General features: G+C 52.0%; 178 protein-coding genes and 10 pseudogenes across 188 annotated transcripts in view, besides 10 other annotated features; 94 read left to right on the top strand and 94 right to left on the bottom strand.

The window, feature by feature from the left end:
* The window catches only part of NCS54_00786800 (Porphobilinogen deaminase), a gene marked incomplete at both ends in the record, with an annotated part of 1046 nt that extends 603 nt beyond the window's left edge, over positions 1-443 (top strand). The window contains one exon of the mRNA XM_053153273.1: positions 1-443. This exon is cut by the window's left edge and continues 291 nt beyond it. Within this exon, the coding sequence (XP_053009248.1) occupies positions 1-443 (443 nt within the window).
* A 2307-nt stretch (positions 444-2750) lies between these two features.
* On the bottom strand, positions 2751-3983 carry NCS54_00786700 (Hypothetical protein; the record flags this gene model as incomplete). Its single annotated transcript, XM_053153272.1, has 1 exon — positions 2751-3983. One exon carries the CDS (start codon positions 3981-3983, stop codon positions 2751-2753), a length of 1233 nt encoding a protein of 410 aa, XP_053009247.1.
* A 923-nt stretch (positions 3984-4906) lies between these two features.
* Positions 4907-5883, bottom strand: NCS54_00786600 (Hypothetical protein; the record flags this gene model as incomplete). The annotated part of the gene is made up of 2 exons (XM_053153271.1): positions 4907-5366; positions 5417-5883. 2 exons carry the CDS (start codon positions 5881-5883, stop codon positions 4907-4909), a joined length of 927 nt encoding a protein of 308 aa, XP_053009246.1.
* A 589-nt stretch (positions 5884-6472) lies between these two features.
* On the bottom strand, positions 6473-7228 carry NCS54_00786500 (Hypothetical protein; the record flags this gene model as incomplete). The annotated part of the gene is made up of 1 exon (XM_053153270.1): positions 6473-7228. The coding sequence occupies one exon, from the start codon at positions 7226-7228 to the stop codon at positions 6473-6475; it is 756 nt and encodes a 251-aa protein (XP_053009245.1).
* A 1216-nt stretch (positions 7229-8444) lies between these two features.
* NCS54_00786400 (MYND-type zinc finger protein samB) lies at positions 8445-9971 on the top strand (the record flags this gene model as incomplete). Its single annotated transcript, XM_053153269.1, has 3 exons — positions 8445-8475; positions 9236-9704; positions 9761-9971. The coding sequence occupies 3 exons, from the start codon at positions 8445-8447 to the stop codon at positions 9969-9971; spliced, it is 711 nt and encodes a 236-aa protein (XP_053009244.1).
* Positions 9972-11628: 1657 nt separating this feature from the next.
* NCS54_00786300 (Hypothetical protein) lies at positions 11629-12718 on the top strand (the record flags this gene model as incomplete). The annotated part of the gene is made up of 4 exons (XM_053153268.1): positions 11629-11958; positions 12009-12102; positions 12154-12233; positions 12290-12718. The coding sequence occupies 4 exons, from the start codon at positions 11629-11631 to the stop codon at positions 12716-12718; spliced, it is 933 nt and encodes a 310-aa protein (XP_053009243.1).
* A 4274-nt stretch (positions 12719-16992) lies between these two features.
* On the bottom strand, positions 16993-18512 carry NCS54_00786200 (Methyltransf-2 domain-containing protein; the record flags this gene model as incomplete). The annotated part of the gene is made up of 6 exons (XM_053153267.1): positions 16993-17315; positions 17366-17832; positions 17883-17997; positions 18052-18072; positions 18134-18257; positions 18327-18512. The coding sequence occupies 6 exons, from the start codon at positions 18510-18512 to the stop codon at positions 16993-16995; spliced, it is 1236 nt and encodes a 411-aa protein (XP_053009242.1).
* Positions 18513-18836: 324 nt separating this feature from the next.
* On the top strand, positions 18837-20221 carry NCS54_00786100 (Hypothetical protein; the record flags this gene model as incomplete). Its single annotated transcript, XM_053153266.1, has 5 exons — positions 18837-19217; positions 19269-19490; positions 19551-19763; positions 19815-20086; positions 20134-20221. The coding sequence occupies 5 exons, from the start codon at positions 18837-18839 to the stop codon at positions 20219-20221; spliced, it is 1176 nt and encodes a 391-aa protein (XP_053009241.1).
* Positions 20222-22428: 2207 nt separating this feature from the next.
* NCS54_00786000 (Hypothetical protein) lies at positions 22429-24517 on the top strand (the record flags this gene model as incomplete). Its single annotated transcript, XM_053153265.1, has 4 exons — positions 22429-23163; positions 23221-23377; positions 23435-23511; positions 23567-24517. The coding sequence occupies 4 exons, from the start codon at positions 22429-22431 to the stop codon at positions 24515-24517; spliced, it is 1920 nt and encodes a 639-aa protein (XP_053009240.1).
* A 5153-nt stretch (positions 24518-29670) lies between these two features.
* On the top strand, positions 29671-30405 carry NCS54_00785900 (Hypothetical protein; the record flags this gene model as incomplete). The annotated part of the gene is made up of 1 exon (XM_053153264.1): positions 29671-30405. The coding sequence occupies one exon, from the start codon at positions 29671-29673 to the stop codon at positions 30403-30405; it is 735 nt and encodes a 244-aa protein (XP_053009239.1).
* Positions 30406-30862: 457 nt separating this feature from the next.
* On the bottom strand, positions 30863-31528 carry NCS54_00785800 (Hypothetical protein; the record flags this gene model as incomplete). Its single annotated transcript, XM_053153263.1, has 1 exon — positions 30863-31528. The coding sequence occupies exon 1, from the start codon at positions 31424-31426 to the stop codon at positions 30863-30865; it is 564 nt and encodes a 187-aa protein (XP_053009238.1). The 5' UTR covers positions 31427-31528.
* A 1508-nt stretch (positions 31529-33036) lies between these two features.
* Positions 33037-33635, bottom strand: NCS54_00785700 (Hypothetical protein; the record flags this gene model as incomplete). The annotated part of the gene is made up of 2 exons (XM_053153262.1): positions 33037-33505; positions 33559-33635. The coding sequence occupies 2 exons, from the start codon at positions 33633-33635 to the stop codon at positions 33037-33039; spliced, it is 546 nt and encodes a 181-aa protein (XP_053009237.1).
* Positions 33636-38836: 5201 nt separating this feature from the next.
* On the bottom strand, positions 38837-39500 carry NCS54_00785600 (Translation machinery-associated protein 20; the record flags this gene model as incomplete). Its single annotated transcript, XM_053153261.1, has 2 exons — positions 38837-39437; positions 39487-39500. The coding sequence occupies 2 exons, from the start codon at positions 39498-39500 to the stop codon at positions 38837-38839; spliced, it is 615 nt and encodes a 204-aa protein (XP_053009236.1).
* Positions 39501-39868: 368 nt separating this feature from the next.
* Positions 39869-40165, bottom strand: NCS54_00785500 (Hypothetical protein; the record flags this gene model as incomplete). The annotated part of the gene is made up of 2 exons (XM_053153260.1): positions 39869-40006; positions 40058-40165. 2 exons carry the CDS (start codon positions 40163-40165, stop codon positions 39869-39871), a joined length of 246 nt encoding a protein of 81 aa, XP_053009235.1.
* Positions 40166-42157: 1992 nt separating this feature from the next.
* Positions 42158-42970, top strand: NCS54_00785400 (Hypothetical protein; the record flags this gene model as incomplete). The annotated part of the gene is made up of 1 exon (XM_053153259.1): positions 42158-42970. The coding sequence occupies one exon, from the start codon at positions 42158-42160 to the stop codon at positions 42968-42970; it is 813 nt and encodes a 270-aa protein (XP_053009234.1).
* A 1290-nt stretch (positions 42971-44260) lies between these two features.
* On the bottom strand, positions 44261-47824 carry NCS54_00785300 (Stress response protein NST1; the record flags this gene model as incomplete). Its single annotated transcript, XM_053153258.1, has 1 exon — positions 44261-47824. One exon carries the CDS (start codon positions 47822-47824, stop codon positions 44261-44263), a length of 3564 nt encoding a protein of 1187 aa, XP_053009233.1.
* A 4577-nt stretch (positions 47825-52401) lies between these two features.
* Positions 52402-53300, top strand: NCS54_00785200 (GTP-binding protein rho2; the record flags this gene model as incomplete). The annotated part of the gene is made up of 5 exons (XM_053153257.1): positions 52402-52433; positions 52565-52643; positions 52700-52705; positions 52759-52950; positions 53010-53300. 5 exons carry the CDS (start codon positions 52402-52404, stop codon positions 53298-53300), a joined length of 600 nt encoding a protein of 199 aa, XP_053009232.1.
* Positions 53301-54484: 1184 nt separating this feature from the next.
* NCS54_00785100 (Hypothetical protein) lies at positions 54485-55027 on the bottom strand (the record flags this gene model as incomplete). Its single annotated transcript, XM_053153256.1, has 1 exon — positions 54485-55027. The coding sequence occupies one exon, from the start codon at positions 55025-55027 to the stop codon at positions 54485-54487; it is 543 nt and encodes a 180-aa protein (XP_053009231.1).
* Positions 55028-57385: 2358 nt separating this feature from the next.
* On the top strand, positions 57386-58399 carry NCS54_00785000 (Hypothetical protein; the record flags this gene model as incomplete). The annotated part of the gene is made up of 1 exon (XM_053153255.1): positions 57386-58399. The coding sequence occupies one exon, from the start codon at positions 57386-57388 to the stop codon at positions 58397-58399; it is 1014 nt and encodes a 337-aa protein (XP_053009230.1).
* Positions 58400-58754: 355 nt separating this feature from the next.
* Positions 58755-61086, bottom strand: NCS54_00784900 (Transketolase; the record flags this gene model as incomplete). The annotated part of the gene is made up of 4 exons (XM_053153254.1): positions 58755-59495; positions 59542-59703; positions 59751-60864; positions 60920-61086. The coding sequence occupies 4 exons, from the start codon at positions 61084-61086 to the stop codon at positions 58755-58757; spliced, it is 2184 nt and encodes a 727-aa protein (XP_053009229.1).
* An 824-nt stretch (positions 61087-61910) lies between these two features.
* NCS54_00784800 (Hypothetical protein) lies at positions 61911-62899 on the top strand (the record flags this gene model as incomplete). The annotated part of the gene is made up of 3 exons (XM_053153253.1): positions 61911-62486; positions 62536-62649; positions 62699-62899. The coding sequence occupies exons 1-3, from the start codon at positions 61920-61922 to the stop codon at positions 62897-62899; spliced, it is 882 nt and encodes a 293-aa protein (XP_053009228.1). The 5' UTR covers positions 61911-61919.
* Positions 62900-63135: 236 nt separating this feature from the next.
* On the bottom strand, positions 63136-65129 carry NCS54_00784700 (annotated as a pseudogene). Its single transcript has 6 exons — positions 65024-65129; positions 64772-64964; positions 64519-64722; positions 63870-64465; positions 63683-63817; positions 63136-63635 (listed from the first exon to the last, which is right to left on the bottom strand).
* Positions 63136-65129: a sequence feature.
* Positions 65130-66938: 1809 nt separating this feature from the next.
* On the top strand, positions 66939-68695 carry NCS54_00784600 (MFS domain-containing protein; the record flags this gene model as incomplete). Its single annotated transcript, XM_053153252.1, has 5 exons — positions 66939-67338; positions 67387-67874; positions 67926-68178; positions 68232-68273; positions 68322-68695. 5 exons carry the CDS (start codon positions 66939-66941, stop codon positions 68693-68695), a joined length of 1557 nt encoding a protein of 518 aa, XP_053009227.1.
* A 170-nt stretch (positions 68696-68865) lies between these two features.
* Positions 68866-70206, bottom strand: NCS54_00784500 (Hypothetical protein; the record flags this gene model as incomplete). Its single annotated transcript, XM_053153251.1, has 1 exon — positions 68866-70206. One exon carries the CDS (start codon positions 70204-70206, stop codon positions 68866-68868), a length of 1341 nt encoding a protein of 446 aa, XP_053009226.1.
* A 652-nt stretch (positions 70207-70858) lies between these two features.
* Positions 70859-72839, bottom strand: NCS54_00784400 (Zn(2)-C6 fungal-type domain-containing protein; the record flags this gene model as incomplete). Its single annotated transcript, XM_053153250.1, has 2 exons — positions 70859-72456; positions 72509-72839. 2 exons carry the CDS (start codon positions 72837-72839, stop codon positions 70859-70861), a joined length of 1929 nt encoding a protein of 642 aa, XP_053009225.1.
* Positions 72840-73625: 786 nt separating this feature from the next.
* On the top strand, positions 73626-76359 carry NCS54_00784300 (Hypothetical protein; the record flags this gene model as incomplete). The annotated part of the gene is made up of 5 exons (XM_053153249.1): positions 73626-73954; positions 74014-74353; positions 74409-74497; positions 75038-75183; positions 75317-76359. The coding sequence occupies 5 exons, from the start codon at positions 73626-73628 to the stop codon at positions 76357-76359; spliced, it is 1947 nt and encodes a 648-aa protein (XP_053009224.1).
* Positions 76360-77613: 1254 nt separating this feature from the next.
* NCS54_00784200 lies at positions 77614-78463 on the top strand (annotated as a pseudogene). The gene is made up of 3 exons: positions 77614-77892; positions 77995-78148; positions 78207-78463.
* Positions 77614-78463: a sequence feature.
* Positions 78464-78997: 534 nt separating this feature from the next.
* On the top strand, positions 78998-79930 carry NCS54_00784100 (Hypothetical protein; the record flags this gene model as incomplete). The annotated part of the gene is made up of 1 exon (XM_053153248.1): positions 78998-79930. The coding sequence occupies one exon, from the start codon at positions 78998-79000 to the stop codon at positions 79928-79930; it is 933 nt and encodes a 310-aa protein (XP_053009223.1).
* A 1056-nt stretch (positions 79931-80986) lies between these two features.
* Positions 80987-81470, top strand: NCS54_00784000 (Hypothetical protein; the record flags this gene model as incomplete). The annotated part of the gene is made up of 2 exons (XM_053153247.1): positions 80987-81067; positions 81123-81470. The coding sequence occupies 2 exons, from the start codon at positions 80987-80989 to the stop codon at positions 81468-81470; spliced, it is 429 nt and encodes a 142-aa protein (XP_053009222.1).
* Positions 81471-82297: 827 nt separating this feature from the next.
* On the top strand, positions 82298-83182 carry NCS54_00783900 (AB hydrolase-1 domain-containing protein; the record flags this gene model as incomplete). Its single annotated transcript, XM_053153246.1, has 1 exon — positions 82298-83182. Exon 1 carries the CDS (start codon positions 82334-82336, stop codon positions 83180-83182), a length of 849 nt encoding a protein of 282 aa, XP_053009221.1. The 5' UTR covers positions 82298-82333.
* Positions 83183-84481: 1299 nt separating this feature from the next.
* On the bottom strand, positions 84482-84870 carry NCS54_00783800 (Ferulic acid decarboxylase 1; the record flags this gene model as incomplete). Its single annotated transcript, XM_053153245.1, has 2 exons — positions 84482-84556; positions 84631-84870. 2 exons carry the CDS (start codon positions 84868-84870, stop codon positions 84482-84484), a joined length of 315 nt encoding a protein of 104 aa, XP_053009220.1.
* Positions 84871-85387: 517 nt separating this feature from the next.
* On the top strand, positions 85388-85982 carry NCS54_00783700 (Flavin prenyltransferase PAD1, mitochondrial; the record flags this gene model as incomplete). Its single annotated transcript, XM_053153244.1, has 2 exons — positions 85388-85652; positions 85840-85982. 2 exons carry the CDS (start codon positions 85388-85390, stop codon positions 85980-85982), a joined length of 408 nt encoding a protein of 135 aa, XP_053009219.1.
* A 401-nt stretch (positions 85983-86383) lies between these two features.
* NCS54_00783600 (Hypothetical protein) lies at positions 86384-87379 on the bottom strand (the record flags this gene model as incomplete). The annotated part of the gene is made up of 2 exons (XM_053153243.1): positions 86384-86981; positions 87033-87379. 2 exons carry the CDS (start codon positions 87377-87379, stop codon positions 86384-86386), a joined length of 945 nt encoding a protein of 314 aa, XP_053009218.1.
* Positions 87380-88537: 1158 nt separating this feature from the next.
* NCS54_00783500 (Hypothetical protein) lies at positions 88538-90068 on the top strand (the record flags this gene model as incomplete). Its single annotated transcript, XM_053153242.1, has 2 exons — positions 88538-88913; positions 88966-90068. The coding sequence occupies 2 exons, from the start codon at positions 88538-88540 to the stop codon at positions 90066-90068; spliced, it is 1479 nt and encodes a 492-aa protein (XP_053009217.1).
* Positions 90069-90692: 624 nt separating this feature from the next.
* NCS54_00783400 (Hypothetical protein) lies at positions 90693-92189 on the bottom strand (the record flags this gene model as incomplete). Its single annotated transcript, XM_053153241.1, has 1 exon — positions 90693-92189. One exon carries the CDS (start codon positions 92187-92189, stop codon positions 90693-90695), a length of 1497 nt encoding a protein of 498 aa, XP_053009216.1.
* A 1091-nt stretch (positions 92190-93280) lies between these two features.
* Positions 93281-95098, bottom strand: NCS54_00783300 (Sulfatase domain-containing protein; the record flags this gene model as incomplete). Its single annotated transcript, XM_053153240.1, has 1 exon — positions 93281-95098. One exon carries the CDS (start codon positions 95096-95098, stop codon positions 93281-93283), a length of 1818 nt encoding a protein of 605 aa, XP_053009215.1.
* A 1975-nt stretch (positions 95099-97073) lies between these two features.
* NCS54_00783200 (AAA domain-containing protein) lies at positions 97074-99244 on the top strand (the record flags this gene model as incomplete). Its single annotated transcript, XM_053153239.1, has 3 exons — positions 97074-98107; positions 98213-98319; positions 98376-99244. 3 exons carry the CDS (start codon positions 97074-97076, stop codon positions 99242-99244), a joined length of 2010 nt encoding a protein of 669 aa, XP_053009214.1.
* A 657-nt stretch (positions 99245-99901) lies between these two features.
* Positions 99902-102649, bottom strand: NCS54_00783100 (Hypothetical protein; the record flags this gene model as incomplete). The annotated part of the gene is made up of 1 exon (XM_053153238.1): positions 99902-102649. One exon carries the CDS (start codon positions 102647-102649, stop codon positions 99902-99904), a length of 2748 nt encoding a protein of 915 aa, XP_053009213.1.
* A 1393-nt stretch (positions 102650-104042) lies between these two features.
* On the top strand, positions 104043-106737 carry NCS54_00783000 (annotated as a pseudogene). The gene is made up of 10 exons: positions 104043-104106; positions 104185-104305; positions 104372-104508; positions 104567-104962; positions 105026-105073; positions 105124-105456; positions 105505-105619; positions 105669-106383; positions 106432-106475; positions 106524-106737.
* Positions 104043-106737: a sequence feature.
* Positions 106738-107167: 430 nt separating this feature from the next.
* On the bottom strand, positions 107168-109078 carry NCS54_00782900 (Hypothetical protein; the record flags this gene model as incomplete). The annotated part of the gene is made up of 4 exons (XM_053153237.1): positions 107168-108103; positions 108152-108321; positions 108371-108471; positions 108522-109078. 4 exons carry the CDS (start codon positions 109076-109078, stop codon positions 107168-107170), a joined length of 1764 nt encoding a protein of 587 aa, XP_053009212.1.
* A 3381-nt stretch (positions 109079-112459) lies between these two features.
* Positions 112460-113355, top strand: NCS54_00782800 (Hypothetical protein; the record flags this gene model as incomplete). The annotated part of the gene is made up of 2 exons (XM_053153236.1): positions 112460-112598; positions 112643-113355. The coding sequence occupies 2 exons, from the start codon at positions 112460-112462 to the stop codon at positions 113353-113355; spliced, it is 852 nt and encodes a 283-aa protein (XP_053009211.1).
* Positions 113356-116334: 2979 nt separating this feature from the next.
* NCS54_00782700 (Hypothetical protein) lies at positions 116335-116976 on the top strand (the record flags this gene model as incomplete). Its single annotated transcript, XM_053153235.1, has 3 exons — positions 116335-116346; positions 116407-116727; positions 116785-116976. The coding sequence occupies 3 exons, from the start codon at positions 116335-116337 to the stop codon at positions 116974-116976; spliced, it is 525 nt and encodes a 174-aa protein (XP_053009210.1).
* Positions 116977-118553: 1577 nt separating this feature from the next.
* Positions 118554-119371, top strand: NCS54_00782600 (Hypothetical protein; the record flags this gene model as incomplete). Its single annotated transcript, XM_053153234.1, has 2 exons — positions 118554-118803; positions 118854-119371. The coding sequence occupies 2 exons, from the start codon at positions 118554-118556 to the stop codon at positions 119369-119371; spliced, it is 768 nt and encodes a 255-aa protein (XP_053009209.1).
* Positions 119372-120236: 865 nt separating this feature from the next.
* NCS54_00782500 (AA-permease domain-containing protein) lies at positions 120237-122017 on the top strand (the record flags this gene model as incomplete). The annotated part of the gene is made up of 3 exons (XM_053153233.1): positions 120237-121665; positions 121719-121830; positions 121885-122017. 3 exons carry the CDS (start codon positions 120237-120239, stop codon positions 122015-122017), a joined length of 1674 nt encoding a protein of 557 aa, XP_053009208.1.
* Positions 122018-127233: 5216 nt separating this feature from the next.
* On the bottom strand, positions 127234-129272 carry NCS54_00782400 (Hypothetical protein; the record flags this gene model as incomplete). Its single annotated transcript, XM_053153232.1, has 2 exons — positions 128153-129272; positions 127234-128057 (listed from the first exon to the last, which is right to left on the bottom strand). The coding sequence occupies exons 1-2, from the start codon at positions 128829-128831 to the stop codon at positions 127234-127236; spliced, it is 1503 nt and encodes a 500-aa protein (XP_053009207.1). The 5' UTR covers positions 128832-129272.
* An 8610-nt stretch (positions 129273-137882) lies between these two features.
* Positions 137883-141163, bottom strand: NCS54_00782300 (Non-specific serine/threonine protein kinase; the record flags this gene model as incomplete). Its single annotated transcript, XM_053153231.1, has 4 exons — positions 137883-138104; positions 138773-139141; positions 139190-140082; positions 140131-141163. The coding sequence occupies 4 exons, from the start codon at positions 141161-141163 to the stop codon at positions 137883-137885; spliced, it is 2517 nt and encodes an 838-aa protein (XP_053009206.1).
* Positions 141164-141843: 680 nt separating this feature from the next.
* On the top strand, positions 141844-142198 carry NCS54_00782200 (Translation machinery-associated protein 7; the record flags this gene model as incomplete). The annotated part of the gene is made up of 3 exons (XM_053153230.1): positions 141844-141865; positions 141940-142029; positions 142101-142198. 3 exons carry the CDS (start codon positions 141844-141846, stop codon positions 142196-142198), a joined length of 210 nt encoding a protein of 69 aa, XP_053009205.1.
* Positions 142199-142876: 678 nt separating this feature from the next.
* Positions 142877-143925, top strand: NCS54_00782100 (Hypothetical protein; the record flags this gene model as incomplete). Its single annotated transcript, XM_053153229.1, has 3 exons — positions 142877-143431; positions 143479-143709; positions 143758-143925. The coding sequence occupies 3 exons, from the start codon at positions 142877-142879 to the stop codon at positions 143923-143925; spliced, it is 954 nt and encodes a 317-aa protein (XP_053009204.1).
* Positions 143926-143930: 5 nt separating this feature from the next.
* On the bottom strand, positions 143931-146083 carry NCS54_00782000 (Hypothetical protein; the record flags this gene model as incomplete). Its single annotated transcript, XM_053153228.1, has 2 exons — positions 143931-144883; positions 144919-146083. The coding sequence occupies 2 exons, from the start codon at positions 146081-146083 to the stop codon at positions 143931-143933; spliced, it is 2118 nt and encodes a 705-aa protein (XP_053009203.1).
* Positions 146084-146318: 235 nt separating this feature from the next.
* Positions 146319-148802, bottom strand: NCS54_00781900 (BTB domain-containing protein; the record flags this gene model as incomplete). Its single annotated transcript, XM_053153227.1, has 4 exons — positions 146319-146725; positions 146780-147532; positions 147925-148125; positions 148196-148802. 4 exons carry the CDS (start codon positions 148800-148802, stop codon positions 146319-146321), a joined length of 1968 nt encoding a protein of 655 aa, XP_053009202.1.
* A 2996-nt stretch (positions 148803-151798) lies between these two features.
* Positions 151799-152501, top strand: NCS54_00781800 (annotated as a pseudogene). The gene is made up of 2 exons: positions 151799-152318; positions 152371-152501.
* Positions 151799-152501: a sequence feature.
* A 1375-nt stretch (positions 152502-153876) lies between these two features.
* On the top strand, positions 153877-154433 carry NCS54_00781700 (Histidinol dehydrogenase; the record flags this gene model as incomplete). Its single annotated transcript, XM_053153226.1, has 2 exons — positions 153877-154082; positions 154133-154433. 2 exons carry the CDS (start codon positions 153877-153879, stop codon positions 154431-154433), a joined length of 507 nt encoding a protein of 168 aa, XP_053009201.1.
* A 129-nt stretch (positions 154434-154562) lies between these two features.
* NCS54_00781600 (Histidinol dehydrogenase) lies at positions 154563-155139 on the top strand (the record flags this gene model as incomplete). Its single annotated transcript, XM_053153225.1, has 2 exons — positions 154563-154832; positions 154882-155139. The coding sequence occupies 2 exons, from the start codon at positions 154563-154565 to the stop codon at positions 155137-155139; spliced, it is 528 nt and encodes a 175-aa protein (XP_053009200.1).
* Positions 155140-155451: 312 nt separating this feature from the next.
* On the top strand, positions 155452-156310 carry NCS54_00781500 (Hypothetical protein; the record flags this gene model as incomplete). Its single annotated transcript, XM_053153224.1, has 3 exons — positions 155452-155491; positions 155549-156106; positions 156165-156310. 3 exons carry the CDS (start codon positions 155452-155454, stop codon positions 156308-156310), a joined length of 744 nt encoding a protein of 247 aa, XP_053009199.1.
* Positions 156311-156780: 470 nt separating this feature from the next.
* Positions 156781-158555, bottom strand: NCS54_00781400 (Hypothetical protein; the record flags this gene model as incomplete). The annotated part of the gene is made up of 3 exons (XM_053153223.1): positions 156781-157385; positions 158185-158262; positions 158339-158555. 3 exons carry the CDS (start codon positions 158553-158555, stop codon positions 156781-156783), a joined length of 900 nt encoding a protein of 299 aa, XP_053009198.1.
* Positions 158556-158651: 96 nt separating this feature from the next.
* Positions 158652-158976, bottom strand: NCS54_00781300 (BTB domain-containing protein; the record flags this gene model as incomplete). The annotated part of the gene is made up of 2 exons (XM_053153222.1): positions 158652-158878; positions 158931-158976. The coding sequence occupies 2 exons, from the start codon at positions 158974-158976 to the stop codon at positions 158652-158654; spliced, it is 273 nt and encodes a 90-aa protein (XP_053009197.1).
* A 1114-nt stretch (positions 158977-160090) lies between these two features.
* On the top strand, positions 160091-161639 carry NCS54_00781200 (Hypothetical protein; the record flags this gene model as incomplete). The annotated part of the gene is made up of 4 exons (XM_053153221.1): positions 160091-160163; positions 160302-160344; positions 160391-161399; positions 161448-161639. Exons 1-4 carry the CDS (start codon positions 160103-160105, stop codon positions 161637-161639), a joined length of 1305 nt encoding a protein of 434 aa, XP_053009196.1. The 5' UTR covers positions 160091-160102.
* Positions 161640-162063: 424 nt separating this feature from the next.
* NCS54_00781100 (Hypothetical protein) lies at positions 162064-162980 on the top strand (the record flags this gene model as incomplete). The annotated part of the gene is made up of 2 exons (XM_053153220.1): positions 162064-162229; positions 162280-162980. The coding sequence occupies 2 exons, from the start codon at positions 162064-162066 to the stop codon at positions 162978-162980; spliced, it is 867 nt and encodes a 288-aa protein (XP_053009195.1).
* A 160-nt stretch (positions 162981-163140) lies between these two features.
* NCS54_00781000 (Dolichol-phosphate mannosyltransferase subunit 1) lies at positions 163141-163917 on the bottom strand (the record flags this gene model as incomplete). Its single annotated transcript, XM_053153219.1, has 2 exons — positions 163141-163759; positions 163814-163917. 2 exons carry the CDS (start codon positions 163915-163917, stop codon positions 163141-163143), a joined length of 723 nt encoding a protein of 240 aa, XP_053009194.1.
* Positions 163918-165288: 1371 nt separating this feature from the next.
* On the top strand, positions 165289-166128 carry NCS54_00780900 (Hypothetical protein; the record flags this gene model as incomplete). Its single annotated transcript, XM_053153218.1, has 2 exons — positions 165289-165322; positions 165464-166128. The coding sequence occupies 2 exons, from the start codon at positions 165289-165291 to the stop codon at positions 166126-166128; spliced, it is 699 nt and encodes a 232-aa protein (XP_053009193.1).
* Positions 166129-169597: 3469 nt separating this feature from the next.
* Positions 169598-172760, top strand: NCS54_00780800 (Hypothetical protein; the record flags this gene model as incomplete). The annotated part of the gene is made up of 3 exons (XM_053153217.1): positions 169598-169702; positions 169759-170310; positions 170361-172760. The coding sequence occupies 3 exons, from the start codon at positions 169598-169600 to the stop codon at positions 172758-172760; spliced, it is 3057 nt and encodes a 1018-aa protein (XP_053009192.1).
* A 361-nt stretch (positions 172761-173121) lies between these two features.
* On the bottom strand, positions 173122-174610 carry NCS54_00780700 (Hypothetical protein; the record flags this gene model as incomplete). The annotated part of the gene is made up of 2 exons (XM_053153216.1): positions 173122-174517; positions 174564-174610. 2 exons carry the CDS (start codon positions 174608-174610, stop codon positions 173122-173124), a joined length of 1443 nt encoding a protein of 480 aa, XP_053009191.1.
* A 922-nt stretch (positions 174611-175532) lies between these two features.
* Positions 175533-179006, top strand: NCS54_00780600 (Hypothetical protein; the record flags this gene model as incomplete). The annotated part of the gene is made up of 1 exon (XM_053153215.1): positions 175533-179006. The coding sequence occupies one exon, from the start codon at positions 175533-175535 to the stop codon at positions 179004-179006; it is 3474 nt and encodes a 1157-aa protein (XP_053009190.1).
* Positions 179007-179244: 238 nt separating this feature from the next.
* NCS54_00780500 (Hypothetical protein) lies at positions 179245-180168 on the bottom strand (the record flags this gene model as incomplete). The annotated part of the gene is made up of 2 exons (XM_053153214.1): positions 179976-180168; positions 179245-179918 (listed from the first exon to the last, which is right to left on the bottom strand). Exons 1-2 carry the CDS (start codon positions 180025-180027, stop codon positions 179245-179247), a joined length of 726 nt encoding a protein of 241 aa, XP_053009189.1. The 5' UTR covers positions 180028-180168.
* A 1543-nt stretch (positions 180169-181711) lies between these two features.
* NCS54_00780400 (Hypothetical protein) lies at positions 181712-182249 on the top strand (the record flags this gene model as incomplete). The annotated part of the gene is made up of 2 exons (XM_053153213.1): positions 181712-181738; positions 181791-182249. 2 exons carry the CDS (start codon positions 181712-181714, stop codon positions 182247-182249), a joined length of 486 nt encoding a protein of 161 aa, XP_053009188.1.
* Positions 182250-183230: 981 nt separating this feature from the next.
* On the bottom strand, positions 183231-186206 carry NCS54_00780300 (Rab-GAP TBC domain-containing protein; the record flags this gene model as incomplete). Its single annotated transcript, XM_053153212.1, has 1 exon — positions 183231-186206. One exon carries the CDS (start codon positions 186204-186206, stop codon positions 183231-183233), a length of 2976 nt encoding a protein of 991 aa, XP_053009187.1.
* A 7170-nt stretch (positions 186207-193376) lies between these two features.
* Positions 193377-194313, top strand: NCS54_00780200 (Hypothetical protein; the record flags this gene model as incomplete). Its single annotated transcript, XM_053153211.1, has 3 exons — positions 193377-193459; positions 193830-193930; positions 194054-194313. The coding sequence occupies 3 exons, from the start codon at positions 193377-193379 to the stop codon at positions 194311-194313; spliced, it is 444 nt and encodes a 147-aa protein (XP_053009186.1).
* Positions 194314-197549: 3236 nt separating this feature from the next.
* NCS54_00780100 (BHLH domain-containing protein) lies at positions 197550-198555 on the top strand (the record flags this gene model as incomplete). Its single annotated transcript, XM_053153210.1, has 2 exons — positions 197550-197696; positions 197755-198555. The coding sequence occupies 2 exons, from the start codon at positions 197550-197552 to the stop codon at positions 198553-198555; spliced, it is 948 nt and encodes a 315-aa protein (XP_053009185.1).
* A 983-nt stretch (positions 198556-199538) lies between these two features.
* Positions 199539-200477, top strand: NCS54_00780000 (Aldo-ket-red domain-containing protein; the record flags this gene model as incomplete). The annotated part of the gene is made up of 2 exons (XM_053153209.1): positions 199539-200039; positions 200088-200477. 2 exons carry the CDS (start codon positions 199539-199541, stop codon positions 200475-200477), a joined length of 891 nt encoding a protein of 296 aa, XP_053009184.1.
* A 145-nt stretch (positions 200478-200622) lies between these two features.
* On the bottom strand, positions 200623-201195 carry NCS54_00779900 (HIT domain-containing protein; the record flags this gene model as incomplete). Its single annotated transcript, XM_053153208.1, has 1 exon — positions 200623-201195. One exon carries the CDS (start codon positions 201193-201195, stop codon positions 200623-200625), a length of 573 nt encoding a protein of 190 aa, XP_053009183.1.
* A 1002-nt stretch (positions 201196-202197) lies between these two features.
* NCS54_00779800 (Hypothetical protein) lies at positions 202198-202471 on the top strand (the record flags this gene model as incomplete). The annotated part of the gene is made up of 2 exons (XM_053153207.1): positions 202198-202391; positions 202447-202471. 2 exons carry the CDS (start codon positions 202198-202200, stop codon positions 202469-202471), a joined length of 219 nt encoding a protein of 72 aa, XP_053009182.1.
* A 312-nt stretch (positions 202472-202783) lies between these two features.
* Positions 202784-205993, bottom strand: NCS54_00779700 (Hypothetical protein; the record flags this gene model as incomplete). Its single annotated transcript, XM_053153206.1, has 4 exons — positions 202784-203871; positions 203928-203984; positions 204575-205888; positions 205939-205993. 4 exons carry the CDS (start codon positions 205991-205993, stop codon positions 202784-202786), a joined length of 2514 nt encoding a protein of 837 aa, XP_053009181.1.
* A 428-nt stretch (positions 205994-206421) lies between these two features.
* On the bottom strand, positions 206422-208775 carry NCS54_00779600 (Hypothetical protein; the record flags this gene model as incomplete). The annotated part of the gene is made up of 6 exons (XM_053153205.1): positions 206422-206964; positions 207015-208009; positions 208056-208336; positions 208388-208518; positions 208568-208694; positions 208753-208775. 6 exons carry the CDS (start codon positions 208773-208775, stop codon positions 206422-206424), a joined length of 2100 nt encoding a protein of 699 aa, XP_053009180.1.
* A 470-nt stretch (positions 208776-209245) lies between these two features.
* Positions 209246-215456, top strand: NCS54_00779500 (Histone transcription regulator 3-like protein; the record flags this gene model as incomplete). Its single annotated transcript, XM_053153204.1, has 4 exons — positions 209246-209248; positions 209295-209369; positions 209425-213473; positions 213524-215456. The coding sequence occupies 4 exons, from the start codon at positions 209246-209248 to the stop codon at positions 215454-215456; spliced, it is 6060 nt and encodes a 2019-aa protein (XP_053009179.1).
* Positions 215457-215684: 228 nt separating this feature from the next.
* NCS54_00779400 (ADH-zinc-N domain-containing protein) lies at positions 215685-216821 on the bottom strand (the record flags this gene model as incomplete). The annotated part of the gene is made up of 1 exon (XM_053153203.1): positions 215685-216821. One exon carries the CDS (start codon positions 216819-216821, stop codon positions 215685-215687), a length of 1137 nt encoding a protein of 378 aa, XP_053009178.1.
* Positions 216822-217886: 1065 nt separating this feature from the next.
* NCS54_00779300 (Hypothetical protein) lies at positions 217887-218955 on the bottom strand (the record flags this gene model as incomplete). The annotated part of the gene is made up of 5 exons (XM_053153202.1): positions 217887-217987; positions 218040-218192; positions 218242-218342; positions 218390-218823; positions 218872-218955. The coding sequence occupies 5 exons, from the start codon at positions 218953-218955 to the stop codon at positions 217887-217889; spliced, it is 873 nt and encodes a 290-aa protein (XP_053009177.1).
* An 857-nt stretch (positions 218956-219812) lies between these two features.
* On the bottom strand, positions 219813-221325 carry NCS54_00779200 (ATP-dependent rRNA helicase RRP3; the record flags this gene model as incomplete). Its single annotated transcript, XM_053153201.1, has 2 exons — positions 219813-221075; positions 221128-221325. The coding sequence occupies 2 exons, from the start codon at positions 221323-221325 to the stop codon at positions 219813-219815; spliced, it is 1461 nt and encodes a 486-aa protein (XP_053009176.1).
* A 213-nt stretch (positions 221326-221538) lies between these two features.
* NCS54_00779100 (Brix domain-containing protein) lies at positions 221539-222947 on the top strand (the record flags this gene model as incomplete). The annotated part of the gene is made up of 2 exons (XM_053153200.1): positions 221539-221970; positions 222018-222947. The coding sequence occupies 2 exons, from the start codon at positions 221539-221541 to the stop codon at positions 222945-222947; spliced, it is 1362 nt and encodes a 453-aa protein (XP_053009175.1).
* A 647-nt stretch (positions 222948-223594) lies between these two features.
* On the top strand, positions 223595-225117 carry NCS54_00779000 (PPM-type phosphatase domain-containing protein; the record flags this gene model as incomplete). The annotated part of the gene is made up of 2 exons (XM_053153199.1): positions 223595-224088; positions 224142-225117. Exons 1-2 carry the CDS (start codon positions 223607-223609, stop codon positions 225115-225117), a joined length of 1458 nt encoding a protein of 485 aa, XP_053009174.1. The 5' UTR covers positions 223595-223606.
* Positions 225118-226290: 1173 nt separating this feature from the next.
* NCS54_00778900 (DAO domain-containing protein) lies at positions 226291-227776 on the bottom strand (the record flags this gene model as incomplete). Its single annotated transcript, XM_053153198.1, has 2 exons — positions 226291-227549; positions 227599-227776. The coding sequence occupies 2 exons, from the start codon at positions 227774-227776 to the stop codon at positions 226291-226293; spliced, it is 1437 nt and encodes a 478-aa protein (XP_053009173.1).
* Positions 227777-228071: 295 nt separating this feature from the next.
* On the bottom strand, positions 228072-229185 carry NCS54_00778800 (Hypothetical protein; the record flags this gene model as incomplete). Its single annotated transcript, XM_053153197.1, has 2 exons — positions 228072-228998; positions 229075-229185. The coding sequence occupies 2 exons, from the start codon at positions 229183-229185 to the stop codon at positions 228072-228074; spliced, it is 1038 nt and encodes a 345-aa protein (XP_053009172.1).
* A 491-nt stretch (positions 229186-229676) lies between these two features.
* NCS54_00778700 (HET domain-containing protein) lies at positions 229677-231770 on the top strand (the record flags this gene model as incomplete). Its single annotated transcript, XM_053153196.1, has 1 exon — positions 229677-231770. One exon carries the CDS (start codon positions 229677-229679, stop codon positions 231768-231770), a length of 2094 nt encoding a protein of 697 aa, XP_053009171.1.
* Positions 231771-232007: 237 nt separating this feature from the next.
* NCS54_00778600 (Carboxylic ester hydrolase) lies at positions 232008-233762 on the bottom strand (the record flags this gene model as incomplete). The annotated part of the gene is made up of 1 exon (XM_053153195.1): positions 232008-233762. The coding sequence occupies one exon, from the start codon at positions 233760-233762 to the stop codon at positions 232008-232010; it is 1755 nt and encodes a 584-aa protein (XP_053009170.1).
* A 2284-nt stretch (positions 233763-236046) lies between these two features.
* Positions 236047-237963, top strand: NCS54_00778500 (Saponin hydrolase; the record flags this gene model as incomplete). Its single annotated transcript, XM_053153194.1, has 1 exon — positions 236047-237963. One exon carries the CDS (start codon positions 236047-236049, stop codon positions 237961-237963), a length of 1917 nt encoding a protein of 638 aa, XP_053009169.1.
* Positions 237964-239269: 1306 nt separating this feature from the next.
* NCS54_00778400 (Hypothetical protein) lies at positions 239270-240265 on the bottom strand (the record flags this gene model as incomplete). Its single annotated transcript, XM_053153193.1, has 1 exon — positions 239270-240265. The coding sequence occupies one exon, from the start codon at positions 240263-240265 to the stop codon at positions 239270-239272; it is 996 nt and encodes a 331-aa protein (XP_053009168.1).
* A 5073-nt stretch (positions 240266-245338) lies between these two features.
* Positions 245339-246732, bottom strand: NCS54_00778300 (Glucanase; the record flags this gene model as incomplete). The annotated part of the gene is made up of 2 exons (XM_053153192.1): positions 245339-246079; positions 246127-246732. 2 exons carry the CDS (start codon positions 246730-246732, stop codon positions 245339-245341), a joined length of 1347 nt encoding a protein of 448 aa, XP_053009167.1.
* Positions 246733-247516: 784 nt separating this feature from the next.
* On the bottom strand, positions 247517-248369 carry NCS54_00778200 (Hypothetical protein; the record flags this gene model as incomplete). Its single annotated transcript, XM_053153191.1, has 2 exons — positions 247747-248369; positions 247517-247697 (listed from the first exon to the last, which is right to left on the bottom strand). Exons 1-2 carry the CDS (start codon positions 248286-248288, stop codon positions 247517-247519), a joined length of 723 nt encoding a protein of 240 aa, XP_053009166.1. The 5' UTR covers positions 248289-248369.
* A 3719-nt stretch (positions 248370-252088) lies between these two features.
* NCS54_00778100 (Hypothetical protein) lies at positions 252089-253498 on the top strand (the record flags this gene model as incomplete). The annotated part of the gene is made up of 4 exons (XM_053153190.1): positions 252089-252304; positions 252423-252931; positions 252989-253062; positions 253110-253498. 4 exons carry the CDS (start codon positions 252089-252091, stop codon positions 253496-253498), a joined length of 1188 nt encoding a protein of 395 aa, XP_053009165.1.
* Positions 253499-254273: 775 nt separating this feature from the next.
* On the top strand, positions 254274-256169 carry NCS54_00778000 (Amidase domain-containing protein; the record flags this gene model as incomplete). The annotated part of the gene is made up of 3 exons (XM_053153189.1): positions 254274-254554; positions 254654-255081; positions 255130-256169. The coding sequence occupies 3 exons, from the start codon at positions 254274-254276 to the stop codon at positions 256167-256169; spliced, it is 1749 nt and encodes a 582-aa protein (XP_053009164.1).
* A 297-nt stretch (positions 256170-256466) lies between these two features.
* NCS54_00777900 (Hypothetical protein) lies at positions 256467-258691 on the bottom strand (the record flags this gene model as incomplete). Its single annotated transcript, XM_053153188.1, has 3 exons — positions 256467-256896; positions 257661-257854; positions 257909-258691. 3 exons carry the CDS (start codon positions 258689-258691, stop codon positions 256467-256469), a joined length of 1407 nt encoding a protein of 468 aa, XP_053009163.1.
* A 364-nt stretch (positions 258692-259055) lies between these two features.
* NCS54_00777800 (Hypothetical protein) lies at positions 259056-260645 on the bottom strand (the record flags this gene model as incomplete). The annotated part of the gene is made up of 1 exon (XM_053153187.1): positions 259056-260645. The coding sequence occupies one exon, from the start codon at positions 260643-260645 to the stop codon at positions 259056-259058; it is 1590 nt and encodes a 529-aa protein (XP_053009162.1).
* Positions 260646-261092: 447 nt separating this feature from the next.
* Positions 261093-262082, bottom strand: NCS54_00777700 (Hypothetical protein; the record flags this gene model as incomplete). Its single annotated transcript, XM_053153186.1, has 2 exons — positions 261846-262082; positions 261093-261773 (listed from the first exon to the last, which is right to left on the bottom strand). Exons 1-2 carry the CDS (start codon positions 262071-262073, stop codon positions 261093-261095), a joined length of 909 nt encoding a protein of 302 aa, XP_053009161.1. The 5' UTR covers positions 262074-262082.
* A 769-nt stretch (positions 262083-262851) lies between these two features.
* Positions 262852-264506, top strand: NCS54_00777600 (Hypothetical protein; the record flags this gene model as incomplete). Its single annotated transcript, XM_053153185.1, has 2 exons — positions 262852-263113; positions 263170-264506. The coding sequence occupies 2 exons, from the start codon at positions 262852-262854 to the stop codon at positions 264504-264506; spliced, it is 1599 nt and encodes a 532-aa protein (XP_053009160.1).
* A 125-nt stretch (positions 264507-264631) lies between these two features.
* On the top strand, positions 264632-266383 carry NCS54_00777500 (Hypothetical protein; the record flags this gene model as incomplete). Its single annotated transcript, XM_053153184.1, has 4 exons — positions 264632-265390; positions 265458-265561; positions 265682-265883; positions 265949-266383. The coding sequence occupies 4 exons, from the start codon at positions 264632-264634 to the stop codon at positions 266381-266383; spliced, it is 1500 nt and encodes a 499-aa protein (XP_053009159.1).
* A 1710-nt stretch (positions 266384-268093) lies between these two features.
* Positions 268094-269287, bottom strand: NCS54_00777400 (Amb-all domain-containing protein; the record flags this gene model as incomplete). The annotated part of the gene is made up of 2 exons (XM_053153183.1): positions 268094-268513; positions 268565-269287. The coding sequence occupies 2 exons, from the start codon at positions 269285-269287 to the stop codon at positions 268094-268096; spliced, it is 1143 nt and encodes a 380-aa protein (XP_053009158.1).
* Positions 269288-271639: 2352 nt separating this feature from the next.
* NCS54_00777300 (GH16 domain-containing protein) lies at positions 271640-272558 on the bottom strand (the record flags this gene model as incomplete). The annotated part of the gene is made up of 2 exons (XM_053153182.1): positions 271640-271723; positions 271779-272558. 2 exons carry the CDS (start codon positions 272556-272558, stop codon positions 271640-271642), a joined length of 864 nt encoding a protein of 287 aa, XP_053009157.1.
* Positions 272559-273493: 935 nt separating this feature from the next.
* NCS54_00777200 (HET domain-containing protein) lies at positions 273494-275317 on the top strand (the record flags this gene model as incomplete). Its single annotated transcript, XM_053153181.1, has 1 exon — positions 273494-275317. One exon carries the CDS (start codon positions 273494-273496, stop codon positions 275315-275317), a length of 1824 nt encoding a protein of 607 aa, XP_053009156.1.
* Positions 275318-277752: 2435 nt separating this feature from the next.
* Positions 277753-278648, bottom strand: NCS54_00777100 (Hypothetical protein; the record flags this gene model as incomplete). The annotated part of the gene is made up of 3 exons (XM_053153180.1): positions 277753-278330; positions 278377-278544; positions 278612-278648. 3 exons carry the CDS (start codon positions 278646-278648, stop codon positions 277753-277755), a joined length of 783 nt encoding a protein of 260 aa, XP_053009155.1.
* Positions 278649-282829: 4181 nt separating this feature from the next.
* NCS54_00777000 (Hypothetical protein) lies at positions 282830-283900 on the top strand (the record flags this gene model as incomplete). The annotated part of the gene is made up of 1 exon (XM_053153179.1): positions 282830-283900. One exon carries the CDS (start codon positions 282830-282832, stop codon positions 283898-283900), a length of 1071 nt encoding a protein of 356 aa, XP_053009154.1.
* A 295-nt stretch (positions 283901-284195) lies between these two features.
* NCS54_00776900 (Putative alpha/beta-glucosidase agdC) lies at positions 284196-286921 on the bottom strand (the record flags this gene model as incomplete). The annotated part of the gene is made up of 2 exons (XM_053153178.1): positions 284196-286642; positions 286690-286921. 2 exons carry the CDS (start codon positions 286919-286921, stop codon positions 284196-284198), a joined length of 2679 nt encoding a protein of 892 aa, XP_053009153.1.
* A 773-nt stretch (positions 286922-287694) lies between these two features.
* On the bottom strand, positions 287695-288984 carry NCS54_00776800 (Oxidored-FMN domain-containing protein; the record flags this gene model as incomplete). Its single annotated transcript, XM_053153177.1, has 1 exon — positions 287695-288984. One exon carries the CDS (start codon positions 288982-288984, stop codon positions 287695-287697), a length of 1290 nt encoding a protein of 429 aa, XP_053009152.1.
* Positions 288985-289540: 556 nt separating this feature from the next.
* Positions 289541-290605, bottom strand: NCS54_00776700 (Hypothetical protein; the record flags this gene model as incomplete). The annotated part of the gene is made up of 2 exons (XM_053153176.1): positions 289541-290098; positions 290153-290605. 2 exons carry the CDS (start codon positions 290603-290605, stop codon positions 289541-289543), a joined length of 1011 nt encoding a protein of 336 aa, XP_053009151.1.
* An 876-nt stretch (positions 290606-291481) lies between these two features.
* NCS54_00776600 (Hypothetical protein) lies at positions 291482-295175 on the bottom strand (the record flags this gene model as incomplete). The annotated part of the gene is made up of 4 exons (XM_053153175.1): positions 291482-292544; positions 292602-292761; positions 293918-295032; positions 295087-295175. The coding sequence occupies 4 exons, from the start codon at positions 295173-295175 to the stop codon at positions 291482-291484; spliced, it is 2427 nt and encodes an 808-aa protein (XP_053009150.1).
* A 968-nt stretch (positions 295176-296143) lies between these two features.
* NCS54_00776500 (Hypothetical protein) lies at positions 296144-297983 on the bottom strand (the record flags this gene model as incomplete). The annotated part of the gene is made up of 3 exons (XM_053153174.1): positions 296144-296679; positions 296730-297495; positions 297546-297983. The coding sequence occupies 3 exons, from the start codon at positions 297981-297983 to the stop codon at positions 296144-296146; spliced, it is 1740 nt and encodes a 579-aa protein (XP_053009149.1).
* Positions 297984-298400: 417 nt separating this feature from the next.
* Positions 298401-301023, top strand: NCS54_00776400 (Hypothetical protein; the record flags this gene model as incomplete). The annotated part of the gene is made up of 9 exons (XM_053153173.1): positions 298401-299342; positions 299399-299429; positions 299476-299559; positions 299607-300013; positions 300069-300199; positions 300251-300461; positions 300516-300669; positions 300723-300890; positions 300944-301023. 9 exons carry the CDS (start codon positions 298401-298403, stop codon positions 301021-301023), a joined length of 2208 nt encoding a protein of 735 aa, XP_053009148.1.
* A 1850-nt stretch (positions 301024-302873) lies between these two features.
* Positions 302874-304029, bottom strand: NCS54_00776300 (annotated as a pseudogene). Its single transcript has 4 exons — positions 303863-304029; positions 303780-303809; positions 303638-303728; positions 302874-303584 (listed from the first exon to the last, which is right to left on the bottom strand).
* Positions 302874-304029: a sequence feature.
* Positions 304030-305059: 1030 nt separating this feature from the next.
* Positions 305060-306102, top strand: NCS54_00776200 (Hypothetical protein; the record flags this gene model as incomplete). Its single annotated transcript, XM_053153172.1, has 2 exons — positions 305060-305769; positions 305823-306102. 2 exons carry the CDS (start codon positions 305060-305062, stop codon positions 306100-306102), a joined length of 990 nt encoding a protein of 329 aa, XP_053009147.1.
* Positions 306103-307655: 1553 nt separating this feature from the next.
* NCS54_00776100 (Hypothetical protein) lies at positions 307656-308156 on the bottom strand (the record flags this gene model as incomplete). The annotated part of the gene is made up of 1 exon (XM_053153171.1): positions 307656-308156. The coding sequence occupies one exon, from the start codon at positions 308154-308156 to the stop codon at positions 307656-307658; it is 501 nt and encodes a 166-aa protein (XP_053009146.1).
* Positions 308157-309050: 894 nt separating this feature from the next.
* On the bottom strand, positions 309051-314621 carry NCS54_00776000 (Hypothetical protein; the record flags this gene model as incomplete). The annotated part of the gene is made up of 9 exons (XM_053153170.1): positions 309051-309242; positions 309291-309593; positions 309652-309689; positions 309717-310675; positions 310735-311346; positions 311410-311733; positions 311792-313461; positions 313532-314399; positions 314452-314621. 9 exons carry the CDS (start codon positions 314619-314621, stop codon positions 309051-309053), a joined length of 5136 nt encoding a protein of 1711 aa, XP_053009145.1.
* Positions 314622-317130: 2509 nt separating this feature from the next.
* On the bottom strand, positions 317131-319152 carry NCS54_00775900 (Hypothetical protein; the record flags this gene model as incomplete). Its single annotated transcript, XM_053153169.1, has 1 exon — positions 317131-319152. The coding sequence occupies one exon, from the start codon at positions 319150-319152 to the stop codon at positions 317131-317133; it is 2022 nt and encodes a 673-aa protein (XP_053009144.1).
* Positions 319153-319947: 795 nt separating this feature from the next.
* NCS54_00775800 lies at positions 319948-320878 on the top strand (annotated as a pseudogene). The gene is made up of 2 exons: positions 319948-320201; positions 320251-320878.
* Positions 319948-320878: a sequence feature.
* An 811-nt stretch (positions 320879-321689) lies between these two features.
* NCS54_00775700 (MFS domain-containing protein) lies at positions 321690-323327 on the top strand (the record flags this gene model as incomplete). The annotated part of the gene is made up of 3 exons (XM_053153168.1): positions 321690-322080; positions 322132-322393; positions 322442-323327. The coding sequence occupies 3 exons, from the start codon at positions 321690-321692 to the stop codon at positions 323325-323327; spliced, it is 1539 nt and encodes a 512-aa protein (XP_053009143.1).
* Positions 323328-325658: 2331 nt separating this feature from the next.
* NCS54_00775600 (Hypothetical protein) lies at positions 325659-327908 on the bottom strand (the record flags this gene model as incomplete). The annotated part of the gene is made up of 1 exon (XM_053153167.1): positions 325659-327908. One exon carries the CDS (start codon positions 327906-327908, stop codon positions 325659-325661), a length of 2250 nt encoding a protein of 749 aa, XP_053009142.1.
* Positions 327909-328928: 1020 nt separating this feature from the next.
* NCS54_00775500 (Hypothetical protein) lies at positions 328929-329586 on the top strand (the record flags this gene model as incomplete). Its single annotated transcript, XM_053153166.1, has 2 exons — positions 328929-329007; positions 329084-329586. The coding sequence occupies 2 exons, from the start codon at positions 328929-328931 to the stop codon at positions 329584-329586; spliced, it is 582 nt and encodes a 193-aa protein (XP_053009141.1).
* A 1150-nt stretch (positions 329587-330736) lies between these two features.
* On the bottom strand, positions 330737-331936 carry NCS54_00775400 (BTB domain-containing protein; the record flags this gene model as incomplete). Its single annotated transcript, XM_053153165.1, has 1 exon — positions 330737-331936. The coding sequence occupies exon 1, from the start codon at positions 331607-331609 to the stop codon at positions 330737-330739; it is 873 nt and encodes a 290-aa protein (XP_053009140.1). The 5' UTR covers positions 331610-331936.
* Positions 331937-333057: 1121 nt separating this feature from the next.
* On the bottom strand, positions 333058-334294 carry NCS54_00775300 (Hypothetical protein; the record flags this gene model as incomplete). Its single annotated transcript, XM_053153164.1, has 6 exons — positions 333058-333161; positions 333211-333388; positions 333443-333561; positions 333608-333902; positions 333953-334171; positions 334229-334294. The coding sequence occupies 6 exons, from the start codon at positions 334292-334294 to the stop codon at positions 333058-333060; spliced, it is 981 nt and encodes a 326-aa protein (XP_053009139.1).
* A 559-nt stretch (positions 334295-334853) lies between these two features.
* NCS54_00775200 (Hypothetical protein) lies at positions 334854-335224 on the bottom strand (the record flags this gene model as incomplete). The annotated part of the gene is made up of 2 exons (XM_053153163.1): positions 334854-335075; positions 335126-335224. 2 exons carry the CDS (start codon positions 335222-335224, stop codon positions 334854-334856), a joined length of 321 nt encoding a protein of 106 aa, XP_053009138.1.
* A 417-nt stretch (positions 335225-335641) lies between these two features.
* NCS54_00775100 (Signal peptidase complex catalytic subunit SEC11) lies at positions 335642-336256 on the top strand (the record flags this gene model as incomplete). Its single annotated transcript, XM_053153162.1, has 3 exons — positions 335642-335722; positions 335768-335982; positions 336034-336256. The coding sequence occupies 3 exons, from the start codon at positions 335642-335644 to the stop codon at positions 336254-336256; spliced, it is 519 nt and encodes a 172-aa protein (XP_053009137.1).
* A 1289-nt stretch (positions 336257-337545) lies between these two features.
* NCS54_00775000 (Hypothetical protein) lies at positions 337546-338564 on the top strand (the record flags this gene model as incomplete). The annotated part of the gene is made up of 2 exons (XM_053153161.1): positions 337546-337944; positions 337998-338564. The coding sequence occupies 2 exons, from the start codon at positions 337546-337548 to the stop codon at positions 338562-338564; spliced, it is 966 nt and encodes a 321-aa protein (XP_053009136.1).
* Positions 338565-340214: 1650 nt separating this feature from the next.
* On the bottom strand, positions 340215-341992 carry NCS54_00774900 (Hypothetical protein; the record flags this gene model as incomplete). The annotated part of the gene is made up of 2 exons (XM_053153160.1): positions 340215-341152; positions 341212-341992. 2 exons carry the CDS (start codon positions 341990-341992, stop codon positions 340215-340217), a joined length of 1719 nt encoding a protein of 572 aa, XP_053009135.1.
* Positions 341993-345540: 3548 nt separating this feature from the next.
* On the top strand, positions 345541-348133 carry NCS54_00774800 (Kinesin motor domain-containing protein; the record flags this gene model as incomplete). The annotated part of the gene is made up of 4 exons (XM_053153159.1): positions 345541-345876; positions 345925-346287; positions 346339-347097; positions 347144-348133. The coding sequence occupies 4 exons, from the start codon at positions 345541-345543 to the stop codon at positions 348131-348133; spliced, it is 2448 nt and encodes an 815-aa protein (XP_053009134.1).
* A 4801-nt stretch (positions 348134-352934) lies between these two features.
* Positions 352935-354120, top strand: NCS54_00774700 (Hypothetical protein; the record flags this gene model as incomplete). Its single annotated transcript, XM_053153158.1, has 4 exons — positions 352935-353003; positions 353289-353379; positions 353456-354000; positions 354052-354120. The coding sequence occupies 4 exons, from the start codon at positions 352935-352937 to the stop codon at positions 354118-354120; spliced, it is 774 nt and encodes a 257-aa protein (XP_053009133.1).
* Positions 354121-355116: 996 nt separating this feature from the next.
* Positions 355117-356930, top strand: NCS54_00774600 (annotated as a pseudogene). Its single transcript has 4 exons — positions 355117-355413; positions 355551-355971; positions 356066-356827; positions 356905-356930.
* Positions 355117-356930: a sequence feature.
* A 193-nt stretch (positions 356931-357123) lies between these two features.
* Positions 357124-357683, bottom strand: NCS54_00774500 (Putative 26S proteasome complex subunit sem-1; the record flags this gene model as incomplete). The annotated part of the gene is made up of 3 exons (XM_053153157.1): positions 357449-357683; positions 357224-357335; positions 357124-357163 (listed from the first exon to the last, which is right to left on the bottom strand). The coding sequence occupies exons 1-3, from the start codon at positions 357558-357560 to the stop codon at positions 357124-357126; spliced, it is 264 nt and encodes an 87-aa protein (XP_053009132.1). The 5' UTR covers positions 357561-357683.
* Positions 357684-361537: 3854 nt separating this feature from the next.
* Positions 361538-363942, top strand: NCS54_00774400 (PNPLA domain-containing protein; the record flags this gene model as incomplete). Its single annotated transcript, XM_053153156.1, has 7 exons — positions 361538-361791; positions 361847-362098; positions 362169-362279; positions 362343-362824; positions 362878-363172; positions 363216-363441; positions 363499-363942. 7 exons carry the CDS (start codon positions 361538-361540, stop codon positions 363940-363942), a joined length of 2064 nt encoding a protein of 687 aa, XP_053009131.1.
* A 371-nt stretch (positions 363943-364313) lies between these two features.
* NCS54_00774300 (Hypothetical protein) lies at positions 364314-365297 on the bottom strand (the record flags this gene model as incomplete). The annotated part of the gene is made up of 1 exon (XM_053153155.1): positions 364314-365297. The coding sequence occupies one exon, from the start codon at positions 365295-365297 to the stop codon at positions 364314-364316; it is 984 nt and encodes a 327-aa protein (XP_053009130.1).
* Positions 365298-365770: 473 nt separating this feature from the next.
* On the bottom strand, positions 365771-366668 carry NCS54_00774200 (Hypothetical protein; the record flags this gene model as incomplete). Its single annotated transcript, XM_053153154.1, has 2 exons — positions 365771-366441; positions 366488-366668. 2 exons carry the CDS (start codon positions 366666-366668, stop codon positions 365771-365773), a joined length of 852 nt encoding a protein of 283 aa, XP_053009129.1.
* Positions 366669-367591: 923 nt separating this feature from the next.
* Positions 367592-368476, bottom strand: NCS54_00774100 (Hypothetical protein; the record flags this gene model as incomplete). Its single annotated transcript, XM_053153153.1, has 1 exon — positions 367592-368476. Exon 1 carries the CDS (start codon positions 368429-368431, stop codon positions 367592-367594), a length of 840 nt encoding a protein of 279 aa, XP_053009128.1. The 5' UTR covers positions 368432-368476.
* Positions 368477-369692: 1216 nt separating this feature from the next.
* On the top strand, positions 369693-370250 carry NCS54_00774000 (ADP-ribose 1''-phosphate phosphatase; the record flags this gene model as incomplete). Its single annotated transcript, XM_053153152.1, has 1 exon — positions 369693-370250. The coding sequence occupies one exon, from the start codon at positions 369693-369695 to the stop codon at positions 370248-370250; it is 558 nt and encodes a 185-aa protein (XP_053009127.1).
* Positions 370251-370595: 345 nt separating this feature from the next.
* NCS54_00773900 (Hypothetical protein) lies at positions 370596-371133 on the top strand (the record flags this gene model as incomplete). Its single annotated transcript, XM_053153151.1, has 2 exons — positions 370596-371078; positions 371128-371133. The coding sequence occupies 2 exons, from the start codon at positions 370596-370598 to the stop codon at positions 371131-371133; spliced, it is 489 nt and encodes a 162-aa protein (XP_053009126.1).
* A 2085-nt stretch (positions 371134-373218) lies between these two features.
* NCS54_00773800 (Abhydrolase-3 domain-containing protein) lies at positions 373219-374229 on the bottom strand (the record flags this gene model as incomplete). The annotated part of the gene is made up of 1 exon (XM_053153150.1): positions 373219-374229. The coding sequence occupies one exon, from the start codon at positions 374227-374229 to the stop codon at positions 373219-373221; it is 1011 nt and encodes a 336-aa protein (XP_053009125.1).
* A 720-nt stretch (positions 374230-374949) lies between these two features.
* Positions 374950-376316, bottom strand: NCS54_00773700 (Hypothetical protein; the record flags this gene model as incomplete). The annotated part of the gene is made up of 5 exons (XM_053153149.1): positions 374950-375460; positions 375508-375881; positions 375931-375998; positions 376064-376100; positions 376158-376316. The coding sequence occupies 5 exons, from the start codon at positions 376314-376316 to the stop codon at positions 374950-374952; spliced, it is 1149 nt and encodes a 382-aa protein (XP_053009124.1).
* Positions 376317-377781: 1465 nt separating this feature from the next.
* On the bottom strand, positions 377782-379788 carry NCS54_00773600 (Hypothetical protein; the record flags this gene model as incomplete). The annotated part of the gene is made up of 2 exons (XM_053153148.1): positions 377782-378647; positions 378708-379788. The coding sequence occupies 2 exons, from the start codon at positions 379786-379788 to the stop codon at positions 377782-377784; spliced, it is 1947 nt and encodes a 648-aa protein (XP_053009123.1).
* A 1865-nt stretch (positions 379789-381653) lies between these two features.
* On the top strand, positions 381654-383595 carry NCS54_00773500 (Hypothetical protein; the record flags this gene model as incomplete). Its single annotated transcript, XM_053153147.1, has 6 exons — positions 381654-381827; positions 381888-381978; positions 382035-382291; positions 382342-382440; positions 382493-382820; positions 382880-383595. 6 exons carry the CDS (start codon positions 381654-381656, stop codon positions 383593-383595), a joined length of 1665 nt encoding a protein of 554 aa, XP_053009122.1.
* Positions 383596-385574: 1979 nt separating this feature from the next.
* Positions 385575-387350, top strand: NCS54_00773400 (HET domain-containing protein; the record flags this gene model as incomplete). The annotated part of the gene is made up of 1 exon (XM_053153146.1): positions 385575-387350. The coding sequence occupies one exon, from the start codon at positions 385575-385577 to the stop codon at positions 387348-387350; it is 1776 nt and encodes a 591-aa protein (XP_053009121.1).
* Positions 387351-387412: 62 nt separating this feature from the next.
* On the bottom strand, positions 387413-389559 carry NCS54_00773300 (MFS domain-containing protein; the record flags this gene model as incomplete). The annotated part of the gene is made up of 9 exons (XM_053153145.1): positions 387413-387589; positions 387650-388120; positions 388173-388560; positions 388615-388735; positions 388785-388882; positions 388931-389013; positions 389064-389200; positions 389251-389353; positions 389446-389559. The coding sequence occupies 9 exons, from the start codon at positions 389557-389559 to the stop codon at positions 387413-387415; spliced, it is 1692 nt and encodes a 563-aa protein (XP_053009120.1).
* A 682-nt stretch (positions 389560-390241) lies between these two features.
* Positions 390242-392270, top strand: NCS54_00773200 (MFS domain-containing protein; the record flags this gene model as incomplete). Its single annotated transcript, XM_053153144.1, has 12 exons — positions 390242-390348; positions 390404-390472; positions 390522-390624; positions 390675-390713; positions 390760-390875; positions 390931-391074; positions 391126-391177; positions 391226-391426; positions 391482-391669; positions 391720-391783; positions 391838-391925; positions 391993-392270. The coding sequence occupies 12 exons, from the start codon at positions 390242-390244 to the stop codon at positions 392268-392270; spliced, it is 1449 nt and encodes a 482-aa protein (XP_053009119.1).
* A 162-nt stretch (positions 392271-392432) lies between these two features.
* NCS54_00773100 (Hypothetical protein) lies at positions 392433-393608 on the bottom strand (the record flags this gene model as incomplete). Its single annotated transcript, XM_053153143.1, has 1 exon — positions 392433-393608. One exon carries the CDS (start codon positions 393606-393608, stop codon positions 392433-392435), a length of 1176 nt encoding a protein of 391 aa, XP_053009118.1.
* A 334-nt stretch (positions 393609-393942) lies between these two features.
* On the top strand, positions 393943-395942 carry NCS54_00773000 (Arylsulfatase; the record flags this gene model as incomplete). Its single annotated transcript, XM_053153142.1, has 5 exons — positions 393943-394049; positions 394103-394250; positions 394305-395063; positions 395112-395477; positions 395529-395942. The coding sequence occupies 5 exons, from the start codon at positions 393943-393945 to the stop codon at positions 395940-395942; spliced, it is 1794 nt and encodes a 597-aa protein (XP_053009117.1).
* A 627-nt stretch (positions 395943-396569) lies between these two features.
* Positions 396570-397973, bottom strand: NCS54_00772900 (Hypothetical protein; the record flags this gene model as incomplete). The annotated part of the gene is made up of 6 exons (XM_053153141.1): positions 396570-396973; positions 397029-397096; positions 397158-397275; positions 397334-397503; positions 397559-397758; positions 397806-397973. The coding sequence occupies 6 exons, from the start codon at positions 397971-397973 to the stop codon at positions 396570-396572; spliced, it is 1128 nt and encodes a 375-aa protein (XP_053009116.1).
* Positions 397974-399172: 1199 nt separating this feature from the next.
* On the top strand, positions 399173-400103 carry NCS54_00772800 (Hypothetical protein; the record flags this gene model as incomplete). Its single annotated transcript, XM_053153140.1, has 2 exons — positions 399173-399239; positions 399316-400103. The coding sequence occupies 2 exons, from the start codon at positions 399173-399175 to the stop codon at positions 400101-400103; spliced, it is 855 nt and encodes a 284-aa protein (XP_053009115.1).
* An 817-nt stretch (positions 400104-400920) lies between these two features.
* On the bottom strand, positions 400921-401772 carry NCS54_00772700 (Hypothetical protein; the record flags this gene model as incomplete). Its single annotated transcript, XM_053153139.1, has 2 exons — positions 400921-401112; positions 401170-401772. The coding sequence occupies 2 exons, from the start codon at positions 401770-401772 to the stop codon at positions 400921-400923; spliced, it is 795 nt and encodes a 264-aa protein (XP_053009114.1).
* A 698-nt stretch (positions 401773-402470) lies between these two features.
* NCS54_00772600 (MFS domain-containing protein) lies at positions 402471-404321 on the top strand (the record flags this gene model as incomplete). Its single annotated transcript, XM_053153138.1, has 6 exons — positions 402471-402620; positions 402670-402812; positions 402861-403672; positions 403727-403912; positions 403966-404135; positions 404187-404321. 6 exons carry the CDS (start codon positions 402471-402473, stop codon positions 404319-404321), a joined length of 1596 nt encoding a protein of 531 aa, XP_053009113.1.
* A 271-nt stretch (positions 404322-404592) lies between these two features.
* Positions 404593-405495, bottom strand: NCS54_00772500 (AP-endonuc-2 domain-containing protein; the record flags this gene model as incomplete). Its single annotated transcript, XM_053153137.1, has 1 exon — positions 404593-405495. The coding sequence occupies exon 1, from the start codon at positions 405484-405486 to the stop codon at positions 404593-404595; it is 894 nt and encodes a 297-aa protein (XP_053009112.1). The 5' UTR covers positions 405487-405495.
* A 2723-nt stretch (positions 405496-408218) lies between these two features.
* On the top strand, positions 408219-410499 carry NCS54_00772400 (Fungal-trans domain-containing protein; the record flags this gene model as incomplete). Its single annotated transcript, XM_053153136.1, has 5 exons — positions 408219-408307; positions 408359-408735; positions 408786-409322; positions 409373-409763; positions 409812-410499. 5 exons carry the CDS (start codon positions 408219-408221, stop codon positions 410497-410499), a joined length of 2082 nt encoding a protein of 693 aa, XP_053009111.1.
* A 405-nt stretch (positions 410500-410904) lies between these two features.
* Positions 410905-412105, top strand: NCS54_00772300 (Hypothetical protein; the record flags this gene model as incomplete). Its single annotated transcript, XM_053153135.1, has 4 exons — positions 410905-410926; positions 410973-411072; positions 411127-411294; positions 411346-412105. 4 exons carry the CDS (start codon positions 410905-410907, stop codon positions 412103-412105), a joined length of 1050 nt encoding a protein of 349 aa, XP_053009110.1.
* A 338-nt stretch (positions 412106-412443) lies between these two features.
* Positions 412444-415085, bottom strand: NCS54_00772200 (annotated as a pseudogene). The gene is made up of 3 exons: positions 413570-415085; positions 412605-413520; positions 412444-412555 (listed from the first exon to the last, which is right to left on the bottom strand).
* Positions 412444-415085: a sequence feature.
* A 1540-nt stretch (positions 415086-416625) lies between these two features.
* On the bottom strand, positions 416626-418149 carry NCS54_00772100 (Endo/exonuclease/phosphatase domain-containing protein; the record flags this gene model as incomplete). Its single annotated transcript, XM_053153134.1, has 1 exon — positions 416626-418149. One exon carries the CDS (start codon positions 418147-418149, stop codon positions 416626-416628), a length of 1524 nt encoding a protein of 507 aa, XP_053009109.1.
* A 2110-nt stretch (positions 418150-420259) lies between these two features.
* NCS54_00772000 (Hypothetical protein) lies at positions 420260-421644 on the top strand (the record flags this gene model as incomplete). Its single annotated transcript, XM_053153133.1, has 4 exons — positions 420260-420323; positions 420377-420690; positions 420740-420870; positions 420924-421644. 4 exons carry the CDS (start codon positions 420260-420262, stop codon positions 421642-421644), a joined length of 1230 nt encoding a protein of 409 aa, XP_053009108.1.
* Positions 421645-422890: 1246 nt separating this feature from the next.
* On the bottom strand, positions 422891-423991 carry NCS54_00771900 (PKS-ER domain-containing protein; the record flags this gene model as incomplete). The annotated part of the gene is made up of 1 exon (XM_053153132.1): positions 422891-423991. The coding sequence occupies one exon, from the start codon at positions 423989-423991 to the stop codon at positions 422891-422893; it is 1101 nt and encodes a 366-aa protein (XP_053009107.1).
* Positions 423992-424676: 685 nt separating this feature from the next.
* On the top strand, positions 424677-425809 carry NCS54_00771800 (Hypothetical protein; the record flags this gene model as incomplete). The annotated part of the gene is made up of 2 exons (XM_053153131.1): positions 424677-424922; positions 425021-425809. The coding sequence occupies 2 exons, from the start codon at positions 424677-424679 to the stop codon at positions 425807-425809; spliced, it is 1035 nt and encodes a 344-aa protein (XP_053009106.1).
* Positions 425810-426593: 784 nt separating this feature from the next.
* Positions 426594-428767, top strand: NCS54_00771700 (Inclusion body clearance protein IML2; the record flags this gene model as incomplete). The annotated part of the gene is made up of 2 exons (XM_053153130.1): positions 426594-428443; positions 428494-428767. The coding sequence occupies 2 exons, from the start codon at positions 426594-426596 to the stop codon at positions 428765-428767; spliced, it is 2124 nt and encodes a 707-aa protein (XP_053009105.1).
* A 186-nt stretch (positions 428768-428953) lies between these two features.
* Positions 428954-430033, bottom strand: NCS54_00771600 (Fatty acid hydroxylase domain-containing protein; the record flags this gene model as incomplete). Its single annotated transcript, XM_053153129.1, has 1 exon — positions 428954-430033. The coding sequence occupies exon 1, from the start codon at positions 429971-429973 to the stop codon at positions 428954-428956; it is 1020 nt and encodes a 339-aa protein (XP_053009104.1). The 5' UTR covers positions 429974-430033.
* Positions 430034-432306: 2273 nt separating this feature from the next.
* NCS54_00771500 (AB hydrolase-1 domain-containing protein) lies at positions 432307-435009 on the top strand (the record flags this gene model as incomplete). Its single annotated transcript, XM_053153128.1, has 2 exons — positions 432307-434005; positions 434054-435009. The coding sequence occupies 2 exons, from the start codon at positions 432307-432309 to the stop codon at positions 435007-435009; spliced, it is 2655 nt and encodes an 884-aa protein (XP_053009103.1).
* Positions 435010-437890: 2881 nt separating this feature from the next.
* On the bottom strand, positions 437891-440343 carry NCS54_00771400 (Protein kinase domain-containing protein; the record flags this gene model as incomplete). Its single annotated transcript, XM_053153127.1, has 5 exons — positions 437891-438642; positions 438703-438757; positions 438838-438968; positions 439017-439461; positions 439516-440343. The coding sequence occupies 5 exons, from the start codon at positions 440341-440343 to the stop codon at positions 437891-437893; spliced, it is 2211 nt and encodes a 736-aa protein (XP_053009102.1).
* Positions 440344-442643: 2300 nt separating this feature from the next.
* NCS54_00771300 (Protein kinase domain-containing protein) lies at positions 442644-444140 on the top strand (the record flags this gene model as incomplete). Its single annotated transcript, XM_053153126.1, has 1 exon — positions 442644-444140. The coding sequence occupies one exon, from the start codon at positions 442644-442646 to the stop codon at positions 444138-444140; it is 1497 nt and encodes a 498-aa protein (XP_053009101.1).
* A 129-nt stretch (positions 444141-444269) lies between these two features.
* Positions 444270-444995, bottom strand: NCS54_00771200 (Hypothetical protein; the record flags this gene model as incomplete). The annotated part of the gene is made up of 1 exon (XM_053153125.1): positions 444270-444995. One exon carries the CDS (start codon positions 444993-444995, stop codon positions 444270-444272), a length of 726 nt encoding a protein of 241 aa, XP_053009100.1.
* A 1085-nt stretch (positions 444996-446080) lies between these two features.
* Positions 446081-447920, top strand: NCS54_00771100 (annotated as a pseudogene). The gene is made up of 4 exons: positions 446081-446480; positions 446530-446810; positions 446863-447062; positions 447113-447920.
* Positions 446081-447920: a sequence feature.
* A 136-nt stretch (positions 447921-448056) lies between these two features.
* On the bottom strand, positions 448057-448935 carry NCS54_00771000 (Protein kinase domain-containing protein; the record flags this gene model as incomplete). Its single annotated transcript, XM_053153124.1, has 1 exon — positions 448057-448935. The coding sequence occupies one exon, from the start codon at positions 448933-448935 to the stop codon at positions 448057-448059; it is 879 nt and encodes a 292-aa protein (XP_053009099.1).
* Positions 448936-450314: 1379 nt separating this feature from the next.
* NCS54_00770900 (Hypothetical protein) lies at positions 450315-451188 on the top strand (the record flags this gene model as incomplete). Its single annotated transcript, XM_053153123.1, has 4 exons — positions 450315-450502; positions 450561-450718; positions 450775-450832; positions 450939-451188. The coding sequence occupies 4 exons, from the start codon at positions 450315-450317 to the stop codon at positions 451186-451188; spliced, it is 654 nt and encodes a 217-aa protein (XP_053009098.1).
* Positions 451189-451462: 274 nt separating this feature from the next.
* NCS54_00770800 (Hypothetical protein) lies at positions 451463-453229 on the bottom strand (the record flags this gene model as incomplete). Its single annotated transcript, XM_053153122.1, has 5 exons — positions 451463-451631; positions 451683-452102; positions 452151-452185; positions 452235-452971; positions 453019-453229. 5 exons carry the CDS (start codon positions 453227-453229, stop codon positions 451463-451465), a joined length of 1572 nt encoding a protein of 523 aa, XP_053009097.1.
* A 643-nt stretch (positions 453230-453872) lies between these two features.
* Positions 453873-455614, top strand: NCS54_00770700 (Hypothetical protein; the record flags this gene model as incomplete). The annotated part of the gene is made up of 4 exons (XM_053153121.1): positions 453873-453980; positions 454033-454133; positions 454183-454854; positions 454912-455614. 4 exons carry the CDS (start codon positions 453873-453875, stop codon positions 455612-455614), a joined length of 1584 nt encoding a protein of 527 aa, XP_053009096.1.
* Positions 455615-456268: 654 nt separating this feature from the next.
* NCS54_00770600 (Hypothetical protein) lies at positions 456269-457963 on the top strand (the record flags this gene model as incomplete). Its single annotated transcript, XM_053153120.1, has 1 exon — positions 456269-457963. The coding sequence occupies one exon, from the start codon at positions 456269-456271 to the stop codon at positions 457961-457963; it is 1695 nt and encodes a 564-aa protein (XP_053009095.1).
* Positions 457964-461975: 4012 nt separating this feature from the next.
* NCS54_00770500 (Hypothetical protein) lies at positions 461976-463256 on the top strand (the record flags this gene model as incomplete). The annotated part of the gene is made up of 2 exons (XM_053153119.1): positions 461976-462310; positions 462359-463256. The coding sequence occupies 2 exons, from the start codon at positions 461976-461978 to the stop codon at positions 463254-463256; spliced, it is 1233 nt and encodes a 410-aa protein (XP_053009094.1).
* Positions 463257-465049: 1793 nt separating this feature from the next.
* On the top strand, positions 465050-467107 carry NCS54_00770400 (AA-permease domain-containing protein; the record flags this gene model as incomplete). The annotated part of the gene is made up of 4 exons (XM_053153118.1): positions 465050-465392; positions 465521-465728; positions 465780-465989; positions 466039-467107. 4 exons carry the CDS (start codon positions 465050-465052, stop codon positions 467105-467107), a joined length of 1830 nt encoding a protein of 609 aa, XP_053009093.1.
* Positions 467108-467485: 378 nt separating this feature from the next.
* NCS54_00770300 (Zn(2)-C6 fungal-type domain-containing protein) lies at positions 467486-469336 on the top strand (the record flags this gene model as incomplete). The annotated part of the gene is made up of 2 exons (XM_053153117.1): positions 467486-467685; positions 467740-469336. The coding sequence occupies exons 1-2, from the start codon at positions 467504-467506 to the stop codon at positions 469334-469336; spliced, it is 1779 nt and encodes a 592-aa protein (XP_053009092.1). The 5' UTR covers positions 467486-467503.
* A 136-nt stretch (positions 469337-469472) lies between these two features.
* On the bottom strand, positions 469473-470813 carry NCS54_00770200 (Sulfatase domain-containing protein; the record flags this gene model as incomplete). The annotated part of the gene is made up of 1 exon (XM_053153116.1): positions 469473-470813. One exon carries the CDS (start codon positions 470811-470813, stop codon positions 469473-469475), a length of 1341 nt encoding a protein of 446 aa, XP_053009091.1.
* Positions 470814-471261: 448 nt separating this feature from the next.
* On the top strand, positions 471262-472799 carry NCS54_00770100 (MFS domain-containing protein; the record flags this gene model as incomplete). Its single annotated transcript, XM_053153115.1, has 3 exons — positions 471262-471386; positions 471436-471944; positions 471994-472799. The coding sequence occupies 3 exons, from the start codon at positions 471262-471264 to the stop codon at positions 472797-472799; spliced, it is 1440 nt and encodes a 479-aa protein (XP_053009090.1).
* A 504-nt stretch (positions 472800-473303) lies between these two features.
* Positions 473304-477040, top strand: NCS54_00770000 (annotated as a pseudogene). The gene is made up of 5 exons: positions 473304-473413; positions 473470-475052; positions 475428-475701; positions 475873-476389; positions 476459-477040.
* Positions 473304-477040: a sequence feature.
* Positions 477041-478309: 1269 nt separating this feature from the next.
* NCS54_00769900 (HpcH-HpaI domain-containing protein) lies at positions 478310-479334 on the bottom strand (the record flags this gene model as incomplete). The annotated part of the gene is made up of 5 exons (XM_053153114.1): positions 478310-478575; positions 478624-478891; positions 478946-478971; positions 479026-479118; positions 479166-479334. 5 exons carry the CDS (start codon positions 479332-479334, stop codon positions 478310-478312), a joined length of 822 nt encoding a protein of 273 aa, XP_053009089.1.
* A 1442-nt stretch (positions 479335-480776) lies between these two features.
* On the bottom strand, positions 480777-482785 carry NCS54_00769800 (MFS domain-containing protein; the record flags this gene model as incomplete). The annotated part of the gene is made up of 6 exons (XM_053153113.1): positions 480777-481332; positions 481389-481511; positions 481564-481745; positions 481801-482267; positions 482321-482538; positions 482589-482785. 6 exons carry the CDS (start codon positions 482783-482785, stop codon positions 480777-480779), a joined length of 1743 nt encoding a protein of 580 aa, XP_053009088.1.
* A 1086-nt stretch (positions 482786-483871) lies between these two features.
* Positions 483872-485704, bottom strand: NCS54_00769700 (Hypothetical protein; the record flags this gene model as incomplete). Its single annotated transcript, XM_053153112.1, has 6 exons — positions 483872-484873; positions 484922-484991; positions 485042-485324; positions 485375-485405; positions 485457-485617; positions 485665-485704. The coding sequence occupies 6 exons, from the start codon at positions 485702-485704 to the stop codon at positions 483872-483874; spliced, it is 1587 nt and encodes a 528-aa protein (XP_053009087.1).
* A 2849-nt stretch (positions 485705-488553) lies between these two features.
* On the top strand, positions 488554-491853 carry NCS54_00769600 (NACHT domain-containing protein; the record flags this gene model as incomplete). The annotated part of the gene is made up of 3 exons (XM_053153111.1): positions 488554-489547; positions 489615-490437; positions 490488-491853. 3 exons carry the CDS (start codon positions 488554-488556, stop codon positions 491851-491853), a joined length of 3183 nt encoding a protein of 1060 aa, XP_053009086.1.
* Positions 491854-492382: 529 nt separating this feature from the next.
* On the top strand, positions 492383-493066 carry NCS54_00769500 (Hypothetical protein; the record flags this gene model as incomplete). The annotated part of the gene is made up of 1 exon (XM_053153110.1): positions 492383-493066. One exon carries the CDS (start codon positions 492383-492385, stop codon positions 493064-493066), a length of 684 nt encoding a protein of 227 aa, XP_053009085.1.
* Positions 493067-493266: 200 nt separating this feature from the next.
* On the bottom strand, positions 493267-495842 carry NCS54_00769400 (Hypothetical protein; the record flags this gene model as incomplete). The annotated part of the gene is made up of 7 exons (XM_053153109.1): positions 493267-493274; positions 493331-493552; positions 493598-493861; positions 493909-493983; positions 494029-494885; positions 494934-495240; positions 495293-495842. 7 exons carry the CDS (start codon positions 495840-495842, stop codon positions 493267-493269), a joined length of 2283 nt encoding a protein of 760 aa, XP_053009084.1.
* Positions 495843-502346: 6504 nt separating this feature from the next.
* NCS54_00769300 (Hypothetical protein) lies at positions 502347-504485 on the top strand (the record flags this gene model as incomplete). The annotated part of the gene is made up of 1 exon (XM_053153108.1): positions 502347-504485. One exon carries the CDS (start codon positions 502347-502349, stop codon positions 504483-504485), a length of 2139 nt encoding a protein of 712 aa, XP_053009083.1.
* Positions 504486-504919: 434 nt separating this feature from the next.
* Positions 504920-505960, bottom strand: NCS54_00769200 (Hypothetical protein; the record flags this gene model as incomplete). Its single annotated transcript, XM_053153107.1, has 1 exon — positions 504920-505960. One exon carries the CDS (start codon positions 505958-505960, stop codon positions 504920-504922), a length of 1041 nt encoding a protein of 346 aa, XP_053009082.1.
* A 1326-nt stretch (positions 505961-507286) lies between these two features.
* NCS54_00769100 (Hypothetical protein) lies at positions 507287-509601 on the bottom strand (the record flags this gene model as incomplete). The annotated part of the gene is made up of 5 exons (XM_053153106.1): positions 507287-508459; positions 508505-508933; positions 508979-509273; positions 509322-509475; positions 509523-509601. The coding sequence occupies 5 exons, from the start codon at positions 509599-509601 to the stop codon at positions 507287-507289; spliced, it is 2130 nt and encodes a 709-aa protein (XP_053009081.1).
* Positions 509602-511797: 2196 nt separating this feature from the next.
* Positions 511798-512253, top strand: NCS54_00769000 (Hypothetical protein; the record flags this gene model as incomplete). Its single annotated transcript, XM_053153105.1, has 2 exons — positions 511798-512091; positions 512146-512253. Exons 1-2 carry the CDS (start codon positions 511957-511959, stop codon positions 512251-512253), a joined length of 243 nt encoding a protein of 80 aa, XP_053009080.1. The 5' UTR covers positions 511798-511956.
* A 308-nt stretch (positions 512254-512561) lies between these two features.
* On the bottom strand, positions 512562-513420 carry NCS54_00768900 (Hypothetical protein; the record flags this gene model as incomplete). Its single annotated transcript, XM_053153104.1, has 2 exons — positions 512562-513206; positions 513259-513420. The coding sequence occupies 2 exons, from the start codon at positions 513418-513420 to the stop codon at positions 512562-512564; spliced, it is 807 nt and encodes a 268-aa protein (XP_053009079.1).
* An 853-nt stretch (positions 513421-514273) lies between these two features.
* On the top strand, positions 514274-516245 carry NCS54_00768800 (FAD-binding PCMH-type domain-containing protein; the record flags this gene model as incomplete). Its single annotated transcript, XM_053153103.1, has 5 exons — positions 514274-514688; positions 514737-515161; positions 515217-515853; positions 515907-516028; positions 516078-516245. The coding sequence occupies 5 exons, from the start codon at positions 514274-514276 to the stop codon at positions 516243-516245; spliced, it is 1767 nt and encodes a 588-aa protein (XP_053009078.1).
* Positions 516246-516797: 552 nt separating this feature from the next.
* Positions 516798-518858, top strand: NCS54_00768700 (HET domain-containing protein; the record flags this gene model as incomplete). Its single annotated transcript, XM_053153102.1, has 3 exons — positions 516798-517489; positions 517760-518118; positions 518326-518858. The coding sequence occupies 3 exons, from the start codon at positions 516798-516800 to the stop codon at positions 518856-518858; spliced, it is 1584 nt and encodes a 527-aa protein (XP_053009077.1).
* A 479-nt stretch (positions 518859-519337) lies between these two features.
* Positions 519338-520685, bottom strand: NCS54_00768600 (Hypothetical protein; the record flags this gene model as incomplete). Its single annotated transcript, XM_053153101.1, has 4 exons — positions 519338-519387; positions 519435-519903; positions 519951-520377; positions 520429-520685. The coding sequence occupies 4 exons, from the start codon at positions 520683-520685 to the stop codon at positions 519338-519340; spliced, it is 1203 nt and encodes a 400-aa protein (XP_053009076.1).
* Positions 520686-521300: 615 nt separating this feature from the next.
* Positions 521301-523700, bottom strand: NCS54_00768500 (Peptidase A1 domain-containing protein; the record flags this gene model as incomplete). The annotated part of the gene is made up of 4 exons (XM_053153100.1): positions 521301-522526; positions 522576-522901; positions 522952-523246; positions 523295-523700. 4 exons carry the CDS (start codon positions 523698-523700, stop codon positions 521301-521303), a joined length of 2253 nt encoding a protein of 750 aa, XP_053009075.1.
* A 2329-nt stretch (positions 523701-526029) lies between these two features.
* NCS54_00768400 (MFS domain-containing protein) lies at positions 526030-527847 on the bottom strand (the record flags this gene model as incomplete). The annotated part of the gene is made up of 3 exons (XM_053153099.1): positions 526030-526598; positions 526643-526984; positions 527034-527847. 3 exons carry the CDS (start codon positions 527845-527847, stop codon positions 526030-526032), a joined length of 1725 nt encoding a protein of 574 aa, XP_053009074.1.
* Positions 527848-528434: 587 nt separating this feature from the next.
* Positions 528435-530487, top strand: NCS54_00768300 (Hypothetical protein; the record flags this gene model as incomplete). Its single annotated transcript, XM_053153098.1, has 7 exons — positions 528435-528547; positions 528602-528673; positions 528729-529250; positions 529303-529491; positions 529551-529822; positions 529879-530345; positions 530434-530487. The coding sequence occupies 7 exons, from the start codon at positions 528435-528437 to the stop codon at positions 530485-530487; spliced, it is 1689 nt and encodes a 562-aa protein (XP_053009073.1).
* A 172-nt stretch (positions 530488-530659) lies between these two features.
* NCS54_00768200 (EHN domain-containing protein) lies at positions 530660-532259 on the bottom strand (the record flags this gene model as incomplete). Its single annotated transcript, XM_053153097.1, has 3 exons — positions 530660-530719; positions 530945-531917; positions 531967-532259. 3 exons carry the CDS (start codon positions 532257-532259, stop codon positions 530660-530662), a joined length of 1326 nt encoding a protein of 441 aa, XP_053009072.1.
* Positions 532260-533000: 741 nt separating this feature from the next.
* NCS54_00768100 (DJ-1 protein-PfpI domain-containing protein) lies at positions 533001-533723 on the top strand (the record flags this gene model as incomplete). The annotated part of the gene is made up of 1 exon (XM_053153096.1): positions 533001-533723. One exon carries the CDS (start codon positions 533001-533003, stop codon positions 533721-533723), a length of 723 nt encoding a protein of 240 aa, XP_053009071.1.
* Positions 533724-534961: the final 1238 nt, after the last annotated feature.

Raw genomic sequence — 534961 nt, 5'->3', positions numbered from 1 at the left:
GAGTTGGTCTCGGACATCGCATCACTCAGTATCTGGGCTCCAAGGACGGGGGGATTTACCACGCAGTTGGCCAGGGAGCTCTCGGACTAGAGATTCGCAAGGGAGACACAAAGACTCTAGAACTTATCAACCGATTGGTCGATCAAAAGTCCACTCGGGCATGTCTTGCGGAGCGTGCCCTCCTACGCACCCTTGAAGGCGGCTGCACCGTTCCCATTGGCGTCGAGACGGAGTGGGTTGACGAGTCGCAACTTCTCCTGAGAATGAGAGCAATCGTTGTGAGTCTTGACGGTTCTCAGAGCGTTCAAGACACGATGGATGCAACAGTGCAGAATGACGATGAGGCCACGGCACTGGGGCGGGATCTGGCCGCGAGACTGGCGAAAGGAGGTGCAAGTGAAATCCTCAAAGAGATTAACGCCAATCGACCACCCAAGGACTAAAGTGGTCTAAGGGTTAGATAGAACCAGATCCTGTCCCATAACGAGTCTTTGAATGCAGATACATGCATCGGCATGTTGCTGGAGTCGAGGTGGTGTTGTCAAAGCTCTTATTGTACTATATTATATAACAAATCATCCCTCTGAATAGACAAAAACACAATGTACTCCAAGTTATGCCTTATACCATACTCCAGCAACTTGACCACCGACCAATCCGGCCACTTTAGATCCTCTTCGTACCTGCTATATATATCTTAACCCCCTTTCTATGTCCTAACTTGCGTTACTATTTAGTAGATAGCATAGTCTTCTTTCTCCTATTAGGTATTCATACTGGCAGCGTGCCATAGCAATAGATTGGTAGCTTCAGAGATGTAGAGTTTTTGGTTCTCATGAGTATGGGAGGGGAGTTGGCTGAGTAGCGCCAGCGGAGTGTTGCCTTCAGAGTCTGGTTCGTTTGGATCGGCTCCGAGGTACAGAAGACGCTCTAGAAGACGGAGACCGATCACTGCATTGGTGCCTATATCGAAGAAGCTGTATCCCCTGGTGAAGAGAAGGTGGATGGCCTGCCTCGTGACTGGGGCTTGGCCATTTGAGATTGGCACGCCTGCCAACCGATCAAGCAAGAACGTGAATACTCGTTCAATGACTTCTGGAAAATCGTTCTCGCAGCTCAAGAAAATTGGAGTAGCATGGAGCTTTTTCGGTGGACGTCAGGGCTTGCTCCGTGATCGACAAGACTGGAGGCCATTGAGAGATACCGGTCAGCATCTTGGACTTCGTATCCGATTGGAGCATCCTTTGCGTTCAAGAGTAGGCCAATAAAGAGACTACGTCTTTCTGGAAAGAGCTTGAGAAAGGGAGCCCAGCTGTCCCGTGGGGATTTTGGATCATGGGCTGAGGTAGCCGGGGTTGGCTGTCGTGGGTTGTACTCTGGGCTTTTTCTTTTACCAGAGATCTCATGACCCATGAGAAGCCCAATGAGACGAAGGGAAAGATCAGGCGGGTCATTCTGACGACAATAAATTGCCTTGTATATAAGGGAGTTGTTCCCTAACAGCGAAGGGGAAACGTCAAGGCCAGCGCCCAGAAGGAGCTGCAACGTCTCGAGATTTCCCGTTTGAACCGCGACATCAGCAGCTGTGAACCCAAGCCACGTGGCAGCATTTGGGCCACATCCCAGTTTCAAAAAAAAAAAAAAACATTGAATGGCGCTTAAGTGATGTTTTATGGTGAGGACGTATGTCAATGGGGGCACTGCACTCTTCCCCTGAGGGTGAATGGAGCTTCCATGCCGAACAAGCGCCATGACGACACCTTCGTTCTTCGCAAAATGAATCGGACGCAGATTTCCTGCCACGGTTGCTTCAACGTCCGCCCCGTACTCGATGAGAAGATCGACAACATCTGTATGGCCTCCATTGGCGGCGGCGTGGAGGGGTGTCACGCCAAACGAGCCCAGAGATGTTCCGTGTCCGGAGCTGAGGATAGGCGTGTTGATCCATGGTCCCATCTTTTGCATCGACAAGACACTCCTTACCAGTCGAATATGTCCCTGAGAAGCGGCCCAGATCAGCACGGCGCCCCGGGAGAGTCGGGGTGTAGACTGTGACTCTCCTCCGTTGAGCCTCATAACATAATGCCTACCCCGTGAGTTGAAAGAAGCTGTGAAGGGGACACCTTGATCACACTCTTTCATAGCTGGGTACTGACATGGGCCTAGTTTGTGTAGGATGGCTCTTGTGAGTGTTTCATGGTGAACGCGACTGGCTTGCGCCCAGGCAAGAAGAGAGCTGAAGGACAAGTATTGCGAGATCTCGATAAGAATATCCTCTGGGTAGTGGAGGGAACTCATGTTTCTTGATGATGTTTTGGGGAGGATGCAATGGGAAGTCAATGGCTGGCTGATGAGTAAGGGAACTTTGTTCTTGCAGACTGACATGTCGGGAGATCGTGCAACAGGGACTAAATAAGCAAGCGAATGATAGTTAAATAGAGTCTGGATAGCACAATGTTTGTGGAATGTCGACCTTTGTCCTAGCATCAGTACCCTGCCGCGGCTGGCTGTGAAGACTCTCATCGAGAATATAGGAACATTCATTGAGCTTGCGAATCGCAATGGAAAGGATGAAAAACTTTCAAAGCCTTTATTGCGGGTAAATGTATTGTCTCAAGGCTCCAACATCCGCCAAAGTCTTGCTTGAGTGCTCGAAATGCCAGCCTACGACAGCATCTATTTAAAAGAGGGCACAATACGGATGCAACTGACAGTTGAGAACAAAGGCTGATACTAACGTCTAAGAAGCTTCAACTGCTACCCTTTCCAAAGCCCAAACTCTCTTCAAACTTCTTCCATTTCTTCCCAATCGGTTGAATCAGCGTGAACGCCGCCCCTGTCTGGTTCATCTCCTGGACCCCATTCGTCATGTACAGCGGCGTCATCTCCCCATCGTCACTAAAGAACAACTTGGGCCTCTCCCTGCGCTTAAACACTTGCCATGAGCCATCGGTAAATGTGACGTTGGAACTAAACGCCTCCTGGAGCTTGAAATGCCACGGCCCTGTTAGCTTGCGAGAAAAGAGATGGGATCCAACTCGCGGCCACTGTTGCCCGTCGTGCTCGACGTAGTCTATCAGCCAGTGGTTGATCGAGTGCCAGTTTCCGCGCTTGTCGCGCCAAAAGAAGGGATCTTCGGTCCACCAGGGGTTCTCCCGCTCCGACACATTCCATGTTGCTTGGTATTTGAGGTTGTAGTCACCATCCCACGACTTGGCTGTAAAGATGGAGTAGTCTTTCATGCCGAGAACAATCTCGCTTGTAGGGTTTTTAGGCGTCCAAAGGGGAAAAGCTGAGGGGTTTGTTGCGTGAATGCCGGCTGGGCGGTCGCTGTTGACAACTACCTCGAAAGGAGACCAAGGACCGCGAATGTCGTCTGCGGTGGAAACGGAGATGTTGTTTGGCCATCTCGTGTAGCTGATGCTCTCGCACTTTGTGTACTCTTTGTCATAGTCGACACCTATGGCGTACAGCAGATATTTATCGTCTGCCGGGCTATAGACAACGTCTGGATTGTGACGAAAGTTGGGAGATATCTCATCGGCGTAGTGATATGGACCTTGAGGGCCGTCATGTGACTCAGCGCGGATGATGTAGGAGTGAGGTCGCCAACCCCTGAGTCCACAGCCATGTGTGAACTGGACCGTTATGAGGTGGAAGATGGAAGCGTTGTCACGATCTTGAACGATTCGACCACCCCAGGAAGCATTGGGCCAGATGTTGAAGTCATCGGGACCTGGAGGCTCATAAGTGTTGTTGTAGCCAGTGTATCGTGTTGCAGGGGCAAGGTCGAGCCGACCGCAATCGTCACCAATCCAGCCTGGATCACAATGACAGACTTTGGCGCGCCCCTTTGCATTGGATTGGTGTTTGGGTGATCGTGTGCAGATGCCGTTCAGGCTGCAGTCTTCATCCGTCTTACAAGGGCTGGCCAAGGCGATGAGGGAGGTAGCCCATAAGCTAAACACATAAAGAAGACGCATGGTTTCTCTACCGAGGCCCGGTTGACCTGTTCACGGAGTTCAGAGAATCACAAGGACGGGATCAAGTTGCCTCATATACTTATGACTGGGAAGGATACTGTTCTATGGCCGGAATATTTAATCCCGAGAAAACCTGGATGTGAATACCCGGGCATCGGAAAAAGGCCTTCATGCTATTTCTCGACCTCCAACATTCCACTTCAGGGTTCCCCGCAACAACCTCCCCACAGATCGGCGAGGTATCTCGGTTCAAGATTTACCGAGTAGGCTAAATGTGTTTTCAATGAGTAACTTGACCTATATAATAGTGCAGACTGCTAGCTCCATGATGGGAAATCTGGCACTGGGAGGAGGTGAGTCGTGACGAAAGGGGCAAGCCATGCCTCCACGGAAAATACAACGGTCAAGATCAGTCGCATGATATATCTCTTTAAGGTACTTACAGAGGGACCAGAGACTTGAGATAAGCAACGAGTTGAGCTTCTAGCCCGCGTGCTGGCCTGGAAATACTTTGGGAAATCTGGCGGTCGAGGTGTCTAGAGACTGGTCGAGAGGCCAGGTTGTCTAGGTCACTCAAAGATAATATTGAGGCTAAAGAACAGGCACCTGAGAAGATGCTAGACAACGGAAGGATGAGACAAAGATTTGAGTCGGGTCTATGAAGGAGGTCCGCGAAAATGATGATACCCAGACAGGAAGATGTAAAAGGGGCAAATGGTATTAAAACCTAGTGACCACTTGCAAATACAACTAAAGTAAAAGATGAGACATTAAAACTAAGTAGAATAATCAGATCCATCTAAGCGATCCTCATGCTACACGTCAAGGTATCTTCGTATACATCCATTTCCATCAAATCATGTTCTCGTAGCCACGCATGTTCTAAATACCTCATATACCATCGTCGATATCGGGGCACAAGCTCACCAAGGCATCAACAAGCCAGCTCCAGCAAGCATACCAACAGCCACCGCGAGCACTGGAGCAATTCCCCGAGCTGACAATGTAGAAGCCGCATTGTCATCGTCGCCGCCTTTGTTGTTATTCTTGTCCTCGCCCTCGCTTCCACCTTGCTCCTTTGCCTTGGCAATGTCCGTTTCTTGATAGACAAGGACAACCGCAGGATACACCGTGGCAACCACCCAATCGCCCCATTTCTCTTCCTTACCCGTTACATCGGCAATGGCTACTGTCGTGGTGGTGTATTTCTCCGTCACTGGCGCCACAGAGTAGATCCCTTGCGTTACCGGGGTGCCCTCGACTGTGTAGACCGTGGTGATGGCATCTCTTGGGTAAAAGGCTCTGCACACTGACTTGTATTCGAATGATTCATGAGGGCCGAGGGCGGAATTGCAGGCGCCTCCGGCAACACCCGTATATCCACTATAGTTGCATCAATTTAGTTGCAATGTTCAAAGCATGACTTGACTTACCTTGGACAACAGTACGCAAGAGTCTCAGACGGCCTCAAAGCATTGGACCAGAGTTCTTCAGGGCCAACCCACTGCTGCATTCTGCCAGTATAGCCATCAAGCGGATCCTTGGTAAAGACACCACTCGCATCAACCGAACTGGTATTCCCAGAAAGAGCAAACGTGCCAACCGTGCTCCAGCCCTGGGGACACACCAGCCCGGGTGAGAAGTAGGGGTACCATGCCTGGATGGGGCGCTCCCAATACGAGGTCGCGTAGTCATCGTATACCGAACCAGAGGGCATGCAATCCCCCACGTACCCGCCTTTGCACTTGGGGTTTCCGAATTGTATGGCGAGGTTGGTCGCGTTGCCGTAAAAGATACGGTCAGTCGTCTCGGTGGCGCATGATGACGGTGCTGTGAATGTTGTGGTGAGGGGGCCGAAGTTGGTGATGGTGTGGCCAAAGTATTCTGTGAGCGACGGCATTGTGGCGGTGGTTTTGGTGTTCCGCAGTTGAGCCAGAATTTGGGAGAAAACTTGGGGCACTAGGGCTTAAATAAAGAGCCTTATAGCAAGGCCAAGCATTTATCGTACGCTCATGGTCTACTATACGATCCAGACGGTCCAGACGGTCCGAGTTGCCAGGTCCTTTTAAGAGCTCAACTCTTCTCGCTGTACAGGCACACCGCAGGGCTAAAAGGGCCTCGAACCCGGCGATTTCTGCTCAGAGTAAGGCGGATGGCTTAGGCACTGACTTGGAGAGGCACAGTTGGAGAATATTGTGCTGCCAAGACGTTCGAGGCTTGCAGGGTTGCAGTAGGATTCACGGAGCTGCCACCGCTTTTAGAAGGCTCCGGAGATCATGACATGGGGTGACTGGGGTACGGAAATCAAAATGACAAGGCTGAATTGCGGAATAGAGAAACTGTTAAATGCGGCGTGTGTAAACTGATGTATCGTAACTTGAAGTCAATCGCTTTGCCATGATATTATAAGCTCATCAATGCATCCAACTCCTAACCATGCTCTCAAACGCTCCCAATGAATACCCTTGCAAATCAAGTCCGTTACGACCTTAAGCCGCAGCAACTGCTGTCGTCGTCGAAGATGCCATCATCATCGCTTGCCACTGACACATGCAGCTCAAGAGGGCCATGAGTGCCCATTGTGTGCCCAGTTCTCCTGTGAGACCGCTCCCTCGGAGTTCAAACGTTCCAATCTTTGTCATGCTCTTCCAGCTAGCACTGTCAGCCCATACGGCGACAACCTCCTTTCCATCGCTCGTGAAGCCATCAGGGCGGTCTGGTTCTTCGCCAGAAGCTTCAGCGTCGTCGCTCGGGTCGTCCACGATGTTACCAACGCGTACCAGCTTCCATCCCCACTTGGACTCTCCTACGCTCTTGACTTCGCTGCCGTGGGAGCGACGCCACTCGAAGCGTTCAACGTGTCGGTTCGCGCCCTCGCCAACCTGCAAGCCGAACCAATATCTCTCAGGCTTTCTGTTCTTGTGGCGCAAGATCTCGACGCTTTCCGCGACGTCGGTGCCAGGGATGGCGGGGAGTTGAATATTGAAGTCGACCCTCCAGCCGTCTGGCTTGGCACCACCGAGGGCTGGGGAGTCGGGATCGGGACCGTCGTGCATGATCATCTTGCCGTAGAAGCCTTGAGGAAGAGAAATGCAGTAGATGGGGTCCTTGTCTGGCTCGCCGAGGCGGACGATGATTTTTGTCCATGACTTTTTGAAGGTGGCGCGGATGACAGGGGGGACGCCCCTCTGAGCGGACTCGAGGGACATTTGCGGGGAGGGGATTTTTGAGTCGCCGTGGCCCATTGTGAAGGTGTCGATGTGTAGATCTGAGATGCTGGTGTTGAAGATAGTGAGAAGAGGTTTTGGATATCAATGCTTTGATGATGCAAACATACCTCCTTCTTGGCGGGGTCGTAAGCTCTTAAATACTGAGAGCTCGAGATAGCTCTTGAGCTCTGAATTCCGATGGAGCGCTCCAAATGACCCGATGTGGAAGTGAAAGTGTCGATCGTCAGCAATGCCCCAGGATCCCAACTCCGCCCCAGGGGATTTTCAGCCCTGGGACAAGGGGATGAGACATTCTGATTGGTTGAGTCGGGGTACGCGCTTAAGTTGACCCTTGTCGATCAACCCAATGTCTGAGCTCTGTGTGGCTGTGATAGCTTCACCAAGGCGGAGCTGGCTGGGCTGGAGGACATGACCTCATCGAGCACGATAACGATCAGAAACATGCAGGTAGATAATCACTGTACTCGAAGGTTTAAACACGTGAAAGAGATGTGGACCACAGAGCAGTGGGTTTTGATGCTGTCATGTGTTGATTACTGTGTTCTTTGATATTGTGCCCGATGCCTTCTTTTGGAGACATGATTGATAACAACAAATTGACAACAAAGAACCTAATTTTTCGATGTTGGTATCAAGCCCCAGTTCTCCTTCCAAGTCGTGATCCGACACCGTTATCGACAATGTAACAATAATGTATTCTTTATTATAGTTGAAACCCGGCCCTCGGTGGGATAACTGAGCCAGAAGACCGACAATGTAACAAGTATCCAGTCCGTCAATATATCCGTATCAACCACATAGTAATAGACTCCCGTCTTTAACCCCAGGGCACGACCCGCAGTCGTGAGGTGGGAGTCAGAGGGGGCCCTGGGGTTAGGAACATCCTAGCTCAAAATAAACCAAGACAAACCAAAACAAACCGAAAGATTATCCTCCCTCTCCCCCGTCGTGAGGCCAAACTGGGGACCTTGGGTATACCCCACCTCCTTGGAAGGAGTGGTTGAAGCCGAAGAGCGCCTGGAAGCTGTTAGCGAAGCCATACTCAAGAATCCCGGATGTACTCACCTCTCCCGAACAGTTCGGCACACAGCGGGCTCGTTCTCCGATGAAAGAGAACGGCCGCAGGCAGAAAGAATGCGAGAGGCCCGACTTGTGAAGAATCGCTGAGCCTGCCATGACACTTCTCTTTCTGCCCGCAACCGCCCCAGTCCTGAACATGAGGCTCGCAGGGATGTCTATTGCAAAACATGTGGTTAGCTATCGTGAGTGAAAAGGTGGGGGGGTGTCCTTACCTAGCTCACGAGGAGCTCTTGGAAACTGGTGCGATGCAGAAAACCCAGCTCGTATAGAGCCTCTTGCAAACCTGCAGAGGGCCGTAAATGTAGAGCCTCTTGCAAGCGCGTCCGATGCGTCAAGGAAACGATGAGTTTGGTGTTGCTCTGGGGGTGCAGCTCAGGATGGTGCGGCCTAGGAGGGCGATGTGGTTTTGTGATGATGCATGATACGCGAAGGACAAGGAAAAATAGATGATTTTAAAGGAAGAGAAGCTGGTGCAGACTTGGATGAGGCCATCTTGATGTTGGGTAGTGGTGCTTGTTGTGGAGGGAGATCAAAGTGGAAGGGAGAGAGAGCGGGTGACGTTTTAACAAAGGCAGAGAATTTTGTGTGCGTGGGAGATTCTAGGCGAGTACTTATCCCTTTATCGGCGCTGATTCACTGCCCCTCGGGCGGTTTGCTCCGTTGTGCTGGCCGCTTGCTCAAACGCCAACCGTATTTGCCGATTTCATTTTCTGCCACTGGCATCGTTTGCCCTTTGATCCCGTTTTGGAATTATTACAGATTCACATTATGCCTTTCTTTGCCTTGCTCGGCATTGAATCAGTCACGATGCATTCTTATATACTCTCCTCTTTGCCCCTCTTGAGCTCCCTAGACTTGTCACCTTTTCACACACTTCCTACCTTCCACCGATCGATCAAGCTGCCAAGATGATGTCTTAGGGATACAACATCTTGCACACAGACGATGCCGAGTACTTTGGTCAAGTCATTGACGATATTGCTCGAGAGTTACTCGCCTACGCCGAAGGAGACGAAGACCGGGCCTTTACCATCTGGCGCCCCCTGGTCGAGGACAGGGAGCTTGTCGCCGAGATGCTCGGCAATGGCTTGCTCGATGCCATCCTGGAAGAGATTGTTGCTCGCTACATGCCTTCTCCCTGCACTCTCGGAGCTGGACGCTACACTTACATCCTGGCTGTTGTTGCTGCCATGAAGGTTGGCGCCATCATTGCCCCTGTGCACTTCGAATTCGCCAAGGCATTCACACCCCACCTCGTCTCCCCCTTCCACCAACTCCAAGTCCTCACCGCTTGCGAGGAGTACAAGAACAACGGCAAACGCTGGATATTTGAAGCCATGTACGCGAGAACGCTCTCTCGCCACAGGACCCGGGGTGCAAGAGGAGATCCCAGACTTGGAAACGGCCTTGGGTAAGTAGTCTCTACTTGTCTTCTTGTTTAACATGAGCTGACCGCAGTATATATAGACACTCGGCCGACGAACTTCCAGCGAGACATTGCTGCAGCAAGACGTGCATCACCTGCGGGAGTCCGAAGCCCCGTATAATCTGCAAGGGCTGCAGGATCTTTCGGTATTGCAGTAAGGGCTGCCTCGAGCATGATAGGAAGCTTCACAAAGAGACTTGCCCTACGCGGCCATACGATGGCTCTTTCGGGGCGCAGTGGTACATGGAATGATTTCTCTCATCTTGCCACCTGGCCTACTCCTCTGTATGTGATTGATTTTCTCCGATGACCCATGACAGTCGCTGATAATCAAAACTTAGCTTCCATCCTGATGAGCCGTTCCCGAAGTACAGAGTTGTGACTCAGATTATGAAGAGGGAACGCGAGCGGAATATCTGGAGCGGGCGTGGAGAAGAGGGAACAAACTCGCAAGTTGAGACTGAAAAGGCAGTTCTGGTGACGATTTTACGTCCCCCCTCATATTTTCAAGGAGCTTTAGGCATAGGAGAAAAGATCACAGGTTTCAAAATCGAAGCAACACAAAGTGAAGGGGACATACCCAGCACATTGTGCATGCCCCCCCTGCCACGAAAATCTTTCCATTATGTGTCTGGCCCAGATACTTCCTGGCTGTAATAACCTTGACAAACCGCAGGTGTTCGGATATGCTGTTCCTTGGTTATCTCGACAGATCATCGGCTCAAACGCGCGCCAGGTGGCAGTCAGCCCGTTCAACTGCCCACACGCTATCGAAGAAAGGGGTAAAATCTCTAGGCCAAAATTAATTTCTCTTGCTCAATGCGTTCTTTTCAGTATTTCCTTGCAGCTGCCTTCTCTGCCTTGGTGGCCGGGGTCTTGCATCTTCAGCCCACCAAACGTTGGACCACGCACGTGGCTGGGAAAACTAAGACGGGTTTCCTCTGCGCAAAAAGTAATCCAATGGCTCAGATCATCTATCGATTTTCGGCTGCAGTATGCGGGTATGCTTTATGATGGTCAAGGCCTTGGTTGAAGCTGGTGAGAAAGCTAGATGCTGCGACTTGTGGTGTTTTGACCTTAGACGTTCAAGGGTGAAATATTGGGCGTGGGAGAATGGCATGGCAGACAGGCAGGCATTTTCTGCCATTGGGCAACAAGTAAAGGCACCCCTCCAGCATTGCCATCAATCGTGTCTCAATTGTCCAGCCACCTTGACTTGCAAACTGCAGGCATCGGCATCACCGCCTGCAAAAGAAGCAAGGCACTCTCTGTGAATGCAGATCAGGCTGCAACAAGGTTCAACTGTCAAGCCAATTCAACGTTTGTCACCCGTCAAAGAAACGGCTCCATTGACTCTAATTCGACGTCACCCGCTAACTAACGTCCTTTGTCATGCAGCCACATTCCAAACGATCCGAGCCGAGCCCAACACGTGGTAACATCATGGCATGTCACCCATTTGCGTGCGTTCCATGCCGTCCATCTCAGACAAGCAAGATGCATATCGGATACCGGCAGCCTCCGCATGAAATCTCCCCCCTCCCCTCCCTCACAAGCTTCAATTTAAAGATCGAAAAAGAACCTCGGGACCAGGGGCACAATCACCAACTTGCGGGGTTACGGGGGCCACTAAACCTCCATTGGCGACTCATCCCGGATGGACCGGCCCAAAAGGTCTCCTTACCCATGCCAAGCTCCGGGGGAGCTTGGACGCGTGGACGAGGGCGAGACCAACAAATAAATAACGAACCCACCCAGGACAAGAACGGCAGCTCGTCTCTCAGCTGCATCTGATCTGCTCAGCTGGCCTCGTCTGCAAAAGTCTCGTGTTGTCAACGTCTTCTCTCGTCCATCAAAAAGAGACATCCATCGCTCTTCTCACGCGACACTTTCAGCCTCTCCCTTCAAAATGCGTCCCTTTACTCTTCCCTCGGCTTTACTTGTCGCCGCCGCTCTCGCCCAGAAAAGCAAAAATGTGGAATGTGCCGATGGCTTGTACCTGGTTGTCGCGCGAGGCACAGGCGAGGAGAAAGGCGCTGGCATCACTGGAGAGGTCGCTGAGGATGTCGCCGACCGCGTCAAGGGTTCCATTGTCGAACCTCTCGACTATCCAGCAACGTTCCTTGACCCAGACTACGATGAGTCTGAGGCTGCCGGTGTCAAAGCCATGACTGAGCTCCTCACCAACTATCACAGCTCGTGCCCGGATGGAAAGATTGCAGTCTTTGGCTACTCTCAGGTCAGTTTTTTGTTCTTCGTACAACTCTAACGATATCTAATGCCATGCAGGGTGGCCAAGTTGCTACAGACACCTTTTGTGGCGGAAGCGGCGGCAGTTTTCCAGATAACAAGCCCATTTCTACGGATCTAGTCGAAGACAGCGGTGAGCATCTCACATCGAGAACCCGCATACCGCAGTAACTAATTGAAGCAGTCGTTGCGATCATCATCTTCGGAGACCCGAGCCACGTGGCCAACGCGTCATACAACCAGGGCACCGGCGAGAAGAACGGCGTAAGTCTGGCCGTGTGACACCATGCTATAGTCTCCAATGGCTGACTGGATTACAGGTCTTTGCCCGCACCAACATTACGCTGTGCGAGGATCAGTACACCAAGACTGGAATTATTCGCTCCTACTGCGATACGGGAGATACATACTGCGATCGAGGTAGTGATGAGGATGTGCATGGGGAGTATGTGTCCAAGTATGGCGACGAGGTGGTCGAATACGTCGTAGACCAGTATGAGAAAGCTGTTAGGGAGGGAAGTAAGAGCACGAGCACGGCTACGACTACTGGAACGGCTACAGAAGCGTCTACGGGAACCGCGACTGGAACCGAGACTGGATCTGCCTCGACTGCTTCAGAGACCGAGTCAGCTGCGACTTCAACACCCACAGCCACAGCCGCTCCTGGCAATGGTGCTGCTGGCTTGGCCCCAGGTCTTGCTCTGGCGGCTGTCCCTGTGTTCTTGGCCATTTCAGAGCTGTTGTTTTAAAGTAGAGTAGGGAGAATCTTTTGGATGTAATAGATGTTTGATTTACATAGAGCACCTGCTAAAGCAACCGCCCCTGAAGGTCGCAGTGACAATTGAGAAGGTGTCAGAGTATGGCCCCTGAGGGTTTCTTTGGTAGCTTCGATGCTGTTCGTGAAGTACGACGCGATGGCCGGGGAGAGGGCTGCTGCAGGTTAGCCCCTGAATATCCGTTCGATCGCCTTTGACGCTAGAGGCTTCGACGAGACAGCGAATTCGTTCAGCGAAGTGCAGTGCAGTGTTGATAGGAGGCTTGCGCGCCCTATCAGCAATCGTTCTGCCTCGTGATAGAGGTGGTATGGCCGCAGCCGATGGATGCAAGGCGCTGCTAGTCTTGACGACGTCTGAACGGTGCCGGGATGTTTTTGAAACCTATTTCGCATCTTAATTCGAGGAAGGGGAAGAATTTAGAAGTGAGAGAGAAGTGGGAGACTTGCAAGTCAGTTAGCAGACAACCGTAGGGGGGTCACAGCGCACAGAAGACCTGGAGCAGCTTCTCCGGGGAATTACATCGGCGAGATACAGTCTGCGGCGCACATACGCCCATGGACAAGCCTCAAGGATCGATCAAAGTCCTTCTAGTGACAATGAGGGACTAGCATACAGGAACACAGTCGTGTTTGTCACGAGTGCGTGCCGAAATGGTATCAGGTACCCGTACAATCGATCGTAGAAGCTTCGAGCACTTCGACCACAGGGACCAGAGCCTCAAACGAGCGTGGCCTCCCTCAATGTGTGCCCGTAGAGTCCTTCAGCCACTCGGCACATGACCTGCCACCCGTATGCCCCCCCTCTAGCCTCACCAGCCTCGCCGTCCCCTGAGAGGCTCGCACGGAGAAGAAGCCCCGAGGCAGTAGCCCTAATCGTGCGCGGGAGTTAGGGCTAGATGACTGTAAACGAGGCCATACGGGTGCATCTCCTTCCTTCCTCCTTCTCGCCCGCACAAAAATCTTCCCACAAACCTCATTTTCCCACCTCGCACACCAGCATCATGGTTTTCATTCTCGACGTGCTGCATTTCACGCTTCTCCTAAAGTCTGCTTCCTCTTCGCATCCTCCTCGCCTGCTCCTCTCTCTCCGGCTCTGAATCACTGCGAACACCACGGCCCTTGACATCTCCTGCCAAAGCCAAGCTGGCCACCAGGTCAAGACGATGGTAAGTACCCGTCTCTCCTTTCCTCGGTCCCCCTTGTGATAGTACAGGTAGCTAACTGGATAGAAGGAATAGAAATTCTCGTCGCTTGCGCTCACGAAGCGCAAGGGCTTTACAGCCCGTTGGAAAGCCAAAGTCATGGCTAGAGGCCCCCGAGAAGCTCCCCCACAAGGTTCGTCTCGCGATGCTCTCTCTGCTCCCTCTTCACATGCTCACACCCTATCGCGTAGGCGGCTGCCTCCGGGGAATGTTAAAAGACTTCCCCATCAGAAGGGCTCCTGCGGCCCTTGTGACTGCTCGGCTGCTGTTTGCCTTCTTCAAGCCAATCGACAAGGTCTCCCCCGTTTTCGGCCTCGGCAGACTGTGACAACCGAGAATCATCCGTCGTTCCCTCTGGGTCTTCCTTCTTTTTGGTTTATTTTGGTTTGTTCTGGTTTGTCTTGGTTTATTTTGGTGTCGGCAAGGAGCCCCCTCCCATCTCCCTCGATCACGATAGAAAACCTCGTGGCGCACTCTTCTTCCATCCGCCCCTCGCCCGTGGGGCCCAACCACCACTCGTTTCAGGGGGCTTCCGCCGGCTTCTCGGAGATCCTCCCCAGTTCGACAACGAGCCCCAGACGACCGGGCGTTTGCTTGCCTTTCGCTCTTCAGCCGTCGGCTTCTTGCCTACAGGGCAACAGGGCATTTCATGATGCGGTAAGAGCTCCAAGACGTGGAAAGAGTTCTACAGCAGTAACTGACAGTCAAAAGCCATTGTCCATCCCCACATAATCTCCTCGCTTGGCACTCGGTGCCTCAGAACACCACTGTTTTTCTTGGTTTGTTTTGGTTTGTCTTGGTTCATCTTGGTTTGTCTTGGTTCACCATGTGTTATGTTTCCTGTTTTCTCTTTCCCCTTTCTCTTTCCTGTTTCCTGTTTTCTATTTCCTCTTTTGTTTTGGTTTATTTTGGTTTGTCTTGTTTTCTTTTGGTTCATCTTGGTGGGGAATCTGCTTCGACTGCATCCCGGTTACAGAGTCCGAGAGGGACTATATTTGGCCTCCTGGTACCGAGAGCGTCAAAGAGCAGCTGGGATTGCCACGAGTCCATACGTGCCTCTGATGTGGGAACGACAAGACGTTTGAGAAGACCTGTGAGGTCTGCTGGGGACACCAACCTCAGGAGGACGACGGGCCCATCATTCACTACTCAAATGGGACCCTCGACCCGGACTAGGAAGCCGGATCTTCCATCGAGACTCTGAATGGGGATCATCTCAATGATAACCTCCAGCCGCGATACCCCACGTCGTCTTTCGGCCCGTACTTTTATCCCATGACCGTTCAGCCTGCGATCTTCTGGCTCAGTTAACCCATCAAGGGCCGGGCTTCAACTATAATAAAGAACACATTGCCGTTCAGCCTGCGTTCCCGTACGCGACCTTCCCCCATCCAGCCATGATGCCCCAGGCTCCCTGGCCTCGGCCACTCCTTTTCCCCAAGCCGTTCTCGTCTCGGTCTTCTAGCTCAGTTATCCCATCGAGGGCCGGGCTTCAACTATAACAAGAACACATTGCCGTTCTCAGCTCGGCCAGTCCAGATGCCCGCGGCGCAGATGAACGCCAGGATCCCAGCAACAGTATGCTGCCTCATCGTTCGTTCCCTATTTTTCTGGCAACCAAAGCCAACTTGGCTATCCTGCAGTTGCCGCTCATCATAAGACGACTGAGCCATCAGCCACAACAGCAAAAGACACAGTTATCAATACATGATGGCATGTTCCCGGCCCAGTTCCTATCTCAGCTAGCCCCGCTGCCCTGGCCATGTCAACCGACGTCGAAAAGGACGATCCAAAGAGGAAGCAGAATGATCCCCTTGTCAACAAATACCTTCTCCATGTGCGGGTCAACGGTCAGGCTCAAGCCGACAGAGACAGATCGCAGTACCAGGAAGACCAGAAACTGTGGCTGCTGGCCTCTTTTGGAGACATCATTGATACTGACGACAACAACAACAACAATCATTCCTCTCGCAACATCCGAAACGATCTACAACCAACCCCTCTTAGAATGTTGTCGGATTCTTTCAAGAAAGAGACACGCAGAGATCCTTCTAGCACGGCTACAACAGAACTGAGCACAGTACACATTGCACATCTACCACAAACGCAAACGGTGATGACCGGGAGCGATGGGCCAATTGGGTTGGGGACTTCAGGGACGGATTCACTGCTGGTCAGGGACAAATGTACATTGTTGGTTTGTCGGAATTGTTGAGTAGAGCACCTCCCTTGTCATGAAGACAGCGAGTGCCATGCATTATAGCAAAGGACACAGTTATCAACACAACATCAACATCAAGTCTAACTGCATTGTACTACATTGACTCATTGTTTCGTTTGTGCTTGCTCGTGTTGGTGCCTTTTTCGACCAGACCTTGCCGCAGATCGGGGAAGTGGACAGGGATAGCTAAGATGCGTAGAGGAGCCCGACTGAACCTGTATTCTTCAACTACCTTAGGTCCAGATCACATGGATTTAAAAAGTTGAAATGAACACAGGGTGAGTATCAGCACATTGTAGGGCAGGGCACCAATTGATCTACAACACTCCACCATCCATGATCCGTGGATGGTATCACGGGCCGCATGCTGCAGTGGGAACACTCTTCGATTCCCGCCTCATCAAACTCTCTCTTGCAGCCAAAACGACACAAATGGCACTTTTTAATATTATTTATCCTTTCAAGTCCGGATAATTACCATGCAGAGTGATTTTCGGATCCTATCCCCTTGACGGTTATTGCTCAGTGTGAAGGGGCGCTAACACTGGCCAGAGTCTTCTCAGAAGGTCTTACCCCAATCAAAAGGAAGCATATTTTGAAATTCAGGGAGCGAAATAGAATGCAAGTTAACCTCGAATTATTTTGCCAGTGGTTTTCCAAGGTGTATGAGAGATGTGGGTGAAAAGAAAAAGGCCAAGTTGTCAAGGTGTAAGCTAGCCCGCGTCCAAAAAGAGACCAAGTCTTGAGCAACTTGAATAGACATTCTTTAGAATCCGGCCATCACAAGTATCCAACTCGACAATCCTTTGATCTAGAGCAACTACATCAAGATGCTCTCTTGAGTCTCCCCTCTACACACCCACCAGGGACCCCGGGAACGCGCCAGGTATGGACGAGTTCGAGACCGGCAGCCTCCAGAATCTTCTTGAAACCCTCTTCCGTTCGCTCCTTGCCTCCCATGGTCATAACAGCTTGGTCAAGGACAGCAGAAGCAAAGTCTGCTTCTCCCACACGTGGAGGTAGGACCATCTCGCAGATGAGGACTCGGGAGTCGGGGGACATTGCTTCAGCGAGGCGGGAGAGGATTCGGGTACTGGTTGGGTCGGCGTAATCGTGAAGGATCATGCGCATGAAATAGGCTTTAGCACCTGGAGTCTCGTGTTAGTGACGGGCTTGTGCAACTGGCTGGTGCTTCTACCTTTGATGGGCTGTTCTTCCATGAAGTCGTGTTCGACAAGCTGGACGCTTTCAGGGAGGTTCTCCTTTCTCCTGGCAAGTCGGATAACCTCTGGGCGTTCCTGAAGTACACAATTCTTGGGTGTGAGGTCAGGGTGAGCCTCCAGAATCTTGTTAAGAGCCAGTCCCTCGCCGCCCCCGACATCGACAAGCTCCACGACCCCCTTGGCCTCCTCTTCAGCAGTATTCTTGAGCGAGCTAAAGTCAAAGTGACCAGTCACCGGAATTGCAACGTCAATGCCTGACATACCAGTCTGAAAGGTCTGGAACCGCTCGGGGTGTTGCATCATGATGCTCCAGACAGGAGTTCCCTCCTGCTTGTAGTAGGCAGTGTACGGGTTGTGCAGGGGGTCCTGGGGTTCTTCAAATTTGCCCTTCGAGACAAGGTAGTCGTCAAAGTTGTGCATGTGTTTGAACCATTCGTCGTACCTGGGAGGTCAGATCCCGACCATGATGCCCAGGTTTCAGGGGAAGCTTACATGGCGAGGAACAAGTGCCCAGGGGCAGGCTTGTCCAGGATGTACGCGAGGGAGAACTTTGTATGCTTGTACTCTCCGCCATCGGGCTCGGTCTGGTCGAGGAAGCCGGAAGCGACTGGAGTGGGCTGTCAGAACGGGCGGTGAAGAGAGGAGTTGGATAGGAACCGACCGAGGACGCGTCCCATACGCTCTAGAAGATGGATGTTAGTGGAAGGGACAGTGACATAGGTATTAAAGAAAATCAAACGCACCGAGGAGAGAGCCTTGCACGCCGGTGGCCTGGGAGAGGTCTTTGAGGGATATGGAGCCACTTGCGGGGATAGCGTCGAGGACCTTGAGCCTCATGAAGGTTCGGATGGCGACCAGCTCTGCGATCTAGAGACGGTATAAGCGATCGTCTGCATGCAAGAGGCATGCAACGGAGTAGAATGGGCCCTGACTTACATTGAGGCCATGGTAGTTTGGTTTCTGGTCTGGCGTGATGAGGGCATTTGTGAGTACCCTGGCTTTTTCCAGAACGTGCACGCGTGACATGTACCCATTAAGGTCCGGAGCATCAGAGTATGCCTGAGCAGCCTGTGCAAGGCCATTCACAAGGTCATTGACTTCCTGTTTGCTAGGGAGGGCCATAGTGGCAAGGTAAACGCAGCGAGAATAAAGGCAATGCTTTGTACCGTACGCTCGTCGGTGTAACAAGCAAGTACAGGCTGGTTTTTTAGGAATTCTATAGGAGGAAAATGCATGGCTAGGGCCCTGTAGTCCACTGAAGCAGGGCTGCTGGGTTTGGCACTGGCAATACTGCTGCGAGCGGGAGGGGTTTTCAAAAAACATCCCCTGCAGCTCTGGACTCCTCCATCCCGCACCATCTTCCGCCACAGCACGCGGACAATAACAACAGCCTCGAAAGCTTCACCATTTCAACCTGATTCAAGGGGGAAAGTCGCTCGTGAAGTCATGGAGCCGAAGAAGCAGCCCGGTGCCCTCCTCCGGAGCGTCTCGCGCATCTTCCGTCGCAAGCGCAAGGAAGATGACCCAAACAGCGACAACAAGAACGGAGAGGCGAGTTCCTCTGCACCTGCTAACGTTGTCTTTGATCGTCCTGCGCACATTCGGATCAGCGAGTTCATGTCGGTGATTCCTCTGACTGCTGAGGTCACCTACATCGAGCCGATCCACTGGGTTGACTACGAGCCTCGAGGCATGTACCCCAACAGCATCATGACGCGTCACTTGGCCGAAATTGCTCAGGAAGTTCGCCTGGAGCTCCAGAAAGACGCCAATCATGACGATACCTGGACTCAGAACCAGGGATGGGCACTCCGCAACAATGTCGAGGTGAGTGCGCCCTTGTTGTTTGTTATTGACATCGGCTAACGCCGTTGGCAGCTTGTCAAGCATGACCTCGGTCACTGCAAGTACACGATGCTTCTGGACAACAAGTTGCACTTGTCTCCCTTGCCCAAGTACCCCAAGACCATCCTCGATCTTGGTACTGGCACTGGAATCTGGGCTGTTGATATGGCCGAGCTCTACCCTTCTGCTCGGATCATCGGAGTCGATCTCTTCCCACTCCAGACCAAGATTGTTCCACCCAACGTTCGCTTTAAGGTACGCTGTCCGACAAGTCCCAAACCCCTTGTTGACCCTCCTCATGCTGACCTGACCAAGATCGACAACGTGGAGGTCGACTGGCGCTGGGGCGAGTCCATCTTTGACTTCATCCACGCCCGTGAGCTCACCATGACCATCTACGACTGGCCCAACCTCATCCAAGAGGTCTACCGTGCCCTCAAGCCCGGCGCCTACTTTGAAGTCTCTGGTTTCGTCCCCGACTTTCGTTCCGACGACGGTACCCTTCCAAAGGACTCTGCTTACGTCAAGGTGGGCAAACTCAACTTCGAGATTGCAGAGCAGCGAAACGTCTCGGGCTAGGAGCCCATCCGCTGGAAGAGATACCTCGAGGAGGCTGGATTCGACAACGTCGTCGAGCGAGCTCTCAAGCTGCCCATGGGTCCATGGCCCAGTAACCCTCATCTCCAGAAGATTGGAAACTTTGAGTTGCTCAACTGGCGCGACCAGGCCATGACCACTTTCAGAAACATGTGCCAGAACGCTCTTGGTGGTGATCAAACCTACTACCATGAGATTCTTGCCCAGGCCGAGACAGAGGTCTTGAACCCCAACATGCACAGCTACATGCCCTTGTAAGTCACTTGCCCCCCTTGCACCACAGAGCTGACCAGATGTCCAGCTACGTCATTTACGGTAGAAAGCCTCTGGATGCTAAGCCATGCGGTCCGCGACCCGAGAAGCCACCCGTCGTCCGCGAAAAAGTCTAGTGGATTGGTTGGGAAGATGGGGAGGTCAAGGGGCTTTGCTGGCCACCAGGTGGTAATGACGATCCACCCATGATCTAATGGCGATCTCGCACCGTTGGTTCAGAGAGGCAGAGGTTGAAAGTTTGGCGTTGATCCCGAAAGGCGTCTACATTCACTGCGGGCATGGACAGAGACTAACGATCTAACATCGAGGGTCTCCGCCAAGACTCGGGGACAAAGGATCTGATTTTTGGACGATAACTCCCGAATGGTTTCTGCATTCACTGCAGACACAGACAGATACTGACTGACCATCTACGGACGACGGTATCTGTATCTGACTCGGGTAGTATCAGGGGAGGATCCAAGTCTTGGGCGGTAACTCCACTTGCTTCGGGGAGGGACATGGTCTAGAAGTCCAAGTCGGACCTCGACTGCATTTGATTCCGAGGGAGGAATAGGGAAGTTGACTGGGACGGATTTAAGGCTCAAGTTTTTTGTTCGATACTTTTCGCGCCTCGTCTGGTCTACGGCGCTCCATGTACGGTACTATATAGTTTGAGGAACAAGCTTTCGAGACCAGACATGAATGACCAAAAAACTGCTCAAGGTGACGTGAAGTCTTTGTGCGGAAGTCGTACCGAGGATTAAGGTAGTAAAGGAGAGTGGCCTTGACGATGGCTGGCGGAAGGGAGGAGGTAGGCGGGAAGGGTCCAGCCCTATGGCAGACGGAGCTCTAAGCACAGAAGGCTTGAGCCAGCCGGATTTTCGTACAGCGTGGATTTAATGCTGTCGGTATACGCGTATCCAGAGCACCTGTCACCACTGGAGGCAGGCATTGAAGACGCCAGCAGCAATGGATGCCGCCTACAATAGTGACACGGCAGGGTCACACATCTCTCTATCCACTCACGGTGTCACTCTAGAAACTACATGGTAGAGCCAGTCGAAGAATATCTTTGATGCAACGGCGCCACGGTTGCACAAGCAGAGCAAACCCCGCAGCCTGCAGTCTGCAGGCGCCCGGGAGAAAGGGTCCAGTGGGGGCTCCGAGAAGCTTCACTTTTTCTTTGGCGCGACGTCGGGCAACCTGGGACTGTTTCAACACTGAAATGAACTTTGACGACCTTAGATAATTGCAAAATGGGTTCAGGGCGATTCTAATCTTCACAGAGAATTTGGCAAGGCAGTGCCATGGAGTGGGAAAGAGTGCTATTCGGCTGCCTCCTGCAGCACAACGCTGTTACTTTCGATTGTATTAAATACAGGAACCAATATCATCCCACATGTTCTCCTGAAGCTTCCAGAGGATTCATAGGCCGCCGCTGGGTGGTAACGGTGCTCGTTCTGCTCATGGTCGAGGCAGGGAAATCAAAAAACTCGAGGGGTCGATGGACGACGACGAGGTCGGGGACGGTTTTCTCGTTCGAACCGCAACTTGAAGAGATCCCCTGAATCTCACCAGTTAGAAAAATGCCTTGTTCAACTTTTGAATGAGATTTCATACCTTGAAGTGTCAGACCTAACGGTACATGGGTCTGGTCATGCGAATGGCTCGCAGGCACGGCAGCCACTCAGGCACATCCTAGATGCCCAGCCAGATCATCATGTAGCAAACGAAGAGGAAAAGAGCCCAGGATCCAATACAAAAGTTCTTGGAGGTCCAGGCATACCATTCTTTGTTCTCCTCGGAAGTCATCTTGAATTTTTTTTGTCTTTTCGAGTGTTGGGTTGGATGCTATTGTTCTAGTGCTGATGGCAGTGTGGCGGTACTGTTGTGTAGAGATGATCGCTGTAGGTCGCCCGGCCCCTCTAACAGATGGTACTTTTCTTCCGCCTCAGCCACTACCAGCCCAACTTTCTGGCACCTCGTCTTGACTCACCTTTTCTCTCCTCCAACGCTGAATCAGTCACGCCGCGAAACATTCTTCCCCTTCAGCGACCACATTCTTTTTCTTTCTGCAAACACTTCATTCTTTCTCCTCTTCTATACTAGATACCACAACGTTCTGCTAGCGACCATCTTCCCCGTCTGCTACAAGTCTCGTTTGTTGTTATCTTCCCCTCCTCGAGCGTCATCGCGTTCGCAAAAACATCACTTGTTCTCCCTCACATTTCAATCACAAGCCCTCGCACCACCAAGCCCGTACCGTGTTCCTCTTCTGCTTGCCCTCTTTGTTCCCTCACAAGCTTCTCCCTCCCCCTTTGCTGTTTGCCTATCCGTCATCATGGGTGGCAAAGCCTTCGCAAACCACAATCCTCCCCTGCAGACGCCGCGGATGCCAGGTTCAGTCTACCATGAAGTCAAGAGACGCGTGGAGCACCGGCTTTCTAAGGCCTTCTCCGTCGTTCGCTTCCCCATCGAGGGACCGGCAAAGCAGGACTTTGGCGACGTCGACGTCTTCGTGACGGGTCCCAGATTCCAGAGCCAAGGAGACGAGTACACCAGAAGGGAGTACCTTGATCACATCAGCGCTGTTCTTGGAGCTACAGCCGTTATCGAAGATGCAGGAGTTCAGGAACCGTCTGCTCACTTTGCTATCCCTTGGCCTCGCGATCTCGAACACCTTTCCGACTCGCCTAACCCTCAAGAGCCGACGTACGCTGTTGCCGGACCTTCTTCTCACCCCAGTACCTTTTCTCAAATCGATACTCCAACCCCTCGCAGTTTCTCCGCTCAGATCGACACTTCGTCTTATCCCAACTTCTCTGCTCCAGTCAACACTTCTGCTCACTTTGGCGCTTCTGCTCCTGCCGGCCGCTCTCCTTACGACAGTGTTCCTTCACCTGGCAGTGCTTCTCCTTACGCTACGTCTTCTACTCCTGTCGCTGCTACTACTCCAACTCTTCCTTCTTTCCCTGCTGTTCCTTCTGCACACTCCAACGCTGCTACTCCTACCGAGTTCCCCCTTCCAAGATCCCGCTTCGACGGAACTCATGCAAAACCGAATCAGCGTCCAGACGTAAGTCCTCCTGCCTTAGACTCAGTTTTATTGTACAGAATCTAACAATACTCGTAGTGGCCTCGTTCGACAGAGCTCGAAATGACCCTTCCTGATCGAGAGTTCAGACATGTCAGTGGTGCCCAGCAACGAGGTGGCAGATCTAGAAGTCTCCCTCCCGTTCGCCAAGACCCAGAACAGTTTGCCCCCAGACAATCACGACGCTCCCGGTCTGGTAAGCTTTTGTCTAACTTGAACTCGTTTTGAAACAGAGACTAATGACATGGGACAGGCTCCGCTCGCCCCTACTCCCGAAGAGGACCGGCGCGTTGGGAAGAATCCCCCAACGAAAACAGCAACTCCCAAGAGGTTTGTTATTTCTACTGACAGACTAGACAAAAATAAATGCTAACTTTCACCTTAGGAGTCTGTTTCTGCCCCCTTCTCCCGACTCAGCTTCGCCCCTGATCTCCCGTCCAGCCGTCCCATCACCCCAGCACGAGAGCGTCGTCTTCACATCCAGGTCGACGTCCAAGTCTTCGACTCATCAAGCCGGTTGCACTACATGCTCTTCCATCACGCCCATGGAGACATATGGCAACTCCTGGGAAACGTGATCAAGCCCTACGGTCTAACCGTAGACGACAAGGGACTCTGGCTGCGCATCCCGGAGATCGAGGACGCCGACAGGAAGAGGTCAAAGGTCTGGCTCACCGGGGACCCAGACGAGATCCTCGGCTTCCTTGGCCTGCCGTACACCCGTTATTGGGCAGGTCCCTTTAGGGACCTGTACCAGATGTACGAGTATGTGGCCAACTGCGTAACGTTCTGGGTCCCCCCCGCCGACGAGACCGAGTCGGCTCTCCGCGCCAACGACCGGCGACGGATGAAGCAGCGTCCCGCCTATCGAAAGTGGGTGGAGGAGTTCAAGCCTCTTTGCCGAGCGCAAGGCCGGTTCTCCGACGAGCCCATGACCCGCAACCAAGTCCGTGGTCGTGCCTTTGCGAGGTTCAATGTACGCCAGACGTACATGACTGAGCGCCGGGCCTTCTTGGTCGAAGACCAGAAGCGCCACATCCTCAAGACCATCATCGAGAGGATTGTTCCGCTCCCAGCGGAGGGCGCCGCAAAGGAGGACTTCCTATACAGGACAGTCCTGGTCAGGGCTCTGAAGGAGATCGTCCTCGACTGGAACCGGGGGCTATATAGTATTATGGCCCCTGGGAACCTTCGGGATGACGAAGGTTTCTACCATCTTGGTAGAACCGAGTCATTCGTCCTTGAGTACAAGGACAGGATCGGCAAGGAGGCCATGGACCTCCACCACCGGAGGATGAGGGAGAAGAGGGCACATGAGCAGCCAAGCCGGGTTTAGAGATACCCAGGCATGTGTCCTATCCTGGAGGACGAGTAAGTTTACCTTGTTTGACTTGGCATGAAATCTTTCTAACTTGATAATAGCCATGAACAGTAAGTTCATGGAGACCCGACGGCACAGACCCCCCTCCACCTTGCAACTGGGGAGGTTGTGCCGTTGTGGTGCATTGGGAGTTGTAGGTCTGTTGCTGGGGGCAGCCAGCAGCTTCACTTCCCTCATTATTGTGAGGAGTTGGTACTATTGGTGGTTAACTTGTAGCTATCACCCTCGCCCGTGTAGCGGGGGTTGGTTGGCTACTTGTTAACCATCCAACAGTACCTCTTCCTCACTCTAATGGGATTGTGGGGTTGCTGGCTGTCCACATGAGAATACAACGATGGTGAAGAAGAGGGCGGATGGAGGACAAGGGGCTACGGCCATTTAATTATATATGTTTGGTTTTTTACAGATAGAACCAGAGGGAATGTAAAGGGTTGACGATTGCTGAATCTTTGTTTCCTTTGCCTGACTGCATTACCATGATGTTTTCTGAACTTCTTTATGCTAGGAAATTCGAAATTTTTATTCAAGACTTGGTTATGGGAGTATTGTCTATTGTGCCACTGTTAGGCCTCCTCACGTCTGATCACGATTCGCTACGACACGCCCAATAACCCGATAAGATGACCTCAATCTCTCGTGTTTGCACCGAACTGGCAACGGGTTCTTTGACTGGCTGCATAGAAGCGAGGCAATGACACTTGGAGACTACAGCCGTCAGCTGCCCGTCGTCAACTTCCTCGACGTCGGTGCCCGCTATGCTAATGCGCCGTTGTGAAAAGCTCTCCAGCTCAGCAATTTCCAGCAGAAAGGTTCTTTATTTCAGGCCTTACCTTGACCTGTTACCAACCACTGCGACAACACACCAAGGGGTTGGCAAGCCCGAAGACGTGGGGAGGGAATGACCCGGTCTGAGTGTGCCTTTCTTAGGTATGATTTTATGTAGAGAATTACAATCGCAGCTCACTTCTTCCCCATGGCGTGTGTGCAAAATAACTAGTCCTTGCCCTGGCCGCACACTGAAGAAACTGGCGCCGTGAAACGACAGCACGGCGGAGAACGACCTCCGGTGGACAAGCAGTAAGGCATCGGCGGGATCAGGCATCCAGATAGCGGTATCAATGGGTGTTTGTGCATCCTAATGACCTCGTGCAGTGCGTAGCCGAGCAGGTTAGCGAGGACTCGGGCAAACACGCGCAGACAGACAATGGGACATCTCAAACTTCTAGCTACCGATCTCCAGGCATCTAAAGACCATCATGTTGTTCGTTTGCAAGTTTTGAGGCCCCAAAAGATTCCTAATGTGCTGTGTGGTGCCCTGATCGGTCGTGCACCCCCCTTCGGCACAGGGCCACAGGCAGAGGCACTCTCCTCTCTCAAAAGGGCAGTGGCAAATTCTGTGCACCTTCCTCCTCCTCCTCCTTCTTCTGACAAAAAGCCCCCTCTCCCCTCCCCACCATCCTTTCGTTCTTCTTCTCTCCTCCATCAACAACAGCTTGCAACAGCCTCCTTTTCGGCTGCGGCCTCCTGGCCGCCCCCCGACAAACCCCTCGTCGCACTTCTCCGAGGCGGCCCCCCCTCCTACTCAGCGAGATATGAGTATTCAACAAGGACCCTGCTCCCGTGGTGTTGTGTCCATGGGAGGGACGGGGCAGGGCCCTTCCACCAAGAGGGGGGGCCGCCTCCTCGCCGAGTTCGCATTGGTATTGTGAGTTTCTTCTGCTTTTTTTCATTGTCGTTGCTACTAGGAGCTGACCAAGGCAGTGAATCATGTTGTTCAAACTCTGGCCCGGGGTGCTCCGGCCCAGCACCCTGGGCCACTGAACTCTCACCCACCATTGGGAGGCGCTCCCTCCTTCAACGGCCAGGCGGCTCTGCTCCCTCTTCTCCCACTCGCGGATTCCACTATTGCGGCCTCGAAACCAGCGCCATGGGGAAATCCAGATGTCTTTCTTTGTGAGTACACTCCACGGATGATGCTTGCTAGAAACATCATGTCCCCCTTGACCTCTCCTGCTCCCCTGTTGTGTCTCTTAGCAATTCCTTCTCCTTAGTACAAGGTTCTACAGACGTTCGATTCCATCGATGCATTCTTCACACCTATCCTAAGATCTTTGTTCACTTCCTTCGTTCCCCTGGCTGAGCTGAGCTGGCCGCATTGCAACAGTCCAGCACCTGCACAGCAACCAGACACTCCCACCACAAGGAACATGCTCTTCGATCCTTTCTCATCTCTCTATTTCTCCTTCCGACCTTTGTATCGTCGACTGGCCAAATCTGTCTTCAGTTATCCTTGATACCAGAAAGTGGAATCCTGCGTCTTCCTTTTGCAGCTTCTTCGGCTCAGTTAGTCTCGATTCCCTTCTCACACTTGGATCTTTGTTGTTCTCTAGATATCAGCTAACGTGGACAAAGAAGGCCAAGTCCACCAAGCTCGCATGCTGTACTTCCAGACGGCGCGGCCATCGCCCAGCGATAAAGTAGCGAGTCGTCTTCTTGTCATCTACCAATCGGCACAGTTATCCCATCGAGGGCCGGGCTTCAACTATAACAAAGAACACAATGCCTACTCCGTCACTCCCAGTCAGCCCGCGCACTGTTGGACATGAGAATCCCTGAGCCCCTTGTCCAACCTCCATCTATCTCCTCCCCCAAAAGTCACGTCGAATCTCTTCTTCTTGTCGGTCAGATTCCCGCCCTCTGAGGCTAGTCTATCACCTCGATTGTCAGAGTTGGCACCCCTAGCCTTGCTGTAGGGGTTGTGGAGGATACCTTCTCCCAACCTTGAGAAGCCCCCAATACAGTAAGTGTTATCCTCAGCCCAGTAAATTCTTTGAGATTTTCCATCCCCTCGTTGTTCCTAGTCTCTCCTTCCTCAATTTGCTAACATGAAATAAGACGTGTTCCTCAACACCGTCCTTGAGAACTAGGAGCTAGCCTCTACGACAAGTAGGTTTGTTGCCTGGACTTGGACTTACACCCAACCATACTAACTCTGTGTCAGGATCCGGGATTCCATTGTGTTAGGGCTCACGGACAATCCTTCTCGTCGCTGCTCTACTTTTCCCCTTAGCAGTCGGGCTTATGGCACCATACCTTTATGTCGTCCCAAACACGTTTCCCGCTATCCCCGAGACCTCCATAACCACGAACGACTTCCATCCTGTCGACCCTTCGTTTGTCCCAGAGACGGACCTCCGTTGCGAGATCGCGAGGCTCGATGACCATCAATCGATCGATAAATCAGCCTGCGAGTTTTCCATCAGCGTTCTGGGCCTCGAGACGTGACAGGCCTATCTCGTCTACCGATCCAAGGAAATCGACCTCCCGCAGGACCTGCTCGGCAGTTGCCCTTCCACCAGAGCCCACTTCAGCCAGGACGACCTCGTCAACCCGCACCTTCACATTGTTGATCTCATTGCCGTCTCCAACAGAGGCCATCAGCCACAATAGCAAAAGACACAGTTATCAGGAAGGCATCCATAGATGCAATATTCGGCCTTTATTATAGTTGAAGCCCGGCCCTTGATCGGTTAACTGAGCGAATAGATAATCTGTGGCCGGTCTTGTTGAGTATGAAGAGGCTATCAGTCACAATCACGAAGAACACGGTTATCAACCGCCCTCCGTCTTCCCCTTCAACTTTAGAACGGTGTCCCCGCCGAATTAATGGAGGCTGTCATCCTCCTCTGCGACGGCCTCATATGTGACAGCCTCCCATCCATTTGATCGAGCGATTGTGTTGTTCCCTTCTCGGTGCGCATTAAAAAGTCTCGTTGCTTTGAGCTCCAGTCTTACTTGTTATTCAATCATCCCTTGATCAAAGCAGATGTTATGTTTCAGGACTTTACCCAACATCCTCGTGAGCCTACTCACTAGCGGCAAAGTACGCAAACCAGCGTATGTCTAAGTGAGGAAATGCGCCCCGCCAGCTCGAGACATTGCCGCCTAGGAAATCCAAGTGAGGATGATATCGATGCGTTCTCCCAGCAGCCAGAAAAACCACGGCTAGCCACTCGCCCTCTATTGATCAGAAAAAGCTTCTTTAACGACACATTGCCTATCAGTTTGCAGTCAGGTCAAGACCCCCCCGGACAGCCCAGGTCATCAAACTCGAAGACTCCAGGTTGAGATGACCCCTATTGCAGAGAACTTTGGTGTTTTGAAGGATCTTTTCAGTTATGCTTATTCTATGGGCCTTGATAGTCTCTTTTCCGGCATATTGAGGAGGCTTCGTGTTACTTGAGAGGCTTTCGGCAGCATCAACTCTACCTTCTTTCCTCGCGCCTTCAAGCCACCCTTCGTCCAGGCTATCCATTATCTCAGGACTCGGAGAAGCGACACACGAGTAAGTGCCCCGAAGCCTCGAATAGAGAAAGACACAGTTTGTTGACAACTAACAATGGAAAGCAGAGTGGAAACACCGAATCCGAGTCAAATCTCGAAAGGCCAGAGAAGCAGCGACATGGGCATCATCGAACACGAATCAACCTGAGATACGGGGAGAACCAGACGGCCACGATCTTCATAATCAATTGCGCCCAAGAATGAACGAAAACTAGAAACCCTCCGTCGTAGGTGACCTTGACCAGGCCGCCAACTAGCCATGAACACCCTCCAGCAGAGCGACGACTTTTCACATTTCCACCAGTCTAACCCAAACTACTTTTTAACTTTAACGCTCTTCTCACATAGTATGGAAATTTCTATACGACTCGACACCCGAAAGTACAAAAGTATCCTCTTTCGCAGCTAGGAATTATTCCGCGCGCCTGAGGGGCTGGCGGGGCATCTTCACGATATTGTCCTTGCGCCGTGAATTTCTAGCAGCTAATCGCCCATCGCATTTCACGACGTCAATTGATAGCCCGAGGCTCAATAAGACGGGCATATTTGTGCAGCCATGGAAAGATCATCCTGGTCAGCCAAGGCTAGGAGTAGCCAGTCAAGGAGCACCGCCAAGGACGCCTCGCCGTAAGAGATGCGTCAAAGGAGTTTGGTGTCACCGACTGAGACACCAATTACAGAGATTGACTGACTGTCTATATAATCACCAGGCTGTCGCTGTTTGTTAATCTTCACAACAGTTCTACTCGATCTATACCATCATCATGCCTCTTCCCGACGACGCAAATACCGTCACTGGCGGCTGCTCATGCGGCGCCATCCGCTACCGCATCGCCATCCCTTGTCTTGAGGATAGGCCCTTGCACCCGATGGCACCTCCTTCTTCCAACACACGCCTCCCAACCGCGATTACATGCCACTGCAACGATTGCCGGAGATCAACTGGTGCATTCCTCCCACTTGCCATGGCCGACATCCCAGCCACTATGCTCACGGTATCTGCCATCTCTCCCTCTTCAGAGTCCACCATTGTGAGCGGCCGCTTCCTAGATGTGCTCGCGGAAGACTATGACGCTGAAAAGGCCGACGCGGACCGTCCCCCCTATGTCCCAGGCACGCAAGCCTTCCTCGCAGGAGAAGAAAGCAAAACCTGGATCCGTTTCTACCACACCAGAAGCTGCGGCAAAGCCTGGTCCCGCAGCTTCTGCGGTCGATGCGGAACACACATCTGCTTCCACTTCAAGCTTCTCCCCGAGTACTGCCAGGACGGAAACCTTCCCAAGGATTTCGAGGACGTGTTTCACATCTATCTCGGCACGATGGATCGCGAGTTTCTGGAGAAAAATTGGTTCGCACCTGTTTCAGAGGTCAACTTCAAGCTTGGCACGCCGTTTAGCAAGAGTGTTTCTGCTACGGCCAAGGGGTTGAAGGAGCTTCCGAAGGTTCAGGAGTTTGATGGGGAAGTGACCGAGGAGGAACTGGGCAAATTGGCAGCCTGAGTTGTATACTTGGTCGCTCTCAAGCTGGTGCGGAAAGGCTGGGTTCGGTTCAGTCGAGGGCGTTGGCGTGGTACAGGAGTAGTGGTAAGCGCCAAATGGCTGGCATGAGCGGTTAGTTGGCTGGCTGTTGGGTGTGTTTTCAGGAGCGTTCTCTTCTCTCCAATGTTGAATCCAGCCTGGCTCAGTTCGTCGTGTTTCTCGGGGTGTAAGTGAGCTTGCCAGGTAGATGATTGAACAATGAAGGTCTATGTATTCACCAAGCAATCTGCATTATTCACAAGGATAGGTATCGTATCTGTATCAAAATATTTTCATAATTCTATCATCCATGTACATATCCTCGTAACCATTATGCAATGCCAGTTCTAAAGGACCGTAAATCCATCTAGTTCCAAACCAGCTCTATCCACCCCCAATGCTCTTCTCCCAAACACCAGTCTATCCTGTGGAAGAGATTCTACTTCTGCACACTATACTCGCAGCCAGTAGGCTTCGAGTTCTTGATGGCGCGGGCCGTGAAGGGCACGCAGCCCTTGTTGCCTCCGGGCTGGTTGATACCGACACTGACCCAAATAGACCAAGGGCCATTCTTCATGCTGCTAGGGCAAGCAATGAGACCAGAGCCCTTGAAATTCAGGTTTCCATTCTTGTCAACCTTCCAGCCGGTCTGCTCAGCATTCTTCGGAAGAGGCTGAGCACCGGTGCTGTATCCAAGGATACCCTGTCCCATACCAGAGCGGTCAACCCACATCTGCTGGCGTCGAGGCTTGTCGTAGAGGAAGAGATTCTCGCCGAGGAGCTCAAAGATGGCGTGGTTGTCGGCCGGGCCAGCGGTGCACGAGGCGCCCTGCTTGGCCTTCTTCAGGGTGAGACGGCTCTCGGAGGCCTGGACGCCCGAGAAGTGGATGGGGCTGCCGTTGCGGAGGGTGAGGAGCTCGAACGTGTTGGTGGACTGCTGGGGAGCGGCCGAGACGATGCCGGCGGCGAGGAGGGGAGTGAGGAGGATGGTCTTGATCTGCATGGTGAAGGTGGGTTGTTTTGAAAGCGAGTGGAAAGGTTTGTTGTTGAAAGTAAGTTGGAGGCTTGTGGAGGAGTGATAAGGAGTTGAAGATGCTGTGAGTGATGATGAGTCTTGTTAACATGTCGAACCAACCTTTATATACACGTTCCCATCCACGTCCCAGCCCAACGGAACCTTTTCTCTTGAATGCACTGACGACCCATCACGCGCGCATACCTTGACAGCGAAGCTTAACGGTGGCTGTGGGGAAATACGAGGTCTCGCATGTGGTCTGGACCTGGGGCTCGGGCAGCCCAAGCTGCGGCATTGGGCCAATGTGAGACAGGCGGCACTATTATTAGCACAAGCTATTGGTTTTCGTTTGGGGCTCTGCGATTGGACTGTTTCTTTGAGGCCGTTGGTTCCTTAACTTTGTTTGACGGGAGTGAGATCTGGTGAAGTGATGTCGGTCCCAGCGGTCTGGGACACGACGGCGTAGTATGACAGCATGTTGTAGGTATCAGGTTCGTCTTGAAGCAGAGCTTTGCACATCTACTGGATTTCACAATGTAGGCAAAGCCACACCTCCAGCCACCTATCTTCCTCTGAGATGGTCATCGTATTCCCAACCGTCCAAGAAGATAATCTCATGTACGCTCCCGTCAATGTCCATATCCAAATAATCTCTTCTACCAAACACTCCTCCAAGTCTCGCTCCCACCGGAAAATCATCAGACCATGTCCTCAGCCGCTGCATCGGCTGCCCGTCAGAAAGTGGCGCTGAGGCGTTACGAGCCCAAGATTCAGCAAGCCACGGGTCCGCCTGTGTCATTAGAGACGGCCTGCATGACCCAGTCAATGGCATTGCCAGTGGTTTGACAGTGTTGAATTTTTCAGCTTGATCTGGATTTATACGAGGGCGAAAACTGGCGCAAAAGGCCAAGGAAAGTCGGAGGGATATTTCAAGGATGCTTATATTGCCAAGACATGATATGCAGTGAGATCCTTTTTTTAGGTGTGTCTCGTTGGATGTTTATTCCAACTGCAGTCGACCAAAGCTCCAAGACATGGGCCACGAGTCGAGAGAAATTTTCCATCGTCATGTTCTCGGTGCCCACGCGAGAGATACGCCGAGACACTGGTATGCCTAGAGGGGCTTCATATTGCCGCCGGGCTAAAGAGAGCCCGGAGGTGAACTGATGCTTCGGAAGCTATGCAGTGAGGGTTGGGGCTGGAAATCACGGGACCTGGAGCAAGCAAACAGATGTCGAGTACGTAAACATGCTTTCAGGTGTGTCTGGGCTCTTGGCATCTCACCGGCGGTCGAGCAGCCAGCTGGTTTCTACGCACGTGGACCAAGCAGACTCGCCAGCTTAGTACATAGAAATATTGTGCTGCGCATGGGGACTAAGAGACGGCATGGTGATTCTCGGTCTACTGCGAGCACACTTGGACCAGAGAAGCCAGCCCTCACGATGCATTTTAGAACAACAAGGATGGTGATTTCTTGATTCATTACCACCCGAATTTCGCATAGAGTTGCCACCTTGCTCTCAAGCCCTTGAAGGCAGATACATGATCAACGTTGCCACCCATCCTCCCTCATATATCTCATGTCTCTCAAGTCTCGCTTAAGTTGCAAGCTCCTTGTTGCCGACCATGTCCCAAGTGGGAACCTCATCGTTCTCAAAGTCGCGGCAGAGTTCGAAGCGACCAGACTTGATCTTGGCATCGACGTACTCCATAGCCTTGTCACGGATGGCGTCCCAGTCAGTGACTGCCTCTCCCAGAGCGTTTTCGTCCTGCATGATGGTCGTGAAGGCGTCCTCGACCCACTTCACGCAGTTCCATCCCTCAGTGTCGTGCTTCAGAGGCGTGTTGTGGAAGATGAAGTTGACCCGGTCCATGGACTTTACCTCGCCGATGAGAACGCGAACAAGAAGCTGAGAAGTCCACCCAGTGGGAATGTCCTGCTCGCAGTACTTCCACATCATCTGGGGCGTGCCATCGATCATCTCGACGCCGTGCGTGACGTGGTGACGAGTAGCACGAGCCTCAGGAGATTCATAGTCTGGACCAGTGATGAAAGCCCAGTGGAATCTGTTCATCGTTAGTATTCAATTACGAGTGTAGTAGGAAGAGAGAAAGCTTACTTGTCCTCCTTGGTGGCCATTCTGGCTCTGCCTCCGCGGGTGTACAAGGCAATGTAGAGACGACCCTCATCCGCCATGTTGATTCGTGTGCTGATGACGTGTGGTGAAGATTGGTTTGTGTACAATGAGATGTGCGCGAGAAGATGATAGTGATGCTGCTTTCTAGAAATCGACGTGATCTCTAGAAGAAATCGAGCTCGTCTCAAGAACAGGTGTGTTTTTGTTCTGGAGATGCGATTTCTAGAATCGATGCAGGTTTTAGAAATGAAAAAGCGAGAGGGGGGTAAAATAGAGAAGCCAAACGCCTGGGTGTGCGCGAACGGCCTACTGATTTCCGGCAAGAAGTGCCTGGCAGCTGGCAGACCAAGCTCACGAACAGTGGACGAACAATAGCCTCTAATAGGACTAGGCCAGCACACTCTACAGCGCTGGATTAAACGACAGCTTGGGTGTTTGAAATTTCCGAGTCCCCCCTCCAGCACAGAGGATGCTTGGAGAACGTGTAACTGAACGCTGAAGGATCTTCCCAAGCCCCATGTTGCCCCTGGTCTCCGTGAGGCTACCTGGTATACTCTGATCTCCTTTCTTCTATCTACATCTATCTTATGTCGGCTGGATATAGTTTCGTGTCATCCATCATTTCAAACTACACCAAGCTCGCACCCTGATATTGGAGCAAAGGCCGGTGTCACAGTTGATGGGAGTCGTATACGCCAACATGCACCCCTTTGCAGGACGAGGTAAGGGGTCCTTGCAGAGAAGAATGTGTCTCACGATATATCAAGTTCAAAATTCTGCTAACGCAGCTTCTCATCCAGATCTAATCCAGTGTTCAAGTCCGTCAAAAGTATCCCTGATAACTGCACCTCCAAATCACCCACCCAACGAACCCGACCCCAGTGATCCAATGGCCCATAGCCCTCCATCTCAACTCCTCTCCTCCCTTTATCCAGACAACAAGGCCATCGCCGATCCTCACGACCGATAAGATGGCAGCAAAGGTCGTAACAGCGTCCTCGTTCCCCTGACGCTGCAGCACCATCAGCGTGAGACCATACGAGATCTCGCGGAGTCCCTTGAAGTACATGAGCGGCGATATTCCACCGGCTTCATGGTCGGCTGGACGAGTTGCTAGAGATTCGAGCGGTAAACCGACATGGCCGTATTCTTTTCGTGGGGAGTAGATGGCCATCAGGCCTCGACCGACACAGGCGCCGCCGAGGATGTATGGAGGGATGGAAGAGAATGTGGTCATCCTAGCGAGACCTCAACGATTGGTTTGGCAGTTTCTGTTGTGTCTGGATGGATGTTCTATCCAATGGTAACAGGATCAATGGTGGAGGGAACGTAAGCAAAAGGTGCAAGACAAATCCCAGTAAGTGTAGAGGTCGACTAGTCTCAATACGAAACAGGTCCATGACTAATCTGACAGACTCCCAATATCATAGGTACTATAATACAACATCAAAGACAGATCTCAGTACCTACAACTTGACAAGCGGCTATTTTCATCTCTGGGTCAGAAAATAGATGCTCTCGAGAGCATTCGATTTGCCCCTGAACCAACCCATTCCACCATCCGAACCAGACCCTCAAGAATCACTCGGCTCCCATCCCTTCTCGGAGGGCGAACCACAGACGAGATCGAACCATAAGGAAATCTCAGCATGGTCCAGTGTGCTAACACTTTCCGAAACGCTCCCGTCAAAGAGGTCACACAGGGGTTGGCCAAGGTGACCATAAGAGAAGGAGAAGGACTTGCAACTAGGCTCGGCGTTGGCTCTGTCCTGAACATGCATGTCAGTACTATTAACGGAGCTGTGGGAGAGCTTGGCTTACCTTGCATCTCTGATAGCAACCCTCGATGGAAATTGGCACGCCCGGTCGCTCCTCGCTGAACTCGTCAGCCGGCGAGATTGCTCTGCGCGAGCCGTTGACCTCGCAGTGGACATTTCTTCTGATAGGAGGGCCATCCTGGAAGGATCTCTTGGCCATTGTGACGACGATCTCCTCCTCCGTAGTTGTGGTGGAAGTAGGCGCTGCAGTTGTCGAAGGCGTCTCGGTAGTGCTGAAGGAAGTAACCGTCTCTGTAGTAGAGGCAGTTTCGGTGGCGCTGGAGATGGTGGTTTCTGTACGAGAGGCCACCTCAGTGGAAGAGACTGTTGTCAAGCTGGTTTCGGTGCCTGAACTTGTTACGGTCTCAGTTGTGACGGATGACTGTGGGATGCATGGACCAGCAGAAGAGCCTGTCGCAAGGGACATGGCTGCAATGGCAACCAGGAACTTGTGGGACACCATCTTGAGAACCTAGTTAAGAACGAGTGTAGGATTTGTCGAAACCTAAGCGAGGGAGTCGAGGGGATAAGCAAAACACTTGCTCAACAGCTGCAGCTGTAACTCTTATAAGGTCGTGCACCCCAACGACCAACAACGTCTCCCTGTGATCGTGGCGTGGACTACAGTCAATAGTCTCGGGACGCAAATTACTTCCGGATGTAACCTAAGCTGGAAGAGGTATGGCCAACCAATGCCAAGGTTCTGGGGACCAGGTTCAGCCACTCATAGAAAGGCTAGAACCGCCATTGCTTCTGTCATTGCTTTTATAAGCAGCAGAACCAACAAACATATCAGATCCGGGCAAATCACAATATCCAAAGGATGCTGGTCCAGGACCTCATTTCTCTCCATGACGCAAACCCCGGCAACCAGCCAGGATGCTACGAGGTTAAATTACTTTTCAATGAAGCAAACCCCTTTCTCCTGTTACTTCTCTGATATCTGTTCAAAAAGGCAGTCGTCCTGAGCTCCTTGCCACCCAGAAAGGCCTTTCTGTTCTTGAGCATAAGAAATCTGATTCTCCAGATACTAGTTGCCATGCGGTCGTCAACGCCACTGGAAAGGATCTAGCTGAGAGAGTCCAGCTATGCAGTCTCTCAACTCTAGACCTCCAAGTTGCCAGGCTTATAAGAGCGAAGTGCGACAGCCTACGTTCTTCCTGAGGATTGATAAATTCAAGATAGACTTCGGTTCTTCTATTATTGAAACTCACCTTCTTTATCACCGGTGCCTGCTCTAGATCGCCTACGTTTGTTTCTTGCTCTTGCTAGGCTCTCTACTTGACCTTTTTTCTTAAACTCAATATGGTCTCAAGTGTAATCATTGTGCCGGTTATCAAGTTTAGGGGGCCAACTGATATACACGTATGTTGAGCAGCATAAATGACCTAATTGCCTCGGTACCTGTTGAAAGGTATCTTTCACTTCTGCCCCTGGCATAGTAGTCCATCGTGTTCCACAACGTAACATCACGCTTTATCAAGGTGGTCAGTGAACCTTTCGTCGTTCGACTCCTTCATGGAGTTTACAGAACCTCACGCGAGGTCTTGGCCCTTCTCAAAGGACTCTTTCAGGAGTTTTGTTTAATCGTATCTTTTTTTGTCAGAGATTCTCCCTACCATGTCTGTTCAAGACAAAGATTCAATTGGTCTTCTAACGGAGTAGTGACTGGTTAAGAACCCTACCCGATGGCCCTGTATGACGCCACGAGTTCATCACACATATCAGTCAAAGGCCTGGCAAACTCGGGTCAGAAGTTCCCTCAAATGTATGGAACTGGTTCATTTTACCCTCTTCACCAATTGGCCATGATATCTTCCGACTGGCTGGTCCAGAGGAGGCATGCACCCTTGCTTTGGTCCCCCTCTCATCGCGCGAAGGGAGTATTTACCTCGTCAAACTCGACCCAGAGAACAAGCATATTTGTTGAAGATACATCAAGATCCATACACAATGACTTTTCGGTAGCTTGGGCCTGAAAATTTATCAATCGACTATGAATTCGGACCAAGATGTGCGCGAGGAGAGCAAGGAGACGCATTTACTCCCATCTACCTACCAACCGACAGACACTTGAACATACAACACCAAGCGCGCTATCAAAGTAGCCATAGAAACCACTCTTACACCTTCTAAACACGTCGAGATGTTCCAAGTCTTGAATCTGCTTGGTCCGCTAGAACACAGCCCTCGTAGGATCTGGACTACTCGCTGAAGAGTGAGGATACATCCAGGGGCTTCCAAGATGATTTTCTCTGATTAGCATGTTTGGAGTTTCCTATCATAGGATCAATTTCTGGTGAAAAGGTCAAAGAGGCCCCGAGTAGACGACAGCCAGGTCTCCGTCGAAACTTAAACCCAACTTGCCAGTTTAGTCAAGACATGCGAGAGCTTTCAATACGCACCAGTTACAGGAAAGGCCCAAAATGTATCATATTCTTCTTTCTTCGTAGAGCGAACGGAGAAACTCGAGTTTTTTATTCTCCCTTCGTGAAATGATCTGGTTGACCTACCTGTCACTGACTCAAAGACGGTGTTACAGCCCGACTATGTAAAAGGCTCCTTCAAGCCAGATGACGGGAGCGGGGTTTCTCGACGAAAGCAATAGCTACTGATTCATAAAGAGTCGGCCTTTGGACGGTACTTCGAATCTATCAAGCACTGCATCTACCAACGCTCCTGCAGGTGGTATGTTTGAGGAGCTTTCATAATTCATTTTATTGGTAACCATGCCTAAACTGACCTTACAAGATAGATCGCATAATCGTTATTTCTAGTAAGCACCCATGGCCTATGGCTCCTTGACCTCGCCTGGGGGGCCCTAGAGGATCATGGACGGGTGCCCCGTCTTGAAGCATAGCGATGCCACTGGGGCTAGAGGACCTCTTCCTCAAGCTATGAATAGTTAATCAATGTACCGACGACATCGGTCATCTTGAGTATCAACTTTAGAACTCATATATCCGCATTCTCGCTCACAAAGGCCCACTGGGAGACCGAGCATCGATCGAGTAACCCAGAGGCTTGCATTTACTACAGAGACAGGGCCATTCGAGAGTCCCCATGCATCAGTTCTTTCTAATGAACGATGAGCATCGACTTAATGAGATACTCTGGTTTCTCCAAGACAGTTTGACTTGGCCCCAACACATAACTAGAGGTTTGCCTGGCAAGCTTCACAGAGACCTAGTCTTCAAGGCGCTCTTAACCAAGATATTATTGTCTAAAATCTTTCCTCAGAAGCAACAAGGTGCCGACAAACAACGGCCGAATCGATATCCTAAGACATCCTCGCTGCGTTTCAATATTCGGCCGATTCCGGGTGACACGACTCGGCCCTGACCCAGCCGAAGACCCCTGACACCATCTCTTGGCATGAGCTTTCCATCTCGACGTATGTTTGGTATCACGATATCCCACTCCAATCCCAAAGCCAATGTTCCTCACTCGGTGTTCAGGTTCCATAGGCCATCGCCCAGGAAGTGCGCGTCCTCAATCACGGGCCCCTTGCCCTTGGCCTTGACCTCCTTGGTCCCCGCCACCAGCGTCCCCACGGCGCAAGCCTCCACCTTGCCCTCAGCCATGACGACCACAGGCTCACCCTTCTCAAGCTCCCGGCTCCATCGACCATCCTCCTCTAGCTTCTGCTCCATCTCTTTACCCTCCTCCAACCCCTCGGGGGCACCATCGGCCGGCAGCCTACCCCCGGGAGAGGTCAAACCAGGAGCCATAAGTGTAGCACCCGAGAGCACGAAGCGGATAGCACCACGATCTATGCGAATGCTCGGGAACGCGTCGGGGAAGCGGTGCACGAGGCGCAGGTGAGGGATAATAGTCGACGAGATGTCCTGCTGGTAGAAGAGCGGCGTCGAGTCGAGGACGTACAGCGTGTTGCGGTCCGTCAGCTTCATGCTCGCCAGGGACGCCTTCTTGGGTAGGATCTCGTCGATGTGCGGCGTGAGGAGCGGGTACGTGGACAGGAGCGCCTGTCGGAGGGATCGCTGGACCGACGACTTGAGCTTTTGCTTCGGCGAGGATTGGATCCTAGAGAGATTAGCTTTTGATGAGGGGCTTTGGATCAAAGAGGGTGTACTCTTTCTTGAACATGGCGACGGCTTACGGCAGTGCCGAGTGGTAGTCTATAAATACAAAAGAATTGAAATGGATTGAGACGCGTAGCAACGATTAAAGGGACTGGCTCTCGTGAGGGAGAAGCTTCGTCTCGTGTCTTGGTGGGGTGGGCTGTTTTGGTAGGGGGGAAAAGTCGATGCCCCGCGGATCGGAGTGGCGGGGTAAGTCTCGAGATGCAATACGGGGGGTTTTTTTGAGCATCACCATGAACTGAATTCACGGCGTCTACGATGAACACGCGTCAGGGTAAGTAATTTGTTTGTGATCCTGTTGTTCTCATTTATTCATGCTGTCGTGCCATCCCTTCGTTTATTCGTACAACCTCACACAGACGAACCACCAGCTCATCCCTTGACAACATGCGACACGGTTCCGTCGTCCTTGAGGTGAACGTTGAGCCGGTTCTCCTTGAAGTCCTTTGTCACCATCATGCCAGGCTCGATGATGCGCGTCTCCTCGGGAAGATCCCGCTTGCAAAAGACCTGCAGCTGGTCAGCTGGTATGAACCGGTTCGTCAGAGAATGGAAGCATACCGTCTCGTTGGACTCTGACTCGGAGAGCTTCTTGCCGACGAGCTTGTTCTGCCACTCCTCGGCGTTATCGCCAGAAGTAGAGTTGATACCGGGAACGACAAGAGGCATGGTGAAGTTGTTTGTATTGTGTGTGTTGTGAATAGTGTCAAATTATATATCTCGTGTAGATTAAAAAAGAGAAATTAAAGTATTGTTCTTGGAAACCTCCGCCGTAGCCTGGTTTTTATACCTTCCTACTTTCCTCGTACAATCAACTTACGAACGGGCTTCGGAAGCTTCTCGCGACGATGACGTAGCCTCACATGGCAATCGGCCGGATTGGCTACGCGCCAGTTTCCCAGGGAGGACTCAAAGCCCATGACGTGCACTTTGTGAGACAGGCAAGCTTTGGTCAAGATTCAAGGCATTTCTACCATTCAGTTTGTAAGAGAAAACGAGTGATGGATTAGATTGATCCTGTTGTCGGAGTTTTTTTTTTCGTATTTTTGATTGTTGTCCAGAGAAATGCACTGACCCATCAGGCCCCCTGAACATCCATGGCAAAAAAAATGATTGCGTGGACAAACCCAATGGTTGACGAGTCGTGAATACCTTACCTTGGAACCTACCTTGGAGTCGGCATGTTCCGACAGCAAAACTCGACAAGAAAGAAGAGTCTCGGTCTTCTCTTTGCGAGGCCTTGCTCTTTAAACCCCAAAGCGTTGGATGGCGTTCGGGGGTGAGCGACAGGGGTGAAGAGACCAAGCTGTAAGCCGTAAGCATCCATCCTGACCGTCTTTCTCACCTCACTTTTGTTAGGGTTTCTATTGACAGGTCAAGCTATCCATATTCAGCCTCTCACCAAAGTCCCCCCAAGAAACAAAGATCCAACAGCCGTAGACAAAAACCCAACCCGTAAAAACGAAAATGTCACTCCTCTCCACTCAAAGCCCGTTGTCGCACCAGCAGCCAAAAACCCAACCCCCGGTCAGACCCCTCCCATGTGCCGCGCACCGCCATCCTTCCAAGCTGGATCCCCTCAGCCACTGAGCGCTTGCGGAGGCTTGTGCTTATGCGTGCATAAGGGGATGCCCGCTGCGTTGCCAACTTCCATCCCAGCCCGAGATGGGTCAGTCCCTGTTTTTGTCTGAAAACACTCTCTCTGCCGAGATGCTCCCGTACGTAGTAAAGAGACCCATTGCCGGACAGCTTCAGTCTGTCTCTGGTTGCCATGTGGCTGGGGAAACAAAGTGGTTCTTGAAGAAAACCTTCCACGGCTGAACCCATCCAAGCCACCACCATAGAATAGCTAGGCTCGATATGAACGCGGAGGCCATGTCTCACGCTCTCAGCCGCGCTCTCAACGTTAGTTCCACCCAGCGCCACACGCTCTGCCAGCTCATCCATGGGGATGGGGATGGGATAGTTGCAGTGTGCGGCGGCAGTCCAGCCCGTAATTTCCAGCTACTCAGCGGCAACGACACAGTCTTACTGTACCAACAGGACAGCTGCAGCACCCCGGTCGCCCCAAGGACCCTCCTCATCTCCAAGGCTGACTGCTCACTAGCTCATCTCCCTCCAGGGCTCCAGAGTGGGCGTCTCACTGTCTGTCTGTCTGCCGCCCATTCAGGGATCGATCATCTCCCCTTTTTTTAGCAGGCTGGTCCCCATAATAGTAAGCCCAGCCCCAAAGGCCGCCTCACACCCTGTCCTGTTTGTTCACGTCCCGTCCAGCCATCCATTCCCAGGCAAAGAAGTAATCCCTTCTCCTTTGGCTTTTTCGCTTCTTTTTTCTCTTTTTTTTCCCCTTCCTCCATTCTTGCTCCTTTCCCCCCCTTGCTGGGCCACATCCATCACCCATCATCAAAAACGCCAAACCCTTCTCCATCTCCGACTCCCACACCCCGTGGTTTTCCTCCTCTCTCTCCCTTTGTTCTGCTGCAAGGGATTGACGTGTCTTGATTTCCGACCATCAATCGCAATCGACAACTGGAGCTTGCGGGGCATCCTCTGGAGCAAGTCAGACCAAGCCATCCCATACCATCGCCAGCCGATCGCCCTCCCTTCTTTTTTCTCGCCGAAAGTCTTCTAGGGTTGAACTCCCCCCGAAAAACCGCCAGCATGCGATTCTCATCCGCCGTCTTCTTCGCGGGGAACGCACTCGCCATCGCCCAGCAAGAGTGTCTCGCCCAAAACAGCGCTGACCTGGCCGCTTACGCCGACTGCGCCGACCAGTCCGCCCTCGCTGGGTGCCTCTCCAAGCTCGAATCCCCCGAAGTGCCCGCCGTCCAGGGCTGCTACACCGACGCCGGCTGCTCCTCCCAGGAGGCTATCGCCGAGGCCCGCCGCACATGGCAGCGATGCGAGGAGCTCGCCAAGGGTGAGGACCTCAAGAAACGCTTCCCGGCCGCTCCTCTTCCCACCATCGCTCCCCGCGTCGCTGCCGCTGGGCCCACCCTCTTCAAGCGAGAGACGGCCGACACCTCGTCTGGCAAGGACTGCTTGACCGCCAAGGTCAAGGAAACGACAGATTGCGACGTCAAGACCAAGAGCGGTACGGCCGAGACGGGATCCTGCTCCTCCATCACCACCACCACGAGCACCTGCCGTGACGATGTCATCTGCACCATGCTCGACAACAGCAACGAAACCATCTGCCTGGTCAAGAAGGAGATGGACACGGCCGGCATCATCATCGCCATCGTCTTTGCCGGCGCCCTCGCCCTCATGATGGGTTACCTGACCTTCATGTGCTGCAGAGACAAGAAGGAGCAGAAGCGTCTCGCCGCCAAGTCCGAGGCCGTCGCTCTCGCCCGTGCCGCCACCAAGAAGCAGCGCGCCGCCCAGCGCCAGCCCCTCATCCGCAACGCCTCTGGTCAGTCGAACCCATCAAACGCCGGAGCCAACCCCTTCCAGGACCAGACCCGAATCTAGGCGGAACGGTCCGTCCGAGGAAGGGAGTCGGGAAGGCTTTCCAGCGTCTGGGAGGAGCCTTCATGGGCACCACAACCCCAACGCTGAGCTGTGTCTTTTTGAACGCGTCGGGGGAGTCTTATACTTGACTCGGTTCAAGGCCATGGGGCGAGGGTTACGTCTTTTTTGATACCTTTTTGTCAGGCCAGGGAACAACATCAACAACAACTTCATGTTTGAGTATTTCGGAGCAATGGGAAAGGATAAAGTCTGCAACTTTGTGTGTGAATGTCATCTACGAAACCAAAGGGGGAGAGCCTAGACGTTGAATTAAAGTATTACCTGTACTTCCATGCTATCGCCACATAATTACTGCTTCTGTCTTTACGTGCTTCCATTGCCTTCCTTAAACGGCCCGGGTGCATCACAGAGGCATCGAGGCTGGAGTTAGATTTGGACCCACCGTTGAAACTTGTCCCTTGGCCTCTGCTCCACCATGGTCAAACAAATGCAAGCCAATTTTAGCCATGGGAATCACCTCATCCTTGCCATTCATATCCATCAACACCCTCGCACACATCCCAACCACATCAATGCCATCCCACAAGAACATCACTACTTCATTCACAGATACACATCACAAATAATCAGAGACAGACAAAATTGCCAATGCATCAAGCCCGCTTTGACTCATGTTTATTATCCGATACTCGAACAAGATCCCTTTCGGTAATAACAGCGATAATTTCACGCTGGTCCGCTGGTTCGCTTTCTCAACACCTTCCAAGTGGTACCGCTGAGCAGCATCCCGCATCAAAACCATCACCCATGCCTGTCCAGTTCAGTCCAGTCCCTGTGAACCATGCCATTGCCCAACCGAATGTGTCCTCTTGTTATCCTGGCTCAGTCCATTCACTTCCGTCCACTCGGGAGAAAGAATCTCGATTGTGTCCGCTGTGACGGATTTTTTTCTTGTCCAGAAAACAAACAAGATTCTCCCAGCTGCGCCTCCAAGGTCGTGGTAGTGGATGACGATGGTGACGCATGCTGTCTCCACGAGTCTTCAAATGGGTTGAATGGTCTGTCTGGAGATGTTTCGGCTCGCAAATTCAAAGGTCTCGACAAACCGCGTGTCTCCAAGACTGATTGTGTATCGAACAAGTCAAGGTTGGTTTTGCGCATTTGCAATCCTCTCCCAGAGGTTGGAATCCCAGATATACTACTATTGCTGCTCTCTTGTCTAGACGACCTGGTCGTGCCAATGCTGGACCGCTGGGCGTCTTCATTCCCCGGCCTCTGGATGGGGCCTCCCTAGGACCCTCGCTGCGGCACATACTGTGACGCATGGCCCATCAATGGACTGCCAATTTCACCCGGTGCGCCCACGGCTCGATACTGAGGATTGAATCCGTCGCTTGGATCCGGCTGCCATCGTACCCGGTGTTTTCCAGAACCGTCAACATCCCGTTTGAGGTCAAAAGCACCACCTCCGTTGGACGGGCTTCCCTCCGTCTCGCACAAGTTCAGCAGATCAATTTCCGAGATATTGTCACCCGTCATATCATCAATCTGCGACTTGATGGTTGACAAATCAATGAAGCCTTCCGAGTCACCTGAGCCACCCAGAGCCTTGCAGGCTTGGCAGAGCATCTGTCGAACAGCGACATGCCGGGCCGGAGCCGTACTGCGGATGGCACTCATCGAGGGAACCGGAGATCCCATGCCGAAGCCCGGAGGCGCACTTGGCGCGCCCCAGCCCGGGTTTCCGAATCCAGGAGGAGGGAATGTGCCGCCAGCAGGAGGTCCCCAGGGGTTATGCGCCATGGGATACCCTGAGGGCATAAAGGGACCTGTGGGAAAGCCCGGAGGCTGGTTTCGCAGACTTGCCGGGTTCACATCAGAGGCAAGCGGTTCGTCGTCTTCAAGAAGCGCCCGACTTCCCAGATGAGTAGTCTCATCATCGAGATCATCAGGCATTCTTCCCATGCTGACACTCCCGGGACGTCCAATAGGAGCAGGCCGTCCAATAGGTTGCGCCGTTGGAGGTGGAATATCAAACTGTCCAGAGCTCTGGCGGGTATGCACTGGCGGGGGAACATCCTTGGGCATGGGGAAACCACCCATTCCGAACTGATCGCCGGCTTGGTGGAATCCCGGCGGCGGCATAGACGCTGGTGGGAATCCACGACCGGGCGCGCTGTGTATGCCAGGAGGAGGCATCATCACATTAGGACTATGTCTGAAACCTGGGGGGAACATGGCCTCGTGGGGTATGCGGTTCGGGAAACCTGGTGGTGCATGAGTCAATCCTGGAGGAGGCTGAATTCCCATGGGAGGCATCTGGAAGCCAATGGGTTGACTAGCAATCCTAGACTGGGCATTCGTAGGCGATACCGAGTGGGAATGCTGCGACGTTGTCGCCGTCGTGCTTGCACTACTCTTGCGCTGCCCTATTGGGCCCGGGCTCATATGAGCTGGTGTCAATGAGTGAGGCGAGGGATTCTGGCTAGTAGCAGAAGCAGACTGAGACGCAGATGAGCTTGTCGGTGCCGTGTCCTGTTGCTGCGACATTGTCCTGGGTCGCATAGGAGTCGGCGCTTTGGGAATCACAGGTGTCGCAACCGGTATCTTAGGCGATGCGTAGCTGTTGGGGTTAGGAGGATGTTGCGGCAGGGCGGTCGGTATCGAAACTGGGTGTTGCTGTCCGCGCTTGGGGATTTGGAGAGGCTGCGATGACTGGGTGGCCGCCTTGTGAGCTGCCGCCTTTTCCTCCTTAAGCTTCTCCTTGGCCTCACGGGCAGCTTGGGCTTCCTTCTGAGCCTTGGCAGCTCGGGCTTCCTTCTCCCGCTTGTCGCGGTCCTGCTTGTCCTTTCGCTCTTGGGCCTCGCGCTCCTTTTGCTCTCGAGCCTCCTTCTCCCGCTGTCGCTGTTCTTCCTTAAGCTTCTTCTCCTTTTCCTTGGCTTCGCGGGCTTTGCGCTCTTGTTCGGCCTGCTTTTCGCGCTGCCGTTGTCGCTCCGCCTCTTTCCGTAGACGAGCCTCCTCTTCCGCTTTCTTGTAGGCCTCCTTTTGCTTTCGCTTCTCCTCGCTCCTTGCCTTCTGCTGAGCAATCCGTTGCTTCTCGGCTTCTTGCCGTGCAGCCTCCTCTGCAGCCTTCTCAGCTTCCTTGCGCGCCCGCTCCTCGGCCTGAGCCTGCTTCTTTTGAGCAGCCTTGTCCTTCTTCTTCTGGGCGTTCTTAGCTTTCTTGGCCTTCTGTTGTTCGACTAGGCGGTTCTCGTCCTCTAGCTCCTCAAGGAGTTTCTGCTGGCGTTCCTTGGCCACCTTTTCCTTGTAGGCTGAGAGCACGCGCTGCTCAAACATGCGAGCGGCAAAGATCTGGAACATCCGACGGCCTTCTTCCATCCGTTGCTCCTCCGTCATCTGGTCCTGGCAGCAACACTCAGTATGGGACTGGGGTGGCATCACAGAGGGGTTCGAGTATACCTCTTCATCCTCATACTCCTCGTCTTGGCTATCGTCATAGTCCTCTTCCTCGTCTTCTTCGTCATCATATTCGTCGTCGTCGGGAGGAGGATGGTTATGAGGATTGGAGTATGAGCCGTTGGGGTGACCGCCATAGCCGCGGGAGAAGTGCTCGCGAGCATCCTCTTCCCTGGCCATTCGACGCTCCGCGAGCTGCTCCATCATCTCGATGAATCGCTTGCCGTCGTTCTTGAGGAGATCATCCGCCACGGTGAGAATGCCACCTAAGTCCATGTTACCATATCTGTGGAGAAGTGATTCAAGAAGCTGCGTACCCTTGACTTGAAGGCTGTTGCCAAACGTCAAGAAATCGGCGACGTCTCGATCGTGAGGATTGTGGAATTCTTCGGGAGGTTCGTCGTCGCTATAGTCATCGTCCTCCACTCCGTCTTCGCTATAGACCTCCTCTAGGTCGTCCTCGTCCTCGTCATCGCCAACATGTTCAACTATCCGCCCGCGGGATGGCGGTGGATTGCCGTAGCTCGATGGCAGCCCTCGAGGTGGCCTTAGGGAGAAGTCGCGGGGTGTAGGCAGCATGGTAGGTGCCTCGCCTTGGTTCGCGAACTGCTCCAGCTCCAGGTAGTAGGCATCGTAAAGACCTTCTAGCTCTTCCTCGATCGCGTTGCGCTTTCTACCGCAGACGGTACAGCTGCAGGTGTGCTTCTGCTGTTCCTTCATCTTCTTCAGGACAGCGTCCTTCTCCACCTTGACCAAGGATTTCCGCTCATCTTCACCCAATCCAAGCCAAAACTCCTTGATGCGTTCTCGCTCCTCCTGGTTACTAGTGCTCCAAATCTTGTCGCGGGACATGCCAGAACCTCGCGACATATTAGGCTGCGATGGAGGGTTTCGATCGGCCGCCAATTGTGGAGAGTCGTTGCTTGCTGCGCCTCCCTTCTTCTTCTTCTTGTTTTTCTTCTTGGACTTGGAATCCGGGGGCGGATGGCCGTTGCTAGTCGGCCCTGACACTTCGCTTGCCAGGACATACTCGTGCTCATCATCGCTCTCGACTTCTTCGTGGTCAGCGGGGCCGCGGCCCAACGTCGATCCCGCAGCCGAACCGGCTCCAGATGCTGCATCATGTCCATTAGCAGTCTGCTGCTGCAGGGCAAGTTTCGCAGCGGCCTTCTGCCGGCGCTTCTGCTTCTTGCGGTTGACAGTAGGAGCAGGACCATTGCTAGCATCTGGTGGGGGGGCGCTGGCTTTGGTAGTTGTGGGGGTCGGGGGGAGCGACGACTCGGAGGGAGACCCTTTAGGTACGGTGATGAACTTGGAGCCATCCTTGTTGGTGTATTTTGCAGTATTTCGAGGCGATGCCGGCGTTTGGGAAGCCGGTTTCTGGTTGTTGGCCGGCATCGTAGGTTTACGGGAGCAGGGCAGTCGAGGGCATGAAGATGCTGTGCGCGACACGTGTCTGTCGAACTCGCGGGAGGATGGAGGGGGCGATGTCTGTTGTGCGCGGTGAGCGTGTCAGCAGGAGAGCAGCGTGAATTGCGCGTCGTAAGGCGACAAGGTGGTGGTCGCGAGGCGGCTGCGGAGCGAACGTTGAGAGTGGAGGGTCTGGGGGGCGGCTCAAAATGAGGCACTCACAGTCGGCGAGGCCAAGGTCAGGGTTAGGTCAGCGATGACGCCTGCGGGGGAGGGACCCAGGGCGGAATCGATAAGATGCTTCTGGCCTGCAGACGCGAGGGCAGTGCGAGGCGTGTAATGATGTTGTACGGGGAGGGAGTAAAAGAGTGAAAATGTTGCAAAGTCTTTGTTTGGTGGTTTGGCGTAGGTTGCTCGAGACTACAGTACTTCAAGGCTCAAGGCTCAAGGCAAAGCGATGGAAGTCACTCTCTGGTGGAGTTACATGGCACCTGTACTTTCTCATGCAGCCGAACGAGCCAGGTCGCTGGAGGCACGAATCTGATTGACGGAGATGGCCCCGCTCTTTGCCTCGCCTGGTGTGATCGCGCACGTGACGGGCAAGATCTAGCCTTCTGGTTCGTTTGTGCCTTAGGCAGGTGGGGTGTGGGGAGCAAACGACCTTGATGTCAACGTCACTTTTCCGTTCCGTTGGCAAACCACCAAGATGTAATTTGGTTACCCTGAACCTGGGGCAAGCAAACATGGGACAATGCGAGGTGGTGGAATTGAGGAGGGTATTGACAAACAATTGGTCAAACTGCAGGAAGTAATCTTAGCATTTTTGCGGCGGTCTTTAACTTACGTCCCCGGAATACCAATAGAAGGAAGCCTTGTGTAGTATTATGTTTCGTAGTCATGATTGTATCAGCCGGATGTCGCGTGTTATTTCCTCTCAAGAACTGCGGTTGAGTAACGACAATTGTAGTATTTTCACATCAACCCAAATACGACTACAAATACAATAAGAGTCAATTTCCAACTCAATTGACCACCAACGTCATTCACTGGGGCCCGATTGTCCGAATAAGCCCGCCGTTCGCCCACTCCATATTCCAGATTGCTGAAACAAACCACCACAGCTATCCGTCTCGACTTCGCGGATACTGTCAAGTCCTTCATTTCACCCATGTCAACTTGAAACGGGGAACTACATCCCCAGAGAGCTCCAAAAGGATTATCATCTCTCCGGTTTCCTATGCAGGACAACCGTTTTGGCTAGACGGCCGAGGAAACGGGGTATTCCTGGATTGTGATCTTCACTCTTGATGCTGATGTGCAAGCGACAAATTTCACTCTAGCCGCCGGCATCACGACAGCTGCCGGTCTCGTATGGCGTTGACATGGCAGGTTTAGCTTGGCACGAGGTGGGAAAATACAGAAATTGACTCGACTGCTGTGGCCCCATCCGCCTGGAGCTGAACCAAGCCTCATGTTGTACGAGCGCACAGCCTATACGTCCACGTTGGCGCATGAAGTCGCCTGTGCGACTAGACGCAGAAATGAGACGACACCTTCTTTCGTCCCCTTGTCTTCAATGTTGGACAAACGGAGAGGACAATGTCGACGACAGAGTGACGACAGTGAGATGCTTCGGCTGATTGACCAAACACGGATAGACGAGTCTCAGCTGTGAGAAGTGAGCAGCACAGAGGCCGTTTGCAGTGGCACTAATACGTGAGGGGACAGACGGCACAGGATGAGAGCAAACTCGCAAGGGCTGTTGCCACAATGAACCGGTTCATGTTAAGGTTCCTGCGTGTCTCGCCTGAAGATAAGTTGACACTCGGCCCATGGGAACAAAGGATGTCGTCTAAAGAGACGCGGTTGTAGAGTTGTCAACATCGGCTGCAGCAAGACGGAGCGTCTATCGTCTATCAAGCATTGTGGTTGCAACCCAGTAAAGGCGAATAAGCGGGTAAGACACTCGACGGTGACGGATTTGGCTGTCGGGGACCCCGATCTGCCGTCATCACCAGACGCAGGTAAGAAGCCTCTGTGGGGAGAGAACTGGCCATGTTCGTGTTTGCACGTTAAAAATCCAGTGCCAGCCAGGCATGAAGCGTAAGCGAACCGGAGACGTACCGGCATTCCGCCGGGCCCGAGATCTGGGATGAGGCATGCCCATGGACCCGACGGGAGGGAGCCGGGAGAATGGTCAGAGTTGACGGCGGCGACGATCTCTGTGATATTCCGAGACACGGGGGTCTCTTCAAGGCATGGAGGCGGCTGGCCCTTTCTCTTGCCAATCCAATCCAATTGCCAGGGTTCTTTTTTAGGGGGATCTCTAGTTCGTCCTGGCGAGGTCCCTGTGCCTGTTTTTAGCTTACCGGCTGGCGGGTGGGTTTGGTTGGTGCATCTCCGTAGTGCCCTTTTTCCTGCCTTGAGGTGCACAGCCTCAAAAGGCGCCCAAGCATTCGGCCAGTGACATGACATGGCATGACGGTGCGGCGCCAGCTAAGCAAAGACCGCGGAGTCTTGAAGTCGAGGATACAGTATAGTACCCAAACAACAGTAAACCGAATGCGAAAACTCCGGGATAGGTAGTTAGGGGAGAATCTAGGCCCCGAGAGGTGGATATGTCGGCATTTGGATGCCATGGATCTGATGTGACCGTCATCATCGTATTGACCTGGTTTTTTTTTTCTGTTTGTTTTGCAACAAGGCTGTTGATGGTGGAGATTCCTCGTGGGGAACATGATTTATGCCGAAACAAAGGAGTGCGAGCGTGAGGTTTGCTATTCGCTGACGGATGACCATGTTTGAAAGGTAAAAAAGTCCATCGCTGGCGATGTCGATGGGAGCGAACTTAGCTCCGTGACGACGATACATACTGGCGATAGCTAATTGGATCCCCCGGAAGGAGCAAGCTTCGCGATGAGTATGTACATATGTGCCTGCAGATCAGCGCACCTAGCAATTTTTTGCATCCTACTGCGTATTGCCGCGACTAAGAGAGTCAGCGTATCGAGATCGGTCTCTCTGACGCTGATGCTGGACCCTTTAGTTTTGCGGCTGGCTTCACATTGCCTGTTTGGGATAGAGGCCCAGGCTGGAGGATGGGGCCTTGACGCACCGCCCCAGGGGCCGCTGTTAGTGAGAGAGCTCGCTGGGTGAACTATTACTGTTGCTTGCTTGGTAACCATTCTGCTTTGCAGGGTGGCATGCCCCTGGCTGGTGTCAAAGGTGCTTGCTTACTGTTACGCAGTGAGCTGGTTGCTAATGCTTGCAATTGCTCCAAGATGAATCTTCCAGAGCCGTGGAGATGTCTCTGGCACGTTGAGAATAGAGTGACATCAATGAACCCACAGCACACCTCCACTGCCTGCTCGACGGTTGTAACAGAAGCTGTCTGCGTCTTGCTGTCCACCCAACCTACCTTACCTCACCTCACCTCATCGTCAGCTAAAAAAGGTCCCGGGCCCGTTTTCTGTGTCCATGGCTTCTCCACCCCGAGCGCCAGGGGAGCCGAGCTGTTTCTCTCCACCACCACCACCACCGTCGCCGTCGTAAACAGCCCCAGGACAACGCCAACAATAGACCAGAGGCTGCCTCAGAGGCGCACGGAGCTGAAGTGATTGCTTTTCCCATCTGCTATATTGCTCTAGCATCCAAGTCGGGTTTGTCTAGCGCCGGAAACCTCGAACAACTCTCCAATTCCCGTCTCCCTCCATCCCTCCATCATCTCTCCATCCCATCAGCCCAGCCTAGGTACTTGGCTGTACCTCTCTCAGCGCAGTTCGGCCCAAGCCCAAAATACAAGCCAACCAGCCAGCCCCAGCTCGCAGCGCAGGGACAAGCCGAAAAAAACACAGCACGCACAGCACAGCACAGCACAGCACCTCACCACGCCCACGCACCTCCGACTTTACTGTGCCTTGTCTGCTTTACTGACTGGCTGGGTGACTTCTTCCTCAAAAAAGAAGCCCAGAGTCCTACCTGCCTACATCCATACCTACATACGTACCTACCTTACCTTGGTACTCTGACGCTCGTATTCCCATTAAAAAAGCCCATCTTCTCCTCTCTCCTCCTCCAACCACCGTCCTCACGCTCTCTTTTCCCTCTCTCACTCCCGTCTTTCCCTGCGTCCCACCGCCAGAAAAAAACGCCCTGCGCACTACCCCCCGGGGCTGAACCGTATTCACTGCCCGCTCCTCGCTCCACGTCCGCGCTCCCCCGACGTCCCTTGCTCACTCATCCAACAACCATCCATCATCCAAAGCCCGTGAGAAAATAGGGGCCCAGACTCGACGACATTTCTCTCCTCTTGCCCAACGAAGCGAGCTCTCGAATCTATCCTGTCATCTTCGTCTGACTGCTCCCATCAACGCATCGCCACGACGCCCTCTTGCTACTGTACCTCGTCGCTGCTCGGCCCATAGTTCAATCCGACGACGAGAGCGGCCGATCCATCCCTCATCCCTAACGATCTGGGGCTCGTAATAGACTCCAGATCCAACATCGCCTCCGATTGCATACAAACCAGTGTCGCTCGTATTCTTGACCCATATAATTGATTCACCATGAGTGCAAATCCCCAGAACGTTATCCGCAGGTACGACCTCTATTGCGCGCCTCGATCCCGTATTGCCGCTGCCTTGCCCACTCCCGGCCCCCGTCCACGCCCTTTATCAATCATGATACCGGCAATCTATATATCAACTTGATCTCTGACATTCATTATAGGAAGTTGGTCATTATCGGTGATGGTGCCTGCGGCAAGACTAGTCTGCTGAGCGTCTTTACGCTAGGATACTTCCCTACAGTAAGCTCCTCCTTCCACCCTCTGTATCAAGACCTTGCTAACAGATATCTTTACAGCACTACGTGAGTCCCGATCGAAATTGCCTTGCGACGACAGCTATTGACCTCCGAACCAGATCCCTACAGTCTTTGAGAACTATGTGACGGATTGTAGAGTGGACGGCAAGTCGGTCCAGCTCGCCCTATGGGATACCGCCGGCCAGGAAGATTACGAGCGATTACGACCTCTTGCATACTCAAAAGCGCATGTCATCCTGATAGGGTTCTCCATCGATACTCCAGATTCCCTCGACAACGTTAAACACAAGGTGCGGCTCCCCCGGAACGGGTGATTGAACCACCCCGAAGCTGACGTGTGCTCTTACAGTGGATCGAAGAGGCTACCCGCCTATGCAGCGGTGTCCCTATTATCCTCGTCGGTTTGAAGAAGGACCTCCGAGAAGACCCGGTCGCGATCGAGGAGATGCGCAAGAAGTCGCTGCGATTCGTTTCCGAGCACGACGGCGAGGCTATCTGCCGCGAGATTAACGCCAAGCGGTATCTGGAATGTTCCAGCTTGAGCGGCGAGGGTGTCGACGATGTCTTTGAGGCTGCCACTCGCGCCGCCCTCTTGACCTTTGAGAAGGGTGAGGGCGGTGGCTGCTGTGTCGTGCTGTAAACGACTGCGACCTAGCTCTTCGGAATGAGCATACGATGCGAATCCAACACCTGAGCCGAGGGGATCAAGCTCAATATCAGGACGAGTCAGACGAGGCTGACATACGATCCATGAATGCCCTCGTCGGCTCCACAGCCCACCCTCGCTCACCCGGCCGCGGCCATAATATCAGAACAAGTTGGATATCTGGAGATAATTGTAGGATTTGGGGCAAGGAATCAGAATCGGGATATAGAGGACTTGTTGCTCGGCGCTTTGGAGGGAGGACTTCTTTACTTGACATGCGCATACACACACGCACGCATGCTCATACTCACACTCACACACTCATACACCTCAGGCAGGCTTGAGACCAAAAGGTCCTTGCTTACAGCCCCGTCGGCGTTTCGGTCGAAGCCCCGAAGCCATCACCGCCACCGACCGCTACCTATTACTGCGTTGTTTCAGGCGTTATTGCAAACAAAATGAATATTCACTCATTGGAGTTCCCAATCTCGGAGAAAGGAACGAACAACCCAGCCCTCGTCCTCCCTCAAGCCCCATTCTGCTATTTCTTCCCGTTTCCTGATCCTGCAATTTCGCATTCGTCTCATCGTTTTTTTAATAATCAGTTGGCTTCTGTTTCAAGGGAGGATTTGGGTATTTCTTAATCTCTTGGCAAGCGAAACTTTCTTGCAGCGCCGCAGCTGCGCGGCACGGCACAGCACAAAAAGGGGAAGAGGGGTATGGTACGGAGTAGGATTCGAATCCAAGTTGGCGGCAAAATCACATTGACACTCTCTGCGTGTATTGCATATCATTTGACTTGGAAATAGAGCTTGAGTGGGGAGGAAAAAGTGTAGGATAGGATAGGAGATGAGATGTATGGAGGCGAGATTGGTAGTGACTGTCGTTTGCTAGGCTGATATTTGATAGAGAGTGATGACTTTGATGTTTCGCATGCTGTGCTTACGGTCTCTTGTCTTTGCTCCAAGTGAACATAAATCTCATACGTCTGGATGGCTATGCAGCATAACTTTGCTAACCATGCCTGCTTTTGACACCCACTCAGCCTTGTCATTCAGAACCCTTGAAACATTGGCTTGTTCTAACCCCCATCATATACCAGCTGCTTATAATACATACAGTACACATTGATGCTCATGAAGCTCCTAGCCGAACTCATACACTCAACACTTCATATTTTACCTCTTCCAATCGTGGTTCCACGCCTCCTTGGCGGGATACTCGGTCTGGAAACGCGAATACTCGATCGGCACAGCCTCGGTGCCCCAGACACCCTTCTTCTCCATGGCCACTCTGTACAGGTACCCCTCATCTCTGTTTCCAGGACCAACTGTCTTGCGTAGCTCCTCGCAGGCATTGTACATGCCACTATACATGCGGTGACGCTCCTGCTCAATAGCCAGATGCTGCTGCCGACGGAACAACTGCCATGCGCGGTGAATAGTCCAGTGGCGGAGATATCTCAGACGAGCCATGCGGAGCGGCGGAGGAGCCGGGGAGAACATGTTCTGGCGGAGGGTGCGGATGCGGTAGAAGTTCTCCGACTTGGGGGCCTGGTGCTTGCGGCGGGGAGGCACCTTGCCGGCTGGTTTCTTGGCCGGGGGCTTGGGGGGCGTGCGGGCGAGGAGGCTCGTAGTGGTTGAGAAGAGGCGGGTTGTAGGTGCCGCGGGGGCGGTGGCCTGGCGGGTGAAGAGCCCGCCGAGGGAGAATATCGAGGCCATTGTGAGGAGTTGTGGTGGAGGCGGTTTAAGGATTCGGAGGGGGTTGAGTATCGATTCTTCGAGAACCACCTTGTTCTGTCGTGCGGCGACTCGAGTATCAGGGTCGATTGGCTCTCTGCGATCGCTTGTAGTCGGTCGTTGCTCGAAATTCTCGTCGTCTCGTTTGAATGCGCTTCCGAGGCTCGAAGGTGCCAATTGCGCCGAGGAAGCTACCCGAGTACTCCAACCGTCTGATTGATCCGATCAACAATGGCCCTGCGGCGACACTGAGCGGACTTTTGGGTTGAATGGCTCGATTCGATATTCGTCCTGCTTGAAGTGGGCGTGGATGCTGAGATGCAAATTGTTAGCCCAGGATTCGGTCGAACGGAGAAAGCTTTCTCCGGACACCGACCTCACCTGGATACTACGACTGCGACAACTTTGATATCATCCATCTCACTATTTCATAGGTACCTTTGGAGAAAGGATTTTATCTTGGCTTTGGGACCTTACCTGCTGAAATAAATTCATTTCAAACGCATTTTTTCAGAAATCTTGAAATTTTACAGTCTTCAGTTCTGACGCTTCAGAAGAGTGACATCGGACCCCCAAGCAGCGGGCTGTGAGTATCGACGCAACTAGCAGACATGGAAAGATGCAGCTACAGTAAAATTTTAATCGTTATGGCTGAGTCATTGGAACTTCTAGTCCGGCCCGTGTCAAAAGCTCCGCCCCTTACCCAAGGTCGACGGATGCTGTCAGAATCCTTCGGGTTGACGCGCCATCAAAATGTAGAATCTACCATTTCCGACTTTGGGGCCTACCCAAGCTGTAGAAGAGTTGAACAGGGACTCGCGAGATATCGGAGATGAGACACTTCTGTATTGCAAACTGGGCAATCCGGGTTTGACACTCAAATGCATGCTGGCTATCACTCCCCTTGGTCATCTGTCTAACAGAAGCGATGAGGGTATTGTATTAGGAACGGAGGTGTCCCCAACGTATAAAAAACTCTGGAAAAGTCCTGTGGGAACGGAATTGATGGGCGGGAGAGTTCTCGGGAAGGGTGCCTGCATTTCAAGTTTGCTGCCTGGAAGGGTGTTGGGTCCATCTCTCCTCTCTCATCCAAGGATGAGTCTGAACCCGCGTAAGCTCTGGCACTACTCGGGAAATATTAGAGAAAAAGATGTCAGTAGTTCTTTGAGACTGCTCTGCTCCTCGGTTACGGAGGGAAACGATCTGTTGTAGCATGTAGGTCCAAGCGATGCCTGGGGAATATTTACTCTCCTCGCGCCCCCTGGTATATGTACTAGTGATTTCGTACCACGCTTGAGGTTTATCTTTATTCTTCAAATCCTGATTTCCCATTGTTACACATATTCCTCGTGCTTCGTATCAGACGAGATAAGGTGACGTAGGTTGGCATCTGGTTGGGAGGATGAGCTGGCTGACGAGACTGATGAGTGTTGACTACCAGAAGAACTTCCGACTAGGGCCCATTTCTGCTTACCTGGCGGTACTTCTCACATGCTTGCAAGATGATTGTATCCCTAGGGTTTCGAAAGTGTGTCTGTGGGAGAAGTGGAGGCTTCAACGTCTAAAGGGGCTCTGAACAGCGAAATAAAAATAAAAACAAGTATTCCTATAAGCGCCATGGACTTTCAAAATACCTAGATAGTAGAGAATGAACCTAGAATTGCGGCAAAGTGCATTCAAGTTAGCGTGTAAGGTAGGCTTGATTTGATTTTATAGCTTCTATGATGCGCGTTTGGTGCATCTCGGCAAGACACCTAGTACCACACTCAGGAGCTTCCGCCCTGTGAGCCCGAGATCTTGCTACGATTTTCTAACATGGCCCATGAGTCTTAACTATGGATGAGTGGCTATGATTAACCTTTGCGGGGGTGAAAAAGCATTGACCCGCGTTGTCAAAGTTAACCTTCAACTCTACCGTCGCATAGAGCATCAGCAATTGCAGAGGCAATGTATGACTGGGACTAAACATGACTAGTAAGCCGGCTCGTTGGTCTATGTTCCGAGAAAAGGATTTCTTCATGAAAGAAAATCGGCTGTATTATGAAGTATACTTTGGGCGGCGGTCTATATCCATTCACAGAGAGCGTGAACAGGCATGACCATTCACAGATAGTGTTGAGGGATGAAAGTTTAGAGTGTGATTCACCCATGCAGATTGCAACTTTTTTGTTCAAAAAAAAGACTGTTTGATACTATATATCTAGCTCTTTCGCCCAGTCTTCATCCCGCCCTGTACCTTTCACCCAGATCACCCTCGACAACTTTGTTTGCAATCTTTATATCCCACCATCACAGCAAGCAAGCAAGCGATTCTTTCAAACTTCCAGTTCATCGCTTATCATGCCTCGACCAAACCTTCCCGGGCAGGACCTTGTCTCAAGTCCTCAAACAAACCGCCTTAGCCGTCGAAACACGGTTGACAACCCGACCTTGAACGACTCGGAACTGTTTGCCCCTTCTTTGCCCCAGGACACTCAGGAGGGTAGGATTTCACGACTTCGACGCTGGACTGAGGAGCACCGTGAAAACAGCCCGGTGTTATCAAGAAATACAGAGCCCCTTGACCAAAGCATGCAAGATGTGGCTCTCGACGACGAACAGGAGAACGAAGAATCTGACGACGACTGGGACATGGTGCTCGACTACTTAGCGGTAGAAGAATCCGAAGATTGGTATCCGAGGCCAACCACTATGAATCGGATAAGAAGATACCTTTGGTCAAGGGACGAGGACGAGGACGAAGACCGACACCACAACCACCGACCGGGGCCTCTCGTCTTTGATGACGACGGTATGGTTAGCATCGACGAAGAGGATGAAGAGGAGGACGACCGCCCACATTGGCGAGACCCGGCGTGGGATTATAACATCCCATTTGGACCCCGGGTCCAGTACGACTACACCTTTGAGCAGCTCTATCCCCGTACGGCCATGGCCCTTGACTTTGCTCAGACCCTTCCAGGCATGCGACGCCTCACCGCGGCACGGGATGTAGTTGCGGCCTGGGCCCCGACCATCCAGAACAACATTGCCAGGACGTACAACACCATGGCTCCTCGGGCCATGTTCACGGTACAGCGCACTCAGGAGGCCCTCGTCATGTCGGCTCAAGTGGGGAGCCACCTTGCTGCAGAGGCGTGGATGGCTGGGCAGAACGCTGCTCAGATGATACAGGAGACGTGGGAGGCGGCACAACCTACGGTGCGGATGCTGCGTGATGGAAGAGTTATGAGGTTGTTGATGGAGGGCGATGTCATGATGATGCTGCTCCAGGATGCTGCGATGGCAGGGTTATCGGCGGTACCGCCATATGACCTGATCCTGCGATCTAGTGGTGGCCGACGTCGACTTTGAGGGATAGAGACTGTTGGAGTATTTGCTTGGGACGTACACGAATCACTGGGATATGGGCTATAGCGTTTGGGATATTGATCATCTGGTTGGTTGCGAAGCGTTTGGAGTTGGTGTTTGCCCTGGTCTAAAGACATACAGAGACAGGCTGGGTATAGATAAAAGACGTTATAAACTCAATAAAAGCTTTCTAACAACTGACAATTATCACGCGACTGATCTTGAAACAAATGCTTGCATAAACTCTATAAACACTGTATATCGTTTGACTCATCTCACATAATTAACTCCGAGCCCGACGCCCTGTGCCTGAACCTTCTAAGTTTTAAACCCTTTTCCACAGTTTGTAACAAATCGTTTAGTGCTCGTGCTTGACCGGGTTCAAGTCTCTAAACTCGCCGCGGAGGCTCTCGATACCCTCCTTCTTGACCTCGTCGACCAGCTTGGCCACCTCGGGCGCGATGACGTTCTCGTCGAAGCCAAAGTACTTGTAGGCGTCCTTGCCGGGGAGACTCTTGCCGAAGGTGGCCATGGAGAAGCCGGCGTCGGCGTATCGCTCCCAGCCGTTGACGGCGTACGCCTCGATGACGACGCGGGGGGCGTTGGATCGGTAGCGGAGGACGTCGCGCTTGTACTCGAGAGACTGCTTGTTGAAGATGCGCTGGCAGGGGAATGACACGATGCGGGCCTTGATGCCAAACTTTTCCTTGAGGACGTCTCGGGTCTTGACGGCGAAGCACATCTCGGCACCTACACCAATGAGAGTAACATCGGCATTCTCCTCCTCGATAAAGACATAAGCTCCCTTCTGAGCACCGTCACGGCTAGAGTACTGGGGGTACTGCTCGAGGTTCTGTCGGGAGAGGGAGATGATGGATGGGGTGTCCTTGGCCTCGAGGGCTGAGATGAAGGCGCCGGCCGTCTCTTCGGTATCGCAGGGGCGGATGTAGAGGAGGTTGGGCATGGAGCGGTAGAGGGAGGGGAGGGCGATGGGCTGGTGAGTAGGACCGTCTTCGCCGGTTCCGATGGAGTCGTGAGTAGCGATGTGGATGGCCTGGAGGTTCTGAAGGGCACCCATACGGACACCAGGGGCGGCGTACTGAGACTGTTAGTGAGGGGACTTGTGTTGAGGACGAAAAACTTACAATGTAGAACATGAAGAAGCTAGAGGTGATGGGGAGGATGGTGCCCTTGCTATAGGCGGCGAGACCGTTGGAGATGGAAGCCATGGCATGCTCACGGATACCCCAGTGGATGTATCGACCGCCATAGTTACCAGTGATACCACAGGTGGTCTTGAGATCGGGCTGTTAAGAGTCAGCAAGTGTCACGTCACACTTGTCACTGAACTTACGTGTTGGAAGTCAACCTTGTCCTTCCAGATCATGTTGACAGAGGGCGACAGATCAGCCGTGCCGACCATAAAGTTCTTGAGCTTAGCAGCAAGGGGGTTGCAGATGATACCGGCCGACTTTCGCGACGCAGTAGGGGCGGTAGGGAAGGACTCCTTGGCAGGAATAATGCTTCGCCAGTCCTCAGTGAAGCGGCCTTCAACTCGCTTGATAAACTCCTCGTGAAGCTCAGGGTACTCCTTAGCGTACGAGGCAACCAAAGCCTTCCAGTCCTCCTCCAGGCGCTCACCACGGGTCTTGACATCGCGGAAGAAGTTGTAGATCTCGTCGGTCACGACAAAGTGCTCCTCGGGGTTCATGCCAAAGTGCTCCTTGACGGCCTTGACACCGTCGGGAGAAAAGGCGGCACCGTGGGCCTTGGCGTCGCCAGCGACCTTGCTGCCAACGCCAATGACGGTGTGGACGTTGATAAAGGTGGGCTTATCGGTGCTGGACTTGGCCTTGAGGAGGGCCTTAACGATGCCCTCGACGTCGTAGCAGCCGTCCTCGATCTCAATGACGTCCCAGCCGCAGGCGCGCATCTTTGCGTTGACGTCTTCAGTGTTGCAGAGGTCGACGCTGCCGTCGCAAGTGATCTGGTTGTTATCGTACATGACGACCAGGTTGTTGAGCTTCCAGTGGCCAGCCAGCTGGATGGCCTCGAGGGCGACACCCTCCTGCAGACAAGCATCACCAATCATACAGAAAGTAGTGTTGTTGATAAGCTCGTGGCCGGGCTTGTTGTAAGTCGCAGCGAGGTGCTTAGTAGCCATAGCAAGACCGACAGCATTGGCAATGCCCTGACCAAGAGGTCCGGTTGTGACCTCGATACCCTCGTGCTCGATCTCGGGGTGGCCCGGGGCGAACGAGTCGTAGCGGGCAGAGTGGTACGACTTGAGCTGGTCAAAAGTCATCTGCTTGTATCCGGCGAGGTGCAGAAAGGTGTACTGGAAGAGACAGGTGTGGCCGTTGGAGAGGACGAAGCGGTCGCGGTTGAAGTAGTCGGGGTTGGTGGGCGAGTACTTCATGACGTACTTCCACAGGGCGAGGCCAATGGCGGCCATTCCCATGGCGCCGCTGCGAATATGTTTAGTTGACGATGCCATTGATGTTTTTGACTAGAGTTTCTCACCCTGGATGACCGCCATTGAACTGCTGGCACAGATCGGCAATCAGACAGCGGAACTGGCGCAGAAAGAGGTCAATGGTCTGGGCATCATCGTTCTTGATGAGCTTGAGGACATTGGGCCCAGCCACGGGCTCCTCCTTGGGCTCTGGTGTAATTGCACTGGGCGCCATTCTGTCAAGACTTTTGTGTATAGGTGAGGATAGAGAGTGAGAGAGCAATGTGCCAAAGACTCGGGGCAATGCCTTATATCACCGCTACCTCTCCCATCACCTTACGCGTAAAAAGTAAACGAAATCGTTAAACACTTCCAGATGCCGAAACAGGAAGTCCTACGCACGAGGGGTGTGGAATTGTGGGTTCGACCCCATTCATGATGATCACGAGGGGAGTCTGGAACCGGGGGAGGGCACATGAGAGCTAAGATTTGGTAGTGTCCCGCCACGTCGCAGAACCCGAGGCGCTTAGGCTTGCTTAGTTGGTATGGGTTATCTGTCAAGTGTTTCTGGGTTTGTTTCTGGAAGAGGTGATTACCAAAATGAGAGTATGGTGTTTATGCTTGGATAGAGGTTCTAGGGTTTTGTCGAATCATGTACTTTGTCTTTACAATGTTTGTTTTACAAGTAGTGCTTCAGCGGCATTTGGTGCCACGTAGCTTGCCAATAATAGTCAATCACTTATCTCCCATACTAAGGCTCAAACTGTCTACTCATTTATGTCTTCCACGTCGCCAATGACTGCCCGTTACACGAAAAGGTGTGAACACCACATCGAGACACTCCGGCTGCAATCACCATATTGAACCTCTTTCAGAACATGAATGCACATCAATTGATCGCATGCAACTTCCTTGAATACCATCACGTACATCCGAAGACAATTGCAATGCTGTCGCCTTCGGCATATCCCAAGATGGATATCCGTCGACAGTATATCTGTGAGATGTTCCTGATGTCGCCCTGATCATCGATACTCTGCACTACTGCACTCAGATCATCGCTTCATCATGACTCCCGCCATCGTCAGTGACATTGAGCTCCCGGCCCAAGTGCCAGAGACGAAAGCCACGCCTACCTCCAAGGCTGCAACTCCGAAGCTCTTCTCCCTCGAGGGAAAGACAGTCGCCATCACCGGCGGAGCTCGCGGTCTGGGCATCACGCTGGCCATCGCTGTTGTCGAGGCTGGTGGAAGCGTCGCTTGCCTCGATATCCTAGACGAGCCATCACCAGCCGAATGGGCACAGCTCAACAAGATCGCGACAGCCAACAACTCTTCCGTGTCATACCGGAAATGCGACGTCACCAATGAGACGTCGGTCGAGTCGGTGATGCAGGCTATCGCAGCCGATGCCGACAAGGCCGGAGCTCCGTTCTGGGGCGCCATTGCCTGTGCTGGCATTCAGCAGCAGATGCCAGCCATTGACTACCCAGCCGCCGATTTCGACCGGATATTGAGGGTCAATGTCACGGGCGTGTTCAACACTTGCAAGTACGCTGCAAGGGCGCTGCGGGAGAGGAAGAGTCCTGGCAGCATTGTCATCATCTCGAGCATGTCGGGTAACATTGCCAACCGAGTGAGTCGACAAGTCCAACAAAACAAAGTTTAAACTAATGATTTGAAAGGGACTGTCCTGCACGGCATACAATTCCAGCAAAGCCGCCGTCCAACAAATGGCCCGATCCATCGCCCAAGAATGGGGCCAATGGTCGATCCGCGTCAACACGCTATCTCCTGGTGTAAATGACACCCTCAACGGCTTTTGAACAGAATCTGACAGTGTTGTAGTATATCCGAACCGCCATGACAGATCAATTGCTAGAAGAGAACCCCGAGGTTGAAAAGACGTGGATGGCGGGTGCTCTGCTTGGTCGTCTTGGTGCGCCCGAGGATTTCAAGGCCCCGGCCGTGTTTTTGTTGTCCGAGGGAGCGTCGTTTGTGCATGGGACGGATTTGAGAGTTGATGGTGGACATTGCGCATCGGCTTAAAAGAATTACATAGATATATGCCGGGTTGAGCAATAGATTGAGAGGATCTGTTACAATAGAAGACTGCGTCAAAGACATAAACCACATACAACTGTTTCATTCCTTTATCCCTCTATTCTAGCCTCTAAAATATTACCTCATCTCAAATCATGACTGTTTAAATAAAGCAAACAAAATAGCAAAACACGAGGCGCTCACGCTCCCAAACTTTTACTCCCACCAACCAACGACACTTTCTACTGCTTCAACACCTCTTCGACACCCCTAAGAATGCTCACGACTCCAAGCGCACCAGGGTCTGGGATACCACCCTCCTCATCAAACCGATCCTGTCCGACGTAGCTCGCCCGTCCAAGAGCTGCCGCCATCTTTCGCGTGCCCTCTGCTCCCTTGCGTGCCTCAGCGATGGCACCCTCGAGGGAACTTTTGTCGGCATACGCGTTGACAAAGGGGATGAGAGCATCCATGAGCGTGCGGTGTCCAACACGGGCAGGAGTGTACCTGCACAGCTCCTCAAGGCCACCTTGGAGAGACTTCTTGATCAGCTCCGCCACGGCAGGCGACTTTGAAGCTGTTGCAAGCTCCGAGAGTCTGTTTGCAACGGCATTGAGGAAAATGGCGTAGATGGCACCTGATGTACCGCCCATGCTCCTCTCTGCGGTAGTAGCCGTTCGTCGGAAAATTTGTCCAATGTCGAGAGACTCGGCGTCGTCCTTTTGGAACTCCTTGACCAGACCTGCACGGATTAGCTGACGAAGCATTAATGATCTGGGGAGATCGTACCGTTTACGCCGTTGAGGAGTGTCTCTCCGCAGTCTCCATCGCCAGCAAGCGTGTCGTACTCGGTGATCTTGGGCTCATCTTGTGCTGTCGTCTTTGCTACCGAGTCGATGATGGACTTGACAAGCGTTGTTGGAACTACATGAGAGGTCAGCTTCATCCACGCCATGTTGAAATGCACTTTACTCACCCTTGACTCCAGTCTCCCGTCCATTCGGCTTGGCTGCTGCAACCTTTGTTTCCCGCTTCGACACAGACTCGGCATCCGTCGCCCATCCGTGAATCGAACGAGGCCAAGCGGGCGCAGTAGTAGGAGCATCGAGAAGCTCCTCCAGCTCCTCATCGAGCTCCAGCAACGTCACCGAGAATCCAGGTCCATCGAGCGAAGTCACAAACGTCCCCACCAAACTCCTGGCAATCTTGATATCCCGCGAACCCAGCTGAGAGACAACCTCATCCGCAATGATACCTAGCTCAAGAACACTAAGTCCACCAAGGTTATTAACCATGAGCGCCACGCGTTGACCTGGCTTGGGCTGCCACATGTTTGCCTTTTGCGTAAACATGATATCGAGCGCCTTCTGAACCGTCGTCTCGAGGCTGGGAATCTTTTCGCGCTTGACACCGGGCTCGTTGTGGATGCCCATGCCGAACTCGAGCTGGTCGACGGGGAGGGATTCTTGGTTGGCTCGGCCGGGGACGTTGCACCTGTCGAGGCTCGCGGCGACGGTGGCCATTTGCGAGGCGGCCTTTTTGGCGACTGCGACGACGTCTTCGAGGGAGGCTCTGTAATAAATTCATGTTAGACGATGTGAGGCAATGGGATTGTTTGGACTTACCCCTTGGTTGCTTTGGCTCCAGCAATCTTGTGGCAAAAGACTGTTCCTGCGAGACCGCGCTGGCCGACGAGAGTGTTGCCCTCGACAGAGACATCGTCTCCTACAATCACCATTTCCACCTTTTGACCCTCTGCCTTTGCCTTTTCAGCAGCCAATCCAAAGTTGAGTTTGTCACCCGTGTAGTTCTTGACGATCAATAAGGAGCTGTATCCAAGTCAGCCAAAACCTCACCACATCAATTCGCAATACGTACCCCTTGGATGACTTGACAGTCTGCAGACCCGTCAAGATCTGCGAAGCAGAAGGAGAGGCAAAGATTTCGCCTGCAATGACAACATCGAGGGCGCCTTCGCCGAGGTATCCCGCATGAGCTGGCTCATGGCCAGAGCCTCCACCAGAGAGAAGCACAACCTTGTCATCTTGAGGATCACGTCGTCGGTAAAGAACTAGAAAGTCAGTTTGTTTATTTACATTCAGTTTTTTTTTTTTTTTTCGTTGGACTCACCCTTTTCGGACGCAATGAGACTCAATGAGGGATCGTGGAGTATACAGCTCCGTAGACCTCGCTCGACGGGGCTCGAGACCCCACTGATGAAACTCTTGCCTACAAGCTGTTAGCATGGAAACTTGACCAACCACACCATAACATTCATACCCAGAGTCATTGTTGATTAGTTTTCGTCTCTTGATGATAGATCTGACAGTAAAACACTCGCAAAGGCCTCAGACTGGGAATGCTCGTCTTCTTGATCTATCTCGTTGCCAGGCGGTCCAAACTTCCATCTTGGGATAGCTCGCTCACCTTGTGCTCAGGCACCTTTACCCTCGATTTTCCCGCGGTCCCGCGGCCCCGCGTCCATGATGGCTGAAGCGCGGGGGGCTAATCTTGCCCTCTTACGGATAAAGGAAAAAAGTAAATGGGGGCTCCTGACCATTGTTCCTGTCGTACCACCCCTGAACCTCTAGGCGGGCTGTGCTACCCGGGGGAGGGGCTTTGCCGGTGTCCACAGTGATTGCTGAGGGTGTGTGATTGAGAGAGGGATAACCTATTGCTGAGATTAAGCGGTTGCTTAGTGGGTGAAGAGTCGATGTTTGGCAGTTGGGTTAAGATTGAATATGTCGCCCTCACCAGCTGAAATGGATGATTGTGTGGTAGACTGATTGTCGCTTGAGCTTACTTGCCTACCCGAGACTCTCACGGGCAAACAGAAGCGCAATTGTTTGCCGTAGGTGTTGGGAAGAAGATATTGAGAATATTCCAAGTAATGAACTTTTCTCTACGTGTAGTACCAATGAGAGTTCCGTGCTGTCAAGTCACCGATTTATTTATGATTGTTATGTTGAGTTCTACACAAAGTGAGACTCTTGCGCCTGTATTACCCAAGAAACTCCTCACCTTGACTTCTTCATCGGCAGTGACTTAACTAACACTGTACATAAACAAAAACGAATTTCCTTTCCACACTGTATACATGTCTCTCACGAGTTACCCGGAAAACATCCCAGACTGCAATGACCTCCGGCCTTACCTTGTCGGTGAGGGCGTGATCTGTCTGCACCTCTTGGCCTGTACGGCATTTAGAAGCGGACTTCTCTCCCCCCGGTCCTTTCCAGCGCATGCAGCTTCCCGATGGACTGGCGAAATGCAACTCTGTTGGATCGGCTCCGTTCATCGGCGCATCTTTGAACGCCCGACTTGCTCGTTTCGGCAATGCCCCGTAAACGTTTAGCGATTGGTTGGTTATGCTCCGCGGTGACCCACTTCTCCGCGAGCTCTCCTCCGGGTTACCGAGTTCCGACTCCCAGCATGCTGTGGCTTCCTGCGGGCGGAGGATCAATGAAGAGGTTTTTTTTGTTTCTCGGCCGAGAAGAGATACGAATAATGTCATTATGCAAACTCGTCTACTTTAAGAGGGATCCTGACTCTTCAATGTTTGCTCGTCTTGTCATGATCTGAGCTTCTCTCCCTCCATCTCTACCCGAGTCATACACACCCTCTCAAAGCCGGGGCCTCCTCGTCAGTGCGAAAAAAACAAACGGGCAACCGAAGCCGGACCTTGGAAACAGAAGCGAATTCTACATCCTTGAAATCCTGCTGCCTGCGCATGCTACAACCCGGTTTAGGCCCGGCAAATAACGCTTGCAGATGCCCTGCAGCTTCTCGAAACCGCAATCGAAACATCTCGCATGGTTTCTCGCTGATCCCCAGACCCCAGAAATTCGTTGCGTGATGTGATGGGTTCCCCGCCTGGGGGCTCCGCCCATGGGGAACCGCTGTTAAAAAAAAAAAACCTTGATTATATACGAGTCAAGCAAGTAATTATGTAGATCGCAAAGAGTATATGAAGACGCCATGATCCCTTCGTGAATAGCTTCAATCACACAACACCCACATCATCTTATCAAACTATCTGCCCGTCATGTCCACCCTCCTCGTGGGAAAGCCCCTCGACTGGGCAATCACCGCAACCGCAGGCTCAGGCTTCCTACTCTTCGGATACGACCAAGGGGTAATGTCAGGCCTGTTGACGGGCGAAGCGTTCACGAGGACGTTTCCCGAGATTGACACTACCAACGGCGGCAGCGGGAGTTCTTCTCTCCAAGGCACCGTCGTGGCCATTTACGAGATTGGGTGCTTCTTTGGCGCCATCTTTTGTCTTCTTGCTGGAGAGTATCTTGGACGTCGTAGGTCTATTATGATTGGGTGTGTTGTTTTGAGTATTGGGGCTGCTCTTCAGGCTTCTGCGTTTGGCATTCCGCAGATGATTGTTGGACGAATTGTTGCGGGATTGGGAAACGGCATGAACACGAGTACAATCCGTAAGTCCCCTTTACCCTCTGAAAGCTCCAAAAACTGACAATTGGCAGCCGTGTGGCACTCTGAACTCATGAAGGCCAAGAACCGAGGTCGCGGTCTAGCCGTCGAACTAGCCATCAACATCTTTGGTGTCATGCTCTCCTACTGGGTCGACTACGGCATGTCATTCGTCTCCAACGACTCTCAATTCCGCTTCCCCCTCGCTCTTCAAATCCTCTTCGCCGTCATGACATTCTTCGGCATCCTCATGCTCCCCGAGTCTCCCCGTTGGCTCATTGCACACGACCGACATGACGAAGCCAGAGAGATTCTATGGGCTGTGAGGAAGGATGCTAGGTCGATCAGCAAGGATGATGAGTCTATTAGTCGGAGTTTGGCAGAGATTCAGCATGCCATCAAGGAGGAGCGAGAAGCTGCGCAGACGAGCAGTTTCAAGGCCATGCTGAAGAATGGAGAGCAGAAATTCCTCTATCGAACTCTCCTTGGTGTCGGCGCTCAGTTTGCGCAGCAGCTTTCTGGCATCAACCTCATCACATATGTAAGTCAGCCAATCCCCAAAGTCCCGAGCCAGTTTGCTGACTGGAAACAGTATGCGCCCGTCATCTTTCAGGAGTCGGTCGGCATGTCTCATAACCTGAGTCTCCTCCTGGCAGGCTTCAACGGCATCGCTTACTTCCTCTCGTCTCTTATCCCCATCTGGGTCATTGACCGTCTTGGTCGCCGTAAGCTTATGATGTTTGCGGCGGCTGGTCAGTGTGGATGTATGGCTATTCTTGCTGGGACTGTATCTACTGGAAAGTCTGCACCCGGTATCGTTGCTATTGTGATGTTGTTCATGTTCAGTAAGTATTCTGACCAATCCTGCCTCTGAAATGAAAGTGCTAACACTGGCTAGACTTCTTCTTTGCCGTCGGTCTCCTCGCCATCCCCTGGCTCTGTAAGTTCCCCTCCTCATACCCTCCCAACCACCACTAACCATCCCCAGTGCCCGCCGAATACGCCCCCCTCGCAATCCGAACCCGCGCCGCCGCTCTCGCCACAGCATCAAACTGGATCTTCACCTTCCTCGTTGTCGAGATCACCCCCGTCTCCATCTCGAGCATCGGCTGGAAGACGTACGTCTACTTTTGCATCTTCAACTTTGCCTTCATCCCCATGTTCTACTTCTTCTACCCCGAGACGAGACTCCTGTCGCTCGAGCAGATCGATAAGTTGTTTACTGGCGACAAGATCATGCTGCACTGGGATCACAGCATGGGTGTGCCGGGTGAGGTTTCGGGCAAGAATTTGGAGGGTGAGAGTGCTGGGTTTGAGCATGAGGAGAAGACTACGCACGAGACCAAGACAGAGTCTCTGTAGGATCACATGCAATGATTGATCCCTGAGTGAGAAGGGGAGGTATTGATAACAGGGCAAGTGTATTCCGTTGTTCATAAGCTATTGCCATAGTGTCCCGTAATCCGGCAAAATGCAGATATCCAAACCCATCCATCAACTCCCGTCCACGACCCAAATATACCCAGTGAAACTTAATTCCAAGCGAACCAACTTGGCTTCTTCTTCTCAGCCTCTTGTTTCCTCTTCCATTCTGTCTCTTCTTGCGCCATCCATGCTTGCATCATCATGCACTTCTCTTCCATCTGCGCATCCGTCAGGAAACCCCGTCCACCGTCTTCAGCTGTGTCTTTATCCTGAGAGCCGGAGTAGGTGCCTTTTGTTACACCAAGAATCTCGCAAAGACCCTCAGATTTCTCCATCAACCAATCTCCGTGACGGAGACCGTCGCGCCAGTGAGGTGGTAGTGCCTTGAAGCCGAGCAGAGCACCAAGGAGAGCGCCAGCGAAGCATGCATTTGTGTCGGCGTCGCCGCCCTCCATGATGAGGTCAGTGATGAGCTTCTCAAAGATCGCAAGCTGTGATCGAAGCTGGCTGTTGGACTCGAGTTGTCGCATAGCAAGACGAAGGAGCAAAATTCCAGAGCCAAACGTCTTGTAGACGTAACCGATCTTTGTGCTCTCATCCAACTTCAAGTCTGCCAGAGTCTTGGCTGTGGTATGGTACTTGAAGTCGTCAATCTTCAACCGAGGCTCGTCCTTTCGATCCTGTTTCTTGAGCTCCTTCTCACGGCGGGCAGTGTACCATGCGAGGCCCTTTTCAATCATGTCGTCGACGTGACGCTCTTTTCGGATATCGCCAAGAACAAGACCACGGACGAGAGCAGTGCCGATGACGCAGGAGACGACACATCGGGGGTCGGCATGTGTGACGACGGAGAATTTGGCGGCGATCTTGAAAGTGTCTTCGAGGGACTTGTTAAGGCACATGAGTCCTAGGGGATGTGTTCGCATCAAACTTCCATTGGGAGCGGCCTTGTATTTGCCTGTCGTCCAAAAATTTCGTGCTGTTCCCTCAGGGTCGTCCAGGTATGTCTTTGTTCGAACGATGCCTCCCACGGTGCGTCCCAGTCCAAGAGGCAATGTATCGAGTGCACGAAGTCCCATACGGACCCAAACAGATAGCCTCGAGGCAAAGTCTTTGGGATCAAGCTTCTTCCCGTCGCTGTGAAGATAAGACATGAGAATCAGGACAGCATGATCAGTGTCGTCTGTCCAATCACCAGGACGGTGAAAGTTGCGGTGGTGATCGCGTCTAAAGGCAGTAGCTTGGTCTGCAGGCAGCAGAGTAAAGAAGCGATCAGGATATGCCCCGGCCGACATCTCAGCAGAGAGAAACTCTGTATACAATCCGATCGCATCTCCAAGAGCTGAGCCAAAGAGAGTACCGATAATGCGATCCTGAGCGACCGACTTGGCCGACTCGGAGGAGAAGACAGGTGAAGCCATGCTGGGCGTGCTTTTCTTTGAAGACATGATGGGAGAAGCACAGTCGACACGGGAGCCCAAGTTATATGCTTCTTTCAGGTTGCAGGCATCCAAATTGATTGACTGGTCGAGGCAATAGATCGCGAGACCATTTCTGCGGCTGAAGGGGGCGGTGGAGCACTGCCACACACGGGACTAACTAGCACCGAAGGGGAGATCACCCGGGCGCATGTTAAAGCGGTTGCCTGATGACACGCAGGAGGATTTGCGAGCTGCATTTACCCAATGACATGGATGGTGTTGGAGATATGATTGCTTCCAGGATAAGGAGTGGGCTTTAGTGAAGTACAGTGTGGCAGGGGATATCAGGCACACCATATTCAGAAAACCCTCGTCTGCCTGCTATGAACGTCTATCCTAATGTTAGTCTTGGAAAAGCCCTAAAATAATCCAAAATAGAGCACACCTTATCAAGTCCCTTCTAGCCCCTTTCCCTTACGCCGAGGCACATGTGCGCTAATGGCTCCCTACAGTATTCATCGAACCGCCTTGCGTTTCTGCACTGTACGGCGGCCTGTCTGCCTCGCAGGGCTGAGACCGTGTCCAAGCGGTCGAGCTAATCAACATGGCTTCTATTAGTTCAGGATAGTTGCTTGGACATGCAGTTACTATTCTTATAGATGGTTCAAATATGCACTACTCAGTCTCCCAAGTCTCCCCAAAACTCCCTTAGATCCTCTGCCCTCCACCTCGTGCTCCATCCGCTCTCCCTCTCGATCCTCTCCAACAACTCTAGTATCGCCTTGTGCTCGCTGGGATGACTCATACATCGTCCAGCAATCCACAAAGGCTGAATCCCGTTTGTCCATGCCCCGTGGTGGTCGTTAGACAAGCTTATCCCGCAAGCCTGTCGCGCGTGCCATAGGATACTCCTTGGCTTTGCGGGGAGACTGAGTCGTATGCCCGACGGCTGGTTCTGGAGCATGAGGATTGAAGCTGTGTGATGAAGCTGGTTGCCTGAAATGGCGGCGGGGTTGGAGAAAAGAATAGTTGGAAAGGGGGATTTGCCGCTGGGGATGGTCATGATGGGGTGCAATGGGGCTGGTCGTTGCTGATACCAGTCGTGGAGATACTCCCAAAGCTGAAGCCAGCGAGCGCGAAACTCGGAATCGTTGCGGGCTGGTGCTTGAAGAGTATGTGAAGGGAGAGGGGCCAAAAGATCGAGGACTTGGGCTATCAGGTAGACGGAATAATTTGCCCACTGCTCAAAGTCTGTCGCGTTTCGAAAGAGCTCGACATCCGCTTCAATCGACCCTGAAGCCCAGTGGGAGACGTCTATGAGCGTCTTCACCGACGATATTAGTCCACCACAGACGTCCATCCGGGCAAAGCACCAAAAGAGCGCCTGCTCAGTGCCTCCAACGAAGCCATTGATCCCTACAGCCTCCATTAGACTGGCGCATCCGTCGAGGTGCCTCTGCCACGCTTTGGGTGAGCAGCTAAGCATCTCCAACACGCAAAGTATGACGCATGTAGCTATAACGGCCGTCCCTCGAGTCGGCAGGTGAGGGAGTAGGAGGTGTATGGCTTCTTGGTAGAGGGCGAGGCTTCGGTCGGTCGGGAGAGTCTTTTTGAGCTCAAGCTGTCGCGCCGAGAGGGCCAGCATCGAGTATCGGAGGTGATCGTTATTTTTGGTCATTGTCGGGAGAATCTGTTGGAAATGTCGATCTCTGTCGAACTTGTCCAGCCAAGGGGCAATCTCGTCAAAGTAGTTCTTCCAGAGAGCGCATTCCTCCTCTTCTGAAAGGAGTGGTGTTGTGGATGGATGGAAATCGGGTATCTGGAGAGTGACGTCTGTTTCGGCTATGGTGGAGCTCCCTTGAGTACTATTGACATCAAGCCGAGGTGTCGTTGACCTTGTCGGGGCGACAGATCTCGTTTCCTGTATTAGATGATTGCGTAGTGTGGAATGAAGTTCGTGATATGCCGAGCCTGGTAGAAAGATGCCATCCTCGGACATGTCTCCTGGTGTGAATGCCTGTATCTGTTCCATGTAAGGATACTCAATGTCCATCGAGACTTGAAGCGCAGAGTCTATTGCGACTCGTGAGTGGTTTTGGGCAGTTTGCCCACTTTGGCTGAAGTAAAGGAGGTCTGCGACAGCGCTCTCGGTCTGTCGCTGGGACGAAGGCGAGCTCCCAACCGTAGGTGGGGTGAGATAGCTTCCCGGGGCATTGTTCAAGTGCCCCAAGCTTGTAGGTCTCGCATTTGATCCCACGTTTGTCGGTATTGAGCGGCCTGAATCCGAATGTTAACAATCTCGCGATAGAGTCGACGTGTACAAACCTACCCATTGGACTCGCATCAGCGTCGTCATCTTCCAATTCTAGCAGCGACGACGGGGCATTGTAATCGCGAATAACCTCGGATGTGACGTCGAGAATCTCAAACTCCCTGGGCCGTCTCCTGGCCATCTTGCGCATCGACGGATGTCGGCCATCCAGACCCTGTGCGTTCTCGGCGCGAAACGTAATCTTGAGTCCCCATTCGCAGTGCTCGCTCCGTCTGCGACATGTACCGCAGGCTGGACGTCCCTCGTCGCATTTTCTCTTCTTTCGGCGGCAGTTGAGGCATCCTGACCTCGTCCGGGTCTTCTTGGGTACCTGCTGAGGCCGCTCCATATTGGTCAGGTGTAGCCGCTGATTTTTAGCGGAGATGGGAACCCGTCAGGGAATCGCAACTCTTGGGGACCATCAACCCTGGCGTCTTGGGCGCATGGCTGTGGAGAAAGGTCCAAGGAACTGGTTCGCGGTGGGCAGAGGATAAGACAGGCAGAATCTCGAGCTGAAGGATCATGCCTGTCTCTGTTGAGGATGCGGAAGATGAAGCCGAATGATCGGCTACGGAGCGGAAGGAGGTCGGTGTTACCGCTTCAGGTTTGCCGAGGCAAGTCTAAGCGAAGCATGACGCTTGGACTGACCAGATGATGGTTTCAGAGGGCAATCAAATTCTGGGGGATGACAGGCCAGATATTTATTTAGTATGGATAATATTGCCGTATTCTTGATACCATCCTTTACAATTGAACTCAGGGTTCATTGGCTATCGCCTTGTAGGCAATGCTGGCCATCCCGCGTCAGATCTGAAGATATTTGGACGCGGTGTAACCTGTCTCTCGCCCAGGGCAATGGCGAAGAATTAAAAAGACAACATGGCTTTTTGGGCGTTTAAATACTGGCGACATTGACAGAGTTGGGCTTTATGGTGCATTTCTTCCACCGCACAAGTCGGCAGGAGCAGAATATCCGGTCTGTGCCTCGTGAGGCGGGGCAGCATCCAAGCCTGGAATGCTTCAAAATTAGCCCACTCTCAACTTCTTCATCATACATCGCCCGCGCTCCTTTCTCCGCCTCACATACATAGCACCATCGACGAGATACCCTCGTCGAAATCCACATCTCAAAGCCATGCCTAGACCTGCTTCCCTCCGTGACATCATCCGCCAGCATCCACGTGAGCGGCTCCTAGTGCAGCCTCTCGAGTGGACGGCGCGCCATCTCGAGCTGCTGCATTGCTCCTTTGAAGAGGAAAAATCCAAAGAGGGAGACCCTGAAAAGGAGGAAGTGTTGTATAATAATGGAGAAGGTGTTCAGGTTCCTGACGCAAATGAGTCAGGAAAAAAGAAGCCTGTTGATCGTTGGGCTCGCACTGCCGAGCGTCTAGCAACCTATGAGATGAAGACTGCGGCTATGAAGAAGCTCTTGGCAGAAGTCGACGGGCCTCTAAAATTTCTCCGGTAAGGGAGTAATCAGGTGCAAACACCCAATCCGATTATCTGACACCTTCACTGCATAGGCCCTTTGGATATTTCTGCTACGGCTTCGAGCATGAATTTCGCCTACATGGCGCCGTCTTTGCGGAGCGTGCAGTCGGAACGCAGGCACCCGTATTCGCCTTTATGCAACGCGGCATGATTAAGATACAGCGTGAAGGTGTCTTTTCTCTGCCTCGACCACGACGGCCGAATCCTCCAGCCGAGCTTATCAGGAAGATGAGATTAAAACAACTGGAGCCATCTGACCCATGGTGTGACCCGTACATCCTGGCCGTGCTCGTAGGATTGGCGCAATCACAGGCACAGAACCAGTCCTTGGAAAAAGACTCGGATGGCAAGGGCCGTCCTAATGTTTTCAAGGTTAGTTTTCTTCATCTTTGTGTAACGAGGCCATGCTCGGCTGACAGCATCTTAGGTTTGCGCTGTGCTTGTGGACGAGACAAACACAGACACGATGGGATTCTACACCGCAAAAATCTCTACCGAGTTTCTCAGCAAGTTCGAGTACCCAGATGGCCTGAAGCCCACGAAAGAGACTTTATCGTCTTCTTTGTGCATCAAACACAGAAAGATGACGTTTCAACCATATTCGACTTTAAGGGAAAGGCTGATTGAAGCAATGTCGCCTTGCTTTGATAATGCTGAGGCTATCCAGGAATAGCGGCGGGGTTTAACTCAAACACCATCCAAGATTTAAATTATGCCCAACAAAGAATGGTATAACCAATGCCCATTTGGAAAGCTCGTCAAGGAATGAAGCGGCTCAAGATGAACTAAGCGACAATATCAATAGAAAGCGAAATTGCAGTCCTATTCATTGCAGAGTTTGATTCAAGGTTGCTCTGCAATTCTTTCGGCTTTTCCTTGTTAACGAATGTTTGATTTGTTGTGAAGCTTAGAAATGGTAAGCAAAAATACCTATCAAAGTCAACACAGAAGTGTTAGAAAGCAGGCAGGGATCTAAAAATGTGAATGTGATCAGTGGAGGCATCGTACCTGGGTGGTTATTCAGAGTCACAGAGCACACCCCCGCTTTTGCCAAAGATATTTGGCGCCAAACTCGTACATTCCAACCCCCTTCCTCCACATCCCTACACGCAGCCACAACACCTCAACTTTCACCGCCAAAATGCCTGCCATCCATGTAGAGATTGATCCTGATGGAGACACTCTCATAGTTCTCCCTCATCGTAAGTCCTTCTCCCTCGTCCTAGCGATGACATCGCCCTGGCCTTCACCCTACCGGCCACTCGAGGTTCAGTATACTCGAGATGGCGGCAAAGAGCCTCTTGCTGACCATTTGACGCAAATTCCAACTTGAAGCTGAACCAGATCCTGATGCCGAAGAGTCTGAGGACGAAGAGGAAAATGACAAGGGACCAGATGCCGAAATGCCAGATGTCGAAGAGCCTTCCCAGTCGTGCTTCAAAGTCTCGATGAAGCATCTCGTCCTGGCTTCGCCACGAGCAAAGAAGATGTTTGAGGGAAACTACGCTGAAGCTCAACCGGGTACTGATGGTCTACGTCGATGGACATTTGAACCAATCTTCGATGCCAAGGCCTTTCGGATCGTCATGAATGCAATCCACGGCCATACTCGCAAGATGCCACGGACTATGACACTCAGAAGGTTGGCCAAGATCTCTGCCATCGTTGACGATCTGGATTGCTCTCAATCCTTGTGGTTCTATGCCAAGACGTGGCTCGCTGAGTTGAACACATACATGGACGATGATAACTTTAGAAGGTGGATGCTCATTTCTTTTGTATTTGACGAGCCAGAGCTGTTCGAGTCAGCAACCAAGCTTGCGATCCGTAGAGGGGACGGACCATTCGATGCATGCGGCCTCCCAATACGTCCCAAAATCATTGGTATGATAACTATCTGGGATTCTATGCGGTTCCGTCTAACGTCGCAAATAGACACAATAGACGCCGAGAGGGAGAAGCACATCGCAAGAATAGTCGACGGGGTCGCATCACTCACCGAGGAAGTCAAAACGAAGAAGTGCGACCCTCAGTGCAAGTCCATGACGTTTGGTGTTTTGACACTATATCTTATATCGGCCAACCTTGTCCTTCCATCTCCATCTAGACCCTATCTTGACCTGAGATTGAGTAGGATCTGCCATCAGTTGAATGATTTTCGACTCCCACTCGCCTACCGCCCAGGCGAGTCGTTTAAGAAAAGTTGGAAGCGCTCTAAAGACTTGTGGTTTTTTCAAGAGGTCCCATTACGAGGGCCGGATCCTAGTCCGCCACAAGGCGTTGATAGTCACAGCTGCGATCTACGGGATCTAGTCTCCCGTTCGCTCTCGAGCTTATCAACCACTCCCTGGGGCCTGAATCTCTCGGACTTTCGTTAGCGTGCCCAGGGAAACCGCACACTTTTCTCTCTTTATATGGGACGGAGAGAGGAGAGAGGGGGGAGAGTTGTCTTGGTCGATAAATAGCTAGTTGCTGGTTTGATAGCTGGAAAAGCCTTGGGGGGCCTTTCTTGTTCTTGGTATATGCGGCCTTTATAGCAATATAGATACCGAGACCTGAAACTCAACACGAAGCCCAAATATTCGCCACATTGACTACCCACCAGGATAAGATACCGATGGGCATCATCAAACACGTGAAAGAAGCTGGAGTTCTGATCACGTAACAGTAATATTGGGTGCAAAGGGGGAGGCTGCGGAATGGAGGAAAACTTCTCGTCACAGGTGCCACCTTGGTCGCTACTCGAGTCAGATAGCGAAATCGGTGGGCATGTCCGGTATTCACTCCCTAACTCCAGGCCGAGGATTGCTACTCTGACGGTGAGCTGAAGGCCGACGATTTCCTCTCTTCTCGGTAAGTTGGTGTTGTCCGTGACCGAAAAGAGAAGCTCGGCCACAAAACCGGCCACCTCGACATCGGCATCACAGCCCATATGAGTATAGCAGCTTGACTACATTCTCGATATAGAATAAACTCTGGGACGTTAGCAAAATACGAGCAAACATAGCCCACGTCGGCATCACCGTCGGTCAGATATGAGGTGTTTCCCAAGCCGCGTCCCCCGCCCACGTTGTCCCCGGAAGGACAGGACAAACAGGCATGGGTTAATCCCACCAATCGAGACTCGGCCGCAGTACTATACGGGAAACTTCATGGCAGCGCGGAGCCGACTATTGAAACCTTCTCGGGTTTCGGTAACCCCATTAAACATGCTGGGCAAGACACCCTGGCCCCGGGTAGAGATGGTTCGACGGGCCGCGCGGGTTCATCGTCTGGTTTTCATGCAGGAGGGCGGGTGCGGTCACGGTGAACCAGCACTCTAGACGAAACTCTAAACATCTTCCTTCCATCCTCGGATTAAAACGGCCAGCAGGGTGGCCCTTTTGGTCTCAGGGGTTGGGGCGATATGCCGAAGGGTCATCCCTGGTTTCGGCTTTGGGCGACCCCTGCTAGCACCCGCTTGTCAGGCCAATGGGAGATTGGAGGGATTCCCGTGTGCATCAGCCCTAGCCGTGGTCGTCTCATCTCTCAGGTCCTTTATTGTTTCAACGGGTTTTGCTATATAAGCCGTGCTCTGCTGAGGGAGTTTGGACTATTCATCCCCAAGCATCTCAAGCATCTCTCGACTCAGTACAGCTCACTCACCGCACTCTATCAACATGAAGTTCCTCTCTCTCCTCCTCGCCGCCCCGGCTCTTGTCTTTGCCAGAGACCTGAGCACCGAAGTCGTCAAGGGTACCTCTACCCACTATGGCGGTAACCTGAACGGAGGCACCTGCTCCTTCGTGTCTTACTCGCTTCCCGCCGGCATCTACGGAACCGCCTTTTCCGGCTCCAACTGGAACTTGGCTGCCAACTGTGGTGCCTGTATCGAGGTTACCGGTCCTAATGGCAAGAAGATCAAGACTATGGTAAGCCCTACTGAAACAATCCCTCAGTGTGGGCATGGGTCTTGAGCGAGGCCATTTGAACTGCTCACTATGCATTCATGTCTGTTTTCTAACACTCTACAGATTGTTGACAAGTGCCCCGAGTGCGACAAGGGCCACCTGGATCTCTTCCAGAACACCTTTGACGCTGTTGGCGGATCCAACGGTCTTGTTTCCACCTCGTACAAGTGGGTGACTTGCGACATCACCACTCCTCTTGTTCTCCGCAACAAGGAGGGTAAGTTTCTTCAAACTCATCAAATTCAATTCAAGACCAAAGAATAACCATCTCCCAGGCACCAGCCAGTGGTGGTTCAGCATGCAGGTCCGCAACAGCAACGTCCCCGTCAAGAGCCTCGAGGTCAGCACCGACGGCGGCAAGTCGTGGAAGGGCACCACCCGCCGGGACTACAACTTTTTCGAAAACCCCAGCGGCTTCGGAACCCAGACCGTCGATGTTCGTGTCACTGGCTCTACCGGCGCCACCATCATTGTCAAGAACGTCAGCGTCGAGCCCATGAAGGAGACCAAGGCCGGCTCCAACTTCCCTTGAGTGGGGACTTGGCTTCTGACATGGTAACGGGTTCTGGATGTATCATGTGTCGGATGACTTGGATGTTATGGTTCATGTTGTATGTATTGAAACGATAAGCACTATAATACATACCCATATACATTTTACACAAACCTTGATTTCGATTGCACTGCCCTCAACGATTCTGTTTCGATTCAATGAAACCGAACCGTTTCATTTGCCTTGTTCAAGCGAGCCTGTAAGGCTGAGGCCGTTTCGTGATCTACACTCGCTAATTTCATCGCTCGCCAATCATTACCATGTTGGAGTTGGGGGTGCCTTAACACGTAGCATTAACTTCAAGATGATCACCATCCGATAAGCGAATTAACCCTGGTATAAGGCACATTTCTTAGCCAAGCCCGAGTGTCAGCATCTCGCCTACGCCGCCGCAATGGCATTCTTAGTGCTTATATCAACAGGATATATAACAGTTGTCTGTCCCACTATCTAGTCAGACATATCCTAACCCTTCGACTCATCTCATCCAGATATTTGAGAAAATTCGTGGAAATGGCTACCCCCGATACCTCAATGGCCAAGACGGCCAAGCCTACTGACCAAAATACTACCCTCCTCGACACGTTTGATCCTCGCAAGATCCGTGAACTCTACAACCTCAAGTCTCACCCTGAGACGGGCCGCCTCATCGACTCTCACCCCGGAAAGCGCACGAAGCCAATGCGTGTTCTTTGCCTTGGTCAATCGCGCACAGGCACGATGGCCATCTTTACTGCTCTCCAGCGGCTCGGCTATACGCCGTATCACATGACCGTTGCCATTGGAAGTCCCAAGACTAGCCTTGGCCTATGGTGTGAGGCCCTCGATGCCAAGTTCAACGGAAAGGGCAAGCCGTGGGGTCGAAAGGAGTTTGACAAGATCCTGGGCGACTACGATGCCGTGGCTGATGTGCCCGCCATCTGCTTCGTTGAGGAACTCGTCGCTGCGTACCCTGAGGCCAAGGTCGTCGTCACTCAGCGTGATGTGAATAGTTGGCTACGCAGTATGGACTCTACAGCTGGACGCATCCTCCGATGGCCTCTCTGGGAGACTCTAGGAAAATGGGATCCTGCGCTGGCTGGTCCCTTTTGGGAGCACGCATTAAAAGTCATGCCTGCCAACTTCCGCACCTTGAATGACTTTTCTCCTACTTCTCCCGCGCGTCAAGCCTTTATAGACCACTACGAACTAGTCAAGAAAACAGTGCCTGCGGATCGGATGCTCGAGTTCCGCGTCCAGGAAGGATGGGAGCCGCTATGCGAGTTTTTGGATGAGCCGGTGCCAGAAACAGGGTTTCCCAGGCTTAATGATGCCTCGCAGTTTGTGTTTGCGCATGGCATGATGTGGTGGTTGGCCTTTGGCAAGATGGTGGGCAAGATTTCGCTGGGGATTGGTGTTGTTGGGGGCGGAGTTGCAGCTGCTTTGTGGTGGAAGAGGCTCAGGTAGAGACCATATACAGCCTTTTACATGCATCAGCTGAAGACTGAGCTTGATTGGCTCTGCGTCTCCAAGTTGTTCTCGAGTGTACACAAACATTGTGGCGCTGCATAACAATAATGCTACATCGTTACGAGACCACCTCGTTAATCTTTCTCTTTATGACTTTGATATCACCTTAGCAAACACCAGTTAAAGTGAAACAAAGATTCTTTTACCGAATTCAAAACCAAATGGTCAACTGTTTGCCGGAAACGATTCAAATTGTGGCCATTTCACCTTGTGTTACACAGGGCTCGGAGCCCTTGTGCAACGTCTGAATGATCTCAGTCTGGCCCGGTGTTTGACTTGCAGGGGAAACACGATCCCACAGCCAAGTTCATTTTCCAAGAGATTTCAACTGTTACGAGCCCCTGGTTCTAAAAACCTGTCTTGAATCATCATCCATCCATCCTGGCCCAAGAGGCTCAGTTTCGCTGGCCACACGCTGGGCCTGTAAGATAGCTGCTCAATCCTCACCAACCTGGAGTCCTCTCAGAAACCATGTCTACTTTCAACGAATTCCCCATCTGTACGATATGCGCAGTTAAGCTTGACCCTCACTCGAGGAGTGTGTTTGACAAGCAATTTCCCCGATGTTGGAGTGAGTGCCTCTGGAAACAAATAGCTCTCGCTTTCGAAGGCCTTTACTGGCCAAACTGGGGTCCTGAACACACATCCCTTTCTATCCCGGATGATGCCGCATCTCTTCGCTTTGCCGAAGTTGAATGGAACCCTGGTCTATTAGTTACTTTGCCGGACGGCCAAGTGCTCGAACCCCAGACATTCGACGACGAGACGAGCCGAGGAATCGTGGGGATACATTTTGCCTGTCTGGACCTCGCGTCTCGTGTCATTAAGACATCTTAGCTAGCCAATATTCGTTCAATTGGTGATCTCTGGGTAACTCTGGAACGGCGATGTGCCATAATCGAGGACGGATATTTATATAGTCCCTATCTCCCCGCTATCCCAAACGGTCCCAATATTTAAGATGATAAGCCTCGTGACCTAGAGAACTTGGATATGAAGAGACACTACCTCCCCGTGGATAATTATTACGGATCTGTCGGGCTACCGCCATACCGACAGCTTCGCGGTGCTTGGGTAAGTGCGGTGACCCCGAAGGACTTGGTCGCTGGGTAACTAACCAGAGTATTAGTGGGAATCTGATCCTCTTCATATCCCAGACTTGACCTCCGGCCTTGTCTCCGGCCTGGAACCACATGAGGAACAAGACTCTGATCACACCCGATTCAACGAGTTGTTTCGGGGCTTTCCACAAGAAGTCAAGCACCAAATCGTCGACTTGCTTCCACAAGGTTCCCTACCCCTAGACTGCAACTATCTGGTGCCCCAGGAAGAATGGAAGCACGTCTTTGTCAGAACTCCATTCCTGTGGAACCTAGATCATGAAGCCATTCACAAAAAAGCACTCTGCACCGCCAAACACCGAGTGGAACTGGGAGAAGCTGACCCGCCAAGTCATGAGCCCCGTCACGGTGGCTGAGGGGCTCGGCTTCAGCGCTGAAGCCTGGAGCTACGGGCGAGTCGGCCTGTGTGGTCCTTGCAGGGGGGCTAAGCAACCGTCGTCGAATCTGGCAAATCCTGGAGGATATGTATCCCAACGACGTAGGGATGCGACACGACCCGGACTCTGACGACGAAGATGAAAACTCTGCGTAACGGTGGCGAAGCGAGACCGAGGGTAGATATGGAAAAGACGAGGTCTGAGTTCTGGAGTTTATTGCTTACAATAATGGGGATAATGGCTCTACCATAGCTGTCACCACCCGGGTAGTCTTGCGCCTGGGCTTGGAGGCCAGTTCAGTATCAAAAGTTCAAGTTTGTTTCGAATACCAATAGAGGTTTAAATCGAGTTTTCGAAGATGATGATGCATTGGCCCAAGAAGCCTTGGCCTGGGGGGATACCAGTCCGCGTTTTCCAGCTTCATAGAAAGTGATAGACCCCCTTTTATTTCCTGGATGTTCAACTCATACATACCACTCATTCTTGCCCCACCTCAGAGTCTGGAAGTTCTTATAAATTTAATCTCTCTTTATCCATCCCCTGGGGTGCCAGTGTTGAGGTTCGGCAAAGTGACGGATGCCGCGGCAAGGAATATTCTTTGCCGAAGTACAACGGCGAAAATGCCCACTTGCCGAGCACGCTCGGCGTAGATTTAGGTTCACATCGAGTAATGGATTTGTATCGGGATATCATGAATCAAGTCGGCTTCTTAAAACTACAGAATTAATAATAGAAAATTTTTCACGAGATGGGAACCCATAAATAGTAGAAAGGAGTGCGATTGATCCTCCCAGAGAGGTCGAGTATCGACATCACCACTGGAACACCTCAACTTGTGCAACATGACGAAACCAGCAGCTACTCAGCAACTCATCCGAGAAACACTGGAGCTTTCCATTAATGGTCTCACTATACGTCTCTCGGCAGTCCGGCGTGATGGACCCTTGACGCCCATCCTCTTCCTCCATGGCTTCGGCAGCACAAAGGAAGACTACGTCGACATTTCGCTTGAAAAACAGTTTGCCAATCGTCCATTTATAGCCTACGATACTCCCGGAACTGGAGAATCAACCATGTCGGATTTATCGCAGTTGTCTATGCCCCTCCTCGTCACCATCGCCGAGTCTGTCCTTGCCCACTTCAATGTCGGCCAATTCCACCTCGTCGGCCACTCCATGGGTGGTCTTGTTTCTACTTTGCTCGCGAAGAAGCATCAGCACTCTGTTCGCAGCTTCATCAACATCAAGGGCAATCTGGCACCAGAGGACTGCTTCCTCAGCCGTCAGATTCTAGACTACCCAGCTGATGAGCCGGAAACGTTTGTCGACGATTTCATCACCCGCACGCGCCAGTCACCACTGTACGGAAACGGCCTTTATGCATCTGCGTTCCGTGGGAGAGTGCAGACCGCAGCAGTACGGCCCACGTTCGAGTCCATGGTGGAATGTACGGACAGCGGCAACCTGTTGGAAGCGTTCGAGGGCTTCCCCTTTCCAAGAACATACATGTTCGGAGAGCAGTATGCTTCTTTGTCATATCTGCCAAGACTGGTTAGGGCTGGGGTTGAGTTGGCTGAGATCCCTCGGAGTGGCCATTTCGTCATGTACTCGAACCCCGTGGCCATGTGGGAACGGATTGCCCACTTTTTGAGCCGGGTCGAGCATTTTGATGGAAAAAAGGCTTCCAATTAGTTGCTATTATATCTTAGTTCATGCAATCGAGATCAATAGAAGGCCATTGAGGCGGCGAGGTATCAGAGGCGTGCGGCGAACGGGAAGATATGTGCATGCATTGCATTAGAGACAGCGCAAATCTTCAAATCTCGCCAGGGGCGTACAGCATGTAAAAGACATATTTTCAAAATTTTCCAGTATGAATAAACAGCTCTAGTCATCATCTATCATTCAGGCTCTACGCACTACTAAATCCGTAAGCCTCCCACTGCTTCTTGACCTCTTCTTGGATCTCCTCGTGATAGTTGCCCCTGAAAGAAGCTTCCCTCCACAGCAACCGATCATGTTCAAACTCGCTCAGGAACAGACAGCACCGCAACGCCTTCCACGCATTCCGGCCAGACTTGACTCCATAACCAACATAAGGGATTAGGGGAATGTTCGGATACTCATCAAAGAAGAACCCGTTTGCGCGTGGTTAACACCGTATGGCAGCAGCCCAGACCACGTCCTTAAATTTAGTAGGATCAATGTCGTCTCTAAGTAAACAGTTGGGATGTAGAATCCAGGCTTGGATGCAAAGACGACGTGGCGGGCTTTGTTGCAAAACTCTTCCATGGTTGTCTGGGTTCCAGACCATCCTGATGGGGAGACCTGCGTCTTGACCTATTGTAAGGACTTCAACCGCTTGCATAAGTTCCCATACAGTCTCACTCTCCTCGGTTGCTCTTCCCGTGACACAGATAGAAAGAATTAGATCATTTCGGTACGTAATAGCGTTAACCTTGAAGATGGGGCATTGCCTAGACTCTTATGGGAAGATGTGACCATAGTATTCCGCCATTAGCCCTTCGCTCGCTAGCTCAGTATTAGATACGACCATTTCAAAGACGATTTCTGCATCAGCTGGCACGAGGATGTTGCTCGTCTCGCATTTAGTCATCTCGACGTGACTCCCAGTAAGTGCCCCGATAAGGTCCGTCTCATAAACACCCTTAGGTAGAGGCATCCCGCTAGCCATAATAGCGGCAGGTGGCACGCCGAAACACAAGACAAACGGGATATCCTCTCCCTTGTCCTACCACATCTTTCTAATAACCCAGATATCTTATCTTAGAATAACGGGTCCGATGAGGGATCTAGGGTCGTTCTCATTGATCATACTGCGAGTAATACTCCAGATCACCCAAGATCCATCGGGACTTTGAAGAATGTACATACCAAAGGTCTACAAAAACCTTCCCCCGTCATCCTGATGTAGGAGGGGGGTTAGAGGGGCAATCAAGTCGATATCGTCTCCGAAAATCTGGCTCTCCTTCACAGGTCCTGAAGCACCTCCTTAGGCGGAACCTCGGGCAACCTCTTGGTCTCACGGATCTTGTGGATGATTTCCTAGCCGCTAGAGTCGGAAGATAAGCTCAGAGACTTGGCAATCCGAAATATGTCTTTCTGGGAATCTTGCTCACTCCAACAGGTGCGCCCAAGATGCGAAAGAGGCCGTTTTCTTCGCGGCCCTTGACGTTGTTGGAGAGTGGTGTCTTGTCCTCGGTTTCGTACAAGTTGCGGACGATGGCTGCGAGCTCCAGATGAGGATCAACCTCTGAATCAATGGCTACCAGGTTATTTTCGTCTTGGAGTTCTTGGATGAAACGTCGGTAGCTCTGAGCTGAGGACTTTGGAGTTTCTTCCGGTGAGCTGGTTGCCATGCTGTGAAGGTGGGAGAAGAGGTGTTGGGAATGGTTTTGAAGATTGAGAGCGTCCTCAGAAATGTATTAAACCTGACTACTCTATCCTATTGCGTAGTCCGCGTCATTCGAGTCAATATCCAAATGTCAAAGACCGACGTCGAGTTGACCATGATCCGACCCTGGACGTAGAGGGTCTCTGCAACATGCCCGCTTTATCTCCTAGATCCGTCGGCTCGATCCGAAACAGGGCCTTGTGAACCAAGTTCTCGGATACACTCATCAACTATTTCTCTTATATCCTCTCGGACACTGGAGAATCTGACAAATGCTTCACAGGATCCCATCCGTTGCACAGATTCCAGCAGAATCGAACCTACTCACGAAACCAGAAAAGGGAGCTTTAGTAAATGTGACTCTCGCAGGGGCTAGTAAGCTTATCGGATGCTTCAGTAATAAAAGGGCGGCTATAGTGCCCCAAAACCACATCGCTAAACGAACCTCGTATTCACCCACACAGAGCAACCACCCCTGTCCCATGTCTTCCAACCCGCGGACCCCGAGACGCAAGAGGATCATCGTGGCGCTCACGGGCGCGACAGGTTCCATCCTTGGCATTGAGACCCTCATCGCGTTGCGCCGCTTGGACGTCGAGACGCATCTGATTATCAGCAAGTGGGCGGAGAACACGCTCAAGTATGAGACGGATTATACTGTTGCCAATGCTCGCGCCCTGGCAGATACAGTCTATGGATGTCGCTATATGGCGGCGCCCGTTGCCAGCGGGTCTTTTCAAGTCGACGGTATGATTGTTGTGTTGTGTAGCATGAAAACGCTGTCAGTTATCAGCACGGGGTACTGTGACGGTCTCATCTCGCATTCCGCGGACGTGGTGCTCAATGAACGGCATAGACTCGTGCTCGTAACGATACTGTTCCTTGAGCGGGATCCATCTACAAAACATGTTGCCTGCTACTTAAAACGGCGCAGTCATCTTTCCACCAGTGCCAGCATTTTACATCAAGCCATCATCTGTGGATGATTTGGTGGATCACGGTGTTGGGAGGATGCTGGACTTGTTTGACTTGGATACTGAGGAGTTTGATGGATGGGACGGGTTTCAAAAGCCATAGCTGGGTTCTATTAGTGGTGGAAGCTTCAACTGATGGTTGAAAGGGTGCATGTTGTCTGAGATGTACGGAGATTGGGCTGAGAACAGAGATTTTCAACATACACTGCTCAACTACCCAGTTGGGGTTTCAGATGGCGTTGTGAACTTACTTATCAATGACCTGGGCCCGATCAGATCAACTAGGCGCTTTGGCTTGTCTTGGCAGATACATCCGTTACGATGGAGCCTATAGGATTACATGTTGACGGCATCCACCCAGATGGAGATTGAACCGAGGCAAAAAGAATCAAACCATACATCGAGGGACTCACCAGTTCACGAAAAACCAAAACTCTTGGCTACAATTAGCCTGTTTATTTCTATAATTATCAAAATTAGTCATCAGGCCTCCCTTGCAATCCATCAGCCCGGCAGTTCTACCGCATTATCCCTTCCAAAGTGCGTGCTCCCCTGCATCTCCTGCGGCCCCCAGCCTGCCAGTTGTTTCGGTTCCTGGTGAGCCCATGTTTGCGCCAGCTCTTGTGGAGGCGTGCCTTGCTCTGTAGTTTCTGGTTCGGTACCCTGGCTGCGGTTCCTCCGTAGTAGGTAGAGGGCGCCGAGGGCGGTGCTGCAGACTACCACCAGACCTCCGATGACACCTCCGACGATGGCGCCTGTGTTTGTTGTAGAACCACTTGAAGCCTCCCCTGAAGACTCCTCGTTTGAAGCTTCAGGGGCGACTTCACTTGTTGTCTCCGCGGGGATCTCTGACTTGGTGCTCGGCTCGGCGGCTTCAGAAACTCCATCCGCTGTCTCAGTGGTAGGTTGCGCTGAAAGTATGCTCACCGTCCTGGTCAGTTTCATAGTTGCGGTAGTAGTCCCGTCGATGGTTGCTCCTTCGGTGGCATTCGGTGTTATTTGATAATAGTCGGTAGCAGCTCTTGCGCCGCATTCGATGTTAGTGTAGGTGTGGCCCTTCTGGATGGTAAGAACAGCAAGGGAGCAATATTCCTTCTTTTCACTATCACGACGTCAATTGTTTAACCTCCAGCACCAATAGATAGCAGCGTACCAAGATACGGCAAGCAACTCTGATTGAGTCATCTTGCCACATCCCTTTTTACAATCATGCTGATCAAAGCACCTCCCAACCATGCCACAGTGCTCCAGATCAGCGTTGACGTCGCAGTACGCAAAGAGTTTGTTCTTGGGGTTCAGCAGGCACTTGTGCCCCGGCTCGGCGGTCCTCGGCTCGTCGGGGTCACCGTCCGCGTAGCCGCATGTCGAGTACTCGGTAGTTATGGCTCGCGCTAGCAGACGTTTGCCGATGGGCGGTGTCTCAGTTACTGATGGGGCGGCATGGCTGAGAGACAGGCTGAGGTGAAACACTGTGAGGAGAAGCCAGAACACGCGAGGCATGATTGGATTGAGGTTACCTCCCTTGATGGGAAGGGGATTTGAGTATCAGTATTTTTGAAAATGCGGTAAAAACAAAGAATGGGAGTCGGAAGGGGACTCTGGCCATCGGATCTGTCACAGATAAAGCACCGCAACCGATGCCTCCATATATCCACGGCTCTGCCCACTACGGGTCGATAAATCATGCCTTCTGGTTACAGCCTCATTGTACAACTCATAAATCCTATGTCACGCACAGCCCGACCAGGGATATTTCATCTGTTGGTAGCATCTTGAGATCAACATCCTCGCTCTTGATGGTGTTTCAGACGTCGTCTGTCAGGCTTTGATTGGGCTTCCCGAATTGGATCTTCCCTGCAGTGAATCAATGACTTGCACGATCGTGATTGGTCTGTTCAAGCGGCCGATTGGACCCTGGTCAAGGACCCCGGCGACTCGGCACGATGCAGTGAGAACAGCCACCAACGGGTTGCCGCTAAAGTCTCACCTTGACTGCAGGATTGAGGCGGAGGTGGGCGGGCACCAGAAGGAAATGAGAAGAAGCAGGCTGCCCGATACGATAAAAAGGCGTGTGCCCCTGACAGGCTCGTGTAGGATGCCCAGCTTGGGATGGCGTGGAGAGATACTACGCAGGTACTGGAGCAAATCTCGTGTAGTGCTCAATAGCCTGTGATAGCGTCTTTGGCTGTGATCTCGCAATGGAACTTCCAAAAGAGGTGGGCCTCGGCTGCCGGGAATACAACGCATCACCTGCTGAAAGCCGCCCTCGTATGGCTGCCAGCCAGTGACGTTGGGTGTCACTACCCGCCGCCACCCGCTGAGGATGACACCCTACTGTAGGAATTAGACACGGGGTTAAACACCACAGTACCACGTAGTATTCATATCGAGAGCCTGATGAGAGCAAGCGGATGGGCTGATCCATTCGTTTCCCGTACCCGTGGCTTATCCCTGCTGACGGGCTGTCACTGTCTGGGCTGTCATCCATTGATTGTCACTGTGGGGCTTCTGCTCGTTCTCATCTCATCTCATCTCATCTCAGCCGCTCGACTATACCTGCCTCGAGTGCCCATCTTTTTTTTTTTCTTTTCTATCGTCAGCAGAACTTCATTCTGTCTGTCCAGTCTTTTATTCTCTCCATGTCATGACTAGATCGAAATGCGTCAAAGGGTTATCCTCCTGTTCATACCGGCCTTGTGCTTCTTGCTGATCGCAACGAGCCTCTATCTGGGCCGCGAGCACCTCACTCGGCTATCGAATCTTTATTTGCCAATACAGCATTCGACAGACTCGGCTGAAGCTCAATCTTCAGAATCATCTTCGTCTTCATACTCTACGACGACGACACGCCCATATTACATCTCGATTATACCTGATCCCCCAACCTCAACATCAATTTCTGTCGCGACCTCCACCTCATCCACTTCATCTTTCTCGACTCCCACACCGACCCTGGTCGCTACCAAGACAGGCTCTAACAACACAATCGCGACACCTCTCTCTTCCGAACCCCCAAAATCTTCCGTAAAAAATGGTCAGCGCTGCCTCGCATCCTTACCCGCGATATTTACTAACATCATTTCTAGGAGCCATCCTCTCCGCCAAGCGCATAAGACCGTACATCAACGCGATTCTCGACCCCGCTTCCAAAGAGCTCCCGCGCCTCGAATGTCCCGCCTTGGACACTGAGCGATACGCCAGCCTTCTGAAGAAACAAGACGAGCGGGATGACAAGCCGCACATTGACTACTTCTTCACCCTTAATTTGCGCAATGTCGTAGACTTGCTCCCCCGCCTGTTGGGCAGTGTGGTGGAGGCTATGCGCTTCCTCGGACCAGAGCGCTGCGCCTTGTCCATCGTCGAGGGTAACTCGCCTGACGGCACAGCCGATGTCCTTGTTGCACTGCGACCATTCCTCGAGGAAATTGGTGTCACCTACTTCTACAACAACTCGGCCATCAATCCCTCCAACGGCGCGCGCATCCGAAAGCTGGCGCAGCTGCGCAACCTGGCCCTCCAGCCTCTCTTCAAGAAAAAGGCCCCAGTGTCCGATGAGACGACGGTTCTCTTCATCAACGATGTCGCCGCTTGCACCGAAGACCTTCTCGAGCTTGCGTTTCAGCGCAAGAACCTCAACGCCGACATGACGTGCGCCATGGATTGGACCTACGCATCTGATGATCCTACCTTCTACGACGTATGGGTCGCACGTGGGATAGACGGCGACCTCTTTTTCAACATCACCTCAGAGGGCAGATGGGATTTTGCGCAGAACCTCTTCTTTAGCGACCCCAAGACCAAGAGCCGCTACGAGGCCGCTCTCCCCTTCCAGGTTTTTGCCTGCTGGAACGGCGCGACCGTTTTCTCAGCTGCGCCGTTGCTCAACGGCCTGCGCTTCCGCGACTCGCGAAAGGACGAGTGCTTCCAGGGCGAACCGCAGCTCTTCTGCAAGGACCTGTGGTTCAAGGGCTACCGCAAGATCGCCGCCATCCCGAGCGTCAACCTCGAGTACTCGGACAAGAACGCCGGGAGGCTCAAGGAGCTCAAGGGCTATACGAGCCAGGTGGTGGCAGAGGAGGACGAAGCGAGTGTTCGGATCGAGTGGCAATACGAGCCGCCCCAAAAGGTCAAGTGCATGCCCGAGTTTCACAGGCAAAGCTGGCTGCCGTGGGATGAGCACCTGCGTTAATGAATCCTTGATTGTATTGATTATGTACAGTATACCCAAATAGATGATTTCAGGCGTCGGGTTTGGCGTATGGGAAATGGAATCTCGCAGTTTTCGCACTTTATTTCTTAATGGGCATGTTACATTGAGGTGGCGCCAGATTGGTTGGACCAGGCGAAGCCATCATGAGACGCCGGGACGCCTCCTCCGACAAGTCGCAACCGACACTTTGAAGGCTGGCGCTAAGAACGGCCAGATGAACTTAAACGGTGAGTCCGTGTTTCTCTATCTTTAGCTTGGCTGACATATGGCTGAGCCTAGCAAGGCTGTTGCTTACATGAGGGCATCCACTCCGAACACTACAATGCCAAGTCGCCGAAGCTAAACACCAAAGGCTACCCACTTCACGATCATGAGCAAACACCACGGTACATGCTTACAAGAGTTAAATTATTTTCGTCTAGTCCATCATGACTATGTATCGCCTCACACTTATTTGTGCTAGCGACATGACTGAGGCATATTCCATTCCCTCAACGAGCAATACTTTTCCGACTTGCGGCGATTACAATTGCCTTCCAGTGCGACATCGCTCAATCTTATCAATCAACCTCCACTGTCAAAATCCACTTTCGAAACTTTGACTCAGATACCCTTGCCCTGGATGCGCTCCGCAGCGATCCCGTACGAAGCGAGAGTGTCGCCCACCTCGCAGGGGTCAGGACCAAAGTCGACCTTTTCGAAACCCTCGGGTCTGTCCTTCTCAAGGGCCATCTTGCCCATCTGCGCCTGGCACCGGAAGCTTCCAAACTTGTACTCGACGACGGAGCGCCCGCCCTTGTGACGATTGCCCTGGTTGATGAGCTCGATGATCTCGTCCACCTCGAAGACGAAGCGCGCCTTGAAGAACTCGGTCAGGCTCTCGGGGTTGACAAACGTCGTCTTACCGGTGACGATGAGGACGCGAGAGGCGTTCCCCGTCAGCGTCTGTGCGCCGTACTTGACCCGGTTGTGGGTGACCTTGACGGCGTAGCCGTTGACCTCGAGGCCTTGGGTGAGCGACTTCTGGAGGAGGCGCTGAGCAGGACCAGGTGTGAAGAAAACGACCTTGGCGGCGGCCGTGTTGTGGCGATCATAGTCGGGGGCGTTGATGACGGTGCACCAGATGCGGCCGACATTGCGGATCTGAGCCAGGAGCTGCTGGTAGGTGACGTCGGGGGGGAGGTTGGTCAGCCAGAGAGCGCAGTTCTGCTCGAAAGGCAGGTCGTCAACACTGGCGTTGCGGACGCTATGCTCTCCGCGATAGTTGGTCGAGAAGGCTCGAGGGTCGGCGGGGAGGACCTCACGAGGGTTGATGCGGGCGCCAAAGGCTCTGTCATTGTGCGAGATGGCAGCCATGGGACGGAAACCACGAGGAGACGAAGGCGACTGCTGCTGAGCTGGTGGGCTCTGGAAGATGACGGTCTCGGCCGAGTTGTGATTGTCGAAGCTCTGGTTGTCGAAGTTCTGGCTGTTCCAGACGGGATGGTACTGAGGCTGCTGAGGTGTCTCAGGGGCTTGGACACGACGGGGAGCGGGAGACTGGTCGTTCATCGAGAGGTGAGAGAAACGAGAGAGGCCCTCCCAGATGGAAGCGTCAAACTCCTGACGAGTGTTGGTCGAGGTGGCATGGTCGGCGGGAGGAGCAGTTGGCTGACGAAGAGGGGCACCGGGAGGAGGGTTCTGGAGGAGGAACTGGGCGACACGAGACTGAGGAGCTGGTTCCTGCTGCTCGACGCTGCCACCAGCTGTCATATAGCTGAGGACGTTGGTGCCAGAGGGGTGAGATCGAGGAGGGACAACAGTACTGGAAGATCCAGCCGACACTCGGTTCCAAGGAGAGTCAGACGCAGGAGGAGAAGAGGACTGGTCCTGGCCACCACCGCGAGCGTTGCTGGCAGCCCAGATCCGGGCCCCACGCAGACTGGGAGATTCGTTGTTCTGGGACATGATGGCGAATTGCCTTCCGATGGTGAACCTCGAGGTCCCAGAGTCGGAGTCGAGGCCTCTGAGATCAGTCGGGGGAGTAGAGTGAGGGTGAGAGTCTGGTGTTGACATTCCTGGGCTTGAGCCTGACGTATCAGGGGTCTCTGGGCGAGGCATCTTGAGCAGTCGACAATGGGTTATTTTGCAAAGGTATTGATGCTCCAAGTTGGTGCGTGATGTGACAATTGATGCCAAAAAGGGGCGTTATCGATGCTCTGTCTGTCCAAGTCGGGAAGAAGAGTGTGAGGTTGAAGAAGGCGAGTGAGGATCGCGAAATCTGAGGGGAGCAATTTATAGACGCGGTGTCATTCAAGTTGCTATTGTCAATGCCAAAGAAGAAATAATTTATCCCATTTGGGACAAAGAGATATTCTTCTCAATGCAGCAGCATTCTAGAAGCCGTGCCGTCGTCGTCACTGGCAAAAACACTGCCATGCACGCTTGGGTGTGGGAAGTAGGGATGAGAAACACGGGAAGGGGAAAAATGAAAACCACATGAAGAAAGAAAAAAGGTTGAAAGAGAAAAGAGGCAAGAGAAGAGAGGTTCATATATCTAGAGGAAATGGGTGTCTTTCTTGTGTTGCCGGTGATGCTACCAAACATGGACAGCTGCAAGTTTACTAGCCGTTTGTTTTTGCACACCCCTTCTCATCGGGTAGCTGCGCGATGGGCGTGAAGATGGTCAAGCAGAGAGGCGGCAAGCGACTTGACTGACGGGAAGTCTATTTCCTTTGGTATGGTCACAGTTGGATGTGCGTCTTGTTCTGGTGGTGTTGATGTTTGAGCGTGTAGTCTGTCAGTGCCAACCCGCCAGTGATGGGCACGCACTGCGGGTGAATAGCACCGAACCATTCACTCGGCTCAAGGAAACAATTTGTCACAGTCTAGGTTGAAGCAAAATAACAGCTCTTTGTTCTATTTTACTGAATAGGTGAATTGTCACGATGCAAGAGAGATGCCTGAAGCAGTGACGTGACCCATGACATGTTACATCAGACATGACACTCGTCAAAGAACAAGAGGCTTTGAGGTCCAGAGCCACAGATTCATCTGCTCTTAAAAGAAAGAAGCTGGGGGGTTATGTCACAGTCGCAGTCCATCGAGAGAGTTTCCTCTTCCCTCCTCCCTCGTTGCCCCCCATCTGCAAGTCGCCGTCGGGACGCATACCCGGACATGAAAGAAATTCACCGACATTCTAGAAGGGCAGCCTAGAATCCCGTGACACGACGCTCAAACCGGGGGATCTCCTTGGTAAACCTCTTCGGATCATCCCTTGCCCCGTCCTTCCAGTACTCATACTCGATCCACGCATTCTCGGGCATCTGCTCATCCATGGCCGCCATCCACCGACCCAGCTCCGGGCTTAGAGGTATTACGCCCGTCTCTAGCACGTACTGGTCCCAGAGTTTGAGGAGCTCTCGTAGACGGTCAGGCTCGGAGTCGGCAAGGTCGTGTACCTCTCCCGGGTCGCGCACGAGGTTGTACAGTTGCCAGCGCTCAGGACCTTTAGGCTTTGGGATAAAGACGATTTTCCAGTCTCCCTTGCGGCAGGCTGCGCGGCCGCAGGTTTCCCAGCCGTTGATAAAGTCTTTGTCGTGGATACGGGAGGATGTGCCGGAGAGGTAGGGAACCATGGATCTACCACGCATGGAGACGACCTCGCGGCCTTGGTAGGTCGGGGCAGGGTGCTTTACGCCGGCCATGTCTAGGATGGTCGGTGCGAGATCCATGACTGTGGCGAACTGATGCGTGATGTCGTTAGACTTGAAGGTCTGAGAAAAGGAGGACGGTGGCTTCATCAGGAAGGGAACGCGGACACCTCCCTCGGTTGTGTATGCTTTGTAGAGTCTGCTCGGCGCTGTAGCAGCTTGAGCCCATCGCGGGCCATACCAAATGAATGAATTCCCATTTCCGAGGTTGTCCAGGTTGTTGTCGTAGTACTTTTTGAGATGCTGCAACATGGATCCTTGAACAATGGGGTACGCCTCATAAGCCGCACCCTCAGCGCCGTTGTCTGAAAGGAAGCACACAAAGGTATTGTCAAGCTCCCCAACCTCTTCCAGGTAGTCCACAATCTTTCCCACATTCACGTCGATGCATTCAACCATGGCGGCAAAAACCTCCATCGCGCGACAAGAGTTGGCGCGTTCCTCGTCGGTCATGCCGCTCCATTCCTTGACTTCATCAGCCACGACGGGGTGAGGCTCGATGTTTTTGGGGATGAGTCCGAGATTTTTGAGCTTTTGTAGGCGCTCGAGCCGAAGAGCGTCTGGGCCGTCGTCGTAGACACCTCGGTACTTTTTGATGTACTCCTGGGGAGCTTGGAGAGGCCAGTGAGGGGCGGTAAATGGCAGGTATGCGAAGAAAGGTCGCTCATCGCCGTCTTCTTTCCAATCTTTGAGGTATTGCAACATCTTGTCGCCGTATCCATCAGAAGAGTACCACCCGTCGGGTAGTTTCCGGACGTATTCCCCATCCTCACTGTGCAAGGCAATGACGCTCATGGTCAGAAACTCGGGCGATTCTTCGCCCTTTTCTAGCTGTGGTTCGTATGCGTAGTGGTTACTGCACGCCGGCAGGTGGGCAAAGCTGCGGTTGAACCCCCTGGCCTTGGGACTCCTTTCGGGCGTAAGACCAAGATGCCACTTGCCAGCCATGAGGGTCTGGTACCCAGCATCACGCAGAATCTCAGGCAGTGCAACAACCCTCTCGTTAAGGTACCCTTCGTACCCGGGCATGCCACGCTGAACGTTGGTTGACATGGTCCCATTGGGGTCATTCTGCCCGGAGACGTTGGTCCACTCGATGAGGTTGCCCAGGCCGGCAATGTGGTGGTCTGTTCCAGTCATGATCATGGCCCTAGATGGCGAACAAGCTGCCGCGGCGTGAAAATCTGTGAAGCGAATACCATTGTTGGCAAGCTTGTCGAGGTTTGGAGTCTTGATCTCGCCGCCAAAGGAGGCGATGTCTGAGAAGCCGAGGTCATCGGCCACGATGACGAGGAAGTTGGGTCTCTTTGTAGCCATTGTCAAATTTAAAAGCTTTTAAGAGATTTAAAAGCCAATTGAATCTCCATCATATTGACTCGATGCTGCCCTCTTATACCTGGCGCTCTGAGGAGGTTGACAGTTGGTGGGGTAGACACCGTCGGATTTGCCCTCCAGGCCGAGTTCCGACGTCGACGGTTACATGAGCAGCGACCTATCAATTCATCAACAAGGTCGCAAAGATGATGATCTAATGCGCCACGCGGGATCCTTTTGAGATCGAGTGTTGACTCGGCCCATTCGCATTGGTGCGGTTCTGGGTTGCTACAGCGGTGCATCGGATCTCGCTCGCTGATGACCAAGCATCAATCGCTCCGCAATAGATGATGTTGGCCGTTTTAGGATAGCCCTTGGCTCTGTGGTTCTCATGATGAGTTGCAGTCCTGTGTCATGAGTATTCCATGCCAAGCAGTGTCCGGCCGGTCCGAGTAGATAAGGCTACCTTGATGCTAAGTAGGTAGATACTCGCTCTCTCAATCACCAGTCAGTCACTTAACTCCCAAACAAGACGCTTCTTCATAGAGGCGGCTAGTATTCCGTACTGTAATACAAGGCTATGTGGCCGTTATGCAATGCCCGCTCCTCCCAATGGTGGTGGCAGGGCTCAACAGAGGCCCCAGAGCTCGACAGCTTAGCCATCACACAAGGAGCGATCGATTGAGCCAAAGTGAAACCAGCTGACCGGCCACATCGATTAGAACCCCAAGTCTTTAACAATGTGCCCAGACATAGCTTCCAGGCCGGGCAGGCAGGTTAGGTTCTCAGTGTTGAGGACGTTCCATCCACAGTGGGGATGATGGATGGACCCAGAGGCAAAAAGAGATGCTCCGCCGCGACTAGTCGAGAAGATCAAAAAAGAAACGCTTGCGGTTTGTGTGGATCGAACACACGACCTTCAGATATCGGATGATTGAAGTTTGACTTCAGTCTGACGCTCTCCCAACTGAGCTAAACCCGCTTGTTGAAAACAGCTGCGTTTACATCCGTACTTGAGCAGGAGCTGAGGGGAGCGGCCAGTACTGGAACGTCGTCCACCCGATCACACCAAGCATGCAGTACCACTCAGGTTAAACCCGTCTATGGTCAATTGAGAGTGTGTACATCAGCTTACAATCTCTGTGGCAAGACAATTGGAGGTTTGCATACGATGCACATGATCCTGGGCTCTCTGAATTCCCAATTGTAGGAGAATGGTCTTTCTTTCTCCCACGATGATTCCCCAAACCCGCCGCTGTATTCTCAGACGTCAAAACTTCGAGGTGCATGACAAGAGTACTCTTCAACGCGACAAGTCTTATGCAAGAAGCATGTTAGAGAAGAATCAAACTCTCATTCCGCTACATTCTTCAGAGATGCTGCGATCTCCTGCTGCGACAGGTTCTCATCCAGGGTAAGACGGAGGCAGCGGGATTGAGTTTCTTCCTCCCCGCTTCCCATTGGCCCGTGCCTACAACTTCACCTCGACTTGAGTCACCATTCAACAACTACAACAGAGCAAGAACATCCATGCTAACGCAAGCCAGTGAAGTCGCTCTATCGTGCCAGCGCCTCACTTTCCCTTGCTGCCTAAGGATTTCGTCAGAGCTATGCCAGTGCGATCAATAAAATGGCTAGACGCCAGCCTCAGGCTGGTCGGCAATACCATGCTGGCTCCGTGACGTTCAGGGAAGCCCAATGTGTCATGACAACATCTAGCAAAGGACGCAGTTTCCAACACAATGCTAGAACTATACGACACTAGTTGAGTTTGAAAGTAACTACCTACTGCGCTATGATGCACTTCCTGTGGCAGGTGCACTACAGGTTGCCTTACTTTCATCTCGTGGCTCTCTACTAACCCCATGCCTCTTCCAGCACGAGACGTCCCGAAACCGAACTTGTTCATCCATAATTCTTCATCCAGCATTTACCCTCGCCCATTACCATCCATTTTTATTTAGGCAAGCCCCTCACCATGTCTCACGGCAACTCCCACGATACTCGCCAACGCCTGCATGACGAGGTCTATCAGGAGGATTCGCCTTCGCGCCAGCCCGTTGATCTCGATAGCGACGAGGAAATGCAAGCTCCCGGGAGGAAAGACACCAGGTTACCCGGTTTTGGTGCAAACCCCATCATAAAGACCATGTACGAAGACAAAACTTCAGGCGGCGTCAATCAATGGACAGACGAGTCCCGGGGACAGATCTCGAAAGAGGCTGCCGACGATCAGGACAGTGCCGCCATCAAGCTTTTCAGGATCAAGGACCATGGCAAGGTCGGGTTCAATGGCGATTATCACTGGAGAATCTGCCGTGTCGATGTGCAAAATCCTCTGCTGGTTTCTGCCCTCGCGCCCATCCTCAAAGAGGAGAACGTACACCTTGACCCTCGAAGCGTTGCCACTTTCAGGGAGCCCTTTCGCCCCCTTTGGTTTCAACAGAGTAAAATCGTGGATCTCTTCTGCGAAAAGCACGATGACCCGCTTGAGCCCTTCCTCAAGCTGTTTGTTGACATACTTAACGAACTATTCCGGGCCCTAAGTGCCAAGACGGCCAAGCTTCGCCAGAGTGAACTGACCGACTTTAGGACGGCCTGGACATTGTTTCCTCGCGACTCCAGTGTCTACAGCTACTGCGTGGGCTCCCATATTCTCAGAAAAGTTGATTCAATCGAGTACGAGGGGAGCCGAGGTAACGGCCGGCTTGTCATCACCTGCAAGGCCATTTCATTCTCCGGCGAGGGCTTCTACTGGAGCAAAGGGAATCTGATCATCCCGGAATTTGCTGGCAATAAACCTATTCGCGAACTCGGTTGCTATCCCTTTAAGTTCCACAACGACAAAGACTCGATCACGGAGCGTCTCACTGCGCGAGGCAGAAAGGTTCTTGACCTGCAGGGCGTCGCGTATCGTACCTACAATGGCATCGCCATATATGAGGCCGATCGTGGCACGCTGAGGCAAAATGTAAACGGCCGCATCCTAATCGACGCATGGGGCTATCACGAGTATCACTTAAACATGGGACAGCGAGAGAAAAATCATCCTGCGACAGAGTGGATGCGGGACCGACCAGAAGACAACAATTCCAATGGCCAGTAACAGAGACTCAGTGCCGAGGACCAAGTCATCAACGAGAGTGAGATGCTCCAGAAACCCGATGAACTTGTCTTCATGAACGAGATAATTAGTGGCTTTTCCCTGAAGATCAAACTGTGGTGTAGGTATTGTCTTTCTTGAGTGCTCCAACGGCTAGCTGACGATTCATTTGCCCAGGCCAGTTCTTTGTCGAAGACATTCAGCCCATGACTTGGAACTGCGAGGCTTACTCACAACTCGTGCTTGATGAGGAGAAAAAAGACATGGTTCTTTCCGTTGTTCGGAGTCACAACATGACTAACGGCACTTCAACGGCCATGGAAGATGTCATCGCTGACAAAGGACAAGGTCTTCTTGTTCTGCTCTCGGGCCCCCCTGGTACAGGCAAGACCCTGATGGTCGAAGCCATCGCAGATCGTCTCCGTCGGCCGCTATATCACCTGCAAGCCGATGACTTGGGCACCGAGGTCGCCTCCTTGGGTGCCAAATTCCAGCGTGCCTCGAAAATGGCATCGGCGTGGAACGCGATAATCCTGCTAGACGAGGCAGATATCTTCATTGCTCGGCGGGAGCCCCGCGATGTTGAGCGCAACGGGCTGGTCTGCGCCCTTCTTCGCGAGCTCGAGTACTTTAGCGGCATCATCTTTTTCACATCAAACTTGATTCTTCGTATCGATAGTGCGTTCAACAGCAGGGTCAGCATGCACCTCGTGTTCTCCCCTCTCGCGCGAGAGGCGCGGAAGAAAATCTGGCACATGTTTCTCGACCGTCTGTCGCAGCAGAGAGGACGTATCTCGGAGGGAGGGGTGTCGGACGAATCCTATGACGAATCCTACGCCATGTCGCTGGATGACAAGGACATCGCCCAGCTAGCTTTATGGGAGCTTGACGGCAGAGAGATCAAGACAGCCATCCAGATAGTCCATACCTGGTGCTGGAACAATAACTATGCCATGACGCTGGCCCGGTTTGAGCATGGAATCCGAATGGTGAAGCCAGGCGCCAGAAGGAGTGGAGAGGGGGGTCCGGCGTTGTACAGCGATTAACTTTAAGGGCTGGTTAACGTACGAGCAGCAGGTTGGACTACTGTGACGGAGTTGCTTGAGCGAAGTGATAGCTTGGGGGACAGGAGTCTGGTGAAAGTGGTTTTAACAGCGATTCTGTAGAACGGTAGCATATCTGCCACATCTGGTTCGGTAGTCGGATATGTATAAGCCCTTCTCGTTTCCTCAGTATGCCCTCAGGCACAAGTGAGATGGTCTTTATAATGCGGGAACGAGAGTGATGGTAGAGAGGAAGAAGCAGCAGAGCGAAGAATAGACATGGACAATTCTTCGGATGATGGATCGACTATGGATGGTTGTGGTTAGAATGAGACGAGCAGGTTTTGACTCTGAAGGCTTCTCTCTTGTGATGGACACCAAGATCGCGTTAGTTGAGCAAGCCGGTTGCAGCACAAGCACATTACAACTTGAACGGAACATGTCATCTTATACTCAAGTGTTTGTATTGATTGACCTCAAAGGATTGTTTCTCATGATGCTATTCCATTCCATTCCATTCCTCGCCCATGACAGAACCTTCATCTACCAAAACACCAAGACACAAAAGCCATGCCCCATCCAAGCCATATAACCATCCACTAAACCGGTTCCCGACCAATTTTCAGATACGTATTCATCAATGTCTACTTCAACAGGTACTCAAGCCTTTGACCGGAGTCCCCTCCTCACACCTGTCTGCGCCGCCCTGCCCTTCTTGACAACACCCTTGGGGGAAGCAGCCTTGGCCGCCAGTGCCTTTGCAGCTCGTCCTCGCTTTGTCGTAGGAGCATCCGACGACTTTGTGCTGGGGAGCTCGCCCTTGCCGGACTTCGCCTTGGTGGATCTACCACGGGTTTTGGACTTGGGCTCTTCCTCTTCGACGGTGGGCTCGGCGGCCTTCTTCGCTGCAGCGCGACCACGAGGCTTGGAAGCTGTCTTGGCCTCCTCTACAGGAGCAGCCTTGGCGCGGCTAGATCTGCCGCGTGTAGGAGCTGGTTCCTCAGCTGCGGGCTTGGTAGCCTTGGTTGAACGTCCGGTCCGTCGTCCGGTGGCTGGTTCATCGTCCTTAACGACTGGTTCCTTGGCCTTTCGGGTGGCACGGCCCTTCTTTGCTGGGGGTTCAGCTACCTCAGGCTCGGGCTCAGCGGCAGTCTTCTTGGATCGGCCACGCTTCTTTGTAGGAGGCTCGGGAGATTCGGGCTCTGCTTCGAGCTCGGCAGCTACTCGCTTAGAACCGCGCTTCTTTGTGGTATCGGCTGCGACACCGTTGGTCGTAGTGGCTGTGCCAGCCGATCTTCCGCGTCGCTTGGAAGTGAGCTCGGGCTCAATCGCAGCGTTCTTGGCCATCTTCCTAGAAACGGCGGCAACTCCACGCTTCTTTGCCGGTGCGGGTTCGGGCGCCTCTTCGACAACCTTGGATGCCGCTGCTCCCCGACGGGCTCGCTTGGAAGCTGGAGCTTCTTCCGGTGCAGCCTTGGCCGCGCGACCTCGCTTCTTTGGCATGGGCTCCTCTGCGGGGGTGTCTTCAGTTGCAGCAGCACGACCGCGCTTCCTAGTCTTGGGCTCTGGGGCGGGTTCTTCGGGCTTTGCGGCGTCGAGTTTCTTGGGTGGACGCCCGCGTCTCTTGGGGGCCTCTGCAACTGTAGCACCTGTGGGCTTCTCCTGCTCCTTAGGCTCGGCAGCGGCCCGGCGGCTCCTTCGTGTGGGAGGTTGAGACTCGGCTTTGGTAGCAGGCGCAGCTGCTTTCCTGCTGGGTCGAGCTCGTTTGGCAGGGGATGGAACAGCACGTGGCTTCACAGTTCGTGTGCTCTTGGCAGATCTGCTGGTGCTCTCAGGTACCTCAGTTTCAGGAGCCTCAGCCTCAGGATCGGTAGAGGTTGGCTGAGGAGTGTTCTTTGGAGGCCGACCACGTCGCTTGGGAGTGATGGCAGGTGTCGTGACTGGAGTGGCCGCATTTGAAACTCCACGAGAACGGACACTGGAAGTTCGCGCCACCACTGTTCGAGGCCGGGGTGCGGTCTTTGGGGATCGTGCGATGGTGACCCGTCGAGGAGTTGGCGCGGCCTTGCTGGCGCTAGCAGCACGGCGACCTTTGGCAGATGGGACAGCAGCGCTTGGAACAGCGCTTGGGGTTGCATCTGATTTCCTTGGTCGGCCTCTCTTTCCAGTGCTCGGGGCCGTAGTTGGTGTGGCCGCGACATCGCTCTTTCGTGGGCGTCCACGCTTCTTGGGCGTTTCAGTTGTAGCAATGCTGGCAAGCATGGACTTGCGTGCCCTCTTTGCAGCAGATGAAGGAGCCTCCTTGACAGCGGGGGAGGCAGGTGCAGAGGCAAGGCCACGACGCCCACGAACACCTTTCACGGCAGACCCAGCAGCGCTCGACAAAAGTTCCTGGGTAGTCCGTCGGCCTTGCCTGGAAGAAGGTGGTGCGGCAGATTCGTCTACCTCCTCAGAGGCAGGGATTTCAGCGCCGAAGGCGGCCTTCTCTGGTTCTGTCAAGGACTTGAGTTCGACAACCAGAGATGGAGTTGACAGTGCCCTACGCGCCTGAGGGCTATCTGGCTGGGCCGGTAGGACGACTCCTGGAGGCGCCGACATTCGCTTTGTGGAATCTGCCTCGATGGAGGGCAGTGTGAGTTTGGTGCTGGCACCCTCCGCAGTTGCTGGTGCAGACTCTGGGGAACCCCGCAGCTCCTGGGAGATCTCTTCATTGTCGGCGGGTTCAGGCGGCGTTTCCTCAACACGTTCGCTTTCGCCACGTTGAGCAGTCTCGTCCTGTTGCTCAAGTCCCGACTCGGGCTCCTTCTCGGACGACTGGATGACAGTTTCGGTGATTTCAATTCGCGTCCCGATTGTGGTGGGTTCAAGGGCAGTGTCGTCCAGCTTCTCGGCGGTGGTTTGGTGATTGATGGCGTCGTGTTCGGCCTGCGCAGCCGATTCTTGCAAGGGCGACAATGGGGCACGTCCAGGCGACGAGAGGTTGGCGGGTTCAGGCCCATCGGCATCTTGAGCAGACTCTTCGGATGGGGTTGGGCGGTTTGCGGGCTGGACGAGTCCAGAAATTGTTGGCGACGCGAGATTATCGACACTGGCATCAAGAACCGACGAGTCGCGCTGCCAAGGCCAGCGACGGGCGGGAGGGTTTGGGCTGATTCCCAGGGAACCGGCGGGCTCTGGGACGGTCGCGCGAGGCACAAACATGGGATTGAAGAGAGGTGATGTCTCTGGGCGATAGGACTCGGCGAAAGAAGCATCATCGGCCTCAATGTCGTTAACGGGGCCTCCAATGGGGTTGGGCGCACCAGGCGACGATGATGCGACCATCACGCGCTGGGATGAGCTGAAGCCCAACCAGCCTGTGGACGATGCAGAGCCAGAAGCGCCATCCTGGCCAAAGTTGAAGTCCATTGCTATGATTGAAGCCGCGGCCGACAGCGCGGGAATATCGCGATGGAACTGTTGTTATTTGTTGTCAGACTGGCGACGACGGATGATGGCTATGATGTAGGAGCTAGGACGTGTTAATGGGCGGGCGACGCGCTTCCGGTTCCGTTTACGCGAGGCGCGTCTTTTGCTGGGAACAGCTTCAACAGATGGGCCCCACTTTGCCATCAGCCGAGCTTTAGCTGTCCGCGGAGTTGGCTTCGCGCTGTTCAATTGGTGACATAATTGTCCATTTCGGAAACGTCTCGGCGAACCAGGAACGGCCATGTTCAATGCTTCCAGGAGACCGAGGCTTGGCGCTTGGCATCGACAACGTCTAGTAGTATTCAACGCGGGGGTGGGTGTGATTGTTTAAAGAAATGGATGCGATTCACATTCTTATCAGGCATTTGCCATGTTTCTACGCATTCTGTCTCTTTCCCCCTTTCGCCTTTCTCTTCTCTCTTTTTTTTTGCTGTCCTTTTTTTTTTTTTTTTTGTTTTCTTTTTTCTTACCTCATGAAATCTCTGCACATGGACCCATGTTACACGAAATACGCAGGGCATGCGTTTGCAACCCCATCATATTGGTCAAAAGCATCAAGTTCTGTCTCCTCCCTTCCCATGCATGAACTCATGATGCAGCCTGTGACTTGGAAAATACTTTACCAAGGTAGAGAAAAATAAGCAATGGCGCTAAATTCTTCGCTCCCGTACTCCCGAATGTTGGATGTCTTCAACATGTGATGTTCGTCTGCCACTGCCAGGTGATGCCTTCTCAATTCCGTCCTAGCACTGCCACCGCCAACAGGCCGTCAGATCACCCAATTCATCGCCCCTTGAATCACCCATTGTCATCCATATTCTAACCTGTCATGACGTCGAATGCCCCAAACGGGTATCGCGAGGCCTCCTAGGGTCCCCCGATCCCCCCGTACCGATACCGCTATTTCCCTGGACGGCAAGCCCGAGCAGCGCGCACTGCGCTTCGCATCGGCCGTGCCCAGCTCAAGTGCCGATCCAACCAAGGCCTTGGCTAGATCCTTGTCTCGTTTCCTGGTGTTTTCTCTTAACATGGCCATGACAGTCCCTTGTTCTTTGACCTAGCCAGCCCTGCGGTGAGATACACCTTGGTTGTTAGACACGCCGCTTTCGCCTGTTGACGCACCACCTTTGTTGTGCAGATACCATCAGACCAGGGTCCCAAGCGTAAGTCTTGGCACTAATTCGCTCATTACTGGAAGGTTTTCCTCCTTTTCCTCAATCAGTTAAACTCACAAACCTCCTTCATCGGAATCCGGCACCCCAGAGTCGTCTTTCCCTCTATCTCTGCGCCCGCAACCTGCGGCGAAGCACCCTTGCTCAACGTTGAAGCCAGTTCTGGCAATCAGCAGCGCGACGCAACCATGTGGCGGCCGGAACTGAACTTTGTCAAGTTGCATTGTAAGTTGCCAAGCGTTTGGGGGATGCGATCCGATCGTTGATCAGGGACCTTGTGGCTGAGATTGCGTTCCTTGGCAGACTTGTACATTATCTTCCTAGGCCTGACGAGCTTCGCGATTCTGTATCCCGCGGGCAATATCAGCGCTATCGATGCCTACTTTCTGGGCGCCAGTGCCTCGACCGTCACTGGGCTAGCCACGTAAGCCATCCGTGTCTCTTCAACGGTCGCGGCGGGAGGATGGTGAAGCTAATGCGAGACCGATAGCCTCGACGTCAAGGAACTGCAGACCTACCAACAGCTGTTCCTGTACTTTGTGCCCATGTTCTCAAACCTTGTGTTTATTAACATTATTGTTGTCGTTGTACGCCTGTTTTGGTTTAACCGACACCTGAAGAAGGCTGGTTTGTTCCCCTGTTCGTCCCTCGAACAAGGCGTTTGTACTGATACTTCTACCCAAAGCCCCCATCCTCCTGCGTCAGCGTCGCCAACATGACACGGTCCCAAAGGAGCAAGACCCTGAGCTTGGTTCAGGGCTCCCGCGGCCAGAAAGTCCTAGCCCGCAGTCTAGCCCTGAGCCATCTAGCCCGACACCACCAAGCCCGGCTCGTACGGTCATCGAGGACACCCTCCCTCGGATTGGAGAGCGGAGCCGGACGGAGCCTCCGCCGTCAAAAGCACCTCATCGTCTAGCTCCCCCGCGTGCAGCAGTGGATGCTGAGAAGATGGCCGAAGATGAAGACGAAGAAGAGGGCGAGGAGTCCAAGCGAGCCAACCAACTGGAGCCTAGGATTACCTTTGACCCTTCTACGGATCATCATCCCAGACATGAGGCGACCCTTTACATCCCTGGACCCCGTGATCGCGATCAAGGCAAGCCGCGATAAGTCAGCGTTTGCTTTCACGACTAACTTTGCCTAGGAAAACCGTTGGTAGAACTAAACGGACCAAACAGGGACGGCAGAGATGGTAAAGTGCCTTTTCGAGTACTTGGATCCCCATACTAACCACTCCTTCAGACGACGAAATCGAGACAATCTACCGAACACATTCAACGCCCGGCAGTAATCTCCGTCGCCGCCGCAGTGCTGGTCTCCGAATGAGCGAAGCCTGCTCTATGGAGCGCGTCGCAACCGTAGCCTCGTCCATGTTCGTTATCGGCGGTGCACGGGAGACTCGCAGGGAGCGTCTAACTACTGCGCCGACCATGGCTGCAGGAGACTTTCCACAACTCTCGCGCGAGGTTACTGTCGGTCGTAACTCCATGTTTCACAACTTGTCGTCAAAGGATCGTGAGGAGCTTGGTGGTATCGAGTATCGAAGCTTGAAGCTGCTTCTGAAGATAATTTTGAGTAAGTACAAGAGAAGTGAGGTGTTGGATGAGATTCTGACGAGGTTAGTGTACTTCTTTGGCCTGCACTTCATCGGAATGATCTGCCTTATTGGCTGGATTCAGTATGCCCCTTCCAAATATGCCGAGCACATTGCAGAAAGTGGGCAGAACAAGATTTGGTGGTAAGTTGGCTCTCTATATCAGCAATAACTATTCTCACCATCTTCCCAGGGCCATCTACTCCGCCCAGACTATGGTCGATAACTTGGGCTTCACCCTTACCCCTGACTCGATGATTTCGTTCAACGACGCCCCGGCTCCAATGCTCATCATGAGTGTCTTGGCCCTTGCCGGTCACACCTTTTATCCCGTCGTCCTTCGATTCATTCTCTGGAGCATCTCTAAACTTCTACCGGAAGAGTCATCACTTCACGAGCCGCTGTCGTTCCTCCTGAACCACCCTCGTCGATGTTATACCCTTCTCTTCCCCAGCGGACCAACCTGGGCGCTGTTGGGTATCTTGGCACTACTCAACGTCATCGATCTCCTCTTTATCATCCTACTCGATCTCGACAACCCAGCCGTGTCTAATCTCCCCGGTTGGCCTCGTTTCGCCGCTGCTGTCTTCCAGGCCGTCAGCTCCCGACACACGGGCACCACAAGTTTCAACCTGGCCGCGGTAAACCCGGCTGTCCAAATGAGTCTGCTGGTCATGATGTACGTGTCGGTGTACCCGATCTCTATTGTCGTTCGATCTTCGAACACGTACGAGGAGCGTTCGCTCGGACTTTACGAGCCCAGCATTCAGCCAGATGAGCAGAACGGCGGGTCCTACTTTGTCACTCATTTGAGGAATCAGCTGAGTTTCGACTTGTGGTATATTTGCTTGGGACTATTCTGTGTTTGTATTGCCGAATCGAAGAGGATCATGAATGGCAACGATCCAGTGAGTGTTCCGTTACCCAAGCTCGATTCAATTCTAACAAAACAATAGGCCTTTACAATGTGGCCCATTCTATTCGAGGGTCTTTCGGCATAGTAAGTGAAGCCCATCTATTTCTATGACTATGACTAACTGTGTCTAAGCTGTAACGTCGGCCTCAGTCTCGGCTATCCTACGATCGCATCATCATTCTGCAGCGAATATTCGACTTTCAGCAAGCTGGTCATTTGCGCCATGATGATCCGTGGACGACACCGCGGCCTTCCATACGCCCTGGATCGCGCCATCGTTCTACCGGACGAGAAGTCTCTTGGAACACAGTTTGTAGATGATGAGGACCATGAACACCATGAGTAACGGCTTTTTTCGACATGCTTTTTTCTTCCTGGGTTTGTTCCTTGCATACCCAACGACCTTACGAACGAGTTTAGAGGATTGTTTTCAAGATTATTCAGGCGCCAGCCTTTTATGTACAAAGATTATAGGTTTTTCAGATGATACAGGGTAATAAAAAGGGGGCTAGACGATGGTTGCGAGCAACATGACTCGTTGCCACATGTAAGATGTTGTCACAGATTTCTTTCTTGCCTTCAAAATGTTGTGTGCTTTAAGCGTTTGTGAGAACGGAAGAGATGAGGCAGCCGAAGGGCAGGTATATACATGAACCTGATCGTGAACCCTTGGGTTCAACTTTGTGTTCCGTCTCTCCACATGCAATGACTAGCCACCGATAAACTTGATCTGTATCATTGTGCACAACTGTTGGTGCAAACTACTGAGTATCAAGTTACGAATCCCTATCCATCTCTTCCTCTCCCTCCAAGAAAATTTCATGACCCGAGCCTTCATGCATCGCCATGGCCGTGAAGCATCCCAGCACCGCGACTCCCGCAGTTCCCCACCAACCCCAGGCCACCATCCCTATGTCAAGACCATATCCGTACCACCACCCACCAACAACAGGTCCGACGGTGCGGAAGCCTGCTGAAACACTCTGACCCAGGCCGTGGATCGTTCCCAACACGCTGGGATGCGGACTGCAGTTGTTGAGCAGGATGATGGTGGCGGGCAATGTGAATGTACGGGCCATGACTTGGAGGAGTAATACGAGGATTATACCCCCCCAGATGAAGGGGCCTGATGCTGGTTCGGGGGGTTCTGTCGTCGATGGTAGGATGGATAGGTACGGACCGACAAAGTAGGCCACGGGAAAGAGAATAAGGAACCACCTGAATGAGCGCATTGTTCCCAGACGGCCTTGCACCTTGGGGTAGAGGAAGATCTGCAAGAGTATGCCCAGAAGACCGAGGAACGAAGTAGCAACGCCCACTGTAGAAGCAGGCATGCCCAGACCTCCCGTGAAGAGCAACGGTAATGAGCGAGCATAATTCCCCCCATTCTCAGACGTCGACTTGGGAGTCCCGTATCTCGGCGTGGATAGGTACAAAGACCAGATATTAGTAAAAGCTCCAAGCTGAAAGTCGTAAAAGGCGCTGTTGATGAGGGTGAAGCAGACGTTGCGGGTCCAGATGCGGTGGAAGGGCAGATGGGCTAGGACCTTGCGCTTAGACGGTGTTGGCTTTTCCGTGACGGTCTTTTCGTCATGCTCGGAGGTAGGGATGTGGATGTAGCCGGCGTTGGACTTGCCGCCGGTGAACCAGTGCTTTATGGAGGAGGCGAGATGGAGGCCGGGGTCATATAGGTTCCGCCTTTCTTTTGATGTCTATTGAGGTTAGTGTACTCAGCTCACGGAATAGGAGTCTTAGCTTACTTCTTCTAGAAACAGGACAGTGATGATGGTGGAGACAGCCAGGAAGAAGGCGTTGAGCATGCTAGGCAGGGCAAATGGATAATCTCGAATCCATTGAAAGTCAAACATGGCTCCCTCACCAAAGTAATTGGGGAGTGTCTTGGAAGGGTCTGCCAGAATACCACCCAGTACTGGATTGATGTCAGCGATGATAGCTGAGAAGAGTATAGGGGAACAAACCTGGACCGAGCATACTGGCAGCGTTGAAGCTTAGAGGAAGAAGTAGAAATGCTCGAGACTGATACTTTTTCTCAATGGTGATTTCTGATATCATGGTACGGCTAGATATCATCAGTATAGTCCAACTTCTGCTTCAACAGCTCAAGCTCACATAATCCCAACAGTGCCGTTAATAGCACCCCCAAACGCCCTCCAAAAAGCCGCCCAAAAGAACGTGGTCGAAAACCCATAACCAACACACGAAAGTGCCGTGCCCCCAAGTCCAACCACCAAAGCCCACTTTCTCCCACACCAGCTCGCGTCCGCAATCTTTCCCCAGAGGATAGCAGTGCAGACCTGCGCGCCGGTGAAGCAGCCCTGCAGGATTCCCGCTCGCTCCGAGATGCGAGAGTCAGACAGGGATCCGTCCATGGCTTTGAGCTGGTAGAAGACGTAGGCTTGGAGGGAGGCAATTTGGAGAAAGTCGGCGAGGCGGCCTATGAAGAGGACGAGGAGTTGGTCTTTTCGGGGGAGGGACATCCATGACACGGGACCTTTTTGGACAGGTTTCTCTGTCACGGAAACTCTCCGTTCAATGTCTTCATTGTCGATGCCGTTAACCTGAATACTGGGTATGTCCGAGTTCCGGCGCTCATGGCGGGAGCGCCATCGGTGGTGGCCTCTAGGTTGGCCGATGCCGGGTTCATTGCTTAATATACCAGGGGGCATTATGGCTAGGTGACGAGGTATAAACATGTATAAAACTAGAAAAGAAGGTGTGTAGGGTTTCTTTTAAAGAGTAGGTGATGAGTGCAGAGACAGTCCGAGAGGAAACAAATGCTAGTGCGCCAGGCCAGCAGACGACAGCAGAACTGGTATCGAAGAAACGTATACGATAAACAAAAGAAACAGGGATAGAGAAATAGAATAAAAAGCTTAGCTAGGGGAGTATTAAGTGGGATCAAAAGTAGGGCACGCAGCAAGGTGGACGGCTTTTAGGTGATTGGGGGGGTGAGGGAGAGAAGCAGCCGACGAGCCGGGCCGCGTGGCTAGAGGGTGAACGAATGCGTCTCTAAGGGAGCGGAAAGAATAAGAAGAAAAAATGCCGAGGTTACGCGGTCGAGGACATGATTGTTCACTCGGTAGGACATTGATGTTGAGTTTTCAAGGTGGACGACGACAAGAGAAGGAACACCACAACCATCAGATGCACAATGAGTGTCTCTGATGGCTTGTGCTTTGGTGAGAAAAACTCGTCTCACTCCACGCAATCCAGGAACCACTTTTCAAGCCTGACAGGGGAGACACACAACAGCTCAAAGCTCCTGGATCATGGATTTCTCTCTCATCGGGGAGTGGGAGGTTTTGAGTCCGCGCCACTCCACCAGTAGGAGATGAGGCGTGTTTCTTGAATACGCACTATTCAATGCCTCGTTCGATCACATAAATCTCCTTCAAAACGACGACCTGTATTGGGAAACGGATGTACCGGTGTTTGATGGATTGGATGGATATAGCTTCGTCTGCCCACGCGTCAATCCCGGCCCCGAGATGCCCAAGCCGGTTGAGTGATGGACCCCTGGACCGCTAAATTAGCGCCCTCCACTGCATCCCGGGCACTGGGCGCCTGTCCTTGCAGGGGGTGGGGTGCGTCGTGGGAGCCACGCCATCCTGCTTCGTCCATTGTTGGTCTTGAGGTTTTGGAGCTTCTTCAGTCAATGTGGTTTGTTGATTAGGTACAGATGCAGTGATAAAAATACCATCTTCGAGCTATTAATGAATCAAGAGTTGGAATTAGATCGGCCCTGACGGGGGGTGGTTATGATGTACTGCACATCCGCGTACAGCGAAGATCCTCTCCAACCCGTTTTCCAAAACACTCTGGCGTCTCTCCGACATCTTCGACAATGATTCCACCATTAAACGAATTCAAGCGCGCTATACCCGCTACATCCAGCGGAACATCGCTTACACCAAGGCAAGCACGTTTGTCCCGGCTTGTCGCTCGGCTGGTCGGGGATCGGAGCGAATTCCCCTTGTCCTGAGACGGTCTCAAGTTGATCACCATATACAGGCTCAAGGTTTAGGTGAATCCTTTAATTATTGGGGACGCGAACCATTTGCAAACTAATCTTCACTTTTTCTTCTAGCCGTATCGCCTTGTTCGAGCTTTGATGTTCCAGAGCTTCGTAGCGTCCAAAGCTGACTTACATATTCTCCCACAACCCGCCAAGGCTGAGCTGATACACGCATTCTACGCGCGGCAGACAAGTCTTGGCCGCGTACCTACAATCAATAGATTGAGTTTCTGCTATGATTAGCGCCGTCGATCAACGATTCATCCTCGTCCAGGAAAAGACGAGATGGGTTGCAAAAAGGTGTTTCACCTGTGCACGTCATCCCGCTTACATACCTAGTACACTAATGTAACGCTCGACAATATTTCCGTCGCTGTGTCTCGGATCTAAGTCGAGACACCACGCTGCTGACACGATGTTGACATTTGTTCGGAGGTGGAGGCCATGATACGTGGGATAGCGATATCGTGCAAGGCAAGCAGTGCTTTGATGTACAACCATTCAGGGACCATCTCGCAACGATAAATACCGATCTGGTTTGTGTTCCAGGGACAGCTGTGGCTTGCTGCACCGCTCAGGGCAAGGATGGGATCCTCCGGCTGCAACTTGGGCATTACATGATGCTGTGACGATGCATAGCTGGCACAGTACATCAATGGATTCCCTGCCCTAGACGCGCGTAATCCTCCCACTTATCCGCGCTCTCACGCCGCAGGGAGAATTGTGATTGATGTCGGGATGTGGATTAGAGGGGCCGATGGTCCGGGCCTCCGACATCCGACGCTGTTTGGATATCGGTGCCGGTGGCCATCTGCCGCCGAGACCTGTTTGTACCATGTTGCTTCTATCTGTGTGCGTGTCCCTGATCAGAGCGTTCTGGATGGTTAAGCAGTAGGCTTGTTCCATGAAAACAAGACCGTGTACCGCTTGACACAAGTTGACTGTTGGTCCTCCAGTAACGACTCCCGACTAGATAACGGTCAACATGCAAGATCAAACACGACCTAGGCGGTTGAGATGTGGCGTTTCCATGAGGTCTGACTCTGCCCTTCTTTGGCTCAAGACTGTCAACAGAAGTTGAATGGAGATGGATGAATGTCTGAGCCGCGTAAGCTTCTTATTGAAGTGAATGTGGAGAACATGCATTGATCCACATTCGAAGTCTTCTAATGCTAGCACAAGCTTGTCCGTGCCCGTGCTATCAATCGGAAGAGATGGACATGTGTTACTCGGGTAGGAGGCTCCAAGGGAAACAATCCGCGGTTCCCCTGAGGAGCTTTCCAGGAACTGCAAGGTACGGTCCATTCAAGGGACAGGGAAAATGGCAAGTTGAGTCGGACAATTGAGTGCTTGGCTGCAGGGAATGAAGAGCGAGGAGTCACGGCCTTTCAGAGAGGATGATTTACTGCATGAATACTAAGAGGAGAAAGACGACGATAACTTGGGATGGCCACTGGCCTGGATACAACATGATTCCATTCATCTCGAGACCCATCATTTGTCTCCAGACTGAAGTTGTCGACTTCAAGACTGGAGGCTCTTGCCCTGACAATGTCTCACTCCTCTACATGGGTCCCTCGCTACAGCCCCACAAGAGCAGGAGCCTCAGGGGGCGTGTCATTAGTAGACGACTCACTTACAACGGTTCCCCACGTCTGGTTCCTTCTCCTGAAGAATCATGATGGGATCGATCAACAGAAGACGAAGCAGGGCCCGGGCGAAGAGAGAGAGAGAGAGAGGTTGGGTCGGTCTCTGAATTATGGGGACGTTGCTCATGTACACGCACCCAGAGGAGGGATGTGGGAGTTGGATTTGTGTATCTGGTGGCATTACATGTCCTGGGATGGAAGCTGTAAAAGACCATTGTCCTCTTGTTCTTCCGTGTTTCGTCTCGTTCTTTTATACTCGTTCTGTTTCCATCATCATCGACCTCTTCCTCTTGGCAGAAACACCTCCCTCGATCGCTTCACCTGCAATCCTTCCTGTTTAGCATCTTGTTATCCCTATTGATACCCTATTCCCAACCGTCACAATGGCATACTCGTCCAAGTTCACCCCTCGTCCCGTCACCGACATCTTTACAAATGACACCTGCATCAACCGTCGCAACTGCACCCGCTCGGTGCCCATGAAGGTCCTCATCCTGGGTGTTGGACGCACCGGCACAGCCTGTACGTTTATTCCTCGACTTTCCGGTTACAGCTAACACTCTCAGCCATGCGCGCCGCCATGAAGCAGCTCGGCTACGTCGACACATACCACATGATGAACTGCTCCATCGAGAACCCCCCCGACGCACTCATGTGGATGGACGCCCTCTGCGCAAAGTACGACAAGCAGGGCGAGCCCTTCACCCGCAAGGACTGGGACCAGCTCCTCGGCGGCGCCCAGGCTGTCTGTGACTGGCCCGCCATCGCTTTCGCAAAGGAGCTCATCGAGGCCTACCCCGAGGCAAAGGTCGTCCTCACCAACCGCGACGTCGACTCGTGGCACGCATCCACCATGAGGACCGTCTACTGGCGCGTTACCGACCACGAGCTGCGATGGCTCTCCCACTTTGACTGGGCTGCTTCTATGTACTATCCCATGCTCCGCAAGTTCTTCGATACTTTTTTCGAGGGCGACTTTCCCAACCGCGGCAAGGACGTCTTCCGCCGACACTACGCAGAGGTCCGCAGCCTGGTCCCCAAGGAGAGACTGCTGGAATACAAGATCACCGACGGATGGGAGCCTCTCTGCGAGTTCCTCGGCGAGCCGGTGCCCAAGGGCTGCGAGTTCCCCCGCGTCAACGACAACTCGGATTTTGTTTCGCGATCGCGCCGCAGGAACCGTCACCAGATGTACAATGTCGCCCTGCGCTACGTCTGCACAACTGCTCTGGCAGTCATGATGATCTACGCCGTCGCGCACATGCTGTCCATGATCTAATCGGCCGAGGTGCGAGCATCGCTGAAACTTTAACGAGGGCCGCGATGGGGCGTGTGCGTGTACGATGAACCAAACCGAGTATCTAGTCCGAGAGCAAGAGGGTCCGTCAGTAGGACAATTCTCGCCCTCAGGGGCATTGTATGATGGCCAAGCGCCACTGGAAGTGGTGCCATGTTTGCTTCCAAAGAAAAGTCACAAGAATGAGGTGACGTAAACTGTTAAGGCGATGTGCTGTGCACTGAGTCTAGTGGAGGCTCACAGTAAGGTTTAATGTGCTGTCTCCTTGCCTGAAGAAGCGCTGGCCAAAAAAGCAGGGCTTGGGGAATGAGTGATAGAAGGGTTTTCATCTCTTGTTTTCTCCTAATGGATTGGAGTTGCGGGCGTATGTTTATAGATAGGTTTCCAAATACGATTGTCCATTTCCTTCATATCCGAGGGCGAAGTGAGCCATCTTTGCCGTGTTGTGATGCCGATATTCACCTAGAATATAGGAGAAATATGGCTTGAACCAACGAGCCTTGTAAAGATGTCGCAGATTTCGCCTTGAACTACGTTGCCATCAGCGTTTAGGCCGGCTTCTAACATCCTGACACTAGTACTGACTTGCTCATCGTCAATGGCTGGTGAGGTTTGACAACCAAGCTTCTACGACACAGAATCTGTTGGTGAGGCTGCGTCGTGGGTTTCAAGGACCAGAGACAGCATGAACAGGGTCCAATTAGCGTTTCTAATTCCCTTGATACGCCAGAGAAAAAGAGCAAAGGTTGGTCTCAAGTCTGAATAGCCGTCGTCCTCAAGAACATGGGTGGCCCAAGTCCTCTGCCGTCCGAATAACCTCAAAGCACCCCAGCCAATCTTACAACACCGTGTCTACACACCCCCTCCCTGGCTCACTCAATCAGCCCTACGGGTCTACCCCAGAGTCAAAGACATGCTTCGTGGACACAATCTGGATATTCTGCTGCCTAGCATGGATTGGCGCCGTCACGTCATCCAAAGAGGAGTGACGCGAGCGTAGGGGTCTGCCAAGAGCAAATTTTGACCTAATTTACAGATGGCTGGTCTTTGGTGGCATTTCTTCTTGCGTTCATGTGCACAAGCTTTAAGAATTTGGCGTTCTGGCCGGGTTCTTGTTTTCCATAGAGTTGGGCGGCTCTCTTTGAGGTTCGCCAAAGATGGGCTACAATGTGTTTGAGCCCTATTTCAAGTGTGTTCTATATTCCCTACTTGTAGAATACATCATGCCGTCAATCGGTGAGCTCATGGTCTCTATAATCACCGTTCCTGGCCTTCTTTCGCGGTCAAGGCATCTCTGCCAATTCCCCAAGGCTCTGCCAATTCGGGGTATTCCAGCCATTCCGGTTCAGATGCTATTCGCTTCCAATCCTGTCGATATTGTGCTCCTTTTCGTTTTGTTTGTTGACTCGAATCTCGAGCCCAGAGGACGTCGTCTCCGAGTGAATGTCGGCGGCTCCGTTCAATTCGATCACCCATCCCCCAGCCTTCACCGAATAAACTCTCTTTCTCCTGCAGAGGTTCTATATCTCATAGAAAACATTATTGGCCCAAAGATCTTTGCTCTTCCGCTGTTTGTTGAGGAATAATCGCCGAGTTCCAGTTTGCCGTATCCAGAGATTGGGATGGCTCACGGCCACAAGCATTGCTGGTCTCCTTACCTGGCAATAGCGCCCAATGCAAACAGCTTGATCGTTTGAGAAGATCAGGTTCTCTTGGTTCTGCCTGGTCATTCACGGACATGCCCGCAAAAAGTGCTGCAGCTTTGCGACGGATGGGACGTACTAAGCTGATGCAGGAGTCATCTCGCCTTGGTCTTATGGCCTATGCGGCATACCGAAATCCACACTGCAAGAAGCCGTATGAGATGACCTCACCAGTGAGATCAAAGAACCCGAGGACTTCTTGTCGAGGCATCTCCTCTTCTTATACGTGCCACAAACGCGGCGGAGTCGACGCGATCCGTGCCTTGATCCTCCACCCCAGCAAGCGACATGCAGAATACGAGGTGTCCAATCAATGGCGAATGCATACCTATTTGGCTGTTCCGCAATTAGCTCCGCAATTTGACATTCTAGAACTGGATGTGATTCATCCTGTCGTACGTTTGAGAGTTGCGTCTGTATGGCAGCGTGGATCTGGTATTGTTTTTCGCAACTATGCGGATATCGCATGGTGTTGGGATGAAGAGCAACTCTTTCATATGCAGAAAAATTGATAGACAGTAATCATGCTCTTTCAGCCTTTACCCAGGAATACCCACGCCATTGTATCCATAACTCACGCTCGCTCCGATTTCCTCCCAAACAGGGACAAATAATAGGTTACTACTACAAACCGAAAGGACAATAACCGTTTAGGGACTTCACATTACAATAAAGGTCAATTTTATCCAAAAATCAATAATCAGCTAAAATACAATAACCAGATCAGGTCGGCAGGCCTAGATCGCTGTTCAACGTCCGGCCTGCCAAGAATACCCAGCCTTCCCCAAGCCTCAGACATATCTATTCATGTTGGCATTTCAAAATCTCACCAGGGCAAGATATGCTCCTTTGAACCAAGCCTTGCTCGTTCGGTTGTACGTGTGAGAGGGATGTGGAACTCCAAACTGTTACAAAGCCGCTTATCAAGTATCGACTGTCAGCCAAGGATACACCAACTCCGCATCGTCTGCACTTCTTTACTCAGGAACATCCAAATGTTTGCATCCTTGAGCTGGCGCAGCAGGAGAGTAGGCAATGACTGCATGGCTTTCAGCAGGAGGCTAAACCCCAGCTGGCCATGGCCTCCCCGCCTTACGCTGCACGTTTCCGAGACAAACTTCATGATGAGAAGAGGTCTCTCGATCAAGCTGTGGCTGTGCTATCAACACAGCGAAAGAGATGGCCTTTAGAAAGACTCGAAAATCGCCACATCTCGAACCCTTGTGCCTGTGCTCTCCATCAATCCTCCCCATCCACAATGGCTGATATCGTACTCTGAACCGTCGGCGTCATCCCCGTCATCGGGGCTGCCATTGCCACGTACCGACAGCTCGACTCACGCCTCAAGGTCTTCAACAACCACTCCGAAGCCCTTGACCGTATGGCCAAGAGTCTAGGTCGCAACTACACAATGTTCCAGCTCGAGTTTTACCAGCTTCTACGGTTCGCCTTCTCCGATAGGACTATACAGCGGATGAAGACGGACCAGGGTTGCAAGGAGTGGAAGGAGTGCGAGGTGTACGAGGCACGAATGCGGAGGGGTCTTGGGGGCAGCTACAAGTCCTGCAAGATCTTGGTGGACGATATTGCGGCTGCCCTGAACAGCTTCGCCGTGAAGCTAAACACGTGTGTGACAGGGGAAGAGGAAGACGTGAGTACTATCTAAAGCTGTTCGAGTCCCCCAACAGCTGACACTTGTGCGACGCAGCAGTCCAACAAGGGAAGCGAGACAATGACCAAGTTCCTGCTACGCTGCCGAGTGACGCTGCTCGCTCCAGCGCTCGAGGGCATCAACAGCCGGCTCCGTGAGCTTCTGCAGGACCTGACGTCTCTGGGGGAGAAGATGGAGGCACTCAGCAGAGCTCATCCGTCGGGTGGCGCTCTGCGACTGCTCTCGTAGGTAGTTGCCGAGAGGTTTGATCGAGGTGCCAAGAAGAGCAGCGAGGGCACGGCAGCTTGATCAAGACTACAGAGGGAAACATGATTTGACAGTCCATCAACCTCATTCTATGTCCAATCCTCTGCATATGGAATAAAGTTGAATGACCATTCAGTCATGACCCCCTCCCACTAGATTCTTGGATCGTAATGATGGAGAGGCTTCTAATTTGCCGGGAGCCATGGTCGTCTAGAGGACCATGCAGGGGGCCGAGAGCGTCGGACGGCATGCCGAGTTTGGTAATAAACGGAGATTCACAAAGGGGGAGAGAGAAAGGCGTTAAACTGGTAATTCATAAGGGTTAGAAATGGTCGTTAGGCGTCAACTGTATAGAAGAATTTAATCCAGTATCAGCCCACGTGAGAAGCAAGTCAAGGGAGCCAACTCAATGCCACGTCCATTTACCCATAGGAACTAAAACTGCGTGGCTGGGCGGGCGGCCGATGGATCTCTTGGCAGGCGTGCGAGGCATTATTTTTGACCAACTGGAAGATGACAGGGGTTTTCCTCATGTTTCAAGAATAGAAGCCAAGTGAGAAAAAAGTGGCGCTTTTAGCTGGTTCATGGATGTTGGTTCGTCGAGGAGAGCGTTGCACCATCTGCGGGGACATGGATTGTTATTTTCTTTTCTTGGGTACGACTGTGCGTGTTGTTGACGGAGTTTAACTGTTGAAAGGATTCGTCCGTCCGTCTCCGAGAGGCGAGAGAATACGGGACGGAGATGTTCAGATGAGATAGGGGCTATGGGTGGCTCTCTATGTTTCTGTTGATTCCAAAGGATTGCTGACATCTACAGCATATGGCAACGACTGCGGCCTCGGAATGCTCACTCTCCATCTCTGAATTTGTCTTGTCTGGCGTGATAACAAACCCCTGTAGCTCTCTTCCCTCCCCGCGGATCAGGGCTGAGCAGGAGGCTGTACAGCTTCTAAGGTTAAATCGAGGTGCGATCTGCATCGGGTGACGGGTACCTGTCTTGGATATGACGAGCACTCCTAGAGGACATGTACTAGATACAGGCGCTAGCTGAGGCTGGTATTTTACACTACGCGCCAGTGAACTCGCGGGCCAATCGACGAGATGAAGAGTCCATCACGGGAGACACCGTTGTGTCGAATGGCTCGAGAGGATGACGACAGGGTTTTGCTTCCGCCGTAGTGGTTCTAACAGAGGAAACTTGCCTGTCTCGTATTGTTTGAGTGTCACTCTCGCGTACCCCTCGCTACGCCTCGTAATTCTCATTCATCCCCCCATCCTTGTGCCCCCCGTATCCTCCCCAATGCATCATCTATAAACAAGAGAGCTTGCTTGCGGCCCCCAAAATGTAAGACCAGGGTTCAATGGCCTGACAGGGCTAGACGCGCCTTTGGGCTTACTACCCGAGAAATCAAAAGGGAGGACGACCGCCTGCCTACTGTGTCAGCCTTCTCCCCTCACATCAGGAATACCTTCTGTCGAGTCTTACGGTCGGGGAGAGAGACGACGATAAACGAGCCCAACAACTTCAGAGTCGAATACCCTCGAAGCTCAGGGTCAAGATGCGCTCGATATTACTTTCAACCTTGCTGCTGGCCGCGTCAGCCGTCAAGGTCCTAGGCGTCGACACATTGTTTACTCACCCGGGCACCTACGATGAAGGCGACGAAGCAATCAACAACCCCGTATACAAGGAGGGCGATACTATCCTCATCAATTGGGTGACGGACCTGAAGCAGATCACCGTCTACGTCTTCCAGCGTAACCCTAGCGACTTTTCCGGAACGACGCAGCTGGGAGAATATGTCCGAGGTAGGAGATCGAGGCACCCAACAGCAGTAACATAGGTCTTACAAGAGTAGAAAACGTAACGAGCAAGAGCACTTTCTGGAAAGTCAGCCTCGGCGAGGACTCGTTCAACCGCACCGTCCCCAAGGGCGAGATGCCTGTCCTGTACTTCGCTCTGTACAACCCCTCAGACGACGCCGTAAAGATCATCAAGTCGCAAGACTTCAATGTCTCCCTCTCCGACGCCGCCGAGACGTCTTCCACCACGACAAAGGGCTCCGCAGCTTCCACCATCGCCGACGGCCCCGCCAAGACGAGCTCCGAAGCCGAAGACGACGATAGCCTCTCCGCCGGTGCCGGCGCGGGTATCGCGGTCGGCGCGACACTCGGTGTTCTCGCCCTCGCGGGAATAGGATTCTTCTTCTGGAGGAGAATGAGGAGACCTCAGCCGCAGTATCAACAACCCCAGCAGTATCAGCAGTATCAGCAATACAACGTCCCACCGCCAGACCCAAAACCTCAGCAACCGACCGAGCTAGTTGGTCACTACCATCCTCAACAACAGCAGGGCCACATCTACGAGGCCCCCTAATCTTATAAGATCGCCTGCAGGAGTAATCGGTACAAAGGTTTATTGGAAAATAAGGGAGGATTGGGGATACCCGGAGCAAAACCAAGGTATTTTATTTATTATTTATTTTCTTGTGTATTTTATCTTTTTGTATTAGAGCGTGCGTATGCATTTAGGCCCAAGGAGGCCATTCCCATACAATCAAGATTAGCAAATCCTCGTTCTCTGATATATCCGTGAACCATCGGAACAACGGCTTTTGGCCTCGGGGCTTCCCGTCGATAGGCAATGGCGAAAACCGCTTTGAGAGTGGTCAGGCTGTGAGGGTGTCACGCAAGCTTCTGCGCTAGACAGAAACTATTCCTTCAGCCACTTCTGGACAACTGCGTGAGATGAATATTGCCATTGGATCAACAGATATTAGTTGGCAAAAGACGCGACGGGACCAACCGAGGAGACCAGGGAGAATCAAGGGCCCAATTAACGGGAATAGCTTGCTTGTGTGTATGTCCAAGGGACCAACCGTTCTCGGGCTGAAGCTGTGACAGGTCGAATCTTCAGGGTCTGAGTTGCATACCGAGTTGACAGCCGGGTCAACAGATAGATATATGGCCCTTGCACGGCTCTATCGACGTATATACATTCGACCTGCCCAATCTAGATACCAACGGCTTCTTTATCCGTGTCTCATTCCAATCCTCCCCATCTTTTGGCACTTCTAGAACGTTTAAACTTTCAGCAACCCAACAGCACTGAAAAAACTCCACTACGCCATGATCAAAACAGCAACCATGTCCGCAACCATCGCGTTACCCATTGCTGACGGACCGATAGACCCTGGAGAATCCCCAATTGCACCATAGGCTCGAGCAATTGCGATGCTAATATGAATACGAGCCCCGAGAGCATCATATCAACGCGGGAGCCTCTGCTCTCGAGTTCTCGTCTTCAGGCTCGACGACGACAGCAACAATTCGGAACCATGACAGCCTTTTTCAAGCCGAGTTCAGAGACAGACGTCTCACCCGAGCCGGTACTCAATGATGCGAATGGCGACCTTGTTACCGCGACCGAGGAGCGCAGTCTGCACCGCGGTCTCGCGGAGCGGCATCTTTCAATGCTTGGCATCGCCGGCGCCATCGGGACGGGCCTGTTTCTCGGCCTTGGCGGATCGGTGCAGACGGGCGGTCCCCTCGGTGCTCTCCTCGGCTACGCGACCGTCGGCCTCGTCGTGTGCGCCGTGCAGTTTGCCCTCGGAGAGGTTGCGGCGCTCCTCCCCGTGACGGGTGCCTTTGTCCGACACGCAGAGTTTCTGGTAGATCCGGCTTGGGGATTCGCAATCGGTTGGAACCTCGTGTACGGCAATGTTCTATCTGTTCCCTCCGAGATCACGGCCATCTGCGTGCTGTTCGAGTTCTGGACCGACCTCAACCCCTCCGTCTTCATCATCATCTTCATCATCCTAACCGCAGCAGTCGGCCTGGCCTTTATCCGCGTCTTTGGAGAAGTCGAATTCTGGTTCGCCCTGCTCAAGATTCTGCTGGTCGTCTTCCTCATCATTCTGGGTCTTGTCATCAACCTCGGAGGAGTTCCAGGAACCCCTCGCATCGGCTTCAGGTACTGGAACGATCCCGGTCCGTTTGTCGAGCACATCGCCACGGGGAACTGGGGCAAGTTTCTTGGATACTGGTCCGTCATGACGAGCGCCGTCTTCTCGTTTGCGGGTGTAGAGTCCATCGCCATGGCTGCTGCCGAGACGAGAAACCCTGCAAAGGCCATCCCCAAGGCTTGCAAGAACGTCTTTATCCGCATCATCGTCTTTTACATCCTGGCTATTCTCATCGTCGGCATGCTGGTCCCGAGCAACGATGAGCGTCTTAACGATTCGTCTGGACAAGCGGCTCAGAGTCCCTTCGTTATCGCCGCGTCTGCAGCTGGTATCCCCGCCATCCCATCCGTCGTCAACGCCGTTGTCATCACCTCTGCCTGGTCAGCGTCGAATCAGAGTCTTCTTGCGGGTACTCGTGTTCTGTATGGTCTTGCTCTCAAGCGCCAGGCACCTCAGATCTTTCTCCGAACTACTTCGTGGGGCACTCCCTACGTGTGCGTGCTCTTCTTTACCGCTTTCATGTTCCTCAGCTTCATGAGTCTCTCGAATGGAGCCATGACTGTCTTTTGGTGGCTTGTCGACCTGACTGCCGCTGGAGTTCTTGTCTCCTGGTCGTCCATCCTCCTGAACCACATTAGACTGCGACTCGCCATGAAGAAGCAGGGCATCCCGATCACCAGCTTGCCTTGGCACAACTCTTGGACTCGTAAGTTTCCGCTGTCCAGATACTCAAAATCTTGCATTCTCTAACATCGTCAGTCTATTCTTCCATTGTCGCCCTCTGCATGTGCTTGATCATCCTCTTCACTGGCGGTTTCTCAGTCTTTACAAAGGGCAACTGGGACCCTGTTGGCTTTGTATCATCCTACTTGTGAGTGACACGCACCATTTTATACTCATGATCTGATTGCTAACGATCTGGCAGAGATATCCCGCTCGTTATAGGTGCATACCTCATTTGGAAGTTTGTCAAGAAGACAAAGATTGTGTCCTTATCCGAGATACCCCTTCAAGATGCGATTAAAAAGTCAGAACATGACAGGGCCGCGGAGGTATAGACCCGGCCATGGGAATGCCATCCATAGAGTAGAGCATTGTTACAATAAATTAGAAGTTCAAATCACGTCTCGATCCTGGCTCACCTCCTACAACGCGAGTGGGATGTGGGAGTGCCTCTCCATCATCTCAACTCCAACCGACCAGTAGCTCAACCACATGACTATACCACTTGAACCGACAAGCATACGGCTCACTCAATTCATTCAATTATTCTATGGTGACGAAGAGGGATGGGCATCCCTCAACAAGCCGCCTTGGTCAAAGATGGTCGCCTCTTGGGCACGCAGGAGTGATGTGAACTCAGAGCATCAAGGACCATGCCACAGCCTCGCCTTCTCTTCCCTTGTAACTTATCGACGACGAAACACTATCAATCCGATTCTTCTTCCTATATGTCCCACATAATCTTGCTGATCCTGACCCGATGGTCAGGAAGGTGACAGACTGAGGCTGCAATGAGGGATGGAACATCCAAGTCTGTCCCCGAGCTATGGATACAGGCCACAGAAGCCATCCCATAAGAGCTAAAGAACATAGATACTCGATATCAGCTCTTTTTAGGCTATGGAGGCGCCTGTTCTCCAAGACTCTGCCGGAGAGTATGCGATTACCTCAAGTACACCGAGGAGAGAGGAACAAGAATCACCGCCTCTGTTTAGCATATCCAAGCACCCCGAGTCTCCAATATTTTCATTCTTGACACTCTCTTTGAGACGAAACCTAGCATCACCTTGGGTCAGCTCGTGGCCAATTTGTGGCCAAAAACAGTGTTACCTTGGCACAACATGTGGTCATTCTATGTTCAAGTTGACGTTGCCTTAGATCAGCCCCAGGCAAAGTCCTATAACATGCGCAGCACCCAGGGGCATTCGCCCCTTCCTGTCCCTCTGCTAGGAGGTCAGAACTCATCCAAACTCACGATTCACGGGCAGATCGTTAGCTTCGTCCATTATACAGCTCGAACCATACTACAATTCTAGCACTCCAGCCCGGGGTTGTTGTACCAGTCCTCACATTGTCTACACTATGTTGCTTGGCCAGCAGTCGAGGACTCTTCTGGCCATGCTGTAACCACGTACCATACTCTCAAGAAGGGTTTTAAAGAACTAAAGTGCTTTAATGAAGAGCCTCGCAACTTCTTCACATCACGGAGTACAGGCATCTTGAGGTTGATGTTCCCTCTAGCAACCAACACTATCATCGAATACAACAACCAGGCACTCATGTCAAACGACAACAGATGATTCTCAAACACTACAATCACATAAGAACCAGGCACCCATTCATTAGAGAAATCCTTTTTCCAACTCGTAAAGATGCTTCGGCTTAGTTCAACTTGTCAAACTCTACCCGCTTGACGAGGTCGGTTGCCATCAACCAAGTTAAGCACCCAGAAGGATAGCCCTGCCCGATGAATGAAGGGGCATCTTTGAGAGATCATGCCTCTGTAACTCAACATTTGATGAGATCTTGGGGAAATAATTCCCCTTGGCCATGCCCTTGAGCAGGAGATCTCCCAAGATTAGAATGTTCGTATGATCTTAGACAAGATACCCCTTGAATACTGCGTTCAAGAGGATGTGCCCCTGAGCCCAGTGTCCAAGTCACATCAAGCAACAAGAGCACGCAAACTTCCGGTCAACCCAGCAAACACAACGCTTCTAGGTTTAGAAACACCTTCGATCAAACTTCACAAAGGTCCCTCGCTCTACGAGAGTTCAGCTTCAGCTCAAAGCCAAACACATCGCAGCCATCACGGCAGTTCCACAAGGTTACAACGTGTCCCATCTCTAACCATAACCTTCTCTTTCAAAACATACGCTACGTCGCATCTGCCCGGAAATGCTGACCCGGTATCTCGGTCCTGGGAAGCAAGCAACACCCTCAAATGTCTAGTCCAGCCACCCAAAAGACAATCTTCAGCTTTGTAATTAAACATCTCGGAAATAATCATCCATGATACAATAACGATAAACAAAGAGAACATGACTAGCCAGAGGTTGAGCTTGATGCTGTGATGACGCTCCCAATAGTTCAAACGTCATGACCAACATCTGTCTTGACTCGTGGAACACTAAAACTATCCATCCCCCCCCCCGCCGTGCCGCGATACTCTCCTAGTGAAAAAGCCGCCCCATGCGGCCGGGCTGCCACGCGCAGGGCCGAGAACAGATCTGCGGTTTCCCCCACCTACGTCAAGATGGTGTGGTCAAGAGAAAGCAATTCTGCGGAATGTTGTGTTATTCGGTGATATTCCTGTTTTTGCTTCTTACCGTTGAGAAGAAGGAATCAAGTCTTTGACGTTATCGTACATTTGAGATGCTTCAAGGTTAGTTTGACAGCAAGCCCTGTGGCATCATGATTCCCGGCGCCATCCGACAATATGGGCTTAGTTAGTTTAGTCACAGCTCGGACCGAGTCCATGGTAAAAAGGTCCCTTTGCTTTCCGTAGTGTGACGGAACTGGGAAAGTTTGGGAGAAGAGACGGGCCTCCAGGGGTGGTGGGTGTGTTGGTGAGTGTTTGCGACACTCATGCTAAACAAAGAAATCTGCGACACTGGGGATGGCACATTCTCTCAAAGTTCAGCCGCAGATGGACAAGACCAAAAAACCCATCCCTTCCTTGGCAAGAAATCTCCCCCAACCCAACTCGCTTCCCCCCTCCGTCAGACCACGGGAGACTGTGCCGCTCACCCACATGCAACGCCGCCCGCCCCGAACTGTGATCGGCACGCTCCAGACCCCAAGCACCACCCCGGGAGATGAAATGGCCGTCCATTTTGGCGAGATTAGACTCAGAGTTTCTCGCTAAAGAGACAGAAAGACCTCGTGGCACCCCGTGCGGGATGGATGATCGATATTGACAGTCCCGGACATGCGGATTCAATAAAAGTCGCATTCGAAGGGTTCAGGAATGCTAGCTATCCGTTGAAAACAGGGTTTTCGAAAGCATTCCAGTGTATTCTCGGAATCAAGTCATTCCATAGAAGAAGCATTTTCGCTTGCAGTTTCAGCCATGGACGAAACGCTGGTTCCGTCCATCATTGCATGCGTGTTGCAGCGGTGAGCCAAGAAAAAGCGCCTGGCAGTTAGGCTATTCATTTTCTTACTTGTTTTTTCTTCTTTGTTGTAGAGCGGAGAGAATCACTAGCTTGTTCTCCGGCAGAGGAATCGTTCCATTGTCCATGCCTGTCTGTCTCACAAGCTTGTTCTTCATACGAGACGTATCTATCTTGGAGAGAGACAACTACAACGACAATAGCAGCATCAACGGTCGACGATCCTAACCTCATGTGTATGTTTCGACTGGTCACCTGCAGAAAAGTCGACCTTGCTTGGCTGAGAATAGCTTCTCTTCCCTTAATAAAGACTTATCATTCAATATCACCTTGTCAACACCATCTTGTCCTGGTCACCAACACCAACAACACCAACACCAACACCAAAACAGTCACACTTCCCGTGCGGTCCATCGCCCCAATGATCGTCTCCGTCCCATCACGCTACCCTCCTCAAGCCCGCCTCACCTTTTTCTCTCTCCCGGCCTCCGGCTCTCCTGATTCGTCTTGAGGTCTCTCCACTCCTCCATCTTCTTCATTCCAGACACACAATGCCGTTCGCCCTGCTCCACCCCCTGACCCCATTGGCCGCCACGTTTCCGCCTTGTTTTTGTGACCCTGTCCAACCAATCTCGTGAGCCAAGACTAGCATCTGCAGTAGCTTCCTCATTCTTTTTTTCCCGCGTTATTATCGCCTTTGCTTTTTTCTCTGTCTGCAGCTTCTGTGACGGGGGCCAATGCTGCAGATGCCGTAGCGTGACGCACCAGGATGGAGCACACCGTCGACAATGCCGTGATCCTAGACGATGAGTTCAGGAGTCGTGCATCACTAGACGCATCCTCATCGAGGCGCTACTGGGAGAAGGTGGTGCTGCCAGTTCCCGCCGCCGGTGATTCCGCGTCTTGGTGTTTCACTCCCCGGGCTGTGTTGTGTACTGTAGACTTGTTTGAATCTGTGACGCCAACATCGAGACCTCGACATCACCATCATGTACATGTCTACATGTACCTGTGCCCGTTCACACGAGTCAAGTTTCAGCAAGTTAAGGCCAGCCATTGAAGTGAGGTATCTCAAAGTCGTTGTTTGTCATTCATTTGGTTGATCGGCAGATGCACTATTCTCTGCAGTGCGAGGTGCCGTCTTTCCCTCAGTAAAACGTATTTGCTTGCTTTGCTTTGCGCCATCTTTTGCGCAAAATGCTTTGGCTATCGAGCCATGTTCCTCTTCTCTAATCTCGATCGACCCTTGCCATTTTTCTTCTTCCCGTCACGGAAGCGAAAAAGCAAAACATAGTCCATCCCCATCTTCTTCCCCCATCCGTCATCAAATAAGAAAAGTGAATGTAGAAAATAAGAAAAAAGGTATCTTTGATCCAGACCAAGTGAATGTCTCGGCCATTCTTCCGTCTCTATCGAAAGAGGGCGCCTCCAGATGATGAAAGTAGTGAAAATAGTGGTGAGAAATTAGAAAGACATAGTCGTTTCCGTATCAGGCGTTCGTTGCGTCCCAGGAGGAATTTTTTTTCCAGAAAAAGGGCCTTCCCAAGGCAGAGGAGTATAAATCGCCGGGTACAAGACAAACAAAGGCGGGAAGGGGGAATCAACAACTCCATCTCCAAGAAATCTCTTTGCAAAAACAACAGAGTGCCACCCCGTACAAGATTCGCTGCGCCAGACTTTCATGCTTCTACAAGAATTTGATATCTTGCCCCTTCCTCATAAATTTCCTCAACAAAATACAAAAACTCCTCGCTTTTTCGAAAAAGGTGTTTTCCAAAAGTGCTAAAATAGACATAGAAAAATGTTTAAACCAAACAAGATCTGGTGTCCAAAAGATACAGGGTCGAAAAGAACCAGTCCCGGACTCTCATTTCGTTGGGTCGTTAAACGTTGTTTTTTGGTTGGCGTAATCCTTGCACGGCCTTTGGGGAAAAAATTTTGGTGCATCCAAGTATGTAAAGGAGTCCCTGGGAATGGTAATGTGTTGCCAAGGGTCGATATTAAATGTCGAGTAATGTCCAAGGGAACCTGAAGAATCAAACAAGGGGGGTCCGGGGCTTGTTGGTGCTGGGCCTCGGGGGGTATCTCATCCAGTTTGTGTAAGGGGCGGCTGCGTCGATGCTCAGTCAGACAAAATCATGTCCTGATGACGAGATCTAATAGCAGCCTTGGAACGTAGGCATAAAGGGGACCTGCTGGTGGAAGGGTATGTGGTGCTGCAGGATGGGCACATGTTGAACGTATTTTACCATATCCCAGATAGGGAAATAGGATTTGTGTTGTTGGCAAGGAGCCTGGATAGGTACAGGAACCGGCTGGCAGAGCATGGGCTGAGGGGGAACGGCCACCGGCACCTGCACGGGGACGGGGACAGGCCCAGAGTACTTCTGGGGCACAAACTCCTGGCTGTGGTAGATGAGTTGGTGTTCCTTGGGCTCCTCGGGGTCGAAAGCGTGGGGTGCATACTCCGGGGGAGTCTGCGGCATCTGGCGTTCCTGGTCGAAGTCGTCGTCCAGGTCGTCAATAGTAGAGCCGCTCGATGTGAGCGAGCCCTCATCGTCAGAGGATGAAGCCGGCGACAGAGGCGAGTCGTAGTCGTAGTCGTCGATGATGGCATCCTCGGTAGAAACGTATTCGGTAATGTGGTCTGGTGAGGCCGGTGGTGTCGGGGGAGAGACGGCCGGCATGGTAAACCTAGAGCAGGCCATGATCCTGGTTCGGAGCTCGTTGAGAGTGATCCGCTGCTCAGGGTTGGGTTCGAAGATCCGTCCCAGAATTTCGTTCAGTTCATCCGAGAGTGGGAGGATCGTCTTCAGGAAGTCCTTGGATCCGGCATAGGCCCGGTAGGTGGAGTCCTGGAAGGAAGCTTGTTTCCATGGGTTGCGTCCACAGGTGAGGTTGACGAGGATAACTCCAAGGCTCCAGACATCATTGGGGGCGCACATGTAGTAGGGCTTCCTAGCAGAGGGGTCCAGGCATTCTGAAGGAGGGGGAGGAATGTTAGTTGTCTGAAAGGTGTGAAGGAAAGGGGCATCAAGGGGATCAATCAGTTCAAAGGGGAGGAAAGATATGTACCTGGACTCATGTAGAATGTTGAACCGCATCCGTAGTCCTCGGATCGATCATCTGAAGTGGCAAGGCCAAAGTCGGCCAGCTTGACAGTGTCTCCACGGTCTGTTACCAAGATGTTCTCCGGCTTGAGGTCCCGATGGTAGATTCCCAGGTTGTGGCAGTGCTCCACGGCATCCAGGATCTGGAGGAAAATGTTCCTGGACAGTTCATCCTTACCAACATATTGACCACGTTCAGTAATATTCAGGAAGAGATCGCCCTCGGGGCAATACTCGAGAATAACGTAGATGCAGTCGGGATCATTCACAATCTTGAGCATCTGTACCACGTTGGCGTGGTTGGATGCCTTCCAGTGAAGACGGATCTCTCGTTGTTGGTAGGCAAACTGGCGGGGCTCCAATTGGGTTCCATCGGCGTTGAACTTGCTGAGGCACTTGACGGCGTATTTACCTCCGGTCTTGAGGTCGACAGCGAGGTAGACAACGCCATACGCGCCAGTTCCCAGGATCTCAGTCAGCTGCAGAGTGCCCTCGAGCACTCGGCCAAGCCTCTCCTCCGGAGCAAGTGGCCGTGTCGGGTAGTGTCGCGGCACGGCAAAAGGTTGTTGGATGGTGCACTTGGGGTTGTCGAAACCAGGCGACGCCGGAGGGGTTTGGTAACCGAAGATGGCATGGTGCTGCATTGTTATCTGTTGATATCTAACAAGTCCTAGAACTGGGGAGTGGTGGTCCTGGGGCCAGAGATATATCCAAACGGGAGAGAGACAGAGAGAAAAGGAAAAAGCATAAAAGAGGATTCTCCAACGGCCAGAAAAGGATCCTGATCCAAAGTCCAACGGGTTGAGTTTAGCTCCTGCGGGTTGTTGATGAGGGTGGTGGTTGTTGCGTGTGGTTGTTGTCGTGGGTTGTCCCGATGGCCGAATCAACGGGTCGAGATAGGCAGGGAGGCAAAAGAGGTGTTGAGTCTTTGGCCTGTCGCCTTCCAAGGAAAGTCGGTAGGTTGTCGTGAGGAGGATGGCAGAGAGGGAGGTTTGACGGGACCGAGGAGGGCGACAAGAGGACCTAGTGGTCACGTCTGCGAGAGCAGGGCCGGTGATGGAAGAAGGAAGTCGGAAGGAATGTCGTGAAAGTGGTGATGGAGGTCCCTCTCAAGCTAGATCCGGGAAGAGGCCAGTATAACAGCTCGCGCAGGATGAACGAGGCGGACGAGCGACACACACCAAGGCAGAGTACGTACCCAGCCGCAAGCCTCAGGCTTGGGATTGCGTGGATCACCCACACACCAAGGGGGGTCCACCGGCTTCATCAGACCCTGGTCGGCTTGGAGAGATTAATGACATGGGGCCCTGTCTTGGCCTCGTTGTGCGTTAATGCTCTGCTCCGTCTATTCTTGTCGAGCGAGGCGTGGAGCCGGAGGGGGGCGCCATGTACTGCTTCAAGGTTCGCCTGGGATGCGGCGTGCTGGGGCGTCGACTAGCTCAACAGGGGTGGCGCCTTGGTGACGCTGAGCAATATACGAAGAGGCAAGGATCGTTAGCTCTGACACAACGAAATAAAGTGGTCCGCTGTGTGGTCCTCTGTGTCACTGCCTCCCAGAGGCCAGGCCTCCTCTCATGCTGCCCCCCTCTCTCAGGCTCTCAGCACTAACGCCATCCATCGGCCCACTGCCAGGCCACCCATCCTCGTCCAGTCGGAGGCATCGATGGGGCTGCTGCTGGCTGGCAGATCGCTGGCGACCTGCCTGGGCGGAGTGGTCGGGTGCGTGTGCATGTTTGTGTGCACTGAGCTCTGTGGGCGCCCATCCGTCGGTACGCTCTGTGTTGTGTGCGCTGTGTGCTCTGCTGACACCCCTTCCCTCTCACTGTCTCCCCAGTGAGTGCCTGTGTTGCGTGTCCTTTCACTGTTCCCCCCCCTGTTCCCCTCTTCCCTCTCCACCGTCGGGCGAATCGTCATAATCGACAGCCCCGTGACGGATCACAGTTTGGCTCAGCAGCCCGCACCCGCACCCCAAGCCCGCGCCCAGCTTCAGACTTTGCCTCCGTCTGTGACTGACATGTCCGCCCCGGCCGGCGCGGCGAGGACGAGGCGAAGGAGGCGGCAGAGAGGAGAGCCTCCTCGGAGGCCGGCGTTGGACGAGACGAGACACACACGTTCGTTCTTTGTCTTTGATGGCCACACACAGAGTTTGGGTGGAGTCAAGTCCGGCGGTGCTTTCGTTTCGTACCTACACATGCTTTTTGCCCGACCACTGGTCCCGCGAGAAACAGCGCAGCTGGAACGGAGCTGCAAACCTTGGCTGGAATCCTCGATCGAACAGAAGGAAACCGGCCATGCAGCGAGCGATTGGCTCGTGGCAACCACAGGCAGGCGTCTGTGGCGCTTCGCCGACGTGTTTGCGGAAAGGAATGCATGAAGTCATGGAGTTGGGGACCATGCTGAGACCCTTCTGCATCTTTTCTGCGTGCAGTGCAGCATTCGTGCCTCAGGATGTTATCGAGCGCTCCTCTCTTTGGCTTCTTCGATCCAACCAGCCTCTCTCCTGCTGCACAAAGTGCCTCGTCGAGTCGCCCGCAAGGGGGGCTGAAGGGTGAACTGGCACCACTGCTGCAGCTGCCGATCACTACGGCAAATGGGCCGCCCATCCAGCGAGCACCAACGAGACGACGACGGGTCGGCAGCATGCATCTCTGTTCTGGGGCTAGAGCGCCTGCTGTAGGCGGATAGGCGCTGGCCAGGTCTGGGTGTCAAATGTGTGCTCGTCTTGTCTTACTCTGGCACGCGGTCTGAGAAAAAAGAGACTCCAGTACAAAGGCATCACTCTATGCCTGCCTCAAACGAGTCCTATTCGTAATAAAGAATCTCAGGTAATTTCTAGAGCATTTCTAGAGTGTCGAGTCTTATAATCATATTTTTTCCTAAATTTTATTATATTTAAGCGGCATATTTCGCCGCAGAGTAGTGGTATTTCATAACGGTTAGAGGTACTCTGCCTTTTTGGTGTCTCATTTTTTCTTGGACCACATGTCTGGCCTCGTTCAGGTGCAAGTTGTGCAGGGCACAGCCAGGACAGATCGACATGTCAAGAAAGCACCTGAGTGGCTGGATCCCGCACCCAGTTCGTTTTTGATGTTGAGTTGGTTCAACCAGTGCCGGGCCAGCTTTGAGCTGTGATTGGTGCACGCCGGAGATGATATCTAACTGCGATGTGTATCATTTCGCCTTTGTCAAGGCTGACAAGGAACGATTTGCGCCTCTGTGAAGCAACTGTACGTTTCACTCGTAAGCGAAGTCATGTTTGTGTGCTATGAGTGTGCTCTACGTTGCAGGCGGCAACGTGAGGCTGTCCAGGACCCAGCACAGAGATCTCATCTATCAAACAGACGCCTGTCTAACACTGGAGCGAGGCCAGCCATCCATCTGGTATCCATATGGCTTTTCTCTGCACGTATCCTTCTGACAGCGTTTCCTCAGAAGGCCTCAAACGTGGTGTCAAGTCATTGCTGAAGGGAAACGGTGGCAGGGCAGACCGACCCGGACGGCTACTGGACGCATGCCGGCATGGGCGACGCAGACCCTAGACCATGGGATTGCTCGAAGCAGACGGGTGCAGAACTGGTGTTGCTCTGATTGGGGTGACCATCCCGGGGTCCAACATGCCGACAACCCTGCCACGACAGCATCCAGTACAACCCCAGCGGTCCCAGAACTCTTGTCGACGATGCATCTCACCGCGAGGGCGAGGCCGTGTGTCTGTGTGTCTGTGCCCCCTGTTTGCCAGAGCTGCGTGTGAGCGTGGACAGTCGACGTGCCCCTTGGACAGGCCACGACAGGCCACGACGGGCCGGGTGGGACAAGTGAGGCTGTCAACAAGAAACGGGTTGCAGAGGAGGCGTCCAATCACGGACGGTCCAGGGCAGAGGGAATGCGCCCGTTGTCGTCCACTTTGCTGTCACGCTGCAATCTGGTTGCCCGTTGAAGGCATGGACATGATCCTGATCCTGATGCTAATTCTGATGATGGGTTGAGGACGAGGATGAATCAATGTGTTGCTTGTTGTTGGTTCATTCACCTGCCCTTTGCCGGGAGGTGCCTCGCCTCCACGCGCATTCCATGACGGCTGGAGCCCCAGATCCGAGCCTTGACAGCTGGGGAGTCGAGTTGAACTCACAGGGCATGCCAGTTGGAGCGTGTCTTTTGTTATTGACATTCGCTTTGTCCTCATGAGCAAGTGACTCTGCCTGTTGTCTCTGCTTCATCCGTCGGCCTCAGCCACGTATGTATTCCGCCGCGTGATGGATGTTATGACCTTGAAAGGACATGTTGGCAAAGGACATGTTGGGTGAAGCTCTCATTGTCGTCCTTCTCGAGCCTTGTCTCACTCGTGCCGCTACCCTATTCCATGTCAAAAGCCGCTGTCAACAGCGAGATCCCCCGGAATACCCCATCTCGCACACTGAACTGTCGCTAAAAACGGGGACGAGACAATGTCCCATGACTGGCAGATGCCAGACAGGCGCTGGGGAACGGGTCATGATGCGAGAAATGCATGTCGCTGGGCTGCGATGGGGGAGAGAGGCCCCTGGTCTCAGCGATAGCCTGGCATGTTTTGCGCCTGGAGAAAAGGGCGGTCTGGCTTGTCTCGCTGTTGTTGCTCAACTTGACCGTGATGTTCTCAAGATGCCCATGCATGGATGGCATGTCAAATCACGGGTGGGTCTAGGCCGCGTTGAGACTAGCGTCAAGATCTCGTTCTCCCTTCCTTCCAACTGTCTTGCTTGAGCTTCGTGTTCGCAACAACACAGACCAGACCAGCGAATAAACAATAGTTTCAAGAGGAACCTCCACCTGACGAGCATTGATACAGAATGGAGAACGGTTGACGGCAAGTCGCTTGATCCCTACAGGACGAATGCAGCCAGGCCAGGTCTTGCCTTGGGTGCCATGCGATGGTGCCCCCATGGCGCTGCCGTCCAGCAGGGATATCCCCTGGAATCGACCCATTCTCGCCGCCCTTGCCAACGCCTTTCCAGGGCGTCGAGGCAGATGAGCGAGCACTGATTCCTCTGATGCCAGAGTGCCTCACTAAGGAACCCGTCTCGAATCTCCCCTAAGCGGCCAGTCTGGGGCGTCGATCATACACTCTAGTTGAGGCACGGCGCTCGCTCCAGACATTGCTCAGGACTGTCGGGAGGATCCATTTCACACTTCCCGCCTTTGACGATGGATACTACGTACTCTACAGTGCTCCCTACACTTATCACACCCGCTAAGCAAATCGACAAGGTCCAAGCAGCCCGCCAAACACGGGACAGATTCATCCAGTTCATGCATGAGCTGATTCTGGGCAGCTGGCTCTGACCGAAACCTGCTCTCCGTGACTTGACCGGCGGTGACCGTCACGGCTCTCACCTTTCTCCTGCACGGGAGGCACATCAAGCCGTTCTGATTCGACATGCCGCCCGTTATGCTTGGCCGATCCATCGGGGGCCGAAACTAGACTTGTCGACGTGCCACTATTGGTTGTGACTCGCATCAAGGACATGACAACTTGGGATAGTCGTTGATGATCCAGGAAAGAGGTGCAGATGCAAGCTCTCGAGCTGGTGGCATATCGGTCCAATAGGAAATATCATCAACCTTGCCGTCACGCACTCACTTACAAGACGCACAACCATCGATAGCTCCGAGTCATGATCGTGCGTCAATGCCCGCAGTGTGTGAGCAGCGAAAGACGTCAGCCGGCACTGGGGAAGCACCGTCCGCACGGCACAAGACCCAAGCCTCAACAGCTCGATCGGGAGATTGTCAGAGAAAACAGGCACGGCGATGGACGGCGTCGCAGAGCGCACCATCACGTCCCCGCCAGGGCCACCTCCCCGGAGCCATGGCTGCGGTTGTTGAGTTATCACCAAGGCAGGGCTCCAATAGGGAGCAGAGACTGCCAGCATGACACCTGCTTTGAACACAGAATCGCCTGCTTCCCCCCGACCATTAGGCGTTTCTAGCCAGATCAAGCGATCCTTGCGTCTCGGCTGGGGATCTTGCAGAGGAAACAACCCGTAGTCGTTGAGCTTGGACTTGTCAGTGGTCCGAGGGGAGCAGGCAGGAATCCAGACTCGGCAGCAACAGGCTCACCGTCTTGTTCTGTCTCGGTCACTTCATGCACCTGGATCGAGAGGACAACCCTCTTGCATTCGATTCGCCGACCGTCTTAAACGTCGAACGCAACAGCTGGGATGCCCCGGGACGTTTCGAGATGGGTCGAGCGAGGTCGATGGCAGAGCAGATTCACCGCCAAAGGCAGGATGTCTGGGGCCTTCCTTACGTAGCGGTTCGACGCAAGGGAGGACAATGCAACAGCGATTGGATAGCCAGGGACATGATACTACGCCATCACGGGACGATGGAGCCACAGCGGCATGCGGAACCCCGCTGCCAGCCAGAGTCAAACCAAACCATACCGTTGTCTGGCTCAGCGCAGATCTCGCTCGCCCGCTATCAATCTCATTTGGCATTTCGCCACTTGACGGCATGTCATGGCGGCGGACGGCGATCAGCCATGGCTCGCTTGACCGTGGACCACATGTTCGTCGCATGGACTCTGGGCGTTGTGGTCCCCTACGCAGAAAACGCACTCGCCGTGGCCGAAGTCTAAATCAGCCAGGCAGGCGCAGAGTCGAGACCCCTCAACGGCGCAGGAGGCGAATCGGGCTGCCTGGATTGAGGACTAAGCAGTGGCCAGGCCGGTGTGGTAGGGGCGGCGACGATTGGATTGGGTGGTGTAGAACTGGCGGGATGACATCCGCGGCGCCTCGAGGGCTCCAGCTAACGGGCGGGACAGTGTGTGTGTGATGTTGGATGGATGATTTGCATCGAGAGCTTTCTTCAGCTGAAGATCTCTTGGTTCCTTCCTGGATGAGGTGGTTGGTTGGTGGACGGCCAGGAGACATCTGCGGCATCAGATTCGTGGGACGATCCAAGCAGACCCAACGTCACTTCGACTCTCTTTTGCCCTTCCTAGATGTCAAACCACCGTCTCAGCCTCAGGGATCCGGGGGACCAAGTACCGACAATAGCCTGCGCCCGGGGCATGGGCATGGAGGGAGTGTCATGTGTTTCCACGCGAGCGCAGAGTTTGCCCGGGCACGAGGACGGCAGACAGATTCGGCCGTCTCCTGATCCGTCACCCGGTGTTGCTGCAGCAAGTGGAGATGCCGTCACGGAGCGGGGCCGGGCAGGACACGGAGGCCCGGTGACGGCTACCCTGTACGGACAACTTGACGATGCTGGATTGGCCTTTACTGACTGGTTAGGCCCAGGAGCCGGAGTTCTACTGCCGTTGAGCTTGATATCACGATATGAGTGACGAGTCCGGTTCTACAGTGGATCGACTCGCCTTGAGTTTCTTTGATCTGCTATTCAGACGGTGAGACACTCTCAACAAAATCGTGAATAACATCACGATCCTGGGACTGACACAACACGATCAGTCACCGGAGCCAACCAGAGTCGAAACTACCCTACTTCATCCACCAGTGAGCGACTACGGACAAACTCAATGTCAAACACCAAGGACCCAAAGGTCGTTATGGCATAGCACGCCCGAGACAAGACGAAACCACCAAGGCGAGGAGGACGCACACGACAGCATGATCGCCAAACCAAGTCATGATGAACCTGGTTCCTGGAAAGGGTTCAGGCCTCGCTGGATGAGCAGGCACCCCAGCGAACCAGTGCCTTCAGTGACGCCGATCCTGACGACACACAAAGACCTCCCCAGTCAAGTCGTCCATATCATCCGATCGCTTCTCTTTGCCACGCCCGTCATCAATGTCTTGCCCTGCCTCGCACGTATCTCCCACAGGCCCCTTCGTCCCGCCCCCTGCCTCTCGAACAATTCCCCCCGGGCTTCCATCTCACTCACCGTTTCTGCTGCGCCCAATTGAGGATCCCTCTATCGCAGCCCAACAAGTGAGGCTGAGACTAAACTAAGCGACCGAGCGGCCCCCCGTTCTTTTCTTTTTCCCTCGTTCAAACTCCACCCGTTGACTCTGCTGGGGCCGGGATGACACGGACGGGCCAAAGTTGCTCGTGCTGGGGATGATCCATGGAGCAAGCAGGCAAGGCAAGGCAAGCCCTGGCGCTGTGATGTGATCGTCCGCCCTGGGGAGGACCCAAGGTTCGCAATTTCAATCTGACGGGGGGTCGCCGCAAGTTGCAGGATTGTTACAGGTGTGTATGAGGCACGATGTTGCTCATTACCACCTGCTTACCAACAGCAACAACGGGCGCTCTGAATGAGAAGGCACACACAAATTGTCTCGTCTGTCTGCACATCATCACCTTGAGCAAAAAAAAAAAAAAAAAAGAAAAAGAAAACCCCACATTTCCGGCTTCACCTTCTGGTTGGCACGATTGCTTGCCAGCACAGCACATTCAAGGTGGACCGTCCAACCCGCGAGGGTAATATCGCCGTGCAGGACCTGAAGATCGCTGCAAAATGAACAAGCCAAGTTCTCGGCCCTGGCGATTGGCAGTCTCTCAGTGACGTGAATTTTCTTGCTCATTCGATATTAAGGGATTGATCGCCAACGCCCTCTCGTGTTGCGCAGGATGAGATCTTCGCCTTCCACGTTGGGGAGGTTGACCTCATCATCGACAAATGATCCATGACATGACACACAGTGATGGGCAATTCAAACCTGGATCCTCAAGTCACACCCGTCAATCTCTTTTGATAACCGGGCCTCCTGGTCTTGCCTTGCAATTCACCGACGACATACGTGTCCCAGTTCTCGTCGCTTGTTCACCCGTGACACAAGTCCGCCGCGTCCTCTCCGAGACAGCAGGGCTACACTACCGTCCTTCCTCCAAAGCTATCGTCCAACGGCCGATCCTGAGGAACACAGGCTCACACAGCGGTTCAAGATCTCGTCTCGTGCAACAGTGACTCCTCCGTGTGGCAAACGTCCAAACATCAAAAAGTTCCTCCTTATTGATCATCGCCACGTTACGCCCCCCGGTTCTTGCATCCACTCACTCGCCCAACAACACCAGGCGCGCGGCTGGAGGCACTTCTGACTCTCCTTCACATGTCCACACGTCGAGGCAACAGGGAATTCTCTCTCGCCCGGCTTTGCAGCAACGTCTCGGCGTAGACCAACGCTCGTCTGCCTTGTCTGCCTATTCCCCACGCTCACGAGAAAGGCCAAGGCAACCGCGCCACCCCGTCCGAAGTTCCTGGAAGCCTTTTTTTCTTCTGTCCTCAGCCAACGGGTTCCTCCGTAGAAGCCGGGCGTTCGGACGTGCCGGGCGTGTGTCGAGGCTGACCCGGTGTTTGATATTCAATCGCCGATTCAGACCGAGACAATATGAGATCAAAGGCCGTCCCTTGCCGTGAACCACCACCCAGATCGGCTCGAGATCATGTGGACAGACCTTGCCTTGCACCTTCTAGCCTGCTTCCAAGTCTAGAACCTCCCTTCGGTTCAACTGCAAGACATGAAGCAAATATGTGAGACATAACGAGGCATGACATAAACGGCGGAGACACCTTTCAAAGAGCACTGACCGAGTTGTAACCATTCACTTGTGAACCAAAGAGCCTCCCTTTGTTCGTCTAATATTCTAGCCAAGTCTACCCACCCAGTCTTTGTTTTCCTACGATCCACATGTTTTACAATCGACTTCTCCAAAACAATCCGTCTTCGTCATTCATGATTCCCCCGTCTGCTTCACCGCCGTACATGCCCCGCTCGCGAGGTAAAGAAGGGATGGCGGAGTGCATCCGCAGGTTTGATCCTCTTGTCCGGGTTGAGCGTGAGACAGTGCTCGAGGAGGTCGATGAAATGGTTCAGATCCCTAGTCTCGGCGTCGTTCATCCCTCCCGAGGCGGCCATGAGCCTCGTCCGCAGGTCGCGTGTGGGTTTCACCACAGCCATGGTCCGAACGGTTGTCTGTAAGCGCGACATAGGTTAGCCTACTGAATCCTAGCAAACAACAACAAGCTTTCTAAATCGAGAAGTGACAGGAACCATGCGGGTGGGAATGGGGACAATGGCTGAGCGCTTGGACTGAACCTTAACAGCCGTTGAAACCTGCATGCAAGGGATGGAATGCTCATCGTGGCTGACGCTGAGAGGGAGTCCGATGTACCGAGACAAGAGGCTGACGATGCATGCGGCCGGATCAGAGACCTCGAAAGGATCATGATGCGTCTTGTCAACACTGCCAGCCATCTCATCTCGTCCCATCCATCCCTGACAGTAGTCATCGCCCGCAAGGAGTTCTAGATCCTAGATCCAACAGCCTCCAATGTCTCTCGATCCATCGACCGTTGGATGGATGGCTGACCAAGACTCATGGTGACGCTTCCCCACACGGACTGGGCGCTTCCGACTGCAAGGGGGGCCAAGCGCTTACGCCCACAGAGCCCCATAGCAAAACGGCCCCCAGGCATGGATGTTTGCAAAAATAGAAGAGAGACATTGCGTGTAAAGACATGGCCGCTTCAAGCATGGCCTAGTGGCGCTTGGGAATGGAGGCAAGGGGTAGGAATGGCAAAAACAACAACATGCGTGCATGCATGCATGGGGAGTGGGTGTGAATCGAAATCATAACGTACCTTTCCGAGAACCTTGTCACGCTCAACGCTGATGAATTGGCCCTTGTCGTCGAAATGAACACCCGACAGTTGACCTCGCTTGAACAGTTTCGGTGTGAACCTGCCTCGAATCTCCATAATGGCCTTGAGCATCTGGTTGTTGCTGTCTCCGGTGAACAGGATCTTGCCTGTGTACAACTCGTACAGGGTGCAGCCGATGGACCACATATCGACCGAGTAGTCGTAGGGGATTCCCAAAATAATCTCTGGCGCTCGATAGAAACGACTGACAAGGTATGGTGTAATGTCCATATGCGCCGTTGCTGCGTCAGACTTGTCGATGGCTGTTCCCAAGTCACAGATCTTGAGCACGTTGCGGCTCTCGTTCACCTACTCAAGTCAGCATTATGTCCACTGAAATCAGTCAGGATAACTTACAAGAATGTTGTCAGGCTTGAGATCAGCATGGATGATACTGCACTTCCGCATATGTGCTAGAGCAACAAAGATCTGGTACGCATACGCTCGCGTCGCCCCGAGGTTGATGCCCACGTTGTTTCCAAACTTGCGCAGCACTTCTCGCAGGTTCATGCTCAAGTTCTCAAACACCATGCACAGATGGCCCTTGTAGTCGAACTGGCGCTCAAACTTGATGATGTGCTTTCGATTCTCAGGGTCGGCGTCGTTGAGCTTCTCGAGGATGGCAATCTCAGTGTAGCCTCCCTTTCGGAGGGCGTCGTTGTTGCGCATCATCTTGATAGCGACAAGCTGCTTCGTGGTAATGTCGACAGCCCGGGCCACGCCTGAGAACATGCCCCTTCCTAGCGCAGATTGAATCTGATATCGACCGTTCAGGACCTCACCAATACGAATCTTGTAATATCCGTCCTTGTCGTCGCCTTCGAGAATACCTCCCTTGACAACAGCCTGAACATCAGGAGCTGCACCATCGCCCTGTGCGGGTGCCAGAGGTTCCACGGGCTTTGTTGCGTACTTGTCCTCGTCAAAGTCTTCGGCAAACATGTCAAAGTCGCCGTCGTCGTCTTCATCGCCAGCCTTTTCAGATGGCTTTTCCTGGACTTCTTCCTGTGGTTGTTCGGCTGCAATAGGATGATGCTCACCATGAAGTACGACGTGTCCATGTTTAAGTTCACCTCGTCGTTCATCCTCTTGCATGTCCCCGGTTGGGTCATAATCAGCCGCAGAGGGACCGTCCTCGTCATCTAGTTGGGCCTTTCCATGAGTGTTCATCAACTCCTTGTCGTCGAGGAGGTTGATACCGCCGGGCGATGGTTCATCGTGAGATCCGGGCGAGTGCGGTGACGCTAGGTCTACAATATTGGTCAGTTGAATTCCCTCACTCAGACAGGTTGACATACTCGATCGGGGAGTACGAGGACTGGCAATCTCTGACTGCGTTCTCATGGGCGTGTCGGGCAAAGTCGATGCGGGAGATGATGCGCGGGCCTTGTTCGCCGCAGCACCCACGGCATGAAGGAGAAGAGGAGTCGCCGAGCTGGACTTGGCCAGGATCTCTTCTCGCCGCTTGCGTCGTCGCTCGATCTCGGCCTCTTCGTCAATGGGCTCAGGCTCCTCGTAGTCAGGCTCAGGCTCCGGTTCGGGCTTCCGTTCGGGTTCCGGCTGAGCCAAGGGTTGCCTATTCGCAAGGTTGGCACCGTGCTGCGACTCGGACAGCACTTCAACGCACCTCTGGGAACTCCGGGAGGGGCCATTTCCATTTGAAAGGCCTTTGTCTGGTTTAGCATCGTGTCGCTGGGCGCGTGAAGCCTCTCCTACAGTCGTCCTCTTGGACACAGAACCGCCATTCCACGAGCCGCGGTCGTCATCATACTTGAGCTCTCCGGATGCGTCGTCTCGACGATCGTACTGGCCTTCTCTCACGAAGCGGTCGAACCTGCCCCTGTCGGCGCGGCGGGATCGATGGGGAGAACGGCTCCTGTTTCGCGGGCGCTTGTTCGCATACCAGTCCCGATCCTTGTCGCGATAGTGATCTCGTTCCCGACTCCGGTCGCGGCCATCGTAGCTGTAATTGGATGCGCGTGATGCAGGTCGGTCGAGGTCGTCGTACAGGCCGCGAGGCCTTCGATTATCGTCGCGTCGAGAATCCTCGTAGTGAGAGCGATAGTGTCCCGAGTCATGCCTCGAACCGTAATAGTCTCGGTCCCTCTCCCTTTCCCTGTCGTCGTAGGGTCGCTTGGAACCACGGGGCGAGTTGCTTCGTCGCGAGGTGTTGCTTTGCCTGGAAGCCGAGTCGTGGTCCGGAGTCGAAAGTCTACTTTTTTGTCTGTCTTGACGGTCAACACTGCTTCGTCCAGTGTGCTGCAGTGAAGTTGCCTTCAAATCTTCAGCGCCATTCTCGATGATCTCGCCTTCGTCCGAACTCGACGCCATGATGCTGAGTTTCGGCTGTTGAAGCAAAGACGAGCAGAACAGAACAGTGTCAGCGAAGAGGACTGAGAAGAGCACAGTGCAATGGGAAAAGAGCCCAACCGGATCAGTAGGTAGTGACTCGTACAGGCTCAATATCGTTGGGGGTGGCTTGAGGGGGGAAATGGAGCCGGAGCGTAGTCCAGACGAGAAGCGACTGAGTATCTAGAATCTGGTGGTATAAAGCTCCTCCTTTGAATGAGGGCTATCGGATCGGATCAGGTGATGTGAAGCCTGGATGATTGTACCGTGTCGTTAGGCCTGGGATATGTTGCTCAACATCTCCAGACTTTGACGTAACTACGTAGTTGTCTGTGACTGCCCGCTTGAAGGCTAAAAAATGTGGAGGAAAATGCGTGCAGCCAAGCAGATGCCGAGATTAGGTAAGCCCCGAGAGGCTCTTATCGAGGGTCCAGGCTAGGTGCTTAGCCCCCCCGCGCCCAGTGGGCTCACCGCTGGAGGCCCAAGGGATGAAGGCCGGACCTGGCCTGAGCTGGCTTGGTCTAGGCGCTGGCTGAGCGAGTAAGCGGGAGGCAACTTTTCTCGCTCTCGTCTCGCGACATTCAACTTGAACTCTACCACCGCAACTCAACTTTCTCGTCTTTATTCCCACAGGTTTCGCATCTTCTTCTACATACATCAAAATGGGTGGCACCAACCGAGAAGGTCAGTAGTCTCTTCTAGATCCCCCTCTTTAACCCCTCCAAGAGCGAAGAGCTGACCCCTCCGAATCATCACAGGCGGCAAGGTCAAGCCCTTGAAGCAGGCCAAGAAGGCCCAGAAGGACCTCGACGACGACGACAAGGCCTTCCTCGAGAAGAAGCGCGCTGGTACGAGACCTCCTCCAAACCCCACGAAATGCGCTGCAAGAAGATCATTCACTGACATGCCTCGACAACAGACGAGAAGGCCCGCAAGGAGCTTGCGGCCAAGGCTGGTGGCAAGAAGGGTCCCCTCAACACCGGCGGCCAGGGTATCAAGAAGAGCGGCAAGAAATAAGCGTTTCTCCTCGTCAAACTGAACACGAGACTGAGCGCCGTTGGGTACTCATTGGCGTGAGAGGGAGAGCATTTCACCAGCCGGCTTTGTTTTGGAGTTTTAGAACATTTGGCGCCTGCGTGCTGAACGATACACCCTGCGCGATGGCTAACGAGAGAAATGAATTCTATGCTGACAATCTACGCAAGACTAACTTCTTAGTTTGACTGTTCCTGTGATGATTCTGCTCGTATAGTTTGATTGCTGCGGTCAAGAGTCTCCTGCTTTTGACTCCTGTATTAGTGCTCAAACCACACAAATGCTCCAGCCAACACATTACCATTAAACCTCCAATACTCTTTAAACAAGCCATCACAACCTGCATCTTGAAAAATCAGGGTCTTGAATGACGAGAGTGGGCCTTCTACGACGATTCTAGACGCCTTCTTCCACATCACACTAGCCTCGGAAGCACGTTGCGCGTTCTTTCTTTTCCCATGTGCTCGTCCCAACAAATCCACCCCCTGTCAACAACACAACAAGAAAGTCGGCTCCATCTTGAGGCGACAAGGTGGAACTCGTCCATTCGTCGTATATAAGTAAAGAGCTGCGTCCTTCAGAATCATTAGTATTTGGACCATCTCTTTCATAGTTGAAGTCCCGCGGTACCTTGTATAAAAAAGTCTGGATAGCTTCATCATGACGGACAACACCGAACCCTCCGGCGTCCGTAACCGGCGCCCATCTTCAGCAGACTCCCTCCTATCCGCCGCCAAGACCTTCGAGTCCAAGCTTGAGCACTCGCTCCTCATCCTCTGGGATGACCTCCCCGCCTGGCGTCGCGACAATGCCTTCATCCTCTCGGGCTACCGGCAGTCCCGCGGGTCCTACACGCACTCGCTGCGCTCCCTCTTCTACCTCCACAACGAGTCCGTCAACATCTGGTCGCACCTCCTCGGGGCCGCGGTGGCACTCATAGGCGCGGCGTACGTGGACCGAGTGGTCCGTCCGCGGTATGCGACCGCCAACGTCACTGATGTGGTCGTGTTTGCGTGCTTCTTTGGAGGGGCCGTGGTGTGTCTGGGTATGAGCGCTACCTTTCATACCTTGTCGAATCATAGCGAGACTGTGGCAAAATGGGGGAACAAGTTGGATTACACGGGAATCGTGGCGTTGATCGTGGGGAGTTATGTTCCTGCGCTCTACTATGGATTCTTCTGTCATCCCTATCTGACGAGGGCGTATCTTTCTTTGGTAAGTGCTTCATGGGACTGATATAACAACATTACTGATGGTGTCAGATTTGTATTCTTGGGCTCGGCTGTGCTATTGTATCGTGGGTTGAGCGTTTCCGCACCCCTCGATGGAGGCCCTATCGAACCATGATGTTCGTTGGTCTCGGTCTTTCGGGTGTCGTCCCCATCATCCAGGGCGCTTTCGTCTACGGCATCCAGGGTCTCGAGGACCGTATGAGCCTTAGCTGGACTGCCCTGCATGGTGCTATGTACATATTTGGTGCCTTCCTCTATGCGGTATGTCCTCTCGTCCTGTTGAGTATACGGTTGGCTAACTCTGATTAGACTCGCTGGCCTGAGAGAACCGCTCCCGGAATGTTTGATATCTGGGGAAGCTCGCATCAGATCTTCCACGTCTTCGTCATCCTTGCGGCAGCCACTCACTTCTATGGCATGGCCAAGGCGTTCGACTACCACCACACCGTCCTGGGATCTCAGTGCATCGAAGAATGATTGGCTTATTCCTCCGGTTCTGCCAGCCCGAGATCCATGACCCTCACGAGTCCCGATGCCATGGCCGCCGCCGCCCAGCAACCGTATTCTTCGTTTGGATTCCACTCGGCCACTGTCACCCTTGTCAATGGCTCATAAATAATGGCTCTCGTTGGATCCGTGGCAGCGCCTGCGTCGTCATCGTCGGCCGCAGCCACGTCGCTCTCCTTCTTCTTTGGCTTTTTCCCTTTCTTGACAGGCGGCTTGTAGTTTGACTGCTTGTTGAGGTTTCGCTCCAGGATGAACCCTTGTGCTATCCTCGCGACTCCTCGTGCCGCAGCAGCCGAGCCAGCTGGGAATAATTTGGCGGGCCGGTGTTCGTGATGGAAGACCCGGATGCGATCTGTGGGCTCCCGTCTTGTGGTAAAGAGCTCGACTTGAGGATTAATTGACCAGAGAGAACCGTCCAGGGAACCCACGAGGAGGAATGGATGTGTCCGCCCAACAGCGAGACAGGAGGGGAAACTTTCTCCCGTAAAGACACGACGGGCAACCGGGAATTGGGAGTGATGCATGAAGCCAACGTGCGTGTTCAAAACACCGGCAGATGGGTACATAGAGTAGAAACCCAGCATGTGGTCGCTGTAACCAAGCAGGTTCGGCTGCGTGCCGACTGTAAGACTCTGAACCTCGGTGGATTCATGACTCGGAGCTCGGAGGTCAATGAGTCTGACGGTTCCTCCGACAGGGGTGGAGGCGATGAGATAGGGCATAGCTGGGTATCCGGACACAAGGTCGACGACGATGTTGTGGTGAACAGGATGTCGGGAGAGTAGGCGGTTGGGGCGGATAGACCAGATAGAGATAGAACCATCTGTGTAACCAACTACAAGTCGGTTGAAGTTGATCCATGTCAGAGCTGTTGCTTTGATGTCTTCATCGGGGAACCCGAAACAGGCCACGGGTTGTTGTACTTTCTCTGGAAGACAGTTAGCAGAGTCAGAGTCAAGGAACCAATATACTCGCCGTAGTCTCCCTCCCCATCGTCACCGGCGTCAATAACGTAAACATTCCCATCATCACAAAGCACAGCCAAGAACCCACAAGCCGGACTCCATTTGACCCTCCGCGCCCGCCCATACTCTAAGCATATCGTCTTGCGCAAAGTCGGTTTCCGCGAAGATGGCCGAGCAAACCCGTCTTCTTGCCTTTCGCCCACAAACTCCCAGAGCTGAACGGTACCATACTTCTGAAAGTCGGGCTTCATGGATTCTTGCTCGTAGTCGTAGTGCTCCTGGTCAGAGTGAGGGATGACGCAGAGAGCCAGAAGCTGCGGCGCGTTGGCGCTGTGGAGAGGTGCCCAGTCCATGCTAGTGACGATGCCGCCGGTATCAAACATCCATCCCGTAGCCGCGCTGGATTTGTCTTCCTCTGATATGGGTAGTCCGTTTTGTGAGATTGGGTATGCGTCTCCGGGCTCGAATTTGACCTCTTGCTGGGACGTGATCGGTCCCATCAACACAGGCATCGCCTCTCGTCGAAACTGATACAGCTGAGCTTCCTCCGGGGGTAGTCGTACTCGCGAGTCGGCGTCCGGCAAACTCTCCCTGACACGTTCATACCAGTGTTCAGCGTTGTAAGCCTCTCGCTCAAAGAAGTTGGGCGACCAGACGCCCCTGTTCTTCTGTCCGTCCTCGCCCTTGATCTTTGGAGGCAGCGCTGTCCAGTCCATCCACCGGTCCAGCATACCCTGCACCATCTTGATGCCATCTTCGTGCCGCCCGTACCATGCTTCGATAAGTGGACGTCCCTTGACGCCACGGTCATAAGGTCCCCAGTACGACCTCACGATGCGGCCATCTGCCACAGGCTCGACATCAAGATAACCGGTCAGGCCAGCAGCGCGCACATTGAACGGTCGAATGGGCTTTATCCGCTGGCGCGCGAACCTATCGGGGATGCCATCGGGCTCACTAACGCAGCCTTCGGACTCGAGAGCCTCCTCCTCAAGCGCGAGCTCTTCCTCTTCAGCGCTCTCCTCGGCGGCGGCGGTCACGTCAAAGTTGTCATCGTCTTCTGCATTCGCGGCGCGCTTGAGGATTTCCTCATCGGAACTGCCTTCAAAGTCGTACTTTTCAACAGTGTACCGTTTGGTGCGATTGGATTTGCGGGTTCTCATTGTGAGGCGCGAGGAGGAGCTTGCAGTGTCAAAGTTCTGGTGAAGAAGGTGGGGCTTGTGCTTTGGTGTAAAAACTGCCCAACTTCTCGCGACACACTCGCACAGAGGACGTCAATAAAGAGGAAGCATGGCCAATAAATTTAAGAATTAAATCTCGCTAGAAACTTGCATAATATGATAGACCAGTATATCTATTCAACCCGAATAATTCGTACATTATGCCGGCCTTGCAAGGTTACTTGTGGACTCCTCGACAGTCAAAGTCCAACTTGTCGACCTCAAGACAGTCGAGACACAACCCGACAAAGTTCTCATTCAAGCCGCGCAACCGCCTCAGTAACGCCATGTAAACTGGAATGGCATTTGGCGCAGTTCTGTTGTAGGAGCGCTCCGCTGGAAAACTAGTTTCGATTTTCAGGATCTGTGAGGTCAGGTCGCTGATCGAGTAGTCGTTGCCGACGCTGTGTAGGCCGGGGTTCCTCGAGTAGGAATCCAACACCCCTCTGAGCAGTCGATAGTATGGTAGAATGTCCGAGGACATTTCATTATCCGAGTGGCCATTATTGAACCGGGCCATCAGTTCGGCATTGATGAACTTTGTAATCCTCCGCATCATGGTTGCTCGCATTTCTTCAAGGGCGCCTGGATAGATGGTACGGGTTAGCACAGAATTGAGAAGAGGAGCGCAAAGCTTACATGCTAGCTTGTAGATAGTCCCACGAGGAACTGAGTCGCAGATATGCTGCTCGTTCTCAGCAGCGAGAGACATGAATGACCCCCCATGGTTGAGGACGAGAGATCGACTGAAGAGTTGAAAGAGCTCTTGGGACTTGATTTGGTGGCATATGATCATGAGAAGAAAGTGGTTGAGAGTTGGATCGGGGACATATTTTCTGGCCCAAAATTCCATGGAAAGGAAAACCGAGTCGACAAGATTGTACTTGTCGGCGATCTGGAGGACTCGCATGAGTACTTCTTCGGATGGGCAGTACTGCGTGGTGCTGGCTTGGCGATGGATGGCAATGCAAATGAGCTTGAAAGCCTCGAAATCATCACCAGGAAGAGGAATCTCGACTGGCTGCCCGCTAGCTGTGGCATCCTGGAGCATCTGGCCTTCTCTGAAATGACCTGCCAGCATGGCGGAGAAGACAGGAGAGGCACTTTTCATGATGCTCGATTGAGCCTGGACCTTGTCGGTTCCCCCACCGAGGACAAAGATGACATCTCCATGGGGAGCGACGCGCTCCAAGACCCCTTCCTCTCTGGCGAGACTTCTCGCGGATGGCGAATCGTCGTCTCGCTTGCGCTTGTGGGCGGGACTAGGCGTGCTCATGTTTAATAAGAGGCCGTGAAGCTGGGCGATGTAAGAGGTAGCATGAACGGATTGGTTGAAGTGGGGGACCGTTAAGGCATTCACGTTGGGCGACAGGATGAAGACAGGTGACAGCTCTGTCAACACCCTGCCCTGCTTACTTGCCATGGAAAAATCCGAGCTGGGATCATTTTGACCATTTCATGAGGCAATCTCTGTCCGTTTCATCCTTTAAATTATTTCCATAAGAACTGGGCCTTCGCAGTTACATGAAATATTTGTGCCTAGGTTTATATAGCAGCCTGAAGAAACTAGGTAGACTGTCAGTTACCTGGTACGCACTTGAAGTGAAGTAATCCCTTCCTTTTGCACTTCTCTCTGTCTGAGGTCCAGTCGAAGCAAGGGAGACAGACTCCCTTCACTTTGTTTTCGAGATTGACGCTGGCCTGATGGATGCGCTCATATTCTCCCAGTCGAAATTCAGCGCAGTCTTTGCAACGGCCAGGGGTAAATGCCTTGAACAACACACCCAATAAGATGCCAATGGTGCTTTTGGTGGAGTGGCCATATTGGGCGGCGTCACTCTGAGCTTTAAGAGCTTGACCGTACTCGGCTTGCAAAGTGCTTGAATGGTGCTGACAACGGCACTCTTCAAGGGCCTTGGGTAGGTCCGTGTGAAGAACCTTGAGTGTTTCAGAGAGCGTTTCGTTCCGCGACTTTTCAACAATTGCTAGACAGAAAGCGTGGGTTAGCATGTAACGTGGGCAAGCGGGAGGAATGGGCTGAGAGTAATGTCTTACCGGCAAGTCTGTACACGGTACGCCCTGCGTCTGGTCCGGGAATGATGTTTTCTGTTTCCGCTGCGAGTTGGACGAACGACCCTGAGTGATTGATGATGAGACGGCGGGTGGTGGATTTGAAGGCCTCCACGTCGTGGGCTCGACAGCAGGCAAGCAACAGAAGCCAAAGGTCATCGGGGTCAGGATCCTCTTGCCGGTCAATCCAGACTTGGACAGAAATCTGGATTCCCTTCAGGAGGTCGTACTTCTTGGCGATGTCCAAGACCTGGATAATCTCCCTTGGGCTCGGGGACCAGAGGTTTGTGTCGGCCTGAGAATACAGCACACGGAGAATCCATCCGAAAACGACTGCGTCGTCCTCAGGCAATGGGACATCGACGGATGCACAATCGCCTGCCCTGAGAACACGCCCTTCCTTAAAGTTGGGGCCCAGCATGGCGGCAAACACGGGCGACGCGTTCTTCATGACTGCGGAGTTGACCCGGACTCTCGTGTTGCCCTCGTCGAGCACGAAGGTAACGTCTCCGTTTGGGGCGATCCTATCGAACTCGAGATCGTCGGCGAAGGCCTCCTCAGCCGGCCGCTTTTTACCTCTGTTGTCTCCCATAGTGTTGAACGTTTAGTGTTGGGTGTACGTTGTGCAGGTAAAAGATAGTAAGATGGAAACCTAGGATGAAGAGGGAGAGAGAAGATAGAGGAGGTAACTGTTCTTGGGTGGACTTGTGTTTGTGTTTGCCACGGGCGAAGCAGTGACCTGTCACTGCTCCTGGGAGATGGTCGATCTGGCTTAGGTGGACGTACCTCTAACTTTCGAGGGATAAAGAATCCGCTCAAGGAAGATAGCAAACAAAAAGAAAAGGTATTTATATAGAAAAAGGGGGCATTAATGAGTAGGAAAGAAACTAATTAAGAGTGTGAATTCCGCCAACCTATCTCAGCCACACCAGAGTGGTCGGCCTTGTTGCTAATATCCAGCATCAATCACCAAACACTACAAACGAAACAGCTTGTTTGGAGGTCCAGAAAGACCACCAATTCTTCCCTTTTGCCGCGGAAGCTGCGGAAGGATCTCCGATACCCATCCAATGACCTGCGGCGTCTGGAACGAGATGCGCAACGCACCGCCGCGGACCTCCATCTTTATCGACGAATCTTTGCTGTCCGTCTTGAGCGAAGCTCCGCCGCTCAGAGCCCATGGTCCGTAGTTGGCCTTGATGGAGCTGTCGGTTGAGAGGTGGGACATGAGCTCCTCGCTTTTGGACTCGGTGCTCTTGAACTCGAGGACTGTGTCGGCGGCCACGATGAAGCTGGTCGGGTACGCTGGGAACTTGCCGTAGTCGGCAAGCTTGTCCGTCACAGAGTCGTCGTCGCCTCTTTCAATCCAGGTCTTGACCTTGGCGGCGCCGGGGCTCAGTTTGACGTCGTCGGGGGTGTCAATGCCAAAGTCTTGGAAGAGGTCGGCGTGCAGCAAGGGACGTCGGATGGTGACGAGGATGGCGGAGAAGGATCCGTCTACAGTGCATTCGGACAAGTCTTCCTGAGCCTTCTTACTGGCGCTGCTAACACTGCTGTCGGCATGAACTGAAGCGAACCAACCGCAAACATTGAGGTCGATGCCAGCAGTGGCGGCCCGCTCTCTGGTGCTGGTGCTCTCGCTTTTGGCCTCGATGGTGAAGGCGATCTTGCTCCAGACATCAGACCCGGAATTGCCATCCTCATCCGGGACTTTTGTTGCCTGCTGAACTCGCCTATCGGACTCATCAGCATGGATGATGTTGCGGTTTACGTCAATGTCGATAATGGCCGACGGCAAGCCCCGAGCAAGAACAGAGCTGGCTCCGAGCTGTGCCTCGATGGCCTCGATCTGTCTAGCCAACTGAGAGATGTGATTGTTGACCGAATTAGACATGTTTTCCCTCCTGGTCATCTCCATTTCTGCCATGGCCTTGCGGCTTTGAGCCGCTTGCAACACCTTCCTCTCCTCAATTCACTTGTCTTTGCCCTTCTCCAGCTCATCCACCACCGTCGCTAGCTCTTTCTTGGAGCTGGTTTTGTCGGCTGTATCATCCTCGGTGAGCTTCTTTCGTGCCACCGAGACTTTCTTCTCAAGCTCATAAAGCTCTTTCGTAGTCTTCTTGAGATTCTCGTCCGCCGTCTTCTCCTTCGACGTATACTCTGTCCTTTTCTGTTCTAATTTCTCTCTGGCGCCATCGGGCTTTGCTTTGGCATCGCTCAATCTTTTTTTTTTTTCGCATGCTTCAACCCTTTTCTTGGCCTCGGGATCCGTGTCGGAAGCTGCAGCTTTGGCTTGATCAAGTTGAGTAACAATTTTCTGGCAATCGGTAACCTCCTTCTGAAGGTGAGCAAGTTCTTCTTCTTCCCTATTATTGAACCTCTGTGATTTGTGTTAGTACCACATGTTTGCAAAAGTAGTGTGAAGGGCGTGCTCACCGTCTTGTAGGTCGAGTATGCATGCTTCATACGTCTCAAGTTCTCCGGTTTCATGCGCAAGAGATCTGGGTTAATGGGGTTGCGGTTCTTGAAGTCCAGTGCCTTTGCACGGGGGAGATATGCCCTTTGCATGGAGTTGTTAGTGAAGTACACCAAGTGATGGTTGGGGTACCATCAAAACTAACCAGTTCTTAGGCTCGAGGGTAACTTATGCCCACTCTGTACCGTCGATGGCAAGGACCATGGCATCACGAGTCGTTTCCTGTTCTCATGTTATCATGCGACCTCATTAGATTGTTTATCAGGCAAACCTTAGCTTTCGCAATCCTAGCGATGATAGAGTCACGATCTACCAAAGCTATGCTGAATGTCAGTGACTGAGCCCAGGGATGACATTGTGGGTATACAGACCAAAAGCGTAGTCGACCTTTTGAGCGGTAGCTGCAGTACAGAAAGTTCGATAGAGGCCATGGTCTTGTTATGTTGAACCATCTGAGTTGGCCAAGATATTGCAGTCTTGTATCAACGCTAGGGATAGGCTGTATCTTGAGGCCAGCTGAAAACGCCGGGTTTCATATTTGACATTGACTTGCCTCGTAACTTCCGGTTGGGCAATAAAGCTTTTATAGAGAATAGCCGAGGACCTGATACTGTGATATCCTATGATTTTCCGCTCGCCACAGTTTGCACGGTTGAAGTCCATCCAACATTGGCTTCGATGCTGGCTGAGAGACACTATGCCAATCTTGAATTACTTTGCAAATAAATGCCTAAATATCTTACCTGTCTCCTATTCATTAACTTCTCTGATTTTTAGTGAGGCTGGTTTACTTCGTTCTTCAATGATCCAGTGTTGAGGGTGCTAAATTCATCTGCTCCAGACGACGAGCTAGGGGGTTAGCGAGTGCAGAGTAGAGGTGAATGGTTGATTGTTTGCCAGCTGCCGACAGCTGGCCACCGTAAGCTGCCTAAGAATTAGCAAATAAAATGCATTCTGGAACCTTTGGGCTTCTCCTTTGTTTATTTCCTGTTGCTCGCAATCACCAACACTCGCCCTTCATCACTGCACAACCCGAGCACAAGGAGAATACAGAAGACCAAGGTGCGCGGTTAACTACGCACAGGCTTCTTTGATACTAATTCACTCTCAAGGACTCAAACTTCACGATGTATGTCGTCATCTCTGGCGGGGACCTGGTCCTCGTCGTCGGCCCCGAACAACGGTGTATTCAAGTTTCCGTGGATCTCCTCCGCACCTCTTCTCCAGTATTCGATGACATGATAAGCGCTGGCCTTGTCAAGACTCCAGACGGCGTTCAAGGTACGATGGAGTTGCCCGATGACAACGCGCTAGCCCTTTTGCACGCTCTCAAGATCCTTTACGGCGCCGACCCAGTCATGGGACAGCTCACGACCAAGGAGATACAGGAGGTGGCTGTCTTGGTGGACAAATACAGGATGGCCCCTCGCTTCCAGTTTATCGGCACTTTCTGGATGCGATCAGTTCCCGTCGATAACGAGGAATGCTGGCACTTGATGACGGCGGCATTCTGGCTTCGACTCCGCTGCTCTTTCTTTGAAATGAGCAAGGAGCTTGCCAGGGCAAGGGATCACATGCTCTTCAAGTATGCCAACGAGACTCCAGACAAGGTTCTTGGTCTTCGACTTGGTAGTAAGCCAAGGTAGAATCAGATGATTCGAGGCAAGGGGCTGACCAAGAACAGTGGCGATTCAACAGCTCCAAATCGAAGGAGGATCGATGGAAATGGGTCTCTGCCTCGATTGCTTCCTAAACGCCGACGAGAACTTGATCGAGCCACGACCGAACTGCGATTTCCCGGACCGACATCTCTAGGGAAGATATTTGCATCGATGAGCTGTGTAGGAGCAAGCTGGATGAACGAAGGGCGGATGTTGGTGCCTTGAGAGGCAGATGAGCAGAGATCCATTTTGGCATGTCATACTGCCTGAATCGTCACATGACTCTTGTTGTACTTTGGCCATTGAGCTATGATGGAATCATGAGAACCTGGAATTCAGAAGGTGTATGAAGGCACTGGAGGAAGATAGGTAGTTGTTGAATGACGGCCCGTCCTATTTCCGTCAGCTCTTTGTCCACCCTCTTGACTCCATTCCTCGCATATCTCGATCAACTTCAATTATCTCGGCCCCCTGACCTCAGCCAAGAATGGATTTTCTAAACTCTCAGGAGCTCGAAGATGAACAAGGTTTGTTTCTGTCAACTTTCACCGAAAATGATCTTGCCACGGCCTGGCAATATCCTGCTTCCGATACCCCCCTTACCTAATTTGAGCCAATCGAAAGCTTGAATGGTTCACACACAAATAGAGGAACAAAACGACCGCGAGGAAGAACATTTACGGTAAGTTAGCGTACTTGCTTCTAGAAGTTTTCCTGTTTCATCAGTGCTAACACGAAAAGGGATATGTAACTCGTCGTAAATAGAAAATCAAGGTAAGTAAAACCTGTGTATTTGGCATGATCGGTGCTAACAGACTCAGTGTGATGGACGTCGTTTTGTTTGCCACAACTGTCCGAGATCAAAATTTCATGCCTGTCAAGGTTTCATCGAGAACTCGTGCAGCTTGATTGGAGGAGGAGGCCGCCGCGACGTCTCAGAGTCAGCTGCTAAGAGCCGTCGAATCGTAAGTCGCACAATTCTAGCACCACCCTCGTCCGAAAACGCAACATCCACGAACTTGATATATCAGTCGATAACAGTACCTAAATGGTCCCAGATGCTTTGACTGAGCGTATACGAGGAGACGGAGTGACTCATAGTGATCCTTCTCATCGAGATCTCCTGGACTATTACCGCCACATGGTGACTGGTGTCATGATGCCTACCACTGACCCTTCAAGCAACCCCTGGCTGCAGATCTACTTTCCACTCGCTCTTGGGGAACCATCAACCCCCAGTCAGCTTGCTCTACGGCATGCTCTATTGTCTGTGGCGGCATACCAACGTGCATATCGAGAGGGCAGGTCAAAACAAGGGGATAAAAAAGGGGTTCTATTCCCCCTGATCCATCCCCTTGAACACCTCACTTTTTTTTACCTACATGGCCCCCCAACACCTCAAAAAACCGCTCCTTAAATCGACCGTGGAATCCAAAAAATAAGGTCACTGAGATTTTCCAGGGAGTGATCCGGGACATCAGAGCGAATGGCGACAAAGCTGTGAGGACCTACTCGGCCAAGGTTGACAAATGGTCTCCTTCAAGCTATTCGGCGGTCAGATCCAAGACTGCATTGCCCAAGTTCCCCCTCAGACAATCAAAGACGTCAAGACGGCACAGGAGAACGTGCGCAAGTTCGCCGAGGTTCGGCGTGCCAGCATCAAGAATGTCGAGGTTGAGATCCAACCGGGTGTCTTTCTGGGACACAGAAAGAATCCCATCAACAAACCGGGCGCGTGAGTACTCTTGATCATTGACTAGTCGGATTCGCTACTGACTGGACAAGATACATCCCTGGAAGCCGGTATCCTCTACTTGCGTCTGCGCACATGACCATTACCACAGCCAAGGTCGCTGGAGTAAAGCAAGTCATTGCCTGCACGCCGCTCATCCAAGGGAAACTTCCGAATGCCACTATCTCCGCTGCTCATTTTGCGGGAGCCGACGAGATATTTGTCATTGGCGGCACGGAAGCCATCGCTGTCATGGCCAGTGGCACAGAGACGATCAAAAAGGTTGACTTTACTGCCGGGCTTGGGGATTACTTTGCCGCTGAGGCGAAGAGACTCCTCTTTGGAGAGATTTGAATCAATCTGTTTGATGGTCTGACTGAAGTCCTCATTGTGGCTGATGAAGCTGCTGACCCCTTCACCGTGGTGACTGACTTGTTGTCGCAGGCTGAGCATGGTTCCGATACGCCAGCGGTCTTGATCACAATGTCGGAAAAGGTGGGACGAGAGATTATGAAGATTATCGACAAGCTTCTGGAGAAACTACCTACTGCTGAGCTAGCTGGCACCTCCTGGAGAGACTATGGGGAGGCCATCCTCATAGACAACATCAACGAGGCGTACAAAATTGCGCATGAGTTCTCGAGCGAACACGTACAGATCCTGACTCAAAACCCAAGAGAGGTGCTCGAAAAGATGTCAAACTACGGTGCTCTCTTCCTCGGCAAAAAGACATGCGTGTCCTACGGCGATAAGGTAAGACCCCAGCCCAGGAAAGAAGAAACAGGGTCTGACTGGATGACAGTGCATCGGTACCAACCACGTCTTGCTAACGCGAAAGCTGGGCAACTACACCGGTGGTCCCTGGGTGGGCAAGTTCCTCAAGACGCAGACGTACCAAGAGATTGGGGACGAAAAGGCGAGCGGCGAGATGGGCAGGCTCTGTGGGAGGTGTTCAAGGGCCGAGAACTTTGAGGCCCATGCCAGGTCTGGCGACTTGAGGGCGCAAAAGTATCTCGGGGATGAGTATGGATGGATCAACGAGGTGAGGGAGAGATTGTAAATGATTACGATTAGCAGACCCAGTGTAGGCAACAAGAAACCCTGATGTTAATCTCTCACAGCGTTGCGCTCTTTCAATGTACGGAGTCTGTTGTAGTAGAAGGAAGGTAGGTATGGCTTGGTGGCCGACAGTGACTGACTCCAATGTCTCCAACGCGCCTGGGCAAGCCTTCCTTACATAGATACACGGGAAAGTCATAAACAGACAGGTTGTACCTGTGAGGAAGATGCCTTTCTCCTCAGATCAGTTCTGTTCTTCTCCGTACCAACATATATCCATCTCCCCAATCCCCAACATTGATACGCAGTCAAGATGTCAACAGCTGAGCATAATATCAACCGAATCACTCTCCGTAAGAACTCACATGCTTTGATAGATGGGTTTTGCCATGGACGCTGACGTTCTTTAGGACCTGACAACCCGGTCCATCACAAAATCATCGAGAATGGCGACGTTATCCTCGTTATCGGCCGGGACAGGGTCAAAATTCAGCTCTCTTCGTCTTTCCTGTGCCTCGTGTCCCCGGTGTTCAAGGCCATGCTCACCTCGCCGATGATCGAAGGCCAAAGGCTCAAGGAAAGAGGTGACAAGCCTGTCGAATACGTGCTACTAGACGACTCTGCCGAGGCAGCTCTCCACGCCTTCAAATCCCTCTACGGATCAGACCCGCAAATGCTCAATCTCAACCCGGACGAGATTCTCCAAGTCGCCATGTTCGTGGATAAGTGGGGTTTGGCCGAGCGATTCCAGTTTGCGGCCATGCACTGGACCATGTCGCCTCGAGCAAACTCTTACAAGCCTTCTACTCGCGATGACGCCTGGAAGCTGTTATTGGCATCATATTGGTTCAGATATGCCCCGGGCTTCTCCAATCTGAGCTTTTGGATGGTAGTAGAATTGCCTGGGCATTCGCTGTGCGAACAGGTCAACAAAACGGAAGACAGGGAACTCGGGCTGTCCATCGCGCGTAAGTGACATCTCCTTTTTATTATCTCCATGGATGTAAGCTAATGACAGAAACATAGTTGGAATCGAAGAGTTGCGCAGGGTAAGGGTGAATCGCATTACAGAGACCGGTAATGGGCTATGTTTGCACTGCTTCCTGACGAAGCCTGACGACTTTATCATGAGGCAACCCAGCTGCCCGATTCCGCGCCAGCACATACTGTGATACTTGGGTCATTGAGCTTTCAACTTCCCAGATACGAACGGCTATTCTTAGGTAGCTATGTTCTCTTATCCATGAGGTCAGGGTATTCTACTGTGGGCTGAGACACGGAGGCTCAACATCACCATGCTTGCAGTCACGAACGTATTGTAGGACAAGTACTAGATCAGTATTGAACTAGTCACAAACGCGATTGATGAATATCCCTCCATGTTTCACAGCCACAACCCTAACACCTTGCCTCATCTCTGTGCAGTGCTCCCTTGTGGTATCCGACAGGTTGGCTCAGGGCAGAACCCAAGATCTGTACTTTGACGGACAGTCGGGATTCTTAATATAGAATCCCTCGGTCTCCGGGTCTTTGAAACAACTCAGACAAAGACCATTCCCGCGGTGTCCGTTCGCTCGAAGCTCTTCAATCGCCACTGCAACCTCAAAGCATTAGCCATCGTGAACCAGAAGGGACAGGGCGGTTACTTACAGCAGAGCTTCAGGCCGAGTACCTGATCGGGGGTTTCCATTCCATGGATGTAAAGAAGCTGTTGCGGCTTCTCAATCAACCGATGGCTCAGGTGTGCAAAACCATACTCGCTCTCGAGCCAGTACGCCGCTACCAACATCTTCCAATTCTCCTCGGTGGACTCGAAGGAGTACATATCGCTGTCAGCGAACCAAGCCTCGCGGGCAAGCGCCAGCCGCTCAACCAGGTCGTACTTGTGGGCTAGGGAGGCCACGTTATAGAGCTCATCCGGATCAAGTTTGTGTGCGCGAGGATGTGCTCCATAGAGGACGTTGTAGATATGCCAGAGCGCTTTGGCGTTGTCTGCCGGGAGGGCAATCTCGACAGGACCCTCGCTTTCTCGGAGGAGGGCCCCTTCTCTGAAGTTGGGGCCCAGCATGGCGGCGAACACAGGCGAAGTGCTGCTGAGAAGGTGGGAGGAGAGCTGAATCTTGATCTTGTGGGGACCAACGACGAGGATGACATCGCCATTCGGCATGATCTCAGGCAGGGTGCGTTGTCTTTCCTGTTCAACGGCTTCTTCGGGGTCTGAGAGATCAAAGTCGAGGAAATCCAGCTCTAAGAAATGTCAGTGAACCGGGCCTTATGTGTTGAGGCTTGCTTGCTACCTAGTTCCATTGGGGTTATTCTCCTTCGCGCCCATTTATGTTGCGACTTCTTGTGCGGCATCTCGGCGGCTTTTGAGTGAGGGTGGTGGGAAATGAGAGAAGAGATGGAGGAGGGATGGAGAAGGGGAAGAGAAGAGAGAGCGGGGAGATTTCTCAAGGTTACCTGTATCCTACGAAGTGATTCAGAGTCGCTGGGCTAGGCCCAAACCTGAATGTAAACAAAGTGCCGGCTGCCAGTGCCAGCCAGCAGTACCAGCCGCCCGCAGCCAACCAATGGAATAATCAAGAGGGACAGCTGCCTCCGCTTTACCTTGCAAGTCATCGAGCCTGTTCACTTATGTCGAGATTGCCATTGTGCGTATCGGTTTGGTAAGTGCTGTCACCGGTGATGCTCCGTTTGAGCTGTGAGGGCGCGGTGAGCTGGTGATGCAAGCCAGACACTCGTTATGAACATCACATCACAATACACACAAAATGTTGAGATAGAGGAGACTCGAAGATATTCTTAGTGAATTGTACATGTCAACAGAATCCACGGAACATGCATTCTCTCACACAAACTTTCACTCTTCACCACCCCCAACCCCAGATGCAGCATCCATGGTTGCTCAACCCTTTCCACAACACTTTCGCAGAGAGAATAATACTAATTCCCCACGTCCAAGTTGCTCTTTGACTCTGGATTGGCCTCCTTCACTTATGAAGCGGGAACGTGCAATTGGCATGTTTGTCCGCAAACCCAAGGTCACTCGCCTCAACCTTGTCGAAGCAGTAACGGCAGATTCCCATGCTGAGCATGCCACGGTTTCGGAGCTCCTCTATTGCCACTGTTTGCTTCGACGTTAGCCATAACTCACTTTGCGCGTGTGGGTAGCGCAGTCGGAAGAAGAGGAGATGACTTACAGCATAGCTTCAGCCCAGTGACCCAACAGGACGTCTTGGAGGCGTATCTGACAAGTGAGGAGTTCTTCTTTGTGACCAAAAGATTGCTGTAGTAGAACAGATCGCGGTCTGACTTGAACAGATACGCAGCCATCATCAAGTTCCACATGGCCTTGACGGAGAACCCTCGGTCCCGCCGGAGCCAGAAACTCTTGGCAAGAGTGAACCGCTCTACCATGCAATATTTGTTTGCCAGAACAGCGACGTCGTAGACTTGTTCAGGTGCCAGATGAGAGACCGTCTCGTCTCCGCCGTAGAGAGCACCGAAGGCATTCTAGACCGTCTCTGGGCTGTCATCCGGAAGCTTGATCTCGGCCGGGGCGCCATTTCTCTCGCGGAATGCTTTACCCTCCTCGAAATCGGAGTTCAGCATGGTCTTGAAAACTGGAGAGGACTTGCAGAGCAGGTGCGACGAGATTTGGACCTTTTTCTGCTCGGGACCAACGAGGAGCATGATATCGCCATCAGGGATGAGTTGCCGCAAGGCGGGTTCAGCGGGTTCTGGGTGATTATTAGTGCTGGTCGCCCCAGAACGAACAAGCAAGAATCTCACTGGAGCTTTCGTGTTTATGCTCTTTCAGGCCGTCTTTGGAGGCCATCATGAGCGGGCGCGGTTGCGGCTTTGGGGAGGCAGATTGGTGGGTGGAGGAGTGAAGAGGCGAAGAGGAGCCTCCGACGCGGGGTTGTTGTTGATAAGTTCGAAACTTTTGACAGACAGAAAATGAGAGGAAAAAGAGCCGGAGGTGCGGTTGCGAGGGGAAAGGGCTTGACAGCGGGTGCCAGGTGACGGGCAGTGATTCACTGCACAACCTGACCCCCCATATCCATGCCTCTAACCCCCAACGAATGAATAACAGCACTGTGCTGGAGCTTTTCTTTATGCTGGTGATTTCAGAAATTAAATTGTTTGACGGCATGCCGCATTTTGGCTGGCTCTGTGGGTGTCCATATAAGATGAATGTGTTACACTCACACTTATCGACTCGGGAATTAAAGCAAACGCCGGTAATGACACAGTCTCATACCAAAGATGCTTCAATAAAGGAATTAAAATTGTATGTAGCATGAAATATATCGGCCTCAGGCCTGGAAGATGTCATAAGTCTACATAAAGCCCCTGAGGCAACGATCGAGAACTGGTTCCTACGTTCCTCAGTGGTACTTTGGGGACTGAATTTGTAACAGATGTAAGATAGACACTTGGCACGATGCTTGCTATAATGCGACATACCGTGCAAAACTTGCATGCAGCCATGCCATGGATGTCAGTCTTGCCGTCGGGAGGGTGCCAGCTCCCAACGGCTACCAGCGTTGGCCCAGCCATGTAAGGTCTTAGCATATGGCCCTGTCATAGCAGACTTGAAGGAGCCTTGACTACGCACCTTGGCTCTTGAGACCAATACCGCACTGTTGAGAGGTTGGTATAGGAGCTGTGTTCAGATGTGCCCCCCTGGTGGGAGGTAGGTACCCGGCTTTCTTGTCGCCTTGTCGGGAAAGGACCAACATTCCGGTGTTTTATTTCCAGGTATCAGTAGCTAAAGACTCCACACAAAGATAAACCATTTCCCTTCTTTGATGCGAATCAGTTGGCAAGTCTTGAATCCCATGTAGTCGCGGAGTTGAGGTCGGGAATGATAGCCGATGATTATCCGCCCTGCCCATCATCACATCAAGCTCACGGTTCCAGCTCCATCTTCAACAAGATAATCCTCTAAAATCAAGATCATGGGCGAACCACAAAGGACAGGGAGCCAAGGGCACTCTCGGAATAAGTCTGTCACCAAGAGTACGTCCCCAAATTGTTCTCCGATATCGGGTGTTGTCGCCTTCAATCTCCCGCATATCAGGGGGCACGTCATCTCAATCGCGAACTACCCTTAACAGCTCGGCTGTGAAGCCATGCATCTCAGCTAACGCGGCTCAGCTCGACCACGGTCCTCTACTAAAGGACCTCTCGATGTCGACGAGTGAGACTTATTCCTTAAATACTTGGGCGCCATCTAACTTCTTCAGTGACCCTCTAACATCTCACCAACCCGCGGCTGTCGCTGCTCACCGAGCATCAACCCATCGACCCAGGATCTCATCACCACTTCCTCGATCCTCCACAGGAACCCCTGTATCTCAACTCGGCGAGGCCAAAGCAAAGGATTTCTCTTTTCTCCTTCGCCCAGAGATCTACCACCCCCTCACTCCTCTCAACGTGCCGGTAGCATTCCGCAACTCGCAGAAGCAGCCCAGTCCTGAGGCGCCTCTCGAAGAGCTCCTCGCCAACGGCCACTTCAGAGCGGCTGCTATCGCTGCTGTCCAAGAACTGACAGGCTCAGGTGCCAGCGGAGGAATAGATCCTACGGATTCTGCCAAGATCTTTAGCCTGCTTTACACTCGCCTGGCATGTCTTACCCTGATCGATGCGACACCCTTGGCTGCTCAAGAGGTAAAGGCCTTGGAGGATCTCAACGACATCAGAAAGTATGTCGATGAGACAACAGGAGAACACCTGGTACCCTGGGAGCTCCGCGTGCTCAATGTGCGACTTCAGGCTCTTGGCTTCGGTGATGCTCGACGAGCCGTCATGAGCTACCACGATCTCGCCCGAGAAGCTCGCGACCGCATCGCCAAGGCAGCAGCCCAGCATGACAACTCGGTCACAGAGCTCTGGAAAGCCCGTCTCGGCGACCTCGGCATCCAAGTCGCCGGCGCACTAATCGAGCTGGAGGACCTCACAGGCGCAGCACACCACTTGAGCACCCTGCGGGACCGGGGCGATGGAAGGATGACGCTGTCAAAAGCGTTGTTGTGGCTTCACCTTGGAGACGCCGATAGCGCGAGGGCGTGTGCGCGCCAGGTTTCCGCGAGCGATGAGAATGTTGAGAAGCTTATCACCGCACTATGTGACATGGCAGACGGCGAGTATGAAAGTGCGTTGGAGAATTGGAGAGAGTTGAAGGAGACCATGGACGACGAGATGGTTGGCGTCAACACGGCTGTGTGTCTGTTGTATCTTGGCAGGATCCAGGAGGTAAGTTCTCTGGTGTCCATTGTATCTACCCGAGCTAATAATCCCCAGGGACGAGGGATACTCGAGGAGCTGGTTGAATCGGGGCTGTCATCACACACTCTCCTGTTCAACCTGTCGACCATGTACGAGTTATGTACAGAGAAGCACCGAAACCTCAAGCTGAAGTTGACGGAGAGGGTTGCAGCGATGGAGGTGTCGTCTGCTGGATGGGAGAAGACCAACAGCGACTTTAAGCTGTAGTGACGATTAATATGCAACACTGACTACCTGAGTTCTGCACTATGGTTGTGATGTTCTTGAAGGGGGGTCAGTAACGAGCTAGGCAAGCAAGAACGCTACATCTGGATTGAAGACAGCACTGATAGGCAAGTCTGTCATGCTAACAACCCTCAGCTAACACGTAATGGCAAGTATCTTTCGCAATGCGACCACTCTAGTCTGTATCCCTACCACGGTGCTGTAAGCCAGCGCCGTGTCCGAGGCTCCTTGTCCGGGGCTACCCCACATTCCGGGCCGAAGCCGTCTGGAGCCTCGGCACAGATGGTACAATACAACGTCACTCATCAGCTTGATCCAGAAGCTGCTCCAGTATTTCATTAGATGCTTGCACTTTTCCCTTTCACAACTATCTTCAAGTCTTGGAACCTCGTAAATCATATTCACAATGTCGGATCGCGTCAACCAACTCGCTGGCCACCTCAACTACCCCAAGGGCATGTTGGCTGGCCAAGTGGCCATCATCACTGGTAGTGGACAAGGCATTGGCGCCGAAGCAGCGAGACTGTTTGCAAACGAAGGTGCAAAGGTTGTTGTTGCAGACATTGATGCTGGTGAGATCCTCCCACCATACTTCCATTCCTTCGAAAACTAACACTCTCAGACAAGTGCAACGCTGTTGCTGAGAGCATCAAGTCCAATGGTGGCCAAGCCATCGCTGTCCCCGGCGACGTTCTCAAGGCAGACTACATAGACACTCTCATCAAGCGCGCCGCCGACTTTGGCGATGGAAAGATCAACATCATCGTCAACAACGCTGGCTACACTTGGGACGGCGTCATCCACAAGATGACGGACAAGCAGTGGGATACCATCATCGCCCTGCACTGCACCGCACCCTTCACCCTCGTCCGCGCCGCGGCTCCTTACTTCCGCGTGAAGGACGGAGCTCCGCGGTGCATTGTCAACATCTCGTCGACATCTGGCGTGCATGGCAACGCTGGGCAGCTCAACTATGCACTTGCTAAGGCTGGTGTTACCGGCTTTACAAAGACTATTGCCAAGGAATGGGGCCCTATGTTTGGCGTGAGGGCGAATACCGTTGCCTTTGGGCACATCTCTACAAGGCTGACAGCGGCCAAGGAGGATGGAGCCTTTGTGAAAGGGCCAGATGGCGAGAAGATTGCTTTGGGAATTCCGACCAAGCAGAAGCAGGCCGCGGGAGATGCTGCTCATGCAGACATCCCGCTGAGGAGACCAGGAACTGCGACAGAGGCGGCGAGCAGTATTCTAGCTGTAGCTAGTCCCCTGTTCTCGTACGTGACAGGACAGACCATCATGGTAACGGGAGGGAGAAACATGTAGATGAAAACATCCGGCCAGATATCACGACAACAAGAGCAGCTCACATGAAGGCGCTGAAGAAATGTGGTATTAGATTAAACGGTACTATTCTTCCCGCCGAAACGCCCCCATCCAACAAGATGTGCTCCTTTTGTAAATATCATCAATCCTCATCATATTATTACACCTTGAGCCACAGGTTGAAGACACCCTGAGCGTACTGGACGATCTCGTCACCGCCCAGCTTGCTCTCACCGTACAGACGGTCGACGAACGAGATGGGCACCTCGGCGACGGTGCAGCCCATGGCCTTGGCGCGCACCATCATCTCCATCTGGAAGCTGTATCCCTTGCTCTCGGTGCTGGAGATAACCTTCTCGAGGACGGATCGCTTGTACAGACGGAAGCTACCAGTCAGGTCGCTAACGCCGGGTCGGAGCACAGTGTCGGCGAACAGGTTGGCGCCACGACTGACAAACTTGCGCTTGAGGTCCCAGCCGTAAACACCGCCATCACCAGCGTAGCGGGTTCCAGTGACAATATCGTAGTTGCCTTTCTCCTGGAGGGCCACCATCTGGGGGATGAACTTGGGGTGGTGCGAGAAGTCGGCGTCCATGATGATGACAAAGTTGCCAGTCACGAACTGCAGGCCGTGGACGTAGGCTGTTCCGAGGCCGAGCTTGCCGGTTCGGGTCTTGAGGACGACGTGGGGGGAGTAGGCCTCGACGAGCTGGAGGGCAACTTCTTGGGTTCCATCGGGGGAGCCGTCGTCGACGATGATGAGTTCCCATTCGAGGTTGCTAGAAGGGTCAGACTGCGCTCTTGGAAGTATAGAGATCATTAGGTATACATACTTCTCAGTGAACATGCGGTTCAACAACCAGGTCATAATGGGGAGGTTCTTGCGCTCATTGTAGGTCGGCAGGATAACCGAGTACTTGTTCGCTTTGGAGGCCATCGTGAGGGTAGTGATGGGGTGATGAGGAGGATTATCTGATGGGGAAAAAATTGGGATATTACAGAAGAAGTCTCACAAAGAGTCGAAAGGGTATCGCAAGCGAAAAAAGAGTGTGGAAAGTCGGTTGATCGCGTTGATGGTTCGTTTCTTCGCGTCGAGCCACTCTCTCAGGGGACACCTTGAAGCTGGCTGGCGATGGTGGAGCATGACTAAGCCGCCGCGATCAGAGACAGATTGCAGATTCAGAGCCCCTGAGTCTAGATGTGGCTGGTGAGCGTCAGCCCCAGATTCTTGTGGCGGTGCAGGTACCTCAGCTGCCCCGATGCCGGTTCGCTTCGCTAACACGGTCGTAACATTCACCATGCAAGCCATGGAACCACCAGCTTTTCCCATCAGAGATGGTCAGCTTGAGATCACACAGGATCATTTCCCGCTCAGCCGTGGCATTCAGCCCTGAATGGCCAATACGAACTGACCTTGCCCATCAAACAGAATCTTGACCATCTCCCTAACACCCAGTACATGTCTGCCAGAGCCGCGAATGCCCGTCATGCCCAGCTTCATCTGCAGCTCCCTCAGCAATTGGCAACAGTAGCATAACAGCAGCACATCATCGACGCGTCTCCGTCTCTGACTGGTTCCGGCGCTCGCCCCTCCTCTTTTCCCAGATCGGTGGCTTGGGGCGTCGGGCTGCCGGCCCACCATGCTTTTCCCCGCAACTTCATCGCTCCATCCAACTCCGTCTCGATCGTCAGAGTTCACACCGTCCCTCTCAGCAGACACTCGGGCAGTTCTCACAGTCCGCGACATCGCAGCTCCTCTGGCTCGTCTAGGCCACGGCACTGTGCCAGGGTTGTCCTCGTCCAGTGACGAAAAGGCGCTGCTTTAGCCCGATGCAGTCATGGAGAAGCGAGGGGCCTTGCCTTGTCCGCCCGACTCGGAGAGCTACTCGAGCTGAGCACTCGCCAGTAGGTTCCTCGCCCGCGAGTTTACCGTGACGAGGAACCTCTGGGGAGATGGGCTTGTGCCACCCTCCGCTTCGGAGCTCCCCAGAGCTACTGTACCTAGGTAGGTACGGTACAGTAATCTATCCCGGCGCGAGGGTCAAGCAAGTCTCGCCCTCTCGTCCCTTCCCAGCTGTGGAACCGTCGTGACCTCGTGCGCTCCCAGCCAACCTCACTCCCATCCTTTGTGGCTCATCCCAACTTGACCTCTCTTCCTCCATCTTCATCGTGAAGCATCGCCTAGCTCTTGCGACTCTAGAACATCATCCCAGGCATCATCAGTACCCATTGTTAGCTCCCTCGTGTCGCGCGCACTTCAGTTTGTAAGCCAGACTCGAGTTGCGACAACAGTCCTTACGTCATCATCATGTCGGACGGCATCGCTCCAGCTATAGACAAAGGTAGATCCCATCGCCAGCCATCGCAATGGCCTTGTTTCCATCGCGTATGCCTTGAGGCTATGCAATTGGCCTGTCCGCGATGCGACAAGACCCCTTCATACCCATCCGCGCTCACTCGAGACCACAACTGACCTCTCCCAGTCGGCGCGCCTGACCCCAAGGCTCCCGAGGCCGAGGCTGCTGCTCCCACCATTGACACCACAACAGCTCCTTCGGAGCCCGCCAAGTCGGAGGATAGCAAGCCTGCTGGCCTGAATGTCCCTGCGCCCAAGCCTGTCGAGGTAATGTCGGTCCCAGAGACGCCCATCAACAACCGGACTCCAGCGGGCGGCACACCGAGACCCGAGCTAAACATTGAGGAGGAACCCAAGGAACCGGCCAAGAACGAGGACGAAGTCGCCTTCATCACCACGGGTGTCGAGACGGGATCCGCCCCAGCTGTCTCGGCCCCGAAGGACACCACTATGACAGACAAGCCTGCCGATGACAAGCCCACCGAGGCGGCGACTAACGGCGCCAGCAAGCCCAGTGCCGACGACGTCACTGAGGCGGCCGCGGGAGAGAAGCGCAAACTTGGTGAAGCGGCGCCGGCAACTAACGGTGCAGCTCCCGCTAAGGCAGAGAAGGCCGAGCCGGAAGAGCGCGCCAAGAAAGCCCGGGTTGAGGACGTCGCGGACGAGCCTACGGCCACCGAAGCCGCTACAAACGGCAAGGGCACCAAGGCCAAGAAGGAGAAGAAGGCTCCTCCTGCTGTCGGCAAGACGGCTCGAAAGACGCGAAGTCAGGGTCCCGTCGAGGCTGAATAAGTTTAGTTTCTTTCCTTCTGGAGCGTCATTGTACCTCAGCCTGTCATGGCTTCCACGTTTCTATGAGTGATGGCTTCATGTACGGTTGAGTTTGGGGAATGGTTGGCGAAAATGGCAGGGTTGGTTATGGGAACAGGGCAATTTCCCGAGGTCTGCCTGCGTTTCGGTTTGGCTGTATATTTGCTTTGGTAGTAACCATTTGTTCCACGTTGTGTTTTCAGTCTATGTGGTATGTCGACATTTTTGGCATTGAGAGCGGTTCTGTCGACGACGGTTGTTTTCTGCATCACCCTCGCCTCGTTATCTGACGACTACTAGACGAAATCCCATGATTCATAACCATGGACCATTGGAAAGCGAAGGGAACCAAAACTTGATGATGAGCAGGTGGACGGAGCACTGGTATATGGATCTCTGGGCCTCTGAAACGACACAATGGCAGACTCTGCAGGCTACCCTGAGGCCTCAAGTCAGCAGCACCAAATCAATTGGAATCCGGCCACGCTGAACGCCAGATCTGGTTTCACCAAGCATGATGAACTTTGAATACGAAACCCGACCTAATAGATCGGTTCCGTCCACCAATCCGCCGTGTCCAATTCCTCCCGCCCAGGGGCCTCCGACCGGGTTTCTCGGGGCTGATCCAGCGGCCGATAATGCCATCCCCAGCCCGGTTTCGCATGGAGAAGTGGAGGACCGTGTCGTCATGCTGCTCCCCCCTCCCTCCCTCCGCAACGGTCTTGTCGAAAAAAGAAGTTGAGGGAAATCCTTGTGGTGGAGGAACGTTGCGTGGACACAGCCACGGGAAGAGTTCTACTACGTAGTAGATCACGTCTTGTAACGGAACCGCATCGTTCCGAAGATGTGTGTCATCGGGGTCAGTTCACGCGCGAAGAATGATATCGAAGGAACCTGAGGTAAGCTGAGAATGAAGGGAAGCTGACCCTTGCACATATGATGTCTTGTAGGAAGTTATGAGCTGACGAGGGAAACATCTGACACCGATTACTTATTACTGCCTATGTATAGGGTGTAGGAATGCCAGACTCACAAATACCGTACATGCTCGTCGGCACTTGTAATCATGGCAGAGCCAAACGAGACACCGAATGCCAGTATTCTCCATCCTTTACCCACCAGTGTAAAACAGGGTGCTAACCGGTACGGAGAGCGAAACGCTGACGCTGGGTCCCCACTGAGACGTAATGGCAGCGCGACTATACGGTTGTAGAGGAAGTGATGCGTTCTTTGAGGCGGCTTCGTGTGGAATCCTAGTCCTTGAGTCCTCTAGTCCTCCACGCGTCGCTTGCTGGTTCGACCATGTCGCCCTGTTACCCCTGGGCCCGGACAAGCGGTCTTGTCAGATCGGTCGAGATTCTAGCGTGACACAGGAGAGACTGAAAAGAGAAAAAGAAAAGGGCCTGCCAAGCGCGTCGTCCGAACATGTCCTGCAATTGCGAACCACTGAATGGCCAGCGAGTCATGGTCAAGAAGGAAAAAAAAGTCCTAGAGGTGTTTTCCCACTTTGATCGTGAGGGCTGTTTCAAGTTACAACAAGCTTCAGTAGCTCAACGGGTCCCTCTTGGTTCAAACACTCAGAACGTACGAGAACATGGATGTTTCCCGATTTGTCCGGTCTTGTTCTTCTTGGGCGCGATCGATTGCGTGTCTAGGACTCTACTAGGAAAACCCGGACTGTTCTTGTCGGTATTGTGGGATGGTGGCGAAAAAAAAAAGTGAACTACCTACGTAGTCTACGTCTTTGAAGCAATTGTCGATGCCTGAATGCTGAACCTCGAGGGATGAGGAATTGGAGGCGCTTCGGGCGTCAGCTTCGGAATAGTTTGGAATGAGACAAGTTGCTTTTTTGCTTAGGTTCCGGACGGGTTGCGTCTTCCTTGTCTTGAAAGGGGTCTGCTGTCAAAAAGTTGTTCGTCTTAGACAACAAGTTGAACACAAAGAAAAGGCCGCTTAAACGATCGATCGTCAATGTCGAGTCCAACCTCGATTTCTTTTGCAAATGGATCTCTTTCTGAAAGAATCCAGAGACCATCCCATCACTTTCCTCATCTGGATTAACAACACTGCAACGCCGGCATGTCCCATGCATGCCTCGCATGGTAAGTCTTCGTATTTCTCAACAACAAAAACAGCGTTGCAGCCAATTCACTCTCACCCAGCAGAGACCGAACAGAAAAAAAAAAGAACCATGCAGGGGTAAAGGCCTCCAGGGCGTGGCGAGTCCAAGCCAGTGGAGGGCGACGACTGGCTGTGAGGCATCCCAGAGACTTTCGGGCCCTGAAAGTGCTAAAAAGGGTCCCCACCACAGCGGGTCTGAGGCGTCAAAAATAGTAATGGGACCCCCCGCCGCGGAGGCCGCGACAAAGAGGGTGAGCTGGCGGGTGTGGGTTGTGTTGTACCTGTAGCTGGCTAGAAACCTGCTGCTGGCAAGGGCCACAACTGCGTGCCGTATGGTGCGAGTAGCGCCGGGGGCGAATCAGGGCCTTGGTTTGCGTGCGAGTACCGGGGGAGCTTGCTAGAAAATTTTGGCGGGGGGTACAGTACCTACTTGGGCTTGAAGCGTTGTGGTTGTGTTGGTGGTCTCGGCGGCCCGCGGTTGAATGACTGGAACTTTGTCCATGATTGAGGGTGTGCCTGAGAGTGAGATGCACTGTGTCATGCCGTGCAACGTGTGGTGCATTATTGGTGCGGGAAACGCCATCTGCACTGTACAATCGGTCACGCCAAGCCATCCCGTTGATGGCTTCCCCCCAAAATGTCCCCATGATAACGGGATCCATCCATGGACCATGGGATCCAGATGGATCCATCCTGTCATGGCTCCTGAGAACCTTCCCCAGCCCTACCTTTTCCCTCCCGTCCCCGTATCATCGGACCCTATTCCTATCCATCCCATCCATTCCCTACCTTACCTTACCTATCCCATCTCGATCCTCTCGTTTTCCTCCCCTTTCCTTCTTTCACATCCCTTCTTTATACTCCCATCGCCTAACGTTGTCCCTGGGTGCTGCCCCCTTTCGGCGCATCGACCTTCGCTCACGGGCCCTCCCCCGAACTTCTTTACAGCATAGCGACTCTCGTTTTCTGGGGACGATCGACAGTCTCTTTACTGTCAGCGAGCAAGTTTGTGTGGCGTATTCCTCCTGACCTGCTTGTCTGCTGCCGCGACGTCTTCATCCTCTCGCTCATAGACTACGTGCTTCCTCGGCTTTTTGATCTTTCTCCGACCCCCTTCGACCTAGCGAATACGAGAAATACCCCCCGGCGGTTTGCGCAAATCAATTCGATAATCTGTTACGTGGCCAACGACTCCAAAGACAAGTCGAAATCCCCAACAACAATTGAGAGAGCTCTGGACGTGGCTGCGCGAGAAGAGGCTTCTGCAAGCCCACACTTCTTTTGAGTCAAGCCTCGACGTCTTCGCCCGTTGGCGAAGGACTCGTCCATGATGGACGTAGGCAATGTTGTCCGTCTGTTTAGCCGCCAACAAGGCGGAGGAAAGGATGCCGGCCAAGAGCTGCTCGATCTGCTCAAGAACCCATACAACGATCAGGTGAGTCTCTTCTGGCTGTTTTGGACGCGTACCCGCTACTGACGTCTCGTGCATAGCTTCAAGCAGCCTCGATGTACTCAGCGCTGGCGATTTCGCTCCCCGTAACAATCTTCATCGCCTTTTGCTTCTCCCTACTCCGACCATATCACCAGGCCATCTACGCCCCCAAGATGAAGCACGCCGACGAGAAGCACGCACCGCCGCCTATAGGAAAGGCCCCGTGGTCGTGGATCACAACGCTGTGGAAGACCAAGGAGGAGCAGCTTGTGTACTTGATCGGCATGGACGCCACCATCTTCCTGCGCTTCGTCCGCATGTGCCGCAACATGTTTCTCACCCTGTGCGTCACCGGCGTCGGAATTCTGCTTCCCGTCCATGTGTCGCATTGGAAGACTATTGGTGATGACAGTGGGAACACTTGGGTCTCTAAGATCACCCCCCTCCACGTCTGGGGCCAGGCCATCTGGGCGCAGGTTGTCATCGCCTGGGTATTCAACATCATCATCGCCATCTACCTATGGTTCAACTATAGAAAGGTGCTCCAGCTTAGAAGAAAGTACTTTGAGAGCGAGGAGTATCAGAAGAGTCTCCACTCCCGTACCCTGATGGTAAGGTCTATCGAGGTTGTTAATAGAATTCCTCACTCACACTAGCCCAGGTTTACGATATCCCCAAAAAGGGCTGCTCTGACGAAGGTATCGCGAGAATCATTGACACAGTTGCACCCAATTCGTCCTTTGCCCGAACAGCTGTTGCTCGAAACGTCAAGGAACTTCCCTCTCTCATCTCCCAGCACGACCACGCTGTTCGCAAGCTCGAGAGTATCCTGGCCAAATATCTGAAGGATCCCAACAACGTTCCCGTCGCTCGCCCCATGTGCCGACCGTCCAAGAAGGATCGATCGTACGGAACGTACCCCAAGGGCCAGAAGGTTGATGCCATCGAGTACTACACCCAGCGTATTCGAGACCTCGAGGTCCAGATCAAGGAGGTCCGCGCCAGTGTGGACAAGCGAGGCTCGATGCCCTACGGTTTTGCCAGTTACTCGGATATTGCAGAGGCCCATAGCATTGCCTATTCTTGCCGTAAGAAGAAGCCCGTTGGCGCCACTGTCAGACTTGCACCCCGACCTAACGACATCATCTGGGAAAATATGCCGCTGTACAGTGCTACACGAAGTCGAAGACGCTGGATCAACAACTTCTGGATTACTCTTCTGACCTTCTTCTGGGTCATTCCTAACCTTGGCATTGCCATCTTCTTGGTCAACCTGCAAAACCTGGGATCTGTCTGGCCAGCCTTCAACCGAACACTGACCGCGAACCCCAAGAGCTGGGGTATTGTGCAGGGTATTGCTTCGCCGGCTCTCATGTCCCTCACCTACCTGGTTCTCCCCATCATCTTCCGTCGACTCTCCATCAAGGCCGGTGACCAGACCAAGACGGGCCGAGAGAGACACGTCCTTGCCAAGCTCTACTTCTTCTTTGTCTTCAACAATCTCATCATCTTCTCCGTCTTCAGCGTCATCTGGACTTTTGTGTCTGGCGTCGTCCGAGACACGTCAAGCCCGGGGGCGACCGACATTTGGAAGATCATTGTCAAGAACGATATTGCCAATTTGCTCTTCGGTGCGCTGTGCACCAACAGCCCCTTTTGGGTGACTTACTTGCTTCAGCGTCAGCTCGGTGCAGCCATCGATCTCGCTCAGCTTTGGCCTTTGGTCCAGGCCTTTTTCCTCAAGAAGCTGGGCAGCCCGACTCCGAGAGAGCTGATCGACCTCACAGCCCCTCCTCCTTTCGAGTACGCCAGTTACTACAACTACTTCCTCTTCTACGCCACAGTCACCATGTGCTTTGCCGGTATTCAGCCTCTGGTGCTCCCGGCTACCGCCATGTACTTTGTGATTGATTCCTGGCTGAAGAAGTACCTGCTTCTGTACCGCTTCGTTACGAAGACCGAGTCTGGCGGTATGTTCTGGCGTGTCATTTTCAACCGCTTCATCTTCGCGACGATGCTCTCGAACCTGGTTGTCATGCTTACTTGCTGGGTCCGTGGTGATGGAAATCACCTCCATTTCTACTGCATCGTACCGCTGCCGTTCCTCATGCTCTTTTTCAAGATCTACTGCAACCGGGCTTTTGACAACAAGATTCGATACTACACCACTCAAGATGTGAACAAGAATACCGAGAACGGAATGAACCCCAAGGAGTCCCGCGTACGCAGCGAGCGATTGGCGAACCGATTCGGTCACCCTGCGTTGTACAAGCCCCTCATCACCCCCATGGTGCATGCCAAGGCGCAGAACCTCCTGCCTGGAATCTACAAGGGACGACTGACGGACGGCCGAGAGGTGAACCAAGGCGACATGATGAGTGTCAGTGGCTACTCAGACATGTACGCCCTCGACCCTATGCAAGGTGGAAAGCCAGGCAAGACCGCCAACAGCATCCCTGGCTTCGAGTACGTGTCGGATACTCAGATGGACTTTGAATTCTACAAGAACCGAGCCGAGTTTGCAGAGGACCACGGTGGCGGCGAGATCTACGGCCGCCCTGGAGAAATTATGCGTCCTGATACTCCTGGATCCTGGGATGGAAGCGACTCGGCATCGCGACCTGGCACGCCCGTTGGCCGCTCCGCTTCTCCCTTTAACCCTGGACAGCAGCGTTTGATGTCCATGTCCAGCACCAGTGATACAAGTTACTCGGCATACCGACCAGCTGCCCCGGCGTATGGTGGATTCACCCAGCAAGCAACTATGGGCTCAGAGGTACCCAGCCGTGGCCGCAGCCCCTTGTATTCGCAGAACAATGGCAGCTCCTCTGGACTTGGGCTAATCCAAAATGCCCAGGCCCCTCCTGTGAGCAACCTCACACCAGGAGGTCGTATGACGCCTTCAGTCTCTCCTGGCCCTTCAGTAGGCGCCATGGGCGGCGGACCCCGTGGTTACAGCGGCCTCGCACAGAACGAGGAGATGGATGCGGGTGATCCTTCGCAATACGACTACTTCCGTGGCGGTAGCCGGACAAGACGGACCCCTGGAGAAGGCTGGTAGAACCGCCTCAGAAAAGGGCTTTTCTTTGCATGATAATTTGCGCGGCGTTTGGATAGATTGGGATGGATCTGCAGTTGCTGTGAAAGAGGCGGATTGTGTTGAATGCGAGACGACTCGTAGACCTTTGGAAACGTACGAGAAGAGAAGCAGACCATATTTGCAAATACAGCTTTTAATGCACATCATTCTGTTCAGATTCCTCTTTGGCCACGGTTCTGTTTGCAGATGCGTCAACTGTATGTCTATTATCTATCTGGGCCTCCATCTTGAAGCGGTGATACGCGAAATAGCTAGTCTATCCTCTATTTTTCTTTTATGTCATGACCCCTAGCTCTTGTAATTCTCTTATCATAGCAAAGACTTAGTCCTCAGCAAACTTGCCTGTCTCGTGCCATCTCCTCGCAAACCCCTCGAGATCCTCGGCCAAACCAGCCATAATGGCCTCCTCCACAACATCCTCATTCCACGAAATTCCTAGCGTTAAGGTACCTTTAGGAACACTGGCCACGCTGATGCTCATTGGACCGCCGGCGACCATGATGCCATTCGTGAAGAGAACACGCGAAATGCTCCTCTTGCCCTCCTCAGGGGCAGGAATGCTCAAACATCCAATGTTGCTGAGCTCCCACGAGTCATCCCGCTCCTTGCCGTCCTTCTTGCGCCAGTGAGATGCCCAGTCGGAGATGTAGGGGAGTAGACTGGTGTCGTCGTCGGCGGGGAGCGTGGCGGCTCTATCCTTGATTTGGGTCTTGAGCTCACGGGCGTGGTGCCAGATGAGGGCGTCTAGATCTGCCTTGGGACTGCGAAGGGCTGAAACATCGGATGAAGCGAATTGGTGTGTCATGGTGGTAATGAGTACGCGGTAGGTGTCTTTGAGGGCGGGGTTTGCCGTGGAAGACATGTATGGCCGCATGTTGATGGGTGTGGAAGATGCGAATGCTGGTGCATCTGGGATGCGGGTTGCAAGAGAGGCAAGGATGAGAGCATGTAGTAGGCCTGTTATGGATGTGCCATGAGATCGGGCTCCAGCAAGGAGGCTCGCCACTACTGGAGCTGAGATGTCGACCGCATGAACACGGGCCTTGTGTGGCTGGGCAAAATCGATGGGTTTCCCAGCCCAGATGGCGGGTTTGGCCGACTTGAGGAACGAAGGACCGAGTTCGTTCCATAGTGTAGCAGCCCAGAAGGACATGCTATTCGTGTAGGCGAGGATGGCGTCTTGGGGCTCTGGCAAGGAAGGGGGCTCAGGGAATGAGAGGACAGTTTGGAACTCGGAAGCTAGCTCAGGGGAAAGAGCATTGAGTTCGACTAGGAGATGCTCGTGGAATTGCTTTGAGCTAGTTCCATCCATTAGAGAGTGGTGGAAGGAGAAAATGACATCTTCGAAAGAAGGGTTCAAGCCTGGTCTGAGAACGATGATGCGCCAGGGAGGACGAGATTCAACATTGCTCCATAGCTGATCGTGACACCAGGCTTGGACTTCTTCAACAGACTTTTCATAGTTCTCTTCACCAGGGATTTCTCGAAACTCGACATGCTCATTGAGGTTAATCTCGCGGATGTGGGTGAAGTGAGCATTGTTGGTGTCTTCATCCGTAATGCCCACTCTGAGCATGGGATGCGTAGTTATGATGTTTGAAAGAGCTGCTAGGATAGCTGTGTTTGAAGGTGAAGAGTTTTGGGGTAGAGTGTATCTTCCGGTGACTGCCACACAGCGGTATAGACCGAGGGGGTGGCGAGAAGATGAGTAGATCTCACTGAGAAGATGTTAGCAGTTGTGATTGACCAGGAGGTTGTACATACATAGGACCCAGAGGCCTGATAGCATTGGGGAGAGAGTCGACAGTCATTGTGAATCAATCGGAGTTGAATTGACACAATTCGATGTGACTCAATGGCTCCTCGGTGTTAAGTGAAGTTGGTCTTGTCTATGAACACTAGTGTTGGTGTCTAGGTGGCTGGACCAGCCAGCTAAATTCACATATACGTTCAATAAGAACAAGGTGAAGACAATTCTCGAATTGTTTTAAAAGCAAAGAAGAAAGTTTAAAGTAATTGGAAAATTTGGCTTAAATACTTGGCTATCCACTGCTTTCCTTTGGTGGCATAGTCGTTCTGCAAGTCTTGGATGTATGTGAGTCAGTGAGTGACTGGGTATAAGCGGTGGCGCCTCTATAAGAGCAGCACCATGGAACGGATGGTACCAAGAACTTGACAAAATAGTCGACACAATGAATTTGACTTAACAAATCAATGATTCCTTGAAAATGTACTTGCAGCATGTAAATCTACGTGATCAATTGCTGCAGCCAAACTGTGGCGGCCGAGTCGGCGGCCGGATGATTGGTTATGCCGATGCCACCGTAACCGGCGAAGAAGGCACCATGGAAGGAAGCGGCCAGGTAGCTACAGTAAAGTTGACAGGCAGTCAAGTCGCGGGCGCCAAGACGGCCCCATCAGGCCCGGCCGCTTCTGGCCAGCCTCCAACCTTCCATTCAACGCGTCCAGTTGAATCCACGACCCAGACAAAAACACCTGGTCACACTTTTGCGACTTTGTTTATTGTTGTTTATTTTTCCCTCTTTGCTGCATTGAGAACTTCCTGATACCCCAATCTGTCCACGACATTACCTGTACGACCTTTTATTTACTTGGCAGCATCTTTTTCCGACCTGGCGCAACACCACTGTCGCGATGCTATGAAACGCGCTCTCAACCATGTACTATCGATCACACTCTAGCCACCAATAATACCGCTTGGAATACTCGCCCATGGATCGCGACAGGAGCTCGTTCGGAGACCGGTCATTCGGGAGACCGAGCCAGCTTGTGGTGAAGGAGTCTGGGAGGAAGCCTCTCTTTGGGGCACCTGCTTCGGACAGGAACAAAGAGAATGATGCGAATCGCGCGCGGACAAACATCCCGACACTGCGCTCTAGCGTTTCCGTCAACGGGCTATCACGATCGACGAGCGCCGAAGCCGAGAGAAGAGGGAGCTTCGGTTCCCCTCGCGAGACAAGGATGCTGAAGCCTGGGTTTAGCGGTTCTGCTCGGAAGCGCTTGTCCATGAACGAAGCTTTTACTCTGGCCGCTCAAGAGAAGGATGATGATACCGAGGACCATGTTATGGATGCGTCGCCCAGTCCTGCGCCGCGGGTCTGGCGCGAGCGACGGGAAGGGGACGAGAATCGGATGAGGAAGCTATTGGGACAAGACCACCTGGATACGAAAGCGCCGAGTCGACCTTTTTCGCGACAATCGTTAGCCTCGTCGACAATACCTGACAAAAAGCCTTCTCCCGAAAAGAGCGAATCGCCGCGACGGAGGTCTTTGTATGCGACGTCTAGGATAGGGCTTGGGCCTAGGTCGCCGGCCCCAGAGACTGCAACAACGACGAGCGATGTTGTCAAGGAGGATCGGCCGGCGAGTTCGCTTAGTGGGTTGCGCCCACCTTCCAACTGGCTAAGACATATGCCTTCGAAAGACGATCTTACGAATCAGGGTCGGATTCCGGCGCTGGTCCCTGGGATTGAGGATCCATTACCTTCAATTGAGGGTGGGGGAGAGTCACAGCCAGCTCCGGAGCCTTCGCCTGCAAAGAGTTTTGCATGGGAGGTTGATGATGATTTTACGGCTGGAGATTTACAAGTTTCCGACAGTCCGAGAATTCGGATGGGAGCCCGGCCGTTTGCGAACCGGATCCATTTCGATGAGGGCAGTGAAGTTGACATCAACTCACGGACGAGAGTGGCACCGCCGGGATCGCGCAATACGAAACTGGACGAGATCCGGACGAGGGAGGTCAAGACAGGGAGTGATATTCCCCTTGAATTACCCCGGCCACAGAATACCAAGCTGGATGAGATTAGAGACCGTGAGGAAAAGGTCGAACACCAAATACCCATACCGGATCGCCACGCGGCGAGACCCAAGAACACCAAACTGGACGACATACGACAGCGTGAAATCAACGGGATTCCCAGAAGGTCTTTTGCTTCCATCAGGCTAGGGGAGATCCGGGAGCAAAATTCCATGATACGTTCGCTGTCACCAGAAGAAAATCGACCACAGACGAGTGGCGGGATAGTGCCAGAGAAGAAACTATCGCCTGAGCCTGAGAAGAGGGAGCTGCCTCGACCAAAGTCTGCATTTGAGATTGCGGGCGAGCAAATACCTGATACGCCTGTGACGGTCTACAAGTCACGACGAGCCAGCATAGAAACGCACGAGAAGGACGGGAATGAATCAAACGACGTTAAAGATGTTGTACGACCCAGCTTGTCACACAGACGCACGGATTCACGAGACCTGCTGCGACAGCTGGCCAGGGCTACAAGCTTAAGTCCTGCTCCGGAGGCGGAGCCTCGACGGCCGGCCGACAGTGACAAGCCGGTATCTCAACCGTTAGACCCGAAGCTTGACTCCAAACCTGATACTGCATCGGCGATTCCGTTACCCTCCGCTAACAATGGACTGCGGCATCGTTTCCATCGACCAAATCGCGATCCCGATAGCAAACCCACGGTTGCATTTGCTGGGCTAGCCCGAAATCGTTCAACGGATTCTGTCAAGAGCAAGAAATCCATGAATTCGGAGGCGGACCCTACGGACCGGATCACGGCTGAGGCCGACCTGTTTGCGCCGGCAGACAACCAGTCGGAGAAGGGCTCTATGAGGGCTCCTTCGCCGGTGCCAGAGTCGGACGATGAGAAGGATGTCGAGGCGACACCCCGGGCTCCCAATCCAGACCCCTTGACGATGCCAACTCCAAGGGTCACAGGCGCATACGTGGAAACACCAGCGACGGTCAAGGTGGAGAAGATCGAGATCAAGGAGGAGAAAGAAAAGGGAGAAAAGGAAAAGGAAAAGGTACAAGAGAAGGTGCAGGAGAAGGAGAAGCCATCGAAACGAGAAGAACGACCACTGCGACCAAGATCGGCATCGCTCCGAAATAAGAGAACGGAGCTTGTGGCGACGAGTGGTAGTGACAGGGACACTGCATCAGATCCCGGGACAGATGAGAAACCCCGAACCAGAACCTTGTCGACGGGCGTGAGAAGACGGCGCCCTCGTTCACTGTCACGGCGCAGAGCACCACTAAAAAACTCGGCAAGGCTACCATCAGTCAAAGACGACCTCAAAGAGCTTCAGCGTGTGCATCACATCGATGACTCCACTTTGGATGACCTCGAGGAGGTTCTTTTAGGCCGCAAAGCCCCGTCACAAGACCTTGAAGCTCTCCTCGACAACCTACCCCAGAATCCCTCCCTTGATGACGATTTCGACTTTGACTTGGAGCTTGATACAAAACTTAACACGAGGACCAACCAGATCGACCCCCAAAACGACAACTCTGATCTTGTCCGCCTCACGCGCATGAACAATACCCTCAAGAGCAGCCTCTACGGAATTCACACGGCGGCAAGGGGAATAGAGCGCCTCTCTGATCAGGTCAACATCAAGAACCGGGCAGACGAGAAGAAGGCGAACGAGGAGAAGAAGATCGAGGACAACCCGGTCGAAGTCAAGGTCTCTGACGACGAGACGATCAAGCTAGAACCTTTGAAGACCGAGGAACTCAAGAAACCCGAGAAGGCTAAGAAGCCCTCGAAAGCTGTTGAAAGCATGGGTCTCCTCCCCGACAAACACAGCGCCCCCGCTGTCTACACGACGCATCCCAGCACCGGCACCGTCTCCTACGTTCAGCTCCCCATCCCACGTCTCTACCATCGCAAGCCTTTCCGTCTATCTTGGCTCGGGCTCTTGGTCCTTGTGCTTTCGCTTTGGTACGCCGCCGAGTCGGCCATGTGTGCCATGTTCTGTCGCCCAACCCGCTGCGGCAGCACACCTTGCGTGTGGTCCATCAATGACCCGACTTTTGGCACCGCGATCCCCGTCAAGCTGGATCAGTGGACTACTGGCGGTCGCGGTCGCGTTCTAGCCGAGCACTTGAGCGAAGAGCTGCAGGACTGGGTCGCCGACGCGATGGACGTGCTCTACGACCGAGACATCACCAAAGTCGACATCAGCGGGTTCTCTTTTGAGCAGAAGCGCCAACACCGTCGACGCCTACGCAAGAAGGGCCTCGTTCAACGTCGCGTGCACTCGCCAGAGCAGCAGGCAAAGTTTGACGCCTGGCACCAGGCGAGGGTTCAAAGAGAGCGACAGGAGGAAGCCAGGGAGATGGGGTATGACATCGGAGGTGATGAGGATGAGGCGATTGGAGGAGATGAAAGAGTTTGGTAGTTGTCACTCAGACGGTTGCTGATATAATGCGTCCTGTCATGGAAGCAAAGGGCAGTCTACGTTGCTTATGAAATGGATATCCCCAAGCGAGAGCGTTTGAACTTGGCACTCTTTGTGTAGCTGTTTGCTCTGATTGATCATGGTGACATCTCTTCCAGTTGGTATCAACCTCTAAGCCCATGTAAAAAGCCAATACATTTTCCATCCCAACGCCATACGCCTGTTTGTCTGTTCCCATCTAATCATCGAAACCACCCCATTCCTCATCATCCTCGTCCATCGCCTCACGGTCACTACCAGCCTCGGCCCATGGAAGCCTCTCATCCTCGTAGCTATCAGCCGCTCGCTCTCTCGCGGGCTTGACGGGGCATCGCTTCAGAGCCTGCACCAGTTCTCCAACAGCCTTGACGAAACCCGCCGCGGCCTCGTCCTTGAGGGCTTGCTCGCGCTCCAGCTCGTCGACCCAGATGTCGAGCGCGTGCAGTCTAATTCCCACAGGTGATTTTCTCAAGTCTCCCTCAACATCAAAAGGGTACTCGGCCAACACGCCAACAATAGCCTCAACGTCACCATCCTTCCATCCCCTCTCCCTCGCAAGCCTAACATGCGCAGCAAAAACCCTTCTCACGAGCAACAAAAACTTTTCCAGCCTCAAGACGTCGATATCAGTCCACCCGGCGCCAACCACGACCCAGAACCCTCGCAGCCAGGGGATAGCGCAAGCGGGCTTTAGCGTGAAGAGGAGGTTGGCGAGGTCGGCTGCGAGACGCTGCTGAGGCACTGGACGGTCCGTCATCCAGAGCGCGTAGAAGAGGCCCTTCCAGAGCTTTTGGGCGTCTGTGTCGGAGAGGGTAGTTCGGGAGGAGAGGAATGTTGAGAGGGATTCGAGAGATGCGGTGCGGAGTTTGCGGTCTGAAGAGAGAGTTAGTTTACGAATTGAAGTGGGAGAATGGTGGTGAATGGACGGACCGCTTGAGGCGAGGTTGCGGATAAAGGGCATTTGGGATTCGTGAGCGGCCATTGTAGAGGCTAGAGCTTCGATGGCTCTTTCAGAAGTTAAGTTGTGTATCTTTACGCGACGATTTTCGTGTAGAGATTGTGTGGTGTTGATCGAGAGGTGGTGGTGATGGTTTGCGATTGGTGTTGAAGGTGTTGAAGAGCTCGACAACTTTTTTTTTGTTAAAGGTCAAGGTGGGAGGGATGCAGGGGACCATGTGGGGGGAAAAGTGCCTTGACCGAGCTCACCGAGGGTGGGGCCGGGGATGGTTGGTGTAAGTTGCATGTCTTGGTTGAGGAACAACAACAACATTTGATACAAGCACAGCAATTAAAAACGATCAGTTTGAAGGATCATAGTTATTTTGGAATCAGATTGGCACTATTTAGGCAATAATTTCGGATACGTCTTTAGAAGGGTGGTTCAAGTCTCCAAGGGCAAGGGGAATTGGATCAACAGCAGAGTTGAGCTCATTATGGACCAAGTATCTACAACAATGCTTAGAAGACACAGGCTGTTCCCCGAATTCAAGAGCTATCTAATATCTGGATCATATCATAGTATCAAAGCGCCGAAAAAGAAAAAGAAAAAAAAAAGAAAAAAACCTCCCATCGCTTCACCTCTACGACGCAGCCCTCATAGGACCCTTCAACTCGACAGAATCGTCAAGTCGACTCTCAGGCTAACGACATGTCGCCCAAAGCCGCTCTCGCTTTCGTGTGAAAATGAAGGCGTCGGCTGACAAGTCTGAGGCTTTACCGGGGCTCTTGAGTGTACCAGAGGTGGACGGAGTCAGAGTGGTCAAAGTCACATTTTACGGAGGACAGTGGCTATTGTAGCTAATATCCATCGACGGCGAATGTAATGAACAAGTCGGGACAAATGTAGTAGAGGGGAACGACGGTGCTACAAAGTCCGCCAGTGATGGATACTTGAGAAAAACAAAAAAGGCTTGGTCAGTAGGCAAAAATGATGAGTCAGACTGGAGGGCTGCCGTCTTAAAGTGGAAGGCCATGGGAGCACTGGATGCTTACAAGGGTGTTAGTCGATGGTTTGTCCATAGTCGGCGAAGCGGAGCATCTTCAGTTTGCTCGGCAGAAAGGGAGCTCTTAACAAGCAAAGGGAGGGTCAGGCTTGCCTTCTTTTTTTTAGATGGTTATATACATATGCCAAACAACTACCTAATGCATCATGGTGGTGGTTGGGTTACCAGCTGTTGGACAAGATGCATCACATCCTTGTTCTTGACCCAAATAGGCAGCTTAACAGCAACTATGCCAACCAACAATGCCGAGTGATTCATATACCATCAGCAATATATTTATTAGCAAACACCAAGATTAAAAAACCCTTTAGTCACTCCCAGGCACCCCTCGTTTCAGCGCTTCCTTCCAGGTCACAGCCGGCCCCACTGTTACTCACCTTGTGCCTAACACACCTACCCCACCATCGTCATAACTTCCCTTCCTTCTCCAACTCTTCTTTCTTCTCTCTCTCTTCTCAGCTGAATACACACCTTCTCGACGAATACGAAGCCAGCGCAGCGTAAGATATTGTCTTGAAGATTTAATCGCTACGAGACAAGTACAGTCGTTAAAGAAAGAGAGCGTTGCCTTAGCCTTTCTTGAGCTTCTTGATTTCTTTGCCCCGCCATCGGACGAGTCAACCCCAAAATCAACACCACACTCCAGACTCATCAACCATCACAATGTCTTCCACCAAGCGCATCACAAAGGCAAACCTCCCTCATATCCTCTTCTATGTCTTGCCCACTAACCGTATCCCAGGAATTCGCTGAAATCTCCCAAGAACCACCCGAGGGCTTCACCGTCTCCCTCCCCCCCAACGAGTCCATCCACACCTGGCACGTCACCCTCCAGCCCCCTCCCTCGACGCCCTACCACCCAGGCCGCTTCGGCATCGTCCTCTCCCTGCCCACCGACTACCCCTTCAAGCCCCCCGTCGTCAAGTTCTCCACGCGCATCTACCACCCCAACGTGACAAACGACTCTCTCGGCAACATCTGCCTCGGCCTCCTCAAGCCCGACGCCTGGAAGCCCAGCACAAAGATCCGCGCCGTCCTCGAGGCTCTAGCCAATCTTCTCGAGGAGCCTCAGCTTGATAGCCCTCTTGAGGAGCGCATTGCTCAGCAGTACCAGTCTGAGCGGGAGGCTTTTGACAAGACTGCCAAGCAGCAGGTTGAGAGGCATGCCATGGGGGAGCCCGTGTTTCCGCCCGTTGTGTGAGGTGTGAATCATAACAATCATGGGGGATCAAAAAAGGGAGAGGATGGAACTTAGCATGACATTTGGATAGCTCAATGTGTTGGGCTTTGGCCTGGCATTGGGCATCATGGCTTACGAGACATGCCTGACAACTTGCAAATCAACGACGGAAATGAAGACAGCACAATCATGAATGGACGGATAAATTCATCAGGGACGCCTTTTTCAGCTGGCTGTCTCGGCTTGTATTTACTTGCACTCATGCACAACAAACAAACACTAGCACAAGAAAGACATACATAATTAGAGACACGCACACACTCAATCGTTCACCGTGAAATCTATCTTCATTCCATCGGGGTATCAAAAAAGGGCCCCAAATTCTACTCCTCCCTAATAACCTCTATCCAGTCATATATGGCCCCCTATCTATATCAATCAAAACAAACACCGCTTCGACGGGACTCTGCCACTCGCTCCCGTCCCCCTTCCTGCGGGAGCTCTCCCTCACCTGCCGAGGTGCTCTGGTGTGGTATAGTGCTTTTTTGGTCTTCTCGCAATGCAGCCGTAAGCCATCGTCATTAAGTATAAAACAAGGTTCCTTTTTTTGGGGCCTTCCATTCCATCCCATCCATTCCAAACCGCCCAACGCTGGTCCCTCCCCTCTTTTGTGAGACATAGTAAACACCCGAACAGGGTATTGCGGGTAATAACAGAACATGATGTGAATGAGAACAAGGTAGAATAGAAGCAAACATCAAGTGTGAAATGCAGACACTGTGCCGGCTAGGTCGAATCAAGAAGGAAGCAAACAATGAGTGCCATCCGTCCAACGCCATCCCATGATTAGATTCGGCGGCTCCGCCACCGTGTCTGGTGTGGGATGCAGGATGCCGAGGCGAAAAGGTTGATAAAGTCGTAGGAGAGATGAAGGAGTGTGAATGTGTGAGTAAGTGTAGAAGTCTGAGGGTTGAAGGGAGGGAGGGAGCCCGAGTTGAAACATCATGCACCTGTCGGTGACCTCTTCTTCCCGAAAATGCTCCTCTTGCCGCCCTCTGTGTCTGATTGCGCCACGTTCCACGTGTTGAGGTTCTTCCCTTGTCGTGCTCGGTCCAGCTGTGCCTTGGCTCGGCGTTCCTGGCGCTTCTCGTCGATCTGGGTCTGGCTGAGATGCCCGAAGCCATTCCGCCGCTTGAAACAAGCCTCCATGAGCGCGTTGGCGTCAATCAGTCGCCTTGGCATCGATTGCACCACCCCAAACATTTCCATAGGGTCAGCCACAGACTTGATCTCGTTCTCGCCCAGCTTGAAGATAGCCAAGGCGATGCGGAATAACGTCTTGGAGCCTTCGTAGAAGAAGACATCCCACACTCGGAGGGTAGTCTCAATCGGCAGAGTTCCGATGAAGCAGCTCATGAACCATGCCGTCATGCAGAGCGTAATTGGTGGGAGTCGGTCTGTTGGCGTTGACATGCGTAGCAGCTCCTTACGCCGTGCCCGAGTAAGCCGCATTGACTTGCCAGTCGACGGCCGTGAGTTGGGGTCCGCCTCGAGCTCACCGCCAATCTTGTCCCAGATGGCGGGCATCGAGTTACGCATCTCAGTCATGAGCACGCCGAGATCGATCTTGGAGCCCTCCAAGCTCATCTCGTGCGTCCCTGGGAGGTAGACGACTGTGATGACGTTGAGGAGCCAGAAGCACTGCTCCTCCGTCTCAACAAAGAGGAGCAAGAGGCCAGCCAAAAAGTTTAAGCTCTGGCAGTAGCCAATTCGAGGGTTGTACACGGCAAAGGCGTGAAGCACCCGACGCAGCGACGTAATGATGGGTGGCTCTCCCTCAGTGTTGGGTAGACCCGGGCTTGAGCTGCGGGTGGAATCCGTCATAGTCGTCCGGCTCTCCCTGGTGCTGCTTGACGCCGTCGTCTCTGGTCCACCGGGAGGCTTGAACTTAATGTTGTCCGGGAATGTGCGGTGTAGATCCCGCTCAATCGCTTCGGCGTCAACGTCCTTGGCCCTCTTAAAGGTCAGCTTGTCGTAGAGACCCGAGTGCTGGGAGAGGATCGCAGGTCCACCGGCATAGTAGAACCAGGCCGCACCGCGCCATTCCGGGGGAATGCCCTTGCGCACGAACCGCTTGGTCTTTGCGTTGGGAGCTGGAAACCGGTTGGGATGATCTGTCATAAGAGCATTGTCTTTGAGGTACGCGGCCCACTTCTTGCGACGGCGGGCCAGGTACTCGGTATAACCAGCATTCCAGTTGTCGTATTGCTCCCGGGTGACGTATTGGTTCGCCTTCTTGAAGCCGTAGCGATCACGGGAGTCGGGGTCTTCGGGCTCAACAGGTGCGGTGGGTGCGGCGGCCACAGTGATGACAGGGGGTTCGGGTGAGGGTTCGGGGTCTTTGGTAGATTCAGGGGTGTCGGGACGTTCGGCTGGCTTGTGTGCTGGGATAGGTGGAGAGATGGGAGGAGAGATGGGTGTCGAAATGGATGGAGAGCGTGTAACAGAAGGTTCGGTAGCAGAGGGAGGTTGTTGAGAATTGACTGAGGGTTCTGAGTCGATCGACTTGGCCGAGTCGCGCTTTTCAGCGATTCCCCGATTGTAGTGTTCTTTTTCTGCGATATGGGGTACGGATGATGTAAAGGCAGGAGAGGTAAAGATCATCTTGGACATTCGGATCTCGACATCCAATGTCGAGACGGACTCTGGAATCGGCCGCTTGGGGAAGTCCTCGTCATCGGTAGCATCCAAGACGCTCCGACGCGGCTCCCAGTCCGACGTCAAGGTAGCTGGGCGGGCGTTCATGGTGACGTTGTAGTCCGAGTAGTTGTCGTTGTTGTCGTCGTCTTCGTCGTCGTCGTCGTCGAAGCCTTGCTCGTACATGCCCATAACATCCTCAAGGCTCGGCTCGTCGAGATCGGGGTCGAACTCGTTGTCGGCGTCACCCTCTGGCTCAGCGTCCCCTTCCGGGCTAGGATAGAGCGAGGTGACGGAGCTGTCCTTTGTAAGGACGCTGCTTCGTTCTGTGACGGCGGTGCCAGGAGCAGTTGATTCTGTGAATTGGGAGCGGAAGCTTGAGCGAAGCTCTTCACCACTCATCCAAGGGGCGACGACAGGGCTCGGGGAAGCCGAGCCGCTGTTGGTGTAGCTCAAGGGCGGCCGTGCGGCGGATGATGTCGCACCATTGGTGGTCCTAGCACGGGGCGCTCGCTGCTCATATAAGTCGTTACCGGGAGGAGAGAGGACCGAGTGGTAGGTCGACGATGATTGACAAGACGAAACAGAAGGGCCGCGGGGGCGTGTCGGAGGCCAGAGAGGATGTTGGGGAGAGGTGACGAGCTCCAAGTACTGGTCGGCGGCATTGTAGCTGGGGGCATTTGAGGCGCTTGGGGCGCTGGGGGCGGCCCGGGTCTTAGCCGCGTCTGTGATTGGCTGACGAATGCTCTGTTTCCGCGGCCGCGAGAAGTTCTCCACGGCCGTTGGAGGGCTGTCGTAGGCGCGCAGATCAGCCAGTGATGAAGCAGATTTCAGAGGGAATGTCGGGGAGGCGTTTCGAGATTCGATAGGCGTGCTTGCGGCTGTGTCGTATGCAAAAGGTGAGGGAGAATGTGGCGGGGGTTCGAATGGCGATGCCGGGGTCGATGCTGAGGGCTGCAGGATAAATTTAGCAGGGTTGGACAACGAATCCCATCGTGGTGACATTGGCAAAGGCGGCAGTTGTGAGAGTGACTCGTCTGACGGAGCTCGTGCATGGCGGTAGGCAGCACCAAACGGCACGATATGCACGCGAGGTGATGCAAGAGGTGATCCGAGGGGCGAAGCCAACGGCGAAGCAAAAGGTGATGCATCGCCGGTCGAGGCACCCGGCACGGGGCTGTTGTCACTATCCCGTAACCGGTCCCCGTAGAGTGAAAACTTCCGACGTGTTGCACTTGGCGAGCCCGAGCCATCGGGGACAGAAATGGCGAGGGGTGTCATGATGTCGGGGGCTTAGCCGGCGAAGGAACGGAATGCTGCTGCTGGGCGCCAGAGGATCACCAGAACTTTGGTCGCCCAGCGGGCAGAGACAGGGATGCTCGTCAAGAGGCGTGACGGTTCGTATCGTTTGCGAAAGTGTCGTCGTCGTGGGTCGTCGTTTCGAAGATATTGACGGTGGTATGGTTGAAGACGGCTGGTTAGTGGTTACCGCCTCATGCAGTGCGCGCTGACCGGTGCAGCGCCGAGGATGAGCGAAAGTAGCGAGGTCTGATTGGAAAAATAGCAACAACAGCTCTTGGCCATCGCCACTGAATCATAACCTGGGTGAAGAAGAGATGGTGTTCGTTTCCGAGGTCGAATCGAGGCGACCTACGAGGCAGATCTTGACCGTCGGTCCGGGTCTGGAGTCGCAAGTGACGCACGCACGAGCAGTCTACTTTTTTTTTCGGATTCGAAATCGGATAGCGCAAAGGACAGACAAGGCCACAGGCAGCGAGAACAGCTGTCGAGGAAATCGGAAGGCTAGGTGTTAAAAACGAAGCGAAAACCTTTCGCCCTTGGAAAGGATCGATTTTGCCCGTGTTGGTTACAGTTCCCCAGGGAAATGACAGGGCTCAGTCGAGGCCCAACGGTGCGGCGGTCGTCAAAGAATGGACGCCGAGTCTCGTCTCAAACAGACAAGACAACCCAGCCGGCAGCCCAAGAAGTGAGCAAGAGAATGAATGAATGACCTCAAACCGGTGCCCCCAAGTGAGAGCGAAAAATCGCACGTACGCAATCACGCACCCTGCACAGGACTCGACGGGGAAGCCGGATAGGTAGGCAGAGCGGGTAGGTTGATTTGACGACCAGGATGAGATGGGGTCCAGGTCATAAGCACCAGGGTCGACTACCAGGGAGCTCGGGGCGATGCTGTAATCAGCACAACACACGAGGCTCTCACGCGCAAAGGGAGTGTGTTTGTTGAATCCGAGGGTCGCCAAAGGAGTCGAGCCGAGAGAAGGAAGCAAAGCCCAGGCTCGTGCTTGCAATGGATCGAATTGGAGTTGACGGGGTTATGTCGGCGCAGACGACAAGGAAGAAGAGAGCCTGGATGGGGATTCTTGAGAGGGGATCCAGGGAATGGAAATGAGACAAACAAGAGAGATCCAGGAGTCAAAAAGTGGCAGGTGGCGGGGGAGAAAAGACCAGGCCAGACCAAACCGAAGGAAAAAGCACGTCAAAAAAGAAGTCGTCCAGGGGAAGGAGGGAGACAAAAAAGAGAGGCCTGCCAGTTTGCAGTAGTGGCTGTCAACGCAACGTCCAAGCGGCGTGCTTTCCGTTTGGCTGAGCTGCCTGTCGTCTCCCGTCTTTTTCGGATATGTTCTCGAGCGAGCAGGTCAGTCGATCAGAGACCACCAAAGAGAGCAAGCAGACGAGCTTGCGCGCCGCTATTGGCCGAATGGGCTCAAGTCGTGCCCGGGGAAGCCAGTTAGGATCAGTCGGTTCGTTTGCTCGCTGGGCCCTTCCTTCAGCTAACCTAGGAGTGCTGTGCCCTTTTTCGGACGGACGCTAGGCTGCTGGAGCGAGGGGGGCAATTATTGAGTCAGTCGACCGCAGCCGGTGACAAGGGTATAGGATCTGGCCAAAGGGTTTGGTGGGAAAAAAATAAGAAGCAAAAGAGCAGAGACTAGGGTAAATGGGAGAAGCAAAGAGAAAAGGGCGCTCCGAGGAGGTGGTTCGGTTGGTTGGCCTCTTGGTGTTTGATGCAGTACTGCAGCTCAGCGAGACAGGGGGCGATCTGATCTCGCCATGTATGTATTCGTATGGGGATGCTCGTGAATCCGAGGCTTGGAGTTTTGTATTGGATATGGACAAGGGAGATGTTCTGGATCAGGCTCAAGAGAGACAGCACGAGCGCGTGTCTATGTCTCTGACGGGTCTCGCAGCCGCAGTCGCAGTCGCAGTCGCAGGGAAAGCGAAGCGGGAAGCGCAGGGGCATCAGAAAAGAGCTAGAGATCAACGGAAAAGCAAGCAAGAAAAAAAAGACTTTTTCATCCTCACCATCACTCACTTTTCACACAAACATCGGTCGAATAGTCAATTCAGACGATGCGCGCCATGATGGATCTCGTCTTTGCAGCCCTACCCTTGCCTCGAATAGGGCCTCTTATTCGGTGCTAGTATACCTCCCTCCATCCAATCTAGAACCAGGCAAGCCTCGTTGGGACTTGGAGGAGCAGCCTTTTCCCCTCTCGACTATGGATGGGTTGCAAATTAAACCTGCCCCTCTTATCGTGGTCTCCTCCACAGTCTTTGACATAATTCATGCTCATATGGTGGTGTGTCTGGTTGCACCATTGTGGTACAGTAGCAGTGCAGTCACATGGCGACCCATCCGTCCATTCTCAACAGTTTTATTCTCAGGCCACGAGGAGAAGGGTTACTCTCAGAGTCAACTCGGAAGGACGAGCGAGATCTGAGAGGCACACTTGACAGCCTGCCAAAGGCACAGAAAAAGAAAGGAAACTAATATCAACCCCGTGAGCCTAGAGCTGCCACCATCTCCAGCGCCGCCTCTCCAGTTGGTCAGCTACCCTCGTAGCACATGGCTCCGGAAAGGGAACCGACCCAGAGGCGCTCCAACGTTTGGGTCCCAGCGGGCTCCAGGGCGGGCTCCTCCCGCTAACGTTCGTTCCAAATGCACACAAGCGGCGCCGCCGTCATGGACGGGCTGGATGCCCGAATGCCATTACCCACATCGGGTAGTCATCTCCCCTTTCTTAGCGTTGGAAGGCCCCGTTAGGTTTCCTCTGCCCTGGATGAGGAAGGGAGAGACAGAGCGGAGGGTAAAAAGCTCAAGGCTTAATGGCGTCAAAAAAGACAGGCACACGTTGGCCAAGGTGGATGAACCCGCCAAGCCGGCCAATGGGATCCGTTTTGTGCCTGAATTATCTCATTCCAACCGTGTGGCTTCAGGCTTGCATCTGCAGGGACATAATGCAACCCTGTTTTATCCCCCTTCACAGTCCAAACGCCTCGCAATTAATGAAGCTGCACCCGTATCCAGGATATTACAGTGTATGCTCGATGCATTACGTCGACGGGTCACGGCATTACCAAGGCACAGCAAACATCAGGACTCTGTGCTCCGGTTCTCCATATGTGTTCATGCTCCCCGTGTGTTCCGACTCGCTGGGCCGCATCGCGCGTTGCATCGCGTCGTGACGTACCGCAGCAATGCACTGCACTCACAAGGAGGCGCCTGGATGAGCTGGTCGCTGTTCAATCTCGATTGGTCACGATTCGATGCGTGCGGAGGGAGGAGGATCAGCAAGGCAGGATTCTCACCCTTGCCCTCCGAGGCTTCTGGTACAATTCCTGGATCTACAGTCGAGATGACAAGCAAGGATCGTGGGACTGCCCGCTCTCTCGCTTGATGCTCCGTAATCATCTTGTTAACAACTCAACCTTGACAATAGCATCGGCCGGGCGAGTTCTTGCGCCCTCTCCACTTACTATGAGGCTCGCAAAGAAACACCAAGTTTCCAGAGTCACATCCCGGCAATATTACGCAAAGTAAAGCGAGAGTGACGACCAGCTGGCAAGCTGACGTGCAAGGGGAAAAGGCTAATGCTCAACAACACACAGGACTCTCAGCACCGCCCGAACTCGCATCAAGACTCCGTCTCAGCGCCTTAGCGCTCTCGATCGTGACCACTCACGCGGGGAATCAGAGGGCATCTCATCTCGTTTCCTCCGCAGCTGGTGGAAGCTTAAAAAAGCAAAAAACAAGAATTGAAGCGCGAAAGATCGGCAATGAGAGCGTTGCCTTCTGGAAACTTTTGACGGACTCATTTTCCGACCTGCAGGAAACCTGAGCTTGCTGCTCCCCCCACTTTTGATGGAGACCTCGTGGCCCCCTGTCGGCTGGCTGTGGAGTGAGCCTTGGGAGGACAAACATACGGACGCAGTAAGAAAGTAACAACTGGGCGGAATACTGGCTGGCTGACTTGCATGTGGGATGGAGATGATGTTTGTCAGCTCCGGTATGATCCAAGGCCGGCGGATCTGGGACATCCTACGGATATATGAGAATGCATCGTCTTTACTTGGCGCTGTCCGCTGATGCAATGGCTTCGCCTGGTCATGATATCAATCGAAATAGCCGAGTAGATTGGCTAATCGTAACGACACAGCATGGGTGTTCCCATTCCAAACCTGCGAGACATGCGTGAGGCACCAGACAAACATACGGCACTTGATAGATCGGAGCATGTGAGTATCGGAGCAAACAAACTGGCTGTATAACTCGGGCATCTCTGTATGCGGCCTAGGGTCAATGGATGATGGACGTGCATGCTCATCTCCGCAGCCCAGCAAGGATGCCATGAGTTATGCTGACTCCGACTCGCCGGGTCACGATGACATCGAGGTCCAAGGCTAGAATCTCATGCGCCCCGTCCCATCCCCATCTTCATTAGCCGTCACCCTGGAAAGCGGCGTTTTGTTTGTTTAAATGCCAACAAAACATTACAGAACGCGTCGAGATGGTAGAGGCGCGTGTCGACTTACACGGACCGAGGCACCAACAAGCGCGACAGACCATCCAACGGCCATCCCCACGGTTTAAACCTCATTTGATGCTAGCATCACCTCAACATGAAGCGAATTTCCTTGGTTGCAGAAACGGTCCGGCTCCCGTGTGCTGGCGGAGCGGCAGATCGATGTGAAAAGCTTGAGCAGAAAAGGCTGACCGAGGTGATGCTAGCGGGTTGGCGCCCAATATGCCGGGCTCGGACAGGCCCTTTCGTCAGCTTCATCTCGACGGGAAGCGATTCGCTCGTTGACTACCGTTTCAGCCAAAAATCTGCCTGCCATCTCGACTTTGGTCATCAGTCTAGACTTGCAAGCGTTGGATCTGGTAATTTGCCCCGGTCTTTTGATGAGAGGACCGACAGTCGGAGCAGTCGAGGCATCACCATTGCAAGCCTCGGGAAAAAGACTTAATTGCCGAGCTGGCCTTGGGTCATGTTCCGACGAGGCAGACTGCGCCCCAGCTTCGCATCCGAACATGCATCGTGAGATTTGCAAGCGCTACTGCGCCCTTCGGCATCGATCGTTTGTGCTTTGAAGCAGCCAAGAAGACTAAACGGTGAGCGGATGCAAGGCACAGACAACCTTGCGAAAGCGTGCTCGGGAATCACCAATGGACATGAGCTGAGCCATGGGAGATTGAGACAATGATCCAAACCCCGCAGGAACTTTGCTCTTTTCTTTTCTTTTCTTTTCTTTTCTTTTCTTGCCTCTTTTTTATCTCCTCTGTTCTCGCCTGAACCTCTCAGGAACTCGGAAGTCCTTGTCGCCTCGCCAGCGAGGAACGCGGAATCAAGCACACGCCCAGCACAGTCATTTAGACCGCGCCTCGAACATGCAGTTGAGAGGCGCTGAGAAGCACGCATCAGTTCAGGTGTCTGCATCGCCTAGTCAACCGAACAACGAACTGCATTGAGCATGTCGAACACGAGAACAGCGATCGAGTTGCTAATCTAGCAATGGTCAATGACCTGAATGCTGAAGCTGAAGCTTAGTACCTAGGTTGGTAGGTAAGTTGGCTGGGATTTCATCTGCACCCTCGGCGCCATCGCACCTACCCGGAAGCTGAAGGAAGGTGGATATGCCCGTTCACGTTTCCTCCACGTGATCGGCAAAGACCTTGCCGTTCAGCTCCCAGCTGAGCCCCCTCCAAGCATCTCATCACCACGCACCTATGACGCCAACCTTGGCCCGTCCCGTGCCATCCTCGTCCACAACCATCTTGGCCTCCGGCTGTTTGTCGGATAGGCTATTCAGGAGTCGCCCAACCGCATCAGCTTCTCCAGCCCAGCACAACCCGGAGAAACTTGAGCCGAGTCATCCGTCCATCACATCCCTCCCGTCTCAGATGGGGTCCGAGCTCCCAGAGCTCTCATGGAGGTGAGATGTTACAGAGAGCTCTTCTGTTCCCTTCGCCCTTGTCCTCGGCCACGAAAGTGCAGCTAACCGATACCACGTCTTCTTAACTGACAAGATGAATGGCGGTGCAACCAACGACATGCACGGCTGACCTTGGAGAAATTCAGCTGCTCTACGGGGTACCCAACATGGACCATGACGGCCCTCGACAGGGCATGACGGAGCTCCAGTGTCAGAGGACAAGCTGAAAGGGCGTTATTTTTCAGTGGATGAGAACAACGGACTTGTCCCTGCGAGACAATTCCCCTCGAGTGCGAATGTGAAAGTCCTACGTCACCCGCCGTCGCCCGCAGAGGATGACCAAGCAGTCTGTTTGCTTGGTGACGGATTCCGAGTGGGCATTTCCAGCCACCTAGAACCCCAGGTCAGAGGCCCGCGTCCCCAGGCTCTCTGCTCTGTCCCTCTCCCTCGACACCGGGCCCCCGCCCTTCCCCTCTCTCAAGGTCCTCGTCTCGCCCATGCCATGTCATGCTGGCGAGGTCGCGAGGTACAATAAATGATGCGGCGAGAGCGGGAGAGGCGAAAGCAAGAGGCCACCTCGATGCTTTCCGGAGTACGAGCTGCTCTGCGCCAGACAGACTAGTTCGGTCGGTAGCTCTGATTGGGCGCCGGCTTAATCTGGTCCATTGCGCGTCTCGAGTCGTCGGTCGCCCTGATCGACCTGGCCTGGCTGTTTGCAGGCAGTCAGTGTGTAAGCTTGCCTGAGCTTGCCAGCCAGCCCAGCCTACCCACCCAATCCATCCTTGGATGACGGGCTCGTGGGCCGGTACCTCTGGTTGTCGCGATGTTTGTTCGCATTCCCATGTATTCCTACCTGAGTCCTGTTAGTGATATCCCCCCCAGTGATCCTGGAGTGTATCCAGTGATGGGATGACTGTGACAGCCGCAATTGGCTGGACCCGAAGCTCCCTCACTTGAGCTCTTGTCTGTCGCCCTCCTCCTCTCGCCCACGCGCGCACGCAGTCTGCTCTCCCACCCTCTCTGCCGTTCCCACTCCCCCTGACTCTCCCTCTCTCTCCTCTCCTCTGTTCTGGTCCTGTCTAGCTTGCCTATCTCGTGCTGTGCCTTGGTCAACCTTTAAAACCCTCTCGTTCCCCTCGAGAGAAGCTTTTTATACTCCTGAACTTGTCAATCGCAACTCGCTAGTTCTATTACATCACTCCCATATCCGCAACCATGTCCCGCAAGAGAAAGCAAGATGAGGAGGAGGAGGAGCTCGTCTCCCTCCCTGAAGACGATGATGGCGAGGAGGAAGAGGAGTAAGTTCCATTCTCTACTCTCTGCATCTTATCCCGAGTTGTTTTGTTGCATTTTTGCTTCCTCCTTTGACTTTTGGGGCGAGGTTTCAATTGCCCAATCGCGCATTCCCCTCGCGCTGCGCTATTCGTTGCGCCGCTCCCATGTATGCGCGTCGCGCAGTTGTCGCATGTAATGTGATGGGATGCGATCATGGTCATGGTCGATCCCGCCTGCATGCGTAGCTTGGGGTGCCGTGGTCGCGATAGCTCGCTCTCCCCATTTCTCGCGTCGCCTTGCTTCTTTTTGTGGTGTTGCGATCAGACTGATCCCACCGTTTGCTTGATGGTGTTGTCTAGTTGATGACGTCGCGCTGACCTTGGTCCGAATCAGGTACATCTCGACCGGAGATGAGGAGGAGCAGAGCGAAGAGGACGAGGATGCCGAGGAGGAGGAGGAGGATGATGAAGAGGGCGACGAGGCTGAAGAGAAGGGTAAGTTTGCTTCGAAGTTGGTCGAGCTGAGCCAGCCCGGTCTATACACTTTTTCCATCCATCATCACTATCACGGGCAACTGCCCCATCGCGAGTAGGACCAAGCTGATTCCTTCGACACAGTCGAGCCACCCGTAAAGAAGCGCAAGACGACCGAGGCTTCGGGCGAAGAGGCCCCCAATGGTGACGCTGCCGAGGAAGAAGAGGAGGAGGAGCCAGAAGAAGAAGAGGAAGACGCTGAAGCAGAAGGCGAGGAGGACGCCGAGGCTGATGAGGACGCGGCCGACGTCCCTGCTCCAGCCAAGGAGACCATCAAGGCCCCCGAGGCACCTGCTGCGACCGAGACTCCAGAGCCCAAGACTGTCACGGCTGGTGGCGAGTAATGTCTCCTGTTGTCGTTTTTATATAGCAACTCGCTCCTTTTGACGCGTCTTGGATCGTACTCGTCGGTCATGTACACTCGGACAGGTGCTTGGACAGCCTTGAGTTACCGAAAGGGGTCGATATTGATATCATGTTGTCGTCACTCGCGTGGTCGGATGGGATAGGTATAGGTATAGGGTGGGCATGTTGGTCTTGGATATCGTGTTGAGATATATGTTGTTGAAGATTCCAAGAAGTGTTCATCCAGAGCAATACATCCATCTGGGCGCCAGGCCCCCTTTATACCGCAAGCATCGTCCATCACCCAAAAATCAGCAACTTTGCCAGGTCATGAAAAACAACGCAAGTCATCAAACGCACAGAGAGATCCGTGTTCCGATCAGATCTACCCGCGCGCACAGAAGAGCCCACTTACCGATCGCCCGAAACCACGTTTTGCCTAGACTGACGCAGGTTCATATTTAAAATAATCATCAAAATGAGTGATGTATATATGTATCCCCCCCTTGCCCCCGGGGTTGGGGGAGGGTAGATAGAAGGAAAAGGAAAAAAAAGCCGCAGACGACATGTTCGTGACATGTCCCGTTCACCCCCTGCCCTGAACTTACCCTTGAGGGCCACGATAAATCATCATTGGCTGAGAGGGGGCGTGAAGAAACTCCGCAACGGGTAGGGCTGAAGACGTTGGTGAGATGAGAATATGGGGGAACTGGTGAAGGTCATGATGTTTTGGTCTTGTACGTACTCTGTAGAGTTGGAGGGTGGAGAGAGATGCAAGTGTGTCCCGGGAGGATGGGATAGAGCGAGGGTGACCCTTCGGCAGGTGGTCGGCAGTAGAGGTTTGGACATGGTTCTGGATGTCCTGTAGGGAAACGTGGCAATGGCATGAGGTTTGGAGAGGCATGGCACAGTTTCTTGTATGTACATGGGCGATTTACACCGTTGACTCATACCTCAGGTTAGTCTGTCTACCTACTTGCCGCGCCGCTGGACAAAGAGAGGACACCAAGAAGCCCATCCATTCTTCCCATTGTATTTCCCAGTTGTTGATCGAACGGACGGAGGCCAATGTCCGCCAACTCGATTACCCCGGATTCGAAAACGGTGAGATCATCAAGTCACAAATGGTCCGATGCAAACACCATGAGGAGAGGAAGGGATCCCGAGCCAAGTCCGCAGTCTTTGGCCTGGGAGATGCAACTCCGGGGGCATGGGCCAACGCCTAGAAAAACAATTACCCTCGGATACAGGCAAAGATCCCATCAAGGAAATCTGGAGATTCGCGGGCGGGCGGATCGAGAAGTGTCCAACGATGGTAGGACGAGTATCCTACGATGATGCTACGATTTGTCTTGGGGCAGCAGATGGGGGGTGATGGTAACCCTAGGTATTCTTCCCCTACTTCGGTCAGAGTAAAAAAGGTCTTTTCAGTTCGAAACTCTTCCAAGACAATCTCTGGTGTGCCAAGTCTTTCAAGCCCCAGAGATTTCCCATTACCATTACCCAAGAATCCGAGAACCAACAGGCGGAACCGGACATGGATAGCTTCAAACCGACATCCTAGTGGGGAGACCTCATGTGACCCAGCCAGCATCAAAAAACCACAGGGCGGATATGGAAATCTTACATAGTTCCCACGCTCGTCATCGCCGATCCCCACGTCGGCAGTGAAAAAGGGCATCCCATCACACACATCCCATCCCCACGAGGTAGCAAAAAGGGCACGTTCCAAGGCAAACGAGATTGAGGTTAGTCAAAGGGGACCCATCCCTGGAGGAGCCCGTTTCTGAGCTTGGGCTGGGGGAAAAAGGCCGGGGATAAACTCAGACCACCCACACTTTTCCGCCCCCCTCCCTAACCCTCTCCCCCAGACCGGTCGTGTTTTTTCATTTGTCCGCTGTCAGATGCGGTCTTGTTTAGACGACAAGCCTTGGGGTAAGGGTTGATGGGAGGGGGGAATAATGGGTATGGGCAGTTCAAGATGCCGAAGCTGCAGAGTCGGATGAGACTACAAGAGCATCCAACGAATTGCTCCTCCATAAGCACATCACGAGGCCAGCACACACAGGACCCCGAGAGGACCGCAGGCCGAGAGCGAGTTTGCACACCTCATGAGTTGCTCTTACGTGGCTATTAGGTGTCCTGGGGCCCGGATTTACTAAGAGAATGCCCAATCCTTGCCGCCCGCCAAGACTTTATTCCTTGGCCCTCTCTCTCTGCTTGTGCTTCTCGCGGAGGCGGGCGACGCCCTTGTGTAACTTGTTGCGATTTGTATTGGCCCGTTTGGTCTCTCTCTTTTTGACTCTTACGGTATGCCCGTAGAGAAACTCTGTCCACACCCCAGGCTTAAGCGAAGCAACCGGCCGATGGCAGTTGTGATGCATCACATTGGACAGGACAGGTCCTGAAGCGGAGAGTGGTCTCTTTTTCCGGCTACGCCTCGGCTACGGCTTGATGGATGGATGCCTCTCCTCTGGTGATGGTCCTGTCCTGTCGTGTTGCTCTGCTGCACTCCGAGGAGCGGCCTGCCTATGGGGGGTGTGAAGGACGACCAACCCCAGTCCTGTCCTCTAGGAGAGGAGACCGTTCCGTCATGACCCCTTGTTTGCGCTCGTCTTTTTTCACATTCACACATTGGCACACCCCTTCCCCATTCGGTTTTGTGCTTGACTCGGTTTATGTGAAGGAGCCTGGTGTAAAAAAGAGAGAAAAGATGGCTTGGCGCTCCGTCCCCCGTGGTTGGGTTTTTGGGGCTTGGGCCTATTCGACACGACGGGCTGTTGTGTATAAAAGGGGACCTGTCCAGCCCCGGGAGTCCTACATTTGCAAACGGGAACCTGGCTCTTTCTCTGTTGCCTCTCTCTCTCTCTTTTTGTCCTGTACAAGTCGCTTCCTCGATTTCCACAGAAAACAAAAACAGACGATAAAAACAAGAGCGCAGAATTCGAAGTTCCGTGATGGCTTGCGGCTTGTCAACAGTATCAGACATCCGAGCAGCCTCGAGACTACAAGTCTGCCGCCTACTTAACTGCCTATAACAAGAACCCCCCCTTATTTTTTAAAGAAACAAGACACATACTACGACACCAGATAAATCAGCAAAGCCATACTGATACACAAACACACACGACGACATACGTTTCACGCCCCATACGTGATGACGGGGTTCAAGGACAACCTCGTATTACTTTTGGTATTTGCGGATAACCGTTAAAACGGGTTCTACTCTATTACAATGATGAGCTCGACATATCTCGACGCCGCGGAGGGGGAGCGCGGAGGAGCACGCTTCGGCGGCGGCTTGTCTGACAACTGGATGAGCAGCATGGATGCCGCTGCCATGCCCTTCTCCGGTCTGGATGCTTCATACGAGGCTTCACCTGTAAGTTGTCTCACCCGTCTCAAAAAGCAGGGAGGCATCGACTGACATATACACTCAGCAGGCTTCTCTTCAGTCTCCAGAGACGCCCAGTCTCGACAACACCGTCTTCCCCTCCCCCATGGCTGACTTTGCCTACCTTGACCGGCCGTTTGGGGACTTTTCCTCGAGCGGCTACGCCATCCCGCCCGCCACCCCGGGCCAGTTCCCCGTCCGTTCGTCTCACCGTACCTCTACCTCGCTCTCCGACGGCTACGACCTGACCGGCGGCTCCTCGGTCAGCCCGTCCCTCGGTACCGTCTGGCCTGCCCACGTGTCCCCCGCGGCGACATTCCTGCCCACTCCGCCCATGGCCGACGAACTGTCTGCCGCCGAGTCAGGAGCCGAGGACGACAATCCGGACCGCGACGAGGACGAGGAGGAAGAGGAAGAGGAGGAGCCGGCGCCCAAGAAGCGTAAGCGAGGCGCCGACAAGCCAAAGGGAGCCAAGCGGCCTCACACGCAGCTTCGCACTGCGTCTCGAGCTCCCAAGAAGCGAGGAGCCGCAGCCACCAAGCCGCGGCATCCGTCCGAGACTGTTGAAGAGGTCAAGGCTCGGGCAGCTCACAACCAGGTAGAGCAGCAGTACCGCAAGCGTCTCAACACGCACTTTGAGCGGCTACTCGCCGTCCTGCCCCCACCCGGCCGCGAAGGCGGCGTCGCGAGCGATCGCAGGGTCAGCAAGGCTGAGGTGCTCGACCTGGCTCGCGAGAGGATCCGCGCGCTGGAGAGGCAGACGGCTAGGCTGGAGAGGGAGCGGAGAGAGCTCCGAGGGAGGATTGGCGGGTTGGAGGGGAGGATGGGGGGTAGATGTTTAGTTTAGAGGTTTCACGTAAAAACAAGGGTATTGGAATAAAGAGTAAAGGGGGATGGGATGGAAACAAAAAGGGGATAAGGACAAGGGGCGTATTGGGAGGCAACAAGTGAATGACAAACTGCAAACAAAAAGGAGTAAAAAGCATAAAAAAAGAGTATCTGAAGGAAAAGGACGTAGTTAATCTCAAGGAAGGGTGGGCGTACGCTTGGACTTGGGAGAAATGCGGTTGTTAGATCGCACAAGGAGTCATGGAATATGGGGTAATAACAAGGGTGGTTTATGTTGTGGGGGAAAAATCCATGTTTCTCTTCTTGCTCCGCTTGAATGCTTATGTGTGTATGGGCTTTTTTCTCATTTGTCAGGTTAGGAATCTCAACTCTTTTGCCACTATTCAGGGTTGGCTTTGACTCTTTTGTCTCGTATGTGATGATTGGGTGGCGAGTTTGTTAAAGAGGGGACATTGTGATTACTGGGGTTTGTATGCCTTGTGGTGTATGGGGTCTTCGTTGTGAAGCTTGTCTGTTGGACTTGACTTGGATGAATGAGCTGTTTACAGTGGTATGGCGTCTACGTGATCTCAAGATGTGACAAGACCGTGGGATGAATGTACATGCCGGTGAAGTGCGTGTACTCGGCGTGTGTAGGCCTACCTGGATTGCTAGATGCCTAGAGAATGAAAGGTAGATTGGCCAACAGGTAGTCGCTATAAGTGCCGAATAGCGGCTTCGTGGAGAGTAGATGGGATGAAAGGGTGAATTATCGACGAGGAAGTTCGGGTATATAAACTGAGTTTTTGGATCTTGTTCATAGTTTGAATCTGTCAACAACTGTGCAGCTGAGATTGAGAGCCTGCCACTTCAGTGTCCATCTTGATAGCGAAGATATCACCGACTTCATACCACACCGACGACTGACTCCATCACCGATCATGGCTCCCCTTCAGCCTGACACGCAAGTCTTCCCTACATCCCTTTGTGACGGCCCTCAACATGCTAATGTACCCTAGCCGCACCTTTACCCTCAACACCGGCGACGAGATCCCCGCCGTCGGCCTTGGAACCTGGCGCTCTAACCCCCGCCAAGTCTCAACCGCCGTCGAGACAGCCCTCCGCGCCGGCTACCGCCACATCGACACGGCCCTCGCCTACGGCAACGAGCGAGAAGTCGGCATCGGGATCCGTGCCTCTGGCGTCCCCCGCGAGGACATTTGGGTGACGTCCAAGCTGCGCAATAACTGGCACAAGCATGTCCGCGAGGGCTTGGAGACGAGTCTGAACAACCTTGGACTCGATTATGTCGACTTGTACTTGATCCACTGGCCTTGCTCGAGAGATGCGGATGATCCTGCCAACTTGTACCGGGATTGGGATTTTGTTGATACTTGGGCTGAGATGCAGAAGTTGTTGGATGGGGGAAAGGTTCGCAATATTGGCGTTTCCAACTTTGGCATCAGGCATCTCGAGGAGTTGCTGAACAGTCCTTCTACCAAGGTAGGTATCTTCCGCCAAATGGACGGGAGTTCATAGCTGACAGTGCAGGCCGTTCCCGCCGTCAACCAGATCGAGCTGCATCCATGCAACCCCTCCCCCAAGCTCGTCGCCTACAACACCACCAAGGGCATCCACACCGAAGGATACTCGTGCCTGGGTTCGGCCCACCTGGCTTTGTCCCGCAACAAGATCCTGGTTGACATCGCCAATGCAAAGGGCAAGACGCCGCAGCAGGTGCTGCTGCACTGGGGTCTGCAGAAGGGCTGGAGCGTCGTCCCCAAGAGCGTCACGCCTTCGCGGATCGAGTCCAACTTAGATCTGGATGGGTGGGAGCTGACGGGCGAAGAGATGGACATGCTGGATGGGATCGACACCCGGTTCAAGGTTGTCGGGGATGGGTTCTTGCCCAAGAGAGTCTTCTTTGGAGATGATGAGTAAAGGTTGATGAAGGTGTGTACTGACAGGACTTACATGACATGGGTATTGGATAGAGATATGAGAATGTAATATAGAGACCCCAAAATGGCACGCTGATCCGAAGAGTGACCAATGAGACAACAAGAAACTGCTGCTCAACCCGACTCTATAGTTTGGCCTTTCGACTCTCCTCCTCTTCCTTCAGGACGGCGGCGACACTCTGTCTCAGCTCCTCGGCCAGCTGAGCCGCCTCATCGTCATCCAGCTCTTCCCGCTTCCCCCTTCCAAACATGGTGAAGCTCTCACTGAACCTGCCGCTGGCGCGAATTTCCGGTCTGGGGATGACGTGGAAGTGCATGTGCGGGACGACCTGGGCTGCAGCGGCGCCGTTGTTCTGCACCACGTTCCAGTCCTCGACACCTGTGGCGCGAGCTGTAGCCTTGGATAAGACGCGTAGATAGCGACCCAGCTCGGCGGACTCGGAGTCGGTCACGTCGGTGAGCTTGGGGCGATGAGGCCTTGGGCAGAGGAGGAGGTGACCGCGGCTGAGAGGTAGGATGTCGAGGAAGGCGATGAGCGTCGGGGTGGAGAGCACGATGAAAGAAGCAGGGGAGACGAGCTCGGGGTCTATGGATGGTGATGATTGGGGAGGAGGGTTGAGAGGATCATAGGGCTTGAAGATGTTGCAGATTGTGCAGAAGGGGCAGCAAGCTGTTGGAGGAGTAGATGGATCGAACATGGTAGGATTATGAGCAGCGAGGGGGATAGTTATTAAGTGAAAAGATATGAGATTAAGCGTCCGGAGAAGCGCGAGGTTGAAATAAAAGACAACAGGTCCAAGTCACGATGAGTAGAGGAATTAAAAGGTTCAAGATCATGAGTGTGGAGAGAAACCGAGGTACTCCCCCCCGAGATTTGGGATCTGGGAGCTTGCGCCGACAGGGGTTTAGTGGAGTTTGGCAGCGTGGGGTGCTTGAACTGTTTCTCTTGCTAACCAGAGCCGTCTTAGTGGTCGTTCATTGGTTGGGGAACGGTCGAGAGAGGAAAGTGAGCGCGAGGTTTATTTAAAGAGGAAGAAGAAGATTGAAGAAGTAGGAATGGGTGTTTATCTGGTAAATGATGGATTTTTCTCACGTTGTTATTCTTGCCTCAGTTGCGCAATTACACCAGGAAGGGGAGCCGAGTCACCCCACGGGACGAGCTGTCACAAGGACGTCTGCTACTGTGGACGGGAAGCAATGGTGACTTAGGTGCTCAACTATGATGGACAGGGCCAAGAGATGAAATGAATTGACTGATGTAATGGCTATTTGAAAAGGAGCTCAATGAATACTTTGGAATTGATGCGGTCTCGCGTGGCGAGTCGCTGAATTATGCCAAGAGACGGCTTGACCAGTGAATTGATTGATTGATTGAGAACGAGTAAAGCACGAACACATCATGAAAACAAGCACGGCTCATAGCGGCAGTACTTTAATATCGCCTTGCAATGGATGTTGGGCATGGCTGATGAATGGCTGCCTTGTCGTATCCATCCTTGACCCCAAGCTACCTCCCGTGCTGATCAAGCGGTACGTCCCTCCCCCCAAATTCTTTTCTCCTCACCGCCTAAATTCTGCCGTACAAATTCCTTCACCGTCCTCCATGACCAAGCAGCTCTTTGCGCATTTCTTTTCCCACCCCCCACCACGAGACTTCTATCGCATAATCGACATCAAACCAAACAAACACATTTTCCAACATGCCTCGCGAAGAGTACCAGGTTCCTACCTCCGGTTCCGCCCAGCGCGGAGGCACCCGCGAGACGCACGAGACTCGCTCCGTCATGACATATCTCTGTGGCGACTGCGGCGGCAGCGTCACTCTCGGCAAGGACGCCCTCGTCGCGTGCCCGCACTGCGCCGGCCGTGTTCTCTACAAGGAGCGCACCAAGCGGTAAGTTTTATTGCTGCCCTATACTTTAACCAAAGCTGTTGCTAACTTCCTGTAGAATGGTCCAGTTCGAGGCCCGATGAGCAGACGGCGTGTCTGAAAGAAACAAAGAATGAAAGAAGGGTGTTGTGGCATTTTGACTTTGGAGATGGGAGTTTAGGGGTCTGGGACTTTTGGTTGAACGAAGCCGATAGACAAATACGACACATTTTTTTGCAACAAGACAACTGCATCTCGATTATTCCATCTTTTTGCTTCAAAGTTGCCTTTGGTATCTAACTTAACTTTGCTAAGAAACCCCCCAGATCGTCCGTTCGTCAATCCATTTTTTGTGTTAAAAGAAATCCTTATCCCAACCCCCTAAACGCCGCCTATGTATGCTGCCTGCTTCTACTTCATTGCCTCTGTGTGTGGAGGTACTTGGCGAAACTCGCGTCCGCCATGACGGAGTCCTCGTTGTCGCCCATGGCGGCTTGGTATCGCTCCTGGAGGCTCTGCTTCTTGACCTCGTCGTCCGAGTCTGTGTCATCATCGTCGCTCGGAACGTCCACGTCGTCGTCGTCGTCCTTCTTGGGCGCTGGCTGTCCGCCAACTGTCATTCCCTGCATCATCTTGTCCAGCTCCTTCTCTCGGGCTGCCTTCTTTTGCTCGTCGCGCTCTGCCCTTCTCCTCTCCAGCTCAGGGAGGTAGTCACGTAGGAACTCTTGCTTCTTCTCCTCGACCGCCTCAAAGAACTCGTCCACTCCGGTGCCTAGTCGCGAACTCACTCCAACCACGCTCAAGTGTGCGTAGAACTCCTCCAGCATCAAACTCATCGAGTTGAGCAGGCTGCCCATGTATCCGCTTCCTCCGTGACCACCACCCTCCACTCCGCCGAGCGCATCCGACTCCTCGTCTCGTCGCAGCGCCTCCTGGAAGGCCTCAAAGTCGGTCATCCACTCCTTGGCGAACTCGGCATCCTTGACATCAGTCTTGTTGAAGACGAGAATCATAGGCAGTTTGGTCTTGTAGAGAATGGAGCAGGCGTAGAGCATGTTGGACATGAATGTTGAAGTGGACGCAGTTCGTGGGGTATCGATAACGTAGGCGATGACGGTAGGAAAAGACGACGCAAGAGACTCGAGAAGAATGGTTCCAGAGGCCGACCAGACAAACACCTCGATCTGGCCGGGCGTATCAACCAGAATCCTGTCAATGGGCTTGCGCTCGGGCTTCTCGGGATCGGGCTGGGCGCGCTTCTCGAGCAAGTTGACAATCTGGTCAACCTTTGTGGCAAAGAGGTTCAGCGACGTCAGGATTCCGCCGTTGGGGCCGAGGTTGTACTGCTTCATGACCTCCTCGTAGTTGACCGAGTCGCGGATGTCGATGTTGGACTCGAAGGGCACGGAGAGGACGGCGGGGTCGAGGTTGATGACATAGGGAGGGGTCTCCTTCTGGTGGAGGTGAGCATTGATGCGGCGCATAAAGGTTGTCTTTCCAGATCCTGAGTAGCATGTTAGGTGTGAAGAGCCAAAGGCATCTGGTGAGGATCTAGCTTGCCTGCCATTCCCACACAGACGATGGCGACGGGCGGCGAAGACGCCGCGGGAGCGTCAGCTGTGGAAGAGGAAGCCATCGCGTCGTGTATGTCGCTTGACCGAAATAGGATCTGAGACCGGACAAGATGTAGATCAAGTTGGCCAGTAAATCAACGGTCGGTGGATTGTGTATGGAAAAGATAAAGTGACGAAATGGGGCCAAAAATTTGGGCGTGGTTGAAGGCTGCTATGGTGGATGCCCCGCGCGGGGTCGTCCGCTGCGAGTTAGCGGTCGACAGCCACTTACAGAGGTTGGGTGCTGAGTCAGCGCATTTGCTCAACTCAACTTCAAGATGCAGAGATGCGAGTTTCATGATACAATAACAGGTTGGGTGATTTCCTCCTTGTCATCAGATAAGCGTTGTAACTAAATCACCGATGGCTTAAATAACGGTGGGTTTCATATTCTAGGTTCAAGTGTCATTATCCTCACCAAATACATCCGTGGGTCCATGAACAGCATCATCTCAGCCAATTCCACTTCCAAGAACAAAGATGTAACAATCTAGTAAATCCTCCGCCTCCTACGAAGGCGGGCAAAAAAATCTTCCAGCCTCCAATCTGGAATATATCCCGGCTTCACCGACAGTCCTATCGGCCGTGGCTTACTCCTGGGCCACCTCTCGAAATAGAAGCTCATACCCGTTGCCTCTATCATTGGCCCCATGGTCTCGTTACCAAAGGGCCGTAATGCAGCGACGCTGATGCTCTTGAGGTTGGGAAACCGCTCTGTATGACGCTGCTTGAGATTGGCTAGGCCGATCAGTCCCGCTTCGATGGAGGTGTGTCGTTGAGGGCCGGGACAGACGAGGCAGAACGTCTCAATGGTTTCGGGGAGAATATTTGCCAGCAGTGTCGACTTTTCTTCGCTATTCTCATTGCCTTGCCATCCAAATATCATGTTGGAGCTTAGCAGGACATGGCGTAGTGCCGAGAAGTGCCGGATGTTGACCTGGTCGCTGCCCCCAGCGCCGTAGTAACCAACGCGCATATCCAGGTGTAGAGTTTGTAGAGTTTCAATGTGCCCCGTTTCCAGATGCTCGATGATGTCTTTGGGCTGAGGTTTAGCGTGTTCATTGACGTTTTGGTCGATCGTCCCATCTGGTCCCAGCGTCTCATACACGAAAGTGTGTAGACTGCCTGTGCAGCAAGACATTAACGTGTCGAGGTAGTCCTTGTTGATATCAACGTAAGAGACACGGAGTACCTTGAGAGCAGGCATCCTGGGACAACCGTAGAACTGCTGGCAGTGGTGGATGTTGAGCTCCTCGAGGCTGGTTGCCAACACTGGGACCATGCGGCGAGGAATTTCGGTATCGAGGACCTTGAGTGGTAGGTTCGATACGCCCAAGGCTTTCAAGGCTGGGTTAGGGAAGCCGAGTTGGGGCCAATGAGTGCCATCTTCAAGTAGACTGAGGTGTTGGAGATTTGGGAGGAGGGCTATGAGCATCGCTACCATTTCGGCTGCCAGCACCCGATGTCCTTGGTCTTTCTGGCTTGACTCCAAGGCTTCCCTAAGACGTCTCCGATTCTTGCTGTTAGGGTTCAAAAATGCTGAGAGAAAGTCTTCACAAGGAAATACCAATCTCAGTTGGTCTTCGGTCCAGCGTGGTTTCCAGACGGCAGCTAGGTCAACGCCGAGGGCCGCAGCGGATCTCTTCAGAGCCATGCGCGCTTCGCCAATAGCAGGAGCCCTCATAAGACGAGGAGGCTTCGTGGTGTCTTTTGGCTTGTCGAGAGGTTCTAGGAGGAGCGGGTGGATGGAGACTCTCTGAACGCGGGCTGCAAGATCACGACGTCGACTCATGGTCCGCATGAAAGAAGTCAACCGCCGGTCCCAGCTGTATCTCTTTGACTTCCACGAGTCTCCATATCCGAGAATGAATTCGTGATACAGGACCTCTTGAGCAACAACGTAGAGCCCTCGACAGGTTAAGCTGAGCGCAAAGAGGGCGTGTCGATCCAGTGAATACCAAGATGGAGCATCTGGGTCTTGGGGCCCTTGTTGTTGCACTCGTCGATACTCATGTTGTTGTAATGTGCCAAAGGTCAAAGGTCGATCGCTATTCCCACTACAGTGAACGCAAAAGCACTTGCAAATCTCAAGCAGCGTCTCCGTTCCAAGGCTCGCGAGTGTTGCCATTGCGCGGGTCGTGATGATGCTTACGAGAGATTCCACCATAGACAAATACGCTTACAAGGGAGTGAGATGGCCAAGGCTGGACTCGGTTACTACAAAGAGAAACATTCACATCAGCTGGATCGCCGCCGGGAACAGGGGTATCATTGAACTGAAACTTTTGAACCCTGCCTCGAGGTTTCTTAATAACAATTACCTATCGCTGCCCCTGCGAAACTTCCGACTAATACATCCATCCTACAAATATCTATCCATTCCCATGCCTACAATCGCTCATGAGTTCTACAAAACCCTTCCATCAAGCCAAAGCCTTGACCTAACCGTCGGTTCCGCTGCTTCGGAACGTCGCGCACAGCGCAGCGTAGTGGTGTGTCAGGTCCAGCACATTCTGGGGCAGGCTGGTTGCCTGGATGATGCTCCGGACCTTGACTGCTCCCTCGTCCTCGATCAAGGTTCGTATCGTGTGTAGCAGCTCGGGGCTGAACTCGCTGTACCACCGGTACTGCCATGTCACGAGTCGGATCACGGATGCAACCGTCTCCCTCGTGCTCTTGGTCTTCTCAAAGACCCGTAGAATACCCGATAGGGCCTTGGGGCTGAATCGGATCGACAAGCAAGCTCGGTAGGCCTCGACGGCCTCGTCAACGTGCTGGAGACGCTCGGCAAGAGAACCCAGAATCTCCCACTCCTCTGCCGACTTCTTGTACTGCATCTGCTGAGCGCGGTACTGGGCCATCTGGGTACGCCAGATTGTGTAGACACGCAGGTCTTCGTAGAGGACCATGAAAAGACTGTCCAGCCAGCGCTCACAGAGTCGCTTGGTGTTTAGCTTGGACAGATGGTCGTCATTCTTGGCCGCCTGTGTCAATTATTAGTCTGGTTGGAGAAGGAATCTCGTCAAGTACTCACATCACTGTCTGCCTTGGCCTCGCCAGGGTCAATAGTGTTGGAAGGCTTCTCGATGCCATTCTCTTCGCCGTTGGTGGCCGGGGCGTTGGCTCCCTCAGTGCCAGCTTCAGCACTGACCTCAGCAGACTTCTTTGGGGTTTCGCTCTCCGACTCCTCGCCTCCGTTGGTGGTTTGATCAGGTGTGCCACGCAGACCATCCATACTAGGGGTGCGTTTTGATGTAGCAGGCTGAGTAGCTTCTTGCTTCTCTGTGCGGTACTCATCCTCCATCACAAACACGTTGCTGCGGATCTTCAACAGCTGATCCCAACCAATCTTGGCCGTCATCTCAGTCAAGATGTCGTACGCCTGCTTAAAGGTGCCTCGGTACGACGCCGCTCGCAGGTTGAGTAGGCTGGGATCGACTTGCTCCGAGTATCTGGACTCGGGCTCGCTGTCAATCTCGTCGAGTCGAGTCTCCGGGAGGGTTGGCAGATGGACCTCCTTCGGCTCTGGCATCAAAGGAGTGTCCTTGTCTTGGTAGGTAAACATGGGGCACGAGTTGAGGATGGTGAGAGCGTTGTCCCAGTCCTCCATGGCCACGTAAACCTGCGCGAGTCTCGCCCAAGTGCTAAATTCGGTGGGAGCAGCAACCGTCGCCCGATCCGCACAGCCCAGAGCCATCTTCAATCTCTCTTCCCTGAGTTCAGGGGTGGGAGCGCTGTTGGCTTTGTGCATGAGGAATTCGGCCTGCGTGTCAAGCATGACATAGTCCATTGGGGTTTCTTGCAGGGACTGGTGAAGAGTCCTGACACCTGAAACCTCCTCATGTCCCATGAACATGACCTTTGCCAGCAAAGACGAAACTTCAACACTCTGCGTTCGGAGCTTCTCAAAGAGGTTGATGCCAGAAGCGTATCGGCCGGTCGTTTCGAGGTACTTGAGGAGACCTGTGGTCAAATGGTTGGACACATTGGTAGGCACCTGAACCACCGAGTCCGAGCCCAATTGCCATCCTAGAGAGTCAGCTTGAGTTATACGTCTGGCGACCAAGGAACATACCCCTAAAGAAGAGTTGCTCGGCAGCATGAAGGAAACGGTGTTCGGTCTCGGTGTTGGTCACAGGGTTGAATCTTCGTACACCCATAATCTTTCGGATCGTGTCGCCACTGCCATCGTCGGCGTATGAGTAGGCTCGCAGGACGCTGCACAAGTACGTCTCCAACCACAGGTCCTCTGAGGCCTTCCTCTTCTCGCCTCGTTCGTCGACGCAATAGCTCTCCACGGTTCCAGGGATGGAAACATGCACGCGCATATCTAGACGGGAAAAGGCATTGTAGCAGCTAGAAGAGTTAGTACTTGGCTACGGAAGCTTGGGAAGCTATGCGACATACCAGAACAAGCCCTCAACAATCTTATTGGTCGCATTAGGTCCTGACTCTTTGTAGGTCAGGGTGTTGATGTATGCGGCAAGACTGGCCGAGGAGGACGCATCGACACCGGTGACATGGTGATAGACACCGGTCTTGGGGAGTCAGCACTTGGGTTCCCATGCGCCGCCTTTGTATTCATACCTGTTTCGCTGGGTTTCGGACGGCATGCTTCAGCAGGTGGACGAGATCAGGAGGACCAAGCTCTCGAAGACCGGCAAGCGATTCGGTTCGGGCGTCAATCGACTCGTGGAGAATCTCCTCGGTGATTCTATATCGGCGTAAGCTATCGCATTGCAAGTAGAGCATCGAATGGTGGGCGCGCTCACTCTGGCACAGCTGGCGCAACCATGGCGGCGACCTCGTTGGAATCGCTGGCAGGGCAGGCAACGGCTAGTGGAGAAGTCGATTCGCCCGAAGCTCCTGAGTACTGATAGATACGAGACTGTCGTGGGATGTCGGTCGCAACTCGGTTGAAAGGTTGGTGGAGCTGGAGTGAGATGTTGAAGCCGACCGTTGCTGTGCCCCTAAGATCTGGCTTGATAGCTGGAGCTACAAGGATGGGCCACGTCTGGGAACGTGCAGCCTTATGCCTGCGCCACATCCCACGTGCTCATCACCAGCTCTTGATCTGGCGCTTGTGGCTTGGCGAGGCTGAGTGGGACCGCGTCTAGAACGCGGTACGGAGCTCAAGTTAATGACTGCCAAGAAAGATGAGCTGTGTTTAAACTCACAACTTTCAATGCCGGGTTTGACCAGAATCATTTCTTAGCAGAGAATACGAATGTCGGCCACGGCTGCAGGACTATTGCGACCGCCAATATGGTGAGATCTTTGACCTAATATTTGTTTCTGTGCTAATTCGAACCAGCCGGCATTCCAAGCTATCAACCTCGAGCCCGAGGAGAACATTGACGAGCAAATCGACACCACCAAAGAGCTTCACGTAAGCCATATTGCGCAAGATTCGCGATCGCATTTGAAGACTGACTTGCTCCCAGGTCGACGAAGCACTCAAGCGCTTCCAACATGCCCTGAAGCTCCATGCGCAGGGAGCCCGATCGCGCGAAGCCGCAGCTGCCGCATACGACGAGCTTTTCGAATCCGAGATATTCAAATACCGTGAAGCGAGAACCGACTACGAAAAAGCCGAGCGACATGCGGAGGGCCAGCCAGAAGTGTCCAACGTAGACACCGTCGAAACAGATGGTGGACTCGACGTGGATGCCGGAGGAGCAGATGGTGTCGCAGCAAGCCTTGCCCAAGCGCTCTATCTTTCCTACAAGAACTATGGCCAGTTCTTCGTGGACAAGTACAAGGATGAGTTGGCCTCGAACCCGACCTGGAAGGAAAAGTCTCGATTGAAATACTACGATGACGATGCACGCAAAGTCTTGGACAGCTGGACCACTGCCCTGGACCAAGACCCCTCGGATCCGGAGCTTTGGAGGCGGGCTGCTCGATTTGCTGCTGCTATGAACAGTAATCGTATCAAACGGTACTGTTTGGAGGCTGCGATCGAGTTGGATGACGACCCGGCTGTGATGGAGGTTGAACCCCCTTCGTTGGCAGAGGGCCTAGCGGGTGAGCAGCTGAAGGACCAATTGCAGCTTCTCGGCGACGACATGGCGTTGTCACATCCCGTGATGGCTCCATGGCTCAAAAAGAAGATGCCTGCCTTGCTCAAGCGCCACCTGGACCCTATCCCCTTTCTTCCCGACCCCACCAAATCGTTGACACCTCCCCCTGAACCTCTTATCGTCGAAGAGCAAGCACCAGAAGATGCTGAGAGGAGCAAATCACAAACACCGGGTCGAAAAGGCGCCAGCAAGCCTGTGCTATCATGGGCTGACCTTGGAGCGGAACTCATGACTTGTCTGGAGAATGCAACAGAAGCGTTTGACACGTGTGATGACATTGTTCAGAGTTCTCTCGAAGATGTCGTTATGGCAACACCACCTCCTGAGGTTCAAAGCGAAAGCCCTGAAGCCCAAGCTGAGAGCGACAAATCAGCTGAGCCAGAACAGACTGCTGAGAAGGACACGACTGAGGAGGAACCTAAAGAGAAGAATGCAAAGTCTGATGGTAAAGAGGATGGTTCCCAAGGTAGCTCAGAGGGTGACAAAGCAACCGACCAGGCACAAAAGGATCGTAATGGAGCACCTACAAGGAAAAGATCGCAGTCTACAGCAGGCCTGCCAGATCCTGCGGATGAGGAGAACACGGCAGAGAAGCGCAGCAAGCGTGTCCGAAGAAGAGAGACTCTTCAAGCTGAGGAGGCGACCGACCCAAGCACACTCATTGCGAATCAGCTGCAGCCATACCAGGGTGCCGATCAGAACCTTTTCCAAATGACCAAAAGTGTCTTGGAGAACTTGGGCGTTGACGACAAATCGACATTGGGCTTCATCACCGAGCTCATTGACTCGAGTGCTACCGAGGATCGACCTAGTAAGATCACCAACCTCGCAGCAAAGGATTTGAGCAGCGTTATTGTCGACTTTCGTGAGGAGGTTGCCAGAGCTCTTCTCAACAAAAATGAGCAAGCTAGTCTCGGACTGTCCTCTTTCTTGGAACACGCCAAGACGGGCTCGCAAGACCAGACATCATCACCACCATTCGACGAGGCACAAGGCCTTAAATCCTTTGCTAGGAAAATAGGGGATTGTAGATCATGGATGACAGGCGAGGACATCGCATTCGAATGGGTTCAGGCCGTCAGCCAGAGCTACACAGCAGCGAAATGGTCTGACAAGATGAAGCTATCTGTAGTTCAGATGCTCAACCGTATGGACTCGGCGCTATATCAGAGGGTCACGGACGAAATGGAGCTGGCCGTCGGTTCCCCCGAAAAGCTGGCTGAGCTGGAGACCATCGTGCCGATGATTTTCGAGCTTCACATCGACATCTACGAACGAATCACCAACCCTAGCAGCGTTGTCGATTACGCAACTCGGATGGAGACTAAGTACCGGCTTGGGAGATGGCTTGACGTCGCCTCAACATATGTTCAGTTGCTGGACCGCCCTTCGAACGATGCCCTCTCAGCTCGTTTCTTGTGGGCTTCTGTCTTTGTCTCGTCTCTCTCTGACAATCCAGTGCGAGAGCACATTCTCCTGATGTGGACGTCGCTCCGAGATCACCTGGCCGACGAAAAGGTTCCGGTCATTTCGTTGCCAAACAACGTGGTCATGCCCACCATCTCACCCGCTGCTGCTGATCGAGAAATATCCAAGTTGACGACAATGGATTTCTTCCTCGGACTCTTTCAAGACGACATGGAGAATCCCGTTCACGTTATCGAGACATTGGAACCAGTCCTCAACCCATCTTCCGTCTGTGCCCCGACCTCAGAAGCGAACTCGGATTCTGGGGACAAAGATGATGCAAGCTCGAGTGAAAAGCATCAGAAGTCGATTTCCGATTGCGCGAGCCAGGGGCTTCAAGATCTATGGAAATTCCTCCATAATAGCAGCACCGAGTTGAGGCTGTTTCTATGGTCTCGGCTGGGCGATGCGTATGATGCTATCAAGTACTCGACCAAGAAGTTTTCTTGTTGTCTCAAGAGCATCGAGCTGATTGTCTCCGACCTTGAAGGCGAGACATATGCCAAAACCTCACCAGAGTCCCGGAAGCTGTTGTTCATGCGAACTCTGAAGTCACTGGACGAGCTTCTGATCCAGGCGCTCTTTTCTGCCCTGAACGAAAGCACAGCATTCGAAATCATTGATGATGAGCACATCAAGTCCACTTCAGCGGCTCTCGCCAAGGTCAACTGTTTGCTTCATGTCGCTTCTCTCTATGAGGACGAATTCCGGATCGGAATCAAGCCAGAGCCATCAGGAAATGCAGCCACCAAGTCCGCTTTCCAGTCATTGAAGAATAAACTCAAAGAGATGCAAGTCCGAGCTTGGTGTTTGCAATACACCATGTTCAAAGCCGGGATCACCCAAGAAAACTGCATCATTGGGCCTGAGAACGACTTGGCCGATTACCTGGCTGCCATCCATCAAGTCATTGGTATTCGCAAGTTCTGCAAGGCATCAAACAAGATCTTCCTCAAGGTCATGCGGGTGGAGCTTCTCAAGCTCAAGAACATTGAGAACTGGGAAGACTACTTGGGCCAAGTACTCTACGACTTGCACGGCTTGAAGCTTGGTGCTGGTGTGTGGGATGTCCAGGATCACGCTTGCCCACCAGAGAAGCTGGAGAAGCGACAGACCATGCAGTTGGTTGAGAGAGTCACGATTCTTGCCAACCGTATGCCGATGAAGGATCTTCTCAAGTCAGACCTCAAGACGACGATCGACCACATGCAGCAGACTATTGGCCAGACCAAGTCAACACCTCAGATGTACCACAACCTGCGTAACTTTACAGAGTACCTCAAGAAGCCGATCCACCCTCTGCGTCTGTACCAGGCTCTCCTGGGAGACGTCTCTGTGGACGCGGTGTCTGTCAATATCCCTGAGACAGCCCTTGCAAGACATGGTTGGTTCTTCTTGCTTGGAATGATGGCCTTGACCAAATTCAAGGGAGTCGACTTGAACCGTCGTCAAACGCCCGGTGCAACTGACGACCTGCGAATTGGTGCGACCTTCTTGAGGCTTCAGTTGCAGTTCACTGCAGACAGATGGGACGCTTGGTTCCGTTTGGCTGAATGCTTCGACTATGAACTGGACGAAGCTGTTCTGTGGACTGCAGACAAGATGAATAAGGATCGCCCCGAATTGGTCAAGTTTCAGCGCAACGCCATTCATTGCTACACTCTCGCTCTCTCACATTCACGAAATGTGGACGTGGAGACACACGATGGCGACCCTCTTCACGACTTGTACCACAAGTTCGCAATGCGACTTTATGCGTCAAGTCGCCAGCCTTTTGCCATGGAACCGTTCCAGCATTCTGATCAGGAACGATTCTTCATTGAAAGCATGGGGGCAGGCACCTTCAAGAGGATTCTTCATGATCAGATGAAGGAGTACAAGGTTTGGAAGTTTGCCGCCAAGCTGTTCAAGATGGCCATGAAGCGGAAGCCCAACGACTGGAAGTAAGTTTTTCGGCCTATATTTGCGATTCATGAGACTAATGTGCAATTAGGAACCCCTATATGCTCGCCAAATGCTACTGGAAAATGTACCAGACTCCTGACGACCAACTAGACGTCAAGGATATGCGTTCAAAGATCAGCCTTAAGCTGCTCGTGGACACTCTCAAGAAGGCAGTACAGGTTGCGCACAACGCTCGGAGATCCAGAAGCAGTGATCCCATCCTTGAGCCGCATTACAAGATTGTGTCTATTCTTCACAAGCTGGTGATGCGAGGTGACATGACCTCAGCTGATGCTGCAGCAATCCTGTCCGAGCAACCGTTTGGCTTGACAGTCCACCCTGACGATCATTTCGCGTCCTTCTCGGAGCCTGAGGATTGGGAAGAGTACATCATCCGCAACCTGACCAAGCTCAGAGACAAGGACAAGTCTAACTGGCACCACCGAATTATCATGAGGCACGCTAAGATCTTGTTCGACGAGGACAACCGGATGGAGGGAAGCGATAGTACCGTCGAAGCAAGGGCGGCATTTGGTATCCTGCGGGAGAGCATGGTCACAAAGACCATGGTCATGAACGTCTGGAAATGTGATGCGGAAAGACCAGGACGACACCATGTCTACACGGAACAATACGTGCGGTTCATGACGAAGCTTCTGATCATCATGGCCGACCGCAGCAACCTGGAGCAGCTTCTGAGGCGGCTGCGCAAGAAGGGTGCGGACTTTTATCACTTTACGGACCTGTGGCAATCATGCTGCATGGCTTATCTCAAACTCCTGCGGGAAGGCTACCACGTGTCCCCGGTCACAGATGATGCCTTCAAGTCGTTGTCGAGCGAGGAGTTTGAAGTGGTTGGCGAGAAGATTGCAGACTGGGCTGCCAACGATGGCGCCGAAGTGCCAGTGTTCAACTGCATGAAGGAAGCGATTGAGCTGAAGAAGCTCAATGCCAATCTGATGAAGGTGGCACCGATCGATGATCTCCTCAACGACTGCTACTCCAAGATCTACTCCGAGATCGTCAAGTCCATGCCAGGCTTCGAGCCAAGCAAGGTTGTTGAGGAACGGCACCATGCCAAGGAGGTGGCAGCCCAGCTCGAAGCAGCACAGGCAGAAGCCAAGGCCAGCAGCTCACTCACTAGTATACTGAACCCGCCCAATGGGATGGAGAGCATCACAGGCACTGTGACACCCCTTGACACGGAGAAGCAAGAAGCTGTACCTCGAGCCAGGAGAGCCGGCGTGAGAAGACCCGACGTGCTTCGCAAGGCCGAGCAAGCAGTGATTCGCGCAATGGAAGCTCCCAAGTCGAGCAAGAGTCGGGTTGGCAGCGTGTCGAGCGGCAAGCGTGGTAGCCATACCCCTAATCCACCAGCGAGCGAAGCTGGCAGTGATGATGAGGAGGGACCTGACGCTCAAGTTCGACGCGAAGCTGAAGAAAATGTCGACGGTGACGTCAGCATGAAGGACATTGGGGATCATGAAGAAGTGGCTGATGAGACAGCTGTTGAGGAGGAAGTCGCTGAGGAAGAGGCTGCTGAAGAAGAGATTGCCGAAGAGGACCTTGGCGAAGAGGCTGACGAAGTGGACGACAAGGGAGCCAAGGAGGAGGCTGAAAGTGAGCCTGGCAGCATCCACGACTCGGCAGATGACGAAAGCGATCTTAGCGATGTACCGGAGGGTTATGACGAGGAGATCCCGCCAGGACTGATGTTCCCCAACTTGGGGCGGCACTCAGATGAGTCCAGTGGAGAGGATGCAGACAGCGAGAGTGAGGGCGAGGACGAGGCCGAAGAAAGCGATGATGAAGAAGAAGCTGAAGAAGCCGAGGAGGCTGAGGAAGAAGAAGAGGAAGAGGGGCATGACGAAGCTGAGGAAACTCAAGACGAGGAGGATGATACAGAGATGGCGGATGTTACTGAAGACACCGTCCACGCGGCGTCAGTGCCAGTCATACCGCGACGTGATTCTGGGCGATAGGTCGTTGGGCAATCACTGCGGCTACGGAAACCTGGGGATCGTCCTGGCGTTGGGTATTGCAATATTTGGTAGGGGCAGCTGTGGGGGATTGGAGTTTGGTACTGTAGACATGACTTAAGTATAGCGGTATTGCTAATTGAGACGCTCTGAAGACATTTTATCTTGACGTCTATTGCTTCTATGGTTCTAGCTCTATGTCTATCTATCCGTACATGGTTGTTTTCCCGACTACTCGTCATTGGGAGTAATGACGGTGTAGTTTCTCCAGGCGCCATTCTTGGCTGCGTGCTCAATGGCCTCTTCATGCTGCTCTAGGCTGAAGATGGTCACCTCAGAGCCACTCTCGACACCGACCTTGAGGTTTCCGCTCTCCATCATGTTGATGAGCTTGTTGAGCGTCGATTTCTCGCACATCCACTTCCCCATGATCTGAAGGTCCTTATGGACAATGACGTGGTAAGGGATCTCGAGATGCCCTGGTGTGCCGCCACTGAGAACGACTCTGCCCTTTCTCTTGAGGGCGCCTGCTGCGGCCGCGAGGAGAGGAGCTGTTTTGAGAGCTCCTGGAGTCCAGTCGTTTACTACATCTGCTCCCGCGCCGTTTGGTGTCTGCGCGAGGATGGCGGCTGTGTCGACTTCGTTGTCGCCTGTCATGACAACGTAGCTGAACCGTGGGTTATTGAGCTTTTCCTTCATGGCTATGAGCCTGTCCTCTGAGCGGCCGAGGGCAATAACGTTTGCGCCCAATGTGAGGGCGACTTCTACAGCGAGACCGCCGAATGAGCCGCCAGATGGACCGATGATGACTGTCTCTGCCACTTTAACGTCTGCTGCCTCCATGATGGCTCCGCCCGCAACGCTGTAGTGCGCCATGCTTTGGAGAATGGCGGGTGAATAGCCCCATTGCTTGAGTAGCTTCTGTTCGTCTAGCTTGTAGACGTTTTCGAGTGGTGCTCGCTGATATTGCTGTAGTGAACCGTCACGCCATTCACCTTGCATGAGCTTCTTTCCTTCCTCCCCTTCGCCGCCATGATGGCCCATCATGATCATGACATTAGGGTCATCACGCCCACGGATGGTGGCATCCACGTATACAAGGTCGCCGGGCTTTAGACGGACAGCATCGGGTCCAACGGCGTGTACGCGACCGACGGCATTGGGATTAGGGACAAGAGGAAGGGAGAGATTGAGTTGAGGGAGCTTTCCGGAGTGGACGAGCTGTGTGTAGGGGACAATTGGAGCTGCGAGGATGCGAACCACGACTGTGCCTGCTGTTGCGTCTGGGATGGGTAGGTCGATGAGTGTTGGGGGCTCATCAAAGCTGGAGAGCCAGAGAGCTCGGTTGGTAGGAGAGTAAGAGCCCATGACGTGAGTATTGGAGTGTTTAATGGTGATTTGACTCCATTGTGATGTGAGTGTTGGCATATATACTCGACCATCGGCGGTTCGGTGTATAAACAACGACCGAAGATGGACTGACGTTATATCTCGATTATACTGATCCCAGCAAAAGATCTCCCCGTTCTATCTAAAGTGGCCCCAGATGAAGTTCTGCCTCCAATCGCTTCAGCATCATGGCATACCGACACTTGGATCCCTGGCGGTGGGGGTCAATCTGATCAATGCGTTGTGCTTAAAGTGGACCGGCGAGTTCTAACCTTATACCGCCTATGCCCCGAGAGTTCAAGTTCTGCGGTTCTCTCGTTTCTTTCGTTGTTGGTGATGTGTGAATTGGGACGGGACACGCCTTCATGATGGCCTGGACACTTGGATCTCTCGCCCCGACACGAAGCACCCGAGGATATCATAGATGCAGTAGTATATCAATACATTTACATTTTACATCTGTCTTAAAAGTAGAATACATGTCAAAGAGTATGTAGCATGTGTTGACACTATTGGTTATTCTTTATATCATTCATGGCGAACTACTCTCACACTCGAGTGATTACCGAAATATCGTGCAGTAGATCCTCCCCTTGCAGAGACAAGACGTAAGAAGCCAACTAAAAAGCCAACGCCCGATCGTATAGAATTAGGATCCGGTACATCTTTCCGATAGTTGATGACATGCCGGCTCAAAAATACCCCTCGGGTTAAAGACTGCCGAGCTGATACGCTCACTGGGTGAAAGAGTAAACCAGCTGCCATGAACTTGGCGTGCCACGCAGTGAAGCAATGCTTGGAAGAGCAACAAGGCTACATGGGGATATCAGCCGTCATGCAACTTCATGTTCTTGTAACAAACAAGGTTGGGGTTGGCTTGTGCAAGGCACTTGCGATAAACTGAACTCTTATGCTTTTTCTTGAATAAAGGTGCCAGATAGAGGCTTGAAGAATCAAAAAGACATTCCTTCCAGAAGGACATGCCATGCTATAGTACACTTTTTCATGCCCACCACCCCAGAGAATGGCACCAACAACCACTGTCTACTCAAAGATATCATCCTGAGCACCATCCATGAAACCCATACGCTGGTTGTACGTAGGAGTCTTGCCGTTGGGGGGAGAAACGTTGTTACCCTCAGCCTCTGTACACAACATCAGTATTCATCCCATGTATTACTCGAGGTGCTTGCTTACGGTTCCAGGCCATCATCTGCTTGGGGCCCTTGACGCACTTGGTAGGGTCGTCACGGCACCAGACGGGGGGCTTGGGCGTGCCGAGCTTCTTGGTGGACGTGCTGCCCGTGACCTTGCAGCGGTGGTTCTGCATGTACATGTTGGGCTGACCACCTGTAACATGGTTAGATATTGTTATCAAAACTGGGCCAAGGGAGCTTACAGCCGTCGGGGATCCAGAGCCAGGCGCAGTAGCAGCCCTCCTCGGGACACGCGGGAAGATCGGCTGGGACGTCGTACCAGGTCTCGCGGAAGAAGGGAGAGCTGATGGAGTTAGTTTCAACTGCGGGTGAGTTAAGAGAGAGGCATACTAGTATCGAACAGAGAACACGACAAGGTTGTCCATGGTAACCTTCTTGATGTCGCTCTCATAGGAAATGGCCCAGGCCGTTCCACCAGTTGTCTCAATACTCCTGGTGTGCAACTCGCCACCAGATCCATCTCCACCGTCCATAAGACATCCGGGAGGGTTTCCAGGTCCTCTCCAAGGCATGGAGCGGTTCTTTCCATCCTGCCAGTCTGTGGTAAGAGTGCCGTCATACGACAGGGTCGTAAAGGCGCGGTTGTTGGCCAGCTCGGTCATAAAGGACTTTCCGGCGGGGAGCTCGAGGAATTCTCCATCCGGAGGAGGCACGAGGTCGCAGCCGCGGTCGGCTTGCATCCACCATTGGCTCTTTGGGAGGTCGTAGAGGGGGTTCACGGCGAGATTGGTATTGGGGCTGTCGACAGATGAGTCGTTTCCGCCCTAAAGATGTGTTAGATTTGATAGAGGTTGTTGGAGGAGGTGGTTTACCTTGCAATACATGCCTGGGTTCCACGAGGCGATGTGAGCGCTCGCAGAGGCGGCGAGGCCGAGTAGAACAGTAGAAGTGTACATGATGAATTTGAATCTAAATGTTTAAAGAGTGTGTTGAAGTTGCATCAATCAATGATGAAAGAATGAAGGGACGATGCAAACTAGGCACCCAAGAAACGAATGTAAAACTGCACAAACAAAAGATGATGTTTCTTCACTTCAAGTTAAAGACATCCTTTCAGTTATATACCTTTCTAATATGGTCTCAAATCGAGTAACACCAATAGAGGGGATCCCCTCATTCTCCTCCCCCTTCATCTCAAATCGTCAAACAAAAACCCGGGAGCGGCCGCCACTAGGGACAGGGATCTAGATGAAACGAGCTGACCTGCCAAGAAACGGTCGAGGCGTCCATTCACAAAGGGGAGATCTTCGGCATCCCTGCTGAGGCGGCCGCTTTCCTGGGACCATTTCCCGCTGTTTGCCCAGAGTCTTGGGAATGTTTCAAGGTTGTGGGATGGTGATGCGGGCTAGTTTAGTCTGATGTGCTCCGTAGCGTGCAGGTTAAATTGAGGATTGACTCGGGGGCTGTGGTTTCGTCTCATAGATGCCTGATTCAGGAGCATAGTAGGGCTGAGTTGGGAATTACTAACACGAGATGCCATTCTAGTGGCGATGATTCAGCATAGAGTGCGTGGTTCTTGTGTGCAGGTATCGTGAGATGGGTCAGCGTTGAGATTAAGATGGGCCTTGGTCAATGCGAATAGCGGCGTTACATCACGACTCTTGCACAAAGGCCATTGGCTCTTTATTACGGTCTTACTTTTCTAACACAGCTTCAAACATTGACATAGCTTTTCTCAACATAACCTCCCTGGACCTAACGCCTTGAATCATCACTGAGTCAACTCCCAAGTCATCCTCCAAGTTCAAAGTCTTTAACCCTCCTCCTTGTCCATGTCGTCACGACGACGCTTGCCATCCCTCTTGCCCCGTTTTCCGTTAAGGGTGCCCTTGCTGCCCTTGGACTCGCTCATGGCCTTCATCTCAATCCTCGCGTGACGCTGCGCCTCTTGTATACGGCTCTGGAACGTCATGACCTCCTCCTTCTCGCTGGGGTACTCGGTCAGCTTCTTTCCGAGCGCCGCCTCGATGCGCGCGTAGATCTCGAGGTCATACTGAGTCACCAGGTTGATGGCGACACCAGACTTTCCGGCACGGGCAGTTCGGCCGACTCGGTGGATATAAGTCTTTGAGTCCTGCGGCATGTCGTAGTTGAGCACCACGTCGACCTTGGGAATGTCCAGACCTCGCGCCGCAACGTCAGTGGCTACGAGGATGTCGCGGGTGCCGGCGCGGAACTTGTTGAGCGCCCCCAGACGTGATGACTGCGAGAGTTGGCCGTGCAGGGGAATTGCGCCGAAGCCAAGCGTCCTCAACAGAATAGCCACACGTTGGGTTTCCCACACGGTCCGGGTGAAGATGATGGTTGACTTTCCGGTGTGCTCGTTGACCAGGTAGATGAGATATGTGTCCTTTTGAGGGTGAGGGATGAACATGTAGTGCTGGATCAGGGTCGACACGGTCTGGTACTTGTTGGAGCTGATGCTCACACGCACGGGGTCCCTCAGACTGGCTCGCTGAAGACTTTCGATCTTGGAGCTGAGAGTCGCAGAGAAGAGATATGTGCGTCGCTCTCGGGGGATGAACTTGAGGATCTTGTCGATGCTGGGACCGAAATCCATGTCCAGGAGACGATCAGCCTCATCCATGATGAGGTACTTCAGTGTTCGTAGAGAGAATCCCTTGGTCTTCTCAAGATGGTCCACCAAACGACCTGGAGTCGCAACAATGATATGAGGCTTCTTTCCAAGCGCAATCGCCTGAGGAACCATGTCCAAACCTCCCACAATGACGGCGCATCGCAGCGAAATCAGCGATCCCAGCGCTTCAAAGGCTTGACCGATCTGGGTCGCCAACTCGCGGGTCGGAGCGAGGACGAGGCCGAACAGAGGCTGAGGCTTGTCGAGGAGAGCCTGAAGAACGGGGAGGGCGAAAGCAGCAGTCTTTCCACTACCGGTCTCTGCGAGGCCGATAATGTCGCGACCTTGGAGAGCGACGGGGATGGACTTTTCTTGGATCGGGGTCGGGTACTTGTAATTGAGGGCCTCGCAGGCTTCGCAGAGAGCGTCGTTGACACCCTAGGTCAATATTAGCATCCTGTAGTCAAGCTAATAGCCACATTTATCCTACCAGGTCCTTGAAGGTCTTCTTGGGAGCATCGGGTGTCTCCTCAGCGGAAGGTTCCTCTAGAGTAGCAGACTCCTCCTCAGACTCCTCATCCTCAGACTCGGAGGCCGGCTCGGCAGGAACCTCCTTGACCACAGGCTTCTTAGCCTTGGGCGCATCGTGCGCGACCTTTCTTCGCTTTGCGCTCTTGACGTTGGCCATTTTGCGTTTGCGTAAAGAGTATCTCGTCCTGGAAAGGTTCATCCAGCCTTTAACTTGACTTGAGAACAAAAATTTAGTGGGTCCCTTATCGCACGTGCGCTAGTCTTATCGCGGGTCCCCTCCAACTTTTTTTTCTTTCCCTGCGATTTGCGACGAGATCCATCGCAGCTTGCAGCTTCATTTCAGCAACTTTCTCTACAACATCCAATCGAAATGGCCCGTAAACGAACAAAGAAGAGAACCCATGTGGGTGCGAACAACCCCGAGGTCGACGCCCCCGGCCATGCCTCGGCACGCAACCCCAAGTCCATGGTGATTCGAATTGGCGCTGGCGAGGTCGGTTCCAGCGTTAGCCAGCTTGCGGCCGACGTGCGAAAAGTCATGGAGCCCGGTACTGCCAGTCGATTGAGGGAGCGGAGAGGAAACCGATTGAAGGATTATGCTGTCATGTGTGGTCCATTGGGAGTTACTCACCTACTTCTGTTTTCGCGGTCAGAGAGCGGTAACACCAACCTTCGAGTCGCCTTGACGCCTCGAGGACCTACTATGAACTTTCGCGTGGAAAAGTACTCGCTGTGCAAGGATGTGCAGCGAGCGCAGAAGCATCCCAAGGGTGGTGGCAAGGAGTTTATCACTCCTCCTCTGGTAAGAAGCTCCAGACTTCTGCTGATGCTTCCGCTAACAAATCTCAGCTGGTCATGAACAACTTTAGCCGTCCCGACTCGGATGCCAAGTCAAAAGTTCCTAAGCACCTCGAATCCCTCGCTACGACCGTATTCCAGTCCCTCTTCCCTCCCATCAACCCTCAAGCTACGCCCCTCAAGTCGATCCGACGAGTATTGCTCCTGAACCGCGAACAATCAGAGGAGGACGATGGCACTTTTATCCTCAACTTCCGACACTATGCTATTACAACAAAGTCGACGACGGTCTCGAAGCCCCTGCGAAGACTTAACGCGGCCGAGCAGTTTGTGTCTTCAAAGACCAGCCGAAAAGGCAAGATGCCGAATCTTGGAAAGCTGGAGGATGTCGCCGACTTTTTGATCGGAGGCGAGAATGGAGAGGGTTACATGACAGATGCGACCAGCGGTAGCGAAATGGATACAGACGCAGAGGTTGAGATCCTGGACTCTACAACCCGAAAGGTCTTGTCTGCCAAGGCCAGGCAACAAGCCGCTCAGGCTGAGGCTGAGGCCGGTGTCGAGGAGGAGAATGTGGAGCGCCGTGCTGTGAAGCTAGTTGAGCTAGGTCCTCGCATGCGCCTACGCTTGACCAAGGTTGAAGAGGGTCTCTGCTCAGGCAAGGTCATGTGGCACGAGTATGTACACAAGTCCAAGGAGGAGATCAAGGAGTTGGAGAAGCGATGGGAGAAGAGACGGCAAGAGAAGGAGGCGCGAAAGAAGGAGCAAAAGGCCAACGTGGAGCGCAAGAAGGCTGCCAAGGCCAAGAACGGCAACAAGGATGATGAAGATGACGAGGACGAGTTTGAGTACGATAGCGACATGGATGTCGACGAGTTTGACAGTGAAGGCTTGGCTGGGGATGCCGAGTACAAGGTCAATGAGAAGATGGAGGAGGACGGCGAGTGGGAGGATGAGGAAGAGGAGATTGCCAACAGCTGAAGTGGCATTTCTTCTGGGCTCGCATCTTGGTTGTAATTCGGCGTTGTACATATCTCTGGGTCTCTGGGCAATGAATACCTTGTCGATTCTTTGTGGAATACTCAGTGCTGAAGGCTTTCGAAGTTTGACAGTGAGGTCTGGTCCCAGAAGGCCGAGCATCCATTCAAACGTGAGATTTGGCATCCAGTGCCAACTTGGTTAGGTATTTGGCATGCTACTAAGGTCAATCTTGGCAAAGCTTAAAGGGAAAAGAGGTTACAGAGTCTCTCCAACTATTTATCCAATCTTTACCTACCCTGCCTAAGATATAGGGTACGAATCTTGTCAAATGTGAGGCTGTCGAGAGAAAGTGAGGCGTTCAATTTCTCACGCTCTCGTCTAGGGTAAACAACTCATCAAGCTCATCTCCCCCTTCCATTGACCTGGGACAAACAATCCATCGACAGAACATCCTTTGAGAGACATTAAACATATTCATCATCAATATTCTGAAAAGAGCATCGTTATTTGGGCAACACAGCCTTTCCATCCTCTCTCATCAGTCGGCTTCGATACAAAACCCTGGATCGTGAGTTGTCCCGCCAACTGTGTCACTTGAGACTCCTTGCATCTCACGCGACTCACCGACGTCCCTTCAGGTTGACACGAGAACACACATCATGTTTCGCATACCCGTTAGAACTCTACGTACCTCTGGGCCGGCGCTCAAGCGAGTGTCAGCGCGTTGCACACAAGCACGCTTCTCGTCCACTTCATCAAAAGCTGGTGGTGGGTATGCGTGGCCTGTAGCGGCCATTGTCGGCACCGGAGGGGCTGGCCTGTACATCTTCAGCGGCAAGGACGACAAGAAGCCCTCTACATCATCCAGATCGAGCGATGTCCTTTCTCTGCAGGACTTTGTTGCCGAAGACCAGATCTCGGTCGAGTCTCCCATCAAGGCATTGACCCTCACGGCCGCGAATGCCAAACTGCGCCAAGATGTCCATACCTTTGCCTTTGAAGGACACGGAGGTGTCAAGGGTCGGGTAGATGTTGCGCGAGTATCAAGCAACAACCCTATCGAGGATGACTGGGACCTTAAGGTAGCCAAGGGTATCGGTGGTGCTGGTACGCTGTACTCTGGCGTCTATGACGGACATGCGTGAGTAGCCCTCGAAACTGCAACCAGGGACAATTACTGATGCGTAAAAATAGCGGTTGGGCAACCTCGAAGGTATTGAGAGGGGCTCTTGTTCCGTATGTATCGGGTGCTCTGTCTAGCATCAAAGCCGGTAGCTCTAATGAGCTGGTCGACGACACCATCAAGAAGGCTTTTGAGCGGCTCGATGATCGCATCTACAGCAACGCCATCAAGGCTATGGAGGCAGGCCACGAGCCAGGTTCAGCTGAGGTCATTTCTGCCATCGCGCCCGCTATTGCAGGCTCATGCGCTCTTCTCTCCATCTACGAACCCCACACCTCAACCTTGCGAACTGCTGTCACTGGAGACTCTCGCGCCGTTCGCGGAGCTTGGTCGCAAGAAGGGCGCAAGTATGAGGCTGATGTCCTGAGCAAGGACCAGACTGGCTTCAACCAGGATGAGGTAGACCGTCTTGACCGTGAGCATCCCGGCGAGAAGGATGACATCCTCAATCCCGACTCTGGACGGCTCCTGGGTATGGCTGTCACCAGAGCTTTCGGCGATCACCGCTGGAAGTGGTCAGACGAACTCATTCGTACGGCGCGAGACAACTTTTACGGCACCTCCCCACGACCCAACTTCAAGACACCCCCATACATGACTGCCCGTCCCGAAGTGACGACCCGCAAGGTCCAAACCGAGGACTTTGTCATCCTCGCCTCAGACGGTCTCTGGGATGTGATCAGCAACGACGACGCAGTCATGTGCGTATCACGCTGGCTCGCGGCCAAGAAGGCCGGCAAGCCGGAGCCCTTCAAGGAGACCAAGCTCGAGGGTAAGCCGAGGGATGGCTGGCAGGCTACGCCAGAGCACTTTGTGATTGAGGACCTGGACAGCGCGGCTGTGTGTCTAGTCAAGAATGCGCTTGGGGGGTCGAGGAGGGGGTTGTTTTTGGGGGCGCTGACGACGTATTCGCCCATGAGTCGGAATGTGAGGGATGATATGACGGTGCAGGTTATTTTCTTCAAGGATCCATATGAAAAGAAGTGAGACGGGGAGCCAACTTGATCGAGAAGAATCGCATTTCGATCGTGTATGCCTACACTCCTCTGGGTGCCAATGGTCATTGGCTTTCGGCAGTTTTAGAGCTGCCAAGGTGGAATCAGCTTCTTGACCATTCTCCCAGCTCATTAACTTGCCTAGAGCTTGCTTTCAAAGATCACATGAGTGGCGGCGTTGCCACTCCCTTCGTACACTTGGGCAACACCGTAGCCTGATTCAATCAAAACAGAACTCGCCCGCTTGTCAGCTTCGCTGACTTCTGGGTCACTCCATACAAGTTATGACCCCGATATCAGCGTGTCACGAATTGATTTGGACCTGATAAACTGTACCTACAACACAACTGGTTGGAGGTTGTATCCCGGTGGACCACCATATCCAGAGCCGTACGCAGAGAAAGAGTCTCGCCAACTCGAGTCACAATGCAGCTCGGCGTAGATCCAAACAGCCAAGAATTGGAGTGGCTTCAGCGAGATTACTACAAAAGTAATTGGGGCCCCGACAATATGCTTCTGGTTTAATCTCCAGATATGCACTGTGGGAAGCCTGATTGTCACATTGAGTGTTTTAGACTCCTACTATGACACATTCAGCCCTTCGAACATTAGCCCCCTCACTATGATACGCATGATGTGGGTTTGGGTTTTAGTTGCTCAGCCGGCAACTACATTCGCCTTGATTCTTTTCAATATCACCAACCAGGACTTTCGAGGGGCGAGAAAGTGGCTCAACCACCCGCTAATCGGTCACGGGCTTGCTTTCACCCTTTATGGCCTTGGAATCTTGACCTTTCTTGCTTCAGTGTTCCAATATGAGTTGGTTTGGGATTCCGATGTCGGTAGACCTGCCTTGGTACTTTTTTGCGTCACGTTTGTACCAAGTATTCTTTTGTATGGGACCTTGATGTTTTTTGCTGCAAAGTGAAGAACGGGAGGTACACATCATCAAGTAAGGGTTGTCAGTTGTCCTGGCTCTTGTGGGCAGAGTGGAATCCGAAGGGTTGATGGCTGGACTTTTCCGAATTATTCGGTTCCTTGCTATATTCCGGACGTAGATATTCAACAGACAGTAGAGCTACAGCTGATCTGTTTAGGTGTATCCACTGGTATCTATGCTAAATATTTAGGCCGGCTCGCCCGCATCTACTTCCTTCGCTCACAGTTAAGGATTTGGCGCATCTGCTGATACGAGAGGAGCGTTTCTCAGAGCTCTCTCCCCCTTTGACCCCTCCATGAGGCTATTCACAACCTCCTGTTCAGTTTTCTTCTCTCTCCATCGCCACGCCTTCACTGCCGGTCTATCCAGACCGACACCTTCTAGGATGTCGACAACCCAGTTTCCAATGTTTGGAAGGTACTTGAAGGCGTGTCCACTCCCAGCAGTCGCGACTACCAGACCCTCATGACCAGGCACGTGGTCGATCACATAGTGGTTGTCGAAGGAGTCATTGTACCAGCATAGTCTTGTTAACCAGATGTTAATGCCCTCAGCCTCTAGTTCGGGGAGATAATCGGACAGAAACTTGCGCAAGACACGCAGGGCCTGCTCTGGAATCTTGGTGATTTGTTCTTTCTCGGTCCATCGGGTGACAGGCTCACTTCGCTCCCGGCCGTCTGCTTGAACCTTTGGGTTCGTGTACTTGGTTCCGCGATATCCGATCTTGAGGTGGCCATGCTCATCCACGGGGAAACCGTAGATTCCGCCTTCGGCACCTTCTCGCATGTTGAACGAAAATGACGGGAAACGCGAGGGTGAGAATCGATCACGGAGAGGCGAGGACTCGGGGATCTTGAGGATTATGACGGAGCCTGCGGTTGTTTCGGCGAGGTTGTCGAGGGATGGCACGAGGGTCGGTGTCCAGCCGCCGGCCGCGATGATGGTGATGACTGACGAGTGGGATTTGCCGTCTGCTGTACGGATACCAGTGACTTTACCATTGGTGTCTTGAATGGTGGATGTCAGACGACCTGCAGCTGGGTCGAGGATGAAGCGTACGCCAAGAGACTTGGCTTTGTGAAGAGCAAAGCGACACGCCTTATCGGCTACCGCGATACCGCCTGTTGTGTCAAGTACCCCGAGCGCTTTCTTGCTGAAGGGTTGCATTGCCGAACTCCTGCCCTTTTCAGCCGCCAGTTTAAGATGGTTCTCGTCATTGTTGACGAGCTGTGTTCCTTTCTGGCCGGCAGCTTCCATGTTGTCCACAGTGGTTCTCTCAAAGTCTGGGAGGGTTGTAGAATCAGACAGCGAGAGGAAGCCGTTGTTGATCCAGACGACGTCGTTGGACGTCATGCCTGGTGGAACTGACGAGCCGCCAGCTTTAAGCTCTGCGTTCCAGGAATCCCAAGCCTTGAGGGCTTCGGCGCTGAGGCCTTGGTACTCTGTTTGAGCGCCATATGCGGAGCGGATGATCTTGTTGATGTCTGTGCAGCATTAGTTTTAGCCATGCTGTAGGTTACTCGTAGCACGAACCGGCAGAGGCAGCATCGCAGCCTTCGGTGTAAGAATAGAGTGTTTTTTCGTAAGGCTGTTTGTCAAAGACGGTAACGTTTGTGTATCCTCGGCGAGCAAGATGGATTGCCGTGCTGAGGCCAAAGATGCCGGCCCCGACAATGATGATGGCGTCGGTCTTGGCGGGAGGGGTTGACATGTTGATACGGGTTGAGTTGCTGATATAGAGTTTCCGTGACGGATATAGGTAAGTTTGAAGGATAGTCTATCGAGGCGTTGCGGCATATATGTGAGTTTCCGATTCGACGGCGGATAAGCCACTCCGTTGAGAGAGCACGTAATATCAGGCTCGGCTTGCGCCGGACAACAGCTCCGATCCCGCTGTTGATCAGCATTGGGATGTTGGAGAAGCATGATTGGGCATCCAATTACTTCTAGATCTAGATTGCAATTATGTAGAATAAGCCAAGCTCTTTGAATATTCTAGTAGTAGATCATGTTCCTTGCGTAGACTTGAGCTCGTTGACCGGTGAGAGCGGCTTCCCGGTCTTGAACAATGCCTTGATGTTGTCAAACGCCTCCCTTTCACCCTTCTGGAACGACAGATCCGTCAAACCCGCGATATGCGGCTGGATAACAACCTTGTCGCTCTTCCTGAAGTAGTCATTGATGTTTGGCTCGCCCAAAAACACGTCCAGGCCAGCTCGCGTGATTTTCCCGCTCTCCAAAGCCTCGATAAGAGCGTCCTCGTTGATAATTGGGCCACGGGCTGTGTTGACGATGAAAGCCCCGTCCTTCATCATGGCAAACTCCTTTGTCGAGATCAAGTTTGTAGTCTCTTTGTTGAGCGGACAGTTGACGGATACAACATCTGATTCAGCCAGCAACTCATTCAAAGACGAGCAGTAAGTGGCACTATACTTGGCTTCGTCTTCTGCGCTCAGTTGCCGTCGGTTGTAGTACTTGATCTTCATGTTGAAGACGGCTGCCCGCTTTGCGACATACTTTCCAATGGTGCCCATGCCGATGATCCCAAGTGTCATACCTGTGGGATCTCTGCTTGGAACTACAAGACGATTCCAGGTACCATTTCGAGCATCTCGCTCACCACGGTAAGCGTCCCTGATGATGGCCAGAGTCAGAAAGAAGGACATGTCTGCGGTGGCCTCTGCCACGGCGTCAATGGTGTTGGAGAGGTAGATGTTGTTCCGGGTCAACCAGTCGAGGTCAAAATCGTCGTAACCAGCCGAGGCCGAGGCGATGATGCGACAGTGCGGAGTAAGCGGCCCGAAGAGCTCTTCGTTGAAGGGGCGAAAGGGAGGTCTGCCCATGCGGATGACAAAGGCATCGATTGGGCCATGCTCTGCGATCATGAGAGGGAGCTGCTCCAGGGCTTGCTGGTGGTTGGTCACGTCTAGGACCTGAGCATGGTTAGTCGTTTTAATTTCCAATAGCCAAGAACTATTCATGAGAGAGCTATTGAGGTTGTTGACTTACATCGTAGTCAAAGTCCTTTTGAAACTCTTCAAGGTAGTCATCCCCGATAAACTTGGGTTTTCCGAGGCAAACAACGCGGGGTTTCCTTTCGGACTGAGGGGCCGAAGACATTGTGGGATAGGGAGATGAGCGATTGTGGGTTTAAAGTTTCCTGCTTCTTTGATTGAAGTATTTGATAAGGATACAAATAAGAGAGATGGTACTTGAGAAAGAAAATATGGTGAAGACGGGTGAGAGTTGTCGGATTACGGTGTGTTTTCCGTTGTGGAGTCGAGGTGAAGCACGAGAATAGCTCCCATTTCGGAGCATGATTGCCGAAGGCGACGATCCTGGTCGTCAAACTACTTGTCGAAATGGAAGCTATGTAAATTAACTGGTAGAACTATTCCCAATGTTAAATGTGCATATCTTTCTCACCTTGACCTGGATGGTCGGGGACCTCCCCAGGCCTGGCTTCTGTACACATGGGCTTAGTGCAACCAGGCCAGTGCACAAGTGACATCAAGTAGGAATAGAATCTCCGGTCTTGTATCATGTTGTAATCACCATCCTCGAAACAACCTTGCCACTTCAAATTTCACCATCTCATCAAGGGACTCATTATGTCTTCCTCCGAGTTAGAGAAAAATTATCTGCCGCTTGACACATCCCGAAAAGAGATTAGGCTACTCGAGATTATCTCCATCACACCGGAGATCATCTGCAAATTCCACACCGTGTCTCTGCTGGATAACCCCTCATTCTGCGCCCTTTCCTACGTCTGGGGAGACGAAAGCGACACCCAAGACATCACGGTTAATGATTCTCACCGCAGTATCACCTCAAGCCTTGGCAATGCCCTAGAATATGCCATCTTTCATTGGAGGGCCATCTTTCGTGATCGCGACGTCAGGTCTTGTCGACTGTGGGCTGACGCCATCTGCATCAATCAGGCTGACAGCCAAGAGAAGGGTGAGCAGGTGCAACTCATGAAAGAAGTTTATTCCATGGCCGAAGTAGTCTTTTGCGCTCTTGATTTCAAGGCACCGGAGAAGGAGATGCAATGCGCCTTTTATGCGATTGGGTCTATTGCAACAGGCGCAGATGAAGACGGCTTCGTCTCAGCACCCAATGAAGAACCAAAAAGAGCCAGCATGCGCCGGGTGACAGAATATCTCGCCTTCTCTTGCCACCTGTCTCACCATCTCGGAGTGACAGTTGGCTCTGCCATCGACCTCTTTTGCTGCCTGGCGTACTGGAAGCGAGCATGGATATTCCAAGAAGTGGTGCTGGCTCGTCGACCCGTCTTTATCTATCGAACCTTGCTGATGGAACTGAGTACTCTTTTGCATGCGCATTCTTGGCTTTCCGCTGCTCAAGTACAGCCTACGCCCGAGGGAACCGACCAATCTGTTCGTGACGCAATAGATGAATTCGATGCGGCCATCTTCTTATCTATCAATTGGGCGAGAACTCTTGTCGGGGCAGAAAAGGCGTCGGAGGATGCAAAACTAAGAAAAGAACATCAAATGGCACGGAGGGCTATCGTGTCTACTGGCGGGACTCTGGAAGCAAGAGACCCTAAAGACCATGTTTATGCCCTCCTTGGAGTTGCCGACCTCAAGCTCAAGCCAGACTATAGTCCAGAGAAGTCGCTCGAGTCAGTTTATATCGATCTCTGTGCCGAGCTTATCGACCTCCCATCCGACTTCTCCTTCGAGTTTCTTTTTTTTCTTTATCATGCAGGGCTTGCCATGCAAGACGAGCTTGAGCAATCATGCGAATTCGCTTCTTGGGTTCCCAACCTTCAGCGGCGTATGTCATCTGGAAGTGATGCCAATCCTCCTCGTCCTTTCGAACGATTGTGGAAAATGCCCTCAGATATAAGTCCGTGGATGGACTGCGGCCCATCGCCCGATGTCTTTATACGAGAGCGAAGCTTATTTGTTCGCGCCGTCTTCGTTTCGACCGTCCTGGATCTGGGCCCAGTCATCTCCTTCAACGATGACACTTGGTTATCCTTTGTCATATTTTTATTCGAGATGCTCAACTCGCCGCCTTTTTACACACACCATATTCATCCTCTGGTGACCCTCGCAAAGGCTCTAGGGGCCGAGTGTCAAGAAGAAAATGTTTGGGAGATGCCAGAGGTCTTGAGAGTCATCAGAACACTTCAATACCTCCTGGTCAACGGGCAATCGACAAATGAGACAGACGATAGTCCCACCGAGTCAAAGTACATGTATGCGTTTGGAGAGGAGTTTCTCTTAAATATAGGGCTTGGAGTATCATGGAGGTATAGGGTTTTGGATGAACCTCTGAGGCCGATACTTGGCCACGAGCTGATTGACCAAGTCAACCAAGAAGAACAATACATGCTGTATCGATCATCCATATCGAATTTCTTGACAAGAATCTCGGATCAGACACAGTTTGAAGTAGAGATGGCCCAAGCCGAGAAGGACGCGGAAAAGCTGTACCGCGGAAGATCAAGATTGGCCCGAGCAGTAGATGGCGGGCTCATGTTTGTGCCTTGGAGTGCGACGGAAGGTGACCACGTCGTTCTCCTCAAGGGGGTCGTGGAGTTTTTGCTGCTTCGCAGGGTGGATGATTACTATCTCAATGTCGGGCGGTGTTCGTTTTCTACGCTCGAGAAGGAGATTGCGCATGAGGTGGGCGTGGGTGAGAGGGAGCTGGTGGGAATAGAGCTCCGATAAAACAGGATATATCGACCATGGTGTAATAAGGCTCGAACAACGATGGGCTGACCATTTTTAATACTGAAGAAACGCACGAAGATCATGTAACTGCAAACATAGGCATCGCAGGAGCGGCTAGCATAGATTCTGGGGTGGAGATAGGTCAACGAAAGGCTTTGTTCCTCTCCAGCATTGTCTAGCTACATTGCCTCTATCTGCTTCACATGTGCTATCGGCCGCCATCGCAGCAGACACTCAGAACCGTAACAGCTTTTCATTCGCCATCATCCATGTGTAGCTCTCCCATCGAAAGTCATCCGTCAGCAGACTAGAGGTATCCCGGAACAAATGTAGCAGCTGCTTCTTGTCGCTCCACTTGGGCCAGTGAGGGTACTGGTCCCTTTTGTTGGAAGAGTCATTGGGATCTAGAGAGTATGCAAAGTTGAAGTAGTAGTGAAAAAGGCTCTGACTGGCGAAACTCTGGGGCCCACTGAAGAAGACCGGAAGAAGGTCAGAGCCGTGGAATGTTCCTAGGACGGGTGTGCCGCGGTCGTAGCTTGCTTCGTAGCTCCAGATCGAAACGGTAGGATTTGCCTTTGACGCGTGGTAGAGCATGGAACGGCGAGCTAGTGTGAAGCCGATGTCGCCGAGGAGAGAGGACAGGCGTTTGAAACCTGGGTACACCTCACCAGCGAATTCTGTGCCGTAAGGGGACCCAGCCGGGATAGATTCGTTGTATGTTTCGACCAAGGCTTTCAGTTGATCCCTGGTAGCTCCGTGGAAGTATAGTGAGGAGAGATACTCAACAAGGGTAGAGGTATCAGATACGTTGCTCTGGGTGAACGAGAACAACGTGCCCTCGTCTTCCTGGCCGCCGATGATCAGGGGCACAGCTGCATACTTTCCAGACTGGACAATGACCTCGGCACTGTCGGTCAATACTTCATCATCGGGTCGCGGGAGATAAGATAGTGCAATAGAGTTGTAGGAGATGAATCCGGGGACAGAGTTTGTTGCTTGGTCAAACGTGTCGTGGTCGACATTGCGCAGGCAGGCAAGGGTATCGTTCGCTGAGGAACAACCGGCGTTTTTGACAACTGTATCATAGACGGCCTGAGCCTTGGGACAATCGATAGGGTCTGCTCGGAAGAGGGAGCCAGAGTTCATGATTGCTCCGCGGAAAAGGGGTTTTCCGTTGTACGTGTGGTTGCCACCATATAGCCCCAGCTGATTGAAGACGGACAAAGACCCGGCTGACTCGCCCCAGATGTTGACCTTGTCTGGATCACCACCGAATGAAGCGATGTTGTCGGCAACCCATTCCAGGGCCATGCGTTGGTCACGGAGGCCGATGTTGGCGGAGCCATCAGCGAGGATCTCTTTACCGCCTAGGAAGCCATAGCCGGCAAGACGATAGTTAATGACGACGTATATGACAGGCTTATGGGCTGTCACAGAACTTTTGACCACGAAAGAGCCGTCGTACTGGGTAGCTGAGCCGACCTGTATCTGATAGTCAGTGGCGGGGTGGGTTGGGGTGGAAAAGGAGACACTGGCCTGGAAGCCTCCACCGTGAATCCAGAGCAGCACAGGCAACTTGGCATCGGAGTTAGTCCTTGCAGGCCGAACGATGTTGAGTGTCAGACAATCTTCACTCGAAGGGAGAGAGGTCTGGAAGAAGGTAGTGTTGATGGAGCTTGAGATGAGCTGCGTAAAGGCATCGCTAAAGGCAGGAGGTGCCCCACGGAACTGAGGACAAGTCGGTACAATTTTGGTAGCATCGAGAGTACCGAAAGGTCCGTTAAATCTCTGAGGGGGCTTGAGGCGAAGTTGGCCTAAGGGTGGTTGAGCGTAGGGAATTCCGTTGAAGAGCTCGACGCCGTCGGTGTTGGCTCTGGAAGTGCCGATGATGGTCGAGGCTGGGGCAAGAGTCACAGTCACTTGAGCTAATTGCTCTGCTATGACACCGCAGGTTATCAAAGAGAACCAGGCAAGGTGGAGGAACTTCATGGCGGTAGGTGAGGGAGGTTCGTGTTTGGGAAAGTTTGGTGGTTGATGATTGCGAAGCAGAGGCTCTTTATAGCCCTCAAGCAACAGGGCAGCAAACTGATACCCGCGATTATCTGCCACTCTTTAAATGGAGTGATCACCGAACAAGCCAATGATTGTAGTCCATTTTCCTCAAAAGCCTCAAAGTAATAGGGGATGTTGGGTTCGCAATCAGGCTTGTTGTGAGGCCGATTCCCAACATAGATTTCCTTGCGGATGCGCCAGTCAAAGGGCATTATCATTATCAGCTCCTCTACCAACAAAGGTAACCCGCTAAACCAGTATTGTTTACCAGCTGTTTCCGGCTTGGTTTTACTCTGTCCCCTGATGGTTGTTCCAATGTGGCTGCTGACTGACAAGCTGTGACAAGTAAGCGTTGCGAGCCGGCCAGTAAGGTTCAAGCTATCACAAACAGGGGCCATATCTCGACTTGCCATAGCTAAGCATACAGGTTGAAGAGGAAAAGGTGAGGTGGATGGGGACTTGAACTGGCTGAGCCCAAGTGTCGGAGAAACCCGTGACTGTCCCTCTCTAGAGCATCAGTTGGGGCGTCAGCTAGCCTTGACACATGAGCCGACGTTGCTGTATGAGCATTTGAGGTAGCATACAGAGAATGAATTAATATTTGGACGTTATGTAGGGTAGGGGAACCAAGTTGTCTGTTGAAGTTGTCTAGAAGACTTGTACTTAGCCAAAGGGAGAGTCCGAGTCCTGCCAGCCCTAGATCAACTTCTTCAACTAGGTATCTATTCAGCAAGGCGCTTTTTCTCGAAGATTCAGAAACAAACCATTAATTTTCTGATACTAACCAACGGGTTGCTTGCTCTGTTTTTGCTTCTTCAAACTCCTTAGTTGGATCAAGGCTCCTCATATGAAAACAGAATCAGTAATACGTCTTTGTCTCTCGACTCATAGAAATTAACATCGTAACGTTTAACACCTGGGACATGGTGGCTTTGAAAACGCTTCCCAGTATTAGGCAACTCTAACCCAACAACAATATCCTTGTAGCCGTCGACTTCGTCCCTGTGGCCACGGACCATCGCTAATCAATAGGCCGAGTTGGCGAGCGAAAGAGTCCTGTTGTGCAGGGTACCAGCCCATACTACTGTCCTCAACCGGGCCCTTGGAGTGACTTCTATCACAAACTAAGACAAGTCCGGATCTACACTCCGTGGGGATGACCGGGGGAAGCCCCATGGGGTCGGTCCGCGAAGTAACCCTAGCGATGATGGTCTCGTGAGCAGATGGGACGATGATACTACCTTGGAGTATGGCTGGGGGCTTTTCGAACAAGGGTTTTCCGACTCGTATTCCGCCGCTCTCTAACTGGTAACTCGAATGCGGAGAAGATCAGGACAGGCAACGTACCCCACGATTCCTCGGGTCATCTAGACCGAAGGAGGAATAGAGTTGTCGGCTAAATAGGCTGACCGAAGAGGCGGTAGAGGTTTGCATGGCTATGCAAGGTAGATGGCATATGTGGTAAGTTCAACGTAGCTTGGCGTACGCCATGAGCTCATGGCATATGCAAGAAGCTCGCCCGGTGGGATACCGAGGGGGATCATGAATAGCGGCTGACTCGGTGCAAAGGAAGCCGAACATGCTCAGTCACGTACTATTCCCCCTCTGTTATGTATTTCACCTTTGTAAGCTTGCTAAATTGCTATCAGTGGTATCTTCCGCTTCGCCGTGATGGCATCTCCAATAGTTCATTCGGTAGTCTCTCCAGGACTTCTGATTCTCACTTGCTATGATAGATGACATAGGTCCAAAAATGAATAGCTCTCAGATAATGTCCTTCTGGCTGGCCTGTATGCCCTCGAGCCTCGCATTCCGCAGGAGAACTGTATGGCAACGGGCCCGGAAGCTAGAGGCTTGGAACATAGACGGGATGGTCAGGCACAAAACCTCAGCTGCGAGTAAGCTATTGAGCGGGGGCTGATACCAAGTAAGGCAATAAGTCAGGCCGAGCGTGACGTGGTGGAGTTAATGAGTATATAGCGTCGCTCTAGCAGGGGTTTTCCGAATCCCGACTCCTCAGAGTACGCGCTCTCGGATAGGAGCGAGGTATGCGAGGGTAGCATCATTTAGTTTCCGAAACGGGATGAACTATACCAACGATAGGCACGAAGAAGAAAATGTATATATACGAGTGAAGAGTCATGTAAGTCGATGGATTAGACACTCGACAGGCCTCTCTCAAGTTCTGCAGGTCCTCTGTCTAGGGAACACTTTCAGCAAGATGCACTTCTTTGACAAAGCGACTGTCTACGCTATCCTCTGTGGTAGCGTAGGCCAGACTGCTCACGCTGCCGCCGTCACTACTCCTCCTGCTTCTGTTCCAAACCCTCCTTCTCCTGAGCCCATCACGCTCAAGCAACTGCCTCTTCCCCCCATCTCGCCCAGCGACGACGTCGGTGCTTGCACGAAGCAGATCAACTCTCGCGGAACTGGATGTCTGGCCAACGGCGTCTTTGAAACGTTCCAGTCTGGCGACTTTTTACCCGATGGAAAGCATGTTATCGCCATGGTCACCTTTACTGGTGCGCCTGCTGCTCCGGCTGCGGGAAGCATCTACTCTGGTCCGCAGGTTATCATCGTCAAGACGGATGGCAAGAAGTTTCCTAACGGAGACCCGTGGAAGTGCATCACTTGTGGTGTTCCTGAGGAGAACGCCGTTGGAATCAGCGTCAAGTATGACTATCCTCAGGCCTTCAAGGATGGCAAACGTCTTCTCATCGGACACAACATCCTCGACTGCGGTACCAACCAGTTGACTAGCGAGGCTTGCAAGCCAGAGAACACTTACATCTACCCTCTCCGCTGGAATGTTGCTGCCGACGGTTCTGGCCCGAGCGGTGATATTCGTGAGCTGCGACTGCACCCGGATAATGTTCATCTCGAGTTTAGCTCCTTCACCTTTGCTAGTGGCAGTATTGGACAGTATGCTTACTTTTCACGGCTTGTATTCAACCCTTCGCCAAAGACTGGAACTCCCCTGGCGCCGCGATATGACCTAGAAAAGGTTACCATTCTGCACAATCCCAAAGGAGTCGCCCCCATCACGGCCAAGGGCAAGGTTCTTTCGTTGAACCCTCAGGCTATCTCTGTTGGCGAAGCTCGTGGCTTCAATGGCGACGGAACAGAGCTCACCTATGTCGGAAACAACATTGAAAGTTGCAACAACGATGTATTTGCTGTTCATCTTCAGACTGGGGTTGTCCGCCGTCTTACCAGCCACCCTGAGTATCCCGACCCTCTGGCTTTCTCGCCTGATAACAAGTGGATGGCTGTGATGGACACTCGAGGAAGCGGCCGCAACATGTTTATTGCTGGCATGCGAGGAATTCCGCCTTTGGTTGATATTGTTGGTGGCATTCTTCCAGCGTCGTCTCGCAACAACGGTGTTCGTCGATTCTTTCAGCCGTATCTGATCGACTTCTACGGTGACCGTGGGAACTACTATGGTCAGAAGATCAACGGCGATAATAACGGTGTTCCTGGAAGTGGCGCGATCAACGACCCTGAGTGGAACGGCATGGCTGATCCGCGATGGTCTCCTGATAGCAGGCAGCTCGTCTTTTGGCAGACTCACACCGTCTCCCCTTCTTGTGGAGGCGCCAACCCTCTCCCTTGCTACCCCTCCAAGGAGCAAGGTGGCCGCAACTATCGCATGTACATTGCGACCTTTACTAGCCGCAGCCCAAGCCCTCCTGCCCCGGTGAAGGAGCACTCCGACACCATTCCCTGGGGCGTCCCGTACGTTCCAGGATCTCAGGTTACTCCCAAACCGGGCTTGGAGGGTGGTATCTATACGCTCTACGGCAAGGCTTCCGGCGAGGCCAAGGTCAACATCACCTGGGGCCAGGCACCCGAGATCGGTACTATTAGCGTCGTGTACAAGAACTATTCGCTCGACGGAAAGAGTTTCCTCAACGGAAACGAGAGCGTGACGGGATTTGTTGAGAGACTGACCGACTTTTCCTTTGACTGGTATTCGGATATTCGTCAGACGGGAGCTGTCAAGGGAACCAAGAAGACGAGCCCGGGTGGATATCATGCTAACATTGATGTCATGATAAACGACCTGACTTCCACTGGTACTTTGACTACGACCCTGGATGGTGTTGAGTGGCATAGCCCTCAGAGCGGTACCTAAGTGAGGCGGAGATCCTGATGGTGGAGGGAGCTCAAGAAGCCAATGGGTTAAACTTTGCGCTCATTTGGAGCTAGATATTACATTTGAAGGTAGTAATCGAGCCGCTCAGTTGTCCATGCAATCCAACGTGCTCTCTTTATCCTGGAATGTGCACGTCAGATAGCATAGCTAAAGTGAGTAGCACGCAAGCTGCCGCGATAAGTCGCTGATAATCCAATAGTCCGTCTTTGGACAAAGATCAGAGCATAGAACACCAAAGTACAAAACTAACATGATAGTTGCGCCATATGGATGACCTTCCATACACCGAAGTCGTCGGTGTCGTCTCACTCGTCAATGGCGATCCAGCCTCATTGGTCCAAACTGCCTCATTTACGAAATACACAACACCTCCGGCTTGCTGATGCCTAATGTGAGCCGCCGAGACATTGGGCCGCCACGGCGGCTGCAAGGCATGCCTTTGTTAATGTACAACATGCACGTTTGCCTGTAAGCGCACGTTTCCCCGCAGAGTTGGTTCGCCCTGCTCGTGTGCTTGGGTAACTTGAGACCAGGCTCTGGGCATGAAGCCTACCTATTTAGGCACGTGCATGCTGAAAGGTATAAAGAAGGAGAGGACCTCTGCTGACGTGGGGGTTGAACTTCTCATCTCGAGCTCAACGACAACGATACACACAATCTTTGTCTCTCCGCTCACAAAGCTGTAGCTCTCCAACAGTAATCTCATTATGGCAAAGAGGAACGGTTCCCTCGCATCTTCGCGTCAGATTCGTCCTTGCAAACCTCAGCCTGGCACGCACTGCATCTGCGCGCTGGCTGGTTACGTTGCACCGAATTATGGTCAGATCAACGGAGACCGGCCTGGTGAGAGCAGTAAACCTGCAAAGTGATGGAGCATGGAGATTTGGGCCTTTATGAGGTAATTCTTGTTTAGCTTTCTTTCTGTGACAGACACTTATTTGATCGAAAGAATCTCCAAGATGACGATGGCGAGACTCGTCATGCTGGTCATTACTTCTCGATATTTGGTGACTGATTCTCTCCGTGCAGGAAAGGCATATAGGGTTGTCGCGTGCTGAATGCGAGTGAAAGGATGAGTGAAACATATCAGGACGGTACCTATAGCTCTTGGCGTATTTGATCATGCTTGTATCTATGATTCCCTGTCCTTCTTTTCTCACTTTTCTATTGTTCCGCAACTCATGTTTGTTGAGATATACGAGGTTATCAAGCAGGGACATTATGAGGGAACCAATGACTATCCTTAGAAAATTTGCCAGCTTGTTCAGATTCACCGATGTATCTACTAGTCATCCTCACCAGGTGCCCATTCTAAATATCTCCCTGAATTCTCATAGTGAACCTGAAATCCAACCTTGGCTAGACTTCCCCTCATAACTACCCCAATGGCACCCTCTTCGTCTTGAAACCACTTTGCCCGCCCCCAATCATGACCAGACTCGCCCTCTCGGCGCATTCTGCAATGGCCAAAATCGATCATGCAGACTCGGTACTTCTCCTTTCCTCGAGGCACAACCATCATATTGTCGGGCCGAACGTCGGTGTTGAGAATATCGTTGTCTCCCAGAACATGGGTTATTCGAATTCCTTGATCTACAATATTCTGCCATGAGGAACGTGGAGCAGATTCTTTGAGGGAAGATAGAGTGAAGCCTTCCAGATACTCGAGTAAGATGCCCCTAACTTGGCATATATCCTGCTGCTGCTCGTCGACAGAGGTGTTGGGTTGGACCACTTGGAGAATGACTTGGGTAAAAAGTCGCGGAATTAGGTCTCCCTGGTGCTTTCGCAGAGCGGAATATGTTGCAACTTCAGCCTGAAAGTAGTTGAGCATCATATCGGCAAGGGAAGCCTCGTTCTCAGCTGCATCCCAGTTGTCCTCATTGTCATCTTCCTCCGAGTCTTCCTCAGCCTGAAGCCTGCCAAGAAAATCCTGAAGATCTCCTGACTTGAGCTTGTGCAGAAATTCTTCCTCAATGTCGGCGGACCATGAATCGACCCTTTCCCACTTCCGGAGCGAGTGTGCAAATCTTCGATCAAAAAGCTTGAGGAACGCCTGCGCTCCTTCGTCTAGGCCTAGCTGTCGTGCCGAGCCGGGAAGGATTTCCACCAGCATACCACAGGAGAATGTCCATTCTGTTTCCAGCTTCTTGATTCTCACTCGCACTTGTTCTTGGTGATGAGGCGAAGAATCATCGGGGATCGTTCTGAGGCAAAGGATTTGGTCAATAGAGTATAAGAGATGCCCCCTTTCTTGGGACTTGAAGTCGAGACTTTGCATGTTTACTTTGAATTGATAGCTACAAGACGGTCAGAGAGCGACCGCTCTCCAACGCCATGAAGGAGAGCCTGCAGTTCTTTTTATGAGCTTGGACATCGGCTGAGTTTTGACCAGCTCGAGTTGAGGAGAAACTAGAGCTGCAGGCAGCAACGTCCCATCGATACATCAAAGACGGAAACTGTTGACACTTTGCCAATCTAAGGATTTGTCTGGCCCGCTGCCTGGAAGGCAAGTAACAAAACAGGCCATCAATAGCCCCCTCGGGCTCACCGGTGACTCACACCACAGGCGCTCCGGTAGAAATCAAGTCGGCAATAAAGTCGCATCTACTTAACCGCTGTTTACTATCCAGGCAAAATGTCCATTTTAAGACGGGGACATGGAGGAGTGGGACTTGCGATTCCAAACTGGTGTTGATAAAATGTTTGCTTGGGGGAGCTCGTCAGTGGGGAGTCTGAAAACGAAACTATTGATTGTGGCGCGCCACTAACGGTTGTGGAAATTGCAATTTCTCGTAAGATTTTGCGATCCTTAACTTGTTAGAGGGTATGAATCAGGGCGAGGGTGATCATTTGCGAAGGCAGAGCAGTGGACGGAGCTGGAAAAAGGAGGAACGTTGCCTGGAAGTTGATGCAACAATAGTAGCAGAAATAGTTCATCTCGTGGAGTGTATACCTCAGATAATGGAGTATAAATAAGGTAGGAATTAAGGTCTAAATCGGCGCTCACGCCACGCCGTGCTGTCACGCAGCCCGTTTGCTGGACTTTCTCCTAGTTTCATCTTGACATCAAAAGCGTGAAGCTTGTAGCACTTTGTGGATGGTCCGTTGAGAGGGCTTCCAGCCGGCAGTGAGCCTGGTGCTGGGCGTCCTGTCGCCCCCATCCATAGCCAAGTCTTTAGCGTTCGCCTGCCCCAGACACACCTGTTGGTTCAGCTCCGTACCCCCTGCTAGCTCACGGAGCTAACAGATGTAGACGATAAGGAGAAACGCGCAAGATGTGTTGAAAAAGAGAACTCAGCCGCTTCTCAGATCTTGTTCGACTCCTCTTTGTTCCACTCGATCTGTCACTGTCGCATCCATCACCGTTACAATGGTTTCCTCCAAGCTCCTCACAAGTGCCTTGACCTTCCTGGTCATCGGCATCGCCCACGCGGCGAATTGTCGTCCATCCGACTCGAGTTCTTCAGCCACGATCACAGAATCCACCACTTCGCTACCTACCTCCGATACCTCGACTTTGATCACCATCACGACTACTTCTTCGGCAAGCAGCGAGGCATCTACAACGTCTGCTGCATCCACCACCACCTCGATTGCCCCCCCTTCGCCTAACTGGTGCTCCACCGATGCCGATTGTCAGGATAGACCTATCTGTCTCGGAGGCGCCATCTGTTCATGCATAAATGGCATCTGTGCCGCTTACGTGTAGACAAGTCTTGTCTATACGTTATAGCTTATTGAGAACACTGGTCTTTTGCGGTTGGGCAGGTTCAGGGATGGCTTATCAGCACGCAAGGCGCGTTGGATCATCATTTGGATTCTTTAAGGCGGTTTTCTTGGACTATTTGGAGACTTCTCTCTATCCGCAACGTCTCGTTCTACACATCTATCGAGCTCAATTGAGATAGAAAGGAGTTAAGAAAATGCCCAATAGTGGCTGTGTCTAGTTCGGCTGTTGAATGAGGATTGAGCATTCTGGCCACACAATAAGCATCGGCGCTGTTTTCTGCCGTCATCAATAGCATTGATCGCTCAGTTGAGAGTTTATTTGGGCCATCCAGTTACCGCATTCTCGAATATGAGAGACCAGGAAGTCATCTAAAACCCCATGCTTCAATGTTCCCATGCAGTCAGGCAGTTCGCTTGGAATTGCCCGACTCCAAGGTCAGCTACGTCTTATCCGGGAGCCCGACTATTTAACCCACTCGACACTCTCATAAGAGGTGCCAGGCCGATCTTGGGATTTTTAGATCGGGCCCGAGACACTCGGGCGTGTGACAGAGCAAACAGCAGCGGCATTGGTATGGATGTCTGCCGTGACACTCCATGAGCCGAGACACCAGCGGGACGTCATGATATCTTTGTTGCCGCGTCATTTTCCGACAATGCTGATCATTCCTTGTCTGTGCCGCGTTCATGACTTCAGATCCCACTCTTGAGTCTCACAACAAACGAGGGTGCTCAGCTTCGATGATTGGAACAAGCAACGCAGCCATTCTCACTCCATCGCCTCTCTTGTCACAGATATTACATGTAACGATGAAATACTATATTGATTCTTATGCCGTCAGTAGTTTTTAGGACTTTCTCCCTTGCCACTACGAGAAGAAAAGTGTTTGAGTTGATCACAGCGTCAACGGAAACCGAGTCGGCGGATGTTCATCACCCAGCCTCAACCTATGGAGTGGAGTAACTGTCAAAGAAGGCGGAAAATCACGAAAACGTCTGGCTCAGGTAATAGAGTTGTGGATTCCTTAATATCGAATATTTGAGACACTTGCTTTAAATATTTAAAGGTGGCGTGCGGCAAATATTTGTGACTGCCATTGTTTCTTTTTCCAGCGTTTCCAGGCTGTCCCTTAGAGATCAGCCCGGCCTGGCCATTTAATATCAATTGTGTTATCTGAGAAGAAGGAGTGGTAGAGATCTCGAGAGAAGTAGACGTAATGCCAGGTTCCCGCTAATATGGCAACTAAGCAACTATATCGATGACTATGCTGGGGAAAGAAATGAGACCATTTTCACCTCTTGGAACAGGCTCTCACGCCAAGCCGTCTCCCACTAGTACAATGCAGGTCCTCGGCTTGTTTCCCGTCCCGCAGCATGAAGATCACGGAACCTTGAGAGACTTGCAGCGGCCCGTTAATATTAGCAAGACACTTGCGTGTGTGGTCGATCAACCGTGTCACCCCCGACTCGCGGGTATCTCGCAGCAAAGACGGCATCTTCACACAGCCCCATGCACCTCGGCTGAGTCCCTGTGCTCCTATCGTAGGGAGATTGGCTTATGCAGCTGGACCCGAGGAGCGCGCCATCAATGATCGGAAAATAGGACAATATTAAACGAGTATTTAAGAGTGAGCCCAGCCGCGTATTTGCAGACGAATCCACCCTGCATCCTCCACCTCAATCTCCCACTCGTCTATCTGTCCACCGCTACAATGGTTTCTTCTAAGCTTCTCACGAGTACCTTGACCTTGCTGGCTGCTGGTCTTGCTCATGCCTCAAAGTGTTATCCTTATCCCGTTTCGTCTGCGGGGACCAAGCCCTCGGTCTTGCTGCCTACTTCTGATACTTCGACTCTCCTGACCATCGCCACTACCTCGTCCACGGCTAAGGATATCACATCTTCCATCTCATCTCTCACCACCTCAGAGACCACAGAGGCGCCAACCTCGTCGTCAGATGTATCCACGTCATCTGTCTCATCGTCCACCACTTCGGTTGCACCCCCTGAGCCCCAGTGCACAGATCATCCCGACTGTCTGGTGAGCGGCGATGAGGTGTGCCGTATTACACGTCAATGTGCCTGCATCGACGGTTTCTGCATCTACCAGGTATAGACCGACATTGCCGGCATGGCCTCTCGAGAAGCCCAGGTTTTTGTGGCTGAGAAGATCTGGTTCTGGATCTACGATGAATAATGTTCCGGTGCGTTTGGACATGGTAGCTGTGACGGGTATTATAAGATTGTCCTCTATTCCACTGGGCTCTTGGAGCCTCTGGCTTCTTTCCCAGTATATCATACTTCATTGTTTTAGTTGTATTTACTTCGCTTCACCTGGAAAGATTTGGCTACTGAGCTTAGGTTCTAGCGTTGCTAGATCTTAACTCATCTCTACTTCTCCTTGTTCAATCACGGCATATATGTAACGCGAACATGGCCAAAGTTAACAACCTTGAGGTTTCCACGCTTCGGCTCCGCCAAGGTCAACTTGCTCTCCTGGAGCCCCCGCTACCCTACGCTTAGTTCGCAATATCGAGGCCGAATCGCAAGCAAGGTCGCGTGGCCCAATGGCAAGGCGTCTGACTACGAATCAGAAGATTCTGGGTTCGATCCCCAGCGTGATCATGATCAATTTTTTTTTTTTTTTGGCGTTTTTACGTCTTTTTGAGCGGTTTGATGGCTGAAGCTAAGCTTCAGGGCCCAGATGCGCGATGAGAGAATTTGAGATGCTAAATTTTTGCCAGATTCTAGTCTTCCACACGGAGTATCGGGCATGCATGCTTCAGAAACCGGTTGCATACACGTTGAGGTAGCAGACTCCTTCTAGAAGTGGGATGCAGTGTAGACCAGAACTTGCTTGCGTATGTGCTCGCCGTTGTTCTGTTTGTCACCACCAAGGAATCCTCAGTATCATTATTTACAGCGTCGATATGCCCAGGCCTTGGTGGTGTGGGTAACGCTCAAACGCTTCCCATCAGCGGGTACATACAAATATCTTGAATCGAGACACATCAACAGGCACCTGCCATGAAGAAGGTCTCTATTTGTAACCAAAAAAAAAAAAAAAAAAAAAAAAAACATCAAGGATACCCTAGAACTGCTCAACACCATGTGTCACAGCTATATGCCGCTTCCGCTCCTCCCTCTCCCACATACGACCATACCCACTGGAAAATTCGGGATCCCGTCCGCTCTCCCATAGACAAGCCAGTGAGGGGCGGATTAGTAGTTGGGTCGGTGACGACCAGCGAATCCCCGCTGTTGTATGTTTTTTGCTCCTTTCGCTGAATTTGCTAGGAAGAGTCGAGTTCTTTTTGACGGGTTGTGACGTTGTCGAGCGAGTGGGATCTGCCGGCTGCAAGGAGCACCAACCCAACTGAGCGCGAGATAACAAAATCACATAAAGACCGGGGACCCTGAGATGGTTAACACTGACTGGAGACTTATATCAAGAATCAAGGGAATCATCAGATGTCAATGGGTATAAACTGGGCCGCCTTGGCATGTAACTAAACGAGTTGGCCTCAAGCCGGTGCTGTATTTCCAAGAAGTCTGAAATCATGTACTGTTCAACGAAAATGAGGGGAGACTGAAGATCCCACCCTGTGTAAAACGCCTCGACGCTTAGAAGCTGCCTCGACGCTGATGCTGGTGAAGGTGATGTCGCACATGACCCTTCTCCAATCCCCTTGCAAACCCATCCCGTCTGTACCCCGAGCCTACAGAGAAGGTCGAGTTGATCTCTCCAATCTTGATGTTGCTGAAAGTCACCTCCGGGTTGGGCTGGATCTTGAGAATGTTGGCTGGGCTGCCTTCGGTGGCATTGCAAGGTCCAGCCTCGCCCTGGTCGAGCCAATTCATGAAACCACCCTCATCCCACCAGAGACTCATGACGAGAACCATGCCGCGGGTCATGGATTCGCCCATGCCTTTCATGCCGCCGAGGCGCGTGAAAGCGTTGGCACCGGTAGCTACGCAGTATTCGTCGTTGATGAAGTTGACATTGGGGACTCCGGGGAGAGTCACGACTGCACTCTCGATGATCTTGTTATCCTGCACATAGTGTCGGTGCAGCTCTGTGAGGTGACCATTCTTATCGGCTAGGAACTGGGTCACCACGGTGAACTTTCGGGTGCTATCGACCTTGAAAGAGCCGCCGCGTCCATAGTAGTCAGTGTTGTTGTGACGGTTAGGGTTCCATCCACAGCCAGGCTTGTCGCATACGCCCTCAGAACCGCACTCAGCACCGGTGCATTCATAGAGACCAGTTTGGTTGCATGGGTGAGGCGCAATGTGAGTAGCTCGAGAATTGGCCTCCCAAATGTCGAGCTCATTGCAGCATGACCCGTAGCCATCAATGTTACCCTTGTTGCATGTTAGTTCTGATTGCACAATGAAAACATTCCACTTACCACTCCGTTGATGAATGGGGTCACAAAGCACTGGGCATCGCAGTAGCCAGTACCATAGTACGCCCCGGCCTTGTTGTATGGGCTCAGGCTCTTGCCACCATCCTTGAGCATCTCAGAGAAGTAAAGAGCGCTGTTCATGCCACATGGCAGCTTTGACATTTCGACATCAAAGGTCAGCTCGGACCCGGTGAGATACATGATGTCGTATTCTTGCTTGTTCTCATCCAGAAGGTAGACTCGAGGAGAAACTGTCAGGTTGTTGTGCATCTGCTGGAGGCGGAGCTCAGTGCCAGACGTGCTAATTCCCTGGACTTGATAATCCGGGACTCCCTCGATGATACAGTTCTTGGCGCAAGATGCAGCATCGGGGCACACGGTGCTGTTTGGCTTCTCTCCCCAGTTACCGCAGCCAAGATTGTTTGTGGCCTGGTGGATCGGGTGCTGGCTTGACTCGACGACGATGTAATTTGTGTACTTCTTACAGCCACCGAGAACAGTGCATCGGAAGGTATCCAGCCTGGGATGCACCTCGGGCGTGTTGCCTGGTGTTTGGCCGGCGACGAGTTGGACGGCCAGGCCAAAGAGGAGAAACGAAAGTGAAGCCATGTTGGGCTATGGAACTTTGAGTCTCTGACTCGAAAAATGATTCTAAGGAGTGACTGCACACGAAATGCTTGCAAGATAGCAAAATAGTCGGTAGATGGCGTGAGGTTATGTACTTTATCTGAGGTTACACGGCCGACGCCCAACGAAATAGGGATCGTCCCGTCCAGCAATAGGCTAAAACTCAAGGAAATTAATGCCAGCCAAACAAAGCCATCAACGTTGTTTCAAAACCCTGTCAGCCTACCAAAACAGGCAAGCTTTCAGGAGTTGACAGGCCGGTAAAAAGTTAAAATGGCTCTGCATCCCCCGTTGGGCTACGGAACCCACGGAGAAGGCTTCTAGGCGCTCCTGGGAAGGCAAGTGGAAAGCGGCAGTTGCACAGAAGCGGAGTTGCACGCGGCCCGATGGTCCGATTGCATATTGTTGTCTCTAATATAGATGAAGAGAGTTTCCTAGAAAGTTTCGGAATGACACGCTCCGCTGTTTCACGGTCCTTGTTGAATCGACAAGTTTCCACCAACCAGCATCTTGTTCAACCACATGAAACCACGACTTAATTAAAACAGTATCTCGGCATGCAGGTACAGCGCATTAGCAACTTGGAAACGGCGTCTTGAGGTTTGAAAAGACACGCGTTGTCATTATCACGGATGTTTCGGAGGCGGTAATACCACATCTGCATAACGTTTCTTCTTGTAAGAGCTTGCTGTTTGGCATTACATCTGCAACCGTTGAAAGAAAGACGTAGGTAAAAATTCAACGACTGGAAAATCAAGCCTAGAGGCTATGTCCTGCTCGAGTTGGGAAAGTGCACATAACCCTTTCCAGCAACAAACGTCGCAAACCATGGGATATCCTGCTTCTTCTCCGCGAGCTCCCAGTAGAATTCACCAGCTCCTACGCCCGAAAGCTTCTCCAATGGAACACCTCTTCCCTCGGAGTCACGTTCATCGGCGTAGTAGAACCTGCAGAAATTAGCTTCTCGAATGAGCATAGGATGTAAGCCAGACTCACTTGTAACCCTTTTCCTTGTAAAACCCAGAGGCTGAGCCAATCCAGTAGCTTGCCGCACTCTTGCCAGTTCCTAGGGTGACGAAGAGAGGAATAGGCGCCGTGGCGCCCGCAAGACCATTGCCGGTGTAGATGAAAGCCCTAGGGATGTCTGCTGAGATGGCTTCGAAACCAGAAACAGATTCTCTAGCAGCAACGTAGGCGCTGGTGTTGAGAACGCTCAGATCCCGCTCAAAGCTCTCGAGCGGGACCGTGAAGGGATTCTGAAGGTCTGTTGGCGGAGTGAGAGCAGCCGCGTTGTAAACCACGACATTTGGGGGTCCACCAAGCAGCTCTTTGACTGCCCCAAAGATGGCTGGAACTGAAGAGGGTTTGCTAAGGTCAGCCTTGAGGGTCAAGTCGCCATCTGGGTTTGTCTTTCGGTCCTCTGCGCTTCGGGATACAAGGGCGACTCGATAACCGGCAGATCTGAACTTGTTTGCGAGGCCATGGCCGATGTTTTTGCCGGCGCCTAGAACGAGTAGAATTTTGGCTGAAGAAGACATGATGCTGATGGAGTTGCTCGGTGTAGTGTAGTTTGATCGGGGTAGTTGCAATGCATGCCACCAGCTATCTATATAGACGCTGATAGCACGCAATCATGATGGTGTGCGTCGTGCAAGACCTTGCGAATATCACGTACTGACAAATAGACTATCCCAGATGACAAATCAGTATAACGGCTCTCAACATAGTATCTCTGTATACTTTCCAGCCGCTTAATAACTTGACCGGCGTTTTGAGTGGGATATGCAGGAGGTGGGTCACATTGTCATGTTTATTGAAGAGGCAGGATGCTTATGGTTGGTAAATGGCACCACATGAGTCATCATACAAACACCAAAACCATAATATCAGTTGTCCATATTGGGATTGCTGCTTATACAATACTCGGAGGTTCGGAAAACAGGAAAAGTCCGATAGGTCAGCAAACCGCTCGTTTAAGTTCCTAGTCAACACTATTCCCGCTCAAAAAAGAAGATATGTTTCAACATTTTCTCATTAAAATACAACATTAGGATGTGGCGTTGTGAAAGGATTAGCCTCAGATTGACCGCAAGATGCAAACCAACAGAGACTCGTTCAAGGAGTAAGAGTGAGTTTCGCTCTTCTAATTGCCCTATTCTTGGGGAAAGCTGTAATATAGTGATGTTGTAAAGCATCTTTGTTACGAATAGGGGAATCGTTGTCTGCCTTGTGAAATCGTTGGCTTGTGCTTTGTGGCCACTCTTGATACTTATGACGGGGTTGCGTCTGGCACCTTGCTTGATTCATCGTGGAGTAGTGTTGGGCCAATATATCTGATCCATGTTACGTAGGGTAGGCAGGAAGAATAATGAGATTCGGCACGGGGTATAGATAAGGCAATAGGTCAGGCTGGATTGCCGAGCTCGTGGTTAGGGTTGTTTCGGGGCTGACAAATAATCTGGATATCGCTTTGAATGCTGGTTAGGGGGTTGTTGTCTCTTGATATTGGAGTGACAGATGCTTGTCCATCCTGGAGTGGAAAGCGTTGCGTGGAGGCTCTCTCCCCTGTGATCAATGGATCTTGCCCTTTTCTTTTACTAGCATGTTGCCACCGAAATGGTTGTCAAAAGATGGGATTGGTTTTGTGAATTTCTTCAAAGCGTGGGAGCATGATGGATCTTCCATTGCGCGGGAGGTAGTTTCGATGAGGAACGACTACGAAAATGGAACAGATATTACCTATACCAGCTGGCTTTTACAACATACCCTGAAGCCTATCCTGAGAAAGTCTCGAGTCGGGCATAGCACGGTGTTCGCATTAACATATGAGGCTATGAGGTGTTGATATTGTGTTCTTTGTTACAGTTGAAGCCCGGCCTTTGGTGAGATGACTGAGCGAATAGTTAGAGTCTGATATAGTCCTCTCTAATCACGCCAAGACTGTATCAATGCCTTGGAACAAGACATTGGCCCATTGTTGAGATATAAGCTATAAAAGGCCGTTGAAAAGCTGAGCTGGTGCGTTGGACATCGGCCCTGATAAAGAACCTTCTCCGCACAAACCTATCTGCTGATGAAGGATATCTTATGGTCTCTTTCTATTTGTTTAGTTTTGGAAAACGAATAATTACCTTGACTGTGCGGTTGTCACCAAGGCAATTTCATTTTCCCTCCGCTCTCCGCCCATTTCTATTCTTAATGTCGGTCAGACTTAGTATCCTGCCCGTACTTGGGTAATCTGGTTATGAGAAACTTGATGCTCCTATTAGTCTGACTGAATCTTTGTTCTTTGCTCAAAAAAGTTGTCACTTGCCTTCAGTCGGCTGTTATGCCGCATGGCTCGACATTGGCTCAATATGCAGTCGTCTCTTTCATTTTTCAGCTCGGCGTTGCCTTCTACTCATGGGTAAATGAATCAAAAGCAATGATCTCGCAGCAAACAAAAGATGCTGCTACTCATCGGTGTTTGCTATCAGTAGCACAACAATGGCTGCGGCTATGAGGCTCGTGGCAGGAAAACATTTTTGCTTGTCACAATTCCCTCACTTGAGATGTAACTTCGGCCAAATATTGCAAGTAGATTTGGCTTGACTTATGTGGCTTTCACTGTTGCACTGGAATGCGCCTCACCTCGCTTGAACGCGGCTTCTAGAAGACATCCAAGGGCACTGACCAAGACTCCCTGCGACAAGCTTTTCCCAGACAAGCAGCTGCATACGGAAAGTTTGCAGCTGAAATGGATCCTACGAGAGTAATACCGATTTTATCTATCCCATCCAAACGCTAAGCAGCGACTCATTACGTTCTTGGGGCTGCGCTAGATCCATCGGGCGTTCCGCCAGCCCCTCGTGCCGGGTGCGCTAGCGATCATGGCGGCCACCACCAGTCTCGAAGGAGAAGTCAAATGGCTAGCGGCCATGGATTGCCCGTTTGAGGAGGCAAGACTCGATTCATGGTGACTAAAAGATGCTTTGCTTCGCGGTATTCTTGACCGAGGAGAGGCTCGAGCGCGAAATCCACTTGGTAGGGCGAAGGAGGACATGGACCATGATTGACGGCCGGGAGGATTGGATCCATGGGTGGAGAAACTAGGGGGCGGATATGACTAGGGGGGATGTTGACGCGGTTTTTGATGTTTCTGGCACCGAGTGGATACAGGGATGAACCGAGCGACCCGGGGACCGAGGGCGAGGCTCGAGATTTCACGTGGAATAAGGAATGGAGGAGACGAAAAGAAGAAAGGAAACGGAGACTGACGTGAGGCCAAGTGTAGAACCTGCGGCACAGCACATTTAACAAGGACCGATATTCCGCTCGATAAAGAGGGTGAGTCGACAAAAAGCAACAAATGCAACCGTCGTACATATGTGGCTTGCTTAAAGGTTTCATGGTCTTGCGATGGCGATAGGCAAGCCTGAGTGACATGCAAGAAGATGGATGGCACAATCTGACAGGAACCAAGCAACCGCAGCTGGCAAACCAACGGACCTGAATCCACTTTGTCTCCCAGCGGAATGGTACCGCTGGGGATGATCCTCCTTCGTACCTTGCGCCAATCGCCAGGGTTACCATGGAACTAGACAGGTTCAAGTGGGTAATGTGTCAAGGCGCTCATCATTGTCTGGCATGCAGCACTGGGTTCTTTTGTTTGTGGGAATGGTCCCGTCAAAGAAGAAATAATGTTGAGCATGAAACGGCTCTTGATGTAACCCATGCGGTCATGGCCTGATAATCAGCTTGGCAAGCTTTGCACCGGGAGAGCTTGTCAGTGCCTCATCCCTGAGAACTATTGCCATTCTCGGCCTCGCACAGCCCACGGAACCAGCAGCGGGATGTTAGAGTTTGCGCCGTTTTTAATTTCCGCCCGTCTCGCATCCGGGAGAGCGGCCAGACAGGTCCTCCTCCACTTGCCGTGTACCGTAACTGTCACTGGGCGAAGAGCAAGACATTTTCCTTTCCGCTAACACTGGTTAGGAAGAAAAAAAGAAGGACAGGCCAGGTGTGTGTGGTTCCCCCCCTGGTCTTGAACCGATTCGGTACGGTGCGGGATGCCGACCATCGAGGACGGCTTCTAGAGTCGGGTGTGTGTGGGCTCTTTTACCGATAGCCAGAAAAGAAAGGAAAAAAACTGGACAGGTCAAGCTTGCATTGATAGTGCGCAGCTTGGCCTGACGCGGTTCATTCTGGGAGGTAGTGGTGTTGTGAGTGGTCTTGGTATAAGGGTTTGGTGGTCCTGTGTCTCACCTCCTGGGCATTTGTCTCTTCCTGATGGAGACCTTTCTTGGAGTTGGTTGACTCTGAACAAATATAACAACCATACGCTCGTTTTCTTTCCATCATGTCCGACTCTGATGTGGCTAGGGCCATTGCCGACGGACGGGTTCCCAAGGGTATTACGGCTGATTATCTCAACCAGACCAAGGATGCTCCGGCCATTGCGGGAATTGTCTTTGTGACGGTGTTGACGAGCCTTGTTGTCCTTGGACGACTCATATCGAGGGCATTTCTCATCCGAAGATTTGGACTCGACGATACATTGACGTTGATATCATGGGTAAGTGTTTCTTCATGATGCTTAGAGGGAGTCGCTCTGGTCGACTTCCTCACCCTGGCTTGACCCACGACCGCCGATCTCTCGTGCCAGTGAGAATGGCCAACTGACTCGGTCATAGCTTTGCTACATCCCCTTCGTGGGCATGTGTATTAGGCTCATCAACCTGGGATCCGGACGACACTTTGAATACATTCAATATGTTCTCGACATGCCGACGATCGAACTGACCGAAGTTCTCGACTTTGCCGCCCACATCATCTACACGACGACACTCCTCTTCTGCCGAATTTCTGGTCTAGCGTTCTATTACCGACTATGCAGCATCCACGACCGACTTCTTCTGGCAATCAAGATTGTTATGGGTATCTTGATCGCCGGATACCTCCCGCAGCTGTTCCTCCTCATCTTCCACTGCATCCCCGTCACTGGACTGTGGCCGTACGAGTTTCAACCGGGATTCGACAAGTACACATGTCTGCAATGGGGACTCGTGTATAGCGTCAACTCGTCGGTTTCGCTGCTTTGCGATTTCCTGCTGTTTGGTATCCCGGTTGTTATGCTTCGGGTTCTCGAGATGCCGCGTAAGCGCAAGATCCAGCTTGCGTGCATTCTCTTGCCGGGTACATCGTGAGTCGCCTTGATGATGATATACTATTGCGAGTCTGGGTGCTGACGACGGAACAGGGTCATTGCGATTTCGATCACACGCCTTGTCTTTGTTATTGAAGGCCAATGGAATGCCGACATGTCCTGGGCCTGTAAGTGCCACCACCAACACTTTATACACAAAAGCTAACAGCTAAAGATAACCCCATGCTGGCAATCGAAGTCAGCGAGATCGGCGCCACACTCATCGCTCTATCCGTCCCAGGCCTAAAACCTCTAGTCGACAAGTTCATCCTCCGACGAGACGTGACATCCGGAGACAGCAACGGCAACTCTCGATACGGAAAGCCCACGAGCAACAGCCGCAGCCACGCCCTCCGATCACTCAACTTTCGTCCCGAGCACGACGTCCTGACGAGTAGAGATACTTCGGCCGAGGGGGTAAATGCGTTTAGGACAAAGAACCAGAGGGATAATCAGAGCGAGAATAGTGCGGATGGTATCTTGGTCAGTGTGGATTTCCGCATAAAGGAGGATAGTCAGCGGGGACAGCAGAGTGACGGGGAGTCGTCGTGGAAAAGCCAGTGATATCTGAATAGAGAGCGATGTTTGTATGATTCATGAGCGTGGATTTGGGAAAATGGATGGTTTATTTGTTTTATTCGCAGTCGATATCAACATATTTACGAGCGCATCTTGACATTGTGTAACCCTCTGTTTGTGGTCCCTGGGCGCTGATTGCACTGCAACTGATTGACAGACAGGATAAATTGGCATAATGCAAGGTCAATCCGTACCTTGCAGAAAACATGGCCATTTATCCGGCATGGACAATCCCAAGACATGCCGAGTCTTCCATCTCCATCACTGTTCGTCAGCTTTGATCCCTGCAATCGCCACAACCCTTGTCATGTCAGGCTGAGCAAAAGCTAAAAATCTCCACTGTCAAGAGTCGTAATGGCCTCATTCCCGATGAACGCTTCCCGCTAGAGGGACCCTCATCGGCAAGCTCATCCGCTGCGGAAGGGCGTCCGTCAGTTGACACTAGCTACGTTAGCTGACGGTAGGCAGCCTGTCTACCTACGGATCCTCGAGTTCCCCGACGGCAAGGGAAGGGAATCTCTCATCGAGGCCCTGTCCCTGGAATGGAACCCCCGGACGGCGAATCCTTGGCGTGGGTGGGCAAGGGTAAGGAAATCACTCGCTCTGGTAGTGGGAGTGGGTGCTACAAATTCTCTCTGGAACCCGCCGCCACCCGCGCCGAGTGAACCTTGTTGTGTTCCTTTGCCAGGGAAGATCTTTAACGTCGAACCTCCTTCTCTCTTTTTTGCATTTTCTGTGTCGCATCGCATCGTACTTCATCATGCTTCCCAAGTTGCAATTGGCCGCTGGCCTTCTTGCGGCGCAGGCTCTCGCAGCTAGGCCGTCCACGGAGCCTCTCTTCTCGTACACGCCTAATTTGCTGCCTCTGCAGAAGAATGCTGGTTCCGCGGACCTGTTCCCCATGGGGAAGTGCAATGGCTTCAAGCTGGAGGAGGCTACCATTGATGATATGCAAAAGGCGATGCGATCGGGCAAGCTCACTTCTGTGCAGCTGGTGACTTGCTATCTCACCCGGACTTACCAGACCCAGGAGTACATCAAGTAAGTTTTGAGGTTTGCGATGGATTGCCAATGACATCGCATCTTTTACGTCGCGCAACATTGGTCTCTTTACGTGAAGCAATGCTAACGTCGCCTCAGCTCCGTGATGCAGGTCAACCCCGACGTCTTCGCCATCGCCGCCGAGCGCGATGCCGAGCGTTCCCGAGGCAAGGTCCGCGGTCCTCTCCACGGCATTCCCTTTACCGTCAAGGACAACATCGGAACTAAGGACAGCATGGAGACCACTGCCGGTAGCTGGGCTCTTCTTGGTAGCGTCGTACCTCGCGATGCGCACGTCGTCAAGAAGCTCCGCGAGGCTGGCGCTGTGCTTTTCGGCAAGGCTGCTCTGAGTGAGTGGGCTGATATGCGCAGCAATGACTACTCTGAGGGTTACTCTGCTCGTGGTGGTCAGGTTCGCAGCGCGTACAACTTTACTGTGAACCCTGGTGGTAGCTCTTCTGGCAGCGGTGCCGGTGTTGCTGCCAACGCTATCGCCTTTTCTCTGGGCACTGAGACCGATGGCAGTGGTAAGTACAAGTAAACCGGATACACGGCCAAGACTGACGCTTCTCAAGTCATCAACCCCGCCAACCGTAACGCCCTCGTTGGCTTCAAGCCTACCGTCGGCCTGACTTCCCGCGCTGGCGTCATCCCCGAGAGTGAGCACCAGGATTCTGTCGGCGCCTTTGCCCGCACCGTCAAGGACGCCACCCTCGTTCTCGACGGCATCTACGGAGTCGACAAGCGCGACAACTACACTCTTGCTCAGAAGGGCAAGACTCCCCGGGGCGGATATGCCCAGTACCTTACTAACAAGGAAGCCCTCAAGGGCGCCGTCTTTGGTCTTCCTTGGGAGAGCTTCTGGGTGTACGCCGATGAGGATATGCAGAAGCAGCTTCTTGAGCTTGTCGATCTTATCAAGTCTGCTGGCGCCACCGTTATCAACGGCACCGAGATTACCAATTACGAGACCCTCGTCAGCCCAGACGGCTGGAACTGGGACTACGGTACTGTCCGAGGCTTCCCCAACGAGTCCGAGTACACCTATATCAAGGTCGACTTCTACAACAACATCAAGACGTATCTGTCCGAGGTCAGCAACACCAATGTCAAGAGCCTGGAGGATATTGTCAAGTTCAACAAGGAGTTTGACGGCACTGAGGGTGGATATCCTTACAAGGATGGCAAGGGTCATCCCGCTTTTGCTTCTGGACAGGACGGATTCTTGGCTTCTCTTGAGACCAAGGGAAAGCAGGATGAGACCTACTTCCAGGCTCTCGAATTCTGTGTGTCTTCCTGCCGCAAGGGTATCGACGACGCTCTCACCTACAAGGGAGAGAAGCTTGCCGGTCTTCTCGTCCCCCCTCAGGTTGCCCAGGCTCCTCAAATCGCTGCCCAAGCTGGATACCCCGTCATCACCATCCCCGGTGGTTACTCTTCCGAGTCTGGCATGCCCTTTGGTCTGGCCATCATGCAGACTGCCTTTGCTGAGGCTGAGCTTGTCAAGTGGGCCAGTGCCATTGAGGATCTTCAGAAGAGTGCTGATGCTCCTTCTAAGCGCCAGAGGCCCACGTGGAGGGGATATCTTGAGCGCAATGTCCCTGTTCCTTTCTAAACGGTCTGAGGCTCCTCGGAATCGGAAAAGAAATACATAATCCAGGCATGGTTACTGCCATATTGTAATATATATAGAGAATTACATGTTTAATATCAACCCTCAACGAACAAGCTAGGTCATATCTTGCTTGGCTCGCAATATTTATCTTCTAATATCAACTGTGCATTTGCCTCTCTAAGGAACACGGGCTGACTAGACTGCCGTGAAGCCAGATTGAGCATTTCCTTGCAACCTACTTCGACACTACAATCAACGCTACCAAAAACCATGTTGCCTCATCAACAATGGTTTCCCTTAAGCTGTCTTTCCCTTGCGTCCAGCTCCAAAGCCAGCCAAGAACAGACCTCTAATGACAGCCACTCCTCCCGTCCACAGGATGTTCCCCCAATCCTGCCAACGCCACTTTTCCATCTCAAGCCTACCCTGCCGTTGAAGATTGACATACACGCTAGCCAGAATCGAGACATCGATGAGCAAGACTCCCGCGACAATGATCCTCCACACCTTGATATCAGAGGTGACACGCAGGACACCACCGAGCATGATGCCCACGAACGCGTAGAGGGCTGAAAGCTGGTGATAGAAGAAACCTTCGATTGGGTTGTAGACGGCCATGCTGGGCGGGATGAGACCTTCGAGCATGAATTCGGGTGTGTAGATGAACGCGTAGACGGTTGGGATCAGGGTGAGGGGGTCCACGCAGGTGAACCAGACGCGGTAGAAGCTGTGGATGCTTTGTTGAGCCATTGTTCTTGATTTGAGCGGCGTTGTATTGTGTAGAGTTTGGGTATGGGATTGACCGAGGCAAGTTGAGTCTTTATCATTCAGCTGAATCAAACAGATCTGAGGGAAGCGGGGCGATTGAGCACGGCCTCATCTTAGGTAATCTTGTAAGCTGACATCAAACAACAATAGACTCCAATTCGTCTCATCGGAATAGTTACTGGAAGCGGTCTAGCCAGCTCTTACACAAGCAACAGCCTCAATAGGTCGCGGGATCAGAATCCAAGGATCGGCACAACAAAGGTTGAGAGGGGCTTCACCTTTGCTCCTGCGTCATCAACCTGGTGTAAAAAGAAAGTCTTCCCCTTCGCTTGTGCCTTAGCAATCTGTCAAAGCGAGGTAAGCTGTTTCTTCTGATTTCATGCTAGGGATATGTTTGTATATAGTTCGGATCCATGTGCTAGATCCACTGAGAAGCATCGATTTGCAACGACACCGAATTATTATGCATCAATCCAAGACGTATTCCACTATTCACCAACAGCACCCAGCCGAGCATTGGCCAATCTAGAGCTGCTCCTCTTCTTAAGCCTTGCTCTCTCAGGTGGAGGCGACTTTGAGAGGTTGTTCATATCAGTTTGACCAGAGGAATTACTCGACCCTTTGAAGAAATTTGCCAACTTGCTGCGGTGTGATGGTTCCCCCATATCTGCTGTACTTGAACTCGCGACCACAGGTGGTTCATTGTGAGGACCTTGTACGTACGGGGCTTCATTCGTGTACGGCCGGCTCTCATGGTCTTGCTGCCAGTATTCATTGGGGTGAAAGAATCGCATGTTCTCAACCTCGTACCGCCCTTTATCGATCGCGGCCTGGTTCTTTTCCATGGCTTGCGGGTTTGAGCCAAAGTGCTTGTCGACGGTCGAGTTGAGTGTTCCACGGAGGGTTTCGCCGGCGCCCTGGAGTGATCTACGGATTAGCATGTTGCCCTCATTATCCTTTGGGGAACTTACGTGGATACCGGCAGCTGCGCATTTGAGATTCTGTATCGTCGACTTTGGTGACGGGTGGGAAAAGTTGACGGGGGGCCTGGGACTGCTGAGAGGAGCCGGGTAGAGCCCTTCAGTGTTGTTTGGTTGGCCCTCGGTCGACTTTCTTCTTGCATCGCGTTCTGGTATGATTGGGGCGTTCTCGACGGGGCTCCGTATGGGGATTGGCTCACGAGGAGGGATAACTCGACGTCCTGGTGTCTCGACACTCGGTCGTCGACTCGTTGGCGTCAACATTGTTTGGTCCTGGGGTGTTGGTTCTCGGTCTGGCTGCTGGTCTGGCTGCTTGGGGGTGGCTGTGCGTGGCAAATCCTGGTTGCTTACGGTCGGCAGCTCGGAGGGCGGACGAGGCTCTTCAATCGTTGATACAGTCCCGTTGGCATTGCTAACCGTCGTAGTGGTGGTTGTCGTTGTAGTCGTGGTTATTGTCTGCCCAGTGTTGGGATTCGTGTGAGTCTCTCGTCTAATGGTGGGGCTGGTATACGACGAGGGGTTCTGGATCTCCGCGTTGGTATTGTTGGCACTCCTTGGGGCACTCGTCTCGGCCTCCGTCGTGAGGGAGTTGTTGGGTTCACTGCTGCCATAGGTAGAATCGCCCGAGTTTGCCTCCACGTCGGGTGCTGGAGGCTCCAAGCTGCTGCGCTTTTCTTTGTCCTTGCCCTTATCTTTGTCCTTTGAGGAGAAGATCTTCCACCTGGACTTTTTCTCCTTGTCTTTGTGGTTTGCTGATTCTTCGTTTAGAGACATGCTGGATTGATATCGATTGTGGCTTTGTGAAGATAATGACTGCGTAGAGTGATGGGATGGGCGGTTCAACAGAGCGATGTTGTGATAAACAAGTTCTCGGTGCTGAAATCAAGGTCGGTTAGGTGTGGTGTTAACGTAGGTAGGATGACGATGATGAGATCACCACAATGCAGGACCACCGCCAATCAAGTTCAGGGGACGACACTAACGCGCGATGATTGCAACATGACCCAATGTCGAGTAGCCAATTGTCTTGTAGAATTCTGTGCTTCTATTGCTGAGATAAAATAATAACAGATTGTTGTTGTATTGAGGCCATGATCTGATAGACGTGAAACTACGAACTCAGAGCTCACTGTCCACCTCAGATGGAGGCCTCCGGGAGAAGCAACGGATCCTTGATCAACCGTTCCATATCTTCTGTCCTAATATGGATAGAGATATCGACGCCGTTGTCCGTCCAGTAAGACCCCGGCTTCCCAGGAGCCTCCTTGATGAGAATATTCCCATCCATCTCAGGGACCACACCCTCAGCGTAGCTGCATTCGGATCCTAGCCCGAAATCGATATCATAAATACCTGCCCGGCCCCAGGTCGTTACTAAAATGTGTCGTCGTCCCAGAAAAGCCTGCCATATCCGCTGGGGAGACTTTTCGTATGCGATGCTGTAAAGATGGGCGGCCATATTGTCTTTGTCGGTAATCACTTTGAGCGTCTGGCGTACTTGAGTAGCCACAGCGCCCAAGTTTGACTCGTCTGCCACTTTGGAACCTGGTAATTCCACGTTCATCATCATGCATGGAGATCCTTGGAACTCGCTCCCCAACTGGAAAGAGGGACGCACTCCGTATACGAGATCGCAGTGTACAGGGCCATCGTCGTCTTGTAAGCCGCGGGCACGTGCGATGCAGGACCATATATGTCCCAAAACCGCATCATGCCGACTAAGCTTTTCCGAGGCATTTTCATTGGCCTTGTTCCAGAGAAAGTCGACTTGTTCCCGGTTCAGATGAACGACGTAGTTGGATACTGGCGAGGCAAGATCCCATTCAGCCCAGGGCATCACCTTGCCTGCTGGTGTTTGTTCCTTAGTATCGAAGGGAGCAGGGATCTTAAATGGCCATGGGCAAGTGGCTGCCGAAGCCCACCAATCGTATCTATGCATTGGCAGACCCTTGACCTTTTGAAGAATTCCCTCGTCTGGTTCTTCGGCGTTGATGTCACCGGCTGCTTGGTTGTCAAGCAGCGCTGGATCGAAAAGAGGTGTAAGAGCAGGAAGAGCGCTTGTCTCCAGGACTGATCGGCTGACGGTGGCCCAGTCCTTGAGTAGGGAGATGAAGCTTGTCGCATCTGCCAGAGGATGCGTGCCCTTGACAGCTACAACAAAGCCCCCGCAAGCAAGTTCCGTGACCTGAACTGCCATGAGGGGGTTGAGCCGTCCAGCTTCATCTGAAATATTAGGTTGAAGAGCATGTGCGAGAGTTGTGGCGGCCAAGAAACTGTGAAAAGTCGCCGTCTCGCATGACCACAAAGGCTGCTTCAAAGGTCGATCCGTGGGATAGATAGCGTCGAGAGTGGCGGAGCTTTTTGCATAGACAAATTCGACTCCAGGGTCCGAGGCGGTTCCAAAGTGCGCGTAGATGCGCCCAAATCGTCGCGCATGAGGAGGAAGATGCTGCGCTTCAGGAGGACCAACGCCATCGGTCTTGTTCACGGCTTTGAGATGACCTGACCATTGGGGGTAGGCTTGTAAGGTGAGGGCCAAAGACTCGCGGAGATGATATCCGAGGTTGAACTTGTCGGATTCGGGTAGCTTTGGGGGCTGGTATAACCAAATGGCGCTGCCGTGGGAAAAGTTGGCTGTCGTGCAGTCCAGAAGGGAGAGTGCTATGACTTTTTCTTCGCTGGCCGAGTTGAGTCTCACCGACTCGATGACCGAGATATCGATGGCCATGATAGAGCGATAAATTTCAAGGCGTTGTTGTCGTTAGGAATCTGATAGCGTGATCACAGTGAATGACCTTCCAGTCTAGATAAAGAACGCAGGCTTCAAACAAAAGAGAAATGATTGAGAGAAACAGATGAGGTTAATGAGGAAGACGTTGGCGTCGACCCATCTAAAAACCCACAGACGTTCCAAATAAAGGCGTGATTCACGATGAATCATTTTATCTGGCCCGATTGGGCAACCGGCCCATCCCCTCCACAGGAGCGACAAAATTGCGACTTGAGATATGGGCAGGAGGGTTTTTACCACTCCTGTTTCTCTTATTCTATTAGATTGAGTGGAGATACTGTTTCTAGACCTCTATCCGTTGTGGACTTTGTCTTTGGTTCTTGATCTCTATACTGCGATAGCTTCAACATGTGTTGTCTTCCAAGTTCATCATGCAACCTTTTCTCATTTGATGGGAACATCATTCGTGAGCCATGCGACCAAGTTTTGAAGAGAATCGACCTTGACAACATCGTTCTCCTTGTAAAGTCTCTCGAGTGTGTGATCTGGGTGATCCTCTAGCCTGGGAATAGTGGCAGCTTCCTCTTCGCCATCGAGCAGGACCGATTTCCAACCGGCATTGGCGGCTCCGACGACGTCTTTTGCATACTCATCACCGACATGAACCTTTCGCCATGATTCAGTGTCCGCCCTGGCTTCAGCTGGACTCTTGCCATTTCGCATGGCGATGATTTCGGCCAGCATGAGCTCAGCGGCATTAAAAATGAGCTTGTCTGGCTTCTCAACACCAACATCATATGACATGCAGTGGAAGTCAATGTCATATTCTTGTCCCGCGATCTCTTTTGGATCCACCTCCGTGCCATATCGCAGGGGGCTCACGTCAAGACCCAGCGATGAAAGAATACTTGGAATGCGATCGTCAGAGTTTGTAACGACTCCAATTACGACTTTGTCGAAGTGCAATTGGGACTTTTTTCGTCTGAGAGCTTTGAGGGCGGACACCAGGTTCGGCTCGGTATCATAGCCGTCTTTGGTTGCGAATCGATGGAGAAGCGCTGGAGCCAGTTCCTTTGGCAGGGGTTGATTGTTCCGAATTAGGGGTGTAAAGGTATTGTGAATGACCTGTTAAAGGAATCAGCTCTAATGGCCTCGACCGGCAGAGTTGTGGACGGTTGAGAATGCGTTTAGACTTACATTGGTCCACCACTTGGTCGCGCCTAGACCAGTCGCCTTTCCATAGTTGGGATTCTTTGCAGCCTCCTTCTTGAAGGCGGCCAACAGCGAAGACTGAAGTTCATGATCATCAAAATCAGTCACGCCACACTGCCTTGCAATCTCTGCGTACTGCTGCACAACAGGGCGAGCAGGTCTGATGAGAGTACCAAAGGCATAAAAACACAACAGAAGATTGCGCTTCGACATGTCGTCTCCGTTCATCGGGGGCGCGGGTTGGATGCACGAGAATTTGGGTTAGTGGGGAAAAAGAACTTTATTCAAACGTTTCTCGCCCCTTGATGCTTGAAATATGGGTTCGCGAATCCCCACGTGCCGGGTGCCTATTGGCTCGGTTCGGGGAGGGAGGAGGCTGCCGAGGTGGCAGCAGATATTGGCCTCGAAGCATTTTCTTTCATCTTTTTATGGTCCGAGGTTGAAGGCTTCTCTACCTGCCTGTGGGAGGGGCCTACAGGGAGGATCTACGCTGAAATCTGGAGATGGCGGACATCTGCCCCTGCCCCAATTCTCTGGTTGCGCTGATAGGATGAGAATGGGCTCATCCCGCATGTGTTGGGAGAAACCCTTGCACAACAACCAACAGGCCCTCCATCAGCCTCGACAATTAATCCGTTCCGCTCATGTGACTGGTCAGATGCCTGTTGCCTCGGATAGGCATCTCTTGTTGCTTCCTGTTACCGATCTACTTGTCCTCATAACCTCACAACTTCAGAGTATCGACCACCTATTCGCACATACAATGAACGACCCAGTCGAAATTTATAAAAAAAGATGCCATTACTTATTTCTTTGCCGCTATACACTACGCATAGACCTCCGTTGTTTGAAGCCGTATCCCGTCCCCCAAAACGCCTCGCACCCATTGGATCACCTTTTGCCATATCTTCTGAATGACAAAGAATTCTACCAAGGCCGACTATATGCCTGTAGCACCCCGCCAAATGCCTGGAATTTTAAGATAAGCGCTATGCTATGGGAAGCCTTGGGTACAGAACCTGATGATTTCATGGTGCTTTGTGACTCTTTGATCAACCCTAAGGGGCGGTTCTGGAACACGTACACCAGTCGGGCTCCACCGAGAGACAGGAACCTCCCCAACATACGAATATCTTTGAATGATTTCATGGCGGAGATGAATAAGTGGCCGCCAACGGACCACAACCTGGTTCACAGTAGTATTCTGAGCAGCCTGACGCATTACCGTGTCTTGCTACAAAGACTCAACCTAGGTTCGTTTTGAAATTACTGCTGATGGACGAGTCATATTCTGATCACGATACTATAGAGGATTTATGGTTTATCAGGCTTCCGAAAGCCCAAAGCGCCTACCCACTGGAACTCGGGCTCATGGTATATATGGAAGAGCAATGGGAAAAGCTGGCATGGGTCTACCTGGACGCTGCGATCTCAGACATGCCCGAGATGGCTGACCCAAAGGAAGATTCCTCAAGCTCAGATTTTATCGAACGGTTGCAAAACGACAAGGTTAAGGATCATGATGAGAACAAGGAGATGACTCGCGCTGTCCATGTACTGTTTGCCACTGCTGGCACGGGCAAGACTCGTCAGATATTTGAACTCTTGCAGCGACACTGGGGATTCTACATGCTGTCCCCAAATCTTGAGCCAACAAAGATTACTTCCACCGAGAAAAAAGGGCGAGAAGGCAGCGATATTCTGGGTGCACAGAGATACGCCGCGTCTAGGGATACTTACACCATGTTTGAGCACCATCCTCAGATTGACCCGAATTGGGATCCTGAAGACGTCAACGTGTTTCAGCCAATCATAGTTGCTCGGAATGCCCTACTTTGCGAGTTTCTACTTCGCCGCCCCTCAGCAACGCCAACCGAGTGGCTCTGGCTGCAGATATCATGTGCTGCATTTGACCCGTTTGACGCCTTGTACAGGCTCTTCCGGCTCGCCGATACAGGGTACCTGGGAATAGACGCTGAAACCTTTCTCGACGCAGAAATACCCGGACATTTGGTACCAAGGTGTTATTCGCTTCTCGAAGAGCGATTTTGGAAGCCTTCTGGGCTTCCATTATGTTACTGTATTGACGAGGCCCAGACGACCATTGACAACCCCCAAGCCTCCGCAATGTTTGGCCACTTGTACAACTCTCTGACCTATTTTTACGCTCTATCAAGAGATGAACCGCTTGCTGCTAGAGTGGTTCCGGGGAAGCAACAGTCTGATCAGGATGAGGGTGATTCTACAGGCCAAGACGCACCATGGCAGATGGGTGACGATATGCCAACCATCAACCCGATTCTACTGATTTCAGGAACTTCTCTCAATCTGGAGAAGCTGAGAGAAATGCTTGCCCACTTTCTCACAGGTTCTTGGGGTGTCGATGAGCCTCCTGTGGACTGTTGGGAATCATATCTTGTACACAACATGTTTCCACTGGTGTCTTCTGACGAAGAGTTCTGGAGCCTTTACCAGAAACATTTGGCTGATACGATATCGGAAATTTCAAGGACTCAAGGCTCAGCGGATGCCCACAGGGCGTCTCGACTGCCCCTCTTGAGTCGAAGCGGCCGACCGCTACCGGGCTCGAGCTTGCGCAAGTTCACAAATGGCTCCAGAAACCATTGGACGTCGCTCCATTACTAGACATGTTAAAAATGTTTGGTCAAATTTGTCGGCTTTTTATGGACCGGAAGCCAAGAGAAAGCCCAAGCAAATATGTGCATTTGCTAGCCGACCTGGAGGCTGCTTTGGATTGTCCAGATTCAGAGATGATTGTTTCGGCCCTGGCACTTCAGCTTCTGACGGCTTCCTCTGGTAGCGATTCTGCATCTTTGCAACCATTCTTCCAGCAAGTGATTCGATTACTAGGGGAATCCGGAAAATTCAGTATCGATGTGGTGTGCAGTGCGGTCTTGAACGAAACGACCAATCCAGCGGCCTTGGATAGCAACTTTCATGACCTGGCGTTGACTTTCCACGAGCACTTGAGAAATCTGTACATCCGGCAACTCATAACATCACGCAGCGTCGGCCATCGTGGCCGTTATCGATGGTCGACTATCTACATCGAGGAAATCATGGTACTGTCTCAAAAATTGACTTCTGAGAACGCATCCCTGGCGGAGATTCGAGCCATGATAGACCAAGCAAGGAACAAGACCAACGAAGCAGCAGTGGAGGCGCTCAAGCAACAAATTCGCAAGATGAAGGCAGCTGGAAAAGCGCAACTGGTCCGGGATTTATTCCGGGCCGGTATTCGAGCCGAGATCATGAGCACACCGACAATATTCCAAGATCAAAGCTACGCTGAGCTGGTCACTTATGGATTTGCCTTGACTGAACGAGACGGGGAGACTATCAAGTACACACTCGCAGAGCCCATAGCAGTGCACGCTATTATGGAGTATCTCCGTACAGAAGGCGGAGAGGACTATCAAAATCTCATGCGGCAGTGGCTAGTGGATACGCAAGATGACCATGAAGTCCAGGCCATGTTTGGAAAGGCTACTGAATGGTTTGTGGCAATGGTGAGCTTTCATCTCCCGAGATATACCTGAATAGATCTAGGTTTCTTTTTACTGACACGATACTCAGTCTCTCGACCACATGTTTCGATACCAAAAGGACCATGTGTCTACTTTGCCTGACCTCTTGAATGGATCTGCCCGTCGTGAGGCATTATTGAAGATCCTGGCTGGGTCGGTCTCACTCAATCCACAGCAAGGCACGCCCATATCGAAACTCGGGTCAGTCATCAGGACAGACAACCTTACGCTGCTACCCAGGGAGCCAACGGTATATACTTACCACACCCCAAGCACAATTTGGGACTGGATGAGGTTATACCGGACAGAGGGTCACCACTCAATCCCGACCTTCATGTTCCCTGACATCATGGCTGGACCTGATCTGGTGTTCATCTTGGAGAACCGATCAGCAATAGGGAAAGAAGAGGAAGAGCCTCATGGAAAGTTACGGCAGCCTTTTAGCCCATCAGAAACGATTGTGGTAGCGGCACAGGTATGTTTTAACCTGCCCGATTTGGGTTTTCTGAAGTTCAAGTGTTGCTCACACACCCTACCTAGGTCAAAACCGGTCGAAGTGCCAAGTTCGAGGCTGCCATGGAAACACTTATCGACTCAAACTGGCACAGCAGCATCAGGGAAAGCGGCAGAGACGAGGAACTGACTCATTGGACGGGCACTAAATTTCTCCTGCTCTTGATATGCACCGGTATTACAGTCACTCAGGAAAAGCTTGATCAATGGATGATGAAGAACTCGGGGCGGATACAAAGGGGGCGCTTCTTCTGCGTTCTGGATGAGGCAGTCACGAGTGATGTATGGGGCCAAGACTTTGTTGCCTTGGCGGACGCTATCAAGACGAAAAAGGTTGAGATGCGAGGTGGAGTGATGGCGCAGAGGCAGGGCGGTAATAGGGACAACAGGAACCACCGTGATGGAAATACGTCGGAGAGTCAACTACCGGACAGGTCGAAAAAGCGTCCTCGGAACACTTAAATACATCTATCAGGATAGCGCATACGCCTAAGTTTATGAATCCATGTTTCCCTGGCGGATGAGACCCAGTTTCTGACCTTTAGCCTCGCCCAAGGCGCCCTAGCAGCCTGTCTCTGCCTCAATAAACCAGACCATGGCCTCAATCATGTTCTCGGTGATCTCCCTACTGATTTTCTACCCAATTTGACGGATACTAAGGGCCTCCGAGACTTTGAGTGGGTGGCTAGACACTCTCTTCCTGGCAAGAAATATACCTTCTTCCGTAATGGTGCTGCTGGGGAGTGGTCAACCTCGAGTCGTACCAGCACTACCGGTTCCGTCCTTGCACTACGATGGACATGACTGAATTAGAGACTACTTTTCGGAAGTGAGAGTCCTCCAGTGTATCGATAGAGCTAAACCATTCTGGGCTACAACATTTCTGCCTCATTCTTCAACAACCCCCTGAGGCAGGGCTGTCTTCAGCAACGATGATACAGAACTCGGTTTTGTCCAGGGAGCTGCTCAGACGGATATCATGTATATGGGCAGACCTTGAGGTACCCGGGTCTTCTCCTCTACGAGGCCAACTCTCCACAAGCGTCGTGGTACACCTCTCTGGCCCTGGAAGAAATCGCAGCAGCGAAGACAAAGGGTCAAGTTGTCTTCCGGCAGGTACATCATGTTGGCGACATTTTTCTCAACGCAGACTGGTCTCGCCAGCATGGGTTGAGGGATGACCGATTGTTTCGCCTCTCGGGCCGTGTCCTCTCCAAAAAGCTACTCGAGATCACAACCAAGCCCTTCTTCAGGGGAATGACGGACGCAGTGCCGTCTTTTCTGGCTGAGAATCTCGAGAGTCTCTCTGAAGGCGGAGTGAGACAGCGGGCTGAGCAGGGCGAGGACACGGAGAGAGATGAGTAAATGGGGCAGGGATGAAAGTCCTCCATCCCTTACTAGCTACTTAGACACGAAAAGGGCCATCTCATCGATACTTGTGACTATCTGGATTATGGGTTTTGTTGTTTCATATGTGCTTCAAGAGTTGTATACAGAGTTCTATTGGAGTATAGAAAACTCCTTTTGCGCACAACTCGCCCGTCACCTCTCACCCACTAGAGAAACGCCCGCAACGCCATCACCAAATGGTGGACGAGCTTCACAATAGGCCTGACGTTGCAGAGGGACAACTCTAAGCGCTTAAGCAGCCCATGGCCAACCCTGCTTACTAGAAGTCTAGCGTTTTAGTCTAAAGATACCATCAAAGGCGTCATAAGCCTAGACTAATTTCTAATGCTTAGGTTTGCAACTTAAGTATGACACATTAAGCCCAAGTCGCATAATATTTATGCAAGCCATAATGAGATTCTGCTATGCAAATAGAGTTAATATATAGGCTGACTTACTTATTTATAACCTATTAAGGCATATAAAATATTTAAGAACTCGAAATATATTAATATTTTTATGTCTATCTACTTAGATATATAGTGAGCGATATATCCTACTTCCATCATAACCTCCCCTACACACGGCTATCTTTAAAAGATATAAGTAAATTTTATAATTAAATTATATATATTTCTATAACTTGTATCAATAGCTATACTATGATAGCCTGTCTACCAGTCAGTTCCTATTTATATAGGAAATATATGTAAGAGAAATCCCATCTAGGGATTAAGTAATAAATTTACTGAGATGCAAGAGTTGGCTGGCTCGACTCAAGACTTAAATGGTGCCAAATCCAGCGCTAGTCGAGAGACCAGTGACAGTCGAGTAAGCAGCAGCAGAAGCGACATTCTTGCCCTTGAAGTTGGCCAAGAAGTCGGTGTCGCTGCCAGAAAGGGTGCCAGAGCTTCCGAAGCCGTTGACCTGGCAAGTGTGGCCGAGGTAAGAAGAGCAGACGGCGTTAGCAGAGGTGCTAGGGCTGGAGAAGAGCTTGCCGGCGAAGCTGGAGGTCTCGATAGGAGCAACGACGTTCTGGAAGACATTGCCCTCGGCGACGACCTGGCCACCGGAACCAATCTCGAAAGCGTGGCCGGCGTTGTCGTACCAGTAGTTGTTGACGGCGTGGAGGAGGGTGTTTCCACCGACCTTGGGGGCACGGCCGGAGGTCTTGTAGATGTAGTTGTTCTTGAAGGTGACGGTCTAGTCGAGGAGTTAGCATCAGGTAGACAAGAGATAAGTAAGTATACATACATCAGCAGAGCCAGTGAAGTAAAGGCCCCAGTAGTGGTAACCGTTGCAAGTAGCAGACCAAGAGGTAGCACCGTCGATTTTGTTGTTGGAGATGGTCACTCGGTTGCTGGGACCGTTGCCGAGAACAATGTGCTGACGGCCAATCAGGGAGGTAGTGACGTGGTCGATCCAGACGAGGTCGGTGTTATCCAGGGCAATAGCATCGCCACCCCAGACGTACTGAGGGTTGAGGGTAGTGATGTGAATGTTCTGAATGATGACGTTCTTGGCACCTTTGGCAATGTAAAGACCCTTGCCCTTGATAACACCCTTGCTGCCGACACCAACAAGACTCTTGTTGGATCCAACGACAATAGGGTTCAACGCAGCCTTGTCATACTTGACGCTGACCTTGGGGGCGTTGGGCTGGTAGTTGTTGCACCAGCTGTCCTTGTTGATAGCGACCTGGCAGGCGGAAGCAGTACCGTAAGGAGCGCAACCAGTCTCGGTGGAGGTGCCCTCAGTGCCGGTGAAGTCAAAGGTTCGGTCCAAGATGATGACTCGGGCAGACGAGTCGGTAAGGTAGGAGACCAGCTGTGCAGTTGTCGTAGGGTAGACGGGGCTGGCTGAGCCACCCCCGGTAACGCCCTTGGCAAAGCCCTCGGCGGCACCAGTGACGCCAACGGCCGAAGCAGTTTGAACAAAAGCCGCAAGTGCGGAAGTGAAAACGATTTCGAATCTCATTGTGAAACGTAATAAAGTAATTAAGTTGTTAAGAAGCCGTAGACTGATAGTGATCCTCTTGGCAGCTTGATGGTGGCTCGTTCGTTGGTTTTTGTATTAACTGTGCTGCATGGATCACGGAACACGGTATTGGGGCCCACAGCCATGATCGGACAATCGGTACTAAGATAGCTTGGCGTGTAGATAGTTTCAGGGTCGCGCTCCAGACCCTGCACCACTAGCTTCGGGGTAGTATTTTGAGAAGGGCTAGGTCGCCCCTTCTCGAAGATTTGCATCCATGGGAGTAAGACCGAGGTTGACATGATAAATTAATGAGGACTGGGCTACGGAGTAGATGACGAGTCAAGACATGGGTGCTCGAGCGTAGGTGTTATCTCATTGATGCATAATTAATCGGATATTTCTTAGTACCTACGCACGGATCGGATGATTTTGAAACATGACGGGATTAAGACCCAATATCGCACCAGTGAAGGGCTCCGAATAGAGAACCCAATCAATCTCAGGGGAGCCGACGTTGGTCGGGTTTATACTTCGGGCCAGGCCCCGGCCACTGACATCTTCACAAAGGTAAGCCTTGAGCACGCAAGGACAGGAAGACTGGTGAGGATATCGCAATGCCAAATTCTAGGATGGATAATCATCGCCAAGGAAGTATCGTCGGTGACTTTCAGGCAGAGTGGCGGGTGACATGGAAACTCAATTCAAGACGACAGATGTAGGAGTTTTCTATATAAACTGTGACTACGAACATATAGATCTCATATCAGCATCGCGGCTACCATGTCGGCTGCCGTGTCCGAGGCGTCGCGTTGCCAGCTTAGCATCGCCTGAAGGCTATAAGAGTGAAGCACTTCAGTGGTTAAGATGGGAAACACAGACGGCGTTTCGAACCACAACCCTGATGCGCTCTGGGAAACACAGAAGTATGTGGGACTTATTGCAAGAAGATAGCACTATCAAGAGAAGCCCGATAATCGACTGGTTCGTTCTCTGCCGGTGGTCAGTCTAGGCGACCGCCTTCTCACCAGTAGGCTGAGGTGGCTTGGAGCACGAATGCAAGCTGCGCCATGTTGGTACCCGCTGATGCCTAACCTACTAAGAGGCGAGGCTATACCTAGGTTAATCGATAACTACTCGTCAAACCAAGTGATGCACCATGCTGCGCGATATACACGAAAGCCTTGAGGACATTCATGTCAGTCCCGTGAGCATGGAGGAGCAGATTCGGGAAATCCAGCCCTACATCATTCCTCGATCTTCAGCTCAACAGTGGGCGCAGAATCTCCACTTCATCGCCTGCGGCGATAAACCAGCGTCAGAACCAATACAGTTGGACAGCCTTGTGGTTGGAAAAGACGTTTCGTATAATGAAGACTACGACGACGACGACGACGACGTGAACAGTGACGAAGGATCCTCAGATGACGCCAACATACGGCCTTGCGATTGTGTAAAAAAGAATCCATACCCCAGCGACCCAAAGCCTAATGGCCGACGCCAGGCGCTGCACCTCACCGTGCCCGGGGATGTAAAGCGCTGCAATGATTATGTTGCAGTTTCATACTGCTGGCCTAAAAGCGATGGTCTGCCGGACAAACCGTTGGACAAGTGCTTCACGGTCCATAAAAAGACGGGTACAGGTTCGCGGACAAACCTGGCCCCTACCAACGTCCTCGAACGTGCCATGTCTTTTGCCGGGCGTCACAACTACAAGCTGATCTGGATCGATCAAGAATGTATTGAGCAACGCGATGACAGCAAAGATAGGGAGTTTGGAATTCAGTCAATGGATCAGGTCTTCCAGAACGCGCCGGCGAGTGATGCTCTCCTCAGCGGCTGCATTGACGAGCAACGGCAGTTGGATGCGATCTTCTGGCTCAGTTAACACATTAAGGGCCGGGCTTCAACTATAACAAAGAACACAATATCAACACATCATAGCATCATATCCCAATGCTAACACAGTGGCCTTTTTTAAGCTTCTGCCGCCTACAGTAGAAGAGCCGGCAACCGCATCACCGAATGCTGGACGAGCTTCACGACAGGCCTGATGTCGCATCGGGACAGCTCCAAGCGCTTAAGCAGTTTATGTTAGCCAACCCCGTGTACCAGAAGCCTAGCGGTTTAGTTGAAAGATACCATCCAAGAGGTCACGAGCCTAGACCAGCATCCGTTGCGTAGGTCTGCAACTTGAAGTGTGTCACGTCGAGCCGAAGTATTAGTGCAGACCATAACAGGCTTCTGCCATGCAAGTATGGCCAGTATAAAGGCCGACTTGTTTACGCGTAACCCTTCAAGACATAAAAACTTTTCATACACTCAAAACAAATTAATATTTTTTATATCCGTCTACTTGGATATGTAGTGAGCGACGTATCCTACTTCCATCATACTACCCTTATCTCCATATGTGTATTTATTGGGGTTGCCGGGCTGTTAAAAACTCGTTAGCAGCTGTCTAACCTTGTCTGGCCGGGGAAGAGCTTACCCAGTCGCCCCCAACGGCGACGTTGAGGATGATGTACAATGGGCTGTAGGCGAGAGCCTTCCACGTCTTGGCGTCGTTGATCTTGGCACCAGTCACCTTGTGGAATACCCTGCCGTCCATGTACCATGTGATGGATTGTGATTTCCAGTTGCTGTTTCGGCGGTCAATTTGCACTCGCCAGACGTGATAGTTGGTGTCGGGTAGAGGAGTCTGAGCTGCAAGACCAGTGGGCTCGTTGCAGATACCACCAGGGGCCTTGTTGCAGTGAAGAGAGGCGTATCCGATGCTTTGGCCGTTGATGTTCTCCATAATGTCGATCTCTCCGCAGGCCGGCCACGCGACGCCGCGTCGGTTGGAGTCGCCGAGCATCCAGAAGGCAGGCCAGATGCCCTGCTTGCGCGTCGCTGAGTTGGTGCCAAATTTGATGCTAGCCTCGATTCTGGTGATCTTGCCGACGGCTGGAGTCAAGGTGTATTTGCTCTCGATACGAGCAGATGTCCAGTTGCTGATTTTTGAGGGAGTGTACTGAGGGACAAGCTGGAGGGTGCTTCTACCACTGAGGCGGAGATTGCGCTGATGTCCGGTGTATCGTTGAAGTTCGTTGTTATAGTTCTTGTCTTTCTTGATGACGTTCCATGTCTTTTGGTTGACTGAGACGCCCCAGTTTCCTCTGAACGGGTCGTACCAGACACGAGTGTAGCCGCTGTATGAGGGCGCCTGCCAGGCTGCGGCGATGGTCACCAAGTAGGCGAGTGCTGCAATAATCCAGCGATAAGACATGGTGCAAGTTGATGAAAGGAAAGTGAATGATAAGGAATGAACTGGGTGCTTGCGCACAAGAATATATAACAGAACAAGGGTGTGAAGTACCCCAAAGACCTACGATTGATGGCTTCAATAATATCGAATCCCCTCTCCCTGAAGGGATCTGGTCGAGGGGACTCGTGCACTTAAATATTCCCTTCCATGACAGAAACTATCGACTTGGCACCCCCCGGAAGAGGATGGATTGAAGGCGTCAAGCAGAAAGGGTCTGGATCATTTCTAACCACAGCAGCCGCTATTGTCTCTCCCGCCCGATAAGACGGAGCTGAAAGCTGAATTGGAAGGCCTGGACAATGAAGCAAGCGCCCTATCGACGCCACGGGGCAGGTTAACAGTCAATAGCGCGTGCGTTCCTGGCATGGTGGCTGATTTTTATTGTTAGTCGGTTGACGCTATTCCCGTCTTGGGATATGGTGTTGGGGCCCTGATTGCGTGGACAGTGGATCTGGACTCTGTGATTCTTTGGCATCTGCAGGGCTTTTACTGAAGAATGACTGGAAGAATTAATTAATACCCGATTCCAGTTCTCGGGATGTGGCGCTGCATTCGTCAGATGCTTGATCCGAGATTGTGGCAATGTCTAAGACAAGGCTGTCACTGACGGAAGAGGGGCTCGCTTTGGCCAAGTGTAACTAGTCCTAGTCGAAGCCGATAAGACGCCCACTTCACGGGAATACTGGGATCGTCGATGTGGCAGCCCCTCCGTTGCATGGCGTTGAAGCCATTGTGTTGAAGCCATTCTGAAACCACAAAGGAGCCATCTCAAAAGACAGGGGTTGTGTGATGCTCTCACAAAGTTGTGGGCTTAGTCATCGGTTAGAAGACGTTAAGCGCCCAGGTTGATCCTTCTCAGGCAGCATCGTCTGACCGTTTCATCACCCGTCATCACAATGACTTCTTTCAGCTACGAGCCTCTCACCTCGCCAGACGAAATCCGCGTCTTGGATTTACTGCCCGGGCCGGGTCCAATCTCATGCCGAATCAGGAATGTTCGACTATCTGACAAGCCGCACTACGAGGCATTGTCTTACTGCTGGGGTACCGCAACCGGGCAGAAAAACATCTCTGTCAACGGGCATGACTTTCCTGTTGGACCGAACCTCTACTCGGCTTTGAAGAATCTGAGAGAGGCTAGTCAGTCCCGTTGCATGTGGATTGATGCTATATGCATCAACCAGACGGACAATAACGAAAAGAACGTCCAGGTTCCTCTCATGCGGGAGATTTACGAGACATGTCAAAGAGCTGTTATATGGCTTGGGCCGTCCAACTTTCTGACGAGGAGAGCGTTTCGTGTGCTCAAGGTCCTTCTGGAATACTCCCATGCCTGGCCTCTTGGATTTACAAGGGTTTCGGTGGATTGCTGGAGACATGCAGAGCATAACCTCGGTCAAACCACTGGACGAACAGCAGTAAGCGACAGAAGACTCAACGAGAACTGGTTCTGGGATAGGATCTATGATGCCCTGGCGTTCGAGTATCTCTGGAAGAGGCAATGGTTCTCCCGCGTGTGGATCTTGCAAGAGGCAACCGTCTCTCCCGATGCCATCGTCAAGTGTGGAGAGGACGAGATAAGCTGGTCGCACCTCACTGATTACTGGAGCTGGAACTCCAAGGCCGATATTATTCCAACTCATGCTGAAGCGCCTTTCGTTAATCGGGTTTCTTGGAAGAGGGATCTTGCTATGGATCTATTTATTGCGTTTGCCATGAACGAGGCTTCCTCGGCGACCAATCCTCGGGACAAGATCTATGGAGTCCTTGCCTTTGTTAGAAAAAGGGACTATATAGACATTACTGTGGACTATTCCAAAGACGCTGCCGACGTTTATCTCGATTTCACGACTGCGGTTCTCAAAGCCCGGCCTGATCTTGGTGTTCTTGTCCGGAGTCGCGGCGTTCGACCCAACTCAAAGACCAATCTCCCGTCGTGGTCACTCGACTGGGAACATGATCAGATGCAACAGTGGTGGAGCTGGACCTACAGTGGACATAACCACAGAGCCAGCATCCCCAGTCCGGCTCGCGCCACCAAAGATTCCAAGGCAGAGGTCGAGTTTATCGAGAACAACAAGGTTCTGGGAATTTTGGGAGCAGAGATAGATGAAGTTGTGGCCGTGGGACTCGGCATGCCCGATGCTGATGAATGGGCTTGGACACAAACGTTTCGAGCCTATATCACCTGGCGTGAAGTCGCTCAGCTCGATTCTCCGGGTGTCTACGAGCCTACGGGGCAGCCCCGACGGGAAATGTTTTGGCGAACAATGAAGTGGTTCACTTTGTACAATCCTGTTCGGGTGGAAGACGAAAACGCGCAGTTTGATGCCTTTGACAACCGTGTCGGCAGGCTAACAAGCTTTCTTCCCAAGCGATTGTTTGGCAATCAAGTTGGAGCCGCTCTCCTCACTTTATGGGATACACTTCTTTCCATAGGGGCGACCGTTAGATTCTATACTACGGACCCGTCTTGGCTGTTTGACGCGTCTGCTGGATGGGGGAGAGCCATGTTTAGGACGTCAAGCGGTTACGTGGGTCTTGGGCCGCCTAACCTCCAGCCTGGGGACAGGATCTTTCTGGTTAATGGCTGCAAGGCGCCAATGGCCTTTAGACCGTCTGGGAACAGGTGGAAGGTGGTTGGCGAGACGTATGTTCATGGCATCATGTCTGGGGAGGCATTTGGTAGCAGCAAATGTGAGAAGATGTGGGTAGAGTGAACAACGATATTGAGGTAGAAGACTGGAATTTAGGAGTATTACATTGAGCCCTGTTATACCTCAAGTTGCAGTGTCATGCTATACCACAGTTGTGAGGCTGGCAGCTTGGTTCCTTTCAAAGCCTTTGGTTTGTACGAGGCTGATGCCTAATCAACCAATATCCTCCTCGTTGGTGCCCAATCTTACCCCCTCTCGCCACGTTCCCAATTTCAACTCCCACACTCAAGTTCCTATGCGTTGCCCACCCTTGAACGTAGCGTTGTATCAGGCTTGCTACCTACGCACCAATTAGATTCAACAAGTCTTACTACGTACCATTCGGGTAAGATGTCTGTCCAAGACCTACAGCAAGGCAATTCCACCATGACTCCACCCAGTAAGAAATCGACAAAACGGATCTTACGGCCCACGGTTACCTATGCTAACTAGGTTTATTAAGAGCATCTCTGTTCGATATGTTCCAAAACGACTATACCCCGTTCTCAGGAGCCCTGGACTTTAACTATGGGAACGATCAAACAGGCGAAGAAGTCCTCGGAATCAGGTTGTTACATCTGTTCAATGCTTCTCTTCAGCTTGGATTCAAGACCAGACGATAGAAAAAAGCCCAAAAGAGGCACGAATCCGAAAAGAAAAAAGATAGCGGAAGACACAAGTCTGAGGGACCAAGCCATCACTCTTGTGTATGATCAGGGTGGACTGGTCTGCCGGGCCGGATCCATAATATCACCCAAACTTGACCTCGACTACTCTCCCTGTAAGCCTTAAGATATAGAACGTCATAAATGAAGGAGTTAACTAATGAATACTAGTAGCATACCATCGTCATGAGTGGGACATGCAGACATATAAGGACCGTCTGGAAGACTGTGCTCAGAATCATCCTTGTGGCAAGATGGTCTCTGAAAGACTTCCAACTAGGCTCTTGGATGTCGGTCATTCTGATGGTAGAATACGGCTCATCACATCAGCCAAAGATCGAAAGATCACGGACTTGACAACTTCAGGAGGAAGTGTGAGGTATGCTGCGTTGTCGTACTGTTGGGGCACCTACCCCAGCTTCACAACAACGCCAGCCTCTTACAAAGACCGATGCGAAGGGTTCTTAATCGAAGAAATCCCCCCCACTCTACAGGATGCGGTGCAGGTGACGAGAGATCTCAGCTGCAATTATCTGTGGATAGATGCCCTCTGTATCTTGCAGGGCGATTCAAAGCAGGCTCGCGAGGACTGGGAGCGGGAATCAGCAACGATGAACAGTGTGTATGGAAACGCCTATTTCACCATCGTCGCTGGCAGCGCTCGAGACTCTGGTGGCGGTCTCTTTGAGCCACGAACGCGGTTCCATCTTCCATATGTACAGGAGGGGAACGGACAAGATCATAACGAGAGGGAAACCGCCGAAGTTTCTATGCTCATGCCGGATGTGGAGTTTAAAGATTTGCCCATCAATGCGCGCGGATGGTCACACCAAGAATGGCTACTCTCCTCTCGGTTATTGACCTTTGGATCAAATATTCCATTCTTCTACTGTACAAGCGAGTCAGAAAGAGGGCATCTTGGTTTTCGTCCATCACTCGGAAACCCGATAGGTCACAAAATCCTCAAGTACAGGCTCCCTCTTGAAGAAGAGTCTGCTCAGCCTGCTCATTGGTTCACGATTCTTATAGGCTACAGCTGCCGAAACTTGACAAACCCAAGAGACAAGCTTCCAGCCATCGCAGGCGTTGCGAGACAGTGGGACGTTCTGACAGAAGGCGATGGGGGCGAGTACCTTGCTGGGCTGTGGAGAAATTATCTGGTGCCGGGACTTCTATGGAGGCGCGAACGGGACTTCTTTTTGCTTGTTTGTCCTAATGCTGATATTTGTTCCCATCGAGAAAGGGCCCCGTCTTGGTCATGGGCGTCAATCGACGGCAACACCATGTGGGCTTTCACTCTTGAGTTCCGCGAGGAAAGCTGTCGTGCCCGGATCCTAGACTGCACGACCAAACTCGCCACAGATGATCGCTTCGGAATGGTCAGCGAAGGAAGACTGGTTATCAGCGGACCGGCAACATCTGCATATCTGCACAAGGATGACGAGGATGATTTGTATGATGCCTGCTCTAGCATTGACAGTTCTTTGCCAAAGCAGTTGGCGACCCTCTGGCTTGACGACAAGAACACAGTCACCGAAGAGAACTTGAAAGGGGACGGACTAGTTCATTGTTTATGCCTTTATGAATCGGGTCGTGACGCTGTGGGGTTGGTACTCACCGAGGACGATAATTCTCAAATTTTCAGGAGAATAGGCGTCTTTTATGGTCACGATCCCAAAAAGGACGATGGAGGAGGGGTGGTTGACTTTGTTCAGCAACCAGAACGACAATTTGTGATAGTTTAATAAGCTTTTTATTCATGACCGATGCAACTGTGAGTGTGCTCTTGATGCATCATCCCTCTGCAACCGCTGCTCGAACCACAGCAAAGAACCCCCGTGTCCGCACCAAGAAAAGAACAAAGACGAGCACTATAGGTAGAATGATCATAAGGGCGCCGACAAGCAACCAAGGGTTGGAAAGAACACGGGCAATTAACATTGCGAACAACATCCAAATGGCGACGCCAATCATCTCCCTGTCCGAAAAGTCCCTTCCGCTGACGTTCTTGAGATAACCTCCACCCTCAAAGTTCATCATGGCGATGCACATTATGAGTGAGGTGAAGATGAATAGTGCGTCTATCACGAGAACACTCGTTGCCGGGGGGCCAAAGGCTGAGTCGTCAGCTGCGGCTACAATGACGGAGATGATGTTGAGGAAGATGGAGGCGATGATGAACGAGACCATGGCGATGCCTAGTTTTTCGGCTGTGCGGTGGTTGATTGGTTTGTTTATTGTTTTTCGACACTCGTTGATAATGTCGGATGACTCTGCCTCTGAAAGGTCTTCGAGAATGGCTCGAGCAAGGTTGAGAGACGGCGGAAATTTCGACTTGCAAGAAGTCTTGCCGTCTACGACTCTGCATATTCCTATACCAACGTCAGCCAAGCTTCCGGGCCTAGATGTGTTTCTTACCAGATGTGCCAAGCTTGTATAGGTCAGGCATGTAGTCAGCCGTGGCATTGGTGCACTCTGTTCCCCAGATGAGCTCTATCGTTGACTGTGGCCAGTTGATGATGGGGTAGTTTTTCTCCATGTTACTCCTGCAGCCCGCGAGGACGCAGATAGAGAGGGCAAAGATGCCTGTTCCAAAGATATGGTTAGCTGGGTATCTTTAGAAGTTTGCCAGAGCAAGCGAGGGGACAAGTACCGAGATTTATCACGCCCAGGTATGCCACGCTCTTCATTGTGTCTAGTGTTTGCTTCCACTGAGTGCAGGTAGACAAGCAACGCAAGCACCCGAATAATTTACGAAAATTAGGTAGCGAGAAGGCAACTATTTGTACCATGCCTTTCATTCAACAGGGTCCAGGCCCTGTGGCTGATAGCTGCAAGGCGGACAATGGGTTGACTTGTCCCAGAGACCCTCGTCACACTGAAGCGCCGCGGAAAACAAAATCCCACGATCCTCGCTTCGCACCGTCCAGTTAAAACCCTCGTTTCCGACGATCTTGAAGGGGTCAGAGAAACAATCAAGACCCTTCAATTTCACCGCGCATGCGAGTCCCGACAGAGGCGTCTTGGCAGCGTCTTACCCCGGCCAGCTGAACTCACTGCCAAGCTGTGAGTGGACGGATGCAGGAGGGCGTCTTTAGCTGCTGCGCCAACGTTTGAGAGGCACATGAGAGCGGTAAACATGGTTGATCCTTTGAGGGAAAGGGAATGAAGCCGTTGGCGGAATAAGCTTATCGGTGAAGCTTAACGGATGTCCACAGAAGTGAAGATGGGCTTTGATTTGCGCGCAACTTTCACACAGCTCGGGAAGCGCTCAAACTTGAGTTAGCCACATTCTTAGTGGGCATATTTGGTGGACAAGGCACACAGTCCAAAGCGATAACAGGTTCAAGTCTCTGTATTTGTTCAGTCCCGCAAACAACGCTCCCGCTTCAGACGCCAACAGTATATCAAATGCCGCATTCACCACTTCCCCTTGATCCCCAATCAAAAGCATGCTTGGACACTCGGTTCAACCCAGGGATGCATCCTCTACAGTCGACACCTTCACTCCTTCACACCCAACCACGAAGGCGCCTGCTGCCTATCGAACCTGTCCTGGAACGCAACCTGATGATCGTTCCAGCGCTCCTGTGGGTGGACAATGTCGCAGTGGACGTAGAATCCGCCGACGGGCACGTACTTTTCGCAGAAGGGGCAAGCTCGGTGGCGTGTCTCGCTCACGTGCTGATGACGGGCGTCTTTGTCGGGGAGTGAGACCTCGCACTTTTCGCAGCGGTCTGGTGCATCGTAACCGTTGATGTTGTAGGCTTTGAGGTTGACTGATGTCTCCTTGTCAGACATATTGTGAATATGAATTTCGTTGATTTCGTTCGTGTGAATGTTGGTTATGTCTCTAAACGAGGCTGTCGTTTGCGGTGAATGTGGATAATATGGTTGAAGATTACGATGTGGGCGATGTGTTTGTTCATGGAGCATTGTCAGCTTCTAGGCGGGTAGTCCTCGATATATACTACACCAGGCATTCTGCATTGGCCTTTTTCGTTGATGAAGCTAAACCGTTAGTGACAAGGCTGACGGCCAGGGCGAAGCTAGTCTCGAGGCCTCCGATGCTGTCAGCTTATCTTAAAGGTACCATCGTAAGCGGGCATCAGCATTGCGCATAGATCATTCACTATGCGTTCAGCTAAACCATTATCTAATCAAGGTTCCCTAGGCCGCAATAACTTTAGACTTTTAAACAAAGATCGAGATGCCTACCATCTCCCTCCCGCAAGCGATCTTCTTATTCCCACTAATCAAGTACGCGGCAAAGCTCCCTACAATACCTGTTAAAGCAGTTATGTTGTTTAAAAAGCCGTATTTGACGGGCATGATCTTTCAATCTCCAGGGGCCTAGCTTTCTTTACGAAAAATGAGGCCGCATGGCACTGTGTTAGTATTGGGATATGATGTTATGATGTGTTGACAATGTGTTCTTTGTTATAGTTGAAGCCCGTTCCTTAATGGTTTAACTGAACCAGAAGATCGAGGCCGCATGGTTATGAAATAGGATCTGGCATAGATGGATAATGCCTGCCTTTTTACAGAAATAACTTCTAACACATCCTACATTCCAAGCCGTGAATGATTGAGTGTCCTCAAGATCGAGTAGCCTGCTTGGCAAACTCTCGCGCAAGCTGAACAACCTGGATTCCAATTATTAGTTCCAACACTCTGGGTCCGTGAGGGGGCATACAAACCTGCTTGCAAGTCCCGACAGCCTTCTCTAGCTTTGTCCCAACCGCACCGTAACCTGCACGCTCCGGGAGGGCCTGGTCACTCAGAAGGGAGACTGCCCTGATCATGGTTTCGGCAGTTGTGTCCATCATGACCAGCGCGTCTATGAGGTGACAGATTAGCGAGTCGCTCAAGAGCAGTGATGGAGGTGTTACTAACCGTGGATGTCAGCCAGGGCCTTACTCATGGCGCTGATATGTGCCAGGGCAACCTTGCTGCTTGAAGCCAAGGTATTGATTTTTTCTAGAATGGCATCTTTTATCAGTATTTGTTAAGGATCGTACTTGGAATCATCAGGCTTACCTATAGTTTTCAGGGCCTTCTGCTTCTCCCAATCATCAACGTCTGCATCCTTGGGCACCCTGTTACTCAATAGCTCATCTAGGGCCCTGAGGACGACTTCATCTTCCAGAATCATGGTAGCAAACTGGACAACACAAGATTAGCTAGAGTACCTATGCAACCAGATGAGATATCACATACTATCCCGATCGCTTTAAGAACTAGGGTCGACCTCCTAGATGTCTCGCGGCTGTTATCTTGGAGGAGCTGCAGTATTCCTTTGATATTTTCTCTAGCATCCTCGGCCTCGAAACTAGAAAAGGGAATAGTGTAGTCAGAAATGATACGGAGAGGGTCAAGTAGCACTTCAAATATGTTGACGGCAGAAGACGCATATTCCACAATGTGGTGGGCTATCAACAAACGTTAGCTACCGTCCAAGGTGAGATTAGGGTATGGCAACTGACAGAGGTCGACAATGGGATAGATGGCTTCGTTGAGGGAGCTCCTGCAATGCTGGCTGACGGTTGTGATCCCCTGCCACATTCTCTGGGTGAAAGAATCAGCTAGCAGGATCTTGATCTCCAAGGTCATTCTCACTCTGTATTCAACTCTTCCGGGAGCCAGAACTTGAAATAGGTAAGCGGGTGGACCATCTTGAAGAGATGCTCATCATCGGGGAACTCCATGCCAGTCTTGACGTAAGTCTGCACATGGTAGAAGAAGTCGTCATCGAGGACAAAACGGGTGATTGATTGCTCATCGCCGTCTACCTTGCCCTTTGGGCTTCTAAGCAGTTGCTCGATTGGAGACGAAAGCTCGTCAAAGACCCTCCCGATGGAGAGAATATTGCCATCAACCAACGCCATTTCTGTCAATTTGAAAGGGAAGCAAGATGTATGAGATAGAAAGCAGAGCTGAAGAGTTTCCAACTTAGTGCAAACAGAATGGAAATCCATCTTTTATATGGGCCATCATCATGAGTCTAGTCGATGGATCTAATCTGTTGGTGGTGGCTAGCTGAACTCATTGCTCCATGTTCTAGATCAAAGTGCATGCTGCATTCTAGTCTGTTGAAGCGAGATGTTGAGTAGCAAAGAACATGATTGGTCTATTGACATCTCGGCCGTGTCAATAGTCATGTTAGCTAGGCAAAAAACTGCTGAATGAACTTTTCTGGAGATGGTGTGGCGAAGAGGAGGGCCTTGTTGGGTGCCAGAAGTCGTGTTTTACCTCTTCCCCTACCCTGCAGACAATAGCGCTGACCGAGGGGCTGTCGTCCCGCCCCAGTCCGTCGAGGGCCTCGGTCTTTCGACCTGAAAAAGGAATGGGCGATTTTTCGTTGACGTCCAGGGTGTTTAGATGCCGTTGATGCCAAGGCCCTGAAGCTCCCACTACCGCACCGCCTTGGGCCAACAGACTTGCGATATCCGCCGTTCAAACGTCAAAGACGGCGGAATAGAGTAGGCCCACACAAGCTGTGAATACGATCTCCCGCAGACCTGGATGACGAATGCCTCGTACCCAGCTGCGATCATCAGGCTACTCCGCCTGATTAATCGCCAGTTAAAAATACCACAGGCGTGACTAAGCTGCGCCCGTGGCTCTTAATGGCCCCTCGTATGCAGGGAACACGCAAGGGGACACGAGACGTGGAGGTGGAATCTTTTTATAGAAGCTTTGACAAAGCAGCTCATGGCAGAAACATGTCGTGAAGATCATAATCTTTTTCATGCCGTTTGTTAAGCCCTGGGCAGATGGCATGTTGTTGATCGCTGACTGCCTATATCAAATGCCGTCCCCGACAGAGTGCGACAGTCTTTACTGATCAGATCATTCATTGCCTTCAAACATGCGGCTTCTTCCTGCGTTAGCACTGCTCGCTTGGGCAAATGCCCTTGCCGATGCCCGAGGGGAATACCTGGAACGCTACGACACTGATTCAGTCGACTGCCATGATTCCAACAAAAACCACGAACCGAGAGGAGTCAGCGCCCTCTGGGATGACGATGTTTGCCCACATTCTTCCGCCGCCTGGAATGACGACGCACGCGACCATGGGCTAGTCAAACGCTTGCGACAATGGGTCCGACGGGCGGACGCTACCACCAACGCTGCGGCCGCCCAGGCGACAGAAGACGATTCCAAGGAATCGGACGACGCAAAGGCACCGGCCGAAACGAAAGACGCTGCCGAAACAAAGGATGCAGAGGAAACGAAGGAAGAACCTGCCGAGACGAAGGCCGCCGAAACGACCCAAGAGGAGAAGCCGACCGAAGCCGAAAAAACAACAGAAGTGAAGGAGACGAAGGAGCCCGAGACCACACAAAAAGAAGAGACCAAGGAGGAGTCGACGGCTGAGCAGCCGACCGTACCATCCGTCACCGTACCATCTCCAACGCTGCCTACCCAGACTCTCCCCACAGAGACAGAGTCTGAAGATTCGGCAACGACGGAACCCTCATCGAGCGTGACCGAGACGTCGTACATTAGCAGTGACCAAGTCACATACTCGACATATTCTAGCGAAAAGATTGGCGCATCATGCTTCAGCACAACAGTCGAGCACACAACAGTCTGCTCCACCCGAAAACGCAACGGCCACATCGAAACCCACGGCTGCGTCCCCGCCAACATAACATCCAGCGCCTGCGCCCCGGGCATGATGTGCACGATCCACCCTGATTCCGGCAACGACGTGTGCATGAAGCTGCACAACGAGGTCGGCACAGCGGGTATCATCATTGCCAGCATTTTTGGATTCCTTGGTGCTGCGTGCACGTTTACAATGGTTTTTATTTGTTATAGTGATAAGAGGGCCGCGGCAAAGTTTAAGGATAGACGGCCACCTAAGACGAGTGAGAGTACGAGACTTTTGGCAAAGGCTCCGACGCCTCCGACGCCGCCTGCTTTGGGCCACTAAGATGTGCACGGTGGAATTGTTTTGTCAATTTATGGGTTTGACTATGGTTCGCTGAGGATATTTCGAATTTGTAGTGAGGTTCTATGGGCTATAGATACTGAGAGGGATTGGTTTAGTTTGCTAGCAGGGTATCAGGGGACAAGGCTTGGGAAGAGTCATCTATTTTCCCCATGTCTTTTAATGAGGTAATGCATTTCTTATGTCTTTCCCACAACATGTCATCAAGGATAAAGGACCGCAGGAGTAAGGTGGACTAAAAATGAAGCATTATTAAATAAACTCGAGTCGTCATCCCCTAGGGCAGTGAGCCCTGCTGGTCTACTATTCTCCTTTCAATCTTTGTCTGCACTTCAAATGGCCTATCCAGACTCTCCTTCAAAGATATTGTGTCGCTGCCCTTTTCTGATAGAATGGTAATACTCTCGACCTCTAGACCAGAACGGTATCCGAACGTTCCGTTGGCGGTGAGGATGTTGTCCTCCCACACAAACTTGATCTCTGACGAATTGCCTTCTATACTCTCACCATCATCGAGATACAAGGATCCTTCCGCATGGCCATCCTGATCCTGCGCGATTATAAGATTAAAGTCCTTCTTTCGAAGCTCTGCGGTCGTGTTGGCTGACTCATTCCTCAGAGGCACGATGCTTCCACCACGGATGTATACGGGAATCTCGTCAAAGCCGACATTATCCACTGTGACGTGCTCACCCTGACCACGGATAGGTTTGTGCGTCCAGAAATCGTAAAAGAGATCGTCTGGTAGGTAGAAAGTAACAGACTGAGAGCCATCCTCGACGACGGGGGATACCAGCAGAGAGTCTCCTAGGAAGAATTGCGTGTCGATGCCAAACGTGTTGCTGTCGGACGGATAGATGAAGAATAATGGGTTGACACTGGGCACACCCGTGGAGCTGGCGTGGTGTAGGGCTGTATAGGTATAATCCAACAGTCTATATCGGGCATCGATGGCCTTTTGAGCCACCTTGGTGACAGACTCCCAGAGGTAAAACTCTTGGTTTGTAGAAGCAACGTCGGCGTGGTTGCGGAAGAATGGCATAAAAGCTCCAAGCAGAACCCAACGAGAGCACACGTTTTCTTCTGCCCGTCCGTTGAACCCGCAGACGTCCGATCCCACCATCGGGTAATTGTGCACAGCCGTGAAGCCGAGCATCTGAGCTATCGAAATGCGGTAGTGAGCCCACGAAGACCGGTTGTCGCCGAACCAGTGGGCAGACCATGCACTGGAGTGTAGAAAGGTTGACCGAGTCAAGACAAAGGGCCTCTTGCCGGGTTTCCTCTTGATCATGCCATCGTAAGTTGCTTTGACCATGGTTAGGCCGTAGAGGTTATGCGTGTCATACTGCGCGGTGCCGTCGTGGTTGCTGATGTTGGTGTAGATGGTTCGATCGCTTAGCCTTCCCATCGCATTCTGGATAGAGTACGGTGGATTGAACAGATCTCTATATGCAAGAGCCTTATCCCATTCGTTGCTTGCATCCTGACGCTTTGCTAATGTGCTGTTGGGCTGAAAGCTGTCTGGGAATCCTGGGATTGGTCTCCCCGTGTTTGGTCGAGGTCTGTGATTCTCGGGAGGTTGAGGAGGCGTATTTGTATCCTTTGCATGCTTTGCAGGATCGCAGTCGACGTTGGGACAAAAGTTGGACGCTTCGTTCATATCGTTCCAAGCACCGTCAATATCAAGACCTGTTTCTGGGTCAAAGAATCTTTCCATCTCGTCAACCCACCAGTCATGGCCCTCTTTAGAGTGGTAGTCTGGCCAGACAACTTCGCCCGCCCATTGAACACCTCGATAGTTGGAGCCATCAGCGGCTTTGAGAAAAGCACCTGCTTCTTGACCTCGTTGGAAAGACTCATAGCTGCTGTTGGTGCTGATTCCGGGGTCTAGCATCATGACCAATTGCTGCTGTCGATTGTGCAGCGTATCGACGAGCTCTCGCATTTTGCTGATGGGGAAGCGCTCGGGATCGGTGGTAAAGTCTTTGCGCATGTCCATGTAGTCAATGTCACTCCACAAGACCTCCAGTGGGATATTGGCCGTTGAGTAGTTTGCAACAACTTCTGCTAACACGTTGACGTCCCAGTAGCCATACTTGGCTTGGTGAAAACCCAGAGACCAGTATGGCATCATCGCGGCCAGACCAATCGCTTCAGCATGCTGTTTGCTGACTTCTGTCGGGGTGGGACCGGCGAAAAAGTAAAAGTCAAGAATGCCTCCAATGGTGTTGTACTCGAGGTAATGGTCTCCCTTTGGCGTGATGTTGAGGTCAATATCCATGCCGTTCGAGTTGATCAACAAGACACCATGGCTGCCGGACTTTCGGTGCTCAAGATACATGGGGTGACTTCCATAAAGGTTCGTGTTTGGCGGGATGACAATTGCCTCTCGATTCCACATGGTCCTTCGGTAGGAGGAATTTGTAGGGAGCCGAAACGAGTCGGAATGCTCACCGAGGCCATAGATGTTTGGGTCTCCAGGGAGATTTGTTCGCAACCGAACATATTGAGACTCGAAAATCAATTTTTCGGCGCTTGTATCAAACAGGACCTCCTTTGAGTCGCGTCGAGACACTGTAAAGGAGAAAGGTTCTTGTTTGAGGTCGAAAACCAGGTCGGACTTTGCAATCTTTTTGCTGCTCTTTGAGGGCCGAGGGATGATGGACTCGGGGATTTGGTAAACCTTTTCACCCGCATCATAAATCTTCACATGTAGTCGTTTGTCTGTTTACAATGAGCTTCGCACATAAGAAGTCTGACAAAAAACCCACCCGTCTGGTACTCAACCACAAGTTTCAACTCGGGCGCGTCTACGCCGTAGACATTGCACGGCTCGCCAAGGAGGGTCAAATCAGCTGCGAGCCCATTGGTTGTCTCCTCGACATTCGAGGCGCTGTATCCTGGACAGGTGTCGATTGAGGCCGCAACGACAGTGGTCATGAATAGTGACAGGTAGATAAACAACCCCATGGCCACCGCTAAGAATGCCTGCGAGTGTTCCATGTTGATGTCAACAGCAAGAATCTCGGCTGACTAGTTGACTGTTCGCTGCTCTGCTTCTGGGAAGGAAGCCTTTTAAGGGAACGATAGCGTTTACCGTCTTTACTAGCGAACGGTAGGTCTTAGAACTTCCTGTAAGATTGTGGGGAACTCCGGCCAGCGCGTCATGCTGCGGCACGCTTGGCTGTAACTGACAACTCAGAGGACGGGGCATGGGTAGGCGTCTTCCAAGGAGGTTGCAATGACGCATGGTCGAAGGCAGAGATACGAGCTTGCGGGCTGTAAATGGATCGAAAACAGAGCTCACAGCTCAATGCGGCATCTCAATCTGCCTGAAATCGAGCCTGCATTCATCCTTTAATCTTCAATGCAGGCACACAGCGAAGAGATCAACGCGGTGCCTGAATAATGCCCCTGATTTGATAACCAACGTACGGTGATCGGTTGGCATATGCATTAAATGATCCACACTGAGTCTATCTATAGGTCGATCCTTCAGCTGAAACGAAACGGCCCTGGGCCTGCCCAGCGAGTGCACGGATTCTCACGGCGAATCGCAACAGGTCATAGCCGCCAGCTCAGCAGGAGTTGTTTCAAGTCCTGGTAGGCCAAGAATTAAGGTTCTGCCAGGTGCATTTTTAGTCTTCTGTTTCTGCGTTGTCCGACGGCTGGGAAACGCTTAGACCGAGAAGGGAGGGGATACTTCGTCTGCAATAGCAGTCAATTCATGGCCGAAAAGCAGTTTCCTCTATATACTCCTATATCTATCCGTTAATCTAGATCACATAATGCTCCTTGTCCTCTGCAACCCGCTGCAAATGCTGCTTCGCCTTTTCCCACGCCTCATCAACATTCTCTTGCACCGAAAAGTCTGCTGGCCGTAAACCGTTTGCAATCTGGTTGATGAGCACAAAAACAAGAGCCATCGCTTGGAAACCCTCTTCATCATACGCCTGCTTCAAAACTCCGGTTGCGCCCTCGTTCTTGATCGCGTTAGGGAGTCCGGGGTCCTGGCAGGCTGCTCGCCCGATACCTACGCCGTCGAGGGTGGCGAGGGAGTTGACAAGACCTTCGGTCGTCTTGAATCCTCCAGTTGAAAATACTCTGGTTTCTCCCTTGAGGGATTTGATGATTTCCTCTGCCTGGGTGAGGAAGTAATTCTCGCGTTTGCGGTTCTCCTCCTTAACGTGCTTGAATGCTAGCTTCTCATAGTTTCCACCGGAGATCTCGATAAAGTCGAAATGAGCATTCTCCAACGCAATGCTGAAGTTCTTGGCGTCGTCGAGTGTGATGCCTTCTGGTTGGTACTCGACCGAGTTGATCTTGATGCCTAGGATGAACTTGGGGCTCACGCGTTTTCGGATCTCGTTGGCAATCTCAAAGACGATTCGGGAACGGTTCTCGAGGCTGCCTCCGTACTCATCGGTTCGCTTGTTGGTACGGGGGCTGAGGAATTGAGCGAGTAGATAGCCGTGAGCACCGTGAAGCTCAATGCCGTCAAAGCCAGCCTTTTCCAGGTACTCTGCTGCGTGAGCAAATCCTTCGATGATGGAGGCAATGTCTTCCTTAGTCGCCTCTCGTGCTTCACCATAGGTACGGCCCGTAGCGGACTCTCTTAGAGGGACCGCAGAAGCGCTGATGGGGTTGGGCTGTATCCAGGATTCGACTTGACGGCCTGCATGGGTGATTTGGCCGAGCAAGAGGCTGCCATTTTCTTTTCCGGCAGCAGCTAGTTCCTTGAAGGCTTCAAATCGGGGACCTTCAAAGGGATCGCTTGCCTTGATGATGGCGTTACCAGCTGCTTCGAGATGCACGGCGTCGGTGGCGATGTTGCCCGTGAGAATCTGGCCCCATCCGCCGGCGCCCCAACTTCTGTATAGGGTGATGAGTTGCTTTGAGGGAATTCCTCGGGCTGATTCGTCCTTGGGGTCCCATGAGGCTAGTCGTTCAGACGTAGCGGCTTTGAGGAAGCGGTTCGGTCCGGTGCGTCCAGAAGGTGTAAAGGTTAAGGGCTCAAAGAGCGGTGCAGGATCAACACCTGGCGAGCCGTATCTTGGTGCAGCCATTTTGAGTATTCTAAAGTTGAATAGAGAAAGCTAATATCAAAGCACCTGCAGTTCCATATGGCATCTTGTATCATGACTCCAGGCCCCTTTTATACGAGCATCTCAGAACCCCTGCAACCTCTAGTCCCCACGACAATGCAACACAGACACCGTAAATCTCCCGATCCCAGCGGTCTGTTAGATCTGCACCAGTTGGCCCACTCTTTATCTAATCCATGGCATGAGCCTCGGCCCAGGGAAACCTGATAAATCGAGGTTCGGCCGGTTTTTCGTCCGAAACGCGAGAGGCTAGACCGGATCCGGGGAGGGTCCATGCTTGGAATAAAACATATATCGATAGCAACATGGGCGATTCCGTGATTTTCTTGGCTTGTATTTCTAAGCGGAAGGGGAATAGGTTCGCGTAGTGGGTTGGAGCGGTGCAACTAAGGTCCGATCACCAGCTGGCATGATCTAGTCTTTGATGATTCCAGCGCGTGATTTATAAAAGTGGAAAGAGGATAAACTAGCTCAAGGGGTCTACAGCAAACTGGGCCCCTGGGGGTTGCGTTCTGTACTATCTCTTACTTGGCTGAGCCTGGATAAGCTTTTGTAGATTTCGATCCCTCTCCGCCAGCGAGTCCGCAGTTGGCATTCCATACGCTTCTTCCGTTTGCCTGGAAACCTTTTCTGTCCAGTCTTCACTCTCTGCCGAGACACTCGGACGTGGAGCCGAGGCCCCGGCAGATGTTCCTTTAAAGGTTATATCTCCGACATCGCCCCAGCACGCCTCCATAGTTCCAGCCAAGTGATGCATAAATGCTCCTATACCGCCAGTTCCTCCGGCGCTGTTGTATGTCTTGAAAGGACCGGCCACGGCCCATCTCGGTGCTAGGCTGTTTTCCATGATGGTGTCTAAATCCTCGACCGAGACCACATCGTTGGCAACGAGGTGGCAAGCTTCGCGGAAAAGAGCAAAAGCGAGGCGGTTTCCAACGAAGCCTTGAGTTTCTTTGTTGATTTTGACGGGGCGATGGCCTGAGCCAAGACTATTAAAGTAATCCATGGCAAACTGGATTCTCTCGGGTGTGGTGTGGGGAGACGGCACCACCTCGATCAATGGCATGATATGCGGCTTGTCTCATATCAATACCCGATTTATAATCACCCTGGACTCGATAGTACTTACCGGGTTGAAAGGATGAACCACAAGAACCCTTGTCTTGTCCTCGAGATGCTCGACTTGCTTGGAAGCGCAGATACCAGATGTCGAGCTCCATAGATGTGCGTTTGCAGGCGCATATTTGATGACAATGGCCCAGTTTGACTGTTTGAATTCGATCTTGTCGGGACCTTGCTCTTGAACAATAGTTGCGTTTGAGCATGCCTCTTCGATGGTAGAGCATATCGACAGCCGTCCGGTGGATATGAGTTCCTGAACAGAGAGGGCCTCTGTCGCTTCTTTCTTCACTGACTCTAGATATACCGGCAGAAGGGTAGAGATGTGATGCTCAAGGTCGTCTCGTACGTCATATAGCCGTAGATTGGCGTTCGAGTACCTCAGATGCAACGCAGCGAACGAGAGGCCGATTGTGCCGAGGCCGATGAGGGCAATTGTCTGCTGCTCTAGTGGCTCTGCCATATCGAGTTACAGTTATGATTCTGGAATATAAGACCAAACCTTTCTTCAACGTCCCTTTCAATGGTTGTAGAGAGTGATGAGATCATGAGAGCGGGACTTTGTGAGCCCCTCAGTTAAGCGGGTGGAGAAGAGGGGAAACACCCGAGGTTAAGGCTTGAGCTGAGTGCCTTCTTCTTCCAATCCATACGGGCTAAGAATATTATTAAAATCCCAATAGTATTCTTAAATTTTTTGCAACGAATTGTTCTACTTGCCATTCATTGTGCACAATTTCGTTGCTAGAATGAAGACAAACACAGATATTAACGTCAAGTCAAACGGAGGTTGAAGCCAAGCCGAAAACACCAAGTCCATTACCAAACCAAGAACATGTACCACACCATCAAACCTCCAGGTACTAACCCTCAGACACTTTCAATTCTGGCAGAGTAACCATGTCTTGGATAGTCTCCATCACAAGCATCCTGCACGAGCCGCAACCGCGCCAACTCCCGTCACTCAAATGAGATTCCAATTCCAAACACATTTCAGCAGTGCTGCATCCGTCGCCCGAATCAGGAGTCTTCTGACCCGTAGATAGAGAAGAACAAGAGCTGCCTTCACTACTCACTATTTCCGAATAACAACCTTGATCGGGTTCCGGGGTGGGGGATTGATACCGTTCCACCGCAGCTTTCCTTCTTGCCATCGCCTCGAGTTTCTCGGAGTGATACTTTTTGCGCATTGCCCGGAAGAAAATGATCTTTGTCAGACTTGAGGAACCGTCGGGCCAAATTTCGCGAAACATTTCTTCTTGATAGCCAGAAAAAGATGGCATTAGCAGTGATTTATGAAAGACCTTGACATCATGCCTTGAAACGGAACCACTTACGGTTGCTAATAGCATCCTTGAAAGCTGCGTCGTTGGAGATCAATCCGATCCCAATGTCTTTTCGCATTCAAGACGTCGGCCCTCCTGTGGCTCTTTTGCTCAAGCACGTTAAGGCGTCTCTGGTCGGCCCAGGAAAACTCCAACGGGGTCTCCTCCCTGTCGAGGCTTTTAGACATGAGAGATCTCAGTTCGCATTGTTCCAAAACAGCTTCCTGCTCGACCTCTTTCACTCCTTTCTTTGGGGGCAGATCCGGCGTTTGCTGGAGGAGGGTGACCTCAGGCATCTGAAGGCGTGGTTCGTCCTGCTGTTTGGGCGAGCTGCTTGAACCCGACTTCTCTTTCATGCCCTCCTGCAAGACTACCACCTTATTCAGCTCTGCAGAAAACTTCAACATCTTTTCATTCGCAATCTTTAGTCTCTCAAGCATCTGGCTGAAAGGAGCTAAGACTTCAACGCGACCTTTCGGGGTTTTCATATCTCTGATGGTCGATTCATGCCCCCGAGGCCATCTGGAAGAAGCCTTAATCTTCACTAGCCCGCTGATAAGTATCTTGTGTAGGTTTGAAGGGCCCAAGACATCAGACGTCATCTTGGTCGCCTGTTCGACCGTGGTGTTCTCCCAAAAGGAGACCATGCGAGACTGGACATACTCGCCTATCCACGGAAAGTGTGCATGAAAGAGGTCCAGAAAGTGGACGTTGTCTACAATTTGAGGGAAGCTCAACTTGTCTCCAGCCTTCTTGACCTCTTCTTGTGCAACGTTGAAGAGGTCCGTCAAGCCGAGAGATTCGGCAGCCATGTACACGCGAAGGGCAGTTCTAAACTCCGAGGAGTACTTTTCGGCGGCAGTAGTTCCCCAAGGCTCGAGGCACTGGTATCTACCCGTCACGAGGAAGTTCACAATGACGTGGCCGGCATCGAACTGGATGGATCCCAGATCCATCTCGTTGGGCGGTTCGCACCACGCGAGACGAGCGGCAAGCGGGGTTTTCTCCAGGAACTGACGAGGGATGCGAAGTGTTTGGCTGGGACTGAATCGGAGAGCAACTATGCCGCTCGCATATGGTCTCAGGGTGTTGTTAGTCTGGATTACTGAGTTGGGGTGGGGGAATAGAGTGACTAACGAGCGTTGTGGCCGGTTCTCCACGACCTCGACGTCCGAGCCCTGGCCGGGATCTTCAGAGTCGGAAGACAAGAGGAAGGGTCTTTCATCATCTTGTGATTCCGAATTGCCATCACAGGTGCCATCGGCAACAGAGTATATGTCGTCGAACGGCATGCTTGCTGTCTTTGACAGTGAAAAACGCGGAATCGTGGTTAGAGATGATCCAAAGGGAGGAAAAGAGGGGGAGAAGCAACATTATAAGACGTTTGGTGAATCATTACCAATGCACTGGTCGGCCTCGGACAAATGCGATGTCACCATGCAAGCCTAGAAAGCCGCATGCAGAGAAACGCGATGGAGCGAACGGAACATAGGCAGAAACTTTGTCCGATGGCAATTTGAGTTAGTCGGTCGCCCATTGTTTGACCCCATACATGTGAAACTGTACGGTGCTGAAAAAAAGCCACGTGAGGTTCAGGCAGAGTGTAAAAAGTGACACAACAACTGCCAACTTCAAGACTCGCAGCCTCAACACGAGGTGCAGCTTCATAGCCTCAACCGCTTCTCCCATCCGAGAGATTCTATCTCAGCAATGAGAAATGAAGGAGTTTTTAACCTCTCAAAGCCACCAAGAGTTTATACAGACTGTTCTTCATCCCTGCTCCAAGGTCAACCACCACTGTTGAAACTACAGTTCCCAAGAGCTCTTTCTAAGGCAGCGAGGCCACTAAGCCAGGCCACCTTGGTAAAGTTAGCATAGACAGTAGCACTTGAATAACCACCTGCGTAGTCCTGGGATACCAGCCAAAGCATGCAAACAATTCATGGTTTTCGCATCTTCAATGGAGAAGCTCCCTATAAGGCCCTTGTTTCTTTAATTTGAACGGCTTCCATAGATTTCTTTAACGGCAATTGACAGCGTAATGAAAGAGTGAATGCTCCATATTCAAGCAACACATTGAGAACCGAGACCCAGAGTCAAAAGAAAGTACCCACATGACCCTTCCGGAGATCCTTGACCAAACCATGGGATTCACCTACGACGGCCTACCCCGGTTCCTCTTTTGAGAAGGGCATCCCAAAAGTCTTCTTCCTTCCCTTCTGCGTCAACTTTTGATGCCTCAAGCTGTGGAGAAACCTGGCTAGGGTGAGAGGCTGGGGTTCCCGCAAAACTCCAGGTCTCGGAGCTTCTCGACCCAGGCCTATCTAAGGATTCAGTTTCCCAATAATCTCCCCCCACGTTTAAAGATTTTGGTACATCGAGAGTCAGTCTATCTTGGCGGATAATACGGTTAGGCTCGCAGGTTCAAATAGGCAGAGGGGATGACAACTTACCGTCCATGGCCGGGAGTGCAGCGGCCTCGGGTTGAGCCAGGTCAGCTCGAGTTAGGGACCTTCCAAGAAGCAACTCAAGGCGCATTCTGTCTCTCTTCAACAGACTTCCCCCCCTTTTCGCCTTTTTATAAATCAGAGCATCGATTTCCTCCTTATCAAGACGGGATTGCGTTTCCCAAACAGCTTCCTCTGCAGGTTTTTCATCTGACTCCGCTGTAGGTGTTTCTTCTGTAGGTTTTTCATCTGACTCCGCTGTAGGTGTTTCCTCTGCAGGTCTTTCATCTGGCTCCGCTGCAGGTGCTTCCTCTGCAGGTGCTTCCTCTGCAGGTGCTTCCTCTGCCGGGGAGGCTTCCTCTTTTTCAGAAACGGCTTTTTCCGCCAACGGAAACATTTCCTTCTCCTTGGATATAGTCTCGGCTTTCGCCTCAGCCTCTTTCATAGCCTGCTCTGTGGGCGACATCCTTCTCTTCCTCATCTTATCCTCCAACACATTTTCGGGAGTCCCAAAAAATACTTGACCCTCATTCTCGTGGAACTCTTGTTGTTGTTTGAACAACTCTGAACTCTTGAGGAGCACCATGCTCTTCAACAGGGTCCGGCTCAGTGTGTTTGGCCCCTCGAGCTCAGAGAGCATGCTGTCGATAGCCGCAGGTGTCGCTTCTTCGCCGAAGGAGAGGATACGAGATTCGACATACGCGATGACGCCGGGGAGCGTCTTGAAAGACACGTCGGAGTCTTCGATGGCCGATATGATAGACGGCAGACTGAGCGTGTCGCCGACCCTGGTTATTTCTCTTCGCGCGAGATCGCGGAGGCGAGGGAGCTGAAGCGAGTCGGCCGCGACGTATACGTCAAGAGCAGTCTTGAACTCAGAAGCTCGCCTTTTCTCCAGGCTGTCGCCCTCGGGTCTGAGACATTGATAGACACCGCATACCAGAAAGTGCAATAGAACATGACCGGTCGCGGAAGTGATATCGGTGAGATGGGCCTTGAGTTTAGGGCCGCCCCTAAAAAGAGAGCGAGAGATCGGCTCGACTTGGTTGAGAAGATCTCTCGGAATGTAAAGCCTCTTCCCGTCCCGAAACAAGACAGCACAGGTTTCACTGGCATAAGGCCTGTAATGATCGGTTACTAACACGAGCTTTGGGGGAAAGCAGAGAGATTCTTACGAATGATCTGGTCTAACATCTTTCTCAAGATCCATGTCTGGTGAGATGTTGCCACGAGAACGGCTTTCCTCGCTGTCGTTGCTGGTCATCGCGGAGAACGCGTGTATGTTGTTGGGGAACTTGGATGTGCACGATAGCGGGTAGAGATGTTGGGAATAGATCTATGGATGGATACCAGAGAATCATGGGCCATGGGCTGCTCTTTGAAATCGAAAAGGTGTGCTAAAGCTATAAGGTTCCTGGGCTCGGTTGGTCGGCCTCCCACATAAGCCACCAGGCAGCAACTCTGCCTACCGTAACGAACAAGCCGCCCGTTCGCATTCACCATTGGACAATGACCTTTTTTCCTACGTCATAGATTGTTCATTGGGCATTTTAGGTGCGAAAGAACCACAAACTATCGGCTTTCAGTCACCTGAGATCGATATCTGCGGCCTACTTGCTGGCCATCGAGGCTCAGCACTGAGGGAGGAGTCGACTCCCAACAGCAAACATACAACAGAGCAACAAAACGGAGTTTTTGGTTTGCCATTTGTTTAACCCAACACCAATTTAGCAAGGCTGGTGACGCTGGCTGATCATCCACTTCATGACAACCCCCTTGCAAGCATCTGGCTTTAGTCCTGCGGGAGGCCGACCACGATTCACAGCCTGCTTGATGTCTTAACCGGGATCCAAAAGAACCAATCAAATCATTTTTACAGTTTCCATCAGATTCTACAGATCTCCCAACGGGATACGAGTTGTCCCGTCATGTCGGCTTGTTGCCCTCTCCTAAAACGCGGCCCGCCCTGGACGGGTAACTACTGCAGAATGAAGCGGTGTCGAAAAACAGACTTTCAGCCGGATACTAGCGTCTTTGACTGGTCAATATCACGTGTTGAAGTGAGGCACAACCAGTTTACAACGATCGTGGCGCAGGACCTATTGGGGGACTGCCTGCGCATCTCAGTACTACATCATCTATTTGTCCATCTGTTGCATGAGAATATCTATCCACTACGTGAGATTGTGACCAGATACAAACCAAGTACTCCTTCAACTGCGAGTACCCCCCTCAAGTAAGTACAACGGCCTTGGCAACAAGGCGGAGAGATGCCACCTCTTCCTCCATCGCCTCCGTAAGACATCTATCGTAATGAGTCTCAATTTCCCATCGAGACTCTTCGATCCTCGTGTCAAGCTTATCCCTCGGCACAGAGAATAGAGCCGGAAGCAGGCACAGCTTTACAACACAGCTATCACTCGACATATCGTCTTTTTCCATGCTTGTCTCGTCAAAGTCGTGCCCAGGCAAGAAAAAGTAGAACTTCAAACGCGTCAGTGAAGTAGTCAGTGAGAATTTCAGGCTCAAAGCTTTTCTCAGCGGGTTGTCGAGGTCGGGGGGTTCTTGCATGACCGTGTCGCCGTCTGGTGTCATGTCCTGGCTCTTTGCCGTGATGCAGAAGCTTAGACTCTGTAGCATAAACTCGGAAAGGTGCTCGGCCTTTTCTTCAATCATCTGCTCCTTAAGTCTATCCTTGCCGTTACTGTCTCTTTGTGTGAGAGACTCCAGGGCGGCGAGATCGGCCATATGGAGGGCCTCAGGTCCGTCTAGAGCATCTGTTAGCCTCGAGTTCCAGCAACATGCGACGCGCTCCTACCTTTGGCCAGGATGTGCCTTCTATAACCATTCATGAGCGGACTCTCAATGCCCAACACATCTGGAAAGGAGCGTTCAAAAACGAGGTCGAAAATCCCGGCCCCAACCAGAGCGGCAACAAGCCTTGAGCTAGGCATCTTCTCACTCATGTAGTGACATAAGAGAGGATAGAGATCCCAGCCAGAGGCCTTGATTGCCCAGCCTCTCGCTGGATGTGCATTTTCGTTATTGTTGCTAATCTGTGCGCTGTTGTCGCCTCGGGAGAATGCCTGAGCTTCACTTAGAATGCCGAGGTAGAGATCCTTATATTCTTGCATGATGGTGCTCTCCGGCAGGCCATGTCTTCGTGCCTTGGAATATTCGACGTTGCCAGAATGTGTAGACATGGCTTTATTTCGTTTCTCCAAGATGTACACCATTCGATTGCAATAGTTAATGTCACCGTTCGTCGACTTGCGGAGGCGACGCATCTCTTCGTGATCCGTTTCCAACTCAGAGACCCGGTTCTGGAGGGTCAGGTTATGGCCCTTGAGTTTCAACACCTCATCTTGAAGGGCTGCTATGTCGTCTGAAGGTTGCTCAGTTGGACCGGGGCTTGATGTCAGGCTTGGGCTATGCGGAGCACTTTGAAGGCTAGGGCAAAGGGACGAGAGTTCGCTAACTTCGCTTTCAGTATGAAGTACGTCGATCGAATTCACAGCGTTTTCCTCGTCGCCTTCATCATTTACGCTGCAATTCGCGGGATAGAGGCTCGCCCCTGGGCGTGTCTATCGCCAACTTAGATGCGACATCAACTCTTCAATCAGGCAAGACTTACTGGAGAATTCTTGTTGGTCACCTTCAGCCTGATGGCCGGTCTCTTGGCCGCGAACGTCCTGACTGTGTTCAGCGCAGCTCGAGACCGAGTCCGGGTCTCCCGAGTGTTGCTGCGCAACCCGTGTGGACCATGAAGAAGACCGGCGAATATGGCCTGAATATCGTTTTGCTCTTCGTCGGATAGGTCGAGGCTGGGCGTCCCCTGGGTAAAGACGTCGTCGAAGTTGTCACATAGCCCATGATTCGCCCATTCGAGCCGGAGCTTCCGACGGATCTGCGTCTGCGTGAAGTCGTTGCCAGTGACTCGCTTCAGGTGATCTTCAGCCGTCGGGAGCAAGTTCTCTCTGTACGTGGCACACCAGTTGAGATAGGCCAGGAGTTGAAGGCGATTGCTGTCGCTCCAAACCTTCCCATTCTTCCGTGTCAGCGTCTTCTCCATGATGGCATGAGTAAAAACAACGGAAGCACGTTGGCAGAATGAGAGGGGGGCGATCAGTTTCTTCACCGTCGTGTAACAAACACGCTTGTCCTCTTGGCTGTAAAGTGGCGCTCCCATGTTGTCGTCTCACCTCATGTCTCACAAATGACGGGCAACAATGATTGGCCGGTGGATACAAACAGTGTGACTGCAATGACTCTCTTGCTTTAGAGGAAATGCACTTTGCCGTGATGAAAAAATTTCATTCATGCCTTGGGAGCCTGATTTCCCGGGGAAACAAGTTTGAGGAAACAAGGTGACACCGTTGCAGACTGTCCGACGTAAAATGAGAGCCTTTTCACCCTCGCGAATAATTCTTTCTCTTACGACTACATCTCTTTGTTCATAGGCAAGTCTATTCAAGCCTCGTTCATTAATATGCCCCTGCCCACCCCTGTCAGTCGTGACAGGCCCGGGCGCCGCCCGCGCTGCTCGTTGGGCAAGCAAATCTCCTCCCAGAAATTGAATGAAGAGGATGTGGAGCGACTATTTGAGTCGACTCATGATCTCACCCTGAATCGCTGTATCATCTCAGTCGATTTTGGCACGACGGCGTCAGCCGTCTCCACCGTCAAGATACCCCGTGGCTGCTCCCCGGACTCCATAGATCCAAGCTCCATCCGATCTATTGGGAACTTCCCAGACGTCGCCATGGTCTGTCGCCAGGACGACCCTATGTGGTACAAGGTTCCTACTGAGGTCATGTATCACGCCAATTCACGCTACTACAAGCAAGAAGCCATCGTCCCCCAAGAAGCGACTGACATTGGGGGCGACGTCCTCATGCGTGATCAAAACCATGGTGACTCCGATGAGAGCGATGACGAGGAGGAGGCCAATGACTCGCAGAGCTTTCGCTGGGGATACCAAGTCGACCATCTGTGGTCCATCCCTACTGCTCACAGCAACAAGATGACCTGTCCGCTCGCACGCTTCAAGCTCTTGCTTGATAAGAGCGCGACTACCAAGCCTGTTCGAGCCCACCTCGGAAAGACTCTGAGGCCACTTTGCAACAGCAAGGTCATCAGAAACCATTACCAGCCTATTACCGATTTCCTCTCCCATTTGCTAGCTCACGCCAAGTCTGAGCTCGCAAAGCAAGGCGTCGATGAGAGCTGGCAGTTTGAAGTCGTCCTCTGTGTCCCTGCCATATGGGACCCCAAGGCCCTTCGCATTATGCAGACTTGCCTGGCGCTTGCCATGGACCGTGCCAAGTTCCCAGGTGTTGACACTGAAAACAACAGCATTGAAAGATTGTTCATTGTTTCTGAGCCAGAGGCGGCAGCAACGTACATGGTCAGCCAGAACTGTGGCTTCAGAGTGAGTTCAGAACCCCTCTGTGAGTTCGAAGTTGGCTAACTCGACTACCTCTGCAGCGTGGGGATACGATTGTCCTCTTGGATGCAGGTATGAGTCTTAGAACCTGTGGGCCGCACATGGCTAACAAGTCCAGGCGGTGGCACCGTCGATGCCGTCACGTATCAAATCGAGAGTCAGCTCCCGCTAAGACTAAGCAAGGAGGTAGTCCCCCATGGTGGTAAGTAACCCCTCGCAGGTCCCTGACCCAAAGTCTCACAACAGCAGGCGGGCTCTGCGGGTCCAGCTACCTCAACGAGTACTTCCGAGAGCACCTGATCAAGCTTCTCAAGGATCAAACCCAGCTGGAAGTCAACGGAGTCACCATTCGGGGTCTTGTCGAGCATATCATGATCAAGATCGAGACCACCCACAAGCGGTGCTGGGACATCTACCTCAACAAAAAAAAGCTTTCTCTCTTTGTCTCCGGAAACCTCAAGCCAGGAAAAGGCCTCAAAGGCAACTGTGTCATCATTTCAGCGCAAGTTTCCTGTCTTTTTCTAATAAAGTGTTCTTTCAAGCTAATGGTTCGCAGAAAGGATATCGAGGCAATGTTTCTGAGACTTTTTGTGCAAATTGGGGATATCTTGGAGAATCAGATAATCCCTGCAAGCAACTATGGTTATAATGTCGATGTGAGACAGAACCTCTTTCAAGTAATTGTAATCATACTTACACGGTGGTATACAGAGGGTCATCCTAATGGGAGGTTTCGCTGGCTCCCCTTCCCTGCAGAAATGGTTGGAAAGGTTTCTAGAGGGTCTGTGCGAGAGCCGCGGGCTTCGTCCCATCAAGCTAGTCCGGCTCGAAGAACAACAGAGGTTCGCATATCTACCTATAGTCCCGCTCATGAGACTGACGCGGAGATGCAGGAGAATGGCAGTGAATGCCGTCTCCCAGGGCGCCATCCTTCGGGCCCTTGACAAGAAGAACGGGCCAGCGAGATTTGCCAGATCCAGCTACGGACTTTTGCGCTCGGAGCCGTGGGGTGATTACATCGAGCACAGTGGGCAGAACTACTCTGTTAACCGGGCCACTGGGGACGACTTTATACTGCACACCATATACTGGGTGTTGAAGAAGGTGAGACCATCCCGTGACTCTTACAAGATACCTGTACTGATATAAGGCCTTTAGGGAGACAAGATAGGGCCGAATTGGGTCAGCGAGAAGCCATTGGAAACGGTCCATTACATCGAGATCGGCGACCCTCTCATCTGCTGCGAGGAAATATACGTCTCGGACACGGCTACCGAGTCCCACTATCGGTTGACACACAAAAAGAACAAAGGTACGGCCGATATATCCGGCAAACGCTGCACCACTAACGCAAGACTGTGACAGGTGCTCAAAAGGCTGGCACACTCGAGGTTGATTTCACCTTTCTCAAAGAGCAAGGTCTTATCAAACCCATCGAGCCAGAGATTGACAAGAACGGCAAGCCAATCGGCAAGAGACACTGGAAGGTGGAATTCCTCATCTATTTCAAGATGATTGGTCGAGACCTGAGTTGTAGGTGCCCCCAACACACCAAGGCGAAGCCCAGAAGCTAAACATTGTGATAGGTATCGTCAAGAGAGACGGAAAGGTTATCAATAGCTGCCGGATCAACATCGCCCCTGGTTTTGACATGGGGACCATGTAGGGGATATTTCTGTGAGCTGTTCTATTGTTTCAGTGGCGCTGTTTCCCGGGGAGAGGTATGAACAGAGCTATGGGAGTTTGTCAATACTCTAAGATGGAACTCAACTGTCGCATGGTACAGTGGGGGCCATGGTGTTTTGGGTCATTGGGCCCCTAAGTGGTCACGATATGGAAAAGTATTTTCTTTACTCCCTCTATGCCCAACACTTTCTTTAAGTCGATGTGAATAGGAATGGAATGGCAGCCAGTCTTCCTTTGATCGGGTTATAAGCCCCTTTCAACAGTCACCAGCTTTGCCCCCTTTGGCTAATTGGCAGTCGGCTGTACTGGGTAGTATCCTGCGAAGTCACATTCCAGTTGCCATCAGCTTCCTGGAGCAATTGGTTTCAATTTCTGTAGTATAAGAAAGCCAGACCGTCGTGTTGAACAAAGGAAATCACACCAATCAATCCTAACCAAAAAGCCGAACTCTCCCTTCGAAATGTTCAGGTAGGTCCCCGCCAGATGCGTTCCTCCATTCTTTGAAACTCTTCTCGATCCAGCCGAACAAGTAGCTGGTGGGGGTAAAGTAGGTAACATCCTGAACGTCGAATTCATGGGATTTGTAGCCGTCAAGGTCGCCCCATATCACTTTATTCTGCGTTTTCTGAACGAACATCTCACGCCCTCCCCACATCATGCCTACCAATCGACCAGCTCTGTCCATGATCCACGATCCGCTGTCCCCTTTGGCTGAAAAGAACTGCGTAATAGGAGGCTTGGAAACGATTACAAACGCGCTCTTTATGCCACGGCCTAGGTTGATGACAGATCGGGCACCGTTGACGACCCCTGCAGTGAGGTCTGTGGTTCTCCCCCTTTTGGTGACGTCGATACGGATGGGCTCAGGAAGCTCCCTCACACCGGCGAACTGGTTCTCCGGGAAATTTGGTCGCAAAAGGTTTCTGAACCCGTTTCGGAACTCTTGGTTATCGTCGCGGAAGAGCTTAATCAGTGCCCAGTCCTCCTTCACGAGGAGAGGCGATTCGGGTTTCCATTCATAGTAATGAGTTCCGCTTGAAGCCCACACGGTACCAATAAGTCTGTTAGGTGACTTCTTGTGTTCTTTCAGATCTATCAGGTGTTGACGTCGCTGCTCGGTATCTTCTTGGGGCATTGGGGGTTCTCCAGTGACGCTGAGAAGATCTCGTACGCTCCTGATGGCAAACTCCAGGTCCTTGTTTGCTGGGTGCTCGATGATCCTAGTGAGGCTTGGGGGGTTTCTCCAAAGCCGTCTGATATGGATGACATCCCTGAAGAGTGCCATGCCGTCCTGTCCCGTCTCTGTGGAGATCGTGATGATGGCCCGCAGAAGTATTTCCAACTCATAACAATGGAGGTTCAAGAAAGCTCTCATGTCTTCCAGCAAATCAGTTTCAAAGCCCTCCAGTCCGATGTTTCCGATAGTCAGCCGGAATTGTTGACGATGATGAGTTCTTTGCCCAGGAACCCAGAATTATGAAATCTCTTGCCGAATTGACTGACGCATTTGCCTTCGTCTCTGTTGGCTGATTTGATGGTCCGTGAGATGCTCGTTCCAATAGTTCAAGAACTGCCTAGCCAGGTGAATGAGGTAGGACTTGCGGTCGTTGCCATACGTTCTAGACACGTTTAGTTCATTATGGCCAGTTGTAGATTTACTCATCTCGCTTCCAACCTTTGTGGTATGGGCTTCAAAGAGCCTAGACGTGATAGAATCGCATGAATGCCTGTCCTGTCATACCTATCGAGACCCAGATCCGCCAAGTCCTCACACTGTTGCTCAGTCAGGCCTAGGTGCGACTCAATATTCTGTTCCGTCGTCCAGGGTATCTTCTCGTTGTTATCATCGCCTTTAACAACCACATGGTGATTGGTGACTGCGTAAACCGCGGCGGGGTCCGGGTCTCCATCGATGGTGATGAAACCGCCGACTGTGCCCGCCACCGGAACTCCATGGGGCGCGCAAGAGGAACCGCAGACTAGAGGAGCCTCTGGCTCCAACAGTCCAAAAGGGTTCGTCACGTACTTGGCGATTCTTCCCTGGATAAACTCAACGGGGAGACCATTATCCTTCATGACCATCCGAAGGTTTCTTCTGAGTTCCTCGGCCCGATCGGGAAGTTCCGAGAAGCCAACCACTACCGTGGTCCTTATCTTGCTTTCCTTACTCTCTGAAGTCCACCTTCTCCCGAGACAGTCGATACTAATCCACCCGGTGTTGCTTCGCCCAAGGCATGCGACAAGATCTTGAAGGGACTCGTTAAAGCAACCACACTCGATGGATTTCTCAGAAACGGGAAAGCTTGCTTGGTTCGTGAACGGTTGCATCTTTTGAAACTCATCATACTGGGTGTTGTCATCTTCTTGGAGTTTGGTACTGTCGCTTTCGTCTCTGCGATTGCCCTTTTTCTCGTTGTGGTCTTGTTCGCTGTCCTCGGAGTCCGAGTTGTCGTTATCAGTTGGAGTGGTATCATTGCCGGTATCACTTCCAGGGTCCCCCATCACGTCTCGGGTTTTTGACAGAATACTAGACACTGTTGCCTAAAACACACAGTTAGATAGGACACGAAAGAAGGCTTCGTGGAGAGACGCACTTGGAGGGTGGTGCCTGAGAGATCCCAAGGGGTCCCTTTCTGTACCGGCACTAGTTCCGGCCTCAGTTGGTGTTGGCTTTGCGCCCTTCCTCTGCAAATGGTTAGTTAGATCTGACCCTTCTTTGACATCAATTCCCCATACCTTAGTTGACTTAGAACGCGGTGATCGGGCCTGGAGTCATTCAGTGACCTGCATCTGCAAAAATCTCCTTAGCTTTGTGTTACCCTTCCCGGTACTGGGGAACGACCACGTCCGATTTGCTACGCCATATTCGGTTAACAAAGCGCTTTGCAAAGCATGTTGAGACGGGTAGGATGAATACCTGCTGTATGCCCGACGAGGGTGTTCGTCCCCTATCCTTGGATTCAGGACGTTCCGAGCTTTCCTCCATGTTGATGACTGATTATGACAGGAGCCTCAATGATTCTGTTCTGTATAAGTAATCAACAGCATTATTTAGAGAAGAATACGGGATAGATCCAAGGCGGGGATACATATGGTTTTATTCTAGGGAGGCCGCATCGTAGACAAACATCAGGCAGCAACATGGTATCAAACAGCCGCCCGTCTCGTACATATGGATGTTTGCACATGCAGCGGGTACTGCACCCAGCTGTAACAACCTGCAGGTATCTATGAGCTGGCGGCAAGTTAATGGGCGTGGAGGTGGTGGTGTGGGGTATCATGTATGCAATCGCCACCAGAGGCATACCGAAAGGGCTGGCTTTTGTCTAGCCGATGTAGTATCGTAATGTCAAAAGTGCAAAATATCTTAGGCACTGGCGCAAAATGGTTCTTTATCCTGATGGTGTGTTTAGGTTAGCAATTGTATCCCCCCTCGACATGATATTGCAACATACTCTGCAGAAAAACAGGCCGCCTTAAGTAATAGCTTTAATTAATTAACTTGTTTATAATGATCCTTTTATAAGCATTGCCTTTCGGGGTTAGGAAACTTGAGTCACTTGTATACCTTCTGAGTTTATCTTTGTATAACTTAAAATTAAGCAAGATATAGCTACTAACAAGTACTTAGTAAGTCGCAAGTAATAAAAAAGAACGGAAAAGTGCTTAAAGCTAAGTCTTGAAGAAACTTATATCACTTTACCTTCAAGGGTTTAAGTTCAAAGTCAACTCTGGGGACTCCGATGACAAAGCGGAGCTAGAGCGTGGATAGCGTCCGGGGTTTGCGTCCGTTCTATCCCCTTAAATACCGAGCAACGAAGCCGGATTTGCCTTTGTGTCATTACTGAGCAATTTGTCATCCCGAACCCCGCCCATCCCTTCTTATAACATCCGAATTAACTACTTCGTGGTTGGCCAATCCGAGGGTATTTAAATGGAAGAAGAACAGTGTATCCTTGCCCATCCAACTATCTACAACCATACCGTCAGCCTACTTCCCTTTCTCATTATCCAAAATGGACCGTACAACACGTCCCCTTTTAGACTTGACAATTGATAACATTACCGAAAATGTCAATGCCGTCAATTCAACATGTAACGACGCACGCTTTCGTTTCCTGATGGAAAGGCTCGTCACGCACTTGCACGACTTTGCTCGCGAGACACGCCTCAGCACAAATGAATGGCAAGCGGCTATCCAGTTCCTGACCCAGGTTGGGCAGATATGCACCGATGTGCGCCAGGAATTCATCCTTCTTTCTGACGTTCTCGGCCTGTCTCTCTTGGTCGATTCCATTGACCACCCAAAACCTCCAGCTTCGACTGAGGGAACCGTTTTAGGCCCTTTTCACACCCATGAAGCACCAAAAATTGAGAATGGGACACTAATTTCTCAGGACCCCGACGGTGAGCCAATGCTCGTCGTCTGTTCTGTCAAGGACACGCAGGGGAGGCCAATCCCCGGTGTGCTGGTTGATGTCTGGGAGACGGATTCAAAGGGGTTCTATGATGTCCAGCATGCAGATCGGACAGGGCCGGATGGTCGCGCTATAGTGCAGAGCGATGAAGACGGCTTGTTTTACTTCTCAGCCATCACACCAGTCCCCTATCCAATTCCCGATGATGGACCCGTTGGGCGCCTCCTGGCCAAGCTGAACCGCCATCAGTACCGCCCCAGTCATTTCCACTTTATGTTCAGCAAGCCTGGCTATGATCCTCTTATAACGCAAGTTCCATGCCCTTGTCTCTCATTTTTCACAACGCTAAACTTTGTTGCAGCGCCTTATACATTCGTGACTCGCCGTACGAGAGGTCGGATGCTGTATTTGGAGTCAAAGAATCTCTTCTAGTGCGTTTGAAGTCCGTCTCCGACATCCAAGGTTACGCGGAAAAGTATGGTGTTTCACCTTCGACCCGTCTTATGCAGTATGACTTTGTTCTGGTGACGGAGGATGAATCTAACCGGATCCGCAACGAGAAGGCTCTCGAAGCAATCCAAAAGCAAGGGGTCACAGGTATGAAGGTGATTGATGGTCTGCCGGTGCCGGATGTGGATTAGTGAGCTCTGTTGACGGGTTCCAAAGTCTATAAATCAGCAAGTATATTTCTAAACAAAAACCTCAAAAAAGTCTTGTGCTCTAAACTCTACTTGGAAGACCTCTCCGTGAATAAGAGTGACATGTGGCGATTTGACTTACTACGAGGAGTCTGACAAACCATTGGTTGAATAGGATCCCATTGCAACACGAGTCGAGGGCGCATGACGTAGGAGTAGAAACATCTTGACTAAGTCAAAACAATGATTTACGGCAGAGAAGTGTCCTGTGTGTGGCGGAAATACCATGGTTTATGGCACGGATGAGGAAGCCGGAAAGTGCAGTCAAAGTTCGAAGAGGATCGATAGGTGAGTTGAAGGTTCTCGAACTAAGAACCAAAAAAACCAGGCTTTTGGTGTCAATGTAACTACATAACGCACAGATATTCTTCAGGTAGCATTGGCTGGCATTTTTCTTATAACAAGTGAAGGCGGTAATCCACTCAGCCCTGGTGGTTAGAACCTTGCAGGTGACGATGCATTCAGGAGACCACTTGGAGACTCACCCCGCTTATCGGAACAGAACTCAGCATTTCTCAATGAGTCAGCGGAACATTGTTGTCGGAACTTATCTCGAAGGCGTAGCAGTTACCGCTTAGGGTAGCACAAAGACAAAGTCAGGGCGTACCCGACCACCCTGGTAATCACTGGTACACTTGATCAAGTACAAGTGGGGGGGTTAAACAAGGACCTCTCAAGCTTTAAAGATGAGATGTGTGTTGCGGTTGGTAACAAAGATTGTTCATAAGTTTCGGTCAAGTTGCTCAAATGTTGGGGGAAATACGCTTTCTAATTCCTGAATTCAGTATTGCCCAAGTAGGCAACCTGCAATATATGTGTTATACTTTACAGTCAACGAGATGCTTTCTCTAAAGAGTTGCTTGTTTGGCCACCAAAGTAGCTGAGAGAGATGCAATGCAACTGGAATAGGGGCTATTTCGGCTCAATCCAATGAGGCCAAGTGCCAATGAAAGGGGAGCCATTAGCTATTGACCTCTCTTTACCGCTTTCTCTCCGTTCTTTCCCCGGCTTTTCCTCGCCCTTTCTTCCTGTAACCCCGCGTTCTTAAGAGTGGGGTAGCTAACCTTCTTCAATTTGAACAAGCCAAGCCCGAGAACCACATCACGACCTGGCATCAAGAAAAGTCCCGTTGAGTAATCTCTATAAGTTCTACCTTGAGGGGTAAAAGAGGTTTGTACGGTGTTTTACAGCATTGGGTTTAGATGCTGTCATGTGTTTCTAAGTGTATTCTTTGATGTAGTGAACGATAGATGCGTAATTATCAAGCCATATGTGTAGTTACATTCCAGTTAACTCTGTCTACTTAGCAGAAGCAATAGTATTCAATCTATACAGCTATCCAGAAATCAGGAGACTATGTTAGAAAAACAATACACATTGTGTGAACACGGTATCGCCTCCAAAAGAAGCCATCACCTGCCCACTAAGCGTTATCGCCATGGGCGAAAGAACTTGTCCGCAGCAACGATTGCTAAGGTGCTCTTCCAAGCGTCAAGTTAGTCGCACTTCCAGGAGGAGGTTACATCGACAAATTTGATGGGTAGCTCTCTACCCTTCATAGCCATACGAAGCTCTCTTTTGAGGTCCTCCGCCTTGTTCTTGTCAGGGTATTGAAGGAACCCGACCACGAGGGTGTTTGTGATCATGCGCGTGCTCATGTAGACCCATTTAAAACCACTTCGGTCAAGACATGTTCCAAGCTCTTGAATGAAAGCATCCTCGATGGAGTCCTCGGAAGCAGGAAATTCTGTTTGGGCTGCGCATTCGTCGTTCCCTAGAAGTTCATCACACTGTGAGGTGTCGTCTTGTTCGAACTCGGTGCCGTCGACTTGGTTGCTCTGTTTGCTCCCCTCCTCGCCGTGATCCTGTTTCTCTTCCCCGCTGCTGGACTCATCTAAGTGGATATGGTCGTCGGGGCCGTTTAGATTCATCGGCTGTTCTGGGGAGCCTTGTCCTCCTCGGCTCTCAGACTTGGTACAGCAACTATATTCGCACATGTTGAAAATTGATCAGAGGATACAAGTTGAATGGTACAGACTGGAGTAGATGCGAACGGGGAAGAGGGTGACAACAACACTCTATATAGTGTTTCTAGACAGCTCAGAACCAACGCAATGTTCAGGTAATAATAAGGCATCAAACAGGCGAAGGATTTGTGTAACTGAGTTCACACCGAGCACAATGGATCAATCCGCATGTGTCTCCGAGTCGGCGGCAAACTCAAAGGGCAAGTGAAGTGTGGGGCATGATTGTCACCAAAGAGAAGCTGAAAGGACTAGCTTCTTACAGCCATTTCCTTTGTCCACATATTCATGTGCTTTGATGGATATTGCAGTTGTTCTAATCTTGCCAAGTCATTCACTCATAAGAACATGTTCACTTGGTATTCTGAGACGACACTCAAGATCTTAATCATCCCAGGTGATCGCATTTATGACCCTCATCCTCCCCCGGCTCAGCTTCGGCTCGGCACTTTATTAGCGGCGCCTTGTTGGTACGTGATATCCTTGCCTTGTGCGTCAGTTGATGTGTCGTCTCGTCTGACCTGATCCATGCCAAGTATCTTGGTCTGATATTGGCTTGTCGATCTTCTGGCTCAGTTAACCCATCAAGGGCTGGGCTTCAGCTATAATAAAGAACACATCGTCAACACGATATTGGCTTGTCGTTTAGTTCAAGTCGATTAGGGGCTTGGGAATCTCCTCATGTGGATATCCATCCATTCTGTGATGAGAGTGTTGGTTCAGCATGATCCTACCATGGGCTCGCAACATGACTGCGGGATCCGACCGCTCCGTATCAGTATTATGTACTTAAAGCCCTTATTCACCTTGACCAAGTCGAGAAATTTTTCAAGTTCAGCATTCTACATGTGATGTTATCTTTCTTCGTTAACCATCTACCTCCGTGCCAGCCACTGGAGTAACAGACCACGTCTGTCCCGTAAACACAAGCTGCCCTTCTTGCCTCAGTTTCTCTGGGTCGAAATAAACACTCAGGCCGATCCCGTCGTCGTTCAGCCAAAACACACGGAAAATCATGTAAACTTCTGAACGATCTTCGGTAGAGTGAATGCGTTGCATCTCATCAAGTTAGCCGAAGCGAACAGTATCCTTCTCTAATGTACTTACCAGTCGGTATTGCTTGCCGCTCATATAGAAGGGGGTACCACGCGGTCCAGTCGTGGTTTTGACTTCTATGTAATACTTGGGTCGCGCCCCATGCCAGTCATCATGATCGAGATAGCCGCAGCCAATGAGCATGTCTGTGAAGTGTCCTGCACTATCGACATAGACCAAATCTGCCGTCTCTCTTCTGTTCCATGCCCCCATGGTTGTGTAGTCTGGATGAATCGTTACGTATGTTCTGATCGTACTTTGCCAGTTTCCCCAATCCCAGCCTGGCATCTCGAGTTTGGATAGGAGCTCGAAGACCTAGGCGAAAACCTCAGTCAGTCTCGAGAAGTCGTGTTGTGCGTAAAATATTACTCACAAATAACTCGCCCGCGGCCCCAATCTTCTTGTCACGCTCTAGTTGGTTAGTGGACCGAAACCTACCTACGACATCCAGTCCGTCAAAGCTTTCATATGCATCTGCATGTCTCACACCGCCGGACAGAGTATCCCGCAGGCCAGTCATACTAATTGCCCCAAATGTTGTTCTTCTGGCTTTCTCAACAACCCTGTCCAGGATCCCACGATATTGCGTGTCTTCGGATCGACCCCCAGGCTGCGTGACCAGTGTAGGTGGCAGGTATTGAGGAGCCTGATAGCTCGAGGTATTCAGTGACATTGATGAATGGTGGAACAGAGGCGGTCGCGAGGGGTCATCTCCACCTCCCAGGTGAGGTTGATGTGACATTTGGCTGTGCCGAGAAATGGTCTCAACTACTGTTTCTGTGATGCCTCCTGTGGGGTCGGTATGAGATGACCCGACATATGGTGACGAGCTGTTATTTGCCGAGGAATGAGTGGGAGTCATTTGTTGCTCTGAAGAGGCGTTGTCGGTTTCAAAAGGAATGTCGGATTGCCGCTGTTGGTCCTCCTCCACCTCCACCTCCTGCTCTCCATCTTCGTCATCGTCACCTTGATCCTTGTTCTCCAATGACACTTGAATAATACCTTGGTCATCGAGAATGTCGTCAAGGACGGACCGATCACAGGCAAAGATTGAAGTGAGAGCGTTGACTGCGTCAACTTCAACTTCGACAGGTCCTTCGCCATCAGTTGTCGAGCGTCGCATTAACCATCCGGCAAATTTTCTGGGCAGAACTGAGCAAAAGCAGAGTTCCTGCGCTCTGCGTTCCCTGGGAACATAAATCATGAGTCTCTCTGAGGTCTTATCGTCGATATGCTCGTTGGCAGTTGCCACTTCGACTCGGAATAGCTGCTTGTTCTGGAACATCTCCAATACAGAGGAAATCCCGTCAACCTCCAGGACTGTCATTGTGCGCAGCTGCTCATAGACTTGGCCTGGGTTGTCTTCAAATCGAGGGCTGTGAAAGGTAGCTGCGACTCTAGTTGGTGGGGCGTAATCAGCATTGCTCAGATGATGCTTATCCCTTTCAGTACTTACCGGGCAATATAATAAGCTTTGCGTTTCAGATCACGATTGTGTGATGAAATCGGACGCCCCAAACTTGTCGAGACTGAAGTGCGTTCTTTGACCGAGTAGGACAAGTACCGATCTTGAAGGCTCGCCCATTCAAAAAGTGGCTTGAGACGACGAACATCCTCCAGGCCAAAGTCCAAGAGACTAATCTTGTCCTGAAACCTTGCTTTCAACTTGTCCCGGTCTCCAATCGCGAAGTCTACACCCACAGACCTCAACACAACGGTCCCGTCTGGGTACCTGACGGGAAATATCTTGGCCTTTCTGATCGGTTCTGGATCCAGATGCGTCCGTTCTGTTTGGAGGAGGCCGTTCAACGACAAGATGGCCACTTTAATCTCGTCGGTGCTACTCTGAGGCGATTGTCGCAGCTCATCGTAGACCATTTGCAGGGTGAGCAATTTCACCCCTAGTTTGTTCACAAAAAAACTCTTGTAAGCCTCCCAGCACTCATCCAGGACGACTTTGCCGCGAATTGCTGTCTCGCTGGACCACAAGCAATCAGAGGTCTTGTACCAACCTGACTCGCCGTGCCGCGTAACGTGATATATGAGAGGAGATGCCTCAAATGCAGCTCTGTTTTTAGTGTCAGCCTTCCGATTCTAACAAGATGAAACTGAAAAAAAACGTAGAACGTACCTCGCATCAGCTGCGAACACTACAGACTCGTTCAAGTAATTGTATAACGCCCGCATGCGGACGATGTCCTCACAACCCTCTTCCCGGAGCGCCTCTAGCTCGGTCACCAGATCTTTCAACGAAGCGTCTCGTATTCCAAGCGTTCTTTGGAACAGGTTCTCCATGATTCCCATCTGCTCGTCACCCAACCTTCTTGAGTAGAGAGTTCTGAGAGAATGTGCCGTCTTCATATCAGGGGGTGCGACCCATAGACAAGAAGATGATGACGTCCACATAGGCGCCTTCTCGTCTGGGTCAAGGATGCCTTTTTTGTCAAAATGTTCCCTATTTACTTGTAAATCAGCAATCAGTAGCAAATCTGGGCACACTCCTGGGTACTCGCCTGATTTTGCGTCGCGCTCCCGGTTCGTCATAGGCCACTGCAAGTTTGGCATAGATGGCGGCATACAGGTCAAACACCATTTGGGACTGCCGAACGGAAGAGGGCTCAGGACACGACCGCTCAATACAACTCAGTATATCGAGGAAGAAATCCACGTTATCATCTTTCCCGACCGAGAAATACTCGCTCAGGAAATCCCACCTGGTTCCAAAGCGTTGAGTCATGTCTGACTCCCCGAGTTTGAGAAAAGGGAATTGCTCAGGGTGTTCCATGTAGCGCACGACCGAGTCTCGCAAGTGTTGAAAGGGAAGCCAAGTTTCTCTCAGTTTGAGTGAGAAGTTCACTCCGCAAAGCTGCTTGGCGGGAAGATCCTGGATCCTGAACCGAAGAGTCCGGCTACTCAGCAAACTTGACTTCTCGTATGGCCAGAGATGCTCAAACAACGCCAAGAATTTATCTGGGCGGTGCTCCAAGACGTAAAGAAAAGGATGCGACAAATCGTCGCCAGTGCGCGACAGAAGCCTTAGTCGCTCGCGTATGCCAACGAAATCACAAAGCCACCTCTCCCAGCTTGGGTGAGATGAAGTCGGCCTTGCTGGTGCATAGTCCATGATGGTTGAATGTAAGAAGTACACAGACAGGCCTGGGGCAGTGCCTTGAGCAGCCAAGAGGCTCATGGGGCTGCAGGCACGATTCGTACCGGGAAGGTAAATGTCGATCTGGCGTGGGTTTTTGTACCGAACGCGATCGGTGAGAGCCAATATCGCGGATCCTTGTGGTGCTTGTGTGTCAGGCTGATGTGTCAGGTAAAGAAAACGAAGATATGTCTTGAAAATCCCGACTGATCGGTGCATGAGATGTGAGCTGAAAATTCTGAAAATCGAGGCTCGCACTTGGTCAATCGTAGCCTCCAAGACTCCCAGGTGCTCAAATAAGGTGTGTCGATCAGGGTTACCAGAGGCGGAAGGACTGATTATCCTGAGATCCAAGAACTCAGGGATGTTGATGTCCCTTGTCTTTGAGAAATAAACTGGCTCTGATCTAGTTGATGTCCATTCTCCATCTCTCAGAGGAAGCAAAGGAAGCCATTCTAGGATTTGTTTCGTCAACTGTGAGTTCTTACACCATAGAGACAGCATCCGCGCCACAGCCGAGTGCCACGCATCAGTCATGTGTTTTCCATGCATTCTTGAGTTGGCACTGCGGAGATCATTCTTCAGCAAATCGATCAGAGTAGCCACAGATACAGGCTGAAGACCATAGTCTTGGAGAATCTTCACCGCCGCTTGAGAATAGTTTGGTGAAAGATATAAATCCTCGGCCGGATCGTCAAAAAAAGGTCGTCCGTCCCCGTCCATTTGATTGCTAGCGAGGATGAAAACGTCGCTGATTAGGCGTAAATCCTTTCGATTACGCGACCTCAAGGTATGACTTTCCTTCATCATGTCCCGGATAACGTGATCCAGACCAGACCAAAATGCATCAAAACTGTTGTCTGGAGATGGAAGAAACACTGGCCAGTCATAGCAGAGGGTAGGATGCTCGCTGAACTGTAAAACCGCTTTGAAGAAGGTAACTGCAATCCAAGGACGAAGATCGAGATTTCTCCGCGAAGTGGTGACAATATCCTGTCGGCTGGCATTTGTGTCGAAATCTGAGTGAATGAGAAACTAGACAAAGATGGTAAGCAAATGTTTACGTTATGGAGTTTGTGGCATATGAGTAGGTAATCCAACCAACCTTGTAATTGGATTTTCTGAGTGGTAAAAATGCAAAAAGATCTTGGTTCGTTTGAGTCACAAGAGGTTTGAAGTTGCTTGTGACAGGAAAAGCCAAAACAACTTCGGCTGTGGAGGAAGTTCCTTGAGCCCTGTCGGTATCAGGAATCTCACGATTGTCGCTTTGCGCCAAACCAGTCGCCGTCTGCTTCGTAATGTGGTAGATCTGGCTTTGGGTGGTTTCCTTTCCATCAGTATTGGAAGTGGTCTCCAAAGACACCCGGTATTCGTCAATCACATGCTTGCGGAATGTTTTTGATCTCTTGAGCTCGCCATTTTCATGGCAGAATTCCAAGGTGATTTGCTGAAGTTTTCGGAGGAAGAGCAAGCATGTTGCCTGGAGTTCGTCGAATTGCATGGAGATGATTCTCTTCAGATGTTGAATTTCGCCTTGATCTCCTTGGTCGTGGAGGTACAGTGTCATGCGAGTCAGAGGATTGGGTATGGCTTCGACAGGATCAACCCAGATAGGTCTGATCATGCCTATACCTGGGTCCGTTTTGTTGTGCCGGAATTCGAACGAGAAATTTCCGGACTGGATATGAACTCGAGAGGCAGCGATGAATACAGACTTGAAACCAATACCTTTTGCACCAATGTATCCGTGGGAAGCTGACTTGGTGCTTTTCCCAACAGCGCAAATGGCTTCTAGGTCCGGTTCAGTGAAGCCATCTTCGTTGCAATCGACAATGATGCGGTTCGGGTGTATTTTGAAAGAGATGAAAGGCAGTACGTTGCCTGCGGTAGCCTTCTTGAAGACGTTGTCCTCGGCATTTTGAAGAAGTTCAAAGACGAATCGAGCACCGCTGCCATATATCTGCTTTGCCAATCTGACAAATAGTCTGAGTGCGGGTAGTCAAAAGTCTGGCTTGGATACCTTACATCTTGACGGAATGCGATACCGCAGTTTCCATGGCCACCCAGTTTCTATCAATGTCCCGGCGATATTCGGCATTGAACTTCTCGATGTCGTCCATCATCTGTCCGTTTAGGAATCCATACTTACCGGTCAGGCGCCGCACAATTTGCTCTGCCTCTTTTGCGCTCGCCATGGTGACTAGTTCCTTGGGTGGACGTGAATCAATAGGATGGCTGGCTAGCCGCTAGAGCGTCGAGAGAATTTGGGTGTTGATGTAAGATGAAAAGGAGAGGAATTTATCACAGATTAAGGAGCCAGCCGAACCTGGGCGAAGCACATCCTCAGGTCTCTTGTCCTTTTGTTAATGTGACAACTCTTCTGCAGGTTGGTCACAACACCCTGGTCTTCTGTTTTATGAAGTTATCCATGCGCTAGTCTGGAACTGGCAGTTGAGTTGGCTGTTGTGGCACACAGGAAGGACGACCATGTCAACGCCTGCCAGCAAGCATGGGCAATGCGTCAAGACCGATAACATGTTGGGCGAGCTGTACTCGTTAAAACAGCCAGAGGCACGCCACGAAATGCGATGGGAAATGGAAATGCTGCCTATGAACACACGCCAGCGTATGGGTCGTGTGTCTCTCGTTAGCGGCAAAAAAACTCCCTGACAGAGGGTGGGGCCGGTGAAACTTGACCACGGCCAGTAACTGTAACCTCGGCGACATGCTCTCTCTCCCTTGTCTCATGTTACATGAGGAGAACCCTGCCTGATCCCCGTCTTGTCAGACCACCGGCTCATCATCTAAGAATAACAACGACGTGACCAGTTTGAGCCGTTGCCAGGACCTGGCTAATAATATAATGCTTCTACGTCTACAAGCAATAGGCTCTAACTAATAGAAGGCTTCTCGCTCTCAAGAGTGACTATATCTATATTGGGCTACCAAGCCACTCAAAAGTTTTATATATTATACCCTCCCCCTTTTGACCTTTTATAGCATCTATAGCATGCCACTTGTGGTGTCTGTGGTACTTGACTCAGGGATCGGAGGGCTATCTTTGAGGGGGCGTATAATATAGCTAAGTAAGGTCCGTCTGGTCTCAGGAGGCAAGACACCGAAGCGGTTCTTATTTTGGAGGTTGAGGAAGGGAACATGGTTGGGCTTCCCTTTAGCGTATCTGAAGTGGTGGACACAAAATCCATCAGCCTTTCGCGTCTTGATGAGTTGAATGACGAAGTTGGTTGGTATATTGGATGCTGGTATAATGTTTAGAACAGTGCGTTGTATCTATCGCAGACCAGAGTTTGGGATAGTGCGTTGCGTTCCACTAACCCCCCCTATTCCAGCGCATCCCTATGTTCCAGTACATAGCATCACAGGCTGAGATTTAAGATGGCATATTGGACCCTGCTGTCTTGGGCCTGGAATTTGGCCTCTCCGGCGGAGAAGACCATGGACAAACTCGCGGCAGAGGTCATAGGCATAACATCATTCTAAAATTTCCCTTCCCGCTACGGTCTATACACTGTCATAGTTGACTTATACATGTGTCAGCTGTATCCAGTCCTTGTGGTTGTAAAACCGACGGGGTATGACCTGGCTAAGAGAGTTGAGGTGCGCAATGCATTAGTTGTGGAATTACCATGGATGAGGGCATTCAGAAGAGATAAAAGAAGAAATAGATGGAAAAAGACAGCTACGAAAACAAACTAGTTAATAAGAGTAAATTATCACGCAAAATCCATTCACAACACCACAGTATAAATTTAGAACATGGAGAGACATGGTGATGGCCACGCTCCTCTGCGACCCCAGGATCGACGATCACGATATTCTCGCTATTCGGGGACCGTGGATAAACCCAAAGGGCCGACATCATATATGCTAGCTCGGGCATTTAAACCGATATTCCAGCATTCGATTCCTGCTAAATCGGCTCTATTCAACCCTGAGGGGCTTGATAGGAGGATCTTCGATCTCCCGAAAAAGCTCGGCAGGCTTTTATGGAAATATTATCCGCACTAAGCACTTTGTTGGCCGGCGGCTTCCTATCCGGCCTCCCTATATCTCTGTTAGATACTACTATCCTTTAGCAACCCTATCAGGAGATATCCCGCAGATCTGCTGGGGATTTAAGTCAAAATCTTGGTGGGTGATGGAATACAGGGGTCTACAGTCCCAAAATTAGGTTCCTCTGGCAACTCAGCCAAATCTCAGCTTTAGACACGAAAATAAGTTTTATGCGTTTGAGTTTCGTCTCAGAGTACAGTGGTATCTATGGCTCATTAGACAACGCCTGATCCTTCACTCTACCACGACAGCCCAACTCCCATGCTTGCCATGGTGGGTAAAACACTGAAAACGGGGCCTGGCTGCCTCTTCAATCCAATGCCATGAAAAAGGCTCAAGATATGAGCTCGAACCATTTCCTCGGGCTGTAAAGTGTGACGCCTTTGCTTGTTAGCTGGGAACTCTGATGAGGTTGGCCCTGGGTCATCAAGGGATCATCGAGTACATGCTTGACTAATTGTCAAATGCGGGATAACAAAGGAAATTACCAATATCCTCAAGTAAAATTCATCATCTATGAAACATTCGTTCATTCTCAACGCCATTTTGGCCAAGATAATTATTGTAATACGAGGCTGGTGTCTCAGCACTCCCCCTTTCTCCTTATTCCAAAAGTTCCAACCAAATTCCCTACGTCTCATTGGCTGGCTGACGATACTCCTTGCCGTTTATTGTAGTTGTCAAGTTCCCCGTCGCATGAAAGAAGTTGTACTGAACATCAATAGAGAGGTGGAATCCATCCGGACTCGTAATCTTGGTCCCGTTATTGGGCCCCGTCTGCTTCAGGTTGGAAAACCAATGGAGCTGTTCCATGAACGGTGTTGGGCTATCTCTGGAGACGCTTTCCGAGCCAACCAGGACATTCAGGCCGTCGTCGGAAAAGTTGTGGTATGTTACCGAAACCGATGAGATCAAGCCGCGTTCTTTGTCCCCTTCGAGGGACACATCGGCCCATCCTGATGCTTTCCCCCTCAGCCTGTAGTTTCCTGGCGGTACCCCTTTTCGATCGGGGAATGATGACCCAGGGGGGAATGGCGTTCCCCATGGGATAACGTCTGGTCTGGGATCCACGAGGGGCAGGTCGAAGGGCTCTCGATCTGTGAGCTGCGCAACCATGATGCGCTCGTTCCGCCCACCATCTTCAGTCGACCCATAACAGGGCAAGGGGTTCTTTCCCCCACAAGCTGGAGATTCCGTTAAAGCCTCGGTGTAAACAATGCGAGTACCGTCTCTCGACCACTTAGGATCCGCCCTGCCATTCCATTCAGGATCGTTGATATCTCCGCTTCCAGGAACACCACTGCCAGCGGCATTGAGTTGCTGCCCGATGTAAGATCCTCGATCTCCGTATTGGTCAATGAGCCACGGCTTGAAGAAGCGTCGTTGGCCGTTGTTCCGCACAGAAGCAACCGCGGCTATAACGAGTAGATCGATGATAGGTGGAACTCCTCTAAGGCCTGAGAGGAACATTTGTCGCTCTGATGCACGTGTATCCATAACAACGGACCATTTGTCGTCGGGCGAGATGTCCACTGGATCAACATAGTCAGGATGGCTTGTCAACCGACGAACGGTCCCATCAGCGAGGTCGGCAGCGAAAACATCGATGTTACACGATTCAGCCGGGTACCCGATCCATGTGACCTCGTTCCCCGAGCCACTAAATCCTCTAAGTTCGCCTACAGTCAGCGATTGAGGGTTGATGATGAGCTGATTCGGGTCTTCTGGGTCCGTCGTAATAGCCCGCGAACGCTGTTCATGGTTCAAGATATTGACGTCGATAACATCGTAGCGTGGTGCGAGGGGCTCGCCAGTGGTAGGCGACGGGTTGTAGCTGATCCTTCCAAAGAATGAAAACTGTGAAACGCCATTTTCCGTAGCAAATAGAGAGCTAAAGCCGATGTGCACATTGTCGGGGTGAAGGCGGAGCTCTCGCATACTGCCCCCAGGCCCAGAGCCATCCAGTGTATTATCCCATCGAAGAGGAATAACGCGCACGTTTTCAGGGCCACGGGCTTCACTGGTGAGTCCGTCGGGACATTCGACAATGTCGGTACCAGTCAGGACCCTTTTTCCATCGATAAAGGCTTGCGGGTAATCCATGATCTTGCCGCGACCGCGCGAGTTTTCTTCTGACACGCCGCAAGTGATGCATTTCCACGCATCTCCGTTCTCGAATGTTTCGTTATTCGTCTTGATGATGATCAACTGTCGGCCTTCATAAATGCTCGCGGGGTCTGGGGCGGCCGGTGCGCCCGCAAAGTCCGCAACGGCGACAACGTGGACATCGTCCGGCAGATAGTTTCCTGATTGCAATCCGCTTGTTTTTGCGATACACCCTGTTCCTATAGGGTTAATCGTAGAGTTGCACGATCCAACATCGGAACTAGGAGCGACGGGTGGCAGAGGTAATCTCCTGACGGTTATTGCTTCGGGTTTCGGCGGCGGCGGGACCTCGATCGTGGGTTCTCGTTGGGTATCGTGTGGTCGAGGAGAGGGATCCGGTGTATGGCAGATCCTCGTCGCTGAGAAGAAAAGGACGGCAACAAATAAACAGACCAGTTTGGTCGTCGTCGTCGGCTTGAGGTTGGACTGAAGGTGAATGCCTCTTGCTGGTTGTGCCCCCGGGGGCAGATCTGAAGTTGATTTCATGTTGAGATGCACAGCTGTATGTTCAAGAGAAGACGAAGAAGAAAGATTAAAGCCATGAAAGTAAAGACAGGAGTCCCAGATCGCAAGGAGGTCGTCAGCTATAATGGATGCTGAATGCACGCAATTACACGTATCGACGGCGCTAGCAAGGATCAGCCGTGTTTAAGATTTCCGTATACTCGGACCAGCTCCCGAATACGCGTATGAGAGCGAAGCAAAGGTATGATTGGCTACGCAACACCATCGCCAAGGATATCAAGCGGGGAGTATGACCCATCTCCCTTGTCTGTGTCGTCAGCTCGCGCCTCATCTTTCTTGCAGAGGCTGAGGCAAAATGGGTTAGGATGAGACCATGAATCCTAGCACTCTCTTTTTCTTCGCAATATCTATGTCAATCCGCGCTTACCTCGTTCTCATAGCCCTACACTCGCAATCGGAAACTCGCGGGTTCAAGGGGTGCTCTGTAATCTTGCCATGGGCACACCATGTAAAGCGCAATAACTCTAGTGGTTATCGGCGGGATCTGACATTGCACTCGCTCTCAGTCGCAGTATATTATCAGAGGGGTGTGTAAGAGGAATCATGCTTGTTTACGCAAACAAATGCCCAACGCATTATCACAGCCACTTGTGTGTGTAACATGCATGTTTGAGCCACCCGTTGTAAGACACTCGCATCAACCATAGTCCGAGAAATCAGGCTGAGCTGACTCTCCTCGATTTCTTCACGTATGCAAATATCCAGCGTTTCCCCGCTTCGTATCAAACAAACATTCATGCTTACTAGTAACATAGAGCCTCCTCACATCGGCAGACTATGTCACAAACCTCTGATATACCCTCTGGGTCAACTCTTGACCCAATTCCGATAGATGATGGCTTCCTGGGCTCGACAGCCATATTTTTCAAAGTCAAGCCTGGAGTCGTCTTGAAGGCTCCGGTTTGCAGGCAAGAGGATCTAGTAATTCGGCTGAGGCCGAGTGTGGCAAGTGGGTTCTCTAATGAAAAGGAGATTTTAGCCAGACTTGGCGATCATCCCAGAATCACAAAGTACAAAGAGGCCCTCTATAAGACAAGATGGTTACTAATAGAAGTGCAGATATCTCGGGTGGCACGACGAGTTTCCCACGGGCTTGCTGTTTGTCGAGGCCAGTCCCGGCAGCCTTCAGAGTTTCCTAGATGATCCAAGCCGGGACATATCCCTATCTGTACGGAAAAAGTTATGCAGGCAAGCCACCGAGGCAATTGCCTACATCCATAGTCGGGGTGTCATCCACAGCGATCTCCGCCCTGACAACTTTCTCGTCCACACTACAGGCTCTACAGACTTTGATCTCATGCTCTGCGATTTTGGTGGATCAGCTTGCAAAGAAATCGGAATCCCGGGTGAAAACCTCCCGGATGATGGCTTCTTTGACCCCAACTCGGGCTGGACGACTACAGTGGCCACTGACATCTTTGCTCTCGGGTCAGTCCTGTACACCATAGTCTCTGGGCACTGGCCCTACAGAGAACCTCCCTGTGGGTTCTTCACCTCGCGAGAAGAAGTGGAAGAGTACGGAGCTCGTGTTAACGGCTTCTTCAAAAAGGGTATCTTCCCCGATACGGAAGGGTTGTACGGGGGAGATATCATTCTGGGATGTTGGACGAAGCAATACTCGAGTGCCAATGACATCTTGCAAGCGGTGGATGCGTTAGAATCTTTGATTTCTGATTCTGAGACTTAATAAAGCGGGCCAGTGCATTTTTCAGCCGATTCCAAGGCGGGGGCATCTTAGGTAGTGCATCCCTCCGAGCAGTGGAGGGCATCGTAGTTGTCTTCCATCTTCCGTCAAGGTCCCCAACAGAATGAGCTTTTGTGGTAATACAATTACCCGCACGCGTCACGCCATCGATATAGCCTCCTCCGCGGCTATATCAAGACGGAGAGAAGTCCGAAGGGGTTTTTGCTTCTTGGTGCATTTAACCGGAGTCTGGGACAACAAGCTTCGTCAAGTAGACGGAAACATGCTGGCCATGAACCAACAAACTGGAACCTTCTGCTCGCCTGCGCCAATGAAATCCACTTTCAAGGTATCTACTTGGCCAGATGGAAATATGGTTCGGGGATAAGGCAGCACTCTGAATGGCCAGGAAGGGAAGCTCCTGCGAGTGAGCGTCGGGATATACGGCGGAAAACCCCTGACATAGTTGCAATAGTTCGGTTGCATTCAGGACCCATGTTAGTGCTGAGCAGACCAATCACTTGAGGAAATGGCCAACTCCATTCCCCAGATTCTTCGACTTATACGGGCATCAAGCTAAGCGTCATGAGACGACAATGCGGGGGAGGGGCCGGCCGAGCCCAGTCTGCTCGCCATCCTTGTTCCATCCAAGCCAGAAGTGAGACTATGGGGCCCCGCAGTCTTGTCGTGAGAGGCTCAAGGGTATATATATCTAGGGAAAGTCCACCGTCCTGACTTGAATCTCATCAAGGCTCTTCACCCGCTTCGATCCCAGAAATTCCTTTCCAGATTCCAAAGCCAAGAACTGCCCAAAATGTCTGCTAAGCACAACAACGCAGGCCAAGTCGCCGCTGCCTCCGAGGTCCGCCGTCTCCTCGAAGAGGACAAAACACCATGGTACAAGAAGCCCAACCTCTTCAAGCTCTATCTGATGCTCGTTCCCGCTGCCCTCGGCGTCGAAATGACTACTGGGTACGATGGAAGCGTCCTCAACGCACTCCAAGCTGTCGATTTGTGGAACAAGCATTATGGAAATCCTACCGGTGCGACTCTCGGCGTCATCTCTGCTTCCCTGGCGATCGGGACAGCGGCCGGTGTTCCCATTATGCCGTACCTCAATGATCACTTTGGACGCAAGTTTTGCGTCATTTTGGGCTCTATAATAGTGGCTATCGGTGTGGTGCTTCAAACTTGTGCTCACAACGGTATGTTCAACCCCCTAATCCCAACTCTCACTCCCATATTAACATTACCAGTCGGAATGCTCATCGCCTCACGTATCGTCATGGGTCTAGGCTCTCCAGTTTCTCTCGCCGGTGCTGCCCAACTTGTTGTTGAGCTCGCTTACCCCAAGGAACGATCCACTATTGTCGGCTTCTTCCAAGGGACTTGGTTTGCTGGAGCCATCCTCGCTGCGGGTGTCACTCTTGGAACGTATGACTGGACCAACAACTGGAGCTGGCGTCTTCCAACCCTCTTCCAAATTCTTCCTTCTTTGCTTACCATCATCTTCATCTGGTCAGTCCTCACTGCATGCCCCATGCATTCAGATCTAACACGCAGCAGGTTCATCCCCGAGTCTCCTCGCTGGCTCGTAGCTCACGATCGTCATGAGGAGGCACTTCAGATCTTGGTCAAGTACCACGCCGAGGGCGACGAGACTTCCGCCTTTGTAGCCGCCGAGTTCTATCAGATCCGAGAGACGCTCCGCAAAGAAAAGGAAGCAGCAAAACAACCCTGGAAGGAGCTTCTTACTGGCAAAGCGAACCGTCATCGAGTTTTTGTCGCCGTCTGCGTCGGTTTCTTCACCCAGTGGAGTGGCAATGGTCTCATCAGCTACTACCTGGCCAAGATCCTCGCGCTGGTTGGCATCACCTCCCGAAGGACGCAGAATCAAATCAACCTCGGTCTAAGTTGCTGGAATCTTGTAACCGCGGTCTGTTCCAGTATAGCTGCCAGCTACCTGCTGCGCCGCAGACAGCTCATGGCGGGATACATTAGCATGACTATCTTATTTGCCTGCTACACTGCCGGATCAGCCGTCTACGCCGAAGACAACGAGAACAAGGCAGCCGCCAAAGCCGTCATTGTGTTGATCTTCCTGTACAGCGCCGGCTACAATCTTATGCAGCCCTTCCAGTATCTCTACATCGGCGAGATCTTTCCCTTCATCCAGCGATCCAAGGGCATTGCCGTCATGCAAATGTCGACGCGTATTGCCTCCGCATTTAACCTATTGGTGAACCCGATTGGAATGGCGGATCTAGCATGGAAGTTCTTTCTCGTATACTGCGTCTGGCTGGTGATTGAGACTGTGGTGGTTTACCTCTTCTTCCCCGAGACTCAGGGACCTACGTTGGAGGAGATGGCATTGGTCCTCGAGGGAGACAACGCTGCCGTCGAGGTTGTCAACTCCAAGGCTGCCAGGCTCGAAGAGAAGGAACAGGCTTGAAAGGTTTTTCACGGTTCTATTCATACAATTCCATGGCAAATATGTCAAGTAGGCCGATTCTCATCCTTTGCCGCCCAGATGGGATGATTAGCAAGTGAAGTTTCAACCTTACCCAGGGGCTCCAAACTACAGGACATTAATTTACAGCACCTTGCCTTCCGCTAATGATTGTTAAAAATAGTGTACTACTTTGAATCTATGCGCTTCTGCACAATGTTACACCTGCATGCGGCCTTCAGGCAAGGCACAAAGTGAGCGGATCAACCCAGCCGATATCCCGTCTCGACTGCTGGATGTCCAAGTTGGAGGTGGAGGTCGTGTCAAGCTCATCAAATTTGACTCCCTATCGAGCAGTGAACAGACAATTCTTTGCTCATCGGGCTTTGCGGCGCTTTCCTACTGCTGGTGAGGTCAGCAATCGTTGACCTTGACCAGGTCCCAAAGCCAACATCTTTACGGTGGATTGTCCCCTTCAGAGCTTCCGAAAACTATTCAGGATGCGATTCTTGTCACTCAGGAAGTCGGGCTGCGATATCTATGGGTTGACGCACTTTGCATTCAACAGGACAGCGACCAAGACAAGGCAGCCGAGATATCTCGCATGGAAACCTACTATGGGAGTGCCACAGTCACAATCTGCGCCGCTGCCGCCTCGACCGCTGAACAAGGATTTCTATTCCGTCGAGAGAGCCACCTATTCTCTGCCGGGCCTTTTCGGCTTCCCCTAAGGAACAAAAACGGCACCGATGAAGGCTACATTTACTTGTTGGAGGAGGCCGACGGGTCACCGGACCCCACGACGACACGCGGGTGGACCATGCAAGAGTCCTTACTCTCTCGGCGCATACTAATCTACTCCCAAAAGCAACTCTACTGGACCTGCACAACCTCCACGTGCGGTTGCGGAGGTGATATCATTTCCGCGGCAGAGAGGGTATCTGGGAACCACAGGCCCTTGGTCCAGTACATTCAACCCATTGGGGACTTGGTGAATCTTCCGACGTCGGAACAGTGGAAATATCTCTTGATGAACTACACGACCCGGCACATAAGCGTTCCCAGCGACAAGCTTGTCGCAATCTCAGCCTTGATATCTCACATTTGGGAGATGTCAGAGGGGCGCAAGGAGAAGCCAGCGTACATTGCAGGTCTATTTGTGAATCTGGCAAACCGCCTCTCATTATTAGATCAGCTCCGGTGGAAAATTCTTGATCCGTCCAAGTCAAGTCGCGCAAACGTGTATAGAGCCCCATCATGGTTATGGGCAGCTATTGACGGCTCCATCCGGAACCATACGAGCCCAGAAGACAAATTTGTCACAAGGCAGCCAGACGAGGCTGTGATTCACAGCTACTCTGTCGATCTTGTTCATCCAAAGTTGCCTCCAAAGTTGCCCTTCGGGAGCGTCAGCGATGCTCACATAGTGATTGAAGCCAAGAAGCGCTGCCTTTGCGAATGCGTCAACGTTCCAGCCCTGCCACTAATAATTCAACCCGGGGGACGGAACCACGACGACCTGAGCCCTGGCATTGATCTACTCCCCGACACAGAAGAAGATGGTCAAGCTATGAGAGACATAATACGAAAAAAAGGGGCATCCGGCAGTGAGATTTTCCTTTTACTCCTACACGCATCCCGAGGCCTCATTGTCTCACCAACCGCCTCAGGGGATATGGTAAGGATCGGTGTTTTTGAGATTCACGAGAAGGAACTGGATGAGTGTGATCGGGGATAATTTTCGGGACAAGTGAAGCAACTTCTACGCGCTTAGTGTGATGCTACCAAGTAGCCTACCTTCATCTCACACATCCATCGAGTGATGGATGATGAGAGCATCAATAAAATAGAACAAGCAAAAAGAAACAACATACAACATTGGGGATTCGCTAGTCGTCACCGACCTAGCTACTAATCCAACTCTTGCCAGGTTATCGATGGGAGATCGGACGGGATCCCGAGTTTTCTAGCAGATGTGGTCGTATGTACTTGGGTTGGGGGCGAGCAGCCTTTTCTCTCGTGAGCCCGACCACGCTGAACCAGCCGACCGACCTATTCTAAGGATTTAGTAGATATTCCTATGGTTATATAAGACTAAGTCATTCTTATATCTAAACTTAGATAGGTCTCGGTCCTAAGTTAGGTGATATTTGTTCAATATTAAAGGTATGTTCAATCTCCCAATGCCGCCGGTCCGCTTGTGGTGAAGCCGTCACCAACATCAGTCATAAACAAGAACCCCATCTCAAATGTTGAAATCTTTTTGAATTAACCATGTTGGGCGTGTGGTTTGCCTCTATCTCTCTAATCTGGGTATCGCACCACATCTCCAGCTCAAGCATACTCGTCGTCGAGTCCATACTCGGCATCCATATCTGGATCATCCTCATCGTAGCCACCCTCAAACTCTCCACCTCCAAACTCTTCTCCATCGCCGTAATTTTGAGTCTCATCGTACTGCTCCTCTTCTTCCTCTTCCTCTTCCTCCTGAGGAACCTCCGTATCATCGCCAACCACACTCTCGTTGCCTGCTTCGCTGGCGTCGTCGCCGCCCATGGTGCTGCCGGCGACGCTCGTCTTTTGGCTTGTGGCTTCTGATCCGGGCCCTCCGACGTTGGGCATGTCGAAAATGTTGCGGATGGCGTCGTAGTTGATCCTCTTGGACCACGCGCGATCCTTGGCGACGTTGACGGCCGCCTCGGCTGCTGAACTGGCTGGGCTTGTCTGTCCCTCGCCCATTCTGGCTCGCTTTCGTCGCTTTCGTGTCTGCTTTGGTCGCTCCGCTTCAACCTTCTTTCGGAACACCTTCTCTTGGTGCTTTCGTAGCCACTCCTTATTCTGGTTCACCCAGATCATCTCCTTGATCTGGGCTTCTTCTGGCGACAACAGACAATTGATGACCTCGGGATCGTCGGCAAACTCGTCTTCTGTCACGTCCGCCGACATGGACACTTCCTTCTGGGGTCGCTGTTGTAATGCCCAGACGGTGTGAATCTGCGCTCGCTGCTCGGCATTCGAGTAGGCCATGGCGTGCTCGTAGGTCAGAGGATCGTTAAAGATCTCTTCGATGACGCCCTCCAGTTCCTGTTCATCCTGCTCCCACTCCTCGTTAATGGGTAGTTGAGGCTTTCCTTTTTGCTTTCCGTTCGCTCGAGATTCCCCGTCCAGCTCCTCTTCCAGCGCGTCACCGAATTCTTCAACCAAGTTATCGAGATTCTCCACGTTGGCTTCTTCGCTCTGGTCGTCTGTCGCGTTGTTTCCATTGAGTCTGTTAACCAGCGATGGGTCCTTCGCAATCTTTGATGGAATGGGTGGAATGATGAATCCGTCGTCGTCGCGACGATACTCTACGACAGGAGCCTTGGATAAGTCGGCACCGCCTTCAATCAGGCGGGGATCGATCTTGTCAGCCAACGCGTCTTCACCCTCATCACCCTCCAAGTCCGCCGATGGTCGCTTGCGCTTCTTGCTCTTGCCCTCCAAAGTCTTCTTGTACTCCTCGGTGTTTCTGTAGAATGAAGGTGGGTCGTGTGAGCTCTCCAGAAAATCCTGCTTCAAGAAGTCCTCGACCGACATTCGACTCGACTCGGTGACCTTGAACTCTTGTAGGCGGCTCTGAATGGTGTGATTGGTGACCTTGACGATGTAGACGACTTCTCGCACAGTCCGTCGAAAGTTGTGCATTCGCGCAGCCATGAGAAGACAAGCACCACAAATACCAGAGGGTCGGCGACCCATGACCATCCAATCCCGACTCATACGCTTCACCAAGCGAACGGCATCCTCGGCAACCTTGGCTGTCTCCTGGTGAAACTCCATCTTTGTCGCGAACCGCCAGATGAGATCCTCGGGGTACACAGGGATAAGACCGTCGTTGCCGATTGGGACCACCTCGTTGAGCTTCTTGAAGATGCGACCGAGCTTGAAGACGTTGAGCTGCACCAGATCGGCCAGATCAATAAGCATGACCTTACATGGCGGCTGTGCTCTGCAAGCGGCGTATAGGCAGACGGCGGCGACACTGGCGAGGGTGCGACCCTGTACAAAGTTGGCGCTCGAGGCGAGCTTGAAGACCTGCGTTCCAGCCGTGATCAAGCTTTCTCCGACGTTGAGCTGCTGTGCGTATCCCTGCATCAAACTCTTGGCCTCTCGAATGCTCTTTTCCCTGTCTTCTGATCCACCAACCCTCCGAAACGCAGGTCCCATACTTCGGACACCAGCCTGATCGGCTCCAATGTAAGAGCCATGGACAACCGCGGCGCCGGAGGAGGACTCTCCAAAGGTAATCTCGGAAACGATGTTGCTGTCGTCAGCGATGCGACCACATGTCTGACATGTGCCGTCGACGACATTCGGGTTCGGACATGACTTGTTGGGGCATTGCGGCCGGGAGGGAGCTGCGAGCGAGGCGTTGCGGTTGACGGCGTTGATTCGAAGAGATTGTGAGGAGGTGGTGGCGGCAGCAGCTCGACGTTCCTCTCGCTCCCGCATAGCTCGCACAGGGTTCGGCTTCGCAAAGCGAGGCTTCACGGTTGGCCGTAGGCCATTAGGCCCGGATTTTGGCGGCGTAAGAAAGGACGACATGTTGAAGATGTGAAGAAACCTAAAGGTTGAAAGATTCAAGATCGATCTCCGGCTGGGGACTGCGAGCGGCGGTTAAACTGCGGCACATCTTCTGCTCGTCACCAACCTCTGCAAAATCAACAGAACAAAAGCTCTTCTCTCTGTTGTTATTTTCTCCGCAATTTGAAACCCCTCAGTAATCAAAATACAGAAACGCCTCGATCAAAACGACTTCGCTCGCAGCGCATCTGCACGTCACGCGAAAAAACATCATCTTCTGGTGTTCGAACCATCATCGCCTCGTGAGTCAGGCCGGGGGGGGCGACCCACTCGACCATCGATTCCGATTTCCACCTAAAAGTACCCCGCCATATGATCATAACCTCTCTGTCTCAGCGACCTCCCCGACATTGTGGTTGGCTGTTTGCTGGCCGTCTGGCGGCCATCAGACGAAAGACTGTAGGCCATGGTCAGTGAAGCAGCGGCAAACAGGATTCATTTTCGTCCCTTCCGTGGTTATTTCAGTAAATATTGTAGTCATCCAAGAATTGGTTTAATTTCCTGTTCTGGAAGTTCACATTATTTCCCCATTCAGCACTCTGCTCAATCCTCCACATGCATGCCGGCGAAGACACCAAAGCCAAAGGCGCAGACATGCAGGTCTAAATCCTCTCAAATGTCACATAATTATTTGTATAAAAATTCTGTACTGTACGCCGCCCCCCCCTCACTCATGTAACAGCGGCATTTCGGCCCGGCACCCGCATCCTCACTCGCTCTCATGTCCGCTCAAATAGACCCTTCAATGCATCGTATTCCTTCAAATGCCCGTGTCGTTACCAATCAATCTCAACATTCGTGGGCCGAGTCACGTAGTGCGGAGAAAAGATGGCAGTCTGAGACTCAGTGCTATAATTACGTCAGACCCTGCCCCGCGACGCCAGCTCCAATCCTTCGAGCAACACCTTCATTCACATCTGTACCTCTTCCGTAGACCTTTTGACTTTCAACGAGATACGCCTATAAGCAAACACCTACGAGATGGAATCCCCTTTTACTGTTTCTGCCAAGCCTGGCGGTGATATCTGGAAGCAGCCTCCTTCTCATGATGTCTTTACTGGTGAGTAGCCCCTCAATGCCCCTCACCACCAAGCCCAACATCACCACTCCAGCACATTCAATGCTAACAACCTCAGCCCCCTCGCGCACTCACTCCTCCGGTCCCCTTCAAAGCCTCATCTCGGCAACCCTCACCTTCACCTTGACCTACACCCACCAGTACGACCAGGCCGGTCTCCTACTCACCCTCACAAAGCCGGGTTCCTCCCAGAAAAAGTGGATCAAGACGGGTATCGAGTACTTCAACAACCACCCGCGCTTCGCCACCGTCGGCTGCGATAATTTCAGCGATTGGAGTCTTGCGCCTGTGCCTGAAAAGGACGAGGCTGCTGTCAAGAACGGCGACAAGAGCGCTACTATTGTTATTGAGAGGGAGAAGAGTGTGCTTGGGCTGTGTTGGTGGATCTCTCGGATTGATGATGCTGGTGAGAAGGTGCCTTTGAGGCAGCTCTGCTGGCCCTTTGGCGAGGATGGATGGGAGGTTGAGGTCGGTGCTGCTGTGGCACGGCCTAACAAGGACGTTACGGAAGAGTTGGAAGCCAAGTTTGAGAATTTTGAGGTCAAGTGGGAGTCTACTTGAGCAGTCCCATAGATGAACCTCATAATAGACATCACATATCACGCATCAGAGAGGAAAAACACCAAATTGAGGTGGCCGAATTTCTCATTACCTCGGACCCTGACGGAGCTAGCGCCAGGGAGGATCGCTCAACGATCCTTTCAAGTATTGTTGTTTCTAATCATCAAGATCATAACTTCGTTTCTCGGCGAGTTTGTATTGTCCATCGCCCCCAAGACCATGCAGGAAGATCTTTTTTCTCCATCAAAAACAAAGGGAAAGCAAAAACAGGAGGTGTCATTCTGGATTTTGTACCAGGACCAAGGGGAGCCGCGTAGAAGACGTGCACACGCAATCAAGCGTGTGTGAGTAGAGTGATTATGCCTTTGGGCCCCCCATGCCTGGTGTGAGTAGGAGAGTTTGTATCCGTTTCGCGTCTAAGCATAATGAAACGCCCAACGCAAGAACCGCAATAAAACACAGTTAAACTCCAAAAAGATCCATTCGTTTAGAAACCGAGATGGCGCAATCGTTTCAATCTTGGATAATTTGCTCGCGGGTTGAGAAAGGCAAGCAAAACTCCGGTTCTTCCCAAGTACTCTGAAAGCGAATGTAGGGACCAGACAAACAATCAAGATGCCAGTCCCAGTCGTGTAAGACCGTAAAAACGCCAGAGTAGAAAAACATGTTCCAGTGCCGCAAATGTAATGGGTATCAAAGCAAAAGACGAGCGCAGAAGAAGCAACGCACAGTAAACCAAGGAGTTAACACACAATAAAGGGAGCAGAGGATGGTGGGCTCGTTGCGTTGCCGGGCGTCATTAGATCCTCTCGTGCTCTTGTACTTTCTCAAATCAGACAATTTCGGTCGGCCAACCTCGTGAAAAGAAGGGGAGTTCATGTAGTAAAACAAAAAGCTCCTTAGGACGTCAATCTGATGAGGAGGGAGCGTGAAAAGCAAAAGAATCCAACGCCGGCTCGAGTAATTCCCATCATGATACACTTTTTTTTTTTGGTGTTTTGTTTCCTTTTTCGGTTCTCCGTGTTTTTTTGTTGTTTCCGCACTCATCCTCCAGCAGAGATCCATATTGGCGAGTTACACGCGCATCTGGAGGCCTGAGTGTTTTGTATGTGTACAGTGGTGGTTCGTTCGTTCGTTCTTGTCGTCACCTTCAGACAGTCTTTGGCGTCCGAGCATTGCTGACGTCAATGACATCGTCCAGGTGGTTGCACATGGCTACAAACAGGTCGAAGAAGAGCTTGCTGCCGCCCGCCTCCATCTCGGCCTGCATGGTCCCGCTCCGCTTGAAGGTCTTGCGACAGCGGATGATCAGGGCGAGGTAGTGAGCGCGCAGGCGGCTGTCCGAGTCCGGGGTGTGGGTGTAGGCGTACTGGGCGGACCGCAGGATGGTGGCGACGTCGATGCCGGCCTGGAGACCCTGCTTGCGCAGGGCCAGGCGCTTTAGCTCTTCAAGGCCGTAGCGGTCGGCGGCGCAGTAGATGACGGTGTCGCGGAGGATTTCGACGCCCAGGCTGGACAGGTAGACGGAGGCTTCGCCGGCGCGGCCACCTCCGGTTTCGGGGTTGGGGGATGACTGAGGTGTTCGACCGTAGTCCTCGAGCTCCCAAGAGTTTCGGTGCCTGTTGTGAAGCAGGCGTGGGTAGTAGTCACCCTTGTACAGGTACTCGAGGACGGCCGAGAAGACCTCGGGTTCTTCGTCGGGGAGGGAGATCCTCTTGCTCTGCGCATCAAAGGGGCTTCCGCGGCAGGCGGCCTCGAAGAAGGGCGACTGGCGGAGCACATCCTCGTGCGCTGCAAAGAGCCGGCCGTCACGGCCCACGGTGAGGGTCACGATGGGCGAGGGGGAGGGCGCGGCTGCGGGAGACTTTTGGTGTTGGTGCTGCTGGGGAGTCGTGTCCCGCTCGTTGAGCGATCTCTGCAGTTTCGACATCTTGACATGGTCCCGGTGAGAGCCCGATCTCTTTAGTCTCGCAGACTTGTCGACGCGGTTTGGGTCTTGCGACCGGACTGAGCGCTTGAACATGGCTGCGGTTTGTTTTCGGTGTCTGGTAATTAAAGAGTGAACTCGTGACGGGAGATTCGAGGAAAGAAAGGGGAGAACAAGGACACGCAAAAGAGTGAAGTTGTTTTTGTCTATTCTCCCGGCTGACTTTTTTTGATTCGATCGAACTTGGCTAGAGAGTGACGAAATGAGCGAAGAGAGGAGAGGAAGAGAGAGAAAGAGAGGGAAAAGAGAGTGAAGCGCAACAAAAAAAAGATTGACAAAGGAGGGCCCGGGCGGAAGAATATGCCGTAAAACAATATCCTCGTGATGAAGCTTTGCGACCCTGATTTTAGTTGCGAGTGGGGGGGGAGGAAGAAAGAGAGGAAGTCGGGGGTTTGGGGGATGTGAGCTGTATTTAACTATTCTTGGTGGATGGATGGATCCATGGATGCCCTCACTCCCCAGCCATTCACATTGTCTAGTCCACCGCGGGGTCCCAGTAACAGGCAGCCCACTGCAACCACGTCAGTCTCGTCGATTACAGAGCCTCTCTGATAGGTCCAGCTGTTTCATTTTCAAGCCCAGTCAAGTCCCAAATCCCAAAGCTTGGGTTCGGCTCGTCTCGCTAAATTAAGCGGCGCCGGCCTCCATCATGACTATCCCTGTAACTTGACCTCGAACGAATTCATGCCTGACTCGTCATCTTCTCTCTCTTCCTGTAAAGACGCCCTTGACGCTTCCCAGTAACTATCCCAGTCATATCTGCACAGCCTCATCTCAAACCTGTCTCGTCTCGTCTCATCTCCAATCACCATGACCATCTTCTTGCCACTCTCTGAAGCCACCTTCAGTGTAACTCGACAGTCCAACGACTCCAAAGAGCGCCCGTCCTGTCGCGTTACCGGCTCACCAGCCTGATACCCAATCGTCAGGCTCCGTGAAGACACTACCAAGCCAGATCATCTGTGCAAATCAGGGCTCCATTTCTGATTGGTGACTCGGCCAATTCTACCCAACCTGCCGGCGCCCAAGATGGTGTGGACGAGTCCCAAGCTCTTGCACATGCCTCAAGCAGCCACCATTTTTGGTACAGATTCACGGTCGTCCAAGTGCACTGCACCCGAGCTTCGTCACGTTTGACGCCTCGTTTCGACATTTGACTCATTCCATGAACCTATCTCGGCCATATTCAGCGCTCCATGAAGTCGAGCAAGGTTCAAGGATGCAGTAACCGTTGCAACGGTCCGATTTCAACCGCCATTTCAACCGTCATTGCACGATGCTTCAACGTCTGCAAGAACCGAGTCAATTTCTAGAAGATCAAGAAGGTTTGTAACATGCATACACCCAACACCCTGGCTCATATTGAGCGTACCAGGCCGAGTCCATCATTCTTCGTCAACGAGTCACCACTAACCATCGTGCATGGACATCCACCTCTTCACCAGCTTTCCCCTCTTCAACCATCTACCCGTGCCGCACAACTATCAATTCTCAAGCGCCTCCTGCGCAGCAGCGATGGCGCGGGCCTCGGACAGTGATCGTGTCATGCTTTCCCGAATGCCGACCAAGCCTTGCATCAGGATGTACACTAACAGATCGTTAACATCAAGACATGACTGTTTTCAAGAAACACTTACTGATGGGAGCCAAGAATACAAACCCGATGGAGTACAGAGTCACTGCCTCGTCCGAGCCAACCTCACTCTTGTCGAGCCAGAAGAAGGCATACCAGTTAGTGACGAGATGACCAAAGGCCGCCCACCCCAGGTAGATAGCCGCATTGACCATGAGACCCAGCAGATGCAATCCAATTGCCTATATCATCGCTGTCAGTACTGTCGCTTGTCACGGAGGTCAGGTTGAACGTACATATGGACGTCGAATGCTGTTGAGCCAAAGAATCTCGATCACCATGATGATAGGTGCGATCACGTATAGGGCCAGGATGACAAAGGCGCGAAGTGATCCTTCATCAAAGATGTCGCTCACTGCTCAAGATTAGCACAAGGCAGAGAGGTGCAATACATCACTTACATGGTGCCTCCGGGGCAGCTCTCGTGGCACCTGCCCAGATCGTAGTGCTATTTGGGGGAGTGGGAGGCTGGGGTTCACCAGCGGCGTCATCGTCATCATGCTGGCGGGTAATGAAGAAGTAGATGACCGAGTTCGCGAAGGAAAAGACCACTGTCGTAGTGTAAAACATGGTGAAGTAGAATTGCTTCCGGAGGCTGGACATGTGCCTCGGCAACGACATGGCTCGGATGAGCATGCCCTCGAAACCATCGATGTGGTGAGAGTGGGGATAGTACAGGTGGGTGAAGGTCCATGACTGGGGTCAAAGGTCAGTCAGGAAGGAGGAAGTTGAGGGGGAAGACTCACAAAGGCGATCAGTTGGTACAGAAAGGCAAAGAAGAAGCTGATGTTGGCAAAGTCGAATACGATCCGCCAGTCGGAGAAGTCGCTCGGCTCGTTGATCTCGTAGTCGAGGATCACGATGCCCATGGCAAGCAGAGCTGCCAGGGCTAGGCCTCGGAGGATGACGAGAACGTTCTGTGGAATGAACCGCCAGGGAGAATGGCATGCTCGGAGGAAGGCGGGCTGTCAAGATCATAGAGTCAGCGAAGCGGGCTGAGGTTCCGTCATGTCATGGCTTACATGGTCTTGCATCACACCAGGGCCTGGAAGCCCGTTGGCGCCTTGGAGAAGAGGAGCCGAGTCCATGGTGAAGGCTCAACGAGAAAGAGCGGGAGAGATGCGAAAGATGCTGCAAATGATGTAGACGAACAGTTGATGTTGATAGCGTGATGATGGATCCAAGAGGAACGACGAGGCCAAGATAGGTGGGCAGTGAGGCGTCAGAGAGGAGAAGGCGGACAGTCGAAGAGAGGATGGATGTGTTGAAAGGAGAGAAAGGGAGAGTTGAGGTGGTGGTGAAGAGAGCACATGCTGAGGCTGAAGAGAGGGAAGGTGGTGAGTGCTGGTTTGGGAAGGTGCATCTCCGCCGTCCATGGTGCCTCAACTCCCGCCTCAAAATGTTTGGCAGCCGCAAAGGGCAGTCTTAGAAGAAGAAGAAGAAGAAGACAACAGAGAATAAAGGAACCCATTCATGATCGATAGCTGCTTGGTTCAGTTCGCGAGCCTGTTTGCGTGAACTCGTTCAAGCCTTTATTGGTTAGGTTGTGAAATGTCCAACTTCATTATCTGCGATGGCACAAGTCATCGCCATCGCCTCTCGTATCACTATTATACATGCGTCCGCTTCATCTCGAGTCCTTCCAGCCTACTGCTTCTTGTGAGCACTGGCGTGACCTTCCCGCTCCATTCCCTGGCAGCCAGTGACCTTGCCTGCAATCTCCTCGGCCCTGCCGTAGCCATGCTCATGGTTGGGGTCTTGCTGTTCCCTCATCTCTCCAACCTTCTTCAGCGCCGCCAGACCTGCTGCCTTGTCTTGTTCGCCTGAGGCCTTCCATGCGTGGGAGCCAGTGAGGACACCGACGGTGGCCTGGAGGTAAGTCAGTAAGAGGCAACATGGAAGAGACGATGGGCAAGTACCTCGGCTGCGCCCTTGGCGTATTGGTAGTGACTGCCAATGAGGCCAGGCTGAGAGCCCTGAGGCTGCTGCTGTTGCTGCTGGTTGTTGTTGTCGGACATTTTGGAGATGTTCAGGACGATTCGTCAAGTAAAGCTGCTGTATTGATGCTAAGAGTAGATACCAAGTAAAAGAGTAAACAGGTCCCTCGATCACAAGACGTCCTTTAAATACCACACTTCTCACTCGCCAATTGCGCCGATGACATCGCTCTCGTGCTCCTCTTGCTGTCATGACATCACCTTTCTCCAGACGTGCCGTTCCCAAACGTCCCTGGAAATGTGGGGGCCTTGCACCAGCCACAGGGTTCAAGCCTCAAACGCCTCAGCTGTTCGCTCTCACCCTGGCCCGTGCACTCGAGCTCCCATGAGCCACATGTCCATTTCGAAGCGCCTGTCTGTCCCCATTCAACACGGAGTTGTCAAGCTCCCATCAACCTCACTCATTGACTTTTGCCCATTCGCTCTCCGACCGTCGCTATGCTTTCCAGTCTCGGAAACCCGCGGCAAGCTGCCGCGCAGCTCATGAACTTTGCGCTGATCCTGTCCACGGCCTTCATGGTAAGTCGTGACGATGCGCTTGGGTACACGTGCTAACAGTTGCAGATGTGGAAGGGTCTCTCCGTCATCACCGACTCGCCGTCCCCGATCGTCGTCGTCCTTTCTGGTTCTATGGAGCCTGCGTTCCAGCGCGGTGATCTTCTCTTCCTGTGGAATCGAAACCTGTTGCGCGAGACTGAGGTTGGAGAGGTGGTGGTCTACAATGTCAAGGACAAGGATATCCCCATTGTGCACCGTGTAGTGCGCAAGTTTGGCAATGGGTACGAGGGCGCGAATACAAGACTAGCACGCAGCGACTGACGAGTTTACAGCGACACGGCCGAGCTTCTCACAAAGGGCGACAACAACCTGTCGGACGATACCGAGCTGTACGCAAAGGGACAAGACTACCTGGAGCGCAAGGACATTATTGGCAGCGTAGTGGGATACATGCCGTTTGTTGGATACGTGACGATCCTCCTGTCGGAGCACCCTTGGCTCAAGACGGTGATGCTGGGCATCATGGGTCTCTTGGTGGTGCTGCAGAGAGAATAGACGAGCGCATTGGATATGTATGTATAGGTTGTAAGCGAATATGCGCGAGAGCAAAAGATGGTCAAGCAAACTTGGATTGGGGAGAAACTGCCGTAGATTTGATACCCACACGTCTGGCACTAGAAATCTCGTTACCGCCAGATGTCGGCGATTTCCCGATAGGGAACCATCCAACCGTGACGGGATGTGGGAGGTGCGGTGTTGTTTTTTTATGCTGCGGTCGCCAAGTCGGCACAGAGGATGCGACCATAGCGTCCGTGAGCCGACATGGTTCCAGCTCTTGGCAAAGGCCATTTCATTTGGGGCTGAGAAGCAATCACAGTCACTGTCTGGAATAGAGCGATGAAGGATATTGGTGTTGGTGCTAACAAGACTTCGTATAAGCTGCAGGATGGCTTTGTGAGTCACCGTGGACATGCGAGCAGGATCAAAGATGAAGTGCAAGTTGCATAGCCCTACGGTCCTCGCCTCGGCGACTTCTCTTCCCACCCCTGGTCCAATTTTAGGCCAGCGTCGATCGTTTCCAAAAGAGCACGGGTCGATAGAGGTCTAGGCGATGGTCGGCCGCGGTGCAACCGTGGCGAAGGAAAAGCTCAGAGAGAGTCCTGTTGGTCTCTAATTGGGTCCTCTAACTGTGACTTGGACATTGTACGACTTTGTTGGTTACACGCTGCGGCTGTGAGTCTGGGACGTTTCAAGTGAGATCCTTCAAATGAGATTTGTTTGAGCTGCCGCTCAGCAGATCATGAACTGACGGCTACACGAGAGACCTCGAAATAGCAGACAAGATGTCTTGTCTGCCTAGACTTGCTCACCTCCTTTTAACAATGCCATCCTATCATGCCTTAGACCGCGCCATTCCCGCAACCGACAAGCCCCTTGAACACCACCAAGACACCATCAAGCCCCCTTCAAAGCGCCGCGAGCCAATCAAGCACAACAACCAACATACTAAAATCGCAGGGGGCAAGGGTCCCCGACGCGCATCTAGTTTAATCCTGCAGGTTGCAACACAACGCTAATATCGTCGAAGGATTTGCCTGGGGTTGAGAGGGAGGGGGGGCGAGGAAGCATTAAATAAATCTCTGCTCCCGCTGTGTCTCGTGAGAGTTTCTTCTTTGATCACCTGCGTCAGTTGTTGGTCGTATAGTCTTTCGTTTCTAGTCATTCCTTACTCTTTGTCGCTGTGCGTGTTACTTTGCTCGACCATATTGCGATCAACGTTTGTTTCACAAATCACCCCACGAAACTCTTGACTCCTACTTTTTTCCAGCATCGCTCAAGTCGCTATGGCGCCCGAATCTTCAACTCAGACTGATGATGCCATCGCATCCTCCTCCAGTGCGGCTCCAACTCGACCTCCTCCCACGCAGCCACCACCCAACAACGCGCAAACCCAGACGCAGACAGGTTTCCAGCTGTACCCTGGCTCCTACGGTCAGGTCTTCACGCCTTATCAACAACAACCCGCGAACAATGGCCAGCAGCAACCCATGTTTATGGGACAGCAGCAGTGGACGCCTCCTCCGCTGGTGGAGACCAAGTATTGGATGGTGTCCAAGATGGGATTGCACGGCACTTCCATGGTCTGCTGTGTTGTCGGCATGGGTCTCGCCTTCTCCCTCATCGGACAAGATGAGGATGACTTTATGGGCTTGGATATCCTGGGCATCACGTCAGGTCCCATCGTGCGTCTCCCAACACTCTCTCAGTCGTTGTTTTCTCACACTAACCTCTGCAGCTCGTCTTTGCTCTTGTTTGCGATATTGTCGAAGTCCTCACGCGCGCTCTGCGCAAGTTCAAGTCCGGAATTCACCCTGGCGTCCAGATCGCCCTCTCGCTCATCATCTGGATCATGACCTCCATCATCGGCGGCATGCAGGCCACTTACAGCGCCATATTCAACGACGACTACAGCGAATGTTCCCCCAGTTCCACCCGCTATAGTCGTTACGACGACGAGTACGAGTCTTGCAAGACTCAGTACGGTGGTCTCCGCCCCAAGATCATCGCCATGACCATCTTCACCTGCCTAGTCTTCATCGCCCATTTCATCCTGTTCGTCTTTGCCTGTATCGACATGTCCAGACGCAACCGCAACAACCGTGCCCCGGTCATGGTTTTCGCCGCTCCGCCTTACTGGGGACCCGCGGCCCAGGGCTTCCAGCAGATGCCACAGAATGGTGGGCCGCCTGCTCAGAACCAGGGACAGCCCATTCCCATGCAGAACTGGGCGGTGCCTCAGATGAATGAGAAGGGCATCGCCCCGATGGCACCGGCTCAGGCTCCGACGGACCGTTATGCTTAGTGTGGGAAATGGGTCAGAGGCGTTGGGCCGTAATGGTAATCACGGGGAACATGTGTGCTACGTTAATAGATATCCCAAACATTCGATACCCGGAACATTGAGATGTAGTTGACTGCGTGGTATCTTTCCGAGTTGAGCACAGATTCTGTGATCATTGCTTTTGTGTGCTTGTCGCCGAGTATTCGAGATCGAACGAGGAAGATGTCTTCAACATGAAGTTCAACTTGCAGTAACTTACTGGATAACTGGGTGCCTGAGTTATGGAGCACTGCCCAACTTGTTCAGCACGATCAACAATTGGCAGACGCTGTACTAGACGAAACCAAAGGCACAACCATAGCTTTCATGCCATAGTCATCACTCAATCAAGAATTGCCCTCTGCCCATCGTATGAATAGTCAAAAAGCTGACCCTCACCGTGGACCAACCATACCCTAGAGGACTGCATACGCAAGGATCAACAGACCCGCCACAGTCGCAACAAGCCGAAATCCAGCATTTACTCTTATTCAGACTTTGCTCATCTCATCAACAGTCAACTAGGTACTTCAATTTAGTTAGTTTGGCTTAAGGTGGGTTGTCAAGCGCTGAGTGTGGGTTGCCATCCCCACAACACCAAACAAAAATATCACCAACCACCAAAAGGAAAGAATCGCGATGTACCCAGGACTCGAACCTGGAGCCTTTGCCACCGGAAAGCAACGCGCTGCCATTGCGCCAGCACACCGTCGCGTGCTTTCCGGGCTTCTGAATTGTGTTCAAAAGGCGACGGAGTTGTGATGGTTGAGGTTGGTGTTCTCGAGGAGGGTTTTGCGGGAGTGAATCACGACAATTTTTTGAGGGACGGGAAGGATCCTACGAACAAGATTAGGGTGAGGCTTAGCTAAATCTTCAGTCAAGACTGCTCAAATTCCATACTATGCTTATCGTAATGGGTGGCTGTTGTGTGTATGGGGAGGCATTGATAGAGGCGTCATTTCAAGCATGTGATGAGTCCGGGAAACGCCATTTCTGTTCTCCTCTCTGAACCGGGAAACCACAAGTAAATTGAGAACCTAACATCTTGATTTGCGAGAATTAGACACTGGTGTTGATGCTGGTGATGAACCGAGTCGCACATCTGTAGACCCGATCAACACTTCAACTACGCAACACTTGAATCAAATCTACTCAAAACATCACAAGATCACAAACGAACAATAAAATGAATCATGGCCGTGGATTTTTATCTATCCTCTAGACCCAAACATAAAAAAACTCCAGTAAACGAGAGACCATAGCTTTTGACCATCTTGAACCATCATTAGCGGCATTAAAACTCTTTTCCTTTCCTGCAGGGCGCTCACAGAGCAGCCAGCTGCGGACATCGATCCTCCAAAAGACACCATCGACCCAGGCTTTCCAGCCGGGATCGAGGCTTGGGGTATCATCTCCAAAAAAGAAGTCGTCCCTATCCCTTGCGGGAGGGGGCTCTACACAGGGCGCGCTAAGAACGAAGGCTGGTGCGATTCGCTGAAACGGAAGATAAGAAATCAATCAAGGAAAATGTTGTAAAAGAAAGTCCTGTCGAGGCCAGGGATAGCTGTGCCGCAAGGGCTATGCCGTCCTCGCACGTTTTTGGGTGTGTGTCTGTCGGAACCCTGCTCTGCATTATATGCGGAGAAGGTTCACGTCAGAGATGCTTCGGTGTCTCTTGTGGCCACCGCCAACCTCGCCTGATGCCTTGCGCTTCGCAGACACGGTTTCGAGGGGGCTTCGAGCGAGATCACTCAGCTGCTTCTTATGACGGCGGATGGGTGTTAGGGGTACGCGGGCTGTGTCGAAGCGGTCTGATTTGAGACCCTTAATCGCCGTGGCGTTGTAAGGACCGCTGAATGCAAGCGAGTCCTGGGTGGCTTGGTTGCTTAGGATGAGCTGCTGGTTGATCTGGTTGCGTCGGAAAGCTCCGACTGTTTCCGAGTTGAGATGCGAGAGAACCTCCTTCTCGCTTCCAGCAGTGCTGGGTCGGCCAGGAGTTGAAGCTGGGTTCCAGTTGTTGTCTCCGTCCTCATCGTTGGAGTCATCGCTTCCCAGATCGATAAAATCCTCAAACTCGAGCTGGAGGTTCGCCTCGCCATCCTCGTCAGGCAGACTAGGCGCAGTCGAGCTCTCATCAGCCGTGTTGGCGTCTGAAGGAAAGGGAAAAAAGGCCTCGGCAGGCCCCATGACTTGGCTGTCATTAACAAAGTCGCCAAATGCTTCGCCAGAGAACATGGCACTGAGCATCAGGTTGGCCGAATTGCTCATGATGGGGGATGTCTGATCCTCAAATGGCCACCCTAAGTTGAACTGCTCTGGCGAGAGGTCAAGGTGTCGCCGGCGGTGGGGGGTAAAGATCATCATCTTCTTGGTCAATGGGTTCAAAACCGCAATGGGCTTCTTGTCGGAGCGATCAAGGTTGTAGCGGCCCACACGGGGCTGGCCACGCTCGGCCTTTACTGGGCTGTCGGTATCCGAGTCCGACATGTCACTCTGGGGGTTGGAAGGACGCCGTGTCTTTCTGCGAACAGGAGGCTCTGGCTCATCCTCTTCGGTAGTGTCACCATCAGCTGGAGGAGACATGTTAGCACTGGAAAGACAACGTGTCCCGCATGGTGGCTGGACTCACTCTCATAGCCGTCCAGCTCCTGGGGCTCTTCAAAGGTGGGCGTAGGAGATGTGGGAGCAGAAAGGGCATGGGGCCCCCTTGGTGTAGCAGTAGGGGTCTCATCCCCATCCAAGTGACGGACGATCTCTTCAGCGTCCGAGTCCTCCTGGTCACCATACTGGTAAGTATAATCCCAGAACGACCCCGAGCCCGACGACTCATCGGGGTCGTGTTCTATCTCTCGACGGAATCCAGGGTCGAGAGTGTTTTGGTCAACAAAAATATCGGGAAACATGTCGGCATGATCATCCTCAGTGTCAGTAGAATCAGACTCGCTGGGAGACATGTCAAAGTGAACATGACGCTCTACAGGGGTGTCTGCGCCAAAGAAATCGGCTTCTTGGTAGAACTCTGGCAAATCTTGCTCATTCTCTGAGGGGATGCCGCCCCAGCTGCCCTCGTCATCATCGACATCCGCGCCTCCCTGCTCGTCATCGTCATCTTCGTCATCGTCATCATCATCGTCGTCCTCTTCTTCAATGAGGGTTCGCGGCCGAGGAGCTGGCTGTGGGGTTGGAACGCTAGCTTCCTCCAAAATGTTTTCCTCCTCGGCCGCAGCGACATCATCCTCGTCGTCGTCCTCGGAGTCGCTAATGTCCTCGACGGCAGAGTAGCCACCGTCGTCGGAGAGGTCCAATGAGGAGGTAGAAGGTGTGTCGGAAACCCGACGCCGACGGTTGACGGTCTTGGTCTTCTTGACCTTGACCGGGGCGGCAAACTTGCGCTTCAAGCTGCGAGACATGGCTTCTGTGTATATGTAGTAGAGAATTGGTGGTTGGTCTGGAATCTATTGCGTGGCGACTTTGTGATTGTCACTGAGTATCCTTGGTTTTCAAGATCCAATTCGATGTGGTCCAAGAACCTGAAATTGACGTAGAGACTCAGAATCTAGAGGGTGTGTAGAAATAGGTGGGAAATCTTGTATCCTTTCTGATAGTGACGTGTCGATACTCGGGGGAATGCTATCGAGGGTAAAGAGAAGTGGTACGAGGGCAGATGGAGGAGTCGAGGTAGGTGGTGGAGGTTGGTGTATAACAAAGCCCTTGACAATCGGGCAAATCGCAGAATCGTTGGTTTCAGAGACAGACTCTCGGTTGAGCTTCAGCTCAAGAGCGGGAAAGGCTGTGGAAAACTAGGTCGAGCGAGGAAATTGACTGGTAACTCGGTGAACTGCTGGACTGCGGACCACGGGGGAAAACAGCCATGGCCCGCAGTGGGCGTTTACAGCTCAGCGACGGCCGAAGGCATGATGACTCGACTAAGTTTCGGTATAGGATGTTCTCTGGATGATGCTGGATAATGGCGACTTCGTTGTCTCGAGGGGATGTGGTTTGGGTTGGTGATGATGGGAAGGAAGGAGAGGAGGAGGAGGAGCAGAAATATCCCAAACTTTTTCCGTCTGCTGGTGGGGACAGCTCCCGATCGGGGCTAGCGCAAATCTACTGGAGCAGGGTGGAGTCACTGGAGTCTACTGGAGGGGAGTGCGCGGGAGGTGGCACTAGGCCTGTTCTGGATAGGCCGGCACGCCGTCACCGCTTTTTGGAGCCTCAGATCAAGCTGGCTTATTTCACGGATGAGGCCCAACGAGAGGTCAGTCTCAAGACTGTCTGCAGCGCGAGCCGCTGATCCTGTTTCACTCGGTGCGATGCAGGGCAAAGATTCTATTCTACAAATGGTGTTGTTTGAAGGTGCAGAAGCGAGAGACGGGGGTCTGAATGCTGGCAATTAGGGCTTCGGTCTGTCCTGTCCGTCATCAACCCTACTGTATGGAAATGGATATCTGGAGGGATATACCCCATGCTCCCTGGTCCGTGAGGCGAGCAAACGAGCAATTAGGGGACCACTTAGACGCCCAGGCCAAGGGCATGACAAGGAGGATAAATCCAGACAGGCCGGGGGAGAGACATGGCATAAGGCAGACGGGCCGCACAACCCAGGGAGATGAGGACAAGACGCCAGCCGCGAAGCAAGGAGACACAGAGTGAGGTGGCTTTACATGAGGTGGCTTCATGTTCCACGTCCGAGTTAACGAGGTTGCATCTCACCAGCAGAAGATGCCAGCTGGTAGGCAGGCAGGCAGGCAGGCAACCTCCAGTGGTTCCTCTGTGCGGCATGTAATGTGCTTGGGTGCATGCCCGATGCGCCGGTACTTTGAGGGCCCTGGCGGTGGCTCTGATATCCATTTCTTTTCTTTGCCGCTCCCTTGAGTCCCGTGTTGGCTCAGGCACTCGAGCCGGGATAGCCATGGCCAAAACACAGAGCCAGAAAGGACCCCTCAATTCCTCTGTCCAAGCATTTCTTGGCTTCTGGTTCGAGGGCTCCGCAGTGACGGCAACTCCACTGACAAACAGGGGGTGTGTCTCCTCCCATCGGGCCCCTCCTATGTACGTATGTACGGGGCTCGAGATGGAGCCTGTTGAGACGAGGCGGCCGTGTCAGTGGCCAGGCATTGCTGGAGCGAATGCTCCCCTCTCGCAGTTCAGGAGCTTCCATCAGACGAGGGGATCCAGAAGAGCTGAAGAACGAGAAGCTGCAGAGAATGAAGAGGAGATCCAGAATGGACCCAGATGATGGATCCGTTATCCCCCTCTCCCCAAAGATGACGCCTCGGTTGAACAGAAATGTCTCTTCTGGTTCCATCATCCATGTTACCATGGCCACTGGTGGAGTCTCGTCCTCGTCTTCGCAAAGGCTCTTTTTTATCCCTCTCCAACCGACAGCCGGGATTGACGAAGCAACTAAACTACTAGAGTCCGCAGTAGGCAAGTCTCGACGCCTCACCAACGCAAGCCGAGAGGAGAAACTGAAGAAGAAAAAAAAAAAAAACTGGTGAGGCAACATGGGAACTCACGCTAACTGTTTCGATTACGCCTCCGCCTTCCGTGCCTGGACTTTCTTAGTCGTATTCGCCAGGATAGTCGTTGTTGACTCTTTTTTCTCGGCCCCTCTTGAGTCGTTTCACGAGATCCGACGACGAGATTTTTCTTCCTCTCGCCTCCGAGACCTCGGGCCATGGTCGGACCCAACGGTTTATTAGGCTTCAGTTGGGGATAGCCTCTACGCAGCTCAATCTCCAGAATCTGTCCATTCGTGCATGACCTCTGCATCTCTCAATCTCTCCCAGGTTGAATCTATCACCTCCATCCATCCCATCCCAGCCCCTCACTATCCCTCCCCTCCCTCTCAAACGGGTCCAACAGGCACTGCCGTCATCAGAGTCGTTAGCGCAAGATTTTAGAGTCAAAACTTTGTAGCGCAACTTGTCAGGTGGGTGGAGGTCATTCCCATTGCCCAGTGGACGCCCCTCTTCTAGATCATCCTACTGAATTTTTTTCCTTTCTTTTGCTTCTGCCAATGGCTGCCTCGGCATTACTGTTTGGAGTAGACGACAGACATCCCATCATGACGGAACAAATGACACTGCTAGCACTAGGGATTGACACTGAATGAACCTTCTGCAACATGAGCACATGCAGATGCACTTTTCTGACTCTTCATCAGCCTCTGAGTCAAATGAGGATCATCTCCCCGGCAGTCAGCTGCTCTAGACAGAAACCATTGGCCACTGTCACACACCCATTGGCTTGAAATGCATTAGATGACTCCTCGTGTCTGCCCACGCTGTCACAAATCCCGGCTGCCACGGAGCTTCAATCTCAACTCCATGTCTTGGCTTCCCTTCTACACGTGAGGCCCCAGCTCTGTGCTCTGACACCCTCCGCTTTGGTACTACGCAGCAAAAGTCAAAACGGGAGGGGGAAATCTTGAGCCATACAACGTAGTAGAGCTTAGCAAAAGAGGACAGACCGACGCTCTGCGGAATCTTCCCACGCCGGGACCTGTGGCTGCATCTTTCCGCTGAAACCTTACGATGCACCACTTCTTGTGACACCACTCAATCGACGGGTTGCATCCTTGTCCCTGAGGTGTTGCGAAATGAGGCCCGAGCAGGCATCATCTCCACATCCAACTTTTTTTTTTCTTGGTGGCGCGGCTGCGGCATGCGACAGCGTTGGCTCGTGCGCATACCCGCGCGCCAGCTGGCGCCTAGATTGTCTTTATCTAATCTATTCTTATCGGCGATAAAGCTGGTTGCCATGCCAGCCAGGCTAAATCATTTCCGCAATAGCAGCGAAGGTAAACATGGGCACCTATGCAACGCACCGAAAGCATCGTTAGCGACCATCTCCGACCCATCCATGAACCCAGCCTGACCCGTTTCTACCTCCATTTTACGCACGCCATCTTGACTTTCGTTTGTTATCGAAGTGGTATCTATCGGTAATCATCATGGACGCCTCACGCAAGGCATCACACAACCTCTTCGAGGTCTACCTGCGGCTGCGCCCGCCGCCCTCGCACAACACCAACACAGAGCGTATCCTCAATGTTGAGGAAGCGGAGCAGGACTCCCATGCGACGCACATCACGTTGAACCCCCCGACGGATCGGCGGAGAGCCATCGAGAAGTTTGCTTTTACTCGAGTGTTTGAGGAGGAAGCGACCCAGCTCGATGTCTTCCACTGCACCGATATTGTGTCCTTTGTCGAGGGCGTGCTGGCTCCTCAGGGCGGAGAGGGAACCGATGCCGTCGTAGCAACATTGGGTGTTACTGGCTCGGGCAAGGTAATTGTTTTGACATTGGCTACAGAGTCGCGAGACTGACAGCTACAGACTCATACTATCTTGGGCAACAAGGCACAGCGAGGTTTGACCCAGCTGACGATGGATGTTTTGTTCCGATCGATTGGCGAAAACATGGTCGACTCCCACTCCGTCTTTGCCGCCCAGGACTCCCTCCAGGCAAGCGACGCCTCCGAGTCGACTCTGACTATCGCGTCTCACTTCTTCGATCCTCCATATGCCGAATCTCTCGCGGCGTCAAGGGCAGGCTCGCGCGCCGGCACACCTATGTTTGTACGAACCCAGAACTCGATCCTTTCTTTTGTCAAGTCCCCAGGTCGCCAAGTCTCCAAGCTAGTGGGAAACATGCCCGGCGCGTTCCCATGCGATTCAGTTGCGACAAGTCCGAAAAGTGTACGACTTGTGAGCGAGGCGGAAGAGTCTCTGCGCCTCAAGGAGCAATAGGATCGCTCCCCAGAGCGCGAGAGACGACCTCTTGGCAGCCTCGTCACTTCGACCAGCACTATGAACTGTCTTACTCCCAAGCGGGCTCGAACTAGGCATTTCATGTCCCTAACTGCCGCCAGCCGTGTCAAGAATGTTACTAAACAAGATCTCAAGGGCGATCATAGTATGATGTCTCCTCCACCTCGACGAAACGCGGCCCGAACCTCGGCACTCCCTCAGTTACCCGACGTTAGCGGAATCAACGTGTCTTGCGACCCATCGGCCGAGTACGTGATTGTCATCTCCATGTATGAGGTGCACAACGACCGCATCTACGATCTTCTCACTCCCCCTAGCAAGTCCGGCGCCACCAAGGAGCTGCGTCGCCGTCCCTTGCTTTTCAAGTCTACTGAGCTGTCTCCGGACCGCAAGGTTGTTGCTGGCCTGCGAAAGGTCATTTGCACTACCTACGCCGAGGCTCTGACTGTTATTGAGACTGGTCTTCAAGAGCGCCGAGTTGCCGGTACTGGCAGCAACAGCGTCTCGAGCAGAAGCCATGGCTTCTTCTGTTTTGAGGTCAAGAAGAGGACTCGCAGCAGGAGACCTGGTCCTTGGGAGGGAAACCGGTTCACCATTGTTGATCTGGCTGGAAGTGAGCGAGCTCGAGAGGCCAAGACGGCTGGTGCCACGCTTGCAGAGGCTGGCAAGATCAACGAGAGCTTGATGTACCTTGGCCAGTGTCTCCAGACACAGAGTGAGGCTGCCAGCTCAAGCAAGGTGAGTTACACTCCGAAGAACGTTTGACATGTGCTAACATTCACAGCCCAACATTGTCCCATTCAGACAGTGCAAGCTCACCGAACTTCTCTTCTCCAACTCATTCCCCTCCTCTTCTACTACTCCTCATGCTCATGCTCCTCGACGAAACCCTCAGAGAGGTGTCATGATCATCACAGCTGACCCTCGAGGTGACTTCAACGCCACCTCCCAGATCCTACGATACAGTGCTCTTGCTCGCGAGGTTACGGTGCCACGCATCCCCTCTATCACGGCCACTATTTTGGCTCATCCACCCCCCAAAACGGCCACCCGTTCGCCCAGCCCAGTGCATCACCATACCCGGCCATTCATGCCTCCTGGTTCGGGTTCGTTTAGAAACTACACCCCTCCCATGAGCTCCGATGAGCGTCAGACCATGGAGATTGCTGCCCTGGAGATCGCCCGACTTAGTGATGAGACCGATCAGCTGCGGGAGGAGGTCGACCGCCAGACGGAGGCGCGGATTTCTGCCGAGGCTCATCTGCTCAGCATGGAAGAGCGCATGCTTGACATGGAAGCGGCCATTCGTGAAGACTGTGCCGCCGAGTTTGAACAGCGCCTCGCCATGGAGATGGCCCGGTGGAAGGCCTCCATGGCACTTGAGCAGGAGCGCAATGAAGAGCACTGGGATCGCAAGGTTGAGATTCTTGAGCGTGGTCTTGCTCCTGACGATTCCGACTATGACAAGGAGAACGTTCTCATCGAGGATCTGGAGGAAGAGGTTGAGAGACTTCGCCATGAGAACGGCATCCTGAAGCGTGAGCTTGCCTCGCGCAGCCCCAGCAAGCGGAGGCCCCTTGGAGAACGCGAGGACTTTGCCCCAGCCGCAAAGACATCCAAGACCGATGGCGTCTCCAATCTTGGACGCAAGCTGGAGCGCATGCGCGTTTGCAACGACGCTACGCGCCCAGCAGCCGTCACGAACGGCAGCCCTACCAAGAAGATTCGCAAGCTGGGGGCGAAGCGGTGGGAAGACCACGACGAGTTGGAGTAGGACTTTTGAGCTTGAGCGTGTCTGTCTGTCTTGCAGCGGGTCGTGTTTGTCGGTTGGGTTTACGGTTATAGACTTTGGGATGGATGGCGGTTCGGTTGCCGTTGGGAACGGCTTGGAGTATACCCATTCGTGTGATGCTTTTTTTTTTTTACTCATTTTGCTTTGGTTGCTTGTACTTGAGCTTTGTATCGAGCGCTTTGCATAATGTGATTCAGTTTAACTCGTCAGTCCAGAAGCAATCTGCATATGCGAGTCCCTTGCATTCCCTAGCTGCCTTGGGTTGACCTTTTCCCCCGAGAATAACGCCCCATCTTGATCGAAGGGCTGAACGGTAGTGACTTCGCGCCTCGATATATTATCCCTTGGAGATAGGCTTAGTCCGGCTTCATTCCACCCGCAGGGAACGAACGCTGGGATGGCTGAACTACATGCAAGTGCCCTCGCGGTCGATGAAGGCATCGTGAACGCCTGCTCTCTTAGGTAAGGATACTTGCAAGTAAGTATTCTCAAACGTTACGTCTAGAAATTGCCTCTTCTTATGATACTTTAGGATATTTTCTGGTGTCTTGGTGCCCTTGCATTGAGGCTTCGCAGTCGTCTGTCCCCCTTTATTGCCATTCAGATTTGAGGCCCCCTGTAGTTGCTTTCATTCTCCAGATCCCTGAAGACTGGTCGTTTGATCCGTCCATGCTCAAATGCGTCACCCAAAGCAGGCCTTTGTTCTCTCCTTAGCCACAGACCGACCATGTGTCGATTCCTCCACGCCGCCATTTCCTGGGATGCGGCTTGCAAATATTTTGTTCCTCCTTCGCACTTGCCTACATTTCACGGACTGGGGCACTTGCCAAAAGACTTGGACGTTTCAGCCCTACAACGGTGTGGTCCCCACGTGGCAGATGGGCATTGCCAAAATAGGAAATCGGTGATGCTAGCAAAATTGGTGATGCTGGCGAGAAAGATGCGAAGGAATCGCACAAAACCGACAACCATTCAGCGAGAAGCTCTTGGAAGGTCTTTCCTGCGAGTGTATTCGGGCTGTGGGAGTGCTCTTGTCGCCTGAAAATGGTTCACCACGGCCCCAAAAGATGTGCGGTGCGGGAGCCGAGTGAGGGTTGCATCCACCTCTATCACAAACATGATATGATTTCTGTTAACGCAACAAATCAGCATCGTTGGCGCGGTGTGCTGGCGCAATGGCAGCGCGTTGCTTTCCGGTGGCAAAGGCTCCAGGTTCGAGTCCTGGGTACATCGATTCATTTTTTGCGAATTTCCTGCATGTTGCACCGAGATTGTGGTGTTTCTTTTTTGCCAGGCGTTGGAAGTTGATCTTCTTTTGGCCCCGCCAAGCCGCGAAACCCCCGTTTACCTAAGGCTGAGAAGAGGCTCTTGTTCGGGGGCAGGGAGGCGGAAGTTTATTCCTCAAGCCCAACCTGGCGCCCACCTACGCCAGCTCCAGGTCTTTAACAACAACTATGTGAACAATAACTAAGCCCTCAGTTTGTGAAGGAATGGAATAGCAATATGATACACTGGCTGTGCCCTGTACTTTACACTGACGGTTACTTTCTTCGTGAGCTATGGGTCATCCATTGAGAGCGAGTCAGGGCGAATAAGCGGGCATAATCCCGTGCTCCGCCCACAAGCCGTTGGTGCATGCTATGGCTCGTCTTGGTGCCTTACATAGACCCATAGAATACTGTAGCTATTAACACCAACTGTCGTGTGATCTGGGTTTGTTTCACTGTCCAACTCTCCTAATCCACTACGACATCCATCACGCTCACACAAACCATACCAATCGTTTGGCCCAGGTCGAAACCATTCATTTAAATGAGTGCCTTCTCCCGTGGTTCCTTGAAAGTCACTAGAAAGTCAAATGTCAAGAATGGTTCAAAATCAAGGCGTGTCAAACCCTCCATCACGACCAGGAAAGGTCACGTGATCACCCACGACCACCTCGGCCCTGGCGACGGGACGATCAGGCTGTATCAGGCTTCAACATAGCCAGCGCGCTCATAATGACAATCGGATCTGAGGCCTTCTTTGGAAGAGTCCTTGAGGAGAAGTGATGGTGCAGGCATGACATGAAACAGTGCACAATGACAACACACCACCATTGAGATCACTGTATGCCCATTCAAGGCCATTAGGCAGCGCTTGACGCAAATGGAAGTATTATTAAAAGTACTGAATGAACCTTTCAATTTAAATATTTCTCAATTTGGAAGTTTTTCGCATCCCCGCTCTGACGAAGGCTTGTTTCCTGGTCCTGCCCAAGCGTGAAGGGAGTCTGATCAAACGCACTTCATTGCAAACAGGGCACGTGAAGATAATTCATTGTACCCAAACCTCTCGGAGCACCTCGTGTAGCTCTTGAGCATCTTTTTCCTCCATCACCAACCATCACCATATCGCTCTTTACACTTCCGGATGGCACCATCGCGGCTTATACCTATTATATAGATCCCGATACCCATATCTGGGATAACTTCGATCGTAAGTTGATTCAAAAGAACCGAGCTGGGTAACGGCAATGAACTGATATTGTTTCTAGCATCCTCACTCCTCGCGGCCTCCCGGTCTTCCTCTTGCCGTCAGTAGGGGGAGAAGAAGCAGAAAGGGTCAGCTAGCGTTGTTCCCCCCTCCGTTGCGCCCTGTAAGTGCTTCCGCCTTGCATGATCTCTTTAATTCGGGCTTGATGCTGATATATTCGACAGCCCCAGCCGTCGTCAAAGTAAGTATTCAGTCCCGCCACCTTGTGATACCGGACGATGCGATCAGCCACGAGGCAATCGGTGCCAACTGAGCCGCTTCAGAGGAGTTCATGCTAACCGCTTCTTCTCAGGCCGAGAGAACATGGCTCGCCCGCTTCGAGGCTACAAAGCGAGCTTTCAGGATCAATCAGGCTCGCAAGGCGGCCTTCACCCCTCCCCCTTCGCCCCCTCCACCCGCTCCCCGTAACCCCAGTGCCCAGTGAGGCCGTTGCCATGGCTGTGGAAGGGGATGGATCATGGAGCTTGAGAGCTATGTTTAGAGGTTGTGGTGGCGAAGGCTCTGGGTTCGAGTCCCAAGTGAATCAATTTTTCGCCTCATTTTGCAATGTCTTCGCGGTGATTTCTTTTACGTTTCATGGTTCTCGGTGCAGTTGACTTGTTGCCAAAATAACTAGAGCTCTTGATGTGCTTTCTGACCCATGGACAGCTATGGAAACATCTCCGTTTGACGTCGGCGCCCTCGCCTTGCACTGACGAATTATGTCAAAGTTGTGCTCCATCAGCGCGCCATTGCTAGACATGTAAGCGCCGTGTTAAAATCAGCATGCAGGGCCGTTCGAAACATTCGTGCATAAAGGATGAATTCTATTCTTTCCTGGCAGCCTGGAAACAGCTGAGCCACAATATGCACTGTCGGCTTTTTCATTCCTCGATGTGGTGTGGCTTTTTAGGCATTCCTGGTTGTTTGTGATCGTCTTGGCCCGGTTGACGGCACGATGCTAAGACATCCATCAAGCATTAACTGCCACCTACAGGCTTGGTCTTTACACGCTGGACTAGAAACTGTGCAACATCTGTATGGAATAATATGATTTTTTCCTCTTGCTTTTTTCCCCTTCAGCCCAGAAATGCCTCAACGCCCAAGGATCTACGCCCACCTCTTCTGACATAGGGTAGATATGACACATTGCCTCAGGGTTGGTAGCTGCTTTGGCCATACATCCTGGCAGTTTATTAGGCGAATGGCTCCTACAGGGCTGACAAGCAAAAACCATCACGGTACATCTGGGGAGTACGGATGGTGTGGCTCTGTTCAAAAACCTGATACACTGTTGGCCATGAATCCTTTTGACTCAGCCTCAAACCAAGCCCGTCTTACACATCATTGTCGTCCAATGCCAGCACAGCATGGGGGCCACGATGCGACTGTGTTGTATTACCGTAGGATCTGTTGGTTATACGGTTGGGTCTTCCTTTTGGTTGTTGGTTGTAGGTTTTGTAGCAGGTTGAGAGGCACATCGACGGTGTCTCGGAGCCGGGGCGACTCCGTGAACCGCGGGACCCGGCCGGGATCCCCGGAGTATGATCCACAGCGGCAGGGTTGTCCTTGGGATGGGGAGGCAAGGGACGGTTTCGGGGAGGGGAAGCAGAACCTGAACTTGAACTTAAGAAAGTACAGTAGAAACTGTAGGTTGCATTACAGCAGCGCGGTACTTTACGAGAAAGGCTTCGTCATGCCTTGTGTAAGAGGCTTGAGGCAGAATGGCACAGTGTGGTGAAAGTGCATGAGGGAAACCCAGTCGATGCCTGGCAGAAAGCGCCATGTCAAACGTGGAGAATGCGCTATCCCACACGGTGCGTATGCGGGAGTGGTTACACTGTCGCCTCCAAGCGCTTGTGTTCTGCTGATGGAGCTGAAGGAGGAGGCTGGTCGCATGACTTGGCCTTCCATGACCCTTTGCCTTTTCGTTTCCCACTTGTCTTTTCCATCTTTCTGCCCCATCTCGAATATCCTCGTTTTCTCCTGCATCATATCATTTCTCGCCGACATATTCGACCTCGTCTGAGCCAGCCAGAGTGTCCTCTCCGTCTCGCCAAGACCACAGGCCCAGTGTGCGCGCTGGAGCGCCGGACTGTCGTCATCACCGAATCCGCCCTTGACTCAAAGCCGAACACCCGCCTGCCATTCCTTTCGTCAGCGACTCAAACATATTTCGCCTCCTCCCTTTCTTCCCCGTTGCGACTTTACAAAAGCGAACGAGATCCCTTCGAAGCTTTACCAGCTCAACATCACAAGTTTATTCAAGATGACGTGGGAACTCAACCAGAGGCGGTTCGTCCGCGCAATCAACTCGAAATACATCTATGGGCGCATCGTATGTATCCCATTTTCCTGATTATTTTTTTGGGGTAGCTTTCGGGTGGCTCTTGTCATGTCCTATTTGCACCACCACCACCAACAGCCTGCCTTGCTATGATCCGTCGCCACCTAGACTATTTTCTTAACCGACATCATCGATCTTCATCACCACCCCGTTTTTTTCCCCTTCCAACGGCTCGACATTCTCACCCTTTGTCTGCTCATTTTTGCATTGTCGTTGCCTACACTCATTTATACTTTTCAATGCAACTCGACGCTGACGACACTTGACTTGGTACAGCCTCTGTTGCACACCATCGTTTTCCTCGTCGAGATGGCCCTTATCGCGAGACTCACGGCTCGATTCAACTCTTACTATGACGAGCGACCACGTACGTACACTCTGCCGACTGCACTGCAGGTCCAATTGCCGACTTGAACAACCAATCAATACTGACTCTCCGCAAGTCATGACCATGATGGTCACCAACGCCATCCTCGGTGGTGTCGCCGATACCGTCGCCCAATCCATCACAGCTATCCGCGAGCGAGCCCTCCGCCAGCCCGGCGGCCTCAAGAAGAACGACGGCGTCGCCATCGAGATCCACGAGCTCGACCGCAAGAACCCCTTCTACGACCGCGACCTGATCCCCGATTCGGAGAATCTTCCGCCGCCGTTCGACTTTGAGCGCCTGACTCGCTTCATGGCGTACGGCTTCTGCATGGCGCCCGTGCAGTTCAAGTGGTTCCGCTTCCTCGAGCACATCTTTCCGATTACAAAGACGAGCGCTTTTGCTCCCGCCATGAAGCGTGTTGCGTTTGATCAGCTCATCTTTGCGCCTTTTGGTCTGGGTGTTTTCTTCACTACCATGACCATTGCTGAGGGTGGAGGTCGTCGTGCTATCTCTAGCAAGCTTAGGGACATGTATCTTCCTTCGCTCAAGGCCAACTACTGTGTGTGGCCTGCTGTGCAGATTGTCAACTTTCGCTTGATGCCTGTTCAGTTCCAGCTGGTGAGTCGAGGTGCTGGTCAATACTGATGATGCATAGCTAACTTGTCATAGCCCTTCGTGTCGACGATTGGTATCGCCTGGACGGCGTATCTCTCGCTCACCAACTCGTCCAAGGACTAAGCGAACCTTATACAACGAGACGAAACAATATAAAAGGCTGCTCGTAGTAGGAGAGATCCACTGCCGAGTAGTTAAATAGATGCTTTCATGTTGGCCCGCTCTCGATTTGGGTCCGTGCTATCAAGATTAGCCAAGATTAGGGAGGGGGCGATTGCATTCCCTCTGGCGTCGATGGGAGGACAATCTCGTCGTTATTTCACATCTATAACGGCTGATCTGAGAAATGGTATGGCGTTTGAGGAGTGAGTGTTTTGGTAATGGACATAACCCGGTCATCTATTCGTCCATGATTGACGGAATGGATCGGCGAGGGTCACAATGGACATCTTTTTTGTATCATGGGTGGGAGGAGATTATTTCAGATCATGGTAATCTCATAGAGGTCGAATGCACCGAGGTTAAACAAGCTTGGCGTGAATATCTTGTCAGTTGAGATGTGGTGATGCTCTAAACCAACAATGCTTGGCAATTGACTGTCTTGATGTTCCGATCATGTTCTTTCATCTTCCACTAGCCTCTCGCGTCCCACTCACGAATCTCCCTCCCCAGCCTACCATGGCTGCTGCCATTACATACATACTCGAGATCCCGATCGCTGTCATGGGCCGACAAGGTAGAGGGTGCATAGTCTCGGTGGCTGGCCCGCATCTCTCCGGGAGGCCGCATCCGCATCGCCAGATCCCGGAGCATTCCCGTCTTCCCGCCCGTTTGGTTACCCGGGTCAACGGTGAGCAGGGCGGCGTGTAGGTAACGAGAGAAAACTAAGGTAGGCTGCGGCTGAGGAAGCCCGTGCTGGCGTTGAGTGATTTTGCTGGGACTCGCTGTTTTTAGCTTGTAGATACAGTGGGCGTCACGTCAACAGGTCGGACCGACGCATCCTGGAATCTACAGATGGAATGAATGCTTGGTCAAAAATGTTCTGATTCTGATGATTGTCCAATGCCACGGCCGCATCACATACAGGTGCTCCCACCGCTAAAACGCGTGTGCCTCCAGGGGTCATCGCGGCCATCTCCCTCATCATCCCACCACCAGCTCCAGGTGCAGCCGCGAAAGCCCCGCCGCCGTCATCGCCTGCTGCTGGCCCCCCACCTTGAGACGGTGCTCCCCTCCTACATCTTCTTCTCCCCCTCCATCAGACCACGGAACTCTCCCTTCTTCCTCTTCTCCTCGACACCATCCTCCTATTCTATTCACTTCAATTTGAACCCTACAGAAGCCGTCAACATGTCGCTGTCTAGCAAGCTCTCCATCACTGACGTCGACGTCAAGGACAAGAGGGTCCTGATCCGAGTAAGTTGATGCCCCGCCATCCAGCTGAAGCTGAGAGTTCTTGTTGCCGCCATCGTCTTGATGATGGCATCATGAGTTGAGTGCTAGAGCTTCAATCCTGCGGCAATTCCCTCTCCAGACACTGACTTACCCCCCAGGTCGACTTCAACGTCCCTCTCGACGCCGACAAGAACATCACCAACAATCAGCGCATCGTCGGTGCCCTCCCCACCATCAAGTATGCCCTCGAGAACGGCGCCAAGGCCGTCATCCTCATGTCCCACCTCGGCCGCCCCAACGGCTCCCCCAACGAGAAGTACTCGCTCAAGCCCGTTGTCCCCGAGCTCGAGAAGCTCCTGGGCAAGTCCGTCACCTTTGCCCCCGACTCTGTCGGCCCCGAGGTCGAGGAGATTGTCAACAACGCCGAGGCTGGCTCCGTCATCCTCCTCGAGAACCTCCGCTTCCACATTGAGGAGGAGGGCAGCTCCAAGGACAAGGAGGGCAACAAGACCAAGGCCGACAAGGCCAAGGTCGAGGAGTTCCGAAAGGGCCTGACCGCTCTTGGTGATGTCTACATCAGTGAGTAAACCCATAATTCACCTCAACACGGACCACCTCGTCTCCTGTTTGATCGGTCCGTCTCGCCATGGCCGTATGATGTTGACGATTGTAGACGACGCCTTTGGCACTGCCCACCGTGCCCACTCTTCCATGGTCGGTGTCGACCTCCCCCAGAAGGCTGCTGGCTTCCTCATGAAGAAGGAGCTCGACTACTTCGCCAAGGCTCTCGAGTCTCCTCAGCGCCCCTTCCTTGCCATCCTCGGCGGTGCCAAGGTCTCGGACAAGATCCAGCTCATCGACAACCTACTGGACAAGGTCAACACCCTCATCATCTGCGGTGGCATGGCCTTTACCTTTAAGAAGACCCTCGAGAACGTGTCTATTGGCAGCTCCCTCTTCGACGAGGCTGGCTCCAAGACTGTTGCTGAGCTGGTCGAGAAGGCCAAGGCCAAGAACGTCAAGGTCGTCCTGCCCGTCGACTACATCACCGCCGACAAGTTCGACAAGGACGCCGAGACTGGCTACGCCACTGACGCTGAAGGTATCCCCGACGGCTGGATGGGTCTCGACTGCGGTGAGAAGAGTGTCGCCCTCTACAAGGAGGCCATCGCCGAGGCCAAGACCATCCTCTGGAACGGTCCCGCTGGTGTCTTTGAGTTTGACAAGTTCGCCAACGGTACCAAGGCCACCCTCGATGCCGTCGTCGACGGTGTCCAGAACGACGGCAAGATTGTCATCATCGGTGGCGGTGACACTGCCACCGTCGCCAAGAAGTACGGTGTCGAGGACAAGCTCAGCCACGTCTCGACCGGTGGTGGTGCCTCCCTGGAGCTCCTCGAGGGCAAGGAGCTGCCCGGTGTTGTTGCTCTGTCGAGTAAGTAAATGATGTCCACCATATTTGGAATACGACGTACATGAACCTGTTGATGACGGGAATGAAAATGGTAAAAGGCCGGGTGGGGAGGGCTAGTCTGTAGGAAGCAAATATCCAAATACCAATAGATCGGCAGAAGCCGTCATGTCCAACAATCGGGGCGTCGTCAATCGTAGAACAGTGCTCGTGTAATTTGTTGATTCATTAACCGACCCAGTCTATGAGTTCTGATGCTCTAGTCCTGCATTCCATGCCATCCCGTCTTATTCGCTTTCCGCCTGGAGAAGGCTGAGTTCCTATCTCCGTTTCAACTCCTCGACCTTCTTGAGCTCCTCCCTGTTTCGAGGTTAGTGTCTGTCTTGTCGTTCGGGAACGGGGGAGCTTGGGGGCACCCACTTGAGCTGTGTTGAAAAGTCGTCGCTCGTGTCGTCATCGTCCCAGCTCTCCTCCCACAGGTGCTTTGTCTCGCCGCTGTTCTTGGCCGCCTCGGTCTGGTCCTCTGGCCAGTCTATGTTTTGTCAGCTACCTCGTCGTATTGTTTATTCTTGTCGGGGTGTAGGTGGAGGAGAGCTTGTTGGAAAGCCCGAGATGCGCAGTATCCAGTGCTTAGGAGAATCGTACCATCGACAGGAAAGTCCTCAAACTCGTCGTCCTCGCCCAGAGTCGCGGGCTTCTGCTCTGTCTTTTGCTCGAGGGGCTTGTCCTGCTCGGCCTTGGGGTCTGTGGAGGCCATGATGGCGATGGGCTGTTTCGAGGGCGAGTTTCGTGGGGTATGGTGATTCTGCGGACTCGTGGGGGTAAGGCGTTGCCGTGGGAAAGGAGAATTGGGTAATGGGCGATGATGGATGATGATGCGGTGTCTGTGATGAGGTCGGCAGCTGGAGCCTTGCGGGCGAGGCGGAGGATGGGGCGGGGCGGAACAAGGATCGGCCGGTGGTGTAGGGTAGACAGATTGGCTTTCGTGGTGGAAGGAGATGGAAGTCGAATGATCAGACAAAGCCATACAGCGGCTGTTGATTAGATGGATGGTGTTGGCCATCTAGTTGCTTTGACTCGGTTATTAACTAAATCGATGGAAACTTTGTGTCACGAGCGCGTATTGATATGGCTGTCTGGACAACAGAGTGAATGATGAGTTGGCTCACTATGGGTGCTTCCCCTGTGCTGGCATTGACGATTGAAAGAAGACGGAACTCTCATTGTACTCTTTAGCTGCCTACCTATGTACCTATCTGCTCGCGCACATGCGATTGGTAAACCAACAAGAGCCCGATAACAGACGCGCATCACCTCCTCCGGCTCACTTCTTCTTTTGGTGCTCCTGGAGGTACTCCTTCATCAGGCGCAGGCCGATCTCGTCGTTGGCCACGCACGAAGTCATCTGGAATCCGTCGCACCAGCCTGGAGTGCCGCCCTGATGGAGAACTTGACCGAGTGGCCTGGTAGCGCCTAGGTCGATGACGATGGGTCTGTCCTCTGCGTCAACCATAACGTTGGCCGGGTTCAAATCGTTGTGCGCAAACCCCAGAGAATGGAGATGCCTCAGGCCCGCTTCAATGTCGTGGTAGAATGCCGTCGCGCTGTAAGGAGGCTGCGACCGGGCCTCGACTCGGAAGTTGAGAGCCGTCGGGTAGCGCTTCTGCAAAACTCCGACCACTAGGTCATCCTTCTCGAGACATCCCTTGAACTCGACCAGGTTTCGGTGCGGATGCTCCTCCACGAGCTGGTGCGCTTTGATCTCGCCAAGAAACACGTCGGCGGTCCAGTTTGTGGGATCCTTCTTGCTGTAAGCGTGGATCAGCGGCCTCTTGAGCCAGGTCTCATTGTCAAGTGTGAAGTCGGAAGTCGCAACGACTTGCATGTCTGGAGGGACAGGCGGGTAGATGGCCTTGTCCGGGATTCGAGAAAGGCAGTTCACAGCCTGCTCGAGACTGACCTGATCTCTGGGGGCGTTGACGGTGCCGATCCAGGCTGCGTAGCTGTCTTGGTCAACCATCATGACCAAGGTGTACGTGGACAGGCATTCATCCGTGTCATCAAATTCGTCGACCTCATTACAGATGGTGAAGTTTTTGAAATCATTCACCACCGGTGGCTTCAGCTCCGTGGTCGAGGGCGACTTGCAGTCCTCACCGCCGTTTTGTTGGTCCAGGAGCTTGGATTTCTTGTTTGGCAGACGAGTGTCATCGTCCCTATCATGCTTTGTGGCCAGCGGTTCGGTAGTCAACAGCAGCTCAACGATGGCATCGTCTTTCGTAGCCACGGTTGTGAGGGCATCATCGTCACCGTCAAGCTTCGTGGCCGGTGGTTCGGTAGTCGATAGCGGCTCAACGATAGCATCGTCTTTCCCTTCCACGACCGAGTTGGACTTGCTTGGCGGGAGGACCTCAGTGGCACCACCATGCCCCTCAATGGATGGCTCAGCAGTCGGCGGTAGCTCGACAACTGCGTCGTCTCCCATAGATACGGTAGATTTGGACTTGCTCAGCGAGAGGTTGCTGTCATCTCCGTCTTCAGACCGTTTGTGCAGGCCTGTGACGTCGGCAGAGACATCCACCACTGGCGGGTCTGGCGTGGTGGCCGACGCTGGCTTGAGGCCTGTGTTTTAGTCTTGGGTGGTCATGATGGGTCGGAACTATTGAGCGACTGGTGCTGTTTCTTGCAGGTTGAACAAAGCCTTGGATGAGATGGCCGTCTTCAGCTGGATACAGGACGTAGACAGCCTTAAAACCCAGTGCGCGTTTCCAAAGAGCCACCAGAGTCCGCACAACGCAACAAGGGGAGAAATCAGCAGGGCTCACCAGGGCGTCTCTGCCAGCGGTGGCCGAGCCAACAAAGGGAATTTGTTCACCTGTGGCGCCTCCTTGCATGAGCAACCTACCTACAAACAGGCCTACCGTTGCTTACCGGAAATCACGGGTTGCCTATCTAGGGACAAAGGAACCCTGGGGCTTGTGCTCGGATGTGTCTTGAGCTAGTCTCTTGGACATGTTTGGAAGCCTTGTCCTGGATCAGTTCCAGTGCCAAACTCAAACCCACCGTTGCCTGCTAAATCGTTTGGAACGAGCGGGCGAAAGAGTGCAGATGACCTCTTCGGTGAAAAACCAAGGTTCTTTGCAATTCACGCCTTGATTGCCACGTCGGATGGGATCTCTTTGCGCTTAGCCCTGCATGAAGATGGCTTTAGCCACAGAACTCAAACGGTACTGCGAGACGGAGAAGCTGCGCATCCGTTTGGTTATCTAGGGAGTGGTTCCTGACTTGAGACGTGGCCTTCCTTGCTTGCTTGCAAGACATGCGGTAGCGGGACACTGAGTAGATTTTGCCTAATGAGCGGACGGCGAATGGATTTCAAAAGACCCGAAGAACGTCGCGCCTAACTTGGACATTTGTAATTCTCTAACAGGTGGCAGGGGTCAAGCCATGCTCGTTGACAAGATGATGTAGCTCTAGAGGAGTTTGACTTGGTTGCAACTCCTTGGCCAACTATTCCAAGAACCCGATCATAGATGGGCATCCAAAGCTGTAGTGAGGAGAAAGGCCGGAGTCAGTGTTGGAAAACCTCACAAAAAGCAACATGCGTGTCGGCTGAAATGCAAGAGACAGGCAGGCGTCCGCTGAATAAACATGACACGCTGCTCGGTGGGGAGGCTGCTGCGGGAGTGCAGCTCCGCGCTTGATTGGGAGTTTGGACGCATGGCGACAGCTGCTGGCATTCATTGCAGCATGCTCAATGGGAGGCCTTGCTGGACCCAGAACTTCCCAAGCAGGACTTGTCACCGCTAAAGTCACCGATCATACAACTGTCTCACACGCACTTTCCACCGCTTCTTCAAACAAACCCTGTTGTGCAAAACAACCAAAATGTAAGTTGTTGGACGGATTGCTCCGGCTTGATCCTTCTTCTCTAAATCTAGTGACGTCCCCTGCACAGAAGAAAGCACGCAGCTTGGATCGCAATGCCACTCCCGAAGTGGTGGCGGCCTTCACGGAGATGCAGACTCGAGTCCGCGTTAGAAAGGACCCCTATAGTCCGAACAAAGTGGAAGAGGGCGGGTGTAAACATGGCTCACCAGAGAGTTGCGGTGACCAAGACAACAAAGAGAATTCGTTTGTCTATGGCGCCCCCCTACAGCCCACCACCAAGGTCGTGGTGCCAGAACTGCCGGGACATGGTGGCTCGCCGGGACGAAGAACACCACGAAAGCGTGTGCTCAACGTCAAAGCGTGTTGGTATGCTTGCACATATTCCGAAGCCGGGTCTTTGACTGATTCCCATCTCAAGGGCTTACCCCTCCCTCCTCGCTAAGTAACGGTTCGGGACTGGAAAGCCGAACGGTGGAGGTGACCAAGTTGGTACCAACCTGTAGCCTACGTCCTTGTTAGATGGGCTTTGTTCTTTGAACTGGGGTGGCAACTCAGCCGCCATGGGGCTGCCGCGTCGCACAAAGGAGGCTGCACAAGGCGTTTGCGATGCAATCCAAACTGCATTACCGATTACGATGGGATGTGCATACTCAGGAAACAAAGAAAGCTAAGATGCTTACGTCTAGGGGCCGGCCAAAAGTGATGATCTAAGAACGGATTCCATCAACTTCCTCAGAGCCTGATCATCGTTGCGGGTGGAAAATGGCAACTACAAAGACCCACCACAGATCTCTCTTTTCTATTCACCATCAGCATATTTCGTAACTCTACTACACAATCGCAATGAGTCGTTCGGCCTCACCAGTTGACGGGGCCTCATCAGCTGATGAGGTCTCGCCAGCTTATGAAGCAACGCCTCACCCATCGACTCCACAGAACGACGTTGTCCGGCCCATTCTTCTGTCTCTGGATGGGGGCGGTGTGAAGGGCTTGTCAACTCTCCTCATACTGCAGGAGCTGATGGAAAGGATCAGCCGTGAAAATCCGCCCAAGCCCTGCGATGTCTTTGACATGATTGGTGGCACGAGCACTGGAGGGTAAGCATACTTAGCCTGGACTTAATAGAATGACTAACTGGGGTGTTATGAATAGGCTTATTGCCATCATGTTGGGCCGTCTTGAAATGTCTGTGGCCGATTGCATTGAGGCATACCAACATATCTCCAGACAAGTCTTTCGTCCAACCTTCTGCAGCAAGTACATGCCGCGAGTGATGCGCACTATCACCGGTCGGTCAATGTATGATAGCCAGCACCTTGAAGATGCAATCAAAGACATCATCCAACTCTGTGGAGAAGCACCCAACGCGCCATTGGAGACCACGGATGATGGCCAGTGTAAAGTGTGAGGCACTCCTTGGGAGAGAGTGTTTGGAACTCTGTTTGGATGCTGACAACTTTTGCCCGGTCATTAGGTTTGTCTGCGCGACGCAGTGTTTGGACAGAAGCCAAGTTCAATTCCGCAACTACCAGGATCCAGTACACCACAACCGTGTCAAGGGCATCAAGATTTGGGAAGCGGCTAGGTGAGACTCTCCTTACTTGGATCCTCTTATATTCCGCAACGTCATGTACTCATTCTCTTCCAGGGCGACATCGGCCGCCCCGACCTATTTCGAGCCTATCAAAGTTGGCTCCCATTCCCTCGAGTTTGTTGATGGCGGTATCGGCGCCAACAACCCCGTGTTTCAGACCCGAAACTGTGCTCGAGATCTGTGGCAAGTACCGAACGCCGCGAGTTTCGATGAGCAGATTCACTGCCTGGTGTCCATTGGAGCTGGAGCCGGACAAGGCTACAGTGCAAAAGTTCTGGATATGCTCAAAAACTTCTCATCTGTATTGACAGATACAGAAGCGACAGCATCCAAATTTGCTTCCTCACATGAACATCTTGTGAAGACGAACAAGTACTTCAGATTGACTGTCCCAGCTGGGATCGGTAACATTGATCTCGCAGACACCTCAAAGCTCGAAGATATTTCAGGCCGGACCTTCACGTACCTGAAGGACAACTGCAGTGAGCAGTTGGATCAGTGTGCCGAAGTCCTCAAGAGGAAGTACAGACCAGAGAGTAAGAAAAAGGCCGTTTCTTCCTGATTTATCAGTGCTCACAGTACGATATAGAGAGCTCACACAGCAAGCGATCTCGCATTGGCCTCGTTCCTTTCAAGACAGCCGGATCCGGATCTGGATGTGGACGTGGATGTCGGTGGATCATTCTCTGTTTGACCATTGCCGCCTTGATCATCGGTATAATCGCTGCTAACGCAGGCCCACCTCCGATCGATCGATCTGCTCCCATCATTGCAGTTATGGGGCAGGCTGGGGTGGGCAAGAGTGCCCTCATCAACATACTTGGGGGGCGGCACGTATCGACCGGCGATGTACCAGGAGTCGGGCACGAGTTGGAGTCTGGTTAGTTCCCTTAAAAAGCTTACCTCGATTCAAACACTAACTCAAAGTGATCAAGAAACCTCAAAAGTCTCCTGGTACCGAGCTTCTATTGATGGCAGGAATATCTACCTCATCGACACTCCGGGTTTCGACGATGATACGCTGTCCGACCTCCAAATTCTGGAGCACATATCAAAGGAACTCCTCAAAAACTACCAGAACGGTCGACTACTTAGCGGTATCATATACCTCTATGATATCTCCCATAAGCGTATTCGAGGGACCGGTATACAGGTATGATACTACTCACCCCTTCTGATGGACCGGGAAGAATGCTTATTCATTCTCCAGCAACTGGACTATTTGAAGCTGCTACTGGGAAACGAGGCCTACAGTAATTGCGTTCTTGTCACAAACATGTGGGATCTGGACTCTCCATCGGCCCAGGCCGGACAACAGGATCGCCACAACGCACTGAAGCAAAAGTACTGGAAAGATATGATCTCTGGTGGCTCAATCGCCATGCAACACGACGGTAGTTTTTATTCTGCAAGGCGAATCATTTATTACCTCATCGACAAACCAAAGATCCTTCTTTATCATCAACACGAGCGCGGGAATGAGAAGAAGTCATTCTGGCAGACCGAAGCTGGAACCAAGGCCCGCAGCGACCGGGAACTCAACGACCCAACCATGGGCGATTTTGGCAAGTCGGAGCCTGGGCCGGGCCTGTGGGACACGGTGCATGATTGGATCTGGAGGCTACAGTTAAAATGGACACATCCTGTAGAGTAGTGCTCTTTGGCAGAGATGGCCAGCCCTTTGGAAGAGGCTGCCAGAAGTCAGAGCCGGCGGCGAGGATGATGCCACCTCCCAGTTTGTCCTAGGTCAACGAGCGAAACTCAAAGTCTCCCCGGAGCTTTGATCCATCTGGTGAATGAGATTCAGGGTGCAGATACTTCCTTTGTGTGCGAGCCTGGCCGATGTGAGGCTGCCTTCTCATGTCAGATCTCTGTTAAATCTCGTGATCTCTGCTGCGTCGAAGCAGAGCCGCGTACAACTGCAGAGTGCGCAGTTGGCAACGCAACGTTGATAGCACGAGCAATAATATGGCGCCCTCTGTGAATTTTTATTTGTTTGACTCATCTCCATTGACTCTGCTACCCTCACAGCTCATCCTTGGAGGCGCCGGTGCGAGCGGCAAAGATCTTGTTCGTGAAGCTCCAAACTGCCTTGTCCACACCCCGTTCTCTCATCCCTCGCAATACCTTTTCGTTATCGATGGACTCGCCTTCTGGATCAACAATAAAGATTCCCCCACCCGTCTTCTTTGCTGCTTCGAGCCCCTCTGGTATCGGCGCGAGTCCTCCTTGGACAGAATACCGATCATTGGTGGCAACGAAGAGTGCACGAGCGCCGCTTTCGTCCTGGCTCATTTGGTTCGGCGGCGATATGCCAAACTTCTTGGCTCTGGCCAAACCTGGTGTAGCTACTGGCCCGGGGCACCAATGCACGAAGCTGATGTTGGGGTTCTGCTGGGCCGGAACCTCAAAGGCCAATGTACCCATGGTTGCAGAATGAAGCGAAGAGTTCCACGTCGTCCAGTTGTTGGGGTCGCGAAGGTCGAGGTCGCTCTCGTTTAGCGGGGCCTCAAATCCTCCGGCCAGAACCGAGATGACTCTTGGGCTTGAGGTGGTGGATTTATTGAGCAGGGGAAGAAGCTGCTCGACTGCCCGGAGTCGTGAGTAATAGCGTGTCGTCATAGATGGGTCGAGGCCCTCGCTGGTGTCCTTGCGGCCTTCAAATGCCATGAAGCCGGCTGACAGGAATAGCAAGTCAAGCTTCGTCTCAGACTGTTTGATGGCACTGACTACTCTATCGACCTCTGAGATGAGAGAAACATCGGCCATGATCAGGTTATAGATGCCATCTGGGTTGGCCTCCTGCAAAGAGGAGAGAAGTTTCTCGTGTGAGGCAACAGTCTGTGGTCGAGCGACAGTGTAGATGCGTGGAGCGGAGGCATGCTGGGCAAACTGTTCAAGGGCGCTCTGGCCGATGCCTGAAGTTGCACCGATGAACAGAGCCACTATACCCTTGGGAAGAGTCGCCAGCCGGGTATTGGATTGCTGTACAATCTGAAGCGACACCATCTTTTGTCGTGTTGGAGGAGTTGTGAAGTGTGGTGAGAGGTGGCCGAGTCTGACCACCCTCCATGCTTATATAGTTGAGGAACTTTCACCAAAACCACTTAGATTTCACATCAACCAACATTGCGCAAGTCATTTCACGGACAATTTGAAAGTGCGAGAAGTCCGTTATTCCCACCCGAGTCGTCACAGACCCATTTGTCAGCTTCAGCGTCTGACCGGAGGCTTCATCCGAATCTCGACCGAAAGTGCTTGATAAGCGTAAGGACTAGGGACTTGAGAGAAGGAATGCATAATATTATAAAAGATATGAGACCAGGGTTTAGTAAGTATCGTTGCTTTTGTTTGTTGATGTGGATGTTGAGGTGAAACGAAGAATCTCAGTCCTTGAATTCTATATATGATAGGCTTGTTAGTGAGAGGCTATGTACAAAGGAAAACATGAAGATCTATCTGAAAAGAAGAAGTCTGGAAATCTATCGGGACTCTAGCAAAACCTCATCCTTCATAAAGTCTGCCCGCTTGGCCTGCTTCACAAGCCTGCCAGGATGCAAGACGATAATAACCACGGTAATACCCAGCATGAAGCATCCATCAAATATGTAGAGGAAAGCTTCGTTGGACAACAAGGGGCCGTCACCACCCTGGTTGTACTCGACGATGCGGACAACGTTTCGGATCAGGAACAGCCCACTCGTGCAGTACAAGCCAACGAGATATCGGCGGTAGGGCAAGACTCCTGCGAGGCAGTGGCTCGTGGGGCATGACTTTACTCTGACCTGCAGAACGAGGATGCAGAGAAGAAACAAAGCAAAGGCGGCGATTTGGAGAATAAGACCGCAGATGATGATGGTCTTGCCTCGCTTTGCTTCATCGGGGACTTCGCTTCCGGACATGATGGCGCCAGCGGTCTGGGTTACGAAGCAGGCGAGATCGACTAACACGAAGAGCTTTGTTATCCATCGGAGGCTGATGAGAGATAGTTCCTCTGCTCGGAGTGCTCGTGTAATTCGGCTGAGGGACATGTACAGCGTTGCGGCGAGGAATGGCGGGGCGACGAGCATGAGTAGATTCTGCAAGAGGAAGGGAAGCGTTTCTCGAAGGTTGTCGTGAGATCGCGATCGAAACCAATAAGCGGCGCATTCCACTGAGTGGGTTAGCTGATGTAAATGCTTCTGCTGGAGGTTGCTTACTGCCGGATCCTATGATCATAGGGATGGGGAATGCCGCTCGGTAGGGAAACATGAGAATGAAGTGAGTGACAGCTGCTATTCCGAAGAGGGCTAGGAAAGCGTAGGCTGGTGGTTGAGCGGGATTGTAGGAATACAGATCGAAAGGAGCATAGCCTTTGGGTGTGTCTGTGCTGTTGGACATGGTTGTGGTTGCTGTGATGTAATGGCGGCTTGCCGATGTGGATGGTTTGACCAAAGGTGGTGATGAGAGTGGCAGAAAGACTCTGGTCGGTGGAAGTGTTTATCGAAGCTGTTGAGATTGGTATGGCTTCGAGGACGCAAACGAAGGAAATTGCTCGGGCTTTTAACTATTCGATCCTCATCCAACTTGGCGCACCAACCAACCAAACTCTAACAGATAGCGCCGACCGCATCTTTTGACGCGTCATGAGTGGACTTGAAAGGTGGAACTAGATCCATATTGCTTGGATGTGTGCATTTTCGCATTGGTTTTCGTACTCTTCATACGAAGAAGGGTTTTTCGCTTGGGAATACGTAAAAGGGGGGCCCTCGTCGCGACTAGCAATTTAGACCCGCTTGTTTTGTCTATTTTCGGATAGCAGATGGCGAGAATGACGGAATGGAGTCTTTCGATTTGATGGTGACGGATATGGGTGGGCCAAAGACGGGGATGCTGAGGCTGCTTTCTTATGTTTTTCGGAACTCGGATTTCAAGTCAAGGTGTTTCTGGAAATGACGGAAGAACTTGAAGGCGGAGATGAGGCTTGATCTGACATGGAGCTAATGGGTAGATCTAAACATGCTGGTTCTGGTCGGTGTCATCATTCCAAGAATAGATGAAACGTTGGGTGTTGTCCACCATGACTCGATACAACGTCTCACACTAGTAATGGAATCTTAACCGTCACTTGCAAGAAAATTTTGAGCTTATTGTTAGAAGTAGATTTGATTGAGGTCCCTAATGCTTTCTTTTGACAAAGAGTGACTACCTATCGTAAGCTTTAAGAACAAGCTACCATAGGTCAATGAAGCATTGCTGGTGAAATGTCGTATTATTGAGTAGAGATTGGTCTCGTCAAACAGCCTAAAATAAAAATGCCCTTGTCAAATCTTTGACTCTTCAAAGACTCCGTGCCGTCCGGCTCCTCCGCTGAACCTCGCAGCACCTCTTATACTCTCCGTCGTAATCACCTTGACTCCATTCCGGAACTCATTACCCAACGCATCCTCGAAAGAAGAAGCATTGTAGGCAGAGTAGTAGCAATTAGCGCGGTCGACATTCATGCACTCTTGTGGAAACGCTAGCAGCTGCTGCGCAATCTTTGTCGCCTCGGCGAGAGCTTGGCCCTTGGGCACCACGCGGTTGGCGAGGCCCATCTGTAGAGCTTCTTGGGCGCCGACTCCCCGGCCGGTGAGGATCATGTCGAGAGCGCGACCGAGACCGACAATGGCCTGGAGACGGACCGTGCCGCCATCGATGAGAGGCACACCGAATCTTCTGCAAAAGACGCCAAAGACTGCGTCTTCCTCTGCGACACGCATATCGCCGATGAGGGATAGCTCTAGACCACCTGCGACAGCGTAGCCTGAAACAGCACTAATGACGGGCTTCTTGACTTGCATTCTCGACGGGCCGATGGGACCTATGTTGCGGCCTTGGACTTCATGCTTGGCGTCGATGATGGGACCATTGTACTCGTGGTCACCGGGGTTGAATTTGGCTACCTCGTGGAGGTCAAAGCCGGCGCAAAAGTTGCCGTTTGCGCCGTAGAAAACGCAGACTTTTTGGGACGGGTCGTCTTCAAAGGCTAGGAATGCTTCAGTGAGCTTTCTGCCTGTTGGTCCATCGATGGCATTTCTCTTGTGGTGGCGGTTGATTGTTATGGTTGTGATGCCTTCCGGGGTCTTGGTCACTTGGACGGCTTGGGGTTCGGAGTCTGTCATCTTGTTTGTGGATTTGGGGTTTGAGTGGAGGGTGGTTGATGGGATGTGTGAAGGATTGAGTTGTGTTCACTTAGGGGATCACATTTATATAGGCAATTCCTTGTAATAGGATGTGAGCTATCACTAATGTGGTATGTAGCCGAGGTCGGATACAGTTGGTGTTAGTCTGCAAGTTGGTGTAGTCATGTGGCATGTGTTGACAAGACAAAATGTCTTGGTACAGCAGGCCAAGCATCACGTCAGGCATTGTCTGGTTACTTCTTCCTCGGCATATTCAATATTGAGCGGTATCGGATTGGAGTCACAGCTTTGAGAGGATGGTTTAATAATACGTATATAGAGCATTGGATAAGATGTTGGTGATGGACGTCTGTTTTGATGCCACATATTAGGGTCTTTTAACTGCTACATTTCAGCTTGAACACTTGACAGAAGGCACATCTAGCAACACCAATTCATGCCAATCCTGCTTATCTCTTCTTGATAATGAATACCTGCCTTCATGGTGAGGCACTTATACCCCGCGCCGGGAGGTTCGGCCGGTTATGCTCGGATACGACGGGTAGACCGGACCTGGCTCACCATGTCTCAAAGCGGAAGATGCATGATTGCTTGGCGGTCCTTATTTCTACGATGGCGAGCCCACGAGGCAAGCTTGTGTGGATGAAAGTGTGGGGAATGATGCTGGGCTCCAGGGATTGGTCTGGGGAAGTGATGTGTCTCGAGGCTTTTACTGTAAGCCGTGGGTAAACATCGCTCACTGCTAACTGCCCACCTACTTTGTACACCAACGGTTTTTTTTTTTCCATCTTTCATGCAGCGTTAAGCTCTCTCTTGGAAAATTATTCCAATGTGAGTTTACGGGTTTGTTGCAATTCATTGGCTTGGCTTTTGATGTTTGGCCAACCTTCCAGGTGCTTGTCCAACTTGGCAGCAAGCACACAATCCTTCCTCTCAACTCTCACATCTTTTTCCATCTGCCTCCCCAATCGAATTCGTTTCCGAATTTCAAGACCAAACACTCAATTCTGCCTTGTATCCGTAGGGCTGACTTCAGCTGAGGTTGGGTGCAATCAGCTCCGCGCCACTGTTTGATCTCGCCGGTGACTCACTGCCAAACGAAGCCATCGTGATGGATAAAAAGCCTTGGCTCACCACTTCTCTTCTTACTCTTCCTCTGCATCCTCGTGCATCGGATTCATTTGAAACTTTCTGTATAGGAGAATCGTCCAAGTCAAATACAGTAAATACTCAACTCAAGATGGCAACTCCCGCCTTTGCCCTCGAGCACACACCGCTCAATTCAATTCGCTCCATCCCCTCTGATACCTACCTCCTCCACGCCACCAACTGCCTCGCTCAATGGGGAGCCGGAATCGCAGCTGAGCTCGCCACCGTATTCCCCGCAGCGTGCAGGGTGTACAAGAGATTCTGCAACAGCGCCAAAACCAGCCCGTCGGAGCGATGGCCACCAAGAAGCCTCGCCGGGCGCTGCCTGATCATCCCTCCTCAGCCGTCGGACGTGGCCGCAGGCGCCCCGAGCGTGCACATCATCTCCCTTTTCACAAGTTACGGTTATGGAAGACCCAGTGCGGCGACTGGAAAGCCAGGGAGGGACAACGTGAGGAGGATCCTGGCGCAGACTGAGAGTGCTCTCAAGGACTTGCGAGCGCAACTTCCCGCCGAGGCTGGAACAATCATTTATTCACCTAAATTCAATTCTGGCGCTTTCTGTGTCCCGTGGGACAGCACGGCCGAGGCGATTGAGAAGGAGTTTGTAGACTGGGATGGAAACTGGCTTATCATGGCGCCGCCATGAATTTGAGATATTTGACTATTGGATGGTCTTATCATGGTCAAAAGAACAATTTCACAGCCTGTAGATATGAGGATATGAAACGTTATGATATTGCGAGGTTGCCCTGGCATGTTTCAGATCGGTGACAAGGATAATTGACCCAACCTCTTGCATTCACCGCTCAAGCCACCTCTCATGATTCTTCATTTTGACGTCTGCATCATTCCTTTGTCTCAGCTCCATTCCTGGCCTAGCCACCCAAGCCACTTAGTTGACATCGTCTGCATCCTCGAAATTCAAGCCTGTTACATTGACGCGACATTTGCTCCCACTTCGGTTACTGTGATTGATGGCCAACCTCCGAGCATGTCATTCGACCCTCAGCAGCAATGCCTCTTGATCACGCGTCTTCCACGTGAACTCCGAGATGCCATTTACCTTGAAATTTGGCGCCCATATGGCCTTCGGCAACACATCTTCTGGCATGGTCACCCTGCTGATCCAGCCAACTGGCATTACTGTCGGTGGCAATGCACTACAGACTTCGATGTCATAGATAAGCTGCAAGAGGATCTCGAGCTCCTGCGAATACAGCAGAACATCCCGTTTGGAGAACCCATACGCAGTACGAACTACGAGATGCGACTCGTTTCACCGTGGCTTAATCACTGGGCATGTGGTGAGCTCTGTGAAAGGGTTTACGGGCAGACTGTCATACAAGGCACTTCAACTGGGCGATACCACTGTTGGAAAGACCCTCAGCGCCCTTTTACCAACAAGATGGCCAGAAGCCCGTATATGCCCAAAAGCCCATATATGTCCATGCTCCTTGCCTGTAAACTCATGTGTGTATGGACGTATTGAGTCGGAAAAGGCTGGTCACTGACTTTCAATCCAGATCTGAAGAGTGTCTCAAGTCCATATACGAGTCAATAACTTTCATATTCACCGACTTGCACAGCTGGCAATCCTTCATCGGCTTCTGCGATCAAGACGCTCGGATGAGGAACTGGCCCAAAGTCGACCTCCAACCACCGGCGTTCCCAAAGTATTGCAAACACTTGGAATTGTCAACGACTCCATTCTTCCCCTGCTTGATCACTTGTTCATCACCAACGCGAACCCCCCAGACAGACCGCCCACATGATCCATACGACTTCCACTGGTTACGGCTCGGCAATTTTCAGAATCTTCAGAGCATCAAGATTTGGGTGACAGCACGCTCAACAAAGGTTTTCAGGGGACCTGATGGAAGGGTTACTTACCCAAGCTTTACAAAGATTACAGATCTTGACATTTGTGAGCTGAGACAAGACTTGTCTTGCTTTGCTGGCGTCAATGAGTTGGTTATCAGCACTCCCCTGAGCAACGACATTGGACCAGAGGACGGAATAGTCGAAGGCGTCACGACGCGGCCACACCACAGGGTTTGGAAAAGAGGGACCGGAGATTTCTTCCATCCTCGCCTTTCTCCCAACTTTGGGAGAGGAGGCCTCAGTGGTCTTATTTATACGAGTATAGTCAGGTATGAAATCACGACCCTTTATCTAAGATTCAGTTTCTAACACACTGCACTGTAGACAAATCTTGCTCCCTCTGAACTTTGACTACGTTGCCGTCGATACTTTTCCACCCTCCCGACCCGAGCTGCTTGATCCTATGGATGATCCAGCTCCTGGGGCAGCTTTGATCAACGGCCCTCCACCCCCTGTTATCAAACGTCGAAGAAGGTTCCTCCGGTCAATTGTCAAGATGCTGCGAAAGATGAAGCCATCTCGGAAAAGACGCAACAGATGATCAGAACTGCGATGCCGAATTAACCGCAGAAGAATTCTCGGCTGAATCTCGAGGCTGCAATGAATCCCATGCTGAACCAATGGATATAGTGATACTCAGACGACCGTTCTGGAGGTGGTGGTTGTTTATTGCAGCTCACCGCTATTGAGAAAGACTCGCATGAGCTATTTGGACGTTCTGATTGGCCCCTGACTTGAGAGAGCGCTTCTTTCGAGGATTTGAATACCCCTCCAACCACCTCTTGTGTCTACTTTGGAAGTTCCTTCAAGCTAACTATACCCTGCCGTAAGCAACCCGCCTCTCTAAGTATCATGGATCATATACTGATTAACGTAGAGGCGGGACCTGTGATGAAGGGACGGACTAGAAGTCCGCTCCACGGTCATCTCGGGCACGGCAAAAAGTGCAGAATTGATCCTCATGGGGACAATGAAGTCTCTTCTAGTTGGCAAGCTTCATTGTACGAATCATCATCGAGGTCTAGGTCGGGCGGTCGAATCTATCGCCGCTAGGAAAAGCAGCCACCATGACATTCGTCTTAGAATCCAGCGGTGCTTTCAATATTTTCATTCCCATCGCACTGCCCCAGATTCTCTTTATCATCGTCAGGTGGCAGGTAGCTGGGCCTCTCTCCTGGATGGATATCACGTATCTGGTTCTCAGGCTTCTGGGACACTTGTGGCTGCACTCTTGTATGGTCTGGTTTATCAGTGAGTTGACGAGGCCAATGATGTATATAATGCGGCTGGACTCCTTCAAACCGCAGTGGCCCGAAGATGCAACCTGGAGCTGGAGACTGTGTTTATGGATTGGAAATAAATGCTATACGGCCGTGAAAAGTTTAAATGAGTTAGGGTACTCATACTAGTTTGAGTAGTGTAGTAAACGACCTGTGTTGAGTATCACGCTCGACTCCCCTTGGGAGGAGAATTCATTTACTGCAACAGTAGTTTTTAATTGTCTGTAGCAATGCGTATGCCATATAATACAGCCTTGAAGTTAGTTAATGTCTAATATAGGGCGATACGAGCGAGAATAGGAGGAAAGGAAAAGATAAAGCATCTTGTGTTGAGTATCAAGGTCATGTTTTGCGTATGACCTCTGAACGGATTATCATTATTAAAGTATATGTTCATTGCGAAATTAAAGAGGCAAGGTATGATCTTTCTCTTCCATGGAGAAATGGTGTGCTTCAAAAGGCCTTCAGCGCTCTCAGTCTCGCATCCAGAGCCTTCTTGACAATGGTTGCCTCACTTGCCACTTCATATACATGTGGCAGGCCGGGCCACAAGTGAAGCTCAACCTCGATGTCCTCGGCGGCAATGCGGCTGGCATAAGAGAGATCCTCAGCACGGAAAAGATCCAGGCCTCCTACTTCGACGTATGTGGATGGCAGATCTCGCAGATCTTTGGAGCGACCGGGTGCTGCATAGATGGAGATGTCGGCGTCCTCTTTCCCAGCCTCATCACCCAGAATGGCATTCCATGCCTGCTTGTTGTCGCCTGTCTTCCAGATGAGGAACGGTTCGAGAGGTGATCCTTTGGGAAGCTTAGTGCGATCGTCGAGCATGGGATATACAAGAATCTGCTTGGCCAGAGGTGGGCTGAGGTCCTTGTCGCGTGCCATTAGCGCTGCGCCAGCTGCAAGCCCACCGCCAGCCGAGTCGCCCATAACGGCAATCCGTTTGGGATCAATGTTCAATTCGGAAGCGTGGCTTGAGATATACTTCAAGCCAGCAAATACATTGTCGACGGCAGCGGGGGCCGGATCCTCCGGGGCGAGGCGATAGTCGACTGCGAAGAAAGTGATGCCCGTATCGGCGACATAACGGGCAATCTGGGGGGCGTAGACGTCCACGCTGCAGGATATGCCACCACCGCCGTGGGCAAAGACGACGGCAGGTCCAGGCTTGGTAGCGTCCGTGATTTCCTTGCTGGTGAAGCGGTAGAGGTTGACGGTGGTGTTGTCGAGGCTTTTGTACTGGAACTTGGTCTCGGTGATGCCAACAGGAGTCGGTAGCATGTGGATGATGTTGTACAGAGCAGCCTCGGTGAAGTTGCGCAGCTCAAACACGTCTACGAACGTATCGGGCCGTTCCGTTGGGGGAAGGGACGAGACGGCCGCGAGGTATTCGGGATCGTAGCTTAGAGCGGCGGCTGCCATGCCGAGCACTTGAGACAAGACAAGAGGTTGGAGTCTCATGGTGAAGAATATCCGCAGTCGGTAGGTAAGGGGGAGAGAGTATGTAGGTTAGGTGTGTGTCCGTGCAAGAGCAACTATTCCCTCGACACGACAAGACACCTTGGCCTTTTTGAACATGTCTCAGTTTGATTGAGACAACGCCAAGTCAGTTCATTCATACCGACGGGATCATGAAAGTCCTGCTGTATAACTAACTGTATACGGATGCTAGGTATCCCGCTCTCCCTGCCACCCTTGCTTATAAAATGGCGTGAGCCCTTGTTTCTGGGCAAACCTTAACTTTGTCGATGTGCGAATAGGAAGGTGACTACTCAGATATAGGTCTAGGTTCGTTATGCAGGCGATCGGAAATGGCATCAGTTGGGTCTTGGTTTGTCATGCGAGTGGACTCTGATCTTAAAGCACGTGTACGAAGGGAAGAAGCCGAATATCCTATCTCGTCTTGGCGTTGATGGGAATGTGAATTGCTCACTACTGCGTCCATAGTGTCGGACCGACTGCATCCAGCTCAGAGTGGAAGTGCTGGCTTTCCAGACTGACTCGAAACTGGTCGTATTCCTTGTCTACGCCAAGCCAAATGAACTCAGTCTCTTCGGAGGAACCGCTTTAGCGACTTCTGCGCCAGAACAGAGGTACGATTCCGACGGGGAACCGGTGTCATTATGTATCAAAGCCAGCTTTAACGGGAATTTTAATTTATTTTTCACAGCACTGCAACGTTTAGAGGCTCCTCTCCCGGTCCATCTTTGTAACGGTCTGAAAGGTCTCGGTCTTGACCTTGATGCCTCGAACAGGCACATTTCGGACTGAACCTGGCTCAACAGCGGCGGCATTGATAACATCAGCCGGCCACATAGCGACCAAGTCTTCATCTGACCGGTGTCTACTATAGCCAATCCCGTCGCTGCTATACTGTCGCTGCATCTCGAAAGTGGCATTGTTGTCGTTGAACAGCCGGTCTGCACCACGACCTGTAGACTTGGATAACTTCCCTGGAGTAGAATTAATTCTGCTCCCATGGCCTCCCCTATAACCACCACTAGATCTTGTAAACTTGGAGGCTAGACCTGGGAAGTAGCGGACGACGAAAGGCCGTAGTGTCGGGAGACAGGCACAAATTAGGGCCGATGTGAGCTCAGCCATCGACCACAAGTTGGACTCTACGTGTTTCCACGTGAAGTCCTCAAAGTCTTGGAGGTACTCTATGCGAATGGCGGAGAGAATGACTGTGCTAGTCCAATCAGCAATGGTGCTCAAGATAAAGGGGGAGACACGCACAAGAAGCCTAGACTGAAGATGCCAGCGAGAATGAACTTCTGAGTTCGAGGTAGTCTCAGGCTTCTAATGGCGGGTATCGGCAACAGAAAAACCATGACGTCTGTCACAATGTTTCCGGCCGCGTTGATGTACCATTGTGGCTGATTCGGGATGCATTTCGCGTCCACCGTCTTGTCCCAGAACCCGTGGATCGGCTGGCATACGAATATGCCAAGAAGAACCTGGGACACGGCCCAGCTACCGACAATGGCGATGGCAGCCTGGTAGACCTTCTTCATTCCCTGAATAGCTAGTAGCCGGTAGTAATGGAGGAGAAAAGTCAACTTGATGAATAGGAGGGAAGCCGCGTAGAGCACCACGGCGACGTAAAAGTTCTTTCTTTCGGTTAGTGTCAAGAATTGGAGGCAGAATACTCATTCTCACCTTCAAATAGAGGGAGGCGGTCTTGAGAATGTCTGGAGACACATGTTTTCCGAGGCCATAGCGGGTTTCTGGTTTCAACCTGATCAGCCACTTGCTTCAACGCCAGGAGACAGTGACCATAGATAGAACATACCTAGAATTATGGCTATTCCGCAGCCAATAACCACCAACTGTTGGATATCCGAGTTAGCTTCTGCCTAGAATAGTTTGAAGAAAGGCCCATGCACCAGAGAAATGAGAGCGAGAAAGTCGTCTGCTCCGAGCTGATTGAGAATGACATATCGAGTCCATAAGCGGAGTACAACAACCACCGTCGTGATGACCAACAGCATCACAACAACACCGATCAGGGTGGCTGATCTGTCTTGCACTGAACCGGATTCCATGTTGGTATGCCTGCTAGATGGCATTCGGCCATGCCTGGGTAGAGGGATGATTCTTAATCACTTCAGACTGCGGAGGTACTTGTAGCAGTCTCAGGTCGGCTATCGGCTTGAAGCATCGACTGACCAACCGTGAGACTGCCTGATTGCTCGTGCGCATATCCACATGCCTTCGGCGAACCTGAACCCTAAATGTGTGACCGAGGCTGGCATTCCCGCGTACCCCCGGTTGTGGCGAACCCGCCATGCATAAGATAGGCGACTATCTTGGGTGGGTACGGGGAAACCGAGTAGCAGCTTATAACTGACAGGTAACAATGCAACGCCGACGGCTATCCGATATTATCTGACGTGTTTGCTTTTCGTGTGTTCCTTTGATCTTGCCTTGGGCTGACCGGAAGAAGAAGGTTTTGTGTATCAACGCCTTCTTGATCAGCTCATTGTCTACTGGAATTTCATGCTTCCTGTTAACTCGAGCTATCGACGAGCTGAAATTGAACCCTTGACGCTACGACGAGTCTCTCTTACATGATTGGTGCCAAAACTCTGAGTTGGCCCATACATTAGAGTTTCTCTGAAGACACTTTTGAAACCGAGCGTTGAAAACCCCTGTCACCGTGCTCACCTCAGGTCACTTCTTGGCCATCCCTGTAGCACGTGGAGTCCGAGCCCTGAACTAGGACACACACCCGATGGGCAAGCCCGTCCTCGGCTGGCAGATCTGCTTTTATCTCCGGCATGTCCGTCTTGGCTCCCGCTTTGATCCCTCCGGCGTTCTCCCGCAAACCCCTGAGGGGTTCGTCAAGGTGCGGGAATAGGAAGGAGAGAGTATAAAGGCTTTATGCCGATCGGATGAACCTGAAACTTTGCTGTTTTGGTCAACTACCGTGACCCTTCTCCCTGCGCTGTGAACCTTGTATATCTATTGGTTTATCAGCCTATACGGCGAACCCGAACCCGGGTGGCAAGATTTGGTGCAGGAACATGATTCTCACTGTTTTTTTGGGAATAGCCAAGGGCCTACGTATGTCTAAATTGAGGAGGAGGAGAGCTGTCAATTTCTGTTCCTGCATATCATAGCTGGCCGTAATGAGAAATATCTCCGTTTAGAGTTTAGAAAGACCCTGCAGGTAACTATGCCAACCCACCATTCATTACATAGCGCAGCCATATGTTCATCTTCCAAGCCCAAGCATTACGTGCTGTCCTGCAAAGCCTCTGGTTCCACCATGAAGTCATCGAATCTTGCATGCATGGTGATTACAAATAGTCACTCCAGCCGTTCTTTTGAACCTGTTTCTCTAAATACACGCTTTTGTATAAACTTGGCGGTGCGCCTCCAATCTGGTCTATGTTTTTGTTGACCTCAAGTTATTCCATGGTCTCAAGCAAATCTCTAACATAGTGAAATTCTCTACTAGATCCCCCTCTCAACAATGCGGAAGGTTCTTGTATCCCTTACAAGTCATCATTCGTCCTGGTAGTTGTTATGCCCTGAAAATGTGCCCTCACCCCCGTCAAAAAAGTTTGAAGAAATGTCCGCCAGTTCAGACCAACCCTCATCCAAAGTAATAGACCGTTCCCCAGCACCCTGGACCTGCGGGCCTAAGCTGGTAACCCCGGGTTGGAAGTTTCCACACATTGCCGGCTGCCCATAGTTAATAGGTAGCTCCATCTTGCGCTGTTCGCACCTCTCAACGACCAGGCCTTTCGGGACGGGGATCTCCCATTTTAGAACGCCGATGTGATCAGGATCCGTCCGCCCTTTCAACGTGATTTCAAAAGCAGGCGGCTCGATATAAAAATTAGCACAGATCTGGGGCACTGAGGTCCTTCTCGTTTGTAACGGATTAGTCGCGGCGGCGGTGTTCATAGCATGGTCCAGGAGGGCCATGATGGGCGTCTCTAGCCGAACGTTTCCTGTCATCCCGTCGAATGCCCCGAGACGCTGTTGGTCTTCATTTGGGTCGGCAACCGGGCTCTGATGAAAAGTCCCAGGGAGTGGTGGTGCCATGGTTGTTGGTGGTGATGGGTCCTGACTGATGATGTGATCGCGGCTTGATCTTGCCGGTGTCGTAGATGGAGTATTCTCTGCCAAGATGGGAAGAATGTCAGAGCTAGATTGGGTATGGAGTAGCTGTGGTTTTGCGTTGAAGAGCGTGGCAAGAGTGACAGCCATCATGTCAATCGCCTCCTTTCGGGATGGTCGATAGTCCTCGAGAGAGGTAACTTGGCCGGCTTGAATTGCTCGATTGGCCTTTTCGTCGAAGACGGGCTCGAGCATACGGCGCGCCACCTCAATCAATGGGTGTCCATCGACAGAGTCCTCGTAGACTATGACCAATCGGTTAGACGCCATCTCATAGTGTTTGGTGTGATCGAAAAGGCACTCACAAGGTGATTCTGGTATGGGTTGGTTGGGAAGGATGATCTTCCAGATCTCCTGATAGCAATCTCTTTCATTGTTGAGCCAATTCTCACTCCCAGGCGTGAAACGCTTCGAACAGGCACTCTTAAATATGCCCGCGACCTTGTTCCACGACTCCTTGTCCATGGAGTAGTCGGGGTTGATATGCCCATCTGAGCCTTGAGTCTCATCCTTAGCCTTGGAATCCTGGCTGTCTTTCAAATGTCCTGGTGGCTGGCATGATCTGAACTTATTTTGAGGAGTCATCACGTGGTAGATTCGGCGGTAGGGACACAGGTATAAAAAGTCGCTCGTCTTCGATTTCTTGCTCTGGCGGTGACCACTGGCGGACCCGCCTCCAGGGCCAGATCCAGGGCTGTTGTCGGGAGCCTTACCGAGGCGCTGTTGATTCACACTCGGCGGAGACTTTCGTTTGTTTGATGCGCCGGATGAGGGGGTTGTCGTCTGACTTACAGGGGTGGTGCTGGTAGAGGCCCGTCTCGAGCCATCACGGGCTCGGGTAGTATTATCACCACCACCGAGAGATGTGATGGTATCGAAGCTTTGGTCGGGCAGGAGGTTGCGATCCTCCGAGGGTAGATTTTGTATTGTGCGGATGAGGCGCTCGGCATAATTGGGGTTGTTGAAGAGTATTTCTCGAAATGAGGCATTGAGGCGGCGGCTCTCTGGTCGGAGCTGTGGAGGGGACTCCGGGTAGCAAGCCTCGGAGTTTTTTTTTGGCCGGGAAGATAGACTCGCGAACCACATGCCCGTGCCCGCAAGAACAGGATCAGAGAGGCCGAGTGGTGGAGGCACTGACACGCGGTGCTGTGGAGAACAATCGCTAATGCAGGAAGACGCAGTGGTGCTACATGAGAGTAGAGGCGAGTCGGGAGGTGCAAGAGAAGGGGAGCTGTGGGCATGGAGCGACCCTTGTGTCTCAGAGGATTGGGCGACGTTCCAGGATGAGCCCGTCTCACGTAGCCAAGTAGTTAGACGGTCATTGCGGAACTCGGAGCTCGAGAGGGGCTGCCTCGAGTGCGGTCCTTGGATGACCTGTTGTGTCATTGTTGATGAGACGAGGGACAAAGAGATGAATCGGATCAAGAAGGGCAAGGTGAACCAACAAGAGCAAAGGTGAGCAGAAAGAGGGCGGGCGGGCGTTTTTGTGGGATGTCCTGTTGGTCCAAGGTGGCTTGCTTTCTCGACGGCCGTAGAGTTAAGTCCCCTGAGGCTCAACGGCCATCCACTTTCTTGGACTTGTCTTATTTCTTAAATATCAAATTGACCAATTAACTCGGAAGATGAATCGGCGTCTGGATACTGGAAAATTGCATGCTATGTGCTGTAGATCATCTCCCATTCACCGGGCCGCTTCTGTACAGCATCGGTGTTCAACTCGCCAATGGTAGAGATATGAGACATGGTGGAGATGCCACAAGAGGACTTGGGGGCCTTCTACTGGACTCCTTGCTGAGACACTGCCGTGAATACTACACATACGGTGCATTAAAGTACTCATTGAAGATAATTGCCTGGCCGTTTTATAAAGCTCGTACTCACGTTTAAGGTTATAATTAAGGTGCGGCAATCGATGGATTCCAATCGCCCGGAGGACGGAACGGCTACGGCCGCGGACCCCGCTGTGGAGGCCCCCGCCATCAACTGCGCACGATGGTGCAGAAACGCGAACCTACGATGAGTAATTCCCCCTTCAACGGCCTTTGTTGGCCATCTGAACGGAGCCATGGGTGGAATTCTACGGCGATCGAGTAGTAGGCGAATCCGAAGCTAGTTTACTTGAAATTCGCTTCATTTAACTCGGCCACTTGTCGGTCGACCGCCGCCGACAATCACTCTCCATCGGCTCAGAAAGAGAACTTGGCTTGGAAGCTTTTATACAAAGACGTATTTGGCAAATTCCTATTCAAGCTGCCTTGATGGTTCGCGAGCCACGAACCCAGTATGTGTTCAGCCCCGGACGGTTTACATATTGCCTTGTGCTGACGCAATGCACTTCCAAACGGCGATTCCCACGCCCTCACAAGAGCAACGATGCCGCCTCGTCATCATGCGTCTGCCCGGTGGAGTGTGTATGTCAGCATACCATCCCCGCCCTACCGGCTCCCTCCCTGCGGGTCTCGAGACACAGGACATTGACAACTCGTTTGTCTCGGAGGAGTGGGTTTTGTGGAGAGTGCTCGTCGGTCCATTATGGCTCCTAAATTTAGTAAGACTGCACTCTTTTCTGCTGGGCTCCTTTGACCACTCAGTAGGTCGGCAATAAAAGTGTCGTTGTTATAAAAGCCATGATGAGATGAATTTTCCCGGAAGGAATGAGATGACAGAAGTTTGGGTTCCTTCTTCGCGCTTCGGTTTGCCCCGTGTTCGTTAAGTAAGGAGTACTCACGGAATAATCCAGACTCCTTTGTCGAGAATAGGGTCATCTATGGCCCGTTTATGCTTAGCACACAGCCATCGTTCTTCATAGTAACTAAAATCTCGAAAGGTCTATTGTACGCTGCTGGTTGTGAAGTGCGCTTAGCTCGCCCCTGAAACCCAATCTGAATCGAAACGCCACTTCTCAGGGCTCGTGACATAGCCATTCGCTCTTCCGACACCGCCATAGGGGAGGGATCCCAGGCGATCTCACAGAGGCGTTCAATGGAATGTTCAGTATGGACTTTGGGCCTGGTTTTGGTTGGGTCTAGACCGCGTGGTGGACAGAGTTGAGACGCTATCGATGTTTAGGGCCCAGCCATTCGCTTGACGTTCCCCCTTGCGGCGAACCCAGCCCTACGGGGCCGTCGAAAAACGGAAATTTGACTAGGCTGATTCTTTCAGCCCATTCCAGCTATTTAAATCAGCAGGCTGCACCTGACGGTCCATGTCGAGAATTTCTTGGAGCCAGAGTCACGGACGGATAATGCAAGATGCGGTATTCCCCGCTGTGTCTGCTGCCGTTTGTGCTGCTCGTGCAAGTTGTTATCGCCCAAGGCTCTATTACTGATATTTGTGCCGGTGTGAAAGGCATTGCTGGCTGCAAAGTCTCTATCACGGTCCCTACGGGTGTCAAAGTTAACACCAAACGCAAGACGGTCAAAGTGGTAGGCTGCCGGCAATACTGAGATCCGGCTACTACCAGTTAGCAGCTAACGGAGGCCTAGTACAATAAGTGCAAGACCAAGAAGCAGGTCAAGTACAACTGCGGTACCAAGCAGAAGCCAAAGACTTGTACTAAGACCCAGTGTGTTCCTGGTGAGCTGCACCTCTTTGCTATTCAGAGGAGGGATATCTTGCTGACACCAGTTCAGGGTACGATAACAAGATTCAAAATGTGCCCTCGAGCTTGACTGTCCTTACCAAAAAGATCAATCTCTGCAATCAGATCCGCAGTATCCTCGGCAACACCATTGGGAACAAGTTCATCAACTCAAACAATGCACTCTGCTCATGCTTCCCCAAGGTGAAGCAGCTAGAGACCGGCGGGAAGTTCACTTCTATCTCGTCCAAAGGCGAACTCAAGTCGGAAAACAGCAATGTCATCAAGACTGCTGGCGAGTTGCAGACGGTAAGCTAGCCCTCATCCGCAATTCGTCACCCTCTTCTGACTAATCTAAGTGCATCGCAAATGCCGGTTTCCCTGTCAAAGACAACAAGGCCGCCGTCCTTGCACCCTTGAAACCCAAGGATGGTTGGGCTTTTGCCCCAGCTGCAGAGGTACGAGCACTTGTGGCCTGCCATGCTCGATTAGTATACTAACGCCCATTAGATTGATATGAGCCTGTACAAGAATCTGATTGATCTCACGGTCCCCTGCCAGACTGGCTCCTGCAACGTAAACCTGATCCGCGATACCGTCAAGAGCTACGTGACAAATTCATACGAAACGATGAAGCAGCCAATTACTAGCATCGTGGGTGACTGGTACGACAAGATATATGAGCTATTGACAAGTATACTGGCATATTCTCAAAGCTGCGACAACGTGCAGTTCACCATGCAGGATGTCTATACTGAGATCTCCGACCTCGCAACACAGATCTGCGAGACGCTTCACAAGTGCGACGGTCCAAAAGTTGACGAATTTCTACAAGAGAGTAAGGAAACAGTTCCTTCCTATGCTGGATGCCCAAAGTGTCTAACATGTAGTGCGTAGCCTACGACCTCGTCCAAATGGTTGGTGACCTCTGGGAAGCTCGAGACCCTCTCGGCACCGCCAACACTGCCCTGACGGGACTTTTGGGTCGCTCCAGCAAGCTGAAAGATGAGTGGCCGACAAATATCTTGGCCACGAGTCAAATAGTCAACGTCATCCAGCAAGGCCAGTTCAAGACCGTCAACGACATCTTCAAGTTCATGCCCATCGCCACGGATCTTCCGGCGTTAGCCTCGGACATCCAGACAGCCTCATTTGCCCTCTTCGATATCCTTGATCAGTATCAACACGTCGCAGAAGAGGCCTTGGCCCTGGCCAACAAGCTAATCGCCATCGACTGGACAAAGGTCCCAGATGAGGTGACCTTTAACGACGGAACCTACAACCGGCTCATAGTCATACAGATTTTGATCAACAGCAAGATAAAAACATCTGTCGAAGGCTATGTGGCATCGTGCAAAACACTGCAAACGGCCCTGGACAACTTCTCCTTGACCAACGGCCGCTACAGTGTTGTCAAGTCGGTGGTTACCTACCAGCGATTCAGTACCGTCTCTATGGACATGCCCTGCTCCAAGATGACCAAGCAGGTCTTTAAGAAATTTGGGCTGACTACCTCGTTCAGTTATCGAACGTTTTGGAAGTGCAAGTTCAACCAGGTGGCACAATACCCTCGGAACCACATTCCATTCATGCGGATCCGAGGCAACGCCTGAAACCAAACGCGGGCTTGGTTTCGTAGCATAGAAATTTCCCCTTGAATAAATTTAAATTCCGTTCGAGTGTTTTCTTATGTTATCCCTAACTTGTACCGACAAATTCCAGACTGCACCTGCGTAGATGATGACTTGCCATTATGTATATCCCCTGGACGTAATCTCGAGGTTAACTTTGCACATATCAAAGAAACCTTTCTATTTCTTGAAATAAGAGCAGCTAGTTTCCGTGTAAAGTAATTATTCAACCATTTCCGGCATTGTTTTGCGGTGTTGGGGTTGAATGCCGGTCCGTGTTGATAACCATGTTAAGTACTGTAGCAAGTGCCCTCTTCAGAGCCATCATGGTGGCAACAAAAGCAATAGTATGAGTATCTACCTGTTTTCTAACGCTAATAGAAGCATCCAAAGCTGTGAAATATTCCGGAATATGTCGTGAGGATGCTCTACATTAACCAGTGTAATACCAGGTAAATGGCTCGAATCTATGGCTTTGGGTCACCACGAGTTGCTCCAGCAGTGACTTACTGAAATCAACAATGAATGAACATGTCAAGTAATTACCCCAACATACCTTACAGACCAAGTTTGGCGCCGCCGGTGGCGGAGGAAGATGCGCTTGTCATGGAGAAATAAGTGATAAAAAAAATGAACAATAGGATCAGGGCTGTGGGCGAGGATGGGTGTCGGACATTTTTTTCTGGGGTTTTTCTGGCTAACAGTTCAACTATATTTCTCTGGCTGGGTTACCTCAATCTACCCTCTGGGTATACAATGAGGTTAAATTACTTCAATAGTCCAACTGTTTACACGCTAATCCGACCTGTGAGATGCTTTGGGGGGGAGCTCAGCTCTCTTTAACCCTCGGGAGGATGAGTAACATGAGACTAAACTTGATTCAGACGTGGTATGACAGGAGTGGTTGCTTTCACAGCCTCATTCATGACCAGCCCAATTTTGGCTCAGGTGATTCCCACAATCGTGATATGGATCCTGTTTCTCACAATCAATGATTCCAAGATTGATTAACACGGGCAAAGGAACTAGCTTTCTTCGATTCTTAGCCACATGGATATTTTCTAAGATAGATAAAAAAGAAATCGACAAGTTGATATATAAGGAAATGGACCAAGTAGTCTCGCTTCTCTGCACATTTGGCCAAGAATCAGCCACGTGAGTTGTGTGTCAACCCCTCACAGCCCCCTCTTAACGCACATTCCTTTCCTCTCTATTTCCTTTAACCTGTTCATCCCATTTTCACTGTGAACCCTCTTCATCGATTCCCAAGTGACCTGTAGCGCAAACCGACCAGAATGGCACCAAATAGCGACCCTGCCTGCATCGCTGAGCAGAGGTGTACTCGATGTAGTCGCATCCCCTGGAAATTCCATATTTGGGTCCTGCTGGCAACATTCCGGACGTCCGGAGACAGTGAACATTTCTCAAGTCGGCTTGATGACGACTCTTTGGACGATCTCGACTTTGCGCTCGATGCCCTGCGCCGGGAACAGAACAATCCATTGGCCAATGAGCACAAAGACGAAGCAAAGAGAGGCATAGGGCTGGGTAACTTGAGCCCGGGCCAAGTGGACCGTCTGCATTTTCTCGTTGGACACCCTTGCGATGGTGATCAAGATGAAAGGATCAGCCCTGAACGAGGAACAGACCTCCGGGATACAAGCAAAGGCGACAAAGAACAAATTAAGATCGCTATTCACATGGGGTCCCAAAAAACAGGAATTACAGTCTACTTCAACCACCACCCAAACTTCGCCGCACTAAAACAGGCGGCCGCCATGGGTTGCTACCTCTGTCGGACTCTTCAGGCCGGGCTAATTCCCGGGCCTCTGAAGAGGCCACTCATTGAATTAAAGACATGTCCGGGAACAAGGCGTTACGGGAAATCGGAATACGAACCGCCAGCTGGTTGGACGGTGCAGTTGATTGAGTCATCCCTGCCAGGAGAAACGGCAGACGAAATGGGCTCGTTTTTATTCCCCAAATGTATTTGGACTAGAAATAACCCTCTACTTGTCCCCAGATTAATCATCTACACAGCACTTCGGCGAGAAATCCTCGATGTGGATCTCGAATGCCTTGTCCGTGACGTCGTTCGGCCCTGGGTCGATGATTGCGACGCCGGGAAGAGCTATCACCAACACTGCCAGTCCGTCACAGCAAGAAAACCTGACCACCTCCCCACGAGGCTCATAGATGTTGGGACTTGCCTAGAGGATCCTGTCCGCCTCCTTGTGACCAGCGAGGACATTCCCAAGGCCGCCGAGCCGCCTAAATACTTGACTCTCAGTTACTGCTGGGGCCAGTCTAATAACCCGGCAAAAACCACATCTCAAAACTTCGGGAAACGCCGGGAGAACATCGACACTGAGGATCTTCCACAGACTATTCAGGATGCCATTAGACTCACAAGGGCCATGAAGATCCGTTACCTCTGGGTAGATGCTCTGTGCATCATTCAAAACTTGGAAGACTTTTACCTGGAGGCCACGAAGATGGAATCATACTATGCCGGCGGATATTGTCTCATCTCGGCTACAGGCTTCTCGGACAGCTCTGAAGGGCTATTTCCTGATCGAAAAATCGGAAATTATCACACCAAGACGTGCACATTTGGTTACAGTAGTCGACACAAAAGTTACTATCTCCTAAAGAACCCGTCCAATAATCTCCTATGGGAGGCCTGTCGACATCAGCCTGTGCAGGAACGAGCCTGGTGTCTCCAGGAGCGCCTACTCTCTAAAAGGATTCTCCACATTACCGCTGAAGCCGTCTTTTGGCAATGTCCTAGCATATGCAAAACTTCTGAATTCTATCAAAATTCCGAATCATGGCCTTCAGAGATTGAGATAGAGAGAAAGATAGCTCATATGGCAGACGACTGGGGCCTCTCTCCCCGCGACTGCTTGAGGAAGATCGAGCAAGTGAAGAGGGAAAAAAATGTCGAGAAGGCAAGGAAGGATCTGTCGGGGAACTATAGTGCTCCCCTGATTATTGGATGTCACAAAATTCTCAACCAGCCCTCTACGACGGACATGTGGCTGGCTTGGACAAGACTGATCCAAAATTATCTGTTCATGGAGCTGAGCTACGAGGATGACCGGCTGACCGCGATTCAGGGCCTTGGTCATCGGTTGGCCGAGCTCCATGAAGACAAATACTTTGGTGGCATATTTCTCTCTCATCTTGCCCATGGCCTCCTTTGGAGGGGCAAAAAGAGACCACAAGGCCGACGATCAACAAGCTGTCCCACCTGGTCTTGGGTAGTTGCCAAGCCGATTGAATTTATCAGTTTGGAACGTTCCCTGGTTTCCAACATTGAGGATGACGCCATATTTCCGCTTTCAACCAGTATGATTCCGATGATGGGCCAAGAAACGCGGAGCCTTTATCTAAGGGTGCCTCTGGTGCCAATGGCTAAGTTCACACTCCAAGGCTCACCAGCCCTCAAGACGTCCGCAATCTGGGTGTATCGGGATGTAGAGTTTACCCTCTGCTTCGATGAAGAAAATTTGGTGCCTTGTGATTTGCGCCACGTCAAGGTCATCCTGCTTGGATATACACAAGGATGTGAATCTCTGGCTGGCTTGGTTGTTCGTAATAGCATGGGAAGTTCTCAGTACGTGGAACGAACAGGGTATACCGAAGTGAAGGCGATGAATTCAGACATGATGGGCACGGCATGGGGACTGGATAAACTGTTCGAGCCTTGGATAGAGAGTGTCAACCTGGTCTAATAAGATTTCGACTAGAAGCCTTGGTAACATAGCAATATCACAACCGGCTTCCTACATTTTCTCTACAGCAACCGTTTCTCGTTCAATGACAGCGAAGCCAGTAGGCAAACACTGGCCAACCCAATGCAAAGTAGGAAAGACACCTGAAAGCTAGAAACATAGGCTCCGACAACTAAGCTGTGAGCCTTCCCCGTTAGGCTTTGGACATAGGTGATGTCAGATAATGCCTTCTGGATGACCTATGGCGACGTTAGTTTTCTCCTCCAGACTTTTATGTACCTTCAAGTAGGAGAACTAACCTCTGGAGCATTACCAATACCGCCTCCAATAAGTGCCTTGCGCAGGGCTGATCTCAGGGCACTTTGGAAAGCGGCACTTGCAGAGCAAAGTCCAGCTACGGCTCCAACACTGCCGCTAAGATACAATCCTGAGCTTGCAATGGCCAGGTCTTGTTCTTCAACACCAGCTGCGAGCGCAACAAACGTGGTTGAATGCGCAATACCAGTCGCGAAACCACCCGGGAACACAAATAGTGACTGCAAAACAGAAGTGTGGCCACGCCAAAAGATGAGGAGGAGAGTAAAACAAAAAGCTGAGCTGAGGGCGGCAAAAACCGTTGGGAGCTTGTAACGACCATATCGCTTTATGAGAAAGCCTGCAAGAAGACCTCCGGCTGTATTGCCCACGATCGATGGGACCATGTAGGCTCCCGCCTCGCCGGTTGTAGCATTCTTGGTAACTTGGAAGTACAGAGGGATGAAAAACATCAACTACATATGAAGTCAGTATTCAGCATAGTTGAAGGGGCACAGGAAAGTGTACAGCAACTTGCGAGGCGTTCTGCATCGTGATGATGACATATGGCGTCAGAATAGCGCGACTGGAAAGGAGATGAAGAGGGAAAATGGGCTCCGCTGCTTGAGACTCTGCAATCACAAAGAGCAGCCCGCTCATCAACCCTACTCCTCCAAGAAGGAATATGAGAATCGATGTCCAAGGGACTTTCTCGCCACCAACGTCCACGATGAGCAAGAAGGAAAGGATGGTCACACTCATAAAGAGTGCCCCAGTAAAGTCTATCCTTCCTAGCTTTGAGGCGAGGCTACTCTTGGTTTCGTCATCTGAGCCTTGACTCTTCTGTGGAGTCTCGAGGTTTAGGGCAACGAGCAGCATTGCAAGGACGGTCAGAGGAGCCTGGCCAGAGAGTGCCCTTAAGGAATATCCGTTAATGGCGTTGAATCTTGCGCTGCTTTGGGGCACTTACCACCGCCAACCGACTGCTTGTGCAAGGAAACCTCCAACAGCACCACCCGAGGACCTACCGACCGTTTGAACAACGTTGACGTAGCTTCGATATGTAGCAACATCTCGAAGAGGTACAAGATCTGGTTCACGTTAGAAATCGCAACAAACAGGTATGTTTGAGCATGTTACCGGTAATGATGATTGAGACGAGGCAGACCATTCCGGCACCACCCAGGCCTTGTATCGAGCGAGCGACAATCAGCTGCGGCATTGATTGGCAGAAACCACTAAAATTCAAGTTAGGATACTTCGCAAATTTTGACAGTCAAGCGCACCAGAGTAGACTGCCGGTAGCAAACAAGCCGTATGAAACCTGAAGCATAAACTTGCGTCCAAAGATATCACTGAGTTTACCGTACTTATCCAAGTCAGCAACAATTCTTGATAGCCCTGATATAAATGTCATACCAATGGCTGGCCCATGCACATGGCAAGCATATAACTCGACAAAAGCCAACTGGCGTTTTGAAGGTCATTGAACTCAGACGCAATGGCTCCATATGTGGCTAGAACCAAAGAAGTGTCTGCTTGGGAGACAAAGACGCCTGCGACATGAAATTAATATTTGCATGGGAGCTACCAGCGTCACACCAACCAATGAGAAGAACAGATAGGATCCCGAAAACGGATCTTTGCTCTTCATCCTTTGGTGTTTGAGTACCCGTAGGCGGCTCGGCTCGTTCATTTTCCTCCAATTCCTTTTCATGTAAGTATTTAGTGTTTAAAACGTACTCCAGATAGATACGGATTGCCAAGGGGATATCGATCAGGGAAAATAGGAGGCACTTACATCGTACCGGTCAGTTTCACCGGAAAGTAAGGGCGTTACTTCATCAGGATTCACTTCTGATACAGTCTGGACGGACCTATGCTTGGTTAGACCTTGAGACTTGTCAATCGCCATACTGCTAGGGAACAGAATTAGATAGTTCGAATAGTCATAACCGATTGAGAGCAACTGACCACCCTATCAAGCGTACCTTCATGCCGTGGCGTTTTATGCCCTTGTTTGACTTGACGCTGAGCTCGGCGACGGAGTTAATCCACGGTCCGACCCAGATGCCCGCGATAACGAGTTGATGCTCATACTTAGGGCCGATGACGTGCGAATATCTCCCCTGGCTAACCCCACAAAAGCTGCACCATCTGTCATGTTAGCTCGACAACTTGGCAGCGGAAAATATCCAAGTGAGCTACGGGTTGTGGGGGCGAGATCCGATGTCCGAGGTTATTCTTTCCGTGGTATTCTCACGAGCATGCTCTTCTTCACGGGATAGGTCGTTGTGAGGATGCGGTGTTGGTTCCGCGAAAGTAGATCATCAGACCTAGCGATTGCGTGCTAGATACAGTCAATGAGATGGCAATTCCAGCTTTTCCGAGCCTTGTACATGAGTCATGTTAGTTACACAACATCCACAACTCCCAAAAGTGACGGGTTGGCTGCGTTGCTCTCTCAGTTGAGCATGGTCCTGATTGCGTGACCAAGAAGGCGTCGATTAAAAGATGCCGAATGCTACGATGGCAAGTAATCATCACTTCTCTGCTCAAACCTGTTCACCCGAGTAACTGGCCAGTTAGCAGTCGAAATGTCAGAGAAGCAATCCAACAGTGTCATGATTGACAGCGATGATGCTGCACGAGACCAGACACCACCCGAGTGGTCGGCCAAGGAGGAGCGAAACCTAGTTCGAAGGTACACGACCTTGAACCTTGCTTACACCGTGTTTGAGGCTGATCTATCGTTCAAGGATTGACTTTGCTGTCATGCCCCTGCTGATCATTGGTTTTTTCGTTCTTCAGCTCGATCGGTCAAACATGTGGGTGCTGCAGAGTCGGCTCTCGGGATCTTGACTAACCAAAGAACAGAGGCAATGCAATGACTGATAACTTCATGCCAGAGGTTGGGATCAACCAGTTTCAGTACAATGTTGGCAACCAGCTCATGTATCTGGGCATTGTGCTATTCGAGGTGTGTAATAGTACACTAGCATTGAGTTGGACACGGCTGACATCCGTTAGATCCCCTCCAATCTCGTGCTCTACCGCGTTGGACCGGCGGTTTGGATATGATTCCAAATTCTGGCCTGGTATGTTAATTGGATAGGGCAAATATCAACAAGGCATTAACTACCATGACTGCAGGGGCCTGGTGGCTACGTTTCAAGCCTTCATCAAAGGCCAAGGATACGGCGCCTATTTGGCAACTCGCTTCCTCCTTGGGTATGTACTTCCCTTTTTCAGACTCATGCTCCATTTTTATTAAGACATGTTACAGTATTTGCGAGTGTGGGTACATCCCGGCAGCTTTATTCACCATCACGAGATTCTACAAGCAAGAAGAGACAAGCAAGCGGTTTGGTGTCTTCTTTGTTGGTAACATGGCTGCCAACGGCGCGGCTGGCCTTTTGGCCTTCGGGATGTGAGCCTCGAATACTATGAAAGTCTTGGAAAGATTTCTGACATATCATAGCCTTCGAATGAGAGGCATTGGCGGTTTGTCAGGGTGGCAGTGGCTGTTTCTAGTAAGCTAATAGTCTCAAGAACCTTGTCCAGAACTAACAATGTCACAGATTGAAGGAATGCTGACTTTGGTCGTTGCGGTTGCCTTTATATTGTTCTTCCCTCGATCAACGGCCAACCCGGTATCGCTTGTTGGGCTCCGATACTTCAACGAGCACGAGGCTCAGATCCTCACTGCACGTGTGTTGCGTGACGATCCTACCAAGCTTCAGGCCAGAACAAATGTCAGCCGAGAAGAGCTCAAGGCAGCTGTGAGTCATGAGAGTCGACCTATTCATTTCCATGAGTACTAATAACTCGTCCCAGTTGACAAACTGGAGACTGATCGGCCACGTCCTGACCACCATCCTCTGTCTTTCTGCCCAGGCTTCTCTTTTTGCTTTTGCCCCTTCGATCGTGGCAACTTATGGATACGGAAGACTGCAAGCGAATGCAATGACCTCGATCGGATACTGGATTCTCCTTGTCACTACCGTGGCCTGGGGCTGGATCGCGTGAGTTCTATATTAACGAATTAAAACCGCATGGAACTGATCAGCGTTAGTGATAAATGGGGAAAGCGAGGCCCTATGGTCCTCTTGGGGGTTGTTATAGGATGGGCTCTGATTGTAAGGAAATATGATGTTGACAGTCACCTCGGAGTGATGCTGACCCAGGGGCAGATTGCGAACCGAGTTCTTGCGAGAACGGACAAGGTGGATGCAAAATTTGCTATCCTAACCCTCATCATTGCTTTCAGCTTCAACTGGCGTACGTGATCCTCAAAAGAACCTCTTTTCTCACATATGAACCCGAATAATAATTGACAACCATACAGACCCCGTTCACGCCTCCTGGGTATCACTGAATGCCAAAAGTGCAGGTGAGAGGTCTATCACCATGGCCATCTTCATCATGGTAGCCAACACATCCGGCATCGTAAGCGGCCAGCTCTTCCAGGCAAAAGATGCGCCACGGTATCAGACTGCTTGGACGGCAACGGTAGCCCTGTCTTGTGCTGGGGTAGCGGTTTGTACTTGGACCAATTTCCAGTACTGGTGGCTCAACCGCAGGAATGCTAGAAAGGGCGACACTACCTTTGTGTACTCTTACTAGATGTGATTAAGACAAGAAATGGGAAGGCTCAGTGCTATAAACGGTTGATGAGTACCCTCAATTTGTGATCTCTTAAGACATTTGCAAACCTAGAAGTCTCCCATGGCTTTATCGATAAACACCCATTGGAGCTCATTTCTAAATTCTACAGCTACATGCTTGTCACTCTCTCCAATTAATAAATGGTTCTAAGAAAGGAAACGCCCTAGACACTTCTTTACCAACTACCCAGTTCTCCCTCCTTCGAAGATGCGCCTCAAATGCAGGATGCAGCATCAAACTCTGCTTATCCGGCGACTCTACAAACGCGGTCGAGTCTGGATACGGCCAGCTGACCGACAGCGATTCTCCAGCTAATCTTCTAATTTCCTGGAAGCGGCTCAGGTCCATGTGCTTGATGAGTGCATCCCGGGCGTCTGGCGAGGTAACGGTGCTGATCCATGCGGCATGGGGGACTGTTCTTTGTAGCTCCGTCGGTCTGAGAAATGGTGGCATTTTTTCGTATGTATCCTTGGAGCGGCAGACGAGCCAGCGTATCAGATGAGACAAATTGTACATGAATCCAATGCGCTCGGGGAGTGTCTTTATCGGGGACCGCCAGACTTGAGCCGCCACAGTTTCGGAAAAGGTACCAGGTAAGCCCTGCTCAACGTTGCTTGGGCGGTTGAGTAGGGAGTTGATGCTAGGGAAGGCGGGTTTTTCGAGTTCTTCGTCTTTGTGGAGACGTGCTCGCCAGGCTGCTGCCGTGCTGATGATGACCTCGTCCAGCTTTGTTGTAGCCGGAATATAGAGAGGCATCATCTGCCATTCAGGTGTCTGGTTTTGGCTACTCGTGCTGTCCCATGAGCCTAGGGCTGTGTTGTATGAAGACAAATCCGTACTGGGTGCCTCCATCGGGGGCGACAGGTTGCCCATGACACCCGCGAGGTCCCAGTCCAGAAAGTTCAGATTTTGAGCTGCACCGAAGGAGTGGATGGTCATGCCTGTGCCAAGATCCAGAGGGAGGGAGTCAAGATAGCTCTTGATGCTTTCTTCAGATAGGAGTGGCACTGACGTCGATGCCTCAACCTCGCCATCGGTGCTTGTCGGTTGCGTTGAAGCTGTCCAATCGGTCGCTGACGAATGTGACAATGATGGGAGTTGCTCATTGTCGCGTGCTCGATACTGCTCGAGCAAAGTCTCAGCCTCTGCAAGTCGAGCGGTCAGCTCAGCAACTTTATCCTCAAGGGTCCGTATGTAGGCCTTGTTCTTGGCCCTGTGGTGCCTCTGGTTATCCCGGTCGATCGCCCGCTTCTTCTCGGCTTGCTCGGCCGTCAGGTTGCCCACCCGACGACTCATATTGGCGTTGCTTGAGTTCGTATCCATTTGTGCAAGCTTTGCCCCCATCAGTTTACAATGTGTCATGTTAGTGGACTTTATGGGATGATGTACATCTCCACTCGTCCGCATGGCATGCTGAGGAGCTGGAATGACACCATCGCGGATTGAGACGCAGTGTCATGTTAGCGCCCGATGGGGCCCGCACAGCGAAACCCTTGTCTTGAACCAGCTTGTTAGTCGTGGAAATGGTTACCGAGTATCAAATGATGATACGAATAAGTAGACACTGCCTTCATCTCTCGAAAAGTTTTTTCATCGATTGCTATGTTTGTAGCAGATCACATTCACAGCCATGAAGACTTCAATTGCCCTCTTGGCATGCCTCTCGTCCCTTTGGCGGGAGGCGGCAGCTTCACGTCAACCCAACATCCTCTTTATTCTCACGGATGATCAAGATTGGTGAGTCTGTTTTTTAATATCATGTGCGGTGCGATCTAACATGTCGATTGAAGGCATATGGAGTCTTTGAAACACATGCCACTCCTTCAAAAGTACCTCATCAACGAAGGAACACTCTACTCCAACCATTACTGCACTGTGGCTCTCTGTTGTCCTTCCAGAGTTAACCTCTGGACTGGAAGAGCCGCGCACAACACCAACGTAAGTGGAGCTCGAGAAGGTCCACCTGACGCCCAAATTGACTCGTACCCCTAGGTTACAGATGTCTGGGCTCCCTACGGAGGCTACCCAAAGATCGTGCGCGAGGGTATCAACGACAACTACCTTCCCCACTGGCTCCAAGCCGCTGGATACAACACATACTACAGCGGCAAGCTCTGGAATCATCACACTGTGGAGAACTACAACCAGCCATACGCCGGAGGCTTCAACGGTTCCGACTTTCTTCTGGATCCCCACACCTATCAGTACCTCAATGCAACCATGACTCGGAATGGAGCACCACCGGTTAACTACGCTGGACTCTACTCGCCAGATCTCACAGCCCAAAAGGCCTATGGGTTCCTGGACGAAGCCTTGTCAAACGAAGAGCCTTGGTTCCTGGTCCACGCTCCCATTGCCCCTCACGGGACTGTTGATCTGACCCCAAACTTCTTCTCCGATGCGCCCAAGTACGCAAAACGGCATGCCCACCTGTTCAAGGACTACATCATTCCACGAGGTGAAAGCTTCAATCCCGAGGTCCAAGGTGGAGTCAGCTGGGTCAAGGAATTGCCGCGTCTGAACGACACTGTCATTGCCTACAATGATGAATACCAGAGAGCAAGACTGAGGGCGCTGCAGTCTGTTGATGAGATGGTCGAGACTATGATTAGGAAGGTTGAAGCCGCCGGTCAACTTGATAATACGTACATCATCTACACCACCGACAACGGATATCACATCAGTCAGCATCGAATGCATCCAGGAAAAGAATGTGGATTTGAGACGGATGTTCACATTCCTCTCATTATTGTGAGCCTGTAACAAACCCAGGATTGGTAGTAGCTAACCCATTGAAAGCGCGGTCCAGGTGTTCCCGCAGGACACATCTCCCAGGCGGTCACAGCTCATACCGACCTTGCATCGACCATCATGGGCCTCGCGGGTCGAGCCTTGCCCGATACCGACGGAACTCCCATTCCGCTCAGCATTGATGCTGAAGCCCAGTCAAAGCAGGAGCACGTTACCATCGAGTATTGGGGACTAGCTATTCCAGAGGGAATTTTCGGCTGGTATGGCGAAAACAACATGAGTGATCCAGGCTATGGCGCACCAGGTCATGCGGCAGACAAGAATACGTACAAGGCTATCCGTGTTATTGGGGAAAGCTATAATATCTACTATTCGGTTTGGTGCACTAACGAGAAAGAGTTCTATGATCTCAAGGTAATCGATAGCCGTTCTTCGAAACTTCGTGAGCTAACAAATTTCGCATAGACCGATCCTGGAGAGGTCAGAAACCTTCTCTCTGAAGAACACAGCTCAGCTAGCTACAGCCTTGGTGGACGATCATTTGATCAAATCATCCCACGCCTCGACGCCTTGATGATGGTTCTCAAGAGTTGCAAAGGCCGCACTTGCGTTGAGCCATGGCGAGAACTTCATCCTTCTGGCGACGTCAACAGTCTCCTAGAGAGTCTGAAACCCGAGTTTGATGCATTTTACCAAGACCAGCCCAAGGTCAGTTTCTCGGATTGCAAGGTTGCGTACTTTCCCGAGTTTGAGGGTCCGATGGTGGTCAACAAGTTTAAGAAGGACGCTGAGGATGCTTGGTGGTGGCCGAAGGAGCTGAAGAGAGATTTTTCGAACGGTGACCACAAGTATCGAGGTCGATGGAGCCATTGGACTTGAGAATGCTTTATCTGAAGGATTGGTTGGGATAGATGTTGAGGCGGTAATATCACGAAGTTGCCCTGCTGAACTCTAAGGTGAAAGAGACATTGCCAGACTCGGCAACTAAAAAAAGAGAAAATTGATGAAGAACACAACCAACAACACGTATCATCGAACAATGTCAACAATTGAATGGGAATCTTAGATCTGACTGCGTGGGGAAACGGGTTGGCGAAAAAAGCAAGGGTCGATATTCTGGATCTGTCAACTCATATCCATCTAAGTACTGTTCGCCTCGCTTGCGAGATACGAGATTGATAAGAAAAGTCCACCAAATCTTGTGTGATAAGCGAGGGGATGGTTCAACCCAGTAGGCAGCACGAGGAAGGACTGGATCCTCTGGGGTCGCACTTTTGAGATGTTGTTCAGGCGCAAATGATTAATGCGACTACCCTACCCTACAACTATGGCCACCCCTATTACAAAGGGTAAGAGGGCATCCCCAGCCAACATCGCCACTACCTATGTAGGGCAGCCCGTTGTCGGGGCTGTCAAGCAAGTTATTCAAAAGCTTCAGGTTCATTATTCTCTATCCAACTCCGAGCTAGTGTTATAGAAAAGTTGACTTGTTTTAGTTGTCTTCAATCAAACATCTTGCTTTATCGACACATTGTTCAGCGAGTTTCCATTGTCGTACGACACGCTGACCTCCTGGACCCTCATAATATTCTTTCCCTCGCCCTGTAGCAAAATAGTCTCGTCGCTGTCGTTCTTGATCGTAGTCGGATCTCGGGATGCCTCGGCGCTGGCAAAGTTGCTGCTGCCCTTGGGATATCCGAGGCCGGTGTCCTTGCGCTTGTTCGCATACGAACTCATGTGGAATGAGCCACCGGTGTTGTAGGCTGAGTCGTCGTGTTGCTGGTAGCCAGCAGAGCTCGACTCTTGGCCGCGGACCTTGTTGTATAGGGGACGAAGAGCGGGGAGGGTGACGCAGACGATGGTTGTGGTGACTTCGCTGGCGGTCCAGATAACCGAGTCCGAGGTGGCATCTGATGGAGATTCTGGTTAGTGACTTGGAGTGAACGAGATGCGACATATCCTTACAGAGATAATCGCGAGAATTACTCAAGACTTCCAGTCCCGACGTTCTGATGACACCGCAAACACCGGCGCTTCTCCTCGTTAGCTGTTGATCGTGTGACGTGTGGGGCCTTGCACTTCATGATCACTTACAAGACTCCAAGACTGAGGGAAATGCAGATGGAAATGCGCTCCTTGCGCTTCATCTTCAAACCGCGAAGAGCAATCCAGGGGAAGCCAGCCAAGGCAAAGTCCATTGCCGCGGCGTATGCTGGTGTGATAGTTAGATGCTTGCCGGTATTTTTCAAACAAGAAGTCCTGATACTTACCACAGTCGATGAAGGCCACCACGGTGAGACTCAGGTAGCACACCTTCTGGTCTATCAATAAGGGGTTCCAGATGGATTCCACCGGAGTGCATTGCGCGAAAACGGCGATGGAAAGGAAGATGCTGAGAATCATCATGGACGCGATACAGAACCAAAGGAACCAACGGTGCCTGGTAGAGACATCAATCAGCGCCCATCAGCCTACTTAAGCGAGACAAGACTTACCAAGATGCAGTAACAATGCGCAGCAAGAAGACGGCGACAGTCACCTTGCCCATGCCAATGGCCATCGAGACAACAGACTGGGCGCATAGGAGGTATAGCAAAGCATCCGAGAACTGATAAGTCTCAAGGTCATCAACATGCTGACCCATTCCATGAGCACAAGCGATTGTAGTCAAGATGGCAAAGATAGTCATGAGAAGCTGAAAGATATTAGACGATTTCCAAGACATGGCCAAGCAATACTAACCGAAGTGATAACCAGACAAAGGTCGTCCCAGCCAACCGAACCTCTGATGTATCGACGAGTGTATACTCGCGCCGCGACCAAGACATAAGTCAAGACATTCTCAAACCAGAGGACTCCAACCACGGTTCCTCCTTTACCCCCAATTCCTGCCATCACATGGGCCGCCATGGTGTTGGTTGACGCTCAAGATGAGATGTCCAAGAGTTGGAAGATTGTAAAGACACGGCAAGCAGGGAGGAACCAACGGCTCGATGGGGTGGCCAGGCCTAAAAGCCACTTCGGGAACACTTCCTGGGGGCGGACGGGAAGTGGAATTCAAAAAGGGGGGTTCCGAAGAATATGACAGAAACGGGTCTCCCAGCATGGCGGTAGTTGGGCAATTTAAATTACCAACGGTGTTCATGCGGCCCAAGTTTCATCCCCCTTTCCTTGATTGGGCTTCTCTTTGTGGTTCCCTCGTCCGTGAGAATGGGGCTGGGAGAGACCGTTGTCTACCCGCACCTTGGAACTTTCTTTAGTGATGAAACGTGGAGTGCCGGGACCAGCATGGTTTCCTTTTTGGAACCTGCTTTGGAAACATCAACAGTTGCAGGATTTCTCGTCTAAGTGATGTGGTGAGCTGAACTACGGAGTGGCGTCGAGCCAATCCAAGGAACGCCTTGCACCAGCGAGTCAGACGATTTTTCGACTCATGAGTGAGCGGTACTTTACCGAAGCCTTCCATCACTCGGGGACAAGGCCGCGTAGTTACTGCACTGGTCCCGGGACTTGCAGCAAATCTGCCAGGTCCATGATTGATGCCAATGGGTGCTTGCTCGGTGCCTGGTGCAACGGCAGATCCACTTGGCTCTGTGATGGGCATAGCAGGCCCGTGATATTGCTAGGGGTCGGATAGACATGAGCCAATTTTCCAATGCCGAACCCCGGTGCGTGGAGATGCTGGTCTAATTGGGGTTAGGGGATCGACATGAGATGCAATCCTGGCGCGGTTGTTAGTCTGCCGATCACGGGACGGATACGTACTATACATTTCGCTCGTCTAACCTCCCTGAGATTTCGCAAACGATGATCGCGGAACCCTGGAAGATAGGGACCGGATGGTGGGACCTTGGTATGTCTGGTCCCCTGGCATACTGTTACACTGGACAGGAGGTTGGATGAAGTTGGTTCATGGGCAAAGATACGCAACTCGTATGATGGCGGCTTCAAGTGCATCCACCGCTTGATTCCAAGACGAAAGCCCTCACCCATGAGAACTGACCGCGGTGGATACCATGCAATGCGGAATCTCTTAAAGTTCCGCTCCCCTCGCAGCTTGCTGTAGTCATCAGAATTTCTGTACGCAGTAACCTTAACCATCGATCACTATGGGTGGTACTTCCGACGCTAGAGTTCACGAAGGCAAGCTTGCCATTGTCACTGGGTCCGCCCGTGGTAGGTTCTTCCCTGTCGTTCCTTGATGTGATATCCTCAGATAATCTGATCATCTTGCTTCATTCTTCTTTTGTAGGTATCGGATCATACATTGCGCGCGCTCTCGCCGCCAGAGGTGCCAATATTCTGGTCAACTACGCCACTGAATCCTCTGACGGTCCTGCTGCAACCCTGTGCAAGGAGCTCGAGGAGAAGCACTCTGTCAAGGCTGTGCCATGTAGAGCCGACATTAGCAAGGCTGAGAACTGTGATAGCCTTATCGCTGTCTGCAAGGAGCACTTTGGTGGCGACGACTTGAAGATCAGCATCATCGTGCACAATGCAGCCGTGCTCTACCTCGGCCCAGTCGAGTCTGTGAAGCAAGATGAATTCGACCACATTTATCGCGTCAACGTCTTGGGCCCTGCGCTGCTTACGGGCGTGTGCAAGCCCTACCTACCGACAGACCGGTCCGGCCGCATCGTCATGATGTCCAGTATCAACCCCAAAATCGGCACCCCTCACACAACCCTCTACGCAGGTACCAAGGCGTCCATGGAGGCCATGGCAAGGGTCTGGGCCCGTGAGCTTGCAGAGAACTGCACGGTCAACACCATCAACCCGGGACCTGTCATGACTGACATGTACATGACGGCACCTGACGAGATCAAGCAGGCTTTGGCTCTGTGGAACCCGCTGACACCTCTTGTTCCTGTTAGAGAGACAGACGGGCCAGAAGTGCAGGAGCTGGGAAGGAAGTTTAGCGGCAGAGCCGCATATCCAGAGGAGATTGCGAACCTGGTCGCTATGATCTGCTCACCGGAATCGAGCTGGATGACTGGTAGCTTGGTGAGCGCCAACGGCGGCCTAACGTTCAGCACTTAGGCGAGAGGAGGATAGTTTCCCCGTGTATATAGATGATAAGGGTTGTCGATCACGGAAGAATGGTTAGAAGCGTTCTAGCTAATCATTGACTGAACCTCAATCACGCCTTGATGCCCCTCGGTGATTCGCAAGTGACTACGAATTGATGCCCTGAACTGGCTGATCGATCAGCTGACCTGAGGATTGAGCTGGGTCTAACTGCCACTCTTTGCTTTTTTACCTTTCGCCTAAATCCCCCAGCCGTTACACTATCCAAAACTCCACTAGGGGGGGCCGGATGCTACAGAACTTCCCGGTTTACCCTTGTGTCGGGCCGCATTAGAGCGGACTATCTCGAGATGGATCCTCTCTACCAATCACCACTTGGGGTGATCTTGCTGAATCGCAATTGGACGTCAAACGAGTGGGGAAGAGACGGGTTTCGTATGGAACTCCTGTCCCTTGTCGCGCGACCCATCTCAAACAAGAGATGATCGTCCCGAGGAAATTGTTCGGCAGAGCTCGTTAAGGGCAAGCGGCCGCTGAGTGACCTTGTAGGAATGTCACCAACAGGGCCTTGTTGTTCCCCGGGTGGCACCCTGACGCCGGCCATGGTTCCCCGGTCACGCCGGTAGTTGGGCTGTGGAAACGATTATGCAAGGTCCACGCCGAGGAACACTGACGGTGAATAGTCCGATAGCGGAATTAAGGGAGAATACTGAGAAAAAGCAAAGATTCTCGTTCCGAAAACGCAAGGATATGTATGGATGTACAAAGTTCTACAGCTGTCGCTGCACCCAGCAAGGGCTCCTGCACGCGAGTCATGCTACATACAACATTACTTGGCCATGAAGCCACCGTCCACCGGGAGGGTGATTCCCGTCACATACGAAGACGCCGGAGAAGACAGCCAGAGAGATCCCTGTGCCACCTCGTGGGGCATGCCGAACCGGCTCAGGTAGCTGACGGTTGGCGCGAACTCGTCGTGTGTCGTCCCCATAATCTCCAGAGCCTTTTCAGCCATGACCGTCTTGTTGGAGTCAATTAGCTCTTTCTCAGGATTGCCAAATTAGACTTGTCAACTTACAAAGATGGCACCTGGCGCCACGGCGTTTACTCGAATGCCATGCGGGCCGCCCTCCATGCTCGCGTGCTTTGTCAGACCCACGAGGGCGTGCTTGGCAGCTGTGTAGGCCGGCATGTTGGGCTGTGGCTTGAAGGCGTTGATGCTGGCAATGTTGACAATGGAACCACCGCCTCCCTGGGCGATGAACTGCTTCATCTCATGCTTGACGCACAACGCCGTGCCAGTGAGGTTGATGCTGATCAGCTTATCCCAGTATGTCTCGTCAAAGTCCGTAAGCGGTGTCTTGTCAGGAGTCAGCGCAGCGTTATTCACCGCGCAGTCCAGACGACCAAACTTGTCCACTGTGAACTTGACGAGGGCAGCCACATCCTCGGAAGATGAGATGTCAGCCTTGGTGAAGTAGACCTCGCCTAGAGCAGACAGCTCCTTGGCCACCTCCTCGCCCTTGTCTTGCTGCACATCGCAGATGACGACCTTGGCGCCGGCCTTGAGAAAGACTTCTGCAGTGGCCTTGCCCATTCCCTGTGCACCACCAGTGATGAGTGCAACCTTGTCCTTGAGGACGGGAAAGATGGCGGCTTCAGGGACGTGCGGAGGAGCCATGGTGATTGAAGAATGGGGAATAGGTGTAGGATTGGAGAATGATGACTGGTTCAGGTGTGGAAAAAGATGTGCAGAAATGACTGGCCGAGGGAGGAACGGAGAAAAAAAGCAGTTAAATAGAGCTATCAAAGCGAAGATCAGAGACGCATTCGACTGAGGAGAGCTCATACCATGCCCGTTTTGCACCGTTGGGCATCAGACTACTCCTCGAACCATGCAGGTCTTAGCAAAGCCCGGTTATGGCTATCAACGACAAGGATATACAACGAGATGGATGAAGGATCTACAAGACTAGGGTCCAGGAATGTACCGCACGCTAGTCTAGGAATCCCTTGGTTTCGAACATGGGACAGCGATACATGGCAAGTGGAGCACGACTTGATTCGTTCTCAGGGGATAAGTTACATAGTCTGTGAAGGCACATACGATTCATGCCAGAAGCTGAAAAGATCCCCGTGGGCTTCGGTTGCATCGCACGGGTCTGCTATCTCAGTCAGCGCACATGGCAAATGTGGCATGCGGCAAGGTTGCATCGCATGCTGTCTTTCATTATCAGGGCCTTTTCTCCTCTTCCTCTAACCCCCCTCTGTTCCTCTCAAGGCATCTTGTGTCCCCGTCCTTGTCTGTTTTTGTTCGTGGACGCATCGTTTTCACTTTTTTGAGTTTTTTGATAGCTTGTTTGGCTAGACGACGCAAAGATGGCTTCAGAAGCTGACAAGACTCAACTCGAGACAAGCCAGGAGTTTACTGGCTCTGAGAATAATGACAACACTGCCAGCAAGTCTTCTTCCGACTCTGGCGATGCAGTCAAGGCTGTGACGCACTCTGTCAGCTGGATCACCTACCAGGTAAGCGATTCAAACCTTCTTGAGACGGAGCATCTCTGACAGCTTCAAGGTCATCATTACAGCGGCTCTGGGTGGATACTTATATGGCTTCAGCGCCAACGCGATTGCTGGAACATTGGCTCAGCCTTCCTTCATCGCCAAGTTCTTGTCGACCCCAGATGCCGCTCAAAGAACCGATGGACTCCTCGGAGGGTAAGTTCTTCACGAAAAATCATGAGAAAGCGTGCTGACCTCGTCCAGTTTCCTCGCCGGTGCCATGGTTGGCTCTCTGGTTCAGGCTCCCCTCGCGAAGCACTACGGCCGCCGTCTCTGTAACGCCGTAGCTGCCGGTATCGTCATCCTGTCTGGCGCTCTTCAAGCTGCATCTGTCAACATCGCCATGCTCCTCGTCTTCCGCGTCATCTGCGGTATCGGCGCCGGCATGGTCTTTGCCAACTCTCCTGTTTACATGAGTGAAGTGGCTCCTCCTCACGCTCGTGGATCTCTCGTCGGTATGCAGGGTGTCGGCGTCGTGACTGCTTACATCCTCTGCGCCGTCTTCAACCTTGCCTTCAGCTACGTCCACTCTGCTATCCAATGGCGTCTCATCTTCATCGTCCTGACCGGCATGGGCGTTGTCCACCTCATCTCGCTCTACTTCCTCCCCGAGTCTCCTCGTTGGCTCATGGAGCAAGGCCGTGATGACGAAGCACTCGCCATTCTGGTCAAGCTGCACAAGACCAAGACGGACCCCAACGGTGTGCTTGCCCATGCTGAGGCGACTCAGATCAAGGCTCAGGTCGAGACTGAGAAGAATCTGCCCGGTGGTTTCTGGTACATCTTTACTACGCGACACCTCTTGAAGAGAGCCTACTGCTCTATCCTTCTTTGGGTCATGGCTCAGGGTACTGGTATCACTGCCATCGCCAACCTTGTCCCCGTCCTTATGGGTGGTCTTGGATTCGGTGTGACTCTGCAGATGGCTCTTGGAGTTGTGTGGACTGTGTGCGCCGTTATTGGATGCGGTTTCAACGTTCTCCTACTCGACCGCGTCCCCCGTGTCAGGCTTCTTGGTAAGTTTTCACAACACGGATCATGGATAGACTGCTAAACGGTTGTCACTATAGTCATTGGTGGCTTTGGATCTGCTGCCATCCTCAGCGTCATGGCAGCTCTTCAAAAGTTCTACCTCGGCACTGACGATGGCCCCGGCCTCAACGCAGCCGTCGCCATCTATTTTATCTTCGGTGCCTTCTTCACCACCACGATTGAGTGTACCGCCTATGCCTACGGATCCGAGATTTGGCCTACTCGTAAGTTCAATAATCTTCCTCGGCATGTAATCTCACTGACATTTCGGTTTTAGATCTCCGCAGTGAGGGCTCAACTCTCGTGTTTGCATCTTTCTTCGGTAACTCCATCGCCTACAGTGCCCCCGTTACTGTTGGCTTGAAGAATATTGGCTGGAAGTTCTACATGATCTTTGTCGTCGTCACCGTTATCAGCACTATTGCTATTTGGCTCACATTCCCTGAGGTTAGACCCATGTCCATAACTTTGCCAGTACATATTACTAACCTCAGAAAGACCATCGGTCTTCCCCTTGAAGAAATCAACGCCAAGTTTGGCGAAAAGGTCGAGGTCGACCTCAAGTCTGCTGTGGCCGCAGAGGTCGGACAGGAGAAGAGGGGCGAGAATATCACAAGCAAGGCCACGGCCTAAGTGGTAATGCAAACATGGCTGTCAAAATTAGTTTTAACTACCTAGCATCGCCGAGACTATTAATCATCCCGCAGTGATGACGATGGATTTTCAGATTCCTTTCTCAGCCAAGGGCAAAAGCAACCGGACAGCAGCAAGACTGTCAGACACTGTCATCATCTCCAAAGATAATCAGCCTTAGATAGGTCTAATCCTAATAAACCTTGACAATGAATTTCTTCCTATATTGCGGTGAATCTAATTGAAATGCCATGATCCCCGTAGCGTGCCCTCACTTTTCCACGTAAGGAGCGAGAGTCTTGGCAGATCGCCTCAACAGCTCGGTGTAGTAACTCTCCGAGAGCAACCCAGATCCATGATCAATGATGAACTTGAGAAGGTCCGCCGTGACCTCCACGTTGCTTGTCTCCAACTGCCCCGCCCCGAACTTCCCAACAGGTGTACGATCAATCGATGGCATGAATTCTACTGACAAGGCGCCATCGTAGCCTGCTTCGACGAGAGCCTCCATAATCCGGGGCCAATCGAGTGATCCATCGCCCGGAGCAAGGCGATTGTTGTCTCCCACGTGGAAATCCACAATTCGGCCCCGACACGCCCGGATGGCAGCGATGAGATCCTTCTCCTCGAGTGCCAAGTGGAAGGGATCAAAGGCGATTCCCACGTCGTAGCCAACCTCGTCGGCGAGGGCGAGAGCCTGGTTTGTCCTGTTGAGGAAGTACGTCTCGAATCTGTTGAGAGGTTCGAGTCCAACTCGAATGCCTTTTTCCTTTGCGAATGCGGCCACTTCGCGGAGGCCTTCGACGGCCCATGCCCATTCATTCTCTGGGGTTGATGTGGGGATGATCGTGCCGACATTGCCAGGTACAATAGTGATGATTTGTCCCCCCAGCTCTGCTGACAAGGTCACCACATCTTTCATGTAGTTGATGGTATCCCGTCGTTGCTGAGCGTCCGCGGCGATCAAGTTCCGCTTTCCCTGCTGGATGGTGACTGTGCCCCAGCATTTGATGTTGTACTTTTGAAGGAGCTGGCGTGTTTCTTCGATGGGGAACTGATCCGGCTCACCAGCTAGTTCGACGCTAGTGTACCCAAGGCGACTGAGTCGTTCGAGGGTCTTTTCCAGAGGCTCTGGGCGCATCCAAGTGTGTGAAGCCAAATGCATGATGATCAACGAGATTGAATGAATTGTATGAATGAGGAGAGAACAGGAAATGTTTTCCAAGTTTTATACCTCAATCTTATTGCAGAACCCCTCTTATTCATCATCTATGCCGTGTCTCGGAACTTGGGATTCCGTTGGAGTTGAGTGGAGAGTTGCTTGCGTGCGGCGGATCGTCATCATCCGTCTTATTGATCCACACATTTCTAAGGCGGAGCATCATGTTCCGCCTCAAAGCCCAATGTTTCTTGAGATAAACAACTATATATATACATCTATTCTCTCCTGAATTGACAAAAATGAATCTCAAGAGCATATTCACTTATATACAACTCACTTCTACTTTACAACATGGTCGCCCAATGGTCTGAAGAGTCAATCTTTGACTCGTACAACATCTTTGAAGAGACGTGAGAAACACCCTCAAACATTCTCGACCGCGACTAACAACTTGAAGCTTCAAGATCGTCTCCTCCCATGAGATTAAAGCTGCCGTTTTGATCCCCAAGAACCTCAAACCCGGCTCCCATCCCATCATCTATCACCTTCACGGCGGATTTCTCGTCACCGGCTATGGCTTGTTCCCCGCCTTCTTCCCAAAGTGGGTTGATAAGCTGGCTCTAAAGCACTCGGCTATTATTGTGTCCCCCGATCACCGTCTTTTGCCCTCTGAAAATGGCGTGGCCGATGTGCTCGAAGATCTTGAAGACTGCTGGCAGTGGACAAAGCTGAAGTTGCCCGGCATCATGGAGACCAAGGCTCCCGGTCACCTTCTTGACTTTTCGCAGACACTACTTGCTGGTGGATCGGCTGGGTAAGAGTTCGATAACAACACTTAGTTATTGGCTAACCTTGACTGTAGTGGCTACTGTGCGACAGAACTCGCTCTTTCGCATCCCGACGATTTTCGAGTTCTTGCCACCGTTTACCCCTTACTGGATCCCAGGGACAAGGTGTACACCGAGGGCCCAGGGCCCGATGAGCCTACGATTCTACGGGCAGATCTGAAAGAGATGCCATCTAAGGAAGAGACTCTGACTTGGATCGAGGAGACCCGCAAGGAGCCCCATTCCCAAGACAATTTTGACAGGCTTCCCTTCCCAATTGCGGCTTGCCACTCTGGCATCTTTGCGTCGGACATTTTTGACAACAAGGGTCTGAACAGGAGGGAATTCTTTCCACTGGAGAGAATCGAGGCTGGCGACAGGCTGCCTCCAAAGATGTGAGCCATAGACTTCTTTTGTGAGCCAACTTTGAGCTAATCGAAACACAGGTGGTTGATGCATGGAGATGACGATGCAACTGTGCCTATCAGGGGAAGTTACAAGTTCATCAATCTTGTACGCGAGAAGCTTCCGCAGACTGCTCTGAGATTTGACGTCTGTCCTGGACAAGATCATGGATTTGACTTTGACGAAAGTACTTGGGAGTCATTCGCATCAGAGGCATTGGACTTTGTCACCAAAGGTTGGCTAATCGAGGGGTGAGGTTCTCGTGGGCCATGGTGGGAATGATGGGAAAGTAGCAGTCGACTGCAAGGCTGAGTAGGCACCTGGACTCAAAGTACACACTTACTCTACACTCGTACGATTTTTAGAAGAAATGGGGAGTAGGAGCTGTGTAGATGGAATAAAGTACCCCAACGCATGTATTTCATCAGTTAAGATTTATCTCATAACACTCTAATAACGCATTCGTGAAGAAAGATTGCTCAATGTCTACGCAGATAGTTTGCTATGAGGTTGAATTACTCTTCAATAGTTTATGCATGGGTCCTAGGAAGTTGGCGAAATGCCATGAAGTTCCGTCAAGAGTCACGAGCGAGTTTAAGGCTAGTAGCAAGTGCTATACTTTTTTTTTTTTTTTTTTTAGAATTTCGAGGCTTGATTTAATGATCTGTTGAAGGTGTTGACTACTGTAATTTATCAATGGATGCGATGAGTTTTGAGCGAAGCGAACTAAACCCTCCTCGAGTAGGTGTCTATTCCAGAATTGAAGAGCAAAGTGTATTCGCGGCCTGCTTTGACATACCTATGTATCTATTGCCATACCTCGAGTCCTTGGCAATACTCACTAAGGAACCTTGGCACTAAGAGTAGTCCCATATAGTCTCCGAAGCTCTTTTCATACATAAGTCCCAGCAGAATTTTCTCCCTTCAGCACGAATTTTAATAATCTTTGGCTCAGAGTTGAGCCTTAACTCGTTTTGCGGCTCTCGTATGCTGAACATGCATTCGTATACTGGTGTGTCTCGGTAGAAAGCTCTTTACCAGGTATCTTATGGCCCGCCGCAATTCATATCATTGGGCGAGCAAAACTGCCAGGCTCACTGCATACAAAACACTTCACCAAAAGGAATTATGCATAAGAGAGTATTGTTGAACCACGTTGTGCATTTGCGCATCAGCCGAGGATCAGGATAGTGAAGACGGCATGCTAACCTACAGTAAGAAAGCGTCATTCCACGGAAGCTTAGTATCCGCTTACGTTATCATCTCGCCTGCCTCGTTCCCTGCACTTGCTCCACCAGTGGAGCGTCGTGATCCTTCGAGTTTCAACACGGCACACGTCATCCTCCGCTTTCAGGGGCCGAGCAGTTGAGCGATGGCAACAGCCCACAGGCGATCTCAGCGGACGTCTAATGCATGTGACTTTTGCAGAAAGAGAAAAGTAACTACAATTACTAATCCTTGACCACTCCGTCTCGCTTGAACAATACTAACGATGGACGCCAGCTGGGATGCGACAATGCAAAGCCCAAATGCGAAAACTGTCAAGGAAGAGCTATTGAGTGCACGTACACCAAGAGAACCAAACAAGCTAGGTAGGAACATTCTCAATGTGGATTGGTTCGCTCGCTAACACTCCTTTCAAGGCCCTCCAACGCGCGCATTAACACTCTTGAAGAGGAGAACGCTCAACTTCGCGAGTTGCTGCGACTACAAAGCGCAAGCTTGAACTGGGAACACCCACCCAACACTCCTCAACCCTCCTTGGACGATTCTATTCTCGTCCCAAATCACCATGACTCCGCTTCCAACACAATCCACGTGTCGGACACTGTCGATGGTCCTCACAATGACGTATCTTTGTCTCATTCCGCAACTCCAGATGAAGCAAACCAAACTCCCTTCCACGGCCCTTCGAGCGTCGTTCTTCAGCCAGAATCTTCCATGCCTGCCCCAGGTGGCACAGTTGAGTCATGTAATCTTGACGTGAAGAATCAGCTTTTGGCCGAAACGACGAGGCAACGTATGACATTTGAGAAAACAGTATGTGATTATAGCTAACTCAAGCCATAGGCCAATATGAGATGATCAACTTCAGGGCCGGAAAGCTTGATTTTGGAGGCATAGATCCTGCCCTTGGCATGGAGCTCCTTTCAAATTTCTGGAACCGCCAACACTACGCAGGTCCCATCGTTTATCGACCAGCCTTTATGAGAGACATGGTCTGCAAGGGTCCACACTACTCAGATTTATTGCTCAACGCCATCTTATTTGCAGGCTCAAAGTATTCAAACGACCCAGCAGTGCGGAGCAACGTCGATAACAAGGACTCGGCCGGACGACCCTTTCGCGCCAAGTTCGAGGAGATTCTGCACGGTTCACAAGTCTTGTTCAAGAGCCGAGTAACAACTATACAGGCTCTCCTTATTGTTGCCGACGCTCTCTTCTCTTGGTGTGATGAGACGAGTCTATCGTGGCATTACATGGGTCTCGCCATCAGCATGATTGTTGATCTTGGTATCCACGTCGATGGCGCTGCGAGTGAGAAATCAGCAAACCACACACCAGAGGATGCAGAAGTGCACCGAAGAGTGTTTTGGGCAGCCTTTAGTATGCCATTGCATTTTTGTGAGAATACCATGTCACTGACTAGTCAATAGCCCGTGACAAAGTGCAATCGATATATCAAGGCCGACCCGCACGACTCAGAGAAGCCGATAACCGCGTGCCGATTCGGTTTCTTGACGAATATGAAGAGCTTGAAGAGTTCAACACCAGTACCTACTCGAGATATCCGACACAGCTGGGTTGTCCGACATATAGTGTCTCGACCTTTGAGCAGCTTTGCAAACTCAGTATCATCATGGATCGAATTCTTTGCAACCTCTATTCAGAAAAGAGTTGTTCTAGGGATCCTCAGGAACTTTTCGATGCTTCGAATGCCCTTCATGGTGAGTTGAAGCGCTGGAGGAGTGCGATGCCTGCACACTTGCTTGTGCATCTGAACAACCCCGGCAACTCAACAATCCTCCCCCACTCTCTATCATTACTGTAAGATATCTTCTGTGGTACATATTAAAAACATACTAATAATTTCAGGGCCATGTACAACTCTCTAGTCATCTTGCTGCATCGACCCTTTGTCTCCGATGGCCACCTACAATCTGCCTCGTCATCCGCAGCACGAGACGCGTTCTCCCACTGCGCAGTAGCAGCGCTGGAAATCCACCACATGCTCCAAGTCTACAGACAGCACTTTTGTCTCAAATCAGTACCTTATTTCGTCTCGTATGCAACATACGTCAGCGCCACCATCCATGTCCGCATGGCCGCGCAAAGAGGTCCCGAGTCAGGGGCCCACAAGTACCTTCGAAGCTGCCTGGAGGTTCTGGGGGAGCATCAGGCTAAGTGCTTCGCTCCAAGACGGGCAATGAGGGTCTTGCTTGCGATTATGGATCGTTTGAATGTCCATGTTGGAGACTTTTCGGCTCTCGCCACTTCAAGTTGTCAAGCTGATGAGGCGGCGCGGCCTATTGAAACCCCCTCTAGCCAACAGACACTACAGGCCTTGGCCCCCTCAGAACAGCTACTAAACAACAATCAGGGTGACTTGGACCTTGTTTTGACAGATTTGGACATGGATGAGATCATGAAGACCTTCAGTCTTGTCCCGGAAGCCCAACCTGTCTCCATCAACGAGGATCTCGCAGCGGAAAGATTCCTTCCGAGCCAAGACACACTCCCCTTTTCCGATGTATTGTTCGGCTTCGATTTTGACATAATTTAGCAATCTCAACAAAAGATACACTTAAAAATAAGATCGCATTTTTGTCGCAGTCTAATCATCCCTTGAACCCATCGTCAGTCACGCGACAAGGCTCTAGCTGACATGCCGGCGACAGGGGTCGGATTTCTTGGCATTTCTATTATCCTAATCGGGAATGGCCTCATTCTGTGTTAGTGACGCTGTCACCGTTCAGGAGTTGCGAATGACGCGTTGCCATGGCTATTTCTGGCTGCGAGCTGTTGCATTTTTGATCTTTAAAATGAGGCCCTGGGACGCTTCTCTTCGGATTCCCTTTAACTCTTGTTGTAGAGCAGACGCTGCGGTAACCTTTGGACCCACCCGCTGCCATCCACCGTTCCCCTTACATGTCCCCCCGAGACATCTCCTTTGCCACTCGAATTCAACATGGCTGGTGCTGGAGAGCCTAGTAAGAACTACATTTTACTTATCTAGGCTTCTGCTAATGACCATAGTCCCGTACAGTCTGTACGTGTACGCTCCAAACAAAGGAGCCCCCATCTTCTTCACTATTGCCTACGCCATCTCGACCATCTTTCATATCTGGCAATGCTAGTAAGTACCTCGTCTCCAAGCCCTTCAAGTCCAACCTCTGATATCTGTGGCCAGTCGCTACAAGGCCTGGAAGCTTGTCGGTCTACACTGCATCTGCGGTGTCATGTTCACAGCCGGCTATGCAATGCGTGAGTATGGTGCATACAACTACCTGTACAAGACGACGACCAAGCTGCCTTTGGCCATTTTCATCACCAGTCAGGTCTGCATTTATGTGTGTCCGTAAGTGAATCCACCTTCCAAGTCCGAACCCATCAGCTGATAACCCTCTAGTCCACTGCTTGAACTCGCCAACTACCACGTCCTCGGCCGAATCTTTTACTACGTACCCTATTGCGCACCTATTGCTCCAGGCAAGGTTCTTGCTACTTTCGGTGGTCTTATGGGCCTGGTCGAACTTCTCAACTCTCTGGGAGTGTCTCTGTCCGCCAACACATCGTCAACGCCCGAGAAGCAGGCCCTTGGCAGCCACTTGACAATCGCCGCCATCTCGCTCCAGCTCATTATAATTATCATCTTTGTATACCTGGCCTACCTATTCCAGCGACACTGCTCCAAAACCAACGTCCAAGCTACGTCTGTCAAGACGCTGTTGACTACCTTGTATATGAGTATGGCGCTCATCTTCGTCCGCTGCATCTACCGACTTGTAGAGCACACTGGCAATACCAAGGTAGACATCGACGACGTCGACTCGCTCATGACACTCAGCCTCATCCTTCGATACGAAGTCTTCTTCTACATCTTCGAAGCCGTCCTCATGCTGATCAACTCGATCCTCTGGAACATCTGGCACCCCGGCCGCTTCCTGCCCAAGGACTACCACGTCTACCTCTCCCAAGACGGCACCGAAGTCGAAGGAGAAGAGGACTCAGACAACAGACCTCTGCTAGCCAAGGCGGGAAATGTCTTGACTTTTGGCATCTTTTGGCGCAAGAAGGAGCAGGCTCAGCGGTTTCATCAACTCGGCGAATATCCAGGTGCTCAACAGCAGGAAGGTTCTAGACAATATGTGCCCGAGGAGTCCAACTAACCGTGCTTTAGTCTCAGATCTGGCGAGATTAGTAGGCCTTTAATAGTGTTACTGTCCAAGTAATCGGTGGGGAGCAAGCGAAAAGCCATGTTTGCTTGACCCTGGATGGCTGTTTGGGGGCAAGCCGTGTCGTGTTTCACTTGTCATCATTCATCATATGTGAATAGAATAGTCTAGTTTGTGTTGAGGAGATGGCAATATTAAGCAGCAAAAAGGTGCGGAGGGATTGGAATAGGAGGGTTATCAGAACTGATATAATAATACATTTCCTTAGTTTGGGTATTATTCTAGGCTTATAGCATGTACAGAGACAGATGACTTGCACAAATAAGACTACGTCATTCATCCAGAACCTGACTTGGACTTGCTTCATCCAACAGACCGACATCCTTCTTGAACTGCTCCAACCAGTTGGGGTTATCGGCTGGTGTCTGATTCCACGGATCGCCACTACAAAGGTTAGCGGCGGCTACAGCTAGGTGGATGTAAATGCACTCACTCGTCAAACATTATCCATCTCGCCTGGTGCTGAAGCTCCTCATCTGTGGGGACATGACTTTTGGGGTTCCGAGTGGACATGGTGCTCATGACAAACCGTGTTAACTCCCGTCCAAGCCGTCGGTAGCAGTTGGCATCGAAGAGATGATATGATGCCGGTACCTCGATGCCGCTCGTCTTCAGCTTTTCGGTCGGACTGTCCGTCATGTCCCATGCCTCTGTTGGACTCTGCTGCTCCATGCTGAGACGTGGTGGCTCGATGCTTGGAACTAGATCGGCAACGACCGGTGGCCCAACATTTGCATCCAGGATCGCAGCTGAGGTCGAGTCTTCGGTTGTTAAGCCAGCCCGTTGACGAAATGGAACGAGCCATTTAGTTGATCCAAAGATAAGCCCAGTCAAAAAGTTGACAAACATGACCGATGGATGCGGCGACGACTCATCCATCGCCTGAACGACCGCACATGCCTCCCTCTGCAGCTCATCATCTTCAACCTTGAGGGCCAAGAGCTTGGGAATCTCAGTATACCTCTGCAACCTCTCCTCCATAGGACACGCCTGGAAGATGTCATCCTTGCCGTTGATCCTCAGCGCCGTGATCCTGGACTTGGCAGCGCTCTTCATCGGGCGTATCCGCGCTTGCTTGACGACCTCTTCAGAGGACATGAGCAAGTCTCGCAGCCACGAGGGTTCTGGTATGGCTGACTCCTTGGATAATATCTCGGCACCAAAGATGATGCAGCAGCTTTCGTACAATAGTTCCTCGTCTGGGGGTGGAGAATGCCTTGCGTTCGTGTAGTAGGCATTGAAGTACTCCAGCTCCACCTTGATAAGCTCGAATGCGCTCGCTGGTGATCCGGTGAGGCCTTGTTGAGTTGTAAACGGCCAAGGTGAATTTCTCTCGTAATGAATAAGATCTTAAATTGTCAGCCAAGATAGTAATGTGTTGTCGACGTCGATACTCACACGGCGGCATCGAGTTCTCAACCATGTCAAGCATCTGACTCTCAAACCCCCAGTCCCCCTTCCAATTCACCATTGTCTGTCCTGCCTTGAAGTGTTCCGCCAGATGGTCAACGCGGTCAGACCAAAACTTCATGACCATTCCGCAAAAGCCGCAGCGTGACTTTATCTCCTCACTCGATTCCTTCCACGAGTCCATAGGCCACTTCTGGTACTGTGCGTTGTGGACCAACTTGAGATGCTGCTGCAAGTGGTCTTTTCTATAAAACGTCCTCTCTTCCAGCGCTCGACCATGACAGGCTCCGAAGTTGTGGCTCTGCAGGTGGTTCATGTCAGGGCTGACAAGTCCACAGTAAACACACACAGTCTCGGACTTGTCGTTCAACACGGTTGGGCCTGATGGTGCGCACTCCCATCGTTCGAGTGACAGATGCAGCGACTTTTCGTGACGCTTCCAACTCCACTTTGTCTTGAACGTTTCTGTGCAAAAGGTGCACTGGTAAGGATGGCAGCTGTCAGAGACGACGGGCCGCTCGGCGGGCACGCGGCGTCTCTTGCGCTTGATGGCTTTTCTGATTCGGTCGAGAGATCTTAGAGAGGTTCCGGACGTGTGAGAGTATGCGGAGCTGGATTGAGAGGCATTCGTGCTGCCAGCAGATGAGCTGCTCCGTAGGGACCTCCCGGGATCTGAATCTCCTGAGAATGCACGATCAGGACTGTATGTCGTCGATGGATAGCCTCGCATCGCCTGTGCAATGGCCGAGACAGTCGCGGGTTCGTGTTCAGGGGGCGAGTTCTGCCATCGTTGAAGAGGATCCATGTTCTCGAAGGAAGTCAAGTTATTGATGGACACCGGGGTCGACGATCGTACAAGAGGGGTAGGTGGTCGTTCAGGCTGGTTCTTTAATCGACGGCGCGCGTTAGCTAGCCAAGTAGTAATCTGCTGTCTGTTGAGGCCAGTCTTTCTTTGCAAGGCTTCGACGTCGGCTGGTCCGGGATACGGCTTCTGAATATTCGTAGCAAGCCATGATTTCAAGACTCTGGTGGACTCTGAAGAGAAGCGTTTCCCGATCTTGGGAGGTGGCCTCTTGTTAGTGTTTGGTAGCAATGGTTCCTGAGTCACTTCCGTACTGTCGAGGGACCAAGGGAGAGACTCTATTGGCCTGGTATCTTGCAGCTGAAGACCGGTTTGGAAGCCGTTCAGGGGATTGGCTTCTTGACCGAAGAAGCCGTTTCCGAGGTTCTTGATCGGCTTGGGTTGATGGATCTGACCAGAGATGAGTGGTTCCCGGAGATCCAGATTAGGCTGGACGGATTCCTTTGAAGTCGGTGCCGGCTGTAGAGAGCCATGATGTATCAGTGATCTCGTTGGAAACGTTTCGCCAATGTCAATGTCGTCAAGGTCGATATCCAGCAATCGAGTCACATCAGGGTCGCCAAGATACTCGGTAAAGGACCCATCCAGTCCCGCAAACACCTGCTCTCGTTCATCCCTAGGCGAGTCCATACCTTCTCCAAACTGGAGATGTAGAAAGTTAAGTCTCTGCCGCCGAAGTTCGGAGCATCATCATGGTCAAGAGTTGGAGTCAGTCATGGGCACATGGTCTGGTAGAGTGGAGGGCGTGGAGGGTGCCCCACAAAAATCTTGTCGATTTCACCTTGTCATTGATAGCGCGTCATTGGTCTAGATTTCTTACAAATGCTCATTCGGCATTTGTATGTAACTTATGCGAGTCATATGATCTTTTGCGGGGTTTCTCATCCCAAAGCATGCATGAAGCGAATCACCACGAGTTTCGAGATAGGTGATGATAGATAATCAAGTTTGGTCAGCCATTCGTCCGAGTCAAGATCCTGGTATCAACTCTATCCTTGTCATTTATGCTTCTATTAGACATGTCCAAAAGGCTTATATAGACCTCGTCAAGACAGAGGCAGTCGAAGATGGATGGGCGTCCGATCCCATTTCCAGTTGAGGTTGCTCCATTTCGCAAGTCAGTCAACTATGAACTTCGTCATATCAGCTTTTCGCCAATCAATCCACAAAGTTGAATCAATAAAAGCCATAGAAGTCCCGTAAAATGATCTTGGCTCTTCCCCCCGATCTACACCTCCAAAAGGAACCGTGAATTCCATATGCCCCGGCCGTGTATACGTCGGAAATATTTCATCAATTGATTCGATTCCATGCCCTCCAAGCGAGGACAGTCAAATACAACATGCTGCTGCTCAATATTGTGGCCAGGGTCAAACCCAATTTGCGGCTACAAGCGCTCTGGTTTTCACCCGAAACATGTTTCGCAACGTCGACCACTCACGATATACGGTTGAGGTTTGTTCAACATCGAGCAGGCCGACGACGCTATCCTATGTACTTCTGCCTATATCCGTGACGAATCCTTAACCTCATATGATTCTGACGCCCTTTAATCTCGTAGAACTCGCGGTATCGATAAAAACGAACCGGATTCATTCGCTAATGCCTGCACTTAAAGCATGATGCATGTGTCTGCGAGCCTGCCCCCAGGAAACATGTAAGACTTGCATATATTCAGCAGCTATATGAAACCACTGTAAGAGACGCGTTCAGTGCGTTTCTCCTTCCGAAAATCGAAGTTGGTTGACCATTTCCATTTGGTCACAAGAATGTAGAGGCGTCCACCGTAAACCACCAAACAAGCCACGCTGTCACGAATGTCTCAGTTAGACTCGAGTTCACCAAACTCAATTTCTCCTTCCGGGGGAACCATTGCACGGCTTGGTAGGACGGGAGCGGCACCATGATGCACTCATCTCACTTGATCGGCAGCTCACTTCAGGCACGGTTCAAGATTGTTTCATCAGTACGATTCATTTTTCTATCTGGTTGAATCGCCTAGTTAACCCTAAAGGTAGACCGATGGCCCTTTAGGAGATGTAGCCGTGAAAGACGACTGCGCTGCTCTCTGGCGTGCAGATGTTGAAAAAGCATGCTATTATCCAGCAATTACGCCCGCAGTAACCAAAAACAAATAAAAAACATGACCGTTAAATCATTAACACCCAGATGTTAGATCCCTTCACTCCAACTCATAAGTCGTCAGCACAGCAGCGTGGTCAGAGAACCACTCGTTGTACTTGGTGTCGGGGATCGGCATGGGATTTCCCACAACCACCGTGTGCGAGTCCGTCACCTTGAGGCTCTTGCCCTTGTGCAGGATGAAGTCGATTCGGTCCTGGGGCTCTCGGCGGTTGGCGTTGTTCCAGATAGTGACGGGAGACCAGGTTGTGCCTTGGACCTTGACCGGGTCAGGGTTGGCGACTCGGAAGGAGTCGATGAGGCCTGCCTCCTCGGGGAGGACAGAGGTTGGCCAGCGGACGTTGGAGTAGCCGCAGTTCTTCTCCTTGAGACCGTCGACCCAGTCGAGGTGAGAAGGAGCGTTGAAGTCACCGACGAGGAACACGGGAGTCTCGTCAGCCTGGTCAAGGTGGTTCTTCATGCCGCGGAGTGTAGCCTCCATCTGAGGTGTGCGACCAGACTGAGCCTCTCGCTGGATAACCTTGTCGGGGCTCATGTGGCTAAAGCAGGTATCATAAGGTCCATAAGGGGTGTAGCCTAGGTGAGCGACGTAGAAGTTGAGCTGCTGTTGGTCACCGTCGAGAGCGATCCTCACACCTCCAGAACGGCTGGGTCTGCTGATGACGCCGTACTCCTCCACAATGGGGTACTTGCTGAGAATGCCGACATCACCGCCGCTGGACCATCCCCACCAGCCCAAAGCATTGGCGAGACGAGGGATGTGACGGCCCCACTGATCCTCCTGAATGCCGATGATATCGGCGCCGGAAGACGCCATGAAGCGGACCTGCTTGTCGTGGTAGTTGGTGACTCCGGTGCCACCGTTCCACATGTTCAAGGACATGACCTTGAGTTCCTTAATCAGAGGCTCACCCTCAGGGACCACAGGAACAGTAAAGACACCAATGGCGGCAGAGTCGGTACCAGTCGCGCGAATAGTGACAACGGCATCCTTGGCGGTACCAGTAGGTGTACCAGCAAGCACGCCGCCTTCGGTGATCTTGAGCCAGCTGCCGTATCCTTGGGTGGAGAAAGTGACATGGTTGCCGCCTTTGACGAGGCCGCTAAGCCGATACGTGTACCTATCGCCGACACGCGCTTTGGGCAGGGTGACGTCAGAGACGATAAACGCGACATCCCCGCCAGTCTCGCGGGGCTTGACCACCTCGAGAGGCTCAGCGAGCGACTGGTATCCGCCGCGGGCGAGGAAGAAGGCCGTGTAGTTGCCGGGTTCGAGGCTAGAGGCGGACAGCTGGACGGTTCCCTGGGATTTAGGCGTCCACTTCCACATTATGGAGTTGGACGAGCCCTTCTCCCCATCGACGGGGCCTCCGCCGGCACTGTAGTAGAGACCGACCCAGTTGGAGCTGTCGGGTTGGGAGGTGGAGTACCGGAAGGTGAAGAGATCCTCGCCCTCAATCAGCGAGAGGGATCCCGAGGCTTCCGCAGACTGTGCCTGCACGGAAGGGAAGAGGGTGAGCCATAGAGCGGAGGTGACCGCTATCAGCGGTGATGGGAATCTCATTGCGGTGTTTTTCCAGGCCGCGCGTCGGAGTGAGGTTTAGAGTAAGCGTAGCGGTCACACAGCTCCTCGGAAGCGCAGGAAATGTCGACAAGGCCCGTGAGAGAAGAGACACTCCGAGGGAGAACTGGGGAGGAATGTGGTACGTTGATATAGAGAGAAAAAGAGAGAGAGAAAGACAGAGTGAGATAGCGTTCGGTGGTGTCGCCAAGTCCGGTTGTGGGTGACGGCACAAGGCTCCACTCTCCCGGAAGAACCAATACTCGGCGCCGCTCAAGCCACGCCGCGAAGCTCGCGTCGATAAGATCTGCAACACTAGTCACCAGCTACAGGCGGTAGATGAAACCTCGGAGCAGGGCACGTTCCCGAGGGCCCTTGTTCTAGAGGTGTCCGGGGTGGTTTGAGCGGTCAGAAGACGTGGTGACACAGTCTCAACGGTTTCTTTTGTGGGGGGGTTCTTTTGCTAGTCACACGCTCGACTGATGCCTTGCAGATTGAGGTTCAAGCCACAGAGGTTCAAGCTTTTAAGCATGTGCGGGAGAAACACGTCTATCGAGCTGCTGCAGATCATGGCTTTTTGTTGATCGTGGGGGGAGAGACCATCTGCCGGGTCTCCACACCCACCCTCAATGACAGCATCGGCCGCTATGAGCATCTTATCAGACTGTGGGTGGTCATGGGTTCATTGCCTGTCGGGAGTCATAGGGTCGAGATGGACGGAAGACGGGCCCTTCAATAAGTTCTCGCACGCAAAGTGAGGATATCTTGTTGCTCCGGTCGTCCGTGACTTGAGACCAGACCTATAACACATCTCATAATTTTGCCCATCTCCATCATGGCGATCTCACGTCCAATAGTCTTGTACGCCTCCGATTCTCCGACTCCGATTCTCGTGATGGTGTGATTCTGTTCCGTTAACGGCTATCTGCCCAAACGCCAATCACCCTTTACTGCCCGAGCCACGGCCACATGTCGTACCCTATGATTGGATCTTATGGCTTGTCCAGATAAACAACTCGAATATCCACAGCTCCAACTGTTGATCACATCGGCCCCATCTTATCAATCCAACGTCTGTGGGGAAGCCCACTGTCGAGGCCACCTAGGAAATCTTTCGACCTGCCTTTTTCGGCTGCCTCGCAGCGAAAACCAGTGTTGCACGAGGTTGGATACAACATTGCCAGCAACATGTCTCTCACCGTCGGTCGATAGTAGCTGTGGGAATACTACAATTGAAACAAGTTTTAGTCCCATGATCCCGGCAATTGGTCTGTTGGTGTTTATGGAATTCGCTCATAGTTCTCGGTGTCCTTGAAGGGAAAGGCTTGCTTTTCGAAGAATCGGAATTTATACCTCTATCACGAGATACGAAGATGGCACACTGTTGCACATAGCGACAAGCAACGTGTTTTTCTGCAGAAAGCCGGCAGCGACCTTGTTGGCCTCTGTGAAATGCCCGTCGCCCGAATTGCAGAAGAAAATAACCTTCAATTTTTGGTGGGATTATTAGAAATGTGCAAATGGCTCTCTAATTATTGATAATGCGAACTTGTAGCGTCATAGAAATGCATCACCAACAGCCTCAATGATGATCGCCAGGATGCTCGGATTTAAGCCACGATCTGATATCTCCGGCTGCTGACGTACACTCTTGGCTGTGCCGCATGGTCATGCTCCCCTGACCTGACTTCTCCATACCAGCCGGGGCTTGTTGTACGCGTTTGCCTGCCCTCGTACTATCGCGGTAGGTCAACAGCTAGGGCATCGGCCTTGTGGCATTCAGAAGTATTTTTTAGGGGATAACTGATGACGCGATTTTTAGTTCACTCAGATGGAGACACAGCAGCGTCACTGCTGGGAGTGTCGCAGACGCTGCTTAGTCTGTGATTTCACAGAACCAGCCTGCAAAAGATGCTCGACTGCTGGGGTCGAATGCCCCGGATATGGCCATGTCAAACCTCAAAGGCTAAAATGGCTCGCACCTGGGAGAGTCACATCTCGGAGCCGGAAACGAAAAGGGCCACGTTCTCCTTCAGCTCCGGTGGAGAATAATCCCGGCAGCAAAACTAAGAGCGCCATGACAGAACAGCCGGAGATGATTGTAGCTTTCAACATGACCATTCCTCGATTCGAGCTAAAGACCGATGTTTGCTCTTTGCCTGAGGCTGCAGAGTATTGTAAGTTTGATGGTCAAGCAGCCTATCTCATGCCATGATCTAACACGAGGCAGTCAACTCTTGTATATACAGAGAGCTGGCTCCTATCCAAGAGCTTGGCAATAACCCTCACATATATCAACTATCAGTCATGCATATCCAAAGAGCAGCCAATAAGCCAGACTATCTCAACTTTGGCATGCTCTGCATGACCTTAAGTCACCGCATAAACCGCACCAGAAACGATCCTTGGTCCAAACCATTAGCTGAGAAATTCTACTTGTACTGGGGTCTTGCTGTTCGGTCTCTCAATGCGCAACTCGATGTACAAGAGAGGCAAACAAGTGACTTGATCATGGCAGGAATCATGACTCTTCTTCTCGCTGACGTGAGTCCCGGTTTTTCAGGTTGTGCTTCCTGCTAAACCGCTGTTGTAGGTTCAACAGGGGACTTCCCTCAACTGGAGATGTCACCTAGAGGGAATTCACAGGTTAATTTCACTACGAGGCGGTTTCCATGCGGTGGCCAGCTCACCAAGTTTGGAGCCCCTTCTCCTTTCCCTTTGGTTGTAGGTACTCCTATTAAAATGCCTAGCAGGCACAGGACTGATCTCACAAACAGCGTCGCCGTCATTGGAAACACGACATGTGCTGTCTCGAATCTTATCATGACTGAATCATACTTCGATTCTCTTGAGTTGCTGCTTGAGAAATACGGCGCTGCAGTATCTCCCATCCACATGTGTCCGCTGCCGTTATTCGCTGAGATTATCAAGATCAACCACCTTCGCATGAGAGCAATATCTTGCGATTCCGCCCTACTGGAGGATCTTTCGACAGAAGGGCTTGAAATACTTGAGCGCATTCATCTCTTTTCACCAGAGCAATGGGCCTCGTCAAAGCCGTTTCACCAGGAGGACTGGGTACTGATAGGCAAAGTCTACCAAGCCGCAGCAGCACTCTATTGCATTCTGTCGCTACAAAGCCTGGGTGTTCTTCCCGAGACCCCAGATCTCAGAGCTTGCTGCGCTGCACACGGGCAAATCTTGTGGTTACTGCTGGATGTAGGTCTTTCATGCCCAAGGACCAGACGATCCCTTATTTGGCCACTCGTCTTGCTCGGTGTGGAAGCTGTCCATGGGGGTCCGAAAATGCGAGCGTTCGTTTCAGAGAAGTTACCCGAGCTAAGCTATGATGCCGGTACTTATGTGCCCCTAATGGCCAAGAGCGTTCTCAAGTCGTTCTGGGATTCGGGGGAAATGCGGTGGGATTCCTGTTTCGACAGGCCATATGTCTTTACAAGTCAGATAGCTGTCGACACAAGTCGCTTGTCGCCAGACTAAACATGGTGGGTTAGGGAGCAAGGTGATGGGTTGGGTGAGAATCTATGTGGTTTGAGCGAGCTCCTTGAAGAGGTGTGAATGAAACATCTAGACACAATCAATCAGTTGCCACCATGGTGGGGTTCTCTGAATGTTCAATTGCCCATCGAATCTTCTCGATGGTGGCGAAATGCCGGGTCTCATCTTGGAATGGGAACACAAAGGGTTTGCCCCTATTCAGCGGCTCTTGCGGACGAGTATTCCAGAACTATATCGGCCGTTAGCCTCTGAAACACACCCGATGGGCATGAGAGATGGCAGACCAGTTTAAGAGCATAGGGGCCATCCCCTCCAAAGGATACCTTGAAGACACCACCTTCCACACCACACCCGACGCAGCCATGCCACTTTATTGGAACATGATGTTTTGGGAACCGGCGAAGGAGAGACTTGCGAAAGTCCTTCCATTTCATAGGCGGAGGCGTCTCGAGTAAATGTTCCGAAAGAAATCGTTGGCCTTTGTAATTGCAAACATTGATGGCTCCGTCCGGGCGGGTTGGAGGATCATAGACTTGTATCGAATCGTCCAGTGGGGGTGTTTCATCTTCAAGTGAGTCTGGAGGCTGCTCCAAGGGACGGGGAGAGATGGCTGCAGCCACCCTTGGCGCATCTTCTGTTCTCTCTGCCGTAATCATCTGTAGATATCCTCTACTTCTGTAATGCTTATTCGGGAACAGCTGGAGGCTTTCAAGGTAACAGGAATGAAGGGCTAGACTTTTTTTTTTTTTTTTTTTTTCGTAGTGAGTGAGTTGAGGGGAAGAAGAAAGGAATGGTGACAACTGTCGGAGATGTGGACATATGATACATATCATGTGCGATCCTTCCACAGATCTTTCAACTCCTTGATTCCATACGCCTCCTTTATGATAACGAACTTCAGCAGTCGGATACGTGCACAATGGATTTTAGTCTTTGCAGAACGCATACGCGCGCCGCCTGCAGTTCGTGGTGGTGAGAGCTCACGGCGTGGCGTCCACAGGCATCGGAAGTCGGGCAGCTCTTCCAAGGGCAATGACTCGAAGCGAAAGAAGCGTCGTCGATGAGGTGACATAAGACTAAGGCATACTGATCCGGCAAGCATCATAACTTAACACAGTTTGGGGGGATGTGTAGTCTGAAAACACCATAGCAGCACACATCTTTCTATCTAAATATTCATCTAGCAATCCTTGACATCAATCGCATAGCATCATCCTCGCGAAGCTTGTCACTCCACAACCTCGACAACCAACTTGGTACAGCTCACCCCTCGCATAAGCTCATCCAACCCATCGTTGATAGCCCCCAAGCCCTTTCCCACTACCTTTGGCTCTGGACTCGGTCTGACGTTCCCCTTGACTAGGTTCTCCCTCAGCCAGGTCCCCAGCCAATATCGAAGCTGAGTCAACCTCTCCTTTTCATCATTCGCCGGCATCACGAAGATGGCTTCCACCCCCTCCACCTCCTCTGCGTCCGAAGGGATAAGCGGCGCAGAACCAATCTTGGCCTTCTGGTTCTCGCTGTTGTTCTCGAGGAAAGCCTTGAGCACGCTTTGGCATGCCGCAAACTGCCCCATGGCAAGATAGCAGTGTCGAATCACCATGCCATCCTCTCTAGCTGCTGAAACAATCGCGTCCACCACCTCCGGGTCTTTATAATCAAAGACACGATCCGCGCCTAGAGATCGTATGTATTCGTGATTAGCCGCGCTGGCCGTAGCGTACACGGCGGCAAAGGGAGATTCAGTGTCGTCCCGCAGGAGCCGAGCGGATTGGACGCCCATGGTTCCCACGCTCGAGGAAGCACCCCAGACTAGGAGGGCTTCTCTCTTGTCCTTGTTATCTTTCTGCGTTGCTTCCCCGAGCCGTGGAATTCCCAATGCATCCCACGCGCTAAGAGCTACCTCGGTAGATACGGGCAAGGTCGCAGCCTGGTTCCAAGAGATATCATCTGGGAGAGGCATGGCGTGTTGCCAGGGGACGATGCACTTCTCCTGAAAGAAGCCATAGTCGGGGTTGTAAGACCTCCAGAAAGATGCGGCGTAGGCAGCAACTCGAGTGACACCCGGTTGAAAGTAGGGGTCCTCGTTGGGATCAATAGGGACGTTTTCGCCGACTTCGAGGACCAACCCGGACATGTCAAACCCAATGACAGTGGGATATTCGGGTATGAAGAGGCCCGAGGCACGCATGATGTGGTCTGCCGGGTTTAGGGCCACGGACTTGACCTCGATGAGGAGCTCGCCTGGGCCTGGTTTGGGCGTGGGACGGGTTTGGAGTTCAAAGGGCTCGCCTTTAGCGATGGAGACGGCAGCAAGATGGGTGGCCATGGTGGACTGGGAGGTATCAAATGGTTTGGGGATAGGGGATTAAGTGTGGTATTCAGGTTAAAGACTTAGTGGCTTTCCTTCCTAGAATATCGGGGAAAACGCTCCTCTTATAGTGCTCGTTCATCGCCATCTTGTGTCGTCTAAGTACGTAGTATACGTAGATGACGGAGTTAGAGAGTAAAGCTCCTAGCCAATCAGAGACTCGTGCTCCCGAGCAAGAGCTAGCGTGGATCTGGATATCCGAAAATGGGTTAGCGTATGGGTCCTGATAGCTGTGGAATTCGGGAGGATACCTACATGATTGGCCAAAGCTCTTCTTTATGGCACCCTGCTTCCGACTGTCATCATCACCTCGTCTCAACCTTTCCAGACAATCCGACCTCATTCATTCTCCGTTAAGTCCGCTCAAGCTCACTACATCTCTCACATTCAGGCTGGCATATGTGCTGAGCTCCCATTATCAGCCATGGCTTCAGCCTGTGCAACCGAAGTTCGAAAGCGCAGAACTCTGCGGCGGTCGAGATATGGCTGCCGAAATTGCAAGCTTCGAAAACTCAAGGTACCTAAAGCAACCCAATTGTATTTACACGGGGAGCCAATCAAACTAATTCTCATGTACTCATAGTGTGATGAGAGCAAGCCACAGTGCAGGAGATGTTGTTCATTCGGTGTGTTATGCAACTTCATGCCCAACATCCCTGACCTCCACCCTGTCGCCGCCGACACGGCAAAGCCAATGGTTGCTCGAGGAAGAGTAACGCTTCAGCCGGCTCTGACAAATGCTGTATGGACATCCGATGCTTCTTCATGCTATCAATTGAACGCACGGTGTCAGGATTTCATCACTCGCTACCTTGGACGAAGTCTCCTCACACCAGGTGACCCAAACATGTTACAAGTGAACCGCAAGCTCCTGGAACTAGCATTTACTGTAGGCCTTATTTCACTAATTCCACCTAACTCCTATTGAACAATATGCACGCCAGGTTGCCTTTTGTAAAACTGGACTCGACTAACGTGTGCTTATAGTACCCTTTCCTAATGCACGCCTCCCTCGCCGTGGCATTCACGTACGACCGCCATCTGAACAGCCCCTCAGATTATCACCGAACTCGAGAAGAGTGCTATCACTGGTCTCAAAGCGCAGGCCTCTTCCACAAGCGATTAAGTGAACCAATCACGGCCAAAGACAAGGATCCAATCTGGGGTACTGCGGCTGCTCTGGCTGTTCTGACCTTTTCATCTCCCGAAGCAACCTCACCTGAAGAGTCGTGGCCACTCAAGACATCTGGTCCTTTAGATCTCAACTGGTTGCGTTTGAGCGAAGGGAAGATGGCATTGTGGCACACGGTCAACCCGCTGCGACCGGACAGTCTTTTCCATGTCATGGCGGCTACTTATGCTCAGATGTACGCGCCCTTTCCAGAGAGAGGTACGAATGGTGTCCCCATAGACCTGGCTGCCTTGTGTCGGCTCGATGGCTCATCTACGTCGGAAAACAATCCGTATTTCGATGCCGTCCACGGAGTATCCCGGATCCTGGATATCCCAGACGACGAGCTTACAACTGGTCCAACTCAGCTCTTCTTCCGCAGTATTCGTGGCCAGTTCAAAGACCTTCTTTGGAGAAGAGACCCTATAGCATTATTGCTACTGTATCTCTGGTATCGCAAAGGAGGTCGTAGTATATGGTGGATCGAACTCAGAGCAAGGGTGGAATGCCCTTCCATCTGTTCGTATCTGCGGTTGTATCATGGAGACAATTGCTCTATACAGGCGTTTCTTCCGGGAGGAGCCCTCGCTGATAAATGGAACTAGCCGTCTCTTGGAATTTAAGAGTCGATATCCACAAACCAATCCATGGCGATGATGGGTGGTGTTTTTTTTTTTTTTTTTTGCCGCGATGGGAAACTCGAGGTGACTCTCCTGGGTAACTTGCTAGGGACAATTGAAGTGGCCAGCAAACCCATCCCATCTCGAAACGCAGTGCCGACAGAGCCGAGAGAGGCCAAAGTCCTCGGATATAGAGCCTTCTAGCCTGATCAATGGATATCGGCAATGTGTCGGCTCTCATGGTACCGTATCGCATCGTATCGCGGCAAAGAACCCTTTGCGATAATGCACAAATCCCCACAGGGATCGTCACCCGCAAACTCCGATTGGAAGTGCCTCATGTGCGTAAGCCCGCCTAAACTCCGCAGGCGGACGGGCCTATGACATCTTTGCTCGGAGCCCCGGGGGTTGAAAGATGCATCTCCAATTTTCGGATACAAAGAGCGATTTTTATCTCTCCTTCGTTTTATTTCTTTTCTTGTTTATCTCTGGATTCTCTGCGACACTTGTTGAGTGGTCGCGTGAGACAGGAGGATCACTCTCTGCTTCGTTCTCGGTTTCGCAATCGTGTCGAGGGGTAACCGCCACAAAGAGGGGTCTTTTTTCACGGGCACCCATTCCATTCAGCCTAAGCAAAAGAGAGTAAGACGTCAGCATTTGGGGCTCAGCCTTGGACTTGATCATCGGATACGAACTCTATGAGCATAAAGAGACCATCTTACGCTCAGATCTCTCTTCTTCCAGCTTCATACACTTTTCCATCACCATCATGAGTCGTTTAGCGGGCTGGTTCCGCGGAGGCGCCGCCGCCAAGGCTGATGATGCGAGCGACACCAGCTCGACCAGGGACAATGTCGCTAAAGAGATGGAGGATATCGACGATGCCATGAACTCGGCCGGACTCATCATGAACGATGATATTGATGGAGCTTGGGAGCGACTGCAGACGGGCGATTCATCTTTTCATCAGCTGGGTCTTGCTGTCACCATCTTTATGCGATCGGTCCTCGGCTTTGAGAAGGCCGTCATGACGGAGACGACAACTAAGCTGGATGAATGTGAGGCTAGGGCTTGGGCTGACTATAAAAAGGCGCAGAAGCACGGAAAGGCGAGGGCTGGAAGCAAGTTGTATCCCCCGGGGACAGAGTATGAGCTTGTGCGTGCTGAGACACAGCTCATGGGCGCCGTCGTTGGTGTTCTCCACGAGAGTCTCATCGACGCCATGAAGAGTTTCCTCAAACTCCGCAAGGCATTCATCACCCTCGACGCAATCATTGAAGCTGAGAATAAGACGCTGGGAAACAAACCCGAGGGACAATCGCAGGCGTCATTATCCGCCAAGGCAACGGATGACGGCTCTAGCAGCATGGAGAAGCTCGAGATTGAGTCCAAGAGCGGCGACGGATCTTCCGGAACGCAAACACCAGCAAACCTGGAATCTTCCAGTTCTTCGACAACGACTCCGGGAACCAGCACTGAAGACGAGAAGCTCGACGAGGGAGCGCCGCTGAAGGAAGCCAGGTCAAAGCCCACCGAGTCCGACACTGTTCTTCTCGAGAACCCCCTCGACGTCTTTGTCCATTCGGGCGCAAACATGTGCTTCGGACTTATTCTCCTCATGCTGACCCTCGTTCCCCCAGCCTTTTCTCGAATTCTGTCGGTTGTTGGGTTCCGAGGAGATCGTGAGCGAGGCGTTCGTATGCTCTGGCGATCTACCGCTTACGCCAATGTGAATGGCGCTATTGCTGGTCTGGTTCTGCTGTCATACTATAACGCCCTTCTTGGAGCCGTGGATATCCTTCCTGACGAAAAGGACTTTGATGAAGGTGCCGAGATTGTTGGTCCTCCTCGAGAGAAATGTGACAAGCTCCTTGCATCCATGCGAGCAAGGTACCCAGACTCGAGGCTGTGGAAGGTTGAGGAGGCTAGACAGCACGGCAACGAGCAGGAACTCCCCAAGGCCATCGAGGTCCTCACAACCGGTGGCGAGTCCAAGATGAAGCAGGTTGCGGCGCTCAACAACTTTGAGCTCTCCATCAACGCCATGGCTATCCAGAACTGGCCACTCATGCGAGACTCGTTCCTCCACTGCCTCGAGGTCAACGACTGGAGTCCTGCTCTGTACTACTATATGGCCGGTATCGCATCCCTGGAACTGTACCGCAATGCGATTGAGGCGGGTGACGAGGGCGAAGCGAGACGACAAAAGGTCAAGACGGAGGAGTTCTTCCGCAAAGCACCCAGCGTCGCAGGCAAGAAGCGCTTCATGGCGCGACAGCTACCCTTCGAAGTCTTTATCCAGCGCAAGATCCAAAAGTGGGAGGACCGCGTAAAGGAGCACAAAGTCGACCTCGCCGACGCGATTGGCGCAAGCCCGGCGCTCGAGATGTGCTACCTGTGGAACATGGTCAAGCGTATGGGTCCTGCCGAACTCGAGACTGCTAGACATGCTATGCGGTGGGAGAGGTGCACGGCTAAGCCTGAGGTTGTGGAGAAGATGAAGGAGGAGCTTGATGAGATGGGATCGTGGGCGCTTATTTGTGCGTCGCTGTTTAGACAGGGTAAGAGGTTTGAAGAGGCGAGAGAGCTTCTGGAGACGCATGTTCTCAAGCATGACCGGTAAGCAACACAGTTCTCACGATTCAGCACACCCGCTAATACAAGTACAGATCAGTATTCAAGGGCCCAACAAAAGACGACTACGTCCTCGCGGCGGGAACATACGAAAAGGGCGCCATCGCATGGGGAGAATGCTGCAACCCTCCTGAAGGCACCGTCGAAGAGGTCGCCAAGTACAGGAGGGAAAAGTACGACGAGTGTCTGCGGCAGATGGACGTTGCCAAGGTCTGGGAGGCGTTTGTACTTGATGCGAGAATTGGCATGAGGGTGCAGAGTGGACTGGAGACGTTGAGCTGGTTTGGCAAGAAGATGGGATACTCATAGATATTGTTTCTGGGATATTCATACTGGGTATATGTTGGGGTGTGGTTGTTAGACCTGATAGAGATATGGCTGGCATGGAACGAGGCATTTTGGATACATAGGTAGGTATGGTCTCGTGTAAAAAGTCAACTTTTCAACTTCAAAGCTATGAACACTATACTACGAATGGCATCTACAATCAGCAGCTTAAGAAGCTCTCTTTGACCTCAACCTCGAACTCCTCCTCCTCCCATCTTCATTCCCATTCGTCAACTTGTCAATTCCATCCTGAATCGCTCCCATACCACTATCCACCTTTTTCGCGGACCTCTCTTTAACATGATGCTTCTCCGCTTCGGCCTTGACGTCCTCAAGCACATCCCGACCCCGTCCGGTGCCGTTAACCCAGTCGAGGAATCCCCAGGCGCCATAATTGCAATCCCCACCACTAGCATAGTGTACTGCTGTTCGCCGCGTCATCCCGCCCATTATGATGCCCGGAACAATGCTGTAGCCGGACATGGATAGGGTTTCCTCGGCGGTGCAGAGGGAAAGGAACAGGAAGTAAGTCAAGAGATGTGGTCGCAATGCCAGAGCAGGTAGGTAGATGGGGACGAAACGTTGGAGGAGCAGAGGAATTGGGTGGTCGGCAAAGAGGAGAAGGCTATAAGGCGCCGCAGCACGAGCATGGGCGAAGCGACGGTGGTATTTGCCAATGGTCGACGAGGAATGCAGCGTGTAACGGTGGATGTAATATGTGAGCACCTCTCGCGCCGTGAGTAGCAAGACAATATGCTTCGCTAGCTGCCATGGCAGTGGAAGAGTCGACGTAGTCTTGAAGTCATTGTCTTTGAAGACGTAGGAAAAACCCAGACTTGAAGCGCCCTCGACACCCGTCACGAGGGCGAGGTTGAACACAACGAGTGCAACCTGGCGGGCTAGTGTACGAGCATCACGGGGAGGGAGTGATGCACGACCGCCAAGCTTGATGGACTCGGCGAGGCTTGGAACCGCCGCATCCAACAGAAGCGTGAGTAGCGACGGTATTAGATAGAGGACTATGCGTATCGCGAGAGAGCCTAGGAGGCGGATTCGTAGGGGAGTGTGGGAGAGGACGAGAGTCGTCCATGTCATGTAAAAGAAGAGGAGGTTGAGAGATGTCGACCATGACGCCGAAGCAGGCGATAGGAGGTAAGAGAGTATGGGTAGAGAGAGGAGAACATCCATCTTGCGCTGACGTTTTGATGATGGTTGGTGATGATGTCGTGGTGTTGCTACACTCGCATCGCTAATTCAAAACACGAGTGTGAAGTGTAGAGAAGCAAAATTCACAGAAGTTCAACAACAGGATCTACGATTCTTCTACTCTTGAGGGGGACATTCACCTCAGGCGCAACCTTTTCGCGACCATGACGTCGCAAACACATACTTTTTCCATCCCAGAAACCGGGAGCTGTGATCAAAATGTGGCTGAAAACACCAATGACGTAGTTTGTGGCTGGTGTGGGCCAGTAATGCTAGGGATGATTGTCGTCGGCAGCCCTACGAGGGGATTTGGGTTTAAAAGGTGCATGCAACTAAAGACGGAGATGCCCTTGGTAAACGGCTCAATAATAATTGATTAGAGGCTGGAAAGGGGTTATTCTCACGAGACGAAGGCGTGTTTCGTCATGGCGTGAGAAGTGTCCCAGACATTGGCGAATCTGCAGCTGTGAGACCAGACGCAGGAACACCAGACGAGAGCTGCAAGGAGGTCCAAGCTGACGTCTTGAGAGCAATCCATGCGAAATCCACGCGAGAATCTCCTCTTCTCATGGCACGTTGGAAACGCGCTACGCGTAGATCGTGGGCCTGTCAAAGACAGCATTGGGTCAGGCAACGCAACAAGCACAGACACGGTCGACGGGAGAACCGGATAATGTTTCTTGATGACGGTTTCCAAGGCAAACAGATGCCCAACAAATAAAATTGAAGCTGCTTCCGCTGTGGAGACACCATAATCAATAGACAACCGGTCCGCATGCAGGTTTAATCAGGTCCCTTGCTTTTCCGGGCCCGACCATGACCTCTCCCCTCGGCGAAGCATGGCCGTCTCGAGTCGCGTAGGAATACGGAGAGGCATGCCTTTTAAAGTTCCGCCATGGTTAAACTCTGACCTGAAAGTCCATTCCTCGCCTGGGCATTTAAACCGAATCACCGCTGGAATGCCAAAAGATGGAGAAACGTACCCCTGGGGGCGCGTGCCAAACGGGTAAGGATGCAAGCTCCAGGGGCAAAAAGCTCTTTTCAGGGGTCCAGCCCCAATTCTTCCTTCTTTTGGTCAGGGGTTCCCTGGGCCTATCAAATGTTCTAGTGCGCAATCCCGCTAGGCTGGAGAGATTGAGAATGACGACTGACCCGGGCGAGAGATTGTACTAGAAGCACATGGCCTGCCTGGGGGGTTACTCTCTCGGGTTCGGGCTTCGTCTTGACTCAAGGGGTTCTTGGATGACGAGACAAGAGAGAGGATGCAGCCTGCGCGTCGCGTGTGCATTGCATTGCATATCGTTGCATCGCCTTTCGAAACGGTTCTGGTGACCCCTGTTTGCTGAGAAATACTGTTGTGACTGCACCCTACTCAAGCAGAAACACCCGAAAAAAGAGAGACCAGAAGGAAGACCTGAAGCTGCTCTGGCTCGTATCTTCAGGTAGAGGTCATGCGCTGCCTGCTTGTGTGTCGGGGAGCACAAACTTTCCGTGGCACACACACACAACACACCCCCTTACCATTCCTCTCCCCATACTCTTTCCAGTACAACAACTCTTGTCTCTTTACACCTACCGCAAGAAAAAGGAAAGACGAGAGTTTATTTCCAACAATTGCATTTGCTTCGTTCATTGCCTTGTCTCGGGGCGAACAAGGACGTGCTTTTTGCTTGTTGAGTCGACGCCACTGACTGTCTTGGACACCCCCGACCCAGTCCGTCCCGCCCAGTTCAATCTCACAAATTGCTGGGCCTCGTCAATCAATTAATCAATCACGCCTGCGCGCGCACCCGCTTCCTTGAACTTCACTCAGCCAGCGTTTGCTTCTTTTTTCCCTTCCTCTTTTTTCTTCATCCTCTTGTTTCTGTCCTTGTTTGCTCCTGCTGCAGCGCACGTCCTCGCGCAGACGACCTGCATATCCCACCGCAGCCTCCACCATCACCACCGACAACCTAATATCCCCAATCCCCACGAAAAAAGCGACGGCGAGCGTTCCATCCCTTTAAGCCCAGAGCGAGCGCGCGCCAACGTCCGCGCCATCGCTGACGCTGCGAGACAACCCTCGAGACAAGTCCGGGACCGAGCCCACACCTACAGAGCTCGAGACATTTGCACCTGTTGAAGCTTGGCTGGTCGCCTGTTGCAACCCTCGACCTGTGGCTCCCCCCCCTTTGACGAGACACCGCGCGCCGCCTATCCACTGTTTCCCACGTTGACGCCCTTCCATCCATCCATCCGTTCATCCCTCCCTTGCGATCAACTAACCTGCCGACCGTGCAATTCACAGCCCGCGGCACGCGGCGGCCCTCCCAGCCATGGAGTACGAGTCGGCTGACATCCCCCCTATCCCGACCCACGCCCATCATCACCACGCCCGACGTCGCTCTCTTCAAGGTCCCTCCTCCGCCTCAAACAAGCGTGCCAGTCTCCCTCCCGCCAGCCCCGAAGTGATCTCCAACCTCATCACCAGCCTCAGCATCATCTCCAAGCCCGCAAACTCCCACTTCGAGGTCCCCCCGACCAGCCTCTCTTTGCCTTCTAGCCCGGGTCCCGGCCACGGCAGCTTCGGCGTCGACTACGGAGCCTTTCACCAGCCGAGCCTCGACGAACTGAGACAGGACCCCGTATCCCTCGACGAGCTCGCCGCCTGCCCCCCGGTCATCCGCACCTCGAAGCCCCCGAGCGGCTTCTCCCCCCTTACCGCCGCAAAGTCACCCAAGAGCCCGAGAAGCCCCAGCCGTGAGAACTCGGGCGGCCTGCGTTCCTTTATACGCAACAGCACCTCGCGACCCTCGTCCAAGGGGTCATCGGCCTGCTCCAAGAATGACGACACCCAGAGCATAGGCAACCTCTCCATCGAACGCCGAAACGCGCCGACTCCCGAGCTGAACCACCAACGATCGCATGATAGCTGGGGCAAGAAGACGTCGAGGAGCCAAAAGGGGCTCATGTATATGAGTTCAAAGGAGCAGCTCCGCGAGAGGGAGGTTGAGAGGAAGCGCGCTTCTGGAGGTGTTTCTGCGTCGTCTTCTGGAGGACTTGCTGTTGAGAGCAGTATTCACAGCGGAGGACGAAGTGATCCCTTCTTTGCTGAGACGGCTATCCACGAGGAGCCGCCTGCACATCAGTTGCCTATTGAGCGTCCAGGCCCGATGGAGGGTCCTTGTGCTATCCCAGCGCGCGACTCGAGTCTAAGGAAGACAGGGCAGGTTAGACGATCGAGCGCGAGGAGATCAAGACGAGAGGATGGACCACTGAGCGATGTTATACCTGAGGCCGAGGAACACCACAAACCACGGGGGGAAACCGGGAGAAGAAAGCAGGGACATACCGCACATGATCAACTACGATCGTCTGCCAGGTCACCAGTCTATGGACTCCAAGAGTCAGCTCCGTCCAAGACCACAAGCGTAGCTGGCAGGAGTTTCCTCGACGTTAGCCAAGATGACTACGGTTATGGGGTCGACGACGATGATGATGACGGTGCGCCGTTCCCTGCCGTGTCACAAAATCGGCGGCGAGAACCAAGCAACGACCGTCATAGTCGTCGTCGTTCGGGTCACCAGAGCCCAATTCCTCCTGATGGCGTCAAGATGAAGCGGAGCAGTTCTCGACTCAAGCGTCTATCTGGACCGCTGAGCCCTCGACCTGACGATCGAAGTCGGGAATCTCCAAGTCCTCAACCAGTTCAGAACCCAACCCCAGCAGGATACGAGCGTCCTCAGTCAGCTGATTCCGTTGACGATGCCGTCGAGTCTTATCTCTGCTCTCCTCGCCTGTCACAAAAGATTCGGCATCCTCAGACAGGTCGCGTCATCTCCTTTTCCGAAGTTGGTGACTCGGAAGGATCGGCTGTGTTTTGCTGTGTCGGAATGGGACTTACTAGATACATCACTGCTTTCTACGATGAACTAGCGTTGACGTTGAAGCTGCGGCTGATCACTCCTGATCGTCCTGGTGTTGGAGATAGTGAGCCATACTCGGATGGGACTGCTACGCCGCTCAGCTGGCCAGGTAAGTTTGCCTTGTTGACAATTGAAGAACTGTTGCTGACTTGACTAGATGATGTCTATGCCATTTGCCAGGCTTTGAAGATTACAAAATTCTCCATCTTGGCTCATTCGGCTGGTGCCATCTACGCCTTGGCCACGGCTCTCCGTATGCCTCAGCACATCCGCGGTAGAATTCACCTCCTGGCACCATGGATCCCTCCATCTCAGATGAACGTCTTTGGAACATCGCAAACTCTCCCTCCGACAAATGCTATCCCGACCTCGCAGCGAATCCTACGAGCCCTCCCTACCCCCATCCTCAAGGCTGCCAACAGCAGTTTCATGACCGCCACGAGCAGCTCCATTACAAGTTCATTACCCAAGAACCCCCGACGAGCTAAGCGGAGGACAAACAACAACGGCGGAAGAGAGAGTACAGCGAGCAATCGGAATGTGACGCCTAGCTTGGACAAGGAGAATATCGGTCACGACATGTACGGCAAGTCCAACGGCCATGGTGATCCTGATCTGGAGCCCCCGAATGCCTCGGAGAACATGGATAGGATGCAGGTGCCTCAGGGCACGAGGAGCCCTGACAACGCCATCTTGGCAGCAGCTGCAGATGCCATGGCAGACAAGGAACGCCAAATGACGTACGACCTGCGGTTAACACACGCTATTTGGGAATTGGCAACAACGGGAGCAAACCCAGCCGTGGACCTCCTAGTATGTCTCGAACGACGACACACAATCGGCTTCCGATACGTCGACATTACTCGACCAGTGGTTATCCACCACGGAAGCAGAGACACGCGTGTCCCCGTGGACAATGTCAAGTGGCTCGGCAAGACGATGCGGAGGTGCGAGGTCAGAGTCCTCGAGGGAGAAGGACACGGCCTCATGGCTAGCGCAAGCGTCATGGGCTCGGTGCTCATGGAGATGAGCAAGGAGTGGGAGGACTGGATGAAGGTTACTGGCGCTGACGGACGGAAAGAACGCGGTAGAGACCGGAGGGGGAGAGTTTAAACATTTTCTGTGGGAGCATTCTATTCTTTTTGTTATTGGTAGGGATCTTTCAAGTCCCTCTTCTTTTTATTGCTCCCCCCGAAAAGACCTGAGAGGTCTGTCTTGATACCCAGAGAGCGCAGCATGATGTGGAGTCGAAAGGAAGCGTCATTCTCGTCTGGTTCTTACTAGCCATTTGGATTGTATGGATAATCTTACGGACAAGCAAGCAGCACCCCGTACTAGTTAGTGTAATGTCTTGTATGTTTCTCTTTGTGATATGAAATAAAAAAAAAAATGTAATAAATCTCAACTCTGGTGTCTATCCTTCTGCTAGCATCCTGGTCCAGTCAAACTTTCTCCATCCCTTCTTGAACCCTTCGACTCGAGGGTCACCTCTTGTCCATCTTCCCTGCTTCTTGATTATGTGTGGTTCAGCATCTACAATACCACCGAGGACCTCACGAGCAAACAAATCTCCCTTAGGCCAACGGCCCGCGTCTTCTACGACATGGCCCAGTCCGCCATCAAGGGTGAACCATGCGTGAAAATAGGGCATCTCTTTTGCGATGCAGCGTCGGAAGGCGGACCGACCCATGCCCTCGCGTGCCTTGGCACCTGTATCGATGATCTTGCGGTGCTGACTCCACTCCTCGTCCGACGAGAGGAAGGCCTCGCGGAAGTAGGCCGGGGCCGTAGCGCCCTCTTCGTACGGGATCGGCACGGCCACCATAGCGGCGTGCATACGTCGGTGTGGTGCAGCCGCGTTCTCGTAAAAGACAACCTCGCGGCCTTGGTCGTGGTACATTCGTGTTAGAGACTTCATAAAGTTGCGAATCTCCTCCCACTCATCATCGTCACACTCGAGGAGGTTGGCACGGTGTGCTATCGGAGCGAGCACGGCGCCTCCCGGTGACACCTCGGGCTCAGTAGCAAGGGTGAGGAAGACGCGAGTACCAAGGGCGATGATAGGTGCTAGGGGTGGCTGGTTTGTATCTTCGTGGTGGCACAGGGGACACGAGTCGAGGGCGCGCGACATCTTCTGGAACTCAGAGACGGCCATGTTCTTGAGGTTGAGGTCGGACTTGTGCATGCGACGGGCGAGCTTCTCGGCGTTTTCGTCCATATATTCGAGGTCGTTGTCGAACTTGCCGTCCTTTGCGATGCGCTCTGCTAAGCGCAGACCTTCGCCGCCGGCTTGATTCTTTGTGCGACGCTCTTCGCGGACCATGTCTTCGATCGTCATTTCGGTGTTTTCCTCGACGTTGCCGCGCTCGCGTCCGCGCTTGGTGGTGATGGCCTTGGCTTCGGCGCGTGTACCGGCGAGTTGTCGGTTATCCATGACGCTGAGGACGACAGCTTCAGGATCCTGACGCGCTGATGAGAAGGCTGCTGCGGCCTTGTTGTATTCTTCTTCGAGCTGGGCGGCATTTGGAGCACGGCGGAGCTTGGCCTTCATCATCTGGGCGCGTAGTCGGTTCAGAGCGGACTGGTCCATAGCTGGCGCAGACGGAGGCTGCGGGTCAGGAATTATGGTTCCCTGCTCTGGCTCGGGAGCAGGTTCGTCTTTGCGCTGGTTCTTGATCCTCTCGCGGTAGAGGTCGCCCGTGGGCTTGTCGTGACCCTTGTAGCCCTTTCCGTAGAGCTTCCTCCTCTCCATCTCCTCTTTTTCCTCCCTTGCATCGTCAAAGTCTCGCAGATCACCAAAGCGCTCCATGGCGACTTCTTCTACCGGACGACCGCTCTCTTCGGCTGCTGTGTAGACAGCTTTGAGCTTGGTCATGCGCCAGGAAGAACCGGCGTCACCAAAGGTATACTCGACATCTCGTTCCTTGGGAATGTCAAGCTCGTCGAGTTTCTTGCCCTCGTTGATATCGTTGATGTGGACATTGATCTCTCGCTTGGAAACGACTCGCTTCGGCTCGACTTTTGGAGGGGGCGACTTGGCCTTGTCTGGTCGGTGGATGTAGTCAACTTCAAGGGCGGAGGGTGCCGTCATCCAGGAGTCTCGCGTCAGAGGCTCTGATCTATCGACTGTATCTTCACTGCGTGGCTTCTCTTCGTCGAGGATGGGGAGGTCTTCTTGAGGATCTGATGTCTTTTGGTGTCGCTCGTCGTGATGTCGATGTCGTGATCGATGCTCGTCATCGTCGCGCGAGTGCCGTGAGCGCTTGTGTCTGTGTCCATCGTCCTCATCATCACGATGCCGACGATGCCGATACCTATCCCTATCTCTATCCCTGTCGCGATCTCGATCTCTGTCCGACTCGTGTCGATGGTGATGTCTGTGTTTGCGATGCTTCCTCTGGTCGCGGTCGCGTTCTGAACGTTCGCGCTCTGCCTTTTCGGCGGCAAGAGTCTTTTCGAATTCGTCGAGACCGTCCATTGTGACGGGCACAAAGGACTGCGCGACAAAGAATAGAATGGAGGTATTGAATTGTGATGGGGATGTCAAGTTGAAGCTCGACTGTTACGTCAGGTTAGGAAAAGCTCCGTCCAATCATTGTGGAGTCGTCGGGTGGAGCTTGCTTCAACCTGGGGCACGGAAAAAACGAGACACTTGCACACTGGCGATAGCTCAAACTCCCCTAAAGAACAATCAAATCGGATGTAAGAAGATAGAAAATTGTATCAATGCGGGATAATCCATTTATCATTGATTTCTTCACTGTATACATACTCATCTCCAATATTTGAGAAGAACTAAACTACCTTTTCTATGCCGTTCTCATGTCTTGCGCGGCTGAAGACGTTTACCCTGCAACAAAGAGCGTAAAACGACTGGTATATCCTTCCTTTATATATTCTTCGAAAATTAATCTATTTCTATGGATTCTATTCCTATCCTTGACTGAGAGACCAGTCCCTTTGTGTTCATAGATCCGAAACACTGCACCAACGTTCACACCAGCCTCATCCTCTTCCTCGTGTTTCCTCTCACCTCTCCGTGCTGCTCAACAACGGCTTTCTCAGTTTGTTCCAAAAGTACCAGCATCTCACCGAAGCCATTTTCTTTAGCGTAATCCTTTGCCGTCATTCCGTGTTTATCCTCCAAATCAACCTCTGCCTCATACCGCAGCAGTGTCTTGAGAGCAGAGAGGTTTCTTTCCTGTGCTGCGATATGAAGCGCCGACCAACCTGACTTGACCCATTGATGATTGACGTTGGCGGAAGTTTTCAGGACCCTGTCTAGGTCTAGTTCTCTCGATTGCTTCTCCTCTGCAGACCGACCTTCTAGTAGAATCAACAAGTGCGCAGGAAGCTCGTATCTTCCCGTGAATGTTTCTGCGGCCCCATCATCTAGAAGTAGCCACAACCGTTTAACAAGATTTTTGCGATCGTCTGTAGGCAAGCCCTGTTGGAATGGCTGTGAGCTGTCTAACAGTTCGGCGGTGAGTAGGAATGATTGTAATAAATAGCTCCCGCCCCAGCGGCCGAGCACCTGATGCACGGAACGCATTTCTTCAACCACAGCTCGTGGCAGTTCTGAGAAGCTTCCAGGGGCTTTTCGTAGGTTTCCATAGGCAATTTCCATCGCTTCGAGGCTGGTCGGTCTTGAGTCTTCGTCGATTCCACGAGCCCCGTCTAGAAAACTCTTGAATGCTTGACAGTTGAGCAGCTCATCCTTTGCCTTGGCGGTTAATCTGATTGTCTCTATATAAGAGTTTGTCAGTATGTTTCTTCAACCAAGGCTCCTGCTTAGGAGATACCTACCTCCAAGTGAGAACATGTCGCCCCTGGTTGTCCACAGCTCCCCCTGTCTAACTTCCTGTGTGCCATTAGTTGTCTGAACACCAGATGCCTTCAAACATCGCTTCATCCACTGCAGCACGCCAAGAGTCTACCTACTGGAGGTTGCAAGCCTGAGCTTCCAATCAGTTGGGTTTGGTTCTGATCTGGCCCCAGTCCAGCGTGGCTTGCGATTCCCAAATCACATAGCTTGAAGAGGAACTTGTCCTTTTCAGCACCATGCATCACAACTGTATTTATGATTAGCCCCACTATACTCAGACGCTCAACATACTCACTGTTGGCTGGCTTGACATCGCGGTGAATGATATAAGCCCATTGTCCCTCCAGACTGGCGGCGTATAGTCCGTTCTTCCGCCTGATAGACAAGCCGTAATGGAGATAGGCTAAGGCTGAAGCCATTTGCCAGATCATTGCCCAGATCTCGACGCCACTCAGCGGCCTCAGGTTTAATCTTGTCTCGTCCTCGACGAACCCATATCGCTTGTTCTCTCTGGCTGTCAAATCCCTCAGTTGAATCCCATGGAAGGATTCAACATCTCCCTTGTCGCAGAATTCCATATAGAGTAGAAACTCGTTGTGGTAAGGATCTTCGTCAGAGTCAATGTATCGGACAATGTGTGGATGTCGCAGCTTGAAAAGAATCTGCCATTCAGACAGCAAGTACTTCTGAACCTGCCCTTGCACATCACTCGCTAGGTCAAACGTTTTCCGGAACACTCGCTAAAAGGGATTAGCCGGGGGTGTACCCTCCTGAAGAAACACTAGCGAACTCACTGTCGGCGGTGCCGCATCCCCCTCAAACTTATGTTCGAGCATCACTTGACCTTCTGCGTGCCCTAGTTTTTGCTTCTGCGATTTGAGAACATGACAGGTACATTGGTTGCCCTGTTTGATTTGGCATGAGAGGACCAAATCGTTTTCATAGGCCTGCCAGCTCTCCTTCGAAGAAAGGCCCTGATGACTGCCCAGGATGTATGCTTGGGTCAAGATCAAATCTAATGACGGCTTTGCTCCCGCCTCAAGGAGAATCGCCGCCACATCATCACGCCCCCTCGCCTGTGCTTCCTCCAGGGGCGTTAGTGCAAGGACATCTTTGGTATCGAGATCAATGCGAGAGCCGCTGGCTGATATCAGTGCCCGGACGAGGACGAGGCTAGGTGCCCCTCGCCTCACAGCACAATGCAGTGCCGTTCCGTAAATGCTTGGAATGTTGGGATCAGCACCGCTGGATAACAACTTCTCAACAAAGTCCTCTTGGACACTCCAAACAGCTAAGTAGAGAGGGGTTCTACCCCGGCTATCTTGGGCGTTGGCGTCGGCCTTGGCCTTGAGTATCACCTTCACCATTGCAGCGCGGAGGTGTTTGACCGCAATATGCAGTGCTGTACAGCCTTCTGAGTTTGTCTTGCAAGATATGAAAGACTCCTTGTCTGGTAAGGTTAGAAGGAAAGCTGCAACGTCCTCACGACCTTTTTCAACGGCCCAGTGAAGTGCAGTCCAGCCATCATCAGTCCGAAGACGAAGACTGAACTTCCCAGATCCAATCATTCGCGAGACCACATTCACCAATCCAAAGGCGGAGGCGAGGTGTAGTCCTGTCATTTTCTGGTATGCTCCTCTATGACGTCTGGCAGGCTTTTCTGATCCTGAAAGCATCAAGGCACAAATTACCTCCACGTGTCGAGACTCTAGCAAGGACTCAATGAGGCCTGTATGTTGGTCTGAAGGTGACTTCACGTTCCGAGCGTGTGTTGCCCAATTGGAGCCGGCATATCGGAGGAGGGATAACGACCAGCCCATGTGTCGAGCTCACCGTCGTCTTCTGGGAGGTCCGTTAAGTTGAACACTGAGCTGATGTAGGATAGACATCGCTCGGCGATCAGAGCATCTGGACCATCAGTATGTATTCCTTCTTTGTCGCAAAGCCACCGCCGCAAGCACCAGCCCATGTGGACTCGGGTTATGTGGATGGTATCGTTGCCCTGAGCCCCCTGTTTTGACTGGAGAAAGTAATCCAGCCGTTTTAAAGGATTCGTGCCGTTGAGGACAGCGAGATGGTTGGGATCATCCGCAACAGCAGCTTGGAGCTGGCCGAGCGTGAGTCCACTCTGAGTAAACGCCAGCCATATCAACATCTTCAATGAAACCTTGGCCGCGGGGGTTGCGTCACTAATCAGCTCCCTCAGCATGGTGTCCAATTGAATTTGCTCGCTCAGGCCTCCCCCGTCCGCTATGCATACTGAAAGATCATTCGGCGCATCTAAAAACTGCCTGATCGCTTTCGGAAGTGCTGAATCTTCTTCTTGGGGAGTTGGTTCCAGTATATCCAGCTGATGCCTCATTCTTCTTGGTGGAGTCGCCAGGCCGCCCCTCCCTATAGATCTTAGATGCCCGCTGGCTTGCCAGGCACGATCATTATCGGCGACCTCGTCTTGGAAATCCGCTTCTGTGACTTGAATCCAGCCTTCTGCCTTCAGCTGAGCTGGCAAAGAACACGGGATTATCACGAAAAGCTTGCAATCTATTTGCAGAACGTCTTGAAAGATAGGCAGAAAAGCCTCCAGGTCATCCCGGCTTGCAGCTGTGAGAGAAAAGATCAAGTAAGCCCTCTTCTTCTGCCGTAATTCATGAAGGAGCATCCGCCGGGAGTCTTCCAGTGAAGGCCGAGTATCCTTGTGACTGAGGAACCAGCCTTTCAAGACAGTCGATGGTTGCATTCCTTGAGAGGCCACATTTTGCCCCAATAGTTTGCAGAGAGAATGGGTGGGTTCTAGGTCTTTGGAGGCATGGCAGAAGTAGGTGTAACCAACAAAGCCTTTTCTAGAGCTCAAAAGCTGACGGGCGACCGCTAAGCTATCACGCCTTAGTTAGGTCATATAGTACGGTGAAACGATAGACGTATGCTTCTAACCTAAGGACTTCTCTTCTCTCATTGTCTGAATTAGTGCCTGCGAGCATAAGCGTTAGCAGCAACAGCGGCCGGCTAGAGCCACTTACTTGTGCTTGTGCACCACAAGAGGTTCTGATCCCGGGCTATCCATTTCCAAAGGATATCAGGGTCGAGAGAAAGCCCAGGGTTGAGTGATGACCCCGTGTCCAGACCATCTTGATCTATAGAGTCATCTAGCCAACTTTGCACCTCTTTACTCGTCACATTGAGTCGGGTTGACAGCGATGCGTCCTCATCACAACGATATTGTAACTTCTCCGAGTGTCTCCGAGCCTCTCGCAATGCTTCCAGAAGATCATGCTGCCGCGAGAGAAGGCGAGCATCCTTGAGATATTTCGGGTCACTCTGTAGGCGAAGATGCTGGGCTGTGGCACTGCACTTGCGAACCGCGTTGGTGTACAGAGCTAGATCTTCAAGTAGATCAGGCAAGCGGAGGAAAGAATTATCGGGGTATTTCTCGAGAGCGTCTCGGATGAGAGAATGGCCAAGGCGGAGGTTCTTCAACTCTGGTAGCAACTCTGGATCGGCAAAGACAGGCTTGTCAGTTTCCGGGTTGAATTGGAAAAGAAAGATCCCAGCCTGTGCAAAGGCGAATGATGAGAATGAGGATGCGGTTGGTCCGAAGGTATCCATGGCTGTCGCAGCGGCTCGATAGACATTCACTTTGTGTCAAGAGCATGTCATAGAGGGGAGAATGGAGGTTGCCTTGGCTGGTGGCAAGACTGCGCGGGGCTTAGGTGATACGATATGCATAATTTACTCATAATGTAGCCAATACGCTATCAGGAAGTGAAATCAGGCTCGGGTATCGGGAAGACAGATAACTTGACCTCGTGGTTGAAAACGATGCTTCGTTATTTCCCGCTGGATACTGTCAAATCAGTCGACCAGCGTTCGTTCACAACACCACGCATCTCTCAGTAGTCATTTAAAAGATTTGCCGATCGTCAGCATGGAGATCGCTGGCCTAGCCCTCTCCGCCGTATCTGCCGGCCCGGTCTTGGCAGAGTACGGCTACCGGATCTACAGACGGGTTGAGGACAAGAGACGACTCGCTCCTTTGGCTCAGGAGCTAAGCGTGTTCGCCTTGGATGACCGAAAGGACCAACTCACTCTCATCATCGAGTTGGCCCGGCCAGTTTTCAGAAGCCGCACCATCATGCCGGAGCACCGGGAGCGGCTTGTCAGGACCTGGGAGCGATTCAAAGAACAACTGGGACGGGTAGACCAGCTCATGAGCCTCGTGACATCGAATTCGTCGATTTGGGACTCATGGTCACGACTAGAAGCTCGTAATGAGTTGATACGGATCGGCAGCAGCGGCGTGCTCACGCGACTGAGAAACGAGTTCCGCGACGATGTGATGATGCTTCGTGAGCATCTCAAGGATCTATCTCCACTCTATCTCTCCTCTAGGGACTTTACAATCATCGAGGCCGTCGGAAACGATCCGACCTTCGTCATCGGAGGGAGATCAACAGCTTCTCAGGATATCCAATGGTACCTTCTGGAATCTAAGCCGTATCTGTTGGAAACTAAGGATGAAGCAAGAGAGAGCATCGAAATACTCTCCTCGAAGCTTTCTGAACTCCAATCTCATACTGGAATCCTGCCTCTTCTTGGGTACCGAGACGAGCCGGGTCGCGATGGCGGTCATTTTCAGCTGATTTTTCGAGGTCCTTTTGAAGCGGGATTTCCGGCGACGCTCTCGGCATATATGGCGACTTGTCCATCCAAGCCTTCACTGAACTTCCGAGTCGATCTTTGCTATCAGCTTGCCGCTGCCGTCCTCCAGACTCAACTGCTTGGCTTGGTCCACAAGAACATTCGACCGGAAAATATTCTGATCCACCCACCTGAGGCCTTCCAGTCACCGACTGCACGACCCTGGGAGAATATACCTGCACTGAGTCTTTGTGGATGGCAATACGCCCGAGAGGTCGAGCAGGGCGTGACACGGTTGACCGGCGACGTGACTCTTCAGCGCAAGATCTATCAGCATCCAGAGCGCCAGCTCCCAACCGCAGAACGAGAGTACTCAATGGCACACGATGTCTACAGCTTAGGCGTCTGTATGCTAGAGATAATCCTCTGGGAGAGTGTCCTGCGGCCCACGCCTCCATTCGTCTGTCCCGCATTCGTCGAGACGTTTACGCGTCTTGGCTTTCGACCAAACGAAGCTGACCCTGGGGACTACTACACCAAGTTCCCAAACAAGAACAAAGCCATCCTTCTTTCCATGAGCGAAAGTCTGATCCCTGCTGAAGCGGGGACAAAGATGACCCGCGCTGTGTGCGAGTTCTTGACGTGTCTAGACCGCAAGGGGGAGGATTTGGATGAAGAGCCGAATGATTATGTGATCAATGATGAGGCGGATAGGATCATGGTGGCTATGAACTTTGTCGACACGGGTTTGAAGGATCTACGGAACATTCAAGCGTCGATTTGATCTAACCCGGTTTTCTGCACATGGCTGATTTGCAATTTTGACTACCTATTCAGATTGATAAACCAATGGGTGCTCTGGACTGTCAACTCGATGCCGAGGGCCCGAGCAGTACGACTTCTAAGTTATAGTTTACTCAACTGGAAGCCATTGACACGCCAGCTCTTTCATTTCCTGAGGGAAGTGATCCTCCTTGACTTGAGCACTCTCCCTCTTTTCAAACGCTCCATAGAACCGTTGCAGATTGGGCAAATCGTCCACCAAATGAAGGCCGTATAGATCCTTTGCAAAGTGCAGCATCGAGTACAAGACGCAATCCGCAATGGTGACCTGCCGACCATCTTCCAGATCATCCCCCTCGTAGTAGTGGCTCAAGAGTCTCAGGTTCTTCTTGCAATACTCAAGGGACAATTTGGCCGTCAGAGCATTGGTGGTTTCCATCACGGTAAAAAGCGCCGTTCCCTTGTGACAAGCGAATCCAAACTGACTGCATGCTTCATCTGAAAGACAAAGCATGTCGCGGATCCGCGCCTTTTGTTCAGGTGTCTCTCCGCGCATGCTGGACTTTGCCCCCTTGGCTAGTTCTTTCTGCCAGTCATTCTGAGGGTCGGCGCAGATATCCTCGAAATACTCGAGAATAGCGACGGATTGCTTGATGAATGTTCCGTCGGGGAGTTTAAGCATGGGGACAGTTCCCGGAGGCTTCCCTTCGGGAGTGGACATGCCTTGCTGGGTGATGGTGACGGGGGTGATTTTGATGAGTGGCGACGAGAGGATGCCTTTCTCAGAGAGGTAGAGGAGAATTCGACGAGGATAAACTCCCCAGGGGAGAACAAACAGTTCAAGAGGTGCGGTCATGATGGTGGTGGTTCTGTGCTTTGTGATGTATGTATGTGCTATGTGTGTATTGATTCGGTTGCTGGCTGTGTTGTCCAAAACATTTCCTACTCCCTTTCTTTCAATGTGTCCTTTATATCTCTTAACTCGACGGAACCTTGTTGGTCAATGGAGATTAACGGATACTTCTTTCTATGGTCCCCGAAGTGCGGAGGCAAGGCGAATTATTCACGATCCTGGTTTCTCTCCGGGGTGAATATCGGGGACATTTGTCAGGTTCGGACACTTTGCCTACATCAGTCGCCGATGAGAAAATTTGTTACAAATCAAGCTTGGGATAAAACGGTTGCTCTTTTAAGACCGTCAAATTCCAGTATAGAGACGGATATGCTAACTTTCAAGTAGTCTCCGCCGTTCTTTCACTGGCTTAGTGGTCAGGCACTCGAGCTCTCGATAGAGTGCCCTGGGCTGGTCCGGGTGAGATCTACTATGTTATCATCAGCCAATAAGCTCTAGATCTTTGCGAAATCCCCCAAGATGGATCTTTGCGGAGTCTCCAATGTCCGAATATTTTCTCGAAGCGCCTAGTTTCTGGAACCACCCCATCAGGGGCAGAGAATAGACGTTGAAATGCAGTGCCTTCTTAGATCTGTCTTCTAGCCGTTGATAGCAAGCCACCCCGAACTACGTGGTCTGCCCAATGATCACTCTCAAGAGGACGAGAAAGGCAATTGACCCCGGCCGTTCTTTGGAATTACTGTATTAGGTTAGCGCTGAAGGGCCTGCTCTGTGGGGTATCGGCTGCCACTACTCCCATTATAGTATCTTATACCGACTCCTCCCAAGATGCTCAACTTCTCCTCTGCCAACCCTCCAAGGAGCAGTAGATAGTCCTCAATGAAACATGAGACCCATGGGTTCTTCTTACGTCACGGTCGGCTGCTTTTCCGATATGGGAAGAGTTTTCACTCGGACATGCAATGGCCGACCTCGATCCCTTTTTCACCATTACACATAACCTACTTGTCTCTCTTTTTCGTTACTCCCACGCCCCGAACAAAGGACTCTTCTTCTTTATTTAACACTAAGCGAGGGGCTTATGCAGGTTTGCCAACTTCCTGCATTCGTCATTCGACTTGGATCCGGAACCATTGACCAGAGACAGCCCGAAAGAGAGCATCACTTGCACCATGGCGTCCGAAACGAGCGAGAAGGAACAAAAGGCGGCGTTCCCACCGGACGTGGTGGAAGAGAATACAGCCGACGATCTTTTGGCCAATCTTGGGTACAAACCAGAGCTGAACAGGAACCGATCCACGCTGCAGGTGGCGTTCATGTCGTTTGTGCTGGCTTCGATCCCATGGGGCTTGTCCACGACGGTAACCTATCCAATCATTGGAGGAGGACCTGTCAACATTATCTGGGGGTGGCTTGCAGTGTCTCTGATTATCTTGTGCGTTGCTGCATCTCTTGGCGAGATCACTAGTGTGTATCCTACTGCAGGAGGTATGTCGTGATCATTGTTTCTGGTGTCCCAATCTTATATCTCTCCTAGGGGTCTACTACCAAGCTTTCATCATCGCTCCCGCAAGATGGCGCCGTGTCGCTAGTTGGATCTGTGGCTGGCTCTATGTCGTCGGCAACATCACCATCACGCTATCCGTCACCTTTGGTAGCACAACCTTTATTATTTCCTGCATCAACGTCTTTGAGACTAAGACTGGTGAGCCTGTGTTTGGGGACGAACCATATAAGACAATCCTCCTTTTCATCGGCATAACTCTGCTCTGCAACGCAGTTTCTGCCCTCGGTAACCGATGGCTTCCCATTCTCGACGTAGGCCAAACTCTCCTACAACTGCCTAGCAGGCACAGCTGACGCTCAGCAGACCGCAGCCATCTTCTGGACATTTGCTGGTGTGATTGCCATAGTCTCTACTATCCTCGCCCTGTCTAAAAACGGTCGCCGCGATCCTAGCTGGGTCTTTACCCACTTCGAAAACAACTCAGGTTGGCCAGACGGATGGTCATTTTGTGTTGGCCTTCTTCATGCCGCCTATGCCACCTCATCAACTGGCATGATCATTTCGTGGGTGCAGTCCCATTGCTTTCTGATATTTAGCTAATCGTGGCTTGTAGGATGTGCGAAGAAGTTCGAAAGCCAGAAACACAAGTACCCAAGGCCATGGTCGCTACCATTGTCATCAACCTCTGCGCTGGGCTGCTTTTCTTGATCCCCATTGTCTTCGTTATGCCAGACATTAGCGAACTACTTGCTCTTGCACAACCTGTTCCCTACATCATCAAATCAGCTGTAGGATCTTCAGGCGGTGCTTTCGGCCTGCTCTTCCCACTCATGGTTTTGTCTGTTTTGTGTGGCATTAGTTGTACGACAGCAACGTCTCGCTGCGTGTGGTCCTTTGCCCGCGATGGCGGTATCCCAGGAGCGGTTTGGTGGTCCAAGGTTAACAAGAGCCTCGATCTCCCCCTGAACGCCATGATGTTGGCAATGGTCTGCGAAATTCTGCTCGGCTTCATCTATTTCGGATCTTCTGCTGCGTTCAACGCCTTTGGTGGTGTGGGTGTCATCTGTTTAACAGCAGCATATGCTACGCCTATCGGTATCAGCTTGTTTACCGGTCGGAAGCAAGTTAAAAAAGGTTCGTTTTATCTTGGAAACTTTGGCGTCTTTACAAATGTCGTCGCTATCGGTGTGTACCTCTCTGTTCCCATCTCGCACAAGTTCGCCAGCTCACCTCGTCTTGTAGCTTGGTCCCTGCTCGCTCTCCCTCTCTTTTGCATGCCCTCGGTGCTTCCTGTGGATCAAACCACTGTCAACTACGCCCCTGTGGTTTTTGTCGCGGCGACTGCAATTTCGGGCATCTGGTACTGGGTCTGGGGTTACGAGAACTACGTCGGGCCTCCTGATGCAGGAGATCACAATTAAAATCTTTATATTATACCCCAATACTCCATAGGCACGGCTCTCACCAATTCGCCCTCCGCAGATGGCTTGTCTGGCTGGGGTCAAATTACAATGGCCAAAGAGGCTAAAATTGCATCCTCCTCATAATTTTAGTCTGCTATGGCTTTCTTAATTCCTTCTCAAGGAACGCCTTGCATTCAGCTACTAGCATCGACGAAAACTCTTCATCGATACCCGAGCAGTCATTCTCCGCCTCCTTTAAGCCCAGCCGGCTGAGAATGTCTTGTTCAACCTCACGCATCGAATCGTACTTTCCAAACCAACACTTTTGAATGATTTCGCCAAATACCCCGTCCCCTGAAGCGTCGGGAAACTCATTCCTGATGAGCTTGAGGATCTTCTGAGGCTCATCGATCTCGTGCCAGGGCTCATGGCCAAACTGGATAGTGAAGATACAAGACCCAAGAGAGTACTGTTCGGTCATTGGGCCGGCGTCAGGGAACTGGTAGTTTTCGTACAGTTTTCCGTAAGAACCGCCTCCAGCCTTCAGCTTCTCCCCAATCTTGACTGTGCAGTCAAAATCACCTAGCCTGATGTCTTCTTCTGTGCTCAGAAAGATATTGGCAGGTCTGAGGTCCCCGTGGGCGAAACCGAGATGCTCAAGCCAGGATAGCGCGCTCGAGAGCTGCTTCATCCATCGGTTCTTTAAATCTTGAGGAATACCGGGGTTCTTCAAGCGAGCTTTAAGGGTCATGGCTTGGCGATGCATAAAGATACCTCCAGGGACGCATAAGACGGCATGGACAATATGGGGATGCCGGTCCTCCATCAAGACCTTGTAGATCGCCTTTTCACAGTCGATCTGAGTTTGACTCTCCTCCATCATTGCCACTTGTGTTGGGTGAGGGTTGTCGAGAACGATTGGGCATTTGAGAACGAGATGCTGGCCGATGGCATAAACGTGACCCGCACCCCCGCTGGAAATGGAGTTATCGGCAGAAAGCGAGGGGAATGGGGGCCGTAATACTGCGATCATAGTGGCACAGTTCGAGAAGACGGGGTGATGCAGTATAGTATTGATCAAATGAGAAGATATAGGCTTGTCTCTGGCGTTGGGGCTGTTAATGCAGGCGCCTGTAGGTAGGCTGAGACTTCTAGAATGGGGAAATATATAAACGGGTATGGTGTTCCAAGGCAGCTCCTCTGTGAATGCCTCACGTGAGCTACGGCGGAAAATTTCGCCATTTCTCGGCTGACTATTGGTGCCTTCTGAAATCAGGCTGTGAACGTTGCTTCGTGCGACTTACCTCATCTGTGTGAGGCTGAGGAGGGGTTTCAGACTCTGGGCATCACTCGGTTCCAAAGTGAACAGTGACCGGTTGGATCGCAACTAACTAAAACTGAATTTAGCAACAAGGAAAATGATATTGCGTACAACCCCAAGCTTTGTCTAGAAACGGTGTGAACCTGGACGTGATTCCCAATTATAGCGGCAAGGCTCTCCCACTGCGAGCCGTTGGCATACGCACAGCGATACAAGACGAAGCCCCAGCTTCAAAATCCGTCTTTCTGCATGTGCTGAATTATGCAGGAAAGTGGCTCGTCTTCAGCATAGCCCAATTGAGCTGAGGAATGCTATCCAGTGTGGGTTCAACTCCAGGAGGGTGTTGTCGAATACTAGAGATGACGGCGGGAATGGTGCTGAGATAATTGGCCATCCAGGCCGGGCGAGGAATAGGTCGCATATTGACTGACTGGAGGTGTTTGGGGACAGATGGGAAATCGAGGGGATGTCGTGCTTATCAAGTCCAGAAGAGAACACGGTTGACATCTCAAGTGAAGTGGGTTTAACGTTTAAGCTTATATCAGCATGTCAAAGCCTTGTTATAATTTTATCAACAGTTAGAATAAACTTTTAAAAGTTATTCCATACTTTACACTTTTTTCCATCTCACTTTGAGGATATTATTATGTGATTAAGTGAAGAGATGCTGATGAGGGTTTGCTAAGGAGAGCTAGCCTCAGAGACCGATGGGCAAAAGGGCGAAGCACGCGCGATATTCGCATCATAGCTTCATATCACATATATAGGAAATTCTAATATGTGAGAAACTCCCTTCTCTTTTTGCCTCTAAGCTTCATAAGCCGTCCGTCAGCGCCACGCAGAACTACATCATGAGTTACTCCGAGCCATGGCATGTTGACACCTAATTATGCAGTCCACGGGATTCTCGGCGCCACGGACCTTGTAAAACTCTTTATTCTGAGCCTCGGCCTTCTGTAGAGTTTAAATTTGGCTTTCAGCACGTTAGGCAGGTTTGCCTTAGTGGTGTGTGAATGCCCATATATGACCATCATCTCTGCCCACAACAAGCAACAAGTCATGTCCTTCTCCTCTATACCATTCTATCCATAATGAAGCCATATCTTCTCTTCGAAGTTGGCATGGCCATGTTGACCTACCCTCTCATCGTCTCTGCTCAACAGCTTGAGCACGTGCTGTATCCTTTCGAGATTTTTAACCTCACCGATGGTTGTTTTAAGATGCTCAACACAACTGTCACAGAATGCTCATTTCTATTGGATGCGTATCTAGCGACCCCGTGAGTAAATTTCAACTTCATACTGTCGTGGCAGTTCAATCTGATCAGAATGATGTAGAGAGGGAGCGTTTGAACCTGCCGAAAAGGAGCATTTGGATCATATATGCATCCCAACGTGCCGCGAAGCACTTGTCAACTTTAGGCCCAAGGTCGAAGCAGCCTGCAATACTACAAAGGATTCGGTTGCATTTCATTACGGTGATATGATTTTTGCGCGTGAGTGTGCCTTCGCCGAGTCGTCAAGATCTTCGTCTGACTAACTCGCCCATCAGCTACCTATCAGACTGATCTGATGATTGTGGCCTACGACGTCCACTGCTACAAAGACCGGTAGGGGATCTCATTCAATTCTTTATGTGTCTAGCACAGGGCGGCTGATCGTCAACAGAGACACTGGGAAATTCTGCGATCAGCTATTAACAGAATAGAGAACTAGTCGCGACACGAATTTCCCTATAGAGTGTGAGGACTGCACTCTCGGGCAGTGGATGAAACAACTCCAGGCTCCTATCCGGTGCCATGACAAGGGAGTCTCCAAATTCTCCAAGGCGACATCAGCTTGCGACGCAACTGGGTACGAGTACATGAAGCCGACGACATCATACATAAGTACTATGGACCTCTACATGGAAACATGGTTGGAGGACGCCACCACGCCTACGCCTACGCCTATGCCTACGCCTTGAGCATGTGGGTGTCGTCCGGGGGACTTCAGATGTATGTAAAGGATTCGTGTTGGGGAGTGATGGGCTCTTCTAACTATGGAATTCAGGGTTCGAGAGCAGTCATTGGGCCCTTGAGATTTGGGTCACAGGCTACTTAGGGATCATTATACGATAGAAGCAAGTCTTCCTCGCTGGGGGTTGCAGATTCTATGCGGAGCGTCTACGCTCAAAATTATATCTCTTCCTCTACAGAGTATCCCCCATCTATCTTCTTTCAACTCATATGGACTCTTTTTCACGCATGCTCGACTTCCTTGGTAAGGGGAACCGACTTCTCCTGTGCCTGAAGCTTTGCGATACCTGCGGCCGAATCGTCGCCGTCGAACAGAACCGCAATCTCCTCCAGAGTAGGACCCTTTGTCTCGACGAAGAAGAAGTAGATAGTCAAACACTCGATGACCAAGCTGTGAAAAATATTAGCAAATTTGTCTGAAGAGAGAGTAGTTGATACGTACACAGCGATGTAAACAAAGTAGAAGCGCCACTCGAGCTGCTGAAGACCAAGAGGGTTCACCCATTGGTTGAACACACCACTCAAAGCAGTAAAGCAGAAGCACAGAGTCAATCCCTTGGCTCTGATGCTATATGGCAGAATCTCAACTGTGTAAGAAACAGTCAAGCCGGGCCAAGCCGCTCCTGCAACACCGTAGAAGAGGAAGATCATGGCCACAACAGCAATACCGGCTGACGCAGACTCGGTCTTTGCGTATACAGCGCTGCAAGCTGTCCAGACGCTGAAGGATATGAGCATGCCTACTCCTGCAAAGAGGAAGAGGAAGCGGCGTCCGATTCGGTCGACGAAGAAGGCGGCGAAGAGGGAGACGAGCCAGCACCAGATTGTGAGGCCGCCGTTGATCAGGGATTGGGTGGTTGAACTGTTTTTGTTAGATAAGCAGACTTGGACGTTTTATTACTTGACTTACTCGGTAATGCCGATAGTTTCAAGAATGGCAGCAAGCTAAAGAATGGTTAGCCAGTCGCCTCAACAATGTCGATAAGTGACTTACATAGTATGACACCAGTCCATTACCACTGCACTGAGAAAAGATGGCAGTAGCAATGATCAAGGCACACCTCTTTCGGTTACCCTTCGTTCGCCAAAGCTCAGACCATCCGTTGCCAGATGCCTCGCGCTCAAGCCTAAGAGTGTTGAGAATCTCGGCATACTCCCACCTCACAAACTCATCGTCGGGGTTGTTGTTTCCGTGATACTTGACAAGCACCTGGCGTGCTTCCTCTTCTCTTCCCTTGCTGATGAGCCATCGGGGGCTCTCGGGGACGAACCAGATGGATAGGAGTTGGATCCCGGGCATCAGGCACTGGAGGCCGGTAGGGAGAACCCATTGGAGGTTACCAGTCTGGTTCTTGAGAGTTCCGAAACAAGTCCATGCGGCTACAATGCTTCCAAGATACCAGAGCGTGTTATATATAGTTGTGACGCGACCGCGGTGTCTGGGGTGTGCAACTTCGGTGATCAACAACGGGCAAGTTCCGTTGGAGATATTCGACCCAAAGCCCATAATAAAGCGGCCAATCAGATATAGAGCGTCTCGAGAGCTGTGGTTCTTCTGGGGAAAGCACTGCATAAGAGCTCCAGCAACGACAAAGACGCAGCCGATTGCTGTTCCCTTCTTTCGGCCAAGTCCGTCGGCGATATAAGGAGCGAATATGAGAACGAAGAGACCACCGAAACCGGGCATGGCGCCAAATATACCGAGTCGGCTACCGACGGGATGATCAAAGACTATTTCAACATTAACCAAAGGTCGTCGTTGTCATCGAAACACGTACAATTCTGCCAAGAATCCATTGTTTGAAGTCCATTAAGTAAACTTCCATCATATCCTAGGGTTGTAGAACCTAGGAAGAGGAAGAACATCATGCCGTAGAGTTTTCGAAGCTCCGTTTGCTTCCAGAAGGGTAGGGTTGAACCTTGGGGAACATGGTCCTCTAGGGGGAAGTCATGGTCGACCACGTCGGACTGAGTCTCTTTCTGGCCCATTGTTGCAGCTCAGATTCTCAGGACGGGAGTAGAATGATGATTATTGTTGTGTTGCCTCGGTATGATGGCCAAGTTGGCTGTTCGTGCCTCAACATCCAGGGGATCTCGATACCTTATATCCTCATGACCATGGCGTAACTCGACCCGCACCAACCTGCAAAGACATCAGCCAACAGTTCACAGCCGGCTTCTCTCACCCATGACGGCCACTCTGCCCACGCGAGTCTCACCATCAAGCTTCCGAGGCTACTCTTTCATTGGCGCGCGTTTGGCAGACTGTCAAGTCCCATCCCCATGGGGAAGACAGGAGAAATGGAGCCATGCAGGTCACGGGGAGGGTTGCAACAGCAGACAAGCAGAGGCTAGAATCCGATCGGGATAGGCATGGCTCTGGGCTGAGGAGGTTGACCCACCGTGGTGATGGCTTCAATTGGATAGACTGACTCGTCTAGCGGGGATGGATGCCACCTCCTGGTCAAAGCGGACGAGTAGAGTATATCCGACATTTCTGCGGATCGGCCCATATAGTCGGTACGATGTCTCCGAGGATTCTCCTCGGATGTTTGAGTTTTGCATAGCTTCACATCTTCCATCAGAGCTTCCATACCGGCGGAGCAAGTTGATGTGAATCATGGAGCATCCGATGCCTCCCGTAACTGAGCGAGAGCCTCATCCCCGCAGGGCCACTCCATCAGGCGACAAGACTCGGAACCAGAAAGCTTGCGATGTCTGTCGATCTAGGAAAGTCAGGGTACGTAGTTTAACGCCCTTCTCCAGATTCACCGTAGCTAACAGCACTTCAGTGTGTGTATGATGTAGGACATCAACGATGTCAAGGCTGTGTCTTTCTTGATGTCAACTGCACACATCAAAGGCCAAGAAGAAAACGAGGGCCTCCAAACAAGTCAGCCATCATACCAACATGTCCAATTCAAAGTGACTAACATGATCAGACATGCCCAACGCCGCCAGATGCTACACCCAACCGCCATGGGGTCCCCAGATCCTGGGGTTCAGCTGACGCCCTTAGCTCAAAATCATGAGCCTCAGTCACCGCTCCAGAGCCCCGGATTCTCAGACCATGCCGCCGGGACACCATCTGATACCCCATCGGTCCTCCGAAGCCATTGGCTTTCGGCCTTTGCCACCGATGCGGTTATATCCCGCCTCCTCAACGACTGGTTCGACAAGATCCACCCCCTTGCTCCGATCCTCCTCCGTCGGCGGTTCCTACGTCGTCTCCACAACCGGGAGGCGGACGGAGACGCCATGTTCTGCGGGCTAGTCATAAGCGTGTGTGCAGCGACCAAGGCGACGTTTCCGCGTGGGGAATACGGGTCTGTGACTGTGGAACACTGCATCGAGTTTCTGGATACTCACGGGTTGCTGAAGAGCCAGTTCGCTCAGGGGTCTTTCTGCTTGGATTGGTGCATTGCCATGTACAACATGGGCATGGCTATAAGCGCAGTGTCCGAGTTGGGGCCGAGCAATATGCGTGCCTATCACGCCTTGAATGAGGCAGCCACGGGGGCTAGGTACCTGGCGTACTACTGCATGCATGAACTGGATGAGGCTGAACAGCAGCTGCTAAGACGGCTATTCTGGCTGCTCTTTGCCGCTTCATGGTACGTCCATAACTCTCATCTAACCGTCCCTGTGCGTTCACTAACAGCGATCTATAGCAGCGCCGACATACTGGGGAGGTTGTCTGTGAGCTTGCTTTCTCAAGACCGGATCGAAAACTTTCCCCGACCACTTCCTTTGTCTGATGATCAGATGGAGCCACGACCACCTTCAGAGCATCACGAGCCACACTGGCATGGGGACGACACGAGTTATGTGCCGGGGCTCAACTCCCTAATCGACTTGTTTTTCATCTGGTCAGAGGTTCAACAAGTTCGAAATAACAATGATCCACCTGCTTTAATCTCAAAGTATCTAGGAAAAATCCAGTCTGTCATCAATGGCCTTCCACCAGAGCTACGATGGCGCGGTGGCATGTCTCGACCACCAAACGTCACTCAGAGCCACGATGTGCAGATCGCAAATCTCTTTGTAACAAGTCTCGAGATTCGATCAAATATTCTTCAAAAATTCGGTCCAACGGAGACAAGTGGTCTAGAACACCAAAAGATCGTGGATGATCTCCTAGAGGTTCTATACCATCTCCCACAAGCCGTCTTTGACGCCAACGGCAGCAGCTTGGTCCCCAAGATCCGAGACATTGGCGCTGCATATCTTGAACAAACTCAGCTGAGAAATGGTTCGAGCACTGATGCAAGTGATGTCGCCAGGAACAAGCTCGAGCGACTACTACGGAAACTAGACGATCTGGACTGCTGGCAGGGGATTGGCGTAGTAGACAGTCCACCGGTGAGAAAGTAGAAGGTATTAGCTTATGCTCCCCTAAGGATATGTATAAAATTTGATCCATTTTATGATAATTTATTATGACTTTTATTTAAATCTAGGTCTAGTGAAGTTGAGTATTTGAGAGGAGTTAGAGGCGTACTGCCATTCCGGTGTCTCTTCGCCCACGTGCTGGACAAAGGAGGAGATGCGTCAATATACGACAAGGATACCACATCAAGACTTGTTTCGTAAACGAGATCTCCAAAGTGCCGAGGAAATAACGAAGAGGCACATGGCCCGGCATCCAACGAGTTCATCGGCAGATTCCCCGCATGGAAAACAAGAGCCGAGAGAGCGATTATCGTGTAGATGCGACATTTCGCCGGATGGTATATGCGAAGAAAGTCCGATGATCCTTGCGCTGGGGGATGGGTGGAGTGACATGAGCCGGCTCTCCGCATGAGCTTGACCTACATACGAAGAATCTCCGTCATGACACGTCTGAACCACTTCTTCGTCTCATGTGGTCTTGAGACCATATGATCGACGTGGTTTTGACCCATTGTGTTGCTTACTGAGCCACGCGCAGTAGCTATTTCAACTGTGAAGCTCTCCCTCCGACACAATGGCACAACCACCTCAATCCCCCATCCTCCACGCATCTTCTGTCAATCACAATCGTTCATCATGACAGCAATCGAGATTCCCGCGACTCAAGCCAAGCACGCTCTTCCTCACCTCCGTCGATCCGAGAATGGCCAGATCCAGCTCATCGTCAAGGGCAAGCCCTTCCTCATGCTCTCTGGCGAGCTGCACAACTCGTCGCTGAGCTCGGCGAGGTTTATGAGCAAGGTCTGGCCGAATATGAAGGAGAATCACATTAATACCCTCCTTGGTTCGGTAACATGGGAGACCATTGAGCCTCGCGAGGGTCAATTCGACTTTAGCGAGCTTGACCGCGTGCTCGCGGGCGCCCGTGAGCATGACATGCACCTCGTGCTGCTCTGGTTCGGCACGTACAAAAACGGCATCTCTACTTATGCCCCAGGTTGGGTCAAGAAGGATCACAAGAGATTCCCTCGCGTCCAATGCCTTGAGGCTGGTGGCGTGAAGCGGACCATCGAGATGGTCACTCCGCTGAGCGAGGAGGCCTGCCAAGCAGACTCGCGTGCATTCGCAGCCCTCATGCGACATCTTTCTGAGGTTGATTCAGAGCATAACACTGTGCTCATGGTGCAGGTTGAGAACGAGACCGGACTACTGGGAGACTCTCGAGACCGATCCCGCAGAGCTGAGAAGGCCTTTGCGGAGCCCATTCCCAGCCAGCTTTTGGAGCATCTCGGCAAGGTCGAGACACACTCGCAATTCAAGAAGCGTTTCCCCAATGCTCCCAAGTCTGGATCGCACTCATGGGACTCGGTCTTCGGTGCTGGTCCTTCTGCCAACGAGGCCTTCATGGCCTACCACATTTCATCCTTTGTCGGTCGCGTCGCTGCCGCTGGAAAGAAGGAATACCCCATCCCACTATACACAAACACATGGCTCAACTTTGATGACCCCTCCCAGCTAGACTTGCGAGGGGTTCCTATCGTTGTCGGAGGCGGTGCCGACCCTGGTGTCTATCCCTCAGGAGGCCCTTGTCCACATGTTCTCGATATTTGGAGATTTAATACCCCATCGCTCGACTTTTTGTCGCCCGACTTGTACTTCCACGATTACGAGACCGTGTGCAAAAACTACACCGAGCAGGGCAACCCTCTGTTCATCCCCGAGCAGCGACGAGACGAGAACGGCGCCCGACGAGTTTGGCTATCGTATGCCACATACGGAGCCCTCGGAGCGAGTCCGTTTGGCATCGACACGGGCGCCGAAGTTGTCGGTCGCGAATTCAAGCTTCTCGCTCAGACGTCATCATACCTATTAAACGCCGCTCCGGAAGATCGTTTCGGCTTCTTCTTTGACGAGGAGCCTTGTGACAAGTTCCCCGAACAATGGACCCGTGTATTCGGCGACATCAAGGTCATTGTCGAACGTTGCTTCGTCTTTGGCAAGCCCGGCCCCGGTGGCGGTATGGTGATCCATCTCGGTGACTCCAAGTTCCTTCTTGTCGGACGGGGCTTCCACGTGCGCTTCGAGAGTGTACGCAAGGAGGCGACGTTCGCTGGCATTCTGTGGGCAGAGGAGAAGGAAGTCGACGCTGAGGGCAAACTTCAGACGTTGAGAATCTTTAACGGAGATGAGACGAGGAGTGGAGAGTTCCTCATGATGCCCAACGATGACCCGGACTATGGTGGTTTCCCAATTGCAGTTACTGTTCCAGCACGAACATGTATCGCAGAAGTCGAGGCTTACTGGATTGCTGAAGATGAAGAAGACAGGTAAAGGGCAAATAGATAGAGGCATTTTATTAGACAAGTCCGGTAAAGGACGATTTTGTTATGGCATTTGACTAGAATAGAGCGCTCTCAATCGACGAGTTCATGAAGCCATTCCCATCAGCAACAGGTACATACGACCATAGCTCTTAGAAAATACGGGATCCCGTCCGCTCTCCCATAGTCAAGCTGAGAAGCGGTGAATTAGTACTCGGGTCGGTGACGACCGGGGAATCCTCACTGTTGTATGCTTTTTGCCATTCGTTTCTTTTTGGCTTTCTGTCATTTCAATCCGGAGTGATCGTGGTTGTGATGATGGTGAAGGGCACTGTGTGGTAAAGCATATGGCGATGTTGTTTTGGCGAGCATCACCAAACTTAAGATCGGCCTCAAAGACCCCAGCGAAATGCGCAACTACAAGTATTTGAGACAAATGAATATAACTATGCAGGTTTATGTCTTCTTGCAGTTAAGATTCCACCAAGAGAAGCTTAAATTGAAATGCATCAAGCCTTCACATGGCACAGTTCATCCCCAACTCTTCTCTCATGATGGTCTAGGGTAGGCTGAGATCAAAGAACAGCCCGGCTTCAACGCGGCTCAATTCGATAAGCGGCCCCATGGAAAATGGATCTCCATCCCTTAATCCAATAATTCGCTCTTCACAATTGGTGCCTGGACCGGCGGCCCCTGGACTGAAGCTGATTGCGGCTCTGCTTCCGATGGTCGGGGTCAACAACCATGTCCAAGGGGCGAGCTATCATGATCAACTGGGTCTGTAATCCATAAAACAACCAGTGAGATGCTCAAAATGACCCCGTTCAAGAATACTAGAATACCATTACTCTCCTAACATGACCGCGGAGCCGCAATTGTCTACGTACGCTGGATGATCGTGCCGCAGTTGCCGCTCGTCAGTGGAATGCCGCAGGTCACCTTACACTTACTGACAACCCAGGCGAAGGATTAGCCAAGACTGGACGAGATGATCCCCTCCATGGCCGGCCGGCTCTTGAACTGCTGACTTTGGAGGCTGTCCTGTTGGTTCATACCAGACAAACCAGGTCTAGCCCTTCCCGGCCGACGGGTGCGCCGAACATCGGCCCAAGCTTGACTCGCACGAGGCTTGCAGGATAATCTTCTAGAAGCCCAGCAGCATGCAGGAGCGGCAGCAACAATTGCTGGTGGAAATAAACCTAACCCAAATCCTGACGCCGACGAACGGTTGGGGTTGCATCCCCTCATCAAAGTTGTACATGGACGGATCAACCACCCCGCGAAAACCTTCATGAGGATCGAGATCCTGCTTGACCACACGAGGAGAAGATCGTCGTGACCGTGCTGCAGGGAGCTAAGGATGCAACATGAGGTAGGGCTGAGGGCTTGAAGCAATCTTGTCGGCGCGGTGCGATGTCCATGGGCCCATTCTGTTAGGGTTTCTCTCCGGCTCAAGGCTAGACGCTGGTGATGAGTTAGTCTTGAGTCTGGGCCAAGACCTTGCCAACACCCATCGTGACCTGTGGCTTGAATGATTGAACTCTGGAGCAAAACTCCGGAACGACACCGACATGCCTGCCCAGTTGGATTAGCTTTCTGTTAGTTGGCTTTCCATGGACGACAAGCTTCTTGGATCAAGCGCGGTACATAGGTAAGCGCGGCAGCTCCGTAATCAGGTGAATCAGAGCAATGACAGCTCGGGAAGCTAGCAGCCCGCTATCCATCTCCCTAACGCGCCGCCTCTTGACATGGCTTCAACGGTCTGCTTTGGGAACGCCAGGGTTCCGGAGTATTTGTCCAACACTGCCTACCTGATTGAAGCTTAGCGGGATGTAAGGACCGGCCCGGGATAGGAAGGTCGAGGGTGATGCGATATCTGATGGTGTCGTGGTGAAAAAGCCACAGAAGCATGAATGAGGCCGAGATGATGCAGAGTTTGTTATCAGCGCATTCTGGTCGGCAGTGGTGTAGATGAGATGCAGGAACAGCTGATGGGGTGCATCAACCGCTTCCTCTCACATTCAACAATTGAGTCGAATCACATCACCGGAGCATTGCGTTGATCTCATTGGCGGCTTCAAGTTCTTGGGGGGTTCCGGGGCCGGGTTTAGTAGCGGTGGCACCATCGCATCTAGACCCTCTGGGCTGGAGATTCACGTTGCATTCCGGAAGAGGGCTATTAATGGTAGGCAAGTCGATAGCAGACGAGTCAATGGAAGAAAGTGGGTAGGTCAAAACGAAGGGATCAGGGTCTGTGGTGAGATGAGATGAACAAGTTGATGATGGAAGAATGGTCCATGATCCATGGGATCCAGCCAGATGGTGGAGGCGCGTTACCCCTGAGGCACAGGGGACGCGACGACATGGCTAGGGTGTGACTCCCCTGGACGACAGGCCTCCAGTCCCCTGAGAGACACTTGACCCGACGGGGCCGGGCCCACTTTAACGGCCCACCGACGACCGGCGCCAATAGAACGGCGGGGGCAGTCCCCATGTGAGCTCGTGCTTTCGGGTGGCGACGGTCAAAACAACACCACGCATTTTTGTCGATTCTGGGGAGAAATGTGTCAGAAGAAACCGTTACGTTGGATTTATGTAACAGCTTCACCTTTCTATGGCTCGCCTCGTGTTGAATTCCACAATACCCCAGAGTTCACGACACATCAAAACCTTGCCCCGGATTTTGAGTGTCGACGATGACAGCAGAGATCCATTTTCCCCAGACTGGAGAAATAAGAAAAAAAAAAAACGTGGCATCTGAGATCGTGATGGATCAAGAAAAGCAACGACATGCGTAAAAAGCTTCGAGAACCGCTAGAACAATCTGAGCAAAGGATGCGCCGTCGCTTGCTGGGAAACGTGGCATGGGCTACTTCGGGACTGGATCTTGAGCTCATGCTTAGAGCCTGTCTCTCAAGAATCCATCCCACGTGCAAACCAACAACACCAAGACCTTTCAGTTAATGAGCGTCCCTCTCTCCTGTAGACGAATTGCCAGGATCATGCGACGCCGACAATGGGCTCTGGACACTTCATTGGCTCAGTCTACCGAACCTGTCAGCAATATTACCAGTCGACTCGTCGCCTCGGACACGGCTCCGATAAACCTCGAGTTCTACGAGTCAGTGCACGCATGTCGTCTTGCCCACTAACCACACGCAAAACCCAGCTGAAGGTTTCTGGGGGGGCCAAGACGGCCAAGATTCTCCAACAGACTCCACGTCCATGCCTCGTCCATCTCCCATGGGACAGGACCCCTGCCGCCACTCTTGCAGCTGTAGTTCCTCAATCGGCAAGACTGGCCGTGTTCGGACTCTACCAAGAATATGCGTCCCCCCTCTACGGTTTCTCCTGTAAGGTTCAGGATACGCTACGGTGCCTGTCTCGGCCATGAACCGACCCATCACACCTAGACCCGCGTGAGCTGTACGCTTTGACGGTCCCCAAGCGCGACAATGGCAGATGGCATCAACTTCATGATACGATATCGCACAACCACCGAAATGTAGTCCGACTCAATCCCCCACCAAAGCTAAGCTAAAGCTAGACCTTCGCGAAGCCTTCTCTGCGCAAACGCCACCGCGCCATTTTGTCTATGAAGCCTTCGCGGTTGGCTTGAACCCCTGGCGCGCTTCAAACCATGTCGTTTCTTGACGTGCAGCAATAGCTACACCAGAAGGGAACGGCTCCGAGTAGGCCAAGCTGTGCCTCCCCCCCCTTCCGCCATCTCCAATGTCTGGACCTGTCCATTGAACAGGGGCATTGCCCCTCCATCCATCACCCCTTGTCGGTTATGATAAGCTCGCATCGACGACAGCATGTGCTTTGCCCTGTCCTATCCACGAAGGTCCCGCATGTTTTGTTCTTTGATGCAAAAACTTGGGTCTTTCGTTCTTTTTTCAAGTGTCATACTCTTGTCATTCTTTTTGTCGATCCTACTGCTCTCGTTGTTGAACCTCCACACCGAATTGCCTCGACATCTCACTTAGACGGAAGGGCTCATCGCCCAAACGCTTCCCACCATGGGCTTTTACACAGAAGCACCCGAGCTACGGCCGTTCAGCGAAGATAAGCCCACGCTGCTGGTGTCGTGGTGGGTGACGGCCTTTTGCTTCGCCATCATCCTCATCCGCATGTCTGGTCGCTATGTTCGAGTCGAGAAGCTCCTCAAGGAGGACAAGATTGTCGCAGTTGCGCTGCTGCCGCTGGTTCTGCGAGCTGTCTGCGTTCACTTTGCCCTCCGTTACGGCACCAACAATGTGAACCTTGAGGGCGTGAAGCTCACGCAGGATGAGATTGACAAGAGGGTTATTGGAAGTCGGATGGTCCTGGCCAGCCGAATCTTTTACGCCGCCACGTATGTATTCACATCAACACTCGACGGATTATAGCTAACATGATCAAGATTGTGGATCATCAAGTTTACAACACTCGAGTTCTTTGAGCGTCTCGCTGGCGCAACTAGACGCAGGTCGCACGCCCTTATGATCATCGGCATGCGTGTTGTCTTTATCGCAACCTTTGTCGCCGTCCTCATCAGCGACCTGGCCGAGTGCCAGCCCTTTCCTCACTATTGGCAGGTCACGCCCGATCCTGGAGGTAAATGCCGGCAGGGCTTTGCCCATATGATCACCATGGGCGCCTGCAACGTCATCACCGACCTCGTCCTGATTGCCTTCCCTATTCCCATTATTCTCTCGACACAGATCGCTACCAAGCGCAAGGTGCTGCTCATCATGCTCTTCAGTCTGGGTCTTCTTACCGTCGGCATTACTCTTTATCGCATGCCTCGCATTATCCAGGCACAGGGAAGCCAGGTGGTGCGCACCATGTGGGCATCTGTCGAAATCCTCGCTGCCACCGGTGTGGGCAACACCGTTGCCCTCGGATCATTCCTGCGTGATAGCGGTGTCAAGCGCAAGAAGTTCAAGGGCTCCAACAGCTACGAATACTCCAACTCGCGATCGCAGTCGCAGCCTACCAAGCTCACTCGCACAGCGGGTCACAGCAATTGGGAAGAGGAGAGTGAAGATGGACAGCCCGTCAAGACGACTGAGGGTATCTGGACAGGCAGCGCGGCGTCGCATACGACTGGCGGCTCCATCTCTATCAGCAAAGACGACGACCTGCGCAAGTCCAGCGAGCGACCCGTCAGTCCTACACAGAGCCACGACTCGCTCATCACGCGGGATCAGCTGCAACACTCGGTCGAGATTGGCCGCAACGAGTTCCCCTACAGACCGCCGTCTGCCGTCATCGCGGGTAACTCTAAAGAGGTGCAGCGCAGCCAACGAAGCAATTGATATGTCACGGAAGGGATTTTTTTTTATTTAATTCAGGATACCATATACCATAATTCTTGCAAATTTGTGTTATTAGGTTGAGGGCTATATGACGGACGTCAAAGGGCATGACGAATTTCCTTAGATGTTGTATACACATACCACGTTTTACTTTGTCTCAACAATGACCTTCCACGCCCTTTGCTTACATCTTGGCTTGGCTTACATGTCGAACACACCGGCTGTCTGCCTTCCGCGGTCGGAGATGAGACAAGACGTCTCAGACACTTGACGGATGGGACCGACCCTCCTCTCCGCGTTCCCACAATACGTCGAGTACGACATCATCTCCAAAAACCTCCACAACTCGGACCACGTCCGCATCGCGATGGGTCTCCCCTAAATCTGCCATTCACTCAATCACAACGGTCGAGCCAATCTACAATCTCCCGCTCGCCTACAGTCACAAGTCTGAGCAACGCCTTGGGGCAGTTAAAGCGGACCGCCGTAACATGTTTGTACGTAATGGCAAAGCACGGCGGCTCCAGGGGAGCGTGCCCCGGACCCATTCCCCTCTGACCTGTGTGGTGTTCCCCGCGGGATAAACCAGACGCTTGGGGAAAGCCCCCTTTTTTGCTTTTCTGTTCAAAATGGGAAGTTAAGGTGCATCTCGCCGAGTCTATAGTTTCAACACTGTACCTAGGTTGAGTGGCTGGCAAGACAAGAGACACATGTGAGGCTTGACGAAACATTGCAATGCGACAAGGGTGTTAATGGACCTACCTATTTGAGCCTCGTCGATGGCGTCTGCTTGTCCCGCCGCGCGACAACGACCGGGTCGCCGGTTGTTTTCTGGCGCAAAGCTGGTCCCTGGAATGGATGGTCTGTGGCCCTTGCGGGGACCTGAAAAGGCATCATTCAGCAGGGACCACACCCCCAATCATGCGTTGGGCGGATCCTCTCCTGTCAGCCGCGTCTGTCAATTCCATCGCCACACCCCGGTTACTGGAATGAGCAGCTGCTTGATCCGCTGGTAGCCATGAGGGCACATGAGGTGAGGGTATGAGGTAATGGGTAAACTATTACTGTTACTACTGATCTCGAGTGGTTCTAGATGCTCACGCATGTTCTGTTACCTACTCTCTTTCGCTTGGCCTTGTCCGACAGAAAAAGAGTCCGAGTGTCTGAAGTGGAGAGCGTCTCGGTTGCTGATCACCCCGTTATTCGAGGTACATAGACGTGCGGCTCCCTCTCTGCGCTGTTTTTCCTGTACTGGGCATTTCCCATCATCACCAGCTGCTGTTATTGGGAAACAGAACTCTGTAAGGAGGTTTACTGTCCTTCCCCTCTCTTTTTATATACCCATCCCCTCATATACCTGTCAGCCTTTCCCCAACATCTTCTCCAACTGCCGATTAATCACCCGCCGCAAGATTCCGCCGATTCGGCTGTGCGATGATCCCATCCCAATCCTACGGGACCAAAACGCCACCCGCCGGGTAAAAACATAACGCCCTCGGCGCGACTCTTTCGCAGAGTTTTCTAGAAGACTTTTCGAAACGACCCTTGTCTTGAATTGAACGAACGGGTTTTCGATCTGCATACATACACAATCTATCCGACAGAGAAACAAACTGATGGTGTTTTCTGCACGTCATTTATCAATCCTGGGGAAATAACTGGTCATTCTTTTCTTTTCTTTTTCTTGTTCTTCTGCAGATCCCCATATTTTTCTTTGGTTGCTTTTGCGTAAGCCAACCTCGGCCGATTCACCCGCCTTTTTAAGAAAACCTAGCGACTCCCCCCCCGCCACCATGAAGGGCGACATCATCCTCACGCGCGACGTCGAAGTCGTAGAGATGAAGGATCTCGGCAGCGGCTCCGGCGGCGAAGAGCAAGGCACGACATGGAACATCTCAGCAAAGCAACCTCCGCCGTCAAAAGAACCCGCGGACTGGATGGATGGGTTCCGCCGCGCCGAGCGCCGGTCTCTCAAGAGCCGCGACGGGGGTGGTTACCAGCCTACAGACGGACCGGTGTACCCCGGGGATAGGCACTATGACTTGAAGGCTGCGAATGCAAAGACGGCGAATACGGCTTTGGCGAGGGAGTTGAAGGGGAGGCATTTGCAGATGATTGCCTTTGGTGGTGCTATTGGTGAGTTGAGAGTCTCGGATGTCTCCCGGCGTTGGTCGGCATCGCCGGATGTGGCCTGTTTTTGGTCGCGATGCCTTCAAAAAGTTTGGGGAAGTTGTAATGAGCTTGATGCTAATGATTGTGTGTAGGAACTGGTCTGTTTGTCGCTTCGGGTGCTTCCCTGTATAGAGGCGGCCCAGCAAGTGTCCTCATTTCGTACCTCATCATCGGCGCGATGCAGTATTGTACCATGCAGTCTCTCGGCGAGCTTTGCGTTGTGTTTCCCATCGCCGGTTCATTTTCTGCCTTTTCGACACGGTTTTTGGATCCCTCTTGGGGCTTTGCCATGGGTTGGAAGTAAGTGTCTTGGCGAATACTCGATATACCTCGGTCGCTGACTGGTTGTAGCTACTGTCTACAATGGCTCTTCATCCTCCCTCTAGAAATCATCGCCGGCGCATTCACAATATCGTATTGGAACGAAAACCTCAGCAAATCCATCTTTGTCGCCATCTTTCTCCTCTCGATTGTCATCATCAACCTGTTTGGCGTCAAAGCCTACGGTGAGGCGGAATTCGTCTTTTCCATCATCAAGGTTACGGCTGTCATTGGCTTTATGTATGTTGTACCAATGTCACATCTGGAACTCGGCATCTAACATGTATAGTCTCCTCGCTATCGTAATTAACATCGGCGGAGAACCCGAAAGCGGCTATATCGGCGGCATGTACTGGCGCAATCCGGGGCCGTTTAATAACGGCTTCAAAGGTTTCTGCAGCGTCCTTGTCACCTCCGCGTTCTCGTTTACCGGCACCGAGCTGATTGGTCTTGCTGCTGCCGAGACTGCCAACCCCCGCAAGTCGCTTCCCACCGCGATCAAGCAGGTCTTTTGGCGTATCACCATCTTCTACATCGTCGCCCTCATGCTCGTCGGTCTGCTAGTCCCCTCCAACGACAGTCGTCTCATGAGTGGCTCCAGCGTCGCCGACGCCAGCGCCAGCCCGTTCGTCATTGCCATCGAAAAGGCCGGCACCACTATCCTCCCGAGTGTCATGAACGCCATCATCCTCGTCGCCGTCATTAGCGTCGGTAACTCGGCCGTTTTTGGCTCTTCGCGAACCCTTGCAGCTTTGGCCGAGCAGTCTCACGCCCCTCAAATCTTTGCTTATGTCGATAAGCAGGGCCGTCCTCTTATGGCTATTCTCTTTGCGTCTTGCATTGGCCTGCTCGCTTTCCTTGCTGATCTGAGCTTCCACGATGCCATCTTTAACTGGCTGCTCTCCATTAGTGCTCTTAGTACCCTCTTCACCTGGGCTAGTATCTGCCTGTGCTATATCCGCTTCCGCAAGGCCTGGGCCTACACATCTCACACGCTGGAGCAGCTCCCCTTTAGGTCACACGTCGGCGTTGTGGGCGCGTGGTTCGCCTTCGCCGGCTACGTTCTCGTCCTCATCTCTCAGATCTGGATCGCGGTGTCACCCGTGCACGAACCTGACATGGACACGAGCGCACCCGCGCTGGTGCAAAACTTCTTCCTCAAGGTCATGGCCCTCCCCATCATCCTACTGTTCTACGGCCTCCACAAGCTCTGGTACCGCACAAGGATTGTCCGCGTCGACGAGATGGATGTCGAGACTGGACGGCGGTACTTCCGTATCCACATCATGACGGAGCAGGAGCGTGAGGAGAGGCTAGGATGGCCCACGTGGAAGAAGCTGTATCGACTTCTCTGCTAAACATTTTCTTGCGTTTTTGACAATTGGATATTGCATATTTGCCTAGACCATTGATGGGTATGTACATTGGATGTATATAAGAGCTATGCAAAAAGCAATGGCGTTGCAGGAAGAGATATCAGGGTTCGTGTGTTAGATTAATACCATTGCCGTTCACCGGCTGTTAATGTTGACGATACAGCATTGTTATTGATCTCACTGTGTTGAAGTGTGGCTGCTAACAATTTAGCGCGTTGACGCCATCGCGACCCTTATCTCAGCGCGGGGAAGCACCCGGATTATTTGGCCCTCCGCTGTCTGTTCATGTGGCGAACAAGACTGAGGGAATTGCTCATCCTCTGATTGGCGACTGCCAATGATGCCCATCTTAGGTCTTATTCGTTCATCACCGATGTGATGGAGGCTTCTTCGACTGGTCGCAAGCGGACGAGCGTTCGCCGCGCCAATGTCACAGCCTGTCAGCGGTGCAAGTCGCGAAAACAGAGGTGCGACCAGAACATCCCGGCCTGTTCCTCTTGCGCTCGGGCTGGTGTGCCATGTGTAAGTGTAGATGCAGATGGTCGATCTGCTCCTCGGAGGTATGGCCCTGATGTTCGGTCCGATTGAATAGCAATGCTGACACACGAGGGCAGTTACATCAAGAGTCTCGAGGACCGCGTCGCTCAGCTTGAGCTTGCATTACGGAGTCATGGAGTCGAGACCGAATCTGTTTCCGATGTTCAGACCCCTCAAGAACCTGGCACAGCCATCGAAGCACCCTCGGAGCAGCCCCAGACAGCTGGAGCGTTGACGCTGTTGAACCTGCTGGTTCCCGACCCAGGTCATATCCAGGACGGAGCAGCAGCTGGCTACCATAGCTTGCTTGAGAACATTACTGTCCCGACCGTGGTAAAGTTTCCACCCAAGCCGACCGCGTTACAGCTTACTGCCACGTACTTTGAGCACTCCAACTTCTTCTCACCGATCCTCGATGAGGGTCGGTTCCGGGCAACGGTCGAGAGTCTCTACGATGCCGAGTCTAGGCCGAGCCAGGGGACATTGAATGGGAGGTTTCAACTCCTTATGGTTTTAGCGATTGCTATCCGGCTGCTCAACAGGACCGACGCCGCGGTTCCCACGACGGGATCAGATTCCTTCTTTGCGTCGGCCATCCACGTCTTCACGGAACGCCCACATGCCATCTGGAAAGGCGACCTGGAACATTTGCAAAATTTGCTACTGATTGTGCAATACACCATTTTCGCGTCCAATCTCTCCGCTGCCTGGCACTTTATCGGTCTGGCGACGCGACTTGCCATCGACCTTGACCTTCTCAGCGAGACACAGCGAGGTCTTCCCCATGGCGATGAAACCCCCATCGCTCAGCCTCAAACGAATAAGAGGAGGCGTGTTTTCTGGTCGACATATATACTCGAAACGAATCTCTGTGTTGTTCTCAACCGACCACGGTCTATACCCGATGAGGCCGTCTTCACTCCTCTCCCATCGACAAGCGGCCCCGAGGCGTCAACACCGCTGGCCAATCACTGCATCATCTTTCGTCAGGCTGAATACGAGATATTCCATACATTGAACTACAAACCTCGAATACATGACCCTCTGTTTGACTTTAACCGATGGAAGATTGGCATGAGGGATCGTCTTGTCGAGTGGCACCAGACCGTCCCACCTCTTGATGCCACATCCAAACTGGCACCTCAAAACTTCTTCGACGGCGCGTTATATATGACGCTCGTCTATTTATTCTCACCTTCACCTCATTTCCCAAGTCTTCCGGAAGCAGAATTGAGAGACCTGGCCCAGTATGCTTCCCGGAGTATTGAACTATACAGGGCGGGTTTCAAGGAAGGCCAACTGCGATTCTACTGGCGAACCATCCCCAATCTCTTCCGATCGGGCGCAGCACTCGTCCACTGCATCAAGACCCTACGACTCAACGGCGCAGTCTTTGACGCAAACGACTTGGAGAAGCGAGTGACCATGTGCTCGACCGTGCTTTGGGGAATGGCTGAGCGATATCCTCCGGGGGCGTCGTATCGCGATCGGTTCGAGGAGCTGGCGGCTTCCATGTCTGAGGTATCTTCTCCGACGAATGGGATGCCTTCGGTTATTTCGCACGAGTTTCTACTCGCTCACGACGTGATTGCGCCGTTGGACTTGGATGATACGGCTACGTTGTGGACTACGACTCCACCGAACCTTGATCCGTGGATCTTTGATCAGTCCTAGGGGCAAGCACTGGGTGCAAGCATAGATAGTTGAGTATTGAATGAACCGGATATGATTGACAAGGTTGTATATTAGACGAAGCGAAATCAATTGGAAGTGACATTGGCAATACACATTTTGCAACTACTAATATATTTTAAAGACCCTTCAGAGGATCCGGAGGCGCGGGATCACTCTTCAAACTCTTCTCAAACTCTGCCCTCAACTTCATGACCGGCTGCATGACCCAAGTATTGTACGCCAGGATATCGGTCTCTTCCTTGGGATCCCGCACAACGTTGAACAAATACGGCGACTCGAGCTTCCCAGATGACTGGTTGACCTTGGGCTCCCAGATCAGATGAAGTTTCCAATCCTTCCACTTGACAGCGCGTAGCTCGTCCTTGATGTAGAAGAGGAACCCTTCGCGTTGTGATTTTGTGGTTGATGGGTTTTTGAAGAAGGAGACTTGGCTGATTCCGTCTATGGGACGGTCGGAGGGGACTTCTGCCCCGGCGATTTCGAGGACTGTGGTGAAGATGTCGGTTACGTGGACTGTCTCGTTGGAGGTTACGCCGGTAGGTACGTGTCCTGGCCATCTGATGATGAAGGGGACTCTGAGGCTGCCCTCCATGGCGGTGTGATAGGTGCCCGACCATGGTCCGGCAGTGCCCTTGTATGGTGGCCGGAACTCGGGACCGTTGTCTGAGGCAAAGATGAGGACCGTGTTGTCGCGGACGCCGAGTTGGTCGAGGTGGTCGATGAGTTGGCCGACACGATAGTCCATTTCGGCCATTGAGTCGGCAAACTCGCCTTGTCCAGTCTTGCCCTCAAAGTCACGATGGGGAAGAGTTGGGAAGTGCAAATGCACAAGAGGGTGGTAGAGAAAGAAGGGCTTCTCAGCTTTGACTTGACGCGACAGCCAGTCCTTGGACTGGTCAACGAGCATCTCGTCAATTAGCCGCCTCTTTTCTAGGTCGTAGATGCAGATGTTCTCCGAGTCTTGGCCTGCGATGCCCTTCATGATGTATGGGAGCTCGGCGACTTCAGGCGTGTAACCCAGTGCAGAAGTAAACTGGCTCTCGTCGGTCGTTCGAGGGATTCCAAGCCATTCATCGAAGCCACGGTCTGAGGGATACCGACCGGCAATGTCTCCAAGATGCCACTTACCGTGATGCGCCGTGGCATACCCTTGTGGCTTGAGACATTCTGGCAACGTACGCTCCCACCGCGTCAGTCCTTGAGGGAACCCAGCAGGTACAGATTGGCGACATCCCGTACGTATGGGATGACGACCAGTCATCAGGGCCGAGCGGGTAGGTACGCAATCGCTCTCGACATTGAAGTTGTGTAGAAGGAGACCCTCGGTCGCAAGCTTGTCGATGCGAGGGGTCGCAGCGCCACGGAGAATACCGCCTCCGTAGCAGCCTAGCTCACCCCAGCCGAGATTGTCAGCGAGGATGAGCACGATGTTGGGCTTGGTAGGATCTTTGGACATTGTGAAGAGACTTGGAGGGGATGAGATTGAGATTGAGGTTTCGCGCTCTGCCAACACGACAGAGAGAACGAAAGACGACAAAACACAAGGGAATAAAATACCAAGAATGACGTGCTCAGCTGTATCATGGCCTGGACCCTGCATCTTCTCTATCGCCCTCTCATGAAGCTATCGGCGACACCTCCGAAACCCCACATTTCGCTCACCACCGACGCTCACCTCCGACATTTTGACTTCGCTTCCCCATGATCGAGTCACGATCACCACGCAACGACTCCCTACGGGTAAAGATACGCGATAACGACACTAGATTGCGTGCGAGGGCGTTCATGGTTGTCGATTGATGGTCTGGGAGCTATCTTTGGTGGTGATGGGGATATAAAGAGCTTGGAGGAACTCTGACTGGAGAGCAATTCAGCAGCTGGATACATCAACTTCGGCTACAAACATGTCTTTGGAAGAGAAGTCTACCATGGAGCCTAGCCATGATGCAAAGACTGAGCAGGACTTTGGAGATGGTCAGGTCTCTGAAATCACTTGGACCGAGGCCGAAGAGAGTGCTGTTATCTGGAAGTAAGTCAAGGAAAAGGAGTCGCCAGAATCATCACACTGACAATCACAGACTCGACTTCACACTGATGCCCCTTCTCGTTCTCGGATTCTTCGCTCTTCAGCTCGATCGAAGCAACATTGGCAACGCCCTGACCGACACCCTAACGACCGACCTTGGAATCACAAAGGACGATGTCAACCTCGGAGACCAGCTGATGAGCGCCGGCATCATCATCGCCGAGATTCCTTCCAACCTCGTTCTGCAGAAACTGGGAGCCCCAATATGGCTGACCGGCCAAGTTCTCGTCTGGGGAACCATTGCCCTGACACAGGCGTGGATCACCAATATGCCTTCGTTCTTGGCAACTCGCTTCCTGCTGGGCTTCTTTGAGGCTGGCTTTATCCCCGGCGGCCAGTATATGCTGGCCTTGTTCTACCGTGAAAAGGAACTGGCTCTGAGAACTTCCATTTTCTACTTTGGAAACTACTTTGCCACTGCTACTGGCTCGTTGATCGCTGCCGGTGTTCTTCAGATGGGAGGCATGGCTGGCTACGCCGGCTGGCAATGGCTATTCATCAGTACGTGTTTGCTCTTAATATGGCATCTACATCGCTAACCAATCACTAGTTGAGGGCGCCTTTACCCTTCTAGTCTTTCTCGTCTTCGTCTTGCTCCTTCCCCGATCACCCGTCCACACGAAACCCATTCACGGTCGATTCGATATCTTCACGGATCGACAGCGCGAAATCATGCACGGCCGAATCCTCAGAGAAGACGCATCCAAGACCGAAGCAAAAGCTCAAGTCACCTTCCGCGGCGTCTTCCAGGCTCTTACAGACTACAGGCTTTGGCTCCATCTGGTTCTCAACCTGGCAGCTCTTGCTCCCAAGGGTGGTCTCCAGCTTTACGGACCGACTATCATTCGAAGCTTGGGATTTAGCAAGATTCATGCGAACTTGCTCAACTCCGTCAGCAGTTTTCTTGTTGTGTTCCTCAGTTTTGCCATTGCTTGGGCGTCGGATAAGACGAAGCAACGTGGACTATGGTGCATGGTCGCTTTCGTCTGGAGCATCACCTTCGGAGGCGCCTTATTCGGATCTGTGAGCAAAGGGAAGTGGACCAAGTACTCCCTCTTCACCATGTTGAGCAGTGGAAATGCCCTATCTCAAGGTCTCAACGATGCTTGGCTGAGCATCAACGTTCGATCTGCCGAGAAGCGCAGCATTGGTCTCGCACTGGCCGTGATTGGAAGCAACGCTGGCGGATTGGCAGGAAAGCAACTTTTCCGGGAGAGTGATGCGCCCAAGTATACCCGTGGATTCCTGGCGATTGTGCTTCTTTACGTTGCGTGCTTACCTATTACTGGTGTCATTATGTGGGTGTATCGGCGACAGAATAAGAAGCTTGACAGGCACCAGAGATACCAGCTATAGCTTCTAGAAGTAGGCGCTACGAGGAGCAGGCCAGAGGTCTCGCTCAAAGACCAGCAGGTTTGAATTCTCTTACTTTGATAGAATGGAGGCCTCCCCCGACTGTTTTCTGCCTTGTGCAGGCATATCTACGTTTTTCCAATTATCGAGTTGTTGGTTGACACCCTGCAAGTACCTCAGTGCGATTGACCTGGTGAATCTTATTGGATGCTCTGGAGCAACCCTGCTACACTGAGCCACACCGCAAGGCCGACAACCCAATCAGCAACAAGGCAGAGCGGTATGGATGTTGGTCCTGATTGTTTCGTCGTATGCATAGTATAGCCGGGCCGCGTGGCTGTGAAGAGGTTTATGGGCGCTCAAAGTATGCCTGGGCACCTGGTAGAAAAGCGCTGTCTTTGGCAGCAGAAAACACGTTCTTTCATGTACACTTCCGAGTCAGATCATAGAATCCCTACAAAGTATCATCCTGTTTCCCATCGTAATCGTTTTGGATCACATTAGAGCATGCCGTGTCATCGGAAATGGCTCGGGCTCGTCTTAGCCTGCCTGGTGGGAGTTGCCCATGCGGATCCATGGGATGATTTTGCGAATAACCTGTTTACGGACCTGGCACCGTGAGTATATGGGGACGTTTTACCAGTAACTAGTTGGCTAACTCGGTTCCTTCTAGGCTTTTGGCCCTCTTCGGGGAGCGCGTAACTATGCAATTCATGAGCCAAGCGCTAGGCTGGGAAGACTGCATTGTTCTTGCTATGGGCCCGCTCGGAATTATCACCATCCTGGTTAGCGCTATTCGAGTCGGAGGCCCAGCTTGGTTGAAGGCAGTGGTGGGAAGAGTGAGAGAAAACGTATCTGCTGCCGAGATGGAGCTGATGTCATCGACATCCAAAGAAGTCTGCGAACTATATAATGGTCAGACAATCGTGAGGTGTCAGGGCTCGGCTCCGGTATGGGAGTTCATATATCTCATCCCCACTACTTCTCGGAAGCGAGACTTGAATAGGAGACGCGACATCAAAGTGATTACTCTTGAAGAAGCTTGTAAGGAGAACAAGAAGCTTCTGTACACACTGAAAGGTGACCCATCCGAAAGCGAATCTCTCGCTTCCCAATATTCGCCGCCCCAAGGTACAAACAAGATGGCAAGACTTTACCACAAGAGTAAGATCCCTAGTTTCGGCACCAAGCAAATCGGTCTATCAGTCAGCACTAATACCGAGTCTGCAGTCTTCTTCAGTCCGCCATCGCCAAGGAACGACGATGTTTCCATTGAGCAGGGCGTTGAACTTGAGGTGCTCTCCGAACCAAATGCCGAAGTTGATGACTCCATCTATGTCATTCGAAACATGAGCTCGGATGCACCAAACATCATCCTGAACCTTCAGAATAGCGCTAGCAGCCGCAAAGAACTGAGGGCATATGCCGCCATCGGAGTCATCTTACAGTTATCCGTCTTGGTCTTCTTTGGCATCATCACCTATCACCCCACTGTCAGGAACAGCTTCCGCAAAGACGAAAAACGCGTTGGCAATTATGCGTTACCGTTGGCTGTCAGTGGCACGCTCGTGCTTGTACTCGGATTATTCTTCTGCGGCACAATCGTCGAGGGCAGTACCCAAAAGACACATTACAGGAGGAACGACAAGTATGAGATGCGAGTTATCTGGATTCAGCAGAAACAGACTGTTGGCGACCAAGTATTCGAGCCTTTTGCAACCTTTCCAGACTCACCTCGGAATGTTATTACCATGTCTCGTCGTCGTGATACCCCCCAGGCGCATGCACCAGAGACCCGGGCCGTGATCGGCATCTCCCTAGGTCTTGTTGGCTTTATCATCCAGTTTATCGGCCTTAGGGGAATGAACTCAGCGGCAACCCTGGCACAACTCGGCGCTGTTGGGATCATGACGGCAGTCCGCGCTTGGGTTCGAAGAGGGCTCGCAAGACCACCCGGGCGAGAGAAACAAGCTTCAGGCTTTGAGCTTGATGCTGTGGCATGGGCACTGACTAACCTGAGTCGTCCACATGAAGAAGGACCAAGACCAGAAGCGCCAACAGAAAATCCCGAACCAGAACTCCGGTCTCCCGACAATGTTGGCGAGGAAGACACGCGGCAACAGGCAAAGAAAGACCGGCAGGCTTTGATGCAACCGGGGAGCATGGCGCAGCTGATGAGTCCAGAAAAGCAAAAACAGTGCTCATGGACCATCTCTACGGGAGGAAATGTCGAACACCAGCCGTTCTTGAGATATCGTACGTCGTCCAACTCAAAAGCAGAGCAGGTGCTGGAGACGCGACGAAATCTCAGCAGACTTGCACAGTTCAAAGGCACCATAGCTGCTGAAGCAATCAATCTCGCAATAGCCATGGAAAAAGTTATGGGTGTCCTATTCCCTCTCAGGTTGAAGGACAGCAAAAGAGAATGGACGTGGCCGCTTGCCATAGTTTACACTGATTCCGAGTTGGTCGCAAGCTCGCAATACTACGTTAATCTCCCTTTGATTGGCGAAGAGGGATCCTGGAAGGTATTGACAGACCGGCTTGAATCAGTTTTGTCACTTTGTTTGTTCACTGCCCACAAGCAAAAAGAGAATCAACCAGAAGAGGATCAGTCTGGATTCGATTTAGACAACGAGAACAGCGACTGGCTTCGTCAAAAGACAACACACTCGGGTTTGGGCCTTAGACTTCTCGGTTCAGCAAATGTGGAGAAGACAGACCAGCTGATTCAAGATCTTCGCTGGTGGGCTCCGGAGACGTTCGATATTCTTGCAGAAATTCAAGAGGACGCTACAGGGTCAGATGGTGACGGCAGTACCGAAGGACCGGCGGGGGTCTGGAATAACCAAGAGACGTCAGCTGCGGCGCGGGAGACCAGACAGGAACTCTACAAAATCTTCAGGTCAGACCTCAAATTGGATTCAATTCTCATTGACGGCAATAGAGTTGTTGGCTACGGTCCGACTCGCCTACGGCCCAACAGTAATAAAAAGAGGCATTTTCGCAACTTTTCGATTTTGCCAGAGAGTCAGAAAAGCAGGACCCAACGAGGAGCCATCGCGATAGAGTCCAGCGACTCGTTGGAGAAGCTCTTTGCCAAAGACCTTCTCTTCTCCTTCCTCATCTCAGCTGCCAAAACACTCACCAAGCCCCTCCAGAGCAAGGTCAAAACCAGAGGAACAACCGCCAACAGCAAGATCAATGGCACGCCATTGACCATGGCAACAAACGAAATGACTTCACTGGCTTCTACATTTGGCAGTCTTGGCTACGGTACTGAACAAGAAGTCTGGCTTGCCATTATCGCGCCCCTAAGCCTGGCAGAGAGACTCCCCTTCCCCCGGCCCTTGTTCGACTTTGTAAGGGAAAGGGCTGAAAGGAAGCGCCGTGAACACAAGGAGGAAGATGCACATCATGAGTACCTGAAACTATGGGACCAGACGCAGCGCCATACGTCAAGCACAGAGAGCATCCGTGGCCGGGGCACCGCGTTGTTGATCGAACATCTCATTAACATAAGGGAAGAGATGAAATTAAATGAGACTGCAGCTGAAGATCCATGTGCGTTCCTAGAACAAGCTTCAGAAGAGGTACGCTCGAGGTTGCGGCGTTCCAAACATCAACCGGGTTTTTTTGCACATCTCCTGGCAATCTATAAGAAGCAGAAGCGTCCAGCCATGGTGGAGCTCATCCAGGACTTGGCTGGCCCTGCTCGGCAAAACAGTTTCCCAGACTATTTTGGAATCTCCAAACTGCACCGGAAGATCATAAATTCTGGTGGTGGTGGCAAATCAGGACCTTGGAGGAAGGAAGAGCGGACAGTCGTTAATAAGAGAGATCTCCTTGATTGGACCCCCCTGCACTACGCTGCTGCCAGACAAAACGAGTTGCTGGGCTACGACCTACTCAAGAGAGGCGCCGATCCGAATTTCAAGGATCTCCATGGGTTTACTCCAGTACATTACGCCTCCGAGCATGGAATGAAGTCTTTCGTCTCGTTGCTCCAGAGGTTCGGAGGGAGACTTGATGCTCGCGGCCTCAACGGAGCAACACCGATGCACGTTGCAGCAAGGGGGGGTCATCTCAAGCTCATCAAGTCGTGGAGCCGATACGATCAAGGAGACATACAGTCGCTTTCGAGACTGAGAGACCACAATGGCCGTGTGCCAGTTCACTGGGCAGTGGTTTATGGCCAAGAAAAGGTTGTGGAAGAACTCAGGAGCAGCCTTGACGAGCCAGACAAGTACGGCTGGACTTCTCTTCACCTCGCTACTGTGCATCATGGTGACCGCCTAATGGAGACAGTATTAGGACTCTCAACTGAGAGGGAGAAGCTGGACCGAAAGGGCCGCACAGCATTGATTCTAGCCTGCGAAAAGGAAAGGCTACAGGCTGCCCATCAATTGATAGAGGCCGGTGCAGATGTCAATGCCGCCACCCCCGATGGCACAACAGCCTGAACTATGCCATTATCTATACTGGCGATGTAAGCCTGGTCCGGGCCCTTGTCCGCCAGGGGGCAAGGGTCGACGTCCCCTCCAAGGCTTTCGAGGGTCGGACTCCCCTTCATTCAGCTGCCGAACGCGGAAACTTCCCCATTGTGAGTATCCTGGTGGGCTCGCTGAATAGTCTGGGCCGTGAGGCTCGCTCTTTGGCCATCGACTTTGGGGATCAGGACGGCCTGACAGCACTGCACCTTGCAGTCCAAAACAGGTATCCCAAAGTCATGACGCTACTCCTCTCAGCAGGCGCGGATCCAAACAAGCAAGACAAGGAACAGCAGACTCCCCTGCATCGTGTTTTCACTATGGGGTGGGAAAGAAGGGGTATGTGTCTGACGTTGGTCAAGATGTTGATTGAGAACGGCGCGAACCCTCGGGCGCGTGACCAGTTTGGCAGCATGCCATCCGACATTGCAACGCAACTAAGATACTTGGAATCTGCAGAATATCTCAGGGGATATACTGGAGTTGATGAGACGTGACAATGGCTACTATATACATGTCTCGAGGAGCACAAGTTTCTCTTGTAGCGCGATAGATTTCAGGAGTCGCGGACTGTCACCATTGTGAGTTACAGGCCACGTAATCCTCAACATTGTTTCTTTATGTTTCAGCCGAGTGCGAGGTCTTGCATCATTTCAACGGCTGTCACTTTCCATTCTCTCCATTGTAAGCCTTTGTCTGTGAGAACCACCTCAACTTTGATGAACAAGCCAAATTTTATTAGGCCAAGTCTCATCGGGAATATTCCACGCTTTTAATATTTGTAAAAGGGTAGTCACACACATGCGAGCTTGGCATAATTATTAGGGTACAGATAGTCAGCTCATTGTCTGAACATGAACAGGAGGTGGGGGCCTAGGGTTCCATGCTAAAGTAATATCCATAGCTTGCCGTGGTTGGGCCTGAGTGGTTACTTGGGAGAGGTGGTGTCATTAATCATAGAGGGTATACGTACTATCTTCTTTCCCTCGTTGATCAAGAGCTGGTTTTGTAGTGCTCCGTTGGTTAGTATGAGAGCCGTCGCTCCCCATCCGCTTTCCCTTGCGCAGTGCGCATTTCATTGATCATGGCAAGCTCCAGTATTGTGTGGTCTGACCCGACATGGACCATGTCAAAGCCGGCTTCGATAAACTCCTTGGCTCGTTCTCCTGAACCTGAGTAGATACCACACTTCTTTCCTGACTTGTGGCTGACTTCGAGAACCTTGTAGATGGCTGTGCGTAACTCTGGCTTGATCTCGCCATTAATGATGGGATAGCCGATGCTGTTGCCTATAGAGTGTTAGCGAAGCTGGCATTATAATGTGGGAGTCTGCTAACCGAGATCGAATGGTCCTACAAACAAGAGATCAATGCCCTCAACAGCCGCAATCTCTTCCAAGTTGTCGAGCGCTGACTGAGTCTCGATTTGAACGAGGGTCAATAGGCTGTCATTAGCCTGTTGCAGGTACTCGTCTGATGTCGGCATGGGGTTGAATCGATCCATGGCGTACGGTGAGCCAAACCCTCTGATACCCATCGGTGGGAATTTCGCCGCCTTGACGATTTCTCTTGCTTCTTGTGCAGTTCGAAGCAGAGGAACCAGTATCTGCGAAGATCATGAGCCACATTTTGTGCGTACTAGAGGCGGGTGTATTCTTACGCCGTGTGCACCGGCATCAAGGGCGCCTGGGAGCTGTTAGCAGACGCGAGAGTTAGAAGAGAGCTCGAGTGCCATCTCACGCTTGATAAGCCACGGTTCAGTGCTGGGGATCCGAACAATTGGTGATGCTCCAGCAGAGGCAATGGCAGGAACGCATTCGCGCATGTCTCTATCTGTAACTTGTCAGTCTAATATTGCAATGGTGCTGAACCGACCTTACCATCAAGATCACCGTGTTCACAGTCGAGCAAGACCCAATCACATCCGGGGACGCGAGCCAGCATCCGTGAGATGTTGGCGCTCGGTGTCATTTGCCAGTATCCAAGGCTTGACCCCTCACCCTTATCGAGGGCCATTTTGAACGTGTTTCCAGATGCCATAGCCGCCATGATTGCAGAGTTGAGCCAGACAGAAGGCAAGGGACCAGGATCGTGGATGGCGCGGGGTACTAATGCGAAGGGTGACGATAGGTAGAGACTCAGGATCTGGTGACAACTTGCAAGGTAGTAAACTGTGGAGGTGGGAGGATTCAATACATTAAAATAGAGTTGCTTGCTTGTTGATTCAGGTTTGAGGAGTAGAGCTGGTTCATGACGTCCGAGCAGACTCAAGGGGGCCTTTTAAAGAAGCCAAAGGTCAAGAAACACAAGTGGGAACCACATGATTGTAGCCACACATGAAAATCCAGGTCGTTGGCCCTAATTAAGACAAGAGAAGAGAGAAAAAGGACACGGATGGAGGCGGCTGTTTGAGGGGTCATCTCAAATGCAAGGTTCGTCCAACGTGACTGTGGTTGGTTGACGTAGAATACCCCTGATCTCTCTCGGCTTCCTCTCACGTGTGTGCGGTTTGGGTATTTTCCGCTCGTTTGAGGTCCAAAAGTCCTCTGTTGTTTGTTGCTCCTTGGCCAGGGAATATGGGTGGTCTTGATGCCGATCCCAGGTAGACTGCCCGTAAACCACCCACGACGTCCCCTTCACATTGAGATCTGAAAACACGTCCACCTTCTCCTCTTGATGTCCTCAGTCAACTCTATGATCTTGGCGATGCAAACTTCCCCGCTTCCCCCGCGTTCTAAGGTTAGGAAGCGACGGCAAGTGGACCGAGGGGAACGCCAAAATGTCTACTGACGAGGCAGAACAGTCCACCACAGGCGCGTTATGCGCACGCGGGCAAGAGTCCGTCGGCCCGTGAATCGGGTATAACTTCTCGGGAATCAAATTCCATATCAAGGGTCTTATCTGACGTCAGAGGCTAGACTGAAGATGGCCAAGTGAGGCTATCTGGGCCGACGTCTCGGCTTCTATTCCCGATGTACAATGACGTTTGTGAGATGTATCCCGAGACTCGGCCCCTGCTTGGCAATGAGCAGATTTGTCAAGATATTACCAACGAAACTTCTCTCAGCGGCGATAAACGAGGCAATCATGAATATTTATGGATGGTTGATCGGTTTCAGGAATGGTTCAAAGTTCACTCAGTTGGGAGAGTGTGCAAGCTCGGTGTTTCCACCCCACCGACAGAACATTGAAGACCGGCAAGCGCAGAGTCTTAGCAGTGGTTTTTGAGAGCAAAAGCTGTGATGTATACCCTAGTTGAATATTTTCGAGCATCGCTTGGAGTCGCAATTGCTAGTATATGGACCATGGCATTGGAGTGCTACCGCTGGTAACCATACGACGACAACACCGGTTTGTTCTGACTACTTCAGCAGCAGCCACTAAGTTGGAACGATTAACAGAGGGATCAGGTATAATTATGTATTAGATAAGCCAGACTAGCATCCGGCATCAACTACATTAGCTTATCAATATGTTCTTGACGCATCAACTTAGAACAGCAGTCCCTTGGTCTGCTCCCTTTCACTCAGACGGTGGTTCTTCATCAAAGTAATCCATGCAATCGGACCAGCGAGAGCAACCACTGAGGCAATCAACATGACCTTTTGAGTCTCTCCGTAAGCCTTGACAATTGCCTCTCGCTCGGGGCTTCCCCAAGGGAAGGCCAGCTGCTGGGTAATGTCGCCGTAGATGGTGAGGGCATCAGCCTGTAGCTCCTCAGGGAGGTACTTGGAGAGCTTGCTGGGCATGAGGTTCGTCCAGATGGCTCCACTGATAGACTGCCCGATGGCACCACCGACGCTAGTGATCAAGTTGAGAAGGGCAATACCGACAGCGACGTCTCGGTGAGGGACAGAAGCCATGACTGCAATTTGCTCGATCATGACAAAGGTACCACCGGCGACGGAGCCGAGGACTTCGCACATGATGACATAGCCAACGTGGGTATCAGGCATGCGGAACTTGATCATCAGACCTGTCATGAGGATCTGTAGGGGCAGCATGACCATGCCGAGCCACTTGTATCTGTCGGTAAGTCGCATGAGGCTGTGTGTTGTTAGTATTTCAACAACAGAACTCCTGAGCCGGAAATAGTTACTCACATTCCGACTGGGACGCCCCATCCGCAAGAGACGATGTTGTAGATGTTGGTGATGTATCCAGCCTTGGAAACGCTAAGGTTGTAGACGACCTGAAGGTAGGAAGAGAACTGCAACTTGTAGCAACTATTGCGAGTTAGTAACACGGCATAAGGCAATTAAGAGTATAGTAACTGACTAGAAGCTGATCCACATGTTACCTCCCAGAAGGCAAGCAGCAAGGACAGTCCTGTTCTTGAAGAGCTCGAAAGGGATGAAGGACTTGGGCGCGATGTACTTCTCGAAGAAGGGGAAGGCAATGATGCAAAGACAACCAATGACGAGCATCGCAATGACAGAGGGCTCCTTCCATTTGTGCTCCTTTTAGGGATATTAGCATGCTTGCTATATGTTATTGACGATCTGTTCCTCTCACCTGGTACCCGGCAAGACTGAAGGGCAGAAGAAGGAGGGAGAAGCCTGCGACGATGATGATCATTCCAGCAAGGTCAAGTTCGATGACCCAGTACTTGACACTCTCCCATAAGGTTCGGTTGCTCTTCTCCTTGACGTAGTATCCCTTCTCCTCTGCTCGTCGGAGTTGGATGGTGAAGATGGCAATGAGAGGCGACAGGATGACGGGGATGATGATGGTAAAGGCACCATAGCCCCATCTCCAGGTACTACCCTTGAGGAACGCTTCGGCCGCGGCAGGACCAGCGAACGTGTTGGAGATGTAAGGCGTGCTCGAGAAGCCGAAGAGGATCATTCGGTTCTTGAGAGTCGTCGTGTCAGCCATGAAGATGTTGAGGACATAGCCGATACCGTTCATGCCGGTCCAGAAGAAGACTTGAGCAGCAGCGTAGGTCTGGACGTTATTGCAGACAGCCATGAGAATGAGGGCTAAACAATAGTCAGTTCAAAGCTACAGAATGTTGGTTCAAGGCGACACTTACCCATGACAACACAGAACAGCATGATCAAAAGACCCTGCACTCGGCCGATAACATCAATGATTCGAGCAAGTGGCAGCTTGCTCACACCAGCAACCAAGTTGGACACGATACCGGTAGCGCTCATGAGGCCGTGCAGGCCAAAGCTACTGACTACATACGGCAGCAGAGAGTTGGAGATCTGCTGCTGAAGCGAGTCGGTGAAGAAGACGAGCCAGATGCTATCACAACGTTAGAAGCCATCATTGCACATCAAACCAAGTGAACATACAGGAGATACGCAGCAATGAGCCATGGCTTGGTCCACGCTTGAGTCAAAGCCTCCATCTTCTCAATACCCCTGTAACCTCCAGTATTGGAGTCGACCTCGGTGTCAGACTCCTTCTCGTCATATTGAGGGCGCTTCTCATTGTCGTTCGTCTCAGGGACGACCCTGGGGCCGGACTCGACCTCGTCTCGATTCGCCATGGTGTTTTGAGGCTGAGGCTTGACTTTGAGCAGAAGCAAAGAGGAATGGAGAGCCATCAAGAGATCGACATTGTCGACAAGTGAGAGAATTTTATACCCGCGGGCTCAGTGTAACGTCTCACCGTCTTGGCCATGTTAATCATTGCCCTACACATGGCATCCCGAGTGTACAGTAACATTGAGACCATTCGCAAGGACATGGGCCACCCACTAACATGGACAAGACAAAAAGCGCTTTTCCTTCGCGAAGCCCGTTAGTGGTTCGACGTTAGTGAGTGTGGACCATCGCTTGAATGGGTGGAGCGTCGCTAAGACTGATTGATAAGATGTGATTGGAATCGTCGTATGTTGGAGGAGCCGCAACCTTGTCCATCTGGAGCTTCTTCGGTGCTTGGCGTGGGATGTCTCTGGTCGCGTGGGCTCGTTGGGAGTTCATCGCACCAACTGCAAAGGGGAACGTGCTCCGCTAGAGAAATGCGGGTGCCTAGTTATGGATACAGTTATACTGATTTTGGACCAGTTTTCCGGATTCCCCATGGTTAAAAATTCCCCGAGGCTTGTCATGTCCGTAGGAGTTGCCCAAGTTGACCCTGTTACGAGGGCGGGGAGAACACCCCTTGTCCCAGCAAGTCGGTCGAATTGGGTTTAATATTTTTAGATTCTCTTACGAATGAATCATGAGTTTTCAGTCTTGTATGATGTCTTGACTCTTGTCCTTGGGTTTAAGTCTAATACCCCTGAGCCAACACCAGCATGGATTGCGGTAAGCTTATTTGCGGACGGTTTCCTCCGTGACATGTGATGGGTATGTGCGTGATTATCTGATTGGATCGGGTGTTTAACTGATTATCAGATTATCAAGACCATTGACCCATTTTGGAACTTGCTCAGTAGGATGAATCCCCTTGCGAGGATCAACAGGGATCATAGAACCGAGGAAAAAGCTGTCATTGCCGTCTAACAATGAACCCAAAGGGCCAGGGGAATACTGACTAACAAAGGATTCTCAAGCACTAAAAAAATCTCTCCTGCCACCGTTGGGCCAAATATAAACTGACCACTGCCATGGTCAGATCATACAACACCTCACTCAGTCTTGGGCTTCAAGTAGCCAAGGTCAATGTCACTCAGCAAGTTGACATGCCTAATGGCATCCCCTGCGCCATCCCACGCCTTCCTCTTGCCCGTCTCGAACACCCGGTAGAGATGCGGCGAGTTGACACCCCACGCCATGAGCGAGCAGAGCTTCGGCTCACGCAGCCAGAACCGAATTCCATTTAGCGTCCAGCCAAGGTGCTCATACATGCCGGTTCCAGCCTTGTCGTCCACAAACTTGAGCCAGTCGTGGGCCTCCAGTTGACCCTCATACTGGGGGAGTGGGTTCGTAAGGCATAGGTTCGCGAACCATGCTTGGTGCTGACGAACCCAATCTTGCATGACGGAGCCTGATGGGAGAGTGGATCTTCCTGCCCAGACTTGGGCGATGGCCATGCCGGCGAGCTCACGGGCCACAGAAGCGCTTTCCATGATGACGATGTAATTGAGACAGGCCAGGGAGTCGCTGTAGCCCAGGGGGAACAGACCCTGGTAGAGGTCGGGGATGGGGCGCACGTCGGGATGTGGGCGGGAGTAGTTGATGATGCCATCGAGGACTTGAAGCGAGTTGTTGTATCCTGTGCAGGCGATTATGGCATCGACGTCTTCGAGGATGGTATCGTCGTCGAGCTCAACAGATCGAGGACCCAAGATTCGCCGGACACCTGCTGTTGAGGTGACTTTTCCATCACGCAGCGCAGGAACAAGGTGATCGTTAATGACCAGCCCAGAGATGGTCGTCGCATAGAACGCGTTCCTCTCAAGACGCCACTGAGGATCGAGTTTACCCCAGGACTTGGACACGACCCAGTTGAAGAAGGAGTCAAACATTTTGCGATGGAATGAGGGGAGGTGTTTGGCGATCCAGAATCCAATGCGCGTCTTCTTCCATGATGCGAAGGCGTCAAAGCGCTGGCCGTTCACGACTCGCGGGAAGATGAGTGCGCCGCGGCGATGGGACCAGTAGACTTTGGAAGAGGAGGATGAGAGTTCCTGGACATTTGAGTTGCGGGACTTTGAGGTCTTGTTCAAGTGACTTACAACGGCGCAGTCTCCTGCTGTGTTTCCTTGCCCAATCACAACCACGTTCTTGTCTGCAAAGTCCTCGGGCCTAGCCTTGCTATTAGCAGTTGCGTATGAGTCGGAAAGATTGGGTCATACTTCTTGAAGGCCTGGCTGTGTAGGAACTTTCCATGAAAGAGGCCCAAGCCCTCGATCACAGGAATAACGGGCGTGACTTCTGATCCAGAGGCGACAATGACTTTGTCAAAGAGGCGGGGCGTTTCTTTGCCTGTTAGATGAAGAGCCCACTGTGTATCATCTCCAGTTCTTGTGATAGATGATACGGCCACGTTGAAGACGATCTTATCGAGTAATCCAAAGTGAGCTGCGTAGGACTGGTAGTACTTGCGCAAGTCCTCGCCGCCAGGATGCAGAGGGAAGTCTGCGTCAAGGTAAGCCCAGAACAAGCAGGGGGTTTCAGGAAGCTGTTACCATCAGGTACCGGATAATCGGAGAAGGGGATCTGGGAGAACTGTTAGTCATGCTCCGGGTGACCCAAAGGCCAATAACTCACAAGAAACTTGCTGAACTGTGCGCGCGTTCCCCTCGTCACAGACGTAAACTGCGGATTTTCTGAGAAGGCCCAGATTCCACCGGCCTCCGATCGTCTCTCGAAGCACGTCACTTGAAATCCCTCTTCCACCAGAGATTTGATGGCTGCGAGCCCAGCCGGGCCTTGGAGATCGGTCAGCAACAGATCTCAAGATGAGATCTGGACACACCTGCGCCGATCACAGCGATGCGGATCTTTGAAGTATCCATCAACCGTCCTTACAGCAGTGGCCAAACTCAAAGCTGCAGCAAGAAATGGATCAAGTTCCTGCGTGAAGATAGATCTCGTGAGGGTAAGCCACCGAGAGGCACGCGACACGTCAGCCGCATGATTACGGGCTAATGTGCAATTAAGGCCAACGTCGTGGAATGCTGGCGTCGATGCTCGGGAGGCTTGGGCCCTCTAGTACAACCATCCATTGGCTACACCACGAGGAGGCTTATTTACTTATCGCAATGTGCGACCCTGGCTAGATTGCACTTGTGAAGCCTTTTTGCTGGCTAGGCTCGAATATGGTCATCTTGAACATGTTGATCGGGGTTTGGCGTGAGTGATGGCGGGCTGGGCCCTTGGCATCGCCGTCGATTGGCGGAGATGCGGCAAAGTCGACGGGAGTGCCTCTTTTGCGGGAATGGCATTGAAGTTTAAAGACTTGGTTCCTGGTTGATCCATACCATTAGCAATGATGCCCTGAATATTTAACAAGTCATTATCCGCCAAGTCTTCGTTCTCCCAGCTCCGTGTCGCCCAGGTTCGTCGGTCATCCTCACCTAGGTCATTCATTCAGCGACACGTCCTGATCTCTCTTTACTAAGATGACAAACTCCAACATCAGCCCGCCCGCACCTGTATACGCCATCGTCTGGTCCATTCAAGGCGAATACGACGTCCCGCCACCCCAAGTCTTTTCTCCGCTGGGAAGTTGCCATACCCAAGGCTGTTACGTGGGTGGTGTCAGGCGAGGATCTGCACACTGCCTTCAACGTTGGTGCCCTTCTCCACGTCTCAAGGTCCATGTCAACTAATTGGGTATTGCAGATACATGCCAGACTACAAAATGCACTGGTTGGAAGAGTCGAACAGACTCATACTGCGATAATTGCGCCAGAAGCAGTGAGTAACAAACCCTCATGAGTGAAGGAAAGGCTCAACATTGTTGCTGACGAAATAAAGGGTTTCCCAAGGCGACGCATATCCGACAGCTCCTCTCCAAGGCCAGAAGGAATACTCTGACTTGATCCATTGTACACATGGTCTGTACGTTGTGGGGATAAGGATGATTTAATTAGTGGTGATGAGGATTGCATTGGTTGGCGCTGGTGGCTTGACAGCCTAGAGGCAAGTGTTGTCGGGACCACGGAGGGCATATATAGTATCCTGCATATTTTCTGTCAATTCTGTCAAATCCTCTTTTAGCATGGAATAGACCTCTTTCTGTAAATGCAGCATCCTAATTAATTGTTAAAGATGTTGACTGAGATCGTGGTCCTCGAGCATCTCGTCAAACTCGGAGCCTCTCCTTGAACTCAGCGATGCGCGAGGCCACCCTTGACTCATTCCACGTCTCAGTAGAAGTACTTGATGCCGTCATGTAATGTGGGAGGCCAATTTGCTCGAGTGCAAAGCTAGCAGAGACAGTCCCAAGGATTGCTGCCTCTCTTAGGTCACCTGTTGTCTGTGAAGCCCGACAGTAAACCCACCCAGAAAAGCATTCCCGGCGCCAGTTGTGTCCACTATTTGGCTAGAGGCGGCAGTATGGAAAGAAGGAAGCCAGAATGCCTCATCTTTGGTCATGCTCAAGCAGCCATGCTCTCCGCAACGCACAACGATCGCACCTCGCTCTTCTCGTCCAATACCAACATCCAAGAAGACCTGAGCATCCTCTTGTATGAGTTTTCTAGAGAATGGAGATGCATTTCTAGGCCTTCCATGCACTAGGGCTTCCAGTTCGAGGTGGTTCGGGGAAAAGACGTCGACGAGGCAACACGCCTGAAGATGTGATTCGAGGTGTTCCTTCTTGCAAGACAACGGGGCAGGTTCCCATACAACGAGAGGTTGCCTCTCCAAGCCATTGTCCTTTCGAAGAGAGGATAACGACGTAACCTGCATGGCCAGGTTATCGGGACCTGCCAAGAAGTGAAACCCGTGTGCGCTAAGCAGCGTGGAGGTCTCGAGATCGGAAGGCCATGGTTGCAGAGGTGGCGCAACGTACTGAAAGTCTTTGACTAGAAACATGTGAGCTTATTCCTCTTTATAGCTAGATTTCTTACGTCCAAAGTTTTCGTCCCTGTATTGTAACAGGCCTCTTGTCGATGGCCTGTCGAGCAGCCTCTTCACCTGTAGAGCGAGTCCCCAAGTGATAAGTGTCTCAACTACGGATTCTGGAAAGTCGTCTCCTGCAAGAATTATGCACCCGATCGATGTTGAGCTAAATTTAGAGTGAATAATTCGGGCCCCCAGTGTTGCTTTGGTCGCATCAGCATGTGCTCTTGAGTGTGGGCTCAGTGCCGCGTACCATAGAGACCAGATCCCCCAGGCACATTATAGAGAGTTTCTCGCGACGGGAATCTTATTTCGTCCAATACAACCATCCCCAGAGATACAAAAGTCTGGCTGTCAGTCTGTGGCTGCCCATGGCCAGATCCCGCCATGTTCCTGCGTTGTCTCACTCAGGTGAGGGATTTTCGCGACAAGGTTGGGGTTGGGCGACATAAATAGGAGACAGAATGCAACTATAATGACATACACTACTGAGGGCCTAACCTAGCTTCATGCCTTGAGTAGGTATTCAGCCTAGACGGCGCGAGTTGGCATTCTCAACGCTGCCTCTCTGTGTTGATGGCAGACTTAAAGTGACAGGGGGTCGCAGTACAAACTGGACTCAGTGGAGCTCACCGGGGCTGGGTAAGGCGTTTTGCACCTTGCTCAGCCTGATTCTGCGATATGCCTAGAGACTGAAGCTGCCACGTGCCCCGTGCTTCTCATTTCTAACCCTTCAATCTCTTCCATCTCGCAGAATCCTCCTCTTGATTTGGCTTCTCCAGTCGCCCCCCCCGCAATGTCCAATCCCAGCCACTACACTGTGGGTTGGATCTGCGCCCTCACTTGCGAGTATGTCGCTGCACAAGAGTTCCTCGACGAGGAGCATGATCCGCCACATTCGTTGCAGCCTAACGACACCAATGATTACACTCTCGGTCGGATTGGGCGACACAATATCGTCGTAGCCGTTCTCCCAGACGGTGAATACGGAACAGCCACGGCAGCTAGCGTGGCCAGGGGCATGCTCAATAGTTTTCCCAATGTCAGGATTGGGTTGATGGTCGGCATCGGCGGCGGCGCTCCCAGTCCCACGAACGATATCCGTCTTGGCGATATCGTCGTCAGCGCACCACGCGTGGCCAACGGTGTCACGTATGGCGGCGTGTTTGAATACGACTTTGGAAAGACTATTCAAGACCAGGAATTCCAGGTAACACGGTTTTTGAACCAGCCACCCCCTACTCTGCGTGCCGCAGTCCGGGGCCTCGAAGCTTGGTACACGAGGAAGGGCCATCAGCTCGGACAAGCTGTTAGCGACGTCATCAGCAAGAACCCCATGCTGCAAGACAAATACTCACGACCGCATTCAAGTACGGATGTCTTGTTTCGATCCAACTTCACCCACGACTCAAGAGGTTGTGCAGAATTCTGTTCGAAAGATCCATCAAGCCTAGAGTCACGACCTCAAAGGACTATCTATCACGAGAAACCATACATTCATCACGGTACCATCGCGTCAGCGAACCAATTGATGAGGGACGCCACTATACGGGATAGACTGGCGAAGGACAGGAATGTCTTGTGTTTTGAGATGGAGGCAGCAGGGCTGATGAACATCTTCCCTTGCCTCGTCATCCGAGGCATATGCGACTACTCAGACTCGCATAAGAACAAGAGCTGGCAAGGATATGCAGCTATGGTTGCGGCTGCATACGCTAAAGATCTTCTCAATCGCATCGTTCCAAGTAGAATCGAGAATGAGCAGAGAATGAGCGAGATGCTCTCAACTAGTTAGTCCAGTCTCAACTACCTATTCATTCGCTCTTCTCAACTTGTGCAGTATCTAACGGCTGCCAGCACTTCATGCGGTTGAAAACACTGGGGAAACTGTCGGCGTCATCAAGTCACGCTCAGACAGGGAAAAGGAGCTCGAGATGTTAAACTGGCTGACGGCCATCGACTACGGCCCACAACAGAGTGACATTTTCAGAAGACACCAGCCCGGAACCGTACAATGGGTGTTGGATTCCCATCAATTTCAACAATGGATCGCCACCAGAGGCAAAACATTGTTTTGCCCAGGAATTCCTGGAGCAGGCAAGACAATCGTGGCATCCGTTGTCATTAGCCATCTAATCGAGAAGCTGCGAGAAGACCCAAGCAGTGGGCTTGCGTATATATACTGTGATTTCAGAAGAAAGAAAGAGCAAACAGTCCAACATTTTGCTTCGAGCATGTTAAAACAACTTGCAGAGAAACACCCTACGCTACCAGACCCTGTGCAGCGGCTCCACGAATATCATGTAAGGCAACGAACCAGACCCTCTCTGGGTGAACTACTCGAATCTCTCCACCGCATCACGGAGCCTTTTTCTCGTGTTTTCATCGTTGTTGACGCCCTTGACGAGTGCCAAGAATCCGACAACTGCCTATCAACGTTCCTCTCAGGGCTCTTTGATCTTCAACAGAAACTTGAAATCAACATCTTTGCAACAACCAGACCTCTCGGGCATATCAAATCGAGATTTGAAAAGGCCATCACAATGGAGATCCGCGCCCAGAGTGATGACGTAAGAAAGTACGTGAACGGCAGGCTGGGAGAATTACCAAGGATTGTTCAAAGAGACCCAGAACTTCAAGAAGCTGTCATAGGCACCATATCTCGGGCCGTCGATGGAATGTACGTGAGAATTCATATATCAACTATTAGTAAGAAACTGACATTGATAGGTTCCTCCTCGCCCAATTGCATTTTGAATCATTGATAGGAAAGATGACGGCTAAAGTCATTCGAACAACTCTAGAATCCCTGCCGACTGGCTCCAAAGCGTACGATAGTGCATACGAGGAAGCCATGAATCGTGTCCAGGATCAGAACAAAGACAAGCGAGATATGGCTCAAAAGGCTCTGCTCTGGATCACCTGCGCCAAGGAACGACTTACAAAACCCGAGCTCCAAGAAGCCCTGGCGGTCGAACCCGGCGAAACAAATCTCGATCAAGACAACCTACCCAACATGGAAGATGTGGCGTCCGTTTGCGCTGGACTCATTACCGTTGATGAGGAGAGCGACGTTGTGCGACTAGTTCACTATACGGCACAGGACTTTTTCGAAAGAACGCGGCGGGACTGGTTCAAAGACGCGGAATCTCACATTGCTGAGGTTTGCCTTACCTATCTTTTATTCAAACGGCTCCAAGGAGGGAGGGATGACAAAGAATGGCAATCTAAGATCCCGTTGCAACGTTACGCGGCAAGAAACTGGGGACATCACGTACGTGATGCTTCACTTCAAAAGCACCGTCAGGTGATTGCATTTTTGGAAAGCGGCGACTCTTTACAAGCATCTGTAAGACCTTTCAGTGAAACATGGGGCTTCCCAGTCACGACAGGACTTCATCTTGCTACGTACTTTGGACTAGACGAAACAGTCGAGGCCTTGCTGCAACGAGGCCATGACCCAAACGTCATATCCGGAAATTCTTACGTGCCGTTGATTTCCGCGATTCAACATGGCCACGACAAGGTCGCCAAGGTCCTCCTATCTGGCCAAGCCAACCCGAACCTTCCAGATCGCCAAGGAAAGACTCCCCTCTGGTGGGCCGTATATGAAGGTTACAACGACATCGTAAAACTGCTGATGGAAAAGGGTGCGAATCCGCACCACCGAGACCAGATTGGAAGAACAGCTCTCGGGGTGGCTTGCCAACGTGGCCACACGTCTGTGGTGGAAGCGCTACTTCCTGGCGCCCAGATTGACTTTCGATGCCTGAGGTTGGCTACTCTTGCCATGCCGCTATTGAGTGCGGTTGGCCACGGTCACGTTGGCGTCGTCGAGGTTCTCCTGAACAAAGGTGCCGCCGCAGGCCTAGGACCTTACTGGTCTCAAATAGTACTATCCCGTGCGGTCAAAACCGGCCACCCCAAACTTGTTCAGCTGCTGCTACGTAGGCGCGCTAATTCTCACCAATGTCGTATCTCCTTGCAATTACCTGTCAAAATTGCGACTAAGAGAGGCTACGCTGACATTATCGAGATGTTGCTGGCAGAGGGTGCTGATCCGAATGATGTGGACTACTGGAAGAATCGTATTTAGATCATACAAGAAATATGTAAATTAAGTTATCATGAGCCAGCCATCCTCCGGAGGCCATGCGAACTGCATAAATCTCTAGAGAACTATCTGTTCTACAAATGTGATCCTTTGCTTCGACCCAATGCCTTCTGGCAGCCAAGCTAAGTCTTTGCAGCTTTTTTCAACAACATTGCCATGACTCATATCCCAACAAAACCTTATCTCACAGGTCAAGTCCACTTCACTCGATTCCGATACTCTCCGATTTCTCCTTCACAGTACATTGAAATCTTAGTTCAGAACATCATCACAGAAACGGACGTAAGTGGCTGTGTCCTCCTCCGCTAGCCCACGGATCTCGAGTCGTCGAGGTAGCATCAGCGCCCACGGCTCCTTTTTACTTTTTGCCATGTGCCGAGTTTAATACTGACACCTGTCAACAAAGAACCATCCACCTCGGAGATTTCGAATCTTCCACGACGAGCGCTAGAAGAGGAGCTTGGGCAAAAGCCACTGAATCACGCACGTTGCACTAACGACCACGATCATGATGGCGGAACCTAAGCTTATTCCGACCTCTGAGAAACTGATCCTCATTGGGATGTTGAGAGGGCCTGGGTCGGGGAAGAGCTCGCAGTGTCGGTTGCTGGCGCAGACGTTCAAGGTTGAACATGTTTGTGTTGGGGAGCTGTTGCGAGCGGAGATGAATCGCGAAGGGAGCCCTCATGCTGCTACTATTAGGGGCAACATGATGAAGGGTACTATCGGACCCAAGGAACTTACCGTTGGGCTTCTGAAGTCGCATATTCGTCAACGTTTCGAGCAGGGGATGCGGGCTTTTATCATCGACGGTAAGTGCACCCCCTCCAACCTACTCTATCCTACTACAGCTTTGCGGTCAGGATTCCCTAGAAACGTTCTTCAGCTGCAACACTTTGAAATTGAAGTCGGGGTCTTGCAGTGGCTCCTTTATCTCGACTGCCCTGAAGAGACTTTGACGCAGCGACTGCTGCCTCGGGGTCGGTTCGATGACCACACTGAGACGATTCAAGGGAGGCTAAGGACCTTCAACATGAGCACGTCAGAGGTTATCGAGTACTTTCGAGGACAAGGCAAGTTGAAGGTCTTAAACGGAGAGCAGACGATGGCGACGGTTCACGAACAATTGAAGGGGGTTATCTCAGAGGTGGCAGAGCTGCGGCAAACGCCGGAACTTGTTCAAGGAGAACTCTGATGAGGGTTGGTTAGACCTTGAGAGGGAATAGAAAATTTGATTCTTTGGATTTGGATGAGATTTTGAAGTTGGCTTCTCGAGTCGCCAGGTACCTAGGTAGTCTGACAAGGAGGCCATCACGTACCCTCTCCAACGCCTTCGCTTTGGTGTTTGATCACCAACTCCGTGGACTTGCACTCTATCTTGAACAGAACCCAAAATTAGTCACCTATTGAGAAAGTCATGTCAGTATCATGGTGGTCAGCGGAAAATAGAAATCCTTACCTCCTCCGCCACCTCCGCCTCCTCCGCCTCCTCCATCACCACCGCCACTATCACCACTACCACTAGAATCTCCGAACCCGCCATGACTCTCGTCAGCAGTCAACAAATTGCCAAGATCTGAGAAAGCATTCAAGATATCATCCGCTTCTATACTGCATGGTTTGGAATGCTTCGAGTACAGCTCAGCGGTCATGCAATCTGCCGAACGGTACGGCACACCTCCTATCAGGCATTAGCCTACGTTCAAACGATATCGACAGAACATACCGTCGTCCTCGTGCCCCCAATGATTACGCGACATTTTTCGAGATGGTACCGGTCTACCATTCTTTTTGGCCCGTCGACAAAGCTTGTCGTAGCCCTTGTTAAGACGATTAGTACGGTGATCGCGTGCCCATTCATAATTGTATTTCCATCGCCGGTCTTTTTCGGTTGGTGCTTGTATCTTGACAGAGTTGTGTGAAGATATGTGAGGAGATCTGTTGGCTGGGCATGCTTCAACATGCCCTGACTCGTGAAACTTGTCATCGACTTGTATCTTGTTAGACTGTACAGTTGGCGAGGAGCGGCGGACAAACTTTGGCAGTGAATGGTTGGCAAGCCCATGATTCGGTATAGTTTCTCGAGACTCGGTGTCAACATTGTTCGGAGAGCTGCCAAAGTCAGTAAGGAACAAGAGATCACATCTCAATACTCACTCTCACAATACCAGCATGAACATTCAGTATAAATCTCTCCATACTTGCTCTGGTACTCCTTATTCGTCCACTCAAACCCTCTACAAAACCTGACCTCGTCAATTTTGTCGGCGTGATCAATCAGCTTCTCAGTCAACTGATTTGAATATCGATAATAGGCGAAAGGGCTGAGTAGATGGGTATGCCATGCCAAGTCGATATCAAGAGTCGGTACTGCAAGGTACTCTGGGTTCTCTTTGATAATGTCAAAAAAACGATTGTACTTAGTGAGAAGCTTCGTCATGATGCTTGTGTTGGATTGTTGGTGGATCCAGTCCAGTCTTGTCATATCGTCGATGAAAGTGCCCTGCCGTAGAACAGCCCCTTCCAACGCGAGGCCAAAGGGGCTGGAATTGTTTTGATACTTGAAAAGTATTATTCGACAACCTAGGGAAGACTTTTCGTAGAGCTCCCGAAGTTTCACCCGTTCCCCAAAACGCAGGTCCTTCCTCCGGATGCTCTCTTTTCTATGGGCTTCGTCATCTTCGATCAGGGTTCGAATTGTTTCCATGTCCAGCGGAGATGAAGAGCTTCCGGATAGCTGGAGGAGTTGTTTGCCGAGACCGGCTTTCAATGCCTCATTTGCTAGCACGCGAGGGTTTGGAGTATCGTCTTCTTCAGGTTGTGCTTTCTGAGGGCATCCAGTCTCAATGTTGAGAATGGTTCCCCGAATTGGACAGTCTCTCTCGAGAAGGTGAGCGCAATCCTTTAAAAACCGGTTCACGCACAAAACATCGTGGTTGATGTTGATGCCGCAGACAGTACAGTCAAAAGAAAAGTTTCCGTCGGCATAGCCTGTCCCGACAAGCCCGTCTCGGCTACAAATCGTGAGTACGTTTACGTGTTGTACTATTCAAGGAACTTACTCATTGTCAGCTGGCACCTCATCCACCCCGCAAGTCGTCCACGGGATGGCATTGGAAGCCCGGCAAGATGGACAGTCCATCAGCTTGTGCAACGTGTCTTGGGTGTTGTCCCAATTTCGAGTACACATGGCACTCCAGATGGATTTTTTCTCTTCAGGCTGGATGTAGTTGAAGTTTTTATCGATTGCGGCGTTGATCTTTTCCCATGGCATGCCAGCTGCCCAGAACTCTCGGGCACCGTAACGCATGCAGTCTTCTAGGAACAGCCGGGGGTTGAGCATATGTGTATGCAGAACCATGAGAACGTCTATCGAAGTGGTCAATCACAAAGCACTAAGTGATATTAATGAGGTACTTACCAAGCGGTGGAAGAACCATGTTGTTCCAGTCAAGAACATCACCCATAACGGGAAACGCTTCGTGTGCCGGAGAAAGAGTCTCAGACAGTTGACTTGTCTTCAATGATAGCTGAAACACGGATGACCACCAAGCTTCATACCTATCAACGGCGCGAGCGACGTAGATAGCCCATCGCTTCTCACGAATTTTGCTCAGGGCAAGGCTCCTACCATTGTCTGAAATAATATTGAAGCCCGGCCCTTGATGGGATAACTGATCGAATAGATAGTTTGAAGTAACGGCTCCAAACTCGGAAGCACCTTCTTTGACCTTGAAGCGATTGTAGCGGGCTCGACTATCCCAGATTCCGAATAATCCATCCGTGTAACCGATGGACTCTTTGAGTTTTGCAATGGCGTGGATGAGCTTGAGGTGGGCTAAGCAAGTGATATCACTGGGATCTTGAATGGAGGTTTGAATTCCGAGGTTGCTGAGGGCTGATGATACTTCACTCTCGGTTTTATCGCCAAGCTGGGAGAAGGGAGAATTTGGTGTAGGATCACCTGACATGGTGAGAGTTGGAGTCGAAATGAAATTGTGGTGTTGTGGCTGACACTGAAACTTGGGCTTCTGCTGGTATATATCCTGATTTCAGGCCAACTATCCTTTTCTCCGATTTCCCTCTACACGTGCCATCATCAAGCTTCCTACTGGCCAAATATCGAAGGATTTGACACAGACGAAATCGCTCAGCTATGTCGGGCGTCTGAGTGTGGTCAGACGCCTTGCCTTGGTGTGGCTGCGCACATCAGCACCGCCACTCGGTGAGAGAAAAGAACCGTGAGGTGACAGCAGATGCTACTCTGCCAACAAGGCGCAGATAAAAAGAGCACAGATGATGTTGGATGAGTTGAATCCGATTGAGGCGTAATGGCTGAATGTATATCTTTGACAACATAGCGTGGCTGCGGTTGTGGCGGCAGTATTAGTGATGGCATACACGACGGGCATGCTATTGGCCTCACCTAACAGGCCCTGCCTCTATTATATTCTATTTCGGACGTTCTTACGTGTGCATCCTCAACTACTATCTACTAAGCAACTACACTAGGTCTATGTAATGTTCTAGCAGCAAAATTTGGTCGCATCTGCGCCTATAGCGATGCGGCTCTGGCAGTTGTCGTTGTGGTGCTGATAAGGCTGCTCGGCTATGCATGTTGTTCAGATACCATGTAACCTGATATAGATAACATATAAACAGGCTATATACTACGATAAGAAACGCACCCCAGACTAAAGAAAAAGAAGTCTCAGCTGCCAAGCGTCTATCAAACTAGGCGTATGCACACTTACCCAAACACTCGGGACCACACCATCACACCATTCCAGCCATATATCTCGCCACTCGGCGTTCGGTGAGACCAAGGTCAAGGTCTCGGTGAGCCAACAAGCACATTGCATCTATTCTATGCATCTCTACCGACAGTTTGGTTCAAGAACACCTGGGCAGTGGGCTTCTTGGACGCGGGTCTGAAACTGAAAGCATGCATCGTCGGCAAGTGGGAGCCGTGGTTGTCGTCAGCACGGGTGGTTGATGACGCGGCCTGCGGCTCGACATTGGTTGGTATATTTCCCCTCTTGGAGGCCTCTGTCGACGACGACTCAACTTGGATGGAGTTGGAGAATAAACACCAAAAACATCAAATTCACTTAGTGATGGTATCACCTAGTTGGCGGACAAGGAGGCAGGAGTTGGGTAATCCTATTCCGCGTGAATTATCAAGGAATACGGCAGAGCTGCACGTTGATAACAGTTGATAACGGCCGATAACAGTTGAATTTCTTGATTCGCCAGTCTGGTTGCTGGTCGTTTCTCAGCGAGCACGACATCCAGCCTCATCACCTAAAGCTGCAAGTAAATGACACCATCGACACAAAACGGTAGCAGCGCAGCAACGGCTTGCGCAAGATGTACCTTATGCTTTTCTGCAAGCCAAATCTGATTAAAAACTGGTCCCAGATCTACGGTCGAGGGTGTAGGACAATGCAAAGGCACAAGAAGCTTTCTGCAAACCACGCGTGCAGAGATTCTCGGGGCGTGGTGCTTTTTACATACACCATCTACACCAACTTCTGTTTTTCAACACCCCCAGGGAATGTGATATGCAAGGTACGCGCGGCAGTGCTGGGGCTCAGCCCTGCCTTGGAAGAAGCATAGGTGCAGACGAGTTTAATAGTTTATTTCGACGTGAGAAGCTTATCTCGACTTGATGATGGGCCTTGGAAGATGGGAATAGTATGGCCAAGACTTTGACAGCAGAGCCTCAATCGGAAAATAGGAATAATCTTTTGTATTGGGTTACACTACTAAGACCAAGAGATACTAAGCGACTGGGCATCTGGATGTTAGTGGCGGTTTTGTGGTGGAAGACTCCGTAGTGATGCAGGCCTGAGGCGAGGCTCCAGTATTACTCGACGCAATTCACATCAGCACTTTATCAGCAACAACAATGTCACAAATGACCAAGATACCTTAAATGACCATTCATTAATTTCATTGTAACTGCAATCAATTTTCTCTTGGCGATGTGATTCTTCCCCGGAGCCCACCGATGATTCAGGTGACAAGCAGCCGATCTCAGCATCACCGACGAACCGAAGGTCACAGCGCGATTCGCGCTCACCGACGTCACAGTAATCACCGCCCCTATCCCTCGCAAACCATCCAGTCACTTAGTCAAGATCTACATCCGAAACATTGCGGACTCGGCACACACGGGAGGGAAATCACCCCTTCCCTCCTGATCGACGCAGCCGCCCGAAAAGACACGGCTCGGCAACACGGAAGTGGGAACCGAACGTTGAGGATTAACGAGCTGAAAAGACAGAACAAAGGGCGCCTACGTAAATGGAGAAGACCAGAAACCCAGATTAGAAGTGATCTGAGCGCCGTGGCTTGAGCGTTTACGAAGCGCCCGAACATCGACGCTAATCAAGTTCTAGCCAGGGGGGCACCCTTTCTTTGTTGATCTTGAGAGTCTAGAATCATGGATTTACAAGCGCCCGTGAATTGTTGATTTTGGATCTTAGGCGGTTAGATTTGAGGCGCTGAATCAATTGAGAGACAATCATGTAAAAAGTGGCGGATGAGTTTTTTCAGACCCAACCCACATGCAAGGGCGAATTTCGAGAAGGCTTCGGGAGGGGAGTTTTTTTGACCTTTGCAACCATCACTAAGCTGAGTTTGAAAAGTGTCAGTGGCAAGCCCTTTTCGGGACAGAGACGGTAAAGCCAAAAGCCGCAGCGTCATGACCATGTGTCCAAACGGCCATCTTCCAACTGATTCTACTGATTCGATTACGTCCATCTCGCAGCCATCATTGACTCGAAGAAAATCAACCGTTGTAGGGTAGCATTTTGGGCATCTACATGAGTCCTCAACGGGACTCTCCCACGAACAAACCCCCTCAAAATCTCTCGGGACCTTGCTTTGGCTTGCTTTTGAGGCTTGCTAATGATACCCAAACAGCAAATGCCAACTCACGATGGCTTACCCTCATGACCTACGCCTGACATGATGATATTACTCTTCTCAATGCATTTTACTGTCCTCAATGTATTGAGGGTGGCATGCTTACCCGACGTGACACAGCCTGTATGTACGGGTCGCAGTATTTTTCCCCTCTCGAATGGCTTTCCCGGTGCCTCCGCGGTTGGTCGGTAACCCGGTCTTGTGGCTGTTCCTTATTTTTTTCAGCTGTCGTTCCTTTTGGCGAGGCGACCAGGATTGTTCTCTAGGTGAAAAGCCCTGCAAGCCTCATAATGCTGTCCCTTCCGTCGCGAACCGGAAGTCGGGAATGACGTCCATGAGGTGTTTGCTGTCGCTGTCACTGCCTGACCGAGTGCTCCGTGCCAATGCTAGTAAGACGCCTACAGCACGTGGGGCGAGTCAATGCAGAACAACAGAGTTGCGATCTCACTGCAGACCGTGAGTTGGTACCTCTGTACTGCAAGAAGCATGTTGATCTTGTCCCTCTGCACGAGCCTACAACAGGTTGGGAGAATCTCACTTGCGCTCTGCACTGCAAGAGGCAGACCACATTCTCTCGTGAGGTATACATCAAACATGGGCATTACATTACATTACATCCCCGTGTGGAATTTAGAGTTGCACAACGTCTGACGAGAAAGAGAGTGAGATGAGAAAAAAAGCCAAGTGCCACCATGATCTGACCAGGGTCAGGAACTGGGGGAGGAAACAAGAAAAAAGAGGGGGGGCGTGGTCGGTCCGTCGGATGAGGCAAGGAACTCGCTGACTGCTCTCTGCAAGAACAGCAAACGCGGGCTGGATGCTGGCTTGTTCCATGGCTTTTCCCCCTCCTCAGCTGAATGCCAGGCCCTGGTCCTGCAATATTTCCCACAGAGCCGACAGCTGCCAATCCAACCCGCCCAATGCCGTCGAAAAGCCAAGACTAATCCAAGAGTGCACGTCTGGTGTGGAAATCAGCTGACCGCACACTCCTCACTCTCACCCCCTGTGCATCTCCCCAGTTGTGGCATCACAATCACCCCAACAAGCGTCCTTCTTCTCCAGCTCTTAATCGATCTGCCGATCGTGCCAAGCGCCCAGAGACCAGACCCCCCCTGTCCTAACCCAATCGAATGCCTGCCCTGGCCGCCGGGGTCATCCTGGGATTGGATCTTTCCCCTCTCTCTAGACCCGCAGGGCGTAAAAAAACATGGTCGAAACGGTCAACCTTAAGCTGACCTGTTAACCCGCGTCGCTCGCCTCTTCTGCCGTGTTTCTGGGGATGCAAGGTAAGCAGCCCGGGCAATGCAATAATGGGGCATGGCTCCCTTTCAGGACTGGAGGATTGGACTCATGCATCGGCTCTCGCATTGTCGTTACCAAGAAAGCGCAGAACGTCACGATTATGAAATGGAATCGGCTGGTTTTGGCTTGGCGAGGACATGGCGATGAGAAAAAGGGTGAGACTACGCAAACTCAATGGGTTATACGGGCCATCAGCACACAGGTTCCTTGCTTCCTGCTGCAGACTCTGCGATGCCCAATGAGGCATGGCAAGGTCCTGTAATAGCATCATAACCACGTCTTTTTCCCTTCAACTTTGTTGGAGGACGTGCAGGACTTGTTGGATGCTCAAGTGTGTGTGGGACCAGAGAGATCTGCCTTGTTCCCCTTTGCCGACCCTCCCACCCTTGAGGCTCCCCAATCATCTACCGAGTAGCCCGGAGCCCGTCCACTGGGCTAACGACACGACCGTGAACCTGGGTCCCCAAGTTCGGGCCCTCGGACACGGGTCAGCGAGAGGAGGATCGCCGGGAGGGTCGGAGAATGGGACCTCGCCTTGTCAATTGTGTGTGTGGCTGCTATATTTACCCGATTAGTGGCTCTGACTGGTGCCAACCCCTCACAGACAGGTGTGTGGCTGCAGCCTTCAAGCTGCTATATTTACCAATTAGTGTGTTTCACTCACCCAGAAACGCTGTGCAGGCCCATCGCCAGCGGTACCTTGGCGCGTGGATGAGGGTGCCAATCACTTCCCTTCTCGTATCGCCCGACTTCCCCCATGCGTTCTCCCCGCCCTCGTATTTTCTGTTTCTCCTTTTTTCCTCCGTTTCTTTTTTACGGTACAGTACTCATGCCCAGCTGAAACAGTCGACCAATCACATATCACTCTCAACTTCACTGTATCTCATGCAAGAAGCAATCCTCAGGTTCCGGTAGTGGCGGTGGCTCCGCACCTTTTTTTTGGCCAAGAATACTGTCTCGTCATTGGCAATCATGCTGTCTCACTTGAGCACGACCTGTTGTTCCTGGCGGAGAGGCGCCTCCCCCTGAAAAGCCCAGAAGCTGGGCGACCTCCCGAGACCAAAAGTAGAATCCCGGGTCTCTAGGCCTTGCATTAGCCAGCCTTACCGTTCGGTTAGAGCATCCACCTTGTTTTGTTTTGTTTCTCTTGAGAGGATGCGGGGATACCCGACTTTGAGCCTCTTTTTCCACCACGCGGTCCTCGTCCAACGAGATGTTGCATGTTCAACACCATCTCGACCACCAAGCAGCGCAGAGAAAAGAGTGAACTGCATCAAATCTCGTATTCCAGGCCCGGTGTGATGCCTCATGCTTTCACTCCTGCAGCCAGAGTATCAATTGGCTTGAAGCCTTTGCGTCACCGACTGTCAGCTTGGCGAGAAGTAGCAGACACCCACAACGACAGGCTTGTACTACCGTGGACGAGGCTTTCCCGTTGAATGACGGCTTTGAAGACTCTTGACCGCTCGTGGACGGAGCTTCCGGTACGCCATCCAAGCCATATCTCCCCAAAACGAGCTCTTTCACTGTAAATATAGCAGACCTAGACCGTAACCAGCACGTCCTCGTGGCAGTGACATCCTTCCTAGGACGGAACTCGCTCGCATCTCGCTCGTCGATGTAAGCTGCCTGCCTTCTATGATGCCCACTTCTGTCCCGTGCTCCCTTGTGCCGTTTTGGTTTGTCACGGTGAACCAACGACCAACCAACCTCCCTTTCCCTTGCCGGACCCATGTCTTCTGTCCCTTTGTCCACTTCTTTACCTTGACCCCCCCTGTCTCCGAAAACCTAACCATGTTGTCTGCACATCCCGGGGCCAGTTGGCATCCACAGTTGGCATCCACAGTTGAGGCTGCTATAGCGCATGCATGTCACACTGCCATGGACAAGCAAGAGGGTGACGCTCAATGGGCAATTAGCTTTCAGACTATTGCCCCGAGCATCATGCGGCCCAAAGCAGTATGAGCTGACTTCCTTTTCGGAAGAGAGAGAGGTGTTGTTGTGTGTCTTACACCAAACCTCAACATCACAACTTTCCTTACTTAAAGCCCATCCCATCCCCCCCTTGAGTCAAACTTTTTCTCGATCACTCCCAAGTCAAGAAAGGCCTTGGGCTCTCTCACCAACAACCTTCCTTCTTCATTCGCTTCCCCCCTCACCAATATCAAACAACCTCACAAGCCCTTCGTTTCTCACAACTCCACCCTCTTTGCTGAAGGGCACTCCCCCAACAGCCCACCATGCAGATCAAGCATCTGCTCTTCAACTTCCTCGCCCTGGCCGTCACGGTCAAGGCTCTCCCTCACGCTGAGGCCGAGGACTTTGGTCTGGAGGCCCGGGAGGACACCCTCGTTGAGCGCAGTGGCTACGGATGTGGCCCCGACGCTACCGAGCAGTACGGCGCCTGCGTCTGCAAGGACTCCAAGGCCAAGTGGGACGATAGCAAGAAGAAGTGCATCTGTCCCTATGGCCTGACCCTCAAGAACAGCAAGTGTGTCTGCCCTGACGGACAGACATACAAGGACGGAAAGTGTCAGCCCAACTGCCCCGACGGCCAAGTCTACAAGGACGGCAAATGTCAATGTCCTCCTGGCAAGGTCCCTGGCAAGTACGGAAAGTGCGTCTGCCCCGACGACAAGGTCGAGAAGTACGGCAAGTGTGTCTGCCCTGATGGTCAAGTCGAGAAGTACGGCAAGTGTGCTTGCCCCGACGGCCTCGAGTGGAACAAGCACACCAAGAAGTGCGAGTGCCCTGAGGGTCAGACTCTCAAGTACGGAAAGTGTGTCTGCCCTGACGGCCAGAACTACAACAAGCACACCAAGAAGTGCGAGTGCCCCGATGGTCAGGTCTTCCGCTACGGCAAGTGTGTTTGCCCCGATGGCCTCGAGTGGAACAAGCACACCAAGAAGTGCGAGTGCCCCGAGGGTCAGACTCTGAAGTACGGAAAGTGTGTCTGCCCTGACGGCCAGAACTATAACAAGCACACCAAGAAGTGTGAGTGCCCCGACGGTCAGATCTTCCGCTACGGCAAGTGTGTCTGCCCCGATGGCCTCGAGTGGAACAAGCACACCAAGAAGTGCGAGTGCCCCGAGGGTCAGACTCTCAAGTACGGCAAGTGTGTCTGCCCTGACGGCCAGAACTACAACAAGCACACCAAGAAGTGCGAGTGCCCTGACGGTCAGATCTTCCGCTACGGCAAGTGTGTTTGCCCCGATGGCCTCGAGTGGAACAAGCACACCAAGAAGTGCGAGTGCCCCGAGGGTCAGACTCTGAAGTACGGAAAGTGTGTCTGCCCTGACGGCCAGAACTATAACAAGCACACCAAGAAGTGTGAGTGCCCCGACGGTCAGATCTTCCGCTACGGCAAGTGTGTCTGCCCCGATGGCCTCGAGTGGAACAAGCACACCAAGAAGTGCGAGTGCCCCGAGGGTCAGACTCTCAAGTACGGCAAGTGTGTCTGCCCTGACGGCCAGAACTACAACAAGCACACCAAGAAGTGCGAGTGCCCTGACGGTCAGATCTTCCGCTACGGCAAGTGTGTCTGCCCCGACAGCCAGGTTTACAACAAGTACTCCAAGAAGTGCGAATGCCCCAAGGGACAGGTCTTCAAGTACGGAAAGTGCGTGTGCCCTGACGGTCAGATCTGGAACAAGCACAGCAACAAGTGCGAGTGTCCTCGCGGCCAGATCTTCCAGTACGGCAAGTGTGTCTGCCCCAACGACAAGGTGTGGAACAAGCACTCCAACAAGTGCGAGTGTCCTAAGGGCCAGGTTGAGAAGTATGGCAAGTGTTCGTGCCCCGATGGCAAGGTCTGGAACAAGCACGAGAACAAGTGCAAGTGTCCCGACGGCCAGATTGAGAAGTACGGAAAGTGCACTTGCCCCGACGGCCAGGTCTGGAACAAGCACTCCAAGAAGTGCGAATGCCCTCAGGGTCAGATCTTTGAGTACGGCAAGTGTGTCTGCCCCAAGGGCAAGGTTTGGAACAAGTGGCACAAGAAGTGCGAGTGCCCCAAGGGTCAGGTCGAGAAGTACGGCAAGTGTGTCTGCCCTGATGGCCAGGTCTGGAAGTACGGAAAGTGCCAGTGCCCTGACGGTCAGTACTACGACCGCTGGTCCAAGTCCTGCAAGTGCCCCAAGGGCCTGAGCTGGAATGGACACAAGTGCCAGAGCAACTGCGGCCCCGATGCTGAGTACAAGAACGGCGGCTGCGTCTGCAAGAAGAACGGCCAGGTCTTTGACAAACACACCAAGAAGTGCAGCTGCAAGGGCGGCATGACCTGGGACGACTGGAAGAAGCAGTGCCGATGCCCCAAGGGCACCAGCTGGAACTCTTACGCCAACCAGTGCCGCAAGGGTGGCTACGGCTACGGATACTAAAGGGTGAAGACTCGGTGAGGACGAGTAGTACATGGACTGAGAGAGCGGCCTGAGTTGGTGGCAACTCGGGGGGAGCTATCATGAATATTGAGAATGGCTTGGACATGGATCTTGGGTCTTTTCTTCGCTCAGAACAAATTCTTGTCACTCCTTACATACCTTTTTACTGTTGATAATTTCTAAAATCTGCGAATAAACTTGATGCTTGAGATGAACTTTTTTTGCAGCCTGAGTCAATGAGTGAAGTAAGCCATCTTGAAGTGAACCATTAGCGAGTTGATCACTTGAAAGAACTAAATGCATATTGATTGTAAATATATTTGTACAGTAATGGCTGTAGCACTATGTACCAAGAATAAATGTACGTTGAAATTTGTACAGATCCATCATTCCACCACAAAAGAACCACTCGTCTCTCTCTTTCACATCATCATTTAAGCAGAACGCTTAGCGGCGCGCTTGGCAGCAGCTCGCTTGGCGGCAGCACGGCGAGCACGGCGGCGGCGAGAGCAGTTGCTGCCGGGAGCCTTGGTGGCAACAGGGGCAGCAGTGTTGGCAGTGGGAACAGGGGCAGTGCCGTTTGAGGGAGCGGTGGCAGAGGGGACCAGAGTGGCAAAGGTAGGGGTTCCAGCGGCGGGAGCAGTAGCAGCAGGGGCCTCGGAAGCAGGAGCCTCGCCAGAGTTGTCAGAGGCATCGCTGCCAGTGCAGTCACCGTCGGAAGCCTGGCCAGCAAAGTTGGCAGTGTGGTCCTCGCAGCCGCTGGGCCAGACCTTGGGGCCGGCAGCAGTGTAGCTGGTGGGAGCAGGGTAGTAGAGGTTGATGAGAAGACCGGGCTCAGATCCGTCGTAAGCACCGGGGAACTTGACGGTGTCGGTAGGAGTGCCAGAACCAGAGCCCTCAACGGTGAGCTGGGCGCAGCCGATGTAGAACTGAGCGCCACCCTTGCTTCCGGCGGCGTGGAGAGCGACGTGCTCGGCTCGCATGAGGTAAGTACCGGAGGCAAGCTCGTCGGGGAGGGTGAAGGTGAAGTTGTGGATGCCCTGGTTGTTGACGTAGGTAGCCCACTGGAGACCGGCATCGGTGATGGAGCTGGTGGTCAGTTCATAGACCTTGAACCAGTCACCGTCACCAAGGTAGTCAGAAGCCTCAGTGCCGGCGGGAGCCTTGCTCATGTAGACGGCAAGGGGGCCAGGGTGACCAATCTCGACGTTGACGGTGAAGCCAACTTCGTCACCGGGAGCGACGGCGTGGGTCTTGGTCTTGGCCCGGATGTCAGCATCGAGACCACCGGCGTTGCAGACGATGTTCTTGGAGGTGACATCCTCGATGGGGGAGTTGGAGTTGGTCGTCTGACGAACGTACTCGTAGGGCTCGGTGGCCTTGCCGTTGACGATGAGGGCCTCGAAGTTGTAGTGGGCGAAGACGCTGGGGAGGGCGGCAGCGACGGCCAGGACGGAGGAGAGAGAGGCACGCATGTTGCTTGTTTATAAAAGGAGTGTTGGATAGTTTGGAGTTGTTTGTTTTAAAGATGGACAGGTACAGTGAATGAAGCTAACCACCAGGGTTTGCAATGAATGTAATGACTCTTAGAGACGAAGAAAAGAAGGACGCAAGCAACAGCTGCAGAACAAGACGTGAACCTGAAAGTGGAAGAATGGGATGAGGAGAGAGGGAAGAGAAGCTGAGGAGGGCAGAGGGCATCTATAAATCCATTTTGGTCGAGATTACCACCGCTCTTGGCTCCATCGCATGTTGAAGTTCATTGCTGGAATTTCCTGTCTAGACAAGGGGAGTTTGCCGCGATGAGCCTGAAACTGGGTCAACCTAGGCGCCCAGGGTTCAAAGATCGGGCCTGGGCGCCAGATGGACCACCAATGTACGGACCAAGGGTTGCTGCAAGGGGCAGAGTTGACTGCGGCTCTGGTTTTGATGCCCTTGTCTGTCAGCTACGCGAGACGTCTCAAAGCTCGGGGGAACTAGACTCTTTCAGAACCTCGGCTGGGGGTTTGCATGATGTGATGGTTGGAGTTGTCGCCAATTGGGTTGTTTATAAGCATTGGCTTTCGCTCCTGTTTGTCCAAGACATTGCGATAACTATATATACAACTACGTCGATTTTTCCATCTTCAAAATACCATTCAATTGACGATCTGACAGATTTTTCACTCATCGATGATTCCCAAATGTCGTCTCGTCGACTCAAGCGATTGGTGGAATTAGACTTCACAGGGGTTGTCGGAGCAAGGGTTGTTTATTGTAACAGGTGAGTGGACCCCGAGATCTGGGCGGGCGCCAAAAACGCTTGGTCAGAACGGAACATGAGCCGAAAGGGAAGAAGAAAAGGGAGAATTGCTAGAGGGGTTGAGTCTTGGATTGGGTCTGATAGGTAATGTCGAGTGCTGTAGGGTTGGGAGGAACAAGTGTAGTTCTGCAAAGAAGAACTCCAACACGCATGAACAAATTCGAGTTGAAGGCATATACAGGTTTGAGAAACATCAATGTTGATGTATTCGTCATCATGAGGTGATTCTCAAACAAACATAAACAGCCCCTGACGATCTGACCCTCGTGGTGGTGGTAGATGTTTCAAAACGTTCGAGATACCCGATGGTCTGACATTGACAGCCAAAACACAACATCGGATGATTCTTTTATGTCTTGTTTCATCGAGTGTAAAAAGCTTGATATTATTGAAACGTTTATTATACAGGTAATGAAATACATGTGTGTATCCTTTCGGCATTTGTGTCAAAAAAAAACTAGAGGCAACAATATATCCCCCCTTTTTCTTCTCGCAGGCTCTAATCAGTCTTTGGGTTCTCGGTCTTTGGGTCTTCAGTCTTTTCCTCCTTCTTCACTTGCTTGATCAAGCTGACACCCGCCGTCTCACTGGCGCCAGCTTCAACCTGCTTCGTCCAGAAGGCGTCGCGTCCGGTTGCGAGAATTGACCTTCTGCGCTCTCTTTGCGCCTCGCTGACGCCAAGACCGGCCCGCTTGTTGGATTCGATCTCTTCCAGGTGTTTCACACGGTTTGCGTATCGCTGGTTGTAGTCTTCTCGGATACGCTCTGATCCGATCTGCTGGAGAACGAAGCGCACGAGGGTTCGGAGGAGGAGGAGGACGTGTTCGCTTATGAAGACGGTGATTGGAAGTGTGACCCATTTGTTGGTTCCGTCTCCAAAGTTTTGGAAACTGAAGAGGTGGACAATGGCAGCTGTGCAGATGCTTCCAAGCCAAGTCAATGCTTCGAGAGAGTAGATCCAAGGGCCGATACCATCTGATCGAACCGGTGCAGGCCGCTGATGCTCAAGGGAGATCTTGGCAAAATCCGACCGCAGTTCAATCCAGTTGTTGATGAGGAAGCCCATGGGAATGATGGGCCAGACTGGCGAGAAGAGAGCCAAATAACCAAACTGCAGGACGATTTCCGAAATATCGTCTTGGACGTTGTAGCCCGGAAGAGTTGCCTGGTTGCGACATTCAGCGAGGAACTTGGCTTCTTGAGGATCGTCCTGGACCACGGACAGAAGCATGTCACCCTTTGAATAAGCTCGACGGTAGTCTCTATACCAGCCTGAGAGCCTGTGCTTCAACATGGGCACAATGTTCTCTTCGAAGAAACTCGAAATTTGGCCAGTGACAGTCAACGCAATGACTTCGTTCCGCAGTCTATCGGCATCGAGGGTGAATGGCTGATGGACAAACTCTTTACCCAGGCTGCCCAGTGCTTTTCGAAGGATGTTCTCGAGTCGGGGGACAACGTCATCGCCAAAGGGAATGTAAATGAATGCTGTTAGGAGTATTGGGAGGTAGTTTGTGAATACGTTGAGAAGGAAAATCTTTTGAGTGAGTGACATTTCATGATGGTCGGCTGTTCGATGGTTTTCGAATTCCGTCATCCAAGTTGCTGCGTCTTCGAGAGCAGAAGTGATGTAAGGTAGAGAGACGGCAAGGAGAATAGTAGGAAGGTATTCCTGAAATTGTTAGTACAATTTTAGTGAAAACAGGATGGCACTCACCAGGTAGTACTTGTATGGTCCAGCATAGGTTTCTGAGATGAGAACCTCGATCCCAAAGACCGCAATGATAATAACCCCCAACGCGAAAAATGCAAAAAGCAAGAAAGGAATTTGCAAGAGCTGCCTGGTGACCTTTTTCCACCTCGGAAAGTAATAGTGCTTGCGCCCTCCGCCATCAACAAACACGCTGTCGTACTTGAACTGCGGTCGGTTGACCTTGACGCCCTGGATGCCCTTGACGTTCCATCGCAAGGAGAGGTCGACCTCTTGGATCTTCCAGTACTCGAGGAAGACGGTGCACCAGATACTGGTGAGGATTGCGTACGCTAGGGAGTAGCGTGGGAGCCAGAGCCAGGCTATTACGCCGGTTATGGCGGGGAAGGTCAGGAAGAGGAGGTAGGTTTGGATAAAGGCAAAGTAAAAGGCGACCTAAGCAGTCAGTAAGTGTTGGTAGCATGCCATGGATGCACTCACCTTTGAACCAAGAATATCTCGAATAGAATCAATGTCTTCTGGGGTAAGAAAAATCCTCTTGCTCAGATGTCGAAGAAGCGCTTGATTGACGCGAGGGTTGTGCAAAGGAAAGATGGCCTTGACATTCTCCCACTTTCCAAGACCTGGGGTGATGCCTGCACCACCGAGGCTCTTTGACCAGTTGATAAGATGATACAAGGAGAGGATGTCTTCAGCTTCATAAGCTCCATCGACGACTGTGTTTTTGTCACCTCCGGGGTGGTTTGGCGTGATTCCATACAGCCAGTCTTTGACCCTAGATTTTGTTAGCGGCGGTATAAAATCTGGTGCGGAGAAGGAATACCTCGACTTGTAAACCGTGTTTCCAAGAAGTTCCCGAGGGGCCTTGACGAAAATCAAGAGGGTCTGCTCATAGCCAGCTCGCACCTCAACATCAAGACCGGCTTCTTCCAGGTCAACGAGTAGTGTCTTGAACTCTTCGACGGCGGTATCACGATCTGAAAGGGTTAATCTCTGTCCAAGACGTTAGACTTTCGACACTCACCTATATCGCCAAAGTCGTAGAGAACGACATACTTGTCATTGTATGTCGTCACATCATCCAGCAAATCCCGGTGAGGCATCCTGGCGGAGCACGCAGCGGGTGCGGGGTGCGTGCCTTTGTTGGTCTAGCCCGGACTCCCCCCTGTTTAGCGAATCACACCCACAGAGCAATGTCGCGATCGAGTGCGGCTGCGTGGTGATGGAAGCTCAAGACGGAGAAAAAGATGATGAAGAGAAGAATGTTTGTTCTTGAAAACAAGAGGAAGAGCTCGTGTCATCCACGTCAGCAGCTCCACTTGGCCAAGAGAGGCAGTGGCGGCTACGTCGGCACGCATTCGCCTTGGTGTCTCCATCTTGGCAGAGACAGCCGAGTTCCGAAGACGAGGATTAATTGTGGCTGTGAAGCATATGCCAAGATGAGTTCAATTTGTTTCTTGAGAGATAAGATAAGGATTTGCTTGTTTCTCATGCACGTAAGAAAAGACCTTGAGCTGTTATATCGGGTCTGTTTTCGCATGTTGAACGTGTTCTGCATCCGGAAATATCCTTCGTCGCTTAGATTAACGTTTGAGGTTACATTCCAACCATTCGACTTGGACAAAGGTAGATTATGAAATCATCTATGAAGGAATTACCTCGTGGAGTAATTATCTGCCCATGCATTTGTGTGGTGTTGGATCGTCAGGTATCCATTACTGGAAGATTGAAAATGAAGATCGCCAGCTACCCTAGCCTCCGCTTCTGGGCACCATACATTATCAAATGACACCAAAGATACGAGGCTGAGCCCAATGAAACAAAACACTAGGTTATTATATCATGGAGAATGGTAGAAATTACAATAGTGGAAATAAAAACCACAAGACGGTGTCCTTTGGTAAGTTTCCGTGATCTTGTCTGCAATTGTCACAGTCAAGCGGGGAAACAAAACCATAGTTAGCACAATCCCTTTGGCTGAGCTGAACACTGCTATGGCTTCCCTTTGGTGCTTCTATATGCTATTTCTAGTGTCCTGGACGAACGCGATCTCCAAGCTGGGATGAGCCTTAGGTGCGCGCCGTCAACTTCAAAGCTTCATCATGTTGACGGTAGAGTCCCTTATGACCATGTCAGGCATATGGTTTTGACTATCAATGAAGTTGATGCGAATAGATGAGAGAAAAGCCAGTCATTTGTTGTAGCAAGAGAGAGGTGGTATCATAGAGCTGGGAAGTTTAGGGGAGTGAGCCCTTGGCCTCCCTCCGAACACGGAGAGGTTCGGTTACGGCCCCGGTGCCTCTTAGTTACGACATTAGTTAGAAATTATGATCATTAGCCTAGAGAGAAGCTTGGATTGAGTTTACAGTTTGGCTTCCATGACGTTGGTATGAGTTGGGTAGGTTGATGGCGAAGAACCGCAGTCAACAGCCCGTCAACAGGAAACGAGAGGATTGACCTTGCACAGTAATAAATTGAACATGACCTTCAGAATTCGTTCAAGTCGTCAAGCTCTCGATCATGACAGGGTTCTTCTCCCAGCTTCTCAAAACTAATCCAGGAACGCTGCCTCGGAATGTGCATCCCTGCTCTTCGGGAGCTCGGTTCATCACACCACCAGTTGGCTCACCTCGAATGAGCGTGAGGTTGTGACTCGCGACCCGGAATGTGCCTGACGGAGCTTGACATTGACTTTGATCTCAAACAAGAGCTTGAATTTGTTTTAACTTGCGTCAGAGAGCATTAGCGATCCATGCCCTCTGAGTGTCTGCAATGAGGTTCATATTCCATCTGCGGCAGCATGTTCCTCCTTACGTTGAACCTTGGTTCTGCCTTCATACTTTTGACACTCCCATCGATTGCTGACTTCTCTCTGAAGCTCAATGTGCCGAGCTCACGCAATGGAACGGACCGTGGTGAGACGGCAAACATCCTTGATTGCGATTCCTGATGCAACACCGAGCTGAAATGTGATATCATGGTCGGCGGGTGCCAGCCAATCGCCAACAGCAGCGATCAGCTCGTCATGTCATTTTTCTCAGCAGACAAACAATGACCTGTCGCATCACGACAATCAAGCTCCAGTTAGCTCCCATCATCCCGTACTCTGACTTTTGTGTGTGGTTGCCAGCACGGTACGAGTATACACCCGAGTCGATGGCGTTGACTGCTGTCAAGATGTTTCTTGTGCGCCACTTGCACTGTGGTGATGAGGGGTCTTGCGATTGTCGTCGGACGTTACCTCTGGAACCCCGCGGATGCTCGGGACCATGACGTTGGAGCAGCATCATCCCATCACGGGGACTGAGGGGGGTGACGACAGAAGGCACGCGAGCTCACAGATATATCAAGCTTGCCCCGGCGCCTGTGGCCCTCTCTTTCTTTTCGCCACAGAAAACACCAAGACAAACAGCATACACCAGACAAGAATCAATTCACAAGACCATCCATTAGCAACCATGAAGGGCAAGAAGGAAGACCCCAACGCGCAGCCAAGACGGGGCTCGCAACCCAAGGCGCCAACCGGGCTCAGCGACGAGACGGCCGTCGAGACTCACGACCTGATCCACAGGGCCGAGGAGGAGGAGCAGAAGGTGAGAATGGGATGCTGACTCTTGACTAATGCGGATCAACTAACACACTTCTAGATGCACGGCTCTCATGCTCTGACGCAGCCCGACTCTGGACCTAGCGAGGGCCAGCAGCACCATTCAACAATGGATAAGGTCAAGAAGGCATTGCACATGGAAAAATAAATGAGAACGTAGCTGCCCGTGGTTTTTGTTAGGATAATGGGTACCAAATTGTTAAATGAATGAACTGGTTCAATAATAATTACTTGACCAAGATACGTGACTTAGACAATGTCTCAGCCAAATGTCTCGGCTTGTAGTATGTCGTTAAAAATATGTAGCAGTGAAGGATAGTAGGGTATCATCAAGAACAGCAATTCCAGCCTCCCAAGTCATCAAGCGTCCACACAAGCAACCATTGAACTCCGGATATCGCCCACCGTCATCAAGACACCAGTGCCTAGGTAGAGTGCTCAGGTCTATCAACCTGGCTAGACTCCAAAGGCAAGGCAGGTTGTAAGCAAAATGACCAACGCCAACGTCTTCCCGCTCGGTTGGGAGAGACTGGTTCCGAGATCCTCTTCGTCATCTGTTGGTGCTGGCTGCCCGTCCGACGCGCTCACTTTTTCACCGCTCGGATATCTGATGTTGTATACGGGCATGTTTTCGAGCTTGTCTGGGAGTCCGAGCTGGTGTGGGCAGGCAGCTTGGTTCGCGTTCGGGTAGTCGAGGTCGCACGTCTCATCGCGACCGAGAGTACACAGAGAATCGAGGATGTTGTAGAGGACGTAGTTCTGGCCGACCCAGGTATTGTTCTGCTCGAGACAGCTGGTGAGAAAGTTCATACTATTCGCAGCGCTGAGCGGAAGGTGACCGTGTTTCGTGTCGATGAGGTCTTTGCAGTTGGAAGCGTCAACGTCTTTGTAGGTCATTTCGACGGGGCCGCCGGCGGCGGGCTTGTCAGTGGCAGAGTAGCCGGTGTAGAGGTAGTTCCAGGCATCGTAGCTGATGTCGTAGGCGCCTTCGGACTGGTCGATGCGAAGGAGATGGAGGGTGCGGTCTTGGTAAGTGAGGGCGATGCAGATGTTTGTGCAGTCGACCGAGTTGGGCCAGTAGGCGACGCGATTAGTGTTGACCTGAGGAGTTAGCATCACACATGATAGACACTGGCTATAGATGGGTGTCTACCTTGCATCCCAAGACGCCTATCGAAGAAGAAAAGGCATCGTGGGGCGTGGCCCAGACGGTTCCGCTGTCGCGCTGGCGATTGCGCCCGACAGGCGAGGCGGTGGAGACGAGCGAGATGAGCAGAGAGTGGATGAGCAGCGACAAAAGACTTGGCTGCAGCATGACGAAAAGAGGGAATGACAGCGCCTGATTCGAGCTCAGACGTGAAAAGCGACTAAAAACCAAGACAATGAGTGACGACCAACCGCATCCTCGCGGTGCCTGAATGAGTGTTTGAGTGTTTGCAGGGTGAAGGAATGTGCGCAAAAAACCTGGGGAGAGAGAAATTGGGAAAGGGGCGCGCGTTGTTTCTTGATGCGGTTGCCTATTGGGGATTAGTGTCAACGGTCGCCATGCTGTTTGTGGGATGATGCTGCGAGAATTACAGGGGTTGCATTAGTTTAGGCAGAGGTCACGAGGAGAGTGAGAGTGGTTTTTGTCACTTTTTGATGAGAATTTTCACAGTCATTGACAAGGCGGCTCTAGATACTGTCGCAGACAGTTGTAGTGAGCGAGACACGGCTCCCAATAAGACATTACCATCCGCTACAACATGGAGAAATAGGCATAAAATTACAGAAACATCGACCTACCAATTAACTAGGTACACATGCATACACTGCCGACGACAATTCCCCGTATCCCTCGCTTTCATCCGTAGACACGTAAATTCTCCACTCTGCCTCCCAGATCGTGTCGATCCCTCGCAGGGCTGAGCCATCTACGACTCAAGTACGAAGAATACGGCCAATCTGCCGTGACATCAATGGCTGCCCCCAAGCCACAGTCGCACCCACAAATTTCTTAGTCTCGGGACATGATACCCCCTCGAGTGATGTCGGTAGTAAGATGCCTTGCATTCCGAGATACGATACATTCAAGTATGCCGTCCTTGAGTAGTATAAAATGGCGACTTGAACCACGATAGAGCGTCCTGTTCTGTATCTCATGCGTTACACAACAAACTGGCCTCGCAATGACTCGACTACACCAATCCATCCTTTCTGCACTCTCTTTGTTGCCCTCTTCGCAGGGCTCCTATCTTCCTGAAAAGTCCTGCAAGGCATACCCAGGCTCCCAAGACTGGCCTTCTCATCAGACATGGTCCCGTCTCAATGAGTCTCTTGCCGGCAGGCTTCTTGCGCCTCCTCCTCCTGGAGCCGTCTGTCACCCAGGCTGGCCAACCTACGACCGCGATACTTGTCCGCAGGTTCAGAAGAACTGGAGTGTCTATGAGTTCCACGCTGATAATCCCATCTCGGTCATGTGGGATCAATATTCCAACTGGACTTGTCTCCCTAATGCGACTTATCCGTGTAGCACCAGTGGCTATCCTGCATATGTCGTCAATGCCACCAAGCCAGAGCATGTGAAGCTGGGCATCGACTTTGGTAAGCATCAACATTCTTCTGCTTAAGAAATCTACTAACACTTTACAGCCAGAAAGCACGATATTAGGGTCGCCGTCAAGAATACCGGCCACGACTATCTCGGCCGATCCATTGCCCCAGGCTCCCTCTCCATTTGGACCCATCACATGAACGAAATCGTCTACCACCAAGGCAAGTTCAAGCTCGACAACACGGACATCACCATCCCTGGAGATGCCGTCACTATCGGTGCTGGAGCCCAGATGTACGACGTCTACTCAGCCACGGACAAGTTCAACCACACCATTGTTGGTGGGGGAGCCAAGTCTGTGGGTGCTGGTGGTTACATCACTGGCGGTGGACACTCTTTGTTGTCTGCTAGGTTTGGTCTTGCGACGGATCAGGTCCTGCAGATGACCTTGGTCACTCCTGGAGGCAAGATTCTGACTGTCAATGAGCGAAATCATCCTGATCTCTTCTGGGCCATGCGTGGAGTAAGTGGCCCGCTCTCTTAGGAACATGGATTGTTTATTGACATATCTATCTCAGGGCGGCGGCTCAACCTTTGGCGTACTCACTTCTCTCACTCTTAAGACGCACAAAACGCCCAAGATCACGACTTCATCGCTGATGCTTTTCACCGACGCCAAGTCCAAGTTCGTCTACGATGTCATCGCGTACGGCTTGTCTCTGTTCCCCTCCCTTGGAGACGCAGGCCTTTCAGGATACACCCTGATTTCCCCAGGTATCGAAAACCCGGTGCCCATTCCTGGTGCACCAAAGGAAGTGGCTGGTATCTTGGGCCAGTTTATCGTCCAAGACGTTGAAGATCCCGAATATACGGAAAAGATCTGGAAGCCCATCAACGAGACCATCCAGAAGCGTTGGTCCGGTGCTGTTCAGCTGCTGGTCGGGAAGGAGGAGTATCCTTCATTCTTGAAGTGGTTTGACGTTCACTACGATCAGGATACAGCAGGAAACAGCTCTTATCTGGTTTCTAGGCTGTTGAGTAAGGAGGCTTTGGATGGAGACCAAGATGCTCTGAAGGGGGCTCTTAAGTCTGCTATGGGACCATCGGGAGGAATGGGAGCCTTCCTGGTTGCTGGAAAGGGTGTGCGTGATGCTAAACCAAGGGGAGGAAGTGACGCGGTTAATCCCGGCTGGAGAAAGTCTTACGTGCATGCCCGTACGTTGATGCGTGTCTTCATCTTGGTTTGGGAATGCTAACATCTATTTCAGTCTCTGGGAAAGGATTCCCGGCTTTCAATTACACGGCCAAGGCTCAAGCAGTTGAAGAACTCATCGAGACGTGGGAGCCCATGCGAAAGCTGTCTCCTGACACGGGAGCGTACATTAATGAGGTGAGTTCTCATGCCCTGGTTTCTGGACAGTGCTAATAGCCTGCAACAGGCGCTCAAATATGAGCCAAATTGGCAAAAGACGTTCTGGGGGGGCAACTACAAGAAACTGCTATCCATCAAGAAGTCTGTGGATCCCAAGGACGTGCTCTGGTGTGTGCCCTGTGTGGGCAATGAAGGATGGGAGGAACACCAAGATGGTCGTCTCTGCAGAGTTTAAGGGCAAAGGCTAGGAAGCATGGTTTCTACTAGGTAGTTAAACCTGTCGCGGACTGCCTTGCCATCTTACCACCTCTTGGTGGTCTTGGCAAAGCTAACCACGGAGGCTATATCGCTGGGAAGTTGGGTTACTTCAAGCATAAAGAACATGATTGTTTTAATTCGTTTCTGCAACATAGATAACCCCACTTGACACCTTGTAGCCTCATCGTGACAGCAACTGGAATTATAAAATCTGGTCGCCTATTTCGAATCAGGCTGTGCACTGCCTCTTTTCGAGTCCCCCGATGCGCCTTGGGGGTTGTCTCTCTGCAATCCCGGCCTCTCACAGCGCAGCTTTCAAGCCTGCGCCCCACCAACTCATGCGGCCTCGCAGCCAAAGTGAAGATTGGGACAGGGGAGCTGAACCTATGAATAGCCCGTAAGGCGGCGGCAGAGACTCGGGCCCCCGTTCGCCTTCTTTCTCATTTTCTCCGTGCTTCTACATCTGGCACGTACTGCCTCTGCGCTCATCTTTTAAAACCCACTCAACACTCGGAATCGCTCACTCGCGATGGCCGAATCGTCCAGCTCGAAAGAGCTTCCGCCAGATATTTACAAGCCCCTCGATAAAGACAACCGAGAAATTCGCCTCTTTGAGATCCTCCCGTCGGAAGACATCAACGCAACAGTTGAGATCCGGCTGTTCTCTCATCGGCTGGGGGACATGTCAGGACAGTTCATCCCTTTCTCCTATGTCTGGGGGAATCCAACGGACACGGAGCCAATCAAGGTCAATGGAATGTCGACAGCGGTCACTCGCAATCTCGCCGATTTCTTAAAGCAGACCCGCGCTTTGCTTCTCGATATCCTCACCAAGGGCTCCTGGGATAAACCCGCCATTTTTTGGGCCGATGCCATCTGCATAAACCAGCAGGACATGGAAGAGCGGAACCATCAAGTCCAGCTCCTAAAGCCCATCTACTCGTCCGCTCCTCTGGCTCTCGCCTGGCTCGGGCATTTCAGTGACGCACATCTCGCCGTTAGCCTTGCCGAGAGTCTTGGTCCACCACACAGCCTCGGTTTCATCTCGAACTTGCCAAATCTGGATTACAGCTCTTGGATGCATGCGCATCCGCACCTGTGGACCGTTTCCGAGGGCCGCAACGCATATTGGGAAGCCTACAAAGCGCTGGTTCAGTCGCCATACTGGACTCGTACATGGACCTTTCAGGAAATGGTTCTGCCAACTGATGTCCTCTTCATGTGCGGGTCATCACTTATAAAGTGGCAACCCATCATGGCAGTCCAAGATCTATTGATAGCGCTAGTCTCTATGGCCAGAGATTCCGGGCTTCCGATAACAGAAGCCCACCAAACCCTGTATTCGGCCCTGAGATCCTTTTTAGGTGTCGTTAATGCTTCAATCAATGACATTCATCAAACACGACTGAATACAGTTTCTACATCAGAATATCCGAACCTAACCTTGGTGCCACGACTAGCCAACCACGAGGCGACTGACCCTCGCGATAGGGTGTATGGCCTTCTTGGCATCATAGAAACCCACCTAGAGGCGGACTACACAAAGGATATTGCCCAAGTCTATAGAGAGTTCGCCTCGACGTGGATTGATGAGGTCAAGGACCTCAATTTTCTCCTCTATTCCCAAGAACACTATCGCATCGCCCGACGTAGCCCAAACCCGATTCCTTCTTGGACACCAGACTGGGAAGGAATCTCGCAGAAGGAGTACGATGGTTCACCCTACCCCAATCTTGGGGTTGTAATGGCTACCTTTTCTATCTCTTATTATGCGTCTGAGCAGTTGCCTGCCAGCAATCCACATCTGTGTGACGACCTGAGCACTCTGGTTGTTCCTGGGGTAGTGGCTGGTAAGGTGGAGGGGGTCTATCCTTGCTGGCTCTCCGATACAAGTGATGCTGATTTCGCTCTTCACATCGTTCAGCTTGCAATCAAGTGTAAAAGTCACCGTGATTCGCAGCTGGGGCCGAGCGGTTGGCCCCCTGGACCAAGGCTACACGTATTCCAAGCCCTTTTTCGAACGATAATCCCCAACGCAAGGGTACATTCCTTGTTAGAAAACAGAGATGCTAGCTTGAAGCGAAGCATGGCTCTTTGCTTTCTCGTAGGCGTCCTCGCTTGGGCTGCTGACTCGGAGTGTCCGGATTGGTACAGCATTGCGGCAACTTACCTACCGCAGCTCTGTATTCCCCTTGGCCAAGATTTCTCAAGGGCGTGGAAAGAAGAGGTTTTCAAGGGCTACAGTGCCGAGGACCATATGACGGACTGGGAGAATGCTGCTGCGGCTATGGAGTGGACCTGGGAAAATGTCAGGGAGGATGTTGAGGCCGTGAGATGGTATACAAGAGCGTATCTCGGAACCCCTCTGAAATTTGTCACAAACAACGGCTACCTCGGAACTGTCACCGCCGCTCAGGCGGGGGACTTGGTGGTTGTGCTCGCTGGTTGCAAGGCCCCTGTGCTTCTCAGAAGGAAGGGATCTCATTACGAGCATGTCGGGCCCTGCTTCGTGGTAGGGCTTATGAAAGGTGAGGCCAAGCAGATGGTGGACCGAGGAGAGGCAAAGATTGAGACGTTTGAGATTCGTTAGTAGAGGGCATGAGTTTAGAGTTGATTTGGTAAGAGAGGAGGTGACAGGTTGGTTCGTAAGGAGCGAGAAGTGCTGGCACCGAGAAACTAGGTAGGTAGGTATTGGGCTCGTATCCATGTTTCTTGCCCGGACTTCGATGCCTCGATTGCGCTGAGAGCTATCTTCCAAGGATTGTACTGAACCCCGCCTATGTCTCTCTTAGAAGTTAAACAGATCGATAGGGCGATCTGACTTGACAATAGATAGTTAGACGTACTACGGTCGTGAGCAGCCAAAGGAGTGAGAATGATGCATTCTGGTACGAGGTTTTATTTGGATTTATTGTTTCATTTGTCATCATCATGAGCCTCATTATTGTTTCTCCAGTGTCTGACATTTTGTTCCTATGAGAGGGGAGATGTGTATATTATCAGCAACTCAAACGTTGCTTTGTGCTCTTCCTTTTCATACCGTCCGCCTTTTCCGCCCGCGTGCGTTGTTTAGTTCTGAGCCTTTGGCTCGCACACGGAGATGAAAGGCGAAATGACACCTATTTCTATTAGCCACACTTCAACAAGGAACTCGCAGATCACTTACTGCTAAAAAACAGCCGACCAGTTTTGGCATCGTGCACAACGGTCGTAGCAGCAGGAAGAAACTCGCCCTTCCCATCCTCAATCACCTTATCAACAACATACTTTCCATCGACCTTTCTAACCCTCAGAGCCGCCGCAGGGGGAAAGGAATTATACGGATCCTCATAAGCCTTGAAGATAGCAACCCCCACTGGAAAAGCAGCCACCCAGATATCCCCGTTGGCGTCGACAGAGAGGTTATCGATGCTGTACCCGGTCTTTACCTCGTCGACCTTTTCAAGGGTGTTGTCGGGGAGGACGCGGTAGATGAAAATCGTTCCGGAGAGGGAGCAGGGGATGTAGATTAGGTTGTTCTTGTCACGGGTTAGACCGTTGGGCCATTTGAAGTTTTGGGCCACTGTTTTGCAGCCAGTTTCGGCGTCGCAGAAGACGGCGTCGCCGTTTCTGAGTAAGGGGGAGAGGTTGGATTTCTGGTCTTTGTCAGTATCATGTTGGAGCATCTTATTATGTGACTTACCAAGCCAACTTTGCTTTGGCCATGATCATTAACGACATAGAAAGCGCTTCTGCTCAGAGCAGCAACGCGGTTGGGAGTGGCAATCTTCTTATCGGCATAAGTTCGAACATACTTGAGCTCAGTTGCCTCAGGCCCTGTCTCAAAAAGATCAATCGTGGAATTAGCCCCATCAGCATACTGATCCACAAACTTTCCCTGGGCGTCCACTGAAGGTCCGTTGTTGATGACGAGCAGCTCGATGGTGCCGGAGTCGGGATTATCGATGCCCGTAAAGCCGACCAGCTGGAGCTTGCCGTCTCCAGCTGTTCCGGGGAATTCCGGCGTCTTGAGAGTTCGGAATTCAAAGCTGTTTTCGACGGGTTTGTCAAGGTCCAGAGCTACGATTGAGTCTCTTTGGGAGCGTGCAGAGACGTTGAGGTGTGCGACGCTGTATGTGTGAGTTGTCTTGGTGAACGGTCAATGCATCTTGGGAACGTACTTTGGCATCCAGTGAGGTCGCGCAAGAGGATCAGAACAAGCAAGAAACAGCTGTCTCGTAGACTCCGACAACCACATATCCTCACACGCCTCCATCCGAGGGTCGACAATCTTGCGGCAAGTGTAGGGAAAGTCGGATATCGGCTGCGTTACCCTCCCGATGCCAAAGGCCAACCAGATAGTTTCTTTGAGGGTGACCTGAAAGATGACGGCAAGCGCCACGGCCACAAGGCCTGCTTTGAACAGAATTCCAGCCATTTTGAGAACTCAATGGGTACAAAAAAGCTGGAAAGAGGAGAGCGGTGAGCTGACGCTTTTGAAGCGCGGTTTTGTAGGAATCGTTCCCCTGTTAAAGAGAGTGGACATCTTACATAATCTCCGAGTCACATTGAGGTTTTAGTCGATTGTCAGCATTCCAAACAGAGGCTTGATTGACAAGATGGAGAGTCACGTGATGCGTACTTCTCAGATTGATGTAAGCTCTGCATGAGGCCATCTCGAGCGTTGGTTCGCCAGCTCGCATCGATTCCTCCACTAGACAATGCTTGCTTCCCATCATTGGTTGACGCGGCGTAACATACATCCCCATTCGAATACGAGATCCGACACTCACAATACAAAGGCGCGGAAGATCAAAAGAGGGACACATAAAATGTAATCGTGCCTCATCATAAATTGTTTGAGTAGGTAAATACAACCAAGAATCTAACAATGCAAGTGTGAATGTGTAGAAAAGACCTCTATGAAGGGGGGGGAAAACGTCATGCCCCGTATCTACCCATGGTTGTGGAACCATTTCAAGCCGCCGCCCGTTATTAAAAAAGAATAATTATGTTTTTCAAGCATGTACCCTTTAGAATTATTGCTCATCGTTTAGAGCATTGCGGCGAAGAGAGCGCCAGCAATAACTGCCAATTGGCCGGGGGCGTTCCATGCGGCGCCGCCTGTCACGAGGGCAGGGCTGGTGCCCGTGGGCTCGGATGGCTCCTCGCCGCTGGGCTTGACGACCGTTGCGACGGTGCTGGCGGGAGGTTGAGGGTAGCCATAGCCTGAGGCTTGGGTCTGGCTGGGCTTGGTGTAGATCTGGGTACCGCCGGGCTGAGTGTACACCTGAGTAGGCTTGCTGGGGTGGGTGTAGACCTCAGTGATGGTACCGTTGGCATTGCCAGGAGGACCGCAGGTGGTGCAGACACCGGGGACGGGTGTGGGCTCGGGAGCCTTGGTGGCGGGAGTAATGGTGACGACGCGGACAGCCTTGGTTGTGGCCTCCTTGCAGTGAGCGTTACCAGGGCCACAGCGGATAGCCTCGGGAACGGTGTAGATGGCAGTAACCTGGGGGTGGACAAGCTGGGTGGTGGCAACGAACTCGGTGGTGACTTCGCCCTTGTTGCAGGGACCCTCGCCGGGGCAGTCAGTAATGGTGTAGACGTGGGTGTTGGTGACGATCGAAGTGTCGCTGATGACGGGAGGGTTAGTGGGCTTGGGAGCCTTGGTCTCGCCGGGGCAGTAGGTCGTGTACGAGGTGATAATCTCAGTGGTGGCGGAGCCGACAGGGCAGTTGGTCACGCTGGGAGGGCACGAGGTGATGGTGTAGACCTTGCTGGTGGTGATTGTCGACGTGATAGTGGTAGGAGCCGCAGTGGTAGGGCCCGAGTAGGTGGGGTCCAGGTAAGAGGGGTCCAAGTAGGTAGAGCCAGACAGAGTAGGAAGCGAGTCGGAGAGAGACTGGGTCTTGGAGGATCCGAGCTTGTTGGGGATGACGGAAGAGGTGTTGTGGAAGCGGGTGGTGGAGAAGGAGAGAGTAGACTCGGTGCTAGCAGTGGGAGTCGAATCGCTGGTCTCGGACTCGGTGGAAGTAACAGACTCGGTAGAAGCGGTAGATCCAGTCGAGGCCTCGGTGGAAGTGGGCAGCTCAGAAGTGTTGGTAGAGTCAGAAGAAGCACACTCGCCGACGATATCAGGAACAGAGTCAGCTCCGCTTCCGATGGCAACCAGGTTAGTACCGCAGTCCTCGTTGTTAGCCAGCCAGACGTTCTCGTTGTCCCAGTCGTAGACGACGTAAGCAGCTCGCAAGAAGGTGTCACCAAGAACGGGGAATTCTACCACTTGTTAGCTCGCTTTTACCCAGACTGTGGTGCAGATACTCACCATCGTCCTGGAAAGCACCCAGGTAGCATGATCCCTTGTTGTGCCAGACAAAGTCGGCATAAGGCACCTTGATGGTGGTCTTGCCGAAAGTGAAGTCAACGGTGCCCTTGAGCTTGGCAACATCGCAGTCGACAGGGTGGTAGGAACCGATTCCGGGCTGGACAGTAGGGAAAGTGGCCAGGAGCTTCTCAAAGATGGGACCGGGCAGGGCGCTGATGGTGTAGCCGCTGTCAAGGACGACAGCATAGCCGTTGGTCTTTGAAAAGATGGCCTCCTTAGAGCCGTCATCCTGAGTGAGGCTCATGCCATCGAGATGGACCCAGTATCTGGAATACAATTAGAGGCAACTCTACGTAACCATGAATCTCAAACCTACCGGGTTTGGCCGTCAGGGGAAGACGAAGCTGGGATGATGGGACGCTTCTCAAGGTGACCAGAGTACTTGCGGGTGTCGATACCTCCAAAGATGACGGCACCTCGGTCGCTGTCCATAGTGCGGATATCAAGAGAGAAGGCTCGGCTCTTGATGAGGTTTTGTTGGGCCATGCTGTCAATGACGAGAGGATAAGGGGCGTTCCAGCCGTGCAGGTCAGGAGCCACACCCATGATACCAACACTCACGACGGAGGTGTCGTAGGCAACGCCAAAGAGCTGCTGCTTGATATGGGCAGCTGAGTGAGGTCAGTAAGGTGTCTCAATTTACAGGGTTGTATACTCACAGCCGATGGTAATAAAGTCGTAGCCATAGTTGTAGTAGGCATATCCAGTTCCATAAACAAGTCCGCCCGTAACATTAATCGAAGTGTAAGTGCTACTCTCTCCAAAATGACCAAAAGACTCGCAAAACGAGACATCATTCGACTTGTCGCAAACAGGGTTGACCCAAAGCTCCTGAGATCCAGTGTCGAGGTTGACGGTGATGGTCTGGCCGGGAGTACCCATGGTAACATCGATGCTGTAGAAAAGACCCGTGTTCTGGGACTGGAGAGCGACCTCATTCTGTCGTCGGGTGACGCCCTTGACGATGGGGGCGCCGGGAGAGGCCCTGATGGGATAGCGGATGATGCCATCGTCCAAGGCGTGGGCCAAGGCGGGCAAAGCCGCGACGAAAAGAGCGGACAACATGGTCAATGTCAAATAATGTTTAAAGTAAATAAAATGAAGAATGTATTGTTACCCCGGCATAAGGAATGACCGGGAAACGGACAGGAATAAAAACAAATGAAAATGCACACACAAAAAAGAAATCGCCGAGGTTGGTTTCGACGAGGTTGGATGGTAGGTGAACAAGAGGGAAAATGGAGATGGCCGGGTTTTTGTGTTTCTATTCTAAACCTGCAGGCGCAACCCACCACGCACCTGCCCCTGCGCACCCCCTGGCCCACCACTCTTTAGGGGCAAAGCCCAATCAATGTCTTAGCGCAGGTCCCTGGCGCTAATACGAGAGGGGTCTCGTGTAGCGTCTTAGCGTCCCCTCCACCAGCCTCTGGCCGTGCGACCGGCGTCATTGTTTAGTGCCACTGGCGTCAATAGCCCATGCGGTGCGGGAAATAAGAGCGGTTGGCCATTGCCAGGTGAAGCGACGATTGCGACAATTAATTGTAATCTTTATTGTACTCTGCCATCTTGACGAAGGTTTGAAGTCATGAGAGATACTTCAACCTCCCACTTAATTATCTTGTTTCAACATCACCTCGAGCATCAATATCTCCCTCAACACATCCCTCAACGGATCCATCCATCCCCCCTCCTGCATACAGAATACGAAGTCCCTCCTCTTCCTCCCTCATGCACGCAGGGACAACAGGCAATTGGCTCCTCTATCGCAAACAGATTGCCGATCTGTGTTTTAGCGCTCCTTACCGCACGATCCTCTCCCTGCGACCAGCTTCCCCTTTGAAGGATCATCTCACTGACCATCACACATGTCAGCGAGACAAGCATAATCCCACAAGATTCACAGATTCCCGAGACGCTTCTCCTCCCACCTGAAGCTGCTTCCCTCCGAGACCAACGCGTGTCATGGCTTGCGCCGTCGCCGGGCTAGGGTCCGGGGGTGGCTCAACACCAAGACGGGAGACGCCTGCCGTGGAACCGGGGGGTTGTAACCCATCCCTCCACGCATTTCGATCTTCAATGATTCTGACTCTCTCACTCTCTTCCGAAACCTGTGCTCACTACCCGGAATCCGAGTTTTTGCCTCGTCATCGCATGTCTCATCTGATATCTGCACATAACCGCTGACCGTCACTGCTTCTCCCGTACTCCATTCGCTCTCGCGGCGCGGCTTCTTTGATCCCCACAATCCATCAATCAACCCATGGATCCATCCTTGCCGACCCGACCTTGACGCCGTCAGGACGCCAACGAATAGTGCCAGCGCCATCAATTGTGCATGACGGACAAGACGTGGCGACGCCAGTTCAAGGCTCGCTTATAGAAATCGACCCAGAAGTTCCATCCAAGAATAAATTCGACATGTTCCGTTCGGGGTTCGCTTGTCCAGAGAATTCGGCGACCCGACGTTCCCGTGCCGCAGCCACCGTCAGCCAGCTCCAACGGCGCCCGCCAATGCAAATGCAGACCTCACAAGAAGAGGTCTTGACAGCTGCAGACGTGCCACCTCTCACTGGTTCTCGTGCACTGCAGCCCTCTGAGGCACACATCCGGTTCCACGCGACGCGACACAGAGCCTGGGCTGATAAGATTGCGACGTAGCACCGACACACACCCTCAGGTCCAACCAGCGGCCGTTTTCCGGTACGTCACGTGTCTAGGGAGCCTACCGTAGCATCAAAGAGTGACATCGCCGCCTCCCTTAATCACCGTCTTAATCACCATATTTCGCCCTTGACATCCTTGACGTGTCGGTCGATAAGGCAGCAGAGGAGTTATTCGCGTAGGTACGCGAAATTCAGTGGTTATGCTTTATGTCTCCTAGAACGCTTAGATGCGAGGCTGAGTGTGCTTTGTCTAAGCTTAGGGTAGCTTTATGAGAAATCTTCAAACCTTCATGAGCAACTTTGAAGATTGCACCCACCACAATCCATTCTTCAAAGAAACAGGAAACGCATGGGACGCCAGGGTACAGTAACCAAGCATTGGATTGAAGTCTTTCCCTGACATTTCTGCTTCTACCAGCACTGGGTATTTGAATGAGCTGTTCTCGCAAAACCCAACCTTGCAACCGCAGGCTCAAGACGTCAAATTACTCACGTGAAACTGAACAGAGAAACGAAAAGAAGCAGATTATCTATATGTCTATTCAACCAGTTCTATCTTCCATAAAGGTACTTGAACGAGTCTAAGAAAAAGAATGAAAAATGATTGAGGGGAGATGCACAGCAGAGTAGTTATCTGGCGGCTGAGTTCAACGCAGCATAATTGACTGGACTAGAGTCACCCCAGAGACTCAAAGATTCTGGCTCGACACACATGAGCTTTAACCCTTGGCTTAGGTGGCGAACTTGCTGAGAGCTCGGAGTTTGGCACCGTACAAGTACAGCAGCCACATCCCTATGATACCAGTAGCGCTCAAGCCACCGAGGACACTCGTGCCTTTAGCGATCCCAAGATTCGCATATAGCGGATGCGCGAAGAGAATGCTGCCGCTAGCAAAGGCACTGCGGAACAAGTCGTTGGCTGCGAATAAAGAGGCAGCATACTGAGGGTAGCTGAGCGGGATATAAAGGAACATACACTGCAGCACAGTGTATATGGAGCCAGCGTAGATGGTGATGCCGATAGTTGGGACGATCCAGTGAATAGAAGCCCGGGCTGTCCAAGCAAATATAAACAGGCCGATGGTAGGACCGAATGATGTAGGTAAACCAGCCAAGAGAACATTCTCCTGTGGACCCATGCCGACCTTCTTTATCCGCGGCGTGACCACAAAGTATAGGAATCCGCCATAAGCAATGATGGCGATGATGCATCCAATGGCGATGCAGAGGAAGACGAGACCAACTTGGCCCAGGTTCATTCCGTAGTAAACAGGATAGACGAGCGGAAACACCTCAAAGACTGTACTGTCAGTAAAAGACTATGTCGAGTCACAGGACACTTACAGGAATAGTATATGCCATAGACGATAGCCGAGTAGACCTGAACAAATAAAACGGCTGGGTCTTTGATAGTGATTTCCAACGGCTTGATCAAGGCATCTATAGCAATGCCTGAGACTGTCAAGTGAGCTTGGTCAATCTCGCTTTGGGACATTAACTTTTGGTTGCCGGTAAGCTTGCGTAGGCGTTGAGCGCGGCGTAGGAGAATATTCGGGGTACTCGTTTCAGGCAGGAAGATGAAGAGAACAATAAGCAACGGTGCCGATACCCAGATGGACTCGTATAAGGACCAACGCCAGTTTTTCGCTGTCACAGCGAATCCACTGAGGAGAGGACCGAGAGAGGCTGTTATGGAGTTAGCGGGAGAGTCTCCATAGTCAGGAGAAAAGCTTACGTCCACAGGACATGGCGCCAACCCAGGCAATCATTGCAAAAGGCAAATTCACCAAGCTGTACAGGTCGCTCATCGAAGCACCACCGGCGGCTAAGCAAGGTGACCCGAAGAACCCCTGCAAGAAGCGCAAGACGATAAGACCTGGAAAGTTACCCACGAGGGCTGTTGGAATAGAGAGGATAACAAACAGGGCATAAGTTATGATGTAGATGGGGTTGCGACCGATGCGAGGGATCTCACTGAGAGGCGAAAAGAGCAGTGGGCCGACACCGTAGCCTAGGACGTACATGGCGAGGCCGAGGGTTGCTTCCAGATTGCTGACGCCAAACTTTTTCATGACGCCTTCGGTTGATGAGGAGTAGATTGCTGAACTTAGGTAGACGACAGATGTGTAGAAGCATATGAGAAAGGCGACGAACCCACGGCGTGAGTTGGACCAGTTGTGTGGGTTGGCGGTGTCTTTTTCGCTGTACCAATCGACCAAAATGGTGCCATCCGAGGTTGTCTTGGCTGTTAGACGGGTCGATTTGTCTTGAGGAAATTCCTTCTTCTCGAGATCCAGTTCGGCCGCGTTGCTGACGTGCTCCTCTATCGTCTCTTGCTCGCGGCTCGAGTTGGAGAGGGTTGAGGATGAAGCTGTGTCAGGTATCCTATCGGGCTCTGCGTCGCTCATCATACGGACCCATGGCTCAGGAAGCTTGAAGTTTGGCTGTTCTTCTGGGTATTTGAAGAGGCGATTGTTGGTGAAGTAGCGCACAAGCTGTCCGAAGGGGGCGTCTCGAACGACATCGTGAATCGACTCTCCGAAAGCCATCTTGACTCAATTACGACTGAATCGAGTTTGCTGAGAAGGCGTCTGCACCGGGATATGCAGCGAAACGGTAAAGAGTGTGTTATCAGGGAGCAGATGATATGGATGGAGGATGCCCTCGACACTTATACAGCATCGGCGTGTGCAAACGCCGCTAGGTTCCGTAGTAACATTTCCGGTAGATGTCGTGCTCATTTCGATATTCTAGTCGTTATCCGTAGAGATGAGGATAAAAAACTCTGAGTAAGTTGTCCCAAGCTGCAACAACGTTGAAGTCGCTCGGCTCTTTAGACAAGAGACTGCCCGATTGGGTAATCCCCACAGGCTACATCCGCGTGGCTGCCGGATGTCGCTCACAAGCGCTGTTTGATCGACCGGGGAGTTATCCCGGGCTCCGGGCCGTTCATAAGCAGGAGAATGACAAATCAAAATATCACAGGCAGCGTTTGACCGCTTTGCCCGAGGTTCCGTCTGCGTTTCTTTTCTTAACTATCTTCCGCCGACTTCGGCACTTGATTGACACTACCATCGGTAGAGCTCAAGCTCGGTTTTGAGTGCAGATTCGATTAGATCTGTCGGACTTGCTGAATATGAAGTCGGTCACACGAAGCCGCAGTTCGAAACGAAACCCGACAGCGTGTGAGCATTGTCGGGCGGCCAGAATTAAATGCCAAGCCAGTGAGAAGCCAGGGGTGTGTGAAAGGTAACGCATTAAGCAACGTTAGCTTTTCATTTCATGCTCATTGATCTCTATTAGATGTCTCGCCCTGAAAAGAGAGTGCATCTCCCGTACTAGGCCACGGCCTCGCCGATGGGAGCGCAAATGGGGGTAAGAACCATGTTTTGCTTACCTCTAGATATTTCTAACATGATTCACTTTCTAGAACGGGAGATACTGGACCTTCGACGCAGTCAACTGCCACCTTTAGCATCAACTACACCGTACCAGGTAAAGCGGATTTCACCGATAACTTGCAAACCCTGCGGGAGATGCATGATCAGGCTCTCGACGCCGTACTCGATGAGGAAGATGCTGTTGATAGCTTGCAAAGCGCAAGCCAATCAGCCAGCCCCCGAAGTTTGACAAGTCAACCTCATCTCATCTCCGACATCTGGCGTCAACCTTTATTCGACATGGCATCCGCGGAATCTCTCCTGAACACCTTTAAGTCCATGATTGATTACCTACCGTTTATAGTCTTTCCTGATGACTGCAACGTCTCGTATCTCGCTGCTACAAAACCCTTCCTTCTGCTGTCCATCTTGACCGTAGCTTCGGGATCTCAGATGGTGCAGAAACACGCATTATATGATGACGAGTTTCGAAAGGCTCTGGGTCTGAAGTATGTCTCTGGTGGGGAGAAGAGCCTCGAGCTTCTCCAAGGTGTATTAATATACTGCGCATGGTAAGTCTGGTTACTGAACGAGTTTTATGCATCTCAATCTCATGTTGCCAAGGTATCCTTTTCACTTGCGGCCTAAAAACGGACAGCTGGTTCAGTGTTTGCGGATCGCCGCTGATCTCATCCATGATCTTGACTTGGATCAAGAGTTGCTCACGATGCCTGACCCGCTGGGTCGGCAAGTGACAGGCAATGAACTTGACAAGATCCGAGCATGTCTCACTTATCTATATCTTGTTTCTACGTAAGGTGCAATATTCTCTATTTCAGTCTGCAAACTATTCTTACTCTGGGCCCCTTTAGATATATCGTTGTATGGAGAGGGGAGAGAGATTTACCGACCAATCATCCGACTTGGGCCAGTACCGCCATCGACACCCTTCAGCATAACGCCCAGGTCGACGGTGACTACACGCTCGTAGCCCTAGTCCGTCAGTCTAACCTCTTTTCCGATGCATCCAAGGTAATCAATAAGGAGGGGCAGACCGTGGAAAATAGTCGACTGGTTTTGGCCGATCTTGAACAACAACGTCAGGAATTGCAGCAAAGCATGGATAATCTCACCATGGGATCGGGTACGTCGAGCTGCGTGACTGTGAATGTGCGGGAGAATGACTAATGCTATGATAAGGAGCGACACGAATGCAGGCCATGTTTATCGATGTATTCCTTGACTGCGGGAGCTTACTCGCCTTTCCCGTAGCCAAGACCTTCTTGTCTGCCAAAACAAGTTGCTTTCCTCCGCAAATATCCAACATGTGCAGCGCCACAAAAAAGATACGAAATTTCCTGGACTACGTGAGCGAACTCGAAGATTCGTCGCTCCTTTCATTCACAGTCAACGACTGGACTCGGTTCATCGTCATCCTTACGCTATCGTTTCGCTTGTCATTCCCGCTCTCGCTATGTCCTGATTTTGACTCGGCTTCTGCCCGCTCCGAACTTCAACTGGATCAATTCCTATCTAAAATGTCTTATGGTGCAGATGTTACAGCTTCAAATGATCTTTTGTCGGCCAGTCGTGCCATGCTAGGCCTTGCCAAGTCAAAATACGACCGTCGAGTGGGCTTGCTTGGAGGACCACCACCCGTAACCCCAGTGAGCAGGGTTTTTGGGTGTCCTGTGATGGATGGGAGCTTGAGGAGATCCGTGGAACAATGGGGTTCTAATTTGACGAATTTATCAGGCTGGGCCGAGCCGAAGAACCCTCCCCTATTTCATGATGTATGGGCAACGATGACGATGGGATGGGGAAACGCCAGTGAAATTTCTTGGGATACAGTAGATGAGGGTTTATATACATCCTGAACGCGGGATTGGTCCCGGGAGTTGATGCGAGATGACCGTTTTTTGCATGCTGTGAGAAAACTTGGAAACTATTTTAGGTACTCAACAGACGACTTCGCCTCTGATTACATTTTCGAATGCCAAGCGTCGGTTTGAAAAGCCTTAGCGTATTTCTTGACGATCTTCTGGCTCAGTTAGCCCATCAAGGGTCGGGCTTCAACTATAATAAAGAACACATTGCGGGGGTATTTCTTGACGATACTAGTATTGGGCCTTAGTGATGTCGTGTGTTTGTTATTGTGTTCTTTGATACTCTGGCCGACGGAGACGTCATTGATACTAACAACAATTCTGACTACACTCTTGGGTCACTTATGGAATCAATGCCCAAAAACGCTTGTTCCTGAAACCTCCTTATCCCCAAACCAAGACCAAATATCGTTGAGCAGCAGGTCAGGAACCTCATAGGCGGCAAAGTGACCGCCGTGGTGGTTCACAGTTCTCTTGATAACATTTCCTCCTCGCTTCGCCCAGTCCAATGGCATACGGTAACAGATGTCATAAGGAAACTGGCTGATGGCGACTGGGACCTCAACCAGCGGCAGAGTGCCAAAGTCGAGCAGGGAGAAGCCCCCATCGTTGAGCACCTCCTTGTAAAAGCGCATGCCGCCGTAGGGGCCTTGGATGTAATACATCATTGACCAGGTAATGATCTGCTCAGGAGTCCAGGTCGTAATGGCCGGATCGATGACCTTGGCCATTAGATCATACATCCACATGGCATTGCCCAATGGGGAGTCTGTCATGCCGATTGCCAGGGTGAGCGGTTCCGTTGATTGCATCAGGCGGTATCCAGAGTTGTGATTGATATAGGTCTCGAGAATGTTGATGTATGCAACTTCATCAGGGGTTGCTACCCCCTCTGCAAGTCTGCGCATGTCATCCTCGTTTGGTTGAATGACCCAGAAGTTGCTGAGTGCTGAGACGACATGGTCCGGAAACAGATGAGACTGGTAACGAAGGGTAACACCGCCGAAATCTCCACCTTGGATGACGTATTTAGAATAGCCGAGCTGGAGCATCAGTGCATTGAAGGAGTGAGCCGCTTCGACGGGACCGAAGCCGGGTTGCCGAGGTGCAGGAGAGAATCCGAAACCTGGGATTGACGGAGCAACAACGTGGAATGCCGGCACGGATGCATTTGGAGGGTTTGTCAAGTTGCCGATGATGTGACTGACTTCAAGGAACGAGCCTGGCCAGCCATGGATAAAGAGCAGAGGAATGGCATCGCTCCGGGGTGAGCGATGATGAACAAAGTGGAGGGGGACCGGGTAGCTGGCATTGTCAATCACGGGCTCGACAATGGTTGTGAACTGTTCCAGCCTTGAAAAACTGTTAGTAACTTGGCGAGAACTGTCTCTGTGTCACTTACTTTTGGTTGATGGCTGCTTCAGTTGCATTCCAGCTGTATTCATTGACCCAGTAATCCCTCACTGCGGTGAAGATCTCAGCACTCGGACCGTCGCCTTTCACACCCATAAACACAGGAGCCCGTGAATGTGCGACTCGCTTTCGAGTGTTCTCAATAAACTGCCGATCAACGTTGATTTCAAATGGCTTGGGCGATTTGCCAAATGTGGCATCAGTATTCGGCAGAGAAAACCTGTCCGCAGCAGCGGCGCAAAGGGTAGGGACAAAGCCCAACGTAAACAAGTGCAGAAGCATTTCAGCGTTTGAAAACGAGTTCGGGTTAAAATGTGTTGGAATTTTGCTTTCAAGGCGGCCTTTGTCATCGTATTTATACCACTTATTGCTGTCCTTGTGTTGCCGATAACCTGCATAGGTCATGCCATTATGGTTGCATGATTTGAACTGATGAGCCCCGGCAACTACATTTTCGCTCATCATGCCCCCGGAAACACCCCATGAAGGTGCTCTTCAGAGACCCGAGCGATGCCGGTAGGCGGAAGTTCTATTGTAATGATCCACTTGCAAATCCGAACGGGTAGAAGGCGAGGCATACTCTAACCCACTTCTTTATCCAGGCGGAAACTATCAATCAACGTTGTTGATTATCAAGATCCAATTTATGTCGAAGCGCAATTACTGGATATATTCAGACACGCTTACAAACTCGTCAAATGGTGCTTACAAAGTCGGGGAGACTCAAACTCGGGACGTCGGGGGTCCCGGAGCTACATCCGGGTGCGCTCCGGATATTGATGCCACGGATCGTCGTGACCACCGACCGGATCTCGGTATAGTGTGCAGCTATTGAACTCTGTATTTAATTGAATAAAGAATTTTCGAGAATAAATAATGCGGCTTGGAACTTCTCCGCCGCTTCCATTTATAGCCAACATCTGCCGGCATCCGTTTCGCATGACAACCCCAACCTACTCTTCCTCTTCCACATCGGCCTACAATCTGGCCTGCGCCTCCTCCCCATCGTCATTCGCCACAAAAATGGCTCCTATCCAATTTGGCATCCTCAGCTTTGCCTACCAAGTAGTCGACACAGCCGGGCCTGCCGATCTTCTCTGCTCCGCCAGCAAAGGCGCCCTCCAAACCATTCGGGAATACGTCCCCATCGACAACGATGTCATTTCCCGAGCACCAGAATTCGTCTTTCACCATATCAGCCCAACTCTAGATCCCGTTGATCTGGGTACTCTTCGGATGAAGATTGTCCCCACAACGACTGTGGATGAGTGTCCCGAGCTGGATATTTTGCTCGTTGCAGGGCCACACCTGGGTAGCTTTAATCTAAGCCCTAAGCACGCTGATCTGATCCGGAAACACGTTGCGGCTGGAAAGCTTCTCTTTACAACTTGTACCGGTGCGAGCGTCGTCGCATCCACAGGCGTTCTAGACGGGAGGAAGGCCACGGTTAACAACATCGAGTACGAGTATTCGAGGAAACTCTGGCCAAAAGTCAACTGGACACGGGAGAAGAAGTGGATCATCGACGGCAATATCTGGACTGGATCTGGGGCAGTTGCTGCAATGGACATGGTGGCCCATTGGCTGAAGGAAAACCATGGGCTGGATGTGCTTATCCAGGCTGCTGCCACTTTGGACTATGAGCCCCGAGATGACGATGGTTTGTTCACCGTGTTTCCACAGAGATTTGATTCCAAGGGACACAAGATTTCTACTCATGTCTTTAGATATCATGAAGAGTACTAGATAATCTGCATGCGGACCACGTTGGTAGAACGCATTAAAAGGGGACTCGGAGCCTAAGAGGAATACATGTGTGTTTAATAAACTGTGTGATTTATTTCAATTCTAGGATATACTTGGCTTTATGCCCCTCACGGTCTATCACGACAAAGGGTCAGTATCTTAATAAAGAACTATTGTCGTCGAGTTAGGTATTGTCATAGAGGAAAAGGGGGTGTTGAGCTGTATTGCCTGTCGAACAACCAGGTCGCTCAGGCTATTAGCTCTGCGTCAAGGCATACTGTTAATAGAACTTAACCCTTGATCGTCGCTGCTGTAGTTGCTGCAGCAGGTCGTCGTCGACAAAGATAGCAAATAGACCCACCAGTAGCAGTGCCCATAAGCACGGATATATCAAGCAGCAGCAGACCCTCTTGGCACATTTCATTACCTGCCAACAACAGCAGAGAGTCAGAATGGCAATCAAGGTTGCCGTGAGTGCAATATCGAAAAGAGGGAGAAAAATGAACATCGTTCTTGCTGCACGAGTCCCGATCTTGTTCTTGATTCTGGTATTTCACAGTTGGCCAGACTGTCAACGAAGCCTTTGGTGTTGCTGGGTCAGTGTTGGTGTGTAGATGTGAACTTGGTGGTCACCGGATCTTTTTATAGCCGCGAGACTTGACGAAAAATGAAGCCAATGTTGATTTGTTCTGTAACAGGCACCATACTTTGCCCACCTTTTTCTTTGTTTTGACTGATGGACTTGCAGGCGGCTGAGTCAGGAACAATGAAAGTTGCCACACAAAGTCCTATTGCCTTTGTTCATACCCATACAGCATAAACAAACGGAAGAAACGAACTTATAACCGGGAAGTTGGATTGAGTCTCAGTCAACTAACTTTCACGCACAGTCTAACTTGGTCTGTTCACGTAGGTGAGCATGTGACCTTATTAGACCCTCAAAGCATTTCTTCTTGAGAACATGGAAATGACGTCCATGGAAGGAGTTTAGGAGAATTCATACCCCGTTTCTACCAAAGGTCTATGATACCGCTCATGTTTCTCTTGCAAAGGAGTTCCCTTCTCGCGCATGATTCTAAACCGAGTTGGCGTTTGGTCACTACTCGAGGTACAGCCCTGGATTTTGCTCGTCCAAACAGATACATTTAGCCACGAGATGGATAGGTTTATGGCATTGAAGATGACGTGAACCTGAGCAAGCGACAGCCACAACGGAACATTAGACCTATCCCGAGCTA

Source organism: Fusarium falciforme, chromosome 6, assembly GCF_026873545.1.
Source record: "Fusarium falciforme chromosome 6, complete sequence".
NCBI classification, from domain to species: domain Eukaryota; kingdom Fungi; phylum Ascomycota; class Sordariomycetes; order Hypocreales; family Nectriaceae; genus Fusarium; species Fusarium falciforme.
The sequence above is the reverse complement of the archived record's forward strand: the minus strand, read 5'-3'. Positions and strand labels throughout refer to the sequence as shown.